Genomic DNA, 499,206 nt, shown 5'->3' with positions numbered 1-499,206 from the left:
GCATATTTTTAAGTAAAAGTCATGGATAGCTCATGGTCTTTCATGAATTTTCTTTACTGCTCCTCAAACTCGGATGCTCAGCCGCCGGGCTCCCTTCCTTTAAGCCCTCACTGAAGGCCTGTTAGAGAGATCTGATTTCTTTTCTGGTGGTAGGGACCAGATGCCCTGAAATCCCTCACTCTCCCTATGCCAGATCTTTTAGTGGAAGTACAGCTAGCTCCCATACTATCTCTTCAGAAGTGGCCACATGCACTGATCCCTATGCCTGTGATGTATTCTGGGATGCATCTTTTTTCCCCTAGATGAAGTAAGGATAGATTGCAGTAGGACCAGTGTTGTACTGCCCACTCCCCTGAATATCCTGATGGGATGGAGAGAATATGCCTGCTTTGTTCGCCCATGAAGGTGACGTAGCAGGGGACAAGGTCAACTATCTGCAGCAGAGTGCTGTACAGATGCCAGCTGGCCAGTTTGCTGAAAGTACTGAAGCTTGTTTGAATTTAGGGTGCACCACCTGCCAATGCAAACCTGCCATTTTGTCCCATGACATCTGTGGAAGGCCAAAACCAGCAGGTTTCAGATAATACTATTTTTAATTACTTTGCATAAGTGCAAAAAAATCTCTGCTTATTTGAAGAGACTTTCCTGATCAAATGTCTGAAAAGACATAAGTGTACATTCAGTAGCTGTAGTTCCCTCCTCTCATGGAAGACAACAATACAACTCCCTCAGGATCTTTAGAAGAAAAAATGCAATCTGAACCCTGGAAGTTGGATATTTACTTTTAATGGAGTAGAAGTAGAGAAACGCCTGTGCCCTATTATTGTCACCTTGGACAAGGAGAATCTGTCCACCCACTTTAAAACCTGTAATATTCCAGCCAGTACTAAAGAAACCTTCACACGTGCTAGAAACCTTGCAAATGAAGCTGAGTGGAAATTTTCTGATGGAAAGTTTTTTGGGTTTTTTTTTGGTCAGAAATGTCTTTGTCACAGTTGAAATCTGCGATGGGAACCGTGACCATTTGCTGAAACTTCCAATAGAAGTCTGCCTGGTTTCCTGTCACCACCTTTGCCTGACTCCTCAGCAGCTTCCCTGAATAGCTGCCACAGTGCAGGGACTGCCAAGGCTTCAGGCTACTAGGAGGACTGTGGGGTATATTTTGTTTTAGAAACACTAAAAGGTTCCCTCTGCAGGAATAGTTCAGTGTTACCTAAACAAAATGTTGCAGAATTTCACTTCCATGAAAAAAAATTGAGATTTTGACTTTTTGTCCCAATTTGAGACAACTTTTTTTTCTCCCCAGAAAAAAAGCTCAGTTTTTTTGTGTGGAAGTGGAATTCATTTTACCAGTGAGCACCACTTGCAAAATAGAGTCCCCATCTATAAACTCCCCTGTGTAAAACCAATCGAGAAGATAGAAAAAAAAAAAAAATCTCCAGTGCCTCCTGTCCACTGTCAGTCAAGCTTCAGGTCAGAGCATAGTAAAGAGGCAGCATTTATTCTTTGGGTATGTCCTCTACTGCAGTTATACTCACAGCTGGCCAATGCTGGCTGACTTTGGCTCATGGAGCTCAGGCTAAGGGGCTGTTTAATTGCAGCGTGGACTGCAGCGTGGACTTGGACTGCGCCTGGGCTCTAGGACCTTGCAAGGTGGGAGGGTCCCATTTGCTCAGGCTCCAGTCTGTAAAGATTAAATTTTATTTGATGAAGTGTCATTAGCTCTTAATTTATTTTGAAAACATTAATCATGATTAAGGAGTGCCCTGAAAGATAATGGATAGCTATCATACCTGTAGCTAAGATCTACATTATCAGGGTAGGATTTATGTTCTAAAGTCTTATGAAAACTTTTATTGAGACTTTATAAATGTAATATTCAATACTTCAATTACAGTAGAACCAGAGTACCCAATCAGAATCAGGGCCCATTGTGCTAAGCATTGTGCACAAACCATGAATCCCCAAAGAGCTTATAATTTAATGTTAGGAATGCATAGTAATCATATAAACATACATACAGATCAGTCTTTAAGTGAGCCATCAATGAGCATTTAATAAAGGTAGAGCGGAATTGTACTCAAATATTTAAGGTGACTATGGGGTAGTCTCATAAAACAGAAGGTGGCCTACTAAGGGTGTTACTTGTACAAGTTTGTTGTGTTACCAATTAAAAAAGCTTTGAAGTTAATTCTTTTCTGATAGCTACAGTGTATCTAATATATCGTATATTTATATTAGCACTTCTTTATAGATGCTAAGGACCTTTCTGCCTTTTCCCCCTTTAGTGGGATTGGCGAAACTGGCCCTGGGCTTCTGGAGGAAGCAGTATTCTGGCAGAAATGTTTGGAACTCTGCATTTGGAGTTCATACATCTGAGCCATTTGTCTGAAACCCAGTGTTTGCTGAAAGGTTAGATTCTCGGTAAAACTTTTATATTAAAAAATGAAAAAATGGAATTTCTGTCATTTTAAGTGTGTCATAGTAAGCGGGTGAATAGTTTCTGTGGGAATCCATATTAATGAACACAAAGCGCATGGCTGAATTGACATTCATTTTGTCATGGATATAAAAATTATAAAAGCACTTATTAGCCACATAATATCTGGAAGTTTGGTTAAATGGTAAATTCATGTAGATTAGGCATTTGGAACACAGAACCTATTTTAGTTGATGTAACTTGCTTGTTTAAGGTGAAAACCACAAATAAATTTTATGGTCAGATAATATATTGTAAAAAGAACAAGGAGTACTTATGGCACCTTAGAGACTAACAAATTTATTTGGGCATAAGCTTTTGTGGGCTAAAACCCACTTCATCAGATGCATGCATTGAAAAACACAGAAGGAAGATATATATACACAGAGAACATGAAAAAATAGATGTTGCCATGCCAACTCTAACGAGACTAATCAATTAAGGTGGGCTATTATCAGCAGGAGAAAAAAAACTTTTGTAGTGATAATCATGATGGCCCATTTCAAGCAGTTTACAAGAAGGTGTGAGTAACAGTAGGGGGAAAATTAGCATAGGGAAATAGTTTTTTACTTTGTGTAATGATCCATCCACTCCCAGTCTTCATTCAAACCTAATTGAATGGTGTCCAGTTTGCAAAGTGACCAGGGAGGTTGAAGTGTTCTCTGACTGGTTTTTGAAGGGCGATCCTTCACTCTCACAGATCTTGGGAGGCAGGTCTGTCCTCGCTTACAGACAGACCCCCAACTTGAAGCAAGTACTCACCAGCAACCATACACCACACAACAAAAGCACTAACCCAGGAACCTATCCTTGCAACAAAGCCCATGGCCTACTCTATCTATATATCTATTCAAGGGACACCATCATAGCACCTAATCACATCAGCCACACCATCAGAGGCTCGTTCACCTGCATATCTTCTAATGTGATATATGCCATCATATGCCAGCAATGGCCCTCTGCCATGTAAATTGACCAAACTGGACAGTCTCTACGCAAAAGAATAAATGGACACAAATCAGTCATCAAGAATTAAACATTCAAAAACCAGTCGGAGAACACTTCAGCCTCCCTGATCACTCAGTTACAGACCTAAAAGTCACAATTCTCTAACCAAAAAACTTCAAAAACAGACTCCAGTGAGAAACTGCAGAATTGGAATTAATTTTTTTTATGATATACTGTGTTCATGCAGAAGTACAAAGGACTGTGACCTAGCAATCACTTTGATGCATTTTTTTAACAATACAGGGTGTCACTACTATAAGTAAGGGATTTGGGAGTCTTTTCCATTTCATGTCTGTCCTTATAGAGGGTTCATAACTTTTTGAGGAAAGTACTCTTTCTATGTGACATTTCTTATATTTGTTTACAGCCCAAAGGTGCATTTTTTCCAAGTTTGGTAAAATTCTATGTGGCCATTTTTGAGTTTTTTGAGCTTTAAAAAAATAACATTTTCACTACTTCAGAAATTGTTGTGGCTAGCCCTGCATTCACATTTAGATAACTGCAACTGGATTATTTTAAAAACTTCAAATGTGGCTTGATGATTTTTTACATATTTAAAGAAACAGCACATACAAATAATTATTTAGACATCCTAAAATAGACTGCGGTGCATGCACAGTATGTTTTTTCTATTAAGTTTTTAACATATTGCACCAAAGTACAGTATTTCATTTCCTGGGGTACAGATTTACATTGAATCAATGCAGATGTGTTTATTGGAATACATACATATTTGAATAAATGTACTACAGCAATTTTAATATCCCCACGTGTATGGAATATAAAAATGTTCCCAGTGAATTGTTCCTTTAATCACAAGCATAAATACATTTTAATAAGAAAAATGTATATTATTCTTTCGAAATATATAATGTGCCTATCAAAAGACCTCTATGCATATGTGCAATTGAAAAAATCAAATCTGATATCAAGTAAGAAACTCCACAGAAAAACCAGAGTTTATCTATTCAACATCTCCCTTAATGGCCTTGTTAAAGAGATCTGAAGCATGCTCTGAAGGTCAATAGATTTGGTTCTGTTGGACTAAAGAGGGAGATGAAATGGTGGATATGCATCTTATACAGGTAGATTTATTAAATATGTATTCAAAGATTTTTTTTTATTTTTGAAACAATTACTAAATACAAAAAAACGGCATGCAAAGGAGTTAAAATTAAATTACTGGTTCCTAGGCAACTATAATTCAGCTACATTTAATATATATACCACGTGCATTTATATAAAATATTACTATGTACAAGAGAGTAGAATTATAGATGTTGTAATCATATGTTTTTATTTCCTGCCTTTTGTATAATTTAGATCTCAACAAGAATATTGCATTAATGTAGTCTACATACTTTTACTTTTGTTTATTAATTAGAAATATGTCAGACATGTATACAACAATATACATATTTTAAAATGACTTTTCTCTGTTAAATTATGACCTCTTAATAAGAAATTCCAAGGGAAGCTGTAAACTTTGTTTAGCTCCAAAAGCAGTGGTCAAACCTTTTAATTGAGTATTAAGTACACCAAGCTTCATGGATTGGCTGAACAATGTATTGTTACCATTATGTACAGTGCAATTTTAAAGCTCACACAATTATTGTAACCTATGAAATGCATATGCAAAACAAGATTGATTAAGGACAGAATTTGTTTTAAATAAATCTGATTTTCAAAGGTTTTTTTCCCCCGACTCTCAAGAATTGACAGTAAGATAACATTTTATTTTTTAAACTAATATTAAGAACACAATAAAATCTAATGAAAGCGCACAAGGTGATAATCTTGGCAAAGAAGCCAAAGATTTAAATAACCTTTAAATGGAACTACATTCTGTCTCATAGAGGTAGGAACTCCAAATCAGACCTGGGGACATCTTGACAATGTTTTAGGGAGAAGCTTCCAGTGCTCCTGCCTTGCTCTTTCTGTTCTGTGGCTAAATCATGATCTTCCTTCCTCCGTGCAGTTAATCTGGTGTCTTTCATTAAAACTCCATCAAAATACTACATGTGCTCTATCTACAATGAGTCATGCTTGAGGGGCACTCAGACGTCAGCTAATGCAGAATATAGCTGCTGTCTTGTGGTCCTGCAGTGAGCTCCGTATCAGTGGAGTCCTGAGCCACTGCACTGTGAAGCCCACTCTAGGATAGAGACGTTATTCAGCAAAACAGTCCATTATTTCAGTGCTCTATATACTGTTCAAACTTGAAGTTAATTCCTAGCTACAATCTAAATTACTGGTTTAAACATGTAAAGCTCTTTATGATTCAGGTGACTGAGAAACTGCCTTTCTTCCTGTCATGCCACAACAGTTGAGTTTAGCTGGAGTGCCCAAATGCCAAAGATTTGAACATCTGAGGAGCTGGGTGGGAAAACTTCCTCGGTAGAAGGCACTCAGTTCTGTAACTCATTTCCACCATTTTGTCTCCTTCTTTAATTGAACAGACCCAAATCTGTTGACCTTCAGGGGCATACTGCAGGTCTCTTTACCTTGACCTTTTCTGAGGGAGAAATTGAATGGGGCATCTCTATTTTTTTCTGTGGAGCGTTTTAGTTGATGACACTAGATTAGATTTATGTTTATTTTAAAAAGAAATCGTTTATGCCTATGCATAGAGGTCTTTTGATAGGGACATGTTGAAAGAATAAATATTGTTTTAATTAAAAATGTATTTATGCATGTTGATAAAAAAGGATGCACTGATGCTACTTGTATTTAATGGGAATATAAGACTGGATCAAGTGCTCTTTGTTTGGTTTTCTTTGTAACAGGTAATGAACATTCGTAAAGTTCTGAACCGGCTTGATAAACCAGAAGGTCTTTACCCTAATTACCTGAATCCCAGTAGTGGTCAATGGGGTCAACGTAAGTACGGCAGTTCTTTGGAACTGCCAGTTAACTATTTTACTTACCATCTCTCGGAGGAAAAAAACTCTTGTTTCTTTCACTCTTACCAAATGACAAACCTGAGTTTCACTTGGGTTACTTATTTTTCTACCCACTTCATATATGTTAATGTATATTTCTCTGACCTCTAGCATATTTGTTAGTAGAAAGCTTTTCAATGAGTCTAAGTGTGTGGTTGAAAAATGTCTTTTTTCATTGAAAAATTTAAGCTTTGTTAAGGCTGCTGTTTAAAGAAATGCTATCAGCTTGTCTTGGATCAAAATTCTATGTTGGTATTGGTTTAGTTTTGGTGAAGTTAATGAAACTGTGCCAGTTTATATTAGCTGAGGATTTGCCTCTATATTTCTTCTGTGAGTGCTTCCCTGTGTCCATTACACTGTAGGCATATGTGTCTCGTGCATTGGTTCCAGAGAGTCTTCCCTAGTGGTATCTATAGGGGCCACCCTGCCCAGACCCCAGCTCTGAATGGAGGGCATAGAGGAAGGAGCCACCCCACCTCTTCTTGAGTTTTTCTTACCTTCTGTAATCAGTAGTAGGAGCATTCTATGTTCACGGCCTCGCTCCTTGAGAACAAACTTGTGAGTACTTTAACTAACTTTTGCCTATTGCTACTGTGTTTCATCCATTGGACATTATTTTTCTTTCTGTATTTTCCTTTATATTTAAAATTATTCCCTATTAGTTCATTTTCTGAATTGGGCAGATCTCCAGGTCTCGCCTAGTACTGGGGAACCTATGCCAACGTCGCCAGGTTTCAAGCCTTGCTCTGGTTGTCAAAAGCAGATTTCCTATCAGTGACCCTCATTTCACACTGTCTTAAGTGCTTGGATGGGAGCCACATAAGAGACAGATGCTCGATATACCAGGGCTTAAAGAACAGAATGAAAAAGCCGAGGGAAGAGCAGCTTTGATGTATTATTACAGAGGCTACTCTTAGATCAGTGTCTGAACCCTCTTGGTTGTCAAAAGGAAGCTCAACAATTACTCCTTCTTGGAGCACTCTCCCAGCTTTACCAGCAGATACAAGCCACAAGAGATTCCCATCACTGGGACTGTATTCTTTAAAGTCTACACAGCAACTAGACACCCATGGCTGGCTGGTGCCAGCTGGTTCAGGCTCACAGGGCTTGGGCTATGGGGCTGTTTCATTACTGTGTAGACTTCCAGGCTTGGACTGGAGCACAGGATCTAGGACCCTGCTCAGGATCAGCCCGAGCCCGGAAGTCTACACAGTAATAAAACAGCCCCACAGCCCAACCCTCACAAGCCTGAGTTGGCTGGCACAGGCCAGCCACATATGTCTAGTTGAAGTGTAGACATACCCCTAACACATTCAGAAGCATATGAAAGCATAAGTATCACGTTCTTTGAAGCCCAGGGCCAGGGACTGCTCTGCAGAAGGTCATGCTGGGACTGATGGTAGAGTGTGCCCTTTGGCTTGCCGCTCCCCTGTACTGGCTCACACTGATTCCCATAGACCTTTGCCATTTACACCAGTATGCTGCCAGGGACCACTGAGACAGGCAACTACTTCAGCTACAACATCAGATCGGTCATCATTGATCATAGCTGGAGAACTACCTATATTGCCCTACAGGCCTATATAGCAACAAGAGACCTACTATGCTGGTCAGTACCAGCATTGCCATTGATTCAGGGTGAAGACTCTATTCCAGCACCGTTGCAGGTTCCACAGTCATAAGCTCTAGTGCAGTCTGCTGTGGGCCCATCAACCTTAAGCCCTGTACTGGATTCATCAGCCTCTTCTATGTCCATCTCTAGACCTCTGGTACTGCTCCATCTTGTCACACAGTAGCCAGAAGTGGGAAGCCTTTCGTTCTTCCCCTTCTACTGTGTTCCTGGCAAGATTCATAGATTCCAAGGCCAGAAGGAACTACTGTGATCATATAACCTGACTTCCCGTATTAACACACGTTATAGTACTTGCCAACATAATTCCTAGAGAATATTGTTTATAAAAACATAGTCAATTTAAAAACTAGTCTGCTGAGATCCTGAAACTGGTGCCCAGACCCTTCAAGTCCCTTCATTTGTCTAAAGAACAGGAGTACTTGTGGCACCTTAGAGACTAACAAATCTATTTGAGCATAAGCTTTCTTGGGCTACAGCCTACTTCTTTGGATGCATGGAATGGAACATATATTGAGGGGAGATATATATACATACAGAGAGCATGAAAAGGTGGAAGTTGTCTTCATTTGTCTAGATACACTCCCTCCCCTCCCCGCTCCCTGAGTCCACTTGGCTACGGGAACTCTGGTATTCTAGCTGCATCCTTCAGAGGCAGTATGGAAGTAAAGCAAGCATTTGTGGGACGTTTCCCTATTGACTTCTTCAGAGTAGCAACATGGTCTTCCATCAACACGTTTACTAGACAATATGCACTTATTGCTTGCATCAAGAAAAGAAACAAACATGGGAAAAATTATTCTACAATTCCTCTTATGATGAGACTTCAAGGCCCATCATGTTTGATAACAGCTTGGGAGTCACCTAAAGCGTAAAAGACATATACAAGTATTCGAAGAAGAAATAATGGTTATTCGCCATCTTGCAACTGTTGTTTTTCGAGATGTGTTGCATATGTCTGCTATATGCCAACCATCTTTCCCAACACATCAGAGTCTACCATTGGCATGCCAGTCCAAAGGAACTAGAGGAGGGGTGGGGTGGCTCCATTCAGAGCACAAGGAGCCAGAGCATTAGCAGGGCTGCCCCCATGGGTACTGCTAAGAAGAATTCCCCAGCACTGGTGGTGCATGAAATCTACAGAGACCTACAGTTTAATGGGCATATGCAACACATCTCAAAGAACAACAGCTATGAGAAGGTGGATAACATTTTTCTACAGCTGAGTGATTATTCTGCTGACATTAAATGATGCTGGCAGATAATTAAGGAAGTAAGCTAAACAGAATTATATTGCCTTCAATTCCATTGGAAACATCATCTAACAACTAACAATTAGTGGGGAATGAATATGTAGAACAGGAATCGGCATGGGTTGTTGAACTAGAAAGTGTTACTGGAATCCCTTTTTTTATATTGTTACACTATTAAACAGTTGTGGTTTGGGGGTTTTTACATGAAGGGACATTGGTTTGCTTTTACTGTGGAAATCCCATCATCGAAATTCTTCTGAACAGTTGATTCAGCGCACCCATTGAAAAGAAACAAAATAGAAATTATTAAAATATTTGGGCCAACATGCACAGAGGTACTTAGGTACCTATCTCATGCCCAAGCCTCAGATGGATCCTCAAGCCAGCTGAATATAGGCATTCCCCGGCCTGCCTCACCTGTTGGACCTGATCTGGTAGGCATGCTCTGAGCACAGCTATTGGATTGAGGCCATTCAAAATCCAGCAGAATGAGGAAGAGGTAGTGGTGCCACCCTTATAATTTTTAGCTCATTAGATAGAGCACTCACCGAGAATGTGGGCCAGAGAGAGAGGGAGAGACTGAGAATGACTATATATCCTGGTGGTTAGAGACTCACTTGGAGGTGGGAGACCCAGGGTCCAGTCCCTCTGCTCCAATGAATCTTTAATTATTTATCTAAAGTGTAACAGCTTCCATTGGCTAGATTACGCAGCTACCCACCTAGCATGCTGGCTTATGTAGATCCCATTTTTAAGTGCCTATCTCTCTTCATTCATCATATATCAGACAGCTCCGTTAATTTCAGAGCTTGCCAAGCATGCAGTCAGTTTAACAAGACACAATGGGAGGGGACATAAGGAATCCTCACTGTTCTGTTTGCAGCCTGGGTATATTGGAGAGTTATCCCCAAAGGCAAAGGAAGTGACTGTTGTATTGAATAATGGAATCCCAAGATTTGAGGACCTAAATGGTACTCTTAGATCTGTCTTTAATTTAAAAAAAAAAAAGCCCTAAATGTAGGAATTTTAATAAATTTCCAGTCAATTGTTATGCCAGTTTGTAAATTGATAAGAGTTCTTGGAAGTCTTTTTACCACCAGGCTTTAGCCTGAACAAACTCATTTATAACATTCCTCTGACTCCATTTTGAACTTCTTTTTATCAACAGTGTTATAAAGCAGTAGTTTTCAACCTTTGGTCCACAAACTATTTCTAAGTTTTTCAAAGGAGTCCACATATCCACTTGAACATTTTTAGGGGTCCACAAATGAAAAAAGGTAGAAAAGCACTGTTATAAAGCATAGGTACAGGTAACAACAACCTTTTGTAATTTCATACCCATGTTGATTTAGCAAGGCTTTTTAAATCTTAGAGAGAGAGACACACATGTGCATGCAAAAAAATGCATACATCTGTATATCTCTATGTATGTTTTAAGATAATGGGCACTATTGGATAGGAAGGCCTTCTCCATGCCTGTGACCCTGTGCTTAGGCAATTATAGTTGCCTACTCCTCTGCTTGTCCCCTTTATCGGCCACAAAAACTCTATTTTATTAAGATATGTCAGCTAGCAACTGCCCTGAATAGATCTTCAAACACAATTGCCGTTGGCTAAAACAATAATAATATTTACTGCCATAGGTACCGAAAGAGAGGTCATGAAATGAATGAGAAATATGACTAAGCTAAAACTTCACTAGTCTGGCAATAAACTTACCTAATATTGCAGTGCCTCGCATGGTAGGAAAGCCCTTACTCTCACCCAGTTTAAAAGCTGCCACTATATCTCTCTGATTTGTCCTATTTTAAAAGTGAATCAAATTCTAATTCTGATATTTAGGCTTTTGACCTTTCTTATGTTTATATAATAGTGCCTCAAAAACTTCCCTTTTGTATCAGATCGAATCCCTGGTACATGTCCGGGAGTTTGTAATTTATAAAGTCATCTTCCTTTACCAACGACATGTAATTTGTATATGGAAATTAGCTTCTTTTCCATACAAACCACGAACACAAGTGTTGATGCAGGTCGATCCATGGCATGTTGAAAAAGCAACAAATAAAATAAAGTCTTGCTTTTTGTTTGCAAGCATGGATATTTCACAGTGGAAGACAACAAGGACTTAAGTCATAAAAAGATGTTTTATTTGAGATTATTTTTCAGTGCCTATTGATTACAACAAAAAACGAATTGCCACAATATAGAAGTATTCAGCATCAGCCAGGGAAGAATACAACAGCTTCTGAATGTTAGCATTTCAGTGCTGTAACTCTGAAGGACGTTGTTGGTTCACTGCCATTGTTCTTGTAAATTCATTTAGTCCTTGTTATTTTGACAGTAACCTTACAGTGCTTTGCTGCAGCATGCACCAATTGGATTTGTCTCCTGCAATAATGTATATAATAATAAGACTTATTATTGATGAGATTATGCTTGTGCTATTTAGTTTGCAAATGTCAGGGGTTTCTATGGTAATTTTATTTAGGAAACTGTAAAGGTCATTTAAATGCTGCTGTTCAGTGATCAGCCCTCCATCATAGGAAAACTGCTCTAGGTTTTTTTGAAGAAGCCTTTTTTCCTTTTGGATCATGAATGATAATTACATGGTATATACTCTGCAAAATTTGAAAGATCTAATTTTTTTTAAAAAGCTCTTCATAATTCTAATAATTCATTATTCAAAACTCTGCATAATCAAAACTTTATTCACGTGAAAAGCCCCATTTCCTTCAAAAGGACTAACTCATGTAAGTAAAGTTAGTCACATAACGAAATCCTCAAATCCTAAATATTGGCTTTTGAACACCCGTAGTATTTGCATTATCAAGGCATTTTCTGCAGTAGGTCTGGGGCAATACAAAGGAACATTGCAGGTGCTGAGGTAACGTTAAGAGAGAGAGTGTATGTGTGTGTGTGTGCCTCAGTCCCCAAATCTGTGAAAATATATCCTATATATATATATATATAGGATAAAGTTGGCACATTTTTAAGGGCCACCACAAGAATGTTCGACATAGTTTTTAGAAATGCCTGAAGTTCAAAGTTATAAATTTTTTTTAAATACCTAATTTTTTAAACAGTACAGGGGCAATCTTCAAACGTGCTGAATTGACTTAGCAGCAGAAATCCTATTGAAAATCAGTGGGGCCTGTGCTCCTAACTCACTTAGATGCTTGTAAAAATTTCAGTTTAGAATAATTAACTGTTAATCCCAGCAGAATACAGAATGCATTTGTGACATTGGGAGTGGGCTTTTTACCAACTTTTTCTGTTTTTTAAAAAAGTTACAATATATTATAGTTGCACATCTTTTGTCTATCTTAGATTATAAACAGTTAGTGCAGAGACGTAGACGTTTTTCATTGCTGTCAAGTACCATGAACTCCAGTGACACCATGTAAATAATAATGCTGCCTCCTCCCACCTTGTTATAGGTCATCATACAAGCAGAAAAACTAACCATTTATTATAAAAATATTTTCTGCTGTGAAATAAGTATTTTTCAGAGGTTTATTACATGATTGTTATGGGGAGGTATACTGAAATTTGTTAGTCTATCACAGTTTCAAACTGTAATTGTGTTTCAGTGCTCAAATTCAAGGTGGAATTGCTGAATCCTCTTTCTACCTTTTCAGATCACGTCTCTGTTGGAGGACTTGGAGATAGCTTTTATGAGTATTTGCTCAAGGCATGGTTGATGTCAGACAAGACAGATGAAGAAGGCAAGAAAATGTATTATGATGCTGTTCAGGTAAATGAGATATTTAAATCTTTCTTGCCATAATAATCTAATCTATAATGTTCCTAAAGAAACAGGCTCTGGGGAGAATGTGGGATTTATGACTTTGCTACCACAGTGAATAAGTTTTTTTAAAACTAGTTGTTTTTTAAGACTTTATCAGATATAAATCTTAGAACAATGCAGAAGCTGTGTAGGAATCTAAAACTGAACTGAAATTATTTCAATTCAGGTTATAAAAACAGTATCTAATACTTAAACATGTATAAAATGTGCATTAGTGTGTAATTTTTTAAAGAAAGCTTTATCTACAAGCAGTGCCAACTAGGATTCCAATTTTCCTCTCAATAACATAAATTAGATGCTTTTCTGTCCCTTTTCTTATGTTCGTGATATAGGAAATTCCTCTACTATGTGTTTTTAATTCCCAAAACATATTACTTAAACAGCTAGAGTATTTTGAATGTGGGCATAATAGTGTATATAGTCTATAATCAATCTGTGCATAATTATCGGTGAAATTACAGTACTGCATTAGTGTTGCATAAGCACATTAGTTACATCATATATTCATTTTTCAGTTTTTGTGAAGTGACAAACTGCTTGAATTGAACTGTGATGGAAAAAAGTTTTTCCAAAAATAAAAACTGTGCATAGTCACCCCCAAATGCAGAATACATTGCATTGATACAAAAGAAGAATACATTCTGGCCACCAATGAAAGGTCCAGAGGCTGCTCACCTTCTGATGAAAACAGGAGAGCAAGCTGCCTTTATTAAGGCCACAGGTTCAGATCCTTGTAGTCTTTTGGTAGGCTTCCTTTTGCCTATTTCACCTCAATTTTTTCTGAACTGAGCATGAGTCAACTGTTTTTCATCTAGGTGTATTTTTGCCTCAGATAATGTAACAAAGAGGAGTCAACATGATCTGTGCTAGATGGTAGGCAGAGCTATTTGTTAGCATAGTAATGATCCTGTAACTTACAGCATCCTTCAGTCTACCCATGCCTTACATAAGTGCTGAACAAAGCTTGTCTACACAGGAAAGTGTGACCAGTTATACCAATTTAATTATACCAGTTTGGTTAAACTGATGTAGTTATGTAAGTATAATCCCCCTGTGTGGTCACACTTGTTCTGGTACAAAAGTAGCTTTATTTGGTTTAGTTTAATCCAGTTCCCAAGTGACATAAGCTACACTGAAAAAAATGCCTTCTTACGCCAGAGTAAGGGTGGGCTGATGGGTTGAAACAGTGTGTGTTATACTAGTATAACTATGTTGGTTTAAATTCACACCTTAACTTTTACTAGTTTTTGGAATTATCATCATTAATATAGAATACTACCATGACACCCGATTTAACCATAAATTCCTTTATTAAATCTAAAGGTCACATGGCATTTCTACAATTGCTCTAAGCATGTCTTAAAAGCTTAAATAATAAGCATTTTACTATGTCCAAACAGTAGCAAAATATTTATATACGTTTAATTAAAATACTTACAAAAGGGCTGATCCAGGGTGCTTAGACTCATATTGGTCATCTTCAACTTGGTCAGGCAGGTATTAACAATGAGCCCTGTAAGAGTTTGCTTTTTATACCCTATAATAAACAAGTGATGTCATAGCTAATTATTACTCCTGAGTGAAGTCCTTTATTATAATACATTAAATTAACACATATAGCCAATTATTTACTGCGCCTGATACCCAATTAACCATGTCGTATTTCAGTTACTTCAGACCAAATCGTAAATAAGAAAACACTACAAGTTTAACACATCTCTTCTTTCTCATAATTTCATTCTTTGTGGTCATATGATTTGGACCCATTCCTCATGCTATTATCACAACCCAATTGAAAACCATAGTTCACCCATCTCTAAGGTAGGCCTGCATTCCAACACTGATATAACTTTCCTGTGTATACAAGCCCGAAGAGAGGAGACAAGACTGAACTTTGCACACCTCTGCACGTGAGAACTCTGAACAAAGAGGAGATGATGCCCATCGTGACCCCTTGGGATGTGTTCAAGGGAAAAAAGCTAATCTAGCTCTTCCTTGCTAGACATTTAAGTCAGCAAGCAGCACCTCATGATCAAGAGCTGTCGTTAAATCTAACATTAGCATGGCTGTTTGACCTCTCAGTCTACATACGCTATATCTAAGGTATATTTTAGGCATAAATAGCTCTTTGATTGTCATTCAGCATTATCAGCCAGCAGAATTAGAGACCCAGTGGTAGCTGGCAAGGTTATTAGTATCCAGTGATCATGACGCATGTGATAGACTTCTACATGTTATAACGTTACTGGTTGAATGACATCCTTATGTGTGGTGGTGTTATGCTTTTGTAAGTACTGACCCCTTTTTCTTTCCACTGACCTACACTAAAAGCATTATGAATCTACTTCATATACGGTGGGATTAATTTTCCCCAATGCTTTCAGTGTATGTGAAACTAACCCAAAGCAGTCACAGGGACCTGTGTAATTATCCACTATATTCCCATCTGCCAGGGCTACTCATCCCCATCAAAAAAGCAATAGTGCTGGTGCAAGATTTAATGCCTAATTTGTTATTTTATATTGCCCAGTAACTAAAAAGGTAGATGTCTATAACATGGTGGGATTTAGTTTTATATGGAAAATTCATTAATTCGGAGTTTGTTTAGAAAAAAGTATTTTGCTAAAATCTTATTTTTCTTCTATCCAAGCTCGTTTCTTCAAAAAATGTGATAATGTCCTTGCAGATTGTTTTCTTATGGCCATCATGAAAAGCAATAACTATATTGAAAATCTATATTTTTAAACTGAGCTGCTTCTGGCCGTCATTATTAAAATATAATTTTTGTGTTTGACCCTGTTTAAAATTTAGTTGGTTTCTGATGGGCAACAAAGAATAGAGGTATCCTCATTTCAATTACTAGAGCATAATCTTATAAAGTATTAATAAAGCAATCTTTAGAGAGATGCCTAAAACTGGAATTTATGTGTATGAGACAATGAATAAATAACCAAATGTAGCCCTGTTTTCCTCCATTAAAAGGAAGCATTATACTTTAAGTAATCCCCATGTTTCAGGTGATTGTGGAGATAAGAAGACTAAATTTTAAAGAGCTAATAGTTCATTGATAACAGTGCCCAAGAATAAAGAATCCACAAAATATTTTTTTACTTGTCATATTTAACTATTCATGAGCTAAAATATCAAGCTACACACACATGCAATACAATAACTAGTGTGTTATTTTAGGATTGCTGCAGTTGCTTTCTAGGGGACCATCAAGTAGTTCAGTCAGAATATTGGTCCTAGCATCATTTATTACATAGGAAAAAAAAAAACAGAAAGAATCTTCCATTCTGGGGTCTCTGCAACATGGAGAACTTGGAGTCTGCCAGAACTGTACAGAGCTACTGGAAGCTATGGCTGCCCAAACCAATCATCTTCCTTTAGGACAAAATTAATTCCATCACCCCATTTAGGGCCTGGAAAATGAGGCTGAGAAGGTGGCAGAGTACCTCCCTGACTGTGCAGGATGGAACATATAATCCTCTAGCTGATGGCCAAGCAACCTGGGGAGTCTACCTTAAAGGAGCTGCAGCAAAAGAGACCTCCTGACAAACAGTTCTAAAACAGCTCTTGGTTGGAAGTGGAGACAGTCAGGCCAAAGAACACTGTCAGTGAGGCACAGAAGGACAACCATCCCTTCCTACTGCTTACCTTAAAAGTTGTAAGACATTCATTTTTGATTGTTTACAAAATAGAAGGAGCCTATTCCAGTAGCCTTCTTTCTCTGCATGGTCGTAGCACAGAGGGTATTACAGCACTATTGCTGGGTAGCCTATGTAGTTCCAACGTATAGAGAGAGAAGTCATGGGAAAATCCTACAAAGTCTTTGGATAACGATCATCACAGAGCAGGGTGAAGACCCATCACACCCCTTGCACCCTGGCCTAAACATCATTTGGGAGTCTGAGTCCAGAAACGTGCCAGAATTTGCCTTGTATTACATCTTGATAAAGCCCACTTTGCATTGAATTAACATGACAAAATTTGTTTCCATATAAAAAAAGATAAACAGACCTGTACAGCATCACGATATGTCCAGTCCTAGCATATGCCTGAGTGACCCAACCGACTGGTTAATGAATGCAGACCCATACTAGGTAGTGCGTGGAACTTTCACAGACAGTCAGGGAGTAGTGCCGGAAACATTGATGAGTGACTGTGAGCAACCACACACACATACCTTTAATTAATATACTACATTTGACCAGCTTTGATGTTTAAAAGTCTATCACAGGAATATTCTGCATGTAGCTAAATACAGTACAGTTATATTGTGCAGAAATACAAGATTCATTATGTTAACTAGACTTGAGTCTCCATCTAACAGGATTAATTCTTCCCTTAGATTACATCAGAAATACTTCCACAATAGGCAGAGGGGACCCTGTCTGTATAAGTGCTTATAGAAGATTTTGTGACTAAAGGGTGCTGCATGCAACCAGATTTTTTTTATCATTAATCATTTATTCACAGTTATGTCATCTCTTGTGCTTTCAGCACTATAAAGTACTTAATAAGATTGTCATTTTCCTGGATTGTGAATTTGAATAGTCACCGAAACACTCATTATCTCTGAAAATACCAGAGAGGTTTTAGCCATAGGTTCAAAGGGGACATTTGTTCCAACAAGCTATAGAGTTGTAACCGACAACTTGTATGTACAATTTGAGGATATTGACAAAATACTGAGAAAATTCAATAAGCAAAATCTCTTGGAAATTGTTCCTGAAACTTGTTTCGGGGGGGAAAGGTTCCCAATGTATGTTGTTTATAGAACATAAATTTATGATGACTAGTTGAGGTCATTACTACAAGAATCTTGAGGACAAGCAGTTGTCTACAAACAAAATTGCTCTGCAAGTTGGGCTAGAACTATATTATTGAGAGTGTTGCCAACTCTGACAATATTTGGTTGTTTACTTTAAACCCCAGCTACCAAAGACAAGCAATTAGGTGAGTATGTCAGCTTAATTTAGAAGAACAAGGTATGTTTCTTGTCTTCGTGGTTGTGGAAGTGCAACTCAGGTGCACCCAAAAATTTCACAAAACAGAAGGCAAATATTGACGAATACCATTTTTTAATCTAAATGATTTTTAAGCCAAGCTCATGATTTTCACTGTCTGGCTTGTGATTTTTGAATGTTTGAGGGTGGCACTACTGCAATCTAGAAAGGTTTCCCTCTTCTCCTCTATCCAAGCCACACATATTCTGTACACAGGGGTTAAATCCTGAGTTAAGTGATTCAAACTGAATTAGGCAAGTTAGTGTTGGAATTAGAATAGGACTTTCTCATATTCCCCTAGGATTTAAGATGCCTTAAGTGTTGCAGTATATTCTGATTATACAGATTCTTATGCTGACAATCAACCAACTGCCTTTTATGCTTCATAACTTTGAAAAAATGGGGAGATGCCAAAGTAAAATGTTAAACATCTGTGACAAGACATATTATAGTAGAGAGACAGTTGAAATCTGTAGAAATTTTAGTAAATAAAATACACATTAGTTTTTACTAAGCTATCCAGTGTCATTTCTTCTGTTTGTCTAGCTGCATTTGTGTAGAACCTCTCTAGTCACAATGTAAGGTGTAATGATAACTCACCCTTCCAGTGATGGGTTCATTATTTTCCCCCAACTGAAAGTTATTCCTTTCTGATTTTCCTTCTACCAGGATAATAGAGGGTTGCAGGGACATCTTGTGTCGAGGACAAAGCAGTTAATATACCATAGATCAGTCAGCAGCAGGTGATAATGCACCAGATAGATGCAACTAATTCTTTCCCAAAGATTAATTGAGCAAAAGGTTATCTGTATCAATGTACGTTTATTGTGAAATAGCCCTTTAGAAAATACATAGTATAACTTTACTCTCTGAAGATTATGTTTGTCCTTTCATTCCACTAATAATTTTATCCAGGGTGCTAATAAACTTACCTGATGGAAGTTCTCTGGTGGGCAGCTACAAGGGCTGTACTGGAGAATATAGGTAAATTTATTTATTTATATAGGTGAATAAAATGTCATTTTTCCCAAGCAAGCATAAAAGGCTTCTGCACATATCACTTTGTTCATTATCTATTATGATTATGCATTATCTTTTAGAGGCTTGTGAGCACTTCTGTTATAAACGCCTATATAACTGCCATAAAAATTCACATTTCACATCAAACTAAAGTTTGTCATATGGTGCATGGTATAGGTCCAGAAGCAGCAAGTGCCAACCCTTTTCAGGAAGTATTGTGGTATATATTTGCTATTAAAAAAAATCCTAATGTCTCAGGTATGTTATGTGCATAGATTTCAATGAAAGTTGGTAGATGATTAGTCTAGGATCTGATGTAATTACTTTTTGTTAATCAAATATTTAACTTTCTACTTGAGTTTAGAAAACTGGAACTTTTATGCCATGGTTGGCATAGACAGTTGTTCTTACCATATGGAGCTGCCAGTTGCATCTCCATAGGTAAGGATGAGTTGAGTTTTGCATGTAAAGTAGGAATTAAACTGCTCTGCTAGGTAAGAAGAATACAACATATCCTTCCCAAAATTACAGCACTCGTGCAGAAAACATTTTCTTGAAAATTCCCAAGTGAATACATTAGTTTATGTTAAAAATAATGTTTAAATTGGTCCTTTAAGAAGCTTAGTACCGTTCTTTCCTCTCCCTCCCCGAAAAATTACCTTAATAATGCATATTCTTCAAGTTTTCCATAGAGCTAACTCATTGAAATCTTGTATGTAGACTACATTTTAATCACTTTTTTAGTGTTAAAGGTCACTTTTTGCCATTATTGTTTACAACTAAACTTCATTCTTCAGTAAGATTGGCACATTAAATATATTCTCTATCAGAAAAACAATTAAAGAATTGCCTTCTTTCAAAATGGTTGCCATCTCCTATTATTGGCAATGGAATAGATGCCACAGGCTGCTCTTAGCAGACATGGTCATCGTCGCCCTTCGTGTCTCCCAGCTGTTCCTCCTCTCTGCATCCTGACAGCATGGAGACATTCTCTGAGGAAAGGAACGCTTCACTTCCATCAGGAACAAAAGGAGGCAATGGCACAGTTTTTTACCTCAGTCCTATTGAGACCATTACGAAATGGTGGCCATTTTGAAAAAGGACAGTTTATTCTAAGATTCTGAAGGAGATCTTATTCGTCAGTTTATGCTGACAGGTATACTTTCATTTATGAAGAAAAATGAAAAAATTACTGTTAGGGCTGTCAAGTGATTAAAAGATTAATCATGCAATTTAAAAAATTAATCTCAATCGTGCTGTTAAATAATAGAATACCATTTATTTAAATATTTTGAATGTTTTCTACATTTTCAAATATACTGATTTCAATTACAACACAGAATACAAAGTGTACAGTGCTCACTTTATATGTTTTTTATTACAAATATTTTCACTGTAAAAACCAAAAGAAATAGTATTAGAAGAATTGAAAAATACAAGTACTGTAATGCAATCTCTTTATCATGAAAGTTGAACTTAGAAATGTAAAATTATGTACAAAAAATAACTGCATTCAAAAACAAAACAATGTAAAACCTTAGAGCTGACTAGTCCACTCAGTCCTATTTCTTGTTCAGCCAATCTCTCAGACAAACAAGTTTGTTTACGTTTGCAGGAGATAATGCTTCCCACTTCTTGTTTACAATGTCACCTGAAAGTGAGAATGTGTTCACATGGGCACTGTTGTAGCCGGCCTCGCAAGATATTTATGTGCCAGATACGCTAGAGATTCATATGTCCTTTCCTGCCTCAACCACCATTCTAGAGGACATCTCCTTGCTGATTATGAGCTCTGCTCGATAACTATCCAAAGCAATGCAGCACAACACATGTTTGTTTTCATAGAATCATAGAATATCAGGGTTGGAAGGGACCTCAGGAGGTCATCTAGTCCAACCCCCTGCTCAAAGTAGGACTAATTCCCAACTAAATCATCCCAGCCAGGGCTTTGTCGAGCCTGACCTTAAAAATCTCTAAGGAAGGACATTCCACCACCTTCCTAGGTAACCCATTCCAGTGCTTCACCACCCTCCTAGTGAAAAAGTTTTTTCCTAATATCCAACATAAACGTCCCCTATTGCAACTTGAGACCATTACTCCTTGTTCTGTCAATCTGAGTCAGATGCCACCAGCAGAAGGTTGATTTTCTTTTTTGGTGGTTCGGGTTCTGTAGTTTCCACATCGGAGTGTTGCTTTTTTAAGACTTCTGGAAGTATGTTCCACACCTCATCCCTCTCAAATTTTAGAAGGCACTTCAGATTCTTAAACTTTGGGTTTAGTATTGTAGCTATCTTTAGAAATTTTACATTGGTACCTTCTTTGCATTTTGTCAAATCTGCAGTGAAACTGTTCTTAAAATGAACAACATGTGCTGTGTCATAAGAACATAAGGACAGCCATACCGGGTCAGACCAAAGGTCCGTTTAGCCCAGTATCCTGTCTTCCAACAGTGGCCAATGCCAGGTGCCCCAAAGGGAATGAACAGAACAGGTAAACATCAAGTGATCCATTCCCTGTCGCCTGTTCTCAGCTTCTGGCAAAGAGAAGCGAGGGACACCATCCCTGTTCATTCTGGCTAATAGCCATTGGTGGACCTGTCCTCCATGAACTTATCCAGTTCTTTTTTGAACCGTGTTATAGTTTTGGTCTTCACAGCATCCTCTGGCAAAGAGTTTCACAGTTTGACTGTGCGTTGTGGGAAAAATGCTTCCTTTTGTTTGTTTTAAACCTGCTACCTGTTAATTTCATTTGGTGACCCCTAGTTCTTGTGTTATGAGAACACTTACTTATTTATTTTCTCCACAGCAGTCTTGATTTTATAGATCTCTATCATATCCCCCCCGTAGTCATCTCTTTTCCAGGCTGAGAAGTCCCAGTTTTATTAATCTCTCCTCATATAGCAGCCATTCCATACCCCTAATAATTTTTGTTGCACTTTTCTGAACCTTTTCCAATTCCAGAAACATCTTTTTTAAGATGGGGCGACCACATCTACACCCAGTATTCAAAATGTGGGCATACCATGGATTTATTTAGAGGCAATATGATATTTTCTGCCTTCTTATCTATCCCATAATGATTCCAAACATTCTATTTCCTTTTTTGACTGCTGCTGCACATTGAGTGGATGTTTTCAGAGAACTATCCACAATGATTCCAAGATCTCTTTCTTGAATGATAACAGCCAATTTAGACCCCATCATCTAAGACTGCTATAACATGAAATAAATGGCAGAATGTGGGTAAAACAGAGGAGACCTGAAATACTCCCTTAAGGATTTCAGTCACAAATTATTTAACACATTATTTTTTTAATGAGTATCATCAATATGGAAGCATGTCTCTGGAACAGTGGCCAAAGCATGAAGGGGCATACGAATGTTTAGCATATCTGTCATGTAAAACCTTGCAATGCTGGCTACAAAAGTGCTATGTGAACACCTGTTCTCACTTTCAGGTGACATTGAAAATAAGAAGCAGGCAGCATTGTCTCCTGTAAATGTAAACTTGTTTGTCTTTGCGATTGGCTGAACAAGAAGTAGAATTAAATGGACTTGTAGTCTATAAAGTTTTACATTGTTTTGTTTTTGAGTACAGTTATGTAACAAAAAAAATCTGCATTTGTAACTTGCACTTTCACGCTTAAGAGATTGCACTACAGTACTACTAGTATAAGATGAATTGAAAAATACTATTTTTTTTGTCATTTTTATAGTGCAAATATTTGTAATCAAAAGTAATATATAGTGAGCACTGTACACTTTGTATTTTGTATTGTAATTGAAATCAATATATTTGAAAATGTAGAAAACATCCAAAAATATTTAATACATTTCAATTGGTATTTTATTGTTTAACAGTGCGATTAAAACTGCGATGAATCACAATTAATTTTTTAACCGCATGAATTAAATACGATTAATTGACAGTCCTGCTATTAATCTATTTATTTTCAAAAACTATTGCACCACATCAACTCAATGAAGACAATTTTATGATGTAGAAAAAAAATATTTTTTTTCTAACAGTCCTGTTCCTTTACCACATAGATGAGCATGTTTTTGTACCATCTTACTACATGTGGGCATACTTTTAACAAGACTCTTATCACAAGCTGTATAAATATAAGTAGATTTATGTCTGTCATCATTAGTCTTTCGCTGTTCACTTAAGCCCTCTGGTGAAGTCAAAACAAAGTCTACACCCATTGTACATAATTTGAAAATGGAGGACATCCCCCCCCTTCTCTCCAAAAAGTTAAACCCATGTGCAGGGGAGGAGGGGATTGAAAGAACAGGCAGTGGGGATTCCCCTAAGCTGCTTTCTAGCCCACAACGTTCCTTTTTTCCTTCTCTTCCTCTTTCTATCACTAGTTGTCATTTTGTTTTTAAACTGCTCCCAGGTAGCACCTGCTGTTGTTCCCTTTAGGATGATACACTCCAGCCGCTTCCGTCCTGCAACCTCTTGCATTGCCCCCTCTCTTCTAGCTGTCTTGATAGAGTGCTAATTGCACTCTCGCCCCCATTCTCTCAAATGCATTTCTATTTACTGCGAAGGAAAACTGTACCAGTTCCAAACAATTATCCATCAGTAATGTATTTTCATCTAATCAAACACCATCTCTTCTAGTTTTTTGATTCCTTGCAGATGCTATAAATTGGTTCATGTAGCAGATTTTAAACTAAGAGATGGGGGAAAGCCAATTGTTGCAGCGGAGCACGTGGATCAAACAGAGACTTCTCTTAGAGGAGATTCTATTGATAGAGATTCTCTAGGTTCTAGTCAGGAGGAGAGGATGGAAGAGGATAAAGTATGGGCCAGATCAGATGAGAAACATTCACATAAAAAAGAATTTGACATATCAGAACAGGGCAGACGGATACAGTGACAAGTTTTTAAAGTGCTTGTACACAAGTGCTAGAAATCTAAATAATAAGATGGGTGAACTAGAGTGCCTCATGTTAAAGGAGGATATTGATATAATAGGCATCACAGAAATCTGGTGGCGTGGGGACAATCAAGGGGACACGGTCATTCCAGGGTACAAAGTATATCGGAAGGACAGAACAGGTTGTGCAGGGGGAGGAAATGTAAGAAAATGTAGAATCAAATGAAGTAAAAATCTTAAATGAATCCACATGTTCCATAGAATCTCTGTGGATAGTAATTCCATGCTCTAATAAGAATATAACAATAGGAATCTATTATCGACCACCTGACCAGGAGAGTGATAGGGATGATGAAATGCTAAAGGAGATTAGAGAGGCTATCAAAATAAAGATCTCAATAATAATGGTGGATTTCAGTTATTCCCATATTGACTGGCACACGTCACCTTAGGACGAAATGCACACCTCAGGACGAAATGCAGAGACAAAATTTCTCGATACTTTAAATGACTGCTTCTTGGAGCAGGAACCCATGAGGGGAGAGGCAATTCTCGATTTAGTCTTGAGTGCAAGATCTGTTCCAAGAGGTGACTATAACAGGACCGCTTGGAAATAGTGACCATAATATAACAACATTTAACATTCCTGTGGGAAGAACACCTCAACAGCCCAACACTGTGGCATTTAATTTCAGAAAGGGGAGCTATGCAAAAATGAGGAGGTTAGTTAAACAAAAATTAAAAGGTACAGTGACTAGAGTGAAATCCCTGCAAGCTGCATGGACACTTTTCAAAGACACCTAAATAGAGGCCAACTTAAATGTATACCCCAAATTAAAAAAAAACACATAAAAGAACTAAAAAAGAGCCACTGTGGCTTGGCTTAACCATGTAAAAGAAGCAGTGAGAGATAAAAAGGCATCTTTTAAAAAGTGGAAGTCAAACCCTAGTGAGGTAAATAGGAGCATAAACACTGCCAAATTTAAGTGTAAAAATATAATTAGCAAGACCAAAAAATAATTTGAAGAACAGCTAGCCAAAAACTCAAAAGGTAATAACAAAATGTTTTTTAAGTACATCAGAAGCAGGAAGCCTGCTAAACAACCAGTGGGCCCCTCGATGATCGAGACACAAAAGAGCACTTAAAGATGATCAAGTCATTGCAGAGAAACTAAATGAATTCTTTGCTTCAGTCTTCATGGCTGAGGATGTTAGGGAGATTCCCAAATCTGAGCTGTCCTTTGTAAGTGACAATTCCTCCGAATTGTCACAGATTGAAGTGTCACTAGAGGAGGTTTTGGAATTAATTGATAAACTTAACAGTAACAAGTCAGCGGGACCAGATGGCATTCACCCAAGAGTTCTGAAATAACTTAAAGGTGAAGTTGTGGCGCTTTTAACTATGGTTTGTAACCTGTCCTTTAAATTGGCTTCTGTACCCAATGACTGGAAGATAGCTAATGTAACGCCAATATTTAAAAAGGGCTCTAGAGGTGATCCTAGCAATTATAGACCGGTAAGTCTAACATCGGTACCGGGCAAATTAGTTGAAACAATAGTAAAGAATAAAATTGTCAGACACCTAGAAGAAAATCACTTGCTGGGCAAAAGTTAACATGGTTTCTATAAAGGGAAATCATGTCTTACTAATCTATTAGAGTTCTTTGAAGGGGTCAGCAATCATGTGGACAAGGGGGATCCGGTGGACATAGTATACTTACGTTTCCAGAAAGCGTTTGACAATGTCCCCCATCAAAGGCTCTTACGTAAATTAAGTTGTCGTTGGATATGAGGGAAGATCCTTTCATGGATTGAGAACTGGTTAAAAGATCGGGAACAAAGGGTAGGAATAAATGGTAAATTTTCAGAGTGGAGGGGGTAACTGTGGTGTTCCCCAAGGGTCAGTCCTAGGACCAATCCTATTCAACTTATTCATACATGATCTAGAGAAAGGGATAAACAGTGAGGTGGCAAAGTTTACAGATGATACTAAACTGCACAGTCTGCTTTGGTCTTAACTATCTTGAGAAGAACTTCAGAAAGATCTCATAAAACTAAGTGATTGGGCAACAAAATGGCAAATTAAATTTAATGTGGATAACTGTAAAGTAATTCACATTGGAAAAAATAACCCAAACTATACATACAATATGATGGGGGCTAATTTAGCTACAACTAATCAGGAAAGAGATCTTGGAGTCATCGTGAACCGTTCTCTGAAGACACACACAATGTGCAACGGCAGTCAAAAAAGCAAACAGGATGTTAGGAATCATTTAAAAAGGGATAGACAATAAGATGGAGAATATATTATTGCCTTTATATAAATCCATGGTATGCCCACATCTTGAATACTGCATACACATGTGATCTCCTCATTTCAAAAAAGATATACTGGCACTAGAAGACGTTCAGAAAAGGGCAACTAAAATGATTAGAGGGTTTGGAACTGGTCCCATATGAGGAGAGATTAAAGAGGCTAGGACTTTTCAGCTTGGAGAAGAGGAGACTAAGTGGGGATATGATAGAGGTAAATAAAATCATGAGTGGTGTGGAGAAAGTGAATAAGGAAAAATTATATACTTGTTTGCTTAATTTAAGAACTAGGGGCCACCAAATGAAATTAATGGGCAACAGGTTTAAAACAAATAAAAGGAAGTTCTTCTTCACACAGCACACACAGTCAACCTGTGGAACTCCTTGCCTGAGAAGGTTGTGAAGGCTAGGACTTTAAAAGGCTAGGGTTTAAAAGAGAATTCATGGAGGTTAAGTCCATGAATGGCTATTAGCCAGGATGGGTAAGGAATGGTGTCCCTAGCCTCTGTTTGTCAGAGGGTGGAGATAGATGGCAGGAGAGAGATCACTTGATCATTACCTGTTAGGTTCACTCCCTCTGAGCAGGTACAGCTCCAGGTTTTTTGCCTCCCCAAGTAGCGAAAGAAAAACACAAAGCAATCATGATTGGCATCAGCTCCACCGCACCGCATTCTTCTTCAGCGGCAATTCGGTGGCTGGTCCTTCACTCCAAGAGAGACCCGCCGCCAAAGAGCCCGACGTGCCATCCCTTCCCCTTGGCTGTCCCAAGCACCTGCTTGCAGAGCTGGTGCCTGGAGCCAGCCCTGCTTCTGAGGCACCTGGCATTGCCCACTGTCGGTAGACAGGATATTGGGCTGGATGGACCTTTGGTCTGACCCAGTATGTGCGTTCTTATGTAGAGAAAATTTCACTAGGTAGAATGAAATGATACATTTATCTCATAGTGAAATGTGAAACCACCGGATTCACAAGTGAGGAAACCTCATTGGAATTATTCCCAGATCAAATCTTAGCTGAAATGGAGTTAAAGTTAAAATAAATGTAATGTATGTTTTAAAAAAATTATTTATTATATAAAAAGGAAAATATATTGGCCATAAGTAGACAATTTTGAATTTCATACCGTTCTGAACTCTTTGTCTATGAAGATTCCCTTTACCACTATCCCACTCCAATACCCCTTTCTAATACATATTAGAGATTTGATTTCCCTGCCAGAACTTTTCATACCACAAATTGTGATACACTAATTTATATGGGATTGGTACTGCAACATACCACTAAAATTCAGAGACTACAAGAGCTCATATTTTAACACTTGCCTGCACCAGGAATTATTCCTGATTAACTCCATGTGTGGACACTCTTATTCCAAAATAAGGCTGACTTTTTCCAATTTAACTTAATCCATTTATGCCTGAAGAAGAACATTGACACATGGATTTAATCGTTCAGAGCAACCAGCTGGCATTGTTAGGGAAAGAGTAGAGAACAATAGGAAAGAGTACAGATCGGGTGGGCAGTGATTGGAGGTGGGGACCAATTTACTGGGCTTTTGTGCAAGATGTGTTTGTATTTCAGATTTACATTTTTTAATAGAAACTACCTCACAGCCTTAACTAGAGTCACTAGAGGCCAGCTTCAAATCCCATGGAAATCTGTGTCTTTCCATTGACTCCACTTTGGATCAGTCCTTTAAGTGGCTCCATGGTGATCGGTGGCTTTATCATGCATGGGAATTAAATCAGTCTTTGCTATGTATAATAGTTGGATTTATAAATTGATTTATTTTTAATGTACCCAATCTAGCTGCTAGATAATTTATTGTAGAATTACCGTTACCAGAATAGTGATTTTTTTTTTTAAAGGCTGCTACTCTGAGACAGGTTTGCCCTTTCAGTTTACAAAACATTTTAGTTTGAGGTTGCTTGGTCCTAAATTATTGACAGTTTAATATTAGAATTTACTAATATTCTGAAAACAGTTATCCGCACAGCTATTGGCTATCTTAAACAATAGCACATTTTATTATAACACACAAATCATTTTATTGCATAGCAGTTGAAAGTGTCTGGAAATTCCTTTGTGCGTTTATTTTAACTTTCAATACATTTCACACAATTATGTGTAATATATTTCACTGGAAGCTTCTTTGAGTCCCAACTTCATAGTTATATAATTATAAATGAAAATATTTTAAACTCTATTGGAATAACCAATGAAAACAAGCTCTAAACAACATTCTTTAAAAAAAATTATCCGGCTACTCCAAATGAAAGAAGTTTCCCCACCTGACAGAAAAGCAATTTTCCACTGCATTTGGAATGCAATTCTCTTGTTAGTGACTCAATCTCTGTAATGTTTATAATCCTGTTGCCAGCCATATTGGAAGGGGAGCAGAATCCATGCTCCAGCCTCTATTCCAAATAGGCTAAGGAGGAGAGAGAACCCAGGAGGGAGCATTTAGGATGGTGGAAGAAGAAAAACAACACTGAAGGTTCAAGGAGGGAAAAGTGAGGGAAAATAAAAACAAGAGGATAAATCGGGGGAAAAACGGGGGTCCATGAGACACACTCATGCGCTCTCCCAATCCCACATGACATTTTCATAAGCAAACTAGGGAAATATGGTTTGGATGAAATTAATATAAGATGGATGCACAAGTGATTGAAAATACAAAAAGTCATTATCTGTCCAACTGGGAGAAAGTATCTAGTGGCGTCTCACAGGGGCCTGTTTGGGGTCTGGTGCAATTCAGTATTTTCATTAATGGCAGATAATGGAGTGGAGAGTATTCTTATATAAATTGCAGATGACACCAAGCTTGGAGTGGTTGCTAGCACTTCGGAGAACAGGATTAAAATTCAACAAGATGAAATTCAGTAAAGACAAGTGCAGTGTACTACATTAAGGAAGTAAAAATCAAAAGCACAATTACAAAATGGGAAATAACTGGCTAGGCAGTAGTACTGCTGAAAAGGATCTGGGGGTTATAATGTATCACAAATTGAATACAAGTCAACAGTGTGATGCAGTTAGTATCATTCTGTGGTGTATTAACAGGAGTGTTGTATGTAAGACAAGGGAGGTAATTGTTCTGCTCTACTCAGCACTGGTGAGGCCTCAGCTGAAATACTGTGTCCAGCTCTGGGGACCACACTTCAAGACAGATGTGAACAAATTGGAGGGAGACCAGAGGAGAGCAACAAAACAAGAGGTTTAGAAAGCAAGACCTATTAAGAAAGATATAAGAATTGGGCAGGCTTAGTCAAATGTGTAAGAGGTTGTTATAAAGAGAACAGTCATCAATTGTTCTCTGTGACCACTGAGGATAGGACAAGAAGTAATCAGCTTAATTTACAACATGGGAGATTTAGGTTAGATTTGAGGAAAAGTAAGGATAGTTAAGCTCCAGAGCAGGTTACCCTGTGATGTTGTGGAATCCTTGTCATTGGTGGTTTTGCAGAACAGTCTTTTAAATAGCCAGAGATGATTTAAGTATATATAATTTTTCCTCAGTATTGGGTAGGAGGTGAACCTTGAGGATCCCTTTCAACCCTACTTTAGAATAAGATCCACATTAGGAAAGCGTGAGAACCCCCCTGACTTGTATCTTTATCCTCAAAAATGGAAGGAAGTCTTCGGGTATGTCTGCACTACGGGATTATTCTGATTTTACATAAACCGGTTTTGTAAAACAGATTGTATAAAGTCGAGTGCACGCAGCCACACTAAGCACATTGATTCAGTGGTGTGCGTCCATGTACGAGGCTAGTGTCGATTTCCAGAGCGTTGCACTGTGGGTAGCTATCCCATAGCTATCCCATAGTTCCCGCAGTCTTCCCCGCCCTTTGGAATTCTGGGTTGAGATCCCAGTGCAAAAACAGTGTTGCAGGTGATTCTGGGTAAATGTCGTCACTCAATCCTTCCTCCGTGAAAGGAGCAGCAGACAATCATTTCACGCCCTTTTTCCCTGGATTGTCCTGGCAGACGCCATAGCATGGCAACCATGGAGCCCATTTTGCCTTTTGTCACTGTCACTGTATGTGTACTGGATGCTGCTGACAGATATGGTACTGCAGTGCTACACAGCAGCATCCATTTGCCTTTGTAAGGTAGCAGAGACAGTTACCATTCCTATTGCACCGTCTGCCATGCCATTGTAAATTGATGATGAGATGACAGTTATCGGTTGTTCTGTACCGTCTGCTGCTGTCATGGGTGCTCCTGGCTGGCCTCGCATGGACAAAAATGGGAATGACTCCCCGGGTCATTCCCTTCTTTATATTTTGTCTAAAAATAGAGTCAGTCCTGCCTAGAATATGGGGCAAGTGTACTAGAGAACCAGAGAGCACAGCCGCTCCGTGTCAGAGCCCCAGAGAGCCCACAGAAATGATGAGCTGCATGCCATTCTAGGGGGTGCCCCAGCAACAACCCCACCTGTTGCTTCCCTCCTCCCCAACCCTTCTGGACTACCGTGGCAGTGTCGCCCATTTGTATGATGAAGTAATAAAAAATGCAGAAATAAGAAACACTGACTTTTTAGTGAGATAAAAGGGGGAGGAAGCCTCCAGCTGCTATGATAGTCCAAGCAGGACATTAAAGGGTGCAGGGGGGAAAGGAGCCCAGCCTCTCGCTGCTACAATAGTCCAGGCAGTACAGAATCTTTTCTTTAGACATGAAAGGGGGGATGCTGATGGAGCTCAGCCTCCAGTTGCTATGATGAGGACGGTTACCAGCTGTTCTGTACCATCTGCCGGGAATGACTGGAAGTCATTCCCATTTTTACCCAGGTGCCTGCGGCCGACCTCACCAAGGCCAGCCAGGAGCACTCAGGGGCTGATGACAACGATGGATAGCAGTCATATTGTACCATCTGCCACAGGGAAGGGGTTGCTGGTGTTCAGCGCTGCAGCACCCTGTCTACCAGCAGCATGCAGTAGACATAGGATGACATTGAAAAAAAGGCGAGAAACTTTTTTTTTCCCTTTTCTTTTGGGGGAAAGGGTGTAAATTGATGACACATACCCTGAAACACCCCAGAAAATGTTTTTGACCCTTCAGGCATTGGGAGCTAAGCCAAGAATGCAAATGCTTTTCGGAGACTGCGGGGACTGTGGGATAGCTGGAGTCCTCAGTACCCCCTCCCCGCTCCATGAGCGTCCATTTGATTCTTTGGCTTTCCGTTACGCTTGTCACACAGCACTGTGCTGTGGCCTCTGTCTATCCTAGCCTGGAGATTTTTTCAAATGCTTTGTCATTTCATCTTCTGTAACGGAGCTCTGATAGAACAGATTTGTCTCCCCATACAGCGATCAGATCCAGTATCTCCCATACGATCCGTGCTGGAGCTCTTTTTGGATTTGCTACTGCATCACCACCCCTGCTGATCAGAGCTCCATACTGGGCAAACAGGAAATGAAATTCAAAAGTTCGCAGGGCTTTTCCTGTCTACCTAGCCAGTGCATCTGAGTTCAGATTGCTTTCCAGAGCAGTCACAATGGTGCACTGTGGGATACCGCCCGGAGGCCAATACCATCGATTTGCGACCACACTAACCCTAATCCGACATGGCAATACTGATTTCAGCGCTACTCCTCTCGTTGCGGAGGAGTACAGAAATCATTTTAAAGAGTCCTTTATATCGATATAAAGGGCCTCGTTGTGTGGACGGGTGCAGGGTTAAATCGGTTTAACACTGCTAAATTCTGTTTAAACGCGTAGTGTAGACCAGGCCTATATCTGCCAAAACCCAGCACATTTTTAGTTCCCAAACCACAGTTTTCATAAATGTGTGAGGATTTTTTTTCAAACAGTTGTAATTTTTTAGCAAAGTTCTGTATCATGTGAGGGAAACTGAATTGCCTGAAAGGGGTAGCTGGGGGGATTCAAAGGAATCCAAAAGAGAGAGAAGAATAGATTGAGGAACTTCCTAAGTCAATAAGTGATTGCCAGAAAAAAGACAAACAGTGTCACTGGTAAAATCTTGGGCATAAGAGAGAGAAGGTAAAGTTAGTAGTTTTCAGAATTTGTTGGCTTTATTTTTGTAAGGTGCTCAGATAACACAACATAAGTGCCTAGATGGATAGATACAGTAAAAGTTAATAAAGAATTTTCTGCTGATGCTACAGACCTTTATTGCTTCTAAAAATAACATTTATAGGCATTTAAAAGGGAAGCAATAACTATGATCAATACTTCCCATGCATGGCTCAGTTTGTTGTTTTTATCTTTGTCTTTAATGGTTCCCTCTACTGTTGGGTTTTTTCCTTGGGGGGGAAGGGGGTGATTTAGTGTGGACTATCAAATTTATCTTCTCTTTAATTTATCTTCCAGCCATCCTTTTGGGTTTTATTATTATAATGGAATAAGCTAAGCATTTGGTGGATGACTGAATAAACAGTAGCTTGGTTCATCTTTAGTCACTTTCAAGAGCACATGGGTCACATTCCCTGTGACTGTCATCTTATGTTTTCAGATTTTTCTTTATGCCTCCCATTTAATCTCATGATATTTACACCTCTACTCCGATATAATGGCCGTGATTTAAAGAGTCCGGTGCTCCAGCCGCTACAGGGAGACCTGGGTCCTTTAAATCACCGACAGAGCTCTGGCAGCAGGGCTCAGGCGGTGATTTAAATGGCCCGGGGCTCCACACGAATTCGAATATAACAGGTAAAGCAGCGGGGCATGGGTAGCACTTTAAAGAGCCCAGGGCTCCCCGCTGCTTTTCCATGTTATATCTGAATTTGTGTTCTATCGGGTCACGTTCTATCGGGGTAGAGGTGTAATGTATCTTCTGGTACATCCATAGTGTGTTCAGATTTCCCTAAATCTTGTAATGACTGACTTCACCTACTTCTAATTCTTTCTCACTAGTATATTTCACCATTTTTATTGCTGGGTTTTTCAAAGGTCTCCAAAATATCTTTATCATTCATTGAGAACTGCTTTGGCAGAACTCTAAGCTCATGTGGAGCTCGGCTGGCTTCAGCCGCATGCCAGGGTTTCATGTGGGTAGGCTCCTGCAGCTACATGTTTCTCAGTACATGTCAGAACTGTAGTTTGTTCATTTTTGGAATATGTAAAGTACATCAATTTGAATAACACTTTTTTGTAAAGGAACCATTCAGTGCACAAGAATTACTCATTACTTATAACACTGCAAGCTGGGAACGTGCTGCTTTATTCAATTATGTAACAGACAGAGCAGGGAGGAAAAGACACGCTAGCTAAACAGGAAGTAAGGGAGGGCTGCATCATAACTGCAACTCATAATGTTCTAAATAGCCCTTGATGATCACTAGACTACGTCCTTCCTGTCTTAATTTACAGCCCAGATATAATATTTTAAATAACCAGGGGCTGTTCTTTCTCTCTCATGGAGTAATGCATCTCCGCGACAGCTGGGGCCCCCTACAGAGTCGTGGCATGAACCTGATCCTGACATCTTGTGATTCCACCTCTATTTAAATAGACTTTAAAGACAAGAGTCCAGTTTGCTCTGAGATAGTACCCAGAATCCATGTGGGCTGGCGAGTATTGAAACAGTTTAGATTTAGGTCTTGCAACCAGTCTCAGCCTCCCAGGTTTTGCCTTTGTCCCTTGACCACCAGGACTGGTAAATTTTTCTTTTGGCTTTTATATTTTACAGGAGTAGGCACAGCATCTACCTCCTTGATGAGTTCTTTGCTGTAGGCACTCAAGGTCATTCTTGCATTCACTGTCAGGCTCAGTTCTGCTTTGCATTGCTGATATGTTTGTAGATTCATTGATCGCGGTAGCTGAAACCCCTGTATTTAACTCTGTTACTTTGTAAGGTCCCACGTTTTCCCTTTTAGACAATACATAGTGTGTACCTCCTTTGTGTCTTCCTTCACAAGGTAACAAACTTTCTGCTTTCTTCTGTTTGCTCTGTTTTTTCAGTCTACCCCTTCTGGGGTTGAGATGCTGTTTGCTTTGCATCATCTGGCTGAGTTTCCAACCTTGAGGCACTTAGGGCATTGGGCTGTTTTAAATTTACAAACAGATTCAAAATGAGCTCCTCTGCAGAAGAACCCCCCCTCCGGAGTCCCTTGCAGCTGGCTTTGCATTTTACTCAATGAATCAGTTTGATTATCCCTGCATTCTAAGGACAAATCTCGTAAGCTTTTCACTGCTTCCATTGCTGTTGCTAATTCTGCTGCTTTGGCCCAGGTTACATTCCCCTCTGACAGCAGTTGTCTTTGTTAATTCAAAGACAATTATTATTATTGATACCACAAACAACTCTGTTTCACAGCATGTCCTCTAGAATGCTTCCAAATTAGCAGTATTCCATTAGTCTTTTTAGCTGTGACACATACACAGGTACACTTTCACCATGCCACCTCATTCTAGTATGAAACTTGAAACATTCTGTAATAATGGTTGGCTTTGGTGTGTAGTACTCTGCTCAAATCTTTTGATGGTCATGCAGACTCTTGTCTCCTGGTTTCTGAAGTTGTAACAAACTCCTTGAGAGAGAGTGGGCTTTACTGTCAAACACGGGAAAATTGCTTTCTGTTTTGTCCGTATCAGTAATCTCATTTGCAAGAACATAGTGGCCCAATCTTCCAATGTATTGCTGCCAATCTTCATTTTCTGAATTAAACTCCTCAGTATTCCCATGAATTACCATTTTTATGTTCTTCCTCGTCACCAGTTTTGTGAAGAGACCCACGCAGCGCATAACAGACACACTTTAGTTGCAGTGCTGCAGTCTGGGAACCTGCTGCTGTATTCAGCTATGTAACAAACAGTGGGAGAAAACATACCCTAACAAAACAAAGTAAGGGAGGAGGTGGAGCATGGCTTCAACCTCTAGTATTTTGAGTATCCCAATTAACCCTTTGATAACCACATTACTACACAATTATATCTGATACAATAACTATATCCTTTGAGTACAATAGCATTTTAAGATGGAAAATTTGCAAGCTGAATCACTGAAGCCATTAAAAAAATATCCTATACATATAAAATATGATTGTCATAAAACTATGGGGAAAATCAGAAAATGGTATTTTCTTATATTTTTAATTATTTCAACTTTTTTAGAAAATTTACCAGGTAATATACAGACATTCTCAGCAAATCATCATATTGTTATTGTATACCAACCTGCGCTGGTAAAGAACAGTTGCATTTTCTTTGGGCTTGAGGTTAATTAGCATTATTAGTGTCAAATTCAAAGCAAAAACTATACTGAAGATAAATCTGAAAACAAAAAAAGCTGGATAGGTATAAATGTATTACTTTTCTATTTTGTGCAATTTTGCCTCTGTTTTTCACACATAATACTTTACCAAATAATAAATTTGGTCTGAAAATGTATATTTTTGCAGTCCATTGAAACCCATCTGATCCGGAAATCTAGTGGAGGTCTGACGTACATTGCTGAGTGGAAGGGTGGCCTGCTCGAACATAAAATGGGACATCTGACCTGTTTTGCTGGAGGCATGTTTGCACTGGGTGCAGATGGGGCACCTAATGATAAAACTGGGCATCATATTGAACTTGGTGCTGAAATTGCTCGCACGTGTCATGAATCTTATGATCGTACAAGTAAGTACTGTATTATGAATTTTGAGAGATTAGCTGTGCTTTAATCTTTGTCTATAATTCTGTCCTGGTTAAAACAGGTGCAGAAGATATTGTATGGTGCTCTGTTAAATTAATGTAGAGTCCTTTTTGTTCCCTCATTGAAACTATTGTTTTGCTCTGAATAGTGACTCTAAAAATGGTTCCTCTTTGTCAACAGATACGCTATCTCTGTCTGTTGCATCATATCGGCTTTCATTTGTGACAAAAATATTTTTGCTCCCTCCAGCTCTGTTGAGCCACCACAAATGAAATGGATTCTATTCATTTGTGCATATATAGAACTATTAATAATGTTCTAAATACAAGGACAAATTCTGCTCCGAGTTCTTCTTGTGTCACATTGAGCCCTCGTCCAGACTAACCCGCGGCATCGGCGGGTTAAAATCGATTGCTCGGGGATCGATATATCGCGTCTAGTCTGGACGCGATGTATCGATCCCCGAGCGCGCTTACATCGATTCCAGAACTCCATCAACCCGAACGGAGTTCCGGAATCGACATGGAGACCCGCGGACATCGATGCAGCGCCGTCCAGACGGGTGAGTACCTCGATTTTAGAAATTCGATTTCAGCTACGTTATTCCCGTAGCTGAAGTTGCGTATCTAAAATCGATTTTAATATCTAGTCTGGACGTGGCCTTAGACAATAGGGTTATACAAAGATGACTGAATGCAGAATTTGTCCTTCAAGATCATTCTTAAAGTTGCTGAAGCAGGAAGATGAAAGAACCCAGCCACGGTGAATTTGCCAGAGCAAACTGGAAAAAAATCAGTCACAATACACATGAAATATCCCACAAAGCAAGTTTTACGGTTATTCTTTGGAGTAAAACTGCAATTTAAAGCATTGATACAGCATATCCTTTTTGCACCAGCTATTGGGATTTCCCAGATATGACAATTATAAGAACGAGTTTGGACACCCATAGCTAAAATGTAGACTACATGTGTAATATCATTAACTTCATATGAAAGTATGATTTAATGTTTAGTAATCTACATAAATTGTCATGGTTTGTGCCTGAAAAGGAACATTTGTAGGTTTTAATACTATAGTTACTATGAACAAATACTCAAACAATTGGAAAATGTACAGTTAAAATTCTGCATACAGAATCACCACAAACATTGTTACACATTTTATTTTTATTATCTAGGTATGAAACTGGGACCAGAAGCTTTCAGATTCGATGGAGGTGTAGAGGCCATTGCTACAAGGCAAAATGAGAAATATTACATCTTGCGACCTGAAGTTATAGAGACCTATATGTATATGTGGAGATTCACTCACGATCCAAAATACAGGCAGTGGGGATGGGAAGCAGTAGAGGTAACACATTTTGTGGGATTGTCTGGTGGGTTTTTGGTTTGTTTGGTTGAGAGAGTGTTTTCCTATTACAATTTACTATCTTGATAAATGATTTACTTTTGCTACTACTCAATAACCGTAGATGTATTCATTTTGTGATTTGTGTGTCTAAAATTACAGGTGATGCAGTAAAATACTCTCTGGAGATTAAGATTAAATCAGATAATTTTGGCTTTGGCTAAATCTAGTCTTCCCAATGATCTACATCAGTAAAACACCTCACAGTTTTTCATTAGTTACCTCTTAGTCCAGAAATTCTGCAGGTCTGTACCAGGTGCATAGTCAGGGCTTACTGGGGAAATCTGAGCAGTGTCAGCTGAATGACCGCTAATATGCACTAAAATTGATTTGTAGGGGAAAATTTACATTATTCAATTTTTAGCAAAAGATGTTGTATCAGGGATATTTAATTATTGCATTTTGATGACACGATGAATAGGTTTCTTAAAGTAAATTTCAACCAAGGTTTCAAGTGACCAGAGATTTTTGATAGACAATTTTAGAGGTCTCAAAACTTAAGTCACTTTTGAAAATCTTGACCTTAATTCATATTGTTTAAGGCCACAAGTAACCATTAGATCGTCTAGTCTTACTTCCTGCGTATTACAGGCCACTATGTTTCATAGTTACCCCTGTACTGAGTCAAATAACTTTTGACTAAACCATAATTTGAGTTGAGTTTAAGCATCTCTTCCAGAAAGGCATCAGTCTTGATATGAAGACATCAAGAGATAGAGAATCCACCCCTTCCCTTGTTAATTTGTTCCAAAAACCAGTACTCACCCTCATGTCTGTCATTGTAATGCATCTTCTCCAGTTCTCAAATTGCTTTTGTGGCTCTGTTCTACTGTCTCTCCTGTTTTTCATCCTTTCTAAAATGTGGACTTCACAATTGTATTCAGTATTCCAGTATCAATCTCACCATTGCCATATACAGACATAAAATCTATTCTCAACTCCTACTCTTTATTAACCTGTTTATACATCCAAGGATCGCATTAGCCCCTGGTAGACACAGCATCTCACTGGGAGTGCTTATTGCGTTGTTTTCCACTATGACCCCTAGATACTTTTCAGAGTCTCTGCTTTCCAGGATATAGTCCTTGTTCCTGGATTATTAATTTTGTATCTGGCTGTATTAAAGCACATTTTTTTGAATGGGCCCATCTTACCAAGCAATCCAGATCGCTCAGTGTTAACTGAATTGTTGTGCTGTTAATGCAGATGTTTCCATAAATAACAGCCTTACCTCTCACAATTCAGGTTCTCCTTCTGCCAAGTCTTGTAAATCATAATCTTTTGTTTAACATTAAAAATTCAACATTATAAATTCGGGTGAACACAGATTCAGCATTTTGAATTCAAAACAGGTTAAAGTAGATTGAAAAAATGCGTAAGACAGAACACACAGCTTGTTTAAACTTAAATATATTTCCCAATTTAAAAAACTGGACAGAAAAATTATAGTACATGAAAACATATATATAAATAGGTATATTTTGAAGGTTGGCTAACTTAATAGGTCTATTTTGAAGTGTTACGCTATAACATTTTCCCCCTGGATATCAGTTCCTTTTCCAAACACAACAAATAATCCTGCACTGTAGTAGGAACTGGGGTGAGCATCACTTGCAAGCTAAAAAGTGCAGATAGCTTGCTTGGATTTATAACAAAAATAATGAATTATGAGATACACATATGTAGCAAGACACAGATTAATCTTGAACAACCTCTAAAGTGGGTAGAGGTGATAGATATTGCAGTAATAGTTAGTGACTGATTTTTACTCCATATATTTTTTGGGAATGCTCCTTCTGTCAGATTGCTAGTTTTAGACACGGCATCTACATTTCCTCTGTTTTTCTGAGTATGTGATTTGAAATATAACAGCTTTCTCTACATAAACATATATTTACTTTAGACAGTTCAGTGGAATTTGTGAGACTAGTGTGAAAAACATGGGGGACTACTGTCTCAAGAAATTGAGAATGGGATATATTGTCATTCACATCCAGGTTATGACGTTGGATCCAACCTATGTTTGTTAGTGACTGAAAAATGTTACTCTGATGATCCATATCCAAACATCCAGCCATACAATATAATTTACAGTATTATATTCCTGGATTATTAAAATGTAATATAAATTCTCAGTGCCATAAAACTCTGACCCTTATTTTAAGTGTATTTAAATTCTCTAGGACTAACATCTCCCTGGATTTTGCTTCAAATGAATAATCTGTTCTGAAGACTGTTATGTTAGACTCTGTCCCCTCTGTTAGTATATTATGGTACTTTAGGTATTTAAAATAAAGCACGTAATAGAGGAAAATAGATAAAAAGATAAATTATGTTTAGTCTTAACACTATTACTGACCTATCTGCAAGGTTACAAATACAGGAAAAGGCAAATTGAAATATATTTGAAACGAAGGCAATAATAAAAAAAAAAAAGACTAGCACTGAAGTAAAAACTACTACATAAAAACATTTATTTCAAGCAGAGTTGCTCCATACACACAACATAACTGACACAAACCCAGAAAAGTAAGAAAATAAGAAGTTAGGTCACCTTACTGCCCAGACTCGGTACTCCTCTGCCCATAAGAGCCCACCTTACTATAATTACTACTCCTAGACTCACATGCCATGACTTACATGCCATGACTTTAACTCTGTCCCTATTGGGCACACCCTTTACTAAATTATTTTTCATCAACACTAATAGTTGTGGATGTGTGAGCTAAGTTTGGTTATGTTGGGAGAAGGGTAGTTCGGTAAGTGGACATGGGTGGAAAGGGAGTTAAAAGGCATGTTGGCCCCACAGAGATAACAAAATTAGGTTGTGATGAATGGTCTGTTTTGGTAATAAGCGTGTGAGTAGATGGTATGGACAGTTAAATAAGTGAATTTTTTATTTTCTTTTCTGGATTTGTTTCAGGTATGGTTGCGGGGGGGCAACCCTTACTACTTCACAGGGAAGTTTTTTGGGTATTAATTTCCTAGTTTTTGACATTATTAATTGGAAGCTGGAGTTTGGCAGCGAAGAGGTGAGGGGGAGATGGGAGGTCAGATGTGGTGGGTGCTAATGCAGGGGCTGACAGAAATTTTATCTGTCAGTAATTGCACATAAGCTCTTGTGTGTCAGCGAATGAATACAGATCCTTCTTTGTTGTAGGATAAAAATCTTTTATTCACACCTGGCTTCCATCAGTCACTCAGGCTTGAGTGCCCGGAGCCCCGATCAATCAATCCGTTTGTGTGGGCAGCACAAACTTTCGGTAATGGTTAAAATAACCCTCAATCCAACATCTACCTCTTGCACCAAATCTAATCAGAGATTATCAAATTATGGGTACATGGAAAATATTTTAAGAGATATCTGTCAACAATGAAAAGTAGGACTACTACCAAGGAAAATTTCAGCCAGATCCCAACTTCAATGACTACCCTTTAAACATTTACGAAAAAGAAACCAAATAAAAACTATATAGAAAATTCAAAGGGTACAAAAACTAATCCTGTGTGAAATTTCATACTGATTAACCACCTACTTTTAAATAAAAGAAGAAATCTATGCCTCATTTTAAAGCTCATTTTAGAAAACAATCCTAACTATGGAGTCACTACCAGATGCCGTAGTACAGAAATAACATATTAATACAGGTTTATCTAACAACACAGTCCTGGAGTTTCTTGTAAAATTCAGTGTTAACGATGTTGACTGTTCAGCTGGATAGTAAAATGCTTTTCACACAAATCCAAACTACTTCCCATACCTTTCCTGGTGCCAACTATCCCTTACACAATTGCAAAAAACTCTGCCTTCTATAATTCTTATGCTTGCTAATACAAAATTATTTGCATTTATCAACATTAAATTTCATCTGCCATTTTGTTTCCCAGTCATCCAGTTTTATAAGATCCTTTTGTAGCTCTTCGCAGTCTGCCTTGGACTGAACTATCTTGAATAGTTTTATGTCATCTGCAAATTTTGCCACTTTACTGTTTACCCCTTTTTCCAGATCATTTATGAATATTTTAAATAGGACTGGGCCCAGTACAGACCCCTGGGGGGGCACCACTATTTACCTCTCTCCATTCTGAAAACTGACCATTTATTCCTACTCTTTGTTTCCTATCTTTTAACCAGTTACCAATCCATGAGAGAACCTTCCGTGTTATCCCATGACTGCTTATTTTGTTTAAGAGCCTTTGGTGAGGGATCTTGCAAAGGCTTTCAGAAAATCTAAATACACTACATGCATTGGATCTCCTTTGTCCGCATGCTTGTTGACCCCCTCAAAGAATTCTAGTAGATTAGTGAGGCATGATTTCTCTTTACAAAAACCATGTTGACTATTTCCCAACAAATTATGTTCATCTGTGTCTGATAATTTTGTTCTTTACGATAGTTTCAACCAATGGCCTTATCGTCTTTGAGCGCTCCTTTAGCATCTTCATCGTTCAGTCGCCCTACTGCTCGTTTAGCAGGTTTCCTGCTTCTGATGTATTTTTTAAAAAAAATTGCTATTACTTTTAGAGTCTTTGGCTAGCTGTTCTTCACATTATTTTTGGTCTTTCTAATTATATTTTTACAATTCATTTGCCAGAGTTTATGCTTTTTTCTATTTTCCTCATTAGGATTTATCTTCCACTTTTTAAAGGATGCCTTTTTGTCTCTCACTGCTTCTTTTACTTTGTTGTTTAACCACGGTGGCTCTTTTTTGGTTCTCTTACTATGTTCTTTAAATCGGGGTATACATTTAAGTTGAGCCTCTATTATGTCTTCAGAAAGTTTCCATGCAGCTTGCAGGAATTTTACTTTTAATTTCTGTTTCACTAACCTCCTCATTTTTGTGTAGTTCCCCTTTCTGAAATTAAATGCTACAGTGTTGGGCCGCTGTGGAGTTTTCCCTGCCTCAGGGCTGTTAAATTTGATTATATTATGGTCACTATGACCAAGCGGTCCAGCTATATTCACCTCTTGGACCAGATCCTGTGCTCCACTTAGTACTAAATCAAGAATTGCCTCTCCTCTTGTGGGTTCCAGGACTAGCTGCTCAAAGAATCTGTCATTTATGGTGTCAAACTTTCTCAGCATCCCTTCCTGAGCGGTGTAGGTACCCAGTCAATATGGGGATAGTTGAAATCCCCCAATATTATTGAGTTTTTTATTTTAATAACCTCTCTCATCTCCTTGAGCATTTCAGAGTTACTAACACCATTTTGGTCAGTGGTCTGTAATATAGCGCTACTGCTAGATTCTTATTTTTCAAGCATGGAATTACAATCCATAGAGATTCTATAGTACAATTTTGTTCATTTAAGATTTTTACTTCATTTTATTCTACACTTTCTTTCACATATAGTGCCACTCCCCTTACCAGCATGACCTGTTCTGCCCTTCCAATATATTTTGTACCCTGGTATTACTGTGTCCCATTTATTATCCTCATTCCACCAGGTTTCTGTGATGCCTATTATATCAATATCCTTATTTAATACTAGGCACTCTACTTCACCCATCTTATTATTTAGACTTCTAGCATTGGTATATAAGCATTTTAAAAAATTGTCACTTTTTGGCTGTCTCCTATTGCATGACTTACTAAAGTCAAGATATATCACATCATCTGCTTCCCGCATCCAGAAATCTTGTTACTCTGTCAAAGGAGGATTTTAGGTTGGTTTGATGTGGGTTTCTTGACAAATCCATGTTGTCTGTTAGTTATCATCTTCTTATCATCTTCTAGGTGCTTACAAACTGATTATTTACTCCACTATCTTTCCGGGTACCGAAGTTAAGTGTCTGGTCTATAATTCCTTATTCCTCTTTTCATACCTTTGCCCTTTTCCAGCCCAGGATCTCTCTTGTCCTCCATGAATTCTCAAAGATAATTGCTAATGATTCAGAGATCTCTTCAGACAGTTCCTTAAGTATTCCATAATGTGTTTGCCTCCTTGAAGACATTTAACTTGTCTAAGTGATTCTTTCCCTATTTCAGCCTCAAGTCCTATTTCATTTACACTGTTCACTTTCTTAGTTGTCCAATCACTGCTAACTTTTTTGGTGAAAACCGAAACAAAAACAGGCATTTAAAACTTCGACCACTGCTGCGTTTTCTGTTATTGTCTTGCCCTTCACATAGAGTAAATGGGCCTGTCCTTATCTTCCTCTCTTTTATATGATTCTTTTTTTGAGTTTCAGGTTGTTGTAGATCTCCTGATCAAATCAGGAGTTTAATGATGATTGAGTCTAATATGATGGAATCTAGTACACTGTGCTAGAGATCTTTCTTTTAATACCTGTAGGGATTACAGGGACTATCCTGTGATAGAGGGAGCCCTACTAATGAAAGGAAAATTAGAGCTGTCTGTCACTTAACCGTGAGAGTAATTAACCATTACGACAACTTACGGAGAGTTGTGGTGGATTCTCCATCACTGAACACCTTAAATCAAGAGTGGATGTTTTTCTAAAAGATGCACTCTAGGAATTATTTTGAGAAAGTTCTTTGGGCCTTTATGTTATACAAGAGGTCATACTAGATGATCACAGTGGTCTGTTCTGGCCACTGAATCTGTGATTCCACGGAGAACCTGTGATTCCACGGAGAACATCTGAGAGCGTGATCAAATCTTGTTTCCTCTCTCTGAAAATTTAGTTTTGTAAACAAAGTTAATTTCTTCTATAAACTTATTTGGAGGGGGGGGTTCATGTGCTGGTCCCTATGTCTATTCAATATATGGGTATGCAAGTGCATCATACACCTCAAACTGGCAAATCTTGCAAGTAATATCTCTTGGTCTGTGCCAGCATCATGGATTGTCTCATGCTAAGTACCCACACTATAACTCTGCTTTTGAGTCCAGTCCTTCTGAGGGACGTTTTTAGCCCAGAAGAGGATACGATCTCAAGGAGGAATTAAATCCCTTTTCTGACTGCACGCCGAAGCTTCCTTCCACTGGCACTGACAGTACCTCCAATGGAGACTGACCCAGCCTTCTTATCAGCTGAATATGATGTCCTGGACGAACCACCACCTCCCAGAGAGATTAGCTCAGATGGGACTTCAGTATTTTTGCTGGACCCCATCCTCTGCCCAAGCAGGATTATCCTCCAAGGGATCACTGATATTCTGCTTTGGGGGGCCCTGCCCCTCCCCCCCAAACCAGCTTTTGTGACCCTTCTTGCTGGCCCTTTTGGGGTCCATGGGATCTTTATGCACAACACCCAGGACCTGTGCACTCTACCAGAGAATCATTTTCCTTCTAGGCAACAACAATTGGCTTTGCAGGAGTATGTGGAAGAGGAAGACGACAAGCTGGATTTGCCAGTACTGGACATACCAACAGGAGTATCTGTCTCACCAATGAGGCAATTACTCCATCTTCACCATCCTCACCTGATGACCATAAACAATATCAATAATTGTTGCGGAGGATGGTGGCAATACTTCAGATCCCATTAGAAATTAACGATATATAACACAAGCACTTGGATACCCTGCAGCCTATAGGACCCAGTCAAGTAGCTCTCCCAGTGAATGAAACCATTATAGAACCAGCTAGAGTATATGGCCTACACAAGCAATGTGTACCCTATTCCCCTAAAAGGGCTGAGAAACATTATTTTGTGTTAGCAAAAGGGACAGAAATCTTGTTCACCCAAGCTGCCCCAAAGTCCCAGGTAGTGCAAGCAGCAAAGGAAAGATCCAGGTAGCAACACACTAAAACAGTTCCTGTGCACAACAGTGTGAAACAGCTGGACCTTCCCATGTCCACAGGGTTTGGTTTTGGATGTTGCTGCCTGGGTCTTTCCATGGCTGCTTGTACTACTAGGGACTTTAGGGCAGGGTGGGACATCCTGGAGTTCAGAATCTCTAACTACGAAGCCCTGTTAGCGGCATATGACTTTATGAACTACTCATAGTTCCTGGAATTCAAAGACAAATTCCACCAGGAGGAAAGGGCCTAATTCCAAACCCTTGTTAAGGAAGGTAGAATCGTGACTAAAACCTCATTGCAAACTGCAGTTGGCGCGGCTGGTATCCCGTCAAGACGTACAGTGACCACAATAGTAATGTGGCGAGAGTTGTGGCTTTATCTTTAGGGTTCTCCAGACAGGTTCAGAACTCCACTGAGGATTTGCCTTGGATTAAACCAGTATCTTTACGGAGAAAACAGATGAGTTTTGCACTCCATGTAAAAGACTCCTGGACAACTCTCTGCTCCCTGGGCATTTATATCCCAGCCACAGAAAGGAGGTGTCATTAACAGGTGTATGAGCCAAGTCCCTTCTGCAGTCTTTCTACCACAGAAGACCATAAAAATCACCACACAAGCATTGGAGCATGCAGAGCCCAAGATATGCAGTCCCACCCAGCAGAGGCGGATTAGGGTTTTTGAGGCCTTAGACTAAAGCAAGTGGGAGTCCCTCCCCACCCCTTCTGCCTGAAGTGTCCCCATTCCCCCACCGCTCCTGCCAGGAAAATGGGGTCAGGGCACGGGGGCTTCTCTCTCTCTCTCTCACACTCACACTCACACACACACACACACACACACACACACACACACACACGACCATGCTCCCCGGCAGGAGCACCAAGGAGTCAGGGTGCAGGGGCATCCCTTTTGGCCGGGGCCCTTGGGTATAGGCCCCATTGGCCCAGTGGCTAATCTGCCACTGCCATCCACCTTGACAACAGCCATCCAACCTCATCCAGCAGCTAAAGGTTACTTTTGATAGGATGCTCGAGAGTTGCAGCCTTCAATAATGATGCCATCTCCACCTGTTTCTAGAGTGTGCTTTGGTGGTCACCTTGCATATTCTGCGCACATCTAGAGGGCTATAATAATGGACAAGTGGATACGAGACATCATCCACTTCGGCTTCACCATCAAGTTTCTTTCCCCAAAACTCCCTTCCAGCCCTTCTTCAAGAACCACTCTTACAAGGAGCAACTCCAACAGAAGGTGGACTCTCTCCTGGTTCAGGGAGATATAGAGTAAGTGCCACCTCATGATCAAGAGAAAGGGTTTACTCAACTATTTTGTAGATCCTAAGAAAAAGGGAGAATGGAATCCAATTTTTAACCTATGTCAGCTAATTTATTTATTTATTTTTGCAAATTAAAATTCTGCATGGTTATGCTGGCATCAGTAATTCCCTCCTTGGAGAAAGGCACATGGTTTGCAGCCCTTGATGTGAAAGGTATTTTCACCCATCCCACAGAAGTTTCCTCAGTTTTCTGGTAGGACAGGAACACTACCAGTTCAGAGTACTCCCATTTGTGCTGGCAGCAGTACCCAAGAACTTTGAGAAGGTCTTTTCAGTGGTCGCAGCACAGATGAGATAAAATCACTACACTATCTTCCTGTACATGGACAACTGGTTTGTAACAGGCAGATCGTATCTGGAAGTTGTCGACAATCTTGTCCTTGCTCCATTTCCTGGCATACTTGGGAACATGCCTAAACATGGAGAAGTCTACTCTGACTCCCAAGCATCTCATAAACTTTATAGGGACACTCCTGGACACGATCACAGTAAGGGCCTACTTCCCAGCAGACAGATTCCATACCAGGAGCAGTCTGATAAAAACAAGTCAATAACAAACCCCGAACAACAGTCCAGGTCCATCTTTTCTTGCTAAGCCACATGGCCTCCTGTACTTACATAATTTCGTTCACCAGGCTACATCTCCGTTGTCTGCAAGCCTGGCTCAGGGCAAGATATACATCAGATAGACATAGCACAAATACCGTAGTGACAATCTCCATCAGTGTCAGTGCTTCACTTACCTTTTGGACAAATCTGAAACACATGTATTGGAGTCCCCTTTATGCCTCCTACACCCAATGTGACAATAATCAGGATGCATCCCTCATAGGCTGGGAAGCCCACATGAGTAGTCACAAGATATGTGGACACCTCAGAAGACAGAAAGCATATCAATCTCTTGGAACTAATGGCAGTCAGACAGGCCTGCAATGCATACGATCCCAGTGTGCCTAGATAATGTCAGACAACATGATGACCCTCTTCTATATAAACAAACAAGGAGGGGCAAGATCCACTGGCCACAGATACCTGGTGCACATGCATACCCACATGTGGAACACAGATAGGGACCATCCATCTCAAAGAACCTCCTTTTATAGGTAAGTCACCTCCATTTTTGTTTTTTTCCTCCCCAACTATATAATTATGCCAATATATGCACCGTGTCAAAAGTAAAAGTACAAGAATTCTAAATATATTTATCTAGTTCTGCAATTTCAAATCTTTCCCAAGGACACTATGACAAAAGGGTTCTCATTTAGCTGCAGTGTAATTGGATTTGGCAGACTAATAGTAAAATTGACAGAAGATTAATTTTCTTTTACTTAATGTTTTTCTCTCATGAATTCAGGCACTGGAACAACATTGCAGAGTAGATGGTGGCTATTCTGGAATTAGAGATGTTTATAGCAACCATCAAAGCCATGATGATGTGCAGCAGAGTTTCTTCCTTTCAGAGACCCTCAAGTAAGTTAGCAAGGAGACTTAATTTATATTAATGAATCTCTACAGATCTTCTTTACAGATGAGTACTTACCATTAGTAGTCTTGACATTCAAGTAATGTAAAATCTGACTGGAACAGTATGCAGCTTTTGTTACGTGGCAGGAAGACAGATTGTATTTTTATTAATAAACTGAATTCTGTGACTTTTGAAAATATCTTTACCTCAGTTAAAGACATTTGATACTTACTGTTAAGAAATTACATCTCGCAATTTTGATAGGTTCTAGTTATGCATGCCAATACCAACATTGCTGTTTTACCAGACAAGATGGTGAGATTGTCCTCTTGTACTGAATACTTTTTATTTCAGGTATGGAGCAGGAAAAAAGCAACTAACTTTTATGGTAAATTCATACAGCCTTGATAAGAGAACAAAGAAGGGGCCCTCCTTCTTTCCTCAGCTTTTAATGAAATAAAGGAAATCTTGCATCAATCTTTTCCCCCCATTTCTTTCTATTCTTTGCAACCCAGCCTTGTATAATAACGATATAATCATGCAGTTTCTACTGAAAGTGTATTTCCCTAGTGGGTTTTTAATTTTGTGTCCATATATGTGGGATTTTTTAAGAGCATACTGTACAATCTAGTATTCTGCCTCCATAATACAGTCGTTTAAGTCATCCATGTGAGGATTTTGACCAAACAAAATTGTTATGGCTTCTTGGAGATTTTGCTGTCAACTATCGTTGACCCAACAGGGTTTCTGATTATATTAGTTGTAATAGCTCAGTCTGAAACCATGCTCCAAAACACACTTTTTTGTGAAAGAATAAAAAAAACAAAAACCACTTAACAGTCAAACACCCTTTTTGACAGTTTCATGCATAGGGAGGACTGAAGAGAGAAGCTTTTTCTGAAGCCTAGCATCTCCCACAGTTTTCCTTCATATGGGCTATTCCCTTCCTGTCTGCTGTTTCTGGAGGCAGTTCAAAGCTGTAGGACAGCCTGTGCTAGCCACACCCTTTTCTCCAGCCCGCTGTCAGATCATCTACCTCCATAACAGAAGTCAGTGGAGGTTCCCTTTGCTTCCAAACTTTCCTTTGCCGCCTTATTTTTGCTTTGTTTTGTTTTCAGGCTGTACCGAGCACCCTTCTTTGTTCAATCCTCCTCTTAAACCAGGTATTTAGCGGCACATGGCTGAAGCCACTTGGAGACCTCTCTTTCAGGGATGGTACAGCAGCCACTTGAGCACTGGACTAAGCCTAAAAGGTGCCCCGTCTGTGAGGCAGCTTTAACAAGCTTTACAGAGGGCAAGTTATGCCTTGCCTGTTCTCAGCCATCCAGCCCTAGCACTGCTAGGATACAGAGCTTTGAGTCAGACAACTATGCTGGTACCCCATCTCTTCAAGAAACACAGAAAAGTCTGATCAGCGGAGACAGAGAAGAATAGGCAGAGGTTGTAAGGATGAGGGAGGACTTTATTTAGATGTCCAAGAGGGTAAGTCCTGGGACAACTCAGGACCATAAGGATAAGACACTAGTAGGGCTCCCAGTCCTACCCCAAATCCTGAAATGGGTCCTAAGTGCTCTTGGGGTGGAAGCAGGGTTCACGATCAGCCCCACCTTCCTCTCAGCTTGATTCAGAAAACTAGCAGTGAATTCCCATCCCCCAACCTAGGGTAGTGGGAGTCTACACAGGAGGACTCCCAAGAGAGAAATTTCTAGAGGACTCATGACCCTGCGCAAGGCTAGGCACAAAAGACCCCATTCAGGGCACAGCCCGCTGACCATGCTTGCAAAGCATGTAAATATATATAAGGTATTCATTCTCTGACCCAGACACGACTTCCTCTGCTGAGGAAGGAGAGCTATAATCAGACTCTGATTATAAGCAGGACACAGACAAACTGCACCCAAGTTTTCTCCCCCACCCCCCACACCCTCCTTTGAAAAGATTGAAGCCGTGTGCAAAAAGATTTTATCCATGATTCAGTTTGTCTAAGCATGCCCTCAAGCCTTAAGAGCAAATACCTCCCTTCCAAATCTTGTCCTTAGGCAGCAATTCCCCTGCATGCATCCTTTGAGGAGGTAATCTGGGGGAGAGGGAATCTCCTGAAAGGAGTAAATATGTTAACAGCCATGTTCTCAATTTCTACAAGCTTCAAGAGCCAAAGAATGCTCTCACAAATGTACCTAAGGTTGATGCTGCCATAGGTTCTCTAGCAAAGGATATGGTTATTCCATCCAAAGGGGACTTATTCCCCAAGGATCCAACAAATAGGAAGGTGGAAGCCAACCTGAGAGCAGTGTCATGGCTGAAGGACCTTAAAGCCTGTACAGGCAGAGATCAACCCAACTTTACATCTATGCAACATCAGTCATGGCAGATACGTTAGTGGATGCTATGAGGTTCTCTGCCAGGGCTATGGCATCCAGCTCAGTACCCAACAGATACATATGGCTTCCTACCTTCCTCACTCCAGAAGAGTCCTGTGCTCATCTAAATTCACAGGATTTTTCCTCTTAAGAGAAAAATTGGACAAAATAGTGGCTGGAAGTGCTGCCAAACTTACAGTTCCTTCCCCTCTCCAATTAGTGCTCTAAGAGGGGACTACAAACCCACTGGGTCAACATTTTATTTGAATAGTTACAGTATAAGCAAGGACTCACTGCACCTAGTTACTTTGTTGGCATTGGAATGACCTTTATTAATTAATTTTTTACACGTTTTTACACAGCTTTGGAATGAATCCTTTGGCAGCAGACTGGAGAAAGGGGCATGGCTAGCACAGGCTGTGCTACAGCTTTGAATTGCCTCCAGAAACTGCAGACAGGAAGGGAAGAAATTTTCCATTTTATTAGAAGGCAATTGAAATCAGAATGTTCCAAAGCTGTTCTAATATGTTTTATAACATATTTTTAATGTTTTTGTTTACTTTTAAACAGTGGCACTGGTTCATTTAACCAGGTACTTTAAAATGAGAAACATACCTGACGGCTTACAAATATTCTGATTTCCGTTACCTTCTAAAGGGAAAGCTGATCCTTATGGTCCTTTATAGCCTTGGGAGCCTTGCATACACTGTTCCTGTCACCAAGGAAGTTCCACCTGTTTTATCAACATTGGGAAACCTTTTCAGACAAACCGTAGTGTAGACACAGCCATTGTGGCAGCCTCAGCTGAAAGTGGCAACTGCACTGTGCACTGAATGACAAAGGTAAAGAAAGATACAGGGATTTCTAAAAAATATTTTGATTATATTTTGCTATACAACTTTGTAATTTGAAAAATGTAAAGTACTTTAAGAGGTTAAGTATAGAGGTAATAGTGAAAAAGTCAGCATTTGTCAACAGTTCCCATGCGGTGGAACTTGAGTGTACAATTTATATCTGTACTACAGTATCTCCAAGAACTTGGTATGTAACAGTGAGTAAATGTTGTTGTTTTTAATGGTGATTATTATATTACTGTTAATATATTCCTATTAGTAAACATTTACCCATGGTATTGTTCCGATCACTGTTTTTTATTTAAATATCATGCCTTGAACCAAATCGTGCTCTTATGAGTAAGGCAAACAGGATTTGACGTGCAGTAAATTCACTCAGTTTTCTTTTTATGCATGTGGTCATTTATAAAAGCTTGTCATGACTGTATATTGCTGGAATAATATGTAACAGAAAAGGAAGTGCTGTTTAACTTTAAGAACCTAGACTTTATATCTTCATTTATCAAAACAGGAATTTTTACATCACCACCTGCTACTGTCAAGCCTTGAAGCCAATTTTAATTAAGTAGTCCCAATGCTTGGTGCCAAAACATTAGTAAATGTCACTGGTTGATAATGTTTTACATTAGATCTGCTACCTAATATTTCCATCTATAGAAGTGGGGCATTAATATTTATCTGTGAAAATGAGTTAGTTCCATCTTTCTCTTCTTTAAAATTGAGATTGTTTCATGGTGCTGTCATGTTATCTGTTTTCTCTTGCCAGGTATTTATACTTACTGTTTTCTGAAGATGATCTTCTTCCATTTGAACATTGGATCTTCAACACTGAGGCTCACCCTCTACCAGTTCTTCACAGAGATGATGGAAAGAAGGAAGAAAAACACAAATAAAACAATGTTAAGTTAATTTTTGTTTCATTCCTTAGAAGTTTCTTTCCAGTTTTGGGCACACAATGCAGTTTTACTTTAATTCCTGAGATATTTTGAGTTTTAAACCAATTGTTTTGCAGTCTGTTATATTTGCCAGTAAATATTTATGAATGGACCTAAATTCATTCCAACAAAACTTTTAATCTTATTTTTCCAGCTGAACCACCTTTTTTTTTCTTTTTTTTTTTTTTTTTAAGAAATCTGACGTCTCTAGATTTCATTAAGCTGCAGTGTCATCTTTGCCAAATAGAATAGAGGGGTCTGCATGTTACTTGTTTCCTATTATACTTTTGATTTGACTGCAAAATTCTTTCCTCCTCTGTGAGGAGATGTCTGCTTTAAGCTGTAATATTTTGCCATGTTGCAAAAAGCCATAAAGAATTAAGTGTAAAGAGCTTTTTTTCGTTCTATGTTAATTTTTTTTTGTCTGTCATCTGAGACGAATCTTGTAACTGTGACAGCCTCTTCTTATGCGGGTCTATCGATTGGTAAAATATCTTCTGAAATTTTTAATCAATGACGTCTACGTAGGAATAGTTTCATCTCATGCGGACACAATTCTGTTTAAAACTGCAGTGTACTTTGAACTGAACCTAAACATTTTTACAAATCCATTACATTAGTTGGACAGATCCTAAGTTTTATTAAAACTCACCTTTTTGTTTTGTTTAGAATATCACTGCAAACTGAATTTTCTTCCATTTTCTAACTAGAGTTACTATCGCTTCTATAATCAGCTTGGTGTGAGCAAAATAAACAATTTGAAAAACTGGCATTATTGAATTATTAAAAAGGGAATTGTATCTTATTTATAGCTGTTTACGTAATCTGTTAGCTTTTTCATTTGACCGGATATGTGAGATAAATGAGATGTTATGAAATTCTTTCTAAAGTTAGGCTGCGAATTATGCCAATCAGAGAATGAGAGATGATTTTTTTAATCTGCTGTGGTCTTACTTTTCAACAATTCCATTTGGTTTACATTGTGAACTAAGACAGTCAGCTGGAACAAAGTAGTTTAATATAGATTATCAGAACAGGAGTTCTGAAGAGCTCAAAGGAAACTTAGCTTCTTTAAAAAAAAAAAAAAAAAAGTATTGTTTGCGTTGGAAGATGGAAATTGACCGGCATACAATTAGTACATTTTGGAAGCCCAGAACAAGAATGACCAAAGTTATAGAAATAAAACATGTTTAAAAATATTCTTCAGACATAAGGCCTAGATTATCAAGAAAAGTTACTTTTAATGGAATCACCAAAGGGAGAAATCAGGCACAATTCCTTTTCTATTGAGATTTATTTTGGAATAGTTTACATGAGTAATTCATATGGATATTAGGAACTTAACTTTTGATATGCAGACGGGATAACTGTACTGTATGTTCAGAGTTGGGTGTGACCACTGGCTTCCCAGCACAAAAAAGTACATTATTAGGTGGTGTGACTGCAAAGAAACCAACATGGTTCAGAACAGTAATTCTCAATTTTCTTTTAAATAAGTGCATGTGATGACTCAAATATCCTGCTTAGTCATTTAGGCACTATGGTTCCACAGCCGTAATTAGGTATAGATCTTCTTTCACAAAAGAACAAGACCTCCTCCCCGCCCCTTAGTGCTGGAAGTGCTGTAATATAGGTTTTTCAGGTAAAAATTAGGGACAAAGGAAACTTATTACCATTATGTCCTGCATTTTGGAGCAAAGCCAAATAACTTCCTCTGCAGATGCAGAGGGCCCTTTGCAGCCACACATGTTGTTCAACTGGATACAGAAATGGGTGTGTATCCCACGCAATCTGCCTGGGTGAAGGCAAGGCTGAAGGATCCACTGCTATGCTGCTATCCTCCCCCTTTGGGGTTTGGTGAGAACATAAAGCCTTTGTGAGGCTATGCATCATTGGGCTGAGTCTGCAGAGAGGACCTGCTGGGGGTCACATAACTTAAGTGTGAAGGGTCCTGTGCCACACACACATTTGCCTAGTGCCCTGCCTGGCTGCTCTTAATCAGTGCTGAGCTCAGGATTTGAGCCTTTGTTATCCATATGTCTTTGTTCATTTAACAATTATCAGTGACAAGGTAGTCACATTTTTAGGTATCTTGTATTTGATAATCCTGGCTCCATTAAAATGCATGGTAAATCTCTCATTGACTTCAGGGGCCAGGATTTGTATCTCTTGAGGATAATATTAACTGTGTCATCCTTTTCATTATGAAATTCCCCAATATAATACAAGATGTTTTTAAAAGGAATCTAATTTTGGAGTAAAAACTAATTTTTTCACTCCTTTCCACTCAAAAATAAAATGGCAATATTGAATTTTTATCCAATTACTTTTAGTCCGTAAACATCTTATGCTGCATGCTGTGTAATTTTTGTGTGCACGCTTCTGTGGGGCCTCATTTCTTTTAGTCAGATAATAAAACCAATAAAATCGGAAACACAGTTTTTGGAGACATATCTTTTGTTAACCTGGTTTTTACATTTTCCTGATCAGAGTCTCAAGATCACACTCTTAGGGGGGAAATTTATTGTACATACAAATTTCCCTTACTCCCAGCAAATAAAGGTAAAGAATGCAAAATGGTGATATAAATTGGGATTTAAGTATTTAGATGTAAATTTCATGTTGATTTCCCTGGAATACAGACATTTTGAAGAGTATAATTTTTCTGGTTTGGGAGTTATCATTTGAAAGAGCACAAAGTTGATACGTGATTCTGTTACTAACAATGTATTTGGTATTCAGGTGTACAAACTGCACTGTACTGTACCTTTTGTAAACTATGTAAGTAGACAAAAAGATTGTACAACATGTAGAATCTGCCAGCTGTAAGAATACCCTATTTTGTAAGTTCAGGAATATTGATTTTTTTTAAAAAGAACCCCAAAACTCCAAAGCGTGAAATGTTCTAGTGATCACCATTTAATCAGTCAGCTTTTACCAACTGTTAGCACACAGCTAATATGGTATTTTCCTAGTACTTACAATATGAAATTAACTGTGTGGAAACTGCTGATTTGAAGACCTCTGTATATGTAATTGATAATTCATATGGAAGAGAAACTGCTGAATTTGAAAAAATGTAAACAGTGTATTAAATACCTTTGTGAAGACATTGCCTAAACTCTCATTCCTTTTCAGCATATAACAGTTCAGTTAAGTTTACATGTTAAATTCTAAATGGTGAATAATTTAAATGGCACTTAAATTAAGTTGCAGAAACAACAATTGTTTTGATTGTTTGTGTAATTAATATTGCATATGTTTGTTGTCTGACAGTTCTACAATACCCAATGACTCTCTATTTCTATGGTGACTTCATCATATGTATTATCCATTTCTATCCATTAAATTGTTTTTGATTTGTACATATTCCATTTAGTCTTTTCCACCTTTATATAAATCTCTGATGTAATGAGATACATAACAGATCAAGATGCTTAATTTTTAAGAACTATATTTGTAAAAATTTCTCTATTGTGAATAAAGTCTTTTAATATATCTGTTCATTTTGTTAGTTTATTCTTTGTTATACTAAATGGTTGAAGGCACTTTATATTACAAGTATTACAGTATTTCAAAGGCTTGTAAATAAGTGCAGAAGTAAGTGCAATAATCTGCTTCATAGCCCTGATTGGGACACTGTTCTGCTGAATTCTAACCAGTAGCGCTGATAAATGCAGAATACTGCTAATCACTTTTTAAGGTATTGTAATTAATCAAAAAGTACCAATTAATGTCTGTGAAATAGGGTATAGAATTGTTGCTATAATAAATCTGTGGACATTACATCAGTCCTATTGAAGAAATATCTATTAGTAACAAAAAATAAAAAAGCAACAATATGGTAACCAACAGAACAAAATAAAAAAAGACAGGAAATTGGGAGGACAGAGATGACAGGGTAGTCGGGAATGATCTAAAAGGTCAGTTCTGAGAATGATCACAAGCGGACTTCAGCCAGCTCCCATTTAGGAATACAGTAAACACTGCTTTTTAAATGACAAGGCTGTCAGATTGCCCAGTGTTATGTGATCATGTAATGAAAGATTATCATTAGTATATGTACTAAAGGATAGAGGGACAGTTGTCATGGGAACTGTAACTGCATTTTGCGTCTTTTGAGTGAGGGTGATTAAGATCTCAACCTTAATGTTGAATTAACAGAGTGTTTGTTTAATATATATTAGCTTATTCTTATTTTTTTGTAAGGGAGAGCACCACAGTCAACTCTGATAAGCTAAATAATTCAGATTTTTCCTAAATACAAATCACTTTAAGACTAAAGGCTTCCTAATTTAGACACACTAGTCAATTTTTTAAAAAAAGTTAAGATAATGCACCTGTCTCAAAATCCACTTGCCAATAAATTGTTTTACATCCACATCTTTCTGTTTTTTAAAATGCATTTTAAAAACTGCTGCTGTTGGACAGTACCACACACATAGGAGAAGGAGGAGACTATGTACAAAGTGCTATTAAATGAAAAATGTAACCTTTTATCTAGTGGAAAGTTTAACCAAATGATTAAATACACTATTTGGAAAACATTTATTTTACAAATATGGATTAAGCCATGTGCCAAGTTGCATTAGAGGAGCAACAGAGCATCCTGTGGCACCTTATAGACTAACAGACGTATTGGAGCATGAGCTTTTGTGGGTGAATACCCACTTCGTGAGACGCATGACGAAGGAGCAGTGTCTGGTGCTGGGTTTTGGAGGTGTTAAATGACATTGAATAGATCTTCAGGTCAGGACTGTAAATAGGCAAGATTCATAGCTCCTTCCACTGTCTCCATCTAACTTTCTCTCCTATTCTTCCCACTCTACTGCATCCACCAGCTCTTCCTTCTCCCCCTCCTTCTCTGCCTCACATAGCACAGAGATGTGTCTACAGAAAGGAGACTGGCCAAAGCGTGGCTGGGCTCAGGTGATCCCTAGCTAGGTGAACAAACCTTTGGCTACTTAGTCTCAAACTTAAGATAGAACTAGCCCTGTCCAACCCCAGATTGAAGGGAGTAGGCCCTGATCAAAGAGCAGCTTCCAAATCCAAGGATTGGGCCCTTGGGCGTCAGAGTTTTATATCTGAATGGTTAGAAAGTGTCTAAGGGAATGTCTGCACTTCAATTAAATGCCCGTGGTTGCCCCAAGTCAGCTGGCTGTGGCTTGATGGGCTCAGGCTAAGGGCTTGTTTGTGGTATAGATGTTCAGCTTCGGGCTGGAGCCCAGGAGCTGGGACCCTCCCGCCTCGTCTAACATCTACAGAATTAAACAGCCCCTTAGCCTGAGCCCCACCAGCCCGAGTGAGCTGACACAGGTCAGCCACAGGTTTTTAACTGGAATGTAGAAATGCCCTAAAATCCAATTACTATTAACTTCTGATTTGAGTTTTCAGTAATAAATTGTGAAATTGTTGAAAGTCATGCCACTGTTTTACATAACTGCCAAACAATTCCAGTTAAACTGTAAATGGATGTTGATGCATAATCTCTTGATTCACTTTCAGCCCAATACTCCCTTCTCTCCCTGCTTTCACTGAAATGCAGCCTCATCTGTGAACCAATATACATAATGAACAGACTTCCCTTCCACACCAAATTATTCCATTCTAAAGCCTCATGATTAGCCCTTATATCTCTCTGCCATCATCAGCTACTCCATCTTCACGGTCTGTCTCCTGGTATTCAAAACCGCTGTTATCACTCTTCTTTCTGAAAAATTCTTTTAACTTCCATCCACTCTCCACCTTTTGGCTGATTTCAGTCAGGCATTTAACCTTTCACAGTACAGATATTGACCTTCGACAGGTGGTTAATGAGCTACATCTCACTATTGATCCCTTTCTCTTCTCATCTTACTTGAGCACTGTGCTACTTTCACGCTATTGATCAGAGTAGCACTAAGCTTCTTCTATTCTTGAGTACCTCTGGCATGGAGCCAAAAGGCAAAATTCTTTGCAGGTGCCACCTTTTATTGTATTGTCAGTGGATCCTGGCCATAAAACCAGTTTAATCACCTCTGCAGTAATATTACCCAGTGCAAAAAAAGGATTCTCTAGTACCACAAAGATTCCTCAGCTGCCATTTCTTGCTTTTGACAGGAGTCATGCCCAGGATGTCCTTAGGGTGTTCTGCTCTCCAGCTGCTAGTTCAGCCAATTGGGGCTGTTAGAGTGTCATGCACCTGCTAATGGAATTTCAGGGAATCAGCCTGGGGCCCCAAGAATGGGAGTGCTCAAGTGACTCTTCTTTGAACAGCCCTCTGAATTCCATTGCGTGCTTCATGACTATCTGGTCCAGTATCTTCAGTGTTCTCTCCTGACTTGGTCTGATGTCAAACCACATGGTGGAAGCTTTTTCTTCTTGTGCCCGTTTATTCTTTTACATAGAGACTGTCCAGTTTGGCCAATGTACGTGGCAGAGGGGCATTGCTGGCACATGATGGCATATATCACATTGGTAGATGTGCAGGTGAATGAGCCCCTGATGGCGTGGCTGATGTGATTAGGTCCTATGATAGTATCTCCTGAATAGATATATGGACAGAGTTGGCAACGGGCTTTGTTGCAAGGATAGGCTCCTGGGTTAATGTTTTTGTTGTGCGGTGTGTGGTTGTTGGTGAGTATTTGCTTTAGGTTGTGAGGGCTATCTGTAAGCAAGGACTAACCTCTCTCCCAAGATCTGTGACAGATAACCCCCAAACCTGAAGCAAATACTCATCAGCAACCACACACCACACAACAAAAACTCTAACCCAGGAACCTATCCTTGCAACAAAGCCCGTTGCCTGCTCTGTCCACATATCTAGTAGATATCACAGATTCCGTGACTTCCTGCAACCTCTGTGACTTCTGCAGTGGCCAATGTGGCTGACCCCAGGGCCACCTGAGAAGCTATTCATGGGGCCAGATGCTTGGGTGGCCCTGGGATCAGCCGCACTGGCCGCTACAGAAGTCACAGAGGTTGCGGGAAGTCACGGAATCTGTGACTTCTGCAACCTCCGTTATAGACACAGAGTCCTAATTATGTGATACTATATATCAAGCGTGCTGTTCAAAAATAGTTATTGTATTGCTCTAAAGCAGAAGCTGATGGATGAATTAAAAAGTACAAGAATTTTTGCCATAAAGTCTTGGTTATGGTTTGGGTTTTTTGTGGCCACATAACTTTTCTAATTTCCTGAAATTCAAAAGTACACTTTGTTCTTTTAGTCTGCCGTTACTTGCTTATCTTGTACTGATATGGGTACGTGCCCTTGTGAATTTTAACTTGTTTAGGAGTTCAGTAATTTTATTGATAAGACATCAGATAACCAGGTTCAATCAGTTTATTAATCAGAGATAGATCAGAACAATATAGAAAGGCAAATGCATACCAATCAGAACAGACTTGCAGATTACATCTTCACTCTGTTCCAAAAGTATGAGCTCAGTTTGGCTCATATGTACCCCCTTGTTTATAACATAGAAAATTCTACTTTATTAGTACCGACCTTACCTCTTCTTATCTAGCAGAAAGATATCAGTACCAATACCCTAACATTTATGCTAACACACCTAGCAACACTGTTCATATTTGGCAAGCATATTTCAGAACATAAATTGTGTTTCTGACAGTTCCTACATGTACAAGGAACAGGGGTTACACTCAGTTTACCTACAGTAAATTTGCACTCTAAAGCTTAGAATGTGTACAAGGCATTCTGGGAATATAGCTGATAGTTATACAAAGCCTTTTGGAAATACGATATTAGCTAACAAACGTTTATAATTTTTTCTTGGTATAATTTGTCACTGTTGGTAAGTTAAATGCAACATACAGCCATGCTGGCATTGTGTTTTCCCCCAAAATAAAACAATATGTAAACTTTTGTGAACTTATGTAAATTTAGTATTGAAATAGATGACTGTATTAAGAAGTTTATCTTAGAATTTAAGCAAAAGTAACTGAAGGCCTTTTAGCTACTATTCACTTCTTAAAAAATAACTTTTTTTTCTGGTGTAATCCTAATTGGTACATTTCATATAGCACCTTTTAATCCAAAGGTATGCAAAGGGGATACTAACTATATTGGATTCACCTCTAATGAAATGCAGCCAAAATGGGCATGGGATGCAGCAACTAGTTGTTGTTCAAGGCAGGAATTGAAGAATACCAGATACCTAGAGAAACTTTAAGAAAGCAGAAAGTAACTACCCAAAATAGCATAAAAGTCTAACCTCTGAGAAAAGTTTAAATGTTAAACAGCTTTGTTGGGGAAACAGGGACAAGTGAGTATCAGGTGCATAGAGCATTCAATAAGTTACTCATGTAGAACATTGCTTAATGGTTTCTTCTTTGTACTTTGACAAGCAGAAATAATTAATCCCTGTAGTCTTTCGTGTGTGTGAGGGCGAGAGAGAGAGATGGCCCCACCTAGAATCTGGGATCCCTTCACTACCAGAACCACTGGACCATTTCTGTTTACAGCAGAGAGGAGCGGACAGGGAACTGTAGACGGGAACTTGCGAGAGTTTGACAGAGGGAGGCTTACAATGGTGAGGAGGACCCGCAACACCTGTGCCAGCACTGCTTCTGTCTCCTCCACCTGCGCCTGTAGCCAGACAGAGCACCAAAGCATGGATGCTTTTACCCAGATTCTGGTGTGGGCTTGCAAAGACTGTAATTTGCAATTTCCACTTACTGATATCCAGGCTGGGGGTGGCATCCAATGTGAAAGGTGCCTACTGGTGGAATCTCTCAGGCAGCAGGTGGGAGAGCTACAGGAGGAGGTGGCCAGGCTGAGGAACATCTATGTCCATGAGCAATTCCTGGACAGTATCCATGTGGAGACAGCTGATGGTGCTGTCCCAGTTGACAGGACTACCGACACTCCAGTGGAGGAGGAGATGCCTCAGGGTGTGTCTGACACACCAGTGGAGGAGGAGGCTCAGGGTGGACACAGCCAGCTGGTTACTTCTAGCAGCAGGCAGTGCTCCACTGCTGCTGCGAACCCTCCTGCTGTGGTAAAAGATAACCATTATGCTCTTCTTGATACAGGAGAGAAGAAATCACCCCCAGCAGTTAAGGAGGTGAAGCCTCGTACCCCTAAGGCTGGGAGGTCTGCTGCCACCACTGATAAGAAACGTAGGGTAGTGGTGGTTGGAGACTCTCTGCTGAGGGGGACAGAGACACCCATCTGTCGCCCTGACCGTTCATCCCGGGAGGTATGCTGCCTGCCAGGGGCCCGTATCCGAGATGTTACAGAGGCTTTGTCGAGGATTATCCGGCCTTCTGACTACTATCCCATGCTACTCATCCATGTGGGCACAAATGATACTGCGAGGTGTGATGCTGAGCAGATCAAGAGTGACTACAGGGCTCTGGGAGTACGGGTTAAGGAGTTTGGAGCGCAGGTGGTATTCTCTTCGATTCTTCCTGTTGAAGGTAGGGGTCCGGGCAGAAACAGATGCATCGTGGAGGTGAATGCCTGGCTGCGAAGATGGTGTCGCCAGGAGGGCTTTGGCTTCCTCGACCACGGGATGCTATTTGAGGAAGGACTGCTAGGAACAGATGGCGTTCACCTTTCGAAGCGGGGAAAGGCCTTATTTGCGCACAGACTGGCTAACCTAGTAAGGAGGGCTTTAAACTAGGTTCGACGGGGACAGGTGAGCAAAGCCCACAGGTAAGTGGGGAACAAGACCTGGGAGATGGGTTGGAAACAGGAGGGAGCACGGGCTATAATAGCAGAGAGGAAGGAGGGTCAGGGCAAAGCTGGGAGGCAAGATCAAACCATTATCTTAGATGCCTTTATACAAATGCAAGAAGTATGGGTAATAAGCAGGAAGAACTGGAAGTGCTAATAAATAAATACAACTATGACATTATTGGCATTACTGAAACTTGGTGGGATAATACACACGACTGGAATGTTGGTGTGGATGGGTATAGTTTGCTCAGGAAGGATAGACAGGGGAAAAAGGGAGGAGGTGTTGCCTTATATATTAAAAATGTACACACTTGGACTGAGGTGGAGATGGACATAGGAGACGGAAGGGTGGAGAGTCTCTGGGTTAGGCTAAAAGGGGTAAAAAACACAGGTGATGTCATGCTGGGAGTCTACTACAGGCCACCTAATCAGGTGGAAGAGGTGGATGAGGCTTTTTTCAAACAACTAACAAAATCATCCAAAGCCCAAGATTTGGTGGTGATGGGGGACTTCAACTATCCAGATATATGTTGGGAAAATAACACCGCGGGGCACAGACTATCCAATAAGTTCCTGGACTGCATTGCAGACAACTTTTTATTTCAGAAAGTTGAAAAAGCTACTAGGGGGGAAGCTGTTCTTGACTTGATTTTAACCAATAGGGAGGAACTTGTTGAGAATTTAAAAGTAGAAGGAAGCTTGGGCGAAAGTGATCATGAAATCATAGAATTTGCAATTCTAAGGAAGGGTAGAAAGGAGTACAGCAGAATAGAGACAATGGATTTCAGGAAGGCGGATTTTGGTAAGCTCAGAGAGCTGATAGGCAAGGTCCCATGGGAATTAAGACTGAGGGGAAAAACAACTGAGGAAAGTTGGCAGTTTTTCAAAGGGACGCTATTAAGGGCCCAAAAGCAAGTTATTCCGATGGTTAGGAAAGAGAAAATGTGGCAAAAGACCACCTTGGCTTACCCTTGAGATCTTGCGTGACCTACAAAATAAAAAGGCGGCATATAAAAAATGGAAACTAGGTCAGATCACGAAGGATGAATATAGGCAAATAACACAGGAATGCAGAGGCAAGATTAGAAAAGCAAAGGCACAAAATGAACTCAAACTAGCTATGGGAATAAAGGGAAACAAGAAGACTTTTTATCAATACATTAGAAGCAAGAGGAAGACTAAGGACAGGGTAGGCCCACTGCTCAATGAGGAGGGGGTAACAGTAACGGGAGACTTGGAAATGGCAGAGATGCTTAATGACTTCTTTGTTTCGGTCTTCACTGAGAAGTCTGAAGGAATGTCTAGTATAGTGAATGCTTACGGGAAGAGGGTAGGTTTAGAAGAGAAAATAAGGAAAGAGCAAGTAAAAAATCACTTAGAAAAGTTAGATGCCTGCAAGTCACCAGGGCCTGATGAAATGCATCCTAGAATACTCAAGGAGTTAATAGAGGAGGTATCTGAGCCTCTAGCTATTATCTTTGGGAAATCATGGGAGACGGGGGAGATTCCAGAAGACTGGAAGGGGGCAAATATAGTGCCCATCTATAAAAAGGGAAATAAAAACATCCCGGGAAACTACAGACCAGTTAGTTTAACTTCTGTGCCAGGGAAGATAATGGAGCAGGTAATCAAAGAAATCATCTGCAAACACTTGGAAGGTGGTAAGGTGATAGGGAATAGCCAGCATGGATTTGTAAAGAACAAATCGTGTCAAACTAATCTGATAGCATTCTTTGATAGGATAACGAGCCTTGTGGATAAGGGAGAAGCGGTGGATGTGATATACCTAGACTTTAGTAAGGCATTTGATACAGTTTCGCATGATATTCTTATAGATAAGCTAGGAAAGTACAATTTAGATGGGGCTACTATAAGGTGGGTGCATAACTGGCTGGATAACCGTACTCAGAGAGTAGTTGTTAATGGCTCCCAATCTTGCTGGAAAGGTATAACAAGTGGGGTTCCGCAGGGGTCTGTTTTGGGACCGGTTCTGTTCAATATCTTCATCAACGATTTAGATGTTGGCATAGAAAGTACGCTTATTAAGTTTGCGGACGATACCAAACTGGGAGGTATTGCAACTGCTCTGGAGGACAGGGTCAAAATTCAAAATGATCTGGACAAATTGGAGAAATGGTCTGAGGTAAACAGGATGAAGTTCAATAAAGATAAATGCAAAGTGCTCCACTTAGGAAGAAACAATCAGTTTCACACATACAGAATGGGAAGAGACTGTCTAGGAAGGAGTAAGGCAGAAAGAGATCTAGGGGTCATAGTGGACCACAAGCTTAATATGAGTGAACAGTGTGATACTGTTGCAAAAAAAGCAAACATGATTCTGGGATGCATTAACAGGTGTGTTGTAAACAAGACACGAGAAGTCATTCTTCCGCTTTACTCTGCGCTGGTTAGGCCTCAACTGGAGTATTGTGTCCAGTTCTGGGCACCGCATTTCAAGAAAGATGTGGAGAAATTGGAGAGGGTCCAGAGAAGAGCAACAAGAATGATTAAAGGTCTTGAGAACATGACCTATGAAGGAAGGCTGAAGGAATTGGGTTTGTTTAGTTTGGAAAAGAGAAGACTGAGAGGGGACCTGATAGCAGTTTTCAGGTATCTAAAAGGGTGTCATCAGGAAGAGGGAGAAAACTTGTTCACCTTGGCCTCCAATGGTAGAACAAGAAGCAATGGGCTTAAACTGCAGCAAGGGAGATTTAGGTTGGACGTTAGGAAAAAGTTCCTAACTGTCAGGGTAGTTAAACACTGGAATAGATTGCCTAGGGAAGTTGTGGAATCTCCATCGCTGGAGATATTTAAGAGTAGGTTAGATAAATGTCTATCAGGGATGGTCTAGACGGTATTTGGTCCTGCCATGAGGGCAGGGGACTGGACTCGATGACCTCTCGAGGTCTCTTCCAGTCCTAGAGTCTATGAGTCTATCAACAAATATCTGAGAACAAACAGGACTTGTATCATGAATGGAGGTTAACATATTTGGCCTTTTTTGTGAACTGGCTTATGTAAATAATAGCCCCTCAGTGAAAATGATCTGCTTCCAGACCCCTCCTCTGTAAATCAGGGGAATGCTAACGCAAGTGCCTTACATCTCAGTTACTACAGTATCTCATGACAAGATGAGTGGCCTTTAAAGCAATCAGAATTCAACTCATTTAATGGTTTAAGAACAAAACCTTAAACTGTATGCAGAAATTATCTGGGAGCCATTGAAGCCTACGGAACACAACTGTCCTATCTTTTTAATAAAGTAATATAACACCTAACTTTTATTTCACACCTTTTTCACCAGTAGATCTCAAAGTACTTGACAGTCTTCGATAGATTTACCCTCACGGCACAGCTTTGAGTGAGGGAAGTATTACTATCCCCATTTTTGCAGATGAAGAACTGAGACAGACGCTAAATGACTTGCCGCAGGTCACACGGGAAGTCGGTGGCAAGGTAGGGCTGCTGTAATTTGAAGAACTGGTAACACCTCAAGATGGTTAACCACATCTAGGACTTCCTCTCTGGACCACAACAGCCCTCTGGAATGGATCTTCCCATTGCACAGAATTTGGCACATTTATGGAACAACATTTGAGACATGCTTGGAGGTAACTGCATGACTTGGAGTCACCCTTCATGAGTTGGACCTATTCCTATCATGGTTGATGAGTGATTTCTGGGACCATCAAGCAAGTTCACCCATGCCACATTTGAAAAGGAAACCTACCATCCACCATAAAGTATGCCGTTTCTCAAGAAACCATCTCAGAACCCAAGAGATCTTGCCTAATGTCAAACCTCCAATTTTTGAGCAAAATAAAATAGCAAAGAAACATCTCCAGACATGCTTGACCCTGCCAATATCCTGCCATCAGGAGTCACACAGTGTTACTGAATGGAAATATCATTGGTAGCACTTATGAATGACCTCCAATCTGTACATGAGGCAAAATGAACATACTCATTCTTCTGGCTCTGTCTATGCCATTTTGTACTGTAAGCCATGGCATGCTATCATCCTACATTGACAACATAGCAGTGTGTTGACATGAAAGCTCTGAAATGGCTCCAGTTCAGGTGCTCATAGTGTGTGGTTATGAGCAACTGTTCTTTTATGTCAAGAGCGCTCTCCTGTGGAGTTCCAAAAGGCCCAATCCTCTCCCCTCTATCCTTTTTAACATTTGCATCAAATATAAATGGGATGCCATTTACACCAAACTGGGAGTTGCCTGCAGTATAGAGAAAATACCCAACAGTATGGTTCTTTGTTTTTTGTTTTGTTTTTAACTTCTGATGCAAAAATAACACTACCCCTGACTCTTCTGCCTGACAAAGATCAAAAGCATCTGAGGATGGGGCTGGATGAAAAGCAGCTGAGGCTGAAGCTGAACTCAAAGCTAGGTAGGAGGTGATAGTAGTGGAAAGGGAATCTCACTGAAGACTTAGCCACCACAACCACCACCTTGCTTTCCATCAAAGATCCCCGATTGTTAAATCAGCCTGCAACTATGGAGTCCTCCTAATCTCATTGTTGCTGCTGGACAGATAAAAACAACTGCTGCAAAAAATGGATTATTCCAATTAAGGCTAGCTGGAAAACTGCAAACAATCTTATTGCAGGTGTAGTCTCAGTGATCCATGACTTTGTGACTACCAATACAAACAATTACAACCCATTGCACCTACTTATAAGTGCAGCAACATTAAAAAGATTCACTTAATCCAGAATGCATTAGTTCTCTTCCTCAGCAACATCAGTCACTCAGAGCTCCTCACACTGGTGCTCCGCTTGCTCTCTGGAGAGCCAGCGTAGTATCTCCAGATATTCAGTTTTAACCATCATGGCTCTCCATCAAAATGGCCTCAGAGTACTGCCCTCTTTGCAGTGGTAATCTCCATTGAGAGCTCCATGTCTCAGGGATGATGAAGCTGTCAACCTCATGGGTGAAACTCATGAAAGCAGGGAACTAGGCTTTTGGCAACAGGAATGAGGCTTGGGAATTCATGAGCTGAGAAGATCAAAATAGGCATGTCAGAGGGCGGTTGGCCCTCAGAAGGGGTCAAGGACCCTCAGCCAACCTCCGACAGGCTCCACAAGGGAGAATAAGGCAACCCAGGGTCATCTAGGAGGCATTTAATTAGACAGAGAAGTACCTGGGTGTGAAAAAAGGCTAAGGACCTCAGTTAGACAAAGACTCCTGAGGAGAAAGGAAGCTTCAGGGGAGAAGAGCTGAACTAGGTAAAAACTCCTCAGGCAGGGAGACCTGGGAAAGTAAACAGAGGAGAGACATCAGAACTCTTTGGTCTATGGAAAAACCTGAGGCTTTACAGGAGAAAGAATTGTGCTGGAACCTAGAGACTTGTTTTGGGACATCTAGTTTTATCAGGGTTCTGAGGTAAGAGCCTTTAAACCATTGTACAAGTGCTCCTTTCAGAAGGTTTTATTGAAGGGAGATACACCACCGTAAAGTAGTGTGTTTCAGTTTCTCTTTGACCGGGCTGTTTATTACCTCACTGAGAGGGGAACCTGAGGCACGCCACAGCAGAGCCACACTAAGCTGCAAGAGGGCTCTCGGGAGGCAATGGTGCCCTTGCGAGGGAAGTAAAAAGGAAACTTGTATTTTTTTCTATCCTTTGGGAAGCAAACTGTCATGGTGGCAAGTGTCATTAGTCAGCCTTCTGTCAATTTGTGGTGTTATAAATGCACCATCTAGGTCCAACAAGATACTGTACAGACATACAGAGATGACTCATCATCACACTGAAGATACTTCAGCTGAAATTGCCTCTATATTTCCTAACCGTCTCACATACACAAACATGGGGTTGGGGGGAATGCGGAGGGAGAGGGGATGAGATAGGACCCTACTGTATATCCATTATGAACAATTATCTACCACTCCCCTCCAAGTCCTCTCAGGACGAAAGGAATGGAGCGCCCTGTGTCCATTGCCACCAGGGCATCACCATCAATGTAACACTTTGCAGTCACTGCTAACAGAAAATAACAAACCATTGAAACCAGTGCAGTTTCTATTCCGTCTGCAGGTCTAAAACCACAATGACCATAGTCCAAGAAATCCTAAATATTTCATTGTCAGAGTTGCTTTGCCACCCTCTCTATGTCTCTGAAATTAGCCCAGAGCATGTGTACAAGCGTCCATCTCACACAGACCAAGGAAAGGGCCTGGCACAAAAATCTCCTTTAAAATAAAGATGCGAACTGGGATGTATTTTATTCTCTTTATAGTCTTAAAGCTGCACAAAAACTAAAGCCCGCTATTAAAACACGAAGTCTGAGTAACTGGTTTCTACTTCAGTGCACTCATAGTCCTCGTGCAAATAGAGCAATTCCATTGTCTGCATCTTTCTATTGCTGCCTTGTAAATCACACAAACAGAGGACTGAGCAAAGTATTATTACTTAGCAGGAGCCTTTTGGTTCCTTAATTAGGTACTCATGTTTTTTCATGTCATAAACTGTTCTTCAATAGCATGCAGACCTAATTTGAACTGAAACAAGCTCATCGTAATGCTGACAACTAATACCTAATGTTAAGTTGTGTCTGGCAAGCGGGACTGTAGAGAAAATCAGTTTTTTAAAAGTTGGTATTCTTTCCCCTTTGCTTACTTGGAGTAAACTCTGTCGCTAGATAAACTGAATATGCTTTTTTTGTTTTCAACAGTCCCAAAGTGAGTATATTTGTACAATAATGTGTGTTTGTGCCTTTTGGAATGTCAGGGTAGTTTACTTTTAAAAAAGTCTACTGTCCATGTGCGACAACTTTTCTCCGTAAACTAGAAAAGTTGAAATTAATGTGCATGCAAGATAGTATAGTAACATTAATAAAGCCAAGGCATTTCTAAATCAAAGTATACTCACAATGATCTGAGAACCCACTGTGAGGTGAAATGTGATATATAGTACCACAGATCTCAGCATATAATTCTTCTGTTCCAATCTAAAAGGTGAGGAAGAGAAGACATGGTATATTCTAAGGCTGTGATCTGTAAAACATTTTCTGACGGACTGTTGAGAGTTGGCTGGTCACATGAAGCTCATCATTGCAATTCTTTTGATATTTTTTGATACACTGACTTTTCTAACATCACATAAGTGATATTTTTGAAGTGGGTTATGAAGAGCTCTGTGCAGTTCAAAAATGTGTCTCTTTTACCAACAGAAGTTAGCCCAAAGACACATTTTCCTGTCTGAACTAAAATATACAAAGTGAAATCCTGGCCCCATTGAAGTCAATGGCAAAACTTCCATTGATTTCAATAGGGCCAGGATTTCACCTGCAATCAAAGAACAATTTAATGAAATGTTAGTCATATTTGTATTGCTCTGTCCTAAGGAACACTTTATGTAAGCAAAAACTAGCCCTTCTCTGTCCTTTTGATAATCTATATAAAGTGGCTGATTTATGTTTGAAAAAGTTGTGATTTTTAAATATCTTCTATTTTATCTCAGTAATATATGGCTAATTTAATTATCAACTTTCTTATCATCCAGAACTACACTATGTCTAGCTAACACAAATCCATGACTTTAGATTTAACTTGTTTTGCTCCTTCTATGAAGTTTGGTGTGTATTAGAATTTTGAACTTGTAGGACTTAAAATCAAAAAACAAAATTTCCCTTCTACCAATGTTAGAATATTTCCATTTAACTTTTGAGACTTTGCTCTCTCTCCATGAGCATGCTTAGTGTGTTTTTTAAAGAGAGAGAGTATGCCAAGGTATCTTATTCAGCAGAACCTTGCTCATATCCACCTCTTATAATTTGCATAAAAAATCAACAGCCTTTTTCCACTTCTCACCACAGATTCAATAGTCATGAGCTGTAATCAGGTTCTTCATTAGTGGGACTTCATTACTTTTATTAAATATATTACAGAACATTTACTAACATGGTATGAAAGATTATAATTTAAAATAACTATATTTTGTCAGACAAGTGGACAAAGATCACTGTGATGCATTATTAATAACAATCATTTATGCTGTATAACACCATCAGTTTAGATAATTCTACAGACAAGTTCTCTCCCATGAAGACAGATAAGACAAATGGAGGTGAGTCACTGGACAATTTCCAAACAAGGGGGAAAGCATAGGCAGATTATTGGGGAGAAGAACAAGGTAGGGAGTGTCCATGGAAGACATGAGTTTTAAAGGGGGATGTGAAGAAGTAAGAGTACAATTTGTGGACAAGATGTGGAAAGATTTTTCCAAGCTTCAGAGGCACCATCAATGAAATCAAGAAGACATGAATGAGGGAAAGAGAGGGCATAAAGACCCCTAGTAAAAAGACAATTAGGAGCAGCAGAGAAACAGAGAGGGGAATAGTTTCTTGGGGACAAGTGTGTCTGTACCAAAACTAGTACACTTGCAAGAAGCCTTGAGAAGAGGCCAGGCATTGAATTGGTATAGACACTGAGCTATCCTGTCAGAGATGGTTCCTCTAGTCCAGGGTTGAAGCTCGCTGGAAGATGGAGAAACTTACATTACTGCTGTTTTAAACAAGGGTGTTAATCCGACACTTTTCAGAAGCACTAACTTTAAAAAAAATGTCAGTAATAACTTGAGACAGTAAAAAATGTTTGGGTTTTCCTGCTTTCTTTTCTGCAAGTGACTATGGTGTCCCTAGCCTCTGTTTGTCAGAGGGTGGAGATGAACAGCAGGGGAGAGATCACTTGATCATTACCTGTTAGATTCACTCCCTCTGGGACACCTGGCATTGGCCACTGTTAGTAGACAGGATACTGGGCTGGATAGACCTTTGGTCTGACCCATTATGGCGTTCTTATGTAGGAGTAAAATTTTCTTTTTGTACCTTTTAGAAGATGTCAGATCCTGGACGGCTTCTGGGAGGCAGAGAAGATGTGCAACAGTTGGGAAGAGAGCACAAGTAGTTCCACATCCTGCACCATGCCTAATCAGACTCCCTGGGGGAGTATAGTTTCTGCTGTTGGCTAGCATATGTGTTTTCTTTCTGAATGGATTGAGTTGAAGGTAGAGCCATCACAAGCCAGATGCAGAGTCAAGATTATGCTTTATCCTCTGCATGGTTAGCAGAGCTGCTGCTCCAGCACCAGAAGTGCTCAGGAAGAGTTGCAAAATCATTTTTACACAGCTCTCCTTCCCTGACTCATTATATCATGTTGCATTTTACATGCACATTTATCTTACAGTGTTTTAAAGAAAAAAATAGTGCATTGATGGGATTGCTTTCCCCACCTTGGGATGCCTGTCAAGGGACTAATTACTCAGGCTTGGTCTACACTACACGTTTAAACCAATTTTAGCAGCGTTAAACCGATTTAACGCTGTACCCGTCCACACTATGAGGCCGTTTATATCGATATAAAGGGCTCTTTAAATCGGTTTCTGTACTCCTCCCCGACGAGAGAAGTAGTGCTAAAATCGGTATTACCATATCGGATTAGGGTTAGTGTGGCGACAAATCGACAGTATTGGCCTCCACGTGGTATCCCACAATGCACCACTGTGACCGCTCTGGACAGCAATCTCAACTCGGATGCAGTGGCCAGGTAAACAGGAAAAGCCCCGCGAAATTTTGATTTTCATTTCCTGTTTGCCCAGCGTAGAGCTCTGATCAGCACAGGTGGCAATGCAGTCCCAAATCCAAAAAGAGCTCCAGCATGGACCGTACGGGAGATACTGGATCTGATCGCTGTATGGGGAAATAAATCTATTCTATCAAAGCTCCGTTACAGAAGACGAAATGCCAAAGCCTTTGAAAAAAAATCTACAGGCTACACAGTGCTGCGTGACAAACGTAATGGGAAGCCAGAGACTCAAATGGACGCTCATGGAGGCAGGGAGGGAGGGGGTACTGAGGACTCCAGCTATCCCACAGTCCCCAGCAGTCTCCGAAAAGTATTTGCATTCTTGGCTGAGCTCCCAATGCCTGTAGGTTCAAACACATTGTCCAGGGTGGTTCAGGGTATAGCTCGTCAATTTATTCCCCTGCCCCCATGTGAAAGAAAAGGGAAAGAAATAGTTTCTTGACTTCTTTCAATGTCACCCTATGTCTACTGAATGCTGCTGGTAGACGCGATGCTGCAGCAGTGAAGAGCAGTATCCACTCCTCTCCCCTCCCCAGTGGCAGATGGTGCAGTAGGACTGGTAACCATCCTTCTTATCAACCCGTCAGTGCTCCTGGCTGACTTCAGGTGAGGCTGGCTGGGGGCGCCTGGGTGAAAATAGGAATGATTCTTGGTCATTCCCAGTAGATTGTACAGAACGGCTGGTAACCGTCTTCATCATAGCAACTGGGGGCTGAGCTCCATCAGCCCCCTCCCTTTCCTGTGTAAAGAAAAGATTCTGTCCTGCCTGGACTATCATAGCAGCGGCATACTGGGCTCCTCTCCCCCACACTGCTTAATGTCCTGCCTGGACTGTCATAGCACCGGGAGGCTGCCTCCCCTCATTTTATCTCACTAACAAGTCACTGTTCCTTATTCCTGCATTATTTATAACTTCATAACACAAATGGGGGGGACACTGCCACGGTAGCCCAGGAAGGTTGGGGGAGGAGGGAAGCAACAGGTGGTGTTGTTGCAGGGGCACCCCCCGTGAATGGCATGTAGCTCATCATTTCTGCGGGATCTGACATGGAGCAGCTGTGCTCTCTGATGCACTGCTTCTCTAATACACTTGCTCCATATTCTAGGCAGGACTGACTCTATTTTTAGAAACCATAAAGGAGGAATTGACTCGGGGAGTCATTCCCAGTTTTGCCTTTGCGCCCCTGGCCGATCTCAGCCAGGGGCACCCATAATAGCAGCAGACAGTACAGAAGGACAGATAACTGTCATCTCATTGCCAAATTACACTGGCAGCAAACGGTACAGACCGACTGGTAACCATCTCTGCTATCATGCAAAAGCAAATGAATGCTGCTGTGTAGCGCTGGAGTATCGCCTCTGTCCGCAGCATCCACTACACATACGGTGACTGTAAAAAAAAAAAAAAAAGCTGAATGGGCTCCATGGTTGCCGTGTTATGGCGTCTGCCAGGGCAATCCAGGGAAAAAGGGCGTGAAATGATTGTCTGCCATTGCTTTCCCGGAGGAAGGAATGAGTGACGACATTTACCTAGAACGACCTGCGACAATGATTTTTGCCCCATCAGCCACTGGGCTCTCAACCCAGAATTCCAAGGGGTCGGGGAGACTGCGGGAACTATGGGATAGCTACGGAATAGCTACCCACAGTGCTACACTCTGGAAATCAATGCTAGCCTCAGACCATGGACGCACACCGCCGAATTAATGTGCTTAGTGTGGCTGCGTGCACTCGACTTTATACAATCTGTTTTATAAAACCGGTTTATGTAAAATTGGAATAATCCCATAGTGTAGATGTACCCTCAGCTGCAGAGATACCATTTGGCAGCATCCCCAGGCACTGACAGAGCTGCCTCTGGGACTTGTGCTTAGATGCAGCTTGGCCTTGTGCACTTCAGAGCCTGCTTAAACCCTGTTGTTTTTTCATTTGCACTTTGACGGTTAGAAATTTACATATTTTCTTCAAGCACACAGACCTTTAAAAGGTTATGATAGAAAAGATTTCTCACAAGCCCATATGGATGTTTTCTAGATATTCAAATAGCTGCAGAGATGCTCATAAGCTGCCTAGGGTGCAGTTACACTAGCAACAGTACATGTCATGTATGTGATTGTGACATAACCCCCTGTTGTACACACCTAAACCACCAGAAGCACATGTCTGAAGGTGAGTAGAGGGCAAGTAAGCTAGCATGCCTCAAGAGTCAGGGTAAGAACACGCCTCATTTGTGGCACTACCCCAGACCCATGCCAGCTTTCAGCATGGACAGGGGTTACGGGCAAGTACCAGGTCTCAAGTTTCAGTAGTCCTCTGCCCTATTCCCACAATTCACTCAAGCCTTTACTTCCAGACCCTTAATTTATAAGAGTTCCTGTCCCCGCATTTTCACTGGTAGTTGCTTGCAGCACTGACCACATCAGACCATCTTTCCACTGCACTCTTTAGAGATCAATACAAGTGACAATGGATCCTGCTCTGAGGGCACCACTTGGCTGATCAGTGAGCTACACAATCCTCTGACTTCTCCTGGAGTGGCAGGTACAGAACCCCACACCCCAAGAACCCCTCACTGTCAATTAGCAAAAGGTTCACTGATGTGTAACAGCACCTTCTTATAGGCCTGACAAACTCACAACACCTTGCAGACAGCTTTCATGGTATTTGTCAGAAATGATGTAAGGTGAAGTCCCTAGCAAAAGCTTGTTTACTGAACTTTATAATGCTCAGGTTTCTTCCAGACGGAGGTGAGGTGTGTATCTCTGTTGAAATGTATATTAAGCATTGTAAGCCAACACAATGGAAGCCCCATTTACATTTGAAGTCAAAAGGAGGATAGGAAGTCAATGGGAGATGAGGCACAAGACACCAGAAAGTGAACCACAGGGGTTGCCCTGTCACTGGGCGCAGATAATGAACTTTGGGAAATGTAAGGAGAAGGCAAAAAGGCAGCCTGTATATCCTGCATCTGAGAAGGTCAATGGATAACGTGTTTACATTAATGAAAATGGAATCCCAACCAGCCTCGGTTGGAAATGCTGCCCAAAGGACATTTGCGGTGAGATAAGCTTCCTTAGATAGGCTAGCCTGTTCTGTTCAGTTTAATCTCTAGAAAGCATGTTATGATTTGCTCTGTAACCCTTCCATGTCCATTATCCTTACTCACTAGCTCTTAAATTTTCATCTATTCACTACAGCTATAAATCAGGGATGTGATGTTATCCAAGAAGCTGATCCTGGGTTGAATCATTCAAGCTAGTGGGTATGCTGTTCCTATGGGGACAGCAAAGCTGGTGTTACTGTGAGTGTTCAGTGGATACAGGGCTGAACGCTACCAGGGAATGCTTCAAAGAGGCTCGGGGCTGGGTGCTCCTATTGTTGACCTGCAAAGTAAGGGCTGGTGTAGCCCAGAGGAGATTTGTGTGGGTGGCTAACAGACTGGAGGGGTCCAGGAGCTGGGACCCAGTTAAGGGCCAGCAAGTTGATCACTCTCACTGGAGGCAGGGGGTTAGCAAGGTGATGCACAGTTCTGGGCATCCTGAGAAACATGACAAACATACACCTGTATCAGGTGGCTGGAGCAAGTGGACATTCAGCAGACTCTAGCCTAGTACCAGATATGGATCCAAGCACCTGAGGCTCCTCTACAGGAAGGTTAAAGACTCAGTCACTTTGGAAGAGCGTGTCATGCAAGCCCCTTCTACAAGGAACTTGACAGAGTGCGGTGAAGGGCTCCCAATACAGAACCTAAAGTGGCTTGTGAACCTCTCCTCAACCCCACCAGCTTCATTGTCCAATGGGATGCTGATGAAGCCAAGGCAAGGATGCATCAGGGACCAGGGAGGAAGCCCAGAAAGACCCTGAGGATGAGGAGTATGCGATTCTACACCTATGCCCAAAGAAGCAGGTTGAGGAAGCCCCTTGATGAACTGCAGGGAGGACCCTGAGCCTCAGCAGGAACAAGAACCTGAGACTGGTAAGTTACAATGGACCCCTAGCCTCCCCACCAATAACTCCTCTTGCTCTGGAACTAAATTCCTGATTATAAGATCCAGGGCATTTGAAGTATTCTGCACTGACTTTTCCTGCCTGGATAGATGATAAGCCATGCATTGCTATGTCTGTGTGTTTGAACTACCATGCTGAAGCCACAGCATTGTCACACCCCTTCCCCTTACCAAACTCTTCCAACTCCTCCCCCCTCCCTCCAGCTCCTGCTCGCTTTCACCCCCAAAATAGTCCCTGAGCAAGATGTAGTTATAAATCAATAATTTTACTGATTTCTGATTAACCATCATTATGCATTTGGCTTCTAAAGCTATTTCTGAAACACAGATTATTAATGAAAATCATTTTGCCCCTGGGTCTGTGCATTTCTTGGCTAGCAATCAGGCAGGGAGGGTCCTGGTTGGGGATGGGACCATTGTAGAAAACTTACAGTTGGTTGTCTAAAGTTAGTGACAGCTCTTCTGTCCCTTGGAAGATTACAGAATCTGTATTTCTCCCACCCTGTCAATCTTAAATCCCCTTCCAAATGGGAGCCACATGGAATGGAAGGGGAGGTAGAAGGCATTCAGGAAGGGGAAGGAAACCAGAGACAATTAAGGAACGCTTTGGTTGTCTGAAGAAAAGTTACATACAGCAGTCCTTTCTTCCTTGGAAGATAACACAATTTTTACCATTCCTGTCCTTGGTGTCTGGCCTCTACTTACACTGAGGCATATTGCACAAGTTGGGGGATACTGAGGTGGGAGACATACTGTGTTTGCAAGCTGCCAGTCCGGATATGACGTCCATTTGCGGTGGAGAGGCGATGGGCTTGTGGTGTGAGCTGAAACATCAGGGAACCAAATAAAGTTGTTGTGTCTTTCTTTCCTATTTAATTATCTGTAGGCAGGCACAGAGTTAGGATTTTCTGGTAATGCCAGCCATCCAAGATGAATGGTTCACATCTCACTTTGCACAGAAACTTCAAATGCTAGTTGAGAATATAGTCATTTTCCAGTTGAAAAGCTTCGCAGCCCTGTAAGTGCAGTTCAGCAAATTCCTGGTGTAGCAGAAACTCCAGCTGAGTCTTGAAGTGCAAATGACCTTCACGGCTGATCAAGCCCCTCCATTCAGCAATATGTAGAGGGGTGACCATAAGCAGAAACCTTTCTCTGGTATCGATGGCTAGATCTCCTCCACAGGACTGGAAAATCACCTCTCTTTTTCATTCTGGTACCTTGAAAACAACTAGTTCTCCAATTGTTGGCCAATTCTTTAAAAAAAGAAATTGCAAACTGGTAATATAGCCTCTAGAAGGATTGTCTTAATAGTCACTTTCCTGGAATGCTGAAAAGTATCCAAATCATGGCCTTCCACTGCAAAGTTATGTTATGTGGGGGCATGTCTTAGCTGCTTCCAAAGGAAAAATATATATATAATGCCACCCGTCTTTGAACTGGCAGGATCTTAGCTCTTCAGAGGGATCCATTCCATAAGGAGGGCAGGAGAAGCACCTCACAGACAGCAAAGGATGCTGATGGACCCGCTTATAGGGATAGACAGAGAGAACCAGGAGCAGTTTGGGTTCCTCAGGGCACAGGAGTATCAGGCGCCTCAACAGTAAGAGCCACTGAGGAACCGGTTCATAGCAGGAGACACACCTTAGGAAATTCCCTAGTGGAGAGAGTCATAGACCTGGTGGCCAAACAAGTTTGGAGTCCACCTGCTGCTGGAGCCACCACACCTGTCCATGAACTGCCACCACCATCTCACCTTCTATCTGCTGCTCAGGCTGCTGCTGAGCCAGAAGATCCTGTTTTAAGGGCCACCCCCCAGCAACTGACTAGGAGGAGCTTGCAAGACTCCTGAGACCTCATCCTGAATGACCAAGAGGGGAATGATGAGCCAGTGGGAGTTCGGGAACCCCACCTAGTGTCCGCTGTCCAAACCCTTAGTCCCCAATTTCCCTGTTATTCCTCCCCCCTCCCTTGTCAGGTGACGCGCAGGAAGACAGGTGCAGAGACATTAACATTTGGGTGGTGTTCCCTATTGGATTCCATTTGTACAGACTTGTTGTTGTTTTTTTAAATATTTCAATTACATGTTCTATCTCGTACGTTCAATAAATGTTACACTTTCCTTAACTTTTGGGTGGACCCTCCTTCCAAAGTATGATGAACTGAAGACGTTTGAAGGTTCGTTATTGCCCCCTCGCTCCCCGATTCACAGCACATTAAATCAAATGTTATATAATCAGCTAGTTCCATGATACTGCAAACACTTTTCTGTCTGTCCTCAGCCCTCCACTTCAGGTTCAGAAAAATTTGAAGTCCCAGGGCTACAAAGGAAGGTTGGGAGCAGTGCAATTAGTGTTGTGCTACTAACTACTAGTTTTCAACACAGAAGAAGTCTAAAAGGGGCAGATGAATGTCTTTATGGCTTAGTTCATATACAGAAAATCAAAACACAATTATAGTAACAATATAGGCAATTGCAGCATGTACCATTGCCTTATGCGGAAACAGCACTCCTCACACCCCCACCCCACCTTAATCAGTTTCAATTATAATAGGGATTAGTGCTCTATAATGGCCACTGAGTGCAATTAGCACTGCTGACAACAGTCAAAAAACAGACAGGTTGCTATCATTATACGAATGGCATTTGCCACATTGGCATCCAGACGGGTGTGCAGACAGTGCCAACAAGTTTAATGCACACTCCATGCAGCTACTGAGATTGTAATTGAATGCCCTTTTTCCAGGCTCGTTGATGTCAGGGTACATTTCATGAGCCAAGAGAGGAGGAGGTATGCAGGGGTCCCACAAAATAACAGTCGGCACAGACTCACCATACAGAGCAACCTCATTTCTGGGGAATAAAGTTCCTTCTTCCCCCTTCAAGTATAATCTCCTCAGCACCCTTGTGTCATGAACCTTTCCAGTGTTTCCCATGTTTGTATTCATGGATCTGCCTCTGTGGGCCGCTAAGCTTTTGAGAGCAAGTGAAGAGTACCCTTTTCGGTTCACATATTCACTTGCCTCTCGTGGTGGGGAAAGTACTGGAATGAGGGTGCCATTGACAGTCCCTGCACAGTTCAAAAGCCCGGTCTTCTGAAATTGTTTCCAGAGGCAACCACCTGGAGATAGATCTGAGTGTTAATTGACTCACAAACCTGAACAACGAAGACCCCAAGAGTGGACTTTCCAATCCTGGTTTGCAATTGACCTATAGCTCTCTGTTGTTGCCAGCTTCTACAAGGCAATAGCAACTCACTTCTGGATCAGTGTGGCTTCCCCAGATCAAGTGTTCTGGTTCTGAAGGTTTGGCACACGCTTCTCCCACAGCTCCATGAAGGTCTGTTTCCTCATTTGGCTGTTCTGAAGCCCTTGCTGGCCATCCCAGGTTTCTAAAATAATGTGATCCCACCCTATCATGTTAGATTTTTTTGCCCCAGAAGCACTGTCCACCCACAGACATACTGTGGCAATACCGGCATTCACCATAGAGGCTGAATGATTTGTCACTGATCTTCAAGGTCAGCCATCTTCAACTTATCAGAAAATTCTGCCTGAATTCCATCCGCCAACTGACCAATCACCTACTCCACTGCATAACAATTTGCCCCATACTAAGGAGTGCCAGCCAAACCAGAAGCAGCCCATTGCTCCATCTCTTCCACTCATTTTTCCAGGCATAACGGGAATGGTGATGTGATCCGCAACTGTAATCAGCAAATGTGTGAAGACTGGGGACAGTACCAGTGACACACTGCAAAGCGGTTCATAGAGTGATGCACAGAACCATGATTTACTGCTCCTGAGAGGGTAGCATTAATGTTGTGTAACAATGGCAGCAGTATGGAAGCAGGTATGTGCATGTACCTTGTGTTATACCCATGTCCAGCACACACATATATGGACACTCAGCATGGGATGGGCAGCATGCATGAGCATGTACAATTCAGTACTCGGGTATGCACGCAAGCATAGACATAACCTAAATCTAAATATGTTTTGTATGTTGAGGCTGTATATAACAGCCAATGATGTAAAATGATTGATAGATTTAGTACCCTGCCTAGAGTGACCAATGTGCATTTCAGTAAGTCCCATTTTCAAATGGATGTTTACAGAAACATATCAAACTGGTGTTTATAGATATTACACATGCTCTTCCCTAAATGATGTTACTTAGTGTTTGTAACATGATGAACTGATTAATAATACAAAGGCAGCACGTCACATTAACCTCTTCAGTATTTTAAAGAGGCATGAGCACATTCCAGCAGTGATCGGTAAGTAACCCATTAAAGAAAGGCAGCCTGCATAACAGCAGTACCCACAAAATCGACAATTCCACTAAAGTGAAAAGTGAAACAGGGTGATCATTATACTAATTAGTAATAATAAAAACAATTAAACTTTGCCAGTTTGATGAATGCTGCAGGCTTCAGCAGCACCAGTTTAGACCATAACACCCTGACAGCTCCAAGATGACTGATTGTAAAGACTTTTTATTAACTGAACCACCAATAAACATAAATCAGTCTTGTTTCATGTCCTATTTCTAAGAGTATAAAAATGCTGGAAGCTAACTGATTAGGCAGAAGACGGATGTTTCTGCCATAAAATCTGTTCACATCATTAAATAAATAGTTACTGCACTATGGAAACACAGGATTTTTCTGATAATCCCAAAGAATTATTATGATGCTTCCTCCACAACCTTCCAAAGTGAGGATTACCCATTTATCCTCTTCTAACCTAGCAGTATGCTCCTTTTTCCAAAGTGCAGGGATTTAGCCTCTGATTAAAGAGGTTGACTTGGTTACATATTTTCAAGGAACCACAAGAAATCTTTGCATATTGATTATTTGATCCACTTTATCTTAAGCCCTTCTTTCTCTTTCTCCCCACTGTCCCACCTCAAGAACACACACATACTTTGCAGTTCATTTTACATCTCTCCTTCACACCCGAGAACAAACCACCTGCAAAATAGATTTGCACAAAAGCTTGCAGCTGCCTTCTTACATATCCTCCCATTTCCCATACACACCTCAAAACCTCAGGCAAGTCGCCCTAGTGACTCAGTCAGTCTCCGCTGTCGCAAGAGAGAGGGAGTTTTTGGACAGAAGCACAATGCCATTTCAGACTATGATTCTGAGATTTGTTCAACTGAGCCAATGGAACAGCCCTGACAGAGCCATTAGCGTAGAGCATTTCAAATGTTCCCACTGACGATGGGGGAAGGCTTAATTTCCTTTTGGGGTATGGCTATACAGCCTGCTTGTTTTGGCAGCAAGCAGTGTATGTGCCTGCATAGCTCCCCCAGCACAGGTATAAATAGCGGTGCAGCTGGTGAGCACGGCTTGGTCGAGTGGTGTAGCCAGAGTCTTACAGTAGCACACCTGCTCCTCCCTCACTATGGAAAACAGTGAACGTTTGGGGCATAGTTCATTTTGTAGCTTTGTGAGTACATCAGTCCAGTTGATCATCCAAAGTGTTACATTATAGGATCCCATCAATACCATTAGCCTTGTAATTCCCCCTCATGTGCAGTGGCAGTATCATAACCAATGAAGTTAATCTGAGGTATGATTATTGCTAGTTGAAAACTTGATCTGTATATTAGCTGTATTTTTAAACCCCTGGGATGTTTTGCTGGATTGTATTTGAATCTTTTTTTTTTTTTTTTACTCTGTCCTGGGGCAGAGTTGAAGAATGAAATGTACTCATGGAACAAACACTATGTTGGATGTGGCAGCAGAGCTAACCAGAAGATTCTTATTCATCCATTAAAATAACACTTTATATTCTATGGTGCTTTGCATCTGGAGATCAAAGCAATTTACAAAGGTGGCCAAGTATGAGCCCCGTATTTACAGCTGAGGACACTACAGCAGTGAGGGAAAATGATTTGCCCAAGGTCACACAGCGAGCCCGTGGAATCACTGACACAGAGCCCAGATCACTTGACTCCATCCTGTGCTCTAGTTACTAGACAATGTTGTTTTTTTATTGTAAAAGCTCCAAAGTTTTTAAAGTTCTTTCATAAATGACATGATCCTAAGTGATTTCTATTGATTTCCTGTCACATTAAGTAGGAGATAGTAGACTCACCATTTCTAAACATGCTATTAGTGTAAGGATTTGATATTTATACTTACATTTTATCTATAATGTAAAGAAATATGTATTGCTTACATCAGTGTCCAATGATAATTTCCTTTGTATTTATGCATGTCAGCTATGAAAATACATAAAGCTTGAAGCTGTGACATAAGCTCTCAAGTTCCAGGAAGTGGTGTTGAGGATGGTGCTGTCATTGACTAAGATGGGGGCAAATGATGGAAATGTAGGGACTGGGGCTGATATTTCTTAAATAAATAGAATGTGGGATATTTTCAGTTGTATGGGCGCTTTTCAGGGAACCCAGGTGTAGAGGCAACCCTGGGTACAGGTACTTCTCCCAGCACAGTACATGCAGAACAAGAGTCACACTCTATCTGCCCTCTGTCCCCTTTCTCCTACATTGACAGCAGCTTGCTAGGAGACCCAGCACTCTCCTGAGCTGCCAAAACCCACAAGCTTTTTCAGCTACACGGGGCTCTTCTTCAGGCAAGTGCTGGGATGGTTGTCATCAGGGTCTTTTTGATAGTTGTTTTAGGTTTCTGCATGACCGCTAGGTAGGCTTTCTACTTTTTTTTTCTTCCATTTTGTGGGAGCATGTAATGATTTTTTTGTTTGAGATGGTACCTTCTGGAGTATGTAAGGTGCCGGGGATGGTTCTTCAGTTTTTCTGTGGTCTTTCTGCAGAGCTGTTCAGCATATTTAGAGTTGTATGTCGTGGCCAGGGGGTTACAGATAAGTCTTCTGAAGATGTTTTGTTTGTTGCATACATTCAGGAAGTAGATGTCACCATTTAGTCTGGCTTCTTTCTTCAGATTGTAAAGTTTCCATTTTAAATGGCAAAATTCAATATCTTCCATTGTTGTTTCCAGTGTTGTTGTATTTTTTATTGAACCAACTTCTGTTGGTGGAAGGTACAAGCTTTTGAGTCACACACAGCTCTTCTTCAGATCCTGAAATAGGGCCAGTAAACGATATTACCTCACCTACCTTGTCTCTCTCATATCCTGGGACCAACAGGGCTACAGCAACACTGCAAACTGTGGAAGATATTGAGTCTTTTTAAGTCTAGTTCAATGCTTAAAGATGGATCAGCCAGGAGATGGGGAAGGGATGATTCAGACTGATATTGAGCGAGGTGGTAAACTGAGTTGACAGGGCAGATATATGTTGTTTATATCGTTTACTATGTTTGTAGAACATACATGCAAATCACACAGCAGTTTGGATAGTGTCCGTCAGGGAAACTAACATCTGGTGGTTTGTACACCAGATCTGGAGATCTGTAACTTGTGGACTCTGCTGATGCTTTCTCTCTTTGATGGCTATGCCTGACCAAAGACCTGTTGGAACTATGGCAATAATGTGACTGACTGTAAACTTGGAGGGAGTCTCTTGAATCTGGGTCCACAAAGCTTTATTATTTATATTGCAATAATGTCCAAGATGTGCTAAATGCATTCCAAACGCAAAAGGAAGACACAGGTACTGCCTTGAAGAGCTCACAGTTTAAAAAGACAACAAAAAAACCTGGGAATTTTAAAAATAATCAAATAAAACTTTGATTTATGTTCAGTAGATTGTTTCCCTGGCATATGGCACCCTCCCCGAGTTGAACTCTTTCCTGGCCATTCAGAAACTAAGACCATGTTATCATATATCTCTTGTAATAGCCAAAATAAACAAGCACTGGTTGACGAGTGTATAAAGCAGGTGAATCAGTAATAACTACTTTGCCTGTGCTAGACAGAAACATCAAAGGCTTTATTTTATTTATTTACTAAAGCTCAATGGACTTTGATTCTCCATGTTTATAACCTATCGTGACCTGAAAATAATGATGAAGGACGTTGTCCCTTTCAGCTGCTGACTATAGAAAGCCTGGGTTTAAGAGAGAACCTGCAGCAGCCCAAATGAGGCTGGTAGCTTTTCAAAAGCATAACACTCAGAGATCCCACAGGGAATGAGACAAGTAATGCACAGCCCTGCTCAACCAGCTGGGCCAGGAAGTGGCTTTTATTTCCCAGTGTGAGAGAGCAGCAAAGGCATTGGGAGGACAGATGCTGAAGGAATATAAGGGACAAAAGGGTGGAGGGATGGGATTTCATAAAAAATAATTGAATTACTTTTAAATTAAACAAAATAGAAGAACAGATGTGAAGGGAGTTGAAGCTCCTCCTTGGATTGTGTCCCCTAAGTTTTCCTGTACTCACATTCAGTTTGAATGTCACCTTACTTATTCATATTATCAAAACCACACCAACTAAGCAACAAAATACTCCAGGCACTTTATTGCTGGCAATTATTTACATAATGTGTGTATTATTGGGGAGAGTGGGGGAAAGGGAGGAACTTATGACTTCAACCACCAAAGAGGTGACTAAATGCTGAGAAAACAACAGTTTGGATTTCTATAATATCTCGAATAACTGCTGCACTTCTATAGCATTTTTCACTGCAGGATCTCAAAGAACTGCTTCAAACACCAAGAAATGTACCCATATGAGCAAACATCAATATGAAGAGAGGTAAATGTGATCCCCACCTCACAGACAGGGAAACTGAAAAACAGAGAGAGATCAAGTGACTTGCCCATGGTCACACAGCAAGTGATGTCAGAGCTTGGAAGAGCACTGAGCTCTGCTAACTCCCAGTTCTGTTTCTTAACAAGATAATGATTGTTGCTGTGGAATACAAATGCAAGGCTGGGTCAAGCTCAAAAGGAGGTTGTGCCTGGAGAGGTCATATAGTCAAGTGGCTCAAGCACTAGGCTGGGATTCAGGAGATCTGGGGGCACTTCCTCAGCTGGTATAAATTGTCACGATTCTATTGATTGATATCAGATGAGGATCTGCCTTGGGGTTTTATTCCCTGCTTTGCTACTGACTGGCTGGGCAAGTCACTCCCTGTGCCTCTGTTTGCTCATCTGCGAAATGAGGACCAATTACTATATTTGTCTGTCTTGTCTAATTAGAATGCAAGCTTTTGGGGGCATGAACTCTCTCTGATTCTGGCCTGGTTTACATTAGGAAATTAGGTCAGTATAACTATGTCATTCAGCGGTGTGAAAAATCCACACCCCTGAGTGACTCAGCTAAACCTATCTAACCCCCCCAACATAGACAGTGCTAAAGCCACGGGAGAATTCTCTTGTCAACCTAGCTACCACCTCTCAGGGAGGTGGAGTACCTACACCAATGGGAGAAGCTCTCCTATTGGCTTTGGTAGTGCTTTCACTGAAGCGCTAGAGCGGCACAGCTGTGACGTTTTAAGTGTAGATGAGCCCTTAGTGTTTGTGCTGCACAGTGCCTGCTACAATGGGCCTCCAATCTTGCCTGAGACATCTAGTGTTACCATAATACCAATTTTCAAAAAGGTTCTGCATTTGGATGCTTATCTGAGTGTTTGGGCTGCACAAGTAGCAAGACAAGTCACTCCCACCTTCCTCACACAATCCCCTTGCTTCCAGGCTGTCCTCAACCCATCTAGGCTGGGGGACAATAGCTGGAAGTTCTGGCAAGGTGTGTTGTGGCCCCTGCTCTCACTTTAGAATTGAATTCAGTGTTGAGGAAGGTCACTCATCACAAGAGAAATGTTTAAAAATTGCTAAGAGGTGTGTTGGTCAGGACATCATCATCCATGTGCATTTACTAATGAGACAACTCTATTTATGTGCCAAACCTATTTCTTAATCGTTTTCTGCTAACAGGAAAATCCTGCTACTGCTGGAGCTTTGCCTACACGCAGTTGTCAGCCAGACATTTCCTGTCAAGCAGGCGTGACAATGCTGGCCTAACCCTTGCCCCTACAAGAATACACACAGGAATGATGAATTCAGCACAGAGAGGGGAAGTTGGGCTCTTAGTGTAATGCTTTTCATGAGCTGAACTCTCCACTCACTATAAAAATTAACATGACTGTAAATCAGGATGCACAACCTTTTCCTAAATATTATTTGCTTAACACAGATCAGCCTGCATTTTAATCAGTAGCTCCACAGACAGTTTCTGATTCTAAAAGTATTTTAGACAGGGTACTAAAGAGAAAAATCTGTAAACATAAACTCAGTCGCACATTTTAAATACTCTGCCCCATTTGCAGTATTTATTATTCTAATAAAACTTGCCTTTCTGTTGGGATTGGAGGTGGTGAAATATTTCTATCTTCCACCCCTTGCCTGTCTTATCTATCTATTTAGAGTATAAGCTCTTTAGGTCAGGGAATGACTTTTATTGTGTGCATGTAGTGTACCTAGCCCCAAACATGGCCAAGGCTTGTAAAAGCTATTGCAATATAATATAAATAACAATTACTCTCTCCATTTTTTCTCTTGTGGAAGAGAACTATTTTATTGGTCTGTCTCAGAGACTAATAGAACCAATAGGGTTTCAGAGAATTGCTAGGAAAAAAATGCTGTTCATCCAACAGACCATTACTGATAATATGGTAGGACATTGCAATTATTTTGTCTTTGACACAATGGTTCCTAAAGGCCTGCTTCCCTGGAGTCATTCTCACAAGTATTCCATTCTTCTTCCTTTTTTAAAATCAATTTTTAATTGAAAACTTGATTTAAAAGCTGCATAAGTATAAACAGAATGGTGCCATACAGACAGCAATGTAATTACAGAGAAAAACTGGTCTTGTGGCTGAGGCGATGGATTGGAACACAGGAAATCTGAATGCAATTGGTTATAAAAGAGCATGATATTCCAGGAATGAAGAACCTCTGTCAAAGCAGTTTTTGCAACAGTTAGAGGAGAATATTAATCTAATTACCTGGAAGGGGTAAATCTGAAATGATATTTTAAGTTGTGTCACTAGACACAATAAGGAATTAGAACAATTCAGCATGTATAACCTAACCTTGTTACAATCTTGATTAGGAAAAAATGATTATTAGATCTCTTCTCTACCTTTCTGATGATCCTTATATCTGGCTCAGCAGTACTCAGTGCAGATCCCACTTCTGCAATTCCCCTACACTGCTAGATGCTGCTTTGGCCCTTGGAACAAATTAGAGCCATCGTAGGACTGCTTTGACTTTCATGAGATGGTAACGGTCCCTAACGGGGAAGTTATGCCTCTTGAGGATTGCCAGAGCACAGCACCAGTCTGACCAAACCCCTGACATTCTTTTATGTCACCTGGTGATCAGGGGCGGCTCTAGCCATTTCGCTGCCCCAAGCACAGCGGCACGCAGCGGGGGGCGCTCTTCCAGTTGCCGGTCCCGTGGCTCCGGTGGACCTCCCACAGGCTTGCCTGCGGATGTTCCACTGAAGCTGTGGGACCAGCGGACCCTCCACACTCGTGCCTGCGGGAGGTCCACCGGAGCAGCCTGCTGCACTCCCGGGAACTGGCAGAACGCCCCCTAAGGCATGCCGCCCCAAGCACGTGCTTGGTTTTCTGGGGCCTGGAGCCTTTTCAGTGTTTTGTATATTCTTAATATAAACGTTTCCATAGGACTTTTGCCAAAAAACAGTATTTCCAATCTCCTTTGGTGACCTGCAAATTTATTCAGAACTTGATTTATATGTGGCATAATATTTCATCAGCAGATATTGGAAAACTGGACATATTTCTCCTTGACACATCTTGTATACTTTGTGGAGCTCTGAATATGCTGTTAATAAAGAGTTGTGATAAGATAGATGGCCACTGCTATGTACAATTCTGAAAAGGCTGTTAGCACAACTGTTTGAGTTTATAGCATTGCTGTCAGTGGGGATGCACGCAGACTTCTCTAGTGACATTTCAGGATCTTGTCCTTGGTACAGAGTGTAACTCTCCTGAAAAAAGTGTGCCTGTAATTTTCATGGGTCAGGTTTTGACTTGTCCATTACATTTTTACAACTAGGAAAAGTTTAAATCCATCTCTTTAAGACTGATCCACTGCCCCTTAAAGGACTTTTTTACCAGTTTGACAAGGCCCAGAAAGCTGTCAGCCAAGTGTGTTTGAGGTTGGGGAAAGCAAGCTCTTTTCTACTTTTCATGTTCAAGAGGGTGGTACAATTCAAAGAGGGAGAGGGACACCTTTTATGTCAAAGTAATTAATAATGTTTGAAGTTTTTAAAAAAATAATGAGGTGTGTGGTGAAATTAAAAGCATAGAAATATATAGAATAAATTGGAATGGAGAAATATCTTAATATTTATTCTCTCAGTGCAGATGATATAAAGTTTATCAAGGTCACTTGCTACTTGATTTAACATGGCAATATAATTGTTTTATATATAAATCACATATCGTGGCAGTCAAAAAATTTTCAGATGATCATTTCCTGAAATCAGAAATAGGAACTTACTTTCTGTCCTCTATCACCCTTTTTGACCTAGCAAAATCCATAGACTCATAAACTGTATTTCCAGATGGGACCATCATGATCATCTGTGACCTCTCCTCCACATTGGAGGCCACAGAACCTCACCCACCCACTCCTCCATTAGGCCTATAATCTCTGACTGAGTTACTGAAATTTTCAGATCTTGTTTTAAAGACTTCAAGTTACAGAGAATCCATCATGGAAGAGTTGGGACTATTAATTCTGTGTTCTGATAGAGCTACTCAAATCTTTTGGGTTTGTCAGAAATAAAATAATCTTATCTGCAATGATATACACACACTGTGTTATAGTATGTTTTGATACCAGAAAGAGTGAGGAGAATCTAGATTAAATAAAATAGTGAACAGAGGATGACAGTCAAACTTGCCTCGTGAATAAAATGAAATATTCAGGCAGCTTCACTATTAACCAGAAATGATGAGTGGGATGAGGCATACCTAGAGGTGCCCCAGGTTTTAAGGTTTTAAAGTCTTATGTTATAACTGTGCAAGTGGAAAAGAAGGGGTCTTTTGATTCTATACATTTCCAATTAACAGTCACCACTTGGTTGAATATTTCACAGTGTGAGCAATTTTCAGTCTACAACATGGACTATATCACTCAGACCAAATTGTCAGCATTCATAGAATGAGAACCATGGCGAAAGCTAATTTCTGTCCTGCTTGAGCTTTGTCCAATGTAACTCACTGAGGTTCTGGAAGTGCTCCAGAATCTTTGGATTACCACCAGCAACTTGGACTCATATTTATTGGCTGATAGTGCAGGAATTTGTCAATGCTTCCTTTTTGAGATGCTAAATATCCAGGATCTTTTAAAGAAGCTATTCTTAGGGTCACGCTGAGAAACCCATTTATTGATATTGAGAACTCTGCCAATTATTGTCCTCTCTGGGCTTCCCCCAGACAGCGTAAACAGTCCACGTGTGTATCACTCACTGGCATCGACCATGTGCAAGTGTCACTGACTTAAAGCCCAGGGTATGGGGCATGCCCTGACTCAGGCGCACTAAACTGAACTAACACTAATCTAAACTACTTTAACTACAGGTACTACTGACTATAAACAAACAAGAATTTAAGAGGAAAGCTGCAGCCAAGCTAGATCAGAGCAGTTCTGATGCACCTTCACTGGCAGCAAGAAGGAATTGAGGGTGGGGAGAGTGCGCAGTGCCCCTTATACTGCGCCATAGAGGCGCCTCTCCAGGGATCAGTAGGAGTTGGGGAACTCCCCTGTGGGTACTGCTAGGGGAAAAACTTCCGGCACTGGTGCACATGGTGCGCACGCACACCTATTGTGGAATGGACATGAGCGACATCTAGAACACCACCGGTCACGGAAAAGGTAACTGTCTTTTCTATGTCTATAACTCATTGGATCTGCACATTACAAAGGGGGGATAAAGAGTATGCCAGTTGTACAGGAAGGGAAAGTGAGGCACAGAAATGCTATTGTCTAGAGGTTCTCATTCTGTGCTTATCAGCATACTATTTGAGCAGCTGCCAGTACATTAAGTATCTGTTACATGTTTGTTTTCTCATCCTTTTCCCAGGGGGAGAAATGCATATGGTGGAATGTTTTATTTTGGAATTTTCTGTAAGGCACTTGGCCAAGGTCCTAGAGTAAGACCTCTGCCACACTTTTTCCCACACAGTGAGACCTGAAATACCAGAGATTTTTTTCCTGTATTTAAAACAGGTGATAGCTTTGGTATCTCATATCACTGTATGGTAGCTACATACATGCTAATCATTCTTAGAAAAGTGTCATAATTACATAAGGTAGCATCCTCTCAGATACAATGTTCACCTGTGTATAAGTGGAGTACCTATGCAGCTAATTGGTTAATATGGTTTTGGTGTCACTTAATATGTCACAGAGTAAAGAGATAAAAAGCAATTACACAGGAGGAAATCACCAAAATTAAATCAGGCAAAGGGTAGTTATTTTTCACCTTCTTGTGAAACAGAACCAAAAATATGTACATTTAACTAGAACCAAGTGTGTGTAAAATGTACACCAATATAATGTTACTGAAGTCTGTGGTGTTTGCTAAGCTAGTGAAAAGACTGATGACTCTATACTTCCACCCTCTGGTCATGCGAAGGTCTGCAAAGCCTTAGCAATTAATATTTCTGAAGAGTGACATTTGCCTTTTCCTCTCTCTTGAGCATTTTAGGATTGAAATCTGTGTGATACAAACAACTAATGAGATCTGTGTTTTGATAGTTAATAGCAAGTGGCTTCTTCTCTGCAAGAGTTCACTAACCCTTGCTGAGTCTTCTTGTGTAGAAGTTATTTTGTCACTTAATATGGCTGTTGGGGAAGCTGTTATGTAAGAGGCAACACTCATCTAGGGAACCATGCCCATTGAAATAAGCTTATGTGTAATTCTTGTGCAGAAGCTTGCTGGGCTTTATATGCACCAAGAAAACATCAAGCTGTCTCAACAAAAATATTCTGTTTTTAAATATAACCCTTCTGCCAGGTGGAAGCAGCAGCAACAAGACCAGGCTCAATATCTAGGGGTTCTTCTTAACAATACAAAACTGAACCAGCTCCAGCCCCTACCTGGTAATCTGAAAAAAATTTGCACCAGCCTTGGGTGCCTCTAAGAGGTAATATTTCCCCACTCTCAAGAATTGAGTCTGTATAACAAAAGAGAACTTTTATTAAAAGGGAAAGAGAACCAAGCATTAGCCTGGGAAAACACCACAACTCTATTCAAAAGCATGCCATAAACAAACCCAACCCTACGGTGCATTGGGCAATGCCCTTTACCTCAGTTTCCCACCTTCCAGGGGGAAAGTCTAATGAATGAATGTCCCTTTAACACATCACTCCCCTCTCCCTCCACTGCACTCCACTCACTGTTGGCTGTCCTTCATTAGCAAGGACCCAGAGTTCAGATGTCTGTTCACAGGGGCTTGCCCCCACCTCTGAAAGGAAGAGGGGGTGTCAAGCACTGTCTTTGTGGTCCCTGGGCACCTCTGCAACTGCTTGTTTGCTGCTGCCTTTGGTGCTTTTCTCTCCTGCCACTGGTCACTTGCTGCAACTGATTTTCTCTGCTGCCACTGGTCTCTGTGCTGCCATTATTGGATGCTCACTGCCGCTTTTGCAGTCCCATGTTCGGAGGTTCCACCACTTAACAGGTCTGTAGTGAGTTCAGCTCTTATGACTTCACTGAGTAGCAGGAAACCTCACTGCCAGTACAGTCTGTGCATTGTCTTTCATTCCACCGCTGTCCCTACACCAGGTCTAAGGGATAGCCTCTAGACCTGCTTATCAGTGACTGAGCTCTAGTAATCACTGAACAGAAACAATGACTCTCACTTGATTCTAAGCAGCTCTGTCTTTAACACTGGAGAGGGGAAGGTTAAATGGTGTCTAGGACTCTTCAGGTAGAGTTCCTACCCCTAAATGGGAACACCTGTCCCCACCTTCCATCTCCACTGGGATTTGGCATCTCTACACCCTGCTTAGCGAGTGAGGTTCAGTTTAGGGTGACACTCTCAATCATGACAGGCTAAGTACAGTTTTGCTCATACAATAGGATAGCATTTCATTACCTCTGTACTTGGTACAGTATCTCCTCATTGAACATCCTCCTGCTTAACATTGTTTCAATGTTATGTCCCTGCTCAATTAGAGAACATGCTCATTTAAAGTTGTGCAATGCTTCCTTATAACATAGTTTGGCTGCCTGCTTGTATGATTCTGTGGAAGAGCAGCAACTTTATAAGGGAGCTTTGCACAAGTTCCACTTCTCCACCTCCTCCCCCTCCCTCCCAGTGCTTCCCCCACCACCAAACAGCTGTTTGGCAGTGCTTAGGACTTTCTGGGAAGGAGGGGCAGGAGCAGGGAAGCTCTGTGTCTCTGCTTCTCCCCCCCCCTCCCAGAAAGTCCTAAACACCACCAAACAGCTGTTTGGTGGCACTTAGGACTTGGGCGGGGTGTGGGGGTGGCATGCTCCAGAGAGGAGGTGGAATGGGGGTGGGAAGAAGTGGGCCTGGAGTGGAGCGGGGATGGGAAGAGGTGGGCCTGGAGCATTCCCAGCAAAGTCCGAGCCTGTTCTTCTCTAGGGAAGCTGCTGCAAAGGTGTTTCCTAGTGTCCTTACCTGCAACAAGCTGTGCCTGTGTGGGGTAAGCCAGGGGCACTTCCCAACCACAATACAGTACAGTATTGTGCAGTATATAATGCCTTTTTGTCTGCCCCAAAAAATTTCTTTGGAACCTAACCCCCTGCATTTACATTAAATATTATGGGAAAATTTGATTAGTTTAACATTGTTTCACTTAAAGTTGCATTTTTCAGGAACATAACTACAATGTTAAATGAGGAGTTACTGTACTAAAGTGATTTGTAACCCAACACCAGCCCAAAGTGATCATTTTGGCAAAGCAGCTCCATCAGGCTGTGCACCTAGGCACTGTGGGAGTGTCTCTGCAAACAGTCTGTCCTGAAGTCTTTTCCTCCAGCTCCTCACTAGATATCAGGGGGAGAGCTCATTCAACCCATTTACATAAACTAAAGAAACTTACACAGACTGGGACAATTTTAGCATTGACCATTGCTTTGAAATCATAGGTTTTACCTACAGTAGTGTGCACTTCAGCTATAACAATATAGGAAAACAGATGTAAATGCAGTGCATTTACACACACACTTCAGAAAAGACAAAGTTGATTTATTTAGAGGCCATCAGCATTATTCATCTTTCGGTCAATATGAGGCACTTTTGCCCCACGGGCACAGGGCATTTCTGCCAATGCTTTGCAAGGCCTATCAACCTAGGGTGTGCAAGGTTGGAATGATGGCATCCCATATGGCAGTTCAGAGCATCTCCCTTGGGCTGGTCCAGGAAGCTGGGAAGTAGCTTTAATTCTGTATTATGTCTGGACACTGCAATTTGGGCATGTTTTAAGAATATTTATTCCTTATTTCCACTCTCAACACTGCCATTCCTTTTCAAGTTTTGTTTGTTTGTTTTCACATAGCTTGGGCTTTTTTGCCACCATATGGGACTCAAATGAGCACTTAATCTAGCAGGGGAGCCAAAAAGCTTCAGTTTAGGGCCATATGCTCCTTGCATCTGAAAAGATAGAAGAAATATCACAGCAATTTAGTGAAAAGTATGTCTTGGGAAAAAGGCAGTTACCTGGTATCTTGAGCCCCTTCACCCACTCTACGTGTGACTCATCCCTTCAGCCAAAGGTCAGGGAGTTGAACAGTCACTTAGTTCAGCATGTTCCTCTCTCAAGAAATCAAACATGAGGACACAATAGGCAGCATAAATTATTACTGCTGCAAGCATGGGAACTTATACGCACCCTGGTTAGGCCATAGAGCGGCAGAGATAATAGCCATGCTGCTGGTGGAATAGGGGACATGGATGAAGTGCAAACAGCCTGAGTATTTCTCAAGAAATATCCAAGCATTAAAAATATTCCTCTGTAGAGCAGTGAACTTATTTTGAAAGGATTTTATTTACACTGTGGTAGTCAATGTAATTGAGTGTCTTGTTAAACCTAACACCGGGCACATTGGAAATATCTAGATAGAAATCTATAAACTACAAAGAAAAATTAAATTTTCAGAATAAGATAACAATTATAAGGCATTTGGATGCCAGTGGAAGCTAGCCTTCCACCATCTCCCCCTCCCTTTGTGTGCTGCTATTTCTATTCATTTTTAGGTTGGCTCCCACACAACACTTATTTTGCCTTATGATGTTTGTAAGTCTTAAGTGCCCTTTTGCACTCATTAAGCTCTCAGCAGAAAATCACTGCAAGTATAAAATGAGTTAGCGTGCCAAAGGGTCTGGCAAGGAAAAAAAGGATAGTGTGAGTGCAAGGAAAACAGGAAGACATGTATTGGCCTTTTCTTCACAGGGCAGAGGGAGAGTTAATAAATGGGTCAGGGGTCACTACACAATGCTAATGCAAAATGGCCTTGCCAACTGGTAGGCTTTTGAGGGTGGGGTGTACAGGAGCAGGGAGAAACACTGTTTGTGGGGGGTGAAATGCAGTTGTCTTAATTTATAAGGGTCACTTATGCTGCTGCTTGGGGCTTTATTTTTCACAAGCTAGGGCCACAGTGGAGCAGTGGACTGCTGCACACACATGCACAAAATGGAGAAAGGGAGTGTAAGCAGGTGCAGACTCACCCGGTGGCACCTCCTGCTGGTCATCTCCAGGTATTAGATCTTCAACCCAGGAGCATCCTCTGTCAGCCAGTGATCAACTACCACTGCTGGCCCCTCTGTCACTCCCAGGAGCACAGTGTCCCTTTAACTGGGTGCTGCCCCCTGATAGTACCCCCTGATAGTACCCCCAAGACAGTTCTGGGTCTCCCCCTCCCAGGGGAACCACCCCTCACTATTCCCACTTCACCTCAGTCTCGGCTACTGCCCTGTCTCCATCTAACCCCCTGTTCACTAGGGGAGACTGCAGTATAAGCCACTCATCACAAGCAAAGGGGTTTGGACCTGCTAGCTCTGGCTACCCATGGGCTACCCCCTACAACCCAGTACCTAATAGTCCTTACCAGACCTGCAGCCTGGGGTTTTCCTAGACTGGAGCTCCCTTGGCCTTTCCCTAGGCCTGCTCTATTCCAGATACCTGGTTAACCAACCAACCAACCAACCAACAAACCTCCCTCCCGCCAGCCAGGCCAGGCCAGGCCAGGCCAGGCCAGCCCTGCCCTGCCCTGCCCTCTCTGAACACAGAGAGAAACTGTTTGGGCTCCTGGCTCACTGCCTCTTATAGGGGCCAGCTGGGCCTGACGGGGGGCATGGCCCCAGCTGAGCCTACCTTCCCTAATCAGCCCAGGCTTCTTGCCACAGCCCTCTCCTGGGCCATTTCAAGCTCTTCAGGGCAGGAACAAATCACCATCCGGCTACCAGGAGAGCTCTGTGTCCTCGGGCTGCCTTGCTGGCTGGAGCTCCTTCTCCCTTCCTGGGCTGCTGCTGCTGCTGGCTGGAGTGCACCCTTCCTGGACTGCTGCTGCTGCCACTGCTGCTGAGCGAGGGGTGGGTGGGCCTGCTGGCCAGCCCCCACTCCCCCACCTCCAGAGGGAGAAGCCAGGACCCCCACCGCCACCACCACCATTGCTACCACCTGTGAGGGGTCCTTCCTGCCTGGCCACCAGGGTTGCTGGAGGAGGAGCTGCTGCTGCTGCTGGAGCTGTGTTTGTCCTGGGGAGCTGCTGGAGCCTGGAGGAGGAAAAGGACTGAGAAGACCACCAGCTGCTGGGGGAGTGCAGAGGACTCTGAAGACCACCGTGGAGGGGGCCATTATGGACTAAATACCTCTTTAACTGTGCTCTAGTGGTGGGGGTGTAGACTGTGTTTGTGGGGGCACAGGGGGTGTGGCATGGAGCCTGCCCCCTGGTCTGTGTCCCCCCAACCCCCACCACCACCGCTGCCCCCTCCACCAGCCCCACAGACCACTTACCATCTGCCTCAGCTTCCACCTCTGGGATTCAGCTGCTTGCCTGGCCAGCCATGCCCTTTTTCCACCCTTTGGGTCTCCAGCAGCAGCCAGCCAAACCTTTTTGCCCTTGCACAAGTGCTCATGGGTGCACGCCCCCCCCCACCTGACTTCTTCCCCTCCGCGACAGGCCCCTTAGCCTTTCCCCTTGTTGCCTGCCCCATTGCCCCTTGTAGCCTTTTGCCCACCCACCCCCCAGCTTTTGTTTGTTTGCCTGCCCCGCCCGTCTCCTTTTGCAACCTTGTTTGTCCTGCCTCAGCCCTGCACCTAGCCCCTTGGTCCCTGTGCCCCACTCCCAGCCTTCTTGTGCCCCTTCCCTACGGCCCCTTCACCTTGATCGGTCCCTCCCCTCGTGTGCTCATGCCCCTTTCGTGCGCTTGTGCCCCCCTGTTTGAGTTTCCCCTCTTGCACTGCACCCCCCAATTGCTTTTGTATCCCTCTCCTCCCCTAGTGCAGCTAGAGGAGCTGGCTTTTCCTTCCATGTCGGTGACTGCCCCCCCCAAGTCCTTCATAGTCCCCCTATCCGCCCCCCCCCTTTTTGGCACCCTCCTCCCCTGCCCACAGCCTAGCAGGGGGGAATGATTGACCGGCTTCCCCTCCCCTCCCTTTCTCCAGTGTTCCCCCTTCCTCTCTACTCATCATGGCAGGGGACGCAGCGGGTGGGACCCCTGGGACAACCCCTGTCCCTGCTGCTCCGCCTGCTCCCTCGACGACCCCTTAGTCTCCACCGCTACCGTCGCTGCCGGGCAACTTGCCACCGCTATCGCTGAGGCGCCAGCAGCAGCGGGCGACGGGGTGTCCTCTGCTGCCGCCACGTCCCTCGCCCCCTCTGCTTCTGGGGGAGCCCCCCCAGCTGGCGGGAAGGGCCAAGGCAAGAAGAAGGGAAAGGGCCCCACCAGGAAAACTAAGCCCTCCATGGCGGAGCCTGCCACCTCTGCCGCGGCCCCGCCACCGGCCACGGCGCCCCTCCCCGCTGTTCCCTCCACCAGCTCTGTAGGTGCCCCTCCCCCGGCCCCCAGGGCATACGCCCGCCACGTCTGCTGCCATCTATAGCGGCCGGGGCCCCTTCCCCACCTTGACCAGGAAGCAAGGCATCCGTTGCCTCCTGGTGCCTGCCTCGCCCCACGTGGAGACCTACGTGCGGGCATTGGCAAGGGTGGTGGGGCCCACGGCCATTGTGGTGGCCTCCAAAATGTACGGCAAGGTTGTCTTTTTCCTTGCCTCGGAGGCCGCCGCCCAGGAGGCGGTGGAGAAGGGCCTGGAGGTGGGGGGCATGTTTGTCCCCCTGGAGCCGCTGGAGGACTTGGGGGTCCGTGTCATCCTGACCTCTGTCCCCCCCTTCCTCCCCAACGCCACCCTCTCCCCTTGGGCTGCAAGGACCCCGCCCTTCGTCACGTCCTCTCGTTCCGCCGGCAGGTGCAGCTTCAACTGCCACCGGCGGCGCGTGGCAGGGAGGCGCTCAAGGGGTCCTTCCTGGTCCCCTATCAGGAGGCCCATTACCGGGTGCACTATTTGATGGGGATGGCCCGGTGCTACCTCTTCCGGGTGACGGGGGCACCTCCGGAGGGACTGCCCCTTGGCCCAGCTCGGAGGGGCGCCCGGGACCCCCGAGCCCCGGCAGGGTGCTGGCCCCGTCATCGCCGGCGCCCCTGGCTGCCCGGTGCCCAGGGCTGCCCCTCCTCCTCCTCAATCCATCACCGCTCCCGCTCGGGCTGCAGGGGTACCTCCCTCGGCATGCCCAGACGAGCGGGAGAGCCCCGCCTCCACTGCCTGCACTTTGGCGGGGCCTGTGGAGGAGGGTGCGGCAGGGGTACCGCCGGGCGTGGGAGAGGGCCCTCCCCAGGGGATATCTTCCCTTCCTCCCGCTGTCCCACCAGTGCCCCTCCATGTCCATGAACCACCATCTCTGCCCTCTGACCCGACCCCTGTCAACGAGCCTGCAAGCAACGCCACGGAGGGCTGGACCCATGGCCAGGGTAGGTGGGGCAAGCGGAAGGTTCGAGCTCCGCTCCAACCACCTGATGCGGGAGACCCCTGTAAGACCAGAAAGGGAGCCGCATATGCCGAGCCTTCCGCTGTGCCATCGGGGTCAGTCCGTCCGCCTGTGCCGGCCAGGTCAGCCGTGGCGGCATCCGAGGGTACCACCATTCCTCCTCCGCAACCCCTTCTTCTAGGAGCCTCGGATGCGGTCCCCCCTGCTCCCTTGCCACCTGTACCCCCTGCCTCACTCGAGGCGCTTGTTGCCTCGGGCGCTAGTGAGGAGGACCCCGGGGCAGTGGGAGGCGAGCCCCCCTCCATCCTTGAGGAAATCGAGGCCGTGGGTCTGACCCCGGTTACCCAGGGAGAGGACGACCCTCTGCCAGCGGACCTCGACCTAGCCGTCCTCACCCCAGCTCTCCTTTCCCCATGCTCCCTCCTCCTGACTGCTGCGTCCACCCCCGCCTCCGAGGGTCCCCTGGACTCCCTGCCCTGCCTGGCCGTGGATGGGACCCCGCTGACGGCTGCCGAGTCCGTTGAGGCGACGGCCGGTGCCTCGCGGCCGGGAGACGGGTTCACAGGGGTATCCCTCGCTGGTGCGGGGCACCCGAGTTCCTTCCCAGGAGGGGGCCCCACCGACGGTGTTACATCTCCGGATGCCGTGGCTAGCGCAACTCCCGTTGAGCCCGCGCCCGGCATCACTGGGGACCCCCTCCCTGCCCCTCCAACATCCACGCCTGGCCGTGAGGAGCCGCCTCCTGCTGGTTCAGCTCCTGCGGCCCAGGATCCCGTCTCTGTCCCTATCCCTGACCTCAGTCCCGCCCTTGTCCTTGACCCCGTCCCTGTCCCCTCCACCTTCCATGACGTTATTGCCGCCCCTGGGGCTGTCCCCTTCCCTTTCCCGGAGGGTGACCCCCAGGGGGCGGCCTTTACATTTCACAGTCCCGACTCCCTAGGGGCTGCACTTTTCCCTCCGCCGCCCCCCATCGAGCCAGGGTCTGAGGCGGACCGTGTGGCGCCGGCCCATCGGGCGCCACGTCGGGGGTCCGCCCCCTGCCTTCCCATCTCCGTAGGCCCCGGGGCCGTGCCAGAGGCCCCACCCCCCATGCGCTGTGAGAGGAGCTGCGGGAGTTCTTGGACGATGTCCGGGGCTCCCGCAACTGGATACGGCTTGCTCTCCAGTGATGGGGGGACTTCCACCAAATCCTCCGGGCCACGAGGGCCCTCATGGGGGAGGGCAAAAGGACCGGGAAGCAGGGCGCCGCGTCTTACTACCAGGTCCGCAAATTCCGTGACGCCTTGCTCACCTTTGGGGTGGGTCACGGTTTGCTGCGTGGCCCAACGGGGGCCGTGGGCGTCCCTGACGGCGAGGATCCCCCCCAGCCCTTCTCATGGCACTCTTTACCTTTGCCACGTTGAACACCCGGAGCTGTAGGATGGGTTTCCGCAGGAGCCAGGTGCTCTCCTTCCTTCGGGGGGGGGGACCTCTGTGATTTTCCTGCAGGAGACCCACACAGATCTGGTCTCCGAAATCAGCTGGCGGCTGGAGTGGGGGGACGGGGTCTACTTCAACCATCTCATGACCCGTAGTGCTGGAGTGACTACCCTGTTCTCCCCCGACCTACGGCCGGAGGTGCTGGGGGTCACCGAGGCTGTACCGGGTCACCTGCTGCACCTCCGGGTCTGCATGGAGGGGCTCGTGGTCAACCTCATGAACGTCTATGCCCCGACACTGGCCCCGGAGCGGCTGCCGTTCTATCAGCAGGCGTCCACCTTCCTCGGCTCTTTGGATCCTCGTGAGTGCCTGGTCCTGGGCGGGGACTTCAACATCATTCTAGAGGAGCGGGACCGCTCGGGGACTGAGCAGAGTCCAGCCGCCGCGGACGTCCTCCGGGAGATTGTCAACCATCACTCCCTCATGGATGTCTGGCGCGACCACCACCCAGACGATGTCTCCACGTTCACCTATGTCCGGGTGAGAGCCCATCGGTCGTGCCACTCCCGGTTGGACTGCATTTACATGTCTCGCTTCCACCTTTCCTGGGCCCAGTCCTCCAGCGTCCGGCCAGCCTCTTTTTCGGATCACCACCTCTTCACCATGACGGCCTCTCTCTGTGCGGAGAGGCCAGGGACGGCCTATTGGCATTTTAACAACAGCTTGCTGGAGGACAAGGGCTTCGTGGCATCCTTCCAGGAGTTCTGGCTGGCCTGGCGAGGGCAGCGGCGTGCCTTTCCCTCAGCACGGCAGTGGTGGGATGTGGGGAAGGTGCGCGCCCGGCTCTTCTGCCGTGACTACACTCAGGGCGCCGGCCGACGGAGGGATGCGGCGATACAGCAGCTGGAATGGGACGTCTTAGAGTTGGAGAGGCATCTGGCCGCCAGCCCCGAGGATCCATCCCTTTGCGGAGCATGCCGGGAGAAGCGGGAGGAGCTCCGGGTCCTCGAGGGCCATCGGGCCCAGGGTGCCTTTGTTCGATCCTGCATCAGCCTCCTTCGGGGGATGGATCGCAGCTCCCGCTTCTTCTACGCCCTGGAGAAAAGAGGAGGGCCAAGAAGCACATCACCTGCCTTCTGGCAGAGGATGGCACCCTCCTCATGGATCCAGGGAAAAATATGCAAGAGGGCCCGGACCTTCTACGGGCACCTTTTCTCCCTGGAGCCAACCGATCCTGCCACTCGTAGAGTGCTGTGGGACGGGCTCCCGACGCACAGCGCAGGTGACCGGGACCGGCTAGAGCTGCCTCCCTCTCTGGCCGAGTTCTCGGAAGCCCTCCGTCGCATGCCAACCAACAAGTCTCCAGGCATGGAGGGGCTGACCGTGGAGTTCTACCGCGTGTTCTGGGACGTCCTTGGCCCAGACCTGGCCAGCGTCTGGACCAAGTCCTCGCAGAGCAGGGTCCTCCCTCTCTCATGCAGGTGAGCCATGCTCGCCTTATTGCCGAAGAAGGGGGACCTCCGCGATTTACAGAATTGGCGTCCCGTCTCGCTCCTCAGCACAAACTACAAAATCGTAGCCAAGGCCATCTCGCTGCGGCTGGGGGCCATGCTGGAGGACATGATCCACCCAGACCAGACCTACACCGTCCCGGGCCGTAGCATCTTTGATAACCTCTATCTGGTCCGGGATCTCTTGGAGCTTGGGTGCAGGGATGGTCTGTCATTCGCCCTCCTGTCTTTGGATCAGGAGAAGGCGTTCAACAGGGTGGACCACGGGTATCTCCTGGGCACTCTGCAAGCGTTTGACTTCGGGTCCCAGTTTGTGGGTTTTCTCCAGGTGCTGTACGCTTCCACAGAGTGTCTGGTCAGGCTCAACTGGACCATGACCGAGCAGGTCAGCTTCAGGCGGGGAGTGCGGCAGGGGTGCCCCTCTCGGGCCAGCTGTACGCTCTGGCCATTGAGCCCTTCCTCTGTCTCCTCCGCCGGAGGTTGATGAGGTTGGTGCTTCAGGAGCCGGAGCTGCGGCTGGTCCTGTCGGCGTACGCTGACGATGTGCTCCTCGTGGTCCAGGACCCGGGCAACTTGGCGCGGGTGGAGGCCTGCCAGGCGGTGTACTTGGCAGCCTTCTCCGCCCAGGTCAACTGGCTCAAGAGCTCTGGCCTGGTGGTTGAGGACAGGTGGCAGGCGAGCTCCCTCCCCCCCACGCTTCAGGCCATCCGGTGGAGCACGGGTCCGCTGCTCTATCTCGGCGTTTACCTTTCCGCCACGCATCTGTCTCCGCTGGAGAACTGGCAAGGTTTGCAGGCTCCAGAACTGGCAAGGGTGGCGGAGCGGCTCCGGAAATGGACAGGACTCCTCTGGTGCCTTTCCCTTCGAGGCAGGGCACTGGTGCTCAATCAACTGAGCCTGTCCATGCTCTGGTACCGGCTCAACACCCTATTCCCAGCCCCGGGCTTCCTGGCCAACCTCCGGAGGATGGTTCTGGAGTTCTTTTGGCCAGGACTGCACTGGGTGCTTGCAGGGGTCCTCCACCTGCCCCTGGAGGAGGGAGGGCAGGGCCTTAAGTGCCTGTGCACTCAGGTCCACATCTTCCGCCTCCAGGCACTGCAGAGGCTTCTTTATGGTGCAGGTAGTCCGGCGTGGAGAGCACTATCGCACGCCTTCCTGCGCCGCTTCCGTGGGCTCCGATATGACCGGCAGCTCCTTTTATCTTGATCTGAGGGATCTTCCGCGAGACCTCTCTGGGCTGCCAGTCTTCTACCAGGACCTCCTCCGGACCTGGAAGCTGTTCTCCGGGACCAGGTCCGTGGTGGCCACCGAGGGGGCAGATCACCTCGCGGAGCCCCTGCTACACAATCCCCAGCTCTGTGTGCAGGTGGCGGAGTCCCCTGCAGTGCGCCAGAGGTTGGTCCTGGCAGAAGCTACCAGGGTCGGAGACCTCCTGGACTACGACCGGGGAGGCTGGCTGGATCCCCTGATGCTCGCTCAATGCATGGGTCTCTCCAGACCTTGTACTCCCCAGCACGTACGACAGGAGGTGGAGGCCGCTTTGCCGCCCGCTGCTCGGGCCTACCCCGACCGGGTCCTATGTGAGGGCACACCCCACCCACCCACCACCCCAAGCCCTCTGGACCTTTTCATCGGGCCCCTGCCCCGTGGACCTGACCGGCCCCCCGCCCCCTTCTCCGCAAGCCTGCTGCACAACCTGCAGCCAGTCCATTTCCAAACTACTCCAAGGAAGCGTCTCTACACGCTCGTGCTCCACACCCTTCACTTCCTCACCCTCGTGTCCCGCCCCGATACAAAGTGGCGGGACCTCCTGCCACCTCTGGAGGGTGAGCAGCCCCGGTGGGCCAGCCTATACTCTACCCTGGTCGCGAGGCCCGCCGGAAATATTAGTTTGTGGCTCCTTCATGGGGCCGTGAGCACAGGCATGTACTTGGCGCAGTTTACCCCTGTCCCAGACACCTGCCCCTTCTGCAGAGTGAAGGAGACCCTGGCGCACGTTTACTTGGAGTGCGCCAGGTTGCAGCCCCTACACCGGCTCTTCACCAATATCCTCTTACGTTTCTGGCTGCACTTTTCCCCTCACCTCCTTCTCTATGCACTCCCTATCCGTGGCCCCACAAAGTCGCGGGACCTCCTGGTCAACCTCCTCCTCGCCCTGGCTAAAATGGCCATCTATGCAACCAGGAGAGGTGGTTGGCCGATGGAGACTCCGGTGACTGTGGGGCTTGTTTCTGATCCTTAGTCCGTTCACGTATCCGGGCCGAATTCCTCTGGGCGGCATCCACTGGCTCCCTTGACACTTTCGAGGGGCAGTGGGCACTATCAGGGGTTCTCTGCTCGGTTTCCCCATCAGGCTCCCTTCTTTTGACCCTTTGACCGCACTCCTGTCCCTGGTCTTTTGTTGATTGTCCCCGGAATCAGTGGGGTTCTGAGGTCCTGTAGTTCGTCCCCATAGGCTGGGGGGGTGGGATCTTTTAGCAGTGGGCGGCCCAGTTCCTGGAAACCAATAGGTACAGGGAGGGTCTTCTGCAGAAAGGTGCTGCTGCTATGCAGACATTTTTGAAAGGCAGAGGAAAAACTGCACAGAATATAAAAAGGAAAGTGACACCACTTGGAAAACTTGATGCTATGATCCTCCAAGAAGCTTTGCACAGAACACAGGCTCTGCATAAAGTGAGCATTAGAATGGACTCCTATTGGCCTGGAGAATCTCCTGAGGATAAAAATCTTCAGTTTCTTATGCACCAAAGTCAGATTTTTTTCTCTACCAGCATAACAATCTTTTGCCCTCATGAAAGGCTGGACATGCTGACTGCACGCACTGACCTTCTCTCAATTAGGAAAATTAATGTTGCTTTTCTCCTGCTACTGTAGAATGCAACTGCCCTAGCAGACACATCCAGGCTCCTCTTTGGCCCCCATACTCTCCCCTTTCTTTGTTTTTCTCTTTACAAATGTGTTCATTTTATAAATGAAAATGGAAAAAAGACCAGTAATATTGAATAAATGTTAGTAACGCCTCTCCCTCTGCCTTAACCTCAATTTCTTTCCTGGTTGCTTTCTCTCACAATACAAGCATATTCTGCTCTCCACTGTCCTCTAAAAGCTCTCCCTGTAGCCCACCCAGGCCTCCAATACAAACTCATTTCTCTTATGCCCTTCGCCCCTGAACTCAGTGAATGTGCTGTGTACAATCACTGCCTCAACTTTCTCTTCAGCCCATCATTCAGTCCCCTCCAGTCCAGCTTTCAGCCTCTTCACTTTACTGAAACTCCTCTTGCTAAGCTCTTGAATGGCAACTTCCTGCTCAACTCTGAGACTCTGCTCTAGCCTCATTTTCTTTTATCTTGTGCTTTAGCTTTTGACAGTTATCACATCTTTGTTCTCCAAATCTGGTCCTCCTTTGGCTTTCATGACTCCTATCCTCTTTTAGCCCTTTGACATGTCTGGTGCTCCTTCAGTGTATCATTGGTGGATTCTTTACTCCTCCCATTTTCCTTGGTGTTCCTGCAAGTCTCCATCCTTGACCCCCTTCTTTTTTCTCTCTCGCTATACCCTTTCCTTTGAAGATCTTATCTGCTCACCAAACTCAGCTACCACCTGACTAGTAAATCTGTTTATCCATTCCTGACATGTAGTCATCTATCCAGTCCTACATCACACACTTCTTCTTGGATGTCCCATACAACAGTTTCAACTCAGCATGGATAAAACTGAGCTCCTGAATTTATCTCCAAAGCCTTCTCCACATCCTCTCTTCTATTTGGCTGTTGACCCCCACCCTTCTCCCTGACACTTAAGCCCAAATATCATCTCTGACTCCTTCCTCTCCTATACATCTAGACTGTGTTAAAATTCAGTTGTTTCTTCCTACATAATGCTGCTCATCATTTTTTCTCTCCCTACTCCCATCGCTAGCCTCCAAGACATCCACATGCCATCAGCCAATTTCTTTTCATCCATACACAATGCAGTTGTTAAGATCATTTTCCTGGCCTAATGTTGAGACCCTGTGTCACCCCTTTGAAGTTCTTCACTGGCTCCTTCTTTTCTATCACATTAAATTCAAGATTTTTTTGCTCAGCCTGAAGACCCGTCACTACATATCTGCTCTTGTCTCTCATTGCATCATTCCCTCTTTACTCCAGTGACAATCCTGAATGCCCATTTGTCCACTTCTCCTGCCAACCAATGTTGTCTACATTGCTGAAAGTCACGGATAGCTGATATTCAGTTACAAATTTAAAACCCCCTCACAGTACAGTATAGTCAAGTTGTACTATTTCTAATCCATTTTACCATTTCATTTTATTATTGTTAGCCTTGTCCTCCCTCCCCATCTATTTCTTCTTGCAGTCACTTTCTGTGTCTTGTTGAAATTAAATTACATGCGCTTCCAGGCAGGTATAGTGTCTTTCTTTGTGTTTGTGTAGTGCCTCGCATGACAGGAAGACCAATTAAAACAGACAATCCTGGGTGATTCTATACCAGGGGTTGGCAACCTTTCAGAAGTGGTGTGCCGAGTCTTCATTTATTCACTCTAATGTAAGGTTTCGCATGCCAGTAATACATTTTAACATTTTTAGAAGGTCTCTTTCTATAGGTCTGTAATATATAACTAAACTATTGTTGTATGTAAAGTAAATAAGGTTTTTAAAATGTTTAAGAAGCTTCATTTAAAATTAAATTAAAATGCAGAGCCCCCGGACCAGTGGCCAGGACCCAGGCAGTGTGAGTGCCACTGAAAATCAGCTCGCGTGCCACCTTCGGCACACATGCTGCAGGTTGCCTAGCACTATTCTATACCAAGAAGAATGGAAAGAATGCTTTGCAAGGGATACATGGACACCAGGATGGTTAAAGACTGGATACATTTCTGAAGCTGGCGGATAAGGAGCCACTGTTGATGATGCATATCAGCACTAATGATTCTGCATCATGAGATAGCTCATAGATAAGGCCCTACGTGAATCACTGGATGACTGGCAAATAACTGTGGCTGAGTTGCAGATAAGACATGGAAAATCATAGAAAAGTAATAATGGGCTTTTATTAATTGTGGTAATTTGGAAAAGTTAGAGAAGATCTATTTGTTTAAGAAAAAGTTGCTGGAACAATGTAACTCAAGTATTATGTGATGCCTTCTAATTTTTTTGATAACCAGACGTTTTTTGCAACTATATTACAGTCATTTAATGCGTGGGGCTGACAGCGGGAGCCCCAGCTAACAGCCAGGGCTCCTGTGTCAGCTCTGGGCAGATGGTAGCCAGGGTTCCCACTATCAGCCCTGAGTGGCTGACAAAATTGCAGTGGAAGCCTAATATTGCGAGCTCTGCAATTTCCACAATATCACAAATTAAGTAGGGCCTTACTCATAGATTATTAATTACTTCAGGGAATTTGCAAGGGTGCGGAAGGAAAAGAATGTCTAAGTGAGCTTCTCAGAGATCTTTCCTGTTCCACGAGTGAAGGAAGATGGAAGATTTTGGAAGTGAACTGCAGGCTAGGTAAGTAATGGTTTTGGTTTTGTGGCACATTGCTCCATCTTCTGTGGGAGAGGTGGCTGTATAGTTTGAATGGCTTCTACCTCATGGGAAGGAAAACTAATCTTTTCAGGGACAGGCAGGCTGGACTACTTATGAGGGTGTTAAACAAATAACATTAAATGTAAAAAAAGAGGGAACAAATGATCACTCATTTAGCACAAAATCATGATGTTGAGAACAAAATTAATCAAGAAACTAAAAGATGTTAAGAGAAGTAATTCATTAATTGCCTATACACCAGTGTTAGGAGCCAGAGTAACAAACGAAAGGAAATAGAATTGCTCACTTATGACCATAAATTCAATCTGGTTGGTATTACTGAAACCAGGTGGCATGAATCATCTGACTGGAATGTTAAAATCAATGATTATAACTTATTTAGGAAGGATTGTGCAGGCAAAAGGGGTGGGAGAGTGGCATTTTATGTCAAAAATGACATATCTGTTTCTGACTCACTGACAATTTGGAAGCAAATGATCTTGAATCCTCATGGATCAATGTCTTAATAGAGAAAGCACAAGTTGGGATATTATTTGGTGTCTGCTACACACCACCAAATCACATCAGGGAATAGGATGACTGGCTCCCTAAGCACATATCTATAATGTGTAGGGGAAAAACAGCATGATCATAGGGCACTTTAGTCTGAGTGACGGATGCTGGAGATCTCATGCTGCCAGTACTAAAACACCCTTGGAATTTCTAACCATAACAGATGAAAATTTCCTAACTCAAAAAGTGTTGCAACCAACATAAGGGGACTCTATATTAGACCACATCTTGACAGAAGAAGAGAAATTGATTACAAAACTAGAAATAAGTGGTACCTTAGGCACAAGTTATGACCCGGTGTGCCTAGGGCAGCCCTCACTGGAAATGCGAAGGTCAGGGCAGGCTGCAAAAAGGAGAGCAGCTACTCCCAAGAGTGATGGGTAACACTGAAGTTAAACTCCCCATTCAGTCACAAACTGTGCTTCTGATCCCCACACTGGTTATCAATAAGCAAAACCAGAAATCATACAGCCCTCTTATTGCATTCCAGTTCTCTGGCTCCCAATCAGCACCTAAGTCCAGTACAGTGAGAAGTTATTTTAAAACTCTGCTCACGTACACAAAATGTTCTTCTGACCTCAAAAGGTCAGCCATGTTACCAGGTCAATATGAGTTTGGATCTTAACCAAAATACCATGCTGCCAGCCAATCCTTTAGTATCTAAAACTAAAGGTTTATTATAAAGAAAAAAGGAAGAACAAGAGAGTTGTTAAATTGTAAAGCAATCATACACATACAAAGACTTCAAAGTCCATATACCAGGTTCTTAGCAATATGGGTGTTTGCTGGCTTAAAAGTCCCTCTGGAATACATCCACAGTTTGGATGGGTCATTCAATCCTTTGTTCAGAGCTTCAGTTTGTAGCAAAGTTCCTCCAGAGGTAAGGAGCAGGATTGAAGACAAGATGGAGATGATGCAGCTGCCCTTTATAGTCTCTTTGCCATGTATTTGGTACTTCCTTTGTTTCAAACATAAACTTCCCTGCACATGACATTGAAAGGCCTTAGAGTTCTCTCCATAGGCATGCTGACTCATAAGGTGTAGTCCCTGGCTCCTTTCAATGGGTTCATTGTATAGCTGATGCCTCTTGATAGACCATCAAGTAGGCTTAGTGCTGATGCCATTCTGTCTGGGGGTGTCACCCAGAAACACAGTACAGGTTTGGAAATACAGATATACCCTACATAGCTATAACTTGTAATACATAAAAACAAGATTATCATAGTTTGCAAATCATAACCTTACCTTACATGGCATATCTGGTCAGATTCCTTGCAATTTTACAATAATGGTATCAATGATAACATAAAGTGTTCCACATATTCCATACAGCATCACACAAGTGATCATGTTGCTTTGATCACATTTGTTATGGGCACAGAATAAAGTCCAAACCAATACTGTATTTACTTAGTGTTTTAAAAGGGCCAATTTTATAAAGCTGAAAACAATTATGAGCCAAAACTGTTGGGAGAAAGCAGTTTATCAGAAAAACTTAAATGATAGTTGGAAGTTGCTTAAGCACATCCTATATATGACCAAAAAGCCACAGTCTTGAGAGAAAAGATTGCATCAGCTAAAAAAACAACCTGGCTTAAAGAAGGGTAATCTAATTAATGCCAATCAACATGGGTTTATAAAACTGGATCCTGTCAAACTAAGTTGATGTCTTTTTTGGATAAGTTTATACCTTTGATTGATAAAGCTAATAGTGTTGACTTAATATACTTAGACTTCTGTAAAATATTTGACTTGATATTGCATAACATTTTGATTAAAAAAAAATAGAGTGATACAAAATGAACTTGGCACACATTATATGGATTAAAAACCAGCTACCTGATAGGTCTCAACATGTAACTGTAAAATCATAATTGAGCAGGTGTGTTTCTAGTGTGGTCCCTGCAGTTCTTGGTCCTAGATTATTTAACATTTTTATTAATAACCTTGAAAAAACATAAAATCATCATTAATAAAGTTTGCAGATGACATTAAAGTTGGAGGCATGATAAATAATTAAAAGGACAAGACACTGATACAGATAAACTTGGCACAAGCAAACAGTATGTGTTTAAATACCGCCAAAGGTAAAGCCATACATCTAGGAACAAAGGCTGCAGTCCACACTTATAGGATGGAGGACTATCCTGGGAAGCAGTGACACTGAAAAAGACTCGGAGATCATGGTGGATAACAAGCTGAACATGATTCTCAGTGCAAGACTGTGGCCAAAAGGGCTAATCTAATATTTGGATGTATAAAAAGGGGACTCCTAGTATGAGTAGGGAGGTTATTTTATATCTGTATTTGGCTTGGTCCAACCATTATTGGAATCCTGTTGTCTACAATTCAAGAAGGATGTCTGTAAATTGGAGGGGGTTCACAGGAGAGCCACAAGGATAATGAAAGGATTAAAAAAACATGCTCTAAGATCATCTGATGAGAAACACTAGATAAGAGCTAGGGGGTATTTGATGGGGTGTCTGCCCAACATGGGCCCATGAAGTGGGACCTCCTGCCACCTCTAGAAGGCAAGGAGCCCTGGTGGGATAGCCTGTACTCCACCCTGGTTCCGAGGTCCGCTAGAAATATCAGTTGGCAACTCCTTCATGGGGCCATGAGCACAGGCATGTACTTGGCTCAGTTTACCCCTGTCCTGGACACCCGCGGCATGAAGGAGACCATGGCACACGTTTACCTGGAGTGGGCCAGATTGCAGCCCCTATTCTGGCTCCTCACAGATATTTTGTTATGCTTTTGGCTGCACTTTTCCCCTCACCTCCTTATATATGCACTCCCCATCTGTGGCCTCACAAAGCCCTGGGAACTCCTGGTCAGCCTTCTCTTGGCTCTAGCTAAAATGGCCATCTATAAAACCAGGGAGAGGAGGTTGGCCGATGAAGTCTCCTGTGACTGTGGGGCCTATTTCTGATCTTCTGTCTGCTCACATATCTGGGTAGAGTTCCTCTGGATGGGTAGTCTACTGGCTCCCTTGATGCCTTTGAGGAGAAGTGGGTGCTGTCCAGGGTTCTCTGCTTGGTGTCCCCCTCTGGTTCCCTTTGTTTGACCCTTTGACCACATGCCTGTCCCTGTTTTTTTCATTAGTTGTCCCCCAGAATTACTTGGTTATCCAGGTCCTGTAGATCCTCCCCTTAGGCTGGAGGGAGGTCCTTTAGCAGCGGGCGGGCTTCGCCTGCCCACTTCCTGGATACCAATAGGACCAATACGACTGGCCCATGAGGGGTTAATAGAGCCCTAGGGAGGCTGTACAGGAGGCAGACAATTAGAGAGAGGCTGCAAAGAACAGCCAATCAGGGCTGGGCTGGCCCATATAAGAAGGGTTGCAGAGCAGAGCAACTTCAGTCATTCCCTGGAGCTCAAGGAGCGAGGAGGACTAGTTGCCTTGCAGGCTGAAGTCAGCAAGTACCCTGGCCAGAGCAGTGCTGCAGGGAGCAACCCAGGGAGCTAAAGGAAGCTCTTGGCAGGCTGCAGGGATCTGCAGGCTAAGGTCCTGAGGCAAAGTCAAAGACGGTGCTGGGTCTGTGGGGAAGTGGCACAGGGAAATCTACTGAGGAGTTGGAGGGAGTACTGCAAGCAGAGGTCTTCTACAGGATCCTTGGGCTGGGACCCGTCCATTCCCATGCACCACTGAGGAAGTGGCTAGACTGAGGGACTGCAATATAGTCCTCTAGAAGAGGGGAGCACAGAGTGTATCACAGTCAGAGGGCTGTGTCCTGAAGAAGATCCCATGGTCCTTGGAGAGACATGGGTCCTGCAGCAGAAGAGATAGTGGCAAGACATCACCAAAAGTGGGTGCACTGGTGAGCAGAGCTAATCCCCAGGACAGCCAGCAGGAGGTGCCACAGTGGTGAGTCACACCCCGTCACAGGGTATTATTATTTTTGTTGTTATTATAGTGTTAAAGGAGCTCAATCTATTTAGCTTAACAAAGAGAAGGTTAAGGAGCAACTCCATCATAGTCTAAGTATGAACATGGGGATCAAATATTTGATAATAGGCTCTTCTGGCCATCAGAGAAAGGCATAACTAGATCCAATGGCTGGAAGTTTATGCTAGACAAATTCAGACTGGAAATAATGTGCAAATTTTTAGGGTAATTTGAACAATATCGAAGGTTATGATGTATTCTCCATCACTGGTGATTTTAAAATCAAGAATGGATGTTTTTCTAAAAGATATGCTCAGTTCAAATTGGAATTAATTCAGGTAAATCCTATGGCCAGTGTTCTACAGGAGGTCATACTAGATGATCAGAGTGGTCCCTCCTAGTACCATAATCTATTAATCAAATCTATGAACTGAGCCCCTGATCCTGATTTGCAATCCTTTGGTGTTACTGATGAGTGGCACGTATAAGAGGATGGGGAGACTAAGCCCCTCCACCCCCGCCCAAAGGTCATCCAAGCAGAGGGGAAATGCTGCAAATGTACTGTGGATCATCCCTCCAGAGGTGTGCTGGCCTGCCACTGCTGTTGGAGTGCTGGAAGCGAAGCTCCATAGAAGTGAGGAAGACCACGGCACCTGGACTCTTCCCCTTCCACGCTCTGCCATGCCCATGCTCTGCCTCTTCCCTGGAGGCCTTGTCTTCGCTCCCCCTCTTCCCATGAGGCCTCCCCTCACCTGCCTGTGCTCCATCCTGCCCTGCTCAACCTTTTCCCCTGCCCTCATTCTGCCTCTTCCCCTGAGGCCCCACCACTTGCCCAGTGGTGGCAACCTCCGTTCCAGGAAGAGGGTGGAGAGGAGCAAGCAGCAGGCCAGGGGGGCCCTCAGGGGAGGGGGTGGAATGGAGCAAGTGGCGGGGATCCTCAGAAGAAGAGGCATAGAGGAGCATGTGGTGGGAGGGCAGGACCTCAGCAGGGGTTGGAGTGGAGTAGGGGGAGGGACCCTCTGGGAAAGGGGTCCTAGGGGGAAGTGCGTGAAACGGACCCACAGGGGAAGTGGGAGGGGTCAGTGGCCCCCCTCTATGCCTTTAGGGAGCTTCCAGCACTCGCATGTGAGCCTCATGGACAATCTATGGCATTACTACAATACTAATAAGAATAATAAAGGATCTCAGATTCATTGCTTAAGTAGCTTATAGATATAAATGATTTTTTGCTGTTAAATGAATTTATTTTTCCTACTCAGGTGCATAAACTGCTCTTTCTCATTTCATATGCCAGTGCACAAGTAGTACTGCACTCATTATTCATTGACTCAGGCCCTAGATTCCAATTAGATTAATCTTGTTCTCACTTATGCCACAAATTTCAGTTCTGAATGACTGGAAAGGAGGAAAGTGCCTCTGATTTCCAAAGTTTTCTTGTGGGGGATGTTTTTCCGGAAGGATACAGTAATTGTGAACAATATATACTGGAAGATCTGGTGGGCCTAGAATGCAGGCTTTCAGCACTGTGGTCGGTAGCAGCAGCTGTTATTGCCTTCTGTTCCACCACCCACACCCTTATTTAGGCACAGACCATGGGAAGTCCTGCCTCAAGGGGTCTGACAGGCAACAGCCTCACGGCTCCTGTTTGGTTCCCCACTCTATATAAAACCAAGGGGCAGGAAGTGTCGAAGCAACAGTGTGGATTTCCTATAGAGGCTATGACCATTCCTGCTCTTGATTTGGATTTTGCCTCCTGGTGTGGAGTCTGAAACCTGGCCTGGAGTCTCTCCCTTGGTGTTAACCTAGCCAGGAAGCTAACTATGAGCTCCTCCACTACTCCCAGTCTCAGGTTTGACCCTGCTCTGACCCTTGGTCCTGGCTGCGCTTGTTAGGATCCTCGCATATATAAATGCAGAATTGTGGGCATTAGAGACTGAAAAGACCTCTATTGGGTTGTCTTCTCCATGCCCCTGTAACTATACAGGATTGTTCCCCAGATTCTCGAGGGCTTGGTCTAGATTATGGATCACTTTTCTCAATGTGAAAGGCAGAATTATCAGTTGGATTCTCTTCTTTTCTTCACCCTCTCCCACGTGGTTAACATTACATTTAAAGTTGTATATACAACCAATGTTAGATGTACAGAGTTCATAGAAGAGACCTCAGTTATCTAGTCCAACCCCCCCTGCTCAAAGCAGGACCAACCCCAACTAAATCATCCCAGCCAGGGCTTTGTCAAGCTGAGCCTTAAAAACTTCCAAGGATGGTGATTCCACCACCTCCCTAGGGAACCCATTCCAGTGCGTCACCACTCTCCTAGAGAAATAATTTTTCCTAATATCCAACCTAGACCTCCCTCACTGCCACTTGAGACCATTGCTTCTTGTTCTGTCATCTGCCACCACTGAGAAATGCCTAGCTCCAACTTCTTTGGAACCCCCCTTCAGGTAGTTGAAGGCTGTTATCAAATACCCCTTCACTCTTCTCTTCTGCAGACTAAATAATCCCAGTTCCCTCAATAAGCATGTCCTCATAAGTCATGTGCTCCAGCCCCCTAATCATTTTCATTGCCCTCCACTGGACTGTCTTCAATTTGTCTACATCCTTTCTGTAGTGGGGGGCCCAAAACTGGACACAATACTCCAGATGTGGTCTCACCAGTTCCTAATAGAGGGGAATAGTCACTTCCCTTGATCTGCTGGCAATGCTCCTACTAATGCAACCCAATATGCCATTAGCCTTCTGGGCAACGAGGGCACACTGTTGACTCATATCCAGCTTCTTGTCCACTGTAATCCCCAGGTCCTTTTCTGCCAAATTGCTGCTTTGCCAGTCGGTCCTCAGCCTGTAGAGGTGCATGGGATTCTTCTATCCTAAGTGCAGGACTCTGCACTTGTCCCTGTTGAACCTCATCAGATTTCTTTTGGCCCAATCCTCCAATTTGTCTAGGTCCCTCTGGACCCTATCCCTACCTTCCAGCATATCTACCTCTACCCCCATCTTAGTGTAATCCTCAAATTTGATGAGGGTACAATCCATCCCATCATCCAGATCATTACTTAAGATGTTGAACAAAACCAGCCCCAGGGCCATGCCGCTTGATACTGGCTGCCAAGTAGGCATCTGTTGATCACTACCTATTGAGCCCGATGATCTAGCCAGCTTTCTATCCACCTTATAATCCATTCATCCAATCCAGACTTTGTTAATTTGCTGGCAAGAATACTGTGAGAGACTGTATCAAAAGGTTTGCTAAAGTTAAGGTATATAATTTCCACCACTTTCCCCATATCCACGGAGCCAGTTATCTCATCACAGAAGGCAATCAGGTTGATTAGGCATGACTTGCCCTTGATGAATCCATGTTGACTGTTTCTGATCAACTTCCTCTCCTCCAAGTGCTTCAAAATGGATTCTGTATACTGTTACTGTATACTTGGATCTCCAAGCCTTACTGATATTCTTTTAGAGTTTCTTTTTGTCAAGCTGTCAATATACTATCCTTATAAGAAGGGGAAATCCTCTGACACCCCACCTCCATTTTCTTGTTCTTTTTTGAACACTTGGGTAATCTCTCTATATGTATCTGGGTAGTAGCTGATCTCAAAAGACATACATTGTTTCCAGCAATCCTATTATATAATAGAATCCCCTTTAAGTACAAGCAGGCTGATTGCCATAACAAGTTTATAGACAGTAAATCCTGCAATCACTATTTAGCAATAATACCAATTCATCATCCAGGCTCATTTAACATGAAGTGACATTGCTGTTAGGCTAGAAATCTCTCTATGTCTTAAAGCCACTCTCAGTTCTTTTGCCATTGTTTAGAGGGATCTGCTAGCACCTATAGGTATTCTAGGTACACTTTACCACTTCAATTTCTCCTAGCAGTCATCAGTACCTGGCAGCACTGCAGAGGAGGCAGCAGCCTGACAGCTCTCTGTCAATACTAAGCATGGCCTAATGCACCCGATATTGGAGGTAATTTTATAGAGACACCTGACATAATTTTTCAATTTGCTGTTGTCGTGGAAATTGACCACCAGTCAGTTGAGTTGATCAGACAGCCTGAGGCTCCTTTATTGATTAATCATAGATTACAAGCATATATGCAGGGAGAGACGACAGGACCTCTAGCAAGAGGGAAGTCGCTCTACCTTACAGCAATAATACCTGGGGTTATAAAGCTTAAAACCGCAAATTACCATATGAGCTTATACATCCGAGGATACCATATTTGGTTAATACAATGACATCTTTTAACCATCTGCAAAAACTTTTACCATTACTTTACCGGTTATGAGCTAATCTGCAAGCCTGCCTTTTGCAACTTCCCCTTTATACGGGTTTTTGTTAATGTCAGGACTTTGACACCTGGTTTTCGCCTACTTGCAGTGTCAGCAGCTATGTTTCTTAAGCAAATTTGAGGAACTTGGGCCCAAACTGCATGTTCAACCAAGTTTATTAGAGGTTAATTTTCTGTGTGCATAAGCTGCTTGATAAACTTATAATAGCCTAGCAGTTGTTAGTTTATTTGGCAGTGATGGATGGGGTTTTTTTAAGGGACTTTATGTCAGTTTAACCCCTTATAGCAGCATTTTGTGATTTAGCAGCATTAAGTAACATATTAGTAGTGTATGATATAGTTAAATCAGAAAGTGAGCCTCAGGAGGGTTAGTATAAATCAATGTTTTTACTTTGCTATATGTTAGTGTGATTGAGGCCTAAGGCCTTGATATGATTATTAACTTGATTAAGACCCGGCCTTTGGGCCTGGGGTCGGCTTTCTTTATCAATTCCCTCCTTTGTTTGCTGCTATCGGGTTTTTCTCAGCAGCAAACACTTCATCAAAATTTGAAATATTCATAAGTTCCTGCGCAATGTTTTTAATTAATTGTTGATTTACTGTTTTCTGGCCTGGATTACCTTCCAGGGGAGCACTGGAGGGGGTTTTAATGTACCAACAGCAAATACATACAAAGGTAACGGTACCAATGGCAAAAAGAAGCCCTACATACCAAGGGTGTTTTTGGGGCGACTGAAAACTTTTTGTGCACTGACACAGAACATCACCTTTAACACAAAGGGTGGAGACCAAATGAACCGTTTGAAGAGCATTTAAAGCTTCTTGGTAAACAGTTTCTAAGTAGTGAATTTGGGTTTGCAAATGTGAAATAGATTGAATGTCTGGTAGGAGGGATAACAATGAATGGAATCGGTCAGGAACAACAGAGGTCCAATCAAAAGGAACCTGAAACTTTAAATAAACCTGATAATCCTTTTCTGCGGGCCAGTAAATGTTGTGAGTGCCTGAGCTGGTGTGGAGATTAAAGGCCACACCGTGTATAATTGAGGAATTAACATGAACACAACTGCTGTTAGCAGATAATAGGTCATGGGAGGTTAGGTCTTGTAAAGTACCAAGACCTTCCCAACATACTCGGTGATGAACAGTCACTACCTCCCCTGGGTGTAATTTTCTAAAACATTGCAGTTGTGGGGGTTGTAAAGGCCAATAGGTCCAAAGATCACCTAGACCTATCCAAAGGTCAGGGGTTATAGCTGGGGCACCGATTAAGAAGCGGTTAGGACCGCCAGGGGGTTTAATTTTCCAAACATCTCGATGAATTACCCAGTCCCATAAGCAACCACCCCAAGGGCCTGGAAGGATACGGTAAGTGGGGGCCCAAAATCCTTTCACGGGTCCATAAGCCCGGAAGGAATACTGTGAGCGCCAACACCTCCATTTAGAGAATTTCCACGTAAGTCTCCAAGGCCACAAATCGAGGGGTATACCCGATGTATTAGTAAGGGCAGTGGGCCAGCGTTGCTGTTCAAGGTCCTTACGTAAGGAAAAAAGGATAGTGTTAAGATAATCCTGTACTTCTGAACACGCTTGGTCCCATTGCAATGCCTTTCCTGATGTGGCGACCTGGTGAACCATTTGCTTAAGTAGGTCCTGGGTAACAATACTTAGTGCCGAAATAGTATGGAGTGCGCCTATACCGGCCTTCTCCTCAGTTATTTGAGCCCCGGAAATAAACCCCTGAGCTTGGTCTAGTTGTCCCAGATGACTGTCATGTTCCTGCGTTTTATATAGAGTCCAGGCTGACGCTGCAGTGTTGGCACCATGCAGTAGAGTGTCAACAATATCTCTCCTTTTTCTTGTTTCTGCAAGTCTAGCCTGCTGCTCTAGTAGGCGTATAGCCGCACCCTTAGAGCAATTAGAATAAGTACTAGTAATTTGGAAGTGAGTGAGAGGTATGGAGAAATGGACAGTTCCCAAGGTAGCATTTAGTATTGTCCATCTGAACCCTGATAAATGGGGGTTCTCAGTAGGCTCATACCACAATTGTTGGCTTTGTACCTGAATGCCCTCTTTGGCCAGTGTGATGTTGATTGAGTGTGAAGGGGTGTATTGAAGTAATGTGCAAGTCAGGTTTTCAGTGATGGGAATGTCCTGAGCACAAACAAACCCTACAGCAGCTAAACATATTCTGTTAACAGTAACATTAGTTCTTGTGGCATGAGTGGCTACAAAACATTCGGGACCCTCGTCCGTGAGGGGCCAACATGTGCCTGGGATTAGCATAAGGTCTATATCATGGTCAGTGTCCCATGTGTCTATAAAATTTTCGGCTTGGTCAGATTCTCCTGTGTATGTTAAATATGAGGTTATATTATGATAACTAAGGTATACCATACCAAACGCATTCCATTTAACATACCGTTGGTACACTTGACCCTGCAAGGAGAAAATTAACTTAGTTAGACAGTAGGAAAACAAATTAGTGGAAGAGGGCCTAGGCCATTGCCTGATGGTTGAGGTTTTGGGTAAGTATGGATTTGCATGGGGCTCAAGGTGGGTACTAATAGATGGGGTTATTATGGGAGGATTACTTAGAGGAGGGACCGTGAGGGGAACAGTGGAAGTGTGGTCTAGTAATTCTGGAATGACGTAGCATGGCCAGGGGACCTGTGGTGGGTTACAATCAGCTGTACCGGGGAGAAATCCCAAATACCAATGTACCCCACATGACCAAGCCTGTCGGCCACAAGAGCCTCCCTGATACCACATCACGTAACGTCTTTTATACCATGGCCAATTTTTAACGTCCTCTATAGTAAGAGTTTTGGGTTTAGCAGTGGAGGCTTCTCGAGACCTTCTTACTTTCTTCCTTTGTTCGGCAGCAAGGTTTTGTTCGTCACACGGAGTGGAACGGGGAGTGACTTTTCCCTTTTCTTTAACTGCTATCCCGCACATTGGGTAGGGTGGAGTGGTTGTTTTGGCTTTTGGTTTTTCTGTTGACAGGAGACGTAGCGAAGTAGTCTTTCGGGCAGCAACTGAGAGTAGGTAAGAGTTATAAATGTTCAAAAGAAACATAAAAAACAGTAGAATGGTAATAAACCAGATAGAGGGCAACAGCCATTTCCGCACTCGAGCAGTCTGTTTGATCCTAGTCTGTGGATCGGTCATGATGCCTTATATAACCTGCCGACTTCGAAGGTGATACTTGGGTTTTTGCTTAGGTTCACCTGCTGACGTTGTCAGCCGAGGTTGTAGAACAGCCGGGGTACTGATGGGATCCAAAGGAGGCGTTACCTTCTTGCAGTGAGATGCGTGTACCCAATTTGGGAGTCCTTGGCACTTTACTGCAGTGTGAGTAGTCAGTAAGACCTGGAACGGACCTTTCCACCTGGGCTCCAAGGCAGACTTTCGTTGGAACACCTTACAGTAAACCCAGTCACCAGGCTCCAAGGGATGGCATGCGGTCTCAGCTGGATCTGGTAGTGCACTTTGGACCTGTGAATGAATAAATCTGACATGTCTAGTTAGCGTCTTGCAGTATTCTAGTACATTTTCATCACTGAGTTGCAAATGCTGGGAGTTTGGGGATAGGGGCGGAGACACTGGCATTCTCATTGGTCTAGCCATGAGAATTTCATGGGGAGACAACCCATGTTTACGCATGGGGGTGTTCCTCATTTGCATTAGTGCTAGAGGGAGTGCATCCGGCCATTTAAGGCCTGTCTCTGCACACAGCTTTGCTAGCTTGTTTTTTAGATCCCCATTTTTGCGTTCCACTGCTCCCGCGCTTTGAGGATGGTGAGCACAGTGCAAGCGTTGGTCCACATGAACAAGGGGGGCGACGACGATGTTATTAGTCTCCTGGCTTTCCTAGTAGTTAAGAGCTGGGGCTGGTGGAGCAGGAAAAGGCAATCCTTCCTGTTTTGGAAACTGTCTAGGGGGTCGTGTGGGACAATCCTTAATAAGGTGTCCCTCCTTTTTACAATACCGACACTGGTTTTCCCCTAATTGGGGACAATTGGCTCTCCAATGTCCTACCTGCCCACACGAAAAGCAGGCTGTGGAACTGAGATTAGTCAGGGGGCTACTTCCAGCAAAAGGTTGATTTTTAGTTACAGCCTGTCTTGACCTTTTTCCGGGCCCTTTTCCAACAGAGTTTTGCATACTTTGGATTTGTAAAGCCATAAGTTTAGATTCTGTTTCATCTTTCTTTCTTTCTAACTGGCGGTGGAAGTGCTGTGCAGCTGCCAGAATTTCTTCTAAATTTTTACCTTCCCAATCCACTAAATTAACCCTTAACTGTTCTCCTACCTTTGGCAAGAGTCCTTGCACAAAGGCTGCCACTACTGCTTGTGTGGCCGTTTGTTCTGCATTATTGATCCCTGAATGTCTTTCAAACGCTTGCTTTATACGTTCCATATAATCGGCCGGATTTTCTCCCTTACTTTGTTTACAGGCATTTATTTTGGCCCAATCCGTTTTCCTTGGGCATACATTGAGAACTTCAACAATTAGGTTATTTCTTCTTTGGACCAAATCGGCCTCTGACATCTGGCTGGGGTCATCCGGCCAATTTGCCCTCGCATAGAGGCGAGTAAGGGTCTCTTTGGGCACTATAGCCGATAATAGCTGGTGCATATCAGCATGTGAGGGGTTATAGCACTTGATTATCATTTCCAATTGTTCTTGGAATTTAACGGGATCTTCCCTGATTTTTGGAAACTTTTCAATAAGGTTATAAAGATCACCTGGTGACCAGGGAGCATGTACTGTCATTAAACCTCCCTGGCCTCCTGGCAGCTGACGGAGGGGGCAAAGGGCAACAGGTTTAGGTGGTTTGGGGATTTTTTCAGCCTTTCGCAGAAACTCCTTACGGCGGGTACGATAAGCCACTGCATCAGGGTCGTCAGAGACCGGGGGGTGGCGGGGATTTAAAAGGGAGTCATATTTTGGTGATGTCACAAATTGCTTCATCTCTGCTATAGTATTTGACAGCCGCCGTAGCGGCGAATCTGGAGATAATTTGTCCCAGTTAATTTCTTTGCATTCCCAATCTATATTTTCCTCACCTGATACCTGTTGCCAATCGTCTATACATTTTTCTCCCACTTCTACTATAGCTAGAGCTTCCCTTAAGTCGTCGGACATATCAGACCGGGGCGTAGACCCACCTGAAGGGGTCTTGGGAGGTGTTTGTTTATCAGAACCTGAGGGAGATGAGGGAGATGTGGTGTCTGGATGGTTACCTTGGTTGTCCTCTGCCTCACTTCTATCTCCCGGTCCAGCCCCACCCCCTGCCTGAGCATCTGGGCTATAAGCGGGCGGCCTATTAGAATTATCGGGCCACTGTCTACATTCCAAGAACAGATCAATTAGCTCATCGGAAGGGGGTGAAGGGTAGATTCTTTTTGGGGCAGTCGGTTTCGGGCGTGTTTGAGACGGGCAGAGGGGAACTACGTTTAAGGGAGGGGGACTGAGCAAATTTTGAGCACTATTTAATTTTTCCTGTGCCTCTTTAAGTTGGGTTTTTAGTTTTTCTTGGGTATCTTTTAACCCCCTAACTTGGGATTCCTGACGCCTTTTACCCATTTCATCATGCCATTCAAAATAAGCATCAAACTGTCCCTGTCCTACAGAGTTGGCAACAAGAGCACCCCTGAGGTGCACAATCCTATCAAGATCAAAACTGCCCTCCACAGGAAATTGCAGTTTTGGGTCGTCTCTAGTATACCAATTCCACTTTTGCAAATATCTACATGTCGACGGGCCACGGTGCACATACATATAAGCAGCAGGAGTGCCTTTTGGTGGGATTGGGATCCCTTTAGATTGGGTAGACCCCATTTTCACTTCAGCCCTTTGTTTCACACAAGCCTTTCACACCAGGGAAGCGCTAATTAGGATTACCACGGTTCTAACACCAGTGGTGTCTTTACCTGCCCTGGGCAGGGGAACTAGGTGGAGTAGGCTTTCTCTGACCCGCCAAACAGCAGGTACCTACAAGGAAGGAGGTAAAGGATGGGACGGGCTCCTTTCCGGAGAACCCGCGGTCCCCGTACGTCTGTCGTTAGCCCAGGGCACCAGCCTTAAGCCAACGATGCTTCTGAAGCTACGGACTCAGCGGTACGGTTTTCCTGGGGGCTTCCCTCCTCTCCGAGAAGGGAAGGGAGCTTATGGCTCCAGTGGGCAAAATAGGGACTCTGCGGTCCTGTAAGGACAGTGCTCGAGGAGCGGTCACAGGGTCATAGGTCGTGGAAGGGAAGGGAAGAGGGACGGGGAAACACACAAGCACCCAACAGGCTAGCCACTTACCAAGGCTTGCCAGCTGGGAAGCTTCACAATCTCTGCACATACAGAAGCTCAGCTGTGGGGCTTGCTTTCGAGACACTCCCGGTCACGAGCTTTTGCTTCGCAGGAGGCTCGGGGCGTCTTCCCACAGCTGCATTCACTCTGGCCGCTTGGCCCTCACACACACAGGCACAGGCATTTTCTTGACACAGACGTCAAGGCGAAACCACGGAACACTGGAACATTAAACCCGGATCCCCATCAGACCTGGTAGGAAGGGGACCTCTGATCCACGCCTGGATCAGGACTCTCCGGACCAAAAGGAGCGTGGTCCGTGGGTTGTTAGCGGTACCTTTGAAACCACGGGAGCCTCTGGAAAGGCTAAAACCTTGGAATCTTAGAAACCTTAGAGAAAGGGCATCTGGTCTGTCTGATAGCTAAAAGTTCGAACCCAGCTTGTGACTTACCCAAACCGGAGCCTACAGACTAGTCCTCTGCCAAACCCCATAGAGATTTCAAAAGGTCTCTTACCTTTTAATTGGGCCTGGGGGTTGGAAGGAGACTGCCTGCGGTCCTCCGATCCAGGAGAAGCCCTCTTGTGGGTTCCCGGCCAATGCACCAAATTGTCGTGGAAATTGACCACCAGTCAGTTGAGTTGATCAGACAGCCTGAGGCTCCTTTATTGATTAATCATAGATTACAAGCATATATGCAGGGAGAGACGACAGGACCTCTAGCAAGAGGGAAGTCGCTCTACCTTACAGCAATAATACCTGGGGTTATAAAGCTTAAAACCGCAAATTACCATATGAGCTTATACATCCGAGGATACCATATTTGGTTAATACAATGACATCTTTTAACCATCTGCAAAAACTTTTACCATTACTTTACCGGTTATGAGCTAATCTGCAAGCCTGCCTTTTGCAACTTCCCCTTTATACGGGTTTTTGTTAATGTCAGGACTTTGACACCTGGTTTTCGCCTACTTGCAGTGTCAGCAGCTATGTTTCTTAAGCAAATTTGAGGAACTTGGGCCCAAACTGCATGTTCAACCAAGTTTATTAGAGGTTAATTTTCTGTGTGCATAAGCTGCTTGATAAACTTATAATAGCCTAGCAGTTGTTAGTTTATTTGGCAGTGATGGATGGGGTTTTTTTAAGGGACTTTATGTCAGTTTAACCCCTTATAGCAGCATTTTGTGATTTAGCAGCATTAAGTAACATATTAGTAGTGTATGATATAGTTAAATCAGAAAGTGAGCCTCAGGAGGGTTAGTATAAATCAATGTTTTTACTTTGCTATATGTTAGTGTGATTGAGGCCTAAGGCCTTGATATGATTATTAACTTGATTAAGACCCGGCCTTTGGGCCTGGGGTCGGCTTTCTTTATCACTGTCTACTGAATCAATTGCAGCTTAGTAATCAAGACAATAGCAGTAGAAGGCAGTGCACAGAGTACATAAATGGGGTGGTGGTTTTGTGCTGTGAATCTGAATCTGAGAAAAGTAATAGTATTTTTTCCTTAAAGCCATGGAAACACAGAAGAGCCTCTGGACCTGAACAGGTGGAAGCCAGTTTAAGTTTAATTTACACCTGCTGATGCTCTTGAAATGTTTAAGCCTCTGATGAAACTGGCAGGGAAGTAGAGTAGGGCAAAGTTGCAGCAATACTACTGTGACATTGAAAGGCATGATTGAGATTATGCACTTAAATAAGCACTGAAAGAAAATATAGAACTGTGGGGTCTGTAGCTATGGAACTGGAAGGAGAAGTCGTACCGCTTTCTTGTTACTGCACTTCAGAGATAAGAGAAGCTTCTGCTACAGATGCTGTCGTGAAGCAACTGCCATTTTAAGTTTGCATTCAGATGAAGAATGTTACACAACAAGTCAGTGTCCTCTTTGTTTGGAGGCTGCATGTTTGGTCTTTTTGTTTACCTTACTCTTAATTATATCCAATAGATGGAGAAACACACATACTTTTATGTGGAAAATGTGACAGAGGCATGAAAGGGATAAACTGGGTAAGAACCACCCTTTGAACTTAATATTGATTACTGCATTATTCCTAAAATGTACATTTCTCTAACTATGGTCTCCTTAGAGAGAAGAATTCAACCTCTTCCAGAGGAAGCCCAGACCTGTTAAGGAAATAGCTTTTCCTCTTTTGCTGAATCATTTTCACTCAGGACTCAACCAAACCAACTTTCCATTGAAGTGGAAATGACATAGCAAAAAATAAAATTCAACAGACTGTGTCTTGGCCATATATTCAAAACAAGGTTTAATGGAGCCTCCGTTCCCTGGCAGGTTGCAACAGTAACTGGCTGGTTCATAGCAGTATCTCAAGGCCCTGTTGTGCTTTGTATAAATATTTTAAGGGCCAGTCCCTGACCCAAGGAATTAATAATCTAAATAATCAAGACAGGCAGGAAGTATTAGTAGCCTGGGGAACTGAGGGATAAAGTCCCCAGTTCAGCAAGTTACACACATTTTTAAACACCTTGCTGAACTGTGGGCTATGACCCAGATCCTCAAAGTACTTAGGTGCCTAACTTCTACTGAAATCCTTGGACTTCCTTGAAATCAACAGAAATTAGGTCTAAGGCAGCAGTTCTCAAACTGTGGGTCAGGACTCCATTTTAATGGGGTCACCAGGGCTGGCTTAGACTTGCTGGGACCCAGGGCTGAAGCCAAAGCCCAAGGGCTCCAGCCCTGACAGCAGGGCTCAGGTTACAGGCCCTTTAGCTGGGGCTGAGGTCCTTGATCTTTGGTTTTGGCCCCCTGTCCAGGGTGTTGGGGCTCAGGCTTTGCCTCCGCCCCACCTAGGGCAGCAGGGCTCAGGTGGGCTCAGGCTTCAGTCCCCCCTCCTGGGGTTCTCTAGTAATTTTTGTTGTCAGAAGTGGGTTGTGGTGGAAGGTCACATACAAAAGCTATGGAAGAGTTGAACTGAACCCAAAATTCCTGAGTCCTAGGCTCGTGCTATAACTTCAAGATGATCCTTCCTTCCTAAATTACTTATTAAGATAGCTTTATTTAATTTTGTATTTGTGTAGGAAAGTTATGGGGTACAATTGACCGTAATGTCAGCATTTTCTCATCTGTTCCAAACACAGGTTTTCAGGGGACTGCTTATTCAAAGGCTATCATCATGCTTGTATATCATTAAAATGCCTTGTGAGTAATTTTGACTGTTGCATTTTGAGGTGCTTTATTCAGTTTAAGGCCTGGGTATTTAATTGTTCCCCAATGGGGCAAGTTAAAATGCATTCATCTATACTAATAGGTCAGTACATGCAGAGCTATTTAAAAGATACTTGTAAGATTTATTTGCACTTTAAATCAGTAATTCAGTTTGTTTACTACTTTGCTTGACCAAAGTCAGACCCTCTAATGGTATACTAATGTGCACAGATACTAAAGAGACATTCACACCACAAGTTAACGGCCTTCATGTTGAAGTTCTACAGTCTTAGTGTCCTTGTCTGCTGAGATCTTTTTTTAGGAAAATAATAAAATAGGCTTTAAAAGCCTGTGATGCCTCGTGGAAATGTCTCCACAGCAACCAACTGTGATGTCACACAGTGATTGTCTTCACTTTAAGACAGAAAAGCAGGAACAAGTCTAACTCCATAACCCCTTCCCCCTCACACCCCAAAAAATCTCGTGTTAATGCAATCCACCTCACTGATAAAAATGTTTTTAAAAGATCAGGAAATATAAGAAATGTCAGCATCATCTGTCTCTTGTTTTCTATGTTTTGCACATTTGTCACTCCTTCAAAATCCTTTGCAATACTCTCTGCTCTTCAATTCCAACTTTACTGTTAAGAAGGAAAGAAAGGTAGTCAGGATCTCTTCTGCTTCCTCCTCCCCTCCGTAATTCTACAGGGTGAGAGGTGTGAAATTAGCATGAAACACTGGACAAATTCCCAGGCAAAAATCCCCCCAAAGCTTCATTAAGTTGGTGTTAAAGTTATAAATATCAGTTACTTAGGGAAAAATAAACACTGCTGCTTCACACACAAACTGCCCAAGGAGGCTGGGGAGGAAAGGGAACAAAGAAGGTAGAGTTTCTCCCTCAGCACTCCTTATTGCTCCTGAGTCTCTGGGCTCCAGGGTTTTTGCCACCCTAAGCAACGGCGGGGGGGGAGCCACGATCGCGATTGGTGTCACTTCAGCGGCAGCTCCACCCCACCGCTTTCTTCTTCGGCAGCACTTCAGCAGCAGGTCCTTGCCTCCGAGAGGGACCCACCAACGAATTTCAGCCAAAGAGCCTGACATGCCGCCACCTTCCATAGGCTGCCCCAAGCACCTGCTTGCTTCGCTGGTGCCTGGAGCTGGCTCTGGGCAGATGCACTAAAGCTCTTTTTTTTGTCTAGCTTCCCTGATTTACCTCGGGGTAGCTGATGTATGCAACTGCAGCAGCCACTTCTGGCACAGTAGTTCTTGACTCAGAGAGCCCCACTGAACGCCATGCAAAATGGTGTAGGATCTGCACCCATAATCAACATAAGGTATGTTCTTACGCAACGACTCATCTCTTCATTGGGCTGCCTCTATTCAGCTTCCACTCAAAGTACAGAGCCCTGAAACACTTATTTCAAAACAGATCAACATAAACTTGGCCCAAGCTTCCTACTGAACTAGCAATTCCAGTTTTAGGGCAAGTCTGCACTACAACATTAAGTCAATTAAGTTACATTGACTTACAGCCACTGCAGTAATTGAATCGGTTTTACATGTCCACCCTATGCTCCCTGTGTCAGTGATGCACATCCTCACCAGAAGCACTTGCACTGATTTAATTGTCAGTGTGGGGCTGTCATGGTATAACCCCCACTCTGAACCTTAGCGTCCAAAAGATGGGGTACCAGCATGAATCCCCCTAAGCTTAATTACCAGCTTAGATCTTGTAGTGCTGCCACCAACCAGGACTTGCAGTGCCTGGTACACTCTGGTCCCCCCAAAACCTTCTCAGAGGACCCCAAGACCCAGACCCCCTGGATCTTACACAAGGAAAGTAAACCCTTTCCCCCACCATTGCCTCTCCTAGGCTTTCCCTCCCTGGGTTACCCTGGAAGATCACTGTGATTCAAACTCCTTCAATCTTAAAACAAATGGAAATGCACCTTCCCCGCTCCTCTTTTCTCTCCCTGTTTCCTACCAATTCCCCGGTGAGTACAGACTCAATTTCTTTGAGTCTCAACAAGGGGAAAAAATCAATCAGGTCTTAAGAAAGAAAAGCTTTTAATAAAAGAAAGAAAAAAGTAAAAGTTGTCTCTGTAATTAAGATGGGAAAGGTTACAGGGTTTTTCAGCTTATAGACACTAGAGAGAAGCCTTCCCCCCAGCACAAATACAAATTAAAATCATTCCAGCAAAATACACATTTGCAAATAAAGAAAACATTCAAAAAGACTAAACCGCCTTCTACTTGTACTTACTATTTGAACAGAAAATTAGAGTGCCTGTAGGTACATCTGGTTACTCTCAGAACCCAGAGAGAACAACAGACAAACAAACAACACAAAATAAAGACTTCTCTCCACCGAGATTTGAAAGTATCTTGTCTTCTGATTGGTCCTCTGGTCAGGTGGTCCAGGTTCACTGCTTGTAACCCTTTACAGGTAAAAGAGACATTAACCCTTAACTATCTGTTTATGACAGGGGCATTGTGGGATGGCTTCTGAAAGGCAGAAACAGTCAATGTAAGCAATGAAGTCAGGGCCGGCTCCAGGCCCCAGCGTGCCAAGCGCATGCTTGGGGCGGCATGCCACAGGGAGCACTCTGCCGGTTGCCGGGAGGGTGGCAGGCTGCTCCGGTGGACCTCCCACAGGGGTCCCTGCAGAGGGGACGCCTGCGGGAGGTCCACCGGAGCCGCAGGACCTGTGAGCGGCAGAGCGCCCCCCCAAGGCGTGCCGCCATGCTTGGGGCAGCGAAATGGCTAGAGCTGGCCCTGAATGTAGTGTTGATCTAACTACATTGACCTAAGCACTACGCCTCTCGCAAAGGTGGAGTTAAGTTGTGGGTGAGTTAAGTCGGTGGGAGCTGCATTTTAGTGTAGAGTTAGGTCAATGCAAGCTGCCTTACATCAACCTAAGACTAGGGCTTATTCTTTAGCTATCCCCCTTCAGGAAGTCTGTCTTTTTGTCTGTGCTGAATGGGAAACAATGAGACCCACCTGGTCTGGATGCCCTAAGTCAGCACAATCACTCTCCTTCTCAACAGCTGTTGATCCTTCATCCAGCTGAAGGAGTTGCCAACAAGAGGAAAGTGTCTGCAGGATTTCACTGAGGCAAAATGCTGCTTTTCATAAAACCAACTGGGATGGCAGTACGGGCTCTGAAAACTGGGATACCCACAAGTACTGAGAAATATGTTCAATGAAAGGCTCAACAGAGCTTGTCAGCTGCACAGACTTACCTATGTGGCAACCTCCCAATCCAGATAATCCTCAGCACCTCATTTGGTTCCGTGTATCTTACTCTCCATATCATGAGGAGAGTGTTACGTGGGTGAGCATGTAGAGTGGATTTATTTGTGAAACATACTTTAGACTGCTTTGTGAGCTGTTCTTCCTATGTGACTTTCTCTCACTCTTTTATGTGCAGAATAGTCCAACTATTCCCCCTCCTGTTTCCCTCAGATTAGAACTCAGATCCATCCACATTTAGTTTCCTGTATGCTGCTTCCACATCACTGCCAGGAGCTTATGAACTCTGCAGCAGCGACACAGAAAATATTTTAATAATGAAATAATTCTACCAACAAATACTCTAAATTTAGTCATAGGCATTAATTCTTACCAAGATTAATGAATGAGAATACATTTGGAGTTTCTAGGTGAAGTTGTGTAAAAGTTAATGAGCCAAAATATTTAGGCAAATATTCAAGAAATGAGCTCATTTCCTTCATTTTTAAACCTCCTATTTCCAACTACCATGCCTGATTTCTTCAACTTGTGCCCCCCCCCCCAAAAAAACCCAACAACCCTGTCATAAGATTATACCTGTGAAATTCCAGAAGGACTGGCTGAATTTTGATGAAGTTTAGGCAGTCAAAATGAAGACCAGCAAAATGGTGGAAGACAAGCTTCCACCTTAACTAAGGATACATTAGTCTTTTCATAAAATGAAGGTTATGAAAACATGGTCTTCTGTAGCCACTTGGTCATTCCCTAACTCCTGCAGCAGGCTCTATCTGCATAGTGTCAGCTGGTTGCAGTCACTTACCCATCTATCTGTCTGCCAGATTTCTGGAAAGGTCAAGTATGATGAGGGATGTCTCTAGTGCTCTTTCAAAACACTTCAATCCCACACAGAAAGGGGGATAGCTTTCTCACGTGACAGGCTAATTAATTCAGTCTTTTCAGCTGTGCTGAACTGTGACATTTATAATGTATTCTGAAAGGAAAATAAATATAATTTAAACCTTTTAAACACATCATCACTTCCTCTATCAAAATCATGTGTTACACTGCTCTAGTCAGATGAGGCTTCAGATTTCAATGTCATGGTAGCATTTGTTACATATTTGTATTTTTTGTTTGCTTCACTTAAAATGGTCCCAGTGCAAATGAGAAAAAAGCCTACATACATTTTTTTTTTAATTTTAAAAAGCAGTACAACAATGGCCACAAACATTCCAGCAATACTATTGTAAGCTAGTATGTTATGGACAATTACTATAGCATTTCTTGCAAGTTAGGAATGTTTAGGGTCTTCCCCCAACACCACCACCCAACCCCCCCCCCCAATATGGGAGGAAAATAGTGCATCACCAACACCAGTGCTACCTCTTCCTCCATCTACACCTGTGGGAGCCCTGGTCAGTCAGATAGGCATCCTGACCCTGGAGGCTTCAACTCAGGTCTTGGTCTTGATTTGCTGGGAATGTGGCCTTCATGTCAAGACTTTAAGACTGGCTCCCAAGAGAGCCAGGCAGAGGGATCCACCTGATGTGAGAGGTGGCTGTTGATGAAGTCCTTCAGGAAGCAGGTAAGAGCACTGCAGCAGGAGATGGCTTGTCACTGTAGCAACTTGGAGCATGAGGACATCATAGACAGGATGCACATGGAGACATCTGGGATGGGAGATGCTAGCTGAGTAGAGAAGACTACAGAAGCATCAGAGGAGGAAGGAAAATTGGCTGCGCTATGGGGAGAAGTCTAGCTGCTGTCTACCTCAAGCAGTAGACAGTGCTCCATCCCCAGCCAGGTCCTCTGTCCATCACAGTCAAGAACTGGTATGTAGTACTGGTAATGTGAGAAGACAAGCAGACCCCAATGGCTGAGGAAGAGAAGCCACTTTCACTCAAGGCTGCGAGGCCTTTGGCCACTATACCCAATAGGTGGAGGCAGGGTGGTGGGGATCGGAGTTCCCTTCTAAGGGGGATGGAGATATCCATCCAGCAGCCTGGCACAGTTTCCTGAGAGATGTGCTGCCAGATATGACCCCCATGTCCAAGACATTATGGAAACACTGCTGAGGGTCATTCACCCTACCCTATGCTGACCCTACCCTATGCTGCTCATCTTTATGGTCACTAATGATACTGCCAGGTATGCTCTTGAGCAAATCAGCAGGGCTCTGGGAGCAAGGGAGAAGAAACTGAGGGTTCAGATTGTATTCTTATCTATCCTGATGTCGTCAGCAGACACCAACAGTCCAGCGTAGTAAGGATGGCTTTTATCTAGGATTAGAGTTAGCAGATAATGAAAACCTACAGATAGGTGACCTTAAGAAAGGGCTGGAAGTTGGGATGGAGGGCATGGTATTACAGTAGGGTTATAGGCACATTAAGAGAGACAATAGTAGGAAAATGTGCTCAACATCTTAGATGTACATACACAAATGAAAGGAGTATGGGGTATAAACAGGAAGAACTGGAAGTCATAGTACACGTTAAGTTTTGACTTAATTAGCATCACTGAAACTCAGTGGGCAAAATCTCATGACTGGAATATGGGCATAGAAGGGTATAGCTTGTTAAGGAAGGACAGGCCAGTTAAAAAAGGAGGAGGTATTGCACTATACATCAAGAATATACACACTTGCTCTAACCTCTAGAACAAGCTGAGAGGCAGACTAGTTGAAAATCTCGGGGGGGAAGAGAATAGGGGGAAAACACCATAATAGATGTCTACTGTACACCACCAAATCAGGAGGAAGAGGTGGATGAGGTGCTTTTAGAACAACTAACAAAAATATCCAGATTACAAGAACTGTAATGGAGGACTCCAGCTACCAAAACCCACAACATCTTCAATAAGTTCTTGGAATGTATGGAGGAAAACTTACTGTTTCAGAAAGTGGAGGAAGTAACCAGATGACAGCCATTTTAGATTTGATTCTGACTAAGATGGAGAAATGGGTTGCAAATCTGAAAATAGAAGACAATTTAGGTGAAAGTAATAATGAAATGATAGATTTAATTAAATTTAAGGAAAGAAAAGTGGTGAAAGCAGCAGAATAAGGAAAACAGACTTCAAAAAAACAGACTTTAACAAACTCAGAGAACTGGTAGGTTAGGTCTCATAAGAAGAAAATCTAGGGGAAAAAGCTGTCCAGGAGTGCTGGCAATTTCTCAAAGAAACAACATTAAAGAAACAACAGCAAAATATCATGATGTGAAGGACAGATGGGAGGAATAGAAAGAGGCCAATATAGTTCCATCAGGAGTCCTTTAATGACCTGAAAATCAAAAAGGAATCCCACATATAGCGGAAACCTGGATAAGTTGCTAAAGATGAATATGAAAGAACAGCACAAACATGGAGGGACAAAATCAGAAAGACTAGGGTACAAAATGAGTTAAACCTAGCCAGGGACATAGAAAACAATGTGAAGAGTTACTTTAAATACATTAGGAGCAAAGGGAAGTATAGATTCACTGATTTGTGGGGAAGACGATGACATCAAGAAGGCAAAGGTTTTTTAATGTTTATTTTGCTTCAGTCTTCATTAGAAAGGGTAGTTGTGATCAAAGATCTGTCTTCAATAGCAAACTTGCCTTAAAGTGGTTGTGTACTCGTGGCACCAGCACTGGAAGAGAGCACTGTAAAATAGCCACCTCCATGAGGAGAGTAACTTCCAGCACTGGAAGCACAACTTCCAGTGGTGGTGCACTGTCTACACTGCCACTTTACAGGGCTGGAACTTGCAGCGCTCATGGGAGTGTTTTTTTCACACCTCTGACCGAGAAAGTTGCAGTGCTGTAAAGTGACAGTGTAGACAAGGCCCAAGTACTTAACACAATATCAACAGCAAAGGGAAAGGACCACAAGCCATAATTGGGAAAGAACAGGTTAAAAAATATTTAGATAAGTTAGATGTATTTAAGTTGGCAGGACCTGACAAAATTCACCCTAAGGTTCCTGAAGGAACTAGCTGAAAGTCTCAGAACCATTAGCAATTATCTCCAAAAACTCATGGAGGATTGGTGAAGTCCCTGAAGATTGGAGAAAGACCAATGTACTTATCTTTAAAAAGGGGAATAAAGAAGATCTGGGGAATTATAAACCAGTCAACCTAACTTTGATACCTAGACAGATACTAGGACAAATTATTACATTTCAATTTGTAAGCATCTAGAGGTTAATAGAGTAATAAGTAATAGACAACATGGATTTATCAAGAACAAATGATGCAAAACAAACCTAATTTCTTTCTCTGACAGGTTTATTGGCTTAATGGATGAGGGGAACCAGTAATCATGATACATCCAGGTGTTCTTGATTTTCTTTTTTGGACACAGTCCCACAGAGCATTCTCATAAGCAAACTCGGGAATTGTGGTCTAGACAATATTACTAAAAGGTAAGTGCATAATTTTGAGTATGTATCAATGGTTTGCTGTCAAACTGGGAGGACATCTCTAGTGGGATTCCACAGGGGTCTTTCCTGGATCTGGTACTATTCAGCATTTTCATTAATGACTTGGATAATAGACTGGAGAGTAAAAGCAGCAAAGAGTCCTGTGGCACCTTACAGACAAACAGATATATTGGAGCATGAGCTTTCGTGGGTGAATACCCACTTCATCGGATGCATGTGGAGAGTATGCATATAAAATCTGCAGATGACACTAAACTGGGCATGGTTGCAAACACTTTGGAGGACAGGATTCAAATTTAAAAGGATCTTAATAAAGTGGAAAATTGGTCTAAAATCAACAAGATGAAATTCAATAATGACAAGTGCAATGTATGACACCTAAGAAGCAAAAATCAAATGCACAAATACAAAATGAGGAATACTGGCTGGGCAGTAGCATTACTGGAAAGGATCTGGGGGGTTATAATGGATCACATATTATATATGAATCTACAATGTGAGTGATGCATTTATGAAAAAGGCTAATATCATTGTGGGGTTTATTAACAGGAGCATCATATGTAACACATGGGAGGTAATCGTCCCTCTCTATTTTGCACTGGTGAGGCCTTAGCCGGAGTATTCTTATCATATCTTAACAAAGATGTGGACAAATTGGAGACAGTCCAGAGGAGAGCAACAAAAATGATATAAGTTTGAGAGAACCTGACCAATGAGCAAATGTTAAAAAAGGGCATGTTTAGTCTTGAGAAAAGAATACTGAAGGAGAATCTGAGACTAGCCTTCAAATATGTTAAGTGCTGTCATGAAGAGGACCATGTCCCCTGAAGGTAAGATAAAAAGTAATTGGCTCAATCTACAGCAAGGGACATTTAGATTAGATATTAGGAAAAACTTTCAAACTATAAGGATAATTATGTACTGGAATATACTCCCAAGGGAGGTTGTGGAGTGCCTGTCATTGGAATTTTTAAGAACAGGGTGGACAAATGCTTATCCAGGATGGTCTCATAGGCGTGCACACAGGGTGTGCTGGGTGTGCCCAGGCACACTCTAATGCAGGGTTGGGCAAACTACAGCCCAGATCTGACCTCTCAGGGCTTTGGATCTTGCCTACGGGACTTGCCCCCTGTAGTGCCACAGGCCCTGCACAGCTCTCAGAAGTGGCCAGTACCAAGTCCCTGGGGCCCCAGGGGGAGTGGGGGTGGAGAAGGCTCTGTGTGGTGCTCTAGGCACTGCCCCCATCAGATCCCATTGATCAGGAACAGGGAACTGCGGCCAATGGGAGCTTTGGGGGAGGTACTTGGAGGCATGGCAAGGGCAGCGCATGGAGCCCCGTGCCCCCCCACCCCCACGGGCCATTCAGGGATGTGGTGAGTGGCATGGCAAGGGGCCAGGGCAGGCAGCCAGGGACCGTGCCGCTGCCACCCCGAGATGCTTTAGGTAAGCAGCGCCGGGACGGAGTGCGAAACCTTCCTGCACCCCGCTCCCCCAACTCCCTGCCCTGAGCCCCCTGCCTGCATCTCGCATCCCTCCTGCACCCCAACGCCCTGCCTTGAGCCCCTGCCTGCACCTGGCACCCCTCCTGCACCCCAACGCCCTGCCTTGAGTCCCCTGCCTGCACCCCATACCCATCCTTCACACCAACTCCCTGTCCTTAGTCCCCTGCCGTGCCCCTCCTGCACCCCAACTCCCTTCCCTAAGCCCTCTGCCTGCACCCCGCACCTCTCCTACACCCCAACTCCCTTCCCTAAGCCCCCTGTCTGCACCTCTCACCCCAACCCCCTGCTCTGAGCCCCCTCCTGCATCCTGTACTCAAACTCCCTGCCCTGAGCCCCCTACTGCACCCAGCACCCCCATGCACCCCAACTCTCTTCCCTAAGCCCCCTGTCTGCACTCTGCACCTCTCCTGCACCCCAACCCCCTTCCCTGAGCCCCCCATACACTCCACACCCCTTCTTTGCCCCAATCCCTTGCCCTGAGCCCATTCCTGAACACTGCACCCCCTCCCACACCCCACACTCCCTCCTGCACCCCAACCCTCTGCCCCAGCCCTGCATACAATTTCCCTACCCCAGTGTGACCCTTGGCCCCAAAAGTTTGCCCACTCCTGCCCTAATGTCTTTAAAAAAAAGTGGCTTTGTGTTTTAATTTAATTGCATGATATGCTCTTTTAGTTTTTAAGTATGGATCATTGTATTATGCAATAAGTGCCGAATTGCATAATATAGATGTTGTAGAAATGTATAGAAAGCCCGCGTTCACTCGCAGCATGCGTCTCCACTACTGCGGCACCGCATTACCATTGGTCCTCCCATCTCCCTCCGACTACTATTCTAGAAAATTCTTTGACCTATATAAGTGGCCGCATCAGGCGTGCCCAGCGCAGTGTCTACAGTGTTAGTACTCTACTGAAAGCGTGCACTCTACTGAAATAGCATAACAAGCCCATGGTTTTACGTTTTAATTCAATCATATGATACCCCCTTTTAATTTTAAAATATGGATCAGTTCGTTGTTAAGATAAGAAAAGGAGCAGACAAACTGAATTATAATGAATGTGCTGATAGTAGTGCAAATATCTCGGACTCCTCGGTTAAGAACTTACATGAAGATAATGCCGCCACCAGTTCCAATGCATGCAATAAACTGAGTAACGACCAACGGAAACAGACTTTGTCATTAAGTTCACGTCAGTGTAGTTCCTGTTCAAAGCCATCAAACATTCCATCTGATGACCCAGTCTGTGATATTCCATAGAATAGATTAGAACGTCAGTCTCGTTTATCTAGAGGTCTAGACTGCGTATATTTCCTAGAAGTAAAATAGGGAATGAACAAAAGTTTTCAGTCAGATTGGTATGAAAAGTATAGGTGGTTAGAATATAGCCCATCAAAGGACGCAGCATTTTGCTTTTATTGCCATTTCTTCTCCTCTAATGATGCAGCAAACAAAGGTCATATGGATCCAGCATTTATTGATAAAGGATTCAGAAACTGGCATAGGGCTAACAAATGTTTTAAAAAACACCAAATCTCATGGGTTGAGCTGTTCTTCATGGTCACGTTTTAATGAAGGGAAACCTATTGATATATTGTTGGATGAGGGCAAGTAGGCTTATCTGTCTAAACAAGAAGAAGAACGGTGCCATAATCAAAGTGTAATGGAGCAACTGATTGACATTGTTCTGTGTTTGGTGAAAGGTGGGAGACCATTCAGGGGTCACAATGAAAAAGATTTATTTCTTGTCAATATGCTGCAAAAATATGATCCCATAATGGCAAAGCACATGCAACAATCTCCTCAAAACACTACCTATCTGAGTAATTGCATCCAAAATGATTTAATTGTGGCCTGGCACAATGTTATGCAACAAAAGATTGTGTCTTCACTAAATGGAAAAATGGTCTCAATAATTACTGATGACATTACTGACTGTGGACACCATGTCCATTGTGGTGCGATATTTTGACAATGAAAAACATAGTCCAGTTGAACATTTTGTGTCTGTTCGGAGACTATTAACAATTGATGCTCAGTCTATTTTTGACCAGTTAAATGACGTCCTTGGCATTCTTAAAATTGACTGGTCATCAATGATGTCTGTCTGTTTTGATGGCACATCTACTATGTCTGGATGTACTGCGGAAGTTCAAATGAAATGTAAAGAAACAGTGACATACTCTGTGTACACTGCTATGCGCATCGTTTGAACCTCATCTGGTAGATGCATGCACTTCAAGTGAACAAAACAGAACTGTCTTTGATTTTTTTGGCATTATTCAGACTCTTTATGCCTTCATGGAGGGGAGTCCCGTGCGACATGCAGTAACGGAGAAGATTTCACAAGAAGTAAGACTTTGAAGTCACTATCAAACACAAGATGGACATGCAGAGCAGAAGCAGTGGCTGCTGTAAAACAAAACTACTCCATAATTTTACAAGCTTTACAAGAGATTATCAAAACAACTCACCTTGCTGACGTTAAAATTAAAGCCAGGGGCCATATGCATGAACTAAATTCATTCAAGTTCATCTTTGCCCTTCACATGATGCACCCTATTCTCCAGATGGTGGTAAAAGTGAGTAAGGCTCTTCAAGCTCCAGATCTCAACTTACTTACTGCAATGACTCTTTGGCTGCAATGAGAAGTGGCCCAGAATATTTTCAATCTATTTTCAATGACAGTGTGAAAATGTGTGTAGAGAATGATATATCGATTTCCCCCAGTTAAGAAGAGAAAAATGTCCATCATATTGATGATGCATTTGAGTCCCAGCATCACTTTGCTACAAAAGAAGAGCAGGAAAGAATAACTTTTAGACTCAATGATTACGAGCATTGACCAGCGATTTGAACAGGAGACTTGTAAAACTGTGACTGCAGTGGGAAAACTGCTGGCAGGGCCGTCCTTAGGCATAGGCAGAATAGGCAGCTGCGTAGGGCCTCACTCTGCCTGGGGGCACCACTCTGCAGGCAGCCCAGACAGTGTAGAAGCAGGGCTGCTGGGTCCTAGAGAGAGCCGAATGCAGCACAGTCTGAGGAATGGGATAGGCTGCTGGGGTCTCTGGGAAAGGGTGGGGCTAGGGGTTGGGGAAGGAGCTCACCTGCGAGTGTGACTCTTTCCCCCCGGCTGAGGTGAGGTGAGGCAGGCTCTGTGGCTCTGGAACCAGTATCCTTTGTTGTTCCCCATAACATCCATTCTTCTCCCCCCCCCGCCCCACGGAGCACCCCCTCCTTTCTTCCTCCTCCCCAGGAGCACCCCTCTCTCTCTCTCCTCCCTCCCCTCCATCAGGGCTGGGTTGGGTGAGGTGCCGGAGGATAGGTGAGAGGAGGAGGCTGGCTTCCTGCCTGCTGAGGAATGAAAGTGAAAGTAACTCACTTCCTCGGCAGGCAGCCAGGATTGGAATGTCACACAGGGCTTGGCTGGGGTTAGCCAGATGTGTGAAAAATCAGGATAGGGGTGTCATAAACAGATAGCTAAGGGTTAATGTCTCTTTCACCTGAAGCACGTGACCAGAGGACCAATCAGGAAACCGGATTTTTTCAACTCTGGGTGGAGGGAAGTTTGTGTCTGAGTCTTTGTTTTCTGTCTGCCTGCTTTCTCTGAGCTTCGGAGAAGTAATTCTGCTTTCTAATCTTCTGTTTCCAAGTTGTGAGTACCAAAGAGTTTGTTTCTTTTGTATTTACATGAATATAGTGCTGGAGTGCTTTGATTTGTATTCTTTTTGAATAAGGCTGTTTATTCAATATTTAAGCAATTGACCCTGTATTTGTCACCTTAATGCAGAGAGACTATTTGTATGTATTTTTCTTTCTTTCTTATATAAAGCTTTCTTTTAAGACCTGTTGAAGTTTTCTTTACTGGGAAACTTCAGGGAAGTTGAGTCTGTACTCACCAGGGAATTGGTGGGAGGAAGGAGTCAGAGGGAGATCTGTGTGTTGGATTTGTTCACCTGACTTTGCATACCCTCTGGGTTGGGGGGGGGAAGGGAGATTGACTCGGTGATTCTGGTTTCCAGGACTGGGAACGGAGAGGGGGAGTCACTCTGTTTGGATTCGCAGAGCTTGTGTCTGTGTATCTCTCCAGGAGCACCTGGAGGGGAGAAGGGAAAAAGGATTATTTCCCTTTGTTGTGAGACTCAAGGGATTTGGGTCTTGGGGTCCCCAGGGAAGGTTTTCCAGGGGGACCAGAGTGCCCCAAAACACTCTAATTTTTTGGGTGGTGGCAGCAGTACCAACTCCAAGCTGGTAACTAAGCTTGGAGGGTTTCATGCTAACCCCCATATTTTGGACGCTAAGGTCCAAATCTGGGACTAAAGTTATGACAAGGGGATTGGGGTACAGTGATCAGATATCCCTATTTTATAGGGACCGTCCCAATTTTGGGGTCTTTTTCTTATATAGGCTTCTTTTACTCCCCCCCCCCCACCCATCCCTGTCCTGATTTTTCACACTTTCTGTCTGGTCACTCTAGGTGGGGGTAACTGGTGCCTATATAAGACAAAGCCCCAAATATCGGGACTGGCCCTATAAAATCAGGACATCTGGATCTGGCCACCCTAGCTGGGGAGCGCCTCTTGCCCGGGCTGGTAGCTGCCAGTGATCCATCTCATCCGGGGGGAGCTGCACAGGGCAGAATGAGCTGCTGTGGCTCCATGGGTGCCCCGTCCCTGAGATCAGATGCTGTGCTAACTTCACCATGGTCCATAAGGCTGGTGGTGTTGCCCATTGGCGTGTGATTGGACCTGAGGGTTTGCTGCTGCTGTTGCCACTCTGCACCCCAAGAGGTGGATTTTGGGGTCCTGCAGTTTTCCACCTATCTCCTCCTCTACTGTAGCTGTTGGACCAACAGGCTGGAGGGTGAGCCAAGCATGAAAGCAGTACTGTGTTGCCATTTAGATTGTCATTTAACAACTTTGTTTGCCAAAAATTCTTGCTAACAATCCTGAATCCAATTTCAATATTTTTTTTAAATCAGTATCTTAGCCAAAAACAGAAAATTAAGTTGTTGACAATTATTAGTGACAGGTTTGGTTTGAGGCAGGGAGTGGGCCAGTTTTCATCAGAGAAACAAAAAATGTTGACTGACTTTCCTATAGCCTGTTACTCCTGATAAGAGCCCTCCAACAACTGTAACATGCTCATCTCCTTACTAGTGTATAAAGCAGGGTTCGGCAACCTACGGCACACGTGTCAAAGGTGGCAGGTGAGCTGATTTTGATGGTATGCAGCAGCAGACTGAGCGGCTCAGCCCATCACTGCTCTGGGGTTCCGGCTGCTGCCCTATTGCCAGCTGGGATACCAGCCATCGGCCCCACTCAGCACCTGCTGCTGGCCTGGGGACCCCCAAGGAACCCCAAGCTGGCAGTGGGTTGAGCAGGCCAGCTGAACCACTCAACCTGCTGTCAGCCTGGGGTTCCATTCACTCAGCCGGCAGCAGGCTGAGTGGGCTGGTGGCGGGCTGAGCAGGGCTGGTGGGGGGTTGAGTGGCTCAGTCTGCTGCCAGTCTGGGGTGCCAGCAGCACTCAGCCTACTGCTACTCCGGGGTTCTGGCTGCCGGCCCCTTGCCAGTCAGGAGCTCAGCTGCCAGCCCCACTCTGCCTTCTGCCAGCCTGGGTGAGCAGAATCCCAGGCTGGTAGCGGGCTGAGGGGGGGTTAGCGGCCGGGATCCTGGTTGGCAGGAGTTGGTGGTCAGAACCCCAGACCAGCAGCGGGCTGAGCAGGGCCTGGGATCCTTGTCTAGGTTTCCAGCCACCAGCCCCGCTTAGCCTGCTGCCGGTTTGGGGTTTCATTTACTCAGCTGGCAGTGGTCTGAGCAGGACTGGTGGCCAAGACCTCAGATAATAACAATAGTTTGTTTATATAATATAGACATAGAGAGAAACCTTCTACAAACATTAAAATGTATTACTGGCACGAGAAACCTTAAATTACAGTGAACTTGGCACACCACTTCTGAAAGGTTGCTGACCCCTGGAATAGAGTGACCATATGTTGTACTAAGATTCTCCTGCTTTTTTTTTCCCTGTCAGTCAGTATAACTTTTGCCAGCCCAGAAGTTGGGCAGCCAATGTTTTACTTTTTCACAATGTTTTCTCCAACTTTCATAAAGTAAATATATAGTTAATATGAGTTAAAAAGGCCAAGGACACTTCTTTGTGAAGAATCTGTACAGCAGATCATGCTAGAGCTGTGAAAATGTCAGTTTTTGATGGAACTTTAGAGGCAGTGATTTATCATTTATTTTATCATGTGAATGTGCTGCTATTGCTAATGTCTTTCCAAACAAAAATAAGGCACAACAGAACTGTAACATTTCTGTGCTACCTTAATCTAGATGAGATGATTCTGTGCTGACTTCATTTTGGTCACATTGTGCTTTACCTAGGAGTAAAACTAGGGTTATATTTTCCCACTGTTTGGAAACCCAGCTTATTAAACTGGATAATGCCATTGATCTATTTACAGTATAAAGTTGATATAGAGTTGTAACTAATGTTAAGACTGATGCCCATTATACATTTAAAACTAAAAAGTGGCTTTGTAAAAATGACATGGGTTTCTAACTCTACTGTGTCTCAGTCTTCGCACTAGCTCAAGTTCACAGGCTCACAGCTATCCTATATTAGCTATTTTAAATAATATTTCTGATAATAACAATAATTTAAACAGTTATTTCTTTAAAAAACATCCTTATAAGTTATGTCCTATCGAAAACAACCTTCTGGGTCACAAAAAAGAAAACGGAAAAATGAAATAGGATTAGCTGTAGAAGCACAGAAGGGTTCTATACTTAAGTTTGTACATCATGAAAACAACAAAGTTGATCAAGATCATCATGTAACTTCTCAAGAAAATTTTTGTGCAGATGAAGCTCAAGAAACGCAAGAACACACAGAACAATCATTTGAAACAGATGCAGACACAAAACAAGAAATTAAAACAGTTGAAACTGTACTAGCATGGGATATAGATGACATTGGCACATGGCCACGATCTTTAAACAACGAATACCGTGCCATTATACTTGAGAAAGGCCCTGTGAGAATAAAAGGTCTTGAATATCCTAAAGACATTAGAGGTAGGAAATTCACAAAAAACAATTACTACAAAAGACTTTCTAATGGTGAAATTGTCAACAGACGGTGGCTTGTGTACTCTAAATGCAAGAATGCTGTATTTTGTTTCCCATGCAAGATTTTCAATAGTTGCAATTTTAAGATAGCAACCATGGGTATTAATGATTGGAAAAATCTTAGTCACATATTACCACAACATGAAAAGGCACAATACCACATTGAAAGTATGCACAAATGGTGTGAACTGAGTGTAAGGTTAAAAAATCAGACAACTCTTGATGCCCAAAATCAAAGATTGCTGGAGTCGGAAAAGCAGCATTGACGTCGTGTTCTTGAACATCTATTATCTATTGTTGAATATCTATCAACAAACAATCTTGCTTTTAGAGGAAGCATTGAGAAATTATTCCAGCCCCAAAATGGAAATTTTTGGGGCCTTGTACAACTGCTGGGAAAATTTGACACAGTGATGAGTGAACATCTCCAAAGAGTAACTGAAAATGAAATACATGACCACTATTTGGGACCAAGAATTCAAAATGAACTGATCATGCTAATGAGTAATAAAGTGAGAGACAAAATTGTTTCATTGGTTACTTTGGCAAAATATTTTGCCGTAATTCTAGATTGCACTCCGGACATAAGTCATCAAGAACAGATGTCATTAATAGTGAGATTTGTCGACATTAGTGATTCAGCACAGATTATAGTTAAGGAATTGTTTATCACATTTTTTAGAAGTACAAGACACTACAGGTTTTGGACTTCTTCAAACTCTCCTTGATGAACTAAAACAAATGGGATTGTCCATAATGAACATTTGAGGACAAGGCTATGATAATGGCGCCAATATGAAAGGATGCATTTCTGGCGTGCAAGCTAGAAAATCCACGAGCCTTTTTTGTTCCATGTGCATGCCACAGCCTTGCTTTGATATTGTGTGATATGGCCAAGTCTTCTGTAGAAGCTATATCTTTTTTTGGTTTGCCGCAACGCATTTATGTGCTCTTTTCAGCTTCCACTCAACGATGGCAAATATTCAAAGCACATGTTAATGGTATTACCGTTAAGCCTCTATCTGAGACACGCTGGGAAAGCAGAGTAGAAAGTGTAAAAACGTTGAGATATCAATCTGAGGAAGTTTATGAAGCATTGGTTGCTATTTCGGAAGAAGCCAGATCCAAAGCTAAAAGTGAAGCACAGTCATTGGCCTCTGAAATATCCAGCTTCAAGTTTCTAACATCTGTCGTAATCTGGTATGACATTCTTGTTAAAATCTTAAGTGTAAGCAAAATAATGCAGAGTCCAATGATGCAGCTTGATTCAACACCTACCTTACTAAACAACACACAAGACTTTTTAGTGAAATACAAAGAACATGGATTCAAAGAAGCACAGGTTACAGCAAGAGAGCTTGCACAGGCACTCGGTGTAGAACCAAAATTTCCATGTGCGAATGTGACACGAGTTTCAAGGAAAAAATGACAAATGGAATATGAAGGAGCAGATGAGCCCATAGACAATCCAGAAAAGAAATTTGAGGTTGAATTTTTTAATGTTGTGATGGATAAATCAGTATCTGCTGTTGATGAAAGGTTTAATACCTTGCAAGTACACCATGAACAGTTTGGATTTTTGTATGACATAACTAAATTCAACGAAATAGGAAAACAAGAGCAACTAATGACAAAGTGCAAGAACTTAGAGAGCCTCCTGAAACACAGTGATAGTTTTGATTTAAATGGACTTGAACTGTACGAAGAATTGAGTACACTGTCATCAATGTTACCACATGCAAAATCGGTGATGGATATTGTACAGTTTATTCATACCCGCAAACTTGTTGACATATATCCTAATGTGTACATTGCCACTCGTATTCTACTGACAATTCCTGTAACAGTAGCATCAGGAGAACGGAGTTTCTCAAAACTAAAGCTCATTAAAAACTTTCTCCGCTCTACAATGAGTCAGGAACGCTTAACTGGTCTTGCTATTCTTGCAATCGAACAAGACACGACTTTGTCTTTGTCATACAATGACATTATTACTGATGTTGCAGCCAAAAAAGCCAGAAAGATTGCTTTTAATTAAAAACAAATCTTTGTTTCAATACCTCTTCTTATAAATTTCCAATAAAATTTTGATAAATTAAAAAATATATATTATTTGCATCATTCTGTCATATCAGAATTTTTTCTATAGTGCTGCTTCTTTAGTGCTAGTCCATCAGCATTACAGTGTGCTTAATTAAGTTAAACTGGTTTTAATAACGTGAATGTGGCAAGTTTTCCAATACTGTAAGTTTATGTTTGTGTTGCTAAGAGCAGATCAGGCACAGGGGCACCAGTTTAATAATCTCACTTAGGGCACCATAAATCCTAAGGCCGGCCCTGACTGCTGGGCTTAGACATTGGCAGGGATGATAGAATCATTGCCAACAAATTTAATGTATCCTTGGATGAGTTGGAAGCTGAAGTCGGATTGCTTTGGGGTTATGACGGATCTGTTCCTAAAGGTAGCGCTATGAACACCACCAGAGAGTGGCTTGATTGGCTAAAGGAATCAGATCGGTCTTCCATGTTCCAGGCCTTTTACAAATCTGTTCAATGCTTTGCAGTCTTACCTGTTACAAGCTGTTCATGTGAAAGAGCCTTTTCAAAACTAGCACATGTAAAAAAACAAACAAAGAAGTACAATGTCCCAACAGCGCCTCAACTCACACATAATTTTGTACGTTGAACAAGAATTGGCTTAGTCAGTTAATTACAATGATGTGATTGAAGAATTTAAGTCCATAACACCTGGTGAGCGATGTCTCATTCTCTAGGACAGGATGATGAAGAAACCTTAATTTGTTTTGGTCAGTTTGGGTTAGCTCATTATCTGGTTAAAGATAAAGATCATGAAAATTGACTGTATCTTTGTATACGCCTGGGTATCACTACAGCAAAAATTTGGTATTTTGTGTCCCATTTTTTAAGTAAAGTTTTAGTTGTTAATTTAAAAAAAAAAGTTTAGTTAAGTTTTAGTTTCTTCAGTTTGTTTGTTTGAATAAAAATAATGTCCTTTATGACTGAGTATTCAATAAATGTTCACCTTTAAAAAAAAAAAAAATCCCTGGGTGGACACCCTAATGAAATGTGCTGCACATGCCTATGGGTCTAGGTATACTTGGTCCTAGCTCAGTGCAGGAGGTTGGACTACAGAATCTCTGTATGTCCCTTACAGCCCTACATTTCTATGATTCGGTGACTGCAGAAGTGGAGGCCAGTTGCATGTTCATTTTAACCCTACTATTTATTTATTTCAGTTTCTACCAGTGTATGTTTTCAAGGCTATCTTCACAGGGGAAAAGGGCTAAAAATTGCATTTAAAAAATAAGAAAACAGAGAGATTCCTTCATGGAACCTGAAAGTCATCTTGACAATCAAGTCAATGAGTGTTGCAGAGCATATTGTAGAGAAAAGGTATGGTCAAACACAGAGAAACTCTCAACACATAAAATACTCAGAATTCAGTGCAGATTCTTTGCTAAATGAAACCATGCTCAAACACAGACTAAATTATTGAGTCCGTTAAAGAAGGCAGCTTACCAGGATTTCAGGTTCTACAGTAACATGCTCAAAAGAGATTTGATTTTCAGCTTTGGCTGAGAGAGTCAAGGCACGTTGTGGTTTTACTTTCTCATTTAGATTCAGGAAAACACACCCCAGGCCTTAATAACTCATTAGCAGGCTGGGACTCTTATAGAGGCCTGGACTAGACAGAGGTGACTGGACTGTTAAGTGATTTTTCTACTTCAGATTCCATCCGCTCGTCAGATGAAGATATCTCTGCAGACAGCCCTATCTGCCTCCTGTCAAAAACAACAACCAGAGTAATTCTTTATCTGAAGATTAATTCAGATGAATGGCAACAGATGCCTTTCCCTGAGGCTGAATCAGGATATATACCTTTCTCACCCATTCACTATGTGACTCCTCATGTCTGGAGGCCATGACAGCTGTAGGGGCTGTGGAAAGATCATTGCTCCAAATCGTTCTGTTGATAAAACACATTTCTTTTTCAGTGGGTCAAAACATCAAACATCCATGGGGAATTCACAGTCTTTAATATTAATGATTTGTCTTAATCTCCTTGGAGAGTCTGGGCACATCTGAGAATAGAGGTGATTTGTTGCAGCTTCTCAGCTAACTGCTCTGTAATTCATAGTCCTGTTTTGAAAGATACTGAAGTCTAATTTTCCCTTCAATATAAGGCACATTGGCCTTACCATCCAGCATGAGATTGTGCTCCAGGTACTGGAGAGAAGTGCCACATCCATTGAGATGACCTCTTGCAACAGTTGGCCTATGAGGCAGCACCCCTAAGATTAGGCTTTCATTGAATAGTCCTCACTCATGTAAAACCCATGTAACTGGGCTGGCTGCCAGGGCATAGGGCAGTTGTTAGCATTCAGTACAGAAGAGGGCCCCTTCCTGATCTGCTATGCCCTCCACCTGTCTGGATGGTTATTGGTGGAATGTAATAATGAATTTGCCATTTGTTTGCTTTGCAGGTTGTGTTTTGGTTTCACAGGACATTGGGGTTACAGCTGGAGATTTCCATGAGCGTCCTGAAGACTTTGAGGACTTCTGCAGTTTGTTGGCACAGGTGACTTAAGGACTCAGTTGGTCTGTTTGTGTGGTACAATTTGACCTATCAGCACAGGTTTTGTTTGTTTTGTTAATATATTGTTTATTTCACATGATCACAACTTTGAGTAGTAGATCCTGGAAGCACAGTTTGACTCCACCAATTTTTAGGGGTGTAGACATTGGTTTGGCAATTGGTTCTCTCAAAAACTCTAAAAGTCAGATAGTTTGGGAGAGCCATATCTCTGTGAGTTGGGCCTCAACACATCTTTCTAGGGGGAAAGGATTGGATTTGTGGGCAAGCATGAACCGTTCTGATTATTGCCAAACTGAGAAGTTCAAAAATCATGAGTCAGACCCCAAAAATCACAAGATGTTTTTAAAAAGATTACATTGTGGTTTTGGTCTGCTCTGGATTTTTGAACTCCCCAGCCATCCTGTGTGTATGTATGTGTGTGGCTAACTCTCCCACATTTATTGAATAAAGTGATTTGGGCCCTCTTCCAGGGTTCTTTCTGGCTGCCTGATGGTGCAAAGCTTTAAACTTAAATCCAACCCCCAAAATTCTAATTCATTGTGTGTTTCGCCCATCCCTCAGCCCAGCAATTAATTATGTACCTTGCCAGCCTCTACTTAAGTACTGCCACCCCTAAATGCCCACAGTCTGCATATTCCCACCCTCCCCACCTCATCTTTCCTTCTCCTGCCATTAATGGGTTCTTCTTTCCCTATCCCAGGCCTGAGGGACTGCAACAGGGTTCCCTCACCCCATTCCAGGCTGGGGGACAGCTCCAGGTGTTCTTCATACCTCTCCTCCTTCTCAGTTCTGGTGTTGCAGGGATCAGGGCCGGCTCTAGGTTTTTTGTCGCCCCAAACAAAAAATATTTTGGCTGCCCCCAACCCCAGCTATGGGCTTTCACCCCCCCCAGTGCCCTCCCCCACCTGCACCCCCTGCTGCCCCAGCCTTCGGCTTTCTCTTCCCCGCGCCCCCTGTGGCCCAGGCCCTGGGCTCCGCCCTCTCCCCCCTCCCTTCCAGCCGGTCCGGCACTGGCAGGGTCAGGGTAAGCAGTGGGGCTTCCGGGCCGCACCTCAGCCCAGGGTCCCTCCAGCCAGGGCTCCTGCCTCCAGGACTGGCTGGGACCTGGGAGGGTAGTCCCAGAGGGAGCAGAGCCCCGGAGAACAGGATTCAGACCCAGCACGGCAGCGCTCCACCCTCTATGGCCCTGCTGCTGCTGCTGCTTCTGGCTGCCCTGCTGCAGTCCCTGGGCGGCTCTGGCCACTTTGCCCAGCCCCGGCTGCCACGCTGAGGAGCGGCCACCCTGAAGCACCTGCAGGTGGCTCCATATGCCCCACGGGGTGGCCCATGTCCCCCGCTCAGAGCATGCCTGGCCCAGCCACAAGATGCAGGTGCTGCTCCCCCATGGCGCGAACTGCAGTGGCCCCAGGGTGCTCCGCAGGCACCATGCACTGCAGCTGCCAGGGCCGTCTCTAGGCTTTTGCCAGCCAAAGCAATAAATAGAAAGAAACAAAGAAAGAAAGATGGCCGGAATGCTGCCCTTGAAAATGTGCCACCCCAAGCACATGCTTGGTTGGCTAGTGTCTAGAGCCGGCTAGGGGACCAGATGTCCTGATTTTATAGGAACAGTCCCGATTTTTTTAGTCTTTTTCTTACATAGGCTCCTATTACCCCGTACCCCCTGTCCCGATTTTTCACATTTGCTGTCTGGTCACCCTAGAGCTGGCCCTGGCAGAGATGGACTGGGAGGAAGGAGGAGCAGACAGCAGTCTGACCCATTGCTCATAGGAGGGAAAGGTGGAGCCACCCTGAGCTGCTGGACTCTTTCTGCTCCCTCCTTTTCCCATCACCTGTCCTCCTCTGTGAATGATGTCAGCTGCTCCGTCTCCCAATAAAAAGTCCATTGGGCTCCTGAGGGGAGCGAGGAGAGTTGTGCATTCTTCCTGCACCAGCCCTCGTTGTCTGCTCTTCCCCAGGAGGTGGGCAAGTAGGAAGGACAGCCAATCAGAAGGGGGTTTCCCCAAGGTGGGGCTGAAATTCTCTTAAGAGATGGAGCTACTTGCATCATCATGAGACTGGCTCCAGCCCCAGCCAAACTCCTGTGACTCACTAAGGAATTGCCAGAGTTGATACCACTACATCCTATGAGGCCAGAGGAGTTCCCTGGAAGTAAGCTGTTCTTGGTTGCAGGCCACCATAGTCCTTAGGAATAATGAAGGTTCAGATAGGGCATAAGTTTTAAGCAGCTGCTAAGTCCTGACACTGTGGTGCTCAGGATTTAACTATCAAAAATGGTTAAGGCAGGTGACAGAGAGCATTGATAGCCTTCCCTTTTTCACTGTTGCCCTGAGAAGTTATCCTGTTAAGAAATTAATAAAGTTGATGCCACTTGGCTCAAAATTCCAGATGTCAGTATCTGTTGGACCCGGCCATTCACAGTACCCTTTGAGTGCTATAAATCCTTTGGATACACCTACACTGTAATAAGACCTGTGGCACAGCCAGGGCTGGCCCCGGTCAACTGAGTCAAGCTTGTGGGACTTAGGCTGCAGGGCTAAAAGTTGCAGTGTAGATATTTGGGCTCAAAGCCTGGATCCAGTCTGAGACCCAGTGAACAGGAAGGGTCTCCGAGCCCAGGCTCCAGCCCGAGCCTGGACATCTACATTGCAATTTTTAGACCTGCAGTCCAAGTCCCACAAGTCCGAGTCTATTGACCGAGGCTCTAAGACTCAGGGTTGCAGGTTTTTTATTGCGGTGGAGACCTGAGCTGTGAGACCAAAGAAGAGGATCTCATGCTCTGTTTCCCAAACATCCCAGTTTCCCAAGCAAAGGGATGAAACATCTGCCTGTTAAATGAAAGGATTCAAAATACACTGTTCAGTTCAGTTGTCTTTATGGAAGGATATTGGGGGAAATAGTTTGTACTGAATGTCTTGACTATTAAAAATAGTCTACTCAAATTTTATAGTAAGTTATTCGTGTAGTTTTACAGAAAGGGCTGTCTTGGTAGCAGAAATTCTTGTGTATTATTGAATGTACTTGTCATTAGTGATGGGATCGCATAATAAACAATAATACTTTGCTTTTAAAGAACATTTTTCATCCAAGAATCTCAAAGCACTTTGCAAGCATTATTTGCTAAAACATCACCAAACGTTTGTTACAGAAGTATTATTGTCCCCATATTACAACTGGGTAAAATGAGACACTAAAAAGAAGTTCAGTGACTTGCTTAAGGTTACAAAGCAAATCAATGGTATAGCTTGGACTAGAACCAGATCGCCTGACTCTAACCACTAGTCTATACTCTTTCCTTTGAGTGTACTTATCTAATGATCACAATTTGTTCCCAAGAGCAGGAAAGTGGGTTGAAAACCACTTTAAAGATGAGTTGCAATCACCTCATCTTCTGGCTACCAGTAACCATCCCTGATTCCCTGCATAACACTGAAAAACCCTAAAACCCCCAGGTAATTTCCTAAAGCAGGATTGACCCTAGCTTACCATTTTTGATGTTGGACTCAACACTGAAAACTATTTCCCATTAAACTTTTAAATTGCTTTGCTATTGCTATTTGCTGAAAAAGATGAGTTGGCAAAATAAAAATCACTCTTGTTTCATCTCTGCAACATCTGAATAAGTAACACTTTTCATTTGTCACAAAAAAATTATGACATCGCTTTTGTAACATTGCAAAAACAAGCTAGCAATTTACACAGTGATTTAAACTAAAGTAAATTGGTACACTTCATGCTGATGCTTGTGATGTTATTCTTTTATTGCACTTGATACTTTAGGTACTTCTAATTGGGTGAAAGAGCATAAACAGTAATAAGAAGAAAGCAAACTGTCATTGGAAGCACCATATATGTGACTGGTATATTTCTAAATGTGAGTGAAGTGTGTATGAAATATATTTTTAAAAAAGAGGGCCAGGTACTCCACTTTTGTAAATCAGCTGAGGATCAGGCTCATAGTACTTGTCCATTCAGTCAAGGCTTCCAGGGAAAAAATAAGAGCCGCAAAAAAGCTTATTGTGTTGGTATCTCTTTAAATCCACAAATTACCATGTAAATGTGCTCTACTAGAAGAGTTGGTGCTCCCAGCCAACATTGAGAAATAGGTTTTAACTTCTTTTCTACAGTTCAAAAGGGGCATTTTAAGATTATAAAAACAGATGTTTCTCTTTCTCTTGCAGACTGTCTTAAAGAGCTCATTACCATGACACTGGTAGAGAAATTAACAGGAACTAATTGAAAAGGTGAAACAATGTCTGGCCACATCTAAAAGACCTTTATACGTTGCAATTGAAATGTACTCACATCCCTTCTATTCTTCTCTGTTTTATCTTTTTTTCCATGAAAGGGTTGCCTTATAGAACCTCATAACATATTAAAGTATTTTAATGCACGAATGAAGTCTACATTTATTTCCAAGATTTTGAATTCTGTGCCCTATGAAGTCTGTCCTGCTGTACTGTTCTTTGTATATATTGATAGGTGGAAAATAATTTAAAAGGTTAAGTTGTGATTGCTGTTGATCTGGTTTGAGTGTCCTACAGTTTATCTACCTCTTAGTGGTACTAAAGTGCCCGGAAGCTATTCAATATTGTAGGTGTAGTCTCATTACGATTATCTATGCAAGGATTATTATTGCACAAATCTATGTCATCCTGGCACAGACAGATATTAAAGTCTCCCAGTTGCATACTAGGATGCATTCAGATTGTATACTTCAGTGGGAAAACCTAGGGGAGGGATCCTGAGGTGAAGAAAAGGACATCACAGCCTCAGTGCCAGGAAATACTACATATGTGACTGCCTCTGACTCCCAAACACACTCAAGATGAATAAGATTCCACAGAGGGCTTATGAATAAATGATAATGCAGTTAAGGGCTAAATTAGCTTTTCAGTGGATTCCCTGAAGAGCTTTGAGAGTGTGACATTACATGCATTTCCCCAGACCTTCCCCATACTGTCCTTCTCCTACCTCTTCCACATGCAGATTCCTGTGGTCATATGGAGTCCTTTATGAATGCAGAGGAGGAGAAGGCTATGCTGTAAGACATCTGATTCCATTTCAGTGAAGGAAGGGAAGGGCTGTAGATAGAAGGTCCCCTCTATACACAGACCCTGTTGAAATGAACCCTGCTGAGACTACAAACAAGGGTACTAATTGGGGTCCTGGTTTTTGTTGTGTGGACACTTATCCACTAGAAATTGGACTCAAAGCATCAACTAATTTCACACATATGACTGAAAAGCCATCAAATGGTGATCATTTTAGCTAATGCATATTTGGGTTAGATGTGAAGCAGTATTTTAGGAATGCAAGAAATTGTCTCCTGTCATGTGACCAGTTTGGTCTTCTCATTCTTATCTGAGTCATAATAAAGTACCTTTGGATCAACTTGGTCAGTAGCTTATTTGGACTTTGAAAGTCTTTTTCAGATACTAGGTTGTAGTATTTTAATTGGTAATGTAAACCCAGGTTAACATGAGGTTTCAACTGCAGGTGGCAGCAAACCTCTAAAGATCAATTTATATTTTGAACAAAGTAAAAGCAAGGCTAGGTTTACCATATCAAGAGTAAACACAAATATATTAAAAAGCTATAGATCATGAGATGATTACATAGCAAATAGAAACACATAGAATGGATTTGTCAAAAACTAAATGGACATCTAATCCCAGATGTATAATAAGCAATGATAGCTCCCTTAGAGAGGGCGGCAATCATTTGCAGGAATAGTCTCCAGCAAAGTGACATTGAGCACTGTATGTAAATTTTTCTCCTGTCATGCCCTCTAGCAGACTACTGCACAGCTAGCAGCAAAAAGAAATCTGGTAAAATGGCATTTATATGTCCTTGCCTAGTCTTGCCTAATGCAAGAGCTGGCTGCTCCAAAACATCAGAGGACTCTCGTTTAGGACGTTATTAATGCAGCTAGCAGAAATAATGAAGGCAAGCAGAATCCCAGATAAGGATGTATGATTAACCTCTAAAAACTGTCAAAAGTAAAGGATGATTTCATGAAAAATAATGGTGTGGAAATTAAAGGCAGCAAAGTGTGCTATGGAAGATTTTTTTAGACAGATGAAGTGACAGGGTGCATAAACCTTGGGATGAATGGGGTTAAAAACTTATTGCTGAATAAGATGTGGCTAAGCCTATTGCCAGTATTGACAGAAAATGTAGCCACAAAGGCAAGCAATCTGTGACACAGATATGGCAATTTTCTGCAATATCTTTGTGAGATCTTACTGTTTTAAGTTGAGTATCATTGTGGGCCAGGGTTTGTATGTAATTCCGTGAGGAGTGGGGTTTACAGCCAGGGCCGGCCTTAGGATTTATGGTGCCCTAGGCAAGATTATTAAACTGGTGCCCCGGTGCCTGATCTGCTCTTAGCAACACAAATAAACTTACAGTATTGGAAAACTTGCCACATTCACATTATTAAAACCAGTTTAACTTAATTAAGCACACTGTAATGTTGATGGACTAGCACTAAAGAAGAAGCACTATAGAAAAAATTCTGATATGACAGAATGATGCAAATAATATTTTTTTTAATTTATCAAAATTTTATTGGAAATTTATATGAAGAGGTATTGAAACAAAGATTTGTTTTTAATTAAAAGCAATCTTTCTGGCTTTTTTGGCTGCAACATCAGTAATGTCATCGTATGACAAAGACAAAGTCGTGTCTTGTTCGATCGCAAGAATAGCAAGACCAGTTAAGCGTTCCTGATTCATTGTAGAGCGGAGATAGTTTTTAATGAGCTTTAGTTTTGAGAAACTCCGTTCTCCTGATGCTACTGTTACAGGAATTGTCAGTAGAATACGAGTGGCAATGTACACATTAGGATATATGTCAACAAGTTTGCGGGTATGAATAAACTGTACAATGTCCATTACCGATTTTGCATGTGGTAACATTGATGACAGTGTACTCAATTCTTCGTACAGTTCAAGTCCATTTAAATCAAAACTATCACCGTGCTTCAGGAGGCTCTCTAGGTTCTTGCACTTTGTCATTAGTTGCTCTTGTTTTCCTATTTTGTTGAATTTAGTTATGTCATACAAAAATCCAAACTGTTCATAGTGTACTTGCAAGGTATTAAACCTTTCATCAACAGCAGATACTGATTTATCCATCACAACATTAAAAAATTCAACCTCAAATTTCTTTTCTGGATCGTCTATGGGCATGATCTGCTGTACAGATTCTTCATAAAGAAGTGTTCCTGGCCTTTTAAACTCATATTAACTATGTATTTACTTTATGAAAGTTGGAGAAAACATTGTGAAAAAGTAAAACATTGGCTGCCCAACTTCTGGGCTGGCAAAAGTTATACTGACTCACAGGGAAAAAAAAAAAGCAGGAGAATCTTAGTACAACATATGGTCACTCTATACCAGGGGTCGGGTCGGCAACCTTTCAGAAGTGGTGTGCCAAGTTCACTGTAATTTAAGGTTTCTCGTGCCAGTAATACATTTTAATGTTTGTAGAAGGTTTCTCTCTATGTCTATATTATATAAATAAACTATTGTTATTATCTGAGGTCTTGGCCACTGGTCCTGCTCAGGCCACTGCCAGTTGAGTAAATGAAACCCCAAACCAGCAGTGGAACCCTAGACAAGGATCCCAGGCCCTGCTTAGCCTGCTGCTCGTCTGGGGTTCTGACCACCAACTCTGCCAGCCAGGATCCCGGCCGCCAACCCCCCCTCAGCCCGCTACCAGCCTGGGATTCTGCTCACCCAGGCTGGCAGGAGGAAGAGTGGGGCTGGCGGCTGAGCTCCTGACTGGCAAGAGGCCGGCAGCCGGAACCCCGGAATAGCAGTAGACTGAGTGCTGTGGCACCCCAGACTGGCAGCAGACTGAGCCACTCAACCTCCCACCGGCCCTGCTCAGCCTGCCACCAGCCCGCTCAGCCCGCCACCAGCCCACTCAGCCCACTGCCGGCTGAGTGAATGGAACCCCAGTCTGACAGCAGGTTGACTGGTTCAACTGGCCTGCTCAGCCCACTGCCAGCTTGGGGTTCCTTGGGGGTCCCCAGGCCAGCAGTAGGTGCTGAGTAGGGCCGATGGCTGGTATTCCAGCTGGCAATAGGGCAGCAGCCCGAACCCCAGAGCAGTGATGGGCTGAGCCGCTCAGCCTGCTGCTGCATACCATCAAAAATCAGCTCACCTGCCACCTTTGACATATGTGCCGTAGGTTGCCGACCCCTGCTTTATACACTAGTAAGGAGATGAGCATATTACAGTTGTTGGAGGGCTCTTATCAGGAGTAACAGGCTATAGGAAAGTCCGTCAACATTTTTTGTTTCTCTGATGAAAACTGGCCCACTCCCTGCCTCAAACCAAACCTGTCACTAATAATTGTCAACAACTTAATTTTCTGTTTTTGGCTAAGATATTGATTTTAAAAAAATATTGAAATTGGATTCAGGATTGTTAGCAAGAATTTTTGGCAAACAAAGTTGTTAAATGACAATCTAAATGGCAACACAGTACTGCTTTCATGCTTGGCTCACCCTCCAGCCTGCTGGTCCAACAGCTGCAGTAGAGGAGGAGATAGGTGGAAAACTGCAGGACCCCAAAATCCACCTCTTGGGGTGCAGAGTGGCAACAGCAGCAGCAAACCCTCAGGTCCAATCACACGCCAATGGGCACCGCAGCCAGCCCAACAGACCATGGTGAAGTTAGCACAGCATCTGATCTCGGGGATGGGGCACCCATGGAGCCACAGCAGTTCATCCTGCCCTGTGCAGCTCCCCCCGGATGAGATGGATCACTGGCAGCTGCCAGCCCGGGGGAGAGGCGCTCCCCAGCTAGGGTGGCCAGGTCCAGATGTCCTGATTTTATAGGGCCAGCCCCGATATTTGGGGCTTTGTCTTATATAGGCACCAATTACCCCACCTAGAGTGTGACAGAAAGTGTGTAAAATCAGGACAGGGATGGGTGGGGGGTAAAAGGAGCCTATATAAGAAAAAGACCCGAAAATTGGGACTGTCCCTATAAAATAGGGATATCTGCTCACCCTACCCCAATCCCCTATCCTGATTTTTCACACATCTGGCTAACCCCAGCCAAGCCCTGTGTGACATTCCAATTCTGGCTGCCTGCGGAGGAAGTGAGTTACTTTCACTTTCATTCCTCAGCACGCAGCCAGCCTCCCCTCCTCCCCCAGCACCTCACCCAACCCAGCCCTGAAGGAGGGGAGGGAGGAGAGAGAGAGGGGTGCTCCTGGGGAGGAGGGAGAAAGGAGAGGGTGCTCCGTGGGGCAGAGGGGTGGTGAGCTCCTTTCCCAATCTCTACCCCCTCCCAGAGACCCCAGCAGCCAATCCCATTCCTCAGACTGTTCTGCATTCGGCTCTCTCTAGGACCCAGCAGCCCTGCTTCTACACTGTCTGGGCTGCCTGCAGCGTGGTGCCCCCAGGGAGAATGAGGCCTTACTCGGCTGCCTATTCTGCCTATGCCTAAGGACGGCCCTGTTTACAGCTCTCTGGGAACTAAGAATAGTGGAAGGTGATTAGGCAGCCTACTCAGGTTGTAACACCTCCAGAGAGGTACCACCACTTGGAGAGGCTCACATATACTAGTTCAAACTGTATTCTCCAGAGACCAATGGACTAAGAAAGGACTTTTGGTTAAATAGATTAATTTAAACTGAGTCAGGGGCTTCATTCTGATCCAGCAAATGGACAGAACCTTCGGTCCAAAAGGTGTTGGAAAGACTTTAGCCTACTGAGGCCTCATAAGATTGATGGATGAGCACTGGTAAGCTTTTCACAGGCATATACAAATTTTTAGTGTTTTTTCTTGTGGTAACTTATGACTGCCAGCAGTTACAGCTATTGTTTGGAAGTATTTCCAATGGTCAAAATGTCAAATCATAATTTATCACTGGTACAAGCGACAACAAGGATGCTGGAAAAATTTGTATAGTAGGGTTTCTGAGAGTCATTGAACCAAACTGTAAACCCTGTATATGATAGAACTCACTTCACTACAGGTACATGGGAATGACCAAATTAAAAAAAGAGAGCTAGAGAAGTTGTATTGTGGCCACAGACGAATCGTGAAATCAAAGAAATAATATGCAGGTGTGGAACATATCAGAAGTACAGAGATTCCCAGCAGAAAGAACCAATGATATTGCACAGATAACTTGGATAAGTTGGAAATGAGATGTTCATCTAGTTATAAAAGACTACTGTACCAATTTTCCAGAAATAGTCATGCTTGAAGATACCACAGCAGCAACAATTGTCAGACACTTTGCATCTGGAATATCAAGAACTGTAATAATTGACAATGGATCACAGTTCAAGAATTCCTGGACTTTGCTAAAATGTACAACTTTCATCATGAGACATCTACTCCCAGCTAACCTGAAGCCAATGGAGAAGCTGAATGAAGGGTATGAATTGTGAAGAACTTGCTCAAAAAGCAATGGAGGCAAGAAAAGTTCCATATTTAGCACTATTCAACTATAGAGCTACACCACTGCAATGTGTAGTCACCCGATTAACTCGTCTACAACAGACATATCAATAAATAATATAGGACAAAAACAAAGGTTGACTAAGGAGTTTGTGGTAGTGAGGAAAAGACTAAGAAAATACAATCAGACAAACTTGTACAATAAAGGAGCACTTTAAAAACACAGTTACAAACCAGTTTGGTGAGAATTTGTCAAGATGGGCAAAGGCCAGTCAAAGCTACAGTGATCAAAGAGGCACCTCACTCGTAACAAGGGATCACAGATGAAGGGAAAATCTTACAAAGGAATCGTAAGCATCTGCTAAAGATATCTTGGTAGAGAAAAAGTAAAGCAAAAACAGACATACAAGTTGAAAACAATTCACAAACTGACCCTATTACTGACCATGAGACTGAACAGTCCATTACAGACAAAGATCTGACTGCACCCTAAAGAGAGTTTGCAGACTGTGAAGATTGCTGAAACGCCCTGAGGTACTGATCAAAGCACATTAGAGCTTTATTTAAGCAACCTTGTGATGCTATATGATTGAAACATGACCATGTATGTCATTAATATTGCCATTGTTAAAAAACTACAACAAATCTTATACGAAGTATGTCATGTAAGGTATCAATGTAAAAGTCACAATCTATCTAATATAATTATCCTGTTTATATACATGTATCATCTTCGTCGCTAAAGTTATGAATATTAACTATGTTCCATTACTTCAAATGTGTTTGCTGCTGGGGTAACACCCACGAGGTAATATACATCCAGTCTGGTCAGCACATTGTGGATGAACTGTTCAAGCTGATGACCCATTAAAGTTGAGGGCCACAGAAGAAGCTTGTCCCCGCCCAGTGAGCCCTCTTGTGGATGCCTTTACTAGAATATGGGTAATGGCTACTCCTATGTCATCAAAGTATGCAAAGGCATGTGACTGGCTTATGTGATCCTGGACTCCAACTTGTGGCTGTAATTTTCCACAAACTAAAACTGAAAGCATTCCCTCCACATGGATGAAAATATAAAAGATTCTAGAAGCATCTCCATTTTGTCTCTCTTTCCTGCTCTGATTTCTGGACTATGGGCTTACAGTAAGGGTATGTCTACACTGGAAACTTCAAAGTGCTGCCACGGGAACACTTGGAGAGAGCTCTCTCAGCACTCCTGGTAATCCACCTCCATGAGAGGATTAGTTTCGAGCGCTGGGAGCGCAGCTCCCAGAGCTCGGAACCTGTCTACACTAGCGTTTTAAAGCGCTCAGACTTGCTGCGCTCAGAGGGGTGATTTTTCACACCCCTGAGCCAGTAAGTTAGAGCGCTATAAAATGTAAGTGTAGACAAGCCCTTAAAGGAGCATTCTAACCAATAGACTGAGGACTTCCAGTCTTTTGGAGGTTACCAGAGACTTTACAAGTCAGCAGTTTAGTCCATCATGGCTTCAAATCTGATACAAAAACTTTGCAATGAGTTTGTTTTTGTTCTTCTTGACTATTTTTAACTCTCACTTCCTTCTTTTATCTTATAAATAAACCTTTAGATATTAGATACTAAAGGATTAACAACAACATGATTATTGGGTAAGGTCTGAGTTATATATTGACCTGGCTATGTGGCTGATCTGTTGGGACTAGAAGGAGACTTTGATTAAATTGGTTTTAAATAACCACTCATCATTAACTCCAGTGTCTGGGTGGTGAAACAAGGCAGCTTGGACTTCTTGTTAACCAGTGTGGTGAGACAGAAGTTTACTTTTGTTTCTGGCTTGGTATATGTAATGATAGAATAACCATCACTTTGGGGTGAATTTACTCTATTTCTCAACAGTTTGTCCTGAATCTGGTATCCTCAGCTGTGACTCACTGCGACACAGTGATAAATTTGAAGAGTTAAGTCAGGAAATGTTTAAAAGGGAATCTCAAAAAGGGAAGATGTGCTATAGTGTAAGTTCTCCAGGAAGTGTAGAGATGCCACACTTCCTGTATGTTTTAGATGCAGTCTTTGGTTTCCTGGGAGTTAGGAAACACTTCCTACTGGAGCAGAAAAAAAGAAACCTGGAACAGTGCAGTTGCAGGCTGCAGCTATGCAGAGTAGTAATAGTTTTGTTATTTCATTTCTGTACACAGTTTCTGTTCATAATAAAGAATTTATCTTGAAACTGGTCTTCTCATCAGTAAGATCATCCAGTCATGTTATAGCATCAGGAGACATAGCTTTAGGCGTTGCTCTCTGCAGCTTAAGAGAGAGCACCCCATTTTGTGTGTCAGTCCATGACATCCAGTCATTTAGGAACACCTGGAAGTATACTGGAGTGGACAAGAGCCTCGGACTCCATATCCAGAAGGAGAGGACTTTCTGCCTTTCTCACTTGTTCAGCTAAAGGAATGCCAGGGAATGATACTCTGAGAGCTGTTCCATGCAGGGAGAGGGCTGCCTTGCTGTGGGGCACCCCAACAGTGAATACTGGGTATACTTTACCTAGATAGGAAAGGGCTCTGGGAGGAGGAAAGTGTTGGTCACTGGGTGTACAGCCAGGTGAAGGCTCATCTGGAGTCAAAAAGTTGCATTAACATCACACTGCACATCAGTCACATTCAGGCCTACAATGTCTATTTAGTTATGTTAGTGGACAAACTTAATTCTATTCAGTCAGCCTTGCAGTGCAGCACCATAGGCATACCCAGGCAAGCGTTAATCTACATAAGAATATAAGAACGGCCATACTGAGTCATACCAAACGTCCATCTAGCCTAGTATCCTGTTTTCTAACAGTGCCATGTGCTTCAGAGGGAATGAACAGAACAGGTAATCATCAAATAATCCATCCCCTGTGGCTCATTCCCAGCTTTTAGCTAGCGGAGCTAAAAATTAGCAGTGAAGATATGGCACCTTGGGCTTTAGCACAGGCTAGAAAAATAAGTATACATTCAGGGTCCTCAGCACGCATGTACAGCCCCAGCTGAAGTCTATGTTGCCATATCTTCACGTTATTTTTAGCTGTGCTAGCTAAACTAAGGCTAGCATAGGTATGCCAGCCCATGCTGAAATCCCAGCTCTGATTGCAGTGTAGACTTACCCATAGAATTCTAACACAAAAAGATGTGGGAAGACTTTGGGGGTTGCACCAACTGGCTTTTATACTCTGTGCAGGTTAGGTTACATTTAACTATTAGTGAAGATTGACACACTGTATCCCATATGACAACCAGTACCCCATGTTCACCTCTTTTATATAGTTATGAGTTATTTTGTACAAAGTATGCCTTGTGAGGTATCATCTGAAAAATCATTAATCTACTGAACATCATTGTCCTGTTAAAAACTATGAATAAACATTGTATGTGAAGCTATGAGATATTTTTAAAAATGATTGTTACTGAAATATACTGTAGTTTTGGGTAATGCCCTCAGACCATTTTCTCAAAGACAAAGGCACACTGGCATGCCACCTAAGTGCTAAAAGGCCATTACCTATTTAATCAGAGATTCATCAGCAGGCGAGATATAAAGAAAGTATTTACAATTCATCTGAAGGACAGCTGTTAGAGCACATATGCAGTAGAGTTGCAAGGACTTTTCTAATGAAAAGAGTCAAGATATAAGAAGGGGGAAAATGGTGTTTCGGCGCCTCTCCTTCCCCATTTCTACTCAAAGCAGCAAGACTGTTTGAAAAGCAAAGAACCATCACTGAACTGGGGGGGTGGGGACTGTTCCTAACTGGAAGGCTTTCCAGTTAGCATGGATGTCTGAATATTTTTGCAGGAGCGACACTTTTTTGCTTTAAAATCTTATTTAGCTTGGTAAAGTTTAGGAAATAGCATTTATCTTTTATTTCTTTTGTAACCAGTTCTGACTTTTATGTCTTTACCACTTATAATCATTTAAAATCTACCTTTCTCTAGTCAAGTTCAACTTGTTTTATTACTTTATTTAAACCAGTGTGTTTTGATTGAAGTGTTTGGGGAATCTCTACTCGGGTTAACAAAGGCTGGTGCACAATCATTCCCTCTGATGGAATGACGGACTTTTAACGACCTTACACTGTTTGGGGAAGAGGTCTTGAACAGTGCAAGATGCACATTCCTAGGGTGCAAGGCTGGGCCAACGTTGCTGCCACACCCCCTGTCTCGAAGTGGTTTCCATCATATATAGGGTTTATAGTTTGGTTTAATGGCTCTCAGCACTCCCATAATACAAATTGTTCCATACCCCTAGCTGGGGCTGTGGAATTTGTGAGTGTTGTCCTGTATGTTGTTCATGAATAGTTGGGAAAGCATTCATGTAACTTTGCTAGGAGTGACTCTACATGCTAATGGCTATCTTTGAGCAGAATCTGGAGAAGCTGCTTGTCACTAGCAAAGCAGTGTAAAAGGCATTCTGAGTTGGTGATTTAAAGGGACAAAGTGGGTCAACAGTCTAGATTGTATCTTAGGGGATGTCACAGGAGGTTACTTTTATTCGTGGGAGAGTTTGGTGAGGATTTAACCTGCTCATTCATGTATTTGTTTCCACTATTTTCAGAGATCAAAAATCATGAGTCAGACCAGCAAAAACTCACAAGATTGGCCCAAACAATCCTGAGCATTTTTGAAAAGGCTATATTGGGGTTTGATCTTTCTTTTGATTTTTGAACTTCCCCTGTTCTTCCTGTGTGTGTCTGACAATTAGTGTTGCCCACTCTCCCAAATTTATTGGGTAGGGTGATTTGGGGCCCTGCGAAAGGAGCTCTCACACTCACATCTACCCATCTCCTTCCCAGCAATTAATTTTGCCTCCACACAGACCCCTCCCATCACTTTGGCCCCTATCAATTCAGCACTCTAGTTTAGAGCCCCATCAGTTGACTCCTCTCAATGCCTCTCAGTTGACTCTGCCAGTCCCAGTGCTTCAGTTCTGCTCCCCATCAATTCAACCCCACCTCCTTCACTTCAACCACCTCAATGCCCACCCTTTAATTCAGATCCCCCTCTCATTCTGTCACCATCAGCTCTGCCCCCCAGCTGCCCCCCACTTCAGCTCTCCCCAAGCCTCACTTCTGCTTCTCCTTGGACTGTCCACCCCCTCTCCCAGGTCTGGGGGGCTGAAGTGGGGCACTCTCTCCCCTTTTCAGGCTGTGGGGGACAGCTGCAGGGGCTCTTCACCCACTCTTCCCTGTTCCATGATGTGTGCTGCAGGGTGGAAGAGGGTGGAAGCAGAGTCACTGACCTATCCTCCATTGTTCACAGGAAAGGAGGAGCAGGCAGAGCTGCCCTGAGCAGCTGGGCTCTTTAGCAATCTCCTCCCATCAACCGTCCTGTGAGAATGGTTTTGGGTTGCGATGGAGAATAGGAGGGGGAGAAAGCTCTGTCCGCAGCAGCGCTGATTGGTTATTCTGCCTCAAGATGTAGGCAAGTGGAGCAGGCATCAAAACAAGAGGGCTCAAATTCACTAGAGGACTGGACTTTCTTGTGTTATTTTGCTAGCCCCATTGAAATTCATGTCACTTTTGGAAAAACTGCAAGAGCTGGTAACACTGTTCTCCTTACCATTCCCTTTCCCCTCAACTTCTATTTTTGCTACTTACTTTTCCCTGATAAAGTGTTTGTTTCCTTTTAAACTTGGTTAGTGTTTGAGCCTGTTTTATTCAAAATGAACTAGAAGTCATAGGGACTGTATATTAATTTATTCACTCAGCTACTGACTGGAGGCACCAGGCACTGAAAATCCAGTTTATCTCCAGGAACCAGTAAGCTCTAATAGCTGATGCCTGCCATTAGACCTAGGAGCACAACGAATCCAGGGCCCATTGGTTCTAAGGTCAGTCCTGGAGCACCTGAGTACGGGCAAATAGGGGCTGTACCACAGCAGGGGACCAGACATACCCCTAGCTGTGGCTACAGGCCTCAGGAAAGATTTTCCATTGCCTCCGTGCACCTTGTGTAGTCATATTATGCTGGTGCAAAATATGTGCAAAGTGGAGGTAAGTTGTTATCATTCCGTGATAGTTTTACATCCATTTTGTTCTCATTATATCTTGGTGTAATGGCTGTATGTGGTGCAGGACAATGAAGAATCTGGAACCTCTTCTTGTCTCTTACGGTTGTCTGTGAACCAACAACTGGCCAAGATAATGACACATAATAGCTAACTCAGGCCTCAAATAAATGTACTGTTAAGAGAAAAATTAGAGTGTTAAGACTGTCAACTAGTCAGGCCTGGAAAAGGAATGAGGCCATTGAATAAAAAGATATTTATTTGCATGTCCAAGAACCTCAAATTAATTTGCAATGCACCACTTTGACATTCTGAAAGTGGAAATACTTTAAATCAGCAATTCTGCCTTCAGGGTAGTTTTACAATTCCTATGAGCTATTCCTCCTCCCATGGCATGAAGGAGCTAGAATTGTACATTCATTAATAATGACACATTTATTTGCAGCCTTGAAGGATCTTCTTACTTTGGCATGTGTTTCTTCTTACAGAGGAAGGTTAAGTGTGAACGGCTTTATATTACAGCCACAGGTGAGGAACTAGAAACTGAAACATGTACGTGGGATATTTGATCTATTATTCTGCCATCCGTACCCACAGTAAACTCATAGTCTTTCAAGGTCATTATATAATACTGACGGTACAGTTAGATTTAGATGTCCAGTAGTGGGTTACTGAAAAGGATAAGTGAAAAATAATGAAAATCTGCCAGTCTTCATAGGAAATGCCTCAAGGAATTTAAGAATTGTACTCTGTAGCACATGTCTGCTTGCACTCATGATTGCAACAACAAAGCAAATTGTGAAGAACAATTTTTGTGTATCCCAACTGTGATCCATGTTTGTGCGTCCCATGATGGTTTAGTAACTGTGTGGTGCTCTACTAAAAAGCCTAAATAGCTAGGGTCTGGGGATTTGTGGCTGAAATGTCCTATAACAAAAATTCAATTGGAATAGGTGGAAGGAAGCTGCCACTGCCAGTTGTACACCCACAAACTAATGGTGCATATAGCAACAAGAGAAGCAAGTATTTAAGTGCTCAGATATTTGTGCTAATTCCAGTGAAATCGGGAAAATAAGCTGTTTTCAGTTGGGCTCATTTGGTAGACCAGGGGCTGGCAAACTTTGGCACATGGGATCTTATTGGTGGACTCCTGGGGACCCTGATTGGTAAGCACCCCGGCAAGCCAGGCCAGTTTGTTTACTTGCCGCATCCTGTCCCAACCCTAGTGGGCCACATGCCAAAGGTTGCAGATCCCTATGGTAGACCATTGACAGAGTTTGGTCATTGTGAAAACTAATGATTGCTATAAACATTTTCCTGCCCCAAATTGGGATGAAAAACAAAAATCACAGGGAAAAAAATAATTTCAAGTCAAATGAAACTTTTCATTTTGATTTTGACCATTTTATATTTTAAAATGTTTGTTGTAATCATTAGCTTAAATTTTGAAATAAAGAAACATTTTGAACAGAAAAACTAGAATTTTTTGTTCTGAAAATGTCAATACAAAATGTTTCAGCAGTTTCTAAACTCTTTTTGAAAAATTTTCAAGCTAATCCTTTCCTACTAAAAGGTTTGGCTTGGACAAATTGGCATTATCTGAAGAAAAAACTATTTTATTCAAAAATTGTTGACCAGCTGCCTTAAAGATTACTTAAAAGGAGAAAGAGCTGGGACACAGCATTTGAACTGGATTGGGGAGTGATGGAGTGCTCTGTCCCGGCCACAACTATTAGTACTTGTCATATAGCCTACAGCCACCCAGTTTCAGCGGTAACACTGCAGAGATTAAAAACCCTTCTTTACCCACAACTAGAGTAAAGACATTGCTACTCAAATACTTGTACATAGGCTCTATTGCTGTTCATTATTTCATATTTGTTTGTTGTCCACTGTGCTTCATTGATCAGTAAAGGGGGATTGATTTCCTTTTTAATTAAATTATTTGATTAAAATAATCTATTGCTGAGCATAGTATAAGTGAAGTAAAGGTAACTTATAGACACACCAGTCCTAGTAGGCAGTGAAATAAATCTGTCAGATTACTATGCATTCACAATCCTTCTCCCTGCTGCCATTCAGATTTTTTTTTTTATCTGTTTGGACAACCCATGCCTAAGAGTCCTTGAAAGCAAAGGAAAGGAAAGGAAAGGCGTGATAGTTGCAATGCATCCCTACCTTTGTGTGGGAGGGCTGTATATGTCTGTGGTACTTTACATACCACAAATGTGTACATTTTGGCTGAACTGTTGAGTAAAGAGCTATGATTCTGCCACAGAGTCATGGAGGTCATGGATTCCATGACTTTCCAGGACCTCTGTGACTTCTGGGTAGGGCTGGAGCAGTTGTCAGCCACAGGGCTGCCAAACAACTGACTGGCGGCCAGACCCAAGGCCGCCAAACAGCTGACCAGCGATCAGCTCTGGGCAACAGACCCTGGCTGCTGGAGCAGCACCTGGGGTTGGTTCAGCCCCTCTGGGGCTGGGGCAGCAGTCTGCCCCTGCCACAGGATCAGCAGCAGGGCTGGAGCAGCTGCTAGCGCTGGCAGCGCTGTCTTTGTGTCCCATCCACCCCCAGGGTATTTTTAGTAAAAGTCAGGGACAGGTCGCAGGGTTCCATGAAGTTTTGTCTATTGCCCACGACCTGTCCCTGACTTTTACTAAAAACATTTGTGACAGAATCTTAACTTTAGCTATGACTAGGTTTGTTTTACTCATTGTGCAGCATAAGACGACTGCTTTAAGACATGTTTTTAGTAATTTAGCTTATGCTTTTATCACTGCTCTGGACTCATATGCTGTTTTATTTTACAGTTTTCAAGATGCTGCTGGTTACAGATCTGAGGTTATTCAGGAAGCACCTCAGGTGACTGAGTATATACCTGTTGTCAAACCTTCATAGAGAGTGCTGATGAAACGTCAGACATGATTTTTTTTACAGCCTATCATGGTCACAAATCTTTTGTCTTTCCTCTTCTTCCCAGGTTCTGTGCTATAGCAGCAATGACCTTTTCCATGCATGTCTAAATATTGCCTTCAAAGTGCTAGGGGCCAGTACACAGAGCAATGTGGCTTCTTGGATGTAATACTCCTCCAGAGGGTATTCACTGGGTTGATGTGCTTAGCATTTTTAAAAATAACTTAATGTATTTGGTTTAGAAAGGCTTTCTCTAAGCTGGTTTGGACCCCAACTGCATACACAAATATTCCCAGACAAAAACTAGGTTAAAATGGAGTTAAGATTGAGAGTACATACCAGTAATATAGGGTAAACTACATTACATGGATGTTGTTATTCTAAAAGCAAGTATTAAAAACTCAGGAATTTCACACAACTTCAAATTTAAAGAAATCCAGTAAAATGTTGTATGTGGTCCAGAATCCTAAATTAATGACTGATGAGTAACATCATCCCTGCTAATGATAAAGAACTACATCTAACCGTCTGAGAAAAGCTAAAGTGAAAAGGGGGGGCGTGTTTTAGAATATGTGCAAATAAACCTGTAATGGAAAAATAGACGTTCATAAATCTAAATATTAACTAAAAAGACAACTGCATGTTTTCTCCCATGCATAATAGAATAGAAAGTTGTAAAATATTTTTGTATTTATAAGATACCTTACAATAATCAGTGATATTAATTATATCACCTGGGTTGATCGGTCTTCAGCTGTCGTTAAGACTGCGCCGATCACAAAATATCCGCCATTCTTCTCGCACTCTTGCCTTTCTTCTCCTTATTCGTCTGAAACATTTAACAATGTCACCTTCCCATCTTCTTGGAGGCCAACCGGGTGGTCTTTTCTGTTCTCGTGGGTACCACTCAGCAATGATTGCAGTCCACCTATTGTCTGTGAGTGGTGTTGCGTGGCCCACCCATCGCATCTTGTTATATCTGCTTTCCACGACAATATCTTTCATACCGCTGTGTTCTCTGGTCATTTCATTTGGGATGCAATCCAGAAGGGAAATTTCAACATACCTCGTTCCATTGCCCTTTCAGCTACCAACAGCTGCTGCTCTTCTCTCTTCGTCAGTGCCCACTTTTCACTGCAATACAGCATGGCTGGCAGCACTCTTGAATTGAAGATATTTGTATGTGTGGTCTTGGCAATTTTTCCTTTGAGAACGTCCTTGATGGAATTAAATGCACTTCATCCTGCCTGAATCCTTTGCGAGAGTTCTCCATTTAGGTCTTGGCACATATTAACTTCTTGGCCCAAATATATGTACTGTTCCACTTCTTCGATTTCTTCTCCTGTTACCATTATTCGGGCTTTTTGTAAGACATTTAATCGCACGTATTTTGTTTTGCAGCAATTCATCTTCAGGCAGACCTGATTGCTTTTCTTGTCAACTCTTTGTAGCATGCTCTGCAGTTGGTTGGTGCATAATTATATATTTTTATTATATGTTGTTGTCATAGAGCAAAATATTGGGGGTTTTAATATAAAGATAAACTAATTTGTTGATAACCTTATATAAGTATTAAAAGGGAGGATGCAAACATAAAAGATAAGGCAATAGAGAAGAACTGAGACATTATAGGATCTGAATCCCAGTAGGTATTCATACTGTTCTGGTAAAAGTTCTGTTCATCCCATCTGGCCCATCTTTCCTCACTTGTTAATCTAATTCAGGCAATAAGTCACTCCATTCCTCTTAATTAATTTATTTAGGTTCTGTAGAGGCTGGATCTATGTTTTTAAAACCAAAATTATGCTAAATCTAATTCTAATCACTATATGTATTTGTTAATTTAAACAAATCAGAAACCAGCAAAGCCTCCTTCTGGAGACACAGCATATACCAGCAAAAGGAGATGTTTTGCCAGTATAGTTAAACCACATCCCCTAACAACATCAGCTCCACCAGCTAAAGGACTAAAGGGAGGGGGAGAGGAGGGGTTGGCTAGCTACCTGGAGGAAGTGGCAGGGGAAATGAAGGGGGATTAAGGGAGTCAGCTATCAAACTCATATTAGCCCTTTCTGTATGGATTCCAAGATCTGGGGGAACCCTGCCCCTCTGAGAAGGCTTGAGCGCCTCTCCCTTCCCGCCATATGAATCAGGAGATGAAAGGGCCATGTCCTTCTGGGTAGAACGGGGTCCCCCCTTTATACTGGGCTTCTGCCCCTCCCTCAGTGGCTTGTGGCAACTGGATGCTTTAGCTTGCATATATGTATTGGCTAGATCAGCAGCTTTTTGCACAGAATCCAGGGGGTTATCCGAGATTGCTTGTCTGATTTCCTCAGAACGTGTGCTCAGGAACTGTTCCAGGGCAAAGAAATCAAACAACTGGTCATAATTCTTTGCCCCTTGGCCCATTTTCTCATCAAATCATACAATTTACACACATATTCCATATGACTTGTCTTGTCTTTCATTCTAAGAATGAATTTTATTCTATACACTTCAGAGGTATACACCCTAAATTTTATTCTATACACTTCAGGGGTAATTTGAAACCTTTGTAATACAGCTCTTTTATACTCAAGATATTTTAAAGCCTCTTCAGTTGTCATTTAATTAAATACATGTAAAGCTTTACCCAAGAGTTTTGCAGTCATTGTGGGAATTTTCTTTTCCTTTGAAACTTTATGTACTTCACATAGCCTTTCAAAAGTGGTAAGGTATTCAATACACTCTGCTTCCTTATATGCAGGGCACAATTTATTCCAGCTGGGGGGAGGGGCCCTCAGGTAGGATTGATTATTTCTTGGGGATTGACCACCCATAGTCCCCACATCTTGATTTCATATTGATGTTTCTTTTTGTTCTCTTTCCATTGTCAGGGACTATGGGTCTTAAATCCTAGTCCACAGGGCTCTTAAGAGATAGGCAGTCCCAGCCTACTACCTGCTCCTAGAATAGCAGCTGAACTCTAACAGAGGACTCCAATACTGGGATTTATTGGTGGACTCCTGGGGACCCTGATTGGTCCCCAGCCTCTGTTTAACCCAGGCACAGGAAGAGAAAGTTGTCCATGATAATGGGAGCTTCCTGCATTGGACTGTTTCCTCTATTATACCTGCTCCTACTGATGATTTCCTGGTAGGGTTGCCAATCCTCCAGGATTGTCTTGGAGTCTCCAGGAATTACAGATTAATCTTTAATTAAAGAGTATGTCATGTGATGAAATCTCCAGGAATTTGTCCAACCAAAGTTGGCAATCCTATCTCCTGCTTGCCTCCTGACATGTGACTTTCAATTTGCCGGCTGTTCTGTCTTGGACTCTGACCTGCTTGTATCAGAGCCGGCCTGTCTCTTGTTCTAACCACTAGGCAGACTGCCCATATCCTGTCTGTGATACTCATTCAACTTGGATTTGAAGGGTTTCCAGCTCGAGTTTCTCTCTCTAGTTGCATCCATTCTGGGCCCACTTTTAAGCTAGATCTGTTTCCTCCTGATGGTGTAGACTCTGGCACCTCAGATGGGTCCTAATACACTGCCTGCCCTCCATGTGTTTTGCCATAATCCATGAGGCGCAGGGCTTTTTTGACTCATTTGGCTTTTTGGCAGCAAAAGATATGCAGCAATCCGAACAAAATTCTTCTGTTTTTCAGTACATTTGTCATATGTTTCTTTGCTCCTCTTGCCCCGGCTTCTGTCTCTCACCCTAAATAAGCAAACAGAAAACAAACCTTTCTTTTGACTGTTTGCAGACTTCACACGTGAGAATCACTTAAAACTGTTACACCAGTGCTTAAAGTATAATCTCAGTTAAAATAACAAGCTTTATATAAATCCTGCTTTGACTATACCTCTATCATATTCTGGGGTGCAATCCAGACCATCGAGCAGTTATGTCACTGCCTGCCCATAACCTTGGGCTTCTCACAATGCTTTGCTGTTATAGCACTCAACCTGCGCTGCTCTCAACCAGCCTACCAGTCATACCATGAGCGTCTGTGTGCTAGATGGTTCAGCAGCTCTCACCTCAGCTACAGCCCCAATCTGACTTTCACCAGTTTTGGTTACTATTTGCAGACCCCAACAGACCCCCAGTCCTGAATTTTCCCAAAAATTCATATGTTCTACAATGTCCAGCCCTCTCCTGGACAGTTCAGAGACTGAGGTTCATTGCTTCTTTAAGGAGTCACCAGTCAATATTCACCAGTTTGTTTCTTTATGTGGAGTTACCAAACAGTGCAGTTTAGACACAGCGCTGGATTGTTTACATTAAAAATAAAACAAGATTTTAAGTGAATTGAAGTATATGAGATGTTAGTTAGAAATGTTCATCAGCAAATAAAAGTGAAAACACGCATCTAAAACAATCTAGCAAGTGCTGATTCAAAGCTTTGTTTAAGATGGCCATTCTCACCCACAGTTTTCCAGCAAGATGGTGAGTGATCCTCTCCTCAGTCAAACTTTTCCCAGAGACCCAAAGGTTCTGGTGCTTTTGTCTTGTTAGGTGAAAGAGAGAACTGAGGGTTTTCTGCTCCTTTCTTTTATAGTCCAGTGAACCTCTGAAGTGGATTCTTTTGAAGGTCTACCCTCAAAGTAAAGTTTATCCAAACAGTGAGGAAGGTGCTATTGAATCTGGGGAAAGAGTTTCCATATTCTTTCTTCCCCCACTTGTGTTTGCTAAAATGCAAATTATTCTGTTTCCTGCCATTCCTTTCCTTGTTATCTTGAGGACCCTGTTTACTTATGTAAATTGATATAAACTTGTATTCCTTTGTTTAGACCTGTTTAACAACCAGGCCTGCCTGGTTACACATTCTATCATCATCATACAGGGGAATTTGTAACTTTACATATAATCTTGCCACATACATTTTACCATGGTATTATTGACAAGGAAATCATTAGTTTTCCAACGATACATCACAAGGCATATTTCATACAAAGATTATTACAATAATATACAGGGTGTGAATATAGAGATGCTTTCAGTTACAGTGACCTACCTCTATCTCTCTGTGGAGTTTCTTCCATCCCTGTAGGTTGGCCTCCAGATGGTTCTCTCTCTCTCCATTCTGTGATCTCTGTATCTCTGTAGGCCATCTCTGCGTGTTGTATATGCTGGCTTATAAGTGTCTCCTGTTTCTTTGGATCACTTGTTTCTCTTATGTAGTCACCTCATATGGCCTGGGTGCCACTGCATACCCCTCACAACCTCTTTAGTCCACTCCTTTTGATGTCTCTGTAATAGCTGGATTCTCACAGGAGTGCCGTCCCCAGGGCTTATAGGTCCTTGGCTGACCTGTCGTACTCTAGTGTCTACTGTCTTTACTCATTGGCCATCTTCTCTCAGCAGTGTCTCCATCCTTCTGGCTGCAATAGGTCTCCCCTCACTGGTAGCAGAGTTTTGGTCCTTTGTCCCAAAGTGCCTGTGCTGGAGCATTTTGGCACTGCTCCAATGATCCCATGTGTCCCATATTGCCATGTGCCAAAAAAGGTTAGCAAATGGTCTGAATGAGAAGAAACACCTTGTGTAACAGTTGCTTAGCAGTTTTCATAGCTGATTCCACTTTACCATTACTCTGTGAGTATGCTTGGGAAGAGGTGTAGTGGTCAAACTCTCATCTGCAAAAATATTCCTTGAAACTTCCATTGTTATGCTGTATATATGCAAAAAGATTGATAACCAGTGTTTGCTTGTAGTCTTGCGAATTGTTCTAATATAGAAAAACAAATGAGATTGACATGTAACAAAGTACATGTTGAAAAAATGCTATAGGAATAGTTTCCAGAGGAAAGAGGTGGAAGCTCTATGGTTTCAGTGGTTTGCAAGAAAACTGGAGACACAAATTACACAAACTGTATAGCACAATCTTCAACATTTGCAGGGCATAATCTAGGTTATATTAAAAGATAACTCAATCTCCATTTTCTATCATTTAACTAAACAAAAAACACCTCTTTATGTCCTTGAACTACAGAATACATCTTTATGAACACATACCATTTCACAAATAATACAACACAATTATACTTTTTTCTGTAACCTTAAATACATGTTTCGCATTTTGTATTTCATTTTTCTATACTTACACTAATTTTATTTTCTTAATGGTCCAATATATCTTAGGCTTTTTATCTAAATTCTATTGTTTCAAAGTATGTATTTAAATAAAGTTGTCAAAATCCATGTATGATAGGATATATACCTCCCACAGTGGTGACAAAGGAGTTAAAGTGGTGTAAGAGGTCAATTAACCTACCAGGCTACATTTGAAGGGTGGTTGGGCCTAATGAGCTCAAACCCAGCTAGGGAGGGGCTGGGTCTTCATAAAGGAAGCAGCAAAGGAGGTGGCCAGAGAAGATACCAGGGTGAGACGTAGCTTTCTCTCTGGGTCTGAGAGAAGTCTGGGAGGCTCAACCCTGAGCTGGAACCCTGACTGGACACAAGAGCTGAGCAGGGACTGCAGTTTTCCTTAGGTGCAATTCTGGGGATGAGGCAGTGAACCATGAAACTAAGTTGCATATTTAGGTGACCTATATTTGAGAGCAAATTTTTGCTGGTATTCTTTCTCTAGCTTTCCTCTCTAATATGTTGTGAGCTTTTGATGTAAATGACTTTCATGAACTCTGTCTGGCACACAAAGTAGTACATAATACTGAAAGATGTTACGTGTGTGTATCTAAGATTTCAGAAGAAGTTGTATTATTTAAATAGTATGTGAATGTGTAATTAAATAGTGCATGATAATGTATACCAGGGATTGGCTACCTTTGGCACGTGGCTCATCAGGGAAATCCACTGGTTTGGCTGAGCACAGCTCCCACTGGCCGCAGTTCTCCGTTCCAGGCCAACTGGGGCTGCAGGAACCAGCACAGATTGAGGGATGTGCTGGATCTAACTGCTGTTTTTGGTTTCCATTTAAAAGTATTCTCCAGCTGCCACTACTTTTCAGATTTGGAAAAAGCCCTAAACTATTTGGCAGCACTGGAACTTTGAAGAGGGGTAATAGGGAAATAGAAGAGGTTTACCTAGAGAGCGTTTACACCAGATTTGGCTCAGAAACAGTGCTGAGTGCTGCCTTTCTAGGGAGGAATGAAATGTTGGCTAGCTTGTGTCCCCAGGTTTTTGGATTGTATCTGGTGAAGTTGGCTGCAGCCATGGTGCTTGCTGGGGGTGGACAAAAGACTGATGCTGCTGGTACTTAAGTGAGAGGCTTGTATTTTTGTTCTTCTTCGAGTGATTGCACATATGCTTTCCACTCTTGATGCGTGCATGCCCTGAGAACAGTCACCAGAAATTTTTCCCTCAGTGGTACCCATCGTGGGGGCTCGAGCACCCTCTAGTGCTGCATGCTCATAGTGCCAGTATAAAGCATCCAGCTGACCCCGTGCCCACTCAGTTCCTTCTTACCACCTGTGATGGTCCCTGGAGCTTTGGCAAGCTCTCTCAGTGGTTTTCTCTTTTGTATATTTGTACATAGTTTGTTAGTTGTAAATAGTTTTAGTCAGTTTTAGTGTAGGTTTGTAATTTACTGAGTTAGCAGGGTTTTCATCTGTTACCTGGTGCAGAGGCATGCCTGAGTCAGCAGGCTTCAAGCCCTGTGCCTCCTTCAAGAAGGCTATGCACCTGAGTGATCTGCACTCAAGCTGCCTGAAGAGCCTGGGAGAAGATCACATGGGGGGCTGATGCCAGATACACAGAGACGATAAGCCTCGCAAGAAGAAGGACAAGAAGGCCAGGCTGAAGTTTTTGCTCATGGAGGCAGCGCTGAGACCTCCATCTGAGTCAGGTCAGTCTGGCTTAGCACAGAGTGCCTCAGCATCCATAAGGATTGCTTCTCCTACCATATCAGAGTCCCAGCACCTTTCACCATCCCCAGTGCCTAGGAAAAGGCACAGGAAAAAGTAGGCCAAGAGGGGACAATCCCTGGCATCGAAGATGGCCAGGCTTGGGGATCAGAGTAGAGTGCAACCTAAATCAGGGCACTCCTCTGACGCGGTTCTGCAGAAGTCAGCACTGGTGACTCTGACACCTATGCAGGCACTGTCTAGTCTGGTACCAGATGTGTCTAGGTCTGCAATATAGCGTGGTACTGACACTATTTCAGTATGACTACATTGGAAGCATTTGCTGGGCCCAGAAACCTTCTATCTGCACAGAAAAAGTAAGATCAATTTTACTTCCTAAAGCCAGATTTTCAATTTGTGAGTCAGCATATGTCTCATAGACCTGTTACCATAAAATTGTCTGCCTGCTGATTCTCCTTCTGTTGTTGTTAGATGGCATATATATCAAATATATCTGAGGATGAGGGCAGGGCCGCCCAGAGGATTCAAGGGGCCTGGGGCAAAGTGGGGAAGCTCCACATCTTCGGCAGCACTGAAGGGCCCCCCACCGCCAAAATGCTGCCGAAGACCTGGACCGCCACCAGCCCAGGGCTCACAGGGCATTTCGGTGGAGGGGGGCCCTTCAGTCACTCCGTGTCTTCAGCAGCACTGAAGGGCTCCCTGCCACTGAAATGCTGCCGAAGACCCGGATCGACACCGGGCCAAGGCTCATGGGGTACCTGTGGGGCCTGGGGGAAATTGCCCCGCTTGCCCCTCCCTCTGAGCTGCCCTGGATAAGGGGAAAGCAGTAGACGTGTTATTCCTTTACTTGAGCACAGCTTTTGATACAGTCTCCCACAGTATTCTTGCCAGCAAGTTAAGGAAGTATGGGCTGGATGAATGAACTATAAGGTGGATAGAAAGCTGGCTAGATCATCAGGCTGAACAGACAGTGATCAATGGTTCCATGTCTAGTTGGCAGATGGTATAAAGCGGAGTGCCCCAAAGGTCAGTCCTGGGGCCAGTTTTGTTAAATATCTTCATTAATGATCTGGAGGGTGGACTGCACCTTCAGCAAGTTTGCAGATGACACTAAACTGGGAGGAGTGGTAGATACACTGGAGGGTAGGGATAAGATACAGAGGGACCTAGACAAATTAGAGGATAGGGCCAAAAGAAATATGATGAGATTCAACAAGAATAAGTGCAGAGTCCTGCACTTAGGATGGAAGAATCCCATGCACTGCTACAGACTAGGGACCGAGTGGCTAGGCAGCAGTTCTGAAGAATAGGACCTAGGGTTTATGGTGGACGAGAAGCTGGATATGAGTCAACAGTGTGCCCTTGTTGCGAAGAAGGCTAATGGCATTTTGGGCTATATAAGTAGGAGCATAACCAGCAGATGAGGGATGTGATAATTCCCCTTGTCATAAACAGATAAGTAAGAGTTAATAGAACAGAAGTACTTCATATCTCTTTTGCCTGTAAAGGGTTAACAAGATCAGTGAGCCTGGCTGTCACCTGACCAGAGGACCAATCAGGGGACAGGATACTTTCAAATCTTGAGGGAGGGAAGTTTTTGTGTGTGCTGTTAGTTTTTGGTTATTGTTCTCTCTGGGTTCTGAGAGTGACCAGACGTGCAACCAGGTTTCTCTCCAATCTCTCTGATACGGTCTCTTGTATGTCCAGAATAGTAAGTGCTGGGTAGATAAGATGAGTTAGGCTTGTGTTTGTTTTCTTTATTTGCAAATGTGTATTTGGCTGAAAGGAGTTCAAATTTGTATTTTGCTGAAAGGATTTTAATTTGTACTTGTATATTTAGGCTGGGAGGGTATTCCCAGTGTCTATAGCTGAAAAACCCTGTAACATATTCCATCTTAAATTTACAAAGATAATTTTTACCATTTTTCCTTCTTTAATTAAAAGCTTTTCTTGTTTAAGAACCTGATTGTTTTTTTTTTATTCTGGTGAGACCCCAGGGGACTGGGTCTGGATTCACCAGAGAATTGGTGGGGAGAAAGGAGGGAAGGGGGAGAGAAAGGTTAATTTTTCTCTGTGTTAGGATTACTTTCTCTCTCAGGGAGAGTCTGGGAGGGGGAGAGAGAAGGAGGGGGAAGGTGAATTTTCCTCTCTGTTTTAAGATTCAAGGAGTTTGAATCACAGTGATCTTCCAGGGTAACCCAGGGAGGGGAAGCCTGGGAGAGGCAACGGTGAGGGAAAGGGTTTACTTTCCTTGTGTTAAGATCCAGAGGGACTGGGTCTTGGGGGTCCCCGGGCAAGGTTTTGGGGGGACCAGAGTGTATCAGGCACTGGAATTCCTGGTTGGTGGCAGTGCTACAAGTACTAAGCTGGTAATTGAGCTTAGAGGAATTCATGCTGGTACCCCATCTTGTGGATGCTAAGGTTCAGAGTGGGGAATTATACCATGACACCCCTCTATTCAGCATTGGTGAGGCCTCATCTGGAGTACTGTGTCCAGTTTTGGGCCCCGCACTACAAGAAGGATGTGGAAAAATTGGAAAGAGTCCAGCAGAGGGCAACAAAAATGATTAGGGGGCTGAAGCATGTGACCAGGAGAGGCTGAGGGAACTGGGATTGTTTAGTCTGCAGAAGAGAAGAATGAGGGGGGTTTTGATAGCTGCTATCAGCTACCTGAAGGGGGGGGTTCCAAAGAGGATGGATCTAGACTGTTCTCAGTGGTACCTGATGACAGAACAAGGAGTAATGGTCTCAAGTTGCAGTGGGGGAGGCTTAGATTGGATATTATGAAAATCTTTTTCACTAGGAGGGTGGTGAAGCACTGGAATGGGTGACCTACGGAGGTGGTGGAATCTCCTTCCTTAGAGGTTTTTAAGGTCAAGCTTGACAAAGCCCTGGCTGGGATGATTAGTTGGGGATTAGGTCCTGCTTTGAGCAGAGGGTTGGACTAGATGACCTCCTGAGGTCCCTTCCAACGCTGATATTTTATGATTCTATATGCCTGGTGGGGTGCAGGTCATAGTAATGCTAAAATAACGTGTGTGCATATACAATTAAGATGTGCATGTGTGCATATATTAAATGCTACAACAGCCAAATACTCATACATAAACCTCATTATTAAAAGAGATGTTGTCTTAACGCAAATCACTTTAGAACTCTCTCTCTAAGATATTGGTAGCCAAAACAGTTACTTTTGTAAATCATTTGTATTTGACAATTACTGAACTGTTGGAGATGTACCAAAATATTTGTCATTATTGACTAATAAGAATAAAAACTACTGATTTCATTGCTTATTTGTGCAATAATTAAAGTAGTTAAATATTAGGATTGCAACTAGGGCTGTCAAGCAATTAAAAAAATAATTGTGTAATTAAAAAAAATTGTGTGATTAATCTCACTCTTAATAATAGAATACCATTTATTTAAATATTTTGGATGTTTTCTACATTTTCAAAAATATTAATTTCAATTACAACACAGAATACAAAGTGTACAATGCTCACTTTATATTTATTTTTATTACAAGTATTTGCACTGTAATAAAAACAAATGAAATAGCATTTTTCAATTCACCTAATACAATTACTATAGTTGTAAGCAGAGTTAGGATGAGCGCTACCCTGACATTTGGTGGTGAATTGTAGGGAATGTGGAAAGAATTCCAAGAATTCAAAGAATGGGGAAAGATTTGCATTGGCATCCACCCTCCACTTAGCATAAGCCCACAGCAGACTGGGATGGTTATTTTAACAGCTCTGGGATCCCCAATTTCTTTGTTATTAGGGCAGGGAAAAAAAAAAGTTTGTCACCCTGATTGTGTGAATGGGGAGCTGTGGGACTGCTTTGTGACAGAGATGACTCAACCTCAGTGGGGTGGTACTTGCTAAACATAGACATGGGTTCCAAAACCCCATGAAGAGAGAGAGGTTGGGGACTGGTGTGTATACCTGATGGTATGGGCCCCTTGTGAGGGCCTGGAACACCAATTGCACATCCTCCTCTCTCCACTGGTGAAGAGTAGAGCTAATTTTGATTCCATTAGGAGTCTATCTAAAGACTGCTGGGCTGAATTCACGTTGAGCCAATGATGCACCAACAGCAGGGCTCCCCTACTAAGAGCTGAAATCACTGAAGGGGCTGATCTGAGCTGAGATCACTGAGTGCTGTGTTAACCTGTGGCGGAGCCTGAAGACCTATTGTTAAGCGGCTGGCAGATCGGAGCGGTTTGCAGCGTGTTGGAGCAGCCCATGGAGCAGAGTGAAGTGGTTTGCACGGACAGCTGGTGGAGCGGCACGGCTGGTGTGGTGGAGCAAGTCGTGGTGAAGGCTGCAGCAGAACTTCACGGAGAGGTGGAGCAGTTGGCCCTGACCCACGTAAGGTGCCCCTTAACACCCTGTGCGGACTCTCCCCTCCTTCCCCCACCACTTTTCACCCAGGCTAGGGGGGTAAAACTCGGCAGATAAACTCTTGAATTCTGGGGTGGCACTGACCAGAGACTTTTGGGTTGTTGGACTTTGGGGTAATTGGACTTAAGACCCTAAAGGGGAAAGGACATTGCCAAATGTACTTAGAGGTGGGTTTTGTTTATGGTTTGTGTAATAACCCTGTTTCTGGTGTTTCTCCAGTTGGATGCCGCATTGTTTCCTTCCTTTATTAAAAGGATTTTGCTACACTCAGACTCCGTGTTTGCGAGAGGGGAAGTATTGCCTCCTAGAGGTGCCCAGGAGGGTGTGGTATGTAAGTGTCCCAGGTCACTGGGTGGGGGCTCGAGCCGGTTATGCATTGTGTTATTAAAACGGAACCCCTGGATACTGAACCCGGCCCTTGTTGCTGCCAACTCAGAGGGGCAGAAGGGTTACATAGTGAAATCTCTTTATCATGAAAGTTGAACTTACAGATGTAGAATTATGTACAAAAAATCCTGCATCCAAAAATAAAACAACGTAAAATTTTAGAGCCTGCAACTCCATTAAGTCCTACTTCTTGTTCAGCCAATTGCTCAGACAAACAAGTTTTGTGTACATTTGCAGGCAATAATGTTGCCGCTTCTTGTTTACAATGTCACCTGAAAGTGAGAACAGGTGTTCTCATGGTACTGTTGTAGCCAGCGTCCTAAGATATTTACATGCAAGATGTGCTAGAGATTCATATGTCCCTTCATGCTTCAACCACCATTCCAAGGGACATGCTTCCATGCTGATGACAGGTTCTGCTTGACACCAATTCAAAGCAGTGTGGACTGATGCATGTTCATTTTCACTATCTAAATCAGATGCCACCAGCAGAAGGTTGATTCTTCTATTTTGATGTTTCAGGTTCTGTAATTTCTGCATCAGAGTGTTGCACTTTTAAGGCTTCTGAAAGCATGCCCCACACCTCATCCCTCTCTGATTTTGGAAGGCACTTCAGGTTCTTAAACCTTGGGTCAAGTGCTGTAACTATATTTAGAAATCTCACATTGGTACCTTCTTTGTATTTTGTCAAATCTGCAGCAAAAGTGTTCTCAAAATGAACAACATGTGCTGTTTCATCCCCTGCACATGACATGGCCACATCCCATCCCATCGCACATTACAGTGTTAACATTTCAGAGGGAGATTTTTAAAGGTACAAGTCACAGTTTGGAACCCAGCTTACTGAGCTGTGCACTTAACTGCCTTGTGCGTTTGAAAATTTCCCTTTCTATTTCTTATTTTTAAATTTTGTTTAGGTGCACACCAAGGAAAAACATACAATAATTTGTTTCAGATATATCCGTTTTGTGCCCTCTTTCTGCTCCTAAGTAGAAGTTTGTCTTTATTTTTAATAACATTGTTTTGACCAATCTTACAAATGCTCTAAAAAGACAGAAATTCTTACTATTTAGGGTACCTGCACCTTACTACATAATACAAGAGGCTGAGAGAAAATACTCCATTTTTTTCTTAAAGCTATACTGTGAATTGTTATTGAATTTACCTTCCTTTAAAGGACAAGTTTTGCAGCCTGAATATGTTCAGTGCCTAAGGTTTCTATAACTAATACTGAGCTACATTTTAACCAGATTGATTACAAATGGCATCAAGTACAAGTTTCATAATATTTTCCCACTTTTGTCTTGACTAGTACAAATAAGGCAGATGAGAAGATTTGGGAGAACTGCTAAATTTTTGTATAATAATAATTAATTAATTACATGTCTTAAAGCTGTTCAGCTACAGCCTGGTCATTTTATCTTCAAGAATGCTATCAGGGAATAGAATGCTTATTGTAAAATCTTTGGAGCAGGCACTGTTTTCCTATATGTGTGTGTACCAGGACTTTTCTGAGTCCTTAACTGAAAGTACAGGATTGTTGAATATTTAACTTTATATTTTATCCAACAATTTCTCAAGATATCTGAGTTGAATATGTTTAGAGTTCTAATCTAAACAGAATTCTAATCTAATTGCTTTCTTTGTCATTCAGGTGTCATTTCCTTGGAATCTATGATGCCACAAATCTACTAGTTCTCCAGTCTTCCAGGAAAAACATGGTAGCCAGGAAGTGAGTTTCTAATGAAATATCTATCTCTGCAGTGCTGGGTTCATCTTTACAAAGCTATGTCCTATCCATAATATCTTAATTGTTCTTGTAAATCTCTCAATTCATGCTCTGTGAAGGTCAGACAGGTATTGAGTAACTTAAATGGTTTCTAACTACACAAAAAAAATGACCACAGAAAGGAAATACATTATTTAATTGACTACTGATTAGGCATTTTAAATATTCCTAGCAGTGAACATTAATCATTCAAAATTTCAAATAAAAAAAGATGCTCAAATATAGTTGAAATAGGTGTTGAAATATTCTGTGTGACTCTCAATGATGTATTCCACCATTACAAGGCTCTTAAAAATCCCTTACTATTAAGTCTACACTAGCTTTTCTCCACACTTCATTAAATCAAATTATAATTTATTTCCCTTACTATAACACCTTCTTAAAATACTAAAAAGACATAACTCCTAGAGAAGGTGTTACACAGAAGGCACTGTGCACAGAGTCTCTTATATGGAAATAACTAAAGCACTTCTGTTCTGTGATAAAGGTTAACAATGATTAGTTGCAGTCTGTTTTCATTAACTGGAAGAAGAAAAGTGGCATAGCAATATTAAGAAAATTAGTTATAATGTTCTAATCTGGAAACCGATATGCAGCTGGGTGTGAGCACAGTTAGTACAATTTTGTGTCTCAGCAGTCATGACAAATTATCTTTATCTGTTTTAAGGTAGAGCTGTTTTTATCTTTGCTCAATTTAGTAACTGCACCAGTTTTAGGAAAGCTTTATATGTAAAAGTACTAGGGATGCCCTTTCATTCTGAAAATGTCAAATGAAGTTCAACAGTATTAATTAAGCCACTCTTCTCCTTCTCTCTCCTCCCCCAGCCCAGTGTCTTACTGTCATTTTAATGGACGCAACCTCAATTTCCAGAGTTTTCAAGATAGTCACTTTCAAAACTAATCAAGTAAAAATTGTTACAAAAGCTTATTTATTTAGATTTGAATAATAAAATACAAAGTTTTCAGTACCCTGACACACATTACAATCGAAAAAAAATCCCAGCAGCATTAAATAATTTGAAAAGGAATTCTGCCAGCCTGCCACCTATAAAAGAGCTTCTTTCCAATCTTTCATCAGTCTCAGAAACACACCAAAGTTGGGCTATTTCAGACCAACTTGGAAGTAAGTGAGTTCCAGAGTTCTGGAGCCTCAGAAAGAATGTCCAGCCAACAGCTACCTCTCTTTTATAATGTGGAAGACCCAGAAGGAACTCTTCTCTGACTGCAGCTGTGGCTATATGGCATCATCTTCAGTCTCCAAATGGTTTTAATATGTAGCCCTATAGAGAGCACACTGCAATTGTCTAATCATGATGCAACAAAAGTATGGATAACAATGGCAAAGTTAATATCTGAAAGGAAAGATCTCAAACTCTTAATGTTGATCTTAACCAAAACCTTACTTTTCAACCATAGAAGAAGACAGCCTGTCCCTAATCTGATCAGTCTTGTACTAAAAATAACAAGAAACTCACCTCATCAATGCTGGAGAACAGTATTATAATGTCCTACCTAATCCATTAAGGATTTGGCCTGTTGGTGGAACAGGACTTCCCACAGAGCTCTCTGGAGCCTTTCTGGTGCCATTAATCTCCCAGAGCAGACTACCTAAGCAGATCCACCCACCCTGTGACAGTCAGCAGCGACCCCCAAACAGCTAGTAGCCTTATAATAGCTGGCAACTGTTAGGGGAAATTGGACACCTCACAGGCACAGTAGCCTGAACTTTTGAACTGTCTTCACTTAACGGTCTTGAGGCAGTTGAAGCTGGTCCTAAGCTGGTTTTTGCTGAGCATATTGCAGAAGTGCAGGGTTTGCTAACCACCAATCAAACGCTAACATGACCGAAGCCTGTGTGTGAGTGTGTATAAAAGATTCTTGGTTTTTGTATGGAGTAGAGTCTTTGTACCAAGGTACAAAACTCTCCTTTCTTCTGCAGAATAAAGCAACCTTTCCTTATCCTTGTCTGGCTGTCACTGGTTCTCAGCTAGGCGGACCCAACATTTTGGTAACAGTTTCTGGCAACCCAGATGGGACCCTCCTAGCTCGGACATCGGACTCCGGATGGTTGCGGTGAACTAGGAGCGGCACCAGCAGGGTGCTTAGTCCCTCTATCTCACTTCACTGCGGCCCCTGGGGTTCGTGCTCCGATAAGGTGAGCCCTAAGAGAATAAGGAAACACTTCCCAGGTTCTGGTTATATTCTGGTTACCTGGTTACTATATTTCTGTCTTATACCTTTGGGTGTTAGGTGTGTGGGCAGAACTGAGCTTCTTGTTCGTAATTCCTCAGGATGGAAGCCATAGTGTGCGAGGAAGCCCTGAGGTCATATTAAGATCCTTCTGTTCTGTCCCCTGTAGCAGTCAGTGTAAGCAGAGACTGCTGGCTTGGATTTTTTGGATTAGACCATTATTCCCTCCTTCTTTCTGTTTAATTCTCTATTTGAGTGCCAGAAAAGGGGATGGGTGGGTCTCAGCGGAAACCCTCTAAGGATAGCCCTTTGGATTACATGTTAAATAAATGGCCTTTACCCAGTGTTCAGAAAAGAATGTCAAAGAGGTGCTTATTGCAGTTTTGTACCCAGGATTGGCCAGCCCTGGGTACCGATTGGCCCAAGTTCAGGTCTTTTTGACATTCCGACTCACTTAACTCCTCTGCGCCTGGTGCTGGAAAACCAGGCACCAGAACAAATGGATTATTGGTTCTTGTGGGACGATGAAGCTCATCGTCGCTTAAAGAAAATAGAGATTCAAGCCCCTCTATACCCAAAACCTTCTGCCCCTAAAGAGGCCAATTTTTAGGAAGAAAATCCCTCCATATACTGTCCTTGACCTTGGCCCCCGGTAGCAGCAGCACTACCAAGTGGGACAGGCTCGGTACCTTCCTCTGCAGCCATGGGTTCAGAGATAGCAGCCCTACCACAGAAACCCCCGCCCAGGAAAATTTAGGATACTACAGCTCGAGTAGATGAACCGGCTACTGCCGTGATGATGAGTAGTGGGTCAGAGTCTTTTAGCCTCTTGAGTAGTCCATCTCACACTAGTTTGGGGTCAGTTTGTGGGAAGAAACCCATGGGCAATTTAATTCAAGCACCCCTCCGGGTCATCCCGGTTCCAGTGACAGAAGGGAATGTTGTGGACCATCACGTTCATGTTCCGTTTATCACAGTGGACCTTATGAACTGGCAAACCACTATGCCTCACCTCAGGGATGACCCAGATGTCGTCCATAGGCGATTCTGTACCATTTTCCAGTCTCATAATCCCAATTGGCAAGATGTGGGCCAACTTTTGGATTGTTTGTTATTCACAGAGCAGAAGGAGTGGGTCCTTCAAGGTGCCCGGGCTGCCGCGGAAGCCGATGGCCATTCCCGTGACCTTATAAACCTTGCTAATCAGGCCCAATGGAACCCGAATGATCCGGCCCACCAGGCGAATTTAAAGAGATTCCGGGACTGCATTTTAATAGGTATCAAACAGGCAGGCGAGAGGACTCTGGATTGGTCAAAAGTTCATAATACTGTGCAAGGGAAAGAGGAGCACCCTTCCAATTTTTATGAGAGACTTTGTAAAGCATTTTGTACCTATACTAACCTAGACCGCAAGACCGCAGACGCCCAGTCCACGGTCCGGCTTATCTTTATTTCTCAGTCAGCCCCAGACATCAAGAAGCGGTTACAGTGACTTGGGGGCGCTGAAGGGAAATCCCTGGAGGAACTGGTAAGCGTTGCCACCCGTGTATATAACACAAGAGAGAAGGTACAAGAGACAAAGCAGGTGAGAATGCTGGTGGCTCTTGTAAATGCTGGGAATGAAAAACAAGGAGGGTGGAGGGGACCCCCTCCAAGAGGCAACCTAAAATGGAAAGGGGAGGGGGGCTCTAGGACATGCCAAAGATACGTGTAACTATTGTAAGCAGCTTGGTCATTGAACGAGGGAGTGCCCATACTGACCCACTGGGCGGCAGCCTCGCTGCCCAAACACACCACAACACCAGATGACTGTGGGGAGAACAGACGTTACTGACAGTGAGGAATGACGGCGACCAGGGGGTTCTTCTGTCATCTATTCAAATGATTTTACCACTTATGTTTGTTCCTCCAATGACCCCCAGGTCCGTCTAATTTTGGGAGGAACCATTTATTCTTGTCTTCTGGACTCTGGGGCTGCCCTCTTCACTGTTACTGTCAAGCCGAAGAAGGGAAACCTCGTGAATAAAAGTATTCCGGTAATGGGTATAGGCGGAAAGCCATTTGACTGTTCTGTGTTGCAGGAGGCTACTGTGGAAATTTCTGGTGTCTTCGCCTCCCATGCCTTTTTGTTAGCTCCGGATTCCCCAGTTAACCTCTTGGGCAGAGACCTGTTGTGTAAATTGCATGCTCAGATCTTTTTTTCAGATGACAGGATCGTCCTCCGGTTACCTCAAAACCAACTTCCCCAGCTGTGTGCTGTTCTGACCCAGGCTTCAGAGGACTCGATCCTGCCTGTGGACCCAATCCTACCTGAGCGACTCAGACAGAAGGTAAAAGCCTCCCTATGGGGCACTTTAAAAACAGACCTGGGCACTCTCCATATAGAACCAGTGCATATAACCTTGAAGCCAGGCATTGTAATTCCTCGAATTCGTCAGTACCCCACCCCTAAGAAGTTCTGCTAGGCCTCTGGAACCTTATCACCACATTCCTGCGGTTGGGAGTGCTAGTTGGCACCAAGTCTCCTTTCAACACCCACATTCTGCCAGTCAGAAAACCTGACATGGATCCAGAGGGAAAACCGGTATACCGATTTGTCCAGAACTTGCATGCAGTGAATAAAGTCGTTCAGGCTAGACACAATGTGGTACCTAACCATCACGCTATCCTGATTGCCATTCCAGCAGGTACTGCTTGCTATTCGGTAACAGACTTGTATAATGCCTTTTTCAGTATTCCCCTAGAGCAAGACAGCTGGGATATCTTTGCATTTACATGGACGGATCCAGAGACCAGGAGGGCAGAACAGCTGACCTGGACTCGGCTACCACAAGAATATGTTGAATCGCCAGTCATTTTCTCCTCTATCCTGACACGCAATTTAGCTGATATTAAGCTACTTGGTGGGTCCACTTATCTCTTGTATGTGGATGACGTCCTGGTTTGTTCTCCTGATCAGGTAACATGCGAAACAGACACTATTTACTTTCTAAATTGCTTGGCAGATAACAGACATAAAGTGTCCACTGCTAAGCTTCAGTTTGCCAAGGACCAGGTAACCTACCTCGGTCATGTACTGACCCCGGGACATCGAGCTCTATCTAGTGCCCGTATCCAGTCAATCCTTAACATCCCACGGCCAGAGACTAAACGTGAAATGCGGGGATTTTTAGGTCTTGCAGGATTTTGGTGTTCTTGGATTCCAGGTTTGGGAGAAATGGCAAAGCCCCTTTATGAGCAGATAACACATGATGCCAAGGAGCCCCTGCACTGGAATTCTGGGGCTGTCAAAGCCTTTCAGGAGGTTAAAACAGCCTTGGACTCAGCCCCAGCCCTTGGGCTCCCTGATTATCAGAAGCCCTTCGTTCTCTATGTGCAAGAGCAACTAGGGGTGGCCTCGGGTGTCCTGACCCAGACTTTTGGGCCCAAGGAATGACCTGTGGCCTACTATTCCCAAAAACTGGATCTGGTGGCACAAGGCTTTCCTGGTTGCCTTTGGGAGGTGGTTGCTGATGGCCTTCTGGTACCCCAAGCAGAGAAGGTTATTTTAGGCCATCCGATGGTCTACGGACCCCACATGCGGTCCATCTACTGCTAGTCCAAAAGGGCGCTCAGCATTTAACCTCTCAGAGACTAACCCATTTGGAAGTTACTTTATTGTCCAGAACCAACTTAAAGATTGAGCAATGCCATATCTTGAACCCTGCTGTTACCGAAATGTCTGGTCCACCTAGCTGAGAGCCAATGACAGCCAGACAGGGATAAGAAAAGGTTGCTTTATTCTGCAGAAGAAAGGAGAGTTTTGTACCTTAGTACAAAGACTCTACTCCATACAAAAACCAAGAATCTTTTATACACACTCACACACGGGCTTCAGTCGTGTTAGCATTTGATTGGTGGTTAGCAAACCCTGCACTTCTCAATCTGCTCAGCAAAAACCAACTTAGGACCAGCTTCAACTGCCTCAAGACCGATAAGGGAAGACAGTTCAAAAGTTCAGGCTACTGTGTCCGTGAGGTGTCCAATTTCCCCTAACAGTTGCCAGCTATTATAAGGCTACTAGCTGTTTGGGGGTCACTGCTGACTGTCACAACCCCAACAGGAGAGATGAGCCCCAGCCTCAAAGTGCAAGGAGGTTCATGACATGGGTTTAACATCCAATTTCCTAATCTCCAGTCCTAATACCACAACTAAGTTCAACATGTAGCCAGCTGTATGAGCTGAACCAGTAACTGTATGGGCTAAGCCCATGATGATCAGTGGCCAGGAAATCCTGAGCCAAGTCAGAAGATGCATTATCCATATTGTTACCCAACATATAGGTTATATACAGACACCAACATTAACAGGTATTATTTGTATGGTATTAATATGGTATAATTGGGTATACAAACTCCAGACTGGGCCTGAAAGGCTTAAAAGGCAATACTGGGCCCACTCCTCTGAGCTTGCTGAGCATGCTCCGACTGGAGGAGCAGGTTAAAAGGAGCTTGGAAGCCCAGGCAAAGGGGTGGTGGACAGGCTGCAGGAGGAATCCTCCTCCAGAAAGCCAGACAGGAGGCTGAGCCTGAGAGGGGACTATAGAGCAGGTAAGGCCCACAGGCACCCAATAACCACCATCCCCTTTGAGAACCAGCAGGACCTGCAGGGCCCTGCTTCTGTGGGCTCTTCTTGTTAAGTGATTAACTGTTTGGACTATAGGGGCCACACTCAAAACTGAAGGGATATATAGGTAGGAGGTAGCCTACGGCACCAGACTTAGACTCACTGCATGGAGGATGCTGCTGGTGTTGTTTCCCACAGGACCCTGGGTGGGGACCTGGTGGAGAGGGAGGCCCTCAGTCTGCCTACCATCCCCTTAAGGGCCAATGCCCAGATGCGGGTGGGGACCGAAGACTTCCAGCTAAGGGTCAGGAATAGGCACCTCTACTACCCAGATAGAAGGCAAAAGGCCTGAATTTGGGTGTGCTAGCCACTAGGATGCCTGCCCTCTGAGCAACCTATTATACATGGTATAGAATGTGGTCATCATAGTTTCCCAGGCCTGAAAATAGGCCAGAGGAGAGAGTGGGGGGAGATGCAGAAATGTATTTTGAGAAGTTGCTGAAGTTGTTCCTGGAAAAAAGCAAAAGTAGGTAGCCCAGCAACAGCAGAATGAACTGCTCCACCTGGTTGCTGCCCAGCAACTGATTAAAGACATTGTAACAGAGCAGCATGAGGAGCAACAGTGGCTCATCCAATAGATAACAACACTCCTACAGCTGACTGGGGCAGCAGCAAGTCTCACCTTACAAAGCAGAGTTACAGCCCCAGTGCTATCCACCATGGTGAAACTGACAAAGATGGGGCCCACAATGACCCAAAGGCATTCCTTATCCTGTTTGAGAGGGTCCCTGCTGCGCATCAACAGTTTCCAGCCCTCTAAGGAGTCCAGGATCCCCTTCCTGCACATGGTTTTTCCTCCAAATCATGGAATCTCCCTCTCCGTCTTCTGGAGACAGTTTTCTTCTTCCTTTGTGGGTCCTGCAGCTAAAAAGGACTCCTTTGCCACAAGAGTATGTTCTTCTCCCCTTCCCAAGCTTCCTTTGTCTTTGTGATTCCCTCTGAGTTTCTCTCAGGCTCTATGGTTTTTAAGACTTCGGCAATGTATATACTACACCAGGGGTCAGCAACCTTTCAGAAGTGGTGTGCCGAGTCTTCATTTATTCACTCTAATTTAAGGTTTTGCATGCCAGTAATACATTTTAACATTTTTGGAAGGTCTCTTTCTATAAGTCTATAATATATAACTAAACTATTGTTGTATGTAAAGTTAATATGGTTTTTAAAATGTTTAAGAAGCTTCATTTAAAATTAAATTAAAATGCAAAGCTGGTGGCCAGGACTGGCAGCCAGGACCCGGGCGGTGTGAGTGCCACTGGAAATCAGCTTGCGTGCCGCCTTCAGCATGTGTGCCATAGGTTGTCTACCCCTGCATTACACAATTAAGTCAACATAAGGCAGCTTATGTTGACCTAACTATGGAGGTGTACACACTGCAATGCTCCTCCCACCGATTTAACTCTCCTTCTACATAGACATAATAAAACCACCTCAACAAGAGACATAGCATTTAGGGCGACATAGTTAGAGAGATGCAGTGTCAGTGTAAACCAGGGGTCGGCAACCATTCAGACGTGGTGTGCTGAGTCTTCATTTATTCACTCTAATTTAAGGTTTCACATGCCAGTCATACATTTTAAAGTTTTTAGAAGGTCTCTTTCTATAAGTCTATAATATATAACTAAACTATTGTTGTATGTAAATTAAATAAGGTTTTTTAAATGTTTAGGAAGCTTCATTGAAAATTAAATTAAAATCCAGAGCCCCTGGGCCGGTGGCCAGGACCCGGTCAGTGTGAGTGCCATTGAAAATCAGTTCATGTGCTACCTTTGGCACGCATGCCATAGGTTGCCTACCCCTGGTGTAGACACTGTGTCAGTGTTAACACCTGACCTCTTTGTTCCTCTCTTTGAGGATTTTCTATTCTTCGAAACCCAGCCCCCACCTCCTACCCCGACAGAGAGGTTGGAAAATACTGGCTTTATCTAGGCTGCAGTTACTCTTTTGTTTGATCCAGATAAGATCTATTCAGGTCCTAACAGTCTTTAATGATCAGCAAATTCATGGACAGACATGTCCATGCCATTTCCCTGTCTCCTTAGCACAAGGTGTATGAGGCAGTACAGAGTAAACAAAAGTCATAAGGATACAGATAGTTCATAAAATCAAACTGGAATTCATAAGTTGTTCATAGACAAATCATCACATCTCTTCCTTCTTCAAAAAAAAGTGGAGTTGGGGTACCTCTCAAGTAGCAGAAGGGGAGTTCTTACATCTCTTTCTGTGATTAATACTTACCGATTTCAAACTTCATACATTCATTCCACAAACAGTCCCAACAATAATACCAATATAGTTTCATCAAAACATTATGTCAGTTCCCATTTACATCATATAAATCTCATTCCTCGTTATGCCACAGGAGGGGCACATAGTGGCAGAGTTCATGGGGGTTCCCATTACGTTCTTGTCACTTGTGTCAGTGGAGGTGTCCACAGTTGGTGTTCTAGTGTCAACAGAGAGAGCAGTGCACTGTAGGTAGCTATCCCAGCAGGGCCGGCTCTAGCCATTTCTCCGCCCCAAGCACAGCAGCACGACATGGGGGGCGCTCTGCCACTTGCTGGTCCCGCGGCTCCGGTGGACCTCCCGCAGGCGTGCCTGCAGATGCTCCACAGGAGCTGCGGGACCAGCAGAGCCTCCGCAGAGACGCCTGCGGGAGGTCCACCGGAGCCACCTGCCACCCTCACGGCAATGGCAGAGCACTCCTCGCAGCATGGCACCCCAAGCACGCGCTTGGCATGCTGGGGCCTGGAGCTGGCCCTGTATCCCACTGTGCAAATGCCACCTTCTTCCGCTAGGAGTTCTGGGAATGGATCACAGAGCATCATGAGGGAAGGATCATGTCCGCATGATGCAGTTTTCTCCATTCCATAATTCTAAGGGCTTCTGACTACATTTCATGCCGTTGTTCAACTGCCCTTGTAAACTTTGCACCTGACATCTCTGCCTGAAAGCATAGGTCCTGCACTACTCACCAGTCTTGTGATACGTGTTATGATCACAACGTGACAGATCCTGCAGTATTTCAAGAGCTGCGAATCTGAACAGGAATCCATTGTATCTGCCCTGCTGTGTGCCATGGAAAGAAACAATTCAAGATTGATATTGGCATTCATGGAGCAGTTACACAGGGAAACAAGTACTGAGTGGCTGGATCGGATTGTGAAGCAGGTATGGAATGCCAAGCAGTGTCTGCAGAATTTTCTTATGGGCAAAGCCACCTTTCTTGAACTCTGTGCGGAGCTTACCCCTGCCCTGCCGCACAACGACACCAGAATGAGAGGTGCCCTCATGGTGGAAAAGAATGTGGCAATCACTGTGTGGAAGCTGGCAACTCCTGACTGCTACCAGTCAGTCACGCATCAGCGTGAAATTAGGAAGTTTTGTGGTGACGCCAGTGTGCAGAGCCATTAATCACCTCCTGCTGAAGGACTGCGACTGTGGACAATGTGTGGGAAATAGTGGATGGCTTTGTACCAATAGAATTCCCTAGCAGCAGGGGGATAGATGGCATGCATATCCCAATTTTGGCCCCAGACCATCTTGCAATGAAGTACATCAACAGAAAGGGCTACTTCTCTATGGTATTGCAGGTGCTGGTGGATCACTTGGGCCGTTTCACTGACATCAATGTGGGGTGGTCAGGGAAGTGCATGACGCACACATCTTCAGGAACACTAGCCTGTATAGAAAGCTGCATGCAGGGTCTTTCTTTACAGACCAGAAGATTCCAAAAGGGCATGTGGAAATGCCTGTAGTGATCCTGGGAGACCCTGCCTACCTCTTTACTCCCATAACTCATGAAGCGATAAACCAGAAACCTTGACAGCAGCAAGGAGCTTTTCAACAAGAGGCTCATCAGGTGTTTGGCAGATTAAAGGGTTGCTGGCACTGCCTATTTTATCAGGTTAGACCCAATGAGGAAAATATCCCCATGGTCATAGCAATCTGCTATGCTCTGCATAACACTTGTGAAGCCAAGGGGGAAAAGTTTCCCCAGTAATGGAGCATTGAGGTGGATCACCTTTTTTTGAGCAGCCAGACACCAGGGCTATTTGAGAGGCTCAATGAGGGGCTATTTGACTCAGGAAGGCTTTGAAACAGCATTTTGACAATGAATCCCAGTAATTTGTCTTTCTGGTAATGAGCCAGGCATTGTTTACTTGTCACCTTAAATGACCCCTGTAATGATTCCTGCCTGAGCATTAATTGTAGTCTGCAAATGTGCCGATTGCTGCGTTGTACGAATTTCTTCTGTAACCATCCTGTGTAGATCACAAATAAAGAAACACTGTTTTTGTAAGACTAAATTTTTATTAAATAGCAATACGTAGATTAACATTTTTTACAGGGGACATGATAGTAAACAGCACTTTCTGAAGTGAGGATTTCACAACTGTGTGTAAGTCCAGCTGTTATGGAAAATGTCCCTAGGGTGGAGTGCAAGGGGTACTATAAAGGGTAAGGAATGTGTGGGGGGGAGTGTTTGGGGAGGGCAAGGAAGGCAGTTCTGTATGGGCTGGAGGGGGAGTCAAGCATGCATGTGTTCCACCTGCAGCACAATCAGGGACCTGAGCATCTCTGATTTGTCCTCCATGAGCTTTCCGTCCACTTCTGCCTCTGACTGCTCTCCTGGGTATCTATTTCTAGTTTTTCATTTATTGTCTCTCTCCATGCTCTATGCTCACTATTGGCCTGATCTGACAATTGCAGCACTTTGCAAAACATGTCCTCCTTACTCGCCTTCTTATCTGATGGAAGAGCTGGCCCTCAAGGGCACATCTGCAGAAGCAAAAGAAACAACACACAGAGTCGGTATTGTGTGTGCACTCACAGTCTTGAATCGTTAAAGTTACATACACCTCTTTCTCACTTTCCCTTGGCAACCACAGCACAGCCAGAGCACTAGACATGGTGAGTTCACCCTGGGAGAGGAGTGGTACAAGAGGGGACAAAGTGTCTGGGTGGTTTCAGAAGGGGATCAGTACAAACACCTAGGGACACTATTCTGAATACTGGCATTGTTTTCCAAAGGCAGAGCTGATTGAAGTTGAAATCATACTACTGAGGGTAACTGAAGATGCAAGCAGGACCAGCCTTAGGGGTAGGGTGATCTGGGTGCCTCCCCAGGGTGCTGTAGTCAAAGGATGCTGTGGCAAGGGGTTCAGGCTCCGCCCCATTGCCTGTGGAGTGCAACCTGGTGCAGCAGGAGCACACACCTCCCTGCTCCGGAATAGAGGCCCCATGGTCACTGCCCCACCTGGTTTTCAAGCCTGGCTCCTAGTCCTGCCTCCGCACTCTGCGAGCTGGCGGGCTCTTCTCCCCTGAGTGAATGAGGGAGCCCAACTGAGGGGGGATGAGCTGGGCTTATAACGGTAGGAAGCTGATAGCAGAGAGGGCTGTAGACTGCAGTTGCACCCTGGGAAATGGGAGGTTAATTTGTGGCTATAAAGGCAAGTAGCCTACAGTTACTTTCTAGGAGGAGGGAGTTTGCAGATGGTAAACCCAGAGAGCCAGGGGAAGAACCAGAAGGTAAGGAAAGGGCTCAGGGAAAGGCAGTCTGGTCCAGGATGGAATAGACCTTGGCTGCTGACTAGAGGGTCCCTGAGCTGGAACCCGGAGTAGACAATGGGCCCCAGTTCCCCTACCAGTCACTGGGGAAGTGGCACAGACCAGGCAGAGGAAAGAAGACTGCCTGGGACAGTCCCCCAAAAGACTTTGGTACCCTGGAAGGGGTAAACTCATATAGTGACCTGGCCAAAGGGCCAAGTTATGATGGAAGAACAACTGGAGCCACAGAGACAGAGAGAGAATGGCAGTAGAGCATGCAGCTAGCAGGAAAAGGGGACCCTGAACCTGGAAGGAGCTAATTCCCAGAGTGGCCAGGAGGAGGAGTGAATGGACCCCATGAGGGACTGTGACAGGAAAACTGTTGTCCAGGTATTTTATATATTTGATGTAAAGCAGGGTGGACTTTTGTACTGAGTGAGAACATGAGGACAGAAAGAGAGGAACAATTATTCAAAACATACACAAATTTCTTCTGCTTTCCATTGCATTTTTCCTTTGCTTTTTGTGTTTTTGATATCACAGTGATGGGTATGGCTTAAAAACCTGAATATAAAACATCAACTTCTCTTTTGGAAAAGGCCAAACGCAATCAGTGTTTAAACTATTCTATAGAAAAATGATACATTTTTGACAATTGTTTCCACGGATTATGCCTCCAGTGAGTCAGTTTGTGTACAAACATCTGCACATCTAGCTGTAAACATACATTGCTCCTTTTAATGTCAGACCTGCAGTTCACAGAAAATGTCTGTATTAACTTGTATGTTTTCGAGACCCACATAGAAATCTCAGCACCAAGGATTAAGCTCAGCATCAGCAACTCGTTCTTAACTTTAAAATAGGGCACTGTGGGTTTATTCAGTAATGATGTTCTATCAGATTTGTTAAGATCAGGATATTAACGTATGAAGGACAGAAATGTTTAAGCTTTATGGTTATTTTTAAAAGTTTTACAGTGTGCTTATAAATAGTGAAGTGTAATTTTATGAAAATGGTAACACTTGCATACAAAACAAACAGCCCTGGCATGTTATGAAAATCTACCATTTAGTAAATAGAAGTGAAATAAACAGAAACTGTCTTGTCTTTAAGATTCAACATAGCTTATTGGTATTTTACAAATAAATAGTTATTTTATTGAAACATATAACAAAAATAAGAATTAAGTCACACTGCTGACACCTCTGCACGACAGTGACATGCAGAGGCATCAACAAGAACACCCAGATGAATAAATCCAGCGGGTGAAATTTGTCTGTATATTGGGAGTGGTGAGCATAAGAGACTTGTTTGGTATATGTATTCTGTGTGCGTTGCTAAAAAATAGATGTTTAGAGCACAACTGTGTAAGGCTTTCACTGGGAAAAGGTTCTGCGGTTCCACAGAGCCCCAAGCCCCAAGGGAAAGGATGGGTACTTAAATTGACTAGGTTTCTTCCTGAGTCCCCTGGGTAAGAATAGGTGCCTTACATCCTGAGTCTTCAGAAGGGAAAGGGCGGGGATGTCTAAATTGATTGGATCAAGCCTTGAGCCCTCAGGGTGTATAGGCAGGATGCCCTAAATTGACTGGGTCACACCTTGAGCCCTCAGTAGGTTATAAGCAGGGTTTCCCAAATTGACCGGGTAACAACAAGGAGGATCTAGTGAAAAGCCAGATGTCCAGAAACCAGAGGAGAAGCTGGGTTAAGCACAGGCTGTAGGGAAGCAACTCAAGTGACTCAGAGGAAGGAAGTGGCGGAAGGAAACAGCAATGCATTTGAAGGAGTGGACTTGGCTGCTTAATGCAAGGTCTCTGGGCTGAAACTCAGAATAAAGGGTCGGACTGAGTTCCCCTATTAGCTCCACAGAAGCAGGGACAAGCCTACCATCAGGATTATGGAGCCCAGGATGGAGTTGAAGATCAACCTCAAGGACAGGCTGAAGAATAGCCCAAGAGGGGGCAGAAGGAGCTCTTGCGTTAGGACAATTTGAGACTTTTAGTGGTACTTATGTTATCCCAGGAGGGCTGAACATATATCAATACCTGTCTTGTTGGCTGAGGCAGAAGAAGAGAGACAACTGAAGGTCTGGAGTGACTTGGCTGAAGTGCTAGAGGAAAGTGAGTCTGCTACACCATACCTAGCTATGAGAATGAGCTAATTGTTACTAATATCTATGACTATGCCAGCCTATAAAGTAAACACACTCCGATATTATGTGAGTGAGGAAATTAAGTTTGAACATGGAAGATTGGACAAATACTGCTCAGACTCTATAACAGGAGCAAACCACCGTGTTTAGTGTTAGTTGTAGGCAGTGGTGAGCTGGGGCCAGTTTGCACTGGTTCATGTGAACCGGTTGTTAAATTTAGAAGCCAGTTTAGAACCGGTTGTTAAAGGGGTGGGCAAACTCTGGCCCATGGGCCACATCCAGCCTGTGGGACCGTCCTGTCCAGCCTACCTGAGCTCCCGGCTGGGGAGGCTCCCCTGGCCCCTTCCCTGCCTTCTCCCCTCTCGCACAACCTCAGCATGTGGTGCTGCTGGCACCAGAGCTCTGGACTGCTCCTCAGCAGCTCTGCAGCTCCTGCCTCTTTGAGTGGCATGATAAGGTGGTGGGGCTGTGAGTTCCAGTGGGCCGCGCAGCATCCATACATGCTGCCCTCAGCAGCATGGTAAGGGGGCTGGGCCAGGGCTAGGAGGAGGGGTTGGATAAGGGGCAGGGAGCAGTTGGAGGGGGTGGAGGTTCTGGAGGGGAGCGGTCAGGGGACAGAGAATGCCGGGAGGGAGGGTTGGGTAGGCATGGGAGTTCCAGGGGTCTGTCGGGGAGGTGGTGGAAGGGGTTGGAGCAGTCAAGGGGCAGGGAGCGGGGCGATTTGAGTAGGGGGTGGAGTCCTGGGGGCAGTTAGGGTGAAGGGACTCAGGAGGGGGTGGTCAGGGGACAAGGAGAAGGGGGGGTTGATGGGTTGTGGGTTCTGAGGGGGGCAGTTGGGGGCACAAAGTGGGTGGGGGTCGGATGGGGGGAACAGGCTGTTTTGGGAGACACAGCTTTCCCTACCTGGCCCCTGATACAATTTTGAAACCCCGATGTGCAGGGCCAGCTTTAGGAAGTGTGGGGCTCAATTCGAATAGTTTCGACGGGGCGCGGGCAGGGATGACTAAAAAAAAACACATAAAAAACACGTGGGGCTTTTTTTATGGGTTTGATTATTTGTTTTACTATAACAGGTTTATATTAGAGTATTTTGGATGTAACACAAGAGACCTACAAGCCACATCCTATGTGTTGAGCTAGGGCAAAGTTAGCATGTGTGTTTAGGACATTTCACCTAGATAGGTGTGATGAGCTAAAGCATAAGGACTATATGGTTGCATAAACTATATGGTTGCAACCTTTAACACAGATAAAGAGTGTGTTGAAGCAGGGTAGTAAGGGGAGGCTACCTAAGTTCATATTCTCTTTAAAATTAACAGGCACACCACAACTTGGCAAGTACTGAAATAACTGGTTAGGACAGAAATTACAAATGTAAGAATAATCTAATGTCATTAATATGTATATCTATGTCATCCATATGTACAAGCATACCCAGCCTGTAGAGTAAGTGTACCCCAACATTTCAGTGGGTGAGGAAACCATTTTTGGTCATAGGAGTGTTCATGCTCTATAAGAGGAGTGACTCACCATGCCAAGCTGGCTTCTTCGTTCTTAGTTCTTTATGATCTTTTGTTTATTGGTCCGTTAGTTTTCAATTGTACATTTTAAGTGAGTTAATTAACTAAAAGTCTAAATTACCTTTTTATAATCTTCTATAGTCCTCCCACTCAAGAGCTGAGGAACCTCAACCTGAATCTCTTGACATGCTAGATGCAAGGCTGGTCCTTTGTCTCTTACCACCAGGTTATCAAGAAAGAATGTGAGTATATTAATCAAAAGCTTTGTACATAATATCACATATCTCTAGAACAATATTATTGCCTTAGTAACTCCTAATTATTTTACTATTTGATTACTATTCTATTTATCTCAATAAAAGTCCTTAAGGCTACATTTGTCTCAGTGTGAGTGTCCTTGTGATACATCCCAAGGGTCCTTGCAAACTCTGTAGCCTGATTCTGGTACAATAACCTTATCTTCTGATCAGATTAATTGGCGATCTTATAACCCATATCTAAAATATTAACCTCCTAAAATCAGGCAACAGGCTTATGCCTTAATTACTTAAAATACATCTCTAGTTAATAAACTTGTTTTTATCTAAACCAGCATGTTTAGATTGAAGTCTTCGGGAATCTATATTTAAGATGACAAGGCTGGTACATAATCATCACGCAGTGTTGGAATGATGGACTTATTATGAGCTTACACTGTCCAGGAGAATGTTGAGTAGTGCAAGATGCATATTTCTGGGGGAAAAGGCCAGGCTAAGAATATGTGGGCGTCACCTATATATAATTCATGAATGGGTGGGAGAGCATTCATGTATTCAGCTAGGAGTGAATTTATATGTTGAAGGCTGTGTGTGAACAGAACCTAGAGAGGTGGTAGTTCATGAGCAAAGCCGTGTAAGAGGCATCTCAGGCTAGAGAACTAAGGGGACACCATTGTTCAACAGTCCAGTTTGTATCCTGGGTAATGTCACACACAGAGAGATAGACAGACACGGATCTGCATCCCAGCTAGCAAAGCACCGGTCAGCTCAAGCCTAGCCCAGCAGGCAGAAAGTAGAGCTGCCAGGGATAACCCAGACTGAATCTGTGAGCTGGATCTCAGTACAGTTCCTTGTAATTTTACAGAAGTCAGTGAGATTGAGACTGGGGGGAAAAAATCACTGTAAGGGACGAATCACAGACTGGAGGCCAAATGACTTCAGAAGGTGTACTACATCACTGAACCAGAGACAATGCGTGAGCCTAACAGCTACAGTAATTGTCAAGTTTTCTTCTTTCTTATTTGAAGTTGTGTATGTGCTCAATAATGTGTATGCTGAAACAATTGGTGATGTGGTACAACTGTTCTATTTGTCAATATAATACTCAGGGTGAGCAAACATGAAAGCAGAAGATCTCCAACTGTCAGAAATCCTAATCCCTGTATTTATTTTGTATGTAAGGTATTGCATATTTGAATTTAGGCCCTGTTTTATTAATTTTAAAAGAAAATATTGCTATTTGCTGATATTAGCCTAGTTAGGGTACCATGTAACTGCTGGGCTGTAATAATTTATCTTTGCAGTGTTATTCATAAAAAGAAATTTGAAATTATTAACTGTGTGTGTGTAACTGTCTTATGGTAAGGACTGGTACTGGATTCCTAAGAAGAGAAAGAAAGTGAATTCTATTATTTCCACTTTTAGTATTAGGAAACGTTCCTAAAAAAAAATCCAGCTGTAATCTTTTGCAAGGATAAGAATTGAGTCTGTGCAAATACTTTGTCAGAGTGAGGAACTGTGCAGTACAGAATTGGTAAGTAAATTGACTTAGTTCACAATCAGACTTCCCTGCTTCTACTTGACAGTCCCCTTCTTACACATTCTTAATGACAAGATCACACTGGGAGCTCATGTTCAGTTGGTTATTTGGGGATCGATTTATCATGTCTAGACTTGACCTTCCCAAAACTTGCGACAAGAAGATAAAGTTTAAGTGAGACCAGATACCTATATACATTTGTCTTAACCTTTTTCTCTGTTTGCACTGCACTTTTGGATAAATAAACAATATGCTTGTTTTGATTTAAAACTGCTTTGAGTCATTTTAATCAGCTCCTAGACACAGACTCCTGAACAGTTTTCTTGCAGGTGCCAAATGCAGTTGGGCCTGTTATGTTTCATATGGTGGGAAACAGAGTAACCCATTCATTAAGTGCCTGAGTGGTTAAACTATGGGTTTCCACCCTTGAGAGAGGTGAAGGAAGCCAGGCCTGTCACCTGAAGGTGCATTTGAGAGAAATTGCAGTGAGGTCTAAAGTGTAATTTGTCCTGTAACGATGACATGGTTAAAGAGATTGAATAGCCCTGGCCCGAAAAAACATTCTTCTGGACCATCACTGGAATTTACTCCCTGAGATGATGATTCTCCACTTAGCATTACAATTTAAGATTTATGGGTTAGCACGTTTAATCACTTTCACAAGTGCCATATTGATTTTGTTCAGTACTCCTATTTTAATCAGAATGTTGTGCAATACTTAGACAAATACTGTACCAGACCTAGGTCTGATGACAGCCCTTTAATTTTTATGAGCTATTCTGTTAACATTTATCAATACAGTAACTCCCCACTTAACATCCTCTCGCTTAACGTTCTTTCAATCTTACGTCCCTGCTCAACTACAGAACATGCTCCATTTAAAGTTTTGCAATGCTTCACTATAACATTGGCTGCCTGCTTTGTCCACAGCTGGCAGCCCCCCGTCAGCTCCCCTACGCCCTCCTCACAGCACCTCCCCCCCGCTGGCAGACCCCACAGGTCAGCGCCTTCCCCTTCCTCCTGCCTACGGCAATCAGCCGGTTTGCAGCATTCGGGGGAGGAAGGAGCAAGGATTTGGCATGCGGGCTCCCCCTCCCTCCTGTCTCCTGGACACCACAAATCAGCTGATCACCATGGGCAGGAGGCAGGGGAAGGCTGTGCACCAAGTCCTCGCTCCTCCCCCTGCACCCTGAACATCGCAAGCCAACTGATTGCCGTGGACAGGAGGGAGAGGGAGGAGTGAGGATGCAGCATACCTCCCCCCTCCCGCTCCTGCCTGTGGCAATCAGCTGGCTTGTGGTGTTCGGAAGGGCGGGGGAGCCAGCATGTTGTGTCCTCGCTCCTCCCCCCTCCCTCCTGAATGCTGCAAGCCAGCTGATTGCCATGGGCAGTGTCATAAACAGATAGCTAAGGGTTAATGTCTCTTTCAAAATTTTCCAAGAAGGCCTCGGTGTCATCACCTGCCTTGTAAGTGGGAAATTTCCTGTGCTGTGGAGCAATAATTGGCGCCGGGTTGTTAGGGTTGGCTGGCACAGGCAGCCCAGCTTTTGCCAACTCCAGTTCATGTTTTCTCTGTTTTTCCTTCTCTTCATTCTCTTTTTGTTGTTTTTCCATTTCTCGGCGGTGGGCCAACTCTTCTTCTTCTTGTTTCCTTCGGTGGGCGAACTCTTCTTCTTCTAGTTTTCTTTTGTGTGCTGCCTGTTTGATTTGTTCTTCTCTTTCTTTCATCTCCATCTCTTTTTGTTTTATTTCCAGTTGTCGCCTGTGTTCAGCTTCTTTGATTTGCTCTTCAGCCTCAATTTTTGCCTTAGAAGTCATGATTCCTGTTTTCTTGTGTTGGGGTGCCCTCCGGTGTTTATTCTCTGAACTGCAGGTTCTCTGTTGCCTCCTGAAGTCTGCCTAGCAACAGTGCTTTTTTCCCTTTCTCTCTCTAGCTAATGTTCAATGAAGGGAAACCAGAAAAACCACTTTATTTGCATGCATATAGTGCTGGAACTTGCCTCCTAATGGGAGGGCTATTGCATGACAAAAGACCCTTAACAGTTTGGTAATGGCTTCTTGCTTAACATGCAAGCCACAAACTGCCAGAGAGAGCAGAAAAAAAAATTCTCTCTGGTTCCCTTTTAAAACCAACTGTTTCTCTCTCTGCTAAAAAGCCCTTAGCAGAGAAAAGAAAAATATAATATTCCTACTGGCTTCTGGATTCTGTCTAGATCCCACCCGCTGCCACCATATCATAACCTTAGTCCCAGATTTGGACCTTAGCGTCCAAAATATGGGGGTTAGCATGAAAACCTCCAAGCTTAGTTACCAGCTTGGACCTGGTACTTGCTGCCACCACCCAAAAAATTAGAGTGTTTTGGGGCACTCTGGTCCCCCTGAAAAACCTTCTCTGGGGACCCCAAGACCCAAATCCCTTGAGTCTCACAACAAAGGGAAATAATCCTTTTCCCCTTCCCCCCTCCAGGTGCTCCTGGAGAGATACACAGACACAAGCTCTGTGAATCCAAACAGAGTGACTCCCCCTCTCCGTTCCTGGTCCTGGAACAAAAAGGACTTTCCTATTCCCCCAGAGGGAATGCAAAATCAGGCTAGCAATCCAACACACAGATCTCCCCGATTTCTTCCTCCCACCAATTTCCTGGTGAGTATAGACTCAATTTCCCTGAAGTAAAGAAAACTTCAACAGGTCTTAAAAGAAAGCTTTATATAAAAAGAAAGAAAAATACATACAAATGTGCTCTCTGTATTAAGATGATACAACACAGGGTCAATTGCTTAAAAGAAATATGAATAAACAGCCTTATTCAAAAGAATACAAATCAAAGCACTCCAGCACTTATATTCATGCAAATACCAAAGAAAAGAAAACCATAGAACTTACTATCTGATCTCTTTGTCCTTACACTTAGAAACAAAAGATTAGAAAACAGAACTACTTCTCCAAAGCTCAGAGGAAGCAGGCAGGCAGACAAAAGACTCAGACACTCAAATCCCTCCACCCAAAGTTGAAAAAATCCGGTTTCCTGATTGGTTCTCTGGTCAGGTGTTTCAGGTGAAAGAGACATTAACCCTTAGCTATCTGTTTATGACAGGCAGGAGAGGGAAGGGGGAAGTGCGAGGACACCACATGTGGAGTAAAAGGGGAGGGAAGAAGAGGCTGGTTAAGGGTAGGAGCTTGGGGGAAGGGTATGTGTGGGTAGGCCAAGGGTTGAGCCCCACACCCATTGTGCTTACAGAGTAGGGGAAGCTGCCACTGCTGCCGTGCAACGTGCTTCTCCTAGCCTACAGCACCTTCAGTCTCCTTGCCTGCCTTATTGTCTCCACTGTCAGTGGGCTGTGCCAGTGTGGGGTAAAGCAGGGGTACCTCCCAACTATAGTATAGTACTGCATGGCAAAAAAAAATTTCCCTGGAATCTAACCCCAACATTTACATTAATTCTTAAGGGGAATATTGGATTCACTTAACATCGTTTCACTTAAAGTTGCATTTTTCAGGAACATAACTTTAATGTTAAGTGGGGAGTTACTGTAGTAAGGGATTCTCTCCTCTAGCAACCAGTCTGCAAGGGTAAGAGGTATAGGACTCTTTACAAGGAAAAAGAACTGGAACGTTATTTGTATCTGAAGGCTGGGAGAGTGGAGTCCAATTCCAGCCTCTGCGTGTTACTGCCCCCTAAAGACCCACATAAGCAGCCCCCCGAAGGAAGAAGGAGGAGCTCTGTGGCCAGACACTCCTGTAGCTGGGCTGGGCCAGTTGCGGGTCTTTTGATGGCGTAGCGGCAACACCGCGCAGAACCACGTGCAGCAGCGGGAGGTGAAAAAGAACAACGTGGGCATAGGAAGGGCGCCACCTGCTGCTGGACGGTGCGGGAGCAAGTGAGCGAAGCAGTTTTGGAAGAAGGCGTGGGAGCGAACACGCCAGTTACGCGCCTGCTGCTCGGGAACAGCGCCTAGCGCGCGCACCAACACCCAGGAAGACTGCGGTGGGGGGGACGGGGAGAGTGGAACAGTGCGCGCGCCTGCGGCCCAGCGCGCATGCGCCTGCTGAGGGGGGGGAGGCGAGAGATTTGCAACTGATACGCATGCGCATGGCTCAGGTTGCTTAGGTCCTTTGACGGCTCGCATTGACAGGGTAGCCGGAAGTGACGACGTTGCTCAGCGTAAACAGTTCAGCCGGAGCCTGGTAACCGAGTGGCGGCTGCAGCAACGGTCGTCAGCTCCTCCGCGCGGGGCGAAGCGGCAGCTCTGCTTGGGCTGGGCAAGCCGCGGCCGGAGACCCCCGCTGCCGAGAGTAGCGCTGTCAGGGGGCCTTGCAGCTGCAGCCCCGGCACGGGGCGAGGGACGCGGCTGCGTCCCCGCTGGCTGCCCCGCTGCCAGCTGCGAGCAGGAGGCGGCACCGGTCACTGGTGCGCAGATTCTCCCTCGCCCGCGGAGGCGGGGGCGTCCCTGCCTTCACCCGCACCTAGTGGAGGGGGCGGATGGTGTGAGGCAGCCGGGACCGGGGTCGCCGCGGCGGGGGGCTGAAGGAGGACGCTCCGCCAGTGACCTGGGCAGCGTGTGCGGTCAGAGCGTCGCGGCATCGCCCCGCCACCCCCGGCGCTTTCCTGGAAAGCGGAGCGGGAGGCGTAGCGGGGTCTCGCTGTGAAGATGGCGACCCCCGGGATGAACTGGCAGCAGCATTACTACGGCGGCGGCGGCTCCTCAGCCAGCGCTGGGAAATTCGCCGCGTCCAGTTCCCAGCCGGGGCTCAGCATGGAATACAGCCAGGATCTGCACCTCAAAATGAGCAAGAAAATAGCCCAGCTCACCAAGGTAAGCGCCCCCCAACTCTCCAACCGTGTCGTGTCTCCTGCTGCGAGCTGCTCTCCGGGTGAAAGGAGGAGATCGCTCAGCGCTCGCTCCACTCCTACAAGCCACATTCTTCCTCTTGGGCAAAACTGGCTTCAAATTCCCATTTAGATGGAGATCTTCCAGCGATTAAAATCTGGCGGATTAGTCCATTTTAAAAGCTGCTTGTGCATTGGCTGTGCTGCCCCTATTGCAGTGATACCTCAATTCCCCAGGGTAGAATCCACAACGTGTTTTCCACCGAATATATAATAGAATTCATGCCGGTTTTGACGTCTGTTGATGGTGAAATCCTAAAGCAGAGGATCACAGTCAGCGAGACAAATAGTTTCAGTTACAAAACATGACATTAAAAATGCGTTGGAAAGCTATAAAGTGACTCATAGACTCTAGGACTGGAAGGGACTTCGAGAGGTCATCGAGTCCAGTCCCCTGCCCTCATGGCAGGACCAAATACTGTCTAGACCATCCCTAATAGACATTTATCTAATCTACTCTTAAATATCTCCAGAGATGGAGATTTCACAACTTCCCTAGGCAATCTGTTCCAGTGTTTAACTACCCTGACAGTTAGGAACTTTTTCCTAATGTCCAACCTAAATCTCCCTTGCTGCAGTTTAAGCCCATTGCTTCTTGTTCTATCATTGGAGGCTAAGGTGAACAAGTTTTCTCCCTCCTCCTGATGACACCCTTTTAGATACCTGAAAACTGCTATCATGTCCCCTCTCAGTCTTCTCTTTTCCAAACTAAACAAACCCAGTTCCTTCAGCATTCCTTCATAGGTCATGTTCTCAAGACCTTTAATCATTCTTGTTGCTCTTCTCTGGACCCTCTCAAATTTCTCCACATCCTTCTTGAAATGCGGTGCCCAGAACTGGACACAATACTCCAGTTGAGGCCTAACCAGCGCAGAGTAAAGCGGAAGAATGATTTCTCATGTCTTGTTTACAACACACCTGTTAATGCATCCCAGAATTACGTTTGCTTTTTTTGCAACAGTATCACACTGCTGACTCATATTAAGCTTGTGGTCTACTATGACCCCTAGATCTCTTTCTGCCATACTCTTTCCTAGACAGTCTCTTCCCATTCTGTATGTGTGAAACTGATTGTTCCTTCCTAGGTGGAGCACTTTGCATTTATCTTTATTGAACTTCATCCTGTTTACCTCTGACCATTTCTCCAATTTGTCCAGATCATTTTGAATTTTGACCCTGTCCTCCAAAGCAGTTGTAATCCCTCCCAGTTTGGTATCGTCCGCAAACTTAATAAGGGTACTTTCTATGCCAACATCTAAATCGTTGATGAAGATATTGAACAGAACCGGTCCCAAAACAGACCCCTGCGGAACCCCACTTGTTATACCTTTCCAGCAGGATTGGGAGCCATTAACAACTACTCTCTGAGTACGGTTATCCAGCCAGTTATGCATCCACCTTATAGTAGCCCCATCTAAATTGTACTTTCCTAGTTTATAAGAATATCATGCGAGACTGTGTCAAATGCCTTACTAAAATCTAGGTATATCACATCCACCGCTTCTCCCTTGTCCACAAGGCTCGTTATCCTATCAAAGAACGCTATCAGATTAGTTTGACACGATTTATTCTTTACAAATCCATGCTGGCTATTCCCTATCACCTTACCACTTTCCAAGTGTTTGCAGATGATTTCTTTGATTACCTGCTCCATTATCTTCCCTGGCACAGAAGTTAAACTAACTGGTCTGTAGTTTCCTGGGTTGTTTTTATTTCCCTTTTTATAGATGGGCACTATATTTGCCCCCTTCCAGTCTTCTGGAATCTCCCCCATCTCCCATGATTTCCCAAAGATAATAGCTAGAGGCTCAGATACCTCTTCTATTAACTCCTTGAGTATTCTAGGATGCATTTCATCAGGCCCTGGTGACTTGCAGGCATCTAACTTTTCTAAGTGATTTTTTACTTGCTCTTTTCTTATTTTCTCTTCTAAACTTACCGTCTTCATATAAGCATTCACTATACTAGACATTCCTTCAGACTTCTCAGTGAAGACTGAAACAAAGAAGTCATTAAGCATCTCTGCCATTTCCAAGTCTCCTGTTACTGTTTTCCCCCTCCTCATTGAGCAGTGGGCCTACCCTGTCCTTAGTCTTCCTCTTGCTTCTAATGTATTGATAAAAAGTCTTCTTGTTTCCCTTTATTCCCGTAGCTAGTTTGAGTTCATTTTGTGCCTTTGCTTTTCTAATCTTGCCTCTGCATTCCTGTGTTATTTGCCTATATTCATCCTTCGTGATCTGACCTAGTTTCCATTTTTTTATATGACGCCTTTTTATTTTGTAGGTCACGCAAGATCTCGTGGTTAAGCCAAGGTGGTCTTTTGCCACATTTTCTATCTTTCCTAACCATCGGAATAACTTGCTTTTGGGCCCTTAATAGTGTCCCTTTGAAAAACTGCCAACTGTCCTCAGTTGTTTTTCCCCTCAGCCTTAATTCCCATGGGACCTTATCCATCAGCTCTCTGAGCTTACCAAAATCCGCCTTCCTGAAATCCATTGTCTCTATTCTGCTGTACTCCCTTCTACCCTTCCTTAGAATTGCAAATTCTATGATTTCATGGTCACTTTCACCCAAGCTTCCTTCTACTTTCAAATTCTCAACAAGTTCCTCCCTATTTGTTAAAATCAAGTCTAGAACAGCTTCCCCCCTAGTAGCTTTTTCAACTTTCTGAAATAAAAAGTTGTCTGCAATGCAGTTCAGGAACTTATTGGATAGTCTGTGCCCCGCGGTGTTATTTTCCCAACATATATCTGGATAGTTGAAGTCCCCCATCACTACCAAATCTTGGGCTTTGAATGATTTTGTTAGTTGTTTGAAAAAAGCCTCATCCACCTCTTCCACCTGATTAGGTGGCCTGTAGTAGACTCCCAGCACGACATCACCTGTGTTTTTTACCCCTGAGTTCATTTAACTGTGCTTGTTTACATAGTTTTTCCTGTATAACTGTCTGGGTTTAGGGAAACTGACACTGACTGTATTTTATATTTATATTCTAAAATGTTAAGTGTTTTGTTTTTTCTGAACTTCATTTACATAAGAGGTGAACAAGCCTTTCTAGGTGATTTTTAAAAAAAGTATACTTGGCAGCAGAGCAGCTTTGCTCTCTATTAAGAACTTATTTTTTAATATCCCAGTAGGTTATTCTGAGTGTCCCTTGACAATGAATTAGCTTAGGGGGGGTGGGAGAAATATCAGTTTTGTCTCACTGATTTAACAGCCTTCTTGACAGGATCCTAAGCCCTGTAAGATGATACTGTACATATATTTTGTTAAAAGCTGGTATTTTAAAGGAACATTGTCAAGATTAGTAGACTAAAGGGTGACAGACTCTATTGTAATTGTGATTTGCATATTCAGAATAACTTTTTACAAATGCATGATTGAATTCTATAGTTTTCCTTGGTTTGGAAAAGGATCACGATTCATAAAACACACAAACAGCTTTGCATGAGGGAAATACACAGTGTGTGTTGGAGGGTAATTGGTAAGGAGCCATTTCAAACTTCATATAGCTTATATTTAAACAAGATCCATAAATAATTCAAACATCTGGTAAACTGCAGGAAGAAAACATTTCATCTGAGTTCAGCTTGTTTGCTGAACAGAAATAGAGAATTTTTTTGGTAGGAAGTTTATGGTGGTCATGCAGGCCATACCAAATTGTCTGTGTATCTAGTTTTTTTTTAATGAAATAAAGGCAAATATTTACCAGAGTCGGTTAATGTAGACAGTGAAAACCAATTATTTCGACAAGTCAGATTTTCTTTCTTTTCTAGTTATTGACCTGATTCTTGCTCACATTGACCTCAGTTAGAGAAGGATCAAAGCCTTCCTTATGAAATTTTTTTCACTCTGACTGAAATACAGTTCAAACCAGTCAAATAACTACTATAGTTAAGCTTATTTTCTACATCTCTTACTTAAAACTTGAATCGTGGTTTAAAACTAAGATAATTCAATTAGTAGTTTTTATCTTTGGTCACCATGTATGAAGAGTGTTTGGTGACACTTAAATTGGCTTACAACGCTTTAAGTTGTGGTATGTATGTGGGACTATCTGTACAGACTAATTCCCATTTGTGTACAATTTTAGGTTTATGTCCTTTTCTTATTTCAGTAGTTTGTGTAGCGTTTAATTGTTGTCATCAGAAGCATATTTCATTTCCATATTAAAATAGATGGTCTTTTGAGTTCCATGTCATTGAACATATGCTATACATTCTGAGGTACTCAAAGCATTAAAGTAGCTCTGCATTCAGGGATTTTATGTAGGTAAATATTCAGAAATGCGGTGTATTGTAGTCTTACCCTTAATGTCTTTCAATACAGTAGTTTATCAAAACTAATGCTTCAGTTTATTTTAAGGTTTATGTTGCTAAAAGATGAACCCAGTAATACATTATATTATATATGGAGTCTTCTTATTTCCAAGGATCCCAGAATATTTTATAAAGCTAAGTACAGTATGTGGGTCACCCTGCAGATTGTGTATTAGAAAAAGATTTGGTTTAATTTACAGGTTAATGGCTTCTCTATACAGAGAATTTGTCCATTGCAAATTGTGGTTCAAATCTGCAGACTGACTTGCCTTGCCCTGACCATGTGAACCCTGCTTTTGTACACTAAAAGTTCAGAGTGCAGAACTTTTAGTGCACAGTAGCAGGATCCACACGGCTTTGTAGTGTGCGGCAAGCTATTGCGCTATGGGTTTATGTTGTGTAAACCAACTTGCCAAGTACTCTCTGTATAGGCAAACCCAACAGCCCCAGTCCTGCAAAGATATGTGTGTGTGAACCTTTACAGGGTCAGGGTTCATATTTGTTTCCTGACAATTCTGTGAGGTTTTACTGGCCTTTTTAGCAGGGGAGTGAGTTATAGAGTAGAGGAACTCACAGAAATTGACTTGTCACTGGAGTAAACCAGGAGGGCTCAAGGCTGGAGTACCTCAGCCTCACTGCTGGTGCAATAATGCAAGAGCTCTGATCAGTTTCTTAGGTAGCAAGGTTCCACATCTTTTAGGGCTGTAGGTCAGAAACACCTTAAACTCCATCCATAAGCTTCTTGGCAACCAGTGCAAACTAGGGAACACTGAGATTATTATTTGTAGCAGTATTTCAGCACCTAGGAGCTCCAGGTATGGACCAGGACCCCATTACGCTAGGTGCTGTACATCCACAAAACAGACTGTCCCTGCCCCAAAGAGCTTATAATTTTAAGTAGTTTTTCTGTAAGGTGAAAAGACACATTGAATTGTTGTTCGGCTTACATCTGAGACTATGCAGACATGTTTGTACATGCTTGAAGAATTAAAAAAAGGTCCAAGTGACCTTTTAGAATTATAATTTCAAGACAGAGCCAGAAAATCATCTTAAATTGTAATCTAGGTATTCAGGCAGTTTTTAGGGCTAAGACTGCCATGCATACATCAGTACAGGATAACAATAACTTGTGGTTTTTTAATTTTTTTATTCAGCCTGTTCCAAGCCAACTAATACTTTTTTTTTCTCTCCACAGCAAGCAGTGATTTCATACTGCTTTGATATTCAGGCATGCAGTTGGTCAAATGTACATATGCAGTCACATATAATCACAGATTATTTCTTGATGGCATGCTTTAATTTTGTTGTCAGATACTATTTTATCTTCTAAACTGGTACACAGATCTTTTGAAGTGCCTAGAAATAAGTAGCTTAAGCCAAATAGGAAGGACTAAAATTGTTTCAGCCACGATTTACCACAAATCTGCATGATGTGGGGAAAGGTGGTTTTTTGTTTTTTTTTAAGAGTTGCATTTGTTACTACTATCTGATCCATGTGTTTTCCTTACATATTTTTAATATTAAGTATTTCAGAATTTTCAAGATGTTGGTATGCTAAATTAGGTACTTTTGAGGACGTTAGCTTTCTCTAAGTGTAGGATTTTGCAGGGGCAGAACTAGAACCTGGGTCTGTGGGATGGCTCACACCTCCATACTGCTGCCATGCAGCTATGGAAGGGCCACATGCATTACCACATAGACCCTATGGAGATAAGCATCACAGGTAGTACTACCTCAGAAGGTCGGACTCACAATTTCAGTCATGGCCCCTGATTGGTCCCTGCACCCTAGTTAAACTCAGGAAGTTTCTAGGATATGTCAGTGCAGTGAGGTAGACCCCCCCCCCCCCCCCGCCAGCTGTACCATCAGACCTGCACCTTGGCTTACTCTTTGACTTCTGACCCCAACTCGGACCCTTGGCTTCAGTATTTGGAGTCTTACTCCTGCTTTGGCCCATGACTTTGGTACTTGAATTCTGACTGCAGACCCTGGCTTTGCTGCTTGGATCCCACTCCCTATTACTTGTATTAGGACCCTGATCCCAGGCCCTAAAATCAGACTACTGCTTTTGGTTTCCTGCCCCTTTTGGCACCAGCCCTGATCACAGGGCCTGACTGCCCTAGCCCTGGTCTTGACACTAAGCAGCTTCAAAAGTGCCTAAAAGTGACCTCGAACCTAAAGATGATCTTAATGCAATGTATTAGTATCTTATTTTTGTGTGCTTTTTGTCTCAGTTAGGATCAGGGCCCTGTTGTGATAGGCCTTCTATAGAGACATAGAAGGAAATGGTTCCTCCGTTGAGGAGCCTGCAGTATAAGAATTGAGTAGACTGAATAAAGACTTCTGTTAGTGGATTACTGTTTCAGTTGCTTCTTCTCTTTCTCTTGATTTTTTTTTTTTGCATCATCAGCTTTAGCTTTCTTTGACCTAATAAACTGTTAACTTCAGCACTAAAGTTGTTTTAAAAATGTTAATCTTTAAGGGTCTCTGGAAGGAAGCTGGATTAGAAATGAACAATAAAGAAAACCGTGGGTTCATAAAGAGGTGATCTTAATATTTGTTTCACATTAGTAAGTTCTTGTAAAGCAACATATGGGTAGAGATTCCTATTGGTCTCTCTTTTTTATGTGTGGAATTCCTACTGAAGTTAGTGATTTTTGCTAAGAGAGAATGGCAGGCTTTTGTCCAAACATTTCCACATAGATATGGTGTTACGTTTTTGCCTTTTAACCAGTGGTTCATTGCAGATAACTTCACTGAGCATAAGACATTTGGAAATAAAACTTGACTATCACTGGAACCCTTTCAAATCATGAGACTTGACTCTTAGTTTCTGGTAGCTGTAACTTAAATTGTGTGCTATATAAACAATGAGAGAACGGCTTTGTTAAAAGTGAAGTTAGTCTCTGCAGTGGCCTTTATGAAACTTACATTTCATATTCTAAGATTGAAGTTAGAAACTTAAGACTCTGCTCAGAAGCAGTCTGTAGTTTCTATAACCTTTCCTTTTGTACCTGTCCTTCTGAAAGGTCAAAAGACTGCCTGAATGAAATAATAAATTCTGATTTCTGTCTGTGATTCCAAGTGTGTCAAATGCTTCTTCCCTACCCCTTAAGTTAATACATTAAGAATTAAATATTTAATCATTAGGAAAGCTTTTCTCTTAGCTGTACAACAGCCATAAGCATGAGAAAGCTGTTTCATTATTACATGTCCTATGTTAATTCTGAAAATGCTGTTCTGTGACTCTCTAGATTTATTTATTCATTTATTTATTACAAAGATAATACTGGACTTCTGCATAGCATAACACTGATCTCTAAACATTTCTGGAAGTGCTGTGCTGCAAGATAAACTATAAATGCCCCAACGTGATAGATTGGTAGGATGTACCCAATTGCTGTATAGGGCACGCATGCGCACACACACGCACGCATCTCAGAGCCCTGGTCAACCAACTGTACCTGCAGGGCTAAAGAGAGATGTGTAAATGTTGCGACTTGGGCTGGAGCCCAAGCTGTGAAACCTAGCAAAGAGAGAGAGTCTTGGAGCCCAGTCTGTAGCCCAAGCCTGAATGTCTACACTGCTATTTTTAGCCCCACGGTGTGAGCCTGAGTCAGTTGACCCCAGGTCTGAAACTTGCTTTTGTGGATCTTTTTTTGGTGTGTAGATATACCCATAGTCTCTCTGTTCAGCTCCAGTGAGACTCCATATGGGTTATGTGCCCAGGGCTGGACCTTCAATTCTGGTTAGATATTAACAAACTGGAGGGAGCTCAAACATATAGAAAAATGCTAAGAGCCATAGAGGTTGAGTGAGTAGCATTGCCCAGTAGATAGGTCTCCAGAATCCAGTTTCTAGAGTTCTGTTCTTAGTTCTGCCTGCTTGAATTTTGCCAACTCACTTCACTTTTCTGTCTTTTTTTTTCCTCCTCCCACCCTTTTCCTGTGTTGTTTATTTAGATGGCAAGTTTTGGGGACCGGGGAATCACTCACCATCTATTGTACAGTTCCTAGCACAATGGGGCCCTGATATCGCTTGGGGCTCTAGGCATTAACAGTATGTGTAACCCATGTCATATCCTTTCTAATGAAACAGACAATCCACACAGAAGGCTTAAATTGGTGAAGGGAATAGCTCTCCATTTACTACCACTGTACAGGATGCTTTCTTGTGAGAGGAGATGCCTCATGGTCAAAGCTAACATCCCCCACCTTGTCAGATCATACTCGATACTTGCAAGGTAGCTTAATTGCCAAACTATTATATATTACTAGTACCAATTCTATTCTACTTTGACTCTGTTTGTAATAATAGCAAGTATTGTTGTCTCATTCCCTTCCTTCAGTCAAGGAACTAAGACCTACTGAAAGTCTGCTCATATAGGACTAAAAGAGAAATCTCTACTCCTTGAAATGGGGGAGGAATGGGAAACCTCCAGACTAGTGTTGTCTGTCTTAGAAATATCTTACAGAATTCTCAAATTGCTGTATTGTTCAAATTACTATTTTTTTGTTTGCTACCATCCCACTGTAGTTTGGCTTTTAATAGTGTTTTATAAGAAAATGTTTTAAATCATTTTGAACTTTTTAAAACAAACTTATGTCTACACACTAGTGTGCATTTTAAAATAGCAGTTGTTCAACATTCCAATATAATCCTAGAATTGCAAATGTGGGACAAAAATTTGGAGGACAGGAATTCATAAGAGAACAGATTTGAACATCAATACCCCATGGATAAGTCTTGAATAATAAAATGGGAGACTTTAAATGATTTGATACTATTGCAGAAAGGGCAGTGTTCTTGAACACTAAATAATGAACATATTAAAGATTTCCCTGCAGTGTGTAGTGTTTGACCTTTTTTTTTTTATCAGAATTTTCCAAAATATGGTGCATGCTCTTATGAGGGATGTGAAGGACTAGAGAGTTGTGTCAATGCCCACCTGCTTGCCCCTCTCACAAATGTTCTCAAGAGTCTCAGCTTTCCTTTTTTCAAGTTAATGTGTAGCTGTTATGGTTGTGAAGAAAATATTTAAAATTTGACCCAGGGTAACCAATTCACTAATGTTTAGTCTGAGTTTGCTGAGAGCCTGAAATACACCTCTACCCCAATATGACGCTGTCCTTGGGAGCCAAAAAATCTTACCGCGTTATAGGTGAAACTGCGTTATATCGAACTTGCTTTGATACGCCAGAGCGTGCAGCCCTGCCCCCCGAAGCATTGCTTTACCATGTTCTATTGGGGTAGAGATGTAGTATCTCTGAGATGTGAAGTATCCCATTCATTTCAATGGAAGTTAACTTGGACACCAGTAACACTTTAAATGTCAGCTTCAACTGTTTCATTCATCAAAAAACATCAGAAAGATCTTTGGAAGATGTACACAGTTACGCACTGCATGATTACTTATTTTGGTTCCACACTTATGAGGAGGAGGCGGCAGGTCCTGCCACCATCTTTTGAACACCTGCAGTATCCCAGCCCAAAACTTCATAGCAGGGCCATTTAGCGTGTTGATGTCTTAGATGTTGCCGTCCAAGTAATGCTATTTTGATGATTTAAAAAATAATATTGAAAATGAATGTTTTTACTTTTAGATAATGAAATAACTTGTTAAAACATTTGATACCTAATATTGAATGCCATTTCCTAAAATACAACTAAATTTCACTTTATTGAACTGTAACACACAGTGTTAAAAAGGAGTATGGGTTAATTTCTGGGGGCTCAACTTTCAAAAATTTTGGCTATTCTGCTCTATAATATTTGTAATGATGACAATTTCATTGTAAAATACTGAATAAATCATTCTATTTTCTTTCTACTGTGCATTAAAGCTTTTTTTAAAAATGAGAAATCTTTTGTTAAGAGATGTACTTGAGCTTTCTAGGGTATAGATATAGCATTTCTTATCTTAGGCCTGGTCTGCACAATGGGGGTAAGTTGGCCTAAGTTACACAACTCTAGCTACATGAATAACATAGCTGGAGTTGATGTAGCTTAGGTCGACTTACTGCGGTGTCAACATTGCACTGGGTCAACGGGAGAAATTCTCCCGTCGACTTACCTTACACTTCCGGTTCCGGTGGAGTACGGGAGTTGGTGGGAGAGTGATCTGCAGTCGATTTAGCAGATCTTCACTAGAGCCACTAAATCAACCCCCGGTACATCGATCGCCACAGCGTCAATCCTTGGTAAGTGTAGACATACTTTTTAGCCTGGTGTACGCTACACAGTGTACAACATTACAGCCTTGTCCCACTGATGTAAGTGTCCTGCTACATTGATAACATAATTCCACCTCCACGAGAGGCATAGCACTTATGTCGGTGTAGTTAGGTGACTCAGTGTCTGTGTAGATGCTGCTTTACTTACATCGGCTGTTGGCTGTCTTGTCAATTTCATGGCTTTAGCCCAGCTGCCCCCAGCTCCCCACTGTCAGCTGGGTTGCTGCCCACAGGCTCCCTACTTGTCACTCAGGGAGGCAAGAAGCCCAGGCTGTTGGCCCCCTGCTCCTGGCTGTCAGCTTCCTGCATTGCCCCTCTTCAGTTGGTTGAAGCACTCCTTGTGAATAGTACCAACAGAAGGAGGTTAGTGTGGACATCAGTCACCAGAGAAACTACTTTAAGTAGTTAAGTTGACTTAGGGCTGTAGTGTAGATATGATGTTAGTATCTTACTTTCTTGACAATCTTAACTATTTCCTTGATTTGGGTGGGGGGAGAGAGAGAGAGAGTGTGTGTGTGTGTGTATATTACATTATTGTGTTTATGTATATTATATATAAGCAAGGTAAGATATATTGTCTTCACTGAACTTTTTTGAAGTAAGGTCTGTAACAGGATGCTTGGTTGCAGCCTTACTTATGTAATTGCTGGTGAAGGTTCTAACAAAAAGTCCATAATTTTGCCTCTGTACTGCTTGAAACAAGCCAGTAAAGGAGCATCAAAAAACCTACTGGATAGAAAAATAAGCGACTTGGCACTAGGTAGCTAAAACAACATGATGTTTCTAATGAGAGTCAAACAACTTTTCTGTTGGTGGCTGATAATTCACTTTGGGGAGTGACCAAACAGGTGTTTATGCTTTCTAAATGCCTTGCAAAGTAAATTACTGTCAGTTCTTGAAGTCAAATTGGGCATGGATCCTGAGCTACCTTCACACTTCTCCCTGCTTACTAGAAGGACGGCATGGAGAAACATACATTGTGGTTTGGTTTCAGAGCTGTAGCCCTGTTAATCTGTATCAGCAAAAACAATGAGGAGTGTGGGTAGAGAGAATTGAAGCCTTTGGAGCGTTCATAAGATGTGCAATCAGAAGAATGGCAAATGTAGAAATTAATTATTGAAAAATCTGTTTCAGAATTATAGCTAACTTTTGATTGCACTGCTGTGCTGGCTCAGTCTAATGCTAACTGATGTGGATTTGCCTCTTTTAATTAACTAGTATTCATATCTAGGGAACCCGTGTTTTAATATGCAAAATCAGAGGAATCTGTCAGTGTGGATTTATTTAGTATGCCTTTTTGAACTGTAGAGACTTTTATTTAATTCATGTGGGACAACATACAAAGCAGAGGTGATGCATATTGCAAGGTGTTCAGTTTTGTCCATCAAACTGGCTTCTTAGTTTGGCAATTTTAAAATCCATAGAGTCTCATCAAATTAAAGAGAGATCTGTTTTGACAGCTGGATGTAATAGCCAGAAGGTGGTCATAAGTCTTGAATGTCACATTGTGGGCACAATTTCACAGTACCGATTTATAGAACAGCTTTGTTTTATTTTGGCTGCAGAAGTGGTGATCATCTTAGGCTGGTACTCAAGTATAGCACAGTGCCACTGGACCGGCTGATAGCAGCAGGTATTTAACCAGGACCTCAGGATCTGTAGCTCAAAGGCTATAGGAAATTGATAAACCTCAGTGCATGGACTGCCCACCAGAGGGGGACCAGGTATTTGTGTGATTGTGGACTGCATGATGTAGATAAAATACTTGTTTTCCAGGCTTAATTAAGTTTAGCTAAGTTCCCTTTCCATGACCTCTGTAAAGCACATTCCACTAGTCCCTACTGCTGCTTGCAATACAGATAGATAATTCTTAATCAAAGCCCCACTTTTATGATCTCTCTGTGCTATAGTAACCAACAGTCACAAGATAAATCCAAGACCTAGTGGGACTCTCATCTTGCTTGCCAAATTTACACTCCCACCCTGAAACCCTGCTCTCCTTTTATAGTGTTACCCTCTCTGGCCTGGTCTGTACTACAAAGTTAAGTCAACCTAAGTCAGTTTGTTCTGACAGTTTTTCATGTGTCTGCACCTAAATTAGACTCCCAGCAATGTAAGCATCCCATTTCATTGATGCAATAACGCCAACTGCCTGAATGACACAGCCATTTTTGATCAACTTTCATTGACATGCTGTAAGTGTTACCTGTGTTGAGCCTAACAGTTCTCCAGCAGCTGTCCCACAATGCCCTGTCCTCTCTACAGTAGTTCCTCAAGTCGCAGTTTTGAACTACATTGCCCAGGGATCAAACACTGGAAGTGTGACCCTTTAAAACGTGCAGCATGTTTTTGAAATGCTTTTTCCTGATTGCCCACCTTTGCAAGCATCCGAGCACACTGGTTTCTTGCACAGAGAGCTACTAGATGTGCTGCCTGCCTGCAGAATGAAGGAAGTAATAGATCTCTGCTGGCTGTGGGGAGAAGAGACTGTCTAAGCTCAGCTAAGGAGCAGCTGATGGAATACAGATATCAATGTGCAGATTGCACAGGGGGTGATAAAACTGGGGTACAACAGGGATGAGCAGCAATGCCATGAGAAAGTGAAGGAACTTTGGCAGGCATATTGGAAGGCAAGGGAGGGCATCGACAAATCTGGGACCATCCCCGCAGACCTGCTGCTTCTACAACAAACTGCATGGCATAATTGGCGGGAACCCACTAGGACCCTGAGTGTGACTGTGGTGACTTTGTGAGAGCCTGGCATAGAGTCCCATGCAGTTCACTCTGTGTGTGTGGGGGGGGGGGTAAGGGGGCAGGGATTATGGGGAGCAGGAACGGGGATCGGGGGGGAACTTAAACCATGTGGTGAGCCAGGAGCCATTTGAAACTCCACCGGAGTCAAGCCAGGCCTGCCAGGCAAGCACAGATGAGCCACAGTGACAATGGTGAAGGGAGTTCAGGTAAGTGTATACATGCATTATTCCTCAGAAATATTTCTTACCTTTTTGTTGTCCAAAATCTCCTCTTTTTCCTTTCCTTTCCCCCACCTTTCTTTGCTATTTAAAAATAGCTCCCATCCTATGCATTTAGAGAACAAAGCTATCAACTTTTGACTCCTCATTTTTCAGGTAAAATATTAAAAAACATTAAAAAATAGCATGGCAGTCTGAGTTACACAGTCTAGATGAAATCACTCTACTGTGCTTGAATGGAAGTAGAAGAAGGAGGCAGAGGTAGCATCTGCTTCTTTTCTTTGGCATGTTGGGCTAGGTGAGAGAATATTCTCTGCATGAAGAGTACTTTGTTTATCTGAACACACATGTCTCTTCTATACTCATGAATTATCTCAATGAAACTCTGCAGTCCTTTTCCAAACATTTTGAGGGTTGGGGCCTTGTTTCTTCCCCTGTGGTAGACAATGCCATGTCTCTGCGATGAGTTCCACTGGCACCATTACAATCAACAGGCTAGCAGCTTCTCTTGTCCTGGGTGGCCTCAGGAAGCCAGTAGCAGCTGTGTTCTCTGGACCTTTGTCACCTTCAGGTGTGAGATCAGCCAAAACCACCACTGCCTGTGAAAACATTGGCAGTAGTCATAGCACTTTCTTTATAATCATACTCAGTGTCTCAATCTTCCTGCAACAATTCTGCTCCACCCTCTCTTTGCTCTTTTGAGTTGCAAAGCAGTGCTGTTACAAGGTGCTCCAAAGTTAAAGAGACAACTAGCATTTCTTATTAAAGGCTTATATGAGAATAATGTAAAGAAGTTTTGAGACTTTCCATTTCTGTTGTGACTGTAAAGTTATTGCTATATCTGTCTGTTTTACTCAGCAGCCTCTGCCATGGTGGTCTTGAGATGTGCCCCTCTATGCTTACTGAATGTCTGACCCTGATCAGGTGAAGAAGGAAGCACACCAGGGAAAAGATATTTGGCCACAACATCCAGTTCTGTACAGCAGCTTCCTGTGAACATGAGGGTTAGAGGGGCTGAATGTCCAAGACTAGGGTGAAGGACCAAGACCGGAGAGAGTGTTTACTGCAGGGACAGAGACAAAAGGGGTAGAGGTGTATCAGGAAGAGCACCTAGCCATTATACTTTTGCTCAGGCAACACACAGAGTAGTGCAGTGTTCTGCAATGTGCCCAAAAGCCACAGGCACAGCAGCCTCTTCAATACCTTTAAAACTCCATAGTCCTGCTCCATGTACCCTCTAACATAACAGGTGGCAGCATAACATGAACCTTTACCCCTACCTTTCCATACCAGGGGAAAACAAAGAAGAACCATGACTTCTGTTACTCTGACCTGTGATAACCACAGTATCAGCCACCAACCAGTATTTTGTAAAATGAATGAAATGCTGTAATGTTTTTAATATGTAAAGGTTTTTACTTGATTTTTACAGTGCTGCTCAAATCTTTTTATACATGTATTTTCACTTTAACTTTATTCCCTGTTTGCAAGCAGAGTTCTATTTTTTGAAATTCCAGAGTTTATTAGTTTACACCGAGTATAAATGTCATGTTATAAAATTCTTAATGGGAGTCAGTAACCCACCCAAATTTAAGTTCTGTGCTCAAGAAGGCACGCTAATTCACAAAAGCATCATATAACACTGTTATGGTTGATGGTTAATTGTATCCTTAAGGCTATCCTCGGCCATATAGCTCCACAGTTGGCTTTTGTAATAGCCCTTGTGCGTGGCTCTTCAGATTAAGCCAGACACCCTTCCAGTAACCTTAGTGCTGTGCTGTCTGCACTGCTTTCGTCCCCAGTATGAGAATCTAATTAATGATCTCTGTCTTGAAGTTCAAAGTCCTCTGAGATTGTCTCAAGCTACCTGACCAGTTGCTGCTGCTTCCACACCTGTTACCTTCCATGATGTCTGCATTCTTTGTGAAACTTGAAAATTCCAACTGAAGAATCTTGTGTTTAGGAGGCTGGAATTTCATATCGTCTGGACCTGAACTGTAGAACTCATTTGTATAAAAGAGAACATCCACAGAGCTCCCGCTTTTAGAACTAAATATAAAAGTCACTTGTTTGATGTAGCTTTCTTTTAAAAAAGTCACAAAAAACAACATGTCTGTTTACATGGACAAACAAATTGACACACTCTAAAATATCAGTGTTGCTTCTGTTATAGTCTGGGAAGGAAATATATTGTTTCTGTCCTTAAATACTTGCGGGACAAAGTAGTACATAGATTCACTGAACCGTTGTCCACTATAGAGCATTTGGGAGATACTGCAAGCTTTTCATCCTTCTTGTCTTTTTTTAAGTTTTATATAACGCAAAAAGCTTATAAATACTGCCTTTAATAATTTTACTGTAATAAGTTTTGTTTACATATAAGGGGGAAATGGTTTGCTACATTAGACACTTGTGTATGGATAATATTAAATTATTGCTGTGTTCTCCAATTTATGAACTTTGTGATGTACTAAAAATGCAGATTTCCATGCTGAAAGTTGAATCTTGCATATGTATATTTCTTAATTATCTTACATAAGTTTCACTCTAACAAATGCCTAACTTCAGAATAAACATTAAGGCTGTAAGTAATTTCTTTGAACTCAATCCCATTTTTTTGTTTTTGTTTTTGTTAGCTTGGTAATATTAAATTTATAAGTTAAGGTAACAAGGGCTAATATAATATTTATTGACAACTCTAGGATTTCCACTTTTTTCCATGTCCAAGTTTTGTTGCAACTTTTACAATTGTTTTTTGTTAATATGGAAAATATAGGAGTCTTAAACTGTGGTTCTTCTTCGAGTGATTGCTCATGTCGATTCCAAGTAGGTGTGTGCATGCCGCATGTACAGTTGTTGGAAGATTTTCTCCCTAGTGGTACTCGTCGGTCATCTGTGGAGCCCCTTGGAGTCGCACTTTCATGGTGGTGTATATAAGTCCCTGCCAACTCTCCGCTTCTTCAGTTCCTTCTTAAGGCCAGTGGTGGTCATTGGAGCAGTGTGTCTCTTGTGAAGAGCAAGCAATCCCCAGTGCACTTTTTCATTATCTGTAAATATTTGAAATTTTAGAGTTAGTTTAAATAGTGTAGTTTAGATAAGTTTCATTTTGGGTTTTCCCCCTTTCTCCCCATGCATCACGATTCCCCTCCCAGGGACCACAGCATGCCTTGGTCTCAAGGTTTCTGTCTGAAGCCAATACCAAAGGGAGACCCACGTGACTCCTGTCAGAAGTGCTTGGGGGAAGCACATCAAACAGTTAAGTGCAAAATCTGCAGAGGCTTCAGACCAAGGACCAAAAATGAGAGGGACTTTAGGCTGAAACTGCTCCTTTATGGAGTCAGCCCTTCGTCCCCAGCCAGCTCAGGTGGCATCTGACCCCATGCCCAGCACTTTGATACAGAGTGTGCCAGCCTCAGTAAGAGGTTGTGGCACCAAGAAAGAACTCAGGCTTAAGGGACCCTTGGTACCACTATTCCCTGGTGCCCAAGACGACCTCCTGTGCAAATACCCAGCACTGCTCCCATTCGCTGGTGCCACCCAAAAAGAAGAAAATGGACAGAGGCTGCTCTCCCACTGAAGTAGTGGAGCAAGCAGGCACCAGCAGGGTGTGTCGTGTTCCAGTACACTCTGCTCCAACTCTGCCGGAGCTGTTGACTCCGGCCTTGTGATGAGGTCTGTCGAGTCCCGTTCTCGTAGCCTCCCTCGTGTTGGAGTGTTGGGAGGAGGACATAGACCTTCCTTCTATGCTGGACACCTTTGAGGCAGCCAGGGACCTCATAGTGATGATGACACAGTTCTCTGCACCCACACTGGTGCTGCAAAGAGGTGCCTTGCCCTCAAGAGGCAAGCCCACAATGATGAGGCACCGCTTACCCTCACCTCAGCACTGTCTCAGTCCACGCTACCTTGGTTGCCGAGGTTGCAATATTCATAGGACTCTGGGCAGAGATGTATGCCTTTAGGTGGAGCTGGCACCACTCAAGGCATGAAGAAGGGCAGCCACTACCTGTGATGTCCTGGCCTCTGCATTGGCAGGCACCGGCTCAATGGCCCTTCTGGACACTGTGGGCCTAGCACCAAGCCCAAGGACCAGGGTCCAGATCCCTGTCAGTGGCTTTGGAGACTGGGGTCCCTCCATCATTGACTCAGTCTGTGAGGGCAGGAGATGGGCATGTAGGTCGACACTGAGACTGCTGTGAGACCTGGTACCGGGGCTGGTACAAGATGGGTCTGGGCCCAGGAACCAGCACCACTCCGACACTGCACAAGTCGTTTCGATGCAGCTTGTGGCTCCAAGTCTTGGGACTCAAACACAAGTCCAAAACGCCATCCAGAACTAGCCTTTTCACTGTTCAGGACTCTCTTCAGAGCAAACGGATGCTAGGCTCCACAACCTGAAGGACTCACGGGCAGCCCTTAAGTCCCCGAGGCCTCATATGCCAACATGCCAGAGAAAGCCCTTCAAGCCACAACTTGCCCTGTACTTCTATTCAGCTCCTCCCAGGCAGGACTATAATAGGAAGTGGGGCAGGAGGCACTTCAGCCCTCCTCTAGTCAGGGTGCAGCGAAGCAGCCCTCAGCCTCCCTTTGTGTGTCAACAATCTCATGTCTGCCATGCCTGGGCTCAAATAACCTCAGACCAATGGCTCTTGAGCATGGTAGAATTGGGATGTTCTCTCCAGTGCTCTGTCCAGTAGGCTATAGTGCCTCAATATCTCAAAGAACCACTGTTACTTTAAGGTAAGGAACAGTTACTTCTTCTCTTCAGATCCTTAAAAGTCTACTTTTAGGTATCTTTTCTTCTGCTAATCATGTTGCTTTCCCTTTCCTAAAATACTGGCTTGTGTTTATCTTGTCTATTTTGGATCCTGTCTACACTATAAAAGCAATCCATAGTTGATAATTAAGTGTGCGATTCTGTCACAGAGGTCACAGATTCTGTGACATTTCGGGATCTCTGTGACTATTTCTGCAGCAGCAGAGCTGGAGCAGCTGTCAGTCCCAGGGACACTGGAACAGCAGCCTCAGGCTGAAGGTGCAGGCAGGGTTGGGTCAGCCCCCTTGGGGCTAGAGCAGCAGTGGTCAGCCCCTGCCCTAGGAGCAGCTGGCTGGCAGTCGGTCCGCTTGGCTGCCGGAGCAGCTGGCCAGTGGTCGGTCGGTCCCCAGGCAGCGCTCCAACTGTTAGTCTGCCTTCGCTCCCTCGAGTATTTTTAGTAAAAGGGACAGGTTGTGGTCTTCCATGGATTTTTGTTTATTGCCCCCGACCTGACCTTGACTTTTACTAACAATATCTGTGACAAAATCTTAACCTTATTGATAATGGTTGTTAACAAAGAGGTGCAGGTGAATACAAGTTAGCTGCAAGTATAAACAGGGACAAGCTACATTCAGCGCTGTTTCAGAAATTTGCTGTATGGAGTTTGACTAACTTGCATGTTCCTACATTTCTGCTAATTGAGATACTCATTCTGAATTGCATTTGGTATTGAACCCAAGGATCAGGGAGTGGTGGATCTAATTTTCCTTTAGCATGGGGACCCCAGGAATGGATCTGTTTGCACTAACCTGAACAAGAAACTACAGATCTTTTCTGGCAGCAAGGTCCTGACCAAGTTTGAGAGAGAGTTTTAGTGACAGTGCTATCCCCACACTTTCTCAATAGTGTCTCTGAGTCCTGCTGCAGATGGTGGTGGTGGATCCTAGGAAGCTTTGTCATGATTTTATGAATATCCCACAAGAAAAGGAGGCTTTTTAATTGGGGTGAGGGTGTTCGGTAGTGTCAAGAGGACAAAGGGCAGTAGAGACAGTAGTTGACCTTTAAATTAGTTCATGACAGGTAGAAATTGCTGCCAAACTGATGTATAGAATGTGTGTCTAAGCCAGACTCATATAAGTTATGGTAGTCCAGTAGTTGGGAGTCATGGGGCATTTAAGGAATCTCAGGGGGCCTGATATGGCAAACCTTTACTGTTTAGGTAATAATAAGTCCTTTTGGTGGGCTGCTTCTGAGAAATCAAAAGGACTTTGGGTATAGCAAGTCAGAAGACTTGCTATTAGATGTTCATGTCACATCTTGTACTGTCAGAGGTAGAACACCTTAAACTGTGAATCTCAAATATATTTCAATACAAAATATATGTAAGGCAGCCATATGACTCTCCCAGACACGTTCATAAAGCATTAATGCTTAATTTCCCTTTGCTACAGAGCCTGAACAGAGAGCCCTAACTACAGTACCATTCATGAAACTTTTGTATTGACTTTGTCTTGATAGCTTCATATTTAGCTAGAGCCTAGTGGCCAGCGTGGATTGATTTAAATCCACAAGCAGCAAACCTTGATTAAAATAATTGATTTTAATTTTGTTTTGCATTTGTACTTCAGTTATTTTCCAAAGAGAGGTTTATCCTCATTGGATAACCATTCAAACACTTTTATATGCAACTCACTGTAGCCTTTACATTACTTTTGGTGTTGCTTCTTGCTAACAGGGAGACTATATTATATCTTCTTTCCTTTATTGACTGGTCTACACTACACAGTGAGGTCGACATAAGGTAGCTTACGTTGACCTAGTTATGTCAGTGTCTGTGTTACAGCATTCCTCCCGATGATGTAAGTGCCCTACTACAGTGACATAATAACTCCGCCTACATGAGAGGCATAAGGCTTTTATGGTGTAGTTAAGGTGGTGCAGTGTCTACCTAGACACTGCATCCCTTACATCAGCTGTCATGTCAATTTCACAGCTCCTGAAATTTCCTGCCATGAAATTGACCAGAAAGCGAGGCAGCTAGAACCCAGCTGCTCTCCGGTCCCTGGGGAGCTGGGCAGCTCCAGACCCCACTCTCTGCTGGGAACCAGGCAGCCTTGTCAGTTTTGCAGCTCGGTGAGCCATAAAGTTGATAAGGCTGCTGGGCGTCTGTTGGGGAGTGGGTGGTGGGGATGGACCTAAGAACCTGGGGCAGCTGGATCCTCGAGGAGTGAGAAGCCCTGGCTTCCACTGCCCCCTGTGGGGAATGGGGAATGGAGTGGGGGCAGCCAGGCTCTTGGTAGGAAGCTGCCAGGTCCTTCAAGATTTTAGAACAGGCAGATCTCATCCCACTCACACATTTAGTTTTTATTCATGGATTAGAATAGGAAACGGGTTCCTGCTTTTTTCATCATCCAGTTGGTTTCCTAACTTGTGAATAGAATAGTCATTGAATTGAACCAGGGTGTATTTGATTTAAATCATTAGTCAGGAAGACACTATTTAATCATGGATTTCTACATAAAAGTACTCCTGTTGGTTGTTATAACCTTAATGCATATTCTTCACAACTCTGAGATAGATGTAGGTTTCATTTTTAGAAGGTACACGCTATAAATTAAAAAAAAAAATTTAAATCGACTATAGTCAGCCATGGCAACATGAGAAACTTAAAATATTGGCTTCTGCAGCTAACTCGGTCTTCACCTTCATTTTCCTGTTTGTTTATAATCTGGAAAAGAGAGACAAGCTTTCCTGCTTTTTCAGGTCCCAAATGGTTTCTCAATTTGGAATGAATTAGTTCAAAGGAAGAAAAAATTATTTCTACACCAGCAGAAGAAGTTAATGGTGATAAAAGTGAGATTATCTCTTCAACAGTCTCTGAATCTAAGTGCTTAAGTGACTTCCTCCAGTTCACTGGTGTGACTTTCTTTAAAACATCATCAGCAAACATATATTTCTTGAATGGTTCAACATTAGCTCTGAAGTTTATTATAGTTGTTTATTATGGAGGGATGATTGCTGGATGTCCATGTCATAGCCAACTCCTCTTCTTCAGAAGTTAAGGTTTGACCCTGGTACCGAGTATTGAGGAATAATTGCTAGAAAATGAGCTGGAGATAGTGCTTGTCCCATTTGTTTTGTTTTTTTAATGCTTGTAATTTAACTCTGTCATTGCATATTTCTCTTTTTAAGATCTCACTCGGTTCCTTCCAAATTTCAACAGCGTCAGGAATAAAACAGCTATTTCCCTTTATTTTATTCAAGGCTTCAGAAATAGGCTTCTTGGGTATTCAGCATATGTTCAACATTTCTCTTACGACCAGTCTTGAGAACTTTGTCTGTGACAGTGCCATTTATTGTTTCACAATTTTGTTCACAAACTGTTATCAGATTAGGCCAGTTCTTGATATACTGCTCAAAACAGTCCACTACTGAGTTCCATCGCACATCTTGTGGGAGAGTTAGCTTGGTTCCTCCCACTTTTTCAGAGCAGCTGCTGCAAAATGGTTGTTTTACGGAAGTATTTTGCAATTTCAAAAACATTAGCCTTTATTTCTGGAACACTGAAGTCTTTGGATGGGAGATGCATCAAGTGAGCACTGCAACCGTATGTTATTAGCTTGGGACTCTCTTCTAATTAATTTCTTCTCATCTTGGATACATTTGCAGTATTGTCTGTGACCAAGCTGCATACTAGACATTTGAATTTTTTTTTCCACAGTTTGTTATAGCTTTTACTGCTACTTGTAAGTATTCTGCTGTGTGCGCCTTTCCTGATGTATCAGTTGTTTTTGTAAGGAAGATATTCCCTTCTTCTGTTGTCACACAAGCACAGGATCATTGTGGATATTGCTCCACCCATCAAGACTCAGGTTAACAATTTTACCCTCTGCACCTTTTTGCCCACAGCTCAATTTCTTTTTCATAGACTTTATCCAGCAATTTGCCCCGCGACATCTGCTCTGTTGGGTGGACTGTATCCTGGTCTTAATGACTGAACTATGTTAATGAAGTGTGGATTCTTAATCATACGGAAAGGAGAGTTTGTTGCATAAATAAATGGGCAAATTTTTCATCAATTACTTCTTTGTCATCTGCTGGTTTTTATCACAAACTTATCTATGGTTGTTTCTGGGTGATGGAGATATTTTTTTCTTCTTTGCTACACGTGATATACTGTGGCTATGTGATATACATGATGTGACTGAAACACTCTCATTGGCAGATAACTCTGAAATTATACAAAATGATAGTGATCTTGAAGGTGGATAGTCTTCAGAATCCTGTATGTTGAGGATGGATTCTCCTAAACAAAATGTCAGTGCAGTTATTTAATTACCACCATACTGCTCATTTTAGTGTTACTCATTGCATTCACTGACAGTACTATTTTAAAGATGAAATTGTAAAAGGAAGATCTGCCTATTTCAGCTATTTTATTTTTTATCACAACTGCATCTAACATGATAGTACCATGGAGAAACAACTATATTTTTTGCTCAAACATGAGATTTTAAGAATAGTCCAGAAGGACGACAGGCTGTCCTTAAGAAAGAAGTATGAAATAAAAAGGTTTACCAACGTGAAGATCCGGCATGTTCAGACATGTTCCTTTCATTTTCAACGCAGCTTCCTCCTGAGAAGGAATACTTCTGAAGATGTTGTTTCATTTGGGCAACCAGGTCTTGCATTTCTTCATTGCACTGTTTGCATTTTGCACGCATGCCTGTCTTACTCACGGGTAGAGGAACTTCATTAAAATATTCCCACACTGGGTCTCTTTTGCGGCCTGCTGCCATTACAGTTTTTCCCTTCTAGTGAGAGAAAGGTATGGTAGATTTCAAATCAATGAAGGCTACACTCAGACCTCAAGACTTCTGGAATATGCTGCTAAAACAGTTTCACTTTTGTTTCTACTGCCTGTCCCTCCCTTCTGACATTTATCTCCAGACTCCTTCTCCTTGTCCAGATCTGTTCCACCCCCAACAATCTTCTATTCTTTAAACTTTTTGGAACTTTTCACTTTTAGAGAGAGGTAATGGGTTGACTCTGTGTACACAAATTTGCAGAGGGACAATAGGGTTGAGGTCTGTTATTTCTCATCTCAATGTATTGTGATAGACCCAGGCCAGTTGGGGACAGCAGAATAGCAGAAGGCAAATATACTGGCCACTGGATTAACAGTTTTCTGTTTCCTGACTGACCAGAGCAGGGGCTGCTCCAGGCTAATGAGAACACTTGATTCTAATTAACCTGCAAAGAGTCAGGTGAGGCCATTCAGTTAATGTGACCACCTGACTCTAATTAAGGCCCTGCTGATACTATAAAGAGGGCTCACTTCAGTCAGACAGAGAGGAGCCAGGGAGCCAGAGGTGAGGAAGTGCGGCTGAAGGACTGGTTACTGAAAACGCCCTCAGACCATCGTTAAAGGAGCCCTAAGGTAAGGGTGAAGAAGGGAGAAGCAGGAGAGCTTTGGGGAAGTGGCCCAGGAAAATGTAACAACTCTCTGGCAGTGAAAGGTTGGCTGCCAACAACTGCTACCATTAGGGTCCCTAGGGCGGGCCCGGGTTCCCCCCAACCCACCACTACAAGAACACCTCCTGGGAGGGGAAGTCAGGCCCCTGTCAGGACAGGAGGCTAACCAGAGACTGTGGGAGTTCTCTCACCAACCTCCTTGCAGGCCTATGATGAAAAGGGCTTAGTAGACTGTAACCCTGGCCCTAGAGAGAGAGCGGCTATGTGGAGGGTCACAGTGAGCCACTGAGGCTAGCATAAACCGCCTAGAAGTGCAGAATCCAGGGGAGCAAGGTCAGAGCTCTGCCACAATATTTATTTATTTATTTATTTTATTTATTTTAAAACATTTTTGCTGTTCACAGGCATGTTATCTCTGGAGACATAAATCCACCATTTGAGAACTGCAAAACTAAGCATCTCTGATGGTATCTTCTAGACTGAGCACTGAGTCCCATTGGGTAGATAGAAAGATTACCCTAAATAATCTATATAGAAGTCCCTGGAACCTCATAAAATTGGGTCCCTAATCCATGAACTACTGGCACTCATTTACAAAACTTTCCTTAAACATTACATGAATATATTGTCTCATACTATAGAATTAGAATTAATATCCTTATAGCTCAAAGATATCTTAAATAAAACTATCTTTAGATAGTTTTTTCCTCGAAAAGCATTTTATCAAAAAAATCGGATTTTAATTAAAAAAAAAAACCGATTCATTTTTATCCACCCTGAATTGAACTAGTTGAATACTCTCTGCATCTACAGAAGAGGCTACATCTGCTAAAAGCTAGTTTAGTACAGCAACAAACTCTGGTTCCAGGTGCTTAATTAGTGGGTTCTGCCAATTCAATGGTTTGACTTTTTTCAAAACTTGGCAGAAACTTTCCTAATTTTTAAATTTAATTTGGTTTTTAATAGATTACAGTAAACGTAGGTGTTTATCACAGGTTCAGGGCAATTGCACCTGTATTCCCCTTCTGTGGTGCAGCAAGGGCACGCATTCTCAGGCTCTTGGGTATACAGACGCACCTCTCTCCCTACCAACTAGAATATTTCAGGCTGAACAGTTCCTTGGCTTTATTGTGTTGTCTCCAGCAAAAGACAGTCTGCCTAAGCAGGCCTGCTGCTTCTTCAAGCGGAGTCCTGGTGGGTGCTCCAATTTAGGTGATTGTGTGCCCTGCACCTCTAGTTGGAGAATTTTGACAGCAGTACCTGCCTGGGCCGCACATGTTTTCCCCATCTCGCACCCTGCAGTGGCAGTTAACTAGTGCTGTGTAGCCCACTCCAGCCTCCAGTTCCTTCTCAACTCCCCTTGGTCCGAGTTGAAGCTCCAGCAGTGTGCTTGCTCGCCTTACTTCAGACTTAGTTTAGTTAGCCTAATCAAGTATTTTAGTATAGTTAGTTTAGTTGATTAAGAACCTTTATTTTGTTTTCTTCTCTTTTTTTTTTAAAGGAGGAACTAGGGGATGGGAGAGAGGGGGTGCCCAGCACTAGTTAACTGCCACTGCAGGCCCAAGACAGGGAGAGCACATGTGCGACCCAGCCAGGTGCGACTGTCAAAATTCTCCAACTAAAGGTGCAGGGTGCACAATCACATAAAGTGGATCACCCACAGGGGCTCACATCTCGAAGAACCTCAGTTACTGCACAAGTGAGTACACACAAGGTGAGTAACCCTCTCTTCTTCACTCTTCTGTCCTCAAAGATGGAACACAAAATAATTGCCTCGGTTGTAAGTTACCACCGTTATTGTTTTTTTTTCTGAGCAAGCATATTTTATTCTTAAAGTAAAAGCACTACAAAGAACACATTTTAAAATCAATAAAAGAACCCACATGCATGATGTTGATGATAAGCTTACAAAAGATCATCACCACTGACATGATCTCTGGCAAGAGCAGTCCTTCAAAACCCCATATTGGGCTTTCTCTCTGGTTTCAGGTTCATCACACTCTGCGCAGAATGAGAGCATGCATGAAAAGTGTAGTCTGTTGTTTATACAGTTTGGGAGTCGTTGAGCTGGCTTTTTCGAGAGCAGGTAATCAGACAATGAGTTTCTCTCCCCAGGGCATAACTTCAGAAGGATGGGCTCAGATGTGGGTCATTCACATGCCCATCACTCAAGTATTCCCTAGGAAATCCACTTGACACATTTTGTTCCAAAAAATCTTTTGAAGTTACTAATACTTCCAAGAGATTACATTAGTGAGGGCATGCCTTCACTAGCCACGTTAAGCGCTTTAACATGGCTTGTGTAGTTGTGGCACAGCGCTGGGAGAAAAACCCCACCTCTTTTTAAACAAAAACAAAAACAAAACACCTCTACAAGGGACATAGACAGTGCACCAGCACTGATAGCTATACTGGAACATCACAGTGCTGAAACTTGCAGTGCTCGGTGTGTGTGTGTGTTTTTTTTCACACCCCCAAGTGAGAAAGTTGCAGTGCTGTAAAATGCCAGTGTACACAAGCCCTTAGTCTAGAGAAGTTACATACAGTTCCACAATAGTACACCCACAGTTGAATTTTTAGTACAATGGATCCCAGAGATATTAAATTTAGAATTTAGTCTGATTTGGTAGGAAATTGCCATAATTGTGTTAACATAGGTGGTCCTAATTTCAAATTTAATTTTAAAAGGTGAGTTTTTAATAATAAATCTGTTTGATTTAAATTAAATACATCTGATTTTTTTAAAATCCATTTTTATCTACAAATAAATTGAGAAACTTTAAAAATTTTCTAGAAGACCAATTGCTGTAACAGAATCTACATTGTGTGACATGAATTACAAAATTTTGAGATTATTCTTGGATTTTTTTTAAGCCAACGTGTGTTTTGTGTGTGTGTGCTTTGTTTTGACTGTGTTAAAAATTTTCTATATATAGTCCTGTGTATTGTAGCATGCGCTGCTACAATACACAGGACTATATATGGAGAATTTTTAAAAATAATCAAAACAAATGGAGGTAGCAGGAGCACTTTAAAATTGTCTTGTTGCTGGTGAAAGTGGAGAATTTTTAATAAAACTAGCATATCAAGGAATAAAATGAAATTTGTCAGTTCAGTTCGGAATACTACATGAGTAAACATTAAAATGTCAAGTTACACAAATACAAAACTGAGACTTGCACAGCATAGACCTCTGTAAGTGCCTCAAGGCAAAAAACCTTAATCAAGCTAAAAATATTTTCTCTAATGTTACCTCACTCATCATTGCGCAGTAAGAATTCTGCCTTTCTTATAATTGCACATATGCAAAATCATCTCTTCTTTTTAATAAATTAGTTTTGATTTTTGAATATATGATTCCTGCCTTTTAATTTTCACTACTGAATAATCAAAGATCTCTTGCTCCTCAACAGAGTTTAAAAACTAAGGAAGGGGAACAGACTGAATAACTTGTACATGTCTTTCTACTGATCTCTGTCCCTACCCCCATCATGTTGACTATAAAAGATATTTCCTCTCTCCCTTTTTTTTATTGTCATGGACCAGGGGCTCATTGAATTAGGTACTGTACAAACCCTGAACAAAAAGACCTTGAAAAAGTGACGTTAATAATATGTGCCAGTGTAGTACTTCTGAGAGTGTTACAGATTCATATTAACATTAAGTAACAAAATAATGTTTTGATTCTTGTGGTTATTTCACTGGAGTGAAAGCAAGCCATAGTGAATACTGTATAACTACTGATATATGAATTTATACCTAGAGCCTGCGATTTGAAATGTGTGTTTCACCTTACATGATAGAGACCTGTAGGTTATTGGAAATTTCCCCAGTGGACCACCACATCCTCTCCTACCTTTTTTTGTCTATAAACATAAAGCTCAGCCTGAGGTGAAACTCTGATTGGAGAGCAGTATGATGTAAGCAGAAGTGACTGAGCCACCTGAAGGCCCTCCTAAACAGAAAAAAAGTATCTTTTGAGGTTATGGGAGCAAAGTTATATAAAAAAGAGCAGACGCTTAGTGATCAGTCCTTACTTTGAACTTTAATTGCATTCTTGATACAATGTGGGTAAATGCCTATGAAAAAGAAAGGATAAGGTTACTTACAGGGTAGAGTGGTGCCTCATAAAATATTTTAGCACTATTATCTCTGTTTAAAGACCACAGGCAGACTTTTTTTCACTGTTTCCTTTAAGGAAGAAACATGGATATAGTAAGATTGACTCTGTTTTTCTGCTCATCATTCGGTTGCAGTTCCCAAAATGGTAGTACAACAATACACCCTTAGAAATTATTAACAGCATATTAACACTTCCACAATTTTTTTGTTTTCAGGATTTTTCCCAAAATTTTAAGGAACAATGGGGCCAAGTCAAAAAACTCTCTCAATGTGTACCTCAAACATGGGAGAAGTGTGGAAAACTTAAATATGTTTTAAAAGGACACTTCTCTTGTTTATTTTGAATGTCTCATTTTTGCAAATTCCATTTTCTGATAAATATTCTTTAGTGTCCTGAATTTAAAAAAATGAAATGCTTGATTATTTTTAAGACTTTTCTCTTATAGTTTTATCATTCACGAGGAGGGGGGTCACAAGGACTTAGACAAACCCCTTTCACATAACCTCATATCCACAAAGGAGAAATTTGGCATCTTCTTTAAGTTTCCCCCCTATTTCCTTACAAACATAGATTTGAAAGTGATATCTTCCAACCCTAATAATTGATTTATATCTGCCACTGATTTCCACATCTGCCATTAGGTTCTAGGAGATACTTAACAATAAGTGTTTACCAAACATTTTAGGGTACAAGACAGTTTATTTGGAATGTAACTAAAGAATAATCTTGCTTACTCCCTCTTCAAAATCCTTAGGTCAGCCTGTGTACAGTGATGTAAGGATGGTGGATAGACTTTAGTTACGTTCAAGGTGTGGATGGGGGAATTGTTCTGTAGGCCTGATTAAAAAATTAAGGATGGCTATGCTTATTTAAAATTTTCAGACCTCCCTGAGGCAGGGACTAAGCCAGCAATACTTGTTAGGCTGCTCCATGAGTACACCTGCTATTTCTGAGGTAGCTACTTCAGTGGCAACTCCTTATTTCTGTCCCTTGTGAGAGCTTCCAAGAGCACATAGGGTTCACACCTTTTAGAGCCTGCTACCCCATCCTTCATGCCAGTGCACAAGGAGAAAAGGAGATGTCAGGTTGTTGCTGCAGTGAGTGGGAATCCTGCTCCATGCCAATTTCTCCAAATAGTTCCTACCTGCTCAGCTTCATGCATGAGATTGAAAGTCAAGTAGTGGGAGGGCCCAGGCCATTCTCCCCACAACTCCACTGTCCCCCAAAACCAGCTTGGGAAGATTGTTAGAAGTCTTGCCCAATCATCTCAAAAATCCAAGTATCCTTCTACAATCCAGCCACCCCAGCCTGTCACTAGAGAGGAACCACTCACCACTCCACAAGCATAAGCTGCAATATGATCCCTCTTCCACCACTGCTGCTGTAGAGGCTGCAGGAATCCTGCTTACTGCTGCTGTCACCACCGCTTCTACTATGAAGAAAAGCTGCTAAATATGTTAATAACATAAAACTCCATGAATTTCTGGGGAAGGGAAATCATGGGAGATAAAGATGAGTAGGAGCAAAAGACTGATGCTAGTGGCAATGGAAAAAATATTAAGATTAATTTTGCAGGGATAGGTTGGAGGATATTCTGTCAAGGGAGCTCACCTGTATCACTGATTATAGTGGAAATTTTTTGATGGAGTCTTTTTGCTGAAATTTTGGTAGCATTTAGTTCTTTTTTAAGGGTCAGCATCAGGGGAGAGATTTACATAATGAATAACTGAATACAAGTTAAATTGTCTGTACACAAATGCTGTCAAATCAACAAATAAACTAAAAGGAGGGGGAAGGCAATTTTCCCCACTGATTTATTTTAGTTATCTTAGGTGTTACTTGGATGTACATCTTCACAGAATTTTTTTACTTTGATTTTACTGCAGACTAAGTTAACAAGGGCAAAGATGCTGTTAGGGAAAATGGAATATTAAAAGGATAGAAAATTAAATAGAGCATTTGTCTTTTAGAATTTTTAGCACAACATGAATCTTTTTGAATGTGTGGCAGGCTAATATTTGGCATACTCGCTTTGGTCTCCAGTATGATCTTTTCAAACAAAGTGTTGTTTTTTTCTGGAATAATTTAACTTAATTTTTATAAAACATGCACTTCCCTGCACAGTAAGAGAAATTTAAAAATAGTAGTCACCCAGGATAAGATAACCGTTGTTACTTTTCACGAGCTGTTTGAAATCTTTAAAAAGTTGCTGTGGAGTTAAACCTGGAGGTGAGAGTAGAAGGATAGAAGAGTAAAAATGTGATTGCAGTTTTTTCAAACTTTGAGTGGTAAGGGATATAGTGACATTACAAATGGTGACAATTAAGTATGTGCAATACTTTTGAAGGACAAATTAAAAAATAATGTTGAGATTTACTGCCTCAAGCAGTTTCAGTTGACTCACTCTGATGTTTAATCAGTTTTATTTTATAATCTAGTACAGATTACTAAAAGAATCTCACCATTAAGAAATATTTCTCTGATTCTTAAGAACAGCGGAACATTTACAGTACAGGTGTGATTATGTCAGTAATGACTTAGCTTAGTAAGTAATTTCCATAGTGCTGTAACTGTCTGGGTGATTTTCTTTTGTATTAAGAAAATGTAGGCAGAAAGATGATTTGTTTCAATAGCTACTTTACCAAGTTAACAGAAAATTACCTTAAGAACAATCTGAATTATCTTGAGTTACAGCAAACAAGTGACTTTAAAAAAAAAAAAAAAAAAAAAAAAGTGGAATTTAATGCTTGGAAGTAGACATACTTATTACATGGAGTACCTACCTGTTTTTCCCCTTCATGCTTCTGGCTATAACTTCACAAATTAAGAATCCACAGCTCCAGCTCTCCACAGACAGAAAATATTGTGGGAACCTGTTATTTTTCTAGCAACAAATTATCTTTTGTAAGTGAGTGTGACTACATATTTATATCTATACATGAAATAAAAATATTCTATTTTAAACTGAGACTTGCTACTCATGATTTGTAACTTTGTCTGGTAGCATTTTGCAGTGTATTAAGCTGAAATGCACAAAGACACTTTTAGGGGGCAGTAAGTGTCCTCAGGGGGAATTAGTGCAGAGTAGATTGTATGCTGTAAATTCACACCTTAGCTTGCTGACCCTGACTTCCTGAGTAGACAGGCCCTCAGAAGCAATCTGAAAAATGCGGTGATACCTCTTCTGGTCAGTATTTACCACTACTGGAGAAATACCAGATTAATCAACTGTGATCATTGTCTCCAATATAAATATCATTCCAGATCATGTATTTAAGAAGTTGAGGTATGAATCCTAATGAATTCCTTTGATAACATTGCCTTGTAAATATTTCATGTTAAATAGAAAAAGTGAATCAATTGCTAGTGGTGGTTTTGTTTTAGGTTTGTTTTTATAATGTAACCAAGAACAACAATTCAGTATCTCCTTTCTCACTGGAGCTTAAAATTTTAAAAAAAGAAGGGAGAGAAAACAATCTTTTAGGCAGAGGAAGTAGTGTGCTGCATAAAGACCAAACTGAAGAGTATAGGAAATTCTGTAATTTTTTTCAAAATGAGGGTTCAAATTAAATGTATTCTCACCCTGACGATGTAAAGGAGACTAAAACTCTAGAGTATTATCTTTTCATTTTGCTAAGAAGAGAGTTTTAAGAACATTCATGGTATGAAGTGCCAGATTTTACAGAACAGCATCTGTGTGCATACAGTGCAGCAGATAGGCAGATTCTTCTCTGCATGATAGTTATTTTCAGAGAACAGCATACTTAGACAAACTGAAAATTTCTTCAGATAAGATTTGTGGGCATGTACAGATTTTGACTGTACATACAAACACAGATTTTTAAAGGGGGCTCTTAGATTCAGCTATACAGTTTCCTTCTCCCTTTCAAAAATTCTACATATACCTGTCTGCTGGCTATAAGTGTGTGTGTGTGTGTGTGTGTGTATATATATATATATATAATATAATATAATATATGCAGGCATATTTGTTTCTAAAAAGACTCTTGAAAATTTTACCCAAAATGTGTCATTTGTCTTGTTTAGTTTATTTTACCAATAGTGCATGAACAACAAATTGTAATTTGTGAAACATACTTTGTTACAGCATAACTGACTCTACATGCCAAATGCACTAAGATTGGATTTATAAGAACTAAACCAGTTATCACTGACAATTTTTCTACAGTTTTCTTATTGACAAATAACTAGTGAAGTGTTTATTTTCCAGTATTGCTATTTTTGGGTGATTGGGGGAGGCAGGGGAATTTTACAGATATCTGTGGAACAGTTTTGCATTATAGATTTAGAACTTTTTGGTTGATATTAATTATTTCCTAGAGCCTCCCAGGACTGCTCCCCAGTATGCTATAAAAACGCCAGGACCTAGTTGGAGTGGGGCCGGTTTAGGGCTCGAGGCTTCAGCCTTTGGTCTGGGAGTGGCGGGGAGCTCGGGGCTTCTGCCCTGTGGCAAGGTGGTGGAGCTAGGGGCTTCTGCCCTGCGGGGCAGCAGGGCTCTAGGCTTCAGCTGCAGGGATGGGGGGTTCAGGGTGTTAGCCCTGCAGTGGGAGCACTGGGGCTTGGGGCGTTAAGCCCCGAAAATATTTATTGGAGCTCTGATCCAGACAGCTCTGGCTGAATTTAGGCCCTGCGTATAATGCATATCTACAAGTACCACCTTAGGCACTAAGTTAACTAAAATATTATTGTTTAGAGGTGTAGGGAAGGATTTAAAAAAAAAAGTTACTGACTTTCATTCTAACCAGAAAACACTTAAAGAAGGGCTTGAGGTGTAACTTTTCATTTCAGATACAGCAGTTGGCCACAGAGTAACACTAGTTTACTCCAGAACTGCTAATTGAAGAGTACTTTCATCAGTAGCTTTGCACTTTAAAATGTTGTTTTTTGTAATTTATCAAATGTTTTTAAAGCCTTTAGTTCAATTTGTTTTACAACTGTGGGCCTGGCTTGACGTAAGTAGATATGGATGAGGCTTCATTTCTTGGGAGACAGGATTAGGGAGGTCAGTGGATCAGCAGGTTGGAAACAAAATTTCAGTGCTAACTAAAACAGGTAAATGGATCAGTAAGCTACGAGACAGAATGTCTCTACTAGCTAAGATAAGGGGGGGAACACCCAGGGAATCATTTACAATGGACAAGTGAACAGTGGGCAAAATAAGACTGAAATGTAAGACGATCTTAAGAATGTCGTTCGTGGACAGTGTGTGGACAGAACATGCTGTACAGGAATTGATTCCTACAAAGTAACCAAAATAATCCCAAAATCTGTAATGCAATATTTAGTAAATCCAGCGTCATGTGTAAATGTATATAAAGGAAGAAGTTTTTTGTGTAAACTTTGGATGTGTGGTATGCCCTATACCCGCTCCCTACGTTTGAGTCTGATCAACTTAGCATAGCATTGCTGTATGCCAAATAAAGATGTCTGAGTGGTGAAATCTGGAGTCAAACTAAGTTCTTGAAAAACTGTGTGGAAAGACGTCTCAGAAGGAATCTCAACAACTACTACTAGTGAAAACATATGGGAATTGGGAAGGATTTTCTATGTGGCATATAATCCTTACAGAAAAAAATGTTTTTCTCTAGTATTCACTTCAGGTGCATATTTGTCCCGCACACCTTCTGTTCAGCCCACACCTGCACTGCAGATAGTCTCACCCTCACCGAGGCTATATCAGGCTGTGCGGGCGAACTGCCCTCAGGTGCTCCTCCTCCACCTCAGCCTGACACTGTGTCTGCACTGTGCCTCGGCTGCTTGAGCTCATTCTATTTAGTTTAGTTAGTTACTGACTATTGAAAAATGTTTCCCTTTTCTTTTGGGAAGTCTTCCCTGTGAGGGGCATGCCCGGTTCATCAGGGTTTAAACATTGTCTCATTTTCAGAGAAGCTATCCCAGTCAGTTGCAGACATTCTGTGTGCATTCACTGCCCAGGAGAGTCCCATATCCTGCAGAAGTGTAACTTCTATTTAGCCCTCAAATCCAAGTCACAGAAGAACCGGGAAATCAAACTGTGACTGTTAAGGAGGGAGCGCTCCTTTCACCTGCTTCAGAGCCAGGTCAGGAGAACTTCCCCTGTACATCAGTCCCTGGAGGTCTGTAGTGCCCTTTCAACCTCAGCATAATACTCCTCTAGAAAGGAAAGGGCCTCAGAAGCCTCATCTGAAGATCCTAAAAGGAGGAGCTCTAATTCCGGTTTCAACGCACCCACCTCAAAAAGATCATTCTCTGACCGTGTCAACAACCTCAGAGACTTTGTTTTTGAGGCTGGGTACCATAGCGGCGAAGGGATCCTCCGGTATCAGCAAAGCAAGAAAATAGCTCAGCTCTAAGAGCAAACATAGGACTGAGAAGGCTCTGGTACCATCTAGCAGAGATGGTCAGTGGAATATCGATACAGTTTGTCTTAACTCCTCTCCCATTCCCCTTTGCAAGCTCTTCAGTTCTATGTAAGACAGCTTTCATATACATCAGCGCTGCCTGTGAAGTACTCAGAACCATTGGTACTGTCCTAAAGGGACAAGCATACTGGTCTGTCACTATCACAACCTCATTCAGTGCCACAAGTCCACTTGGTGCTACAAGACAAGGCATCTGTGACTGCTGAACCAGAGTCTCCATTGCTGGTAGGTACTGAGTATCTCTCAATATTGAGAACGTCAGTCACTGGACACTTATTCATCCCCGGTACCATCACCTCCCTTTTCAGTTGTAGAGGAAGAAAAGGAGGATGATGGGGAACTTCCTTCAGTATCACTGATCTCCATTCAGGGCTCTCCTATGAATCCATATAAAAAAAGTCTTTCTCAAAGAGACAGGAAAGATGTCCAGGGACCTCATCATTTCCTATAGGGGCAACTCTGGATGCAACCCCCTTCCCTTAATGGTCTTCAGGGGCCATATTGGAATCCTATATTGCAACTTATTGCTAGCAGTTCTCCAGGCCCCGGACCTTCTCCCATCAGGATAGGGAGACTCAGGCTTCTCCTCCCCAGCAACAGGAGGAAATGTTCTAGGACCAAGAGACTAGGGCAGATAAAGAAGCTACCTCTCAGACTACCATCACGTCAGCCTCACCAGATGAGGTAGTAATGCCTTCTTCTCTATCTATGGCTGATTGATTTTTGGAAGTTTCAAGACCTCGTTAAACAGATGGCAGACTCTCTACAGGTACCTCCTGAGGAGGTAAAAGAATCCCAGTACAAGCTGTTGGATATCTTGCACACTGCAACACCATCCAGAGTTGCACTTCCTATCATCAAGCCTCTGCTGAAACCTGTAAAAACTATTTGGCAAACCCCAGCAACAGTAACAGCCATGTGTAAGAGACATGATATTATGTTCTGACCAAGGACTCCGAGTTCCTATTTTCTCTCACTCCATCCTACTCTCTGCGGTGAACTAACAAGGCAAACAACACTGTTTATAAGTCTATCTTGTATGACAGAGACTGGAAGTGCCTGGACCTTCTTGGGAGAAAATCGTACTCATTGGTAAGCCTACAATTCCGCATTATGAATTACCAGGCACTGATGGCAAATACAACTTTACAAATTGTGCAAAATTTGGCTCCTTTATTCAACATCTCCCTTCAGACCAAAGGGAACAATTTCAGGCTACCATTGCTGAGGGACAGTTACTGACCAGGGCATCTCTTCAGGAGTTGGACATTGATGCTGCAGATCCACAGCCCATTCCATCTCCACAGCAGTGGCGATGAACTAGGCCCCCTAGCTACAGTTATCTGGTTTCCCCAGAGAAGTTCAGAATACAGTAAAGGATTTCCTGTTTGAGCTGAAGTTGGTCACAGAGAATACCTATTGGTTGTTGAATACTCTTAAAGATTCCAGGGCCACATTGCATTTGTTAGGCATCTGTACTCCTGCTAACAGAAGAAAAATCAGTAGATCACAAATAGCTCAAAGATCCTCCCTGATGCAATTCTCTGGTTTTCAGAGACAGATGCAACCTCCTAGAAAGAGGTACCAGAGAAAAAGGTCCTTCATCTTTGAAGCTTTAGTTTTGATGGGATGGTGGTGGGTTTGGACCCTCCCCTCTCTTTATTTTGTCAGCTACAATGATTTGCCCACCTCTCCGCATTTGGGGACTGACTCTTCCATTTCCATATCTCCTCCGACAAATGGATGCTAGAAAGAATATCATTGGGCTATCCCATCCATTCTACCTATCTCCTCCTCCTCATTCCCCTTCTCTGTCCTTTTTCAGGGACCCTTCTCATAAATTCCTATTAAGACAGAAGATAAACCCCCTTTTTGTTTAGGATCACTAGAGTTTAGTCCCTGCTCAATGAGGAGAAAGGGGCTTCTACTTGAGGCACTTCCTTATGTCAAAGAAAAATGGAGGGTGAAGACCAAACTTAGGGCCCAAGACTCATAAACAAACTTATGAGATCTCAAAAGTCCAGGATGGTGACGCTAGCAGCTATAATTCCTTCTATGGATTCAGGGGATTGGCTTTTGGCCCTCGAACTTCAAGGTGCATATTTCCATATAGTGATATACTCATCTCACAAAAGGTTCTTGCATTTTGTCGAAGGTCAGGATCATTTTCAGTATCTGGTACTCCCATTTGGTCTCTCTTTGGCTCCAAAAGAGTTTTCAAAAATTCTGTCAGAGGTGGTTGCCTGCCTGCGTTGTCAGTTGATCATGGTATTCCTTTACTTCAGTGATTAGTTGCTCAAGGGTCAGTCGTACAAAGAAGTGTTATCCACCACATGAAAGGTATTTTCTTTGTTCTTGGACTTGAGTCTTCAACTGAACCCCGGAAATTCCACACTGGCTCCAGTTCAGAACGTATAATTTATAGGGACAGCCCTGGATTCCTTGGCATCCAGGGCCTTCCTTCCCATGAACAGATTTACGACACTATCAGTTCTTCTTGGAGTGCTTGCTCATGTCCATTCCAATGTAGGTATGCATGTGCCGCATGCACCATTGCTGGAAAGTCTTTCCCTAGTGGTATCCATCAGGTCGGCTCTGGTGCCCCTGAAGTGACACCTTCATGGCACGATATTTAGGAACCTGCCATCCCCTCAGTTCCTTCTTGCTGGCAACAGGGTAGGAGGGTGGGTTCTGGAATGGACATGAGCAACACATCTTGAAGAGCAAGTGTTACGGAAAGGTTTATAACAGTGTCTGTGTCCCTGGTTTTTAGTGTCCAGCAGAGTTATGAATTTAAGTTCCAAGGCTTGCCTTTTGAATATGTTCAAGTTAAGGAAGACAAATAATGAGAGGTCAGATATAGAGTGACTGCTTTGTGAAATGTGTTTGTGCACAGGTGATAGGGTGTTCTTGTCTTATTATTTTTCTGTATGAGTTCATTTGAGTGTGTTGCTTTTGTCTGGCTTTCCTCACATGGATGCTGCTGTTCTTCTGTTATATAATCATAGATGTGTAGGATTGGAAGGGCCCTCTGAAGGTCATCTAGTCCAGTCTCCTGCACTTCAAGGCAGAACTAAATAATAACTAAACCATTCCTGACAGGTGTTTGTCTAACCTGTTCTTAAAAACCTCCAGTGCCAAGGATTCCACAATCTCCTTGGGCAGTTTCCAGTGCTTAACTACTCTGACAGTTAAGAAGTTTTTCCTAATGTCCAGCCTAAGCCTCCCTTGCTGCAATTTAAGCCCATTGCTTCTTGTCCTGTCCTCAGAGGTTAAGGAAAAAAAATTTTGATCCTTCTCCTTGTAACAGACTTAGGTTCTTGAAAACTGTTATCATGTCCTATGCTCCTCCCCCCCCATCTTCTCTTCTGTAGACTTAAACAAACCTAATTTTTTCAATCTTTCCTCATGGATCATGCTTTCTAGACCTGTAAACATTTTTATTGCTGTCCTATGGACTACGGTACCTTCTTGCTTAACGTTCCTGAAAAATGCTACTTAAAGTGAAACAATGTTAAACAAATCCAATTTCCTCATACGAATTAATGTAAATGGCGGTGGGGGTTAGGTTCTAGACAAAAGACATATATATACACACACACATAGACAGTATAAGTTTTAAACAATTTAATACGTCTATTCCATTCTAAAGCTCTAGTATCCAGGTTCAAAGTATAGAACTGTCAATATACTAGCTAATATACATGGGAAGTAGTGTCTTTAAAATAAAAATGTATCTATTCTATTTTACAAGAAAAAAGAACAAAATAAATCTATTAAGCATAAGTGAGTGAAAGGACTCCAACTCTTCCTGGTCTTGCACTGGGGATGCAAAGTTGTGGGGAGGCTCTTCAAGTCTCCCATAGCTACAATCTGCCCCTATATCTTACCATTTAATAAGGCAAATCTGACATGTTAGATTTTAAGAGGAACTAATTTCATGTATATTTAATGGTTTTACACTAGTAGTTAGAGAAACTACTGCATAAGTGTACAATACGCTGCAAGATGACATGAAAACTACATCTCAATCAATAGGAGACCATAGAGATTCTGAATTGCCAAAGTTTACTGCAATGTTCTGGACACTAAGTTGAATGTGCCCTTGATACCAATGCCAATATGCTATTCTCTCTTCCTCTGTATTAGCCTCTAGACCGAATACTAATATGTGATAGTCTACTAGCAAACATCATCAGCAAACGGACCAGTCTGTAGCAGTGTCCTTTAGAAGATTTCACACTATCAAGAATACAATATTAAAAAAAAAAATCTCTTGCATTATAACAATTGTGTGCAGGTGGTAAAAAATCATACCTGATTTGAAACGTTTCATACAAAAAAATGAGAAGTCAGGAAAAAAAACAGTATAGTCATTTTGGAGAGGTCATAGCTATAGAAATAACAATCATGTTAGGAAAGCTTTAACCTTTAAAATGGCAACATAAAAAAGCATCACAATTAAGGCTAAATTCATTGCCTCGTCAGTCCCTGTCCAAAGCCCTAGAAGGTACTAGGGAGAGAGCCAAGCTAGACCTCATTGAGTCTTGCCCAATTCTTTCTTAACACGATTGTTTTTTTTCTGTAAAAGTCATATCTTTACAGGAATCAACTGCTCCTTTTTTAACTTTTTTTTTTTAAAGCGAAGTGTTTTTTAGATTAGGTCTGGAAAGTATAGTACCTTCCACAATCCTTTACTGCTGTTTTTTACGTTTTTTAATGCCATTAGTAATGCTTATCAAAGAGAGAATGAGGGAGAGAACATGTGTGGGAGACCAAGATTTGGAAATGACTTTAGGACTTTGGGTTCCTGGACTGGTGAGTCCAACATCACCACCTAGCTTGCAACATTTAAAAAATAAATAAATATTTTTTTTAGCTTTTTAGATTAAAAGAAAGAATACCCAAAATGTTGTTCACTGTATGTAGTAAAAATGACAGGATGTAGGAAGAAATGAATTCAAAGATGTAGGTGTGGATGAAGTCGAAGAGTATTTTAAAGATGAGAATGAAAAACCTGAACTGAATGCTTAAAAATAAATAGATGTAAGACAGAGGGGAGAGATGTAATTACAGAGTAGTAGGAGAAGAATATGTCATTCTTTCGAACAGCTGGAAGGTGGGAGTCAAAGGACAGGGAGAAGCTGATGACAATTAAGTTATTGTAGTAGAGGTGGGAATTTACAAGAAGCAATTTTAGTAGTGGTGATTGATAGGAAACTGCTAGTTTCAGAGATTCTGAAGTTGCTGGGTGGGGGGACAGCAGGATTTAGCAAGGACTGATATTCCCAAAGTGAGTGAAGCTACCTTTCTCAGTGCCACCTAGAGGAAGTGTGCCCATTTGCAAAGAAAGTGCATGGATGGCAAAGTGGCTGCGTTCTGTGGATCTCTCACAGCTCGCTGAAGCATTAGTAACTCAAGTATTACAGAATCATGAATCCGAATCTAAAAAAATCATGAGATTGGCTTAAAATCATGTGGTGTTATATAACAATAAATGTTAGGTTATTTGCCTTCTGTGCCTTGGTCATTTAGAATCAAATCCTGACCCTATTGAAGTCAGTGAGATTTTTGCTATTGACTTCAATGGATCCAGGATTTCTCCCAAATTTTCAAGCTTTTCACCACAGCTATGAGAGCTAAAAGCTTGCTATTTTTCAAATGAAAGCTAAAAGTCTTGAATAATCATATGAATCCAGGAGCTGGAGCTTTAGGAAAAACACCAAATAGTTTGAGACTCTTCATAAAATCATGAGAATTGGCAACACTGCAGCTCCTGATGGTGGGATCTATGATAAAAGTACTGCCTGTGCTTTTTTCTGGATCTATTAGATTGTAACATGTTAAAGTAATATTTTTAGTTTAATTTTTTGCTGTTTATTTTAAAATACACTTAACTACATTTATCGTTCATAAGACGTGATTAATAGCATCTTGGCTTGAAGGCTTAATATAAATGTCTGAGTAATATAACAAACATGAACTCTAGTTAGAAATGTAGTAATTCGAGGGAATAATTTAAATGACCTGGTCTTCATCAAAGCATCTTTTAAAAAAAAATCTTCTAGATTACTTCATTTTATAATTTATAATATGAGAAAAACAGTGACTCCCTGACATATGAGGTACTGTGATTTACAGACAACATTTTAGAAAGTAACTGGCATCAACAATAGCTTTAAAAAAAATTATGAAACCATGCTAACATTTACTTCAGGGTGTTCCAAATCTTGCTAGACTAATACCTCATCACAACCTTCCCCAATCTACTCAATGGAAAGAATGTTTTTGGTCTAGCTGAAATTTTTTTCCTATTACTTTTGTGTGTGTGTGGGTGGGTGGGTCGGGTTTGGATACCAGCAGTGAAATTTAGCTCTCTACTGCAGAACAGTCTTCAGACTAAAGGGAAATAATCAACAGACTGACAGAGGAGCAGCAGTTTCTCATGATACAGTTTGACTAGACAAAGCAGTCCCACACATTAATTTCAAGGCTAGTTCACCTCTTCTGTTTGATTTGCCTTGCAGACAATCCAGTCCAATAAATTCAATATAATTTCAGCATCAAGAAAGCATTCTGTAGATATCATTCAGTTCAATTACCTATCTGAGCGTAGTAATTATGAAAAATATCTCAAAGTCCTTATTCAGTTTTCACTTACCTCTTACCAAAATTTGCATTGACTTCATAGTGAGTTTTGCTTGACCTCAAGATTTGGCCAGTTGTAGATATTAATAAAGTTTTACTAGGGAAAATGTAAAATTAATTTGAAATGATAGACACTATTAACAATAGACTCCAAGGACCATATCACACCCTCCACTTCTGCTAGTGAAAGGCACAGAAGACCCATTTTAAGCATGCAGTAGTATCCAATGCATACTTGAGGACTCTCCATCATTGTTCCCTCTAATTTTTTATATCCATGTGCAGAATGAATTTTGTTATGTGCACCATTATGGAGGTGATGTGTGGCGGGGGTGGGGCTGAGGGGTTTGGAGTATGGGAGGGGGGCTATGGGCTGCGGGGCTGAGGGTTCTGGCTGCAGACTCTAAGGTACAGGGGTTTGGGGTACAGGATGGGGCCCAGAGCTGGGGAAGAGCATTGTGGTACGGGGGGGTGAGGGCTCCAGGTAGGGGTGTGGGTCTGGGGTGGGGCCAGGAATGAGGACTTTGGGGTGCAGGCTGCCCCAGGATTGGAGCTAGAGGACTCCCTCCCAACTCTCTGCTCGCCGGCAGCAGCTCCCGGGCCAGGGGAGAGGCGCCTCTGCCCGCCGGCAGCAGCTCCCGGGCCAGGGGAGAGGAGCCTCTGCCCACCGGCAGCAGCTCCTGGGCCAGGGGAGAGGCCTGCGGCAGCCCTGCACACCCCAACTTGCTCTTCTCCTAGCCCATCCTCATACCTCTCTTCTGACCAGGCCCCTGTGGCTGCACAACTGTGTGGCCCTTTAGAGCCTGCTGCGCAGTTGCACAGCTTAGAGGGAATTTAGCTCCCCATACACCTCTACCCTGATATAACTTGACCCAATGTAACACGAATTTGGATATAACCGGAAAAGCAGTACCTCGGGGGGCGGGGTTGCCCATTCCCATGGATCAAAGCAAGTTTGATATAATGCAGTTTCACCTATAATGCGGTAAGATTTTTTGGCTCTGGAGGACAGCGTTATATTGGGGTAGAAGTGTATTTGAGAGAGGAAAGGATTGGGGATGAGTGGGAGGCAATATCATACCCTGGTCCTACGTATATTGGTGGGTATTATGAAATTAACGTAGCCATCTTTGCCCTTCTATGCTATGGAACTTTCCCTTGGGGTAAAAATAGGTTCAGGAAACAGTAGCCATCAGGGCACAGCTGGTGTGCAGAGAGGAGCTGGCATGGAACCCCAGTGCTGCCTCCAATCTTTTGAGATGCTTTTGGGGGCTTGGACACAGGATGTGAATGGAGCAAAGTCACAACTCACAGTGGAAGAGTGTATTAATAACTCTTGACAAGGGGAAGTTTGTGAAGTTCCATTTTCTCCTTAAAGCAGACTATATATCCCTAAACTAACTTGTGTATCTTGTACATGTAATTGCAAAACTGTTTTATTTCACTTTCCCCACATTTGCAGGCTTGCTGAGCTAGCTTCAGCTGTTAGAACAGTTTAGAGATTAACTTTAGAACTTCTACCATCAATAAATAGATAAATATTGTTAGCTTGTTTGTCGTAATGTATTTACAGGATACATTAGATCTCCTTTTTAGCTGGAAAGGGTAAATGAGAGAGTACAATTCTCCCAAGTAACAAAAACAGATGGCTACTGTGACTTTTGTTTAACACCTAAATCTAAGCAAAGTAATATCCATATCACTGTTACTTTCCAGCAAAATAATAATGAATTCTTGTGAATAATTTTTGCATATGTAAAATGCACTGTGATGCAAATACACAGTGATACAGAATTACTTTCAAATCTGCCTGTTTTGTTAGCTAAACTTTAACCTGTAGAAACACTTTCTGTTTTTTATTTTGATATGTGCTTTAATGTCTAAGCATGCTGAAAGTGTTGATTAAATAATAAATTTAACTTTGTGTCCATTAAAGTCTTTCTGAGATTTCTCCTTTCCCCCACAATAGAAATTTTCGAAGACCACCAAGCCTCTCCTATGAAAAAGCCTACAGTGTCCACATTCTGTCCTTTGCTGCACATGGTTATCTCATATTGAGCTCCATGGGAGTTGAGTAGATATAACCGGCAGAGTTTTGTCCTGTGTAAATTGGCTTTATAGCATATCCTGAAGATCATTAAGCTCTTATTCTGTTGGACCTGCATGAATTCCAAAGTTGAGTCCTTTTACTGAACATACCTTGCCGCCAGTTGCCAAATATTTTTTAAATGTGGGATTGTTAATACAAGTATATCATCTGTTCTCGATGGTGAAGTAAGCATGTGCGTAGAAGGGTATTCTCATCATTGCAAATTGGTAGACTAGTTCTTCATTTATTTTTAGAAGAACTAGAGCCAACAGCCTGGGATCTTCTGAATGGTTATTAATTTGACTTCAGAATCCTTTCAGTTTTTATGGCCTAGTTTTTGAAACGAGCATGTTATCCAGTGTTGTTACTTGGAACAATTCATACTCATTACATTCTTTTTTTTTAATATAGGTTGAGAGGAACTATTGTTTTTCCTCTGTGGAAAAGGTACAGAGCACAGAGCCTGAAGGGAATGGAAAACAAGTTCTCTATGTTTTTAATACCTCACTTGGCAAAGTATGCAGTGTAAGTGTCACACACACACAGCTTAGCCAAAGAAAAGGCCTCCTTTTTATGATAGGACATTAACTTGAAATTACCAGAAATATTCATGACAACGAACTGGAGATTAATTATATTCATACTTAAGAACATAGAATTAAATTTAAAAAATCTAAAATTATAACACAATCTTCCATAGCCCTCTCCAAAAAAAGATCCTGACACTCTTGTAGCCTATAAAATGCCAAACTCACTCTGTAAGTGGCTTTTTGGGGGAGAGGGAGGGAGAGGGATATCCTGCTTAATTAGGATATTGGAACTGTCAGGGGTGAGGGGTATTATGAATGTCTTGTGTAACATTTCTCCATTTTTTTTGAGTGTTTTGGAAGTTTTCTCAGGGGAGGGGGGAATGAGAGTCAAGACAAAACCTCAGTGGCAAAAACTGAGGACATGAGAAATGTGAAGTTCACCAGGGACAAGGAAATCACCTTTGCTCTCCACCAATCCACCTTCAATAATTTCCCCTTTCAATTCAAACACTAGTCAGATTTATTTTGTTTTATATATTAAAAATTATACATAAAATAACACACTTGGGAGATTTTGTGCTTAAATACTAATGATTAAAAATTGGTTACCTGATCAAAAATGTATGTATGCTATTACCCTCATGAATGTAGGGCAATATACAGTATATTGAAATTAGTGACATGTAACATGCAGCTTAAAAATGTCACCATTCTCACAGCCCTTGCAAGGTGAAACTGGTTCTGGTTCCTCTACCCCCTGAGTTTCTGACAGGGCAAAAAGCTGGCAAGATCCTTCCATTTCCCAAAGGTGAGAAGAACTAGCTGGCCAACTGGCCCCAGCTTTTGCTTCTACCTATGAGAGGGGAGCAAGGACTCATTACTTTGCCTACTCTTTCTCAAAGGCTGTCCTGTTCTCAGACAGTATACTACAGCAATTGATAAACATTTATGATTGTACCAAATCTCAAAGAAAACATAATTTGAAGGAAGCAGTTGCACCTATATATGCTAATGACAGTGAACCAAGCCATAGTATTTACTGTGCTAGTCAGTTGAACTTATGAGTCTTGGGACTTGATATAGTGCCCTTTATTAAAGCTAATATTATGTTGATCTACTAGTGTTCAGTGTAACACTATGACCTGAGGCTGCCGTGTTTCATGTGCAGATGTTACTGGGAGACACTAGACTGCTTGCTGTAGCTCATGGGGTTAAGAATAGGTTCATGAAGTTTACTTACAGGTTATTTTTCCTTCAGCCGGCCTTCCTCCTTCATCTTGCTCATTATTTTGGGAAGGCCATGTCAAGTTTAAATTTATGTCTGAAGATAGTTAGATTAGTGTTTGTTATTAACTATTTTGCAATGGAGTTACCCAGTTAGGGGCCCTCTGAAGAGAACATTCTATCTCTGACTCTTGTAATTATCACCACTGTCACTGGTAATTCCATAGTAAGCAGTAAGTATAGCTATCATTTAGGGAGACATGGTTCCTGAGATAGCTGGGGCCCCAACCCATTTAGGGCTTGGAAAATCACGACCAGGACCTTGAATTTGAACGAGTGTTCTGTGCAAAGTCAGTGTAATGATCTGAACACTAGTGTGATGTGTTTCCTTCATCCTGTGTTATTTAGTAAGTGGATTGCTGTTTGTTGTGCCAGCTGGATTTTCATCAAAAGCTCCTACTATCATTCCCAAGTATGTCGTGTGTTAATTAGTTAAGCCTAGAGGGCATGAAAGTATGGATCATTGTTGCCAAGTCTGTATCCATCAGGGTTCATTGAAGCCTCTTGACTAGCCAGTTTTCCTGGCCACTGTATTTTTGGGATATTCAATAACAGAAAGGTTAAATGATATGGAGTGTGTGTGGGGTGAAGATGGGGTCTTGAAGGGCACCACAGATGACAGTTCTGAAGTCTGAGCTTTTTGTGATAGTGGGTTGAGAGAGAGAATCTGAGAGAGTTCAAACAGTTTCCTTCCACCCCTGGCAAATCTTTAAGACATGATAGCAAAACCTCTATATTTAACCACGTTGAATGCTGTTGAGAGATCCAGCAATAAGAATATGAATGGTGACTCAACCAATACTAGAACAACATCCACTAGTGCAATAGTTCTTAATCTATTTACCATTGTGGGCCACATCCAATACTACCTGGCATTGAGGATGTCACATGGGCCGCAGCTGTGTGCTAATTGAGCCATAGGTTGAGAACCACTGTGACTAGTGTCATTTCTGTGGCACATCAGTATAAAAAATCCTGGTAATGATGAGACCAGGATACTGGCAGAGGTCAGGTATAGTTGGAGGTTTTTTCCTCTAGTTTTGTAATTACCTTGCTCAAGCTCCCATTATTGAGCACTAGGAAGTAGTTAACAAAGTCAGTTGCATGAAGCAATTGAACTGGTTGGACTACAACATGTTTTAGGGAGAATAAGTTGCCTTTTTCAAAGGAGTCATTAATGATGTATATTAGTAGCTGGCCTAGGTGCTCATTCACAAGGCAGAAAAGGCAGGCATCAGATACACATGCGGTGGTTTGGACTTGCCTTAGGGACGTCCTGATGAGTAAAATGGTCAAGCTGAGAATGGTGGTGGTCTGATGGTGGTGATGTGAGTTAGCTCTGATGGTTGTGCTGTACAGAAAGCATCTCTGATTCTGGGGATCTTTTCTGCAAAGTACATTGAAGTTAATTGCAGCAGGAAATACTGGAGATAAAAATGGACAGGAGGCACTCCAAGTTAAGACATTTATTATTTCAGTTGTCATCTGTGAGACTTTGTATGAAGAAGCTTGTTAGAAACAAAGAAAATACAGTAACTCCTAACTTAATCTCTTCTTGGTAAACCTTTTTTCATTACGTCGCTATTCTATTAGAGAACATACTCATTTAAAGTTGCGCAATGTTTGCTTATCATGTTGTTTGGCCGTGGGGGCTTGGAACCAGTCACCGATTAGTTCCCCTCCACCACCCCGAGCACCTCCCGCCTGCCAGTGGTCCCACAGATCAGCAGCTCCCCCTTCCCTCCCCATGCCTCCTGCCTACAGCAATCAGCTGTTTGGCGGTTTTCAGGAGGCTGGGGGAGAAGGGGCAGGAGTGATGACACAGCACGCTCGAGGGCAACGGGTGGAGCAGGACAGGAAGAGGCAGGGCAGGGGTGGAGCCTTGGGGGAAAGGGTGGAGTGGGGGCAGAGCCAGGGGTTGAGCACCCCCCCCCCCCAGCACATTGGAAAGAACAGCAAGAGGAGCAGCTGTATGATCCACCTTCTTTCACCCTCTGACTCCACCACCTCAACCAAGCTTCACAATCATCATTGCTGAGTACAGTATGAAATGGTTGGGTTAAAATTGTTTAAAACTTATAGGGTATATGTATATAATGTCGTCTTCTGGGGGAAAAAATTCCCTGGAACCTAGGCCCCCACTATTTACATCAATTTTTATGGGGAAATTGGATTCGCTTAAATCATTTCACTTAAAGTTGCATTTTTCAAGAACATAACTATAATGTTAAGTGAGAAATTACTGTACATATATAATGGGTGTGAAAAGAAGTGTTTTACTATTTTAGGCATTGTGTCTGAGTGGAGATCAATCAGTTAATGCTCACAATAGTGGGGAATACTGTTCTGCAATTGAGATAGTGTTATGGTAATAAAGTACATGTTACTGAAATATAAATATGAAATCCTCTATGAAAGGATTATATTATTTGCATTCCAGTAGTACCTAGAAGTACTAACCAAGATTGCAAGGCACTGACATATGCACAATAAGAGTCTCTGCTCCCAAGAACTTACATACAATCTGAATAGACAAGACAGGCATGGGGCACCAATTAAAAATAGGGAAACCAACCTGCTGAATGTGGGGCAGGCCCTTGTAGATTAGTGATTCCTCAGTAACAGAGCAGATACAAAAGGATTTTATTAGTATTTGTGTTTGGGAGCAGAAATTAAGATATTCGAGACAGTCAGGAAACAGCTCATATGCTGAGAGACAGAAATACAGCCTCTTGACTTAAAGTTCTGGACAAAACCGTGTGTCAGCTAAGGTCCTAAAAGTTGAATTATCTATATACAGCTTTGCTGTCATATTTATCATTTTATTCAAGATGAACAGGACCTGTATGCATATTGTATCTAAAATAAACTAGAAGGAAATACTGTGAATCTGTCACTAATTTCTCTCCCAGCATAGGAGTTAACTGCTATAAATCCCCAAACCCTATGTACTGCTTGCACGCAGAACAATATTAATAGTGTATGTAATGATGCTGCCTCTGGCAGGACACAACTGAGAGTATCAATTCAGGACAAATTGCGTAGAGCAGGGCAGTCACAGCCCCAGGCTGATGTTTCTCGACCTCTACGGCACACCAGACCAGCCAAACAGAGAAGACTTCGGTCTTATCCCACTGACTAACCATAACTCATACAAGCAGTTCCCTTAGACACTCCAGTTTCCCAGTATCACCACCAATGCCACCCGTTATGGGCACGAATGGTTAAGAAAACCAATATCCCTGTAAAAGAAAAATGGTTCTCTTGATCCCAAATGACCAATCCCCAGACCCAGGTCAATATACAAATCAGATCTTACTCACAAATCACATTGTTGCCAATCCTTTATAATCTAAAATCTAAAGGTTTATTTATTAAAAAGGAAGAAATATAGATGAGAGTTAGAATTGGTTAAATGGAATCAACTACATTCAGTAATGGCAAAGTTCTTGGTTCAGTCTTGTAGCAGTGATGGAATAAACTGCAGGTTCAAATCAAGTCTCTGGAGTACATCCACAGCAGGGATGGGTCATTCAGTCCTTTGTTCAGAGCTTCAATGTGTAGCAAGCTTCCTCCAGAAGTAAGCAGCAGGACTGAAGACAAAATGGAGGGGTTTCCATGACCTTTTATAGTCTCTGCCCTGTGAAAGAACACCCCTTTATTTTTACTGTGGAAAATCACTGCAGCAAGATGGAGTTTGGAGTCACATGAGCGAGTCGCATATCCATGCATGACTCAGTTTGCAGGCTGAAGCCATTGTTTACATGTTAGTTTGAACATTCCCAGGAAAGCTCAGATGTGGATTGGCATATCCCAGCGTTCATTGTCAGTTAAGTGTTTCTTGACTGGGCACTTACTGAGAATAGACCTTTCTCAAGAAGCGGACCAAATGTTTCACTGAAGCTATTTAGAATCAAAACACAGTGAGATACAAGTACATAGCCAATATTCATAACTTCAACTACAAAAATGATACACACATACAGATAGCATAATTATAATCAGCAAATCATAACCTTTCCATAGGCACCTTACTGGACCTCCTTTGTACAAGACTTGGTGTAACTATAGGACTTTGGTTGCAACAATGATCTATACGGTCATAGTTCATATCAGTAACGTCACAGTATAATATGAGAAAGCATATAAATCCTGAAAGTATTATCTCTTCTTTTTAAATTCATTAATAAAGCATGTGCAAATATCTGTTTAGAAATTAGTTGAAAAGACGGTGAAATAATCGTCCTTTTTAAACAACTTTCTTGTTATGTCAAATTTAAATCTTGAAAATATTTCCCTTGACAGCTCACCTGCCTGCCAAGCAGCAGCATTTGGTGTGCCCTAAATTAAATATTTTGGAATTTCAGTTCTGTGAAAAATTTGGACTTTTCAACTTGATAAAGGAGAATTTATTTTTCAAAATCTTGACATTTCACAAGGGACAGAAATTCCATTTCCCAGTCAGCTCTACTGTTTAAATGATATGCACTACTCTCTAGCAGAAAAATTCTTATCCATATTGCAAATCTTTTATATTAATATTTGAGTGTTCTTGGGTACATCAACTATTCCTTGTCTTCTGCAGTACTTGCGTATGACAACGCCAAGTGCATATTCACCAGCAGAATCACACTGCAAGAAGCACAGCAATGCTGTTTAACTCAAATGTATAAAACTACTGTAATATCTGGTACAAAAGGCCTATGATGTCTCATTCCTAAAAATGTATGGTGCTCTCTTTGTGTCATGAATGTGTATGACTATTTGTGACAGCGTGTCAAAATGGTTATTTTTTGATTTAGCAATAAGTTTGAATACCTTTTAATTAATAAAATTCTGTTTTAAACTTGCAGGTAATATATGCTTTAAACACTAAGAATGATGAACATGAAGCTGCTATTCAAGCCCTTAAGGATGCTCATGAAGAAGAAATCCAACAAATTCTTGCAGAAACAAGAGAGAAGCTCTTACAGTATAAGAGTAAAGTTGCTGAAGAAATGGATCTTAAGAGAAAGATCCAGGTTTTGGAAGAGTCATTGGAAGATCATAAAAAGATGAAACATCAAGCCTTGACAGAATTTGAAGCTTACAAGGACAGAGTTGAAGATATGCAGCTTTGTGCAGAAGCCCAGCATGTCCAGCGAGTAGTAACTATGTCAAGAGAAGTAGAAGAGATTAGAAAGAAGTTTGAGGAGAGGCTACGAAACTTTGTACAGTTGCAAGTACAGTTTGAGAAAGACAAACGCTCAGCTCTGGAAGACTTGAGAGCAGCACACAGATTGGAGATTCAAGAACTTCTGAAAACTCAGCAGAATCAGAATGCTACTTTAAGTAAGGGGCAAGAGAAGCTAGAGGAGTTGCACAGCTTGGAACTGGAAGATTTAAACAGCAAAGTTGAAGAGCTAAGACTGGAGAGGAAAAAACTCATTGAGGAGTATGAAGGTAAACTCAGCAAAGCTCAATCCTTTTATGAACATGAACTTGATGCTTTGAAAAGATCTCAGCTCTTTACAGCTGAAAGCCTGCATGCCTGTAAAGAGAAAGAAGTGGAGCTAAGAAGAGAGTTTCAAAGCCAAGAAGCTGTTTTGCGGAAGAACCTTGGGAAACTGAAGACTGAATTGCAGATGGTACAGGATGAAGCGGGTAGTCTGCGAGAAAAATGCCAAAAGCTTCAGGTAGCTCTCAGTACAGCAGAAAACACTGTTCAGGTGAGACTGACATCACATCATTCTTTTAAGTTCCAATGTGTTTAGTAGAAATTAAACTAACCTAAAATATATACAGCAGTGGCAAATCATTAGCATGTATGTAGGGCCCTACCATATTCACAGTCCATTTTGGTCAATTTTTACGGTTATAGGATTTTAAAAATCATAAATGTCATGATTTCAGATATTTAAATCTGAAATTTCACAGTGTTGTAGTTGTAGGGGTCCTGACCCAAAAAGAAGTTGGAGGGGGGAGGGTGTAGCAAGGTTATTGTAGTGGAGGTTGCGTTGCTGCTGGTGGGAGTGCTGCTGTCAGAGCTGTGCATCTGGAGAGTGGCAGCTGTTGGCTGGAAGCCCAGCTCTGAAGGTATCAGCACTGTCCGCAGCAGCGCAGAAGTAAGGGTGGCAATACTGCAATACTCCCCCACCCCCAAAATAAATAACCTTACAACCCCCCTACAACTCCCTTTTGGGTCAGGATCCCAATTTGAGAAATGCTGGTCTCCCCTGTAAAATCTGTATAGAATAGGGTAAAAGCACACACAAGTCCATATTTCATGGGGGGCAGACCAGATTTCACGGTTCGCGACACGTTTTTTGTGGCCATGAATTTGTTAGGGCCCTACACACATTAGCTTTGACAGTTAAGCTTTTGTCGCCTTTCACCTATTTTACTGATGATCTATTCCCCAGCATTATGGTATAGGAATTGAAGTGCTGAAAGTTTCATTGCAGATTAGAGAGTACACAGTCAAATGAGCACTGAGCAGTGGCTCTCCCTCAGCGCTCACCATATTAGAATCCAGTTTCACCTTTTATTTGTTTTTAAAAGGGTGGGTGACTGGCTCCAGGGCAAGGGAGGAATAAGGTGGTCAGTATCTGGTACAACTGAGGTCTGATTCTGGTATACTGGTATCATTGCTAGAAAATTTTGAGAAACACTGATTTAGAGTGTATGGTAGGTTCAAACACTTACACATATGAGTAACCTCACACAAGTGACTAGTCCTGTAAATATCCTATATTGCTGTATTGGACTATGAAGAAAATATTTCCATTTTGCTACATTATATTTGTCACTACAGTTATTTGTGCCAGCTGTTATCTAGTATTTAATTTAAAATATGTTGAACAAATACATCATTGTGTATAAAGAAAATGGGAAAGGACACTCTTTGGTATGACTGAGACCTATTAATCAACTTCTCCTATGTATATTTCTTGGACACATACAAGAGGCATTCACAAGTAATGTCTCAAATATGGTACACATTTTCAGAGAGTTGACCTAATGCTGTTTTCTAAAGCTGCTCTAAAATAGGATATGAAGCCCCAAAAACATAAAGCAGGCTTTTGGGGACCAGAGGGTTGAAAGATTTCCTTCTATGAGGGAAGGAGGCGTAGAGTTTTGTAGATTGAGACTAGAAGAAATGATTCTATGGGATTCTATTTGCCCTTTGGTAGCTTTATTGAGGACTTCCCACTTCAAGTGTGATCACCTTGTAGAAGAGATCAGTCAGCTTATATTTGCATTCGTCACAACATTCAGTCCTCAAAGCCAGGTGTATCCATTCTGCACTGCAGCCCACTTGGAAAATATGAAGGATCTTAGGGTAAATTTGGGAACATCAAAGGTCTGAGCTGGCCTAGGTGAAATCTGAAAGGAGACCTAAACTTTTATGGTCGGGTTCAAGAAGAGTCTCTCAGGTTCATTTGCAGGGTGCAAGACACACAGACAGCATGAACAGAGATTCAGGAGGCAACCACTGTGAGCTCAAACCTTATGAAAAGCCAGGTCTGCCATTTTATCAGTGGGGTCCTTGGGGAATAAAACAGAATGGAAGAATGGCTTTTGAGATGCAGATGGTGGAAGGGTGCATTTGTGTCCACCCTATGGGCAGATAATATTCTGTTGGGGTAATCAAAGAGACTGGGTTCTGCTTTGCCATGAGATCTGGGTTAGTGGATCTCCTTCCGGACATGACAGCCCACTTGCTATCTTCTCCCATATATTACAGGTGCTGGCTCCCTAGGACTCTGCCCTGCTTTTTCCCCATTGAGAACCCCTGATCTGTGCAGAAGACTTGGATGTAGAGTGAAGAATTTAGTCTTTTAGTTTTCCTCTGCCTAGGATTCTTGGCTGATGCAGAATTTGGAGTCTCAGCTTTTTCCATCTTCTCCTTTCTCCTTTTTTTATTTAAAAGGCCTAAGAGAAAAGAAGCATAGGGAATTAGAAGGTAGAGAAGAGGAAGAGGAGGCAAAGCAGAAGGACTATGGCAAGAACTCCATGCTTTCAAGGCAAAGAAGGCAAAGGAATGAGGGGGGGCGTTATATTACAATTAATAAAAGGCAATTCTAACTCCCAGTCCTTGGCCTCATAACATGAACGCTCCCTGATTCTCCCACCCTGCCTCCTATCCTGCAAGAGGAGCAAAGGGAGCATATGGAAATCCTATTTATTATGGATAGATCTGGCAGTACCACATATCATTAAGGTTGCCTGATACTTCCCATTATAACACCTTGTTTTCAGTTGTTTATACCTATGCTAAACTTTAAGTTTTCGGACTGAAATTTTCCATGACAGGTGTCTGCCTCAGTCTGACTCTTTTTGGGGGAATTTTAGCTAAAGCTGTTCAGCTGTTTCCAAAAATGGGGCTAGTGGAAAATTTGTAATTTTTCCATGTCGTAAAATAATTCTAACTACTATTTTGTTTAGATGGTCTAATGACTTGAAATTTGGAATGGAGGATTCCTTTGTGCCTTTTGATCTCCCATAAAAATCTGCTCAAACTTGGCAAGTTATAAGCCTTTGAAAAATCTCAGTTTCCATGTGCTAAATAGAGACTCGTTAGAACTTCACAGCTAAAATCTCTTTAGATTCTTTGTGCACTGAGCATGCTCCAGCTCTGAATGATGAGGCACATGAGGAGGAGGGCCTGGGACCGGGAGTTAGGGAGTATGGGCAGGAGAGATTATTGGAGGGCGGGGTTGGGAGAAAAAGAAAGAGATTGTATGAGGACCCAGGAGGGGAGTACTGGGACTAGCTGGGCAAGGAGATGGGGGACAAAGAGCTGGAAGGGGAAACTGGAATTGGCAGGACAAGGTGACTGGAGTGAGGTGGGAAACTAGGATTTGGAGGGGAACCCCTGAAGGAGAGTCTTGGACTTACTGGGCAAGGAGACTGAGACTGGGACTTGAAGCCTGAATGGAAACTGGGACAGGGACTGGTTGCCAGGGCAGAAGGGGTCAAATTTGGGGGAATTGGGCAAAATGATTTGTGATCACTAGCACACACTCCCCTCTAATGCCTGGAATGGGACCAAAGAATACTGAGTATCACTAATCTTCTGATGTCAGCAAATATCAGTGAAACCCACTGAGAAAGCGTGTGTCTCATTCCCTTCTATGAAGTTGTCTGCTGTCCCAGAATCCACCAGTGTCTTCTGTGGTGGAATTCTTTAGGGCTCCCCTGGAACACAGAGGTGGACCTAGACCTTAAGGTGCGGGGAATGTTAACCATGCCTGGGGCATGCCTCAGTGAGGAGTAGGAGTGTGTTACCTCAGGGTTTGTCCAGGTCAACCCCTTCTACTGGGCCTCAGCATGGTGGTTTGCCAAATTGCACCATGCTGGAGCTCAGGCCAGATCTCCCACAATAGAAACACAGCCTGTGGCAACGACGGTGCTCTTTTCCCTCAGGTGGCACTATCCAGCTGGATGGGTTCAGGTTGTACACAGATATCAAGGGGCGCTGGCCAGCTGGTAATGCAGACCCCTTCTTTTCCTCACGTCGTTCATACAGCTTATTGTTGATGCGTATGACTAGGTCAATGAAGGCAACTAGTTTGGTTTGGGCATCCATACAGGCTAGTTCATTCTTAACTTCCTTGTGTAATGCTCACCAGAACTGGTAGAGGTGGACTGCTTCATTCCATTCAGTGTTGGAGACCAGATGTCAAAAGTGGGTGGCACAGGAAGAGGCCAGTCCTTGCCCCTGCTGGAGTTTGCACAGGGTTGTGTCTGCCAAGTGGGCACAGTGGGGATTGTCAAATATGGCAGAGAATGCTTGGAGAAAGGCATCCCAGTTCAACAGCATTGGATTTGCTCGTTCAAGTAGGGTTCTACTTTTACTTGATCAGGGGCTAGGACTGGGGGCAGAGCAGAAACAGCAGGGGGCATTGGTTAACAACTCCCCTGAATTTTTGGCTGTCCCCTTTAAGACATTCTGGGAGGACTGAGGAGATTGGGTCCTGGCTGCAGTGCGTGCCCTTAGTGCAGCATTCTCTGCTGGGCCACCTGCTCTCGTAGCATCTGGTTGTGTGTGGTGTGCTGTGCCAATTGGGCCCGTAGTGCCGGGTTTTCTTCATGGAGGTAGGTGGATAGCCTTCACAGAGCTTGTTTCTCTGTTGTGAGCTGTGATAATTGGGCTCGAAGGGTAGGGAGATCCTCCTGGGAGTGGTCAGCCCATTCAGGCATCTCCAGTACTCTCTGTGACAGGCTGGACAGGGAGTGGCTCACTGTCTCCATATTCCCCCAGAGTAGGTCTTCATCATAGGCTAGGGTGGTCCAGGAAAACTGTTAGGATCCCAACAAGGGCAGTCAGGGCCAAGGATCAGAGCAGGTGCAAACCTGAGGCTGGGAGTAGCAGAAGAGTTTGTAGTCAGGTCCAGGTCAGTGTTGATACCAAGGGTCTGAGTCCAAGTCAGGAGGCAAAGTTCAGTTGAGGTCAAGGTAGGAATTTAAAAGCAAGGAGCAGGAGTAGTCGTGGCAGCTACAGAAGAACCATGCTGTTGTCTGGACACTTCCTGAAATGCCCCTTGGTTTTATGTAAGGCATTGAGCCAACTAGGAGCCATGGAACTGCTGTGTGTCAGACCCTTGAGGGAACTTCCAATGGTCTGTTTCTGCAGCAGGTCATAGGAAGAGCCCAGATCACTGGTATTGAGAAGTACTGAAAGATACTTTCCCCCAGTACTGATTCATCTCCCAGAGCCTACATACCCTCCTTTCACATTTTAGATGGTGACTCGCTGTCTGGTACTGACACTGTCTACATACAGACTCTTTGAGGTACTGAACAATGTTTTCAGCCTGTACCAATACACCATTCTCTGGTGCTGCCTCACAAGCCTCCCTTTCTAATGTTGGTACCAATGCAAGTACAGGTCTGTTGCCAGGGCCTGATATTGACCCAACCACTGGTACCAGCACCACTTGCCTCTTCAGAGATACAGGGGATGATACTTCATCAGATTCAGCGGTGTCTGTAAAAAGTCCTCTTCCTTCCAAACTCCCTCTTTCAAGGTTCACACTGAAGGAGAAGCTCCTAGCAGGAAGCACACCTAGCTATCCTGGCAAGGACAGCCTTCAAGTCCTGTCCCCTTTCCCTTATGTCCCACCTCAGTGGGCTTATTGGAACCCTTGAGCTCTATATGGCAATCTTTATAATAAGGTACCATCTCAAAGGAAGACTCGTCAGGAGCATCAGCCACACCTGCAGGACCTGCTCCACGGGTACATCTCTCAGAGCAGAAGTCAGTAAAAAAGGAAGAAATGATACCCTCTTACAAGACCTCCTTCTCACCAGATGAGGGTGTCATGGCTTCCCCACCATCTTACCCTGCTAAGCCTTTCAAGACTGTATTAAAAGATTAGGGGACACGTTACAAATTCCATAGGAGTAAGGCTAATATTCCTTGTTGGATATCCTACATACAAAGAGCAGAGTTTTTTGTTCTCTCACCCATCACCCAAGTCCCTGATGGTACAACTAGCCACTGAGAGATCTGGGCTGCAACACCCCAAGATCTTTGTACCAGCATGCTAAACACCTTATCCTCCTAGGGAGGAAAGTTTTTCCTTGACAAGCCTAAAATTCATAATTGCCACCTGCCAGGCTCTGTTAGCAAAATAAATTTTACTTTTTCTCAGTTATGTGAAATTGTTGGACTTCACAGATAAACTCCCTCAGGAGGCTAAAGTCCAATTCTGGAACTCAACTGATGATGGTAAATTAGTAGCCAAAACGTTGCTTCAGACTGCAGTAGATGCTGCTGATACTGCTTCCAGAGGGGTGGCAACTGCAGTTGTTATGAGGAGGGGATCTTTAGTTGTTGTCCTCAGGTTTCTCTAGAGAGATCTCAAAGTACCACTGAATATTTGCCCTGTGATGAAGCGTACTTGTTTAAGGAAAAGACTCTCTGGGCATCTATATTCTCACCCCAAAGAGGAAGCATCATGTGCAGGGTACAGAACAAGACCAACCCCAACCCCTCAACTATTTTATCATCAGTGCTGTCTCTCATGAACTACCATGCAAATGACAGAGGTATAGGGACTGAGTTACATGGCTTCCTCGACATCTACTGCCTTCCATTCTCCCAACCCAGAGTTGAAGAGTTTCTTTTGATGAGACTTTCAATCAAAATACTGATTGATGCCTGAGTATTCTGCCCACCCAAGTTTTTGGTGGCCACCTCACACGCAATTGGAAAGCAATAACAATGGATAAGTGGATGCTGGAACCTGTTCACTCCTGTTATCCACTCAAGTTTCTGTCACCTCCTACCGATACTCTCCTTCCCTGTCTCTTCTCAGGAACCAATCTCAAGAGAAAATCCTGTGTCAGGAGGTGGAGTCTCTCCTCCAGCGAAGAGCCATAGAACAAGTTCCACTTCAACATTAAGGGAAGGGATTTTACTGTGCATATTTCCTAGTCCCCAAAAAGAATGAGGGATGCAGACCAATTCTTGATCTATGCCAAGTAAATGTATTCATCTTCAAATTAGAATTCTGTATGGTCAAATTTGCATCAGTAATTCCCTCCCTGGAAGAGGGCACGTTTCACAACTGCTGACATAAGACACTTACTTTCACATAGACATTCACCTATCCCACAGAGGGTTCCTCAGGTTCTGATAGCCAGGGCCATGCTGTTGACTCTGGCCAATAGGCAACACTGCCCTGATAGCAATGGCCATGCCATTGACTCTGGTCTATAGGCCATACAGCCCCAAGACCAGAGGCAATGCTACAGACTCAGCTGTGGGGCTGTAATGTGCCCCTCCCCTGCCCCAAACAGGGGAGGGGGGGTGTACTAGCCCCACAACACTTCCACTCATCCAGTCCCAACATATCCAAGTAATGTCAGACAATACGACTGTCTTCTATGTAAACAAATGGGGAGAACAAAATCCTTTCTCCTGTGTGTAGAGACAGTCTACTTCTGAAAATGGTATATCAGAAACCACATAACCCTCTCAGCAGTGTACCTACTAGGAGCGCAGAACTCCCTAACAGACAGAATCTGCAGACCTTTTTCCACAGACATGAATGGGAGATTCATGATTCCATCCTGAACAAGATCTTCACGCAGTTGGGAATGCTGTCTTGGACCTCTTTGTCTCGCAAGCAAATACAAAATTTCCCCATCCACAGCTCCAGAGCAGCTCTTGGCCAAGGCTTGAAGAATGATGCCCTTCTACCCTGGAAGGGCCATCTCATATATGCCTTCTCACCCATCTCACTAAGACCACAAGTGCTGCGAAAGATTTGTCAGGACAGAGCTCAAGTTATCCTCATTACACCCAACTGTCCAAGACAGTTCTGGTTCTCGGACCTCTGGAGGATTTGAACCTGTCCAGCTATCAACATCTGATCATTTCTGGATCTTCTGGTGCAACATAACAATGTAACTAGGCACTCCAATGCAGGACCTCTACAACTCAAGGCCTGATATTTGGATAGGCATTGAATGTAGAATACTCATGTTCACTAGTGGTCTAATCCATCCTCATTCAAAGCAGGAAGGATTCTATTAGATGTTGTTCAGCCAAACGGAAACATTTCTCCTCTTTGGAAATAATGTGCTATTTTGACAGAATCAGCTAGAATCCCCTGTTACTTTAGATTACCTACTCAGCCTGAAGACGTTGGGCTTCTTAATCAGTTCCCTATGGATCCACCTCATGGCAGTGAGCACTTTTCATCCTCCAGTTGAGGGCCACACTACCTTTACTTATCAAGTGACTGCTAGATTCCTGAAGGGACTTGTAGGCTGACCACTGGTGGGAAACTTCTAACACCACAATGGGATCTCAGTTTCATCTTTTCAGTTCTCACCTGACCTCCCTTTGAAGCATTAGGCAGCTGTTGTAAGTTCCCATCTCTTGATGAAGGTTGTCTTCCTAAGTGCTGTTACGTCAGCCAGATGCATGAGTGAGCTGGGAGCGCTCATGGGAGATCCATCATATACCATTTTTCAAAAAGAGTGAGTTTCTTTGTTTCCACCTGAAATTGATCCCTAAAGTAATTTCAGACTTTCACATGAATCAAACCATCCAGTATTTTTTTTTCAAAACCTTGTGCATCTGATATGGAGAGAAGATTTCACTCCTTTGATGCCCAACAGGCACTGGCATTCTACCTACAGAGAACGAAAGCAATTACAAAGACACCCTAGAGAGGATGAGAGCCCATTCCACCAGCGCACAAGCAGCCTCTGCGGCATCTCTGTACGATGTACTCTTAATAGATATATGTAGGGTGGCTATGTATCGTTCCATCTACACCTTTACAACACATTATGCATTGGTCCATACTCTTTTACAGATACAGGTGCAGGGACGTCAGTATTATGGACAGCCATACCATCTGCATTCTTGCACCCACCTCCTGACTGACTACAGCTTATTAATCTCTCACATGTTGAATACACATAGGGATCATCACTTGAAAAAGAAATAGAGGTTACTTACCAGGAACTGGAGGTTCTTTGGGATGTGTGGTCCTTTTCTGTATTCCACCACCAGCCCTCTGTCCTCTCATCTATGGATCATGACCGGGTTCACGGTAGAAGACGGAACTGGAGAAACATCAGTCCGTACTTCCCGTTATATCCTCGGTTCAGAGCATGAGGAGAACAACTGCAAACATGAGGACCAACGGACGCTGCTTACTAAAAATCTCCAAGCTCAAGTGCATGATGTGCAGGTGTACTCACATGTGGAATACAAATAGAGACCCCATATTCCAAGAACTTCCAGTCACAGGTAAATAACCTCCATTTAAGTAACTTAAGTTCTTTTGAGATCTGTATCCCTAAGAGTGCTCCAATACCTGCCCTCCTTCCCCTCTGCATTGGAGTGTCTAGCTGGACTTTCATCGTTGAGAAAGAACTGGAGTGGCAGCGGGTCTGCCCCTCCCCATCGTACACAGCACAAGTGTGTTTAGGGTGCAGTAATGGACCTGTGGATGCAGCTGATGAAAATCTCTGATCACAGGCGCACATGCATGCTGATATCGAGCACCCACAGTGAGTCACATCTTGAAGAACTCAAGTTATTGTGCAAGGTAAATTGCCTCTCCATATGGGACCATGCATTTAAAGACTGTATCATAATGCTTATGTACAAGTGGTCTGGATTAAGTTTGCACAGGCTCATGAATTTTGGCCTTTCCTAACTTCTGAGTGCCTAATTTTGTAACTTTATTAATGTTCTAACAAAGGGTTTTTGTATTTATTACGATTAGTGTATAAAATATTTATATACTTCCACATAGTTACCTGGTATTGGTAAAATGAATATATCTGAACAGTGTAGTATTTCATCTTGCCTAGTGCTATATGGCTATGTAAGGAAAGATCCTCTCATAATCCATATACATAAGGGGATAAGGTTATGGTTGTGATGGAAACCATAATTCGTTTCTGTAATATACAGTTTCTATTTTAAGATTACATTAACATTGCTTTTTATTATTTCCACTGAAAATCTCTTTAGACAACATGTATAAGTGGCTTCCCCCCGCCCCCCAAAAAAATTATTTTAGAAATCATTTTTTATGACTGTCAGCTAGCGTGGCTTCAGCCTCGAAAAAGGGTAAATATACATTTTGTATGCATAATATGTAATGACTGATTAAATCACACTGATTTTATTTGATTGTGGATCTAAATGTGGATTACAGAGGCAATAATAAAAATTATAAAAAAACTGTAATCATATGCCTATATATAGGTTTGTTAAATTTGATACAGAGATCGAGTACACTTTATAGAAATAGGAAGCTTGCTTCATAACACTGTGTTAATATGTGTGTTGTTTTCTGTATGAATAATAAGCCTTATAAACTGAAATGTTATCTGTATTTATACTTTAAATTCGTGCTTGTTAAATTTAACAGCATTATTATGTAGTGTTAATGAATATTATGTTATATGTTTCCTTAGGTGCTTCAAAAACAGCTAGATGATGTCAAGGAGGAGGAGATATCATTGTTAAGCAAACACAAGGAGGTGGAAAGTGAGCTAGCAGCTGCTAGGGAACGCTTACAGCAGCAGGCCACAGATCTTGTACTCAAAGCCAGTATGTATGTCCCTAACTTTGTATGTAAATGAGCCTGAAATATTAATTTAGGATGATACTGTTATTTTTTCTATTTTAAATTATGCAGATCTAGAGTGTCTGTGAAGAGTTTTGCATTGTCCCTAAAAAGTTCTGAAAATCTTTTTCTTGTTTTTTTTTTTTAATTACGTTACATGTGTTGTAGTTAGATTTATATTTGCTTTACAAGCCTTCATACTATTTTTAAATATGTTTTGAAAGTAATTGACTTTTATTAAGTGGCCTAATTCTTGACAAAGGCAGTTTTTCATTAAAATGTCAGATCATGCTACCTTTAGGAAAGTGTATTCTGGATTTGTTTGACAATAAAGACATAAAGTCCCAAGAGGAGGTTCTTCAAGGCTAGGTACAAGCAGGGGAGGTATGTTTATACCTGTCACACAGTTTCAGGGTAACTTCACCTATTTCCCCCCTCCTCCCCCTCACGTCATGATCCACTCCAGGTATGCCCAATCAGGTCTCAGGTGTCCAACCATCACTTGTCTCTGATAGGGACCACTGTCCCACTCGTTTCCTTTCCAGGGGTTTTAAGGCTGCACAGCACGCTGCCCTAGTCTGCGATATCCCCAGCAAGCCAGTCTGCCTAACAGCTGATGCCTGTGCCGTGCTTTCTCTGAGGTTTAAGAACAGAGTATTGCCAGCAATTACAAGTTACCATGCAGCTCTTTCTAAGCAAGCTCATTTATTCTTAAGGTAAAAGCATCACAGGGAAAACATAAAAACAATTAACCGATTTAAATACACACTAAACATGCAAGGAGATACCCATCAGTCTTATAGGGCTCTAGCAGCCCAAAGTCTTTCCAACCTTTCCACAAGGTTTGGGCCCCCCTTGAACAGAATATCTGGATTAGAAAGAAGGCCTCGAGTCATTTTAAACTCAGTCTTTTTATATCAAAAACCCTTTCTGTGTCTGTTGGTCTCTGAAAAACCCAGTTTGAGCCAGTATATACATACCTCCCTTGGGGGTGGTACCTCTCTGATTCACCATACTCACCCCCTACTAGTTTTGGTTCCTGGAGGAGCTAGGGTGACCCTTCCCCACTGGAATTGCATACAATTATTGGTTCATAGTGATACATAAACATAGTATGGCGTGGTCCACAAAGATACTGCATTGGGTTGCAATATCTGTCACAATATCATTTGTGAAAATATTAATGAAATTATTGTGGAATCTTGAGAGTGGCCAGATGCAAATCCTGTTCTGCCTATAGTCATATCTAGGTTATTTGGGCTTTCTAAGAATTGGCATGAGCTTTGGGGCTCTCTTACAACATTTTTGATCTTGCTGAAAGCTGACTGGTGAGGAAATCTTAACTTCCAGCAGTGGTCATTGTCACCTTTGAGGACCTATATAACAGAACTGAAAGCTGGGCGTTCGACTTAAAATCTTGAGGAGAGCTGTTCCAAAGGATCCTCTGGCTTTCATCTTTCTCTATGGTGCCAGTATTGAGCTGGCCTCCCTCTCCTGGTATCTCCTTACCCACAATCTGATCAGTAGATTGGCTTTGAAGCTGAGAGCCAGAGTTTGAATCCAAGAAGTGTCTCATTGACACTCTCATTAAAGGAGAAAAGATTCTTTTAGGTAACACCCTTGAACAGACAATCTGAGATCTCAAGAACTAAAATAATACTGTATCATTGTTCAGGAAGCCTAGTTCATCCTATTCTTTTGACGACTGTCACAAGGATTACTGTTGTTTCAAAGGTCCTCTTAAAAATATCGCCTTTCCTCTATAAAATATAGAGATATTACGGCCCTAGAGCATCCTGAAACAGACAAAAGCTGGTGCATTCTACAAATATATCAAAGTAAGATTTTGATGCCAGATGTACAATTACATGACGGATGTGGACAACGACATCTGAATGATGGGCTTCTCCATTTTCATTATCTCTGAGGAACATCATGAATGACCAGTGGGTATTGCCTCTTATCTCTTCAGAGCAGCAATTACCAAACACTTTCATAACCTGGACTGTCTTCTGACTGCTCTAATCTGCTCCAGTTGGCAACACTTCTAACTGAGGATAGCAGGAGCACAGCATCTTGTTGCCATTCTTCTTCCTCATCGTGTCCCCAAACTCCTTGTGCCCAGGGCTGTGCTGGCTTTGTGCCCACTGGGCTTCCCTGTGTGCTGGCAGAATCCTTTGCATTGCTGTACTGATGCAAAGGGACCAGACTGGGACAAATTATCTGCTTCAGAGTTCTCAGCTAGTGAAACAGTGCTGTGCTGTGCTGTGAACAAAGCTGGGTGCCAAAATTCTAAACTACCAAGTGATCTGAGTCAAAGGGCAATCTAGGAGCATTCCATTAACTCTACATTCAGAAAACACTTTCAAGAACTTTAATTTGGTTTTATGAAACAAAATGCCCTTAATGAGTTTTAAGGACATGTATCAGTGTGATTGCCCTGAACATTTAATGTCTTCATATAGAATCTGCAGGGTTGATCATCGCTGTGGATTTAATGAACTCAGTAACATATTTAACTGTAGCTTTAGATACATTTAAACTCCAAAGGGTGTAGTGGGCATTCAAAGGCTTCTGTACATTCTTACTTATGAGATGTGCCAACAATGTAGCTCTGACAGTGGATATTTCTTATAGCAAAGTCTGCCTGAGCATAGCCGTGCACCTCTTGCCTTTCCCTGTACTGTTCCTGACATTGAGGGTGAGGCTGTAAAAGGGGGTGTGGTGCTCCAGCCACCTCAGTTGCAGATGGACCAGGAACTTCGTCAGGTCAGTCTGATATGGAATCATCGACTTTTAAGTCTCAGTGCCTTAGCTAGGTCTCAGTTAGTATAAGATTTAGCATTTAAATTTTAATTTCTTTTTAGTCCATTCCAGTGCTCCAACAGAGGTGTGCACAGCTGATGGCAGATCCAAAAGGGAGAAAGCCAGGATTTATGAGGTGTGCCTCTGGCCCTGTTTACAGCTTCAGACATCCATGATGAAGCATGACCTTTGGGGAAAGGTCATGCTTCATCTTGTTATGCCATTTGCACCACTTTCACCCCAAGATCTCACAAGGAATGAAAAAAAACAGTTCCAAGTCTGTAGGATTCGTGAGTACCGATAGGCCTACTTTATCCCCAGCTCCTTTGGGGACTTAAAAGCAGCATAAGATCCTGTCCAAGGCATTCTGCTACCAGAGTGAAAATCTAAAATCACGGTACCAAAGAATCCACAGTCATCAGATTTGTTGGCGCAACAAAGCGGGCCCCTGCTGGTGTCAGCCTCCGTTAGCAGAACCACACCTCAGGAATGCAGTCCTTCAGATCTGTCATCTCCAGTCCCCAGCAAGGAAGCAACAGGCCCTGCAGGTATCTGTGTCTGTCTGTTAACAGAGTCTGTCTGCACACTGGGACCCCTTGGATCTCATGGCCTCCGTTCCAAGACCATCTTCGGAACTCAGGCCAAAACCAAAGGTTCATGGTGATTATCAATCCCAAACAAAGCATCATACCTCAATTCCATGCATGTGACAGTTCCAAAAAATATTAGTGGAGGCACACCAGACTCCTCGGCACCATCCACTTCCACTATTACAGTAGTGGTCCAAGTACATAATAAACCAGACCTGCAGAACCATACTCTTGGGGGAAATTAAAAGAAGAACTGAAGACTCTGATATCCTTACTCCCTTGTCTTCACTTGGAAAGAAAAGAAACATCCCTGCTCAGTTACAGATTTCCCTTCAGGTTTGGCTCCCTCCCCCCATACACCTACTCCAGGGAACTGTCCCTCATCATTTTTTATATTGTACTTACCAAGGCCAGTACTGTCTCTAGTTTGAGCTACGTCAGATCCACATTTGGATCCACAATCAGATAATGACGAAGGCTAAGATAGACCTGTTAATTTGCCACCTCCTGTCCTTCCTGGGGGGTGGATCACACACACTAGAAAACATTATACTGTCACCATATACAGATTGTTTAGACAAAGGGAACACCTTTATGCTACATGGTATTATGATAGTCTGACACTGAATACTAAAGAGAATGTTATATACCTCCCTTGGCCCTCCTCTTCTCCTCGCCAGACAAGGCTGTGGCAGGAACATCCTCTCTTGGTTAGATGACCTTACTGGTTTTCACCTTCCTTACTTTCCTTACGGTCCAATTCGTCCAGCTCTGTCTGCATCTCCACTTTAAAGAGACCCTTCTCCCATGTTTGTCCCTGACATGTTAGAATACGAAACAGGAGGTTCCACTGAATTCCAGGATGCCAACATGGAACCAGACAATCAGATATCTCCTGATGATAATATTTGTGTGTGTGTTGGGGTGGGGGAGGGAATCTCCTCATCTCCTTAATCAGAAGATGCTATTCATTTCCATGAAATGCTAGAAAGAATAGGCACAACACTGAAGATATCTTTCACAGTGAAAGAGACCTTTCATCCTGTATTCAATATTTTGGGATCTCCTTCCATCAATAAAATCATTCTCCTATGTTGGAAGGTTTATTGCAACTGATCGAGAGAAAATAATCACATCCTGAACTGGGTCAAGTTATGTTTTAAAAAAGTGTTGGACAAGTGTTATTAACTATAGTATGAAGGGGTTTCACTTTTCCACACACATTCAGCTCTTAATTCACTGGTGGTTGCTGTAGCTGTCCAAAGAGAAAAAGGAGGATAAGTACACCCAACCCTGTCAAACAGAAACGGGAAATAGCTTGACAGCTTAGGCAGAAAGGTCTTCTCATCTGTTTCACTTGGCATTAGGTTTTCTAATTATCAAGTCAGAATGTCCATCTTCTCTCCAAGGTGGTACTGGTTCCTGGCCAGCTTTGCCAGATCCCTTCCTAGAGACCAGAAGAAGCTGGCAAAAGCCATGAAATCCACTCTCCCGTGTTGGGAGGTTTATTCAGGGGCGGCTCTAGGTATTTTCGTGCCCCGAGCATGGGAGATCCGCCAAAGCCGCAGGACCAGCAGACCCTCTGCAGGCATGCCGCCAAAGGCAACCAGCCTGCCACCCTCGCAGCAACCAGCAGAGCGCCCCCTGTGGCTTGTCGCCCCAGGCACGCGCTTGGCATGCTGGTGCCTGGAACTGCCCCTGGGTTTATTGCAGATGTGCTCATTTGACTTCTGTGATGCAGAAGCCGGGGCAGCAACTTCAGCAATAACATTAAGGTGATATTCATGGCTGAGATCATCTGGCCTTGTATGAGAGATGAGAACATGTGTGGAAAACCTTCCATCCTGGGAGATGGTCTGTTGAGTTCAGGAATGGATGAAATCCTAGAAAAGTGGAAGGGTACTGAGATCCACAACTACTATCAAGGGGTCTACCAGCCATCCAGAAGAAGGTTTGATATTCCTGCCTTTAAATATCATAAACCACAATATTCATCTTCCTCATTATCCTACTCCAGGCAGAGATGGCAGTTCAAGCAACCATCATCTTAGCAACAGCTACAGAGGAGAAAAAAAATTAAATTTTGTACAAAGGGTAAATAAATAGTTTCCTTGTCTTTCACAGTAGGGCTTAGACCTCACATTCGCCGAGACACCCAAGAGCATCAGATCAACCTTTATCCAACCACCTTCTTCCCCACTTTTGGAAAAAAAGACTTTCCCACTCCTTCAACATCTGGCATGCTTTCACAACGGACAGTTGGATTCTGAAATTATATAGAAAATTTATTCTATTCAGTTCAACACAATACCTCCCACCAATCCTCTTGTCCCTTCTCTCTTCAGGGATCTTTTTGTGAGAATCTGTTAGGAACAGAAATTCAGTCTCTAATGTAAGCAAGGAGCCATGCAGAAGAATTCAAGGGAATTCCATGGAAAGGGTTTCTAGTCCAGATACTTTCTGATCCCAAAGAAAGATGGAGACCTTCTGCCTACTTTAGACCTGTGAAAATTCAATTTATTAATCAGGGAGTTCAAATTCTTTGTGTTAACCCTAGCATCAATTATCTCCTGCATATCCACCCAAGATTGGCTTGGATCTCTCAGTTTTTAAGCGTATTTTAGAATTATCAGACCTTCACATTACAAATACTTTCATTTCATCATACGAGAGGACCGCTTCCACTATAGAGTGCTCCTTTTTCTCTTCTCAGGTGCACGTGAGTAGTCACAAAGTGTCTGTCTGCAGCAGCAGCACATCTAAGGTGACAGGCCAGTCACATTTATTTCTATGTAGACAATTGATTCATCAGTGTATTCTCTCAGGGAGGACCTTTTAACAGTTATAGTCCAGACATGATCCCTCTTCAGAAACTGAGACTCAGAATAAACTTGTGATTTTATCACAACTCCTGCATAGTCAATCCAGTTTATTGGGGAATTCTGGATTCTTGAAAAGCCATAATCTTCCATCCAGAAGGAGGATTTATGAATATCTTGATGGCAGCAAAGACTCCACAAGAAGTCCTTTCAGTCAAGTATCAGCCTCAAGATGAGAATTGGCTAGAAAAGAATTATCTTCCAAATTTGGACAGCATGTTCTCCAAACTGACAGTTTGGAAAGAGGTACCATCGTTGTTTGGTTGGTTGATTCAGCATCACAGTGTTTTGAAGGAGTAACGTTCAGCCCCCCAGCTTTGTTGACTATGATTACCTCAAACATTTTATACTTGGGATGGGGAGCTCCCTTGTACTACCTGACTGTCCATGGCTATCAGAACCAGTCAAAGGGACTCTGCAAATGCTAAAATTAAGAGCATTCCATTTTATTTCAAATCTTTTCTCCTCATCTGCAAGGCAAACTCATCCATGTAGCAATAGAGACAGCCGCAGTGTTCTGTGTGAGCAAACAAGGGGCCCACTCCAGCCAACTGTGTAGAGAAACAGTGGCACTGTTGAACTGGTGCATCCAGCACCATGTCTACCATACAGCCCTACATCTCATGGGCAAAGTCAACAGTCTTGCAGACCAGTTGAGCTGAGACAGAACTGAACAGTACAAATGGTCACAAAATCTTAGTAGTAAATGAGATATTCTGTCTTTGGAGCTATCCAGATATAGACTTATTTGCAAGCAGATACAATTCATAATGCCCAAGGTTTTGTTCAAGAACTGGAGTAGAAATCCAATCCATATCAGATGCATTTCTGCTTGACTGAGAAATAGGTCTCCTTTATACCTTTTCCCCCATTTATTCTCTCTGAGTCATAAGAAGAATAAGACGGACAAAACAAGAATAACCTTGATTGCCGCAATACAGGTGAGGCAACCAGTGTTTCCAGATCTTCTTCATCTGTTCAGAGGGAACTATCGGTCTCTTCCACTAACCACAGATCTACTGACCCAACAGAACAGATGGATTTACCAGCTGGACCCCACTCTCTGCACTTGACAGCATGGACCATAGGATTGTGACAAACCTAGAAAAGTCCCCGTCTCTTGAACTTTCTTGTGTCTGGATAAATTCCAGAAAACAGTCAACTCTCAGATGCTATGATTTCAAATGGAAAAGATTTTTAATCTGGGCCAATACTAACAATATGGATTCAGAAACATATTCTGAGTACTCTGTACTTGAATACCTCCTTCATTTAAAGTGATTAGAACTCTTTCTATATCATTCTTGAAAGTCCACTTAGCAGCCCTTTCTGCACACCATGCATTTATTGATAATAAGACTAAATTCACACATGACACAGCTAAGAGGTTCATGAAAGGAATAGTGGTGATGGGATGTTGGATGGGATGGGATCTGAGTTACTGCAGAGAATTCTTTCCTGAGTGCTGGCTGGTGAGTCTTGCCCACATGCTCAGGGTTTAGCTGATTGCCATATTTGGGGTTGCGAAGGAATTTTCCTCCGGGGCAGATTGGCACAAGCTCTGGAGGTTTTTCGCCTTCCTCTGCAGCGTGGGGCATGGGTCACTTGCTGGTGGATTCTCTGCAGCTTGAGGTCTTCAAACCACAATTTGAAGACTTCAGTAACTCGGACATAGGTTAGGGTTTTGTTATAGAAGTGGATGGGTAGGGTTCTGTGGCCTGCTTTGTGCAGGAGGTCAGACTAGATGATCATATTGGTCCCTTCTGACCCTAAAGTCTGAGTCTATGAGTAAACATTTTCCTCCAGTGTCATGGTATAATACCCCACTCTGAACCTTAGCGTCCAAGAGATGGGGTACCAGCATGAATTCCTCTAAGCTCAATTACCAGCTTAGAACCTGTAGCGCTGCCACCAATCAGGAATTCCAATGCCTGGTACACTCTGGTCCCCCCAAAACCTGGCCCGGGGACCCCCAAGACCCAGATCCTCTGGATCTTAACACAAGGAAAGTAAACTCTTTCCCTCACCGTTGCCTCTCCCAGACTTCCCCTCCCTGGGTTACCCTGGAAGATCACTGTGATTCAAACTCCTTGAATCTTAAAACAGAGAGGAAAATGCTCCTTCCCCCCCTCCTTCTCTCTTCCCCCTCCCAGACTCTTCCTGAGAGAGAGAGTAATCCTGACACAGAAAGAAATTAGCCTCTCTCTCCCCCTTCCCTCCTTTCTCCCCACCAATTCCCTGGTGAATCCAGACCCCGTCCCCTGGGGTCTCACACCAGAATAAAAAAACAGTCAGGTTCTTAAACAAGAAAAGCTTTCAATAAAAGAAAGAAAAACAGTAAAAATTATCTTTGTAAATTTAAAATGTAATAGGTACAGGGTCTTTCAGCTATAGACACTGGGAATACTCTCCCAGCCTAAGTATATAAGTACAAATTAAAATCTTTTCAGCAAAATACCAATTTGAACTCCTTTCAGCCAAATACACATTTGAACTTTTTCCAACCAAATACACGTTTGCAAATAAAGAAAACAACCATAAGCCTAACTCGCTTTATCTACCTAGTACTCACTAGTCTGAAATTATAAGAGCCTGTATTGGAGAGATTGGAGAGAAACCTGGTTGCACGTCTGATCCCTGTGAGCCCCCAGAGTGAGCAACAACCAAACCACTAACAGGACACACACAAACTTCCCTCCCTCAGCATTTTAAAGTATCCTGTCTCCTGATTGGTCCTCTGGTCAGGTGACAGCCAGGCTTACTGAACTTGTTAACCCTTTATAGTCAAAGAGATATAAAGTACTATCTTATCTGTTTATGACATCCAGTACAGAGGTAACTCTGACATGGGAGCTTAACCTAGTACTTACTCCATTCAAGAAACGCCCATTGAGCCAGTGGGGTTACTTAATTCTCCTTTCAGTCAGAACAGCCTTCATTATAGCAAGCACATCTGCTAGAACTGTAAGCAAGTTACAGATCCTCATGGCTGACCCACCATTCACTGTCTTTTACAGGGAAAAAGTGCCCCATCTGCATCCTAAATTCCCTCCCAAAGTTAAAATAGACTTTAATCTGACTCAGCTCAATAACTTACCAGTATTCTTTTCTACAACTCATTGTCATTCGGATGAGGCAAAACTTCATTCCTTAACTGCCAAGAAGTCGCCAAAAGTTTTTATTCTTCTTCGAGTGCTTGCTCATATCAATTCCAATTAGGTGTGCACGCGCTGCGTGCACATTCGTCGGAAGATTTTTACCCTAGCAACACTCGATGGGTCGGCTGGGTCGCCCCCTGGAGTGGCGCCGTTATGGCGCCGGATATATGCCCCTGCTGACCCAACGGCCCTTCAGTTCCTTCTTACCGCCCGTGACGGTCATTGGAACTGTGGAGCGTGGCTTTGCTGATCTCCACTTCCCTAGCTTACTCATTGTTCTTTACTGTTAATTGTGTTTATAGTTCGAGTTTTACAGTTGTAGTTAGTGTTAGTTGTTGTGTATATGTATAGTTAGTGCATTTAGTTGAGGGGGGATCAGGGATTAGCCCCTTTCCTCCACCCCGGTGCTGGGCTCATGCCCAGGTCACCGGAATTCAAACCGTGTTCAGCCTGCAAAAGCCAATGCCAATAGGGAATCCCCACGACTCCTGCCTCAAGTGCCTAGGGGAATCCCACCTTCCTGAAAAGTGTCGCATCTGTAAGTTATTTAAACCGAGGACGAAGAAGGAGCGGGCCTTTCGACTGAAACAGCTCCTCATGGAGGGCAACACTTAGCCCTGCAACGCCAGTACCGAGCGCTCAACCTCCATCTGTGAGGAGTGCTCCTTCGGCTCCGGACTGCTCTGGTACCGCGAAGGAGCCACGGCACCAACCCTGACTGGCACGGACGTCTGCTCGGCACTGCTTCCTGTCCCTGCGGCTCAGGAAGCAACACAGTGCTCCAGCACCACTCACACCACAGAAGGAGCGCCCATCAACGACAGATCGCCCGGCACTGTCATCTGCTGCGGCACTGTTGATTCTGGTCCCACAGGGGACGTTGAGTCCGGTGCCCAAAAGCTCCCCGGCTCATGCCGTGGTCGAGCTCACTCTCCCATACACGCTGGAGACCTTCTCCACGGCACGGGAGTTGATCGCGATGATGGAGACCGCGCTGTCTCAACCTCCAGCACCATCGATGTGGGTCATCCAATCTATTGGCAAGACTGCCTTGCTGAGGCCGCCCTCCATGGGAGCCGCCGAGAGACGTCATTCAAGATCTTGGTACTGCCGACAATCTCGGTCCCACCGACAATCCCGGTCCCAACGCAGCTCGCAGTCCCAGCATCGCTCTCCATTGCGGAACCGGTCGCACTCGCGGCACCACTCAGCCTCTCGTTCACCTGCCAGATACTCACAGTACTGATCCGACTCCCAGCACCATTCATGGCACTGCGCATCTCGCAGCCGCTCCAGGCAAAGGGACTCAAGATCCCAGTCGACCTTCTGGCACCGCTTCGGTCATAGGTCCCGGTCTCCCTTGCGGTACCGTTACAACTCCCGGTGCCGTCCCAGGAAAGACCAACCCGAGACGTGGCTCCCTCTCAGGGTCTATTAGCACCGCCTTGGCTGTCAAGACACATCTCAGTGTCATCATAGGCTGGTAGCATTTCCTATCCACAGGATCGTGACTCAGATGTCCCCAGCCATATGTTTCATGAGAGCCAGAGCCACGAGCAAGGGCCCCATCAGTTGTCTTTCTGGACACCATGGGCGTACCACCAAGCCCAGGGTGTTCCCTCAGTTGCACCATGGTCTGCCCCGTCACAACACCGGGCACCAGAGGCAACCATAAGCCCCCACCCCCATGGGTACAGATGAGGCTTTGGTACCACTTGCAGACAATCAGATCCTATCGGAGTCTGACTCCGCTCCTCAAGAACAGGAGCCCCCACAGGACCTTCTTGTCCCTGGCCTCTCCTTTCCTCCTCGCCAGACAAGGCTGTGGCAGGAACATCCTCCTCCGGCCCTCCCCCAGTTGACCTAAGGGCACATCAAGATCTCTTGAGACGGGTGGCGCAGAATATGAATCTGCAGATGGAGGAGGTCCCTGAAATAGAGGACCCCTGTAGTGGACATCCTATCTGCAGACGCACTTACTAGAGTGGCCCTGTGTTTATCCACACTATTCAAGCAAACACGGACACCATTTGGCAATCCCCACCCTTCCCCCCACAGCCAGGGGAGTAGAGAGAAAATACATGGTACCCTCCAAGGAGTACAAATATCTCTACATACATCTACCTTGCTCGCTAGTAGTTCAATTGGTAAACAAGAGGGAGTATCATGGCCAGCAAGCTCCTGCTCCCAAGGAGGCTAGGCGCATGGACCTCCTAAGCCGCAAAATATATTCGGCTGGGGGCCTTCAACTTAGGGTGGCAAACCAGCAAGCCCTCCTAAGAAGGTATAACTATAACACGTGGACGTCTTTGGGGAAGTTTACGGAGCGTCTTCCCCAGGAGTCCCGCCAGGAATTTAAGCCCTACTTGAGGAGGGTAAGAAGGCGGCGAGAACCTCCCTCCAAGCTTCTCTGGACGCAGTGGACTCTGCGGCCAGGACTCTGGCATCAGGAGTGATGATGAGGCGTATCTCCTGGCTCCAGGTATCAGGCCTTCCACCTGAATTACAACAAACTATTCAGGACTTGCCCGTTGAAGGCCAGAGGCTCTTCTCAGACAAGACTGATCCCAGATTACGAAGTCTGAAGGACAGTCATGTAATAATGCACTCACTGGGGATGCACACACCAGTGACCCAACGCAGGACCTTCCGGCCCCAGCCTCACCGTGCTTAGCCCGCCTAGGCCATGACAGGACTTCAGCAGAAGTCGTGGCCGAGGGAATTGATGGAGGCAGTCTGGCCCCCAAGCGGGGCAAAATCAGGGCCCCCCCCCCCCAAACCACCGGCAGGGCCCAAACAGAACTTTTGATGGGACACCCGAGGACGGCCCACTAGTTGTTTTTCTGGATCCTTCTCCTCCCTTTTACAACCGCCTCTCCCATTTCCTCCCCACCTAACTTGGGATCGTTAGGTCCTGCTCACAGTGGAGTTGGGATACCACCTTCAGTTTGTTTCAACCTCACCTTCTCACCCTCCTTCCTCGTCCCTCTTCAGGGACCCCTCTCGTGAGCAATTCCTCTTACAAGAGGTCCAGTCGCTCCTAACCATTGGAGCCGTAGAGGAGATACCAAAAGACCTGAGGGGCAAGGGGTTTTATTTCCGATACTTCCTAATCCCCAAGGCAAAGGGAGGTCTATGAGTGATCCTAGACCTGCGAGGACTCAACAAATTCATGATAAAGTTGAAGTTCTGCATGGTATCCCTGGGGACCATTATGCTGTCTTTGGATCCTGGAGACTGCTACGCCTCCCTCGATATGAAGGATGCGTATTTCCGCATCGTGATTTACCCGCCACACAGACGGCACCTCCGTTTTGTGGTCAACGATCAACATTTTCAGTTCACGGTCCTTCCATTTGGCCTTTCTACGGCTCTGTGAGTATTCACAAAATGCATGGCCATAGTCGCCGCCTCCCTCTGACATCATCGGGTACACGTTTACCCGTATCTCAACGATTGGCTCATTCGAGGGACTTTCGAGTCACAAGTGAGACATCACCTGTACATCGTCAAAGACCTCTTCAGGAGCCTAGGCCTCATGATGAACAAGAGAAGTCTACTCTGATACCAACGCAGAGAATACACTTCATCGGGGTGATTCTGGACTCCACTCTGGCCAGAGCCTGCCTGCTGCAGCCTCGTTTTCAGGCGATGGCTACAATTATTCAAGGCCTCCAAACCTTTCCGACAACACCGGCTTGTGCTTGTCTCAGCCTACTGAGTCACATGGCTGCCTGCACCTTCGTGACCAAACACGCCAGGCTACGCCTCCGTCGATTTCAAACTTGGCTTGCCTCATAACTGGCCGGCCGGGACAGCCTGGACTCGATACTCACTGTTCCCCCGAATGTTTTAGGCTCTCTAACCTGGTGGCTGACTCCCACACTAGTTTGTGCAAGGATGCCATTCCACCCACCGCAACCTTCGATGGCCTTAACCATGGTTGCATCATCTCTGGGTTGGGGTGCCCACCTCCAGGGCCTCTGCACTCAAGGTCTCTGGTCAGCTCAAGAACACATTAATGTGCGGGAGCTGAGGGCAGTTCGTCTAGCGTGCCAGGTGTTTCGAGAGCATCTCCAAGGCTGTTGTGTATCAGTGTTCACGGACAACACAATGGCCATATTTTGCATAAACAAGCAGGGTGGCGCACGCTCCTCCCTCCTTTGTCAGGAAGCCATTCAGCTCTGGGACTTTTGCATAGCCCACTCGCTCGATCTGGTAGTGTCCTTTCTTCCAGGAGATCAGAACACTCTGGCAGATCACCTCAGCAGATCCTTCCTGTCTCAGGAGTGGTTGATTCGTCTGGACATCATCTATTCTGTTTTCCGGAAGTGGGGTTTTCCCAACATAGACCTCTTCGCCTCTCACGAGAACAGGAAATGCCATGTGTTCTGCTCCTTCCAGGTGTGCTCCCCGGATTCCCTCTCAGACACATTCCTGATACCGTGGACCAACCGTCTACTCTACACCTTTCCACCATTCTCGCTGGTCCACAGGGTCCTTCTCAAGCTCTGTAGGGACAATGCCCGCCTGATCATGATCGCTCCAGCGTGGCCGAGGCAGCACTGGTACACCATGTTGTTCGACCTCTCAGTGGCAGACTCAATTCCCCTACCACTCTGGCCGGATCTCATAACTCAGGACTTCGGCAGACTTCACCATCCAGACCTACAGTCTCTTCACCTCACAGCATGGTTGCTGCATGGTTAAGCCGGTCCGAGTTACGTTGCTCTGTCTCGGTCCAACAGGTACTCTTGGGCAGTAGGAAGCCTTCCACTAAGTCCTGCTGGTGCGCTCAATGTAACACTGTCCTCACGCAGGTACCAGTTCCTACTGTCCTGCACTACCTCTGGTCCCTGAAAGAACACGGCCTAGCGGTCTCTCCATAAAAGTGCATCTGGTAGTGTCATGGTATAATTCCCCACTCTGAACCTTAGCGTCCACAAGATGGGTACCAGCATGAATTCCTCTAAGCTCAATTACCAGCTTAGAACCTGCAGCGCTGCCACCAACCAGGAATTCCAGTGCCTAGTACACTCTGGTCCCCATAAAACCTTGCCTGGGGACCCCCAAGACCCAGACCCTCTGGATCTTAACACAGGGAAAGTAAACCCTTTCCCTCGCCATTGCCTCTCCCAGGCTTCCCCTCCCTGGGTTACCCTGGAAGATCACTGTGATTCAAACTCCTTGAATCTTGAAACAGAGAGGAAAATGCACCTTCCCTCCTCCTCCTCTTTTCCCCTCCCAGATTCTCCCTGAGAGAGACAGTAATCCTAACACAGAGAGAATTTAGCCTCTCTCTCCCCCTTCCCTCCTTTCTCCCCACCAATTCCCTGGTGAATCCAGACCCCGTCCCCTGGGGTCTCACACCAGAATAAAAAAAACAATCCGGTTCTTAAACAAGAAAAGCTTTTAATTAAAGAAAGAAAAAACAGTAAAAGTTATCTTTGTAAATTTAAAATGTAATAGGTACAGGGTCTTTCAGCTATAGACACTGTGAATACTCTCCCAGCCTAAGTATACAGGTACAAATTAAAATCTTTTCAGCAAAATACCAATTTGAACTCCTTTCAGCCAAATGCACATTTGAACTCCTTCCAACCAAATACACATTTGCAAATAAAGAAAACAAACATAAGCCTAACTCGTTTTATCTACCTCGTACTCACTATTCTGGATCTATAAGAAACTGTATCAGGGAGACTGGAGAGAAACCTGGTTGTACATCTGGTCCCTCTGAGCCCCCAGGGTGAACAACAACCAAAATCTAACAGTGCATACACAAACTTTCCTCCCTCAAGATTTGAAAGTATCCTGTCCTCTGATTGGTCCTCTGGTCAGGTGACAGCCAGGCTCACTGTTCCTGTTAACCCTTTCCAGGCAAAGAGATATGAAGCACTTCTGTTCTATTAACTCTTACTTATCTGTTTATGACAGGCAGCCATCTCTGCCTCCCACCCAGGGGAGGACGGGCGATCAGTCTTCTCTCACCCCATGGTTTCGAGGTTCCTCAAGGGCTTGGAATGTTTGTACCTGCAGGTTAGATGCCCTATCCCTACCTGGGACCTCAGTCTGGTTCTAGCCAAGCTTATGGGTCCTCCTTTTGAACCACTAGCCACCTGCTCACTGCTGTACCTCTCCTGGAACACAGACTTCCTTGTCGCTATTACTTCGGCAAGGCGAGTATCCGAGCTTTGGGCCCTGACAGCGGACCACCCGTATACGGTGTTTCATAAGGACAAGGTACAGCTGCGACCACACCCCACCTTCCTCCCTAAGGTGGTGTCTGCCTTTCATGTCAATCAAGACATCTTCCTTCCAGTCTTCTTCCCGAAGCCGCACTTATCGTGTTGGGAACAACAGCTGCACTCCCTAGATGTCCGCAGGGCTCTCGCCTTTTTTATCGAAAAAACAAAACCCTTTCGAAAGTCACCTCAGCTCCTTGTAGCAGTGGCAGACCGGACGAAGGGCCTGCCGGTTTACTCCCAGCGAATTTCATGTTGGGTGACGTTTTGCATTCGTGCCTGCTTTGATTTGGCTCATTTTCCGGCTAGCCATCCCACTGCCCATTCTACTCGGGCTCAAGCTTCATCTGCTGCCTTCTTGGCCTATGTTCCCATCCAGGAAACATGTCGGGCAGCTACCTGATCATCGATTCACACCTTTGCCTCACATTACGCATTGGTTCAACAGTCCAGAGATGATGCAGCTTTTGGCTCAGCAGTTTTGCATTCTGCAACATCTCGCTCCAACCCCACTGCCTAGATAAGGCTTGGGAATCACCTAATTGGAATCGATATGAGCAAGCACTCGAAGAAGAAAAGACAGTTACTCACCTTTGTAAATGTTGTTCTTCGAGATGTGTTGCTCATATCCATTCCAAACCCGCCCTCCTTCCCCTCTGTCGGAGTAGCCAGCAAGAAGGAACTGAAGGGCCGTTGGGTCGGCAGGGGTATATGTCCAGCGCCATAATAGCGCCACTCCAGGGGGCGACGCAACCCACCCACTGAGTGTTGCTAGGGCAAAAATCTTCGGACGAACGTGCACGCAGCGCGTGCACACCTAATTGGAATGGATATGAGCAACACATCTCAAAGAACAACAGTTACAAAGGTGAGTAACCATCTTTTTTTTTTATTTGGGGATGCGAATAATAAAGGAAACATAATTACATCACAACATTTGTCTAAATGGGTTAAGTTTTGTACAGAGGAAAGCTGTTTTGTATAGTGGAAAGCTACAAACAAAACTCTGCCCCAATTCCAAGGGAAAATATGGTTTCCATGTCATGCATCAAGCTTATCCCGATTTTAGAAACATGAAGAGCTACAACCTGGAGCTCTATTCACACTTTCACAAAGCATTACTCACTAGATCTAGCATCCCGGTCAGATGTTCAGTTTGGTAATGCAGTACTACAATCATTATTCAATTAGGACTCTGCATCTCAACTTACAGAGATTGTGGTACTGCTTATCTAAGGAGGGAGGGGGCATGAAAGCACTGCTGCAGGAAGGTTCCACTGTCAGAGCTGCATCACTGGATATCACTTGGGCGGGAATGTGCAAAGTCCGTTGTAAGAATTTGGGTTATAGGTGAATAATCTTTGTCTGATTTTAAATGGTTGTTTTCTTTTTGTAGGTCACATTGGAATTCTTCAAGCTACACAGATGACACAGGAAGTTACAATAAGAGATTTAGAATCGGAAACATCTAGATTAAAAGAGAAACTATCTCAGATGGAAGAGGAAAGAAATCTATTGCAGAGCAAAACACAAAGTCTGGATGAAAGACAAAGGCAGCAGATTCTGGCAATGGAAAAGGTAAAAACAAACAAACCACGGTTCTTTCTATTTTAGATCAGCAAAACAGAAGCCTTAGAATTCTAACTGGAAATATTAATGAAGTCTAAAATATCTTAACTCCTTTAAAAAACTGGAGTGTCTGACTGTATGGAGCAGCGATAGCACATTACACTGCCCTGTGGGACACATATGGTACTGCCAACTTTTCAAGTTACTAATGTAGACCATGTGCATTGCATAGTTGAAGGTGATAGTTTCAGCTGAGATGATGACAGAGAGGAGGTGCGTGCAATGTTATCCAAACTGATTTCTGGCATTTGTTGTGCTGCTTGATTCTTAAAGCAGATTGCCAATAATCTTCCTATGTGTCTCATCTCCCAGAGTGCCCTTGTGAGGTGGGAATGGGGCTGAGGTCAAGGAAAAATTGAAAATCAGTAAGCCTTGAGAATGTACATTCAGGTACCCAATAGGCCCATGAGAGGGCAATGATAGCAAACTAAAACTTAAGCTATTGTATAATGATTCTTTAATTGTTTCTTTCTGTTCCCACCAGTTAAGATCATGATGATGATATAGATTACATATAAAGTAATGGCAATATACAAAAACCTGTAGGAGAACAGCTCAACCTTCCTGGCCACACAATAGCACATGTAAAGTAGCCATCTTACAGCAAAAAAATTTAAGGACCAGACTTCAAAGAGAAACTGCTGAGCTTCGGTTCATCTGCAAATTTAACACCATCAGATCAGGATTAAACAGACTGTGAATAGCTAGCCAACTACAAAAGCAGTTTCTCCTCCCTTGTGTTCACACCTCAACTGCTAGAAGAGGGCCTCACCCTCCCCTGATTGAACTAACCTCGTTGTCTCCAGACTGATTCTTGCCTACATATTTACACCTGCCTCTGGAAATTTCCATTACATACATCTGACAAAGTGGGTATTCACCCATGAAAGCTTATGTTCCAATACATCTGTTAGTCTTTAAGGTGCCACAGGACTCGTTGCTTTTTACAGATCCAGACTAACACGGCTACCCCTCTGATATAAAGTAATGTTGTCCAGAAACACATACTGGTTTAAACTGTCAGAGGGGTAGCCGTGTTAGTCTGGATCTGTAAAAGCAGCAAAGAATCCTGTGGCACCTTATAGACTAACAGACGTTTTGGAGCATGAGCTTTCGAGGGTGAATACCCACTTTGTCAGATGCATGTAGTGGAAATTTCCAGGGGCAGGTATATATATGCAAGCAAGCTAGAAATAATGAGGTTAGTTCAATCAGGGAGGATAAGGCCCTGTTCTAGCAGTTGAGGTGTGAAAACAAAGGGAGGAGAAATGCAAACGGATGGACATCATACCAAATGGACTAAAGGTAAAAAATCCACTGCTATCTACATACTACACAGACCACAGTGAGAGATTATGCCATACTCTATCAAAAAAACTGAGGAACCACCTGATCAGCATCCTATACAGCAAACAGGAAAACATCAAAAAAGAGCTCTCCAACCTGGAGACTCTCATTAATAACCAAACTTCCATACAAACGGACTTCACTAAAATAAGACAGGAGATCTACATTACTCGCTTCACCTCTCTACAAAGGAAAAAGGACTGTAAGCTGTCTAAACTCCTACCTGCCACACGGGCCACAACTGTGGTACCCCCAACCCACCCAGCAATATCGTCAATCTATCCAACTACACACACAGCCCAGAAGAAAAGTCTGTCCTATCTTGGGGACACTCTTTCTGCCCTGCCACCCCCACCAACGTGATACAGTTCTGTGGCGATCTGGAAGCCTATTTTCACCATCTCTGACTCTCAGTATACTTTCAGGACAACACTGAACAGCGCACTGATACACAGGTACCCTCCCACCAACAGCACAAGAAGAAGAACTCCACATGGACTCCTCCTGAGGGTTGAAATGACAGTCTGGACCTATATATTGAATGCTTCCGCCGACATGCACAGGCAGAAATTGTGGAAAAACAACATCGCTTGCCTCATAACCTAAGTCGTGCAGAACGCAATGCCATCCACAACCTCAGAAACCACCCTGACGTGATCATTAAAGAGGCTGATAAAGGAGGTGCTGTTGTCATCATGAACAGGTCTGACTACCAAAAGGAGGCCGCCAAACAACTCTCCAATATCAAATTCTACAGGCCACTTCCCTCAGATCCCACTGAGGAATACACTAAGAAACTGCACCATCTACTAAGGACACTCCCTACACTAACACCGGAACAAATCAACATACCCTCAGAGCCCCAACCAAGGTTATTCTGTCTACTACCCAAGATGCACAAACCCGGAAATCCTGGACGCCCCATCATCTCGGCCATTGGCACTCTCACTGAAGGACTGTCTGGATATGTGGACTCTCTACTCAGACCCTATGCCACCAGCACTCCCAGCTATCTCTGTGACACCACTGATTTCCTGAGGAAACTACAATACATTGGTGACCTTCCAGAAAACACCATCCTAGCCACCATGGATGTAGAGGCTCTCTACACAAACATCCCACACACAGATGGAATACAAGCTGTCAGGAACAGTATCCTGATGATGCCACAGCACAACTGGTTGCAGAGCTCTGTGCGTTTATCCTCACACACAACTATTTCAAATTTGATGACAATATATATCTTCAGATCATGGCACCGCTATGGGCACCCACAAGGCTCCACAATATGCCAATATTTTTATGGCCGACCTGGAACAACGCTTCCTCAGCTCTCGTCCTCTCACACCCCTTCTCTACCTACGCTACATTGATGACATCTTAATCATCTGGACCCATGGGAAGGAAACTTTGGATTTCAACAGCTTCCACCCCACCATCAACCTCAGCCTGGACCAGTCTACCTGGGAGGTCCACTTCCTAGACACCACAGCACAAATAAGTGATGGTCACATTAACACCACCCTATACCGAAAACCTACTGACCGCTATGCCTACCTTCATGCCGCCAGCTTCCATCCCGAGCACATCACACGATCCATTGTCTACAGCTAAGCCCTGAGGTACAACCTCATCTGCTCTAACCCCTCAGACAGAGACCAACACCTACAAAATCTCCACCAAGCATTCTCAAAACTACAATACCCGCACGAGGAAATTAGGAAACAGATCAAAAGAGCCAGATGTGTACCCAGAAGCCTCCTACTGCAAGACAAACCCAAAAAAGAAATCAATAGGACTCCACTGGCCATCACATACAGTCCCCAGCTAAAACCCCTCCAACGCATCATCAGGGATCTACAACCCATCCTGGACAATGATCCCACACTTTCAAAGGCCTTGGGTGGCAGGCCAGTCCTCGCCCACAGATAGCCTCCTAACCTGAAACATATTCTCACCAGTAACTGCACACCGCACCATAGTAACTCTAGCTCAGGAACCAATCCATGCAACAAACCTCGATGCCAACTCTGCCCACATATCTACACCAGCAACACCATCACAGGACCTGACCAGATCAGCCACACCATCACCGGTCCATTCACCTGCACGTCCACCAACGTAATATACGCCATCATATGCCAGCAATGCCCCTCTGCTATGCACATCGGCCAAACTGGACAGTCTCTAAGGAAAAGGATAAATGGACACAAATCAGATATCAGGAATGGCAATATACAAAAACCTGTAGAAGAACACTTCAGCCGCCCTGGTCACACTATAGCAGACCTTAAGGTGGCCATCCTGCAGCAAAAAAAGCTTCAGGACCAGACTTCAAAGAGAAACTGCTGAGCTTCAGTTCATCTGCAAATTTGACACCATCAGCTCAGGGTTAAACAAAGACTGTGAATGGCTTGCCAACTACAGAACCAGTTTCTCCTCCCTTGGTTTTCACACCTCAACTGCTAGAACAGGGCCTCATCCTCCCTGATTGAACTAACCTCGTTATCTCTAGCTTGCTTGCATATATATACCTGCCCCTGGAAATTTCCACTACATGCATCTGACGAAGTGGGTATTCGCCCACGAAAGCTCATGCTCCAAAACCTCTGTTAGTCTATAAGGTGCCACAGGATTCTTTGCTGGTTTAAACTATGTTATGTTTGAACAACCTTCTTTCTGACTTTTGTCCTGAGAGGGCATCATAATAAGGAATTTCCTCCTTGCCTCACTGCACACCAGCACTAGTTCAAAACTAAAATAAGAAAGAAAAAGGTTTGATATCCAAAAACATTTTGTAGCTCAGAGAATAATGAATTGGAAATTGCCTCTAGATCTGAAATTTCTGCTTTTTTTAACATGATAAAATAGAGCAAAAAAAGAGACAATAGATTTAAACTTCTTATAATCTATTATAGTCTATAATTGAAACACCTTTTTGAGTATAGTTTAACGATCTGGTTTAAGGGTATTTATTCTATGCTACATATATATGAAGTATAATTGTTTTTGAGTATTTGTGTAAAACTTCACTAGTTTTTCCTTTTCTATCTTTTTCTCCTTACTGAGATAGACAAGTACTTAAGAATAGGTGATTTGCAATTTTTTGTCGTCTGGCTTTTACAGAAGGTAAATGAAGCAAGGGAAACACAACGAGAGTATTATGAGAAAGAGCTGATAAAGCTGCAAACCAGATTGGAAGGGGAGGCTGCACAGTTAAATGAGGCTCATTCTAAGACTTTGGAAGAATTAGCATGGAAACATCACACTGCGATTGAGGCTGCACACAGCAATGCTACCAAGGAAAAGAAAAAGCTGCAACTGGTAAGTTATGACGAAAACAAGTAAGAAAGGGTGTTCCAAGTAAGAAAGGGTGTTGAGCCAAACTATGAGAAAATGGATAGCATGTATTCATTCCCTTATCCCTTATTCTCCTAAGAGGGCTTGACTCTGGTACATTTACATTTGTAAAGAATAACAAAGGGCATTATAGTGCTCTGGGGTCCTTTTATATACAACCATGCACACTGCAATTCCTAAATAAAACATGGACAAGTTGAGGGTGATATAGCAGTTCTAGTTGTGTTAGCTAACTTGCTATTGATTTAAATACATGTATACAGCAAAGCCATCATTGCACCTTTATAGTTACGAAAAATAGTATATTAAAGATTACTCTTCAAACTTTTGTGGAAAAGTGAACATACTTTTGACAAGATGCAGGAGCACTATGTGTTGCCCATTGAACACATGGTTAATCTCAGGATAGCTTCCCCCCGTCCTTGCACAAGTGCTTGGGGAAAGAACTATGGGCCTAATCCATAAATCAGTGAAGTCACTGAGAGTCTTTCCATAGCCTCAGTGAGATGTAGATCTAGCTGTTTATTAGTCGCTGCATGGCACACAGTGGAAAGAAAATGGTTTTGATAGAGCTCCAGATCTAGAGTTGTAGGATTGGGTTGAACTTCAAGCGAAAGAGTTTTTGCTGCTGCATTATTGCATTGTTAAAATATGTTTCTTTGTTGTTATGAACACTAATACTGAAGGAGAATAATTTCTGACTGAAACTGTTTTCCTTTTGTATTGAGTATTTTCAATATTTTTCAGTGCCTACCTGTTCTGTATTGTATATGGATTTGGCCAATTAAAATATCTGTAGGCCTTATAGGTGGATTATTTTTGTAGATTTTCTGAACTGTGCTTTGCTCCCATCTGCTTTCAGTGTTGTTTTATTGTACTTGTTTTGTTTGTTTATTTGTTGGTCTAATAAATTATTTTAGTTTTGATTTTGGAAGGTGTGCAGAATATATGGGGGTTCTTAAAATATTTTCACCAAGTCATTATATTGGCTTATATTAGAAAAGACCTTTGTTAGTTAGAATGCAGTTGTTGACATGAGGAAGGTGGATTTGACTCTCTGGGAATAGAGAAATGAGAGAAATGTTAATAAGCTATGGAGCCTTTCAGCTTTAGGTCAGCAACGGGAGTCCAACAAAGATAGGTTGTTGCTGAAAATTGTAGACATCTAATGGTTTTTAGTGGCCTTTGCAAAATGAGAGAGTCAGGGTAGCTGAGGCAATATCTTTAATTGGACCAGCTTCTGTTGGTGGAAGGTACAAGCTTTCAAGCTTCATGGAGCTCTTTTTCTGGTCTGGGAAAGGTAACCACAGTGTCTAAGCAAAATACAAGTTGGGACAGATTGTTAAGCATAAGGAGTTGACACATGCTGTAGGACACTATTTAAAATGAAATGGGCAGCTAGAGGTTAAAATTGTCATAATGAGTCATAAAAATAGTGTCTCTGAGTCCATAGTTTTTTGTGTCTAGCAGAGTTATGAATTTAAGTTCCTAGGCTATGGAGTGATTGCTTTGTGAAAAGTGTACACCCATGGGTGATAGGGTGCTTTTGTCTTTTATTGTTTTCTGTGTGAATTCATTTGAGAGCATGGTAATTGCCTGGTTTCACCCACACAGTTACCATTGGGGCATTAATTCAACAGAGACACTGGTTGCATTACAACGATTTGTTACAGACCCTGCTGCCTGCAAACCCTTAATTGCCCACTTCATTTTAAGTAGCCTTCTATAGCATGTGTAAACTCCTTAGGCTTACCAGTCTAACCCAATTTATATTTAGCTTAGATACTCTGGTTACCTTCCCTACAGTTGAAGAAGAACTCTATGAAGCTTGAAAGCTTGTACTTTTCATCAACAGAAGTTGGTCCATTCCTCATTTACCTTGTCTCTCTCATACCATGGGACCAATTTGGCTACAATAACACTACAAACAACTTTGGAAAATGAGTTATTGGACCTGTGTCCATATCACAAATGTCCACCTTCATTGTGGGCTGACTTATTAGGGAACCTCAGTAGAGGATAGGGACTGAGTCAGCATAGAGACTGAACTACTCCCTTGTAAATATTACCTGTCTCATGTCTAACGTGAGACAAGAAGTCCCTGCTGATGCCTTTGCAAAGATATACTGTGCTGTTGGAGGGATAGAGGAAGGAAGACCTCAAATATACTTTTATGGAGAAAGTAGGAAGATAGTGTAAAGAAGTAAACGACAAGAGGAGGAGGAAAAAGGAGTGACAGTACGGTGAGGGGTGGTATATGTATTGAAAGACAATTTACAATAAAAAATAAATATCTTCTAGTATGTTATCAGCAGAGCTGGTAGCACCTACATTTTATATCACCTGGTACCGTTTTCAGTTGCTAATAACTTTGCCAAACTTCAGTCATTAAAGGGGTGAAATTTTCCATGCGAGGTGTCTACCTCAGGCTGAATTATTATTATTATTATTATTATTTAAGTATCAGGAAAAAAATCAACCAATTCTGATGATCAGATTGGGAAAAAATGTATTTTTTCTCTTTTTTTAAATATGGGATACAAAAGTTAAAACTATTTTCTTCATGCTTGGGGAAGAAGGGCTGGAAAATTGTCAGAGATGTTGCCCTAGTATCAGGGATATGCCTTTTGTTATTCCAGTGAAAAGATGTCAAATTTGGACAAGTTATCATTTATGTAAGAAAAATCACAATTGGCACATGTTCAGTAGAGACTAGCTAGGATTTTGCCACTAAGTTCTTCAGATACCATCTGCATGGAGCATGCTCCATCTCAGGAATTCTGGACTCCCTTTGCAATGGCTGCTACTAGCTTCTGTGATTGATGTGGTGCTGGACATCAGAACAGAGAGAAGAAAGACAGTCTCCCCAGTGCTCTCAATAGCACTTCCTCCCCACCACACCCCCAAAGCAGCTTGGAATAGGAAAACCTGAATTAGATGCAGAGGGGACAAGAGCTGAGCTAGAATGATGGAGTAGGCTTGGGACAAGGAGCCAGGAGGAGGAGGGGGCTGAGACTAGCTGGAAAAAGGGATTGAGAGGCAAGGTGGAGATAGAGACTGAGATTGAGAGCCCAAATGGGAGGAAAGACTGGGACTTGGAGAGGACTCTGGAATGGGAGACTGAAGCGGGCTGGACAATGAGGTTATAAGAGTAGGAAGAAGAGAGGGGACTAGGACAAGATCAGGCTGGAGGGGTGGACAGAGGAAGAAGAGCCTTTGTCCACTGGACTGTATTCCCATCCAGAGCCTGGAATGAAACCCAGAATTCCTGAATCTTATCATTCCTCTGCTGTCAACAAATATCTGTGAAACCCACTGGCAAAGTGTGCATCTGACTTCCCTCTAGCGCCTGGTCAAAGTAAAGGATAACAGCCTACTTCTCCTCTGTTAGCTGAAATGGTAGACATGTGCTGTGGACCTAAAGATTTCAGTCCTACTGATGACCCATATAGGCTGTCAATATGATTCCACATGATGGAATTTTTTTTCAGTTTTTTGGGAACTAGGAATTACATCCACAAAACGTATATTTTAAGAAAGTTAAGATTGCAAATTGAAGCACTCAAAAATTAGGAAATGCCTGAATTAAGACTTCCTGTGCAACCTTAATTTGGCCCCTTTGTGCATTTTTATTATGATACAATCTTCAATTACATAATCATATGCTCCTTTTTCCACAGAACCTCCACCTCATTTAGTATGCAATATGGGCCATTCTGAAAATGAATCAGAGTTGTATACTGACAGATACTGTTGTCCATTAGACTCTGCCTCATTTGTTGCAGAAGTTGGAAGGTGTGTGGTAACTGAGGCAGGGACTGCAGGAAGAGAAAGGAGGGTCTCAAAGTTAAGGCAGTCAAATGCTGCTCTGGAGCATTCGATTCTATCCCTGCCTCTCTCACAGAGTTCCTATGTGATGCTGGGCAAGTCATGTAAACCAGATTTTTCACAGCTAGTCACTAATTCTGTGTCCCATAGTTTTTGATTTCCAGACCCTGGGGACCCTGAAGCCTAATTTGCAGAAGTGCTGAGCACTCTTAGCTCCCACTGATATTAATGGGATCTGTGCTTTCAACATGTAAAGTGGGCCAGAATTTTAAGTTCTCTGAAAAATCAGATCCTACGCATCTCAAATTGGGCATGCAAAATTAGTGGACACTTTTGACCTTAATTTCTCTGTGTCTTAGTTCCTCATCTTTAAAATGAGAATAATGTCACCCCATCGCCTCACGGGGATGCTGTGAAAATACATAAATTATTTTTTGTGAACCTCTGAGATACTATAATGATGAGCACCATAGAAAGCATATAAGGAAATTAATAGTTCTATCTTCAGAGCAGGGTTTGAATAGTGTGACTAAATCAAACTTCGGGCTACACATTGAACAATAAGGATAAACAAAATATTGAATAGCTGCTTATATTGAATATCTGCAAAAGTAAGGATGGCAATGCTGTGATCCCCCCTCCACAATAACCTTCTGACCTTTCTCCCCAGAACTCCCTTTGGGTCAGGCCCCCCAGTTTGAGAAATGCTGGTCTCCCCTGTGAAATCTGTATAGTGCAGGGTAACAGTACACAAAAAAATATATTTCATGGACACGAACAGATTTCATGGTCCATGATGCGTTTTTCATGGCCATGAATTTGGTAGGGCCCTACCTATGCACTAAATGAGGTGGAGATCCGGTGGAGAAAATAGTATGTGATTATGTAATTAAAGATTTATAATAATCACAAGGGGGGCAAATTAAGGTTGCACGGAAACCTTTATTCTGTTATTTATAACTTCTAAGTGACATGATGTTGCAACTTTATTGTTACTGTAATGTAAGTTTTGGACCTAGTACATTTAAAATATGTTCCACTGACATTCGAGCTAGGACTCTTAATCCTTTAAAATGAATTTTTTTTTTTTTTTTTTTTTTTTTTTTTACTTTGAAGGCTTTCAACATGTCTGTGACTTGAAGTTTATTAAAAGCCCATTTTTGCTGCTGTTACATTTTTGTATGTTAAAATAATCTTGTGACATTGCATTATTATGTACTGGAATAATATTCCATTTTGTCACATTTGTGTCCAAATTATTAATAAAACACCAGTCTTACAAATAACTTTAGTTTTTTTAAAGAGTAAGGATTCCAGCACAAACATATATGGCATAGGTTTATGAAACACTGATGTAAGTCACAGATCGGCAGATGCAGAAAGGCATACATGCAATTATTTATTACTGATATTTCATCTTCTAATATGTGTGTTATTATACAAGCTGGGGCCTCTGATTAAAATCAGGGCCTTCTCAGGCTAAGTGCTGCATAAACATGGATATAGTTGCAGTCCCTCCCCCTCAAAAAGTACAGTCTAAAAATATGAGTAAAGTATGAGGGGAAGGGGTGAAAGGTAGACCATCAAATATATACATTTTCATTACATGAATACCATTTTAGATGTGTGAATTTATTTGCTGGTTTTTTAGTTTTATAATGACATAAAAATTATTGACTTTCCCCAACTGCAGCTCAGCTGCCTGTCTGCCCTTTTGCCCAGCCATTAAGGTTTTACTGCTTCCTTTCATGCATTTTATATAGACATTAAATACTATGTTATCAAATTTAAAACTCATGTTTGACACAATTTAAGGTCCCTGAGTTGGTGGAGCCCACCTATATGCAAAACTGAGAGTCTACATTTTTGAATGCTTTGGGCTAATTCACTTTATGGTTTTACATACTATTATTTTTATCTTATCATCAACAAGGGATGTGGACTAGAAAGTACACAAAAAAGCCATGATCTCCAGAATAATGGGCAAAACTTACCCCTATTATAATTCCTTAGAGAGAAGAGTTCTTTCTATGAGTTAAAAGCTGAAATGACTACTAAGAATGGATGTATTTTTTCTGTTTTGTTCTGTTTTCTTAAGGAGTTGGAGCAGCAATTTGAAAAGGAGAAACTACATCTGGAAGGGGATAAGAATCAGCTTAGACAGCAGTTGGAAAATATGAGGGAAGAACTGACGACAAAGCTGACTTCGGCCAATCAGGAGGCAAGAATTTTCTTAGTCAAATCAGCTCACTGTCATATGCGTTAGCCCACATTTAATCAGTAATGATAGCTTATTCAACTAATTTTATGAATTGGATATTAGACTGAGTCAATGCTGTGGGGCCTTTTTTAGCTCATTGTCTATTTAACGTGAGTATTCTCAAAATATAATTCACTTGACCACTGTCGAAGTGTGATTTTTTTTCTTTTTTCAGTATATTTTCCTACAAATTAGTGTAGTAAAAGGAAAGGAAACTAAGGTACAAAACTATGATGTAAACAGCTCCATTTATCTCTAATCTGCTCATGTGCAAATCAAGTACGGTACTTACTAAATTTCCATGTACAATATACTTCAAGAGGTAATTAAACAGAAAAGGCCAATCTTTTTGGTGACCCAAATTACGGTAATTTGTTTACTGTAAACTGTGGCTAATTTCACAGCATGCAGATCCTTTTTAACGTTTCCTGGAAAAGAAGAATTGAACTCTTTTATTTCCAGTAATAAAATTATCCATTATGATACAATATATAGTAATGTATTCCAGGCTATCTTAATATAGTTTTAGTTTGTATTTAAAATGTGACAAATTGGCGGTTTCAGTCAATTTCTTAGTAAGTTAAATGTCTGCGTTTACATCCAACCAAGTCTTGACAGAGAAACTCCCGGAGATGGTTCTTTCAGGTCAGACATAGTACACTGCTTTTCATTGCTGGATACTCCTGAACTCTGGCATTACTGAACAGTTATGGGAATGAATATCTTTGCCAGTAGTTGCAGCCTTTTGAGATTGGGAATGGAAGCTTGATCTCTCTCTTGCCAGTTTGAAGGCGTACCAGAATGCCACTGAGCTGGCTGCTTTAATTTTATCTCAGTATAAAAATAATTTTCAAGTTGCTAACATAATCACTTGTGGTATTTGTTTATTTTGCCACTTCAGTAGAAAGCTTCCTTATCTCCTTATAGTGCTCCATGGGAGACACTTTCATGCTGTCATTCCAATTTGGTTTTCTTGTTCCTGTTTTTAAGCTTGGAAAATATGATTATCTCTCAGTAACAGAAGCTAAAACCTTCTATATTAAATTTAATTCTTACATTTTTTTGCGTATGTGTTCATATCAGGGGTCAACTAAGTAGAGCTGAAGGGGCTGAAATTTTTATTTAGTGAGAATTCACCTTCATTATCCAGCTGCTACCAAACAGGAAATATCACATTTCAAAACAGATTATCATTCTTTATTTAGAAAACACAAGTCTAATCCATTAGAGTAGCTAGTTTACTTTATTCTAAGTTTTCCTTTCTTGTCTTGACTTAGTAAGTACAAGAGACTGGTGCTCTGCTTACAACAATAATTTACTTCCAGACTTTCATAGGCAAAACTGAGAAAGGGTTTTTAAGAGGTACAATGCTGCATTTATTTTCTGTAATTAGTACAACACTGAATATTTACTGATGCAGAAGAAACTTTCTTGCCAGTTACATCCTTTTATTTTGTCTCTAACATTCCTGTTAATATGTTTACATTTTAATAATATTTTGGCTCTTTACCTAAAGGGAAGTATATATTATTACCCTTTCTCTTCATAATGCCATCTGTCTGTTAGTCATGGCCAAAGATAGCAACTCACTCATGACCCTAGATCAGGGGTCGGCAACCTTTCAGAAGTGCTGTGCCGAGTCTTCCTTTATTCACTCTAAGTTAAGGTTTCGCGTGCCAGTAATACATTTTAACATTTTTAGACGGCCTCTTTCTATAAGTCTATAATATATAACTAAACTATTGTTGTCTGTAAAGTAAATAAGCTTTTTAAAATGTTTAAAACGCTTCACTTAAAATTAAATTAAAATGCAGAGCCCCCCAGACCGGTAGCCAGGACCTGGACAGCGTGAGTGCCGCTGAAAATCAGCTTGTGTGCCGCCTTCGGCACCTGTGCCATAGGTTGCCTACCCCTGCTCTAGAATGTTCATAAAGACAGGCAATGTAGGTGAAGTAATATCTTCTTTTGGACAAATTTCTGTTGGTGAAGAGAGAAGCTTTCAAACTTACAGAGAGATCTTCTTCAGGTCTGGGCTCTGTGCAAGAAGAGCTCTGTGTAAAATCATAAGCTTGTCTCTTTCACCAACTGAAGTTGATCCAATAAAATATATTACCTCACCTACCTTGTCGCTTTATTGTCCTACAAACATAGAGATCACATGCAGTCCCAGGTTATTGAAGTGTTACAGTTTCATCATATGTCTGTGTGCTACACAGTGTGAAAGCACGTTGATATGTTAAAGAAGTGTTGAAATGTGAAGGTGGTAAGCAGCAACGTATACATTTACAGCAGGAACAGGCAGCGTACCAGATTATGAAACTGATATAGAATCAAGTAATACATTACCTTGAAAAAGCTTATTTTAAGAGAGCTCCATAATTTCAAAACACCATCATTTGTAACACATAATTCATTGATAAGCAATTATCTTTCGATAGCTTTGAATAACTTAGGACCTATTTGGAGGAAAAAAGAGATCATGTGACTACTTCTGTATCTAATATTGTAGAGGTGCCAAATAATTAACTTTTGTGTCACCATGTCAATTATAAACCAGTATTGTCAGGGATTTCTGAGAAGTAGTAAAAAGTTGTTTCAAACTGAAACTTTACCAACCAGGTATGCAATATACCAGAAGCCAGTGTATCGTTATACAGTACTTTTAATTTTTTGTATTTAATGTTTCCTTGGGAACAGTTGAGAAACAGAGTTGGTCTTACTGTTTTTGAGCAGCCATGCAAAATAGTAGTGTGCCATTCATCCCTCTGCAAAATAAAAACAATTTATTTCCTCCATGGTAACCCGATTATACTCAGGCAGAACTATGGATTTTGGGTAGAGTTAGGGAAATATTTCTTTGAAATACACCCTGAACTTAGCTGACTCTTTTTAGTGTGTGTGTGTGTGTGTGTGTGTGTGTGTGTGTGTGTGTGTGTGTGTGTGTGTGTGTGTGTGTGTGTGTGTGTGTGTGTGTGTGTGTGTGTGAGAGAGAGAGAGAGATGGTAGTGGAAAGCGGGCATCTTTAAGGTCTGTCCTTTACTCTCCTGTTGCAGAAGTGGAGCCCTTCAGCATAGCTGCTGTCTTAATTAAAGTTGAGATTCACATGTATCCCCAAATCAGAGGGCCCATTGTCACAGGCTTTGTGAGGTTGAAACACTAGTGCTCTACAGAAAATCAGAAATATCTTGCATCTATTGATTAGATAACTTGTTAAAATAGGAGAGAAATAAAAGAAGAAATATACTTGTTTTTACATGTTTTCAGAAATTGTTTGCTTTTTTCTAACATGATCTTTGCCATTTTTAGCTGCTAGTCACAACTGATCCTCTTTGTGTCTTTTATTTCATAATGTTTATAAAGAGACCAAGTTATTGACAATTAAAAATAAGCTATTGTTTATAAAAAGTAATATATGTTAGAAAAGGAGAGAGAGAATGAGAGCAGAGAAACAGCTCTTTTCATTTTGCCTCTTGCATAATAAAGTAAATTTGCATTTTTGTTTTAATGTTTTATTTCTTTAGCTTCAGCTCCATCAGTACTAACCGAAGAGATTTCTCCATTGCTTCTGACAGATAGGTAGCTTTACCAATGAAAATAAGGCCTTCTGGTACCTCCTGTTTCTGCTCTTTACTCATCTCAGCACTTGTCTTTCTCCTTCCACTTTTTTTTTTGGACTGCCTCAAATAGAGTCAGATATGTACAGAGCACTTAAGTTCTTTAATTTTTTATTCATCTTCCTTGTTTCTCAATTTAATTTTCTTGGCTGCATCTCTAAGGGATGACTGAAGTAAAGAAGATAATGGGCAAGAAAGCAGTTAAGTAGAAAAACCATAGTCTTATAGTTTGAGCTTATCCTTGGCCACCTTGGAAACACTTTTTACTTCCTGCCACAAGGCCCTGTGTAACCCTTAAGGACCTGGGCAGATAACTGGCTTCTTACCTGGAATCTGAGACAAAGTGAATATTATGACAAGGAGGCCCCCGCAGAAAAGCCTGATGTTACTTTTTTTTTAAACCAATGGTCCAGGGCAGATAAGAGACTAATGCAGTTTTCCTGTTATATTAGGCTTTTAAAAGAAGTCCCATCCCACCAAGAGGGATAACAGTTATAGTGTTCGTCAACTATAGATCTTAAAATGTTGTACAAAGGTGAATATGTATCATTATTTCTATTTTATATTTGGAGAAACTAAGGCACAGAGAGATGAAGTTACTTGCTGTGTGACACTGAACAAGTCAGTGCACCTTTCTGTTCCTCAGTCTCTCCATCTGTAAACTAAGGGTAATGATACATCTGTGTAATTGGTTCACCAGCTTTGATAGTAGTGCTGCTCTAGACTCTGTCATTGCCTATCAGTAGAGTTAGTTCCAGAAGATACCGGTAGTTGGAAACATAAGGGACAGAAAGTAGTTTCTCATCAGTGACATCCTAATCAGGGATCCCTGAATGTTTGCTTTTTTCTGAAAGGGCTAAGAGATCATTTTCACAAACTATAAATATTGACTGGACTCAAGAGCAACAGCACTAAATTGTTTCCATAGTGCAAATATAGTTCCATGAGTTTGCTTTGTTGCTTGAATTGCAACCAGAGGGCAGTATTGAAACTACAGTAAGCAAAATTTAATTATTCAGATTGAAATTTCTCTAGGATGCCAAGGTTAATGCTGTGCTTGTTGCAAAAATTGTTTTGGGATTTTGTAAGGACAACTAGTATTCAGGGCTTCGGTTTTACATTATTTTCAAAAGATTACAGGCACTTTCAGTAACATCTTTATCACTATGCTTGATCATTGGTTTGTTATTGCCTCAGATGAAAAATCGTCTCCTAATGAATCAAAAGTACAATCTCCTGTGACATCTAGGTTTCCTTCGAGATTTCTATCCAGTTGTGAATTAGACAAAACTCTGTTTAGTTAATACATCATCACTCATCATTCTGATTTTGATTAACACTTTTTTCCAGCTAACTAATTCAACAGTGTTTTTATTGTTCCTGAGACAAGGTGGGTGAGGAAATATCTTTTACTGGACCAACTTCTGTTGGTGAGAAAAACAAGCTTTTGAGCCACAGAGAGTACTTGTACAGGTATGAGAAAGAAACTTCCACCTTTCATTTTGCTGTGATACTGGGACAGATTGTTTAGCATATGTAGTTAAGTATGTGTTGTAATCAACTATTCCAGATAGAGTGCCTATTAATACCTCTGCAGTCATAGGACAAAAAGAGGAGGTTATAGATTGTTGTAATAAGCCATAAATACAGTGTTTCTGTTCAGTCCATGATTTTTGGTGTCTAGCAGAGTAATGAATATGGCTAGCCCCCAGACTCGTCTTTTGAAAGAGTTGAGCAGGATTCCTTTGAGGGTGCGAACTGATAGGTCACTTTATGAAGTGTGTTCACTCATAGGTGAATAAGGTTTTTTTGTCTTGTCATTTTATTGTGTGAGTTCATTTGAGATCGTAGTGATTGTCTGGTTTCACTCACATAGTTTTTGGGGCATTTAGTGCACTGGATGAAGTATACCACAGGTTTGATAGGCATATGTAGGATCTATGGATCTTGGAAGGTGTGTTTGGGTTGGGGGATTGTTAATTTACATGGCTGCAACTACACATCATTATTCCTAGCATTCTTGGACTCAGCTGGCTTTTAGTTTTTCATTTGTTTCAATTTCTAATACATTTTTAATAAAAATAACAACTAAGGAAACCAAGAGACTAAGAAGCAAAGAGAGACCCAGAACAGGAGGAGCTGAGGTGCCTTCTTTTCATTGATACTACTGCGTGGGTATCAAAATTTATGAGAAAAACCTAGATAGGATATGGAAGTCCAGAAAACAAATTACTAATAACTGATCATCTTTTCCTCTTTAATGTTGAGGAAAAATACCAATAACATGTAAATATATATCTTAATTCTGTGCCCCAAATATTGAAGCCAAGTTTACTCATATTTGTAAAATAAATATTTGTGGACTACTATGTCACATTGCTCAGGGTTAACGATTGCATGCAGTAACTCCTCACTTAATGTTGTCGTTATGTTCCTGAAATATGTGACTTTAGGTGAAACAATGTTAAGTGAATCCAGTTTCCCCATAAGAATTAATATAAATGAGGGGGCTCTCTCTCTCTCTCTCTCACCCACACACACACACGTTTTAAACAAACAATTTAATACTGGTACACAGTGATGATGATTGTGAAGTTTGGTTGAGGTAGAGGAATCAGAGGGTGGGATATTTCCCTTACTGCTAAATGATGAACTAGCAATTGGCTGAGCCCTCAAGGGTTAACTCTCTCACTCTGCAAGGCAGCAGGAATGGAGGGAGATATGCACATTTCCGTTAAGTACACTGCCTTGTTAATTAGATCAGCTTGCTGAGACCACAGCTGCTGCAAGCTTCCTTGGTCCTGAGCCCTGCTCTATGGAAGATGGGGTAAGTGGGGTTCAGGAGCAGGGGGGAGGGGGACACCCTGACATCAGCCCCCCTCTTCCTCCCCTCCCCCCCAGCACAGCAAGCAGGAGTCTCGAGGAGCAGCTCCAAGGCAGAGGGCAGGAGCAGCACATGGCAGTGGGGGGAGGGACACAGCTGAACTGCAGGCAGCTGCTGCACAGGGAACTTAGGGGAGCGGGGAGCTGCTAGGGGGCTGCTGGTCCACCCTGGTTCCAAGTCCCCACCAGCTAGCTGCAGCGGGCTGCTCTTCCTGCAAGCAGTAGACATAGCAGGCAGCTGCCAAACTACGTTAGAAAGGAGCATTACACAACTTTAAACGAGCATGTTCCCTAATTGATCAACAACGTAACTACGAAACAACATTAACCGGGATGACTTTAAGTGAGAAGTTGCTGTATTTCGTACTGTATACTTGAAATGGAGGAATTCTTAAGGTCACCATTAGATCCTTTTCTCTTTAATTTCTTAACTTCTAACAATTTGAAGTTTTTTTCAAATGAATTTAATATAACATTCTTGTAGTGTGTTAGATTTTTTGGTATTAAAATGTGCCCTGATTAATGGTTAAAATACGTGACGTAAGGGGGTGGAATTCTCTGTGTCTGTTGCTTGGTCAGGGGCTTTTCTGAGCGGTTCACTCAGTCTTCCATCACTTTTATTCCTTTGGCTGCTCTTTTTGCTGTAGCTTAAGTTCCGCTTGGTGATTCTCCTGTTCCCCAACCTTCCACTCAGCTTCTGCTCAGACCCTGGGGCCACAACCAAGTTTCACCCTTCCCCTCTGTCTTTGCTAGCCTTTTGACAGAGGATGAAAGTCCCATTGATATTTCACCTGTTCCCTGCTGCCCCCGCTCATGATTGTTGCTGCTTCTGCGGGGACTCTCCTGAGTACTTCACCTGCTAATCCTTCCCCCCTGCCCCGCCCTCGTTGTTGCACCTATCATTGGGCCAATGTGACCTGTGCTGTTCTCTCACTCTGCTGTCTAAAGCTACCAGGTCCCAGGGATCACCTTGGTGTCATGTTTTCAGTTCAGTCTTTTTTGCCTTAACTTCCTTAATACAACAGCATTGAACTATGACACCTTGCTTACAAAAAGTGAGACCAGGCTCAAGAGGAGTAGAACAGCACCTGCTATGCTTTCACAGTGAGAAGGAGGACAGGGAGTCTAGCAACAGTGAAATGGGGGAGGAGAGGGAAGGAATGAGCTAGCACCCAGAGAACAAGACCATATTTGGTCAAAATGAGAGTTGGGGACAGGCAGAAACAGATTGCAGGTGCAAAGTGGCCCAGGCAATACCAACGGCCAACCCATTTTTCGTATGTTCTTACCTCAATTCTTTGCTATGTATCCCTAGTTCAGTCCCTAAATTCCACACCCCATTTCAGAGCACCACTACTTCTTGGACTCTTACTGCTTGTCTGGGTGCCACCCTGACAGTTTGACCCCCAGAACACTCTAACATGAGCCTTTTCTATTTGTATTCTGTAAAATTCCTCACAAAATGTTTCAATGTGTAGGTTTGGATACCTTTTCCTTTAAAGGTATTCAGTTAATCATACAAATATTGTAAATTTAAATATGTAGGAGGAATTCTGCCTGTCAGTACATGAAAATAGTCATATTAAAGAGAAAATCTGATTTACAAGGAAGAGAATAGTATTCACTAAAGTAAAACCCTTAGGCTATGTATACATAGGGATCAAAAACTCGTGCCTGGCCCTGGCTTGTGGGGCTCTGACTCCAGGGTTGAAAAATCGCTGCATAGATGCTCAGGCCCAGGCTGAAGCCCGAGCTCCAAGACCCTGCAAGGGAGGAGGATCCTGGATCCTGATCTCCAGCCTGAACCCAAATGTCTGCACACTGATTTTTTTTAGCCCCCAGCCTGAGTCCTGCCAGCCTGAGTCAGCTGACCTGGGCCAGCTTTTGCCATGTGATGGGTCTTTTATGCTTGTGTAGATGTATCCTGAAAGTGAAAGATATGAGGCTGATTTTGTTTGGTTGCCATTAGTAATAATTATGAATATATTGTATTTCTTTATATTGTAGTTGTGTCGTCTACAAGACCTAGTAAGAAAAAGTGAACAGGGCCTTGGTACTGCAGAAGGACACATCTCCAGTCTTCAGGAAACCCAGGAAATACTCCAAAAAGAACTAGAGTTAACCAGAGCAAGGCTGAGAGAGACCACGGATTCATTGTATAATGTTGAGGTAACCACATGATGGGGAAAGCAAATGATTTAAAACACAATTAGTGTTTTCTGACTGTTTTTTAAATGTCAAGACCTGATATAACGTATATATTAAACAAGTGGCTTCATATAGCCCTATTAAAAAAAAGTTGATTTTCTTTTTTTGTTTTCCATTTCAAGTCCTAAGACATAAAAATTAGATATGAATATTTTAAGGGGTCCTTTCTGTTATTAACTGAGTGTTGCTACAAATACATCTTTCTCTAGCTAATTGAAATAGTACTGTAAACAACTCTGAGTAGCTGTATTGGAGCTAGAATTTTGTGTTTAACTCTTGTCGATTTTCACTTCATGTGCACTCAGACAATGAAATAATGAACATTTAATTGACATGTCCTTTTTTAAAGTTTTCTTTTTAAAAGTGGAAAATATCTGTAAAAGACTGAGTAAGAAAGTTTCAGCAAGCATATGTGCAAAGGTTCACAATTATTGTAGAGTGAAAAAAGGTGTTAGGAATATTCCTTCTCTTGAAACTGAATTCAAGAAAAAAACAGTTATAATGTTTGGTAAATCTCTGAGTTAGTCTGTAATATAAACATGTAATTTTTTTTGTTGTCTTGTGAACTAAATTTGCTATAGGATTTGCATCTTAAATTATGTGTGCGCGTATGTATGTGAAAAGACTCCTTGCCCCTTCAGTTAATTTCCTTATAAAAACCTACTGAGGCATCACAGAAATGTAGGCTATTTAGAGACCAATTTCCTTATTGTGTACTGTCATATTTTCTTTCCACTAATTTTTATTGAAAAGGAAAACAGCATTTTCAGCATTTATTTGGTTTTGTTGTTTATTCCCTATCTAAAATCATAATTCCCTATTTGTGATGTCATACATGGTTGCTATGGAAAATATCCTTTACAGAGAAAATCATGTAGGCAGATGCTTAACTTTAAATGTGAATAATCCCATCCCCTATTTAGTAAAATGCTTGTCTTTGCCAGGGCCCAATGTATAAGATTAAAAGATCCAATGTACAGGTTGCTAGTTTAGTACTAACATCTTTTTTGTTCCAACTTGTAACTTTCAGATAACCACTGTGCATTCAGAAAGAATAAGCATCTGAAATTTAAATGTTCACATTTAAGGAATGGTTAGTACTACAATTGTCTCAGCAGGTTTTAGAATGTATTGGTTAGAGAAGAGCGAATACTGCAAAAAATGTGCCATGAATATTCATTAAATAAAAAAAAAACTGCCGATACTCTCCATGTGCTTTGTGTGTTGGCTTTTCATAAGTAAAGCAAATGCTGCTGGCAGGAATGTTTACTGATGAAGTTTAAGTAAATATTTCAGAATGTTCACAGAAAATGAATTTTGAATTCCTCATTACAAGTGTCCACCACAAATCTTGATTATTATAATTATGCCTTGCCAGGCAAGGAACAGAAAAACATACCATATGAAGTTTGTATCTGATCAAAAGAGCTCAAATTTTGAATTTCAAGTGCTGAATAATTGCAGCCAACTGCTCACATATGATACATACACATATGATACATACAAAGAAACATTACTTGCGTAAATAATTCCTTGAAAAATTTCAAATAAGTACTAAATTAAAAAAAATATTTTTGTCAGAAATGTAACAACAGAAGCATGATTCAGATCAAATATTTGTGGAACTGAAAATAACAACGAAAACCATCTTCATTAGGAGTCAGATTTTTTAATTATTTTATTAATTATTTTATACTTTAACCATGTTAAAATAAGGCACCTGAAACAAGTGTTTAATGACCAAAAATGTCAATTCCAGTTGTATACACTGGCAGGAATTTTATTTTGATTCAGAGAAAGATTTCTGTTAAAACATTTTTATTGCAGCTGGTGAGTCTCTTATAAAGTTTATATTTTCAGGGGGAACTAGAACAGGAGAGACAGCAGCATGAAGCAAAGATTTCTGCCATGAGGGAAGAGGAGAAGATGAAAGTTGACAGAATGGCTCGTGACCTAGAAATAAAATGGACAGAAAATCTTCGGCAAGTGTGTTTTCTTTGTTTTAAATAGGAAAGAAAAGCATGCATTAAATGCAACAAGTCATTATTAATGCAATGTACAGCAAAGATTTTTGTAATTATATATGCGTTTCAAATTCATTTCTCAATAAATGCTTCTTAATTTTTATTTTTATGAAAGGCTAGATCGTGTTTTAGTTATGTTACTTTTGCTTTCAGACAGGAATGTAGTAAACTTCGTGAAGAGTTGAGGCTTCAGCATGAAGAGGATAAAAAGGCAGCCATGACTCAGCTCTTGCAACTGAAAGAACGTGAAAAAAATGCTGCCAGGGATGGATGGCAAAAAAAAGTGGAAGATCTTTTAGACCAGGTAACTAGAATGGCTAGTTCAGTATCAGAGGAATGTTATAATTTGGATTTAGGCTGCTGATGGTTTACTACTGACTAATTGTATGAAAGCAGTATAAAACTTGTTTCTAGGCATAATTTGGATGATGGTAACTCATTACAGATTACTCAAAAATAACAATACTGATTAATGAGAAATTTTTTCTTAGTCATTAAAATGATGAGAAAGAGTATACTCTTTTTCCTTGTGTTACTGAACATGAAGAAACTGTTTTCATTTCTTTGGTATTCTTATCCACGCTCTGGATTTCTGGCGCTCTACCGATTAATGTTTCTTGTTGTAGGTATTTATGTATGTTATATTGCTTACTTAGTTTTGTAATTATTTGGAGGTATCATACATGTTTACATTGATGGTACAGTAGAAACCATTAAAAAAGTCAAAATTCTCCAATTATCAGTATCACCGCACATTTACTACAGCTATCTCCTGCCCTAAATATACGGGGGAAACTATAGTAATCTCAGCTGCTACTGTGTGGTAATCTTTGTAAATGCTGGCTTTTTAATCGCAGCTACTGTGTGTATTCATGCTAATATTTACTATAATACAGTGCTTTCCCCCTGTTAAATCATTCACACACATTCTTTGTTTTATACTTTCTTGCAATACCAGTATTGGATGAAAAATAAGGAAAAGAGAAGGACAAACATAATTTTAATGACAGAAAGGAATAGCTTTTTGGAAATGATTTAATAAACACATGTTATTTTTGTGCCTGTATTGTGACTGCTTCAGCTATGGCTTCAACTTTGAGAGCTCAAAAACTTAAGTGTGCAGTTTTGTGCTCGCAATTAATTTTGGGTGCGTATGTTAGTATTTCCCCATCTAATTACCTGATTTTATATACTGTAGGAAAGTTAAGTTTGTAAATGCTATCATTTGTGCCCATAAAGTTGGAGGCTTCTGAACATCTTGATCTAAATTATTTTTTTACAGCTTTGATGTAATCAAGGACTTTTGTTTCTCATTTTTTAGTTCATTCTCATTTTGAGTAGTATTATTTTCGAAGGCTCATTTATTCCCATTTTTTCAGCTTGTAAGTGTCACATTCTTAGTTACATTCCCAAAAGGAGCTCAATTTAAAAAGTGGTACATCAGCCAAAACATGTTAAACTTTGTGTGGGTTTTTTATTTGTGTTAAAAAATACTTCATTATGTTTAAGATACTTAACAAGATGTGTTGTAATTAGGGCTGTCAATTAAATCACAGTTAACTCATGCAATTAACTAAAAAAATTATTGTGATTAAAAAAATTAATCATGAGGAATCGCCGTTTTAATCGGAGTGTTAACTGATATAGTACCAATTAAAATTTATTACATATTTTTGGATGCTTTTCTACATTTTTAAATATATTGATTTCAGTTACAACACAGAATACAAAGTGTACAGTGCTCAATTTATATTACTTTTGATTACAAATATTTGTACTGTAAAAATGACAAACAAAAGAAATAGTATTTTTCAATTCCCCTAGTACAAGTACTGTAGCACAATCTCTTTATCATGAAAGTGCAACTTACAAATGTAGATTTTTTTTTGTTACGTAACTGCACTCCATAACAAAGCAATGTAAAACTTTAGAGCTTACAAGTCCACTCAGTCCCACTTCTTGTTCATGCAATTGCTAATGTAAACAATTTTGTTTCTTTTTACCTGAGATGATGCTGCCCGCTGCTTATTTACAATGTCACCTGAAAGAAAAAAGTTTCACATGGCACTTTTGTAACCGGCATTGCATGGTATTTACGTGCCAGATATGCTAAACATTCATATGCCTCTTCATGCTTCGACCAGCATTCCAGAGGACATGCTTCCATGCCGATAACACTTGTTGTTTTTTAAAAATAGGTGTTAATTAAATTTGTGACTGACCTCCTTGGAAGAAAATTGTATGTCTCTTGTTCCATGGTTTTACTTGCATTCTGCCATATATTTTGTGTTATGGTAGTCTCAGATGATGACCCAGAACATGTTGTCTGATTTAAGAACACTTTCACTGCAGATTTGACAAAATACAAAGAAGGTACCAATGTAAGATTTCTAAAGATAGCTACAGTATTCAACCCAAGGTTTAAGAATCTGAAGTGCCTTCCAAAATCTGAGAGGGATGAGGTGTGGAGCATGCTTTCAGAAGCCTTAAAAGAGCAACACTCTGATGCAAAAACTACAGAACCCAAACCACCAAAAAAGAAAATCAGCCTTCTGCTGGTGGCATCTTACTCAGATGATGAAAATGAACATGCATTGGTCCGCACTGCTTTGGAGCGTTATTGAGCAGAACCGGTCATCAGCATGGCCGCATGTCCTTTGGAATGGTGGTTGAAGCATGAAGGGACATGAATCTTTAGCACGTTTGGCACATAAATATCTTGCGCCGCCGGCTACAACAATGCCATGCAAACCACTGTTCTCACTTTCGGGTGACATTGTAAACAAGAAGCGAGCAGCATTATTTCCTGCAAATGTAAACAAACTTGTTTCTCTTAGTATCAGAGGGTAGCCGTGTTAGTCTGGATCTGTAAAAGCAGCAAAGAATCCTGTGGCACCTTATAGACTAACAGACGTTTTGGAGCATGAGCTTTCGTGGGTGAATACCCACTTCCTCAGATGCATGTAATGGAAATATCCAGGGGCAGGTATATATATGTGTGCTAGCAAGCAAGCTAGAGATAACGAGGTCAGTTCAGTCAGGGAGGATGAGGCCCTGTTCTAGCAGTTGAGGTGTGAAAACCAAGAGAGGAGAAACTGGTTCTGTAATTGGCAAGCCATTTACAGTCTTTGTTCAATCCTGAGCTGATGGTGTCAAATTTGCAGATATTCACCCACGAAAGCTCATGCTCCAAAACGTCTGTTAGTCTATAAGGTGCCACAGGATTCTTTGCTGTTGTTTCTCTTAGTGATTGGCTGAACAAGAAGTAGGACTGAGTGGACTTGTAGGCTCTAAAGTTTTACAATGTTTTATTTTTGAATGCAGGTATTTTTGGTACATAATTTTATGTTTGTAAGTTCAGTTTTCATGATAAAGAGATTACACTATAGTATTTTTATTAAGTGATTTGAAAAGTACTATTTCTTTTGTTTTTTCACAGTGCAGATATTTGTAATAAAAAATAACATGAAATGAGATCTGTACACTTTTCTGAATCTGTTGTTTATGGTGGGTTTTTAATGAGAGGCAGGCTTTGGTTTCTGGTCTTCAAGAAAAAAAGTTGTTTGTTTGAGCAAAGGTTTGGGTCATAGCCATTTTGCTTCGTCCTACCTCAATTGTGTACTGCAATTCCCTGCTTGGAAATGATAAGGCTGTTTTTATAGATGGTAATGACAGTCAGGTCCCTTAACATTTACCACTGAGGAGTGTAAATGGGTTTTTAAGGAGGATATAAAGTCCCTTCACACTGCTAGAATGGTTTGAAGGAGCCTTAGGCTTGGTCGACACTGCGGGACTAGGTCAAATTTAGCTGCGTTAGGTCGATTTTAAAATGAATCTGTCCACACAACCAACCCTGTTCTGTCGACCTAAAGGGCTCTTAAAACTAATTTCTATACTCCTCCCCAACGAGGAGAGTAGTGCAAAAATTTACTTTGCTGGGTCAAATTTGTGGTAGTGCAAATGCAAATCAATGGTATTGGCCTCCAGGAGCTATCCCAGAGTGCTCCATTGAGACCGCTCTGGACAGCACTTTCAGCTCCGATACACTAGCCAGGTACACAGGAAAAGCCCCAGGAACTTTTGAATTTCATTTCCTGTTTGGTCAGTGTGGCGAATTCAGCAGCACAGGTGACCATGCAGTCCCCCAGAGTCATAGAACGTAAAATGTTTCTACACTTCCTTTATCTCCATTCCTGAGGTTATCACAGATTGGAAGGCGAAAAAAACGCACTCCCGATGACATGTTTTCCGAGCTCATGCAGTTCTCCTGCAGTGATAGGGCACAGCGTAATTCATGGAGGTATTCAGTGGCAGAGGCGAGGAAAGAATTACGTGAGTGTGAAGAACGGAGGCAGGGCACAATGCTGAGGCTAATGGGGGAGCAAACGGACACGATGAAGTGTCTGTTGAAGTTGCAGGAAAGCCAACAAGAGCACAGACCCCTGCTGCATCCACTGTATAACTGCCTCCTCTCCTCCCCATGTTCCACAGCCTCCTCACCCAGACGCCCAAGAACGCAGGGTGGGGAGGCTCCGGGCACCCAGACACTCCACTCCAGAGGATGGCCCAAGCCACAGAAGGCTGTCATTCAAACAGTTTGATTTTTAGTGTGGCTTCAATAAGCAATGTGGCCTTATCCTTCCCTCCTCCCCCACCCCACCCAGGCTACCTTGTCTGTTACCTCTCTCTCTTTTTTTTAATTAATAAAGAAAGAATGCATGGTTTCAAAACAATAGTTACTTTATTTCAAAGGAGGGATGGTTGGCTTACAGGGAATTAAAATCAACAAAAGGGGTGGGTTTGCATCAAGGAGAAACATACAACTGTCACACCAAAGCCTGGCCAGTCACGAAACTGATTTTCAAAGCCTCCCTGATGTGCAGCACGCCTTGCTGTGCTCTTCTAATTGCCCTGGTATCTGGGTGCTCAAAATCAGACGCCAGGTGCTTTGCCCCAACCTCCCACCCCACCATAAACGTCTTCCCCTTACTCTCACAGATATTATGGAGCACACAGCAAGCAGCAATAACAATGGGAATGTTGGTTGTGCTGAGGTAACCTAGGAAAAAAGGCCCAAAACGATTGTCTGCATTGCTTTCATGGAGGGAGGGGCGACTGACGACATGTACCCAAAGCCACCCACAAAAATGTTTTTGCTCCATCAGGCATTGGGGTTCCAATGGGCGTCGGAGACTGCAGGAATGGTGGTCTAGCTACTCACAGTGCACCATTCTGTAAGTCGATGCTAGCCATAGTAGTGAGGATGTACTCCGCCGACTTAATGCACGTCGTATAGATATACGCAATTGACTGTATAAAATCGATTTCTAAATATCGACTTCTATAAAATCAATCTAATTTCATAGTGTTAGACATATCCTTAATGTACATGAGAATTAGGCTCAGTGGTCTCCGTACTGAACTTTGATTTTTGGATGAACCTGTTGAGCTGTTTTCAATCTCAAAGCCTGAAAATCAAAGCTCAGGATGTATAGCTTAACTTTGATAATAGCAATCCTATCCCTTTAGTATTTTCTGTCATCTGTAGACCTGAAGGAGATGTATTTCCACATCTATGTCTGGATATCTATACTTTGCAACTAGCTATACTTTCAATATCACAAGAGGTACTTCTAGTACAGGACCCTTCCTTTTGATCTATTGACCTTGCTGAGGGTTATTACCATGGTTTTACTGGTTTTGGTTGTGGCCTTTTGAGAAGAGAGAATCTAAGTTTACCTGTTCCTGGGCAACTCACTAATTAGGTCTCCCTCGGGGTAGTAAGCAATCCAGGATACAGGCAAAGTGAATAGCTTTCCTACAGAAAAAAGGATTTGTGATAAACAAAGAAAAGAGTGTCCTGATCTCAGCTCAAAGGATGTAACATCTGAGGGTCAAACTCAACTCAACCAAAGACTATGGGTATGTCTACACTACAGTATTATTCCAATTTTACATAAAACAATTTTGTATAACAAATTGTATAAAGTCGAATGCACACGGCCACACTAAGAACATTAATTCGGCGGTGTATGTCCATGTACCGAGGCTAGCGTCGATTTCCGGAGCATTGCACTGTGGGTAGCTATCCCGTAGCTATCCCATAGTTCTCACAGTCTCCCCCGCCCATTGAAATTCTGGGTTGAGATCCCAATGCATGATGGTGCAAACTGTGTCGCAGGTGATTCTGGGTAAATGTCGTCACTCATTCCTTCCTCCGTGAAGGCAACAGCAGACAATCATTTCGCGCCCTTTTTCCCTGGATTGCCCTGGCAGACGCCATAGCATGGCAACCATGGAGCCCGTTTTGCCTTTTGTCACTCACGGGCTGATGATGACGATGGATAGCAGTCATATTGTACCGTCTGCCACCGGGGAGGGGAGGGAAGGGGAGAGGATGCTGCTATTCTTTGCCGCAGCACCGCATCTACCAGCAGCATGCAGTAGACATAGGCTGACATAAAAAAATCAAGAAACGATTTTTTTCCCTTTTCTTTCACAGGGTGGGAGAGGGGGGGTAAATTGACGATATATACCCTGAAACACCCCGGACAATGTGTTTGACCCTACAGGCATTGGGAGCTCAGCCAAGAATGTAAATGCTTTTCGGAGACTGCGGGGACTGTGAGATAGCTGGAGTCCTCAGTTCCCCCTCCTTCCCTCCATGAGCGTCCATTTGATTCTTTGGCTTTCCGTTACGCTTGTCACACAGCACTGTGCTGTGGCCTCTGTCTATCATAGCCTGGAGATTTTTTCAAATGCTTTCTCATTTCGTCTTCTGTAATGGAGCTGTGATAGAACAGATTTGTCTCCCCATAGAGCGATCAGATCCAGTATCTTCCGTACGGCCCATGCTGGAGCTCTTTTTGGATTTGGGACTGGATTGCCGCCCGTGCTGATCAGAGCTCCACGGTGGGCAAACAGGAAATGAAATTCAAAAGTTCACGGGGCTTTTCCTGTTTACCTGGCCAGTGCATCCGAGTTCGGATTGCTGTCCAGAGCAGTCACAATGGTGCACTGTGGGATACTGGCCGGAGGCCAATCCCGTCGATTTGCAGCCACACTAACCCTAATCTGATACGGTTATACCGATTTCAGCGCTACTCCTCTCGTCGGGGAGGAGTACAGAAACTGATTTAAAGAGCCCTTTATATCGATATAAAGGGCCTCCTTGTGTGGACGGCTGCAGTGTTAAATTGGTTTAATGCTACTAAAATCGGTTTAAACGCGTAGTGTAGACCAGGCCTGTATCTTAATCTCAGAAGAGAGCTGGAGGAAGATTGCAGGTATGATATATCTGCTAGCACCAACATGCTAAATCGTAATCAGAAAACATACAGTGGATCCACTTCGACACTTCAGCTATTATTGCAGTAATTAATAATAATAATTAAAATAATAATAATAATAGAGGCTCCAACCAATATCGGAGCACCATTGTGCTAGGCGCTGTACAGACATGTAGTAAGAAACACCCCTTGCTACAAAGATTTAAATATACCAGACAGATAAATCACAGAGAGGTAAAATGACTTTCTTAAGGTCTTCTAGCAGGTTAGTGGTTGAGCAAGGAATGGAACCTATATTTCCTCAATCTCAGGCTGGTATTTTATCTAATGGCCCACCCAGCCTTTCAAACCTGCAGACACTAGAGAGATTTCACATCCTCTCGCAACCATCAATCTCTGCCAAATTAAGCATCAGAGTGTTCCAGACTCTGTAATTTGATCCCTACTGTCATAAACAGATAGCTAAGGGTTAATGTTCTTTTACCTGTAAAGGGTTAACATCAGTAACCTGAAACACCTGACCAGAGGACCAATCAGGAAACAAGATTTTTTCAAATCTGGGTGGAGGGAAGTTTTGGGTGTGAGTTCTTTGTTCTTTGTCTTGTGTCTGTGCCCTCTCGGCTCTGAGAGTGATTTTTCTATCTCCAGGCTTTCTAATCTTCTGTTTCCAAGTTGTAAGTACAAGGATAGTAAGACAATAGGTTTATATTGGTTTTTTTTGTATTTACATGTGTGTAGTTGCTGGAATGTTTTAAATTGTATTCTTTTTGGATAAGGCTGTTTATTCATTTTTTTCCTTTAAGCAATTGACCCTGCATATTGTCACTTTGATACAGAGATCCTTTTAATGTCCTTTTTCATTCTTTTTATATAAAGCTTTCTTTTTAAGACCTGTTGGAGTTTTTCTTTAGTGGGGACTCCAGAGAATTGAGTCTGCAGCTCACCAGGGAATTGGTGGGGGGAAAAATCTCTTTGTGTTAGATTTACTAAGCCTGACTTTGCATACCCTCTGGGTGAGGGGGAGAGAGATTAGATCTCTCGGTACTTGTGTTTCCAGGGCTGGAAGCAGGGAATCTCCTAGGGTTGTCCAGGGAGGGGAGCCTGGGAGGAAGTAACAAGGAAACAAGGGGAGGGGGATATTTCCCTTTGTTGTAAAACTCATGGCATCTGAGTCTGGGGGTCCCCCAGGGAAGGTTTTGGGGAGACCACAGTGAGCTAGGCACTGTATAATTCCTAGCTGGTGGCAGCAAATACCAGGTCCAAGCTGGTAACTAAGCTTGGAGGTTTTTATGCTAACACCCATATTTTGGACGCTAAGGTCCAGATCTGGGAAGAAATGTTATGACACCTACAGACTCTAATGGACTATCCTATGTCAGAACCAGAAAGGATGCTAGTAATAAATAATACCAGTCTGCATGGATGGGGAGCACATTTGAAATCCCAAATGTCACAGTATGTTTGGTTCTTCTTCGAGTGATTGCTCATATCCATTCCAGTTAGGTGTGCACGCTGTGCGTGCACATTTGTCGGAAGACTTTTACCCTAGCACCTCCAGTGGGCCGGCAGGTCGCCCCCTAGAGTGGTGCCGGCATGGCGCTCGATATATACCCCTGCCGGCCCACCTGCTCCTCAGTTCCTTCTTACCACCGTGTCGGTCGTTGGAACTGTGGAGCGTGGCATAGCTGTCCTCCACGTCCCTAGCTCTCCTTTGTTTCATTGTTCTCATAGTTGTAGATAGTTGTAATGGTAGTTGGACTTCTCGTTATTGTTAACTTTTAGTGCATAACTGTATATACTTAGTTAGCGGGCTTGGGCTTTAGCCCTTTCCCGCACCCGGCACCGGGCCCATGCCTGGTTTGCTGGGGTTCAAACAGTGCTCGGCCTGCAAGAAGCCAATGCCAACGAGCGATCCCCACGACGCCTGTTTGAAGTGCCTGGGGGAATCGCACATTTCAGATAAGTGCCGCATCTGCAAGGCTTTTAAGCCTAGGACAAAGAAGGAGAGAGACCAGAGGTTAAGGACTCTCCTGATGGAAGCGGCACTTAACCCTGTGGCCCCGACGCAGAGCGCCGGCTCCGCTCCGGCACCGGACCGTGCCGGCTCCAGAAAGACACCCCAGGACTCGATGCAAGGCCCTCGACATCTGCCACTCCAACCTCACAGACTCAAGCAGGGCGCCCGGCATCTACCTCTGCCACGGCTCCGCCACCAGGGATTCCGTCGACTCCGGGCCCCGGAGGTCCATCGAGTCCGGTCCCTCATAGCTCCCCTATAAGATCCGGGGTTGAGCTGTTGGTCCCTTCGACACCCGAGACATTCGCTTCGGCGCGGGACCTAATTGCTCTGACGGAGCCCACGCTGCCTCAACCCCCGGTGCCTCTGGTGCGGGTTCTATCTAGAGGCAAGCCTGCGACCATGCGAGCGCCGTCTCCGGACTCGCCCAGCTGGCACCGATCCCCATCGAGGTCCCGGCACCGTGGTCGTTCTCGCTCCAGGCGCCGCTCGCAGTCCCGGCACCGCTCCCCACGGCGGTACCGGTCGTACTCGCGGCGCCAGTCATCTTCCAGGCGGTCTCGCTACTCCCGGCACTGGTCTGGATCGAGTCGCCACTACCAGCAGCGAGACTTGAGAAGCCGTTCTCCTCGGCGGTCAGCACCCGGGTCGACCTCCCGGCACTGTGCCGGTGGCAGGTCCCCGTCGCGGTCGACCTCCCGGCACCGCGCCGGTGGCAGGTCCCGGTCCCGATCCCGGCACCGGTACGATTCCCGGTACCGGTCCCCGGCACCGAGGAGGTCTTCGACGTCGAGGCCAAGGGAGCCCTATCAGCCCCGTTCGGCCCCACCATGTTCGTCCCGGCAGCCGTCTGTCCCATCGCAGGCACACAGCATGTACGCTCTGGACGCGGACAGGCCTGCTGCCCTCTTCCAAGACACCCCCCCCCCCCCGCAGGAACAGGGACCGCAACAGTGGGGCTTCTGGACGCCCTGGGCGTACCATCAGGCCCAGGGCTCTCAGCTCATTCCACCGCGACCAGCGACATCTGAGCGCCGGGCTCCGGAGACCTCGTTGTCTCACCCTCCCCCTTCTCCAACGGGGGAAGACCGGTCTAACCAGCAGGACCCTGAGCTCCCTCCGGGATCAGAGGCATTGGTACAGACGGAGCCCCCCCTGGACCCACTCCTACCGGGGGTCTCATCATCCTCCCCCGATGAGGCAGTGGTGGGAACGTCATCCTCCAGTCCTCCCCCACTCGACCTCAGGGCGCACCAGGACCTCCTCAGGCGTGTAGCGCAAAACATGAACTTGCAGGCTGAAGTGGTCTCAGAAATCGAAGATCCTGTGGTGAGCAGTCTCTCAGTGGATGCTCCCACCAGAGTCGCCCTTCCCTTCATTAGGACTATTCAAGCCAATGCCAATACCATCTGGCAGTCACCGGCTTCCATCCCTCCTGCTGCACGCGGGGTGGAACCAAAGGGTATGAGTATCTGCATGTCCAACCGCCCCCGTGGTCCCTCATCGTGCAGTCTGTGAACGAGAGGGAGCGCCACAGGCAGCAGGCCCCAGCACCGAAGTCCAAAGAGGTGAGGCGCATGGACCTGCTAGGCCGGAAGGTCTACTCAGCGGGCGCCCTCCAACTCCAGGGCACTCCTTAGCCGCTATGCCTATAACTCCTGGGTAGCGGCGGATAAGTTCAAGGAGTTGTTGCCTCAGGATGCGCGTCAAGAATTCGCTGCTATTCTTGATGAAGGCAAGAAGGTCGCGAGAACTTCATTGCAGGCATCCTTGGATGCAGTAGACTCGGCCGCCAGAACTCTGGCTTCTGGAGTTACCATGCGCCGCATCTCCTGGCTACAGGTTTCTGGCCTTCCTCCGGAGCTCCAATACACCATCCAGGATCTTCCGTTTGAAGGTCAGGGCCTGTTTTCAGAGAAGACTGACCCCAAGCTGAAAAGCCTGAAAGACAATAGGGTCATCATGCGCTCACTAGAGATGCACACTCCCGGGACACAGCGCAGGCCCTTCCGGCCTCAGCAGCAGCAGCGCTGGCCCTATCCCCCGCCCCGCCAGCGTCAAGACTTTAGCAGGTGCCGAAGCAGGAATGGCCGGCACAGACAATCGGGCAACCAAGGGGGGCAGAATCAGAACTCCTCTAAAGCCTCATCAGGCCCAAAACCTTCGTTTTGAAGGTGCGCCCGAGGACGCTGTACCAGTTTCCTCCATGGATCCGTCCCCTCCGTTTTCCAACCGTCTTTCGTTCTTCCTCCTGGCGTGGACCCAAATAACATCCGACCGATGGGTCTTACGCACAGTGCAAACGGGATACCGTCTACAATTTATTTCGCACCCTCCCTCCTGCCCCCCACCCTCATCCCTCTTCATGGACCCCTCTCACGAGCAAATCCTCCTTCAGGAGATGTGGACGCTTCTCGACAAAGGAGCCATAGAGGCGGTTCCAGAGAACAAAAAGGGCAAAGGGTTTTATTCCCGCTACTTTCTGATCCCCAAAGCCAAGGGAGGCCTCAGACCCATCCTAGACCTGCGGGAACTCAACAGATATGTGGTGAAGTTGAAATTCTGCATGGTATCCTTGGGGACCATTATCCCATCTCTGGATCCTGGAGACTGGTATGTCTCCCTCGACATGTAGGACGCTTATTTTCATATAGCCATTTTCCCGCAACACAGACGTTTCCTTCGGTTCGTGATCGACCGCCACCATTATCAATTTGCGGTCCTCCCGTTTGGCCTCTCCACGGTCCCGAGGGTATTCACGAAATGCATGGCTGTCGTCGTCGCCCATCTTCGACGCAGTCGCATACACGTATTCCCCTACCTCGACGACTGGCTGATTCGAGGCACATCAGAGTCGCAGATCCTCAACTATGTCCACACGGTCAGCAGACTCTTTGGAGATTTAGGCCTTATCCTCAACGTGGGCAAGTCCACTCTGCTTCCCACACAGAGGATAGAGTTCATTGGAGCCATTCTGGACTCCACCTTGGCCAGGGCCGTTCTGCCGCTGTCCAGGTTTCAGACGCTGTCGGCCATCATTCGGCGTCTACAGGCTGCTCCCTTGACCTCTATAAGGACGTGCCTAACCCTCTTAGGCCACATGGCGGCCTGCACCTTCGTTACGGATTATGCGCTGCTTCGCATGAGGCCCCTCCAGTCCTGACTTATTCAGCCAATACCGTCCGGCCAGGCATCTGCTGGACGTAGTTATCACCGTCCCCCGGGAGGTATTGGATTCCCTGCAGTGGTGGCTAGACCAGTCCGTGGTGTGTGCGGGGCTCCCGTTTCTTCCGCCCCAGCCCTCGGTGTCCATAACAACGGATGCCTCAGACCTGGGTTGTGGGGCCCACCTCGGAACCCTGAGGACACAGGGCCAGTGGTCTCCTCAGAAGGTGGCCCTCCACATCAACATATGGGAGTTGAGAGCGGTCCGCCTTGCTTGCCAAACGTTCTCCCATCAGCTTCAAGGTCGCTGTGTCTTGGTATTGACCGACAACACGACGACCATGTTCTATATCAACAAGCAGGGTGGCACGAGATCCTCTCCCCTATGTCAGGAGGCTCTGGGACTTTTGTATAGCCGACTCTATTCACCTCATGGCATCCTTTCTTCCCAGAGTATGGAACACGCTGGCGGACCTTCTGAGCAGATCCTTCCTTTCGCACGAATGGTCCCTTCGCCCGGACGTCGCCCACTCACTCTTCCAGAAGTGGAGTTGTCCCCGGATGGACCTCTTCGCGTCCGGAGGGAACAGGAAATGCCAGATGTTCTGCTCCTTTCAAGGCCGGGAACCAGGGTTGGTAGCGGATGTCTTTTTTTTCCGTGGACGACGCACCTGTTCTACGCATTCCCTCCGTTCCTTCTCATCCACAAGGTCCTTCTGAAAGTGCGCAGGGACAGGGCCCGCTTGATTATGATAGCTCCAGCGTGGCCCAGGCAACATTGGTATCCGATGTTGCTGGACCTGTCTCTAGCCGACCCAGTCCCCCTGCCCCTTCACCTGGACCTGATCACCCAGGACCACGGCAGGCTCCGTAACCCGGACCTCCAGTCTCTGCACCTCAAGGCGTGGCTCCTGCGTGGCTGACCAGGTCTGAGCTACGGTGCTCTACCCCAGTACGTCAAGTACTCCTGAGCAGCAGGAAACCTTCCACTAGAGCGACGTACTCGGCCAAGTGGAAGCGTTTCTCCTGTTGATGCTCGTAGAGGGGTTTCCTCCCTGCTGAGGTCTCTATCGTCAATATTCTAGATTACATCTGGTCCCTCAAGCAGCAGGGCCTGGCGATATCGTCCCTTCGGGTTCACCTGGCAGCTATCTCCACCTTTCACCCGGGGGGGAGATGGCCGTTCGGTTTTCTCTCACCCTATGGTGACCAGATTCCTAAAAGGATTAGAACGTCTCTACCCCCAGGTTCGACCCCCTGCCCCTACCTGGGATCTCAACCTGGTTCTGACTCGGCTCATGGGCCTGCCATTTGAGCTGTTAGCAACTTGCTCCCTGCTCTGTCTCTCCTGGAAGACTTCCTTCCTGGTGGCCATCGCCTCAACCAGACGGGTGTCGGAACTCCGGGCCCTCACGGTAGATCCCCCATATACGGTCTTCCATAAAGACAAGGTGCAGCTGAGGCCACACCCTGCCTTTCTCCCCAAGGTGGTCTCAGCCTTTCATGTCAACCAGGAGATCTTTCTCCCCGTCTTTTTCCCAAAGCCCCATTCGTCCCGCAGGGAGCAACAGCTCCACTCGCTTGATGTCCGCCAGGCACTCGCATTTTATGTGGAAAGGACCAAACCGTTCCGCAAATCCCCCCAGCTTTTTGTGGCGGTAGCAGACCGAATCAAAGGGCTACCCATTTCCTCACAGAGGATCTCCTCGTGGGTGACGTCCTGTATCAGGACCTGTTATGACTTGGCCCACATCCCTACGGGCCATGTTACTGCGCACTCCACCAGGGCGCAAGCATCATCGATGGCCTTCCTCGCCCACGTGCCCATCCAGGATATCTGTAGGGCGGCGACCTGGTCCTCCGTCCATACCTTCGCTTCCCATTATGCCTTGGTCCAGCAGTCCAGAGATGACGTGGCCTTCGGCTCTGCAGTGCTCCATGCCGCGACTTCTCACTCCGACCCCACCCCTAGGTAAGGCTTGGGATTCACCTAACTGGAATGGATATGAGCAATCACTCGAAGAAGAAGAAAAGACGGTTACTCACCTTTGTAACTGTTGTTCTTCGAGATGTGTTGCTCATATCCATTCCACACCTGCCCTCCTTCCCCACTGTCGGAGTAGCCGGCAAGAAGGAACTGAGGAGCGGGTGGGCCGGCAGGAGTATATATCGAGCGCCATGCCGGCGCCACTCTAAGGGGCGACATGCCGGCCCACTGGAGGTGCTAGGGTAAAAGTCTTCCTACGAACGTGCACGCGCGGCGCGCACACCTAACTGGAATGGATATGAGCAACACATCTCGAAGAACAACAGTTACAAAGGTGAGTGACCGTCTTTTCCAGGCAGGAACAAAGAAGAAGCAGTGATCCAGCTCACCTCATTGCATTTCTAAATGACAGTACACTACAAGCATTGTTCAAATCTTTACCAACAATACACAATGATGTACCTGAATTAAAAGGTGGGAACTAGTACCACTGCTCATCACAGGAAGACACACACACTTCTTATCTGCCAGAAAATCATGTCTGGTGTGTTCATGCTTTTCACATCAAAGAAAAGACAAACATTGCATACCGATTCAATAGGGAAGATACATACCGTAGGAAATGGAGCCTGCATGCATAGGCATAGAAGATGATAACTCAAAGATTCAAAATTGTTTCAGTGAATTATTTTGCCTTAAGAGCCAAGAGAAAAAAAAAAGAGAGTTTAGTTTTCGTAAGACCAAAAGTATACAGAAGTAGGGGCAATATATGCTCTAACTGGTCCCAGGTATTTTATACACCTATATGCCCATTCCACTCCTGAAAAAAAGAAAATAGCACAAGAGGAATACTATTGGCTCCCATCTGCCTATGGAAGCTATGGTTTTCAGACTTCACTTAGATGTGAATTTTGGTTCTACTGTAACTTCCACAAATTCTCAGCCTTCTAAATCAGGAAACAGTTGCCCGTCTGATTTCTCATTTCTTATATTTAACACTCTGAAAACATAGTAAATAACTAAGATTTAGTGATAGTTAAAGACATCCTGCTTTTTTCTCATAAGAAATCCATTAATGCAGCAATTTGGACATTTTGACTTTATGAATGATGCATCAGATTCTCCTCTCCCAATATAAAACCTCTTCTTGAGTTTCTTCAGGATGGGCTATAAATACAGCTCTTGACCAGCCCTCAGTTAACATAGCGAGGCATATGAGAGGTAGTCTATGGTAACCAGGGGTTTATAGGTGGTAACCAGAACCTTTAATTTAATATAGAAGTGAGCTGATAGCCTTTTCAAGAGTAAATAATACTGCAAGAAATTCCGGAAGGATCTAATAAATTTGATTGTTCAATGTGATAACGTAGGAGAGTCATTGTAGAAAAAGATAAGGTAGAACACATTGAAAAGTTTAAATTAAATTACTTCTACTTACTGATGAGTTCTGAATTATCTGTAACCTTGGGAGAAAGATTTAAGCATTGTTTTAGATAGCTATGTGAAGCTTTTTGACAACAGTCAAAGTGAATAAAAAGTTTGGCTCTGTTAAAAGTGGATAGAGGATAATATGTATTTACACTAGCAATGTTTAAGAATTATATGGTATTATCAATTGTAATGCTTCACAGCATAAAGTTATTGCCATCAGTGTCTTTTATTTAATATTATTATGTATGCAATAGATCTCGGACAAGACTAAAATATTTTCCTCGTGAGAATGTGCTGTACAACTGACCAAGCCCTTTAAAAGTTTGACAATTCCTAAAGCATCAAATATAGGTTACTATCAGATACAGGGTTTTGGACTAGATGGATGAGTGGTCTGTTCCTTGATGAGGAGTCTCTTCTTATCTCTGCTGTCTGTAATGGTATCTGGTGAACGTAGCAGAATGAAGACGTCTTTCTTGTTAGTTCTGCAGTGTACACCTATACCAATCCAGGTGAGTTTTCCCCATAAAAATACTGAGAGAGAATTCAGAAACCATAAGTTTCTTTGGTTTTTAAAACTAGTTCTCACTATTTTTCTTTCTTATTTTACTACTGGAAAGGTTTGTTCAACTGAGGAAACAGGAAAATACTCTCTACTTTCTGTTTTTGTATTGCATAAACCTATAGTTTGGGAAGAACTTAAATTTATGGGTAAGATGCTCCTTTAATTTCTCCCATTTTGTTGTGGTGGGTATTTATGCTTTTCATATACACCAGTCAGCTCATGCTGACTCGTCTGCCTTCGCTATTTATCAAACAGATGTGCCAGTGAAATGATAGTAATGCTTGTTCCAGCTTGTTTTCATTCTCTCTTGAAGTCCTACGCTGTTCTGCTGCCAAACATTACAGTTGTGACATTCACCTTTTGTAATTTAGATTTTTAGCCTCACCATAACATAAAAGGTACAAGAAATATTAAAAGAAATATAGTAGGAATGAATAAAATACACCACATATGATACAGTTTGGTAGGCTCACAGACTAAGGTTAGAAGGGATCATTGTGATCATCTGGTCTGACCTCCTTCACATTGCAGGCCACAGAACCTCACCCACCCACCCCTGAAATAGACCCCTAACCTGTGGCTGAAATACTTAAGTCTTCAAATCATGGTTTAAAGACTTCAAGTTACAGAGAATTCACCATTTACACTAATTCAAATTGCAAGTGACCTGTGCCCTATGCTGCAGGGGATGGTGAAAAATCCCCAGGGTCTCTGCCAATCTGACCCGGGAGAAAATTTCTTTCCTACCCCAAATATGGCGATCAGTTAGACCTGAGCATGTGGGCAAGACCTACCAGGCAGATACCTAGGAAAGAATTCTCTATAGTAACTCAGAGTCTTCCCCATTTAGTGTCCCATTTCCAGCTGTTGGGGATTTTTGCTACTGGCATTTGCCGATGGGCTACATGCCATTGTAGGCAGTCTCATCATACCACCCCCTCCATCTTGAAGCCAGTTAGGTTTTTTCCCTCCGCTGCTCTCCCTTTTTTGTCCTCACCGCTCCCCTTAGAAGTCTGTTCCAGAACTTCACTCCTCTGATGGTTAGAAACCTTTGCCTAATTTCAAACCTAACTTGTTGATGGTCAATTTATATCCATTTGTTCTTGTATCCACATTGGCACTTAATGTAAATAACTCCTCTCCCACCCTGGTATTTATCCCTCTGATGTATTTATAGAGAACAATCATATCTCCCCTCTGCCTTCTTTTAGTTAAGCTAAACAAGCCAAGCTCTTTGACTCTTCTCTCATAAATTGGTTTTCTATTCCTTGGATCATTCTTGTAGCCCTTCTCTGCACCTATTCCAGTTTGAATTCATCTTTCTTAAACATGGGAGACCACAACTGCACACAGTATTCCAGTTGAGGTCTCACCAGTGCCTTGTATAACAGTACTAACACTTCCCTGTCTCTATTGGAAATAATTCTGCTGATGTATCCTAGGACTCCGTTAACCTTTTTCATGGCCACATCACATTGATGGCTCATAGTCATCTTGTGATCAGCCAATATGCCCAGGTCTTTTTCCTTCTCTATTGCTTCCAACTGATACATCCTCATCTTATAGCAAAAATTCTTGTTATTAATCCCTAAATACATGACCTTTCACTTTGCACTTTTAAACTTCATCCCATTTCTATTACTCCAGTTTACAAGGAATTATCTTGCATGATATTCCAGTCCTCCTCCATATTGGCTATACCTCCCAACTTTGTGTCATCTGCAAAGTTTATTAGCACACTCCCACTTTTTGTGCCAATATTGATAATAAAAATGTTAAATAAGATTGTTCCTGTTGTGGAAAATGGACCACATGGTTGATTTTAGATCAGACAGCCTGAGGCACCTTTATTTCATACAAGCTTATATGCAGGGAGAGACAGCATAGACCCCACGCAAGAGGCAGGCTGCTCTGCTTTTTACAAATTTTACCATGCTTATAAAGGTTAAAACCGCAAAATGTAGCATGCTGGTTACACATGTTATTTGCCTTATTTGGAATATAATGTTGATAACAAGCAAGCTGACCAATTAATTCTCCATCTATGGCAAAACCCCAGTTTTCCATCTATGGCTTTTCCTGTTATTGTCTTTGCCAGTCAAGTCTGCGGTTTGACCGTTCTAACACCTTTTCTGTAGTCCTGACAGCAGGCTCAGCTGTTGTAACTTAACAGATCTCCTGGTTCCCCTTTATCCAATTCTAGTTCCTCTTAGTTAGGGCCCTGACCACATGTATGCCCTTTGTACAGGATAAACAAGCTTAGCTGTTGCTTTATAGCTGTGCTTAATAGGCCTTAGGCCTGCAAGCTTAGTGGTTGCTTTATAACTTTTGCTCAGGCCTAAAGGGTTGGGGGGCGGGATCCCTAACATTTCCAAGACAGATCCCTGAGGAACTCCATCAGTAACCTCCCTCCAGCCTGACAGTTCACCATTCAGTATGCCCTATTGTAGTCTTCCCTGTAACCAGTTCCTTATCCACCTTTCAATTCTCATATTAATCCCCATCTTCTCCAATTTAACTAATAATTTCCCATGTGAAACTATCAAATGCGTTACTGAAATCCAGATAGATTAGCTCATCTGCATTTCCTTTATCTAAATGATCAGTTATCTTCTCAAAGAAGGAGAGCAAGTTGGTCTAGCACGATCTACCTTTTGTCAAACTATGTTGTGTTTTATCCCAATTACTGTTTACCTCTATGTCCTTTACTTTCTCTTTCAAAATTTGTTCCGAGACCTTGCATACAACTGAAGTCAAACTAATAGACCTGTAGTTTCCTGGATCACTTTTTCCCCCATTCTTAAAAATAGGTACTATATTAGCAATTCTCCAGTCATAGGGTATGACACCCTACCCCCATCCTGAGTCTACAGATTCATTAAAAATCCTTGCTAGTCGGCTTGCAATTTCATGTGCCAGTTCTTTTGATATTCTTGGATGGGGATTATCCAGGCTCCCCAATTTAGTCCCCTTAAACTCATAGAGTTTGACTTCCATCTCAGATGTGGTAATTTATACCTCCATATCCTCATTGTCATTAGCCACCCTGCCACTACCCCATAGCACTTCATTAGCCTAATTAAAAACTGAAGCAAAGTATTTATTTAGGTGTTGAACCATGCCTAGATTATCCTTAACCTCCACTCCATTCTCAGTGTTTAGCAGTCCCACTTCTTCTTTCTTTGTTTTCTTCTTATTTATATGGCTATAGAACCTGTTACTATTGGGTTTAATTCCATTTGCAAGGTCCAACTCTACATGGCTTTTGGCCTTTCTCACTTTATCCCTACATGTTCTGACCTCAATAAGGTAGCTTTCCTTGCTAACCCCTCCCATCTTCCATTCCTTGTAGGCTTTCTGCTTTCTCTTAATCACCTCTCTGAGATGCTTGCTCATCCAGCTCGGTCTACAACTCCTGCCTATGGTTTTTTTCCCCTTTTTTGGGATACAGGCTTCTGATAGTTTCTGCAACTTTGACCTGAAATAATTCCAGGCGTCCTCCACCTTTAGATCCACAAATTCTTCAGTCCAATCCACTTCCCTAACTAATTTCCTTAATTTTTTAAAGTTAGCCCTTTTGAAATCAAAAACCCTAGTCCCAGATCTATTTTTGTTTATTCTTCCATCTAGTTTCAACTGAATTAGCTCATGATCACTCAAACCAAGGTTGTCCCCTACAACCATTTCTTCTATGAGGTCCTCACTACTCACCAAAACCAAATCTAAAATGGCATCCCCTATTGTTGGTTCTTCAACTATTTGGTGAAGGAATCCATGTGGTTGGTTCTTGTTATCCCTTTTCCTGGTAGGTTAAAAAGCCCTTTAAGTAAATGTTTCTTTCTCCCAATGTAGGTACTTATATACCATAATCCTGACATTTACTAATCTTCTTTTTGATAAACTAAACAGATTGAGTTCCTTCAGTCTCTCACTGTAAGGCATTTTTTCCAGTCCTCAAGTCTTTTTATGGCTTTTCTCTTCACCGTCTCCAGTTTTCCCACATTCTTTTTAAAATGTGGACGACAAAACTGAATGCAGTGTTTCAGTATTGATCTTGTCAAAGCTGTAATACAGGCTGTAAAATCACCTCCATACTCCTACTCATTACTCCCTTGTTTATACATCCAAGGATCGCATTAGCCTTTTTTACTACAGTCTCTTGCTGGGAGCTCATTGTCAATTGATTGTTCACTATGACTCCTAAATCCTTTTCAGAGTCACTGCTTTCCAGGATAGCTCCTAATTCTGTAGGTACAAGCTACATTCCTTGTTCCAGTACGTATGACCTACATTCCTTGTGTCACAGTTATGGTAGAGCTCCCCTCTCTTGGACACTCACCAGACTGTTGTGAGGGGATCCAAACCCTGAATCTCCATGTGCCTTATGCCTACAGAGTCCAGATGCTCCCCATGGCTTGAGGTCTCTAGACTTCACTCTAACTCCTCCTTCTGAGATCTGAGACCTCATGGTCCAACTGCCTTCCCTCTCAGATTCCCCCATAACTTATGCACACCCTTCCCAGAACTCCACCTTGTGAGCTCTGAAGGTTCACAAATTAATCTTCAGTTGCATACAATAGTGAAAGCAAATAGGCACGCGGACATCCTTTGCATAGGAGTCTAAAACACAGTTACCTTTTACTTGAGAGAAAGCACAAGAGACTGTAGATCAGAGGTGGGCAAACTACGGCCCACAGGACCCTCCTTCCCGGCTCCTGAGCTTCTGGCTCGGAAGGCTAGCCCCCCCCCCCACCTGCTGTTCCTCCTCCCCCACAGCCTCAGCTCACTGCGCCACCAGTGCAATGCGCTGGGCAGCAGCGCAGCTGCAGAGCCGTGGCCTGACCTGGTATTCTGTGCTTCACGGTGGCGTGGCTGGCTCCAGCTGGGCAGCACGGCTGCCTGTCCTTGTGCTCTGGGGGTACAGCTGTAGCACCGTCAGCCACCGGTGATCCAGGCAGCATGGTCAGGTGGCAAGGAGCAGGGGAGTTCAGGGTGGTGGTCGGGGGGAGAGCGTGGATAGGGGTTGGGGCAGTCAGAGAGTGGGGAATAGGGGGGTTGAATGTGGGCAGGTGTCCCGGGGGGACAGTCAGGAAGGAGTGGGGGGTTGGATGGGGCAGCAGGGGGCAGTCGGGGGCACGAGTTCTGGGGGCGGTCAGGGAGAAGGAGTGGTTGGATGGGGCAGGGACCCCAGGCCGGGCAATCAGAAATGAGAGGAGGGGTTGGATGGAGTGGCGGGGGTCAGTCAGGGGTGGGAGGTCCAGGAGTGATCAGGGGGCAGGGAGGGGTGGATGGGGCAGGGGTCCCAGCGCAGGCCATCAGGGAACAGCGGGGGGTTGGATGGGGCAGGAGTCCCAGGGGCGAGAAGCACTGGGGGCCTAGGATACGGGGTGGGGCCCGGGCCACGCCTGGCTATTTTGGGAGGCACAGCCTCCCCTAACCAGCCCTCCATACAATTTTGGAAACTCAATGTGGCCCTCAGGCCAAAAAGTTTACCACCCCCCACCCCAGTATAGATCATTTAGAAAATAGCAAACACTGTGAATCCAGTGCACTTTACTCTAGTTCACCCTTCCTTTGGGAATCCTTGGGGACTCTGTGTGTTTAGGTAGGCAGGGTTCCCCCATGCTTCATCCAGCTCCTGCAGAAGACAGGTTGAGCTGGTGAAAATGGTTGAAGACCCCCAAGTAGAGCAGCTCATGCTGTCTTATAATGATCCAGTACCTCTGTCAGGTGAATTTGTTGCCAGACCATCTCCCCCTAACTCACCAGTTCTCCAGGGTGGGAGCCAGCCTATGTTCTAAGATGTTTGTATATGATTAGAGGACCATCCCTGAGTTAATAACTCTCTTTTGTCAGCCCTGGATCGCTACTCGTTGGAATTTCAGTACAACATGGAGCTAAAAGGACAGCAGAGAAGGCACAGGACTGCTCATTCTAAATGGAGTTTGCAGCTTGTTAAAGTACATATAGGGAGCTCATAATCTCATGCAGAATTCATAATTTGTGCAGGCAGTTTCCCCAAATCGTCACAGTAGGACCTTGCATTTGGCTGTTTTAAAATGCACTTTGTTTGTATGGGCCCAGCTTACCAAGCAATGCAGATCGCTCTGTATGACTGCTCTGTTGTCATTGTTCACCACTCTACCAATATTTGTGTCACCCTCTAATTTTCTCAGCAGGGCGTTTATATTTACTTATGGATCATTGCTAAAAATGTTGAATAATGATGGGCCAAGAACCAATCCCTGCAGAATCCCACATGAACCCCCCAGTTAATGATGATTTTCTCCATTAACTAATATTTAGATCTGTCACCTACCCTGTCTGTAATCCATTTAAGAGTGCTTTATTGATATTGCATAGTACCACATAACATCCTAATTAAAAGATTATCACTAAGTCAGATGCCTTATAAAAGTCTTTTACATCTATGCAGTTATATTTATCAACCAAGCTTGTAATCTCCTCAGAGAAGGAAATCAGGTGTGTTTGCCGAGACCTATTTTCTATAAAACCATATTGACAGGCATTAATAATATTTCCATCCTTAAATTCTTTATTGACATGGGCTTCAGTTATTTTACCAATAAAATAAAATATCAGACTACGTGCTTTTGAATACTGGCATTACATTAGCACTCTTCCAGTCTTTTGGGGTTTCCCCAGTATTTCAAGATTTATTAAAAATCAGTGGCCCGGCGATCTCCTCCATCATGTCTGTTAGGACTCATAGGGCTTTTCTTTTCACTGCTGGGGTAAGTTGACCTAAGTTATGCTACTCCAGCAATGTAGCTGGAGTCAACATAGCTTAGATCAACTTACCACAGTGTCTTCACTGGTACTTGCATGCCGCCCCTTAAGCTTTTAGTCATGGGACAGAACCCAGCATGACTGTAGACCAAATAAGAAATTTTACCTGGAATTTCTTTCCCATTTCTTAGGACATTGCTAGTTTATCACTTCTGGCTAAGTATCAGAAATATATTGTTAATTATTCATATTACAATAATGCTTAGAGGCCTCAGTCAAAATTAGGGCCTGACTGTACTAGGGACTGTACAGACACATTATAAGAAACAGTCCTTGCCCGAAGGAGTTTACAGTCGTAAACAGACGAGACAGACAAAGGGGGGAGGAGGCCCAGAAAGCTGAAGTGATTTGCCCACAATTGTACGGCAGAGCTAAGGATAGAACCTAGATCACCTAAGCCCTAGTCTGGTGCCCTATTCACTGAACCATGCTGCCTCTCACTGTTGCTAGAAGTAGTAGTTTGTTGTTCAGAAATTTGTTTCCTGCAATTTTAATAAAACAACAGGGGGCTTTCTCTTTTTCCTTTTTGTAGATTTAGGCTGTGGAAAGATATTTTTCCTCTTTTTTTATGTTCTGTCAAATTATGGTCCAAGATTTCTGTAATGAAGACATGAAGGCAGTCAAGGTGGTCCAAAAAATCTGTTGTCATTGAGAAATCCATCTATTTGAATGACATAAGTGACAAAGGGGGGATAATCTATTACTTTGGATTGAAGGCTAAATCAGACTCTAGATCCAGTTATAAAGATACCCTCCATTCATTTTCAGCACATATATTACCTGGTGTATATGATCAAGTAATATTGATACAATGCATCTACACACCAGTATATGTTTACATATATCTGCAGTTTTTCATTAGTAATTGATGTAAGGTGGTGGTACAGTAATTTTGCCCTGGACTATTACATGAAAACCAGTCTCTTTTGTAAGGATTCTTAATCCTTAAATTTCAGAAAACAAAAAATTCCACTGTGCTTTAATAGAAATATGACTTTATTCAAGACTAAATGTGTTCTCAGTATTAAAACAGATAAGACCGTGAAATTTTCTCTTGCTATTATAAGGCTACTAACTAAAAAAATGCCTACAGTTGAAACTGACTGCAATGTTCAAAGTGTAATTCTGACTGATGATAAATGCAAAAAGTCAGTATGTACTTGATAGCCTTTTCTAAAGTACATTAGCTAAAGCTGAGAGCAGATAAATGCATCAATTTGGTAAATGCAAAAATTGTTCAGTTACATAAGAGAGGAACATTATATTACACTGCAAGGGATACTGATATCCTGGATATTTGAAATATGAGGTAGGAAATGAAACAGTTTTTCACCTCATGAGTATGCTACCTTGTGTTCTGTGATTTTGCAGTAAGTCATTGCAAAATTTTTTGTCTGTCTAATTTTTTTTCCAAACAGTTTTCAACTTATTTTTCCCTGGTCAAATTAAAATTAATGTTCTGTGTTTTACTCTCCCTTCTTTATCCCTTTTTCTTTTACTTAGTTGATTTCTGAATGTTTCCCTTTATTCCTGTGATCTTTTCTTCATAGCGGCACTGTCTCGGTGAAGCTTTGCATAAATCTATCAGCAATGTAAGTGAGCTACACTTACAACTTGTACACAAGGGCATGCTTGCACTTCTAAACTTGCATACTTTATAATGTTGCTTTAAAGCTTAAAAAACTCTTAAGTAAAATACATGATGATATTAGAGGCGAGGCTATGTATGCATCTGGTTAATAAAAGCTTCTGTGCTGCATCCATTCATCTGTATAAGTGCACATATCATCTGACATCAAACGCTACATAATATCTGCAGCATTTTTTATTATGTTAAAGCAATCTTGCAGGCAATATATTTGCACATTGTGAAGCTTTTTACAAAGCATGAAATTAATGATGCTATATTATAGTTTGCTGTTTGTAATACAAATCTTAATTGCAGTTTGATTACTAAATTTTCTTCTACTATTTGTCTGTCAACTTTTTAATCTCTTGAAAGGCCTAGTTGACAAGATTGTAAGTTCAAAGTACTGTGTATATCTTTGTCTTCAAGGAGTTATCTGTGTCTTGTCTAGCATCCTCCGTGTAGGGAGAAAGCAAACTGGAAGCTAGAAGATTCTGTTACTGTAAAAATATGCAAAGAGAGAGACTCTTATTTCATAAGTGTGCTTTTAGCATATATAAATACATGGTGAATCATTCAAAATATGTATAAAATGTATATATGTATGCTTAAAACCCCTTTATTGAAATATACTATTGTTTCTTTTGATATTTGAGGCAATTCAAACAAAATAAGAAAACTTCACATATATTGTATAGAAAACCTATACTTTTATTAGTTTCCCATATGTGAATTGTTTGTTGTTATGTAGAAAGAAGAAAAGAATGGATATTTCAGAATTATCAGACTAATTCACAGCAGTGGAACAATTGCTGTCACCAGAGGGTGGTATTGTAAATTACGATAATTTACATCTGTAATGTTGATATGTATGTGAACAGGTTTTGATAGTGACTGATTGAGCAGTCCTTTAATAATAACACCTATAGTTTAATCCATATATTTTGCAAAAATGTGGTGTTTTGTATAACAAATAATACTATTATATTTCACCAGAGGTAAATACGTTTCAAAGCTTTACAGAATCATGTATTTTGTAGAAAGTATACACTTAACTGAACTCCATAGGTTGGCATCACAATATATAACATCACCAATGTACTACAAGATAGGAAGTTACTCAGGGAAGGAGTTTGCAGACTTCAGCAGTGCATGGACATCCTAGAACCTGAAAATAAGTAGAATATTATAGGCAGAGCTGGTAGCTAAGCCTATAATTAAGGTTGCCTAATACTTTCCATAATATAAAATCCTATTTTCAGCTGTTTATCATTTTGCCAAACTTTAACTGATTAGGCTGAAATTTTTGATACCAGATGTCTGCCTCAGGTTAATTTTTTTTTATTTTTAAGTTTCAGCTAAAATGAGTCAGCCATTTCCAAGAATGAGATTAGGGGAACATGTATTGTTTTGTCCATGGTAAAAATTAAAAAAATGCTGCACCCTATTAATTGGGAAGCTCTAGTGCTTCCATGCTTTGAAGTAGGGACTTGAAATTTAACAGGGGGGCCCATCCATATGCAGGCAGCAGTGCAGGGATGTTGTAAATATATGAGGAGGACAGCATGAATGGGAGGGTGGGGTAGGGTGGTTAGAAACAATGCGGAGGAGTGACAGGTGCTGAGGTGGTGGATAAGAGCAGAAAGAGGAGCAATATCCAGTGTTGGAAAAGATAGGAGCAGAGGGGGAGGCGACAGGAGCCAAGGTGGGGTGCATAGGATTGGAGTGGGAAGGGAATGAGACAATAGTTGGGGTGGATAGCAACAAGGGAAAGGGAACGAGAGAGATGGCAGAGGAGGTTTAGGAGCAGAGTGGGGATGGGGCAGAAAGGTTTATAACCACTGAAGCACACTGCCCTCTAGAACCTCAAATTTAACCCAGAATTCCCAAGTTTTGGCATTCCTCTAATGTCAGCAAATATCTGTGAAACCAACGGGCAAAATCTGTGTTTGATCACTCCCTTGTGCTTTGTCAAAATAAAGAATAACAGCTTACTACTGCTGCCAGTTATTCTGTAACTGAAGTAATAGACATCTGTGCTGTGGATCTAAAGATTTCAGTCCTACTGATGACCTGTGTACAGGTCAGTTTGGTTCCACATGATGGAATTTATTTTTTCCAGTTTGCTTTTCCTCTCCCTCAAAATCTAGGGAATTGCATCTAAAAACCTGTATTAGAAGAGTTAGAAGTCAAGCATTAAAAAGTTAGGAAATGCCTATTAAGGCTGCCTGTGCAACCTTTATTTGGCCATCTTGTGTGCATACATTGTGATATAGTCTTTAATTACATGATCACATACTGCTTCCACAGAAACCCTGCCTGCCTCATTCCATGTACAGGATGAACCATGCTCTGAAGATGAGTTAGGGTTGTATAGTGAATGAGGCTGTTGTCAGTAGGATCCCTGCCTCACTTGTTGCATAAGTTGAGTAGTGAATGAGGGGTAGAATTGCAGGAAGAGAAAGAATGGTCTCATGGTTATGGCTGCTGAATGCTGCTTTGAAGAATTGTTTCTTCACCTACATCTGCCACTGAATTCCTATGTGATGCTTGAAATGTCACTTAAACCAAACTTCCTCTCCGAGTAATATCCCTAGAGGTGCTCCACTGTAGGTGCGCTAGCACCCCCTGTGCCTTTGATCAGAGATTTCTCATAGCAGTTTCCATTCAGCCATCACATGCATGTTAGTCAGTCTTATGCCCCATGCCATTGCACAGCACTGCGTGGGCAAACCACGCTTAGTTCCTTCTTAACTGCCTCAGCCTGGGGTGGAACTCTGGCAGTTATCCCATTCAGATTTCTTCAACTGTATTCTCTCTTTTTATTAACAATTAGTCCTAGTGTTAGTTTTAGTCCCATAGCTAGTAAATAGTACTAATATAGCTTTTCTTTACAAGAGAGAATAATTTTTATTATATTTGGATAGGTACTGGTTAGTTATTAGTTCTTACTGGGAGGTTATGTCTGGTTCTCCTGGCTTCAAACATATGTCAAGTTGGGAGGTGATGCTGGTCAGCGATGGGCATTCCCATTGCTCCATTGCCTCAGAAAATCACAGAAGTGCAACTTTTGTCTGGCACTGAAATCAAGAGCCAGCAAAAACACAAATAAAGCTTTATCTCCTCATGATGGAGAGCTCTCTACACCCAGTTTGTAATCCAGGCCAAGGGACCTCCCTGTAAATCGGCTGCCTCTACAACAGCGGAGCCCCACATCTCCAGGGCGTCCAAGAGAAAGATGCAGGAGTCCTCTCATAAGCCCTCAAAGGAATATTACCCTGGCTCACCAAGTAGAGAATGTACTTCTAAAAAGCTGAAGTCATCGGTATCTTCAGCCACCCTGGCACTACCAGCTCTTCAGTCAGGTGCCCTTCAGGCTGCTGATTCCTGGGCTACCCAGGGCATGGCTAGGCTGCAAGATGGCCACAGGCCCAGAGAGACCATTGGTACAGTTATTGGACCAAAGTGGCAAGAAGAGCTGATCTTCTTCCTCTGTACCACAAAAACCCACTCAGGTTCCAACCACACTTCCCTCAGAGCTCATGAGACCTTATGTACCATCAACGACTGTGCTTCCCTTGGAGCACCTGTAACCTATGGTACCGTCAGTGTCCTCGACCACAACCACAATCACCTCAGCACAGATTACAGGCTTGGTACCAATAACACTTGCAGTACTGCAGGTTCTGACTTCCCCAGGACCTGATTGTATCTGGGATTCCTAATTCTCCATTTCTTGACTCTTATGTACTGTCAGTACCAAGAATGCCTGAACTTTGCTCAGTACAGAGGGTTTCACTTCAAATCTCTCCAGGCGCTCCACCATTCCTTAGTGAGCTTCAGGAAGAAGATTCTGATGAAGACCTTGCCTTGGTGTCTGAAGTGTCAGTTCAGGGTTTTCCCCCTCACTCCTACAGAGGACCCTTTCCATAAGCCTCCACTGAAGTGGCAACCGTTTGCAGCATATATTTGCGCAACTGAGTCTACAGCTCAATACCCAGAAATCAACCTTGAGTCTCATACAACATCTGAAGTTTATTGGGGCCAAACTCAATGCAGTGCGAGTGAGAGCATTCCTCCAGCTTCAGATTCAACACCCTGACAAGTCTCATAGGCAGATCAGGGTAGCCCACAAACACTGACCAGGAATTGCATCCTGCTTCTCAGGCATGACAGCATTTACCTTTGTGACCCCATATGCCTGATTTTTAACTTAGATATGGCTCATCTCAGACACTTCCTGGACTGATAGAAAGAACCATCCAGCATCCATGCAGGCATCCCGTTCACGCAACCCCCATCAACACTGATTCGAACAACAGACACCTTTTTAATAGGATGGAGAACCCACCTAAACGACCGCAAGGCACGTGGACTCCCACGGAATCGGTTCTCCATATCAATCTTTTAGAACGAAGAGCCGTCAGAAATGCCTTCGCATACTTTCTCCCACTCATCAAAGATATTCATGACAGACAATATAGCATGCATGTTTTACATAAATCGCCAAGGGGACACCAAATCTCCCTCCCTCCTGAATCTTTGGAATTGATGCATCTACCACATTGTGTTCCTGCAAGGGGTACAAAATGTGACAGCAGACAGACTCAGTTGGAATTTCTCATATGACCACGAATGGGAGATGAATCCAGCAGTGCTTCACAGCACATTCAGCCTATGGAGAACTCCAACAATAGAGCTGTTTGCTATTTCCGGAACAAGAAATGTCTCTGCTACTGCTACAGAGCTGGACTGGGGAAACAGTCTTTGGGAATGCTCTCAACTTTCCAAACAGCAGGGAGCTGCTATACGCCTTCCTCCATCCCGCTTAGGGATACAGCAAGAGAAAGCAAAAGTGATATTGATTTACCCACTACTGGCCGAGGCAAGTATGGTACGCATCTCTTGCACAGCTGGCAGTATGTCCTCCAATTCCTCTTTAACCCATTTCTCACCTGCTCTCCCAAAATGACAAATGGATCCTTCACCCCAACCTACAGATCCTCCAGCTCCAGGCTTGGCTTTTTCATAGTTCCAACACTTGAAGAGTGAATGATTTGAGGAGGTGAAAGTGATGTTACCGCTTTGTAGGATGTAGATGACAGATCACACTTACCTACAGAAGTGAAAATGATTCCAAATTTGATCCCCGCCATGCTGATGGTGGGCAACCCCGCCACCAACAGGGCTCTGTCTTGGGACCCAGGGGAGAGGGTGGGACTGGATCCCCATATCCTGGCCACCTCCCATCCTGAGGTGTGGTGGTCCAGATCACAGCACTACTGACTCTGGTCGCTAGGCTGTGCTGCCCTGATACTAAGGGTCATATTGCTGACTCTGGCTGCTAGACCACACTGCTCAAATAGCAAGGGCCGAGCTATTGACCCTGGCCACTAGGCCATACTGCCCTGATAGCAAGGGCTGGGCTACTGACTACATCACACACAACCCAAGGCAAGTGGCTGCCGCAAGAGGCGATGTTGCACATCAGCCTCCTGGAACTCAGAGCAGTCAGATATTCCTGTCTCCGGTTCCTGCTCTTAATCGTGGAAAGATCAACATAAAGATCATGACAGACAATATATCATGCATGTTTTATATTAATTGCCAAAGAGTAAGATCCCCTTCCTTCTTTGGAATTGGGGCATATGCAGCCGGATCATCATCACAAAGGAGTTCAGAACATGACTGCAGTTGTGATCAGTCGGCACTTCTTCCAAGACCACAAGTGGGAAATAGACCCGGTGTATTACACCACATATTTCATCAATGGAGCATGCCTAATATATATTTGTTTGCCACATAGTTAAACAAGAAATGCACCTACTTCTGCTCAAGGAACAGACTGGGTCACCAATCCGTGCGGGGATGCTTTTCACCTTCAGTGGTCATCAACTTTCCTGTATGCATTCCTGCCAACTCCCCTAGTAGCCAAAGTTATTCTCAAAATAAAGAAAGACAAAGCTAGAGTCATCCTAACAGTTCTAACCTGGCCCAGGCAAATGTGTTTTTTCCTTACCTAGAACGGCTGGCCATTTGCTCTGCAATCACTCTCCATGCTGCTCCTCATATCTCCCAGGAAGGCGGGAAGATTCTTTATCCCAATCTTGCTGTCCTTCGTCTCAAAGCATGGCTGGTTGATGGCTCATGGGATTAAAGACAGCCTGCCCAGAGCATGTAAAAAGAGTTCTTCTTCGAGTGATTGCTCACATCCATTCCAGTTAGGTGTGCGCGCTGCGCGTGCACGTTCGTCGGAAACTTTTTACCCTAGCAACTCCAGTGGGCCGGCAGGTCGCCCCCTAGAGTGGCGCCGCCATGGCGCTCGATATATACCCCTGCCGGCCCACCCGCTCCTCAGTTCCTTCTTACCGCCGTGTCGGTCGTTGGAACTGTGGAGCGCGGCATAGCTGTCCTCCATGTCCCTAGCTCTCCTTGTTAACTACCGTTATTGTTACAGTTGTTAGTTAGATCGTTAAGTAGTTAAGTAATTAGGTGTAAATAGTATTGTAGATAGTTGTTCGCCGGTCTGGGCTGTAGCCCTTCCCGGCACCCGGCACCAGGCTCATGCCTGGTTCGCCGGGCTTTAAGCAGTGTGCGGCCTGTAAAAAGCCTATGCCAACCAGCGACCCCCACGACGCGTGCCTGAAGTGCCTGGAGGAATCGCACAGGTCGGACAAGTGCCGCATCTGCAAGGCTTTTAAGCCCAGGACAAAGAGGGAGAGAGACCAAAGACTCCAGACTCTCCTCATGGAGGCGGCACTTGACCCGGCAGCTTCACAGGCCGTGATCTCGGCGCCGGCACCAGATCGCACCGGCACTGGGAAGACTCCCCGGCACCTACCTTCCCCGGCACCGGGTGCGGAGGCGAGACTGTCAGTGTCTGCTACTCCAGCCAGGCAGACCCGATTGGAGCGCCCGGCCTCGACATCGGCCGCGGCACCGCCGGCACCGTCGACTCCGGGCCCGGTGGGTCCGTCGAGTCCGGTGCCGCTAAGCTCCCCCATAAGATCTGGGGTTGAGCTATTGGTCCCATCCACTCCGGAGACCTTCACCTCGGCACGGGACCTTATCGCCCTAACTGAGTCTACTCAGCTGCCACCCCCGGTACCTCCGGTGCGGGTCGCATCTAGAGGCAAGCCCATGATGACGGCACCGTCTCGGGACTCGCGCTCGCGATCCAGGTCCCGACGCCATGGTCGCTCGAGATCCCGCCGCCGCTTGCAGTCCCAGCACCGCTCCCCTCGGCGGTACCGGTCGCACTCGCGGCACCGATCGACCTCCAGACGGTCGCGGTCTGACTCCAGCCGTCGATACCGGCACCGTGACTCTCGGAGCCAGTCTCGCCGTCACTCGCCGCGCCGGTCGACCTCCCGGCACCGAGCTGGTGGCAGGTCCCGGTCCCGGTCGACCTCCCGGCACCGCGTCGGTGGCAGGGCCCGGTCCCGATCCCGGCACCGAAGCAGCGGCCGGTACCGATCCAGATCCCGGCACCGAAACAGAACCCGGTCCCGATCCCGGCAACGCTATGACTCCCGGTACCGATCCCCGGCACCGAGAAGATCTTCGGTGCCGACCCGCGCGGACCCTTACCAGCCGGGGTCGGCCCCGCCATGGCCTTCTAGGCAGCCGTCGGTGTCTTCTCAAGCAGACAGCGTGTATGCGCTGGGCACCGACAGGCAGGCGGCATTGTTTCAAGACCCTCCGCAACAGGACCAAGGTCCGCAGCAGTGGGGGTTTTGGACCCCCTGGGCATACCATCAAGCCCAGGGCCCCCAACAGATTCCTGCTAGGCCTGCAACGGCGGAGCACAGGGTGCTGGAGGCTTCGTTGTCTCGCCCCCCTCCCTCCCCGGATGGAGAGGAAGGATCCAAGCAGCAAGACCCTGCTCTTGCTCCTGAGACAGAGGCGAGGGCTGAGGGGGACCCCCCACTGGACACTTTCTTGCCAGGGGTCTCCTCATCCTCCTCCCCTGATGAAGCGGTGGCTGGCACCTCCTCCAGTAGCCCTCCTCCGCTGGATCTCAGGGCGCACCAAGACCTCCTTAGGCGAATAGCTCAGAATCTGAGCCTGCAAGCCGAGGAGGTCTCTGAGATTGAGGACCCTATCGTCACCATCCCCTCGTCTGATGCTCCCACCAGGGTCGCCCTACCCTTCATTAGGACGATCCAGGCCAATGCCAATACAATCTGGCAGTCACCGGCCTCCATCCCCCCTACGGCGAGGGGCGTCGAGAGGAAGTACATGGCCCCCTCCAAGGGCTATGAGTACCTCCACGTCCACCTGACACCGTGTTCCCTGGTTGTGCAGTCGGTGAACGAGAGGGAGCGTCATGGGCAGAAAGCTCCAGCCCCCAAATCCAAGGCCAGACGTATGGACCTCCTTGGCCGCAAGGTTTACTCAGCTGGGGCCCTTCAGCTCAGGGTTTCAAACCAACAAGCCCTGCTCAGCAGATACGCTTTTAACTCGTGGGTGGCAGCGGACAAATTCAAAGAGCTGCTGCCACAGGAGGCCCGCCAAGAATTTGCGGCCATTCTGGACAAGGGCAAGAAGGTTGCACGAACCTCGTTGCAAGCTTCTTTGGACGCTGCAGACTCGGCTGCCCGCACCCTCGCCTCGGGGGTAACGATGCGCCGTATCTCCTGGCTGCAGGTCTCTGGCCTTCCACCGGAGCTCCAATATACCATCCAGGACCTCCCGTTCGAAGGCCAGGGCCTGTTTTCAGAAAAGACAGACCCCAGACTTAAGAGTCTCAAAGACAATCGCGTCATTATGCGCTCCCTCGGGATGCACACGCCGGGAACGCAGCGCAGACCCTTCCGGCCACAGCAGCAACAGCAGCGCAGGCCATACCCCCAATTCCGCCAACGGCAGGACCTCAATAGGCGCCGTGGCAGGAATGGAAGGCGTAGGCATTCGGGGAACCAGGGGGGGCAGAATCAAAGCTCCTCTAAGCCCCCGCCTGGACCCAAGCCTTCGTTTTGAAGGTGCACCCGAGGGCGCAGTAACAGTTTCCCCCACGGATCCTTCCCCCCCGTTTTCCAACCGCCTTTCATTTTTCCTCCCAGCGTGGACCCAAATAACATCGGACCGCTGGGTCTTGCGCACGGTGCAGAAGGGATACCGCCTGCAATTTATATAGTTTCCTCCGTCCCGCCCCCCTTCCTCGTCCCTCTTCAGGGACCCCTCTCACGAGCAATTCCTTCGACAGGAGGTACAGACGCTCCTCAACAAAGGAGCTATAGAGGCGGTTCCGGAAAATGAGAAAGGCAAGGGGTTTTATTCTCGCTACTTTCTGATCCCCAAGGCCAAGGGAGGCCTCAGGCCTATCCTCGACCTGCGAGAGATCAACAAATACCTAGTGAAGTTGAAGTTCCGCATGGTATCCCTGGGGACCATTATCCCATCCCTGGATCCGGGAGACTGGTACGCCGCCCTCGACATGCAGGACGCTTATTTTCACATTGCCATTTGGCCACACCACAGACGTTTCCTTCGATTCATGGTGGGCCGCCTTCACTATCAATTTGCAGTCCTCCCATTTGGCCTTTCCACGGCCCCGAGGGTATTTACAAAATGCATGGCAGTCGTCGTGGCACATCTCCGGTGCAGTCATATCCACGTGTTCCCTTACCTAGACGATTGGTTAATTCGGGGTACGTCGGAGCTACAGGTTTGCAGCCACGTCCGCAAGATCACCGGCCTGTTTGCTACCTTGGGCCTCATGATCAACATAGACAAGTCCACCCTGCTCCCCACGCAGAGGGTGGAGTTCATCGGGGCCGTCCTGGACTCCACCGGGGCCAGGGCTGTTCTGCCGTTACCGAGATTCCAGGCGTTGTCGGCAATCGTTCAGCGATTGCGGGAAGCCCCCTTGACATCAATTCAGACATGTCTAACCCTGTTAGGCCACATGGCAGCATGCACATTTGTGACCGGTTACGCTCGGCTCCGCATGAGGCCCCTCCAGTTGTGGCTCATCGCACATTACAGGCCGGCAAGGCAACCGCTAGACATGCTGATCACAATCCCCCAGGGGGTGTTAGATTCTCTCGGCTGGTGGTTAGACCAGTCCGTAGTGTGTGCGGGGCTCCCCTTCCACCCACCACAGCCTTCGGTGTCCCTAACAACGGATGCCTCAGATCTCGGCTGGGGGGCCCACCTGGGAACCCTGAGAACACAGGGCCTGTGGTCCCCGCAGGAGGTGAAGCTGCACATCAACATGCGGGAGTTGAGAGCGGTCTGCCTTGCTTGTCAAACGTTCTGTCACCAGCTTCGAGGTCGTTGTGTCGCGGTGTTTACCGACAACACGACGACCATGTACTATATCAACAAGCAGGGCGGCACCAGATCCTCTCCCCTGTGTCACGAGGCGATGCGACTTTGGGACCTTTGTGTAGCCCACTCCATTCACCTCACGGCTTCCTTCCTCCCTGGGGTACGAAACACGCTGGCGGATCGCCTGAGCAGATCCTTCCTATCACACGAGTGGTCTCTTCACCCGGACGTCACCCTCTCAATCTTCCAGAGGTGGGGTTATCCCCGTGTGGACCTCTTCGCGTCCGGGGGGAACAAGAAATGCCAGGCGTTCTGCTCCTTTCAGGGCAGGGAGCCCGGGTCTATAGCGGATGCCTTCCTTATTCCGTGGACGACCCACTTGTACTACGCGTTTCCCCCGTTCCCAATGGTCCACAGGGTCCTTCTGAAGGTGCGCAGGGACAGGGCTCGCGTGATCATGGTAGCCCCGGCGTGGCCCGGGCAACATTGGTACCCCCATGCTGCTGGACCTGGCCATAGCCGACCCAGTTCCCCTGCCCCTTCACCCAGACCTGATCACCCAGGAACACGGGACTCTCTGTCACCCGGACCTGCAGTCGCTGCACCTAGCGGCGTGGTTCCTGCGTGGCTGACCAGTTCTGAACTGCGCTGCTCCACCCCGGTACGGGAGGTACTTTTGGGCAGCAGGAAGCCTTCCACTAGAGCGACATACTCGGCCAAGTGGAAGCGTTTCTCCTGTTGGTGCGTGGAGAAAGGTCTCCGCCCCATGGAAGTTTCGGTGGCCAATATTTTAGACTATATTTGGTCCCTCAAACAACAGGGCCTGGCGATATCGTCTTTGCAGGTCCACCTGGCAGCTATCTCTACCTTTCACCCGGGTGGGGATGGCCGCTCCGTTTTTTCTCACCCGACGGTGACTAGATTCCTGAAGGGGCTGGAACGTTTATACCCTAACGTCCGACTCCCTGCTCCAACCTGGGATCTTAACCTGGTGTTGTCTCGGCTCATGGGGCCCCCCTTTGAGCCGTTAGCTACTTGCTCCCTTCTCTATCTCTCTTGGAAGACTGCCTTTCTAGTAGCTATCACCTCAGCTAGACGGGTGTCGGAACTCCGGGCTCTCGTGGTAGAACCCCCGTATACAGTCTTCCACAAAGATAAGGTGCAGCTGAGGCCTCACCCTGCCTTTCTCCCCAAGGTGGTCTCGGCCTTCCACATCAACCAAGAGATATTCCTCCCGTTTTTTTTCCCGAAACCTCACTCTTCAGGCAGGGAGCGACAGCTCCACTCGCTTGATGTCCGTAGGGCTCTCGCGTTCTATGTGGAGAGAACCAAACCGTTCCGCAGATCCCCCCAGCTTTTCGTGGCAGTAGTGGACCGCATGAAAGGGCTTCCTATCTCCTCGCAGAGGTTATCCTCATGGGTAACGTCCTGTATCAGGACCTGCTATGACTTGGCCCACGTCCCTACGGGCCGTGTGACTGCACATTCTACCAGGGCCCAGGCGTCGTCGCTGGCTTTCCTCGCCCGTGTGCCCATCCAGGAGATCTGTCGGGCAGCAACCTGGTCATCGGTCCACACCTTTGCTTCCCACTACGCCCTGGTCCAGCAGTCAAGAGAGGATGCGGCCTTCGGATCTGCAGTGCTCCATGCCGCTACTTCTCACTCCGACCCCACCGCCTAGGTATGGCTTGGGATTCACCTAACTGGAATGGATGTGAGCAATCACTCGAAGAAGAAAAGACGGTTACTCACCTTTGTAACTGTTGTTCTTCGAGATGTGTTGCTCACATCCATTCCACACCTGCCCTCCTTCCCCACTGTCGGAGTAGCCGGCAAGAAGGAACTGAGGAGCGGGTGGGCTGGCAGGGGTATATATCGAGCGCCATGCCGGCGCCACTCTAGGGGGCGACCTGCTGGCCCACTGGAGTTGCTAGGGTAAAAAGTTTCCAACGAACGTGCACGCACGGCGCGCACATCTAACTGGAATGGATGTGAGCAACACATCTCGAAGAACAACAGTTACAAAGGTGAGTAACCGTCTTTTCTTTTACATACCAGGAAATAATCTACTTGATGCATGTATTCTCAAAAATGGACACGGTTTGCCAGTTGGTGTGACCACAGGCAGGTCTCGTGGATGACTGCATCACTTCCAAATGGGCTGATTACACCCTAACCTTGAAAACATCGGGACTATGAATGAGCTCCATCAGAGTCCACCTGGCAGCCATCATGGCTTGTCACCCTGCAATAGAGGGCTATTCCATATTTGCCCACCCCACCACAGTGAGATGCCTCAGAGGGCTTGGAAATCTCTGTCCACCAGTCCAATTCCCTACTCCAGTATGGGACCTTGATGTGGTCCTTAAATGCCTCATAAGACCATCCTTGAACCACTGGCTACCCGCTCATTGCTCTATTTGTCAATGAAGATGGTATGCCTATAGCCATCATGCTGGCCTGATGGTTGGAGAAATAGGTGCCCCGATGGCAATACCCTCACTTAACAGTATTTTTTAAGGACGAGGTCATGATGAGGCTCCACCACAAAGTCTTATCTAAAGTTTCTTCTGAATTTCATATCAATCAGCCCATTCACCTTGCCTGTCTTCCATCTCAAATTGTATCTAGATCATGAAGAGGCACTGCTATGCACCCTTGATGTCAGGAGAGCCCTGGCCCTCTATCTAGGTAGGACAAAACCCTTCAGGAAGACTCACAAGTTATTCATCTCACTAGCAAATAGGTCAAAAAGGCTGCAATCTCTAACCAGAGACTTTCCAAATGGATATCAGGCTATATTAACTCTTGTTATGAGTCTCACAATACTCAACCGCCTTTGAATATGTGCACTCATTCTACAAGGACAGTTGCCACTTTTAGGGCCTTCCTCAAGAACATGTCCAATATTGAAATCTGTAAAGCCGCTGCGTGTGCTTCCATACTTACATTCACCAAACACTATGCCATAACTCATGATTCTGCTTCTGATACTGTATTCAGCTTGGCCGTACTTTTCTCTGTACTGGACTTAACTCTGAAGCCCCCTCCGCCTTAGAGGAAACTGCTTGGTAGTCACCTAGAGTGGAGCATCAGTAGGGACACTACTCGAAGAAGAAGAAGAAGAAATGGTTACTTAACTCTATGCGGTAACTGTGGTTCTTTGAGATGTGTGTCCTTCCCTTCGGAGTCCTCTGCTTTGAAATTTCACCGTAGAGAAGGAACTGAGGGCAGTTTGCCCCCACAGTGCTATGTAGCAATGCCAGAGGGTATAAGACTGACTAACACACATGTGTGAGACGAATGGATGCTGCTATGAGAAGTCTCCAGTCAAAGGCACAGGGGGTGCTAGCAAACTTAGGGGAACACAATAATTGTGCAGGGTGAGTAATCATTTATTTTCACAGGTGACCACTAATTGTGTGTGCCTTCTTTTCTGAGTGCCCAACTTAAGACTTTAGGGTAGAGGACTCACAACTGCAACTGAAGTCAATGGGAACTATACTTTGAACATATAAAGCGCTATATAATAAGGACCCTGAGAAATTTTGTTTTCAGACACTGAGGTGAAATTGTGGAATAAGCCCAGCCCTGCAATTTTTCCCACAAGAGGGAAGCTGAAGTGGGCATCTGTGTGTGCCATTCTTATGTTTGTTGCATCTTTTGGGCCTCCAAACTGCTGCTCCAACAGCAGGGTAGCCAATGGGCATGCATTGTCCTTCAGGACCGCCGTCCCATTGGCTACACCTGCTCCCCGAGGCACCATCCCTTGCTGCATATTAATAAGCCCAGAAGATGCAAGTGGAAGTGTGGCTTGGAGATGGTTTCCAAAGAGCCCAGTAAAAGAACGAGGGAGCAGCAGCTTCTTGTCAACTCCCCGCACACTGGTCTGACCCATGTTCACCTGCCCACTACCTCAGAGAGCAGCTGAGCTCCAGCTGACCCACCAGCTGGACCCAACTACCCCCTCTGCAACCTCGTGGAACAGATATTGGGCAGAGGGGGATACCTGGGTACAAGTAAAAGGGGCAAGGGGCTGGGAAGATGAGACAGGTGGAGGGGGAGCAGCTGAAGGGGAGGGGCTAAGTTGAGAGCCTATGGGTGGGAAGGAGGTTTGAGGGACCGGAGTTGGAAGCAGGGACTGGGGTGGTGGGATAAGTGGAGGAGGGAGGTGGGTATGAGGGGCTGGGAGGTACAACAGTTTGTTGGTGAGTATGTCTATGAACTTCACAGAGTGCAACATAAGAGCACATGATGCTCACTTCTGCCTTCCTGCTGCTGGAAAAATTGCTGCAGTTCTGGAAAGACCAGCAGCCAGTTTTCTGAGAGGCACAATAGCCAGCACCACACCTTGGAACAGAAGCAGCTGCAACCTCAGGAGAGAGGCAGAAGCATGTGTTCTAAGTGGCATTGGCGTGCCGTCTACTGTGTCTTGTGTAAAACTGGCCACTGAGTGCCCCCTGAACTGCTGTAATTTTCCAGCAGTGAGGAGGTGGAAGTGGGCATCTGTGCACACCGCTTTCCTGCTGTTGGAAAAATTGCAACAGTTTTTGTGGGAACTTGGCATCTGGCTTTATGCAAAGGAATGCAACAGTGTTCTTTCACAGACTGCATTATGTGCATATCCTAAGAAAATCACTGCTTAACCCATGACACTGCCATGATTTTTTTTTTCCAAATCTGCAGTTTTCTCAGGGCCCTCTATATAATGCTAAGTATTCTGAAAAATCTGATCCTAGGAATCCCAGATTGGGCATCCAAAACTAGTGGACACTTTTTACCTTAATCTGTTCCTCAGTTCCTCATCCATAAAATGGGGATAGTAATATCACCTTGCCTCTCAGGAGTGTTGAGAAAATAAATTCATAAATATGTGTGAAGCAGTGAGGTACTGTAGCAATGTGTGCCATTGAAAAGACCAAGGGGAAGTTAAAAAAAATATATTCAGGGTTTGAATAGTGTGTAATGACTAAGGCATGAGGTTGCACATTGAACAATGAGGGTGAAACAAAATATTGAATAGCTGCTTATTCAATGAGCGCTATCCATCCTGTTCACAGAAGGAGGCCAGGATCTATGGAAAAAATAGTATGTGATGATGTAATTTAAAGACTGTATCATAATGCATACTCACGGGGTGGGGGCGCGAATTAAGGTTGTACAGGCAACCTTAATTCAGGTATTCCCTAACTTTAATTCGTTCAGCCTTAACGTTCTTTTAACAAAGGTTTCTAAGTGTAAATTTTATATTTAGGCTAATAGGAGCTGTTAGGTTTCTCAGAACTTGAAAATCAGGTAATTTAGGTGTCTAAATTTAGATTTCTATTTTTTTAAATCTTGTTTTAAATTAAAAGAAGATAGCAGAGCAAGAGCTAGAGAAAAGAAAGCTTAAAAAATGCTGATACATACTTAGAAGTCAGAATGGAACAAGTAATGTATATGTTACCTACTACTTTGCATTGCACATATAATACCTTGCTTCTTAAAATTATGGTAAAGTAAATGAAAATGATTCATTTTGCATTGCTTTGCTGATTTACACTGTTTAAAACATATTTTTCATGCTAACTATATGCTCTGACATTAAGAAATTCTGCTTACTCATTTACTTCATACAGGAAGTAAAGTAAAAAATTAATGTTAGTGTACACAGTTTTTCATGCATAGTTTAGATTATGAAATTTAGTATGATCTTTCAGCTATAGCTAAATCTCCTTTAAAAGGCATTTGAAGTAAAATATTACTGTCAAAGCATAGTTGCAGGATAGTGTGTGTTTGTATGTGTATATATATACTCAACGAGTTTTAAAGACAACCAGTCATGGTCATTTCACTCAAACTTAATTTGCTTGTTTTATTTAAGTGCTCATTCTACTTTAAATGTAGCTTTTTCCCTTACAGATCTGCTTTAGCTTTGTACTTGTGATAGAATAATTTCAGCAATAATATAAATGTTGCAAATTTCACACAGTTATCCTTTGCATGCTTACTCTTAATTTTATTTTATGCTGTGAGCTTTAATTCATTGCAGAATAGCACAGAGTACATTGATATATTGCTATGACTTTATCATTTATTTCATAATTAATTTTGGCATGTGCACAATTAAATTACACTATCGGTTTTTTCATCAGTTTTATGTGATGCCCTCTGAGGCTTAGAAATATTTTTTTCTATACTGATTTAAATACTTTGCCATTTGGCAGTTGTATTTTTTCCTTCTGCGTGATCAATGGAGCAAAATTCATTTTTGTAACAAACTTTCAGTTTATTCTTATTCCCCAAGATGGCAGGTGCTGAGGGTGCTTTGTTAGCAACCCTTCTGTCCAATTAAGGAGTTGTTTTATTTGGATCCAAATGGAATCCCGTCAGTCCAGTCTTCTTTGTCTGGGAGGATGATAGCTAAGCCATTGGACATTAAAATTGGAGTATAAATTTACAGTTGAGATAAAGGATCATGGAGCTCCCTCATGGACTAAAGGAAATCATATTATACTCAGATATGTCTGTCTGTTCACTAACATCATTGTTCATGTCAACAAGTTTACGGAAAAAAAATATACATTTGTTAGTTTACTTGCTGTGGTGTAAATAATTAAGAGGCAGCAGAAGAACCACAAAATATTCTAATTTTATAGATCTAACAAAAGTAGTGAGATATTTTAACTTAGTTGCAGTAGAGTGCTACATTTTTAAAAACAGACAATTGCCTATAATTTAGGACCATAGAAATTAGAGATGGAAAAGATTTACATTTCTAGGTCTTCTAATCCATTTCTTTTGCCAGTCAGGATTTTCCCTACATAACCTTAATGAACTTCTCCACAGAATTTACTAATTTTAATATATCCAGCGTTGGACCTCAGACCTTGATAGTGTAATTTTAATTTTTTCTTTATTAAAGATTTGGAAGAGCATTTTGGTAACACTTAGTTCATTTATGAAACATCAAATACCTTATAATTAGTGATGTTTTAAGGATGTATTTTGAGGTGAGAGCCCTCACAAAATCTCCTTACTCTAATTCTTGTCCTTCTGAGTTAAACTATATAACACAATTCACTAGTTATAAGTTACTGCTTCTGTCTTATGTTTTATGTTCTGGATAGTTCCATGATATTTGGTTATAATCAGTAGATATGTTATCTGAATTTAATATTAAAAAATGTGATGTTGTTCAGAAGTATGTTCTAGAAATTTCATATCTAAAGTTCATATGAAATATGTACTTCTTTTGAAAGCTTTTTTTCCTGATTTGACATTTGTATTTATGATTTACTGATGTTTGCTATTCTGTGGATTAGATCTCCTTGCTGAAACAGAATCTGGAGATGCAGCTTTCGCAGTCTCAGAGCTCCTTGCAACAGCTACAGGCACAGTTTAGTCAGGAGCGACAAAGGCTTACCCAGGAGCTCGAGGAACTGGAAGAAGAGCATCAGCAAAGGCATGAATCCCTGAAAGAAGCACATATACTTGCATTTCAGAACATGGAACAGACAAAAGAACAAGAACAAAAGGCATGTTCATCTGGATATTTCAGACAAGTGTATAGGGTACACCACGGAAACATGATTAAACATACCAATGTACAAAACACTGAGAGAATTAGTAAAGAAAATTCTTTGCATTATTTCTTATTTCTCTTTTCAGGAGATGTAACTTACATTAGTAATATGGTTACTACAGTAGAATATTATGCAGGCAAATTGAATAACATCCTTTATAATATAACCATTACCTAGTAGAAATTTAGCACCCTGCTCTGTCTTCTGGCATCATGTTAGTATATTTAATCATTATCAATACCACCTACATATTTTTGTCCAATAATCTGATTCTGAGGTGTTTTTTTTAAAGTTCCTACTACACTATAGTTCATGTTATTATATGTAATAACTTTCTTTGTTCTTTCCAGGACGTCCAGTGTAGCTCTTGTTTTAATTTGTTACATTATATTTCTGATTTGTGGTCACCATCTCAAAAAAGATATATATTGGAGTTGTAAAAGGTTCAGAAAAAGGCAACAAAAATTATTAGGGGTATAGAATGATTTCCATATGAGGAGCAATTAATAAGACTGGGACTTTTCAGCTTGGAAAAGAGACAACAAAGGGGGGATATGATAGAGGTCTATAAAATCATGATTGGTGTAGAGAAAGTAGATAAGGAAGTGTTATTTACTCCTCATAACATGAGAACTAGGGGTTACCAAATGAAATTAATAGGCAGCAGGTTTAAAACACACAAAAGGAAGTATTTTTTCACACAATGGATAGTCAATCTGTGGAACTCATTGCCAGAGGATGATGTGAAGTTCAAGACTATAAGAAGGTTCAAAAAAGAACTAGATAAATTCACGGAGGATGGGTCCATCAATGGCTATTATCCAGGATTGGCAGGGATGGTGTCCTTAGCCTCTCTTTGCCAGTAGCTGAGAATAGGCAACAGGCAATGGATCACCTGATGTTTACCTTTTCTGTTCATTCCCTCTGGGGCATCTGGCATTGGCCACTGTCAGAAGACAGGATAATGGGCTAGATCGACCTTTGGTCTGACCCAATATGGCTGTTCTTATGAAAAAACTTCTCACACCACTTCTCAGAATTTGCTAGAGTCCTTTTGAAATTTGTTTCTTCACACTTGTGTACATCATATGTTTCTTAATTTTGTCTACTATCTAAGGCTCTGAACCTGCAGTGTTTGTGCACGGGCATACCATTACTGCTTAGAGCCCCATTTACTTTGTTGGTGCTCCATGTGAGATCAGGCTTCCTCTCATAAGCAATGTTAAGTAAGATCAGAGCTGAAAGTTGTAACATTACTTCTGTTAAAAATCCTTTTAAGCCTATTCTGACACCCTTGCTCAAATTGAGTACAGTAGAAGTTATGAACACCAGACTTACTAACAGACCAGTCAACCACACACCTCATTTGGAACTGGAAGTACACAATCAGGCAGCAGCAGACACCAAAAAAAAAAAGAAGCAAATACAGTACAGTACTGTGTTAAATGTAAACTACAAAAATAAAAGGGAAAGCAGCATTTTTCTTCTGCATAGTAAAGTTTCAATGCTGTATTAAGTCAATGTTCAGTTGTAAACTTTTGAAAGAACAACTGTAATGTTTTGTTCAAAGTTACAAACATTTCAGAGTTACGAGCATCTTCCATTCCCAAGGTGATCGTAACTGAGGTTCTAGAGTAGTACCTAACTTTACATGTAGTGCTGTTCATTTCAGTGGGATAATCTGTACAGTAGAGTGCTTCCTAATTTGAGAAAAGATGGCAGAATCTAGACCAGAAGTTCTCAAACTTTTGTACTGGTGACCCCTTTCACGTAGCAAGCCTCTGAGTGCGACTCCCCTTATAAATTAAAAAACACTTTTTAATATATTTAACCCCATTATAAATGCTGGATGTAAAGCGGGGTTTGGAGTGAAGGCCGACCGCTCACAACCCCCCCATGTCATAACTTCACGACCCCCAGTTTGAGAGCCCCTGATCTAGACATTTTGTGATTTTGAAAAGAATTTTCAGAACTGAAAATATGCATCTATGTCCTCAACCTGGGAATGATATTTTTCATAGTATTTAAAAGGTGATAAAGCATTTTTTCTTTTACCCACTGTAAGCTCAGAAATGATTTGTGTGATTTTTGTTCAACCTCGATCAAAACCACCTGAACAATAAATTTTAGAAACTTAAACTTTGGGTGTACATGGTGCTTGTACCCTGCCCTTGTTCCATGCACAAATTGTGAGTAGGTTATGGTCCTTATACTTTATACTCAAAAGTACTGGTAATCACCAGCTATGGGAAAGAATAAGAAAGAAGACCTCTGTGGCACTTTAATTTGGGGAAGTGGAATAAAGATTACATTTTTAATGATGGCTTGAGTCTGTCATTGGCTTTTTAAATGATAAATGGAGGTATTTTTAATGATACATGCATTTCTGTCATTTAAAAAAAATCCTTCCTGTTAATTCATTGTTAAATATTTTATGCATTGTTTTAGTTTGTGTAAAAAAGTTCTTCTCCTTTTGGATTTCATAGGAACTAGAAGAGCATTTACAACAAAAGCATTCAGAAGAACTTCAGACACTGAAAGAAGCACACAAACAAGCTATGGAAGGTTTCAAATTGGAAATGGAACAGGAACTTCAAACTCTTCGATTTGAGTTGGAAGATGAAGGGAAAGCTATGCTAGGTATACTATTTTCAAGCTAGTGTAAATTGCATCAGAAGAAATGATTACCATTTGCATAATTAATATAACTGTAGACATCATAAAGCACTTTCTACAAACTTCATAGCACTATAAGTGAAAAATAGTATAAAACTAAGGATGATATGAATAAAGAAGGTAAATAATTTAAATAAATATAAAGTTGTAGAGTGGGATTTTCAAAAGCACTCAGCATTGACCTAACAGCTTGTACTGAAATCAACAGGAGTTTGATTTCTATGAGAGCAGGTAGATCAGCTGAGCCTTTGGAAAATCCCAGTATTAAGTATTCTAGAATGTGTCAGCAACCAGAATTTCATGATAGAGAAAGTTTCAGAAAGTACCAGTGAAATAGAACAACTAGAACAATTTCAGCATATACATGTAACAGTGGTAAAAATGAAGACACTAAGGTGTAAATTCCAGCTCAAGGAGTCATATTTGTGCTAGCTCTGATCAAGCTAGCAGGCTAAAAATAGAAGTGTAACTGCTGCAGCCTGAGCAGCATGAGGGACTAGCTACCCTGAGTACAATCGTGTCTAAGATGCTAGATGTGTACTTGGGTTAGCTAGCCCATCCCACCACTTGAATCAGTGCAGCCCCACTTCTATTTTTAGTACAATAGCTCGGTCGGAACTAGTGTGGGTATGTCTCCTTGAGCTAAGTTAATACCGTTCACCTCTAGTATGGACATACTTTAAAAAGTATTGCAAAAAGCTGCGATCAAGGAATTTGTAACTGCATCACATCACTAACGAGTAGGCTCTCTACGTTCTTTTAAGGTTCCCTTGAAAAACTGACTTGACCTAGAGTTTAAACTGACCTCAGAGCCATGAACCTCACTCTGAATCTGTGAATATTAAAGTTCTGGTTTTGTCTGCTATTGTTTAAACTAGATAGGTCAGTGAACTGTTTTTTTCTCATCAGCCCTTTTAGAAGAGGGATATTGGTAAATTGGAGAGAATTCAGAGAAGAGCCACAAGATTAAAGGATTGGAAAACATGCCTTATAGTGATAGACTGAAGGAGCTTTCCTTAGTAAAGAGAAGGGTAAGGGATGATGTGATCACAGTCTGTAAGTGCCGTACACAAATTTGGTAGTATAGCAATTTGATAATAGGTTCTTCAGTCTAGCAGACAAAGGTATAACAAGATCCATTGACTGGAGCTAGACAAATTCAGACTGGAAATAGGCATACAGTTTTAACAGGTAAGATAATTAATTATTGGAACAATTTACCAAGGGTTGTGGAGAGTTCTCCATCACTGGCAATTTTTAAATCAATATTGAATGTTTTTCTAAAAGATATGTTCTAGTCCAAATAGGAATTATTTGGGGAAGTTCTTTGGCCTGTGTCATACAAGGGATTGGACTAGATGATCTCAGTGGTTCCTTCTGTCCTTAGAATCTTTGAATCTGTACTGTCATCTATAAACACATGTTTTTATGTACTGCACCTTCTTTCATGTAAAATCAGATTTTCTGTCCTTTTTTTGGCCCTCTTTTTTAACAAGATAGAGAATCAGCACTATTGCTACATATCAAAAGAACAATAAAATATTATCTTAGCAGAATCCAAGAATTTGAATTAGATAAATTCTGTTTTTCGGATTTGAGGGTCCCAAAAATAGATTTAAAGTTTCCTGAGTTCTCTGGCCGAGATAGATTAAGCACAAAAGAAGCTCCTAATGCAGATGGTCAACCTTGTCTGATAGGGATTAAATACTGTATAATCTGAATAGATCAACTGCCATTTAGGGTATGTCTTCATTGCAGAGTTAACCTAAACTTTAACTTTTAGCCCAAAACCCTCTCCCATCCACACACACACACACAACTTTTATCTTTGGTGATACATTACCAGCATGGGTATACAGACTTGTGGGTAGACAGAGGCGAACTGAGGCAGCCGCCGCAGGTGCAGACTGTGGGGGGGCACCACTAGGACCCAGAGTGTAGAAAATTGTGTCTGCTGCTGGTGCATATGTATTCTCTCTGCTCTAGATGCACAGAGATGGTAGAGTGCTGTGCTGAAGATAGGAAGGCACAAGAGACATAACAGGCAGGGAGGAGAAAAGGTTGGAGGGAATAACAGAAAGCAGCAGGAGCTACAGGGAGAGAGAGGAGGAGGAGCCTCTTATGTACCTCTCTAGCACCCCCAAGAGCCTGGACTGATTAACACCAGCTTCTCAGGGAACTTCCTCTTTCCTGCTGCTTCCCTGAACCCACTTGAGGAGAACAGGCAGTCAGCTGAAATAGTAGAAGACAGTTAGGCCGTTAAGATACTTATATCTTCCCTCACTCAGGCCCTACTACCACCCTCCTTATTTGTCCCCTTCAACTGAGTGCAGAGAGCCACTACAGCTGGCACAGAACAGCAGTCATTAGTGAAAGAAGAAAACCCCCTCTGGGGCAGCACTCAGAAAAGAAAGAAAGCAAAGGAAGCTTTTTCTATCTAAGCAGGAAGGAGCTCTCCTGAGATACATAGACACAAATGTTCACCATGAGCCTTCTTGCCCCAGTGAGGATGTGAGTGGTGAGGGGATGCCTGATCTTCCAGTTAGTCAGAGTGCAGGTGACCTGGCAGCTACTGCAGCATCCATATCTCCATCTCAAATGGATGTAACCATGCACATTCCTGAAGAAGAGTGTAGATCAGAGAAGAATGTGATGGAGGCACAAGAAACAGCTGCTGCTGAGTTTAGTTCTTTTAGTCTAGATGATCCAGGACAATGGACCCACTTGAGCAGTAGCCTGAGGGACTTCCTTGTACTGCATGGGCCACAGCAAGTGAAAACTTCATGTTCCCCAAAGACGATGGAAATAGAAGTTTCCATCCAACGCATTACTGGTGTGATGTGATCCCCGATGGTGACAAAGTGGAGAGGCCATGGCTTATGTACTCAAAAACCCAGAATGCTACATGCTGTTTTTGTTGAAAACTCTTCCAGTCTAATGTTCCAGCCACATTGGGTTCTACAGGAACAAAGGACTGGAAAAATTGGGCTAGAAATCTGGCATGCCATGAGAAGACAGCAAACCACCAGAGAGCATTCCATAGGTGGAAAGAGCTTGAGATGAGACTAAGGTTAAAGGCCACCAGAGATGATCAGCATCAAGAGAAAATTGCATCAGAGTCTCTTTACTGGCAAAATGTTCTGAAAAGGCTCATTGCCATTGTGAGAATGTTTGCTACCCAAAACCTAGTACTGCTTGGCACTTCAGATCAGCTGTATGTGCCAAACAATGAAAACTGCCTTAAAACTGTGGAGCTGATGGCTGAGTTTGATGCTGTACTCCAGAAGCATCTAAGAAAAGTCACAACCCAAGAAATGTACACACACCACTACCTTGAAAAACCAATTCAGAATGAGATCATACAGTTACTGGCAACAATAGTCAAACAGAAAATTGTGGCAGATCTGAAGTCAGCAAGATATTACTCTGTTATTCTGGACTGTACACCTGACATCAGCCATACGGAACAAATGGCTTTAATGGTGTGTTTTGTAACAACAACAGAACCTAGTGAAAACTTCCCTCAATAGTGACTGTCAGACAGCATTTTCTAGAATGTATTGACATTGATGATACTACAGGAGCTGGTATGACAAATGTGCTTCTTAAAAAGCTGGAAGATACTGAATTGTGATAGCTGACATGAGAGTTCAGGGCTACGATAATGGTGCCAACATGAGAGGAAAGAACAGAGGAGTGCAGACACAGATCCAAGAGTTAAGCCCTTGAGCAGTTCTCATTCATTGAACTTGGTGGTCTGTGATGCAGCATCAGCTTCTAGTGAGGCTGATGAATTTTTTAATGTAATTCAAAGCATCTATGTATTTTTCTCTGCATCAACTCATCAATGGCAAATTTTGAAGCAACATCTGGGAACATTCTCTCCGACACTGAAACCAGTGAGTCCACACGATGGGAAAGTCGAGTGGAGGTGATAAAGCTTATCAGACACCAATTTGGGAAGATAGATGATGCCACAGTTGCCATTATGAAGGATAATGCTATGACAGGAACTGTTTGTGGGAGAACAGTGGCAGAGAGAAATAGAATCACCAGAAACATACATAACTTCAAATTTCTGTGTAGCTTAGTGTTGTAGGATGACCAGATGTCCGATTTTTGGGGGCTTTGTCTTATATAAGTGCCTATTACCCCCCGCCCCCGTCCTGATTTTTCATACTTGCTGTTTGGTCACCCTATGGTGTTGTGGCATGACATACTGTTTGAAATTAAATGTTGCAAGCAAGAGACTCCAAAGCATTGACTTTGATATATCTGGAGCAATGGAACAACTGGAGAAAGCAAAGTCATACTTACAGTTTTACCAGTCAGATGTGGGATTTCAAAACTTTCTGAAGAGTGCAGAGAAATTGGCAGAGGAACTTCACACTGAAGCTATTTTCCCACCCATTCAAGAATACAAGAGTCACCAAAGAAGACATTTTGGTTACGAGGCACAGGATAATCCCATAAGAGACCCCTAACAGCAATTCAAAGTTGAATTCTTTAACTAGGTGCTAGATTGTGCAATACAGTGAGTTGAAGAATGTTTCATGTAGCTCAAGGAACACAGCAGTATATTTGGGATGTTGTATGATATTCTAAAACTCCTCACTATACCTGAAGAAGACCTATACCAGCATTGCAGGGCACTAGAGACAGTGCTGACACATGCTGACGTGCAGTATTGATGCGAGTGATTTAGGTGATGAACTGAAAGCCCTTTCAAGGTACATTTCAGCAGGATCAACTCCAAAGGCTGTTCTGGAATATATGTGCACAAATAAGATGACCACTCCTTTCCAAATGCTTTTGTTGCTCTGCGTGTACTCTAACACTTCTTGTAACCGTTGCCAGTGGAGAACACAGCTTCTGAAGTTAATAAAAACACATCTACACTCCACAACGACACATGAGAGGCTGGTCAGCCTTGCAGCCATCTCAACAGAGCATGAGCTGACCCAGACTGTGGACCTTCAGCAGGGAGCAATTCAGATCAGGAAGGCACAGAAAGCACGACTTTGATTATTCAAACAGATAAAAATGCCAGCGTTTACTATGCAGACAAGAAAAGTTACATTTGCTGTTCAGGCGTTTGAAAGTTAAGTAAAAGCAGCAAAGAATCCTGTGGCACCTTATAGACTAACAGACGTTTTGGAGCATGAGCTTTCGTGGGTGAATACCCACTTCGTCAGATGCATGTAGTGGAAATTTCCAGGGGCAGGTATATATATGCAAGCAAGCTAGAGATAATGAGGTTAGTTCAATCAGGGAGGATAAGGCCCTGTTCTAGCAGTTGAGGTGTGAAAACCAAGGGAGGAGAAACTGGTTCTGTAGTTGGCAAGCCATTCACAGTCTTTGTTTAATCCTGAGCTGATGGTGTCAAATTTGCAGATGAGCTGCAGCTTATCAGTTTTTCTTTGAAGTCTGGTCCTGAAGTTTTTTTGCTGCAGGATGGCCACCTTAATGTCTGCTATAGTGTGGCCAGGGAGGTTGAAGTGTTCTCCTACAGGTTTTTGTATATTGCCATTCCTGATATCTGATTTGTGTCCATTTATCCTTTTCTGTAGAGACTGTCCAGTTTGGCCCATGTACATAGCAGAGGGGCATTGCTGGCATATGGTGGCGTAGATTACATTGGTGGACGTGCAGGTGAATGAACCAGTGATGGTGTGGCTGATCTAGTTAGGTCCTGTGAAGGTGTCGCTGGTGTAGATATGTGGGCAGAGTTGGCATCGAGGTTTGTTGCATGGATTGGTTCCTGAGCTAGAGTTACTATGGTGTGGTGTGCAGTTACTGGTGAGAATATGTTTCAGATTGGCAGGTTGTCTGTGGGCAAGGACTGGCCTGCCACCCAAGGCCTGTGAAAATGTGGGATCATTGTCCAGGATGGGTTGTAGATCCCTGATGATGCGTTGGAGGGGTTTTAGCTGGGGACTGTATGTGATGGTTTCTTTCTTGGGTTTGTCTTGCAGTAGGAGGCTTCTGGGTACACGTCTGGCTCTGTTGATCTGTTTCCTTATTTCCTCGTGCGGGTATTGTAGTTTTGAGAATGCTTGGTGGAGATTTTGTAGGTATTGGTCTCTGTCTGAGGAGTTAAAGCAGATGCGGTTGCACCTCAGTGCTTGGCTGTAGACAATGGATCGTGTGATGTGCCCAGGATGGAAGCTGGAGGCATGAAGGTAGGTATAGCGGTCGGTAGGTTTTCGATATAGGGTGGTGTTAATGTGACCATCACTTATTTGCACCGTGGTGTCTAGGAAGTGGACCTCCCGTGTAGATTGGTCTAGGCTGAGGTTGATGATAGGGTGGAAGCTGTTGAAATCGTGGTGAAATTTTTCCAGAGTCTCCTTCCCATGGGTTCAGATGATGAAGATGTCATCAATGTAACATAGGTAGAGGAGGGAACATGAGTGGATGAGAGCTGAGGAAGCGTTGTTCCAGGTCGGCCATAAAAATATTGGCATATTGTGGGGCCATGTGGGTGCCCATTGCGGTGCCGCTGATCTGGAGATATATATTGTCATCAAATTTGAAATAGTTGTGTGTGAGAATAAAGGCACAGAGCTCAGCAACCAGTTGTGCTGTGGCATCATCAGGGATACTGTTCCTGACAGCTTGTATTTCATCTGTGTGTGGGATGTTTGTGTAGAGAGCCTCTACATCCATGGTGGCTAGGATGGTGTTTTCTGGAAGGTCACCAATGCATTGTAGTTTCCTCAGGAAATCAGTGGTGTCACGGAGGTAGCTGGGAGTGCTGGTGGCATAGGGTCTGAGTAGAGAGTCCACATATCCAGACAGTCCTTCAGTGAGAGTGCCAATGCCCGAGATGATGGGGCATCCAGGATTTCCGGGTTTGTGGATCTTGGGTAGTAGATAGAATAACCCTGGTTCGGGCTCTAAGGGTATGTTGATTTGTTCCGGAATTAGTGTAGGGAATGTCCTTAGTAGATGGTGCAGTTTCTTAGTGTATTCCTCAGTGGGATCTGAGGGAAGTGGCCTGTAGAATTTGGTATTGGAGAGTTGTCTGGCAGCCTCCTTTTGGTAGTCAGACCTGTTCATGATGACAACAGCACCTCCTTTATCAGCCTCTTTGATGATGATGTCAGGGTGTTACTTAAAATTTTTGAACAAGGCATTTTAAAAATAGTGTCATACTAAAAATAATGTCAGTGTTACTTAAAAATTTTGAACAAGGCATTTTAAGTTGTTAGCTCTCCTTTATTGGGGTAGGTAGCAGAGCAGTACCATTAGAGGAGTAGAACAGGAAGAAGGCAGAATTGAGACCTTTTAAAAGTTTTGGCCCAAGTGATGAGGCATGGGGGCATCATTTGAGCTCCCTGCCTCAGGTGCCAAAATGTTGTGGGCTGACCCTGTCCATGCTGGGAATCACACTTTTCATTTGCATTGTAGACTTACCTTAAGGGCCTAATCCAAAGCCTACTGAAGCAAATGGAAAGATTGCCATTTACTTCAGTGGGCATTGGATGAAGATCTAAATGGCAAAAATGTGAACAGCAAAAGATCAAATGAATCTCATACTTGCTGACAAATGGTAGTTTATATAGGCTAGATGAAAGTTGATACCAGCAAGGATGCCATTATAGTAATCAAGCAGGAAAAGCACCAAAGCATGCACTAGAGCTTGTTGTGTCAGCTATTAACCACAGGGTCTCAAAATGTTTAATAAATGAAGTTGACACATGTCTTAGCAGTAAAATCAACTTCAGATTGAATGACAAATCTGAGTTGAAAATTAAATCCAAATTCCATACAGTGGAGGCTAGGGCGGTACAAAATTAGCTTTCTTCAAAATAGAAGGACTCACAAATGGAAAGGCAAGTGAGGTGGCTGAAAAATAGGATTTCACCCTTACCCAATATTTATAAGAGTTTAGCATACATCCCGTTAGAGCTGTCACTCAGGATACCTCAACACTGCAGTTGCCGGTGTGCTTCCCAGCTCAAGTCGACAGACATGCACTAACTCTGCTCCAGCTAGTGTGCTGAAAATACAGTGTAGTCAGCTTGGGCTTTCTGCCCAAATACAAACCTAAGATTTCATGTGTACTGTATCTCAATGATCTTCAGCAAGTCCAGTTCCTAACTGGCCTGGCCAGTTTTAATGCTGCATTGCCAGTTGCAATGAACGGGGCAGGGAGAGAGTGGGTGTAGGGGCTTATGGGCCAGGGGGACCAGGTTGATGGGAGAGGAGAATCTGGAAGGGGAAGAGAGGGCATCTGGGAGGGGAAGAGGAGGGTCAGGCTGGTTTGGAGTGGTACCTGGGAGGGGAAGAAGTGGGTCAGGCTTGTGGGGGGAGCAGTTGCTGGTTTTTCTGCTTCTCAGAGGTGACAAGTGTATTTGGGCTCCAACCAGCTTCAGTCTGGCCCCCACTTCCATCATGGCCATGGTGGTCAGAGCCACATAAGAATAGGGGGGATTCTGGGAGGGGTCGTTTTTGGGGGTCACTTTTCAGGGTTCAGCTCGTCCTTGGCACGTTCTTCCTCTTTGCTGGTATTGGTATCATGAGCCATCAGAGCCACAGTGTCCTCTTTGGGATCTTAGTAGTGAGCCATCATGGCAAGTCCTCATTTCTTCCCAGGGGAAAAAGAACCAGCTTTCCTGCTTACTCAGATGTTGAAGGCCAATCCCACAATCACTTTCTCAGTCGTTCCCATATTTGTATTGATTTGAATAAAACTTGTGTCCAAAGCCAGTAGAGACTCGTTGCCCTTTTCCTGTAGGAACTGGTAAAGTTACTCCCTTAGTCCTGCCTCTTTTTCAGAAAGCAACAAAAGTATGTCTCGCTCAGGAGGCTCAGATATCCAGTATGCTAGTATACTTGCTCTTTTCTGATCTGTATCATCTCCAGCAATTCCATTTTCATCAGGAACCCTTTCTCTTATAGATGAGGAGAGACAGCTGGGCACAGTCAAGTTAATTTCTAGGTCACTTTTCATAAATACCTCCTTGTGATTAGCCTATTTAGCAAATGTTTCCCAGAACAAAAAAAGAGAGAGAGAGTGGGTATTAGATTTCTTAAACAAACAAATTGTCATGTGTATTTAAATTAAATAGTCTAGATGTATTAATATTAATATATTTCATATTAGATTTTTTTCAGTCTTCTCTGATCTAATATTAATAATAAAATTAAGATGTTTTCATATTTACTCATTGCATATCACATGCTCTGTCTAGTTTAAGGAAGGTTTCCCCCCAATTTCTGTAGATCACAGCTCCAAAATTCTTTAATCTGGTCCTGGTGTGCAGCTCAAGCAAGCTCAGTATAGAAGAGTTCAAACATTTTTTTCTAACTTTCAAATCCCAGTTTGGAGTTGCATCACTGAAAGTCAGTTCGTGTTCTTTTCTTTATCATTCTCAATCACTAGTTTTGAGGATTCTGCAGTTCAGACTATGCCTTTATTAACATCTTGCAGCTCATTGTGTTTAAATTATGCCCTCAATTACATCTGTGTAAGTTCAGTGAAGGTTGATGGGGTTGCACAGATGTGACCAAAGGTGTAATTTAACCTCCAGAATCTTTATTCTTGGTGATAATTAAGGCTACAATTTAGTCATGGGTATATTTAGTAAAAGTCTAGGACAGGTCACGAGCAACAAACAAAAATTCATTGTCTGTGACCCGTCCATGACATGTACTATATACCCCTGACTAAATCTTAGCTAGTGGAGAGGAGAGGGGGAACTCTGCTCTGAGGGGCAGGGGGTGGGGTGCTGCTTTGGGCAGGGGGAGGGGAAGTCTGCTGCTCTGGTGGGGCCGCCGAGGCCAGCGGCACCAGCTGCCGGGGACCACTGAGCAGTGGCTGTTCTGGCTGTCCCCGGGGCTGCCCACCTGCTGCTGCTCCTGCCACCGCTGGGACCACTGCTCAGGCAGTCCTCGAGGCCACCCGCACTGGCCTCTGCTCGTGTGGTCCCTGGGTTCAGCTGCCCGAGGGCTGTCTGAGAAGCAGTCGATGCAGCTGACCCTGGGACTGCTCCAGCAGCACCGGTGTGGCTGGCCGGGGGACCGCCCATCCACTGCTGCTCAGGTGGTCCCTGGGGCCAGCCGCACTGGTGGCTGCTCTGGTGGGCTCCGCGGCTGCTTGAGCAGTGGCCGGTGCACCTGGCCCCAGGGCCAGCTACTTGGGCAGCTCTGGGGTCAGCCATACTGGCTGTTGCAGAAATCATGGAGGTCACAGAAAGGCACAGAATTCTGCTTGCCTATTCAAGAGGTTGAAGAACTTTTTTTTTTTCAATGTGCAATTAAAATGTCATTAACTGAGGTGATTTTTTCCATTATCAGTCATGGTAAAAGAGAGACAAGTAGGTTTTGTGCCTAGACTGGTAAACTTCCATGGCAGTTTTGCAAGTAGTTTGTCACTCAGGTAAACAGACATGACTCTGAATGTGCACAGGGAGCAGATGTGTTGTATAAGATCCCATTTTTACATAAGTATTTTTCAGACTAGAACACACTTTAAGAACAAGCATACTGAGTCACCAATACAATTTCCTGCAGCATGTGGGTTTTCTAGTATCGAACAAGTCTGACTTTGCTTAAGATAGAAGATAGATGACAGCTCAAGGTGTAGGGTTGCAAACCTAAAATCAGCTTGATATGTTCAACATAGATTTTATGTTAATTTATACAAGTAATTTTCTATCTCTCTGTTTATTAGGTGAGTAGTAATATTTTATCAGAGTTGATTATGTTAATTAACAATAATGTTTACAAAATAAACTTTTTTCCTTTTAATCATGGTAACCAGCTTCTTTGCGCTCAGAGCTAAATCATCAACATGCAGCAGCAATTGACCAACTAAAGCACAACCATCAACAAGAATTGGTAGCTGCTAAAATGGAACTTGAAAGAAGTATAGAACTCAGCAGACGACAGGTAAATAAGCATTAATGGTAACTGGATGTAAAATTGCATATTTAGAATTTTTTTTGTGTTAACTGGAGAACATAACTGTACTATAAATGCATATTGAGGACTTTAATATTTGAAAGGCAGTCAGAGTTGAAGACAGTGCTCCTTCATCTGTTTATCTAATCTGCTACCTCTTTTTCTTCTCTCTGCCCCCCTCAACAAACCAAACAGGGAGTCTTTACAGTAGCTCCCAGTTCAAGTCTATAAATAAATTTCAGATTCAAAATTGTCCAGCCATTTTGAGGGCACAGTGACTGGACTCGAAGGGGGAAAGTGTTATTTCCCGTTAAAGTTAATCTGCTAGATTTTGTCTTTTAGCAACACTTCAAGGCTAAAACACTGGTTTTTTGTGGAGCTGCTGTTGCCATAAGAGCCTAAATCCAACATTTAGGTGCCGTGGAAAACCAAAAACTCCCACTAAGCTGGCACCTAACTCTGTAGACACTCAAAATCCCTAGGGGCCTACATTTCTGCTAGTGAGCATGTGCACAGCCATCTCACTCTAGGTGCCTGGGCACCTATCTTGTGCCTAAACTCCAGCAGGTTCCTCAGACTAGGGAATGCCATGCCTCTCTTGCCTGTGGAGCCTGATCCTGTTGTGTTCTCAAAGTACACTGAAACCCATACAAAATTGCCAGAGGAGGAGGCAGAGATAGTGATGCTATGCTCATTATAACTTTTAGCCCAGCGATTAGGGTAGTCACCCAGAATGTTGGGAGTCCCAGATTGAATTTACCCCTCTACCTGATGTAAATAAGGGTTTAAACTTGAATCCCTCACCTACCATGCCAGTGCCCTAGCCACAGAGCAAGGGGGTATTCTGGGACAAGTCTCTCTGTCTCTCCTGTTGAATCTGTTCTATTGTGTATAAATAATTATGAATTGAAGCAGGGTGAATGGACCAGGATCGCCCACATCCCAGGTGAATCCTTAACCATTGGGATACAGAGTCATTTTCACTCTCTCTCTCTGGCCCACCTTCTCCTTTGCTAGTTTTTGTGAAAAAGAGCTTAGGTACCTAATCCCAGGAGAGGGTCCACAGCTGTGAATCCTGATTGGAGAAAGACACCTCCCTTTGGCCTGGAGTTAGGCACCTAAGTCCTTCTGAGGGGTGGAACTTAAGCCAGGCCCTCTCCTTAACATCTCCCATTGGTTAGTTTAGGAGGCTCCCCCACTCAGTGTGCTGGCTTTTTAGGATCCCATTCTTAGGTGCCTGTCTCTCCTCATGCATTATTTAGGAAGCCTAGGTTCCCAATTCAGGGCTGTGGATTCCACTGGTTGACAAGGTGCCTTTCAACAGCAGTTTATGATTCAGCCACTTTCATCTTTCACTTTCTATTAAAAAAATAAATTAGGAGCCCAGTTCAGATTTTTCAGTATTAGCAATCCAAAGTGACTGTTCAGCCTCAACTTCTTGTTCAAAGAAAAAGCAGACTCCTGGGAATGGGAAGAGAATTATTATTTAATTATTTTTAGCAGTTGCACCCAAAGGCTGTAATCAGGCTTATTTGTCAAAAACATAGGAAGACATAGTTCTCTCACCTGAAAGCAGCCTTCATGTGTAGGACAGAGCTTTCATGCGTAGGGCAAGGAAGAAAGAGTTAGAGATGATTCCCACTTTATAGGCCAGAAGAATAGGGAAAAATGCTGTTAGTGCTGTCAACAGTAAAAGAGAATGGGAGGCCTTGGGAGGAAAGGTGAACAGATAGTTTGACCATATTTAATTTAAGGAGATGGTGAGACACCCAGGAGGAGATGTCAGAGGTATAGGATGAAGTACAAGATGGAGGATTGATCCTTCAGGGTGCTCAGCACTCTGGCCCCAGTCAAGCAGAGCATTTAAACACATGCATAGTTCCACTGAAGTCAAAGCACCGACCAGGATTGAAGCCAAGGTGCATTGAAACAAATCAAGAGAGGAATGGTAGATTTCTTATTCATTAGAGTAAAGATAGTAGCTGAATCTATCTGAGTAGACAAATGGAAAAAATGAAGACTCTGAGTTAAAACTAAAAATAAAGTAGTTCATAATTACAATGCAACAATCAATATATTAAGAATTGTAGGCAAAGAGTTTATAAGTTTTTCCATACTATTTTCTCATCTCTTCCATCTTGGAACTATTTTTTTATAGGGGAAGGAATACTTGCATAAAACCTCTGTGTATGGAGGTGAAGGAGGGAGTTAATTTTAAAAAATTAATGAGCCATACTCTTAATAACAATAAGACATGGCAAGATATGCAGTAGTAGAATAATGGTGTACTACTTAGGTGGCTTCAGCCTTGTGCCTCACAATACTCCCAAGGTATTCTCCTAATGCAAACCTTATGGTGGCTTATTGCTGTATTCTTGTACAACTGCAAATGGAGAAAACCTAGCCAAGATCAGCAAAACAAGATGAATGTTAATAACAATTTTTTTCCAAACTGACCAGAATCCTTGCCATAACCATTTACTTACCAGATTGAGTCCTGCAAAGCACTTCAGCATGTGCTTAACTTGAATGCGTGTGAGTAGTCCCATTGAATCTCATTAGGATTTGCTATGTAAAGGAAGGCATTTTTATGGGGTGTCCACATAATTAATGAAAGTCAATGGGACTACTCACTTAAATTTAAAAACATGATTAAATGTTACACTGTAGTGCGTCTTAGTGAGGAAAAATTAAAAATGAGTGCGACAACAGTTCAGATATAAAAGCATATTTTGTGTTCTTTGAATATATGTTGGTGTGGATCCCATTGTACATACACGTGTGCTTGAGATTGGAATCTTTTGAATAGCAGTATCCATCAGGGCCACATATGCATGCTGTTCCTCCTCGTGCTCCCATACAAGTTTACATAGGGTGGAGCCACTGTGACCATCCCTCTATACCCTCTAAGTGCCCATGGCAGCAACAGAACCTAGTGAGTGTCTGACGCATTAATTTTTAGCTTTTGCTACATTTTCTCAAGCTCATAAAATCTTCATATCTCTTCAGAGTCACAGATGTTCAACTGCCATGAATGATATCGATCCATCTGGGTTGCAGCATATGGGGAAAGATTCTAGGAAGACCCCATTACGAAACAGAGACTCTTACACTAGATAGGAGATGAATAGATTATTGTTTCATTTTAGCTAAGAAACCAGTACACACTGACTTAAAGACCCGCTCCACGAAAGTCACCTCAACATCAGTGGCCTAGCTTAGACAGGTTTCCTTGATAGTGATGTGCAAAGCAGCAACTTCAAATTCAGTGCACACTTTCACCAGGCACTATTCTTTGGACTTAACATCAAATTCCAATCCCCCCTATGGCAATAATGGCGCCCAAGAGAGCGACGCTAGAGTTCATATTTAGCTCAGAACTCCTCATGTACTCAGTGCTTGCTAATCTCTCACAGGTGAAAGTGCATGAAGACCCTTGAAGAAGAAAGAGAAGTTAAGTAATGGGAATTATTGTTCTGTGAGAGTCACCTCTGTGTTGATGCTACCTTCCTGTCTTCCCCTCTACCTTAGAGTTCAATATTATATCAGGACTCTTCGGTATGAGAAAGGAATAGAAGTGGTTCAGAGGTGCATACCCTTATGGACATACAATAGGCTGATAACATCACTGTCAGATGAAATTCCTTGTGCATCCCATGATGGACACTGCTTTTCAATACAGTTCTGCCGCTCAAGACCAGGGACACGGTATCCGACAAATATGAGTGCGCAGAGGTGACTCCTGAAGAACAACTGTAAATAAGAATATTAAGGTTGTCCTGAGTCAACTTTAATTCTGCCCTCATATGTATGCTTTATGGTACAGTCTTTAATTACATGATTGCATATTATTTTTCTCTGCAGGACCCATGCCTCATTCAGTGTACATGATGAACAATGCTCAGTGCAAGAGGCAGTTCAATATTTATTTTTACAATCATTGTTCTTTGTTGTCCCATGCCTCAAATATCACATATCGTCTAACTTCTTTAGAGAATGGGCAGGATGCCAGTCTCATTCTTTGCACATTAACTCATTCAATTTCCAGTCCTTGTACTGAATGAGAAAACTATATTATAGAAAATATAGTAATTAAAGACTGTATTATAATGCATGCACACAAGAAGAAGAAGTTAATGTTGTTAAGGCAATCTTAACTTTCTCATTTACCAATACGTAAGTTTAAGTGCCTTTCTGAATAGGTAAGGGTAGTATGCTGAATCAGGGCTTCACTCATTCCATATGTACTTCCATTGATCATGTGGAAGGCATCACTCTCTCAAATTTGCACGCCCCTGCTTCCGTCCCCATCATGATGGAGGAGTGATTCTTTGACCCTGTGAGCCAGGTCACAATGGCTGGAGCAGGAAGCTAGGCCCAGCCCCATGGGACAGGGACTTCTGCTGCAGGGTGAGTGCAGGGCGGGCTTGCTCTCAACCCCCCCCCCCCCCAACCCTGTCCTCAAGGCATTTCCTCAGCACCTGTCTGGCATTAGGACTGAGATGCCAGGCCAGAGGGTACTGCTGCAGGTAGTTAGTGTCCCCTCAGTGGGGCAAAGAGATAGCTGAGGACAAGAAGGATGCGGGCCTATGATTTTTCATCCCTCACATGAATTTGGACTCTGGACGGGTTGCAAAAAAAGACAGAATTTCAGCTGTTGGGTTGCTTAACTAAAAGACCAAAGGTCTATGTCCATGCCACATACCAGATTTCTACTACTTCACATTGAGATGCTAGAGCTGTTCAAAACAAATTGCAAACGTTTTTTATAATTACAAAGGTGTGTTTTTTACTCTCCTCATCATTGAAAATCACTGAGCTTTTTCTTGAACTGTATTAAAAATAAATAATTCCAAGGCTAAGAACAAACATGCCAAAAAAGAGTAAAACTACATATATTTTTTAGAATGAAACAGTTTGTATAACCTTAACTGTAGGCGATTCCTCTCCTGTAGCATGCTGATATATAGAATTCTCTCACAAGTACCCTCACACAATAGAAAACATTATTGATCTCCAGTTTCCTTTATCGGGATTTTGATAAGGACTTTTTAAACTTATACGCTATACTTAAACACTATTAAATGGCATATAAAAAAATCTAAAACAAAAGGAAAAGTAAGGTATGTGTTAAACTTCTAGAGACAAGTATTTTGCATCTGAAATGGGAGTATATTAAAGTACTCTTTGTTCCTGATATTTGCTTATCAGGAGAAGGAATTTTTGTGCCGAGTATCAGATCTACAGGATGAACTCAAACATCGTGACCATCATATATCTGAATTGGACAAGGAGATTCTGACTCTGCATGAGAATATAAGTGCCCTAACCAAGGAACTGGAGTTTAAGGGGAAAGAAGTTCTCAGAATACGCAGTGAATCCAACCAACAGATTAGGTATGAATTTTTCTACTATAAACTACAATATTTTCCCATTTATTGCTCTTAACTGCTAATATTTGTCAGAGATACTTGACCCTCTGTGGGTTGTTAGTTTAGATATTTAGTCATGTGATACTGTATATCATTTAGCCTCTGCCAGGAGGTAATATAAGTAGATATTATTATACGGTTCAGCTGTAATTTTAATAACATATGTTGGCTAACTTTAATTAAAATCCTCTTAACTGTTTTTTAAAACTCATTGTGTTTATTTAAAAAAAAAGCATTAAAGGAGATGATTTTTCAGTGAAATAAGCTTGAAGCATGGAGAAAAGTCAGTAGTACGATTTGATGATTCCGTAACTGCTGACAGTGTTGTTTTGGTGTTGTGCAAAAAGCCATTTCAAATCTGGCAGAAAATCTTGATGAATAAAGCAAACTGATGTTAGAATAACTTTTTTTTAACCAAAAATAAATTAAACAGGATACATGAGCAAGATTTAAGCAAGAAACATGAGAAAGAGTTGGATGTCATGACAGCAGACCACATCAGAGAGAAACAAAGCATACTCGCAGATTTTAATAAGACCCAAGAGCTACTCAAGGAAATTAATTCAGCTTTACAAGTTTCGTAAGTTTTATTACATTAAAAAAATCATATGTGGCTGAGTTTTGAGTGAAAAGTGATTCATTAAGATATCCAGTAAGTTATCAAGTATCCTTGGAGATAGAGACATATGCAAAAACCATGCCCAAATATGGGGCCTAATCCTGCATTCCTTATACACTCCAAATTCCCATTGACTTCAGTGGGAGTTCTGTGAGTGTAATCAGACCCAAAGATACCGGGTAGAAAAGACAACATTACATTGGTATACTTCTTAATAAATTGGAGGGAACATGTTATTTAAAAGATTATATTGTTGCTGTACATTACTGTACGTAAGTGAGAAAATAAAATTGTTTAAAGCAAGCTATAAATACCATAGATCATGTTCACTTCCAAAATATTGACTATTGTAAAAGATGAGTGTAAGATATTGTTCAATAATTATGTTTAGCTTTTATTAAAATCCAGTAAAGATTTCCACGTGAACAGGAAGATTTCTGTCTGACCTTTTAAAAATGGGTGAAAACTTTTTTCTTTTTCTTTCACTACAGGAAGCTCATACACTTTTTCTAAAAACTTCGGCCAGGCAGGGAGCCATTTCTCTGAGCAACACAGAATATTTCTCTACAAGAGTTAAAACAATATATCCATATCTCTCTTAATATATATTCAGGCCATGTGACTCGTGTATACAAAGGAAGGAGGAAAAACAGAAGAGCCTGCACTCTCTAATTATGGGTGAGATTTTGTGTTATGTCTCTAAGAGACAGAGCAGAAAATCTCATCACTAGGGAGCGAGGCTTTAAGGTAGCTTTATGCTGGAGTAATTTAGGGCTTGTCTACATGGGTAAATTTACAGGCTTTACTATACTGGTATAATTATACCACTATACGACCCTATGAGGTGAGGGTCCCAGATCCCAAACATTTATACAGCAACTAAACAGTCCCTTAGCCTGAGCCAGCTGTCAGGCCAGCTGCAGATGTTTAATTGCAGTGAAGACATACCCTAAGGGTTCTTTTACACAGCTACAGAAGCATCATAAAAGGACTGTAGGAATGGAGGCCTCCCTATGTGTACAATAGTGATATAATGCCTATTTACTGAAGGTACATCTCAGCCATAACATACTTTTAAGTATGCAGAAGACTGAGACTATTAATTAAAGATATTAATTAAAATATATCCTATTACATTTTGCACAGAAGCAGAAATGTATTTGGGAGCAATTTATTTCCAAATGTAATCCTCAGTTTCAACACATACCTCCTCAATGAAGAGAACTCAAACTTCAGAAATATTTTTATTGCACTTGCAAAGAAAGCTTTTTATAATTGTGGATAATTAATTAATAATGAGCAACTGATTTCATGGCAAAGAACACCCTCTAACTATGTGTAATACATTTAAAAAACTGTTCCTTCATATGTAACAAACTCCAATTAAATTAAGATCAAACTCCCTATTAGCCTTCTAAATTAATAGCAGCAAATAGTATACTCCTTGTTTGTAAGTATTTATAATAGTGACAATTAAGAATCTTAAGCTGTAACCTAAATATTTCAAAATTAAATATATTTTGCTCATATATGTGTTCAGCATCTTTCAGGTTGGTATGGCTCAATTGCATATGTTTTCCTATACTTGAGGTTTATGATCTAAGTCAAACAACAGCAGAGAATCTATTTCAGAAAGAAAAGTATAAAGGTGTGGAGAGGAATTGGGTAGCACTGTGTGTCAGAGATTATGTAATTTTGGTAAGCTCAGGGAGCTGATAGGTAAGGTCCCATGGGAATCAAGACTGGGGAGAAACAACTGAGGAGAGTTGGCAGTTTTTCAAAGGGACACTATTTAGGGCCCAAAAGCAAGCTATTCTGATGGTTAGGAAAGAGAGAAAATGTGGCAAAAGACCACCATGGCTTAACCACGAGATCTTGCTTGACCTACAAAATAAAAAGGCGTCATATAAAAAATGGACACTAGATCAGATTACAAAGGACGAATATAGGCAAATAACACAGGAATGCAGAGGCAAGATTAGAAAGGCAAAGGCACAAAATGAGCTCAAACTAGCTATGGGAATAAAGGGAAACAAGAAGACTTTTTATCAATACATTAGAAGCAAGAGGAAGACCAAGGACAGGGTAGGCCCACTGCTCAGTGAGAAGGGGGAAACAGTAACGGGAGACTTGGAAATGGCAGAGATGCTTAATGACTTCTTTGTTTCGGTCTTCACTGAGAAGCCTGAAGGAATGTCTAATATAGTGAATGCTTACGGGAAGAGGGTAGGTTTAGAAGATAAAATAAAAAAAGAGCAAGTAAAAAATCCCTTAGAAAAGTTAGATGCCTGCAAGTCACCAGGGCCTGATGAAATGCATCCTAGAATACTCAAGGAGTTAATAGAGGAGGTATCTGAGCCTCTAGCTATTATCTTTGGGAAATCATGGGAGACAGGGGAGATTCCAGAAGACTTGAAAAGGGCAAATATAGTGCCCATCTATAAAAAGGGAAATAAAAACAACCCAGGAAACTACAGACCAGTTAGTTTAACTTCTGTGCCAGGGAAGATAATGGAGCAAGTAATTAAAGAAATCATCTGCAAACACGTGGAAGGTGGTAAGGTGACAGGGAATAGCCAGCATGGATTTGTAAAGAACAAATCGTGTCAAACTAATCTGATAGCATTCTTTGATAGGATAACGAGCCTTGTGGATAAGGGAGAAGCGGTGGATGTGATATACCTAGACTTTAGTAAGGCATTTGATACGGTCTCGCATGATATTCTTATAGATAAACTAGGAAAGTACAATTTAGATGGGGCTACTATAAGGTGGGTGCATAACTGGCTGGATAACCATACTCAGAGAGTAGTTATTAATGGCTCCCAATCCTGCTGGAAAGGTATAACAAGTGGGGTTCTGCAGGGGTCTGTTTTGGGACCGGCTCTGTTCAATATCTTCATCAACAATTTAGATGTTGGCATAGAAAGTATGCTTGTTAAGTTTGCGGACGATACCAAACTGGGAGAGATTGCAACTGCTTTGGAGGACAGGGTCAAAATTCAAAATGATCTGGACAAATTGGAGAAATGGTCTGAGGTAAACAGGATGAAGTTCAATAAAGATAAATGCAAAGTGCTCCACCTAGGAAGGAACAATCAGTTTCACACATACAGAATGGGAAGAGACTGTCTAGGAAGGAGTATGGCAGAAAGAGATCTAGGGGTCATAGTGGACCACAAGCTTAATATGAGTCAACAGTGTGATACTGTTGCAAAAAAAGCAAACGTGATTCTGGGATGCATTAACAGGTTTGTTGTAAACAAGACACGAGAAGTCATTCTTCCGCTTTACTCTGCGCTGGTTAGGCCTCAACTGGAGTATTGTGTCCCGTTCTGGGCACCGCATTTCAAGAAAGATGTGGAGAAATTGGAGAAGGTCCAGAGAAGAGCAACAAGAATGATTAAAGGTCTTGAGAACATGACCTCTGAAGGAAGGCTGAAGGAATTGAGTTTGTTTAGTTTGGAAAAGAGAAGACTGAGAGGGGACATGATAGCAGTTTTCAGGTATCTAAAAGGGTGTCATAAGGAGGAGAGAAAAACTTGTTCACCTTAGCCTCCAATGATAGAACAAGAAGCAATGGGCTTAAACTGCAGCAAAGGAGATTTAGGTTGGACATTAGGAAAAAGTTCCTAACTGTCAGGGTAGTTAAACACTGGAATAGATTGCCTAGGGAGGTTGTGGAATCTCCATCTCTGGAGATATTTAAGAGTAGGTTAGATAAATGTCTTTTAGGGATGGTCTAGACAGTGTTTGGTCCTGCCATGAGGCCAGGGGACTGGACTCGATGACCTCTCGAGGTCCCTTCCAGTCCTTGAGTCTATGAGTCTATGTTCTGGCAACATTAAAGAAGATAAAGAGAGAGTAAGTTCAGCTAGAAAAGACTGAGAAAGTTGATAGTCTTTAAAATATTAATAATACTTGGCCCTTCTATAACACCTTTCATCCATCGATTTCAAAGTGTTGTACAAAAGAGGTAAGCATCATTTATGTCCACGTTACAGAGCAAGAGACTGAGGCATGGGTCACAAGTCACTGGGCATAGAACTGAGGTGGGTATGTCTAAATGGACAAATCCTGCAGAAAGGCAAAGATATTGCTAGAAAGTCAAACAACTTTGCAGGAGAAATTACAAGGGATACAATAGTATACATATGCCTATTATCATAATCTGAGAACAATATATCTGAAAAAGGCAGGAAGGAGAAGTAACCACCATTTCAAGATCACAGAAGAAATATTACAAAGACCATTAGATATAATAAATCAACAGGAATAAACAGGATTTATTATAGCATACAATGGGAATTAAGTAAGAAACTGACATAGCTCTTATCAAGTCACTTTGAAATGTAGATTATCATTAGGAAGGTACTTGAAGGTAGACGTTATGCTTGTTCTTGAATAAGTTAATAGAGAGGAAACAGGAAAAACTAGACTAAAAATAAGACTGAATTCTATTTTAGAAAATATTTTAGAGTCATTAATAAGGGATGAGCTGGTGAGTTTCTTACCAGAGAGTAGTCAGCACATGGATTTACAGGTTGAAAGTAAAACCTGTTTCAGACTAATCTGATAAACTTTTTTCAAAGGGAGAGACAGAAAAAAATCAGATTTGTGTTGCAGCAAGACATTTGCAAAAGGATATTTGAACAAAAAAAATCAAGCACAATATGCTAAGTACAAGCTGGATAGGAAACATGCTCATGAAAATTAAACATTGAATATTCAGTCAATGTATTCATAAATTATCTGGAAAAGGGGGTGAACAGTATAGTGACAAATTTGCAGATGATACAAAACTACGCAAGACAGTTAAGTGCAAAGCAGACTCTGAAGAGTTACAAAGGGATCTCATCAACTGAGTGACTGGGCAACGAAATGGTAGATGAAAGTAATGTACACTGGAAAAAATAATCCCAATTTATTTATACCGAATGATGGGGTCTAAATTAGCTGTTGCTACTCAGGAAAGAGATCTTGACGTTATTGTGGATAGTTCTCTGATCTGTTCAATGTGCAGCGGCAGTCAAAAAAACTAACAGTGTTAGAAACAATTAAGAAAGGGATAGATGATAAAGCAGAAAATATCATAATGCCAATATATAAATCCATTATATGTCCCCACCTTGAATACTATGTGCAGTTCTGGTTGAACCATCTGAAAAAAGTTATAGTAGAATCAGAAAAGGTACAGAGAAGTCAATAAAAATGATCAAGGGTATGGAACAGCTTCCATACAATGAGAGATTAAGAAGAGTGGGTTTGTTCATCTTAGAAAAAAAGACTACTAGGGAGGAATATGATAGAGGTCTATAAAATCATGGTTTGTAGAAAGTGAATAGGGAAGTGTTATTTATCATAACACAAGAACTAGAGGTCACCAGATGAAATTAATAGGCAGCAGATTGAAAAGGAAGTGCTTCTTCACACAACACACAGTCTGCCCATGAAACTCAGTGCCAGGGGATGTTGTGAAGGTGAAAAGTATAATTGGGTTCAAGAAAAAATTAGATAAATTCATAGAGGATTGGTCCATCAAATGCTAATAGTCAAGATAATCAGGGATGCAACTCTATTGCTCGAGGTGTTCCTAAATTTCTAACTGCTAGAAACTGGGACTGGACAATGGGATGGATCACTTGAGATTGCCCTGTTCTCATCATTCCCTCTGAAGCATCTGGCAGTGGCTATTGTCAGGAGACAGGATACTGAGCTAGATGGACCACTGGTCTGACCCAGTATGGCCACTCTTCCATTCAGGGAAGGTTTGTGAACTGAACAAATAGCCTCAGCCCACAGTCACCCAATTTCCATAAGTATGAGCTGAAGTTCCAAGGATCTACACAGACCTTTGTGGAAGATCAGTATCTGGGGACTGGACTGAGAGGGAACCGCTGTGGATGGCACCCAAATGAAGGTTTGAGTAAAAGCTCAAGGGCTCCTGTAAATCCAGATGCGTGGGTTCTATTTACAAACTGAATCCTGCAGGTTTAGCACAGCATTAATGCAGAGCTATAGTGAACGGAAACAAGTGAGGTATCCCCAAGACTATTTCTGCTCAATATCTTTAGAAATTACTTACTGCTGTAAGGCAGCAGAAAAAGCATGATCTCTAGAGATGACCATAGGTGCAGAATTCTGGTCAAATTACAAATCATCCTCCCTCAAAGTTAGAGGATGTTTGGATCCAGATTTTGTTTCAGGCTGCTCTCCACTGATAACTAAATTCCTGTTGGTACCGAAACATGAAGAATTGGAGATATATTTGAGAACACAAAATGGAAAGAAGATTTATACGTATTTAAGAAATGGATTAATATGCAGGCCGTTTTTAAGCTCATGCATTGTGTACTTCAGAAGAAAATATAGGAGAATAAGTTACATTGAATGGTCCAGAGCTAGAGTGATCTAGTGAGGAGAAGGATTTAGGAACTGTAATAATTTGAAAGTTGGGGCACCATTTCTGATAGCCACAATGAGAGGAAAAAGATTATTAGATTATATAAATGGGAATAAATTGTAAAGCAAAGGATGTGATTCAACTATATAAAACTATAACAAGGATATATTATGAATGGTATGCACAGTTTTGGTCACCAATGGATATCCATATTTTAGAAGATGTATGAAGGAAGACAACATGACTAATTTAGGAAAAAGACAGAAAGTCCTATAAGGAACCAACTAGGGGCAGAGCTCTTCTTGACCTGCTGCTCACAAACAGAGAAGAGTTAGTAGGGGAAACAAAAGTGGATGGGAAGCTGGGAGGCAGTGACCATGAGATGGTCGAGTTCAGGATCCCAACACAAGGAAGAAAGGAAAGCAGCAGAATACAGACTCTGGACTTCAGAAAAGCAGACTTTGACTCGCTCAGGGAGCTGATGGGCAGGATCCCCTGGGAAAATAACATGAGGGGGAAAGGAGTCCAGGAGAGCTGGCTGCATTTTAAAGAATCCTTATTGAGGTTGCAGGAAAAAACCATCCCGATGTGTAGGAAGAATAGTAAATGTGGCAGGCAACCAGCTTGGCTTAACAGTGAAATCCTTGCTGATCTTAAACACAAAAAAGAAGCTTACAAGAAATGGAAGATTGGACAAATGACCAGGGAGGAGTATAAAAATATTGCTCAGGCATGCAGGACTGAAATCAGGAAGGCCAAATCACACTTGGAGTTGCAGCTAGCAAGAGATGGTAAGAGTAACAAGAAAGGTTTCTTCAGATACGTTCTCAACAAGAAGAAAATCAAGGAAAGTGTGGGCCCCTTACTGAATGAGGGAGGCAACCTAGTGACAGAGGATGTGGAAAGAGCTAATGTACTCAATGATTTTTTTGCCTCTGTCTTCACAAACAAGGTCAGTTCCCAGACTGCTGCACTGGGCAGCACAGTATAAGGAGAAGGTGACCAGCCCTCTGTGAAGAAAGAAGTGGTTTGGGACTATTTAGAAGAACTGGACAAGCACAAGTCCATTGGGCCAGATGCGCTGCATCCAAGGGTGCTAAAGGAGTTGGCGGATGTGATTGCAGAGCCATTGGCCATTATCTTTGACAACTCATGGCGAATGGGGGAGGTCCTGGATGACTGGAAAAAGGCTAATGTAGTGCCCATCTTTAAAAAAGGGAAGGAGGATGATCCAGGGAACTACAGACCAGTCAGCCTCACCTCAGTCCCTGGAAAAATCATGGAGCAAGTCCTCAAGGAATCAGTTTGAAGCACTTAAAGGAGAGTAAAGTGATCAGGAACAGTCAGCATGGATTCACCAAGGGCAAGTCATGCCTGACTAACCTAATTGCCTTCTATGAGGAGATAACTGGGTCTGTGGATGAGGGGAAAGCTGTGGATGTGTTATTTCTTGACTTTAGTAAAGCTTTTGATACGGTCTCTCACAGTATTCTTGCCAGCAAGTTAAAGAAGTATGGGCTGAATGATTGGACTATAAGGTGGATAGAAAGCTGGCTAGATCGTTGGGCTCAACGGGTAGTGATCAACGGCTCCATGTCTAGTTGGCAGCCGGTTTCAAGAGGAGTGCCCGAAGGATCGGTCCTGGCGCTGGTTTTGTTCAATATCTTCATTAATGATCTGGAGGATGGCGTGGACTGTACTCTTAGCAAGTTTGCAGATGACACTAAACTGGGGGGAGTGGTAGATACGCTGGAGGGTAGGGATAGGATACAGAGGGACCTAGACAAATTAGAGAACTGGGCCAAAAGAAACCTGATGAGGTTCAACAAGGACAAGTGCAGAGTCCTGCACTTAGGACAGAAGAATCCCATTCACTGTTACAGACTAGGAACCGAATGGCTAGGAAGCAGTTCTGCAGAAAAAGACCTAGGGGTTACAGTGGACGAGAAGCTGGATATGAGTCAACAGTGTGCCCTTGTTGCCAAGAAGGCTAATGGCATTTTGGGCTGTATAAGTAGGGGCATTGCCAACAGATCGAGATACATTCCCTTCTTTTGGACATTGGTTAAGCCTCATCTGGAGTACTGTGTCCAGTTTTGGGCCCTACACTACAAGAAGGATGTGGAAAAATTGGAAAGAGTCCAGCAGAGGGCAACAAAAATGATTAGGGGGCTGGAGCACATGACTTATGAGGACAGGCTGTGGGAACTGGGATTGTTTAATCTGCAGAAGAGAAGAATGAGGGGGGATTTGATAGCTGCTTTCAACTACCTGAAGGGGAGTTCCAAAGAGGATGGATCTAGACTGTTCTCAGTGGTAGCAGATGACAGAACAAGGAGTAATGGTCTCAAGTTGCAATGGGGAAGGTTTAGGTTGGACATTAGGAAAAACTTTTTCACTCAGAGAGTGGTGAAGCACTGGAATGGGTTACCTAGGGAGGTGGTAGAATCTCCTTCCTTATAGGTTTTTAAGGTCAGGCTTGCCAAAGCCCTGGCTGGGATGATTTAGTTGGGAATTGGTCCTGCTTTGAGCGGGGGGTTAGACTAGATGACCTCCTGAGGTCCCTTCCAACCCTGATATTCTCTGATTTTACGAGTTAAGCCTATGCAGTCTGAAAAAACTGAAATTGTATTGTGGTTTGGGAATAGGCAGGGACCAGGGCTGTTGTGCCTCTATCCCTGCTGTTACACCCACCCCTTCTCTGCATCTTCCCCCACCCATGTGAGTGCTGTTCTCCCCCTATCTGAGCACCAAATGCCCTCCATCTCTCCACCATGTCTGAATACTGGATCCCATGTCCCTGATGAACAGCAAATAGCCCCTGAAACTGGGATCAGAACCCCCTTCGACTGTCAGTACCCCCATCCCTGCCCTCCTATCAGAGCCAGGCATGTGGCTGTGGAGGCAAATCACAACTTCAAGGGATCCATGACACAAGCCATTGGGGTTGGTGCCAAATCATGGTGTACCTAAAGAGGGCAGGAAGATCTGTAGGAAAACAACCATTAATAATGCACAATAAGCACCAAGTCACCATTCAGCTGGGCTCTTCACAACTTATCTTATTCTGGGAGCACTGGAGTGAGCTAGCATGGTCCCAAAAGTGGGCAACACTAGCCAGTAATAAGTTGTGGTGAGAGTAACCAGGGAACTTGCCAATTCATGCCTTTATTCTCAACAGCTTCCTCCAGCAAGACTTATGTGGAGGTCTTGGTGAGATTTTAAAATTGGTCCCATATAATAGGTTTCTCCCTGAGAGGGCAGCAGTAAAAAAAGCCACCTCATTTCTCTGAGGTGCAGTCTCCTGTGAACCACAGAGGTCCATGCTGGCAAATAAACATGTAATTTTCGCCTCCCTGCACCAGCTTTGATTAACCTGGCCTTGTATGTTTGAGATGCTGAAAATACAGTAATAATTATATACAAAAATAATGTATATCTATTTCATATTTGCTATTAAAATAGAAATATCAGGCAAGTTTTTTTTGCTACAGCTGAGCTCTTCTTAGATGCACTGAGGTGTGGGAACCATTGGAGAGCCAGTTATGGTTCCCTAATCCTGAGCTGTTTGGCCCATGCTCAAATTAAAGACCTGTGAGGGAGCTGTTCTGATTTACACCACTGGTATAAGGCCCCTAAGCCAGTGGAGCATCAGGTGGAGTGCTCTGTGCCAGAGCCCCACTCCCAGGATGTCACTTCTCTCCCCTGACATTGTGGGGGCAGCTGGCAAAGGAGATATCTATGCCTCCTACACAAGGATTTCTCTACTAGCTATCTCCAGCTGCTTTAAGTCCACTTTGCACCACTTAGTGCAGTGCATAACAGATTTAGTGAACTGGAGAATCTGGCTCATGTAACTTTGAGGGGTAGTATTAATTAGCTTATCTGATTGGATTGTTTGAATTACATGTACTTCTTTGATATACATAGAAAATGGCTCGCTGAGATGTCTGAAAATAGGGTGGCAGCTGTGCATAAGTGTGTATTATACTTTGGGGATTTGTCTACAATAGCTTATCCTAGCAGAAAATGTATACACAGAATTAAACCCACTGAGTGTATTTCCATTCTGCTGAATCAAAAGCTTTTTCTGCATCTGAAGATGCAATTGCGTTGTCCAAATTTTCAGTATTTTGTTAAAATGTTTTATAAGATCATTAAACTACATGAGGATTATTGGGGGGCATAAATAAAACTTGGTTTGCAGGCACTGGTTTTTCAAATGCTCACTGTAGTCTTGGCTGTCTCATCTTGTGATAATTTTATTATCTGAATTTGAAGGCAATGGATTTCTGATTTACGTGTCTCAGAAAGAAGTGTTTCAGAAAGTACAGTCAAACCTTGCAATAACGCGCCCCGCCATAACGCGAAATCACATATAACGTGATCATAAGTTGGCTCCCCTTTAAGGCCTAATACCAGTGGTCTCCAACGCCATGGCACCTGCCAGGACATTGATGTGCCCCCGCCTAGTGCCCAGCAGGGGAGAGAAGCCATGGCCCAGCGCCTGCTGGGGACAGAGAACTCCAAGGCTGCGGGCGCCGGTGCTCTCTGTCCCCAGCAGGCGCAGGGCCGCGGCTTCTCTCTGGCTTCTCTGGGGCTGCAGGCACCGGTGCTCTCTGTCCCTGGCAGGCCGAAGAGAAGCCGCGGCCCTGCGCTTGCCAGGGACAAGGAGCACCGGCACATGCAGCCTCAGAGTTCTCTGTCCCCGGCAGGCACAGGGCCGTGGCTTCTTTCCCCTGCTGGGCACTAGGCGGCACACATCAATGCACCACGTTGGGGGCCACTGACTTAAACTGACCGACTTGAAACCCCGCTATACCGTCACCCTGCATTTATCACGATGGAATTTTTTGGATCCCAAACATTGCGTTATAGCGGAGTTTCACTGTACTAGCTTTCTGCAGACCAAAATATGCTTGGCCTTTTGCACTACGCAGCTCCCACATAACTATGCATGGTGGCAGACCAAAGGCCAATAAACTGCTTAGTGGGGTGAGAGAATCCCACTGTATTATGGAGAGTTGTAAATAAAGTTTCTTCCTTCCATGTACTGCTACTTTCTGTTCTGGTGTCCTCAATCCCATTTCCTCACCCCAAGGTCATGCATTCATTCCATGTTAGTTGCTATATCTCCAGTCATCTGCTTGATTTAGTCATAAGGCTTTCACTTCCTTCATTGTTGGAGAAGCTTCACCAATTTGAAGAGATCTCTATGCCCACATCATCACCAAAGGGTAAACCATAAGGAACCTATCACCTGGGGAGGTTACTTGTTTGAACAAGGTGATCCATTTAAACTTTTTCCTCAATCATTTAGTGAGGGATAAACAGTCTCGTGCTAAGACATAGAAAGAGGCATAGAATATGCTCAGTTCATCAACTGACATCATTCTCATGAAACGTAGGCAGTCATGTAAGACCAAAGTCAAAATTACTTAGCTTCTTCTGAAGGGAAAATACTGTTAAAATGAGAAGGGATCTGTAGTTTAGGAAGCCATGTGGAATTAAATTTGGACTGACTAAATACCTTAAATTGTAATTTTTCACCTTTGTGGGGGAGGGCGGCGCTAAACTTGTTAAATTCTCTGTATTTGTGCTGAAATTCAAGGCGGTAACCTACATGAAAGCTGGATTTGGCAGATACATATTGCAATTAACTTTCTAGTGGGCAATATTTAGCATCGTGAACTTGATGTCAGGAATTTCAGAATGTCGTAGTGACAAATAGTATTTTGAGGCTATCTTCTGAAAACTCTTTCAAAAGTTTTTTCTTCATATCTTCCTAAAAATTCAAGAATTCTTGTGCTCATTCTCCTACAACTGTTCTCTAAATTGGCGTGCTTATTTCAGTTTTCTCCTTTAATGCTTTCCCACTATGTGATTCAAGTTTCCTCATATTTTTCTCAACTTAATCAACTGTTACTTTCCTCTTTAAATGCTAATATCCAGATGTTTATTGTTTGTCTCTTACAGCTAGTTCTTTTATTTCCATCTCTCCTGGTGCTAAATTGGTTTTGCGGCGAGGAATTAGTTACAGATTAGTCTTCACCATACTTGGATATCTTTGCCCCACTGTCCTCCACATGAGCTGAGGAAAATGGTGCCAGCCTTGTCTCCTTCTTTTCTCTCTTTCTTCAGTACCATTTCCATACACCTCTGTACAGTCTAGTGATCTATTAAATGAAACATATTTTTATTATTTTTTTCTCATTCCTCAGAATAAATCTAGCTGAGCTGCATATTGTCAGCTTCACAAAATTCAAGCTAAGATAATATTAGATACTAAAGTTTAGTCTCTTACAGCACAAAAGAACCACTCTTCTCTACAACATCCTGTGATTCCACCGCATATATTTTTTGTTTGCTCATAGGACCTGATTTTCAGTCTAGCTCATGCCAGGCCTCTTATTTAGTGCCCAATGTTTGCATGCACAAAAAGGATGATGAGTTTTCAAAATCTTGCCCAAAATGTTGTTTGTTATAGCAAAGATGGTAGTTTACATTGAAGTTCAGATTAACTAAAACCTCTTTAACCAGTAATTTTGGTTGATGTTAAAATTAAAATGTTAATATATAAGGGGTAAAGCAAATTATTGTCTTATTGGGGTTTTTTTGTTTTGTTTTTTACCCATTAAATTACTTATTGTACTTATCCAAAGTATGATTATATTCATTTGGAATTTAATTCTGGACTACATTAAGTTAAAGTTGGTGTCTTTCTCTTCCATGAAGTTTAGAAGAAATGGAAGAGAAATACCAAAACAGAGAATCAAGACGAGAAGATTTACAGCTTATTGCAGAGTTGAAAGACCTGATTGCAGAGAGGGACCAACTCATAAAGAAACTGATCGTAAGACTTTTTGTGCTCTTTCTGGTATTAATATATTAACAGATACAAATATTAGTCTAATTTCTTGAAAAAAAACTTGATTAAAATGGATTTAAGGCCTCAGTTCTGCTAACACTTATGCATATACTTAACTTTATTGCAGTAGTCCCATTGACTTAACTGGAAATACTATAGTAAAGTTAAGCACATGCCTAAATGTTTATAGGACCAAGCTTAATATTGTAAATATATATATAAAAATGTAAGTTGCAAAAAAAAATTCAGAATTACAATATTCTATTAAATTACAATATTGTCTTAAAGCGTAAGTGCCTGAAAGCCAGAAAATTCAAAGTTAAAGTTACTTAAGTAATCTAAAACATATATGCATTGGAAAATATGGGAATACAGAATTAAGGAATCCCAAATAACTTTACTTCCACCTTTGTATCTCTACCATCCTGTAGGTGCCCTCAGTGTAAGGTAGCTATATTCCCAGGGCTTGATCGTATGTTGAAAAATGGACAGGAAGTCTGGTAACTGAGTGTATCTTAAACCCTGTATACACTTGTGTTTTGCCTGCATCTGTGGATGTCTCATATTGACCTTGGCTTTTGCAAAAGAGTGTACAGATTCTAACCGTAAGTAATACTAGGATTAATAAATCTGCAGGCTCAGGGAGCTCAACCACTGAGGAAAGTGAAATATTAAAATCATCTGAAAGTTTTTAGGAACAGAGGAAGGGAGTTAAATATTATAGGTCTTGGGGTATATATGAAGTGTAACAATAATATTTTTCACTTGTATAGTGGCTTCCATCTGAGGATCTCAATGTACATGCTTTATAAACAACAAGTAAATTAGCTTTACAACACCTTTGTAAGGCAGGTAAATACTATTATCTCTATTATACAGCTAAAGAAATTGAGACACAGCAATTGAGACAAGTTTAAAATCCAAGTCTCCTGACACTCAGTTCTCGGCCTTAACCATAAGACAATTCATTATTCTTCTCTCCAGAGGCAAAATGTTGGTATTGCTAATTGTCAAGGGAAGGTGAACTAGACACTAGTCTCCAGTTGAGTAGGTAACACACATACAGTATAATGAATAGGTGGTGCATACATTCATATGTTGAACATGTTACAGTGTGATGGTAATATGTGGTTCCAGTTGTCATATGTAAATGGACTGTCTTATAATTTTGAGTGAATGATTAGCAGGGATATGAGGGCAAACTTCAGGTTGTTTGAGGTACCATATTTCCATACTTTCCAGTATTTTCAGTGGGAAGAACTAAGTGTAACTGAATTTCCTGGCTTTCAGATATCTGTGTTTCTTAAAACTACAACATTACATTATGTTTCTTTCTCTGGAGTTATTCAGGGCTTAACAAACATTGTGTTTTGGAATTTCCTTTGGTGTTGTGTCTTTTTCCTTCAAAGAATAGCTGAATGACACCACACTGTACATTTTTAGGTTGGAAGATCATCACTAGCAGAACCAAAGCTTCAAAGTAATGGCTAGTTCTAAGATTGCCACCTTTCAGCTAGCTAAACAACTGATATAAGTGCCACATCCATTTTGGACTGGATCCATTGGACTGGGGAAAGAGAGATGTGGGTGGCAGAGGGAGGAATGTGAAAATATAAAGTGTTTGAGCATGCTGTGTGATGGGTACCTTTGCTAATAAGACAGAGAATATTGGAAAGGACAGGTGTGTTTCCCCTTCGCCCAATAACCTTTTATTGTAGAGCACTAGTTTCGCTAACTCAGGTTTATTGAGACTTATGCTCTACTTGTTCCTTTCACATCTATGTGGCCTCTGCTGTTCTGCACACAGTAATAATGTGGTGGATGAGGAGAATTTCAGTTATGTTTCTTTTTGAAAAATCCACATACTAAATTGCCCGAAGCTCAGTTTTACTGACCTTGAAGATAGAGGAGTAAGATAACCCTGCCCAGATTTGAACCTGTGACTCTCGGAAAATTAAATATTCAAATCAGATGTTTATATCACTAAGACAAATCCTTCAGCAGAGCATGAATATTCCATTATAACTTCTCACATTTTGTTTCTAAACCTGCCTTTCTTTCAGCAAAAAATACTACCAAACATCCATTCCCTTAATTCTTCCCATTCCATCTCACTTTATGTATTCTTAAGAGTATCCCAGTCTCCCACCCACTCCTGACTATGTAGAAAGCATCCCACAGAAACAAAGTGAATTTCCTGTAGTAGTTTACTAGAGAAGGACTAGACTGGGAGTCAGGAGTCTTTGGTTCTAAACCAGCTTTTATAATTGCTTGCTATGTGACCTTGGACAGGTCTGTTAAACTTTCTGAATCCCATAAAACGGGTAATATATATACTATAGGAATGTTGTGAGACAGCTAAATAATGGGATTCTCCTGTCTGGCTGAGATGACCTCAGGAGAGTTAGGGATACCATCACCACTTTCTTCAAGAAAATATTTGTACTGTACCAATGAATTCAGAGGAAGAGGAGGATATAAGTTGTCCTTGTATTATTTACATTTTTAACACTAGACAGTTCTTTGCTGAACTTTCTGTCAGACTCTTGGCAAATCTTACAAGGTTTAGTGGATCTTAAGTCTGCAGCAGCCTGATGGAATGTTTGATGCTCCTAATTCAGCAACGAATAGCTTAAAAAAAAAAAGCAGTTTTTTTTTTTAAATCATAGACCTTCAAAAACTTGCGGAAACCAATTTGAAGTTTTTATGTCAAGCTACCTCTGAGATATTTCATGACAAAACAGCATTAAGAACCTAAATATGGACCATATGCCAAGCTACCTCTGAGATATTTCATGACAAAATAGCATGAAGTCCCAAATATAAGCCATATCTACTTTTCCCAACTTCCATATCTGAGAAATGGCTTGTCCAATTTATCTTACTTTTGGCACCAAAAAGAAGAATAAAAAAGTTATCTGGTCATAGACCATACATGCAAGATTTAAATGGGACAGGACCTTACACAGGATTTTAGACAAGTGAGGATGGGGACAAATCAGCTTAATAAGGGGAAACTGGTTAGAACCAGACAACTACTCTGAACCTTCACAGCTCAAAGTACTCGTTGCTGAATCAAGAATATCAGAATATTCTGTCAGGCTGCTGTAGCCTTATTTGAAGAGTTGTAGACAATCAGCATATCATAGGATTGGGGCCTCTCTCAGCAACCCCATAGGGCTGTTGTGTGCATTAGCTAAAAGTTCATACAACATTTTGAAAATGTAAAGCATTTGAAATTAGTGGCACTTGAGAAGGCTCACTCCTCAGCCTTTTTACTGCAGCTTCACTGATGGGGACATACTTGACCAAGACCACACAAAATGATAGTGGCAGAACAAAGATTAAGCATTGTGGGTCCCTCCCTATCAACAGTCCACTAAACCATACTGTCTCTCAAGTGTGAAATCTACATAACAGAAACTCATTAGTGTAAATTATTTAGTTTCTTTAATTGTATATAAGATCATGCATAAATACATTGTAAATAATGGCTTGATTGGAATTTATAGAAATACAGATTTAGAACTGAATGTGTTTTGAAACAATGTTATATAAATATCTTGCCATTAGCTAATGGAAAATGCATAAAGAGAAGTTTGTATTTCTTGTTCTTTATTAGGATGACAAAAAATTCTATCAACTAGAACTAGTCAACAGAGAGACTAACTTCAACAAAGTGTTTAATGCAAGCCCTAATGTCGGAGTTATTAATCCACTGGTGAAGGTAGGCTCCACAGGCTTTATTGCTAAAATGGAAAAGAAATCTGTGTTAATACATAGTGTAAAAAGAGAGACAGACATGATAGTCTCTATATTTTGTCAGACATGTTCAAAACACTGAATATAGTTCTTTGCTTGCCTGTATTCTATTTATTATTATTTATTTGTATTATGGTAGTAGTACTTAAGGACCCAAATTGAGATTGTGCTCCACTGTGCTGGTTACTGTGAAAACCTAGCATAAAAGATAGTCCCTGCCCTGAAAAGCTTAAAATCTAAATAAACAAGATAGACAACAGATATAGGGGGAAGGAGTATAGCGATGGTCTGAAAATGTCATGTTAGTTCCGTAGAGAGACAAGGTAGGTGAGGTAATATTATTTATTGGACCATCTTCTGTTGGTGAGAGAGACAAGCTTTCAAGTTTACACAGAGCTTTTCTTCAGGTCTGGGAAACATCGGAGTGTGGCCGCTAAATACAAGATGGAACAGATTGTTTAGCATAAGTAGTTAACCCATACTTCAGAGGACCATTCAAGGTGAAGTGGCTCGTTAACACCCCTACAGTCATGGGAGTTGGTGGGAGGAAAGGCAGCTGTGAGTGGTTGTTAGTGGGTTATACATTGTTGTAATAAGCCAAAACACTGCATTTATGGAGTTAAATCAGTCTATTACCTTAACTAACCTTTTTAAGGGTTTACATGAGACCATAAAAGAACATTTCCCTGTCTCTCCTCCATATACCTTTTATCAGTGCCCTGGTCCCTCATATTTTGCAGGGCCCAGCAGTTCTGTAAAGCTCTTTTGTGAGCTAGGTCCCGCAGCATGCTGCATTAAAATCAGTCTCACAGTAAACTCTGGAGTGCTCTGTGTGGGAAAACTCAACATGAGAAATTTAAATAAAATGGTAGCCTGGGCCTAACAGAGATAATATCAGAACTGTGGACACCTAAACCAGATAAAGGGGAGGTCTCCACTTAAAGGAGCATGTAGAAATCTATAAATCTGCCTTAAGAATTAAAAGATTTCTAGAACTTGGATTTTGTATAATTACTTAGCAATGTTTTAGATTTTAATTATCTTATATTATATTAGTTTTCTAGTTTAAATTAAATAAAAACTTTATAAAACCATTTTCTTTAGCTCATCAGGAATAATTCTGACCTTATCTGTTTAAAAAAAAAACATACTAAACTAGGCTGATGGCCTACAAACAGTGTAGAGTGCTAGCATAGAAGATATCCGTGGGTTCAGAAGCAACTTGGGAATTCATAACTAAGGGCCTGACCCAGTCTACATTGCAGTCAAGGGAAGGATGCCTACTGACTGGAGTAGAATTAGGATCAGGCCCTAAAATTTGCAGAAGTGATTTGTTGGAACGTGAACCATGGGGAAAATATTTTGGGAGATGCTTGTTTCCTCTTGGCCAGACTAAACAGCAGCATTAAAACTTATTGAAACTGAATATACTGTAAATTCTACTTTTACTGGAATAGAGATGATGGAATAAATAATCAACAAAAAAGGAATGTAAGACTGAGGGAGACAATCTAAAATGAAGGGGGAAATAACAGCTAATATTGCATTAATAAAATATAACTGTGATCAGTCAACAAAACAACATGAAGATTCAAGTGTCATTGGTTTGTTTTTCTTCTTCTCATGCATCTTTATTTTACTTATTCGTGTGTTTCTCTTCATAATAATAACCAAATGATCAAGATCTGGGAAGTGCTACATTCAGCATAGTGGAGATAATGTTATGAAAGTATTTATGTATTTAGTTTTGATTGCATTTTACATTTTAATTAAATAAATTAGTATTTAATGGAAATCCCACATTCCCAGTACTGCTAGATATATTTTTTCCAGTTTTCCTGAAGCCACTTTACACTAGATGTGAAAAAAAAAATCTTTGATTTCCCCTCCTCAAAATCCAGCCTCCTTCCCCAACTCCAGTATTTTTCTGTGGCAGTCTTTGTTTCATCAGCCTTCTATTACAAAATGACTTGATTCAGTACTATTAATGAGGCCATGAAGTGTTTTCTCTGAACTGAATGTGCTACATTAGCAGCACTTGCAGCTGTCAACCAGGTAAGAGGCCAGAATTCAAACCTAGGTCTCTCATCTGGCAGTACAGGATATGATCAATAGAGCAATGTGGCAATCTACAGTTCAACTCTTTTCCATACCTGAACTCATCATTCCTGTTATTTCAAATGCAGTTCTGCTCTGAAGAGTGTATGTATAATTTTATGACAAAGTTACAGGTGCATTTGTCTCTCAGGGACACCATTTCAAATGTGCACAGTTTACAAGTAACCAGATTTTTTTTCTAAGTGCTTTAGGTGGGGTTGTATATGTATTTGTATGTAGTATTCATGAGAAAAAATGAACTCAGTTTCAATTTGAAATCAAGTGAAGTATATTTTTAATGAAACCCTTTTTACTATGTAAATAGGAAGTACATGAGCCATAAGTAATGAAGAGATATTAAATATGGTACACCTCATTAGGCCATTTCTCTGTAAAAACTTTTGAGATTTGAACCTCCTATATATTTATAAGTTCTAAAGAATCAGCGAGTGGGAAATAAAGCTAGTAGATAATCATTCATTTTACCTGGTAATAAATTACTGATACTAAAATATCAATATTACAATAACTCTCATCTATCTCTTTGAGTCACTTGAAGTACTGTCAGATGAAGTTGAAAGATACTTCAAACTGAAAAGTTGATTTAGTTTTGCCATCTAGTGGCTAGAAATATTCTACTTAGAGATAAAAGGTGGTGCTTTTTCCTCTTTCTGGCAAGGAACTGAAATACAGTATAGGATGAGTTATATCCTTCATAATAATGTAATAACACCCATTGATTTGGGGGTCATCAGTGCTTTAACAAAAGAATGTACCTTAATTGCAGATTTTCTAAGTTTCTGGTCAAAGACAAAAACTAATTGTTTACCAAACTATATTTAAATGGCAAAGTGAAACTTATTGAACAGATTTATCTTTCCCGCCAATTCATTTGATTGCAGAACTCTTTCACTAATCCAGAGAATGTGTTTAAGTAGAAATGAAGGATAGCAGACTGAAGTATTATTTTGTAGAGAACTAGCTACCTCCCGATCTCCTTCCAATAAAATATCTTGCTCTATACATTCAATCCTTCAGAATAATATACATATTGACTGCTGAGCTAGGCCTGAATTCCTTAGTAAATTTGCTTAAATATTTAATTTTCCTTTGTGAATGTATGCTATTCAGCATTGTTCAAGGAATACCATAAAGGTGCAATTATAGAAATTATTCCACTTCCCTCCCAAACTTGCTTCCCATCCAAAAAAAAAAGAAAGAAAGAAAGAAAAAAGCTATAAAGGAACCTTCTCATCTACCAATTTCCTCATCTGTCCTGGTGCAAGGAGCCTTCCTTACATTTGTTGTTTTTAATGCAGCAAAAGAAGAAGAATGATAAATCAACAAACAGGTTTGTGAGTGTCCCCAATCTAAGTGCTCTGGAATCTAGCGGAGTGGGCAATGGACATCCTAACCGCCTGGATCCCATTCCTAATTCACCCATCCACGATATTGAGTTCAACAGCAGCAAACCACTTCCACAGCCAATACCACCCAAAGAGCCCAAGACGTTTTTGAGGTGAGCACTGCCTCACCAATCCTTTTTTTCTTAACTCATAGAAGTTTTGCATTCCTATTTAGATGAAAATCCCACTTGCTTTATTAACACTTTGAGTACAAATATTACTGTGGCATTTTTACGCTGTTTGTAACCTCTTTACAGTATTCCTTTTTATTGTAGAGCTTGTTGAAATGTGAAATATTTTTGACCTTTTTATAAGTCTTGAACCCTCAACTTTTAAAACCTTTTAATATTTCTTAATATGATTCATGTGCTTCCAATTGTTTACATTTTATGAACAATTGTTTTAAATGTTTGTGTTATTTACTAGTTGTCCTTTGGGAATTGTTTTAAAACATAGGGATTTTTTTATTCATAATTGTGTGATGACGTTTATATGACAAAATTGCTTTCTGTGGTCCATTGATTTTTTTTTGTCCTTTTCCTCATTTCTGTCAATTTTTTTCATAAACGTTAGTTTAGTACAGAAATAGGAACTATGCATGGGTGGGTGTTTTAATGCTGCCTTTCCAGTAATAAAAATTAGCATTAAAATCTCCAGGATTAGTTCTTTGAAAGGGATGGTAGAGTGAATTACACTATTAATTTAACAAATGAATCAAGAGGGAAGACTCAGGTCTTTAGGCTCTCAGTGCCTGGACCCTGAGTGCACTGCAGAAGTGGTGTTCTCTATCTGCAGTTGGAATTGCTTGCTGTCCTGTTCTTACAACACACTTTATTTGCAAATCAAAGCAATGGCATAAGTGTCAGATGCACAAGCAGTTGTTTCCCTTCCCTTATGATTTACATGAGTAATGACACAATTCTGACAAGTGTTAGAAGTGGGAAATTATGGAATTGAAAATAAAGAAGTAGTAAAATTCTGTTTCAAGAAAATATACTTTTGTTAAATACATTGTGTTGCTTATTTTTCCCCTGTGCATGTGATATGCATGTGTCTGCTCAGACGTCAGTAACATGCATGTGCATGAATTCATGGATTGTGATGCTGGAGTTTCCATTGCAAATTGTTTCGTGCCTTGTATTACCCCAGTAAAACGGTAGGATTATTTTGTTCTTAATTTTTGTTGACCAAAGAATTTTGATCTAGCATTAAAATTAAATACATTTTTCTTACTAATTCAGTAGAATTATTAACATGTTTGAAGGGGGGAGGAAACTTGTTTGTCATGCACCAATTTCCTTGTTCCTAGTATATAATTAATATCTTTTAAATTGTGTGCATGAAATGATACAAATAATATTTCAGTTTGATTTATGTAAAATATTAGAATATATGTATTTTTGTTTAATTACTGACTAGTCTTTGTTAAGCACATGTCTTTAAGAATGTGATGCTTGCATCATACTTCTGAAAACTATCTTAACTAGAGGAAAAGGATGCTAAAAGAGGACCCTCCAAAGTTCCCCCCCAACAAAAAAATTTTATCCAAAAAAACAGTTAACTGTATGATTTTAATTAATATTATCTCCAAATATTTTTCCACCTTACGATGTGGCTTCTTAATTTGTCTGTGCTGCTGATGCTCTCCAATCGAGTGGATGATCACAGATATTGCGGAGGGACATTAAACTAGAGTATATACTACACTATGTGATGATTGATTTATGAAAAGATATTTAGGTCATTTGTGTTCCATATTGTATTCTCTGTGCTTTTTCCAGACATTTTGCAATCTTTATTTTTGTCATGGGTTAAATTTTTTTTTTCTTTTTATGAATTTAGCCCTCCTCAGACTGAAGCTTCACCAGATCCACAGCGCCAGGAATGGTTTGCCCGATACTTCACATTCTGAGAGAGAAATGTTTTTTGTGGCATAGCGTGGTGTGGATTGTTTATAAGAGCATGTCTTTAAGTAAATCCTATGTGAACAAGGATTTAGTTAGTTTCCTGTACTATGTCAAACACTGTGAATGAGAAAGTATTTGTCTGAGTTGAAAATGCACTGTATTTCATGTGATATTTGTTGGAATCACTTGACATGATTCTATATAATGTGCGTAATTATATCAATTATTTTTATTTAAAATGGAAGAGTCTTTAAACTTTGTAATTATTACATAATAAATTTTGGTAGAACAAACATAAGGCTTTCCCCATTTTTCTTATAAATATATGTTTTCTTTGGTTGCAGGAAGGCTCCCCCTCCTCCCAAAGCAATGTACTGCATGGTTATAATAAATCAAAATAATCTTTCAATGATAAATAAAATAAAATAAAAATATCAGACTAGGCAAGGTATGTTTAATTCATCTCAAATTTATTTTTATTTGTAGCACTTTAAAAATTGTCCTCTTACTTACATTTAAAGTGGTGAATACGAAATAAATCAGACATAGTTTAGCTGCTAGCCTTCAAAACTGAGTGACTTTGACAAGACCATAAAAAAAATTTAGGGCGTTTTCTTTTTTGCTAACTTCTTACCTACTGCTCATTAGACCCTGCACTCTAGAAATAACCAGTACATTTGATGTTGAGTTTCACCAGAACCTGCCTTCATGAATTACCTGTTTATTTTTTGAATATCTACAAAGACAAATGATCCTTGGAACATTTGGGATACTAAAATAAGTATCACTGGGTAAACCAAGAATCATAAAGGAAATCTGCATTTTGAGGACATCCTCCTTCAGGCTGAATAAAGGCTTTAAAAGTAATCGTATGCACACAATTGTATGCACATCTTTTATAAAAGCTCAAGTGTATTCAATTGTCTACATAAAGGGAGTTTCCTTTTTACCTTTTGACATGAATCCATGGACTACTTGGCTTTTTCAGGTAGTAAGCCTGATTCTCTAGTCTGTTACGCCGGTGCAACACCAGTGTTACTTCATTGCCAGACAACTGCTATAACAGATTGGAGAATCAGGCCTACTGTCTTTATTATTTATATTTTTGATAATTCAAAGATTACCACAAAGTAATTAACACTGGTAGTCTCAGGGAGAAAAATATCTTTGTTTTATGAATGTATTTTAAATCTGAAACTCTCCTTAAAAACAGCAAAGGACTATTATGATTTATTATTTAAATAGGGTTTTAATCGGCAAATACAAAAGCACATAGATCTTCATTATTTCTTCTGAAGCCCTGACTATATCCTATTTCCCTTTATATACAAATAGCTAGTAAAAGATACTATCATTAATTATATTTTATATGTAGTTTATATATAAATGAACAATTTGTATGTTTTCATATAAAATATTCTAAATGAAATTTTTGAACACGTATCTTCTATAACTCACCTTGAAAACTTCACTGAAAGCCGTGCTCTGGTGATGCTGCCATAGTGTAAAGTAAACAGCAGATTCTGTGTAGTTGGTGGACTCAACTGTAGGTATGTGCAACTTTTTAATTTTAAAAGAAAGCCATATTGGGCCAAAATGTTAGATTTCTTGGCTGTTACCTGAAATAAAACACACTAGATCATTTTGCTATAACATTCTGAAGTGAGTGTTGTATTTTTAATTCTCTGCCTTGCCAGTGTTATTAAAAGGACGCTGCTTCTTTGCCGACTCAGTACCTCATTGATTAGGGCGTTAAGTTGCATAATCGTCCATTTTTGCTTATAGAATTTATAGATATAAACTATAAATAAAACCAACTAAACTCCACTTCAGATTTTCCTGTTCATGCATTTTTTGCTCTCTTTAGTAAATGGTGTATTGGTAGCCTCTGCCATTGTGCATTAGCTTTCCAGTGGTGAGGAGAACAAACTCAAGAAACCATCAGTTCCAGAGTCTTGTAAGGTCAGCAGCTTTCCAACTGACAAACAAGTGTGTCCTGACAAAACCAGTCAAATCCCAAAGAACCCAGGAAGACTGAAAAGTTTCTGCCAAATGGTATCCAGAATGCTTGATGCAAACTTTATTCCACATTATTTTGACTGTCAAGCTTGCATGTTAGATTCACATAGGAACCTGCATTACCAGATTAAATCATTGTTCCATCTAGACTTCTTTCCTACTTCTTTCAGTTTGTGATGCTTTAGAGAGAGAAAAAAAAATCCTTAATGCCACTGGCTAAGAGCCCAGTCCTGCAAATCCTTTCTCTCACATGTAGTCTTTCCTCACATAGCCTTCTCATCCTCATATTAGTTCCGTAGGAATAGTCTTATGAGACACTGGGCAAATTCCTTCTTAGCTCCCATGAGTGACATTTTAGCATTCTGATGCATGAGATTAGTTTATCTATATCATTGTCCAAATATAAATATCATTAATGGTAATACAATTGACTATCCCTTTTGTTGTTACAATTTTATCAAGAACATTTGGGGTTGTTATGTATCAACATTAAATATTCAAATAAATTAACAAGTAGTAAAGTACACAGGCAAACTCAAAGAGACACTTTAACACTTATATGCTTGGTCAAAAGCATAGCAAAACTATGGTTTAGTCAATATTACACTTCTCCAGAGAGAGTAGCATGATAAGGGAATAAAGTTCAGTGATGAACTGCATTTGACATAATGGCAAAATGCAAAAAAATCCCATGAACAATCATAAGGTTGTCTTAAAATTCAGCTACAGGGCCACATTCTCTTCTTGAAGCTGGACCCTTTTTTCATTCTTGTGTTACAAAAGGGCTGGAAAACTGGTGGATATCCCCAGTTGGCAGAAAACTGTTTTAGCTGAGTCTTCCATCAGCCTCCTTGTAACCTCCCAGCAGAGGGGACATGGAAGCCTGGGTCATGGCAGCTCTGGTCAGCACTGCCAACCAGGCCATTAAAAGTCCCGTCAGTGGTATTGCCTGGCTAAGGCAGGCTAGTCCCTACCTGTTCTGATACGGTGCTGCGCCCCGGAAGTGGCCAGCAGCAGGTCTGGCTCCTAGGAAGGGGAAGGCGGCAGCATGGGACTCCGTGCTCTGCCCCCACCAGAGCACCAGCTCCACGCTCCCATTGGCCAGGAACCATGGCCAATGGGAGGGTGGGGGCAGTGCCTGTGGGTGAGAGCCACTTAGAGCCACTTGTGTACTTTCATCTAGGAGCCAGACCTCCTGCTGGCTGCTTCTGTGCACAGCGCAGTCTGTGGTACCAGGACAGGCAGGCAGCCTGCCTTAGCACCCCCACTGCGCCACTGACCGGGAGCTACCCAAGGTAAGCCTGTGCTCCAACCCCACACTCCAATCCCCTGCCCCAGCCCTGAGCCCCCCCAAAACATGAAGCCCATTCCTGCACCCCAAACCCTTCATCCCCAGCCCCACGCCAGAGCCTGCACCCCCAGCCCTGATTCCCTCCACCCCAACCCCCTGCCCCAGCCCTAAACCACACCCCCAACTGGAGCCCCCCCGCACTCCAAATCCCTCACCCCCAGCCCCACCCCAGAGCCCTGACACCTATCTCGCACTCCAACCCTCTGCCCCAACCCAGAGCCCCCTCCCACACCCTGAACTCCTCATTCCTGGCCCTACCTCACTCCAACCCTCTGCCCCAGCCCTGAGCCCCTCCCACACCCCAAATCCCTCATCCCCAGCTCCGTTGGGTCATGGACATCAACAATTTTCTTCAACTGGATTGCCAGAAAAAGAAGTTTGAAAACCACTGCTCTATTCTCCACCTGGGGGCCATAGCCAGCTGGTGTACTTTAAAATATCTCCAAGGCTGTTCAAATTATGCTGGGCCCAGGGCTGACACAGAACAGGCCCTGGAATTAGCTGACTACTTTCCCCCATATCCTTTAAGATACCCTTAGCAGATATTGGACATAGCTGAGAATTAGTCCACAGTTCAGTATTTGCTTTGGTGACTCGTAGTGGTAACAGATTCCACAAATTGATTAGATATGCTGTATAAAGAAATATTTTTGTGTCCTATATTTACTAATTTAATTTTTTTTCTGATTTTTTTCATTGAGAAAAATTGATTATCCACACAGTTGCCAGAGGTCTGTTTTGACTGTTTAAACTTGAAGACTGATGGAACCAGAGTGCTACCAGAGTCCTCAAAGGAAGTTTTGGTTCAACTAATTGATGACTGTGGGATTTTGACTTACAGGGTGTACTGCAAAGCTCATTTGTTCACCGAGGCAACTGAAGAGATTGGAGCTTGATGGGATAATTGTTGATGGGGGATGCAGGTTTGGTGAGAAAGTTTTGCGAGAGCTTTTGCTTAGGGTTGCTGTTGGTTTTGTTGTATTGTTGTTTTTCAAAATGTCAAAAGTATCCAGAATAGTAGCTGGACACCACCTTATCTGTTACTTATAAATAATAATAATAAATTGATAAGTGTAGGATAATCAAACCTGTTTTTCTTTATAGGAGCTGTTGATTTGCCTCCCGTTAGGTTATATCTACTCAAGCATTATATTATTACTCTTTCCTTAATCAAACTCTCAATCAGTTTTCCTAGGATTTTGGTTAACTACTTTTTTAAAGTTTGGCACTGCAATAATTCCTGTTTTATTTGAAGATATTTGCAGACAAAAGCTTTAAAATGGAGTTCAGGTTCAGAGGAAATTAAAAACAACTCTCTCCTTCTCTGAAAGACAAAACATTCACTGACTGATGTTTTTTTCTCCAAACGACAAAAAACAAAGTTTGGAAATCAAAGCATCATTTTAATTAAAAAAAAAAAAAAAGTGCATTTGCAGGGCCTGATCTGCATAAGTGCTTGTGTAATTATATGCACAAATGTGCATAACAAATTTGCCTTTCAATTTACTGTGATTATGCATACACAAAGCAATTTGTGCACTTTATGTTAACTGCACGCACAAATTAGGCAACCGCACACACACTTGTGCATGCACAACTAAGCATGTTGATTTTTGAAAATCAGGTAACCAGTGTCACCCCTGCAGCCTTAATTCTGTCTCTGTATCACCATCTTTTCAATGTGAACTTAGGAACAATAGAATCCTTAAAAAGTACAAGGTTTTATATTACCAGTAAATCCTGAAATTAAAAAAGTCTCTTAGCAGGCATTTTAATCTGAATTTTAGTTGTTATACACTGTTATATCATTTATGTATACAGAATTCAAAATGTATTAGGGCTTTACACAACAAATAAATACTTGGCAAAGGCCCTTCTCCAAAGAGTTTTCAACCTAATATTACATGTGACGTAATAGAAGAGGCAGTAGTAAGGCGGGACAACTTTACTGGAATGTCTTACGCTCCAGTCTTGCACTGAGCTCCACCCAGGTGCATGCCTGAGCTCACCTGGAGTATCAATTAGTCTCACAGAAAAGTTGGTACTGGGCCTATCACCATGACAATTTGGTGGTTATTTGCAGAATTGAACACAACATAGAAAGCTACTCACAACAAGGGGGAGCGTTAATACAATTAAAAACACTTCTGTCGGAAATATTTGTATCTATGTTGATAGGAAACAAACATATCAACCAAAAGCTAAGGCAATAACTAATAGGTCTAGCATCATTCTCTAAAGCTCACTAAAATCTGACTCTATTCCTAAGGTGAAAGCTCATGGAGATAACTGGGTTGGATTGTCCTGATAAAATGAGTATAGAATTGGAATAGAGTGCTGATATTTAGGCTGTTGTTAGTGGATAGTACTACTGCTTGTATTAAGTATTTTCCCCTCCCCACTTTCTTCCTGCCCTTAACTATGAAGGCTGAGAGTCAGATATACCAAGCAAAAATGAAGAGCGAGCCTTATTTATGCCCTACTTGGGGGGTGAGAACCTATTTTCCAAGCTCAGTTGTAGGGACTGGATTGAGCTGAGTTGGTTGGAACCTTCCTTTTATGTTTGAGGGTGAGATTCACGCAGTGGAGGATTGGAAACTGCCCTGTGGATGGCCCAGGCGTCTGCATGGCTAGTACGGAAAGGGAGACGTCAGTGAGGTCTATGGTGAGATATTTTGTTTACCTATTTCCGTAGCATATGGTTGGAATGTAACTGGTTAGTATCTCCATCCTATTAAGGTCTTTAGAGACTATGTAAATTGGGTTGAGGAAATTATCAGTGAAGGTGAGTATTGTATATGATGGGAAAGCAATGAAGTTGACTGGTAGGGATGCTACGTGAAATTTTCTTCAATAATCCCTTCTCTAGATCCCATGAGTTGGGTCACCACTCTCAACTTGCAAGATGCTTACTACCATGTGTTAATTCATCCTGCTTACCAAAAGCATCTGCATTTTATTACCTTTATTAGCAGTTTAGAGTCCTACCATTTGGCCTGTGAACACTTCCAAGGATTTTTACTATTTGTCTTTCGGTGGTAGCAACTTATCTGAAGTGACGAGTAATAAAAGGCCACTCACTGCAGCAAGTCACAAATGACATTCAAACATTATCCTGGGTAGGCCTGAGGACTAGCTGAGACAAATCTACTCTCATCCCTGTTCAATCAGTAAAGATTAGGGAGCAATACTGGAATATTGGAATCCACATCAGCATACCATCCCCAAAGAAAGTTTGGCACAATGTCATCTCATTTCCAACCTTCATTGTCAGCCAAGAATTTCAGAGAGAATCTGCCTAGGCTTGCTATGACACACAGCTGCTTGTACTTGGGTCCCCCACCTCCCTTAGGACTATGCCTTTGCCCTCTTGAAATCTGTTTACCAACTGGTTAGACACAGCATGGACTTACCTATAGTGGTCCTTCCACAAGTGCTGACATCTCTGTTTTGGTGGACAAAAACTCAAAATGTCAGCTAAGCTGTAGTGTTTCAATTGTCTTATCCTCGCCAAAGACTCTTGTTACAGATTGTCCCAGCATGACTGAAGTGCACATCTAGACAAACTTCAAACACAGAGACTGTAGTCAAGGACAGAGTCTCAGTTGGACATAATTGTACTAGAACCTAGAGCTGTTCACTTAGCCTGAAAGACTTTTGTACCTTTCCTGCAAGTCACAGTCATCCAAATCCTGGCAGACAGTATTACAGGAATGCATTACATAAACTGACTCAAAGAAGCAAAATCATCCCCCTTATGCCAGGAAACTATCTACTTGGAGGACTGTTGCACCCTTTATCAGATCAACCTAACAGCCCTACACTTTATAGGCAGCCAAAAAAATTTAGTGGATAAGAGCAATAAGAAGGGCTCCTCTATGCACAAATGGACTCTCAAAGATTTGATTATTTTTAAAATGGGAGAGCCCAACTATAGACTTCTTTGCTACCAATGTCAAGGCAAAGTACCTTATATTTTCCTCTCAGGGAGGAGAGGGTCCAAACTCTCTGGCAGATGTATTCCTAATCCAGCAGGAAAGAGACCTTCTATATGCTTTTTCTCCATCCCAGGGGGAAAATTTCCAGTGCTCTCAGGAAGATACAACAGCATAAAGCTGAGGTGATGATGATAGCTCTGACCTGGGCTTATCAGTTCTGGTACTCCAATTTGTTGCACCTGTCAAACCAACCATCTCCTCTTCCACTTCCAAACCAGCCAGACATTTCACAGAACCAAGGTTTTGGGTTACATCTTGACCCAATTTTTCTACATCTGATAGCATAAAGGCTAGTTGACTAAATTCTGTTGACAGGCCTGTCAGTGGTAGCACAGGACATTTTGATCCAGAGCAGAAAGGCTTCTACAAGATTGACATACAAACCTAAGTGGAAGTGTTTTTCATTGGGTTCCATTCACAGACACCTTCAACCTTTGGAATCTTCTGCTCCTGTTAGCTTGGATTATTTACTGTCTTTGAAACACTCAGGTCTGGTGATTAGTTCTGTTAGAAAGCACTAAGCTGCTCTCTCTCCCTCTCATCCCTAGCCTGTTTGCCAGAAGCTGGGAATGAGTGACAGGGGATGGATGACTTGATGATTGCCTGTTCTGTTCATTCCCTCTGGGGCACCTGGCACTGGCCACTGTCAGAAGACAAGATACTGGGCTACATGGACCTTTGGTCTGACCCAGTAGGGCCATTCTTATGTTGAGGGTAAATCATTTTTTCCCCATCTCACTGTATCAGTGATTTTAAGAGCCTGTTTTATGTTGTTCCACCCAGTCAAGGACCCTTTTCCTAGCGGGAACATGAATGTGGTTCTTCTATCATTGATGAAACCTCCTTTTGAACCCAAGTGGTCATGCTCATTATACCACGTTTCTATTAAGACAGCATTTTTGGTGGCTATTACTTTGGCTCATAGAGTGGATGTAATCCAGGCTTTGATGGCAGGCCTTATATACATTATATTCCAAAAGGAAAAGATTACTCAGACCACATCCAATATTTTTATCTAAGTGGTTTTGGATTTTCATATTATTCAGTTTATATACTTGCCTGTCTCTCTCTTCATAAATCTCATGACTCTCCTGGAGCAGTTATGCTTCATACACTCAGTGTTTTCTTTTTACCTGTTTAGAACAAAAGCTGCTTCTTAAATCATCAAAGCTTTTCGTGACTTTTGGAGACAAACCTAAGGGGTTGGCTATTTCCTCACAGAGGCTCTGGGATGGGGTCTATCAGGCCTTTGCTGCCTGACAGACATCCTATACTTTACCTAAGTCAGAAGCTGCAGCCATGAAAGACTAGATACTTCACCATCAAGAAAGAATATCTAGTCATCAGTTGGGCTGCAGAGGTAGTACAGTATCTTTCAAGGATTCTCTTTGACCTAATATTGAAGCATGTACCCCTTAAATGGTGCAATGAAGAATACTAATCCTCCTATTATTCAAGGGTATACAATACTGCAAGCGCATGCCTTTTGTGAATGACACTGACCCGATCCACAGAAATAGAATACCAACTTCTCATCCCAGATGGTGGGATTATTGCAAAAGGGAGAGACCGGACCCTCAGACCCATTCTGCAGGGGGAGTTGTGTGCTGGAATCTATCAGGCCGTCTCTGCCCCCTGTGAAGGTGGTTTTGCCCTGATACACCCCTGCTCAGGCCAGGTTGCCAACAGGACATAATCCTTCAGAGCCTTAAAGGGATCTCAGGAGCCAGGAAGCCATTTAAGAAGGCTTGCCTGCGTTTTCTCAGGGCAGTTTGGGGGTGAGACTGGGACAGAGAATTCCTACACATTAAACAAACTACCTCCTTCCTCTTGGATTAGGGAATACACTGCTACAGCTCAAACAACATCCATAGCATGCTTATGAGGAGCCCCTCTTTTAAAAATTTGTAGTTCTATTGATACATTCCCCATTAATAATCCATTTAGATAGGGGTCCTATTATCCTTCCCCAGTAGGGGGTGACTGCTAGCCATTCACTGGAATCCATCTGTACAAATGCTTGAATAAAAATGGTTTTTACTAGGGCTGTCAAGCGATAAAAAAATTAATCCTGATGAACGACATGATTAAAAAAAATTAATCACAATGTTCATAATAGAATACCATTTCTTTAAATATTTTGGATTTTTCTACATTCTCAAATATATTGATTTCAATTACATGGAATACAAAGTGTAAAGTGCTCACTTTATATTTATTTTACTACAAATATTTGCACTATAAAAAACAAAAGAAACAGTATTTTTCAATTCCCCAATACAAGTACTATAGTGCTATCTCTTTATCATGAAAATTGAACTTACAAATGTAGAATTGTGTATAAAAAATAACTGCATTCAAAAATAAAACAATATAAAACTTTAGAGCCTACAAGTCCACTCAGTCCTACTTCTTGTTCAGCCAATCGCTCAGAAAAACAAGTTTGTTTACATTTGCAGAAGAGAATGCTGCCTGTTTGTTGTTCACAGTGTCACCTGAAGTATGCCCGTTCATGCTTCAAACACCACTCCAGAGGCCATGTGTCCATACTGATGATGGGTTCTGCTCAGTAAATATCCAAACCAGTGCGGACTGACACACGTTCATTTTCATCATCTGAATCAGATGCCACCAGCAGAAGGTTGATTTTTGGGGGGGTAAGGGTGAGGGGGGTTGGTGGTTCAGGTTCTGTAGTTTCTGTATCAGTGTTGCTCTTTTAAGACTTCTGATGGGATGCTGCACACCTCATCACTCTTCGATTTTGGAAAGCACTTCAGACTCTCAAACCTTGGGTCAAGTGCTGTAGCTATCTTTAGAAATCTCATATTTATACCTTTGCATTTTGTCAAATCTGCAGTGAAAGTGTTAACAACATATGCTAGGCCATCATCTGAGACTGCTATAATATGAAATATATGGCAAAATGATGGTAAAACTGAGCAGGAGACAAATAGTTCTCCCTCAAGGAGTTAACTCACACAAATGTAACTAACATTATTTTTTTAATGAGCGTCATCAGCATGGAAGCATGTCCTGTGGAATGGTGGCTGAAGTATGAAGTGGCATACAAATGTTCAGCATATCTGGCATGTAAATACCTTGCTTTCAGGTGACTGTAAATAAAAAGCGGATAGCATTATTTCCCATAAATGTGAACAAACTTGTTTCTCTTAGCAATTGGCTGAACAAGAGTAGGACTGAGTGGACTTGTAGGCTCTAAAGTTTTACATTGTTTTGTTTTTGAGTGCAGTTATGTAACAAAATCTACATTTGTAAGTTTCACTTTCACGATAAAGAGATTGCACTACAGTACTTGTATAAGGTGAATTGAAAAATACTATTTCTTTTATCATTTTTACAGTGCAAATATTTGTAATAAAAATAATACAAAGTGAGCACTGTAAGCTGTGTATTCTGTGTTGTAATTGAAATTATATTTGAAAATGTAGAAAAACATCCAAAAATATTTAATAAGCTTCAATTGGTATTCTATTGTTTAACAGTGTGCTTAAAACTGCGATTAATGATTACTTTTTTTTAATCACAATTAAATTTTTTTAGTTAATCGTGTGAGTTAACTGTGATTAATCAACAGCCTTATTATTTACCTTCAATAACTATGATTCTTCAAGATGCTTTGTCCTCACAGATCATATGATCCACTCACCTTCCCTACTGATATGAAATCTTTTAATAGGATTCTATTTTGATGAAGGAACTGAGTGGTGATTGGAGCTGCTCTGCTCTTTATGGCCTCACAGAAGGGCCATTCAGCGCACATGGACAGCCCCAGTGGACTCTAAGCTCATGCACATGGGGCACACATAGTGGGATCTGTGTGGACAAAAGCTTATTCAAGAACCTGTTATGGTAAAGTAAACAACTTACTAAATTTCTGTGTACACAGGTTTGGTTTGTATCTTTATTCCAAATTACCTGCATGGAAGAGAGGGTTAACAATAAAACAATCCATAGCCACCTCATGTGGTGCTTCCCCAGTGATTTGCACAGGTAACAGTGAGAGATAAAAAGGCATCTTTTAAAAAGTGGAAGTCAAATCCTAGTGAGGTAAATAGAAAGGAGCATAAACACTGCCAAATTAAGTGTAAAAATGTAATAAGAAAAGCCAAAAAGGAGTTTGAAGAACAGCTAGCCAAAAACTCAAAAGGTGGTGGTAAAATGTTTTTTAAGTACATCAGAAGCAGGAAGCCTTCTAAACAACCAGTGGGTCCTCTGGAAAATCAAGATACAAAAGAGCACTTCAAGATGATAAAGTCATTGTGGAGAAACTAAATGAATTATTTGCTTCAGTCTTGATGGCTGAGGATTTTAGGGAGATTACCAAATCTGAGCTGTCCTTTGTACGTGACAAATCTGAGGAATTGTCACAGATTGAAGTGTCACTAGAGGTGGTTTTGGAATTAATTGATAAACTTAACAATAACAAGTCACCGGGACCAGATGGCATTCACCCAAGAGTTCTGAAAGAACTCAAACATGAAATTGCGGAACTATTAACTATGGTTTGTAACCTGTCCTTTAAATCAGCTTCTGTACCCAATGACTGGAAGATAGCTAATATAACGCCAATATTTTAAAAGGGCTCTAGAGGTGATCCTGGCAATTACAGACCGGTAAGTCTAACATCGGTACCGGACAAATTAGTTGAAACAATAGTAAAGAATAAAATTGTCAGACACATAAAAGTGTACAAAAAGAACATCACTTGTTGAGCAAAAGTCAACATGGTTTCTGTAAAGGGAAATCATGTCTTACTAATCTATTAGAGTTCTTTGAAGGAGTCAACAAACACGTGGACAAGGGGATCCAGTGGACACAGTGTACTTAGATTTCCAGAAAGATCCCTTACCAAAGGCTCTTCTGTAAATTAAGTTGTCATGGGATAAGAGGGAAGATCCCTTCGTGGACTGAGAACTGGTTAAAAGACAGGGAACGAAGGATAGGAATAAATGGTAAATTTTCAGAACGAAGAGTAACTAGTGGTGTTCCCCAAGGGTTAGTCCTAGGCCCAATCCTATTCAACTTATTCATACATGATTTGGAGAAAGGGTAAACAATGAGGTGGCAAAGTTTGCAGATGATACTAAACTGCTCAAGATAGTTAAGACCAAAGCAGACTGTGAAGAACTTCAAAAAGATCTCACAAAACTAAGTGATTGGGCAACAAAATGGCAAACGAAACTTAATGTGGATAAATGTAAAGTAATGCACATTGGAAAAAACAACCTCAACTATACATACAATATGATGGGGGCTAATTTAGCTATAACTAATCAGGAAAGAGATCTTGGAGTCACTGTGGATAGTTCTTTGAAGACATCCAGGCAATGTGCAGCAGCAGTCAAAAAGCAACCAGGATGTTAGGAATCATTCAAAAAGGGATAGAAAATAAGATGGAGAATATTTTATTGCCTTTATATAAATCCATGGTACACCCACATCTTGAATACTGTGTACAGATGTGGTCTCCTCATCTCAAAAAAGATGTACTGGCATTGGAAAAAGTTCAGAGAAGGGCAACTAAAATGACTAGGGGTTTGGAACAGGTCCCATATGAGGAAAGATTAAAGAGGCTAGGACTTTTCAGCTTGGAAAAGAGGGGACTAAGGGGGGATACAATAGAGATATATACAGTCATGAGTGGTGTGAAGAAAGTGAACAAGGAAAAGTTATTTACTTGTTCCCATAATATAAGAACTAGGAGCCACCAAATGAAATTAATGGGCAACAAGTTTAAAACAAATAAAAGGAAGTTCTTCACACAGCGCATAGTCAACCTGTGGAACTCCTTGCCTGAGGAGGTTGTGAAGGCTAGGACTATGACAGGGTTTAAAAGAGAACTAGATAAATTCATGGAGGTTAAGTCCATTAATGGCTGTTAGCCAGGATGGGTCAGGAACGGTGTTCCTAGCCTCTGTTTGTCAGAGGGTGGAGATGGATGGCAGGCGAGAGATCACTTGATCATTACCTGTTACGTTCACTGCCTCTGGGGCACCTGGCATTGGTAACTGTCAGTAGACAGGATACTGGGCTGGATGGACCTTTGCTCTGACCCAGTACAGCCATTTTTATGTTTATGTTTTTAACATGGGGGGATAAATAGTGGGCTTGAAATAAATATCTAACTCAGCTACAGTAACCACAGTAGTTTTTTAATTTAAGATCACTGTATTTAAAATAAGTAAAACAAAAGCAAAGTATGAGCACTGAAATTCATGGACTACTCATGTAACTAAGGCAAGCAAAATACTGTTTCGATGCATGTGATTCCAATGTATTAAATAACTTGAAAGTACAAATTCTTTTCCTACAAATCCTTTTTGTTTAGTATGTGACTTTTCTCCATGTATTTCAAATGAAGTTACAATTAGATGTTTTCATTTCCTTTCTTGTGCACTTTCTCACAGACTATGTTAGCGCAGCCCTGGTAATAGTGTTGTGTCTGGTGCCTTTGCAATCATAGATTACTGAAGGAGAATCACATGCTGTTTTTGTGAAGATCTTACACTAGCAACTGTTTGGGGGACACAGGCTGTTTCTGTTTTAATTTTGCACCAGTTAATCATCCATCAACTGCCAACAGCATCCAAAACACAATACAAGGCAAGGACTCTGCAATGAGCATCTTACAACAGAAGGCTGAGATCCTGCAAACACTTAGGCAGATAGGTAGTACCGTAGGGTAAATGGGTCTACTCTCATGCATAAAGTTCTTTTTTGTTTATGCCACTTTTTCTGGTGAAGGTCATGGTGGCAGCATGGAGAGTAGGAAGGACCACACTTCCTTTTCCTCCACAACAGGTTCTAGTTCCTCATGGGGGATTCTCCAGTGTTCACAAGCCAGCCGAGAGATATAATCCCTCCAGCATGTTCTGAGTAGGCCTCGGGGCTTCTGCCCAGTGGGACGTGCCTAGTAGAGTTCCAATGGAAGTCTCCCAAGGGGCATCCTTACCTGGTGCCTGAACCACCTCAACTAGCTCCTCTAGATCCAGAGGATGTAACATCTCTACTCGGTAGCCATCCTATATAGCCAAGCTCCTCCCCCTATCTCAGCATAAGCCCAGCCACCCTGCAGAGAAAGCAATTGCAGGATGGGCAAAATCAAACAACAAAAAGAAGACACACACTCAGTGATAGAGTTTATCTTTGGGCCTGATCATCCATCCCTTAAGTCAACAGAAGCAGGATTACGATTTAAGAGCAGAGCATTTAAAATTTTATTGGTGGATAACAGCACTCTTAATGATATGGGAAAGTAGTTGTGGGCTAAGTGAATGTTAGAGGAGAGATCTGACTGAAGAGTGGATAAGGGCCTAGTGCACTGGAACTGGAATGGAATTTCAGACAAAAGGGATGCATGGGTGGGTTGCTTTTTAATTTTAAAATGTAATAAGATTTAACTGTAAAGTATTCTAACTAGTTAAATATGTAAAGGGGAGAAAGAAGATGTTTACAAGCTAAATACAACATCACAAATACTCAGATGAAAAGGAAAATTATGTTTAACAACTCCCATCAAACAAATAACAATAAAAAAATACTTATGGCTGTGTACCAGCTCCTGCAGCACAAAGAAGAGAAAACTGGGTTGCCTATCAGCCTGACTGACTTTAAAGACCAAAATTCAGAAGACCTCAAGGTATCTGTCTAACTATGGGGATGGGGGACATGGACCTAACTTAGCTTCAGTTAATTGGGAGTTTTATTTAAATGGAGCACAACTACAATTGCATTTTCTCCTTTATTTACTGGGATCTGTAGTTCTCACAGCTTGCCTGAAAAATAAGTAAGTGCTGTCCCCATTGTTTGTGATTGTTTCCTCATCTGTACAAGAAACTTCCCTGAGCTCAAGCAAGATGGCTGTAGAAGTGCAAATTGAATTTGGATCTGCTAACAAGGTCTTTATGGCATTGCTGACAGTGAAAAATCAAAAATTTCTGTAGACAAAGTCTTCTTTTACAATACAAAATTAGTCTGATCAAAAGATCTCATTGTTATAGAAGTAAAAAAAGCTTTTCTAATTTTTGATATCCTCTAAGTAAGGTCATTATGGCCTTTTAAGTCTCTGCTTAAAGATGAAATATAAAAAGTTATACAGTTATTAAACACATTGCTACCTTACATTCTATAGTATAACATCTCCTTTTGAAATGCATGTGCACTCTGTCATCTTAAAAGACCAAGTCACAGAGTCTACGTGTTTGGATCATTGTTAAATTTAAATCCAAGGCAACAACTTCTATTTTAATAAGAAGTCCCGAGTATTCCTTCTACATTGTATATAGTTTAAAGAAATTCTAACTCAGTTACTTTCCTAAATGGTCTCCATCTCTTAGGGCCTCACCTGCACTACAGATTAAAAAAAACTGGAATTCCAAATCCTACAAATGTACATGCTTAACATTATTAGCATGAGTAGTTCCATTAAAAGCAATGACTTTCTTTAAGCATCTGCAAGATTGGGGCATAAGTTCTTAACCCCAAATTGTAATACTGCTGCCTTCACAAACAGTGTATGTCAACATAAAACATGGACAGATAATGTCTAGTAGTGCAAGTATACTGTGTCTTCACCCTGCTTCCCTTAGAACATTAACATTATTATTGAGCTATATAACCATGTTCCCATACATTGGTGGTTTTAGTAGAAGTAACGATTTAATCATCCCCATCTCCAATATAAACAGCTGTGCAGCTTACTGCACAGACCAATACATTTGACAGTTATTTCTGTATCTGAAGGAATCAAGCAAAGCTACATTGTTTAAAAATCCAACAAATTTTAACACAGCCAGAGCCCTAGAACAGTTGCACCCATCTTCCCTCACCCATCAAAGGACAATGTTTCAATTCCTCTTCCCTCCCCCAGCTCCTCCACCAACCTCATCCAGCCCACATCCACCTCCACTCCAGTTAATGGCAGAGGGGAAGTCCATTACATTAGGGTGTGAAACTGCTGACTCAAGCAAACTGTGGTCATGCCAAAACCTAGGATTTAATATAGTTATTGTGGTAGCATAGAAGGTGCCTCAGGCCAGGTCCACACTACAGCGTTAAATCGATTTAAACAGCGTTAAATCGATTTAACGCTGTACCTGTCCACACTACAAGGCACTTAAAATCGATTTTAAGGGGTCTTAAAATCGATTTCTGTACTCCAGCTAAACGAAAGGAGTAACCCTAAAATCGATATTACTAAATCGATTTAGGGTTAGTGTGGACGGAAATCGAAGTTATTGGTCCCATTCTTTTACTGAGCTACCCAGAGTGCACCGCTCCGGAAATCGATGGTAGCTTGGGACCATGGACAAACACCACCGAAGTAATGTGCCGTAGTGTGGATGCGTAAAATCGATTTTATAAAATCTGTTTTATAAAATCGATTTTATTAATTTCGATTTTACTCTGTAGTGTGGACATGGCCTCAGTAAGGTAAAGATAACAGTAGTCTTGAATGAATCTTTAGTTTGAAGTGGTTCAACAGCAGTAAGAGCAACACAGAGGTAGAGAGAAAAAAAAGTTTGTTTTTAAAAAAATGGGTTCTAGTTTTTTTATTCAGGCCTAATCTTAGTATTTAGCTATGTATGCATGTAGGTGAGGCCATAACAGACATGCCCCCTTGTACCCACAAATCAGCCAGTTTGATGGTACAGTGTTACACATGGCACTCACAGAATCTGAGGGCACTTCTGAAAACCCTGTTTCTTGTTTAAAGAATATACCTTAAATATCCTTTTGATGATCTGACTGGCAGACACACTTTGGCGGGTGAGCACATCTACTTCGAAAGTTCCAAACCTGCTAAAAGTGAAGGTTACTTGCTGTCCGGGACAAGTTTAAAACATGTCAAGCAAAACTGTTAAAATTCCTTTAAAACAATATTTTTTAAAAACAACCCACATGTAATCCTGCTTCTTGCCCTCTATTCCTTTACGGAATATAATGACTGCCTCTGCTGGACACCTCGGTCTTCCTTCAGTCCCCGCCCCGTCTCTTCTTTTTATCCCAGCAGGACAGCTGATTATTTTTATTTCCACAACTGTCCCGATTACTACGATCCCTGCAATCCGAGGAGAGCCTGGCCACCTGGCTCCTGGTGGTGGGGGAATTAACTGGGGTAAAGACACCGGCTGAAAGATCAGGAGGGTACCGCGTGTTTACACAGACGGGGGGCGGCCAGACAGAAGCGATGTGCAGCGGGGGCTCAGCACCAACTCATCCCGCGGCCCCAGAAGAGCCCAGGGCCGCCCGAGAGGCCCAGCGCGATCCCCCCTCCAGCTCCCGGGCTAGTAGCACAAACTGCTCCGTGGTTGTAGCTTGTGCCACTACCCCGGCCCCTCACCGCAGCTCCCGGCCTCGCTCTGCTCCGCTCCGCCTGCTGCCCGAGGCTCGGTCCTTCTCACGCGGCGCCCAGCCACGTTTCCGGCTCGCTGGGCCTCTCTAGCCGGCAGGCGGCCCGGGCGCGGAGCGGAGGGGGCGGGACGGAGCCGCTTCTCCTGCCGGGTGAGGGTGGCCGCTCAGGGTCGCTGCCTCGGTGCAGCGCGGCGGCTGCCTGCGAGAGCCCGGCTCGGGAGGCGGCGGCAGGTAACCCCGGCGGGGTAGGGGAGCGCGGCGGGCGGCCCGCGGGGGCAGGCGCTGGAGCAGGAGCGCGGGCTTGGCCCCTCCCCCGCCGCGGGAGCTCCGGCGAGAAACTTTGTGGCTGCGAGTTCCCCCTTCCCCTGGGGCTGGCCCGGCGCCACGTGCCCCGCTGCGCGGCCCCAGCCCCGCAGGGCCCGGCGGGATTGGCTGCCCTGGCCCAGGGAGGTGGGGCTGGAGGGTTCCCGCACCGCAGCAGCAGCAGCCCTGTGCCCCCTGCCTGTACCCGCGGCGGGGGAGACGCCCCTCGGGCCTCGCTGCTTCTTGGGCGCCTCTCTGACATTTAGGGGTGTGCCCGCAGGGCGCTGCGCGGACACAGAGGCAGGCCTGTCCCGGGAGGGGGGGCGTTGAGGCTGCCTCGCTTCTCCATCCCCTTCTTTTAGATGTCCCTCTAGAGAGAGTCACAGCTGGACAGGCCGGAGGGGGCTGGGGCACCTGAGTCCCTAGTGATGGAACAAGGGGGTTGCACACTGCGTAGCTTCTGTAGGCTGAGCTCATTGCACATACCAGGGGAGGGATTCCTTGTGTCCCTTCACTTCCCCCCTACAAGCTTCATGTGTGCCCCCTCCCATCCCCCACTATGTCATGGACTCTTTGCTCCCCCACTTCACCACCATCCCCCAGGGCTCTGTGTGCCTCCTATTTCATCTTCCCCATATCAGTATCCCCCATTTTTCTCCCATGCCAGGGTCTCTGTGTGCCTTCTATCCCCTCATTTGCCCCTTCCCCCTATGTCAGTGGCTCTGTGAGCCCCCATTCCCTCTCATGCCAGGACCCTTCATTCCTCCTCCCATAGCAGGGGCTCTGTGTGCACTCCCTATTCCCCCATTCTGATTGGATATGGCATTCCAAAGTTATCACTTTACACACTAACAGAGAAATGCCATCATGCTGAATGGAAGCCCTCACTACACTCAGCCAATCAAAGAACACATTTATGTTACATATGTTCTGTCCATTAGGAAGTTTAGAAATAGGAACATCACAGGAACCACAGAGCACCTGGTCTTCACAAAAAAAAGTTTTGATTAGGTGTTTGTTTGTTGCCCAAAAGTCATTTATACTCAAGCAAACAAAAACTCACTGATATTTATTCCATTCACACTGACTCAGAGGAAAACATTCCAAGCTCTAAACTTCGTAGTTGGGAAACTTGAGCAAGAGAAGGTTCCTGCTTCTTTGCAAGTTGCTGCTATAACAGGTTTATTGTGTAATTATAGTTTATTATTATTTATGTGTCAGTACCCCCCAGAATGTGTTAGGTATTATCTACAAATATAGGGAAGACAAATATAGTCACAGCCCTGAGGAGCTCAATCCTGCAAATGTGCCCATGCTTGACTTTATGCATGTGAACAGTCCCATTGCAGTTAAGTTTGTAAAAGGCCCAAGAGCTTGTGAGAGACACTTAATAGCAATTGAAATAAATATCTTAATTTTTTATTGATGTCAATGAGAGTTTTCACTGAGTAAGGTGTGTGAACTAAGACCCCTAGCCAAAGATAATATGCATGCTTGCCATATGATACTTTTCATTCATAATTTTCAAAACACTTAGCAAACTATCTTTATCACAGTTTAACAAATTTTTGTCAGGGTATATAATGTACTTAGTGTAAAATAGTTTACATTATTCACTTGTGACCCTAAAAAAATATTCTTTAAAAAATTGTTTTTTAGTTTTTTTAGATCTTTAATTGTTTTTTCCCTTTTCCAGTTATAGGTTCAATATGCTATTAAATGCTGACCAAGTAAATCTAATTGGACAAGTGTTTGAATCCTATGTTTTGGAACATCACAGGAATGACATTTTGCATATCTTAAAGGAAAGAGATGATGAGGGACACTACCCAGTGATTGTTGATGCTCTTACTCTTTTTGAGACCAACATGGAAATTGGAGAATATTTCAATGCATTTCCAAATGAAGTGCTCCCTATTTTTGATAATGCATTGCGCAGGGCAGCCATGACAGCTCTGCAATCTGCTTCCCAAACTCATGATTTTAGCATTAAGCAGAATCTTCATGCCAGAATATCAGGTGAGTCATTGAGGTGTGTAATTCCATGAGATGTTGTGGATTAATGTTTTATTGACAAAGGGTAGTATTCACAAGAGAATTGGGTGCCACCTAACCCTGTAGGCACCTAAAGTTCCTAAAGACTGAACAATCCACTGGTTAGGGCACCTGAGAGGTCCGAGACCCAGGTTCCATTGCCCTGCTTCCAATCAGGCAGAGCGGGGATTTGAACCTAGGTCCACACATCCTGGGTGAGTGCCATAACTAATGGGCCAAAGATCATAAGGGGGCACCAGCACTACTGGCTCTTCCTCAGTTTTTCCTGAAAAAGGATATAGGTGCCTAACTCCAGGAGAGGGTTCCTAGCTGTGGATCCCCAAAAGAGATGATGCCTCACTCTGGCCAAGAGTTAGGCACCTAATTCCCTTTAAGGAGTGCAACTTAGGCCACATCAATATAGTTCTCCCCATATATTATATAAAGAGCCCTTGGCACCTAATTCAGAACTTTGAATTCCACTGGGCAACAGAGCAGTGTAATGCTGAGCATTGCAGTGCCTTAATCTTCATTGTACATCCCACCTTAAAAGTTCCAGTGTACTCTATTTACCAGGAACTAGTGCAGTGCCTGGTGGGAGAAATGACTGTCCTCTGTGTTTTTATTTTTGCAATTTTGATATGTAAGGAACAATAAGGACTTTAAATATATTAGAAACAAAAGAAATCCTAGCAGCGAAATAAACCTGTACTAGATGCAGATGGCAAAATTGTTAATGATGCAGAAAAGACAGACATGTTCAATAAATATTTCTGTTCTGTATTTGAAAAGAAGCAGGATGTGCTTTGTTCAAAGGAGAATGATAAATACTTTCCAGACCACTAATAAGTGTGGAGGATGTTGAACAACATCTTCTAGGGATAAACATTCTTAAAGGAGCAGACCTGGATAGCTTGCATCAAGAGACCTAAAGATCTGGCTGGGGAGATCTCTTGCCTGCTGATATTCCAAGAATTTTTAAAAATGAACACCAGGGTAATTCCAAAAGACTGGAAGAGTACTAATGTTATGCCAAAAAACTTAAGTGGATGACCTGGAGAACTATAGGCTGGTTAGCCTGACAACAATCCGGGGGGAAATAACAGAAAAGCTGAAATGGGATATTGTTAAAAAATTAAAAGCTAAGAATATAATTAATGCCAGTTAACATGATTTTACAGAAAATAATATTGTCAAAGAAACCTGATTTCATTCTTGGATGAGATTGCTAGTTTGAATGATAAAGGTAACTACATAGTTGTATCAGAAGGGTAGCCGTGTTAGTCTGGATCTGTAAAAACCAACAGAGTCCTGTGGCATCTTGTAGACTAACAGATGTGTTGGAGCATGAGCTTTCACTTTATATTTCTGTAAGGTGACTGACTTAATATTTATGACATTCTGATTAAAAATTAGCACGGTGTAGAACACAGTTAAATGATTGTGAACTGGCTAATTGACAGATCTCAGTAGTTGTTAACAGGGAAATATTGAATGGGGGTGTTTCTAGTGAGCTTCTGTAGGGATCAGTCTGAGGCTTGACAAGATTTGACATTTTCATCTATGATCTGTAAATAAAAATAAAATCATTGCTGATAAAATTTGCAGATGACAGAAAGATTGATAGGATGGTGAATAGCGGTGGGAACAGGGCAGTGCAAGTGATCCGTATGCTGGGCCCATTCAAACAAAATGCATTTTAATACAGCCAAAGGCAAAGTTACACATCTCAGAACAAGGAATACAGGCCATAATTACAGTGTTGGGGATTGTATCCTGGAAAGCAGCGACTCTGAAAAGGACTTAGTGGACTTACTGAACATGAGCTCCCAGTTTGATGCTGTGGCAGAAAGGGCTAATGCAATCCTTGGATGTGTAAACAGAGAAATAGCGAGTAAGAATCGGGAGGTGATTTTGGCTCCATATATGAAAATGGTGCAACTGATATTGGAATATTCTCTACAGTTCTGGTGTCCACATTTTAAAAACGATGTTGAAAAACTGGAGAAGGGTGTAGAAAAGCGCCACAACAATTATGTGAGGGCTGGAGAAAATGCCTAGCAGTGAGTAACTTAAAGAGTTTGGTCTGTTTAGTGTAGCTACAAAAAGCTTGAGAGATGACTTAATTATGGGGTATAAGTTCCTTTACGAGGAGAAAAGACTAGGTACTAAAGGGTTCTTTAACAGAGAAAGGAATAACAAGAATCGGTAGCTGGAAGCTGAAGCCAGACAAATTCAAATTGGAAATAATTTTTTACCAGTGAAGGTAATTAACCATTGGAGCAAACAATCAAGGGAATTGGTGAATTCTCCATCTCCTGATGTCTTCAGATCAAGAGTGGACACCTTTCTGGAAGATATGCCTTAGCCAAACACAAGTTATTGGGATCAATGCAGGGGTAATTGGAGGAAATATAATGTCCGTGATCTACAGGAGGTCAGACTAGATGATCTAGTAATCCCTTCTGGCCTTAAACTCTGTGAATCTTTGAGAGTCAACAGAGAACTGCTATTTGTCTAAGAAAAGCAGAAAATGTAGCCCTCATTAACAAAGCCAAAGAAACCCCCAACACAATTTGCAACAAACCGGTGTTGCCTCTATAAAACCCTGCATGAGAGAACAGAAAATTTTCACGAGATAAAAGGCTTGGTTACAATTAAAGGAGCATTATTTGAAATTCTCAAGACCAGTCCAGAGAAAGAGTTGTTATAATTACTGTTTTTTATTTGTATTACAATATTTGTATTATAATATTAAATTTGATTTAGGTACAATTATATTAATACATAAAAGTCTCTTAGAAAAAAATTACATTACTTGAACTAATGTATTATAAAGACAAATGTACTGTATCAAATCCAATATTATCTACAACAGTTAGTAAAATGAAGGTGGGGATGGAAACTGAGGAAAAGATGAGGGTGTAATGATAATCTAAGGTCTTAATGTGTGGAGCTCCTTGCAAGATCGGGGCTTAAATCAAAACTTGTATATTTATTTGTAGTACTGGGACAGGCAAGTCTAGGCTAACCCAGAATTAAAGCCTGCCCCCTCAACTGAAAGTGAGGAACCGCTAAGTCCAGGCTGAAATTGATTGCTGGGAACAACAAAGGAGAAAACAGAACAGGAATGAGGATAAAGGTTGAAAATCCTTGTTCCAGAGAGGGACACCAAGCATAGAACCCTGAACAGCACTCATGGCTACTGCTCCTCGAAGGCATCCGAGGAGTCAGTGGACGCTGCCCAGAGAAGCTGTGCGCAGAGGCATGAGCAGACAAGGGACTAGTAATATACCCTAAAGTTGCAGAACACCCTCTTGTCTAGTAACTTCCTCCTGGTATGATGGATGGCCATTTTGGCCAGTGCCAGGAGGAAGTTGACAAGAAGACAGATGGGGTATGCAAACAGCACGGAGGTGCAGGGAAAAGTGCAACCAGAACCTCAACAGGAGTTTCTGGAGGCGCTAGAAGAGGGGCTGCAACCTGATGCACTCTGTGTAGATGTGCACCAGTGCCTCCCTCTTGCCGCAGAAGGGACGGATATTTTGGGAGTGTGTGAACTGTGCCAAGTACATGCCCAGGGTCATGGCTCCATGGAGGAGCTTCCAGCTAATATCCCCACTGGGTCGTAGAACCAGAGTGGAGTACAGACTGGCTTGCCAGAGTTCCTTTCACTCCACAAGCAGCAACAGGTCTTGCCATTTGGTGAGGAGGGAGACACAAGGGTGAAGATGTGGATGGTATGAAGAATGAATGTGTACAGATGTTTTCTGGGCATGTCTTGGAGGCGAACTGACTAAATGTCATTCAGGCAACTCAGGTGGCCTTAGGGGTGACTGGGGAAGCTCGCAGGTTCGATGATGAGTTCTGGAGGGCCAGGAGCAAGGGGTGGGCAGGGAGCACCATCCTGGCAGGACCTTCTTGAAGAAAGTGAGAGAAGCAAGAGGCAAAATTGTCCTCGCCTACTGCAACATATGACAGTGGACACACAGGGTGGGCAGCCCGACCTGCTGGCCAAGTACCACAAGGTCCACCCAGTCCTTCAGATCATAGTCCAGAAGGTCTCTGATTCTGGTGTCACCAGCCAGGACTGTCCTCTGACACCAATTAAGACTCCATCCCCTGCACACTTAGATGGGGGCTGTGTAGCAGGGGTTCTGTGAGCAGGTCCTCCACCTCAGTGGCCCCTATGCACCTGGTTGCTGACGCTAGCTTCCAGGTCCTGAGGAGGTCCTAGTAAAAGGCTGGAAGCTCAGAGAGGTCTCGGGAGAAAGCTACATGCCCAGATAGAGCAGCGGACCCACACCCCACTAGATGACATGGTGCGTGGGTGAAAAAGAGATTGCCTGCCACCTGTCCTCAATCATCAGACCAGAGCTCCATGATGCTGGAGGAATGTGCCCAGCAAGATGTGAAATCAAGAAATGTAAATGTGGTCCAACTGGGAATGGCACAGTTGAATGTCCTCTACCTAGACATAAGTGAAGGTGGTGGAGTTGTCCAGGTGTTAGTCTAACCAGGGAGTGATGGTTGATAATCTCCCTGAGAACGTCCATGGTGGCCTGGCACTTCTCTAGCCTGACGTGGTCCTGTGCTTCTTCCAGAGTAGGGTGACCAGACAGCAAATGTGAAAAATCAGGATGGGGGTGGTGAGGTAATAGGATCCTATATAAAAAAAAGACCCCAAAATCGGGACTGTCCCTATAAAATCGGGACATCTGGTCACCCTATTCCAGGGTAGTGTTAAAATTCATGCCCAGGATCAGGCAGTTATGAGGATCCAGAGTGCTGAGAAAGGCAGATGCCTGCTGATAGAACTGCACTGGCTCTGGTCCTGTTATGGGGGATAGAAGTTAACCAGGAAAAACCTGTGTAGGGGTCAGGAAATTCCATGAGTTTGCACTTAGTTTCAGATGCATTCTTTCATTGGTGTGGAGAAGCATTGTTTGCACCTCAACCCTTTAGGAAAGTAGCAGGGTGTACAGCAGAGAGTGGTTAGCTCTTCATCCCTCTCTAACCCTTCAGCAGCATGACTGTTGCAGATGCTTTAGTACAATTCTGGGACATGGTTAACAGATGGTTGGGGCTAGTATACCCTACAAGACAGAGTTATAGTTTAATCAGTTTGGGGGTAGTTTATCTGCATTGTAACTCCTCTGACACTATTGATTTTTGTAGTACAGATTTTTGTAGTGCTGCTCGCCAGGAGCAGCTCCAGGCCCCAGCACGCCAAGCGCGTGCTTGGGGCGGCAAGCCGTGTGGGGCTCTCTGCCGGCGCCGCGAGGGCGGCAGGCAGGCTGCCCTCAACGGCTTGCCTGCGGAGGGTCCGCTGGTCCCGCAGCTTCAGTGGACCTCTCGCAGGCTTGCCTGCGGAGGGTCTGCTGGTCCCGCAGCTTCAGAGGACAGAGTGCCCCCCACGGCTTGCCACCCCGTACTTGGGGCGGCAAAATTCCTAGAGCCGCCCCTGCTGCTCACTTTAAAATCAGAATATATTGTTGGAAGAAATCAGTAATAAAAGAACATTTCATCCTTTTTGTCACAATGTATTGTCCTTTCTATTGACATTAAATTTGTTGTCAAGATGTTGATATTGAAAGCAATGCCATGCATGATTACTTGAAGTTGGTTACTCCTATAAGCCAGGAGTTAGTGGTTTCCTATGTTGGCCAAGTGTGATTGCAGCTTTTCCGAAAGTTACTAAAATATTAGTATTGTGCCTGGAGAACTCCTGGCCTTTGAGCTAAGGGTTTCAGTTTCCCATTACACAGAGTTATATCAGGCCTGAGATCCTTATGATAATTTCCAAGAAGTTATCACTCTGATATAAATATATACTGTACTAAAATCCATTAATTTCTTAATATAAGATTTTGAATGTTGACTTTATTTCTGTAGTTAATAAAAAATTGCGGAAGCATTTATCAGATGTTAGTAGTATCAGACAGACTTAATGTTTATTAATTAAAATGTTATTATATAGACCTATGTCCCTGGATTTTGATGGTATATGTTTACTTAATCTTTCAATAGTGTCAGGTTAGAAGAATCAGTTATACAATATACAGTATCTGCTGTTTCACCCCACTAAACCTTGTTTCAAAAAGTTATCATCAGTAGACATACGTACATTCAGGAATATAATCTGAATTGCGATTCTGTCTTTCATAATCCTATTTTGTGAGTTCCTCTAGCAAAAAATAAAACAATTTGCCACCCATTTTACAATTTATGCAGACTTTATGCAACTATTAATTTTATGATATAAAAGGGATGCATGACCTCTTCTTTCTTACTAGTTCAAAATCATTAAATGTGATGTAGCTTCCTTTTTCTAAACCAATTTTCTGATTGCTTTTGCACACCTCTTTGCTTTATAATGAGCATCTTTTTTTTAATCATAGTGTTATGGGGTTATAGATTAAGCTACCAGAGACGTAGCAGGCGCTATAGGAGTCAAATACTTTTCTGATAGACCATACCTACCGAAAGGCTGATTATTGCTGCAGGAATAAAAAGGGTGAGCTACATGGATTAAAGGTTCTTTCAGCATAATTTCCTAAAGATGCTGTCTTCCCTTAAATGGGCATAAAGGACTAGAAACTTTTTGATTTGTGGAGTTTCTCATCACTCTTCCAAAGTGGATCAGTAGGGCATTGCTTTCCTCCCACTATGGAAGGAGCAGGGGGAACAGCCCTGAACACAGTAGAGAATATAGTCTCTCATTTAACCAAAGAAAAAAATGTTCTTGAATAGGAACATCATCTCATCTGCAAATTCGACACCATCAGCTCAGGATTAAACAAAGACTGTGAATGGCTTGCCAATTACAGAACCAGTTTCTCCTCCGTTGGTTTTCACACCTCAACTGCTAGAACAGGGCCTCATCCTCCCTGATTGAACTAATCTCGTTATCTCTAGCTTGCTTGCCTATATATACCTGCCCCTGGAAATTTCCACTACATGCATCTGACGAAGTGGGTATTCACCCACGAGAGCTTATGCTCCAAAACATCTGTTAGTCTATAAGGTGCCACAGGACTCTTTGCTGCTTTTACAGATCCAGACTAACACGGCTACCCCTCTGATACTTGAATAGGAAAAGGATGTCTAGGAATCCAAAACTGGGAGAAAGCGTCTTTCTCCCTTGGGTAGGGAAGGGGGTGAGAGCAGCCCTTGGCATATGCACTGGTTAGGGTCAGGTGGGGTGAGAGAAGCTGCACTCAGCTGCACAGACCCCTCTGCTTTAGAGGGAATTAAAAGATAAACTTGTCTACTTGAAGTTTTGTATTATGCAAATATGAATGCATAAGATTTCCTTTCACTGCAAATCTGTTCATGGATGAGGGAGTTTTTGTTTAATTATCATTAGCCTACCAGTGTGTGCTCAGTAGCAAAGCATTTATGTAAAGCTCAACCTATAATGTTATTACTAATGTACTAAAACCTACTCAAGGACACATGTACACCTCAGGCAAAGAGTTTGGGAAACAAAGTAAAATGAGTGGATTAGAGTCTCTGTATTGCTCAAAATACATTAATTTCCTTCCAAATCTAGTCTCTCTCTCTCTCTCTCTCTCTCTCTCTCTGCCCTACTGATGCTCACTCAGACAGTCATGCCACAAAGATGTTCAGTAGCCAACTGAAGTGCTACAGCTTTCTCCCTGGTGTCAGGTGTGCTATGCTTTATGAAGGTCATAGAGTTCATGCCTGTTACTGGAAAAAATTATGCCAAAGGCTAAAATATAAGGAAATACATTGTTCTCCAGTGTTCCAAGGGAGCAGGGAGGGGAAATTCTGTCACAGTTACACGTAATAGCTCACTTTACTATGTAATATTAAAGAAAATAGTAACTTCGTAGGAGGCAGCTATTCGTGTTATCACATATCAAGTATTCTAAAGTGCATTTATTTTTGAAAAGGAGTTGTAGGCTGTTGAAGTACATTAATCTTCCTAGCTAAGGGCTTTGTCCTGCATGATTCTAAATGCCTTATGGCCAATAGAATGAAGGGCTCAGCATTGACTCTTAGGGTAGAACTAGAGCAGGGCAAGTACTGCAAAAAATGTACTATGACTATTTGTTTGAACTTATAAGTGAACATGCTTCAGTTGTGTTCATAACTCCTTTGTATTTGTTTTCTGTCAACTTTCCTGAAAGTGAGTTTTACTAGTACTGATCCTAGAGGAAAGAATTTTAAGGTCAGATGCTCACAGAATGTGAATTTTAAATTTTGTTAGCTTGGGGATTCACACCAGATTATGAGTTAATGCTTGTTTAACCAAGGAAACAATACCATATGATTTATATGGCTGATCGCAGATAAATAGCAAATCATAGAAGGTGGTAAATGAAAGTCATAGAGTAAATTAAACTCACTAAAAGATCATCAAATAATTTCAGTTAATAAATTCATTTGAGAAAAATCCATGAACAGGAGAAGGCAAAAACCCTCAAATCAGTCACAATAAATTACTGCTTAGCTTTTGGTCAGAATAGGATTGTAATGCTGTTATATTTTCTCTCCATGTTAATTCTCTTATGTGTTTTGATATTTGTGACTAGTATGTTAGATTAATGAAATGGCCATGGATGCTATTCACATCTGTCTTTTTCTCCTTTTTCAGTTGAGAAAACAGCTTTGTACCATACACTGCTAATGAAGATTCATTTCATGTTTATAAACTTAGACTTGCCGTCTTAATAATGTATGTATTTTCATTTAACAGGTTTGCCTGTTTGCCCTGAGCTAACCAGAGAACGTATACCTAAAACCAGAGATGTGGGTCACTTTTTGTCTGTTACTGGAACTGTTATTCGTACCAGTCTAGTGAAAGTCCTGGAATTTGAACGGGATTACATGTGTAACAAGTGCAAGCACATTTTCGTGGTCAAAGCTGATTTTGAGCAGTACTATGCTTTCTTCCATCCATCAACCTGCCCTAATGAAGAAGGCTGCAATTCATCTAAATTCACTTGTCTCTCAGGAACATCCTCTGTTCCCACCAGCTGCAGAGACTATCAAGAAATCAAAATTCAGGAACAGGTAAAAAAAAAAAAATAGAGGGAAGAGGAGAAATAAAATAAATGAATCGTAGAAAAATAAATTACTCTAGTAAAAGTATTACGGCATTCGTTGCTGGGGTAAGCAAGTGCAATCCCAACAGAGTTATATCTGTTTATGCCAGTGATGAATTGTCCCCTTATAACTAGTAAAAGATTTCTTAACGTGCTACTATAAGTGGAAGAACTCTATAAACCCTTTACAGTTATTTAGAACAATTGCCCAGGTGAAAGGAAAGCTACCGGACACCTTTATCCTGCAATTCCAAAACTTCAAGCTAAAGAACTAGAAAAATGAATATCCGCAGAAACACCCATGCAAGTTTATTCCATTTGCTATATGACTATATTATTTGAAGTCATTTTTATGCATTATTAGAAATACATACAGCCAATGCCTGGATTAAATTAGGGTATTCATAAATTAAGTATTAAGTGTGTGTAGTCCATCAGTTCAACAATGATATTTTCATGCTCTCTCTTGTTGTGGATTCTGGAGTGACTCTGAAGTCCAAACCATGACACGCTTGCTCGTGAGCAGATCAGGCAGGCAAAGTAATTGGTGAGCGTCTTGATAGCTATAGCAGTAGTATGATGCATTTCCCTTGCAGCTAACAATTGGTTATTTCTGTCCTCTTCAAAGGCTTGGTAAGCTCTGAGTGTCGTGTGCTGCTAGGCTGATCTATTTAAAGCAGCCTTCTCAAGATCATCCAGTTTTATTGCACCAAAGTGTATGCTCTTGTAGCGCTTTCTGGGGTGGCCTTGATTCCAATGTCCTTGTGCTGATTCTCCATAGAAAATTTTTCTGGGGAGTCGATACTCAGGCATCCTAATGACGTGTCTAACTCAACATGTTGGGCTTTTATCAGCATGGCCTCGATGCTTATGGCATTTTACTTTTGTAGAACCTCCAGGTTTGGCAATTTTGACCTGCCAGCAGATCCCCATAATGGCACTCAGACACTGCATATGGAAGGCCTCTAGCTGTTTGATATGCCATTTGTATGGTGCCCAGGTCTCACAGCCATAGAGGGGAGATGTGAGCACAAAAGCATTATAAAGTTTTATTTTTGTTGAGAGAGTTATGTTGTGGGATTTCAGGACTTTGTTACGTAACTTTCCTAATGACTGAGAAGCTTTCTGTATCCTGTTCGTAATCGCTTTGTCAAGAGATCCATCATGGCAGATGTTGCTGCTGAGAGAGGTAAAACTGTCAACGTGCTTTAGTTATAGGGGTATGGCATGGAGTGGTGAAGATGATTGGTGCAACACCACATTTTTCTCCAGGTTGATTGTGAGGCCAAACAATTTTGATGCTTCAGCAAAGCAATCTGTGATGCACTGGAGATCTTCCCCTGTGTGTGCTAAGAGGGCACAATCATCTGCAAAGAGTGCTTCTCTTATTAGAAGTTCTGTTACTTTTGTTTTTGCTTTAAGCCTTGTAAGATTGAAGACTGAGCTGTTATGTCTGTATCTGATGCCTCTGTTGAGCCCATCTGTAGCATGGTTGAGAACTTGGGTGAAGAAGAGGTTGAACAATACAAGGGCAAGGACACAGCCTTGTTTGTCTCCATATGAAATGGGAAAGGAGTCAGTGAGATCTCCATTAAAAAGTACCTGACCTTGCATCCCCTCAGGAAATAAATGAATGAACTTTACCAGTTTTGGTGGGCAACCAAGTTTGCTGAGGATAATCCGTAATCCTTCTCTGTTACAGTATCAAATGCTTTTGTCAGATCAATGAAAACACTGAACAGATTCATGTTTTGTTCAATACATTTTTCTTGTGTTTGCCTGATACTGAAAATCACATCTATGGTGCTATGATCAGGTCTGAATCTGCACTGAGTGTCCGGTAGTTTGGCTTCTGAGACAGATGAAGTCAGTTGGTTCAGGAGGACACAAGCAAAGATTTTTCCAGCGACAGATAGATAGATTCGTAGATTGTAGGACTGGAAGAGACCTCAAGAGGTCATTGAGTACAGTCCCCTGCCCTCATGGAAGGATGGCAAATACTGTCTAGACCATCCCTGATAGACGTTTATCTAACCTACTCTTAAATATCTCCAGAGATGGAGATTCCACAACCTCCCTAGGCAGTTTATTCCAGTGTTTAACCACCCTGACATTTAGGAGCTTTTTTTCTAATGTCCAACTTAAACCTCTCTTGCTGCAGTTTAAGCCCATTGCTTCTTGTTCTATCCTTAGAGGCTAAGGTGAACAAATTTTCTCCCTCCTCCTTATGACGCCCTTTTAGATACCTGAAAACTGCTATCATGTCCCCTCTCAGTCTTCTCTTTTCCAAATTAAACAAACCCAATTCTTTCAGCCTTCCTTCATATGAAATGTTCTCTAGACCTTTAATCATTCTAGATGCTCTTCTCTGGACCCTCTCCAGTTTCTCCACATCTTTCTTGAAATGTGGTGCCCAGAACTGGACACAATATTCCAGTTGAGGCCTAACCAGCGCAGAGTAGAGCTGTCATTAACCTAGTCCCAGATTTGGACCTTAGAGTCCAAAATATGTGGGTTAGCATGAAAACCTCCAAGCTTAGTTACCAGCTTGGACCTGGTAAAGCTGCCACCACCCAAAAAATTAGAGTGTTTTGGGGCACTCTGGTCCCCCCAAAAACCTTCCCTGGGGACCCCAAGACCCAAATCCCTTGAGTCTCACAACAAAGGGAAATAAACCTTTTCCCTTCCCCCCTCCAGGTGTCCCTGGAGAGAGAGAGACTGAAGCAAACTCCGTGAATCTAAACAGAGGGACTCCACCCTCCCCGTTCCCAGCCTTGGAAAACAGAAGTACCGAGAGTTAATCTCTCTTTCCCCCCTCACCCAGAGGGAATGCAAAGTCAGGCTAGTAAATCTCACACACACAGATTTCCCCCTGACTTCTTCCTCCCACCAATTTCCTGGTGAGTACAGACTCAATTCCCTGGAATTCCCCACTAAAGAAAAACTCCAACAGGTCTTAAAAAGAAAGCTTTATATAAAAAAGAAAGAAAAGTACATAAAAATGGTCTCTCTGTAATAAGGTGACACATACAGAGTCAATTGCTTAAAAGAAATATGAATAAACAGCCTTATTCAAAAAGAATACAATTCAAAGCACTCCAGCAACTATATTCATGTAAATACAAAAGAACATATAAATCCCTATCTGATCTTTGGTACTTACAACTGGGAAACAGAAGATTAGAAAGCAGGAAACAGAAATCACTTCTCATAGCCGAGAGAGCATACAGGCAGAAGAACCAAGAACAAAGGACTCCCACACAAAGTTCCCTCCACCCAGATTTGAAAAAGTCCTGTTTCCTGATTGGTCCTCTGGTCAGGTGTTCCAGATCACTTCTTTCCAGGTGAAAGAGACATTAACCCTTAGCTATCTGTTTATGACAAGAGCGGAAGAATGACTTCTCGTGTCTTGCTCACAACACACTTGTTAATCATGTTTGCTTTTTTTGCAACAGAATCACACTGTTGACTCATATTTAGCTTGTGGTCCACTATAACCCCTAGATCCCTTTCTGCCATACTGTTTCCTAGACAGTCTCTTCCCATTCTGTGTGTGTGAAACTGATTGTTCCTTCCTAAATAGAGCACTTTGCATTTGTCTTTATTAAACTTCATCCTGTTTACCTCAGACCATTTCTCCAATTTGTTGAGATAATTTTGAATTATGACCCTATCCTCCAAACCAGTTGCAGTCCCTCACAGTTTGGTATCATCTGCAAACTTGAGAAGCGTACTTTCTATGCCAATATCTAAGAAGTTGATGAAGATATTGAACAGAGCCAGTCCCGAAACAGACCCCTGTGGGACTCCACTTGTTATACTTTTTCAGTAGGATTGGGAACCATTAATAACTACTCTCTGAGTACAGTTATCCAGCTAGTTATGCACCCACCTTATAGTAGCCCCATCTAAATTGTGTTTGCCTAGTTTATTGATAAGAATATCATGCGAGACTGTATCAAATGCCTTACTAAAGTCTAGGTATACCACATCCACCGCTTCTTCCTTATCCACAAGACTCGTTATCCTATCAAAGAAAGCTATCAGATTGGTTTGACATGATTTGTTCTTTACAAATCCATTCTGGCTATTCCCTATCACCTTACCACCTTCCAAATGTTTGCAGATGACTTCCTTAATTACTTGCTCCATTATCTTCCCTGGCACAGAAGTTAAACTAACTGGTCTGTAGTTTCCTGGGTTGTTTTTATTTCCCTTTTTATAGATGGGCACTATATTTGCCCTTTTCCAGTCTTCTGGAATCTCTCCCGTCTCCCATGATTTTCCAAAACTAATAGCTAGAGGCTCAGATACCTCCTCTATTAGCTCCTTTAGTATTCTAGGATGCATTTCTGGTGACTTGCAGGCATCTAACTTTTCTAAGTGATTTTTAACTTGTTCTTTTTTCATTTTGTCTTCCAAACCTGCATCCTTCCCTTTAGCATTCACTGTGTTAGGCATTCCTTCAGACTTCTCGGTGAAGACCGAAACAAAGAAGTCATTGAACATCTCTGCCATTTCCAAGTTTCCTGTTACTATTTCTCCCTCCTCACTGAGCAGTGGGCCTACCCTGTCCTTGGTCTTCCTCTTGCTTCTAATGTATTGATAAAAAGTCTTCTTGTTTCCCTTTATTCCCATAGCTAGTTTGAGCTCATTTTGTGCCTTTGCTTTTCTAATCTTGCCCCTGCATTCCTGTGTTGTTTGCCTATATTCATCCTTTGTAATTTGTCCTAGTTTCCATTTTTTATATGACTCCTTTTTATTTTTTAGGTCATGCAAGATCTCGTGACTAAGCCAAGCTGGTCTTTTGCCACATTTTCTATCTTTCCTACCCAGCGGAATAAATTGCTTTTGGGCCCTTAATAGTGTCCCTTTGAAATACTGCCAACTCTCCTCAGTTGTTTTTCCCCCTCAGTCTTGATTCCCATGGGACCTTATCCATCAGCTCTCTAAGCTTACCAAAATCCGCCTTCCTGAAATCCATTGTCTCTATTTTGCTGTACTCCCTTCTACCCTTCCTTAGAATTGTGAACTCTATGATTTCATGATCAGTTTCACCCAAGCTGCCTTCCACTTTCAAATTCTCAACGAGTTCCTCCCTATTTGTTAAAATCAAATCTAGAACAGCTTCCCCCCAGTAGCTTTTTCAACCTTCTGAAATAAAATGTTGTCTGCAATGCAGTCCAGGAACTTATTGGATAGTCTGTGCCCTGCTGTGTTATTTTCCCAACATATATCTGGATAATTGAAGTCCCCCATCACCACCAAATCTTGGGGTTTGGATGATTTTGTTAGTTAAAAAAAAGCCTCATCCACCTCTTCAACTCCTAGCATGACATCACCCTTGTTTTTTTTACCCCTTTTAGCGTAACCCAGCGACTCTCAACACTTCCATCTCCTATATCCATCTCCACCTCAGTCCAAGTGTGTACTTTATTAATATATAAGGCAACACCACCTCCCTTTTTTCCTTGTCTGCCCTTCCTGAGCAAGCTGTAACCATCCATACTGACATTCCAATCATGTGTATTATCCCACCAAGTTTTGGTGATGCCAACAATGTCAGTTTTATTTATTCATTAGCACTTCCAGTTCTTCCTGCTTATTACCTATACTTCTTGCATTTGTATATAGGCATCTAAGATACTGATTTGATCTTGCCTCCCAGTTTTGCCCTGACCCTCCTTTCTCTCTGCCATTATGACCCACACTCCCTCCTATTTCCAACCCATCTCCCAGGTCTCCATGTTCCCCACTTACCTGTGGGCTTTGCTTGCCTGTCCCCATCAAACCTCGTTTAAAGCCCTCCTCACTAGGTTAGCCAGTCTGTGTCCAAATAGGGTCTTTCCCCTCCTCGAAAGGTGAACGCCATCTCTGCCTAACAGTCCTTCCTGGAATAGCATCCCGTGGTTGAGGAAGCCAAAGCCCTCCTGGCGACACCATCTTCGCAGCCAGGCATTCACCTCCGCGATGCACCTGTCTCTGCCCAGGCCCCTACCTTTGACAGCAAGGATCGAAGAGAATACCACCTGCACTCCAAACTCCTTCACCTGTACTCCCAGAGCACTGTAGTCACTCTTGATCTGCTCGTTGTCACACGTCGCAATATCATTTGTGCCCACATGGATGAGTAGCATGGGGTAGTAGTCAGAGGGCTGGATAATCCTCGACAATGACTCTGTAACATCTGGGATATGGGCCCCCAGCAGGCAGCATACCTCCCTCGATGAAATGTCAGGGAGACAGATGGGCACCTCCGTCCCCCTCAGCAGAGAGTCTCCGACCACCACTACCCTACGTTTCCTGTTTGCAGTGATGGCAGCAGACCTCCCAGACTTAGGGGTATGAGGCTTCTCCTTCTCTGCTGTAGGGGGTGTTTCCTTCTCTCCTGTATCAAGAAGAGCATAACAGTTTCCTATTACCACAGCGGGAGGGTTTAGAGCAGGGGTGGAGCACTGCCTGCTGCCAGAAGTAACCAGCTGCCAGTGTCCACCCTGAGCCATCTCCTCCTCCACCAGTAGTGTGTCAGCAGTCCTGTGTACTGGGACAGCTACCTCAGCTGTCTCCACCTGGACACTGTCCAGGAATTGCTCGTGGATTTGGTTGCTCCTCAACCTAGCCACCTCCTCCTGTAGCTCTCCCACCTGCTGCCTGAGAGATTCCATCAGCAGGCACCTTTCACATTGGATGGTCCCCCCAACCTGGATATCAGTAAGTGGAAATTGCAAGTTACAGTCCCTGCAAAACCATACCAGGATCTGGGTAGAAGCATCCATGCTCAGGCGCTCTGTCTGGCTACAGATGCAGGTGGAGGAGACAGAAGCAGTGCTGGCCCAGGTGTTGCGGGTCTTCCTAACCATCATAGGCCTCCCTCTGGCAAACTCCCTCTCAAACTCCCCTGTCTGCTTCACTTCCCTGGTCACTCTGGGGATGGTAGTTATCACAGACCACTTTGCTGCCTTATTTTTAAATAAAGGAATAATTGTGGCATATTTGAAGTCTTGTGTCCCAGATATCAGTAAGGATCTTCTGGAGTGTTGTTACCATTTTTGGACCCGCAAATTTATATATTTATATATTTCTGCTGGTATTCCATCTCCGCCCGAGGACTTTCCTGAGCTCATCAAACTGATTGCCTTTTCTGTTTCTTCAAGTGAGGGTAGTGAGTCAAGCTGGTGCTGAATAGGCTTTTGAAGTGTCAGATTAATAGCACTTGTTTCAGTTGAGGATGATCTGTTCAGTAACTGGATGAAATGTTCAGCCCATCTCTCTTCCATGCCGTGTTTGTCTTTGATGACTGTCCTTCCATCAGCCATCATGAGCGAACCTGTACCCACCTTTGAATGTCCATGGGCTGGCTTCAAGGAATCAAAGAACTTCTTTATTTCATTTGTTTCTGCATATAGTTGAATGTCTTCTGCTACCTTCTCCCACCATTTATCTTGTATCAAGCATAGTTGCCTTTGTGCCTTGCTTTGCAGGTGTTTAAATCTGTTTCTCTTTGAGGAGGACTGAATATCATTTTGCCAGATTTGGAAAGCCTAATTTTTTTTCTTTCAAGAGTACTGTGATTTCCTCATCATTTTCATCAAAGCAGTCATGGTAAGCCCTTTTCTTCCATCTAAGGACGTCAGTTTGTACCGTACAGGTTTTTGTACTGTCTCTCTAAATTCCTCCTATGAGACAGGTTTATCACCAAAGTTAGTCTCTAATGCACTGTGTGGTGTGTCTCAATAGGATGCATAATTTAGTTTAACAATATCAGGGGACATCTTGATTGGTATTGAGCGTTTCATGCGTGTGGGTACAATGTTAGATTCAGTATTGACCTAATCATTCTATGATCCATCCAACATTCTGCTCCACGCATGGCTCTGGTGATCCTGACATCCCTTATGTCACATTGTTGAACAATGATGGGCTCTATTAGATGCCATTGTTTGGATCTGGGGTGCATCCATGTAGTTCTAGATTTGTCTGCCTGTCTGTAGATGGTATTTGTAATTGTCAGACTATGTTCTGCACCCTTGCTTAGGAATAGGAGACCATTTTAGTTCATTTTTCCAGTGCCATTTTTCCCAGCGACACCTTGCCAGGAGTTGTTGTCATTACCTACTCTTGCATTGAAATCTCCTAGGATGATTAGCTTGTCACTTTGTGATGTTGATTTGATGAGAGAGTCAAGATCAGAGTAGAACCATTCCTTAGCATCGTCAGGGCTTGATAAAGTGGGCGCATATGCACTGATGATTGGTAGCAAATCATGACTTATTTAGTGGTAACCAAAGTTTCATGAGTCTTCCATTAGTGCCTATTGAAAAGTCTTCAAGACATTTCAATAGTTTGGTCTTACTGGCAATTCCCACTCCATGGATTCTATCTTTGTGTGGTTCTTTTCCCTTCCAAAAGAAGGTGTAACCCCCAGCCAGTTGTGTAGTAATGTCCTCGTCTGCCAATCTAATTTCACTGAGTGCTGCAATGTCAATGTCATCCCAGGCTAGCTCTTTGGAAAGGAGCGCTGTTCGTCTTTCAAACTGAGAGGTATCGTCTTTGTCTGTCATAGTCCTGATGTTCCAAGCAGCAATCTTTAGTGCTTTTTTAGTTATCTTTGGTTTTCAACTGCGTTGGGGAAAATCTGCCAGCTGTGGTAAACTGTCCGGATTTAATTTGGGCAGGCAACATTTGAGGCACCTTTTCTAGCCCCTTCTCTTACAAAGGGAGAGCAGTGCAATCCTAAAAAGGGCTGCTCTGTCACCTGGGCTGTTGCCAAACTCCCCTGCTGCCCTTGGGTCAGGGATGGGCGACCAATGTCCCAGGCCGCCTGCATGCAGGCTTGTGGCTGCAACCACCCAGTAATCATCTTCACCTGTCGCTTTGCCACTCCCCCATCACCACAGGACTTTTGAAGAGAGAGATGCATGAATGACGTGTGCATGAAGTTTATTAAAAAGGGAGAGTCATTGCACTGGGACAATCCCATTCTCTTGTCTGCTGAAGCTTGGCCCAGTGGCACAAAGGCTGTTACAACTGGAGGCTTCTTTAGCTGCAGTGGATAGCCATGACTTCTGTAGTGCCCCATCATGCCTTTCGCCTTCCATAATATGTTGCTGCGTAATACAGTACTAAGTATATGTTGTCTGTTTAAGGGCTTTGCTATAGAAGGAGTTATTTCAGAATAGTTAATCCCGATTAGCTCTTCTTAATTAATTTGATGTGTGTACCCTCTTATTCTGAACAGGAGTACCTTATTCCAAATTAGTTTAATTCACATGGAGTTAATCTGAAATAGTTAATATACTTTAAATTCCTATACTACCCTATAGTGGATTAATTTTCCTGTGTGGATAAACTCTAAACCAACTGTATATTTGTTTTATATGTGATCATGATACTTGAGATGGCTCCCATGGAACCAATTTAGCCCAGTTATGCCGTCTCTATGGGTGCTGCTGCCCCAAGAGCAAATCTGCAAATATCTACCCTTGCCAGTCTGCAGTCACCTACACAAATGGTCACTGAACATTTTTCTGCCCAAGGCGACATGCAGTCATTTGTATGATAGTCATCCCTGAGGGACTGCCCGTGATTGTTGCTTAACTGGGGAAGTTATAACAAAAACTCAGTATAATGGGCACATACTTGGTCAGTGCCAAGTGGTTAAGAGGTGCTTAACCAAGTGAAAAATAGATGGGCAGGGGGACTGGACTCGATGACCTCTTGAGGTCCCTTCCAGTCCTAGAATCTATGAATCTATGAAATTCTGCAAAATTTGAAAGAAAAAGAGAAATTGCAGTTAATATTTCCACTGTTGTATTTTTGTTGAGTACAGTAACATATTCAGACTTCTTTTAAGCGGCCTCTTCTCTTAATTGGGATGATATGATGTCCAATTTAAGAGGGCTCTGAGATGTGTGTATGTATACATCATATATACAAAAACAGAACTGTGTGGAGCAAGAAATGAAAAATATTTTAGTAAATTAAGGATAACCAATGACTGAAGAAGTTAAAATATTTCTGATAGCATGTTCCCTATGTTGCATATTCTCTTTTATGCTTAGTCCAGATTTTGAGTTTTATTAGAACTTTATTTTTTTCTTTTACTGTGTCACAAATATCTGCACTTAAGTGCTTTAGATGGAAATCACCTGTGACAAGATTGCATAGCCTTTGCCTTGGAGGTAAAGAAATACAACAATTAGTGATGTACTTGTCAATACCTATTCTCCTGGTTGTGTTGTGGTTTTTTTTTTCCTCTGCTGTTGGTTTAGTCTTAGGGATTTAAGTGTAAGCTTCTTTCCATCCCTGTCAAATCTTGATTAAATACATGTAGTGCAGTGGCATCTTCCAGTATGTATAGTTAAGAGGAAGTGTTTAATTTTTAAGCAGGCATCAGTGCCTACAGTAAACTTTGTTTATTGAAATCATTCCTAAAGTAATTCTCAATAACAAAAAAAGTTCCTTTTTTTACAGTTACGTTATTTTTGTATAGTTTTATCCAGGAAGACATTGAAGTTGCTCAGCATCTCCCAGAATATGGCCCCTAGAGATAATTTAAGATCCAATTCTGTTCCCCTTGATGTCAGTGGCAAGATTCCCCAGACTTAATGAGAGCAACTGCATGCTCATTGTATGAGTTCTGGGAGAGAAACATTGATTTACATCAAGGACAGATACGCCTTTGCAGGGAAAGAAAGATATGTCTTTGGTGTGCAGAATAATGGTTCTGTTGCAAACCAGACTGGCATGTAAACCAGAGCAACAGCATGTGATTCTTTGGATGGCACCTGCCTGTAATGAATGCCTACTCTTTTTCTTGCTGTCTACTAGGTTCAAAGGCTATCTGTTGGAAGCATCCCTCGTTCTATGGTGGTTGTCCTGGAAGATGACTTAGTGGACAGTTGCAAGTCAGGTGAGGGCAATGGAGTGTTCCTGTGTAAAGTTATGTATAGTTTCAGTTACACACTTTTGTACCTTGGGTGTTTTCAAGTTTATATTTCATTTGAAAGAAGGCATCTCCAATAATGCTGTCAGTTTTAAGGGCTTGTCTGATGGGAAACGCTCATGTGTCACTTTGTTATTGTGCTAAGTAGTGTGTTAACATGGTAAATTAATTGTGTTGCAGAAAAGACCATTCTCTTATGTGACATCATAACATTTTGGCAGAAAAACATTGCTCCAGAAGTTATTTTGAGACCTGTGAATGTCAGGATACTGAATCTCCATTCCTAAACTTGTACAGCCCCAAAGACCTTGAGACTGGTGACAGTACAAACTGTTTAGTGTCCCCTTGGTGGTTTGGGAAACCATATATCATAGCTTCTTGTCAAAGAAGGATTGCAGGTAGAAACATCAGCATAGTGTGCAGTGACTGTCAAAAAAGCAAACAACCCATTAGGATGTATGAAGAATGGGATAGAAAATAATATTCAGAATGTTATAAGTCTATTATATAAATGGACTGTACCCCCTCCTGAGCAATACTGTGTTCACTACTGATCGCCTGCTCTCAAATGATACAGAGGTCAAGGTTTACCAAAGCCGCACTGGCTGCTGTTGTAGAAAAGAAACAAGACTAGATGGTATAATCCAATATAGCAGCTTCTATGTAATTGGCCAAGACTGATTCAATATAGCAGCAAATTAGAATGAAGTGGGAAAAGGGAGAGTGCACAGAGCCCCTGGTGTAGGAGAATGGGGAACCATGGAATGAGGACAAAACACAGACTCTCTGGGATATAGGGAATAGGGAACAATGGTATGGTGGGAGAGGGACATGGGGAACACATGAGTCCCTTGGCATGTGGTGGTTAGGAGATGGGAGGCACACGGAAACTCTGGCGGGGAGAAGAATGGTGGACCCTGGTATGGAGGGGGGCAAAAATAGAGGCGGCACTCAATGTGGCATGGAGGAGAGAATGGAGGACAATAGTATGGGAGAAGGAATGCACACACATTGCTGCTGGCATAGAGTAGGGGGTTGGAGGAAGTCCTTGAAATAGGGATTTGGGAGGGTGGCTGGAGCTTATGTGGGGGAATGGAGGGAATGCATGGATCCCCTGATGTGTCCAATGCATTCAGCCTACAGAAACAGCCAAGTGGTAGTATAGAGTTATGGCACCTCTAAACGAAACAAATAGCATAATGCACAGAGTTTCACTTGTGATTTAGATCAAAACTCTGTACCAAAACAAAAGAGCAAGTGGAAGTTTTAGTATTTACAACAATAAAGGTTTTTGACTAATTGTATCTGCAAATCAAAAGACATGACAAGAATACAAAAAAATAGATATTAGATGAAATTTGGTCCAGTTTTAGGTTTAATAAGCCCCAATGAAAAGTTTCTATGAAATATTGCAGGGTTTTTATGAATGCATGAAACCTGAAAGTGAAATTGGCTATAAACAAACCTTAGACTAAGTAGTCTTATTGTCATTGACTGAAGCAATAGAGATGAAACAAGTAAATAAAGAGCATTAATAGTAAAAGTAAATAATATACTTTTTAGATGTCACTGTTGCTTGTTAAATAGTTAAGGAATTTTTAAAGTAAGTTTTTGAACCTGATAGTTTTTCTTTATAACTCTTAAGACATTTGTATTCATTTCTTTTGTTTGTTTTGGATTCACAATTTAAAAAAAAATGATTACAGCATTTTATTCCCAGCTTTTATTCATAGATATAAATAAGGGTGCATGATGTTGCCTATTTTAGAGATGCAGTAATTAGAATAAATTCTTTTTTCTAGCAACATCTGCTCTACAAAGGCTTAAACTGCCCTATTATGTTTAATTTAGCTGTTAATTTATGTATCTGCATATACTGAGCAGGATGTTACGGTGACTAATTTTGTCCTTACTCATAGGTGATGACATCACAGTGTATGGAGTGGTAATGCAGAGATGGAAACCCTTTCACCAGGATGTGCGCTGTGACCTAGAGATTGTTTTGAAAGCCAATTACATTCAAGTGAACAATGAACAACTGACAGGGGTTATAGTTGATGAGGAGGTTCAGAAGGAATTTGAAGACTTCTGGGAAAAACATAAGTGTGATCCCTTAGCAGGTTTGTAGATGAAAGTGAAAACAGGAACGATGCTTGGATTCTTGCTGGAGACAACACTGAAAATTATATTATTGACAATGTTTTTCCTTCATTCCCTCATCCCACACTCCTCCTTGGAAGCTATTGGCCCAGTTGTAGTGCACCTTCAGATCCCATTCAGTTCAGGGGTATTGTGCACTCAGCTCTCCTGCTTCTCAGGGTGTCAGAGCCTGTCTCAGGCAAACAGGACAGACCTCCAAGAACTTTGTTTTAAAACTGTGTATAGCATGTGTTGGTATGCTTGTTTGTCTTGCCATGGCAATTTAAGGAATAATTTCTTGCTACACAAAATTTCCAACAAAGGAATATAAAATTCTTATTTGAAACTAACTTAAAAAATAGGACACACTTAGAATCCACACCAAAACTGTACTTTCATGATTTTAATTTGAGCCTTATGCCACTGTAGTTTCCACAATGTGTTATGTAGCACTTAACAGGGAGTGAGCCTGAGTCAGAAATGATAAGAGTATTAAAAAAAACACAATGCTGTTATGTGCAACAAGAAAAAAAACACAATAGGTCAGTCGCGGCACTGTGAAGCAATGGTTTGGGTCAGATCTGGTTTTAGTCAGCATTGCTCTGTTGACTCTGCTAACAGCTTAAAAATATGTCTCTGTGTCTCTGTACCTAATACTTCTGTGAATCTAGATTTATTTATGTGTTTATAACAAGTCACACACCTGCGTAATGTTAAAACCAATCTGTTTCTATAACACTTTTACATATTAAAAACAGCTTTAATTCTTAAACTACAGTTCTTCATACAAAGTGTGTCCTACTGGCATCTTCATAAGAGAAGCAAGATATAACTAGTCTTTGAGGGAAAACTTCATAGTCAAATAAATAAGCACACCAGGTGGCAAATACATTAGGCAATCATGTGCTGTCTTCTTCATGGCCACATACACATTACCTCACAGGAATGCGAACTCTGTCATTAAATGTTTTGTTCTCCCTAGTATTATTGAGTGGTTTTTGGTTGGTTGTTTTTGTTTTAAATTTGAGCAGCTATGGTTAACTGATGATCTGTATTATATAAACTCTAACCAGCTACCAGATGTTTTATATGTTCTTCGTTTACACAGAGAGCCTGGTTTGCCATTGTATTACTTTGGATTTATATTGGGGTTATGCTGACATAAAACTGGAGTAATGCAATGGTGAATCATGCCCTGCATCTTAACCATGCTGCACAGCCCATAGGTATAACACATCACATCTTACTCAATGTAGGCCTCACCCTAGCCTTAATATGCTTACCTTCTACCTTTGTAATGGTAAATCCATTAATCTAACACACCATGTCTTCACATACTTACTTCCAAGTATAAAACATCCATTTTAGGGATTCACAGCACTTCCTTTTCTTTAAGGTTGGTTGCTCAGCTCTGTGTGCTAACAGTGAAGGGTAATATATAGTCCCAGAATCCTGAACTCTGATGTGCTGCTAGTTTCAGTCCTTCAGGGGGCAGAATTAATTCTATTACATCTCTCTTCACTGCCAGCAAAATCAGATGAACAGATTGGAACATTTCAGTTCTTGAGAGAGTATATGGACGGTGAGGGAGAGACTGCATAGAAAAGGGTGAGGAGATAGGGAGATTCAGTAAAATAAAAATAGAGAAGAAAGATGAGCCGATTTTCTGCCTCATGTACAGTACAATATATCTTGGCATTAAACATTGGGTTTTTTTAAGTCAGTGGAGCTGTACCAAATTACACCAGCTGTTTATCTGGCTCTCTGATTTCTATCTGCACACAATGTACTAGCATTCAAGAGGATAAACTGAGGGGCTGTAAGAACTTGGCCTCTGTGGTTTCATCTGTGAACTGAAGTATTCAGTCTTAGGACTTCGTACTGGTGCCCAGCACCCAAGTATCTGAGTGCCTTCCACCTTAAACTGGCATAGCAAGGCCCTTATATTGATTTACATCAACTGAGGATCTGTTCTGATGATGTTTAGTCTTTAAAGTGAAGGATGTTTGGGTCTAACAGCTGCTTGGGAGGTTTGCCTGAGGAGAGTGTGTTAACTTACATCAGATTTGACTTTAAAACAGTGCTGAGTGCTGCTTTTCACTTCTTTTCTAGGAAGGAATGAAATTTTGGCTAGCTTGTGTCCCCAGGTTTTTGGATTGTATCTCGTGAAGTTGGCTGTAGCCATGGTGCTTGCTGGGGGTGTACAAAGGGCTGATGCTGCAGGAACTCGAGTGAGAGGTTAGTATTCTTGTTTCTAACAGTACATGTCTTCCCTCCATACATACAAACATTCAAAATGAATATTAGAGCAACTAAAGCTGTAGAAACATAATCATTCTGAGTGAGAATATTGTTTAATCAGCATTTGAGTTTCCTATTTTTAGTTTTACTTTTTTCGTTTTTCCAAAATAACTTCCGTTATAGAAACCGGTTTTCAATGCCCCATTGAATAAAATATTAAAAGCAATTGTTTTAGTTAAAACAGAGGCTCAGATTAAAAGTAGTTTTATAAATGACATTTTAAAATGATTTTGTAGTAGCACATCCCTAATGGTATTTGGTGTCAGAATGGAATATTAATATTTCCATAGTGTGAATCTCTATCCTGCGTTGAAGGGAAAAAATAAGATTCCCCCACTCTACTTCCTAATGCCAGATTTTTCCATCTGTGATTGTCAGCATGTTTCTCTTAAAACTGTTACTGTAAGCTATTTGCCTGGTGAGTCTCCTTCTGTTGTTATTAGATGGCAAATGTGCCAGGTGGTATGTAGCTCATTAGACTATGTAGTCTAAAATAATGTGTGTATATACAAGTATGGAATATATGTTTTTTTAAAAATGCTATAGCAGCCAAATCAAGTCATATAGATCCTTAAAGTGAAGTTATTTTGTTTATATTGTTTATATAAGTTATTTAAATCATTTTAGAACTCTTTGGTGAGGTACTTAATAATCAAAATATTTACTTTTGTAATTGCTTTGTATTTGGAAATTATTAAACTTCATGATTATTTGACTTATAACAAAATATTTTCAGTTATTATCTAATAAGAAAAAAAGGCTGACTTTATTGCTTATTTGTACAATAATTAAAGTACACCTCTACCTTGATATAACGCTGTCCTTGGGAGCCAAAAAAATCTTACCGCATTATAGGTGAAACTGTTATAGGTGAAACTGAACTTGCTTTGATCCACCAGAGTGTGCAGCCCCGCCCCCCCAGAGCACTGCTTTACCGCGTTATATCCAAATTCGTGTTATATCGGGTGGCGTTATATCGAGGTAGCGGTGTAGTTAAATATTGGGATCATAACTAAGCAGTGGTTCCGATTCCCTTCATTACTCAAGGTGGGACTGAAAAATTTACCATAACTGGCATCTGCAAAACAAGTCTGTTAAAATATGAAAACAAGTAACTGGATGACCCTATAAGGCTGGCTATGTGATTATTTTAAAGAATCTTTTATGATGAGAATTGAGTTTGAACGCTGCAATATGATTAGGTACTACTTTTGAATTATACAGTTTTATCATATCTGAGTGATGTTAGATGTGACAATATTACACCTGAATTATTTATAGTATCCTATGTTAAGAGGTAAATTTTATATGAAGAATTACATTTATTATTTTAGTTAAAAACTCTCTGTCTTGTCTGTCTTTATAAATGTAGTAGTCAGTATGCCACCCAGGCAATCTCAAGCTTTGTGTATTTATTTTTTCCAAAGGTGAATCACATCTTCTGTTGGTTGGAGATCCTGGCACAGGGAAATCTCAGTTTCTCAAATATGCGGTAAAGATTACACCACGATCTGTGCTTACTGCTGGAATTGGATCTACAAGTGCAGGTATCTGATGTTCCAGGCTGGCCAAGCAGGGTGTGCTCTTAATTTTTATTACAGTTTATCTGGGAGTCTCCATCTAAGCAAAGAGGGGTTTTATGTTTGAGCAGTGATATAAGCTATTCTTGATTGTATTAATCTAGAAAAAATTGCCATGGAACTGGACAAGTGAGGGCTGGGATGGCTCCCTATAGATCACTGGGAATACATCAGCCATATATCCATTTCTCCTGTGGTGGGAACAAACTTGCTTCACCCAGCCCATCTAGTGGGATGGTGTGGTAGGATCTCTGTCAGGGTTCTCATGGAGCCTCCCCCAAAGGATCATCCTACTGTTGTTGCTTTTTAGTTGTTTTCTTTTCCCCCCTGCAGAAAATTATTCAGGCCTATATTTTTTCTTTTTCTGGCTTTTTTTGATTCTTCCAGAATGAGTACACACTGTGTGGCTGTTACATGCAGTAGGATCATTCTCTTTCTGCTTAAGAGAGACTCCTCCTCTTTTCTCTTCCTCTGCATGCTTTGGGTGGGTGGCAGGTTGAGAGTCAGTTCCCTGCTATAAGGCACTGCCTTGTGCAGCTGAAGCCTTATCTCAACTCTGGTTCATAAAGAAACATCTGAAGAGCAAGTTTTTTCTCCCTTAGTATGCCCCAGATGGCACCAAATGCCAGGGGTTGTTAAGAACTCTTCCTGAGGGACAGTACAAAGCCTCAGGTCCTTCTCCCACCCTTGGAAATTACGCAGTTTGAACAAAGTGCTGTACAATCAATATATGCAGGAATCTGTATATACCTCAGGAGTAAAGGACAAAGGATTTCAACTAGTGCATTTAATAGAAATGTGTTTCTCAGACAGTGTTGCTCTTCTTCCGTTTCTATGATAGGGAAACAGCATTGTGTTTAAATGGGAAAAACAAAAGAATATCTTTTCCTAGTCCCTTAGCCCTGTCCATCATGTGTGTATGACCTATATACAGAGGATTTGTCATTAAATACTCTTACTCCTGACTTTAAAATCAAAATGTTTGCAAGCCTGTCTACAGAGGAGCCACAAGAATGTTCATGCTCAGGATCACCTTGAATAATCCATCAATAATAAGAACAGAACAAGCTGTACTTTGGGCTTGTTCATGTTTCCTCAGGGGACTGGTGTCTCACAGATAGTGACCTGGACTAAAAACCTTGCAATCATTTCTTATATTATTGCACCCTCCTTCGGCAGTAATGATTACGTCTGCGATTTAGTCACAGAGGTCACAGAACCCATGACTTCCAAAGACCTCTGTGACTTCAGCCAGCACCAGCTGGGAGCTGCAGGGTCCCTGCCAGGCAGACCCCCACAGCTCTTGGCTTCTGCAGGTGGCAGGGGGGACCCCCCAGAGTTCCGGGCGACAAGGGAACCCCTGCAGCTCAGAGCTACCAGTGGAATGGAGCCTTGGAGCTCTGAGCCCTCAGGGGTGGTGGGGGCCCCTGGAGCTCCCAGCCCGCCCGCAGATGCCCAGACTCCCCATTTTGCAATGGATATTTTTAGTAAAAGTCAGGGACAGGTCACAGGTTTCTGTGAATTTTTCATTATTGCCTGTGACCTGTCTGTGACTTTTACTAAAAATATCCATGGCTAAATCTTAGCCTTAGTAATGATCTCCCTAAGCCAGCCAAGTTCTTGTACCTCTGCTTTGCCTTGATCTTCCAGAGCTCTCACTTTCATTTCCTGCTCCACATAAGATGGCTTCCCTGAATACATGATCACCAAGGATGGCTGGAGCTGGGAGTCACTTTAGCATAAATGGGGAAACCACACTTGTGATGCAACACAACAAGCTGTCCTGGTGTGTAGTGATGGAGCTCTCTGTGGTTTCCAGCTCATTCCTTGCAGGGGGGTCTCCAAAATCCTAAAATTGCCTTTAGCTCTGCATCAGTGAGGCTTTTAAAAAGAAAGGAAACCCCATGCCCCCCAAATTCCACTGCAGGTACATCACTTTTCCAACTTTGAACTCTTATGGTAAGGCCCATTACCATAAGAGATAATGAGGCTCACATCTGGCTGGCTGTGCAAATTACATATACATTCACTTCAAAATCCCTTTACGCTGCCAGTGTGGTGTAAAGGCGCCTTAGTGTAATTGAGAATAAGATTCTTGTAACACTGCTGAATAATAAAATTACTGAATGAAGTTCCTTCAAACTTTCTTTGGATCTTAGAAGCAATTTATTTAGAAAAATATTATCCTAAGAGCAATTTATTAAAAAACCTCACATTTATTGAGCTGTCCAAGTGTAACTTCCAAATGGAATTTATGAAGTAAAACTTTGTTTTGCTTTTGGAATTTTATGTTCAAGTAGCTCAACTGATTTTGCTGGAACTTGTCAGGAAAAAAATCAGCTTTGTAATAAGATCAAGCATTAAAAATGCAGTTCCTAAAGGACATATTTGAGAGACGTGTATGGTTAAACTGAGGGAGTGTAAAACTGAAATTGGTACTTTCCTTAACCATAATATATGATATGATAATTAAGCAATGTGCAGCCAATATTTTAAAAATGGGTCTCTCAAAAAAACTTGCCCTCTTTGCCTTGGGTAGTGTGAGCACTGAGAGCGCCTCTATCCATTGCCATATTGTTTAGTGCCACTAGGGATGTTTCTGCACTGTGCCTTGGCCTTGAAAATCACTTGTGAAGAATCCATGATGTTGGCAAGTACTAAGTGATGTTGGAGTTTGGGTTCTGAATGATTTTGCCTAAGAGTGTGAGGTTGGAGGGGTGACCTGTGTCACATGTTCGTATCTGGATGATCAGACAGTCTATTGCATTGTTCAGGAAGAAAGGAAAAGTTACTTCTCTGAAGGAGATTTTGAGAAGCTGTTTGTTAGTAGTGGATGTAATTTCTCTTCTCTGACTTTTACCATGAATTTGTTTCGCATATGATGTTCCACTATTTGTAATAATACTAGCATATGATGGGGCCAAATTCTGTCAGGGCAGCAGGGTGATTAATGCCATGCAGTCCATCTTCAAATGTATGGCCTCAGTAAGTTCCTCTTAAATACAGTTGATCTTTTCTGCAAGTTAGGATAGGAGCTTTTCAGAGCACTCAGTGCTTGGTCCAGTCTCTGGATGATGCAATCTGAAATGATTAGCTAGGCGGAATAGTTCTACTGCCACTTTATTGTAGCTGTGATGGTGGTAGACCCAGTTATTTAGTTTGTTTAAAGGGACAAAATGCAGTTAGGCATTGAACTCTTACAATCTTTCAGTTCAAATAGGGCACCTAATTGTCTGTTGTACATTTGAAAATCTGAAGAGTTTTTGTTGTTGTGTGTACACTGAGGAAATATTGAGATTTGGATCAGTTTATTCATTTGATGCACTTCCTGCGTTAGGTGGAAATTTGATCAAAAGTGTTTGTGTTTAAAAATGAAGACAATCTCACAAATGCCCTGAAACAATAGAAATTCTTACTAGTTAGGGCACATGCATCCTTACTAAACAATGTCAGAGGATAAGAGAAAATGCTCCCTATTTTCTTTTAAGTGATCAATCATCATGGGTTTTACTTTCCTTTAAAAGAAATAAGTTTTGGAACCTTACAGGTTCACAGTGTCAATGGTTATTGCTAAATACTGAACTATGTTCTTATCAGGCTGATTACAAATGTTATATCAGCTATCTGTGTGCAAAATCTATCCACTCTTTTGCTTTGACTCGCATAATAAGATTAATGAGAGGATTTGGAAGAACAGCTACATTGTTAGTCTTAGAATTATTAAACGTCTCAAATCTGTGCAATTGGTCTTTATCTTCAAGGATGGTAACAGAATACTTTATGGTAAGATCTTCAGATCAGGTACTGTTTGTGCGCGTGTGTACAGTGGTATCACAGTGCAGCCTCAATCTTAATTTGTGTCTGTGAGTACTATTACAATACAAAAATAATAAAATTGTGTATTGAAATGTCTTAAACCCAAAATGTTTTACGAAGCTACAGTAGGATGAAGCACTTCAACTTCTTATTAACTATCTAAACCGACTACATGAATAAAGAGGTTTTTAAAAAAGTAAGTGTACCAGGCCATGATTGTACATCATAATCCTATAGGGAGCAATTTTTTTTCTTACTAAATATTCATGCTACTCCTTTTGAAGTTTAAATTTTGTAACTGCTTGAAACCTTTCAACCAATTGTGCAAGCTATTAGCATGGTTGAAAGACAGTTCTTTGCTGTGCCCACCTACTACAAATGAAACATTGTTCTTAACAGACTATATACAATGACTTAATAGCAGCAGGAGATAAAAAAAAGTCACATCCTAAAATCCCAGATAGCAGATGGTAGAGCTCAAATTGCATGCTTTAAGTAAGAAGTATGTGCCTTGAAAGGCATAGACGTTTGCACCTAAAATTATACTGTGCTGTCTGTTTTCACAGTAGAGGACATTTTAGGATTATTTTGTACAGATCACTTTTTCCCCCCTTTCTTTGCATTTTATCAAAAGACAGCTTTGTTCCTAACCTATTATTAAAGGGCAATGAAATTGTATTCAGCGTTATTAATATTAGAGATGAGCCCAAGTCATCACTATTCCATCTGTGCTTAAATATTTTTAACTTTCTGTTCTTTAGGTTTTTAATTATATTTACAGAGAGAGAAAAATAATACATATGCTTTAATCAGATTAAGTTTAGAGCAAATAAAATAACACAGAGAAAAAACTACTTAAAAATAGTTGTATTTATATTCCACAATTTGCTCAAATACTGTTTTTTTTCTTATAAACTTTCTACAGGATGTTTTAAAACAACTTCTTCACGTTGTTTGTTGACTATGTACTTAAGGAATTTCAGGCAAATAGTTCTGGTTGTTTTTACAGCTTAACACATGTACAGTATCAAAACGATGGTAGTCACATGCAGTCCATATGAGATTCTAACATGACATTTAATGAATTTTCTGATGTTGACCACCCCTTTGATGCTGAAGGTAATGCATCTGTAGAAAGAAGTGACTGTAGATTTGGGTTACTGCTCTCTGCATCTTCCAGTTTTTCAGTGTTGTCCTCCCAGTTAATGTGGAATCTTGTGACTCTGGGGTTAGATGCCAAAATATTCCTTTGTAGCTGGAGGAGGAGAAAGTATATCAGTTGTGTGCGCATGCAAGATTACTGTATAAATTTATGTACAAACATAACTAATCTCTATGAATTTATGGCACCTGAATTTTAATCTACAGATGCTGCATATGTATCAGGAACAGATGTTTACCATACAGAATCAATCCATCTAGTCCAGCATCCTGCCTCAGTGGCCAAACTTGCTTTAGAGGATGACATAGAGCCCTCATCTTGCACCAAGCTAAATGTGCCATGCTCACCCAAAGGGAGTAGATTTCCTTCTTAACATCCCACCGTAAACATGAGATTTGAGTGTGTTTATCTTAGCTTGCATATATACAAATGTTCAGCACAGAATTAAATTATCCAATCCTGGTTTAAAAACAAAAAAAAAATCTAGGCACAGTCTGAGGCACTAACCTGCAGCAGTGAATTACATAAAACTGATTATACAATGTGCAAAGTAGTAATACTGTTTGTTTGCTCTAATTATATCAAGTGTCTCTTTGTTCTTATCTGATCCTGCAGTCCTTCCTCATGTTAGTAACACTACTCCATAAGTGTGCTTTTGATCACATTTTGATCTTGACTTAATTGGATTTAATTTAATTCCTATTAAAAAAAATCTGAAAACGTACTTAGCTTTGGAACAGGAAGGTGACCTGGCCCCATTTAGATAGTATTGATGACCCTTATTTTTTTTTGACAAGATGACAGGTATATGCGTATGGATATAGCCAAAAAATGTATTCATTTTTCACTGCCTCCTTTCTACTTTTTAATTAAGATACTCTGGAAAGTTTGTTGTTAACTATTGAAAACGTGCATATTACAGCATGGTTTAAGACACGAGAATCTCCCATGTTGCAGAACCATCTGCCCTCATCATGAAAGCTTAGCTTCCTTAGAGTATGAGTTCTGTGGCTCTGATTCTTACGCACGCACGCACACACTTGCCAGATGGAAGGCAGCAATCTACACCATCCCTCGAAGTCACTGCATACGGATCACAGTACAATCAATTAATTATTAAACTAATCATGGGAAAACTCTGCCCTGGAGCTAAAAACTGATCTTTCTCACCAAAGAAAAATGGTCATTGAGTAATTCCTCTTACCCAAATTGACAACCTTTTATTTTCAAACCTGATCTGCTTAGTTCCCCTTCAATTATAATTATGTTTTTAACCAATGCATTTTCAACTCAAACTAAATGTCTAAATTCTGCACAGAAGAATTCTAATTTAGCCAAGAATTCGGCACTTTCATTATGTGCCCTGCCACCAAAATTGCTAGATAAAATTAAGAACCTCCTGAAGTATTAGTGAGTGAAAATAGTTCAGAAGAAGTTTGCTGCATTTTTGTTAAAAGCAGAGTTAACGTTGCATAAACAAATGATACTAGATTAAAGTAGTAGTTGAGGGGGTTTAGTTTTGTTTTAGTTCAAGAACTTTTGAAGAAACTTGGATATTTAGAAGCCAAAACTTCAGCATTTACACCATAAAAAAATGGCATAAAAGGAAATGGTTATAAAGTCAAAAATAAATGGGAGAAAGAAAGGAACAGATTGGAGATCTAAGGTGAAGATATTCAAAAGTTAATAGCAACTTTGGGTGACCAACTCAAAGCCCCTTCAAGGGGCCTGATTTTCAGGAACTGCCATGCACCTGACCCCTGAAAATTAGGCCCCTGTAGGGTGTCTCAGGTTAAGCACACCAAATCACTGGTCATTTCTGAAAATCATGGCCTTAAGTGTCCTTTAGTGATCCACAATTTAAGTGTAGTTATATCAGGGTATCATTTTGGGGGAATGTGTGGCTTTTCTCTGGCCTAATTATTGCAGTACATGTATTATTCTGGTCCACTCTTCAGATTTTAACATCATATCATTTACCTATAATGGAAAAACAAATTTACCTCATTACCCTTCCCCATTAGCCTTCTAACATCAATTTATATACATTTCTTCCTTAAATTTCCATGCAAATAAAGGCCCTGACCCCGACATGGTGTTCCATGGAGGCAGATCACTGTGCCCTCATAGAACCCCAAAGACAGACCCCTGTGGAAGTCAATGGGGACACCTTGCCCGTTTGCAGGTGAACAGACATTTGCCAATGCCCTCCCTCTGTGCAGTGTTGTGTTCCAAATAATTCTTATTTGACAAGTCATTTTAATGCTAATCCTGACCTAGTTTAACAAAAAACAGACTCTTTTTTAGCTCATGTTCTTAGCTTAGATTTTGTGTTTTGATATTTTTAAGTCAAATATGTGACTTAGCAACTATGCGTGATTATTCAGCCAACTCTAATCAAGTCAGTCTCCGCAGCCCAAATTTGGCCCATCTCCAGTTTTTGTTAATATGAATATCAATTATGATATTTGTGACATGGATGTTTGTCCATTCGGAAATGGAAAGAGACCAACAACTCATTTCACATAATCCATGCAAGATGGCAATAGCTTCTGATCACTTCTGATCTGGGAAGGATTCTGAATGAAAACCTGTATCCCGATCCCCTTCAAAACTATGATAACTAAGTGTCACCTTAAATTTTTTTCTAAATCTTTTGTTTTTGCTTGATTTTGATAGCTAGTTTTGTATGGCTTAAGGCAGTGATAGTCAGACTGAGGCTCAGAAGCTGCAAATGGTTCTTTAATGTGTCTCCTGTGGGTCACTGCAGCACATGATATTAAAATACTGTAATTTAATTATTAACAGATCTAAGTTATTAACCTATCAGGGTGCCTTTGCTATGTTATTAACCAATTGTAGTTGATAAAATAATACTTGGTCATCCATTTTGCTGTGAGAATTTTATATTATATACACACACACACACACACTATATTTCCCCAGCATACTGTTTAAATATGAATATATAATACTGTAGTAAATGAAATGATGAATTCACACTACTGTGGCTCTTTTGGGTAATGCTGATTGCTAATTTGGTTCCCGAACTACTGAGGTCTAAGTATCATTGGCTTAAGGAATTGTTTGGTTTTGTTTTTTAAGAAAGCAAGCCTATTATGTTAACCCTGCTTTGGATACGTGACCAGAATAGAACATTTCTTACCTTAGAAAAGTCTGGTTTTACTGGAGGATTCTCTCTTAATTCTGTTTCAGTATATTCATTGTTTACATAATAGCCGACTCTAATAAATTCTTGGCCTCGGTAGGTGCATGTAATTAACACAACTGTTACACCTACTGCATCTGCATCTGGAATAAGTCCTGGATTAGGAGCGTCAGCCTAAAATGTAAAAGGAAAAGGTTATTGAATCAATACAGATTGATCTGCCTTATCTCCAATTTTATACCATATGGCTATCTAGCAAGGGGCAGTAGGGTTGTATGTCACATCCATCATGTGGATTAAGCAATGGCTGTGCACAAATTTTAAATTGATGATTCATGCATAGTCGGGAGATAGAGTGCAAGCACATCTACACTGCTCTCTCAGTAATTGCAACCTTGGATTTAGGGCACTACTCTCTAGAGATACATAGCAATTCAGTCTCCAGGGTTTATTTGTTTGGTTTTTGTTACTTCTGAAACCTAGATGAACAGGCAGCTTTTGCATCTGAAATTGCGTTTTTTTGACCAATTACCAGGTAATATGTAGTTCGGCCAGGTGCACTAATGTCCCTCCACTCTGCTGTGCCACTGTTCTCCACACCAACCTTGAAAGATTACCCTTGTTAGCTTATTTTTCATGAGGTCTGTGAGGTTACACTGGGGTGCATAAGTTTTCATAGCTGATAGATTAATCTGGTGAGGAAAAACTGCAAATCATACTTCCGCAAGGAGAGGGGACTGGATTGCAGTGAGGTTTGAGCTATTCCACAGGCTAATAAGAGAAGGAACCTGTATGTCTTTTGTCTCTAGGATGTCCAAGTGCCCGGTTTTCAACGGGAAAGTCTGGTTGAAAAGGGGACCTGATAGTGTCTGGTCAGATCTACTGACCAGACACCCACACTCAAAGTCCAGTTATTGCAGGTGGGGCAGGGAGGTGCTAGATCATCACCCAGGTCAGTCCCTACTCAGCCAGGGCCGCCTCCTATCTGCATTGGGCAGTTGCAGCTCCGAGCCCCAGCTCTGCAGGAAAGTCTCTCCCGGCAGGTGGAAGGGGGGAAAGAGCAGCGAGTAACAGGGGAGGGAGAAAGAGGAACAAACAGAGGGCAGGACCTCGAGGGAAGAGGTGAGGCGGAGGAGGGGGACCTCGGGGAGAAGGGGCAGGCCAGTTCCACCACTCTTGCTGGCAGGGCCGGCTCCAGGGTTTTTGCCATCCCAAACAGCGGGGAAAAAAAGAAAAAGCCGCAATTGGCGGCACTTCGGCAGCAGCCACCCTGTGCCACTTTCTTCTTCAGCAGCAGGTCCTTCCCTCCGAGAGGGACCGAGGGACTTGCTGCTGAAGAGCCCGACGTGCCGCCCCAAGCACCTGCTTGCTGAGCTGGTGCCTGGAGCCGGCCCTGCTTGCTGGAGTGTCCATCTTTTAAATATTACAAAGTTGGCAACTCTATTTGCCTCCCTCCCCATAACGAAGTTTACCACCATGTGTGGTGTTAAATGCGACTCTCTCTTCACTTCTGACACATTTTCAACCAGTAACTCAGGCCTAATTAATATGCATTAATCTTTCTAAATGATCTAGCAGTGGCAGTATAGTTGTTGATAAAAAAAAATATGTATCATAAAATGGGGCATAACCCCAATCTTTTGAAATGCCTTTTAGCTATAACTTGTTTTTTTTTTGTTTCACCCTAGACCTAGGACTTGTAACAATGCATGTTTCTTCAAGGGATCATTGCATAAACTGCTTCATGTTTACAAAACAGCAATTAAGCACTGCACTATTGCTGGGAAAGCTACAGCCAAACATATTTCTAATAGTTTATTATACATTCTAGTACTGTGGCCTGTTGAGCTGGTTAATCGTATGTCACTGGCTCCTGTTCCCTGTTTCCTTGATTCTACAAGTATCCATAAACCAACCTAGATACCTTAACTAGGGGCTGTGGCTACTGAGGAGAAGGAAGAGATGTTACACCCCTAGGGGACAACAGCACCACTGTGGTGGGAATAGCCAAACAATATTATCCAAAATCAGGCACGCACCAAGGCAGCCAGGCAGTATATCCAAAATCAAAAAGGCTAAGACACAAAATGAGTTACACCTAGCAAGGGAAATAAAGGGCAATAAGAAAAAATTATAAATACATAAGGAGCCAGAGAAAGATGAAGGAACATGTAGGTCCACTACTTAGCTGGGAAGGAAAGCTAGCGGATCATATCAAGAAGGTTGAGGTCTATAATGCCTGTTTTAAGTCAGTCTTCACTAAAAAGATTAATGGTGACCAGCTATTTAACATAATTATTAATAAGAAGGAGGAGTCAGAAACACAAGCCAGAATAGGGAAAGAACAGGTTAAAGAATATTCAGATAAGTTAGATATACTCAAATGGACAAGACTTGATAGAATTCATCCCACAGCACTTAAGGAACTGTCTGAAGCAATATCAGAACTGCTAGCAATTATCTTCAAGAACTCATGGAGGACAGGTAAGGTCGCAGAGGACTGGAGAAGGGCAAACATAGCACCTATCTTTAAAAAGGGGAACAAAGAGGACCCAGGAATTATAGACCAGTCAACCTAACTTGGATACTTGGAAAGATACTGGAACAAAAATATTAAACAATCAGTTTGTAAGCACCTAGAGGACAACAGGGTAATTAGCAATAGCCAACATGGATTTGTCAAGAACAAATCATGCCAAACCAATCTAATTTCCTTCTTGCACAGGGGTATTGGCCTAGTGGACCAGAGCAAAGAAGGAGATGTGACAGATCTTGAATTTAGTAAGGCTTTTGACACAGTAAGTCCTACATGATATTCTCATAAACAAACTAGGGAAATGTAGTCTAGATGAAATTACTATAAGGTGGGTGCACAACTGGTTGAAAAACAGTACACAAAGAGTAGTTATCAATGGTTCACTGTCAAACTGCAAGGACATATCTAGTGTGGTACTGCAGGCATCTATCCTGGAACCAGTGTTGTTCAATATTTTTAAAAATGACTTTGAGAATGGAATGGAGAGTATGCTTCTAAAAATCTGCAGATGAAATCAATTGGGGAAGGCCTGCTAGTACTTGAGAGGGCAGGATTAGAATTCAAAACGACCTTAAAATGGAGAGTTGGTCTGAAATCAATAAAATGCAATTCGGTAAAGACAAGTGCAAAGTACTACTCTTAGGAAGGAAAAATCAAATGCACAGCTACAAAATGAGGAATAATTGGCTAGGCAGTAGTGCTACTGAAAAGGATCTGGGGGTTATCATGGAATATGAGCCAACAATTTGATGCAGTTGAGAAAAAAGGCATATATCATTTCAGGCTGTATGAACAAGTGTGTCATATGCAAGACATGGGAGGTAACTCTCCCACTGTACTTGGCATTGGAAAGGCCTCAGCTCGTGTACTGTCCCCTGTCCCTGGCGCCACACAGAAGGACATGGACAAATTTGAGAGAGTCCAAAGGTGAGCAACAAAAATGATAAAAGGTTTAGAAAACCTGACTTAGGGGGAAAGGTTAAAAAGCTGGGCGTGTTTAGTCTTGGGAAAAGATGATTACGGGGAGACCTGAGAATAGTCTTCAAGTATATTAAGAGCTGTTATAAAGAGGATGGTAATCAATTATTCTCCCTGTCCCCTGGTATTGAAGGTGGGACAAGAAGTAATGGGCTTAATCTGCAATAAGGGAGATTTAGGTTAAATATTAGGAAAAAACTTTCTAACTATGAGGATAGTTGAGAGCTGGAATAGGCATCCAAGGGAGTTTGCAGAATCCACGTCACTGGAGGTTCTGGCTGAACTCCACTTACTACAGTTATGCCATCAGAAAATTTGGCCCTATATGAAAATATACATACTCGTGCACATACAATAATTGCTTCCTCACCTGCCAATGAAATGCAGATGCTTCTGGGGAAAGATTTAGCAATTTCATCGATGCACAACCACAGATTTATACAGAGAGTGAAAATAATGGCTTGAAACTGCAGGGAGCATTTAAATAGGCAGAATTTAATTAAGCAAATTGTGTTATAGAAAGGCATGGCCCTGTCTAGACTAGGAGAATGAAGTGTTCAGCAAACATGTTCTAGTCTGTTGCATTCTATATGGGTTCTTATATAGCACTCCTCACAGCAGTATCTGAGTGTTTTCCAGTAGTGCATTAAGTGATGTGACTAAAAACATCTGTCATATGTTGTGTGTTCTCTCAGTGTTGGTTAATGTGCGTTAACACATTTTTAAAGCCACTTAGCACCTGGCATAGACAAACACTAGCCTTTAAAACATGTTATCTGGTCATGGTCATTAGCTTGTCCCTTACTAATAACCACAACCAGTTCACATCTTTTATAAATGCCACTGCCTTCATCTAGACTAAGTACAAAGTGTTGTTTAACTGTGTTTTAGTTAACATATGTCAACTATTTACTTGTTTGCCAAACTCACCTAATTTTGCTAGTCTAAACAGCACCACTGAGTCACCCTTTTGTGCAGAAAGGGCTGTGAGATCTTTAATGTGCCCAGGTGCTCAGAATTGTAATTTTACATCTTATCAAAAGATTTCCCCTACAGCAACACAGCATCCTATGCTGGGGCATTGGTTCAGTTACTGACTCAGCAGGAAGAAAATACTGCCTATTGAATCACCAGCATGACTTCCTGCAGTGCCCCGCTTTGTTCTTGGTGGTAGAGATGCCAACTTTCTAATGTGCCGGAGGGCGGGGGGGATGCTCCCCTGGGCTTCTCCCCGGCCCCGCCCCAACTCCACCCCTTCCCCCAAAGCCCCACCCCTGCTCTGCCCCTGCCCTGACTCTTCCCACCCCATTCCACCCCCTCCCCTGAGCGTTCTCACTCCTCTCCGCTAGTGCCTCTTGCACGCTGCAGAACAGCTGATCACGGGGTGCGCTGGAGGGAAAGGGGAGGTGCTGACCGGCGGGGCTGCCGGCAGGTAGCAGGTGCTGGGGGGGAAGGGGAGGCGCTGATTGGGGGAACTGCCGGTGGATGCTGAGCAGCCATTTTTTTTCCCATGAGTGCTCCAGTCCTGGAGCACCCATGGAGTCAGCACCTATGCTTGGTGGTCTCCCATTTAAGTATTAACCAGGCCCAATCCCCCTTGTGAAATTTGATGATCAAAGTTTAATACACTTTGGGCTGCAGGTACTTTGCTAAAGAAACAGGTAGGAGAACTTACAGGAGAGCTTGTACAGAATCATGCACAGGATATATTCCAATATAACCAATGTTCTGTATGTCTAACTCCTAATTTGGCTGAGGTAAGATAAATATTCATAGTTGAAACATGATAAATGATTCCTTCCTGTGTAAATATCATATCTGGGGCACATGTTATACAGGTAACCCTGATTGTCCAAACTTCACATGTCCAGAGATGTGACTCTTTAGATAAACAACATCAGCTCTTCCTCCTATCTCTCTCTACCACAAGTAACATTTATAACTTAAAAAATATTAATTGTAATTTTTAGTTTTAAAAATGAATCAGATTCTTCACTCAAACTAATGTATCTTTAAAAAAACAGAGGCATAAATACCAGCTCATCTTTTTGAGCAGTGTACCACAGTGCAACCCGTTTCCAAAGGCATCACAGAAGGCCACAGACCTCTTCTGTCAATTTACCTAGTAAGTTGTTATGACTAAAGGGTTAAAACTTGATAGTGGAAGAAATTCTAATAAGGGAAGTAATTTCTCATACATCATCTTTATTGGTAGTGGGCAGAAAACAGCCCCAGTATTGAAACCTAATTAATAGTGAAATGCTTAGAGAATGATTTGTATATAAAAGACTGCTAAATGTATCCGCCTTCCTGCTCTTATTGCTGTGCCTTTGACCTGCCCTGTGAAATAAAGTTTTCCTTTATCCGAAAGTTTCAGACGTGCTCTGAAGCATTCAGATAATTGGGATGTACATATTTATTCAAGATTTTCTACACACACCTTGACACCACCCTTAAAACAACTGTATCAACTGTCAGAAAGATAGAAGCTCATTTATGTCTTCAGTTATATTTTCTTTAGTTATATGCGTGAAGTCCAGTGTATCTTTGCCATAAAGTGCAGTTCTCATGTGGGGATGGAAGTACAGTTCTTCTGGAAGGAGCTAATTTTAGTTTTAGTCTGACACTTCTGCCAGTGCATTTTAGTCCTCTTACCAGACGAGGCTAGCACTGGATAAAAAGAGGTTGTGCTGAACTGAGGATATGTCTACACTACAAGCCCTACAGTAGCATACCTACAGTTGTGCTGCTGTAGCATAGTCACTTGTTTTCTGTCACTGTAGTCAATCCACCTTCTCAAGAGGCAGTAACTAGGCCAATGGAAGAATTCTTCAGTCGACCTAGCTGTGTCTCTACTGAGGCCTAGGTCGGCTTAGCAATGTCTCTTGGGGTGTGTGAATTTTTCACACCCCTGAACAACATAGCTACGTTGACCTAAGTTTTAGGTGTAAACCAGCCCTAAATTTGAGGTGTAGACCAAGCCTGAGTCATGGTTTTGTGATACGGAAAAAGCACCACTAGGAATTAAAGTGAGACTTAAACCAGACCAGTGCATTAAGCCACCTCACAGCCATTCTCTCCCCATTTTCCCTTAGGCACTGCCTTATCTGTAACTCTTTGCTTTGTCAGTTGGTAGCTCTTAGGATTTTCAAACATCTGAAAATTTATGGGTGAGTCCTAATCCTCATGGGTCTCCCTGACGTGCTTCAATGCTAAATTGAGAATCCCAAACTTATTTCAGGACTTGTGACGTTGCGTTGCTATTCTAACATCATGGCATGAAGATCCAAACATCATGATGCAATATTGTCTTGCTGAACAAAGATAAATAGATGGCTGTCCTGTTAAGTTTTACCATGAGCTGGTCACTGGGAGGAGGGGCCTAGACTAACCTTTTATACCCAAAGTTTCCCACAACTGCTGTACCCACCACAACCTCACCAGTGGTACAAATGTTGGGAAGTGCTATCATAGACCAGCTAACTGGTATTTTTAACCACTGTGTTGTCTAATCTTGCCCCCTCCCCCTATTCCCTCATTGATACCACAAGTGGAGCTGTAGCAGTAGGAAATTTCAGGAAAAACAAGGGCTCATGCAGATAAGGCCTTAAAGTCAGGAACAGTAGATTTAAGGAGTTGACACAAAATGGTGTTTGCTAGGAAAAAATATATTATTGAAATGCTGCTTTGCTTTAGGCTGTCCCCTTTAAACACTGAATTAACTCAATTGTTTTAGCAATATTGAAAATAACAAACTTACCTGAAATACAAACATGTGCCTTCCTGCAGGAACAGGTCCTACTAAAACGGAGTCTAAGACTTGATCATACTCCTCACTTTCTGCTGAACCCACATAAATTATTTTCCATTCCAAATCTACATTAAAACAAAAACAACATTTTAAAAAATGCCCAAAATTTGCACAAAATTTAATTCTCTCTCTTTGAAAAAGTCAGTCCATAGCCTAAGGATCCCAGGTCTTGCTTATTTAGGACTTTAGCCCAAAACTGCCTCCATAGCTGCTGGTCCATAAAGATTACAGGCTTGTCTACAAGGGGAAATTTACTAGCATAATTATACCGCTTTAGTTATACCAATACAACTCTACATGAGCTTTCTAAGTTGTACACCCTTTGCTGCCAGCATTATTCAGAAATGGTATGCCCCCTGGGAAAAGGCTGTGTAATGCTATTTTTGGACATAGGCTTCTCATGAATGGAGAGAGAGGGATGCTGGACATAGTTGCAGTTGCATGTAGAAAGTGAAGAGCTCATTTACATGAGGTAGCCATGGACTAAACAGCAGTACAACATCCAAGCAGAGTTCCCCTGCTCCCCCACCCCCCAATTTTATTTTTTTTGCAGAGCCGGCTACCTTGTTAATTGAATAGCTAGCCCACTGTACACACACAGATATATAATTGATATTGTGATTACAGAATACTCTCAGTAAAAGTTTTGGTGTTTGGATGTAACCTGAATCTTGAGATGGAATTTATAACCATTTTATTTAAAATCAAATGTATTGTATGGTTTCATAATACAATTTAAAGAAACCAAACAATACTAACAGTTCATAGGTTTCCTGGCCCATGTATATTGCTGTGCTTACTCTCTGCCCCAGCTCCCTGTTTAAAAACTGAAACTATCAACTAACATCCATTAGCTCTTACTTTTGCTTATTTTTAACTTTCACTTTCCAGATAAAACACACACATGGCAGAACTAACCCGCCAGAATTCTTGCATTTTAAACAGACAATAAAAGGTCACTATGATGGGTTTTTCTTATTGAAAGAGGCCATTTGTGATTATTTCCTTTTTTTAAAATGGAACTTATTTTAAAATCTGTTTCAAAGAATGCCTTTAAAAAAAATAACCTGATGTGATACATTTTCATCTTGTCTTTCAGTATGGGACTGTGCCCTGATCACGCATACACCGTCATTAGCGCATACTCCTATGCCATTCCATAGTCTTTGACAAGACACTCTGCACAGGTGCAAACAGGAGTCTATGCCAGGCATTCTTGATACAGGACAGGAGCCTAAGGGCTTGTCTACACTGGCAACTTGTAGCGCTGCAACTTTCTTGCTCAGGGATGTGAAAAAACACCCCCCTCCCCCCCCCGAGCTCAGCAAGTTTCCCTGCTGTAAAACGCCAGTATAGACAATGCACCAGTGCTGGGAGCTATGCCCCTCGAGGGGGTGGGTTTTTTAGAGCACTGGGAGAGCGCTCTGCCAGCGACCACACAAGCCATGTTAAAGCACTGCCAAGGCGCTGCTTTAGCATTGCCAGTGTAGACTAGCCCAAAGTAAGGAAGAAAATGCAACATTGTAACACAACTTGGCTGCTTTATGATTCAAGTCCCTATTTTTTATCATACTTTTTGCTATGTTTATTTTTTAAATGGCATAACTCATAGGATTCAGGAAGGCATTTTGTTCCCTTTGTATAGCACAGCATAATTTTCCAGGTGCTGGATGGGAATTATTTGCCAACCTTTGAAGTATCTGGTATTGGGCATTGCCAAGACAAGATATCAGACTAGACAGGTAAATGGTCAGATCCACTACGGCAATTCCTATGTAAATATACCACACACAATTGAGGAGTATTGTATAGGCCAGGGAAGTTCATAGCGTATCCATTATAAGCCACTGTTCCAAAGCACTGCTGTATAAATCATTCTGGACTGATAGTTTACAACATTTCAGACTAGGAATAATATTTGGGGGCGGGGGGTATGGAAGGAGTAAAAGCTATTTCATAAATTATATGCTATCAAATCCTACTTGTTTAAGACTGTGTGCCCATCAGTAACTTTTAAAATAGTTTAAATAGCCGAAGTTAAAAAATTAAATTGGCAAGGTATTGGTCTGATTTGGAGAGAAAAAAATACAGTAAATGACCAAGATATTAGTGTTTGAAAATTAAAGCAAGGATACAACTTTCTTCATAAAATTTATGAAGAAAAGATTATCTGTAATAATAATAATTATAATGACTTATATCGGGGTTCTCAAACTTCATTGCACTGTGACCCCCTTCTGACAATAAAGTTACTACATGACTCCAGGGGAGCCAGAGCCAAAACTCCATCACTCGGTGGGGCGAGCAGGGGCTGGAGACCAAGCCCTCCCACCCCAGGTCAGCGGAGAGGGGGCCACAGCCCAAGCCCGGCTGTGCTGGGTTGGAGTGGAGCTTGGGCTTCAGCCCTGGGTCCCAGCAATTCTAATGCTGGCTCTGGTGACCCCACTGGGGTCCTGACCACAGTTTGAGAACTGCTGACTTATATGAAAGATCAACATCTGTGGCCATGTGGAGGTAGACACATGGTGATTGGTGGTTATGCTATATCTGTACTTCGCATTCTCAGTTGACAACAGGGATAATAGTGCAAAAAAAAATTGAAGTAAGCCGTCTTTATTTCTGCTCATTTAGCCACTAATCAGCCTGGCCAAACTTTCATTTAAATCCATCTAGTGTTGAGTGTGAGACATACAAATGTACACAAATAGGAAGGGAGGGTTGAAGTCTTTGCAGCACTGGTGTAATCTGTGTCTTGTCTGGAGCACCACCAATTAAACAGGCTGCTACATTCCGCACCAGCTCTACCATCCAAGTAGTCTGAAAGAGTAGCACCATGGCATGGATGCCTTGTTTACACTAGAGAAATCTTTAAAAAATTTCTCACCACCTCAGCACAGGTGTTTACCACATACGTGTACAAACCATGGCAGCTGGCCTAAACTAACTCATCTACCACTGAGAAAACTGGTGATCTGCAATAATGCTAGAGCAACAGTTAGAGAATTTAAGGAAATCTTGAGTGTAGATGGGGCCTCTGCGGAATGTACCAGCAAATATGACAATTAGACCAAATATTGTGGTGTTTTCTTATGATGTGAACACTTGCCCCCTCGAAACTGGTCTGACCAAATGCATGTAATGTAAATAGTAATAAAATAGTAGTAAATATAATAAAATAATAGTGACTGAAAGATACAGATCTGGGCTGGATTTGAACTGGTGGCACAAAGGTAGGAAACACTCCATATATCCCATTACCAAAGCTTTGAACTGTTTAGTTCCCCCATAAAATTAAAACAAAAATAAGTATGTTTATTATCCCCTACCCCTTAAAATGCTGGGATCCCCATGTATCCCATGTGAGCAACAGTGGTGAGGTGACTAGCACCTATTGGATCAGTCCTCTTCATGGAGGCACAGAGAGCACAAGATGCAAATCAGTTGTGGCCACAGGCACTCCCACTCCTCTCTCCAACGCTTAAGTAACTTTCAGACTGGTCACTAATAGCTTGCTTCATTCACCTGTTCTGCCAGTGCTCTTGAGGGAAGCTAAAAGAAGCCCATTCCCCTCTCCCAGACCACAGTGGTGAGACCAGTGGTCCCGGAGAGCTCCTCTGGCCAGAAGAGAAATAGATTTTGCTTTGTGCTGTAAAAATCCTGTTTATTAACCTGCAGCACTGGCCCAGTACACGGTAGGGTCACTGCTGTGAACCCTTCTGGACGATTCCTGTAGAATTTGGTGAGAGTAACCCGCACTGGAGTCGCCGCTGCTGAGCGATGCAAAAGGTTAATGCCTAGTCCACCCTCTGTACTCGGCAGTGGGTGGATACATTGCTGACCTCACTCCCTGCACGGCGCACCCCGCTCTGTCTAGGCTGGGGAGCAAAAGACTAGGTTTGAAGAGTGAACGTGAGATCCCCAGCTGGCAGGACATAGCACAGTACACCTGGACCCCTGGCTGCCAACAAACAGCAACTTTCAAGTGAGTGCTAAAAATATTATTTCCCTCCCCGGGGGGGCTTAGTACCCACAATAATACTACATCTGTAAAGGGATTCAGTCGGCTACCTTGATTATTTTCAGACATTTTGTAAAATATTAAGTGCTGCAGCTACATTTAAATCTCTTTACTTTAACCAACCCTCCCCCCCCGATGTTTTCTCCAAAAAATATTCAAATCGAATATCAAGACAATGAAAATATTTCCTGGGATGTGTTTTCCCCACTTAGTGCAACGTTTCAGCAGCATATCGCTTTGCTCTGCTCAGCATCAGTTCACCTCAGCAAAAGGGATGCACGCTGAGATGTGCTCGTTAACCCCTCATACACACACACACAAACACAAAGCTGGCAACATGGCTACCACCACTCAAACAAGTTCCTGGCAACTTAAGCTTACGTTCTAAAATGCATGTTTGGATCCGAAATACAGCAGCCCTCAACTCTGCAGCTGAGGACACAATAATCAACTTTCCCTTGCCTTCCAACCTAAACGCGCCAGCCGAAGACAGAGCATTTCTAAACAGCATTTAGATGCCTGCCAGCACATCCTTTCATCTACTCACACCGAGGCAGCGAAGGAGAAACTGTTAAATAGTAGCAGCAGGCCTTTGCAAAGTTTAAACCTTTTAAAACCTGAAACTAGTAGCTCTGGGTTATAAAATCCGTACTGGGAAAAAATCTACTCACCTTCAGACAGGTCCTCTATGCACTCAAACGTGATTTCGAACTGAAAAGGATTGTAGAAAGGAGAAGGATTATCCAGCACCACTACATTGTTCACCTGAACCTTTGCCATATTTTGAAAAAAATACAAACAATAGGAATAGGGTGTTAATGCAGCACAATAAAGTCCAATGTGTTATTTTTTTGTAAAGCACAAACTCCAGTGCTAGTACTTGGCCAAGGTTGTGGAGCTATGACTTGAGAAACTTTTTTTTTCTTTTATTTACAACAGGAACACTCCACACTGTTTTGCAGCTTTCCTATTCCACTAAACTACAGCCCATTCTGCTCTGTTAACTGGCAGCCTTGGCACTGATTGGCTGCACACTGAGCTATGACCCTCCTCCTGAAGCTTCCTGAAAGAACAAGATGGGCTCCTTTGCTCTGAATGGGATTGAAAATATTATCTGCTGCTCCACCTGCTGGCCCAGAGTAGGCTAAAGGCTTAGAACAAAGTGGCTGGACTGAATGTAGGAGGAACGAAAGAATGAAGGATGAGCTAGTCTGACATTATTTGCGCACTGGGCTCACAAAATGTACGGAAGGGCATCAGTGGCTGGAGTTGGCTTTTTTGTTTTTCCTCTCCTTACTTTATTTAACACCCTCTCTTTTTTTCTTTTCTTTTTTTCCTTCCAAATCCAAAGTTTCTGTATGGCCAGAGGCTGGATAGAATTATTTGATAAGGAAAACAAAGATGTAGTTGCTGATTTTTTTTCTTTTGCTAGTTTTAAATCTGTTAACCTCACTGGCTTTACTCCTGATTTACAAAGGTGCATCTTAAATCATGAAACTCTTACATGAGTAGTCCTTACTGAGGGCTTATCTACTCTTAAAATGCTGCAGCCATGCAGCTGCACCACTGTAGTCCTTCAATGTAGATACTACCTACGCTTGATGGGAGGGCTTCTCCTGTCAGTGTAGGTAATCCACCTCCCCAAGAAACAGTAGCGCGCACTACCCCTGATCTACACCAGGGGTTAGGTCAGGAGCAATGTCTCTCGGGGGTGTGGATTTTTCACACCCTGGAGAGATGTAGCTATACCAAAGTAAATTCCTACTGTAGATCAGGACTCATACAATTAAAGCCATTGAAGTCAATGGCACTGTTCACTTGACTAGTGAGTACTTGAGGAAGGGCTGTGGGATCAAGCTTATGTTCAGGAGCAGCGCCGGGGCTTTTGGCGCCCTAGGCAGGGATCCTTCTGTGCTCCCGGTCGGCGGCGGGAATTCTGCGGCGGGGGGGTCCTTCTGCACTCCCGGTCTTCAGGGCACTTCAGCGGCGGGTCCCGGAGCGAGTGAAGGACCTGCCGCAAAATTGCCGCCGAAGACCTGGAGCGCGGAAGGACCCCCCGCCGCCAAATTGCCGCCGAGAGCCGCAAAATGCTGCCCCCCAAATCCTGGCGGTCGCCTAAATGGAAGCGCCGGCCCTGTTTATGTTATATTTTAAGGGCATGTGTTCCATAAATGGCTTTTCAGTAAAAGGGATGCTAGATCATGAGGGTGTGGAAGAATAATTATTATAGGCCCTAATCCTACAATAAGCTCCACCATGGGCATAAGGAGCAGCCTGCACAGAGCTCACTGTGGGTTTGGAGACTTAGTGTTTAAACGGAATTGATCCTCATTCAAGTACCTAGAGAAATCTCAGCTTTAGGAAAGCTATTGCACAAGCATGTTCTGCCAGAAGCAACCTTCATTCCCCACAGCTCACCACCATGGCATACTTAGATGTGTAGAAAAAAATCAAAATGCTTTAAGGTGAAATCATAACTCAGGAAGTGAGGTACAGTGGGCTTAAACATCCCCTCAAAGTCCATGGGGAAGGGGCCTTCTGCATGAAGAGCTCACTCTTTGCACGTGGAGGATGGGCCCGTGACCCAGATCTGTGGCACCAGGTTTCTTATCTCCAGCCTCTGAAGAGAGCAACTGGCAAGGTCAGGGATCTGTGGCTGAGGAGGGGACAAGATGGGCAGGGCTGGGTGAAATGCTAATTCTCTCTCTCAGCTCTATGGGGAATTTACTCTCCAGTAAATACAGGCTCAGGCTGTATTAATATCTGAAATTTAATTTATTAATTTCTTGAGTGTAATGGACTGACTATGTAAGACAGTGTTTTAAGGGCTACTCCCTGCCTGGAAAGCCTGAGCTATGCTGACAGGAAGCCACAGCAGAGCTGTAGAGGACTGGAGGGCAGTGCTGGGCCACAGAGATTCTGTGTGGAAGCCCGTGGTCCAGATCTCTGAGGTGACAGTGAGATTTCCTCTCAGATGGCTCCCTCCTGTAGATTCTTCCAGTGCAGGGGGCAGTCTTGGTCTGTATTTACAAAGATATTATACTGTACTGCAGTGGTTCTCAAAGCCGATCTGCCACTTGTTCAGGGAAAGCCCATGGCGGGCCAGGCCGGTTTGTTTACCTGCTGCATCCGCAGATTTGGCCAATCGCGGCTCCCACTGGCCGTGGTTTGCCGTTCCAGGCCAATGGGGGCTGCGGGAAGCAGCGGCCAGCACATCCCTCCACCCACATCACTTCCCGCAGCCCACATTGGCCAGTGGGAGCCGCAATTGGCCGAACCTGCGGACACGGCAGGTAAACAAACCGGCTGACCAAGGGCTTTCCCTGAACAAGCAGCGGACCAGCTTTGAGAACCACTTCTGTACTGAATATGTGATCAGTGTTCACTAGTACTTTCTATACCGGGGTGGGCAAACTTTTTGGCCTGAGGGCCACATCAGGATATGGAAATTGTATGGCGGGCCATGAATGCTCACGAAATTGGAGATAGGGGTGCGGAAGGGGGTGAGGGCTCTGGCTGGGGGTGCAGGCTCTAGGGTGGGGCCAGAAATGAGTTCAGGGTGTGAGGGGGGGCTGTGGGTTGGAGGCAGAGGGGTGAGGGTTCTGGTGTGGAGCTGGGGATGAGGGGTTTGGGGTACAGGAGGGGGCTCCAGGCTGGGACCAATGGGTTCTGAGGGCAGGAGAGGCATCAGGACTGGGGCAGGGGGTTGCAGTATGGGCAAGGATTGTGAGGGCTCCAGCTGGGGATGCAGGCTCTGCAGTGGGGCCAGGGATGAGGGGTTTAGGGTGCAGGAGGGTGCTCCAGGCTGGGACCAATGGGTTCAAAGGGCAGGAGGGGGAACAGGGATGGGGCAGGCTGTTGCAGCATGGAGGGGGGTGTGGGCTCTGGGGTGGGGTTGGGGATGGGTTTGGGGTAGAAGAGGGGGCCCTGGGCAGGGATCGAGGGGGGGGGATTGAGCGGGGGGGGAGGCTCGGGGGGGGAGGCTCTGGGCAGCACTTACTGCAAGCAGCTCCCAGAAGCATGTTCCCACTCCAGCTCTGAGGTGCAGTCAGGTGCCTCTGCATGCTGCCCTGTCCACAGGCACCACCCCCGCAACTCCCATTGGTTGCGGTTTCTGGCCAATGGGAGCTGTGGGGGTGGCACCTGCGGATGGGGTAGCGCACAGAGCCACCTGGCCACACCTCCATGTGCTGCATAGCATCTGGAGGGAGGTCGTGCCAGCTGCTTCCTGGGAGCCTCGCGGGGAGGGGGGGGCAAGCCCCCAACCCCGCTCCCCAGCTGGAACGCCGTAGTGGGGTAAACCCCCGACCCTGTTCCCCGGCAGGAGCTGAGGGCTGAATTAAATGATCTGATGGGCCAGATGTGGCCCATGGGCCCGTAGTTTGCCCACTCCTGTTCTATACCTATTTATCACAGTGCTAGAATTTATTTTGGTTTTTGTAATTCTGCTATTTAAACCAGCAAGGTGATGTACTGCCTACGTTGTCCTGCAGTTAGAATGGTGAACTAAAACCCAAGAGAACTAGGGTTCATCATAGCGAATCTCCCTAAAAAACATGCAATATGTCAGTAAGAGATTTCAATTTTCATTGACTCTTCACTGACTACTGGGAGTACAGTATTGCACTGACAAGAACTGTGCACCAGCCAAAAGGTTGTGATTTCTGGTTCCAGTGCTCCATTAAGGTCTTTGTGCCCATTGCAGTCCTACCAGGAGGATCTTTGGACTAGATGTGGCCCTAGCACTCCATAACATCTTTAGGAGCTATGGAGTGTGGGTCATAGGGCCATCTGTGATTCAGGCAGTGATGGAGTAAAGAAAAAAGAGCTGGAGAATGAAAAAGCAGGGGAACTAGACAGAAGAGGTAACAGATAGAAGAGAGATCAGGGAAGGGGAGAAGGGGAGTTGCATATGTTTAGGGATAGACGGCCATTCTAGTAGTTATAGTTGCAATCCCAAATCCCCTTATGTTACATAAATACCTACTAGTACCATTGTCCTAAGGTTAACTCCTCTTCAGAACTAACTACTGTATCGGAGAAAAAAACTGACTCACTGGAGAAAGTGAAAATTGAATAGTCTTGATATGTAAACAAGAAACGTGTCAGGCAGCAGTTCAAACTCTTCATGCACTCAGAGCTATGAGGCTTAATTACAGCAGTGTCACAATCAGCAGTTTCCATTTGCAGATGCTTTGGGGAACTTTTTCTTTGGTTTTAGTTCCCATGCATTTCCAGTCTCAGGTTTCACTTTAAATTTAATGTTCAAATGAATCCAAAAATCAAAGAGAAACTCTGTCAGAACAAGTTCGAAGTTTAGTCTGTCACTTCTGTTTCGTGAACTGGGGAATGGGTCTCTGTTAAAAGATATGTTAAAATATTTTTATTTTGCAGAGTTTGTTGCATGACCTTTTGAGGTTTATATATGCTTTAAGTGTTGATAGTGGGTCAGATGTATTCCTGGTATAACTTTGCTAATATCATTGAGTTTGCTTGACTCAACGAATTTAGTCCTCTCAATCTTGGTTCCTTAAGTAAATTTGTTCATATCATACAATCATCACCTCAAAATTTGGCATGCTTGGCAGATTTTGCTCCACAGACCATTACCTGGACTATAATAGATGGGATGTCATACCAGTAGGTCTGAACTGAGGTGCTTTAGCAGAGCTCTGCATTGAAGCTTGCACGTTGCCTGCATTCTCTCTTCCTGGCACTAGCCAGTGTATTTAATACCCCCTTTCACTCAAATGCACACACACATTTTTGAAAAAGACTGAATTGAAATAAATATTCTTCAGGTTTGACAGTAACTGCAGTGAAGGATTCTGGAGAATGGAATTTGGAAGCTGGAGCACTCGTGCTTGCAGATGGAGGTCTTTGTTGTATTGATGAATTTAATAGCATCAAGGAACATGACAGAACCAGCATACATGAAGCAATGGAGCAACAAACCATCAGTGTAGCTAAGGCGGGGTAAGTGGCATTTAAATGCATGTGACGAAATAACAAAATATCTTTCCCCTGAATTCCGAAATATTAAAATGAATGTTAGATCTAGATTTGCCACTCTGACCAGTTTAAATCTTTCCTATACCGTACTATACATCTTTGTTTTAAAAGATACTCTTACACTATGAGTCAAAATTTCAAAGGAGGGTGAAATGGACCAATGGATGCATATGAATAAAATACTTTTGGATCCCCTGCATCATCTTTGGGAAATCTGGCCATTGCATATAGAGAGGGCACGTCAAGAAGAGTGTTTTGGAGAGTGGTGGGCTCGGGGGTACTGTGGGGAGTGAGGCATTTTTTAAAATGTGAGTTGCAGTTCAGAAGCCAGGACTGAAAACACTTTTTTCTTTTCCATACATGAATGGCAAATAATTAGTCAAGCAGCGAAAGAAGAAGGAGCAATTCCCGGGCTGCTCGTTTTTATATGGTGGCCCATCTCATGAAAGAGACTACCGGCCACTAACTTGTGAAGGGAAAATGGTATAAGCTACTTCTGAAAACTTGGATTTTTTTAATTCTGTGGCAAGTGAAGCTACTGGCCAAATCCTCAGTCTGTCCACAAAGGAGACTGACATCCTCCCTAATAGAAGAGCTGGAGATTTCCCTAAAGTAGCAGAATCTCTGGCTGGGATAGAGCCAGCATAGCCAGTTCTATCCCACCCTCTCTCCAGTTCAGATGTGTCAAGGGTGGGAGGAGGTGGGCCTAGGGCACTTTGCATTCCAGTGATCTTGATCCAGCAGAAAGACTTCAAGGGTGTTGTGGCTGCCTGTGTATGTTAGAGCATTTTTGAGGCTGCTCTAAATTACACCAGGGACTGAATTGGCCCATAGCTGTCCTCAACCTTGGAGGGGTGGGGAGATACAAAGCTGGTTTTAAGCCACCTTTATCCCTGCCTCCTCAGGTCCTGCTATTATCCTATCTTATCCAGAACTTGAGGTTAAGGAAGTAGGTCTTCTTAAAGAGCCCACTCATTAATGAGTTGTTTACATAATTAAAATCCGTTAGCTGGTTTATGAGGCAGTAAATTCTTAGCTATGTAGAAAATACCATTGTTTGACAAGACATGCAGACATACTGAAAGAGTACATTTACCTCAGAATCTGAGGACTGCAGGGTGCTTGAGGAGTTAAATTTGGAGAATGACCTTGCAATTAAGTCACCTTGCTATCTTGGCGGTTGGCACCAATTGATTTCCTTTGTAGATTCTGGTGCCAGCACACTATGCAAAAAAACCCCAAAAAAACAGTCAAACCTGGGTGCCTGAAGTTAGGTTCTTAAACCCTAAATTTAGGTACTTGCATACAAATGGCCTGGCTTATGAAGGCGTAGAGCCACTGCACTGATAATCTGGTCTCCTGTCTTTCATCCAAAGCTTTCCTCCCATTCTCTGTCACTGATGAATGTACCACCATTCTCCCTGTCACTGATGCTTGGAACCTCGGAGTCTTTAATTCCTCCCTTTCCCTTTACATCTAGACTGTGTCCAATATCTTGCTGTTTTTTCCTGCATAACATATATTTGAAATCAAACCTTGTCTTCCTGTCCAGTCACACACAACTCTTGTCCAGGCCCAAATCGTCTCCTGTGTTGATTGCCATAATCTCCTCCTCTTTGGTATCCTGATATCCACATCTTCTTGACCTTTCAAACCAACTCCCTATTTTGAATATCTCCACTGACTCTCCCTTTTCCACACACATCAAATTCAAGCTATCCCCCCGTCCAGGCACTTTACGCTCTGTCCCTCTCTCCTTATTTGCCCCTGTCTCTTTTTAGTTTTTCCTGCACCCAGCAACTCAGCGAATGACAACAGCTTTGAGACCCTATTCATCCGTTTCTTCCACAACCATTCCAGGGTTTTTTCCCACACTGCTGTATGCTGAATGGCTTCTCCTCAGTTAAATCCCTCCTCAAGACTTGCTTCTTCCACAAAGGCTACAAGAAATTAGCCAAGTAAGCCACTGATCTCATTCTATCTACAAAAGCAAGCCAACACACCTACTTCACCATCTGGTGCACTAACCTTCTCTGAGTTACTGAATTGCTAAACATTGCCTTGGTCCTGGTTGTGGATTTCTGCTAACCACCTCCCCTTTGGTTTAACCTGTACCCATGCTGGAGCTTACAGCTCAGCTCATAGTTCTTTTCAGCATAATTGCAACTACTTACTGTGCAGACGGGGAAAATCACCTCAGAAGTGTGTGGGCACAGTTCACTAGAGGCAAGTTCCACTTTACATTAACCTTACGCAGACACAACTGCCCAGTCAACCTAAACAATTATACTCTTTAGAATGGTATTTACTTAATCCAATGACTTCACACTGAATCTGTTTTCAACTTTTTCTCCATATTTACGTTTTTATGCTATTTTTATGTGAGCAATTTTAATAAAGTAGAACCATGCAATATCCCTAGTATGCCAAGTATCCGCTCATGAGGATGTTGCCTACAACAAATGTGCAAGGCTGAAAGTGTGCCATTACAAGTCCTATTGTCCTGACGACCTATCCCAGCAGTATGGATGGGAACTCCCCTTGTACTTGAACCATGCTAATGACTTGGACTTGCTATGGTTTAGTTCAGTCTGTTTTGTAAAATGGATCCATGTTTTAACTGGATCCCCTGATAGAGATGATTTTGTTTTGTAGATGGGAACTTAGAACACAGTTTTGCTCTCAGCATGCAAAGCTTCAGTCACTTGCTTTAAAAAGGACTGTATTTACTTAGGAATTTTTAAATAATTATACCATTACATAGAGAAGTTCCTGTTGCTTTGTGCATTTAATCTCTCTTTATACTGGCTGGGAGCCAACACTCTTTTCTTGTGGTGTGTACTGTAAATTGGAAAGCTAAGATTATTGGCTCTAACCTACATTCAGGTTCTGGACATGAGGTAGCAGCTTGCCTGGAGCCGACTGGAAATAGCCTGGTGATAAACCAAATTTAGAATAACTCTTCTGTTGCCTTAATTGAAAGAATTGTGCTGTGACTACTGGGACAAAGGTGTCTCACTGCAACTAAAAACACAGGAGTCAAGATAATATGATTCAAAGAGAAAATACTTTTTTGCCTGTAGAAAAATATGTAAAATGCTTAGCCATAGGAACAGCATATAGATATATAGATATACAGATATTTCTTCTTTTTAACCCTGAATTGAGATATCTGAGCCATTAGCAATTATCTTTGAAAAGTCATGGAAGATGAGTGAGATTCCAGAGAACTGGAAAGGGGCATGTACAATACCAATCTATAAAAAGGGGAATAAGGGAATTACAAACCAGTCAACTTAACTTCAACACCTGAAAAGATTAATTAAGCAATCAATTTGCAGACACCTAGAAGATAATAAGATGATAAGTAACAGACAGCATAGATTTGTCAAGAACAAATTGTGTCAAACTAATGATTCTATGATTTTATGAATGGTGCTATGTAAACATAAAATATGATTATATATATTTTACTCAAAAATTATTTTCTATATCCAATTACATGGAATAGTGATGTACATCATCTTTGTCTTTAGCTTAGTGTGCAAGCTGAACACAAGAACCACTATATTGGCAGCAACAAATCCAAAAGGCCAGTATGACCCTAATGAATCAATCTCCGTGAACATAGCCCTTGGCAGTCCTCTACTGAGCAGATTTGACCTGGTCTTAGTATTGCTAGATACAAGAAATGAAGACTGGGATCGCATAATTTCTTCTTTCATATTGGAAAACAAAGGTAAAAATAGTCTTTGAATGTATATAAAGCTTCTTCTCTGCACTGACCTTTCCCAAATGTTCTACAGCCCAGTTTTGGAGTAACCACTTCAGTGACTGAAAGGGTAGTTCAGTTTATTTTCATTTGATCCTTGATTTCATGCACGGTGCCAGCTGTGCTGGTTGTGATGTGGTTGCCTGTCCATTAGGAATAGGACTGAGACCACCAATCCCTGTCACTTAGATCAGTGGTTCTCAACCAGGGGTCTGGGGCATCCCGGGGGGCCATGGGCAGGATCAGTGTTAGACTTGCTGGGGCCCAAAAAGCTGAAGCCCTGTTGTGCGGGGCTGAAGCCTGGGACCCTGAGCCCTGCCACCGGGGACTTAAGCTGAAGCCTGGGCAACTTAGTTTTGCAGGTCGCGTGGGGTCCAAGGCAGTTGCCCTGCTTGCTATCCCCTAACGCCAATGCTGACTTTTATATGCAGAAAATGCGTTGTTGTGGCACAGGCGGGTTGTGGAGTTTTTATAGCATGTTGTGGGGGGCCTCAGAATGAAAAAGATTGAGAACGCCTGACCTAGATTACTAAACACCTGTCAGATGGTAACAAATTTCAATCAGTCTCACTCCATGCCTACCCCTTCTACCATGTCCTCCACACCCGCTTCTCTTCCCTTTCCATTTAGCTGATCCCCTACTACCTAACATACCCTACAAAGTAAAAGTGGAACTAACATGGCATTTGCTGCCCTCTAATTGTTCACTCGATTTGTTTGTTGCCCCTCTTCCTCTACCCTGTCTGGTCCATTTAGACAATATTCTCTCTTGTTTCCTTATACTCCCCATGTGTCTGTTCCATCAGTTGTGTCTCTTGTTTTATACTTAAGACTGTAAGGTCTTTGAAGGAAAGACTGTCTTTTTGTCTTGCACAATGAGGTCCAGGTCCATGCCTAAAGTTCTGAGGTGCTACAGTAATAATAATAATAAATAAATAAAAAGGTGAGGAAAATCTTCTTGCACTCTCTTCTCCAGTGCACACATGTGCCACATCTGGCACATAGTGATTGGCCCTATCAAATATGTAAGGTAGCTAGAGGAGATAATCATATATTTATGTGGCGCTTTTCATCTCAAAGATACCTGGATGTTTTACAGATTGAACAAGCTGATGAACAGTGAGCCTGATCTTACTCCCATTTAAATTGATGGGAGCTTTGCTGTTGACTTTACTAGAAGCAGGATTGGATGTTGGAGCCTGGGGTGAAACACAGCAATGTTACAAAACAGTTCAGGGCAAGAACTTTCAGCAGAACATGAGCAGTTTAAACAGCAGGGAAATTAGGTAGGTAGTGTAGGCATAGATCATGCTGGTCATGAGTAAACTTGCATGTAGCTTGATCTGAGTGCAAGGTTAAACTGTAAACAAGGATGTGACGGGTTGTGGACTGGAGATGGTGTTTTGGGGCTAGGTAAGCGTGAACACCTTGAACTGATAAGCTTGAAATGTCTTAAGGTGAGGACATCAGCAATAAGTCCTTACACAATCTGCAAAGCAGTTGGTTCTTACATGGACCCTGTGATGTCCAAATTAATTCAATTAAAGAAGTATAGATATTAGGAGCTAGGATATAGAACCTGAGTGACATGCTGGACAAGGTGTTTTGAATAAGCTGAGTGGAAAAGGTCTTGGAGGGAATCCCAACAGATAGAATGTAATAACCCACTCTGGAATCTGGCCAAATCATAGCTGAGCTAAGAGAATGATAGTCCCTTTCTGCTCAAAATGTAATAAAACCTCATTTTACATTCATTTATTTATTTAACAGGAATCTTTAGGAAACACTGGGAGTGGATGGGTCATTACACAAAGTAAAACTATTTACCCATGTTTATTCTCTCTCTCTCCCTCTCTCTCTCTCTCTCTCACACACACACACACACACACACACACACACACACACACACACACACACACACACACACACACACACACACCTTCTTGTCAACTGCTGTAAATGAACCATTTTGATTCCCACTACAAAAAGTTCTTTTCTATCCTGCTGGTAATAGCTCACCTTAACTGATCACTCTCGTTAGAGTGTGTGTATACATATATCTTCCTACTGTGTTTTCCACTGCATGCATCCGATGAAGTGGGCTGTAGCCCACAAAAGCTTACACTCAAATACATTTATTAGTCTCTAAGGTGCTACAAGTACTCCCGTTTTATCTCTGTCATTGTTTTGAAGTTATTGATTGAGCACTTGTTACGCAGGATGCCCAAGCAAATCAGAAAACCTCTGGAGCATGGAAAAGATGAAGACCTACTTTTGTCTAATAAAGAATCTACAGCCAAAATTGTCTGATGAGAGCAACCTTATTCTTGTGCGTTATTACCAGATGCAGCGGCAGAGTGATTGCAGAAATGCTGCCCGAACTACCATTCGCTTATTAGAGAGTTTGATACGTTTAGCAGAAGGTGAGCACATGGCAGTTTTTGTTTTTCTGCCCAACCTTTTTTTTTTTTTTAATGGACACGTTAAAAGTGCAATTATAGTTCATAGGTTAAGTAGTGACCTTCCAGCTAAACTAGGGATGGATGAACCTCCTTGAGTTTTAGCATTAGTGAACCTATAGGTTTTGTGGGGGTTTTAGATATACAAAACTAGTTTGAATTTTAATTTATTATATTTCTCCCCCCAAAAAATTAAACCAGTGTAAAGAAGTTAAAGGGAAATGAGCAATGATATTTAAGGACCCAATACTGCAAACACTTGGCACGTGATGTCAGTTATCCCAATGAGCCCACAGTGATTGGCTCCTTTATAAATATAATAAAACTGCATATGTCCATTGTAGCTAATTGTGTAAATATATTTCTAGGCAGAGATTTTTAAGCACAAAATGTGAATTGATTAATTAGTTAATATTTGCACAGCACTCTAAAAAAGTAAAGGATTACATAAATTATATGGTTTTTACTTAATGCCTGTCTCAGGGTTTATTTCTTTAATTTTGGGTCCACTCTGGGACATTTCAAACACACACCACTCCTGCTCATTCTGAAGCCAGAGGGATTATTTCCTGAGGAAGACATAAGAAGGGTGTAAGGATTTGGCCCTTATCATCCCATAATGTTACTAAAAATAAACATTTCGTTTATTTCACTTTAAATACCAAGAATGCTGTCCACATTGTGTACTAATGTGTTATGAAATTTCACTTTAAAATCAAAACTGCATTTGAGTTTTAAGAACAAAAAAATAAAGGAAGGGTGAAATATCTAGGGTAGTGCTCTTCTGTCCTTTAAAATGGCTTAATGGTTTTTAAAAATGGATTTAAAAGAACATACAGTAACTTTGTATAACAAATTTCAGCCCAGAGTGATGTTTTATTTTGTCAAAGATGTCTCTTTTATTAGTCAGTTGTTCCTATTTGAATTTCTTTGTCTGGGTGTAGGGGGAGGGAGGGGGGAAGAAAGGGATTGTTTTTGTTTTTGTTTTGTAAACTTTCCTATCATTTAAAGCCTTTATCCTGCAGATACTTTGATGCTATTCATGTTATAAAGTATTTTACATAAGTATGCATTCGCATGATTGGGGTCTTAACCAGCATTTTATATTTTCAAAGTGTTATACAAAAGTACCATTTTTCTTGCTTAAAAATAACTGTTCATCAGCATAATTACACAACCAATCAGAATGGCATAGTATGGAGAATTATTTGCGTTATATCTATTCATAAAATTTATTCTATTTTGAGTAATGGTGATTATGGGAAGTGAAGCAGGAGAAAAAAATAATATGGAAAAAACACGTTTAAATAACATTAAGGCTGTGACAGAGGCCAACAAAAAGGAAGGAAATGCAAAGTGTGGACTATTGCTTAAATCATGTCTTTTGTCACGCAGAATGAAAGGTTAGCTTTAATTTTAAATGTCCTTCTTTTTGTTAGGTTGTGTTGCTATCAATACATTTGGATAGATAAATATTATTTTATACCACATTTATCATCATGGTATCTCAACACCTTACAGTTGTTTAAATATAGTCTTTTGCTTTTCTTTCTTCCAATTCCTTCAAATTGTTATTGAATCTCTAATCCAGAAGACACACTTCATTTCCAATAAGGAGAGTTAAGTTTTCCCAATTCTGCAGACACTTATGACAGTGAAGTCAATGGGACTATTTTTATGCTTAAAGTTAAACACATGCATAAACGTTTTCAGAATCAGGCCTGAATTTGTTAGCCTCTGGTTGCTAATACAAACAAATGCTTTTCAACTTCAACAACATTTTTTTTTAATGCTCATTTATTTTTGCTAGCCCATGCTCGATTGATGTTTAGGGACACTGTAACTTTGGAAGATGCTGTGACAGTGGTCTCAGTGATGGAATCGTCCATGCAGGTAAGCTTTCTTATAGGAAATGACACTACTACAATCCCATGCTCTGTGATTCAATTCATTTAAGGATACTACTATGTATAACTGTCTCCATCTCCTTGGAGAACAATTCATTTTAATATTCAGACATTGAAATATAATTGAATTGAGAAACTGGGTTATCATAGATGGATGGATGGATGGATGACACTTGTGTTTTTTCAGTTAGACATTAGCTATTATATGTGAGAACCAAAAAAAAAATGGAGTTTTGAAAAAGTTTTAGAAAGATTAACAGGTGCCAGAGCAGTGTAAAAGGACTTAGCATAAATGAGAATCAGGCCCGGAACATTTAGTCATCATTACAGTTTGTCACTCCAAAATTGTAGCCAAAACGTGGTAGTGTTGCTTATATCAAATAGTTCTTTGGGAGGACAGGTAGCACTGCACTGGGCAGTATTCAAGTATTTGCCTAGGCTCTCCACATTCATATTTGCAGTATTTCTCATCTTCCATTTTGTCATATTGTCACCATGTTTGCCACCCCAGCTCTCACTCCATTTGGAGTACATCATTGTTTTTGTTTGAAGTCAGTCCCTGGGGGAAGTTGTTCTAAAGAACCATGTTCTCCCAGAGCATCGGCATTTCCTGCCATTTTGTTACTCCGTAGCCTTCCACAGTGGGATTTTGGGGTAAGGGATTTTCAGGGGTGAAACTTTTTTTGGACTTCAGTCTCTTGTGTGGTGGAATGTGTCCAAACAGTGGATGTCTTGATACATGCACCTGTTTTTGTTTCTCGTTTTTACTGAAGATATCCCATCTTACAAATATTGGTGCAATTTATGTGAGGCAATATAGTGACAGCATGGGAGTTGGTTTCAAAGTGCCTGTGATGATCCTACAGGATTGACTGAGTTCAATATCAGTTTTGTGTGCATGGCCTAAGCTAGACTATATGGATGTACAGTATTCTGCAGTGGAGTGACACAGACTGAGACAGAGTGTTTTTGGAACAGCTCCCCATTTTATGCTGGCCAGTTTCTGGAGTATACAGTGTTAGGAGTTCACTTTCTTTTGCAGCTTCTTTACGTGCTCTTTGAATGTCAATATTCAGTCTAATGTGACCCAAGGTACACTAGATATTCATAGTGCTCAAGGATTGTACCATCCCACAATATCTGGAAGTTTTACTTGACCTGATGGTATTTCAGGTGGAAGGTACACACTTGTGTCTTGCTGGAGCTGGCATACAGAAACCGTGTGCAATAGTACTTTCCAGGCACACTCAGAGAGCCAGTTAAAATGCGCTCAGTATCTTCAAATCTTTCTGGTTGAGCAGCAATTCAAAGAACTTTAGCATAAATGAATCTGTGCACATGAGGGGATTCTGCTTGGTCATTTGTGTAGACATTAAACAGCAAGGGTGATAGCACTGAATCGTGGGGTAATCCACTCTGCTGAGTACATCATCAGCTCTTCTGACCACCAATCTCAACAAAGAAACATTGATTTTTGAGCAGGGAGGAGATGATGTGGACCCTCTTGCTATTTCTCAACATTCTTGCCTATTTCACGAAATGTACATGATAGTTCACAGTGTTTAGTTCAGATAGGAGATGAATGAGAAGGGAACACAATAAAATTTTGCAGAATAATGAATGGTATAGAGAATGTAACTGGGCACTCCTGTTTATCATTTCTCATAATACAAAATCAAGGGGACATTCAATTAAAATGAAAGGCAACAGACTTAAAACCAATAAAAGGAAATATTTTTAACACAATGCGTAACTAACCCCTGGAACTCATTGTCAAAAGATATCATTCAGGCCAAGAGCTTACGCCAGATAGGATATATGTTGAAAGGATATGAATCCTTGGGGTTAAGGGTATAATCTAGCTACTAACAGAAGTTAGGAAGAAACATCCCCTAGGAGCAGGTTATCCCCAAATTATCTGTGGGGGGTTTTAGCACCCTCATCTGATGTATATGATATTGGCTCTATCGGAGACTGTCTCTTGCACCATTGGTCTGATCTAATACATTTCCCGTTTTCTTGTACAGGTTGGTATCTCATGACTATGAGAAACCATATATGCAAACGATGATACATTTTATTTAGCACGTTTCAAGCAGAAAGACCTCAAAGCATTTTCATAGAATCATATGACTGGAAGGAACCTCCCGAGGTCTTCTAGTCTAGTTCCCTGCACTCCGGGCAGGACTAAGTGTTATCTAGACCATCCCTGACAGCTCTTGATCTAACCTGCTCTTAAAAAATCTCCAATGACAGAGATTCCATAATCTCCCTAGGCAATTTATTCCAGTGTTTAGGAAGTTTTTCCAAATGTCCAACCTAAATTGCCCTTGCTGCAATTTAAAGTCATTGTTTCTTGTCCTATCCTCAGTAGTTAAGGAGAACAATTTTTCTCCTTCCTCCTTGTAACAACCTTGTATGTTATTGAAGACTGCTATCATGTGACCCCTCAGTCTTCTCCTACTAAACAAACCCAGTTTTTTCAATCTTCTCTCACAAGTCATGTTTGCTAGACCTTCCGTCATTTTTTATGCTCTTCTCTGGACTTTCTCCAATTTGTCCACATCTTTCCTGAAATGTGGCATACAGAACCGGACACAGTACTTCAGCTGAGGCTTAATTATCACAGATTAGAATTACTTCTTGTGTCTTGCTTACAACACTCCTGCTAATACATCCCAGAATGATGTTCACTTTTTTTGCAATAGTGTTACACTGTTGACTCATATTTAGCTTGTGATCCACTATGACCCCTAGAGCTTTTTCTGGTGTATTCCTTCCTAGGCAGTGGTTTCCTATTTTGTATTTGTGCAGCTGATTGTTGCTTCCTAAATGGAGTACTTTGCTTTTGTCTGTATTGAATTTCATCCTATTTTCTTCAGACCATTTCTCCAGTTTGTCCAGATCATTTTGAATTTTATAACTATCCTCCAAAGCACTTGCAACCTCTCCCAGCTTGATATCATCCACAGACTTTTAGTGTACTCTCTATGCCATTATCTAAATAATTGATGAAGATATTGAACAGAACCAGACCCAGAACTGATTCCAATTTATAGGCTATGGCTGTGATCCTGCTGTCTTTTCTCAGACAAACCTCAGAAAGGTAGATATCCAAAGGCACAAATGGCACTTAGGCATCTGTGACCTGCCACTGACTTTTAATGTGAGTTAGGTGAGTAATTGCCACTTGTGCCTTTGAAAATGTACCCCACAATTGCTTCAAATGGAATTTTGCTTCTTCAAGAACTACAGAATCTGACCCTATACAGTGTAGAAAGATTACTGAAATGCAGCCACTAGTGGGGTTGGAACAGGTCTGCTTTTTAGCAGCATGCAGCAACATTACACAAAAGGTAAGTTAAGAAGTGATGTAGAATAACGTTTTCAAATGAAACTGCAGTGAGAAGTTAGGGAGACAGGATATAACTAACCAGATTAGAATTTGGCAGGAGACTGGTTTTAAATCAGTACTGTTAAAAATCTTGCGCACAGTTTTGTATATACAAGACCATCTTGAATTACCTCCTTTTTTTTTTTTTTTTTTGCAATTTGATGAAATAACAGACTCAAATTAATATACACATTACACTCAAATTTTGATCCAGTCAGAGTGCAGAAAGGAAGTAAAGTTATTGTTTCATAATTGTATATTACTCTTGTATTTATGCATAGCCTTATGGTGTGATCGACTGAGGGGTTCTGAAATGCATAATTAGCATCTGTCTAGTGGGTGTCAGTGGGAGTTTTGCCTGAAGGATTGCAGGATTGGGCTTGACATTAGCTGGTATGCTTTTCATAATTACCCCAATATGCCGGATACCCGCTGTGACAAAGTTCCTCCTTTACTTTGGTGGGTCCTGCGCTTATTGGCGGATTTGCTCACCTCAGTGATCTTCCCCTCAGGTAACCCACAGTCTGGGTCAACTCCTCCTGTGTCTGATCAGGAGTTGCGAGGTTTGGTGGGAACCCGAGCCCGCCCTCTTCTCCGGGTTCCAGCCCAGGGCCATGTGGATCACAGCTGTGTATAGTGCCTCCTGTAACAGCTGCATGACAGCTACAACTCCCTGGCCTACTTCCCCATGGCCTCTTCCAAACACCTTCTTTATTTTCACCACAGGACCTTCCTCCTGGTGTCTGATAATGCTTGATTGTCTGATAATTCCTCAATCCTCCAGCAGCACACCCTCTCAGTCTCAGCTCCTTGCGCCTCTTGCTCCCAGCTCCTCACACGTGCTTCCTCTCCTCTGGCTCCTCCCCGCCTGACTGGAGTGAGCTCCTTTTTAAACCCAGGTGCCCCGATTAGCCTGCCTTGATTGGCTGCAGGTGTTCTAATCAATGTAGCTATCTCTACTGCCTACTAGAAAGATCTTAATTGGCCCCAGGTGCCTTGATACCTGGCCCAGGTACCTGGAGCAACTGCCATTTGGTTACCAGGGTCCTAGGGATTTGTTTAGCCTGGGGCTAACATACCTGTTCCTCAGTACTTTACTGTAACCATCTGGCCTTGCCCCATCACACCGCATACCTCAGGACCACTATGGGGGCCATGTGTTTTCAACCACCTGTGAAGTGCGAATTTTCCCTTTGAACAGCTTTTTCTTGAACGGGGTAATTTATTTATTTTTATTAAAAGATTTAAAAAAACAAGAAAAAGGTTGTTTTAAGAAAAATATCCTTCCTGGGGAAAAAAGTAATAAAGAATATACATTGTTTTTTCATTCAGTACCTGAGATGGTTTAACTCTCTCACTCTGTCTCTCTCGGAACCTAGATAGCCCAAAACGCCATAGTACTGAACCTCTCTCTCTGTGTGCTGATCACTGGAAATGATTAGAGTTGCTTATAATTATAGTAGTTCATAGTTCCTTAGTATCTTGTTGTCTGCTTCCCTCTTTTTTTTTTCTTGGTTAACAACAGCATTTGCTACTTACTTTTTCAACCTGTTTTGTTGGGATTTCCTTTATTTTCTTCACTTTTGTCCATTGAATTTGGTGAGAGACATAATTTCTCTCAAAAGCCACCTTATTTTCTCTCCAACTGTCAATTTTTAGAGTGTGGGAGGGTGATGGAAACAAGCAGGTGGTTGAATAATTCTAGGGGGCTGGCAGCTGCCACCTTTCAGCTTTGCAAAGACAGAATCAAGCCTTGCATTTGTAACTCCTTCAATATCATACCCCACTCAGTGCGAAACCAAGGGTCATGGGGTTTAGCTCAGTAGTCATGTATTTCTTCTGGTCCTCTTGAGCAGCTGACTGGCTGGTTGGCCTCTCTTGTTCTCATCTCTTTTTATATCCTTGTCCTTACCCTTTATTCCACCTTTATTTTTCCCTTATTCCCTGTCGGCCTTCTTGTCCACCTCCTCTTACCTCTGCTTCTTGATTCATTCTGTTCCCTTGCTCTGTGTCCTCCTGTTGTCTTGCCTGTCCTTCTTTCCATCCCACATTTTACTCTCAGCCTTGATTTACTCCAAAGTTTGCTCTCTGCCCTTCTTACTTTTGTCTTTCATTCCATGATTTCCACTCCTTATCCAGCTCCAGCTCCTCTCCCTTGCTTCTGATTTCCCCCTTGTACTTCTCATTTTCAGTCTCCTTTCCCAGCTCCTCAACCTTCACGTGCACATTGCTGTTCTCCAGTTGTTGGGAGCACTGCTAACTCCTTTGAGTGATTGAGAACCTCTGGTGCTCTGCTTCTTGTTCTGCCTACATGTGTATCAAGCAAAGAGCTAAATGCTCATGAGAAGTGTTGAACGTATGGACTGGCCATGTGGCAGCTAGGTGTGCGGCATTCCTTATCCTACAGATGGCACTCTAGAAAACCAAGTATCTTGGAGGCTTGAGCACAAGACCAAGGGATGAAAATTAGGAGGAAGTTACCTTATATCCTGTGACATTCTATTTACTGTTATACAAAAACAAAAAATAACACACAGACACACACACATAGAGGCAACAACACTCAGAAGTTAGGCCTGTGCTGTCTTAACTTGGCCTCCTTGTGCATATGCGTTAGGATACCATCTTTAATTATATGAGTACATGATATTTTTTCCACAGCACCCATGCTTCATTCAGTATGCAGGCTGGACAGTGCTCACTTAATGAGCAGCTATTCAATATGTCGTTGTATTGTCATTGTTCAGTCTGTGGCCCTAAGTCTTATTCACTGCACACTATTCAAACCCTGCTCTGAAGACAAAATTAATAATTTCCTCCTGGAATTTTCCAGGGCACTCATCACTTTAGTATCTGAGTGTTTCAGACATTAATTAATTTTCACAGCACTCCTGTTAGGTGAGAGGCTGGTATTATCCCCATTTTACAGATAGAGAGCTGAGGCACAGAAAGAGTAAAGTCAAAAGTATCCACTATTTTGGGTGCCTAATTCGAGACATCTAAGAGCTGAGTTTTCAGAGAACATGGCATTATTTGGCACTTTATATGTTCAAAGCACAACTCTCAATGACTTTATTTGCAGCTGTGAGAGCTCATCACTTCTATAAATCAAACCCCAAACTTTGAAGTTGGGCAATTTGAAAATGAAGAAAACACAATTAGTGGCCACCTATGAAAAATTTGGTTTAAATGACTTGCCATGCATCACATAGGAACTCTGGCACAGGAAATGACAGACTCCAGTTCTCCAGGGCAGCATTCAATTGTCTTAACCATGACACCCGCCTTTCTCTTACACGCCTTCTAACTTCTGCAACAAATGAGGCAGAGGTCTTTCAAACAACAGCCTCTTTTACTACACAGCCCTGATTCATCCCAAGAGCAGGTCCATCTTGTGCACTCAGCAAGCAGAGTAATTATTCCAAATAAAGTCACTTTTATTTAAGAATAGAGTGTCCACATGGGGGAGTTATTATGGAATAGCTAAATTATACTGGAATAGTTATTCGGAATAGTTATGCTGGTCAATTTTCCTCATATAAACAAGCCCTAAACCACAAATCTTCTAACTCCCATTCCTGTGTTTTAACCATTCAACCAGGGTTCTTTTCCTCCTTTAAGGGTACATTTATTCAGGGATAAAAGCCCCATGGCCTGGCTGCAGCTGACCTGTGTTAGCTGACTCGGGCTCAGCGGCTCACGATACTGGGCTAAAAATTGCTATGTAGATTTTCAGGCTTGGGCTGGAGCTGGAGCTCAGCCTTCCACCGTGATAGGGTCCCAGAGCTCAGGCTCCAGTCTGAGCCCGAAGATCTAAACAGCAATTTTTCAGCCCTGTAACCCGAGCCTCACGAGCCTGAGTCAGCTGACCTGGGCCAGTCATGGATTTTGTATCCCTGTGTAGACATAACCTAAGTGAAAAAATTACAATCTTGTCAGTTATAGATGTTACTCACTTAGAATTTTTATAAGGAATTCAGAGGACTTCTTTCCTAATATCCACTTTTATCAACTAAAAATCCCTAAGAATAAACTGTCTCTTCAGGCCTCAGATAGATTCTCTTTATATTTTTTGTGTAAATCCAAGTAATATAATAATAAACAAAGAGTCTGACCTTGCGAACACTTATGCAAGTACATAACATTATCCATGTGAGTTGTCCCATTGACTTCTATGGAATTACTTGTGTGAGTAAAGTTATTGGGTAAGTATTTGCCACATCAAGTGCTAAAATAGCCAATGGCTGGTTGTAGATAAAACTGTCTTTGGTGTTAAAATCTGATGCTGAGTAACCAAGATGTTTCCATTTTTCTGGTGGCACAGGGAGGTGCACTTCTCGGAGGCATCAATGCACTGCATACCTCATTTCCAGAAAACCCAATGGAGCAGTATCGAATGCAGTGTGAACTCATCCTGGAGCGACTGGAGCTGCAGAATCTTCTGCATGAAGAATTCAAAAGACTTGACAGGTGATAATATGAAGGTTAACAAAGAATTCAATAGAGTAAAAGGATTGCTGACAATAACTGTACTAAGAGATTCTAAAAATAGAACCTGACTTAGGAAAGAGACCTTCGGTGGAGTTGAAAAAGCAGGGGATTTTTAAAGGAGCATACTGAAATCATTATAGGATCATTTTTCATTCTGGGATTATTGAATTTATGGAGGGTTAAATAACATTTTAATGATTTCTCAACATACGTCCAGATAAATTTAATCTAATTCCAGTAAGGTCAGAAAGTTGCTCTTCGTTAATTTTATTAACTTTTTTATTCCTGTTTGTTAAAGTACAGCAAGCTTTGCTTTATTTTTTTTTAAAAAGGTTATTTTATGTTTGTCTGGTTGGATCCCTTTCTTTGTGATAATGGGTGATAAGTCTGGATCAAAATTATTTTTTGGGGTGATATATTTCTTGATACTGAAAATATTTTAGATTCTCACTGGATGGCCAGCAGCTTTTAGCTCACTGGTTTCATCTTTGGAAAGTCTATATGTTCTTAATAATAGAAAACTCCTTTTAACTTATTGAGGTGAAGTAATAATAATCTAAAGAAAAAATAACTTTTGTCTCCTGAACTGACAGCAAGCTCCATTAGAAACACATACTTGTTTTTATTAAAGAAAGATAAAAGAATAATGTTATTAAGGGAATAAAAGCAGCTGTGAAAATATGAATTTCCCTTGAAAAATGTTCAGCTCTGTTTTATAACACAGAGTAAGTCACATTCCCAATAAGTCTACAGAGCAATAAAAGCAACTGAAATGAAGTTGAAGGTGAGCTGGCTCCAAGAGACCTAAGCAAGTTTTAAAGTAGAAAAAAAGTTCACATCATTTTGCTGCTTTTTGTTTTTTTTAAAGATCCTTTCTACCTGGGAGAAAACCACATCATAATTAATAAATGCCTTACATTTATATAGCATCTTCTGTCTCAAAGGATACACAAGCCATATGGAGTACATAGGAATTATTTTATCCACCACTGAAATGCAGTCACTTCTGAGATGGAACATAGCTGTTGTTTATTAGTGCATAAAAATACTGATTTAGAACATGAAGCGAAGAAAAATAGTATCTCCTGTTAAAATGGGTAAGTTTAGGCAGAATACAATTAACCAGACTGATATTTGGCCAGAACACTCCTGTTGTTTCGAAATGAGCTATGAGAATGAAAACAACAACCACAAATGGTGAGAACCTGGTTTTACGGAGCATCCAGAAAGCTTCACCCCAAGCTATAGAGCGTCTTAACATATTTGTTCCATAGTGACTCTGAGGGAAGTGAATCAATCATCAACAACCACTTCTTCGTGCAGCATGTAAATTTTCCTCACCTGTCGCTCATCTAAGATTTGACCCTGTTTAGCATGAGATCTGATGAGATCACAGTTCTAGGAAGTGTCACTGCAGGGTGCATCACTCATAAGCACTACAGGCATTTGTGATTCTGTAAACCCATTTTTAAAAAATTGAAATAAAAAACCATAACTCTGGTTAACTTCTAGAACTTGTTGGTATATCTTGATGCAGGGTAATAATCAGGATATGTTATGTATCTACTCTTTAAAACAGTAACCTTTTTGCCTAAATCTAACTGTGTGTGTCACATTGTGAATAACCCAGAAAGAGAATATGCACATGCAGAAAAAAGAACTTAAGTAAATAATACTAAATATAAATTACACTGTCAAATGAAACAGTCTACATTTTCATACTAAAATCCACTTTTTGTTTGAGCAAAGTTCACAGGCAATTTGCAAGAGTGAACCAATATGGTTGTAAATGCTAGTATTTAATAAGTATGGACCAAATTCTGCCACCCTTACTCATGCTAAGTAATGCATTACTCCATAAATAGTTCTCCCTACCATGAATAAGAAGGCCAGATTCTGCTCCTTAATGCAGGAGCAAAAGGAGATTAGACATTGCTGCACTAAGGCCAGTGTTATATGTGGGACATAGTGATTCTGTTATGCTGCTGGATTCCTTTGTAGCCTCTCTACACACATATACATACGTGTGTGTGTGTGTGTGTGTGTGTGTATATATATATATATATAAATGAAAAATTAACCTACTCACTTGTAAAAATATTTTTTCCTCCTCATCCAACAGATTACAGAATGAAAATTCATGCCAGTTGCAGCCCGGAGAAACCAGCAAAAATACTGCTTATGGATCTTTAAGCGATGGTACCTTTGGGCAGTCAGAGCAAATGTCCCAGACAGAACTGTCAGACCAACAAGGGAATAACTGCAAACAGCAAAATTCTTTGGTCAAAGGGAGAAGTAAAGCTGATACGCATCTTGAGCCTTCAACTTGTCAGGCAGCTGGTAAAAACAGAGATACAAATAACCTGAGTAAACACAATGACAGCAGAGCTGATGGCAGCTTGACCTGGTTTGACAGCATGGTAGATGACAACATGGATGCTGAAGAAAGTGTTCAGCAGTCCCTAATCCCCACGAGACCTCTAGATAATTTGGCTTTGAAAACAATGAATGACAAATCCTGTTCTAAAGAAAAAAGTGGTTCAAGACAAAGCAGAGAAACTGGGATGGGACAGTCACTGGCAACTGTGGATCTCAGTGCTACTTCTAGACAGGATGTAGTTTCTGGTATTGATGAGAAAAGGACAAAAGGACATAAAAATCTTTATTCTGAGGCAAATATTAAAGATCCAGCCTCAGAAAATGCTAGTGTGCCTGATTCAGTGGTGACACAACAGGTCTCTAAGAGGTGGCAGAGATTGCGCACAGAGAGAGCTCACAATTTTTGTGCAAGTACACAAGACCCCAAAGCAGACACCCTTCCTTCTCCACTGTTTTTCCCATCAGCAGCTGACCCACAAGTTCCTTCAGGTGATATGAATAATGTTTGTGCAATAGGAAAGAGTAGGAATAATGTGCCGGTAGTAGCTGACAAGCAGATAACTTCCATGAGAAAAAGAAATAAAGACCAAACGGTGAAGGAAGCAATGGCAACAGGTTCCAATGAGCCAGAAATCATTGAGAGTGAAGGACCTCCAGTGGCTAAACTGGCTAAATTTTCATTCAGACAGAGGACAAAATTTGTTCATCCTTCTGAAAGTAAGAGCAATGCAGAATTGCCTCCCTCACAATCAGAGGCTGTTTTTACGCCTCACAGGATTTTGAGAACTGTAGCAGAAGGAGAGCAGCCAGAGGAAGAATGTTATCGCCCTGCGAAACACCAGAAAAAGCTAATGAGTTTAGGAAACAGTAGTTTGGAGAAGAGACCCCTTGATAATAAAAGAAAGGAACAGCAGCAAAATGAAACCTTACGAAGAGAAATCAAAGAAGCTACAACTGGACACTCAGAGACCAAACAGATCTCAGATATCAGACACCATGCTGGGTTAACGCCAACTGCCGAGAAGACCAGGAAAGGAGAGGAAATGCCTGGTGGCCTGAGCACAAAGAAGGTGTGCTCCAGCACGTTAGCAAAACTAGCCAGGTTTTCCTTCATGTCACCTCCTGAATCAAAATCAGAAAATCCACCATCACTTAATGTCACCAGCAACAGCAAGGAAAGCCAGGGACTGCCTCTGAAGACCCATTCTGAGAGCACCAGCAGCAAAAGAAAGTGTTTTGGACTGGGGAGTGCCAGCAATAAAAATGTGGTCACAGGAAAATCTCTCTTCTCAATACCAGATTTAGACGATGCCACATTAGATTTTGATTGGGATGAAGAGATTAGGAAAAACCCAAGGTCATAAACCATACTACCTTTCCCCAGCCCTGATCCACCTGTCATTATCAATATATTACTGGGAAACAATATCACTCATATTAATTATTTCCAAAGCTTTCAGGCAGCACTTCAGCTGGCATAAATCAAAATATTTCTTTTAAGTCATTGGAGCTATGTCAATTTACAGCAGGTGAGGATTTGACATACACCACAGTTCAGATGCTACGTTTACCTCTCTAATAGTTTACAAGACTGTTTATAATATCTGTTGACTGTTTCAATTGACCTGGTATAACTTGAAAACTCATGTGATTTGTGATTATATTCAGAGTATAGTGGTACCTGCAAATGAAGCGGGATTAATTGACATTTTTTTCTTAATTCAACTCATAAACCACACACGATTGTAATTGATCTTGTGTCCCATGGACCATTTATTCCAATCTTCTGAGGACAGTGTTAGCAAGATGGCAAAGCAAAAGCTAACCGTGCAGTTATATTTTGTTCGTCCTTTACATGCCTTCTCCCTTGATGCATTTAGTGATATTGTGATATACCATTCTGCTGTGATATGTATTCCTGTGTTATCAATATCAACAGAATTTTGCTCTGTCTGTGGTTACTGTGGTCCATTGTCCTTTTGATGTGTTGCGTATGCCTGCTTTCTTTCTTTATTTAACTAGTAGTATCCACTGGTCCAGGCACTTGTTAATAGGATCTTGCAGCTTGCATCTGTCCACGACACAGTGATGGCTTGTGCTGCGTACTGGGGTTCTGTATGCATTCTGGGGTCATCAGTGTCTATTTTTACCCCATAATTACACCTCTCTTCTAGAAAATCCCCCTTAAGATAGAGCAGTAGTTTTCAAACTTTTTTTCTGGCAACCCAGTTGAAGAAAATTTTGATGTCTGTGACCCAACAGAACTGAGGTTTGAGGTGTGGGAGGGGCTCAGACTGCAGACAATGGGAGAGGCAGGAGTGGGCAGCACACAGAGCCACCTGGCGTCCCCTGAGCTTGGTGCCACAGGGACATGCCGGCCACTTCCGGGAGCCACCTGAGTTAAGCGCCGCTTGGCTGGAGCCCACTCTCCGAACCTCCTGTCCCAGCCCTGAGTCACCTCCTGCACCCTAACTCCCTCCCAGACCCCGCATCCCCTCCCACACTCTGAACCCCTCAGTCTCACGCCCTGCCCGAAGCCTCCTCCTGCACTCCAAACCCCTCGGCTCCACCTCCCAGCCCAGATCCCCCTCCTGCACCCAAGACCCCCTCATCCCCAGCCCCATCCCAGATCCCGCACCCCCAGCTGGAGCCTTCACCCTCTTCCGCCCCCCAGATGGTGAAAATAAGTGAGTGAGCAAGGGTAGGGGAGAGCAAGCGAGGGAGGGAGGGGTATGGAGTGAATGGGGGAGGGGGGTTAGGGGGAGGGGAGTGGGCAGGGCAAAGCTATTCTGTTTTCTGCAATCAGAAAGTTGGCAATCAGGCAGGCACACAGCCCCTGCCCATGATGCCAGCCTCTTCCTGGTGCAGGGCTGAGATGGACTTTAGCCTCACCACCACTACCGTTACGGGCCCCGCCCCTGCTCCTTTTCCCCCCAAGGCCCCACCTATTGGCCAGGCCAAAAGCTGGAGCGAGACCATGATAAGAGCTGCTCAGGGAGCCCAGGCCACTGTGGGTGAGCCCTGGACCCTCCACCTCTCCTAGCCAGAGGCTGAGGAGCCCCAAAGCAGCCCCTGGCCTGTGTCGCCACCCCCAAGGGCATGTCACCCAGAGCAGGTGGAGGGTACAGGGCTCCCCACAACAGCTTGGGCTTCCTGGATGGCTCTTATCACAGCCCAGCTCCAGCGTCCATCCTGGCCAGAGGATGAAGCCTCATAGGAAAAGAAGGAGCAGGAGGCAAGGCCACAACTCCCCCACTTCTACCAAGGGTTTGGTGCTCCTGACTGAAGGAGATTGTAAGTCCCTTCTGAGCTGACTGTGACATCTGTCCTGAGTAAGTTTTAAAGTCAATAGTTTTGCCATCAGTATTCAGTTTCACTCTCTAGGCAGGCTCTGTGTCATCCCAAATAACAGATCCCAGAAACAATGGATCTTGATTTTCTGTAATATAAGTCGGCTCCCTGACTGCTTTAATGGAGCAAACAGCTGCAGAATGTCCATATTTCATGCATTTATTACATAGTGTGTCTGTGGCTGGACATGCATCATCTCTTGGGATATGACTTTTTCCACAACTTGGTCATGTAGTCTGGAATTTGTCCTTCTTAACCCGGGTGTTCTCGCTCCTTGCCTCAGGGGTTTTATCATAATGACTTCTAACACTCAAGTGTCTGTTTATAGCATCTAATCTCTTTTCAGGTTTTTCAATTTGCTCCTGACTTTTGTTCTGTTATTTGTCTAGTTCAGACTGCTTTGCTTTCTGTATAGCTGTGACTAGGGTTAAGTCTATTTTCAGTTGTGGCTGCTGTGAATGATTTTTATCTGTTAACTCAATAAACTGCCTATCTCTGATGTTTTGCAATCCCAGAATCACAGTTTCAGCCAATACATGGAGAGCTCTTATAAAACATTCAGCATTTCCCCCAATTTCCTGAATTCTCTGACGGAAACATGCTCTTTCACAAACCACATTTCTCTTAAGTATAAAGTGTGCATCAAACATAGCCAGAGCCCTTTCATAGTTATCTTTGTGACTGTCTTCAGTAAAGTCAAAGGATTTAAAGATATGCTCTGCCTGCTTTCCCATAGCATAAATTAAAGAAGACACCTCTTTAGCTCCAGTTTTTTGTGGCGTTTGTTTGCAATTTGAAACCTTGTAAAATACAGCTTCCAATCTGTCCATTCTGAAGGTTTGTCAAAGCTAACGTTCTCTGGAGCATTGACGAGTGGCATGCTGATGAGCTCCTGTAACCTTTGTTGCTGTTTTCCTTCTGTTTACAACCTTTGTTGCTGTTTTCCTTCTGTTTCTGTTCTTAGTATACTTCTGGCACCATGTCATGTTTCTGTACCAGAAATGGACCAACTAGAGAGTATCCTTCTTAGCGAGGCACACACCAGATATGTTCATCATAAGATCCTTTGAGTTCTATTATAGTGGAGCTATATAAAAACTTTCTAAAATGGAGGTCATTTAAGCACTCTAAAATCTATATAACCCATGGGGCAGTGTGTTATGTTGTCAACAGACTTCCAGATCCACTATTTTTCTATTTTTATTTTTTTCTTTAACTAATCCTTTGTTTTGTTATCTCATAGTATCTCCATAATTTTTCAGTACTCAGGGTTCATTCTATATGTGCAACCATTTTTTTCTATTCTAAATGCAGCCAGGCTTTCATTATGGGAGGAATATAGCACACTGGTTACCATTAAGATGTTTAAACGAGAGTCCTAGGGCACTAAATTTGTTTGTAGCAGCAACTGTAGGCACCGATCCTGTGAACACTTATGCACATGTGTAATATTACTGATATATAGATGTTAGAGCAAAGGTCAACTATTTGCTTATCATCCCAGCTGCTCCCCACACGCACGTAGCTGCTTTCTGCGTACACGTACACAAGATACTCAGTAAAGGAAGTCAAACAGATGCATCCTGATTACCCCTAGAAAGGAATTCAAAAATTGCATGAGCTAGTAGAATTTACGCATGCTAAGTTGTTTGTTACTGGGTATAAAAGGGCTGCTCTGCGCTTGTAAGGTGTGCTTCTCCCTCTGGCATGAGTCGAGGGGAGCACCCACTCAGCTGACTGATGAATAAAGAACTTGGCAACCATCTTCTAGTCTTCCGTGTCTCCTTGGGGTAGTTGAGTAGCTCCAGGAGGAAACGAGCCCGTTTGACTAAAACAGGTGCACTGAAATCACCTGTGTGTATGTTTGCAGTATCAGAACCTAAATGTGAAAGCTACAGCAGAAGTAGAAAAGAGCAGGTATAGCAAAGCTTTCTGGCCCTGTAAAGTACATCTACTCTGCACACTTCTTTCTGCAAAGTGTAGTGTACATACACATGGAGCCCTCTTACCATGAGTATGAGTAGCAGTGTGGTTCATGAGTCATGGCTTAGGCAAGTAAAGACATGCCTGAGGGGTGAGGGTACATACTAGCACATATACCCTACATAGCTCTTGACTTGCCCATGTCATGCCTCCCTGTCTACATGCTGTTTTGAACAGTGTGGTATCCCACTGCTGGAGCCTTTCCCTGACACAGGAAAAGACTCAGGTAGTGGGGGAAGGCTCCAGCAGCAGGGAAAGGCTCTTCTAGTTCCCCATTGCTGGAACTTTTCTCCACTGCATTCCCCCTGCCAGAGCCTTTCCTCGCCACAGTAACCACTTAATCTTCTCTTTGTTACGCTACAAAGATTGAGCTCTTTGAGTCTAGCACTATAAGGCATGTTTCTAATCCTTTAATCATGCACGTGGCTCTTCTCTGTTGCTGCTGTTCTTGCAGGAGCTATTGCTAGAGACAGGGCTGGCTCTACTGTTTTTGCCACCCCAAGAGGCGCGCCGAATTGCTGCCAGAAGGCGGGAGCAGTCCCTGTGCCCTTAGGGCAGCACCCTCGTTTCCATGGTGGCTGAAGACAGAAGCTGCACCACCCCGGACAGCTGAACATAGAAGCTGCTGCCGAATTGCCACCGCCGCGGAAACACACGTGCCACCCTGAAGGCACACAGACTGCTCCTACCGCCAGCAGCGGCAATTTGGTGCGCTGCTTGGGGGCAAAAACATAGGGATTCCAGCCCCTTGCAGATTGCTGCCCCAACCATCTGCTTGGGATGCTGGTGCCTGGAGCCGGCCCTGGCTAGAGATCAAATTACATAACGGGTATAAAATGCTGCAGGGGCGTGGCCTTCCAGCTTCTCCACCAACCCCCAGATGCCAATCAACTTTGTATCCCCACCAGCCCCTCAGTTAATTACTCATTTAATTCCATCCCTATATCAGTTCTGTGCCCCCACATCAGCTCATTTTGTGTTCCCAGACCTCAAAACTGCCCTTACCCCTATTGCAACTCTGCTCCTCCTGCAGCTGTGGCGGCTCAAGGTGTGGGGCGGAGGGGCAGAGAGAGAGGGCAGCTCCAGACCTGAGAGGAGAGAGAAGCAGAGAGTAGCAGGGAGGGACCCCTGAGTTGTTGGACTGTTTCCCCTCCCTCCTGTACCACCTTTCCTGTGAAAATGATATTGCTGCACCTTGTCCCCCCTCCTTTACCCAAACACTTCTGAGTTCCGGGGGGGTAGGGGAGAGGAAAGAGCTCTGCCTGCCTCCTATAGCAGCGCTGATCAGCTGTTCTTCCCCAGGAGGTGGGAAGTCAGCCATTGAGGGCTATTGGGCAAGGCTAGAAATCTCATGAAGGCTGGAGCTTCTCTCACCATTGCGCGACTGGCTCCAGCAGGAACCAAAATTATGCCACTGCTGATGAAATTGTGATAGTTGGCCACACTGTGTCCTTGGGAATCCAGGAAGTGGCCGTGAGAGGGGGAAATGGGGAAGCTGACATTTGGAGGCAAACAGCTCATAGGATAGAGGCCTGTAGAAGAAAAAGCACAGCTGCAAGTGTGGTGCACAGCTGCTATAATGCAGCCCAGTATTTGGTACATGTATTTACCTAAGTACTTTAAATTATAATTAGTGTATTTTTAAATCTGGCACACAGTTTAGTCTCTGTGGCATACTTTATCCTGTGTTTGCTTGACCAGTGGGAAATTAATTTACTAATGCATTACATGTTCACAGGTAAATGTGAATCCTAAATTACCTTCAGTGACTTGTTTGTTACAGTCCTCCTTGTAACTGTATTCTCTATAGAATTTTGTCTTTATTCTCAGCTTACTGTGAAGATAACAGAGCTATTATGGAAGGCACAGCAAGTCCTTGGAGAGGCTCCATTGCAGATAGAAGGCCTGATTCTCTTTTCACTTGCTTAAATTAGGAGTAACTCCAATGAAACCAAGAGAGTTGTTTTGGTGTAAATCCAGTGTGAGGAGAATCAGATCCACATTCTCTCAGTGGGAACTAATAAAGGCAGAACAGCACTAATTATAGTATTCAACTAATAAGAGATGGGGAAGGTAACAGCCAGAAATCGCTGACAAGACTCTCTTCTGCAAGAATCTGAACATGAGGTAAGATTCACTGCCCTCCTTCACTCCCTGTGCGCTGTTCAGGCCGTTCAAAGGGAGCGGAAAACACACACATTTCCAGCAAAGTGCTGAGCCAGCATATACTCAGAACCCTGTCCTACCTCCCTATTGCCTTGGTGTAAGGGGTGTGGAGAGAGCACACTCTATTCCTGTTATCCTCGGCATGCTGGACGGTTCCTAGAAGCTGCTGTAACTTATACCACTGCTATATCAGGGAGCTATAACCACCTCCCATCCTTGCCATGCCAGGAGGACTTCAGTGGCAACAGAATCTGCCTCATGTTGTTAATATCATCTGGCAAATGGTACATCACTGACTGCAATAAAATCAAAGCACTGGCTTTGATTCTCCATTGCCTTGACGCTTCTTAATCATTTATATCTGTGCGAAGTGGATGCAAAGCTCTACCAAATCAAAGTTTTACATTCATGCTGGAGCTAGGGTGATCAGATGTCCCAATATTATCGGCTTTGTCTTATATAGGCAACTATACACACACAAACACACACCCTGAAAAAAGAGTGTCCCGATTTTTCAAACTTACAATCTGCTCACCCTAGCTGCACCTACTGTGCCCAAGTGTAAATGTCTACACAAGGTGCCTGCTTCCAGGTAATAGTGAATTACTAAACTGTCTAATCAAAACAGAACTAGTAAGTAACTCTTTAAGGACCAGGAGCCAGATTGTCTGCTGGTTTAAACTGATCTTGTTCCACTGAAATCAATGGAGTTACACCCATTTGAACCAAATGAGGATCTGGATCCAGGAACTTTAGGAATTTCCCTAAATCTAGTCGCTAAGGAGTCTCATTGATTCTCCCCTCGCACCACTGGAAATCAGAAGCACCTTGGTGGAAATCAGTGGAATTGCCATGGTGTAAAATCAGCAGGGGATCAATATCAGACCCAAATTTCCTACATAGTCTACATATTGCTCTGAAATTCAGAAGGTTCTGTTTCCACTATTCTATTTGTAGTAAGGGTGTTGCAAGATAAATTTTGTTAGGGTAAGAGGACTATAAAGTGAAATAGAGCAGTTGTACAGAGAGCACTGTATTCAGCATGACTGTAATTTGCATCTGAAAGGATCTGGCATCCCAATCCCTTAGGTGGCTTTAAAAATATTAACCTGAATAGAGAGCATTGAAATAAAGTAAACAGCACAATAACAAAACCAAGTTATTTTTCACAAGTGAGGAATGTTTTCTTTTTTGGTGAAATTTTAAATGGAATTCATAATTAAATACAGTTTGTGCCACAGCAAGAGGCCTTTTCTGTCCAAGAATTTCAGGTTAATCATCTCGGTGCACCAAGCCAGACAGCTCATTGACTAAACATCCCTAGACGCTTTATTACATAATCAAGAATTCTCTTTCAAATGGTTAAAGCCTTCACTTGATGGTTCTTTGCGTGGCAAATCTACAGTTTTCTGGAGACACCACACAGACCTGTTGATCAAGGCAGGCTGGGCGTGGCCACAGCTCTGAAGGTCTAGCACAGGGGTTCTCAAACGTCTTTGCACCACTGAGATCCCCTTCTGACAACAAAAATTACTTCACTACCCCCAGAGGGGTGACCGAAGCCTGAGCCTGTCCAAACCCCACTGCCCCGCGTGGGGGGCAAAGCCTGACCCCCACCGCTTCAGGCAGGGGAGACAAAGCTGAAGCTCAAGGGCTTCTGACTCAGGCAGAGGGCTGTAACCTGAGCGCGGCCACCCAGGGCTGAAGCCTTGGGCTTTGGCTTCAGCCCTGGGCAGTGCAGCTCAGGCTTCAGAAGCCCAGGGCCCCAGCAAGTCTAAGCCAGCCCTGGTGACCCCCTTCAAAGGGGGTTGCGACCCACTTTGGGGTCCCAACCCACAGTTTGAGAACCATTGGTCTAGCAGAACAGCTAATTCAATCTGCCTTCAGCGGCTGCAGGCTCTACCAGTCCTTTCTGTGAGCAACAACACAACCAAAAGGGATGTCTCTAGTCTGAAACTTCAGCCAGTTACACTGTAAGTGTGTGGCACCTCTTCTCACGCGGAGGCAGCTCGCTGGAGCAGCCCAGTACAGTTCACCTTGGAAGGCCTCTCCGCAGAGGTGAAAGTGGGCCGGTATGGCGTACCAGCAAGAAGTGGCTGCTGGTTCCGGCCTGTACACAGCCAACAGCACTTTAAGGTCGCTGCCCCTTTTGCCCCCCACCCCCAGGGCTGCCAACACGGGCGGGGGGGGGCAGAGGGGACAGCTGCCCCAGGGCCCAGCAATTTAGAAGGGCCCGGGGCTCCCAGCTGCTGCTGCCACCACTACCATGGCAGTAGCCCTTTAAATCGCCGCCGGGGCCCCAGGCAGCATAGGCTGGGCAGTGTGGAAGGGCTGGCTGGGGGAGAGTGACCTCCAGCCCTACCCCTTCCAGGGGCCCAGAGCCATCGAGCAGCCAAGGGAAAGACTCAGGGGAGAGCGCAAAAATACTCAGGCTCCCTGGCTCCCTCTCGCCTGCCTCCCCAAGTGGCCTCCCTGACCCCCATATGTTGCCACTCCCCACCACTTTCTCGCCCAACCCTAAGCCTCTGGCTGTGTAGGGAGGACAGGAGAGCGTGCCACACATGGAGTAACAGGCAGGTGGTTAAAAGGCCGTTGGTGACTGTTTACATTTATCCTTTTTGCTGCACCCTCTATGAATGTGGGGAGGTCAGCCCATGGGGGGCAGGTGGAGCCTCCCTTTGGGGATGCTAGCCCTGGGCTCCACCCCTTCTGCCTATGCCCTCCCCATGGCCAGAGGCCTGAGGCCACAAGCCCTTCTCCCCCCTGTCATAAACAGATAGCTAAGGGTTAATGTCTCTTTCACCTGAAGCACCTGACCAGAGGACCAATCAGGAAACCGGATTTTTTTCAACTTTGGGTGGGGGGAATTTTGTGTCTGGGGTCTTTGTTTTCTGGCTGCCTGCTTTCTCTGAGCTTTGGAGAAGTAGTTCTGTTTTCTAATCTTCTGTTTTTAAGTGTAAGGACAAAGAGATCAGATAGTAAGTTATATGGTTTCTTTTCTTTGGTATTTGCATGAATATAAGTGCTGGAGTGCTTTGATTTGTATCCTTTTTGAATAAGGCTGTTTATTCAATATTCTTTTAAGCAATCGACCCTGTGTTGTGTCACCTTAATACAGAGAGAACATTTGTATGTATTTTTTCTTTCTTTTTTATATAAAGCTTTCTTTTAAGACCTGTTGGAGCTTTTCTTTACTTCAGGGAAATTGAGTCTGTACTCACCAGGGAATTGGTGGGAGGAAGAAATCAGGGGAGATCTGTGTGTGTTGAATTGGCTAGCCTGATTTTGCATTCCCTCTGGGGGAATAGGAAAGTTCTTTTGTTTCCAGGATTGGGAACAGAGAGGGGGAGTCACTCTGTGTAGTTTCACAGAGCTTGTGTCTGGGTATCTCTCCAGGAGCACCTGGAGGGGGGAAGGGAAAAAGGATTATTTCCCTTTGTTGTGAGACTCAAGGGATTTGGGTCTTGGGGTCCCCAGGGAAGGTTTTTCAGGGGGACCAGAGTGCCCCAAAACACTCTAATTTTTTGGGTGGTGGCAGCAGGTACCAGGTCCAAGCTGGTAGCTAAGCTTGGAGGTTTTCATGCTAACCTCCATATTTTGGACGCTAAGGTCCAAATCTGGGACTAAGGTTATAACACCCCCCCCACCCAGAATTCCCCCCCCCCACCTCGGCTGCAGAAGCCCCGGACTGGTTGCAGCCCAGAGTGACACACACCTCACCACCACCCCCAAGCCTGGCTGAAGCTGCTCCACGCCTCTGCTCCCCAGACCCAACCTGCACAGTGGAAAAGTGTCTGTTAAGATGCTTTTGATATGCCCCATGCAGGTTCTGGGGTGGCCAAGAAGGCAGTATCTGCCTCCTCAGCCACCCCAGAGCCTCCATAGGGGATAATAAAACAAAACCTTCACTGCCAAACCCCGCAACTGGGTGTTCAGGTGGCCGTGGCTGCAGCAGTGCCAGGCAAGGCAGAGCCTTCACTGGCCTATTATATCCAGTGCCCACAGGTCAGCCCTTATCAACCATTGCCACACACAAGCACTCAAAAATCATGAGTTGGGTCCCAAAGTCAAAAGATTGGCTTAATAAATCCCATTTTTTTTAAAATATGTCTCTTTCATGTTGTACCTACAGGGTTCACATTTTCAAGCTTTTCTCTGCCACTTCATTTTCCTCATAAAAAGGAGAATTTTCAGGTAATCACATGACTCCAGGAATTGGGATTTTAAGAAAAATGCCAAATATTGTGAGACTTTCCGTAAAACTGTGCTAGTTGCTCTCTGGGCTTTGATGAGACAAAATGGCTGCTGCTATGTGCAGGCCTTGCCTGCCACTTCACATTATAAGACCTGTTTTCAGTTGCTTATAACTTTGACAAATTTTCACTGCATGGACTGAAAATTTCCAGCCAGCTGTCTGCCTCAGGCTGGACTCTTTTGGAAACTTTCATTCATAATAGTTTAGCTGTTTCCAAGAATGAGGCTAGGGAAAACTACATTATTTTGCTCATATTGCATTCTGGTGACCTTTTTGGTGGGAAGCTCTAGTGCCTCAATACATTGCAGGTGGGAGTTGAAATTTGATTGGGGGTGGCGTTTGTGTCAGGGATGTAGCTTTCATGATCCTCATGAAAATCCACCCAAATTTGGCCAAGTTATAAGCCTTTGAAAAATTGCAGTTAGCACATGCTCAGTAGAGGCTTCTCTAATTTTTAGCAGCTAATTTCCCCAAAGATCCCATCTGTATGAGGCATGCTCCAGCATGGGGCTGAGCGGGACTTTCTCTGCAAGTGCAGCTCCAGGCTGCTGTGAGCCAGGCACCAGAACAGAGATCAGAGAGCCTCTCTTCTGTGCTCCCAATGGTCCTCTACTGGTGCCCAGCAGCCCAGGAAGTGTGGAGGCGGAAGTTGCCCAATTTGAAAGCGGAGGCCCTGTGGGGGGAGTGAGATGGAGACAGGAACTGAAGGCTTGGGGGGACAGGCAGACACTGGGACTGGCTGGGCAAAGAAACTGGAACTGGAAGCTTGGGATGGAAACAGAAGTCAGTGGGACTGGGATCAAGTGGGTGGAGCAGTGACTGAGATCAGATGAGGAACTGGGGGGTGACTGGAACTAGCTAAATAAAGAGACCAGGACTGAGATTCAGTGGGGCAGGGAGATGGAGATAAAAGGGAAGCAGCTCTGATAAGGACCCATGTGGGTGGAGGACTGGGACAAGGAGCTGGGATGGGGGGGCACTGACTTTGGACAAGGAATGTAGGGTAAAAGGAATCTGGGACTGGGAGCCAATGGGGATGGGAAACATTGTGTGTGTAGGGGGAGTGATTGGAGGCTGGGGCAGGATGGAGAGAAACGGATCAGAGGAGGAGACAGGACAGGGGACAGAAAACAGTGCTCTCTCAAAATGACTGTAGACAATTATGCAGTGGTGTTGTAGCCATGTTGGTCCCAGGATATAGAAGTTGGTCCAATAAAAATAATTACCTCACCCAGCTTGTCTCTAAACAAATATAATACATGTTAAAAGTGAATAAGATAATTTTAAAGACAATATAAAATAAAGATATTATGCTAATAGTATATATTGTGTGAATCTGGTTCATCAAAACCAAATGTTTGCTACCCTAAAAAAAACCAATAGCAGTTGAGTTGAACCTTAGGAATCACTGACCTTAGCAACACCTATCTGTTGAAGGTCCTATTTGTGCATAGGAATGAACCAGCGTTACTGGACACTTATTGACCCAGACACCATTTCAGCATAAGGTTGTCTTATTACTTTGGTTAGGGCCTGATCGTGTGGCCATTGAATGTGCAGGATCAGACCCTTACTGAGCCACATACCCATGATCGTAGAGAAACCATTCTACAGGATGACAAGGTGCACTATGGGCTAATGAAATCAATAGAGCAGAGAGCATCCCTGGGGACCCGATTTTGAGAGGAAGGGGGTACCTACGGCACTCATTGATGTCAGTGAGAATTTCAGGTACGCTGCATCTTCCAGGATCAGACCCTACGAGATGAAAGTCTGTGGTGTTTGTTATCCCATAGGACTATTAATAACATGAACCCTATTATAGTATGATAGTAATCCTGCACTTACTTGTTTTAGCCTCAGCACCAAACTCCCTTTCTCAGCTCTTGGCATAAAGAATAATACTAAGGTCTTGTATTATCTACAAGATTTTAAAGCAATGCACTATTTCCGCCAAAGTAGCAACAATTATCACTGGAATTATGCCTTAAAACTCACTTCAACATATTTTTATGAGTTAGAGTAGGGAGCTAATTCGGAATAGCATTTAGCCTCATTTTTAAAATAAATTAATAAGATTTTACCTATATTTATCTTATGAATTTGGCTCCTTTAACTTGTAACTGAGGACTCTAGCTCTGATCCTGAAAGATATTATCTAAAACTGCAGCTGGGGGCAGTAGGATTGGTGGGTACTTAATACTTTTCAGGATCAGTACTTTATAATGGCAGTTCATGCTAACTGATCCAGAGAGACAAGCATGAGGTAATACCTATAATATCTCACCCAGCTTGTCTCTCTAATATCCTGGAACCAACGCAGCCACAATAACACTCTAACTGATCAATTCAATTACACTATATATATATATATAAATATTTTATATTACTGATAACATGAATGATATACTATAAAAAAGATAAAACAAGCAAACATGGGACTAAATTATGGTATGTACCTGGATGTAAGCATAATATTTCTCTCCTACCAATCAAATGACTCTGTATACACCTCTACCTTGATATAACGCTGTTCTCGGGAGCCAAAAAATCAGACTGCGTTATAGGTGAAACCACGTTATATCGAACATGCTTTGAGCCACCAGAGTGCGCACACCACCACCACCACCCCCGGAGCGCTGCTTTACCGCATTATATCCAAATTCTTGTTACATCGGGTTGCATTATATTGGGGGTAGCGATGTATATGTTTCATGTATACCTATATTGTATTGCAGATGTAATCACCACCACTCATAGCCCCAGGGCCGGTGCAACCTATTAGGTGACCTAGGCAGTCGCCTAGGGCACTAGGATTTGGGGGGGGCGGCATTTTCTTCGTCGGTGACCGCGGTGGCTGGATCTTTGTCCTCCTCGGTCACCGCCGGCATTTAGGTGGAGCAAGCTGGGGAAGGGCTGCCTACAGCAAGTAAAGGGGGGGCAGCATGCAGGGGAACTCCCCGCCCCAGCTCACCCCTGCTCCACCTCCTCCCCGAGCACGCCGTGACTGCTTTACTTCTCCCACCTCCCAGGCTTGCGGCGCCAATCAGCTTAGGTGCCGCAAGCCTGGGAGGTGGGAGAAGTGAAGCAACAGCGTGCTCAGGAAGGAGGCAGAGCAGGGGTGAGCTGGGACCAGGGAGGGGAGCTGCCATGACAGGGGGCACCTCAAGGCGGAGGGAGGGTGGGGAGCTGCTGCACGGCTCCCCGGGGGGAAGGAGTTACTACGGGGGGGTGACTCAGCGCAGGGGGTAGGGAGCTGCCGCGGGAAAGTGCCTTAGGGCGGAAGGCAGGAGCTGCTGTGGGGGCGGGGGCCTCAGGGCGTGGAGGGACAGGGAGCTACCGCAGGGCTCAGCGATGGGGGATGGTGCAAGGTGGAGGTTTCGCCTAGGACGTGAAACATCCGTGCATCAGCCCTGCATAGCCCCATGTACCTACTACAAGAATGAGACATTCAGAGAATGTACTTACATTAACAGCAATACCACTTTAATCCCTTGATCAACCCCAGTAACACCCTTTAATGGTTCCTGTGTTGCAGTTTTTTCTGCAGAGCAGCCTCTTGTGTATTTGGGAGGGCAGGAGCCAGGGTTGCAGTGGCCATTCTATGCCATGTACTCTACCAATAGTTCAGGAACATATGCTGTTTTGCTGACATGGTCATATGTGCACTGCCAGCTAGAATCTGGTTATATTTTAATTAGACTTTAGGTGCTTCTTTCAGTACTAAATTCACCTCTACCCCGATCTAACCTGACCCAATATAACACAAATTCAAATATAACACGGTAAAGCAGTGGTCCCGGGGAGTAGGGGGGGAAGGGGGCAGGGCTGCACACTCCAATGGATCAAAGCAAGTTCAATATCACGCAGTTTCACCTATAATGCAGTATGATTTTTTGACTCCGGAGGACAGCGTTATATTGAGGTAGAGGTGTAACTGCATAATTTAGAACTCTTTTAAATGGCTGAGGGTTTTTTTCTGTTCTTCTATTACCATCAGAACATCAGTCTGAATTTCATGATTATTGTAAAGTAACAAAGTATTAAGTATTGCAATGTAATCCCCACAGTTATTGTAAGAATAAATTAACTAAAAACCAAAGAAAGAAAGACAAAGTCTATAAAAGCAGAACTAGAACTGTTAATTAATGGATTAAACATGAAATAGATCTCCCAAGTAGGGCTAAGTACCATCCTATGCTATAGGGAATACAGTTATTGATGGCCAGATGAGGTAAACGGAATATTAAGTGCTCAGCATTTCTTGTGAATGAGGTAATAGTTTCATTAATAATAAATGCTAACTGCTTCATGTCCCCTGGGTACCTGATATTACCTGCATTATCAGTATTTAGAATAGTGCCTTTTTGTTATACAGAAGACTTAAAAGCTCATATGAATAATATTATTCTTTACTAAAAGAAAAGCACATTCCCTTCATGGAAAAACATGTATGCAGATGATTTTTTTCCAGCTTTGGTTTTGTCCCTGCACATCATTACAAAATGGGCTAAGAAAATGGATCATTCTGCGTAATGAAATTAGGCTATTGATATTTACTGACTGGAACTTGATAGCCACATGTCATTTACAATGAGTTTATGAAAAAGAAATACATAACAGGAAAAAAATCTTATTTAATTTTTTTTTTAATCTGACTGTACTATAATTGCATTGTATGATCTCAAGGTCTTAACTAGATCTCTTGATAATGATTTTTACGAATCAATTTGCTTGTTCTTAGGAATCAATTTAAACCCCCATCCAGTCCCAAGTCTGAACCTTGGGACAGTTTAGCTCCAGATCAAGATATGAATTTCATAATACATATCTATTTTTATTCTATTCTTTGCTCAGACAGGCTAGGGTTTAGGTCTATCAGACATAAAGGTGTTTGTGACAGTACTACTGCCAGTGCTTCTGTGCTGGCAGATGTAACAAAGACCTGCTAGTTACTGACAATGAAAAATACCACAAACAGGAATCACAGGTGTTGAACCCTCAGTGACTAAATAGGCCACTACAAAAAGAACCATTTTGAGAACAAATGTCCACATCATCTGAAAGATGTCAAGGTTCACAGACACTAGTTATTGCCAGGTGGACTGATTTAAATCAAGGCAATTTAAAGGACTAAGTGGAAAGCCACAATTTTAAATGATCAATTTTAATTAACTTTTCCATCGTATTTCCGCTATTTTCTAAAGAAAGGTGCATTCTCATTGGTTGATACGGCTAACCTAGTGAGGGATTTAAACTAGGTTCAACAAGGTAGGTGACAAAAGCCAAAAGGTAAGTAAAAAACATGGGGACATGGGAGAAGGGTTGGAATCGGGGAGGAGGGGATAAGCCATTATAGCAGAGATAAGAAAGCGACAAGAGAACATGTGGGGCGGGGGAAATCAAATCAGTTTCTCAGATGTCTGTATACTAAAGCGAGAAGTATGGGGAATAATCAGGAAGAACTAGAAATTATAATTAATAAACACAACTATGACATACTTGGCATCACAGAGATTTAGTGGGATAATACGGATGACTAGAATATTGGTAGAAGGGTACAGCTTGCTCAGGAAGGACAGGCAGGGGAAAAAAAGGAGGAGATGTTGCCTCATATATTAAAAATGTATACACTTGGACTGAAGTTGAGATGGAAATAGGAGACAGACTTATTGAAAGTCTCTGGGTAAGGCTAAAAACCAAGGGTGATGTCATAGTAGGGGTCTACTACAGACCACCTAACCAGGAAGAAGAGGTGGATGAGGCTTTTTCTTTTTTTAAACAACTAACAAAATCATCCAAAGCACAGGACTTGGTGGTCTTGGGGGACTTCAGCTATCTAGACATCTGTTGGGAAAATAACACAGCAGTGCACAGTTATCTAACAAGTTCTTAGAAGTATGGTAAGAGACCCCCATGGCTTAACCAGGAGATCTTCATGTAACCGTGGATCACAAGCTAAATATGAGTCAACAGTGTAACACTGTTGCAAAAGAAGCAAACCGCATTCTGGGATGGATTAACAGGAGCGGTGTAAGCAAGACACAAAAAGTAAATCTTCCACTCTACTCTGTGCTGATTAGGCCTCAACTGGAGTATTGTGTCCAGTTCTGGGTGCCACATTTCATGAAATGTGAACAAATAGGAGAAAGTCCAGAGAAGAGCAACAAAAATGATTGAAGGTTTAAAAAGCATGACCTATGAGGGAAGAGTGAAAAAAATGTGTGCTTTTAGTCTAGAGAAGAGAAGACCAAGAGGGAACATGATAACAGTTTTCAAGTACATAAAATCTCTGAGGACAGGACAAGAAGCAATGGGTTTAAACTGTAGCAAGGGTGGTTTAGGTTGGACATTAGGAAAAACTTCCTAACTGTCAGGATGGTTAAGCACTGGAATAAATTACCTAGGGAGATTGTGGAATTTCCATCACTGGAGATTTGTAAGAGCAGATTAGACAAACACCCATCAGGGATGGTCTAGATAATACTTAGTCCTGCCATCAGAGAGTATTGCAATATTTGATACTTTTTCTAAAAGCCAAAGCCGCTGGGGTCATGTGAGCATGTGAGAATCTCAGGGTCTTTTGTTTTCTTGTTTTGGGTGGGGGGTTGAAAGTACAAATGATTTTGTGTGGGGGTGTGTCTGATGCATGATTTTTTGAATGCTTGGGATTGGCCATCATGCTATTACACGCTGACAGTGAGTAAATATAGTCAAGAAAGCGTGGCTCAGTATAGAACAGACACCTCTGAGGCAGACAGGAGGTACGGGGAAGAGCAAAGACTATGGAGTCGTCTTGGGCAGAGGCACTCTTTGCAGAAGGCAGCAAAACCCTCTCAGGCTGAGGCCTGGACTTGCTACCCACAATGAAGGGGATAGAGAAGCAGCTAGGGTGGATCCAGGCCCTGCTGATACAGCTGTGGGGAAATCAGCAAAGTCTTTAGGAGGCAAACCAGTACCTGCAGGAGTATTTGCTTGAGATTATGGAGCAGCAGCAGTACTTATTTAGGTGTCGGAGAGAGAAAAAAGGGAGAGGCCGTAAGGGCTGGGAGCAAGGGCAAAGGCCTAATGCTTGGAAGCCAGAAGCCTGGCCAAAATTAGTCTGTAGCCAGAAGGGACACTTCACAGGGCCTTGCCCCTATTTGAGTTATAACGAGGAAGTTCCCCAGGAAATGCAAGTGGCATGGTTGCTGCTCAGAGAATAGGGGGTAGCATGTTTTCTTGTGGGGAGTTGAGGCACATAGAAAGGAAGTGCCCTTGTAGAAAGAAAAAGAATGGCCCAGAGAGGGGTAAAGTTCCCAGGAAGGGAGGACTGGACTCCTATGCTGGGAGTACAGAGAAAGTGGGCATAATCACAGAAAGGGCAGAAGCTCCACCCCCACACTTGGTGTGTGGGTAAGAGAGCTGATAGACAAAAAGACCGGGACAGAGAGGGCCTCAGAAGTTGTAGGGGTGAGCCCAGTGGCACAGCAGGCTACTGTGGGGACCCAGACCTTGGGGGAAAAGGGATTGGGGGACTCCGAGGAGCAGGGAAAGGAGCTGCAGGAGAAATTGCAAGTTGCTGAGGAGACCCTAAAAATAGCAGAGGGGAACTTAAAGTTCCAGAGAAACCAAATCTGGTATGCCAAAGAGGAGAAAGGAAATATACATTTTCTGTTGGAAGAGTTAAGGCAGGAGAGGGCTGCCCTGTGAACCCAGCTGTGTGGGAAACGGGAAGTGATAAACCCTCCATCACCCTCAAAGGATACAAGTCTTGAGGTCCCACACTGGCAGAGAAGGGGTTAACAGAGTCCTGGGGAGGCTGCGTGGGAAGCAGCCAATAGGAGAGAGGCTGCAAGGAACAGCCAATCTGGGCCCAGCAGGCTTTTATAAAAAAAGCCACAGGGCTAAGCAGCCTTAGTTGCTGCTGGGATCCCAGGAAGTAAAGACAGCATCCCTAGAGGCCTGAGAGAACTGTAAATACCTTGAACAGAGCTATGGTGGGCTCCTGGCATTGAGCAGCTGAGGCCCTGAGATAAGGGCAAAGAAAGTGCTGGGACCAGGGGGAAGTGGCCTGGGGAAATAGAACATCGGTGACTGAGATTACAGAGCAGCAGGAGACTGCTATTTACAGGGTCTCTGCAGGGCCAGCTCCAGCTTTTTTGCCACCCCAAGTGACAAAGGGGAGGGGAGAGATAAAGCTGCAATTGGCGGCACCTCTACTGCACCACTTCATTCTCCCAGAGGGACTGAGGGACCTGCTGCTGAATTGCCACCGAAGACCCAGATGTGCTGCTGCTTTCCATTGGCTGCCCCAAGCACCTGCTTCCTTTGCTGGTGCCTGGAGCCGGCCCTGGGTCTCTGAGTTGGGACTCAGAGTAGTGGGAGGGCTTGGATCCTCCACTTGCCACCGTGGAAGTGGCTGGACTGTAGGATAGAGATACCTATCTCCAGAAGGGGAAAACACAGAGGATGACCTGGCCAGAGGGCTGAGTTAAGAAGAAAAAGCTGTGGTTCTGGGAGCTGAGCAACAAAGTGTAGGCAGGAGCAGAGACAGTGCTGGTTTGCAGACTGTGGACATTGGTGTTGGCCTCAAGCTAATCCCTAGCCCAGCCAGGAGGAGGTGTCAGTCTCGCAATGAGGGCTTTACCCCGTGACAGTGGGTATTTATGCATGCACATATCCTGACTGCATGTACATCAGGTATTTATGGGCAGATGACCAGATATATGCCTCTTTGTGTTCGCATGGAAACTAGGTATTGGTGTACATGTGTTAGGCATGCCAACATTTGAAAATCTAGCCCTGAAAGAGTAAAGGTTTAGATTGTCTCCTTGCCAGAAGAACATCTGACTTTTATTCAGTTATTACACACACTTATCTTTGAACTTTTATTTTTATGATATGACAACACTAAGTTTTTTTGTTTTTATTTTATGTTCAGCATTTTGGAGATGAGGGAAAACTAACTTCAAGACAGCAGAGGGAGCTCCAAAGTTTGATTTCTTTTAGGTAGAAATCTTATTTGAGAGAGATGTGATAGATTCTCAGGCTATTCAAACATATCTTTTAAAAAAATAAGATTACTTATTTGCACATAGGAATACACACTACTTTATAAGGAGGATTCCACACAACATTTGCAAGAAACAATCATAGAAGAGGAATAACATAATCCTGTATTTCTAAAACATTTTTGAATGTTAAACATCTTAAAAATGTCACTGCATGTCTGTGCACCACTGCACTTAGGCCCTACTTATCTTAGCCCTTCATTCTTACAATCAAGAAGAAAAACATGAGACACTTGGTCGTGATTGCCTGCTAAGAAATCAAAGTTATAATGGCCTTTGCCAGACTAGCTGTCTAGTATTTCAAAACAGTACATTGCCTCTCAGAATGTTTTTTCTCTCGCTGTTTTTTTGGGTGCTGGGAGAATGTGGCTGAAGTGGAATGTTGAGAGCTTGCACATGAGTGATTCCACCATTGAACCCCAAGTGTCATTATCTTACTCTAGCTATGGCTTTCTTCAATCTTCCCTGGCAGGAATATGAGTCACCCTGACACAGATCCTGTAGGGAGACAGAGGAAACAGGCAGACTGTGGAAAATACTCTTTCCTCTCCCACCAAAGTAAAATGTTCTGGCCAAGGAGGAAATGTCAATGAAAGTTACTTCTTTGATTCTTGCCAGAATGAAAAGATCCTCCTTGCCAAAGCATAGAAATGGCTGACACAAGGTTTTCAGTAACACTTTCTTCAGGGTCAGATCACTTTCAGTTCTCATGGTTTCATGCCACCAATTCAGCTTATTAAATAACCAGTCAGCAGTTGACCAACTCACACAAGTGCTACAGCTGATGATCAGGCTGACCCTTTTTAATAGTGCTTTCCCATTCCAAGCCAGGTGATGGACTGTCTCTAATTGCCATTCTTCCTTCAGAAAGATAAACTGGAGAGAAATGAAATGTCTCCTCAGTTTGGTTATTTTATTATTTAAATGTGCTCAGTGTCCTGCATGTACAGAAGACCCAATTCCTGGCCAAAAGAGGTTACAATTTAAATGAGACTGTACAGTTCAGAAATCTAACAGAGGGAAGCAGGGACTGTGAGTGTTGAACCCTGGTCCACAGGCATCTTAAGTAGCAGTTAAATTCCAACTTACTAGCCAGTGCATTCCTATAGGTAGGAAAGAAGCTGAACCCCAGTGTAGGACTCCAGTCAAGAAATCTGATTGGGAAAATGCAGAGGGTCTTGACTGGTTCACAGCTTCTGTATAAACCCAGCCCAGGAACAGGAAGTTGTTTATATAACTGGGATCTATCTTGCTCTGGATCTTGTGCTTCTTGCTCACCAGCTTGATGTGGTTACCAGTTTGTGGTTCTGATCTCAAATTTGTCTCCTGCTTCTAATCTTCTGGTAACCTGACCCTGCCTGCCTCCTGACACTCAGATTTTCAGTTTTCCCTCTGGGCTGTCTTGGACTCTGACCTTTTGGTGTCTGACCTGGTCTGACTCTACTCCTGCTCTGACTGCAAGGTCAGACTGCCCATGTCCTGGTCATGACAAGGGGAATAGGGAACAAATTTAAAGCTATGCAGATATCTGAGAGAGCACCATCACAAGGCTTATTCAGCAGAATTCTGCTTTCAGGGTGATTGTAAAGGGAAGAAAATGGTCATTTGGTGCTTGAGAAGAAGGATGCAATTCTATGCATAAAAGATGGCTTGGGAAAAGGGGTGATGTGAGTAGGAATATGCAAAAGACTTGGCTAGGAAGGAGGCTTAGGAAGATAACTGGAAGGAAGAGGGAAGCTGGTTAAAATAGTCATAATACAAAATAAAAGTAGCCTGGTTCCAGGAGAAGCCGTAGTTACAAAGCTGATTCAGGAATGCACTTAAGCATGTGCTTAAGTCCTTCGATGGTCCTAAGGGCTTGTCTTTCGTGGAGTTATTCCAAAATAGCTATTTCAGAATAACTCCATGTATTCCAGAATAAGGTCACGTCTAGCCTACAAAACTTTGTCAGGAGTGTGGAAAAACTCTCCCCTACAATGACACTGCTGTGCCAGGAAAATCCTCCATGTAGATATGGTTTATACAGGTAAGTCTTTTTTGTTGGTATCACTTGCCTCATTTGAGGAGGTGGCTTAAGTCTCCCAGAAAATTAATTTTTGCCAGTATAAACTGATTCTGGGCTTTGCCCATATAGTCAGATTGGCAAATTCTTTGTAATGTAGACTAACCCTGACAATGTTCACACAGGGAGTTACTCAAGAATAGCTATTGTGCTTTAAATTCACACCCTGCTTTAATCCAAATCAACTTCCAAGTGTAGAGTAAGCCCTAAACCCATTGCTCCTATCAGCAGCTTTAAGTAGCATCAGAACTAGGGCTGGTCTGAAGAAGCAGGAACAGAATTAGGCCAGCACTGAGTACTTTTGAAAAGCCTACGTGTGGTTTGGTACTTATTTAGCACAGATAATATGCTAG

At 42.6% G+C, this 499,206-nt stretch overlaps 4 protein-coding genes, 1 long non-coding RNA gene and 1 pseudogene across 17 annotated transcripts; 4 read left to right on the top strand and 2 right to left on the bottom strand.

Annotated features, from left to right (window-relative positions):
• Window positions 1–6,274: 6,274 nt before the first annotated feature.
• Window positions 6,275–55,520, top strand: LOC115648511 (mannosyl-oligosaccharide 1,2-alpha-mannosidase IA-like). The gene is made up of 6 exons (XM_030556206.1): window positions 6,275–6,367; window positions 12,951–13,066; window positions 35,719–35,938; window positions 37,135–37,307; window positions 47,765–47,880; window positions 51,856–55,520. Exons 1-6 carry the CDS (start codon window positions 6,277–6,279, stop codon window positions 51,980–51,982), a joined length of 843 nt encoding a protein of 280 aa, XP_030412066.1. The 5' UTR covers window positions 6,275–6,276; the 3' UTR covers window positions 51,983–55,520.
• Window positions 55,521–80,847: 25,327 nt separating this feature from the next.
• LOC115649538 lies at window positions 80,848–80,980 on the top strand (annotated as a pseudogene).
• A 119,670-nt stretch (window positions 80,981–200,650) lies between these two features.
• Window positions 200,651–387,314, top strand: FAM184A (family with sequence similarity 184 member A). Of its 7 annotated transcripts, XR_003999579.1 has the most exons (20): window positions 200,651–201,303; window positions 251,082–251,936; window positions 262,168–262,303; window positions 279,393–279,574; window positions 284,099–284,296; window positions 290,259–290,381; window positions 298,925–299,086; window positions 300,986–301,107; window positions 301,303–301,453; window positions 325,964–326,005; window positions 343,620–343,832; window positions 346,367–346,520; window positions 357,328–357,455; window positions 362,679–362,863; window positions 363,333–363,479; window positions 376,657–376,774; window positions 380,412–380,516; window positions 383,968–384,167; window positions 385,117–385,210; window positions 385,897–387,308. XR_003999579.1 is itself a non-coding variant. In XM_030556198.1 (19 exons), exons 1-19 carry the CDS (start codon window positions 201,139–201,141, stop codon window positions 385,964–385,966), a joined length of 3,456 nt encoding a protein of 1,151 aa, XP_030412058.1. In that variant the 5' UTR covers window positions 200,651–201,138; the 3' UTR covers window positions 385,967–387,308. The 7 variants fall into 7 exon arrangements, 6 of the variants coding, with proteins under 6 accessions (XP_030412058.1, XP_030412060.1, XP_030412062.1 ...); XM_030556198.1 differs by lacking the exon at window positions 385,117–385,210; XM_030556200.1 differs by lacking the exons at window positions 363,333–363,479; window positions 385,117–385,210 and having other exon boundaries at window positions 385,897–387,314.
• Window positions 385,982–403,193, bottom strand: LOC115648510. The gene is made up of 3 exons (XR_003999580.1): window positions 403,073–403,193; window positions 392,745–392,897; window positions 385,982–387,580 (listed from the first exon to the last, which is right to left on the bottom strand). It is a non-coding gene; the product is annotated as an uncharacterized LOC115648510 (long non-coding RNA).
• Window positions 403,194–403,394: 201 nt separating this feature from the next.
• MCM9 (minichromosome maintenance 9 homologous recombination repair factor) lies at window positions 403,395–477,928 on the top strand. Of its 7 annotated transcripts, none has more exons than XM_030556191.1 (13): window positions 403,395–403,467; window positions 405,703–406,025; window positions 414,766–415,082; window positions 425,945–426,026; window positions 427,979–428,179; window positions 430,311–430,436; window positions 431,927–432,046; window positions 457,371–457,545; window positions 461,118–461,320; window positions 463,573–463,776; window positions 465,623–465,705; window positions 473,438–473,583; window positions 475,727–477,928. In XM_030556191.1, the coding sequence occupies exons 2-13, from the start codon at window positions 405,716–405,718 to the stop codon at window positions 477,345–477,347; spliced, it is 3,588 nt and encodes a 1,195-aa protein (XP_030412051.1). In that variant the 5' UTR covers window positions 403,395–403,467; window positions 405,703–405,715; the 3' UTR covers window positions 477,348–477,928. The 7 variants fall into 7 exon arrangements, with proteins under 7 accessions (XP_030412051.1, XP_030412050.1, XP_030412054.1 ...); XM_030556190.1 differs by lacking the exon at window positions 403,395–403,467 and adding an exon at window positions 403,840–403,934; XM_030556194.1 differs by lacking the exons at window positions 403,395–403,467; window positions 457,371–457,545; window positions 461,118–461,320; ... (2 more) ...; window positions 473,438–473,583; window positions 475,727–477,928 and adding exons at window positions 403,840–403,934; window positions 437,264–439,916.
• On the bottom strand, window positions 436,686–452,582 carry ASF1A (anti-silencing function 1A histone chaperone). The gene is made up of 4 exons (XM_030556204.1): window positions 452,241–452,582; window positions 447,501–447,616; window positions 440,224–440,400; window positions 436,686–437,150 (listed from the first exon to the last, which is right to left on the bottom strand). Exons 1-4 carry the CDS (start codon window positions 452,347–452,349, stop codon window positions 436,938–436,940), a joined length of 615 nt encoding a protein of 204 aa, XP_030412064.1. The 5' UTR covers window positions 452,350–452,582; the 3' UTR covers window positions 436,686–436,937.
• Window positions 477,929–499,206: the final 21,278 nt, after the last annotated feature.

This window comes from Gopherus evgoodei, chromosome 3 (assembly GCF_007399415.2).
Source record: "Gopherus evgoodei ecotype Sinaloan lineage chromosome 3, rGopEvg1_v1.p, whole genome shotgun sequence".
Taxonomy (NCBI): Eukaryota; Metazoa; Chordata; order Testudines; family Testudinidae; genus Gopherus; species Gopherus evgoodei.
This window is presented reverse-complemented; position numbering and strand designations above follow the sequence as displayed.

What these genes read in the sequence shown, in the direction of transcription:
- FAM184A (XM_030556198.1), top strand. Translation starts at nt 201,139, where the DNA reads ATGGCGACCCCCGGGATGAACTGGCAGCAGCATTACTACGGCGGCGGC. An exon ending in AATTCAGCTTTACAAGTTTC is followed by an intron (nt 363,480 to 376,656) that starts GTAAGTTTTATT and finishes TCTTCCATGAAG; the next exon opens with TTTAGAAGAAATGGAAGAGA. An exon ending in TTATTAATCCACTGGTGAAG is followed by an intron (nt 380,517 to 383,967) that starts GTAGGCTCCACA and finishes TTTTTAATGCAG; the next exon opens with CAAAAGAAGAAGAATGATAA.
- ASF1A (XM_030556204.1), bottom strand. Translation starts at nt 452,349, where the DNA reads ATGGCAAAGGTTCAGGTGAACAATGTAGTGGTGCTGGATAATCCTTCT. An exon ending in GGCACATGTTTGTATTTCAG is followed by an intron (nt 440,401 to 447,500) that starts GTAAGTTTGTTA and finishes TTTACATTTTAG; the next exon opens with GCTGACGCTCCTAATCCAGG. An exon ending in TAAAACCAGACTTTTCTAAG is followed by an intron (nt 437,151 to 440,223) that starts GTAAGAAATGTT and finishes CTCCTCCTCCAG; the next exon opens with CTACAAAGGAATATTTTGGC.
- LOC115648511 (XM_030556206.1), top strand. Translation starts at nt 6,277, where the DNA reads ATGAACATTCGTAAAGTTCTGAACCGGCTTGATAAACCAGAAGGTCTT. An exon ending in TAGTGGTCAATGGGGTCAAC is followed by an intron (nt 6,368 to 12,950) that starts GTAAGTACGGCA and finishes CTACCTTTTCAG; the next exon opens with ATCACGTCTCTGTTGGAGGA. An exon ending in GGGGATGGGAAGCAGTAGAG is followed by an intron (nt 37,308 to 47,764) that starts GTAACACATTTT and finishes TCATGAATTCAG; the next exon opens with GCACTGGAACAACATTGCAG.
- MCM9 (XM_030556191.1), top strand. Translation starts at nt 405,716, where the DNA reads ATGCTATTAAATGCTGACCAAGTAAATCTAATTGGACAAGTGTTTGAA. An exon ending in TCTTCATGCCAGAATATCAG is followed by an intron (nt 406,026 to 414,765) that starts GTGAGTCATTGA and finishes TTCATTTAACAG; the next exon opens with GTTTGCCTGTTTGCCCTGAG. An exon ending in TGCAGGAACTCGAGTGAGAG is followed by an intron (nt 430,437 to 431,926) that starts GTTAGTATTCTT and finishes TTTTTTCCAAAG; the next exon opens with GTGAATCACATCTTCTGTTG.